The 414,409-nt window shown below is 44.5% G+C and overlaps 2 protein-coding genes and 1 non-coding gene across 11 annotated transcripts; 1 reads left to right on the forward strand and 2 right to left on the reverse strand.

Annotated features, from left to right (window-relative positions):
- Positions 1-49,238: 49,238 nt before the first annotated feature.
- Positions 49,239-75,842, reverse strand: sinhcaf (SIN3-HDAC complex associated factor). 5 transcript variants are annotated; one of them, XM_069903136.1, is made up of 6 exons: positions 75,736-75,842; positions 63,941-64,099; positions 63,748-63,847; positions 55,700-55,826; positions 51,602-51,752; positions 49,239-49,569 (listed from the first exon to the last, which is right to left on the reverse strand). In XM_069903136.1, the coding sequence occupies exons 2-6, from the start codon at positions 64,066-64,068 to the stop codon at positions 49,407-49,409; spliced, it is 669 nt and encodes a 222-aa protein (XP_069759237.1). In that variant the 5' UTR covers positions 64,069-64,099; positions 75,736-75,842; the 3' UTR covers positions 49,239-49,406. The 5 variants fall into 5 exon arrangements, with proteins under 5 accessions (XP_069759237.1, XP_069759239.1, XP_069759240.1 ...); XM_069903138.1 differs by lacking the exon at positions 75,736-75,842 and adding an exon at positions 75,134-75,292; XM_069903139.1 differs by lacking the exon at positions 75,736-75,842 and adding an exon at positions 74,930-74,952.
- Positions 75,843-89,368: 13,526 nt separating this feature from the next.
- On the reverse strand, positions 89,369-401,502 carry dennd5b (DENN/MADD domain containing 5B). 5 transcript variants are annotated; one of them, XM_069903146.1, is made up of 23 exons: positions 401,274-401,502; positions 278,762-278,833; positions 276,568-276,677; positions 250,010-250,676; positions 226,036-226,223; positions 224,315-224,404; positions 206,286-206,819; positions 203,630-203,861; positions 191,627-191,777; positions 186,530-186,623; positions 180,573-180,704; positions 176,779-176,931; positions 176,323-176,401; positions 173,885-173,966; positions 167,507-167,635; positions 163,389-163,510; positions 161,030-161,175; positions 158,401-158,519; positions 150,791-150,978; positions 142,436-142,518; positions 138,540-138,666; positions 130,949-131,129; positions 89,369-89,788 (listed from the first exon to the last, which is right to left on the reverse strand). In XM_069903146.1, the coding sequence occupies exons 1-23, from the start codon at positions 401,374-401,376 to the stop codon at positions 89,773-89,775; spliced, it is 3,798 nt and encodes a 1,265-aa protein (XP_069759247.1). In that variant the 5' UTR covers positions 401,377-401,502; the 3' UTR covers positions 89,369-89,772. The 5 variants fall into 5 exon arrangements, with proteins under 5 accessions (XP_069759247.1, XP_069759243.1, XP_069759244.1 ...); XM_069903142.1 differs by lacking the exon at positions 89,369-89,788 and adding an exon at positions 124,711-127,393; XM_069903143.1 differs by lacking the exons at positions 89,369-89,788; positions 278,762-278,833 and adding an exon at positions 124,711-127,393.
- Positions 401,503-405,649: 4,147 nt separating this feature from the next.
- On the forward strand, positions 405,650-405,757 carry LOC138746400 (U6 spliceosomal RNA). The gene has a single exon (XR_011346939.1). It is a non-coding gene; the product is annotated as a U6 spliceosomal RNA (small nuclear RNA).
- Positions 405,758-414,409: the final 8,652 nt, after the last annotated feature.

Genomic DNA, 414,409 nt, shown 5'->3' on the forward strand with positions numbered 1-414,409 from the left:
AAATGTATTTTAATATGCATATGGGAAATGTTTACAAACTTCCATATTTTTGATTTACATATTCGTTTATTTACAAAAGGTATTTCAGGGAGACGCAAGGTAAATTATGGGTGCAGAAGTCGACCCATCGAGTCTGCTCCTGCTATTCCATCATGAACTGATCCATTCTGCCACTCTCCTGCCTTCGACCTTGATCCATCCCATCACCATTCCGATTAATATCTGCCTTAATTCAACCAGAGGTGACACATTCTGGAGGTTGACCACCCTCGGACTAAAGAAATTCCTCTGCATCTCTGCTTTAAATAAGCCCCCTTCACTCTCTTGTTCTGGACTCCCCCCATCTTGGGGGAAAAAAAACTAATTCAGGTCTATTAACAAGATTCTGTGCGTTGCAAATTACATTGTAAATATTCATTTAATGTGCATTCATTGTTTTTCAAATTTGATATGCATATTAGTTATATTGCCAATATAATCAAAGATATTTAAATTACATTGTAAATAGAGCAGTATTTGTGATGCAATTAATATTGTAGCGACTCACCAGAGGCTGAATCGATCCAGCTCGGGAGGTTCTATGTGACGTCATCACATTGTGATGATGTAATTTGGAACATGTAGGGTTTACAAAAGCTGCAGGTGTCTTTGAGAAAAACGACTTTTACTGAACTTCAACTTGACTACCGTAGTGGCCCGCGAACCGTGACACGACATGGCATACAAGACAAACGCTGCAAATGGCGGGAAACAACAGGCAGCAGCGGGAACACCGACCAATCAGAGGCCAGCGCTTCCATGACATCACTCCTGTCGTTAGCAGTGAGGAGAGAAGACATGCAGAGCTGCCAGTGCAATAAACCAGTTTTGGACTTCAACTCCTCACGCGTGTCATTCTTTCCACACTTCGAGGTAGTGTGCACGCAACACGACATCGGATCATTTTCTCATTCTTCATTTCGCACTGCAACACAGTTGCTACATTGGTGACCCCAATGGGCCCAAACAGATTTTGGACCCAACATGGACAACGCAGTTGTTTTGTTCAAACTGCCTGTCTTTTGAACCACTCAAAAGTTTGGTTGGTCAGGCTGAGGCACAGTTCCACATTCGCCAGATAGAAGTGGATGCCACTAAAATACTATCATGTGGTAAGCGCCCTCGACCAGGACATGACCGGTTGAGTAGTGAATTTCCTTCGGGATCCACGAGCTCTTGGCAAGTACGAAGCCCAAAAAGCCCTCCTCCAGATTTACAGTCTCTCACAGTGTGAGCGAGCTGCACGGCTCCTCCATATCAATGGCCTGGGGGAACTCACCCCTTCAGAGTTAATGAACGACGTGTTGGCACTGGCAGATGGCCATAGGCCTTGCTTGCTCTTCAAGCAGTTGTTTTTAGAGCACATGCCAGAAGACATCCACCTCATGTTGGTTGACGAGGACTTTGATAACCCTTGAACAGTGGCCACCCATGCAGACATTCTGAGGCGCGTGAAACATAGAAATTAATGCTGCATCACATGCAAAGGCCCAGGCTCCATGCATACTGGAGACGATGGCGCACGTTCCCACGACAAGCATGACTCCATTACAACCACCTGGTGTTTTACCATCAACACTCAGGTTCTGCAGCTCGCTGCTGACTCCCTTGCACTTTTCTGGGAAATAGCCAGTTATCACTAATGGCTACAGCAGCTGGCCACTGTAACAGCCTACTCTATTTCTGGGACGAACTCTCCCAGCTGTTATGAGCCCAGAGGACCCCAAAATCCATCAGCATTAGATATTCACCAAGACAAATGGTTACTTAAATAAAAGTTGCTTTTAATTATCTTTAAACATGAAAACAGAATAGAATCGTACAACTTATTGGGGACATTGGGGGGGGGGGGGGCATCCAGAAACATTTACGATTTACTGACTAAAGCCCACTCATCTTGATCAGCCATTTCCACGACCCCTGATGCGAAGGCAAGAGCGGTGGACAGTAATGGCACCAGAGGTTTTGCCTCCTATCGCCAGTTCTGGTGGGGAGGTGGGGGGAGTTGCCCATGTAGCAGAGGCTTAATCAAAGCATCTTGGGAGGTTCCGAGTGACATCATGACATCAAATGCAATGATGTCGTTTGGAACATGCAGGGTTTTAAAAAGCTGCAGGTGATTGAGTAAACGACCTTTACTGAACTTCGACTTGACTACGTCTGATCATTTTCTCGTTCTTCATTTCACACTGTGACACATTTGCTACAATATAATAATTTGAATTCCAATATTAATTTGTATTTCCAATATAAAACACTTTTAGAACTAGGAATTTACAAAGTAACTGAAATAGACAAAGCAATATAAATTTAGTGTAATTGAACTATAAATAAATGTATTTACATTTTAATTGAAATAGCTACAATAAATATTTACATCATTAATATGCATATAAAATGTCATAGAGCATGGAAACAGACATTTTAACCCACCAATTTCAATCACCCATAGTCACACAGTTGCAGTCCAACCAAGTAATATACCTCGACAGCTCATTCACAATCTCCAAGTACATCCTGTCCCATTTGCCAGGTCAGGCCCACCAGAACTGAATGACAGTGTTTTCATCATTCACTGACTTACAAGTTTAAAGTGTCCTTTTATTGTCATGTAACAATGTATTAGAAATGTAATATACATGATAAACCTTAACTTTTCAAAGAATCACCATCAACATTGCCCAGCACCTCTAAGAATAAGAGAAAGAGAAGTAAAAGAGAGTCCCTCCACAGACACCGAGAGTCCATGGATTCACCTCCAGCGCTCCTGCAGCTGCACAGATTCCAGTTCAAACCTCAGCAACCCAATCTCCAGCTCCAAATCTCCCATATGATCAGGAAGCCTTCAGCGCCCGAGGCTCTTCAGGGCCCCTTCTTCCTCTTAGCACTCTCTTGAATACCAGTTCCGATACCTGGTTCCTATGAGTCAGTCTCCAGCAGCCCTCACGGATCCACTGCTTTGGTCATTGTCACGTAGGGTTATCTCCTTTGTTTAGCCTTCTTAACAAGGAGTGTTCTTCCCATTTCTGGTGATGGTCTGATGCTCTGCTGGAGTCTTCAACCCCTTGTGGTATGCTGCCCAGCACAGGCGCTGCCATCTCAGGCACAGACCCTGAGGTTATGGGATTTTTAAAAAATACCATCAGCTCTTTTAACAGGCTGTTCAGAGCCTGTACATAGCCGTCGGCATGAAGGATGGGTGGTAGGACCCTACAGAGCAGCGCTGTGCCACCACTCCTGCTCTCCTTTGTCTGCAGCACCATTTTTTTTTCCATCAGGTTGACCCCAAAAATCCCATTACATTTGCTCCAAATATGCCAAACGAGCATTACTGTATACTCATGAACTCTGTCCAGTGTAGACCAGGTTAGTAGAGGTGCCAATATCTGGACAGAGGGCATGGTATGGGTCAAAGCCAGGATCCAGAATTTGTGCTGGGTGGGTACCCAGGGACCACAGATTTTGTATGTTCCAACTTGTTCTTACAAGCTGAAATTTACATCATTATTGCCTAAATAGTTATCAATGGGAATCCCTGGCCCTATCCCATGCTAACAATGAGGACAGAGACAGTACCATTACGAGACATTAATGTTGACATCAGATCCTGTGAAGTCTCATTGCCTCAGGTCAAATATGGATACCACCTATCCTCCGTCAACTGAGAAATCAGTGCGCCTCTATGTTGAACAGTACTTGGGAGAAGTATTATGGAGACAGACCCTCTCCTGTTCCAGGTAGTCATTGGCTGAGTCCTAGATATAACCTGGCACTAGTCACTCCAAACCTGAATAATATCAAGGTCTTGCTGTTATGGGCATGGACTGTTCTTTGAGAAATTGTACATTCATCATGAGGCATCCCTGTCTCAGCCCCTGGATTGAGTTAAGCATTAGAATTACTTGGGTTCTCTGCAGTAACAAGATGTGAGTATGCCTCCATTCAGTTCATTTTAGAAGGTCTGTATTTTCATATAAATGGACCCTCTAACTCCCTGCAGCCCCCAAACCTTCCAATAAATTTCTGGACTTCATGGTTTTGTTTTGAATTTATTGGTGACCAACCTATGATTTATGACTTATAATATGGACAAGAATTCACAGGTGAAAATATCTACATATTAGCAGTATCAAGCACTGAATGTTTTTAAAAAAAAAAATCCTTGACCAGGCGAATTCCCTGAGCCCTCTTATTCTGAAGAATCCAAGTCTGCCCTTTTCCTTGATAACCATTCTCTAGTTTCATGTCAGGACTCTTTTTGGACATCCTCTCCAGTGTCTCGGCATCTTCATTTGTAGTATGTTTTCAGTGCAGTATTTTATTTCAGAGAATTTTTTAAAATACTGTACATTTCTGCATATGTCAAGTCATGAAACCCTAAAAATAATTCTCTGTAGCAGGAGGGGGGTTGACTTATATGCTGGATATACTTTTGAGACATTGAATTCACCCAAAAAAACAGATTGATGTTAATTCGGCCTATGTCGATGCTGGAAGCACCTCCCCACCGCTGGCACCATTGCTCCCTGATGCCTCCCCACTGTTGGGCACCGCCATTACCGCTCCTACCAGGGACCCTGGGGTTGCTGTCGCCACTCCTGCCTGGTAGGCTGAGATTCCTGCTCCCGTCAGGAGCACGATATCACTGTTCCAGCTCTGTGAGTCATCACCGTTGCTGTCTGGTAGTCCGAGGTTTTTCTTTACTTAAGTTACAGCTTTGTTACTTGTGATTGGGGTGTTTTAAAAAATTTTGGGTTGTTCATGGGAGGCCTGGACAGCCTGAAAAATGCGGATAGACTTATATGCCGGATATAGCAGATAACTATTAAAATGAGGCTTAAAAAAAAGGGGGGGGGGGGTCAACCTATCTGCTGCTCAACTTTTATGCCAAAATATACGGAAATTAGATCACATCACAACATTGTGATAGAGTAGATAGAGGGGATAAATTGGAAAAGGTTTTTAGAGCAGGTCACACACAAACACTTTAAAACAGAACTTTTGCAGGAGCTTTTGCAGCAGGTGCTCAGACTCATGATGGACTGTTATTTACAGAAGGCAACATATGTAACAACAGGAGGTAGCAGCTCTGTCTGCAAAAGAGCATTTACTGTCTAGAGGGTCATGTGATCTTTGCAGAGAGCAGAGAAAAATGCAAGCTTTGCTCTCAGAGAGGAGGGAGTAAGAGAGAAAGAAAGAGAGAGAGGAGAGGCACAGACATCAGTTCGAGAGGGACAAGCTGGCAAGCTTGGAAGACAGCCTGGTCAAAGGAGAGGACTGGCTGTCCAGTGTTTCCCTTGGAATAAGAGAAACAGAAAGGAACTCTGGGGTGACCTGAAAGAAAGAGGTTATCATCTGGAGAACCCTGAAGGGGGAGGGGGGTAGTTTTGTCAGCAAGATACCGGAGTGGCTGATTAAATGTGGATGTCCTGGATCGAGAAAAACTCTCTCTCTGAAAACTAACAAGAACCCTCTTTGAGTGGTAACCATTTACCTGTTAAGCTCCAAAGCTTGGCGAACTTTATTAATGTTAACATCTGTGCACAGTACAAAAATTGCCTGCAACCAGCGAGATTGGACTGGGAATCAAAGAATTTTTGCTGAACTTACACACACATTACACACACGTGCGCTTAGAATTAGAAGGGGGTTAAGTAGGTTAAGTGAGTCAATAGAGATAAGTTAAAGTTTGATTCTATTTTCATGTTCAAAGATCATTAAAAGTAACTTTTGTTTAAATAACCCTTTGTTATGGTGCATATCTATTGCTGCTGTGTTTTGGGGTCCTCTGGACTCGTAAAAATATTGCAAACCATTTGATAATAAGAGAAATTCAAGCCATCTTGTATAGGTGGCAGAATGAAAATGCCATGCTCTCGTTCCAGAAAACTGGAAGTGTAATTAATTGGGACAATTATACCAGCAAAACACGTTTATAAGTAACTGAGAAAGAATATAAGGAGTAAATGTTCAAGACTATCAATAAAGTTGCTTGGCTTGACCCAGGGGAGGGATTGACTCTGCCAATAAACAATATTTCCAGTTCATATTATACAATGTCTACTCCAGATGTAAACAATATATTCCCATGTATCCCTCAACAGCTTGAATTACGTTTCCACGTGCTGCAAAAATACAGCAATCACTGACTAAATATGCAGGGACAGGAGTGGAGAATAGAAATATGATAATGAACAAGTGTGCAATCAGAATAAAATAAGACCATTATACATAGAAATAAGACCATTATACATAGGAGCAGAATTAGGCCATTTGTCCCATTGAGTCTGCTCTGATGGCTGATGCATTTTTTTCCTTTCAACCCCACTCTCCTTCCTTCTCTCCATAACCTTTTTTCTCCCATACTAATCAATAAGGAGTGGTTAAAAAGCAGTGAGAGTGATAGGTGCTCATTTAAATCTTGAGGACTGCAAGAACAGGAATGTGAATGAGAGGAAGAGTGGTTAAAAAGTAAAGGGAGAGGTAGGTGCTCGTTTACATCTCTCCATTGGTCAACTAGCTTTAGCCAATAAAAGGATGGCAAGCTCAAGTGAAGCATCTTTTGTGGAGTAGTCATTGTGTGTGGCTCAGTGTCGGAATGGGGCTTTGATGAGCATAGGTGGAGGTATAAGAGTTGAGGAAAGGTAAGGACAGCTTTTTCTAACTCTCCTCTTTAATAGACAGTAGGAATGGCAACCAGGGCTTTTGCAGAAGAAGGATAGTCAGGGAAGCCAACAGCATCCCTAATGGCTTCATGAGTGAGAAGTGCATCCAACTGCAGCTCCTTGCAGACTGTTTTAGGAAATTGGAGCTGGATAACTCTGGATCATTTGGTAGGCTGTGATAGACAGGAGTTATAGAGATGCAATCACACCTAGGAGACAAGAGGAAAATAGTGGGCATTAAGCAGGAGAGGAAAGGGGAACAGGCAGGTGGTACAGGGTACCCCTGTCGCCATTCCCCTCTGCAACAAGTATATCCCTTTGGATACTGCTGAGGGGGGTGACCTGTCTGGACTAGATAGCAGCCTGACCAATATCACCATGGTCAGGTATGTTCCTCAGAAGGGAAAGGAGAAGTCAGGCAGTGCAATAGTCATAGGTGACTTGATAGTCAGGGGAACAGATGGGAGGTTCTAGTGGTGCAAAAGAAACTCCAGGATGGTATGATGCCTCCTGTGTGCTCAGGTCCAGGATATCTCTGAGCAGCTGCAGAATATTCTTATATGTAAGAGTGTGCAGCCAGAGATCATGGTACATCTTGGTATCAATAACGTAGCAGGAGTGAGGTAGAGGTTCTACAAAGCAAGCTTAGGGAGTTGGGAAAAAAGCTGAAGAGCAGGACCTCCAAGATGGTAATGTCTGGATTACTCACAGGGCCACAAGCTAGGGAAGGTCAGAACAGGAAGATAGTGCAGACAAATGTGTTGCTGAAGAGATGGATTTCAGGTTCTTGGATCATTGGAACCTTTTCTGAGGAAGGTGTGACCTGTACAAGTGGGGCGTGTTGCATCTGAACTTGAGGGGAACCAATATCCTGACAGGGAGGTTTGCTACTGCCGTTGTGGGATGGGGGTGGGGGAATTAAGCTAGATTAGCAGAGGACTATGAACCAAAGTGAAGAGGTAGAGGTGCCAGCGCACAAGTAGGGACAGCCGATAGGGAGTTTATGTGGAAAAACAGGCAGATATGGAAACATTGCAGCTAGTGGGATGAGTTGCGCAATGCAACAGGGACACAAATAAGGGGCTAAAGGTTTTGTGTTTAAATGTATGCAGCATAAGAAATAAAGTGATGACATTGTAGAATAGCTACAGATTGGTAGATATGATGTTGCGGCCATCACTGAGTCATGGCGAGAGGATGTATGTCATTGACAAGTTAATGTTCAAGAATGCACAGTATATCGAAAGATGGGCAGGTAAGCAGAGGGGTGACATGGATATGTTGGTAAGGAACAACATTAAATCATTAGAAAAAGGTGACATAGGATCAGAAAATACAGTATTATTGTGAGCTGTTAAGAAATGGCAAGGGTAAAAAATATACTATTACTAGTTATATACAGACTTCCAAACAGTAGCTGGGATGTGGACAACAAATTACAACAGTAAATAGAAAAGGAGTGTCAGAAGGGCAGTGTTATAGTAGTCATGGGAGATTTTAACATGTAAGTAGATTGAGAAAACAAGGTTGGGACTGGATTATAAAGAGAGGTTTTGTAGAAAGACTATGAGATGGCTTTTTTTTTTAAAAAAAAGCATCTTGTTGATGAGCCCACTAGGGCATCAGCTGTACTGGATTGGGTGTTGTGCAATGCACAAAAGGTGATTTAGAGATCTTGGAGTAAAGGAACCATAAGGGAGCAGATTCAATTGAGATTTAGCAAGAAACTAAAGACAGAAGTGTCAGTAAACATGGAGTAAACATTGCAGTAACATGAGAGAGCAACTGGCCAAAGATTGGAAGGGATCACTAGTAGGGAATATGGCGGAGCAGCAATGAATGTAGTTTCTGCAAGAAATTAGGAGGGTGCAGGATAAATACATATCAAAAAAACATTTAAATGGTAAAATGTCACAACTGTGGCTGACAAGGGAAGTCAAAGCTAATGTCAAAGCAAAAGAGGTCATACAAGGAAGCAAATTTTAGTGGGAAGATGGAGGATTGTGAGGTTTTTTAAAACTTGCAGAAGGTAACTAAAAATTCATAAGGAGGTAATAGATGAAATTTGAAAGTCGGCTGGCAAATAATAACAGAGGATACAAAAATCCTTTTGAAGAAAGAGTAAAAGAGACATGAAAGTAGATATAGGACCACCACAGGAGAAATAATAATGGGAGACAAGAAGGGAGAGAAAATAAATTAGTATTTTGCATCAGTCTTCACTGCAGAAGACATTAGCAGTATGCCAGATGCCAAAAGGTATCAGGGAAGGGAAGTGAATGCAGTTAGTATTTCAAGGGAGAATGTGTTAAGAAAGTTGGTCTAAGAGTGGATGTCTCCTGGACCAGATGGACTGCACCCTTGGGTTCTGAAAGAAGTAACAATAGAGATTGTGGAGGCATCAGTGATGATGATGATCTTTCAGGAACCTGGTATGATTCCGGAGGACTGGAAAATCGCAAATATCACCCGACTATTCAAGAAGGAAGGGAGGCAGCAGAATGAAAATTATAGATTGGTTAGCCTGACATCAGAGATTGGGAAGATATTGGAGTTGACTGTCAAGGATGAGGTTAAGGAATACTTGGAGGGACATGACAAGATGGGTCAAAGCCAGTATGGTTTCCTTAAGGGAAAATCTTGTTTGACAAACCTATTGGAATTCTTTGAAGATGTGACAAGCAGGCTGGATAAGGAATGTTTTCTATCTGCATTTTCAGAAAGCTTCCAACAAGATGCCACACATACGGCTACTTCAAAAGATAAGAGCCCATGGTATAACAGGAAACATACTAGCATTGGCTGATTGCCAGGAATCAGAAAGTTGGAATACAGGGATCATATTCTGGTTGGCTACCAATTACTAGTGGTGTTCCACAGGGGTCAGTGTTGGGACCACTTATTTTTATGTTGTACATTAATGATTTGGATTATGGAATGAATGTCTTTGTGGTCAAGTTTGAAGGTGATACGACAATAGGTGGAGGAGCAGGTAGTGTTGAGGAAATACAGAGGCTGCAAAAGGATTTGGACAAATTAGGAGAATGGGCAGAAAAGTGGCAAATTAAGTACAATGTCAGAAAGTGTATGGTAATGGACTTTGGTAGAAAAATTAATGGGCAGACCTTATTTTCTAGAATGGAGAGAAAAATGAAAATACCCATATGCAGTAAGTCCTGGGAGTCCTCGTGTCGGATAGCCTGAAGGTAAACTTGCATGTTAAGATGGTGGTGAAACCAAATGCAATGCTGGCGTTCATTTCAAGAGGAATTGAATATAAGAGCAAGAGTGTGATGTTGAGACTTTTATAAGGCACTGATGACATCTCACTTAGAGTACTGTGAAGTTTTGGGGTCTTCATTTACAAAAGGATGTGGTGATGTTGGAGAGAGTTCAAAGGATGTTCACAATGTGCTGAATAGCCTATTTCTGCACCTATGGTCTTGTAGAACATTACAGCACTGTACAGGCCCTTTGGCCATTGATATTGTGCCAACCCATAAATTCCTACAAAATGTACCAAACCCTTCCCACGTCATAACCCTCTATTTTTCTTTCATCCATGTTCCCAAGAATCTCTTTAATGCCCCTAATGGTTCAGCCTCCACCAACATCCCAGGTACTCACAACCCTCTGTGTATATGCATAAAAATACTTGCACCTGTTGTCTCCCCTAAATTTTCCTCTTTTCACTTTGTAGAGATGTCCTCTGGTGTTTGCTATTCCTGCCTTGGGAAAAAGTGCTGGCTGTCCACCTTACCTATGCCTCTCAGAACCTTGTAGACCTCTATTAAGGCTCCTCTCAACCTTCTATGCTCCAAAGAGAAAAGTCCCATTTCTGCTAAACTTGTCTCATAAGACTTGATTTCCTATCCAGGCAACATCCTGGTAAATCTCCTCTGCACCCTCTCCAAACCTTCCGCATCTTTCCTTGGGAGATTCCGAGTGAGGTCATTTGGAAAGCAGGGGTTTTTAAAAACTGCAGGTGACTGAGTAAACTGCTTTTACTGAACTTCAACTCTACTACATCTGATCATTTTCTCATTCTTCATTTCACACTGCAACACAGTTACTATATTAGTGACCCCAACGTTTCAGAGTCTCAGCCTTGGATAAGCTAAACTACCTGCTCTGAACCTCAATGCCGTGGTGTACTCGAACAATGAATTCGCCAAATTTCTTGTGGAGTTTCTGGACATTGTCACTCCCCAGTTCTCCACTGCCACTCTCAAACATGGTGTCGCACACCACATCCTCACACAAGGACCTCTTCTACACACCCGAGCCTGCTGTCTGACGCTTGACAAATTGTAGCTTATAAAACAAGAGTTCCACAAAATGGAGGAACTTGGAATCATATGCAGGTCTGATAGTCTGTAGGCTTCCCCGCTACATATGGTGCCCAAAGCCATGGGAGGCTGGAGACCTTGCAGAAATCACAGGCATCTCAACGATGCTACCACTGCAGACTGCTACACTGTGCCCCATATACAGGACTTCGCAGCTATCTTCATGGGGCCAGGGTATTTTCTAAAATTGCGTGTATACCTGTAAACCCGGAGGATATGCCTAAGACCACCATCATAACACCTTTTGGCCTCTGAATTTTTGAGAATGCCTTTTGGGCTCAAAAATGCTGCACAAACATTCCAGCGACTGATGGATACAGCAGGGGGTGGCATGGACTTCCTTTTCATATACTTGGATGACATACTCATCGCTAGCCACTCCCACAAAGAGCACATGCAGCATCTGCGTTTACTCTGCGTCCGCCTACAGGAGTTTGAGCTAACTGTGAACTCTGCCAAGTGCAAATTCAGGCAGTCCTCTATTGAGTTCTTGGGACATCAGATCAGCAGCCATGGTGTCATTCCATTAGGCTTCTTCAGGTGCATTCTCCACCAAGAATGTGCCTGCAGAAGCAGATTCAGACCTGTGGAATGGTCGTTCAGGTGGCAGCGCTGAAAACGCAGCGCTGGCCATCTGAAAGGAACAACTTTACAGGTGGCACCTCAGAGTGCACTCTGGCTCCTGTCCCATCGGGCTGTCAGCGCTGGGGCACCCGGCGCGGGACTTCCCCACACTGATCCCACTGCCCCGTGCTCTCTCCACAGCCCTGTATCAGTCCCCACAGAGCAGTGGGATCAGTATGAGGATTGATACAGGGCTGTGGGGAGAGCATGGGGCAGTGGGATCAGTGTGGGGACAGCCTGCGCTGGCCGCCCCAGCACTGACAGCCCACGCTGGCTGCCCCTGCCCTGACATGCCATGCCGGGGGGCAGGAGCAGCTGAGAGGGGAGCTGTCAGGTACTTGTCAGCTGATCTGTCATCCCCTTAACAGCCGCTTTCAGGCGGCTGCATTCAAGTGCCGGGGGGACCTCGGTGCTCCGGTGATTATCCCTCCCAGAGGAGAGTTACAAAGTTCGCCTTGCATGCACTTCCTGCACTTTCAAGTGGCCTCCCAACAGCCGCATATGGGCATAACATGTGGCTTTACATCGGGGGATTTTGGCCACCTGCAAGTGCCTATTGCCTAGCATGGTGGAAGCCATCCTCAAATTTGCGAGGCCTGATACAATCAAAGGACTCCAGGAATTTGTGGGGATGGTCCATTTCTATCGTTGCTTTCTCACCTCTTCAGCTCAAACTATGAAATCCCTCTTCAACCTCATGTCAGAACTCAAGTTGACAAAAGACAGTAGCATTCCAGCAGACCAAAGACGCCCTAGTGAAGGGAACATTGCTGGTCCATCCACAAATGGCCTTGATGATAGACTCGCCTGACATGGCAGTAGGTGGAGTCCTGTAACTGTTCACTAATGGACAATGGAAGCTTCTAGCATTTTTTAGTAGGCACCTCTGCCCTCCAGAAACAAAATACAGCAGATTCGAAAGGGAACTGCTGGTGCTATAGCTAGGATTCAGACACTTATGCTACCTTTTTTGGAAGGCAGGAACTTCATCATTTTTACTGATCACAAACAGCTAACATTCACCTTTGCAAAGGCATCAGACCCCTAATCAGCCTGCCAGCAGTGCTGCCTATCTTGCCTATCTGAGTTTTCAACCAGGATTAAACACATCTCCATTAAGGGTAATGTGGTGGCTGATGCCCTGTCCTGCTCCTTCATTCAAGCAGTACGTGCCCTCTCTCGGAGTGTAGACTACATGGCACTCACCAAAGCTCAACACCAAGCCAACGAACTCCCGGCTTATAGAACTTTTATCACAAGCCTACAACTCAAGGATATAGCTTTTGTGCCACAAGGTACCACTGTCCTGTGCGACATTTCCACAGGTCAGCTTTGCCCTATTGTCCCTGCTGCAGAGAGACATTGCATTTTCAATGCCATTCACAGATTGTCCCACCCCTTCATTCGAGCAACATTTCACCTGATAGTTGACAAGTTTGTATGGCATGGACTCAAAATGCAGATCATGTACTGGGCAAAGGCGTGCACAGATGGCCAATCTGCAAAAGTGCAAAGGCACGCGAAGGCACTGCTTCAACCATTCCAGCCACCACAGCACAGATTCAACCACGTGCCTGTCGACATTGTCTGTCCGCTTCTGGTGTCACGAGAGTCTAGCTACTTGTTAACGGTCATTGATAGATTCACTAGGTGGCCAGAGGTGGTTCCTATGACGGAATCATCCACCGATTCATGCACCAGAGCTTTTATTTCTGCCTGAGTATCTCAGTTCAGCCTACGGCACGTGTCACCTCCGACAGAGGCCCACAGTTTACCTCCACAATCTGAGGTGTTTTGTTGCAACTGCTGGGAATGATTCTCCACCACACGACAGCCTACCACCCACAGTCGAATGGCCTGGGGAAATGGTTTCATAGGCACATGAAGGTTCTACTGATGGCCTGCTTCCAAGGACCTGATTGGGCAGACGAGCTACCCTGGATCCTCCTGATAATAAGAACGACACCCAAGAATCTCAACTCCTCATTGGCAGAGTTGATTTATGGATCTCTACTTATTGTACCTGGGGAGCTCGTGTCTGCAGCATGTGGACTGGAGGTGCCACCAACTGAAATCTTAGCAGACTGCAGGAGCAGCTTGGAAAATTGGCCCAGTTCTCACATCAAGGCATGGAACAACTATACCCTTCATCCCAAAGGAACTCAGATTGCGAATTTGTGTTTGTGCAGAGGTGCATTCAGGCCACCCTTACAGAGGATGTACGAGGGCCCCTTTAAAGTTCTACAAAACAATCATATAACTTGTGTACTGGACATGGGGGGCTTCCAGAGACATTTACGATTGCCTGCCTTGATTGGCCCTTGCCACAACCCCTGATGCAAAGGTGCGGATGACTGCCTAAGAGTAGTGGACTGTAATGGCATCAGAGGTTTAGTCTCCTGTCACTGGTTCCTGGGGGTGGAGGCTCAATCAAACCATCTCAGGAGGTTCCGAGTGATGACATGGTGCCACAATGCGATGATGTCATTTGGAACGTGCGAGATTTTCTAAAGCTGCATGTGACTGAGAAAATCACTTTTACGGAACTTCAACTCGACTATGTCTGATCATTTTCTAGTTCTTCATTTTTCATTGTGACACAGTTGCTACAAGACAAATGATTCTCCCCACTAGAAATATTTAAATCTGTCTCCCATCTCTGACTAGATCAGTGGTTCTCAACCTTTTCATTTCCCACTCACATACCACTTTAAGTTATCCTTATGTCATCGGTGCTCTGTGATTAATAAAGGATTGCTTAAGGTGGAATGTGAGTGGGAAGGGAAGGTTGACAATCACTACTCTAGACCCAATTGGAACTGAGGTATTTTCCTTGAGAAAAATTGTCATTGGCCCATTTCTTTTGGAGTTATGAAACCATGCACATAATGAGTCGATTATGTACAATTAAAACAGTGGTTTTAAACTTTTTCTTTCTACCCACATATCACCTTAAGCAATCCATTATTAATCACAGAGCTCTGATTGCATAGAGAGCACTTAAAGTGATATGTGAGTGGAAAGAAAAAGGTTGAAAACCACTGGTCTAGATCTATGAATTTCCTGCTTTTGAGTTCACTTTTGCAAATATATATACATGGCTGACATAAATTTGTTAATAGATCTATTACAAATCAAAACTTCTATTTTGTTACTTTTAGGTAATAACATTGTTGGACCAAATTTATCTCATAAATATGCTTTTATTTGATAGTAAAAAAATATTGTATTATTTTGAATCCTATATTTTTTTAATTGTTCAAATTACATTAAATTTCCTCCTTCATAAGAATCCCCCACATTTCTAATTCCCTTAGAGAACCTAATTTAAAAGTCGATTATTCATTGTAAACAGGATGACTATTTTGATTCAAAGGTATTTTAGCTAAACCAAGGTTCCTCATTACCATTAATCAAATGCTTCAATAATGTAGTTTCCCATTCACCAGATATTAATCTCTGTTCTCATTTATATACGATATCTTCTTGTATCTTCTCTTCTACCTTTTCCATCTCTATCTTAATCCATGATGGTTTCTCTCCCTCTTAAAAAAAGAAACCTAATTTGTGTTGCCTTATAATTGTTTAAATTTGGAAGTTTTAGACCTCCTAATTCATATTTCCATGTTAATTTTTCTAGAGAGACCCTTGATATCTTGCCCTTACAAAGAAATGTCCTTACATTTTATTTAATTCCTGAAAAACTTTTGTGGTGAAGATGTAGGTAATGTTTTGAAAAAGGTATTGCACTCTAGGAAATATATTCATTTTAATACAATCAACTCTTCCCAATAATGTTATTGACAATTCCATCCTTTTTTTTCAAATCTTCATTAGTTTTCTGAAGAGGAATAATTTAATTAAAAATAAATTGTTTAAATTATTATCTACCCATATTCCGAAATATTTCATTCCATTTATCAGCCATTTAAATTGGGTATTTCTTTGACACTGAGTATAGTCACTTCTAGTAAGGAGCATAATTTCACTTTTATCCCAATTTACTTTATAACTGGATACTATCCCATATTCTTTTAATCTTAAACATAGTTTATGTAGTGAGCGTTTCAGTTCTGTCAAGTAAATTAATACATTAATGCTAATAAATTAATGTTACTCTCCTCTCAGTTAATTTTAAAACCATTAATATCAGGATCAAATTGAATCCATTCTTCAAGTGGATCACCTGCTAAAATAAATAGAACTGGAGATAATGAACACCTTGCCTGCTAGATCTAGTTAAATGGAAATATACAGGTATCTGCCTATTTGTTACAACGTTAGCTTTTGGTCGATTTTGTAAAGTTTTAATCCAATTTGCAAATATTTGTTCCAACCCAAATTTTTTAAGCACTTCAAAAGTCCCATTCTAATCTATCAAATGCTTTTTCCGCATCTGAAGTCACATCTACACTCAAGTCCCCTCTCTTTTGTACTAGATGTATTATATTCAATAATCTAGTCACATTATCCGCTGATTTTTTAAAAAAAAACAAATCCAGTCTGATTCATATTTATTGACCTAGGTAAAACTTTTGCCAACCTATTCACTAACATAATTACTACTATTTTATAATCTGCATGTAATAATGAAATAGGTCTATATGATGTTGGCTTTGAAGGGTCTTTATCTTTTGGTATTAGTTATTATTGAAGTGTTAAAAGATTCCTGTAAAGTATGTCTTTTCGCCACAAAAAATTTCTTTTATTATCATCATTTTGAGATTCTGACTTTGTGTACAATTGTTTAAAATTTTCATTAATTTCTTGAGGTTTATAAGTAATTAAATTAGAATCAGTTTTATTTGTAATAATTGTTCTCTATATCTGTTCTGTTTTAATTGCCATTAAACTACCTTATGTGCTCTTTCATTTAATTCATAATTATTTTAGTTCTCATTATTGCTTTCTTTGTTTTATAGGTTTGTAAAGTATTGTATTGAAGTTTCTTATTAGTTGTCTACATTTCTCCTCATTAATTAGTCTTTGCAAATCTTTTTTCTAAATTTGTCTCCAATTGTTCTACATCTTTCATATAATCCTTCTTAATTTTAGAAGTACAACTTATAATTTGACCTCTTAAGTATGCTTTCATCGCTCCCATAAAATAAGTATATTAACCAAATTAGTTTGTTTCAAAAAAAGAATCTTATTTGTTGTCTATTAAAAAAAAATCACAAAAATCTTTTACTTTTTAATAACAGAATTAAATCTCCATCTGTAAACTGATTCTTCTGTATCTGACATTGTTATTGTCAACATAAAGGAGAATGATCAGATAATATTCTTGCCTTATAATCTGCATGTTGAATTCTACCCTGAAGTTATATAGATATTAAAAACAAATGATCCTGGAATAAGAATCATGTCTATTTGAATAAAATGAGTAGTCTCTTTCTCTTGGATGAATTCTTCTCCAACAATCTATTAAATTTAAATCATTCATTAATAGCTGCTTTTGTCCTTGATATTGCTCTTCTTGATCATCTAGAACTAGATCTAAACAAAAATTAAAATCACCACTTATCACCACATTAATATATTATCATGTGCATTTGTTAAGTTAAGAAACGTTTCTTGTATAAATTTTCATCATCTACGTTGGGAGCATACTATCCCATATTCTGAAATAATTTGACAATTTGACACGTCTTCCTGCAGGCTCAATTACTACACTTTGTATTTTAACTGGAAGAATCTTGTCTATTAAAATTGCAACTCCCCTTCCTTTTCAATTAAATGGAGAAGCTGTAAAATACGCTACCCAATCTCTAACTTCTGATGATCTTTTTCAGTTAAATGAGTTTCTTGCAAGAAAATTATATATACTTTAATTTTTTTAATATGTGCTAATATCCTTTTTCTTTTTACTGGGCTGTTAAGTCTGTTAATATTCAAACTTGAAGTATTTAATATTTTACTCATTAATATGTTTTTAAATTAATTTCAAACAATACTTCCCCTTCACCTCCCTCCTTGATATTTCAAACTTTTATTATCTATTATACTAAAACATGTCCATCTCATCAATTCAGGTAAGAAAAAGAAATAAATCAGATTTTATCAATACATACTTATAAAGTCCAATAATATTAAGAGTAATAATAAAATAAAAGTAACAATAAACCACCCCCCTTCCCGATAATGTTGTTTACCTCCCCCCCTCCATTTTATGCATTGAGGTATGCTCATGACTCAATAGAATTCAAACCACCACCTTTCCACCCCCCCCCCCACCCCAGATGTTCACCATTATTCTAAATCCACTTTTCACTGAAGGAAATAAAGTAAATAGAAATCACTCTTTATTAATCAAAAAGTGCTTTATATTCCTGCTTGTTGTTTCACCCCCACCCCAGTCATCCTCCTGACAAATAGCTGGTAAAATGTCAGCATATTCTTGCACATGAACAGCCTGTAAATAACTTATTTGCTCCTCCTTGCACAAAAATCTTGAGAGTAGCAGGATGATGTAGAATAAATTTATAACTTTTTTTTAATATACACAAAGTGTTTTTACCGGATTAAATCATTTTTTTTTCTTTAACAGTTCAAAACTTGTATCAGGATAAAATAAAATCTTATTTCCATGATATTCTATTGCACTCTTTCTTGCTTGAGCTTGTTTTTCTGCTAATTCTAATATTTTTCCTCTGACCTTAGAGCAAAGAGCTTTATCAGTTTAGATCATAGTTTTTGATCTTAGAGTTCTATGCGCTCTTCCTATTTCAATAACACCTTCTCATTCATTTGTCCAAGTACTTTTGGAATCCAACACTGAAAAAAGGTTATTATGTTGTTCACTTCTTCACCCTCTTTAAGACCAACAATTTTGACATTGTTTCTTCTACTAAAATTCTCTAACATGTTTACTTTCTAACACAATTGTTTATTTACAGCAGCAAGTGGATCTTTTATGTTCTCTATTTTATCCTGAGCCATTTCCACACCAAATTCCACATTTTTTTCTCTTTTCTCCATATATTCAAATCTTTTTTTTTGCATTATGTTCACTATTTCATATTTCTTCATTTTTTCATCTGATTTTAATATCCATTCTTATTTGCTTCAACTCATTAACATTAAAGCTTCAGCATTTAACCCCTGCGATCTTGCTTGCGTGTTAAATTTGCTACCTACTTTAGTAGAAACTGATTAATTTATTTCTTCTTCCTCTTGAATAAATTCTTCATCACTGGCCCAAAATTTAGCTTCATACTCTCCTTCTGTTGGCAGTATTTCAAAATGGCTACCTTCTCCACTGAGTTCTTCATACTCTTTAGATCTGCGCATGTGCAGCTTCATCCTCATTGACCTCTCTCCTTAACTGCAGCTGAGATGGTGGGTGCTGCAGGTTGCTTAGTAGCAGCCTTAGGAGCTCTCATCAGCCAGCTAGAAGCTCATACCACAGCGCCTGGATCCATCTGGATGGTAGACCATATTATAGCCCCTTGTCGTTTTTTTTGGTGCATTTCCAGCGGGCCAGTGATGTTTTCCCCACTCTTTCATGACAATGAAAAAAAAATTTGTTTGTTCTTAAATGGTTTCTGATACTCTCTTTGCCAATTTTAGGTTTTTTTAAACTAATTCCCGGGGGAGTCAGATTTCCACATCCTGACTCGACCTCCTCACTTGGCATCACCCTGCTTCACTCCAGAGTTCATTAATTATTTGAATTTAAACTCCCCAGGTCGGTGGTAGGTTTTTAAGTTCAACTTTATTATCATTTGACTGTACATGTACAACCAGATGAAAGTTTGAACGCTTGTTTCTAGACCAACATTCTAATTGCATAATTGCAATGCTACTGTACACTTCTGCATTTCCTGGTCTTTGTGGAATGGTGCGAATAAAAGTCAGGAGCCAAAACCAGGTTTATGGTGCCCATTTACTTACCAGTTTCAGTGGAAAGATTACTTGGTCATCCAATAAAAGGTTTTCAAATGGTGACTGGGCATTGGGTCTGAAATAAACAAAAATGGAACAAATTTAAGATTTAATTTATTATCATAATGTCACATTACAAGGCAGACAGATTTGCCACTGTCAGGAATTGCCCAAATGCCTCTCAGTCTTAGTCAGTGAGAGAGAAGCAAAAGAGAGTCTCCCCCCCCCCACCACCCGAGTCACTAAGTGGGCGTAGATTCGCCTCCAGTTCTTCCGCACCCCACACAGTCCAGTCCAAGCAATCGGTAACCTGAGCTCCAGATCCAAACCTCTGACATGGTTAGGAACCCTTCAGTGCCTTTGGCACCTCCTTGCATCCCACTTCCGATACCTGGTTACCCCTCCAGCCAGATTGAGCCAGTCTCCAGCAGACCACAGCCCAGCGCGAGTCTCCTCACCCCAGTCTCTAGCAACCCATAGCTTCCGCAGGTCCCTCGCTTTGAGTTGCCGGCAGCCCACTGTGTGCACTGGTCCTTCAGCCACAGAGCCACCCCTCACTGGTCCGTCGCTGCAGTCACTGACCTGCAGGGCATCTCCTCCGCTTCTCCTTCTCAGACGGTGGGGGGGGGGGGGGGAGGTGGTGATTTTCCCATCCTCTGGTGCCCTGCTCCAGTCCTCCGCTTCCCCGGAGTCTGCAGCCCCTCATGGCTGCTGCTTAATAGGCGCCATCATCTTGGACACAGACCCGCAGTTGTGGAATTTCAAATAAAACCACCATTGGTTCCTTCAACGGGCCATTCAAAGCCTGTGCGGTGCCACCGGCAGTCGACTGGGCAGCTGGACCCTGCAGGAGATCTGCATCTCCACTCCCTCACTCCCCGCGGATCCGCACCAGTGGCAGTGCTACGGCTACGGCGCTACAGTGGCTCCAGTAATTGTACCAATATATCCTGATGTGTAGGCAAATACAACAGGATAAATTCAATGGAGACCTCACATTCATAACGGTGAGAAGTTCTTGCATTCTTATTCACCAGATGCTTTTTTTTTAATTCCTCATACTGAGAAGTCCAAATTACTTTCACGGGTAGGAAGTCCTTTCCCAGACTTTAAGTTCAAGCTATTCCACTCATCTCCACCACACCATCAGAACGAGGTGTGCCATCCTTCTAATAAACCAGTAGCTCCTGGCCCAGCCCATGTGCCAACCAATTCTAATCCACTCCAGTTATATCTGTGCAGTTTGATATGAATTCACAAGCGTTTTGGACACTCCACGACAATGCTGAGGAAGTACTAGCGCAATATTTTGGATCAGGTATGGCCAAACTACTGCCCTCAGGCCAACTGCGGCCCATTGCCATTTTTAAGCGGCCAGGATGAATTTTAAAAACAAAATAGAAAATGGCATCGAACAATAAATTGCACTGTTTGCACATTGCCCTTATTAGTTTCAACACTAGATGTCACTGCCATTTTGAACAACGAAAAGGGCGGCCATTACAATGTTACTTATCAATGAAAATGTTTACCTCAGCTTTAAATTTTTTTTTACCTCAATTAAATAAATATGGCAGAACCAGAACCTCAGAAAATAGCCAGGTAGTGCCAAAACTTTCAGACACAGTGGGAAAAATTTTTAAATTTTCACAGATGTCAAAGGGAAATGTGTTTAATTTGCACGATTTACACATTGCACCATCATCATCCAAGGTGGTCATGGGGCCATGAACTGTATTTCCTGAGAGCTCCAAAGGAATATTGGAGATTGTCCTGTCCCTTTCTTGATCTTTTCTCCCATTCTTATTTTGCACTGCTTCTTGAATGAGCGTTTTAAAGAGTTTTATTGGATTAATTTAAATTAAACTTAAGAGCAGCAAATACAGAAATGCCTACTGTAATACGAACTGTTAAACTGTTTAGTATTGTATAGTTATTTTGATAGAATATAAAAGTTTTTGATGGTATAGGGGTTTTCTGGTCTAACAACACCATTTTTCTTGTGGTGTTATATGGCGAGCTCTCCACTGGCCATCGTGTCAGAGGTGCATCAAAGAAGAGGTACAAGGACTGCCTAAAGAAATCTCTTGGTGCCTGCCACATTGACCACCGCCAGTGGGCTGATATCTCCTCCAACCGTGCATCTTGGCGCCTCACAGTTCGGCGGGCAGCAACCTCCTTTGAAGAAGACCACAGAGCCCACCTCACTGACAAAAGACAAAGGAGGAAAAACCCAACACCCAACCCCAACCAACCAATTTTCCCTTGCAACTGCTCCAACCGTGTCTGCCTGTCCCGCATCGGAGTTGTCAGCCACAAACGAGCCTGCAGCTGACGTGGACACTTACCCCCTCCATAAATCTTCGTCCGCGAAGCCAAACCAAAGAAGGAGAAGAGCTGGTTGAAAATTGTCGTGCTTAATATTGTTTGGCCCGTGACTCCTTATGTTTTTCTGTATAAAACCAAAAATGTTTGGCCACCTCTATTTTGGATGAAACATTAAATTCAGGTTCTATCTACCCCTTTGTGTGGTCTATAAATCACAGCATTCTTTCAACATTGTAAACACTGAAAAGGTTTATGATGAGACTCTAGAAAATACGGACACTTCCCTTTACGTAGAAGTCACCCTTACATAAAGGCAGACATAAGTAACATTCTTGCAATTAAGAGACTGCACCAAAGGATCACCAGACTGGTTTCTGGAATGGCAAGGCAGATGTATGAGAAAAGATTGGGTAGACCAAGGTTATGCACCTTGGAATTTACAAGAATGAGAGGGGATCTCATTGAAACAGAGCAGCTGCTATACCACACTACGATGCACCCAGCAAATGTGCTAACAATAGAGCACATGTAGAAGTTGTTGAGGGATGGAGGACCTGCTGAACTTCATCACAAGTACAGCCATTGGTGCTCCTTTTTGACTTGGCACTTTTGGGATCAGGATTCAAATAGTTGATGGATTCTTCGAACGTGAAGTTTTATCTCTTTTGGGCTGAAATGCAGAAGAATGATGAGAAGTTGAAGCTGGACTTGCTACTGCATGGATTGTAACTCTTAACTCCAATAGAAATAAACTCCTGTGGAACTCCTGCCTGATTGCATTAGTAGTCAATGGGTGAAGAACCTACCTGCCATCACCGATTCCCAGAGATTACTGAATTCAACGGAGGACAGAAGACAAGCTCAAGATCTTCTTGTGGGTCTGGATGATTGAATCTCTCACTAGTTAGGAACTCTCTCAGGCTATGGCTTTCTGTCAACAACATTCTTCATTTTGATTCCTGCGGAAGATGACTATTTACCGGCAATTCACCTTTGAGGCAGATATTGTCCCTCAAAAGTGACCTCCTGCCAAGATTGGGAAGCATTTCTCTACAGACATTTTGTGGAAGAACTTCTGGAGGCAATCCAATGTAAAAATCAAAATTATTGAAATTTAGAATGAAATCATGTAAAAGCAATTACAAATAGTTTGGAAACCGATCATTTTTTTTCTAGCCCTTCCACATTTCTAACCATTTCATTAGTTCATACCAACGTAAAGTGATTTCATAGCTTGAGCAATTTGTTTCCAAATCCTTCTCCAAGCTCAGCATTGTGGCCAATAACCTAGAGAGCTGCTGTCCAACAATCAGCAATCCAGACTTTTGGAGCTAGGGTTTGTGTATTTGCTCTGGGATTGTGTGGGTTTGTATTGGGTGCTTTGATTTCAAAGTTGTGTAGGCTGGTAGATTTATTGGCCGCTGTCATTTGCCCCGAGTGGGAACGTGTGGTAGAATCTGTGGGGGGTGGGTCAGTCAGGAGAGGGAGGATGATGGGAATATCAGAAGAATAAATTACAGGTGAAAATTTGTCTGGGAAAGGAATAGTCTTGTGTGCTGACAGAGATTGAGTGGGTTGTAAAGAAATCGGTGAAACAGAGGCCAGTGATGTGAATGCAGTTATGAGTTCATTTTCTACCAGCAGCCCAAGAGTCTCTGAAATTGCACAAATTAAAATATGCAATCAAGAAAAGTTCTGGAGAGGCTCAGCAGGTCACATAGTATTCTTTATGGCAAAGAAAGCCATAAGGCACCTTGATGAAGGGCTCAGGCTTGAAACATTGGTTATGCATCTTTGCCATAAAGACCTACTAAGTTTCCCCAGCACTTTTGTACATTAAACTCTAATCAAGAGTGCTTTTAGACTTTCTTGTTTAACTTAATTAAAATACGCAGCCTCATTATTTCGTTTTCTCACCAACCGTGCAGAGGATTTAGCAAAATATTTAATGACATGCACTCCCTTTCCCAGGGGTATAGACAAAGATAAAGATTGAATTCACAATGCTACTTACATTTCTGATTGTAATTCAGCATTGGATATTGCACGAGAATTACAACTGCAGCTATGAGATCATTGACCAAACTGTGGAGGACTTATCTCGGTAGTCGAGATCTGTAGAACACTGGCATGTTCACTATCCATACAAGAAGATCTCAGTCATTCTCAAAACAACAATCTGAGCAGTCCATTTGGTGGAACCATACTTCAATCTGAAAATCCAAACTGTTTCACATCAGAGTTCTCATTTGGAACATCCATATCCCCCTATTTATTCACATGGGCCATCTTTAATCATTTGCCCTCACTTACAAATTCCCATTTCTGTTTTGTACGGTTGTAGATCCACTCCATCAAATCATTAGGAGGCCAGTTTACCACAAGACAGCTGATGAATGCAAACACTCCAAAGATATGCCTATATGTGGCATCACATCTGTGATCAAAGAACATCATAATCAGAATTTATTGTCATGAACAAGTCATGAAATTTGGTGTCCTGCAGCAGTGTCACGGTGCAAACGTTCACATTATAACCATCTTATAACATTACTATAAGTAAAAAAATATACAAATAATTGTGCATGAAATCTGATGGCAGAGGGGAAGAAGCTGTCCTTGTGTCGCTGAGTGCTCGTCTTTAGCCTCCTGTACCTTTTTACCATTGGTAGCAGAGTGAAGAGGGTGTGACATGGGTGGTGGGGGTCTTTGAGGATAGAGACTGATTTTTTTAAGACACCGCCTCATGTAGATGTCCTCGATGGAGTGAAGTCTGGTGCATGTGATGTCACAGCCAAGTTATGGAGTTGGTGCCTCCATACCAGGCAGTGATGCAGCTAGCCAGAATGCTCTCCATTGTACATCTCTAGAAGTTTACAAGAGTTTTCGGTGACATATTGAATCTCCTCAGTCACCTCACAAAGTATAGCCGCTGGCGAGCCTTCTTTATGATTGCATCAACGTGGAGGCTTCAGGACAGATCCTTGGAGATGTTGACACCAAGGACTTTGAAATTCTTGACCTTCTCCACTACTGAGCCCTCAATGAGGACTGGGTCATGTTCCCCTGACATCCTTCTGAAGTCCACAATCATCTCCTTGGTTTTGCTAACATTGAGCGCAAGGTTGTTGTCATTACACCATTCAATGAGCTGATTGATCTCCCTCCTGTACAACATGTCCTGACTGTGTACATCATGAAACACCTCACACTGGAAATTGAACCAATGGTGGAATCAAAAGTCAAGTGGCAGATCTGCTGCACATGTCTGTGCTTATGTGAAACCTTGCCAGATTCCTCATTAAGCTCTATCTGCATTCACTGGAACCCTACACATACCAAAATCAAAAATATGAGAGCCAATGAAACTGTAAGCATATTTTTTTTTCTCTCCAGAATTTTCCTTACCATTTAATAAATCACATCAACTTCATGCATCCTTCTGGCATTTCTCAGAACTTCCTAGGCATCTAAAAGATCCATCTTAAATGTACTGATTGAACATTTTCAGTGCTCTTGGGTTAAAATCTCCCTTCATAGTACTCCAGTTGTTGCCCATCTTAAGTCCAACAATTGCAACAAGACCTCCTTGCTCACAACATCTCCTCACTTGACAGGAAGGCACAACAGTGACTGCATTCCCAAGATGACTGAAGTGAGCAAGGCTACTGGCCACCATACAGGGGCTCTATCGAGAGTGAAGTAGCCAGCTGAATCACAGTGCAGCACGGTCACTGTAGAGAATTGGATCAGATATCAATCCACAGGACCATGAGAGTGGCAGAGAGGATCACTGAGGTCTCCCTCCACAATTGGCATCATCTATCAAGATCGTTGTCTGAAGAGCATTGCAAAAATCATTGAGGACCCCCTACCACTCTGCACACAGAATCTTTCAGCTGCTCCTGTCGGGGAAGAGATACAGGAGTATCAGAGCCAGCACCACCAGGCTGAGGAACAGCTTCCTCCCACGGGCAGTGAGAATGGTGAACGACCAAAGTAACTGCTCCCACTAACCATCTGAGACCCTCATATGTACAAAACAATATTTATTTGTACAGATGAAATATGTATCCTGCATATGTATTGTCTGGTTGTGTGTCTACATGTTTGGCCCAAGGCCCAGTACCACCAGATCATTCAGACTTTTCCCTAACCAGAAGCCCTGGATAAACAATGAAATCCAGAACTTACTGAGAGCTAGATCACAGGCATTTCTCCAGAGATCCAGATCAGTACAGTAGAAGCAGGTATGACCTGGGCAAAGTGGAGATTGAGGATGAAAGTAGAAACAATAAGGGACCCGACAGCTGTGGCAGGGCCTAAATAACATAACCTGTTACAAAACAAAATCTGGTAAAGTACCAGACATCAAAGCTTTTCTCTCAGAGAAACTCCAAGCCTTCTATGCCTGATTTGATGACAGTAACAGCAAAACATTACCCCCACATCCCCTAATGATCCCATCCTGTCTGTATCCAAGGATGACGTGCGTCCTGTCTTCAGGAGAATGAATGCAAGGAAAGCATCTGGCCTAGATGGAGCACCTGGCTAGGTATTAAAAATCTATGCTGACCAACTTTCCAAGGTCTAACGGTTATCATCAATATCCCACATCTGCAGGGTGTGGTACCCATCTGTTTTAAACAGATACCACATACCAGTACCACATACCTGCCTTAATGACTATCAGCCAGTAGCACTTACACCAACAGTGATGAAGTGTTTTGAAAGGCTGGTGATGGTCTGAGCAATGACATGGATACATTCCAGTTCATCTATCATAGTTAAATGGTCATCTCACTGGCTCTATATAAAGCCCTGGAACATCTGGACAGCAAAGATACATACGTCAGGATGCCCTTTCTCAACTACAATTTGGCATTTATCACCATCATCCCCTCAAAACTGATCAGAAAACTCCAAGAGTTGGGAGTTAACAGCCCTCTATGTAATTGGATCATGAATTTCCTCACCTCCAGACCACAATCAGTGAAGATTGGTGAGAACCTCGCCTCCACAATCTCCATCAGTACTAGAGCACCACAGGGCTGTGTTCTTAGTCTCCTGCTCTACTCACTTTACACCTACGACTCTGTGTGGCTCAGTTTGACAATAACACCATCTACAAATTTGCCTATGATACATAATGGGTTGTATGAAGGAAGAGGATGAGTCTGCATACAGGATAGAGATTGAAAACTTGGCTGAATGATGCACCAACAACCACCTTGCACTCAATGTCACAAAAATGATTGTTAACTTCATGAGCCAGAGGTTTACAATCCAATGATCACTGGGGGATCAGCAGTGGAGAGGGTGAGCAAATTTAGGTTCTTTCGAGTCACTACCTTGGAGGATCTTTCCTGGACCTAACGCACTAATGGCTCTGTGAAAAAACATCAGCATCTCTATTTCCTCAGGAGTTTGCGGAGGTTTGGTATGACACCAGAAACCCTGGAAAGAGTGCTGTCCAATTGCATCATGGTCTGATATGGAAACACCAATATCCCTAGGTGTAAAGCACCTCCAAAAGATAATGGACACAGCCCAGGACATCACAGGAAAAATTCTCCCCACTATTGAGTACATCTACAAGGAACGCTGCCGTCTGAGAGCAGCAGCAATCATCAAAGACCCACTCCACCCAGCACATGCTCTGTTCTCACTGCTGCCATCAGGAAAGAGGTCGAGGTGCCACAAGACTCGCACCACAAGGTTTAGGAACAGCTGCTCCCCCTTCACCATCAGACTCCTCAACAATAAACTCAATCAGGAACTCATTTAAGGACTCTTACTCATGCAGTATTGATTTTCTTTTTTTCCTCTATCTATTGCACAGTTTGTTTACATTTGTTGTCTGTTTACATTTTTATGCTGTATACAGTTTTTTTCACTACCAGTTAGTGGTAATTCTGCTGTGCCTGCAGGAGAAAGGAATAATTCTGAAATCTGAACTCTATTTGTCAGATTGTACATGCAATTGGATGATAATGAATCTGAAGTTGAACTTGAGTTGTCTCAAATACCTTGATTATCATTACTTACCCTCTCACCCTCCGTATCATCTCACCTTGGGCTGGAAGGCACAAGAGATTGCAGATGCTGTAATCTGGAGCAAAATGGGTTTTTTTTTCTCTTGTAACTTGGACTAAAATCTGGGTGGGAACAAAAACAGACCAAAAACCATTCAAGAGCATGTTCTGTACATTAGTAATTTTAAAAATGGAGATATACTCAGCAGGTCAGGCAGCATCTAAGGAGAAAGAAACTGGGTTAAGATTTCAAGTCAATGACCTTCCGCCAACTCCTGCATCAAATGCATCGCCATGTGCAGCTGGCAATTCTGAAGGTGTATTCTTCAAGATTGCACCCCACTTGTCAATTGTTCTGCCCAGTTGAAACCTCTTTCCGTCACTGATTGAATTTTCTAAATTCAAAATGGAAGCATTTGAAAAAACAAACAAGAAAGCACACTTTTCGACATGGAAGCAGGAAAACAGGAACAGGAGCAGCCAACTTAGCCCTCTAACCCTTTCCTGCATTCAATATGATCAAGGCTGATCCTCCATCACAATATTTCACTTTCTCTCCATAATCCCTTGCTGTTTATGTCTTAAAGTCTAACTATCTCGCTCTTAAATATATTCAGGAACTTGGCCACAAGCATCTGCTGCAGTAGAGGAGTCCATGTGTTCGCTATCCTCTGAATGAAGACATCTCACTCATAAATATCCCCATGCCCAAACAATTTTTTTTCCCCTAGGCAGTTCACTCCAAAATCTGATGGTTGAAAATTCAGTTGCAGGCATTTTGCCCACGTGATACAGTCTCTGACACACAAGATTAATCCAATATACAGGATAAAACTGACAGGCAGACCCAGCTGAAGGGCAATTCTAATGGGAGTGGTTACTCCAGCTATAAAAATAATCATCTACCTGCACCCGTTTCCAGCTGATTAAAAGCTGCATATCTCAGGAGTAGATGCTGGATAAAATGCTGTCTGCCAAGAATAAAAGGAAAGATATCCTGACAAATGGTTTGCCAATCAAGCACTTTCAGACAAGGAATGTCAACCCAGAACGATAAATGATACAATAACACAGGGATATGTTACACAACTGTATATTGACACAGATTTTCTACTGAATGAAAAGCAGTAAAGATCAGAAAAAAAAATGTAAGTCATCATCATACAACAGGGCCTTCAGTCCACCTCATCCATACCAACCTCATTGCCATTTCTGGGCTAGACCTGTTACCCTGCAATTGGTCCGGATCCTTCAAAGTCTCCCATTAATACCTCTGTCCAAACTTATTTTTATTGTCAAAATCATAACTTTCTAGAATTTATTTTAAATAACAAATTACTGGCATTGTATTTTCGCAAAATCCAAACATTTTTATTGTGGAATATAGAAGGAACAAGACCCAAGTTAAAATTATCGTTTTATTCAGTGAAAGTTTTCAAAACAGCTTTAGTGGTGGCAAGGAAGTGCATTGCGGTGAGGGAAATCACATGCACATTTAGGTATGAAAATAGGGAATGCAGAAATTCAAATTTAATTCCTTTGAAGGAAATTACATACAATTTAAGAAATAAATATTCTACCTTTTTTACAAATTTGGAGCCCATATGTGCAAAGTTTAGAGGTGAATATGTAAAAATGTACATCTGGCCTCTTAAGACCTGTGTTAATCTTCTCCCCAAAAATGGTTCTACAAATACTTTAGGACCCCGTCCTATATGCAATCCAGGAAATTATCTTTCTCTTTTTTTCTGTATTTTATATAACTATATATTACATTTATATCGCAACCTAGGTTTTTTTTCCAGTGGGAGGGGGTATAAGGAGAGAGGGAAGAGCAAAGGCGGGGTAAAACTATCATGTAATCATTATAATGTTAAATTTAATTAATATCTTGTCTATGTAAAAGCTTATTAATCACATGTATGGAAAAAAAATTAAAAATATTCCAAAAAAATTGTACTTTCTTCTAAAGTTTCTTCCAGCAGTGTGTTCCAGATGCGGACCATCCTCTGGGAGTGAAAGTTGCCTTTTAACGTCTCCCCTTTGACATTAAACCTGTCAACCTTCTCATTCTAGAATCCTCTATCCAGAGAAAAAGAATGTGCATATTCACTTTATCCAAGGCCCTCATGGTTAAACAAACCTCTATAACCTCCATCACTTTGGGGAATATAAAGACTAAGCCGATCTCACCTCTCCCCATTACTGAAGGCTTTTAATTCCAGCAACATCCCAGTGTATCTCCAAATGAGTCAAAGTTTTAATCACACCATTAAACAGTCACGTAATAACAATTTTTTTAATAGTCCAATGGAAAATCATTTGCGATTAAAACTAAAGATATATCTTAATATTCTTGAATTTTTGTTCAATTCCTTCTACAGACTTGCTTCTTTCTATTCCTGTAACCTCCACCAGATCTCACATTAAGGCCTCTCTCAACATTTCACACCAAGATGCTTGTCTGCACTTCTTGGAACTGCTCTGCAGATTGCACACTGGGTTGGCAGCTGTCAAGTTGCTGCTCAAGTTTCAGCACCTGCTGGCTGGGTGGCTCCACCAGGAAAGCAGCAGGATGTGAGCCCATGGAGCAGATTACAGGCCCCATGTCTCAGTGTCCCTCTCCAAGCCACTCTAAGTACAAGTGGACAATATGAACTGGGAAGAATGGAAGTCAGTTTCAAGGGCAATAAAGATGCCAATCAACAACACTCAACCAGAAGCAACACTCAACCAGAAGCAACACTCAACCAGAAGCAACACTCAACCAGAAGCAACACTCAACCAGAAGCAACACTCAACCAGAAGCAACACTCAACCAGAAGCAACACTCAACCAGAAGCAACACTCAACCAGAAGCAACACTCAACCAGAAGCAACACTCAACCAGAAGCAACACTCAACCAGAAGCAACACTCAACCAGAAGCAACACTCAACCAGAAGCAACACTCAACCAGAAGCAACACTCAACCAGAAGCAACACTCAACCAGAAGCAACACTCAACCAGAAGCAACACTCAACCAGAAGCAACACTCAACCAGAAGCAACACTCAACCAGAAGCAACACTCAACCAGAAGCAACACTCAACCAGAAGCAACACTCAACCAGAAGCAACACTCAACCAGAAGCAACACTCAACCGGAAAGCTTCTTATGGAATGGAGTCAAGGACATTTGCCAGTGTTGCTGCCTCTGCCCCTGGCAGAGACCCCATTCAATCCCAAACTCAGGTGCTCCTTGTGTGCAATTGTGTGGGTTTCTTCCAGGTTCTCCAGCTTCCTTTCAACTCCCAAAGACATTGCTGAGAGGTTAATTGGCTGCGGCATCTTACTTCTCGCATGCAGTTGAGTGGCAGAATCTGAGGATAATTGATTGGAATATGAGAAGTCAAGAGAAAGGGATTAATGCAAGTGGATGGTTGAAGATCAATGCAGACTTGGGGGAACCAAAGGACAAGTTTCTGTGCTGTATTGTCTGATTATGACACAGTTGAGAAGATAAAAAATGATTCTGATGGACACTCATTCCCTCTACATGCTTGATAAAGTGTTCAAAGTTGTCAGCAGGGTGTTTGCACCATTGATGGTCTTGATGGTGTAAAATATCAATGCATGTCAAGTTATCAGCAAGGTACAAGATTTCCTGTGCTCCTTCCTCCCAGTATCTGCTCTTTAGGAACAAGTTGTTTTTGCTGGGCATCAGCCAATGGTTGATCCATTATCAAGGATGATATCATTGGCTTCAATACACCCAAGCTAAAGGAAAGGTTCTGCAGGTGGAGGTGAACAGTAGGAAGATCAGCAAGGCTCTGTGAGATGCAGAGTCCATATGATGGATGTGAATGTAGGTCAGTTTGTCCTGTTATACCAGTTACTGTGAAGAAACTTGATACAAAAACAGCAGATGTTGTAATTCTGAAACAAAAGCAAAAATTAGGAAAAACTTAGCAGGTCAAGCAGGATCTGTGGAAGGAGAAACATCCAACCTATCAGTTCTGTGATCCTGTAGAATAGCCTGCTTCCACCCTTTGTTTGAATTTTTATTTGGTTGATCAATTGAAGGATTGGAAAGACCAGATTCCAGGCCACAGGTCTGGAGGGCAGGGAAGGAAAATAAACAGAGGATCCTCATCATACAACAGGAAAGAAACATCGATAACAAAAGCTTTACTGTTGCTTTGACAAAACTAATAGCATCATTTTAGTTCAGCGACAGGCAACATTGTTTATGAAATAATTGCCTTGGTTTGAGCTGTTGAAAATTCTCAGATCTGAATTAATAGTTATTCATTGGAGCTGCCGGCACCAAATCTACACCAGTTCAAACACAAAAGGTCCTTTCCCACAAGCAAGGGAATCTTTGGTCGAAGACTCAACACTGTTCTAAGGGTAATTGCATTTCCAGGCCAGAAACGTTGGCTACCCCCTTTACTTCCTTTAAATACTGTGCGACATGCTGAGTTTCTCCAGCACTTTTATAGATTGCACCACAATCACAGCGTCTGCAGGCTTTCCTGTTTAACGTAAAATTCCACACTTCCTTGTATCTTGGCCAATAAATATCCTTTAACCATCATCAATAAAATATTTTATTTGCTAAGTGATGGATAACATGTTGTCATAACGTTAGCCAAACAGTATTTCAATAGGTGATTCATGGACTCCAAAGTGCTTTGGGATATCTTGAATATTTTTACAAATGCAAGCCTCTTTCTCAGTGTACAAGATCGGTTTAATTTAAAAGTCTATGGATTAACTTCAAGACATTATTTGAAACATGGAAATCTGAAACAAGCAATAGATCTCCCATGTGGTGTTTGTCTTAATACAGATGATATTTTGGGCACAAAACATTATTTGTTTAATAACAACAAGAATGATCTAGAAGGAAATAAGATGGCAGGCCGGGGAAATTATTGGAGAATATTCTTTGGTGCAGGAATTACTCACATTTAGAAAAGGTTATGGGAGTAGTCAACATCACCTTGTGTGGGACAGATCCTGTCTCAGAAATTTGACCTTTTTTTTGAGGAGCTGAAGGTGGTGATTGAGGAGGACAAGGAATTTTGAGGAGGACAAGGAATTTTGTCTTCATGGATTTTATTAAAGCATGTGACAAAGTCCCTCATGGTAGTCAAGACCAGACTTCATTGCAATACTCATAATTCACCTGGTTAACATATACATTTCCCAATTTTTCTGTGTGCTTCAATTAGTGTTAAATATGTTATCCTCCAACCTACATAAACCATTTCAGACTCTAGAGAATTTTGGAAGTTAACTACTGATGTATCATCCCTGTAGCAACTTATTCAAGAACTTTGGCATGCAATCCAACAGTATCTCAACTTTCATAAGAACTAGGAGAAGGAATTGGCCATCCGGCCCATTGAGCCTGCTCCGCCATTCAATGAGATCATGGGTGATCTGACGATAGACACCTCTCCACCTTCCCGCCTTTTCCCCATATCCCTCAATTCCCTTACTACATAAAAATCTATCCAACCTTATCTTAAATATATAAATTGAATGACTTCCCCTCGCTTGGAAAGATTGAGGAAGTTTTACTTACATGGAGGAGCCTTCCCATTACTTTGATGGGCAGGCTCAGTTGTATTAAGATGAAAGTGATGCCCATTCTTATACTACAAGTTTTTTTCTTAACAACCATGTTAGACAATTTATATGGAATTGTAAGATGATGCAAAAACTTACTTGGATTCATTGGGTGGACTATGATTAACCAGTTTAAAAATAAATATTATTTGGCTGCCCAATCAAATTTATATCATTGTTTTTGAGGGAGGGGATATTCCAGATTGGGCTGAAATTGGTCGACATGTGGTGGGTGAGAAGATAGCAGAAATTTTCATTTACAAATGGAATATTAAATTATTGTCTGGAAAGACAGATAACCCCATTCTAAAACATACTATTTGGATACGGCGACAAATTAATAAAAGTATAGGTCTAAAAGTGGGGTTATCTTGTAAAACACCCTTGTATCAAAATGAGTGAATACCAATGACATTAAGAAATAATATCTTGGACACGGCACTACAAAGGGATCAAGTGTATCGATGAACAAGGACAATTAATGACATTTGAACGGCTAAAAAAATAGATACGATTTGTCAAATAAAACTTTCTGCTCCTATCTTCAATTAAGATCTTTTTGAGGAATAGTCTCGGAGCAGGCCATGACCCTGCCAATAGGTAGAGACATGGAGGCTCCTCTTCCAAAGGGGATCACAAGTACATTTATATCAAAGATGCATTTCCTATTGCACAAATCAAGGTGGGAGTTGGACTTGGGGCAAAGGAACAATATTGGCCAAAATTGTGCTCTGATAATGACATCATTTATTAATGTCAGATATAGAATGGTACAATATAATTTTATGCACCAATTATACCTTGCAATGCAGGAATTATACGGTTTAAAATCTGAAATTCTGGACTCATGTTTTAGGTGTGGATTAGAGGTTGCAATATTTATACCAGTGGTTCTCAACCTTTTAATTTCCCACTCACATACCACTTTAAGTAATCCCTAAGCCACAAGTGCTCTGTGACGAGTAAGGGATTGCTTAAGGTGGTATGTGAGTGGGAAGGGAAGGTTGAGAATCATTGCTCTGGACCCAATTGTTCCTGAAATATTTTGCTTGAGAAAAATAGTCACTGGCCCATTTCCTTTGGAGTTATGAAACCGTGCACATAACGAGTCCATTAGGTGTGATTAAAATAGTGGCTTTCAAACCTTTTCTTCCCACTCACGTACCTCCTTAAGCAATCCCTTACTAATCACAGAACACTTATAGGGATTGCTTTAGATGGAATATGAGTTTAGGGAGAGAGTTTGAAAATCAGTGGGCTAACCCCTTCATCTCTGGAATCAAACTGGTGAACCTCCTCTGGACTGCCTCCAAAGCCAGTACATCTTTCTTCAAGTAAAGAGATGAGAATTGCACGCAGTTCTCCAGATGCAACCTCACCAGAACCTTGTACAGCTGCAGCACAACCTCCCTGCTCTTCAATTCTATCCCTCGAGCAATGAAGACCAACATTCCATTTGCCTTCTTGATAGCCTGCTGTGCCTGCAGACCCATCTTTTGCGATTCATGCACAAGCACTCCCAAATCCCTGTGTAAATCAGCAGGCTATAATCACCTGGCACTTAAATATAGTATTCTAGTCTCAATTTTTCCTTCCAAAGTGAATAACTTCACATTTGCCAACATTGGAGTCCATTTGCTAGTCCCTCGTCCACTCACTTAACCTATAGATTTCACTCTACTGACTTTCATATCCTCCACACAATTTGCTTTTCCACTCAGTATCATCAGATACACTACCTTCTGTTCCAGATCATTTATATATAATGTTGCAGGCCCAGCACTGAGCTCTGTGGCCCACCCCTCACCACATCCTATTTTGAATAGTGGCATGACATTCACCATCTTCCAATCCACCGTGACCTGTTCAGAGACCAGAGAATTTTGGTAAATTATCACCAAAGCCTTGACTAGAACTTTTACCAATCAGAAATGCACTCCCTGCTTTCTATCGGTTAACCAATCCTCTATCCATGCTAATACCAATCTCATCTTCTGTATGTCTTTTTAATGCGGCACCTTATCAAACAGCTTCTGGAAATCCATGTAAACAACATCCATCTTCCTTTATCTACCACGTTTATTATATCCTCAAAGAACACCAGAAAATTTGTCAAACAGGACATCCCTTTGCTGAATCCATGCTGCTTCTGCCTGATGGGTCATTTTCACTCCAGATGATTCGCTATTTCTTCTTTAATGATAGCTTCAAGCATTTTCCAAATGATAGATATTAAATTAATTGGCCTACAGTTCCTTGTCTTTTGCCTACATCCTATTTTGAATAGTGGCATGACATTCACCATCTTCCAATCCACCGTGACCTGTTCAGAGACCAGAGAATTTTGGTAAATTATCACCAAAGCCCTGACTAGAACTTTTGCCATTTCTTTCAGTACCCTGGGATGCATCCATCAGGACCAGGGAATTTTTCCATCTTTCCATCCTCGTTTTCTGAGTACTACCTCTCAAGATCCTTGCCTCCCATCACATCCGTTTTCAGCATATTCAACGTGTCCTCCACCATGAAGGCTGACACAAAATAGTCATTCAAAGTCTCAGCCATTTCCTCATTGCCCCTTATATTTTCCCCCTACTCATTTCCAAGGGACCAACCTTCACTTTCAGGTGGTGAATCAAGAAAATCTGCCAATGTTTGATTGTAGTAAATGCACAAAAGTGTTGGAGAAACTCAGCAGGTCTCACAGTGTCCACAGGATACATCATCAATGTTTTGGGCTTTTTACTTTTTTCCCTCACAACCTTCCAACTTTTAGTTCTGCTGTATTTTCCTGGCATCCACTCTTGACTAATGATACTTTAAGCCCATCAACTTTCTTAAACTCACCGTTCCATGTTATTTCTGATTGTTGTATCATTAACAAAGAAGACTTGTGCAATAAATTTCAGGTATCACCTGTTCCTTCTGCTTCCTCTAACTATGAGAGATGCATTGATCTTTTGTCCATTTTACATTGTGGTTAAAAAGTACATTTTTGTATTACTTCTACATGGAACGTGTGAGTGAATGATCTTTTCCATCTTTTTTTTTTATTTTTTTATTTTTCACACCATAAATCACATTAGCCATGATATACACTTTTTCTTTTTCACACATATACAGTGACTTTTTCTCCCCCCCCCCTCCTCCCAAGCCACCCCCCCACCCCCCCCCCCTCATCCATTTTAGGTATACAATCTAGGTTGCATTAAGCCAGTCAGACAATGTTGTCATTCAACAAAAATACACCAGAAATTCTACTGAGTCCATCTTTATGAATTTTTTAGTCAACGACTGCTGGCTCCAAAAGTCAGTCTTCTTGACAATGTTATAGATCTTTCAATCCTTGATCGGCACTGACAGATATTAACAATCACCTGGTGAAATGCACAACAGTAGTCCGAGGCAAATCAATCAAACATGGTCTGGGGCCAAAGGCCCAGTCTGGAGCACCCCCATCCCTCCAACATGATTCCTTTTCCTCTCAGCTTCTTTCATCCAGCTTTGCACAGAACAGCTCACACTCTCACCAGGTCTCACTGGAGGTGACTCAGCAGCACACCAGGTGGAGTTGCTGCCTTACAGCTCACCAGGTGGAGTTGCTGCCTTACAGCACACCAGGTGGAGTTGCTGCCTTACAGCTCACCAGGTGGAGTTGCTGCCTTACAGCTCACCAGGTGGAGTTGCTGCCTTACAGCTCACCAGGTGGAGTTGCTGCCTTACAGCTCCAGTGATCCAGGTTAAATCCTGTCCCCTGGTGCTGTGTGTGAAGCTTGCACATTCTCTCCGTGACAGCGCGATTTTCCTCCAGGTGCTCTCACATCCCAACGATGTGTGGGTTGATCGGTTAATTGGTTATGGTTAATTGTCTCCAGTACCAAGAGTCATAGATTTTGAAACTGTGATCCTTAGGTCTTGATTTTCCCGTAAAAGGAAAAAAATTCTCTCCATATCCACCATGGTAAGATCCCCCAGAATCTTAGATGGTTCAATCCAATTATCTACTGTGGGAATGATTTCCAGGCCCAAGGGGAAAAAGTAGGGGCAGGTATTAATTAGCTTTGGAAAAGGTACAAAAGAACAATTGCTTGAAGTTTGAATGATTTTCTGATTTATTCATAAAGGCAAAACCTTATCTCTTCCATTGCCAAGAGTCCAACCTTGATCAAATATTGCTCACGGGTCCCTCTGAGATGCTCCACCATCAAAAGCCACCTTGTATCACAGCATCAATGTTCCACCAACAATGGTGAAGTCATTTGTGACAGTGTAACAAATGATGGAGTGTAAATATGGGTGCTGCCTCTAGAGCCGAATCCTACTCAGCGAGTTCACATCTGGGCAAAATCCACAGCTTCGTTCGAACCCAGCACCTCCCAGGCCACAAGGAATCAGCAAATTATTTAATTTTGTTCAGTAAATGAGGAATATTTTTGGGAGTTTCTCCTGGGATTCTGTGAATACAGTTTTCCTATGGGGGCAAGGTTAGCGTAGCGATTAGTGCAATGCTATTACAGTGCCAGCGACTTGGGTTAGAACCCAGTGCTGTCAGGAAGCTGATACTGCGTGGATTTCCTCCGGGTGCTCCAATTTCTTTCCACCCTCCAAAACGTACAGAGTTTGTAGGTTCATTGGGATGTAATTCGTTTAAATGGCTGAATTGTCTCCTACCGTGCCATAAATAAAATTTTAAAAGGGTACAAAATTCTGAAGAATGAAACTTTTGGGGGGGAAAAAAAATCAAATACTACTCCCAAAAGAGCATTTTCTTAGTTGATGTCAGCAAATAGTTTAGAATGCTATCATATATCAAGATATCAACAGCATCAAATCTGAACCTCCCTCCTTGAAATGTTTGGGTTGGATGCAGGAGGGCATTGAGGTGATGTGGGAGGTTGAAAACATCTCCCATCATGGAAAATTGCCTACTGCAGATTCACTCTCTTTCCATTTAGAGTTGGACAGATGTGTTGCAGGAGTTAAGGAGAGGCAAGTTCTTTCCCAGCGCACTTGTGTGGGTCAGGAAAAACAGCATTACTTATACTTAAATGATAAACCAAACTTCAATGTCAAAGTGGGTAGCTTTCCCTTCATTTTTTTTTTTTTTAAATGTAATTTCACTTTTTATCTTAGTTTTAATAAAGGATTCAGACCAAAGTGTTGCCTGAACATTTTGACCCATTGATACGGTCTACCCTTCTGAGTTCTTTCAGTAATTATTTGTTTGCCCAAGGTTCCAGCATCTGCAGCTTTTGTACTCTGAAAAATCAAATTTTGGTTTAGAAATTTTCAACATACCTCTCAGGAGCCACAGCTAAATATAACTTGGTTCTCACCTCTGCTGATGTCTGTGTGGTTTTTCCACGTTCTCTCCATGACTGCTTAGGTTTCTGCCAGGTCCTCTGGTCCTCCCATATCCCAAAGATCTGCAGATTGGGAGGCTGATTGGACTGAAATAGTACTTTACTCCCACAATGGAATTAGACTACAATACTACCCATTCACAAAAGTCAGAACTGAAATTGTCATGCAAACCAGACAGGCAAGAATGAGAATCTACCAGTAATACAGGAGTAATAATTGAGAGATGATTCCTCAATGGCACTTCAGGTTCAGTGGAAAAAAAAACAACAAACAATAAAAGTGATTTTTTTAAAAAATCTCCTTTGTCCGAGAAACCAATGAACTGTGATTGATCCACAAAAAAAATTGATGGAGAACAGAGCCAAGTTTGATTCCATTTCAGACTCCAGGTAAGTCAGTTCAACCACTCACTAATTGCAGTGTGTCCCATAAACAAAATGCCCTCTTGATCAACTTCCACCCAGGAACTGCAGATATCTGCGAAGTGCCAGTTGATGAAGTAGACAAAGACTATGTGGTCAAACAATAATCATGGCTTTTATTAGCAGAAACTCATGGTACAATAATGAAAGACAATAGATGCATACACATTTATACCCAAGGGGAGTGCCCTTAACAGTAGAGATAATGCACAGCCAATGTTAGTACAGCAAGGCTCACCAGAGGGGAGACAGACAACTTGGCAGACATTCACCACAGTGTCCCCCTGGCAGAAGGGTTAAAATCAAAAGGACAGCTGCTAGGAAAGACTGAAGCAAGCGATACACGGATACCATGTTTGGCATTGAGAATACTCTAACAGCCAAAATACGCCAGTATCTAGCAAGCAATCGAAATATAATGAGATGTTTTATGAATATGTCAGCCTATCAGGTTGTTTACGAATTCTGGTGCTTCTTCTCAAAACAGGTGGCTCCTTTGCAACCTTGGATCTGTAGTGTGGGAAGGACTGACTTTTGGACCTGCTCCAGAATCGCCAGCGTGAGGCAGTGGAGCCTCAGCATGGCCATCTGAAAACTTACTAGGGGGTTACAGGCTGGGGGGGGGGGGGGTGAGCCCAGTCTCTCAGGCTCACTCTTAGTAGGGGTGGGAGGAAGGGGCGAACCAGGCAAGGCCAGATCTCTTAGGGGTACTGTGTCAGTACTCGTGTCTGGGAATTTAACGTGAGCGTAGTTGGGGTTGATATGCAGTAGCTGAACTGGTTGGACTAGGGGGTCTGCTTTACGTGCCCGAGCATGGTTCTTCAGCAGCACGGTTCCAGGCTCAGATAAACAGGCTGGCCAGTCCATCACAGTTCCTGATTTCCTAGGAAAGGCAAACATACATTCATGAGGTGTTTGATTTGTTGCAGTAAACAATAATGACTCTATAGAATGTAGCGCCTCAGGCAGCACCTCCTGCCACCGGATAACAGGGTAACCATGTGTTTTTAAAGGAAGATTAAGAGTCATCCAGACTGTAGCATTAGCCTTTTCGACCTGCCCATTGCCCTGCGGGTTGTAGCTCGTGGTACGGCTGGTGGCAATCCCCTTCCGTAGCAGGGTTTGCCACAGTTCAGCGCTCATGAATGCTGAGCCCTTATCGGTATGAATGTAATTGGGAAAACCAAAAATACTGAAAATTCTGTCAAGTGACTTAATTACAGACACTGACGAGACATCAGGGCAGGGTATCGCAAAGGGAAACCTGGAATATTCGTCAATTACAGTAAGGAAATATACATTTTTGATGTTGGATGGTAATGGTCCTTTAAAATCTAAGCTAATCCTCTCAAAAGGTTGGGTTGCCTTGATGAGAGTGGCCTCCGGAGCTTTGAAGTATTGCGGTTTTCATTCTGCACAAATGGGACAGCTTTTAGTCAATTTCTTGACTTCTTCCAGAGAGTAAGGAAGATTGTTAGTCCTTATGTAGTGGAAGAATATCATGACTCCTGGGTGCCACAGTCTGCTATGGATCTCTTTTAGCCCCTCCAGCTGAGCACCAGCAGCAGATCGTGACAATGCGTCAGAGGGATTATTTAACCTGCCCGGTCTGTACTGGATTTCATAATTATAAGTTGAGAGTTCTATTCGCCAGCGTGCCATCTTATCGTTCTTGATTTTACTTTTGTGTTTAGTACTGAACATGTAGGCTACAGATTTCTGATCAGTGACAAGAGTAAATTTTCTGCCAGCTGGAAAGTGTCTCCAGTAGCGAACAGCTTCAATAATAGACTGGGCTTCTTTTTCAATGGGAGGATGTTTAAGTTCAGGTCTGCATAACGTGCGGGAGAAGAATGCCACAAGTCTGCCTTTTTGATTAAGAGTTCCTGCCAAGGCACAATCTGAGGCATCAGTTTCCACTTGGAATGGGACATCCTCATCAATGGACGAGATGCAGCTTTGGCAATATCAGCTTTAATTCTCTCGAAAGCCTTCAAGGCCACTGGAGAGAGAGGAAAAGATTTAGTGTCAAACAGAGGGCGTGCCTTCGTGGTGTAGTCCTGAACCCATTTGCAGTAGTAGGAAAAGAATCCCATACACCTTTTAAGGGCTTTTGCCATGTCTGGGGGGGCGGAGGGGGGGGGGCGATTCTTTCCGGATCGGGGCAGATTTCGCCCTTGCGGACAATGTAGCTCAGAATGGGTAGCTCTGTCGATTTGAACACACATTCGCCCTCGTTAAATGCAAGGTTGAGTTCTTTAGCTGTTGCTAAAAATGTATTTAAGTTGTCGTGCTCAGCCTGTGTTTTGCCACAGATAGTGCATTATCCAGATAGGGAAACGTACTCTGCAACTCGTATGTCCTAACAATCTCATCCATTTCCCTCTGAAACATGAACACACATCGGCCTCAAAAGCCATATAGGGCCATTCCCTTTTCTTAATGGGGATTTGGTGATAAGCTGCTTTGAGGTTGATACACTTTATATTGGAAATAGTTCCCCAAATTCCAGCTACAGGTTCCTCCCAGGAACCAACAAATCAACAGTACAAATAAATTCCATAAAGTAAAATCCCCCCACCCCCCCCTTGGATCACACCATCTGTAGCAAGTATTCAATTAGAAACAGAATGACGAGATATTTGTCACTGATTATTTATTTATATATGGTGCAGACTTTAGATAGGAACAAGGAGGCTATTTTCCCATTACAGTTTGCTCTCCTTTTCATCAAGGTCGAGGCTAATCGATCTCAACTCCACTTATCTGGACTATCCCCATATCCTTTTAATCTCTTAATGTTCAAAGACTAGAAATCTAATTTGAATTAGTGACTGAATCTCCAGTCTTACTGGGCAGAGAATTCTGAATGAAATAAAAATTCTCCTCATCTCAGTCCTAAACATTCTATCTCTTTTTTTTTTACTGCGGCTCCTGGTTCTCAATTCCTTCACCAGAAAAAAAAAAACCTTCCTTCTTCAACTCTGCCATGTTCCCTGAGCCTTGCTTCACTTGATCACTTCTCATCCACGGCAGAAAATATGCATTTTGTCAACAATCCCACTATCTTGGGAATCAATGTGGCGAATCTTCACTATATTCCCTTTAATGGCAAGTATATCCCTTTTTAAGCAAAATCAAGACTGCACACTGTGCCCAGATATTTCACCAAGACGCTATAATTGCAGTAAGACGCCTTTACTCCTATATTCAAAACATCTGGAGAACAAACGAATAAAAACTTTATTTAATTATCTCCCTCCCCCCCCCCCCCCCCAACACTAGGTGAATCTGCGAGGACTGCCTGAGAAATGGGACTATGAAACAAGTATGAGATAGCAGAATGACCTCATTGTGGGTGGAAAGCAAAACTACTGAAGGCTACAAGCTCTCAATCCATTAGAAATACACAGCATCAACCAAGTCTAGCAATGATTATTCTGTGAAGAACCTTTGTCACACATAAAGTGCTCATTTTAAATAATAAATAAATACCCTCTCATGGAAGAGGACCAAGCATATTGATTAGGTCTGTGCATACTTCAGAAAGTATATTGATCATTATCCTTTTAAAGGATCGACTGACCAGGGATCAATGTTTGCTCGTTGTCTGTTCCATACGTATATTCTCCTGAGGAAATATCTTTCATGTCCAACCTCACTCAAAGCTTGAGAGGTTTATATTTGTGCATTGCTAACTATTGATCCTATCCTTAATACTTCCAGCAGTGAGTTCTTTCTGCCTCTCATCTTCTACCAAAGCTCTAAACCCAGTCCCATCTTGTTAATCTGTCTGCTTCCACTTTATCAACATCTCCAATCACCAGGTAAGCTGCGTCACAAGCTATTTTCTCAGTGAAGCATCCTATTCAACTTTTAAGATGAGCTTCGAACTCCATTTTTACAGATCCCTCATCACAAGAATCCTATCTGAGTATTTCACAACTTAGTACTGGAACGGCTCTGTTCAAGATCACAAGAAACTGCCGAGATGTGAACACAGCTCAGATCATCATGCAAACCATCCTCTCCTTTGTCCACACCTCTTGCTGTCTTGGAAAAGCTGCCAGCATACAGAAGGGCCCAATCCACATTGCCTTCTGCCAGAGTAGACGAATCCTCCAGATTCAAGACAAGTTTCTTTCCTGCTGTTATCACTCTTGAATGGACCTCTCATTGTTAAAATGTTGCCTTATCACTGTTTTGCCTGTGACGTCTTTACACTACACCCTGCACACTCTTCGAATACCTTAACACGAAGCACCATTTTATTATTGTACTACCTGCTGCATTTCATGAGTTGACTTGCCTGTATAACATGCAAAGGTTTTCACTGTATTTCAATACATTGACAATAAACAAATCATTTCTACCCTGGCACAACACAATCTTGCGACTGCATCTACGTCAGCCATCCTGAACCATTTTTTGCCTATGCTCCCACCGCACCAGACCTTTCTCCATTTATGGGCCCTTTCCCTGTGAAACATTCAGGTTCAGTTGGTTTCTTCTGTACTTCTCTCCTACTGACTACATTTTAAAAAAATCTATATTACAGGAGAAAACAAGGCTTACTTAAGTATGCTGTGGCCCCCAGGAGAGTTATAGGGTCCCCATTGAAAATGGCTGCTCACTGAATTCTAATCCTGTTAGTGACACCCTCATACATCCTTCATTGCAAACTCAATTATTTCAACACTGTTTAATCCAGCCTCCCATCCTCCTCCATTTATAACCTCCAACTTGTTCAAACTTCTGCTGCTTACATTCACTCTTGACCAGGGATAGAACTGGCCTGTCTGCAAAGAAGTTGGGCTGTCATGAAGAAAATAAACTCAATATTGCAGTGCAAGGAACCATTCCAGCAACCACTCACACTGGTTATTCAATGCCTCTTCCCTCGATATCCTTTTGTCTCTTCAAGGCATTGCTCCTTCCTTTATTGTCCAATACACAAGTATATATGCACCCCACTCTTAATTGCTATAAGCGACACAGATTTGCAAGATGCATCAATTCCAATTGTATATCGAAAGTATGGAGATACTAAATATAGAGAACAACAAAATATTCACATGTACAAAAAGTACAGTAAAAAGTCTTTCCACGTACCTGCGTTAGAATTGGTCGCCAGTAGCTGCACCTTCACTTGTCCTCTGCTCAGTGCAGAATTTGAAAGTTCAGCTCCTTCAAGTCTGTGCCATTCCCCCAACTGGTTTGATAGGTTTTAATACCACTTCTGAATGGCTTTTGAATGCTAATTTTCGCTCGAGTTATTTTACCAAGTTATACTTGCATTTTAATCATTTCTATTTACAAAAGAAAGGATATTCTTTGAGCAATTTGAAGACCTTTGAAACAATTTTTTTTTTAAATATTAATTTTTTAAGATCGAGATGACAGACTGGCTGTGATCAAGGCAGTTACTAAGAAGTTATTTCAAGAGCCACCAAGGACATTGCTAAAGTACTCTATTAAAGAAGTGACTGTCAGGACTGACCAGCAAGATTGTGCAAACCCTGAGACTGACACCACCCAAATGACACAGGTTTTGGAAGATACCGTCGGAGTAACTTGGGCATTTTGTAGATGGTACAGACCACAGACAGTGAAGTGTTTAGTTGTCAGTCCTGGATGACATCAGGCTTCTCAAGAGTTCCTTGAATATGACGTTGAAATTGTATCCGTTTCTTTACGAAGATTTAAAACTTGCAGTTCTGATTGGCTTGGTGATAAAACTCATCAAAGGCACTACTGGAAACATGCATTTAAAAGGTAGCCTTTGCTGTGTAGTGACTTCACGTACAGACAATCATGGTAACATATTTAACCCATGTGGCAGAAACTCTTTGGTCTCGCTATCCAAGGTTTCTAGCAACCCAAGTATTGAGTAAACAACTCCCTTAAAACATATCTTTTTTCCCCCTTTTTAGTAAGAGATCACATTCATTTTAACCTGCACAAGAAAGTTCTCATTTTAAGTTTCACTCTGGAAACCAGAGCAGAATATCTAGGTTGACACTTGAGTGCAATGTCACAATCCCACTGTCAGATGAACAATTAAACCCTTTTCAAGTGAACACAAAAGTTTGTTTGGCGTCAATGAAGGCAAAGAATCATTGAATGTCCTGACAGTATTTATTGCTCAACCAGCATCACTATTTCTAATGATCCTCCTCCTGTTTTGCTGTGGGCAAATTAACTACCATCTTTCTTCACAGGTTTTTGTGCTTCATGAAGTTCTGCGCTGATTCTGTCACCTTTGGATGTTTGGAGTTTGTGAAAAGGTTCTCAATCGCACGGCCCTGCAATCGCACAAAGACTCACGACCCTCAGAAATTAATTTAACGTCTAAAATGAGCAACACCTCGTTTTTAAAGAGCAATTCCTCTCCCATCCACCCTGTCAAGACCTCCAGGAACTTGTATGTTAATAAAATCTGCTTCCATTGTTATGGAGTCATAAATACCATTGCTCAAGTACTTTTTGTTTAACAAAGATTCATGTTCTATTGCACAGGTATCATTCAGCTTCAAAGGAACGCCATTGAGCCAAATCGAAGTCCATCATGAGCCATTTAACTCTTCCTTGTTTGGCAAGGAAACAGCGCTGGAAAACATTTTAAAATTTCATTTTCAACTCTGAGGCTGCGAGTGACCATGTTGGATATTTTTACTGATTGGCACCATTCGACAGAGCAGTGACCCCCTCTGTATTACAGATGGCAAACAAATTTGGAGCAAAGCTTGATCCCACAAATAATTGCTAGTTCTGGCCATCATTATTAACCATGCAAAATGATAAAAGGGCAATACAGTTAGCACAACGCTGTCACAGCCCACAACTGGGGTTCAAATCCCGCTCTGTTTGTAATAAATTTATATGCTCTCCCCCTGTCTGCATGGGTTTCCTCCAGGTGCTCTGGTATTTTAATTGCCATTTAATTGGGGCGCACGGGTTCATGAGCCAAAAGGGCCTGTTAACATACTGTATACTTAATTTTTTTTAAAACCAAAAAAAACTTTAAATTTCCAGAATACCAGAGTTGAATAACTGTTTTTGGAATCCTGCCACTTAAGTTAGGAATCAAAGATCATGGAGCTGACTCGTGGTTCCGCGAGCTAGCCTCAATCCCGACCTTCTGGCATTGTCCGTGTAGAGTTTGCACTTTATCCCTGTGACCGTGTACATTTCTCCTTGGGGCTTCCATTTCCTTCAGAACCCCTACCATAACCTGGTTACGAGTTTGAATGATCACTGCAAATTACCTCAAGAGATAAGCAGCGAGCATCAGGGAAGTGTTTGCAATCATATGAAAGAGAATAGATACAGCAAAAGCTGTAGGACAAGGGTCACTAACCTTTTAATTTAGACATACAGCATGGTAACAAGCCATTTCTGCCCCTGAGTCCGTACCGGGGGCTGTAGGTTAATTGGGCAGCATGAACTTGTGGGCCGAAATGGCCTGTTACTATGCTGTATGTCGAACTTAAAAGTTGGCCACCTCTGCTGTAGGGGAATGTCAAGGTAGAGCCCAGCAGGTTTTTGGCTATCAGTCTTTACAAGCATGAGACACACAGGCAGAAGTTTCATAATACCTCTTAAGACACAGAGGTGTTCTGGGGAAGATTACCCGAGGTTTTGTGCTCACCTCCAAGCTGGGGCTTGGACCTTCTGAATCCTAGATCCATGTCTTGGTTTTAGTCATCTTGTACCACCAGAAGAGAAACCACAATCAGAAGAAGCTTCTTTATAAAGCAGTCTACTTTATTTCAGACTAATAAAATTTTTTTGAGTAGAAGAATATCAACAGTATAAAAAAAAGTACAAAAAACTGGCTCCATAGATCTCTAATACATTACAAAGTGCATCACTAAAATAATTCCTGCTGCACTAAGCTCGGTCAAGGAGGGAAAGAAGACAGTGGCGATTTCTGCTGTAGAAGAAAAAATAAATAATAATAAATAGAGTGGTAGGGAAGGAAGCTCTGGGAGTGAATTTGAACACTTGCCACATCCCATGCTAACATTCATACAAGCTTGGACTGAAATGTGCCCAAACCCAGCCATGAGGACAAATTAGGCAACACAATTTCACACATCCTTGCCAGACATGCTCAATGTGCATGCAAACAATAAAACCTAAAAGTATAACCCATGGTATGACCATGAATCCCAGTAGCATGCTCAGTGGGGAGCTCCTTCTCCTAGAGTTTTGAGAATGGCTCAATTCGGATAGCAGTATGTAAATTCTCGACATGCCCTGAAACCTGCCTGCTGCAGTATTACACCGGTCACCCAGCATAGTCTTCAGAACCTTGCAAGCCTTTCATAAAAGTTTCCACCAAATTTTCATCTTTGCCCCCTCACCACCTGAGAACATTGACTTTGAGCTTGCCTTCACACCATCCAACTTCATAATTCATTCAGTATGTAGCGGAGAGAGGGTCAGTAATCCAAGGAAGACACAACACTTCTCAATCCCGGCTTCATCGATCACAGCTGCGCTCAATCGTGCTGAACTTTGGAGGTTGGGGGTCTCGCACTAAAAACCAATAAAACAGCAAACAAACTCCGCATTCCTCACACTTTCGTGAGTCTCCTGTCGAAGTTATGGTTGGTGCCCACACACATCCAGCACCCAAAGTCACAGAAGGTTTCCATTTGCTGTGCAGTAACAGCCAGTGGGCAGAGGGTGCCTTCAGCATGCTGGAGAAAAATGACCTCTTACTTTCAAACCATAAAACAGCACTGATCTCCATGGGTCACATATATGCAGAAGAACATGATCAGATCTTCCAGAAGGTGTAAAATGGTAGCAGGTAACTGGAACACTGGACGCACTGCAATAACAGCAACTCTCGAGACCAGTTATAGCGCAGCTCGCACACCTCTACCTGCAAAAGCAAAATGGGAGATTCAACGCTCTCGCCTCGCGGGATTTCCTCCACCTGCACGTTAGCAGAAGAGGCGCAATTGGGGCAAATCGGGGCTCAGCAAAAGATCTGCTTTGGTGAAGTCCAGTGACACCCCAGTAATGTTCCTGCCACCAGGGTCAGCCTTCCCTCTTGGAATTAACCAAGAGATAGGGGTGAATGGGAAGGGGAGGAAAGAGAGAGGTCAGTCTGTTCATCATCACTTTGAATGATCAAGTGCGATTTGGCACACTATGGCCCACCTTTCGAAACAATCAGGGGATCTGCCTGCCAGATGGTGCAGGGGAAAAAAAAACCTCTCAAAACAGAGAGCCAAAAAGTGAACAATAGACAACCCAGGCCAATGCTTTTGCAGCCCGGTGACAAAGGCAATTCTACGTTCGATGCAGTTGTTCCCTTGTTGTTCTTTACCCTTCCAGGCAACATTGCTTGATGAAGTGTTGTCACTCCCTCCCCCCCCCCGCTCTCTCTCTCCAACTACCTCAGCTCTCAGGGGGCATCTTTCAACCAGAGGATGTTCCCACCAGGACAATGCTAAACGGGAGCTTCCGAGTTGCCAAGGCCTTCCAGCCCCAGCCCCAAATCTGAAGAGGAAGCAGGATCAAGGAATCAAAACGAGTCCTTTCAAAAACACATTGCTCAACTACTCATTGGGCAAAACTTGATCTGCCAGACTACAATCAAGGCAATCGATGCTTTGCAAGCATGTGGCTTTCTATATTACAATGCTCACTCACATTCTCCATCCCACTCCCTCAGAACAAGAGAAAAGTCCTTTACTATTCAAAAGATATAAATCCTAAAATAATAGCACTTTACAGGCACACTCCACTTAACACGTGTGCAGCTCAGGAAATGTACAACAATTTACAGTTTTTTCCTTTTATAAACAAAAAATCAACTGACTCCCCACCCCCCACCCCAACCTCCCTCCCCAACCCAAACCGCCACCCCCCTCCCCCACCCCCTCCCTTTCCCAAACCCCTAGAAATTTTGAAAGGAGAATGGTCAGTCTTTTTGGCAGGTCAGTTCATTTGGACAGCTTTCCCATTCACTCCAACTTTCTGACATGCACAATCCATTCAATTCATTTTGGCCCCCCCGTCAGTCTCTCCCCCTTTCTCTGCCTGAATGAGCCAGTTCACCATTCGTCGTCCTTTGGAGCAGAGGGGGATTGAACCACCTGTTGCTCAGGGGCTTCCTTCACTCTCTTCTTGTTGGCACAGCAGGGCTTGAAGAGGTGAGGATCAATGAGCACCTCCCCAAAGCGGCCCTTGTAAATGATTCCACAGCAGACTTTTTGCCTAGAGAGTTAAAAGTGAACGTTAACAAGGGCATAATCCCCAGAACATTTCTTAACCCCCTTATCTCACCTGCTCAGATGAAATCTCCAGAAACAAGCAACAACCTGGGGAAAGTTACCCTTCCTTATACTTCACAAACTCACCAGAAATAAACAGGAAATCTGGCCGATGAAGTCAGGCCGGGAGTAACATGAGCGGAGATAAAGATGGGCAAGGTTGGAGGTGCCAATTCAAGACTCCAGGGATGGTACAGGCAAGGGTGCAGTTGTCAGCTGTGCAGAGGGCAGTGAAAAGTGAGAGAGCAGAATTGAAGGAAGTAAACTTGAAAGTGTGCAGCGCTGTGATTTAGTGCAATATACAAACGTGCTGGAGAAACCCATCAGGTCACGCAGTATTGAAGAGACACAGTCTTCACGGGTGTGCACTTGTGATGGGGCTGTGGAGAACTTGGAACACTTATGGTCAACATAGTTAGGCCATGACCTGTTTATGGTCAACATAGTTAGGCCATGACCTGTTTATGGTCAACATAGTTAGGCCATGACCTGTTTATGGTCAACATAGTTAGGCCATGACCTGTTTATGGTCAACATAGTTAGGCCATGACCTGTTTATGGTCAACATAGTTAGGCCATGACCTGTTTATGGTCAACATAGTTAGGCCACGACCTGTTTATGGAAGGCAAAGGATCATTTAAAGAGAGTGAAAATAACTCCTGATCAAGCCAGTGGTGAAGCATTGAGAATGTTCTGGGCATGGAAATTAACTTGAACACCATGTTTCTTCTTGTATGTTATGACTCACTTTAAATCAGAATTCAAAGGACATTTTTCGATTTAGTCAACAAATGCCGACACATTTCACCTTGTTCAATGCTGAGCTGAGAAAGGCAGTGGGGGGGGGGTGCAGAATCTCCCACCTCTGTTCTACGTGGAAGGCTGAAGGCCCACCCCAGAGACATCACCATCAACCTCAGTTGACGCTATGGTGCAGTCAAGACGTTGCCAGTGACTCTCAAAGGGCAAGTGAATTGAGGCCTGCTTGTCAACAAAAAGGAACCCACAACGGTTACAGGCAAGTCTTGCCAGGCGCCCTCACTAAATTACTCGTGAAACAGATTCCTGATAATCATCACCATTAAACACCAAGAAGGATTTCACAGCCCATGATTTTTTTTTTGGAGTGGAACTTCTGTTGTGGGAAAGGACAGCCAACTTCACACCAGGTCCCAGAATCACAATCACCTGTTCAATTTCATTTGATGAGCACTGATCTGGGGAAGGAAAAAAAACCCCTTGCATATAAAAAGATGACCACAAACATTAACTGTTTCTCCTCCTCTCCACAACTGTGGCCTGACCTGCAAGTGTTTATGTTTAATTCTGGGTTTCAACCACCCACCGAGTTATTTTTTGCTTTCCAACCGGAAAACAATCCTGCTTATCAAAACGGCATCACGGAAGCACGTCAAACTGAAGGAACACTTCCTGCAACAACCCATTCCTGACATGGGACCATCAGATTTATGAGTGTCCAACTTACAAGTTGTAGGCCATAACTACAGTGTTGCTTTAAAAACTCACCACATATATAGTTAACCCAGCGAATTTTTGGAGAAATTGAAAATAGTTTATTATTGCTTGCTGCAACAGCTGTACAAGTAATCATTAAATTGACCATCTCGAAAATCGTTTAAATTGTTGGGACTGTTTCAAGATGTTTCCAGCTACTTCCCCCATTTCTCAAGTATGCCACAGATGAGGGTCTCCTTTACTTGCCTCTTTCTCCCTCCCCAAAGCAGCATCAATTATCCCATTCTGACCTCAACCTGTGGCGACAGCAATCATCCACCCTTGACCACAGAAGAAAAAGTGACTCTAAATAAATACTTTGGAATGGGTTCCAGGAACATAATCTGCTTGTATACAAGGAAGCTCCTATAAATGCATTTTGATCAGTACACAATTGGATGCCCGAGAGCAATGCAACACAAGGTGCAGATGCAGAAAATGGGAAGCATGTTCACCCTACCTTTTCCAATATGTGAGGTCTAAGAAGGAGAAGACAGGCACCCTGCTGGACCCAGATGCCATCTCTGTGTCAGAACCCTCGTCTGAGTGGTTGCTGTAGCAGGGCGATTGTGCTGGAGACATGCTAGAGGTGGTACTGTGGGCATCAGAGTCTGCAGCCAAGCAAGGAAATCATTACCGTCAGTAAATTAATTATCATCAGTGACATCAATGCTTCAAATCCCAATCTGTGGAATCAGTTAGAACAAAACAACAGGAGCAAATACACCCTGGAGTCTTTTCCATCATTCAATTAGATTGCATCTTTCTCCGTCTGAACTCTCTAAACAGACACATGCTACTCTGCAGATTGCCATGGGCTTTTCGTTCTAAATTCTGATTGGGCACAGCAGGTCATTGTAACAGCACTTGGGGCAAGAAAAAAATTCTCCTCGCATTCCTTTGATACCACTTGAATCTTCTTTTTCGGACTCAAGCTTGTGGAAGAAGTTCTCCCCATCTATCAAAAGAATAGCTCCATAATTAACTATCAACAGTCCAGTGCCCCACAGCACAGATGATGCAAAACTCAGAGGACGTTTGAATATTTCCCTGCATCCCAAAAATATCAATTCCTGTCTCTCCATTTATCAGGAGTGCGCATAAATCTTCACTCAAGTGGGGCTTTGGAAAGACCAATCAAGCCACAGATCACAACACTATTGCACCTTCCACGTCGTCTAACCAGCCAGGGACTGGACTGGGGCAGACAATCTGAAGTTGAAAACAATTTATACGAAAAGTTAAGTTATACGAAAAAAGATTAAGTGACTCTCATAATATGCTTTGGCAGTCTCAAACCCTTAACATCCTTCCTAAGAAGTTGATACAAGACTCAAGCCGAGGTCCAGCAATGGCTGACAGTTCACCACATCTTTGCTTTTGGGGAATCCCAGGTCTCTTTAATTGCAGCATTTGGTATTCTTATTGCAATTGTACAAAGCCTACACCTCGTATCTAAAAAAGAAAAGAGGCTCCCATGGTTGGGAGGTTTTCCACAGAAAAATTTGAGTGGGAAGGTTCACGTTCACTGAAACTTAAAGGTTCTTGCAGCATACAACAGGATGGATGTTTCCTGTGGCTAAGGAGTCTAGTACCAGCGTCACAATATCCAAACAAGGGTCAGGCCATTCAACAGTTGAACAAAATCAGTGGGTGATGATGCTTTGTAATTCCCCACCCTGGGTGGCTGTCACTGAGTTCACTGAAGAGGGTTCAGAAGCATTGAGGGAGACAAAGGCATTGGGAAGAGTGGAGCAAATTGATTCAGAGGCCAAAAGACACCAATGATCTCGAATGGTGGAACAGGATCGAAGGCTGAGTGGCCAACTTCTGGTTCCAATTCTTTTGTTCTTCACCATTGTACCCAAGCAATTAGTGCTCGACTCAGGCCAGTGAAACCTGCTCCGCAAACACATCTCCAATTTGGAGCAGAAAATCATCAAACACCACTATTTAAAAAAATGTTATTTAAAATAAAAAATGGGATAAAGGATTAATCAAAGTAAAAATTAAAGCAATCTGCAGTTTTGCTTCTTTCTCTCGCACTGCAAATGTCGGTGGGTCACACTAATGGTGATTCTTCATCTGCCTATCGGCAGGCAGAAGGCAAGTTCACGCAATATTTCATGTTCTGTATTATTATGTGAGAATAAAGGATTCTTGATGGAACACAGCCCGTTGAGCAGCATTAACAGCAGACAAAAATGTCAATGTTTCAGGTCGGTAATCTTCATTAAGACTCTCTCCCCTAAAATAAATAGACCCTTTATGGATCAGCGAAAACCTGCAAATAATGCAGCACCAGGAGCAATGAAATCCAGACTCATGCTGGACAAATGAACCAGGTATAATGTATCCAAGTTTTTGGTGCAGAGCAAGGTGGAAAAGTTGAGTAGTGATGCTGCAAGGGGAAATGAGCAGGTTAATTTAACAGTTTAAATGAGTGCGCAAAAAAGCACGAGTTGGAGATAGGAGACAATCCACTTGGTTGGAGCTTGGTAAGTAATGTGGAAGCAGCAAGTGCTGAGAGCATGATGGAACACTGAAGCGAAATGCTGCGGATTGGAAGTACCTCTGAAGCACGCTTGGTAATGCTGAAAAGATTGACCTTTTCCTTGTCAGAGATTATCGTTGGTCAACAGCACAATATCTGACTTCAGGTAATAGTTAAAATAGAATTGAGTAAAATAGAAGAAAATAGTATGCAGAATTTTATTTATTAATGGAATTCAAAATTGATAATAGGAAGTAGAGACACGCCTGTTTTAAAACATTTGATCGAATTATGGATTATGAAATAAGTGGAAAATGTTTGATTTCTCCAAAAAAAGCCTGTCTATCAAAACAGACTTCTTCCTTTTTCGATGGTTAATCAATTTTTGAGGATTTGGAGCAGAATGGGGATTAAGAAAATAGAAGATTGTTTTGAAGCTACTTGATTTATTACTTTTGAATTAATAAAGAATAAATTTAATGTCCCAAATAATATTTTTTTCTGTTATTATCAGGTTAAGGCTTTCTTGTTTAATAAATTATGTCCGAGTTTGATATTATCTAGACAGAATGAATTAGAATTATTATTGATTTGTCAGGGCAGTTTGAATGTTTATTTTGGTGATGTACAAATTACTTCAAAAAGACACTCCTAAGTTAGGAATTTATAAATCAAGATCAAGGCGGGAGGTTGATTTAAATAGATGATTGGATGCAATTATGAAAATAATTATTAATGTTAGGCAGAGATCAGTTCAATATAACTTTTTGCATTAATTATACTCAACTCAAAAATTTAAAAATTTGAATCCAACATGATCAGATTTATGCTTTAGATATGGTCATGAAGTCTGTTTGTTTTTGCATTCTACATGGAAGAGTCCTGGAGTAAAAATCTTTTTGGCTTGAGATGGGCATTTTTTGGGAGAAAATATTCAGAGAAACTCCCACAGGATCTGCTGTTATTTTTGTTGGGTAATATTAAAGTGATTAGACCTAAATAGAGGTTAACTATGTATCAAATTGAATTTTTAAAACGCCTGGCTTTGGCTGTTTCTGGGAAATGTATAGCCATGACTTGGAAATCTGATTTAGGGATAGCGAGATGGCATGTATTCCACTTGAGAAAATAACAATTTACATATTAAATATCAATTTTTTGGAAATTTTGGAGCCCATACTTGCATGTTGACTTGAAAATTTGAAGGACTCTCTAAAAGCCCATCTTGTTGGTAACCCTCAGTTCCATTATTATTAGTATTGAGATTTTGTGGTATTTTTTTTAAACGTTCTAAACTTTCTTTCTCTTTTGGTATATTCTGAGGGAGGGTGGGTGGTGAGAGATATACATATACACACACACATTGATGTGGTTTTAAAATTCTTAAATGAAATTTTAAAAAAACAAAGTCAGAGGGAAAGAGAGAGAAAGAAAGAGAGAGAAAGAAAGAGAGAGAGAGAAAGAGAGATAGAGAGAGAGAAAGAGAGAGAGAGAAAGAGAGAGAAAGAGAGAGAGAGAGAAAGAGAGAGAGAGAGAAAGAGAGAAAGAGAGAAAGAGAGAAAGAGAGAAAGAGAGAAAGAGAGAAAGAGAGAGAGAGAGAGAGAGAGAGAGAGAGAGAGAGAGAAAGAGAGAAAGAGAGAAAGGAGAGAGAGAAAGGAGAGAGAGAAAGGAGAGAGAGAAAGGAGAGAGAGAAAGGAGAGAGAGAAAGGAGAGAGAGAAAGGAGAGAGAGAAAGGAGAGAGAGAAAGGAGAGAGAGAAAGGAGAGAGAGAAAGGGAGAAAGGGAGAAAGGGAGAAAGGGAGAAAGAGAGAAAGAGAGAAAGAGAGAAAGAGAGAAAGAGAGAAAGAGAGAAAGAGAGAAAGAGAGAAAGAGAGAAAGAGAGAAAGAGAGAAAGAGAGAAAGAGAGAAAGAGAGAAAGAGAGAAAGAGAGAAAGAGAGAAAGAGAGAAAGAGAGAGAGAAAGAAAGAAAGAAGAGAGAGAGAGAAAGAAAGAAAGAAAGAAAGAAAGAAAGAAAGAAAGAAAGGAGAGAGAGAGAGGGTCAAACAGTATCAGAACACACACTTACTCTGACGTTTCAGCTCCTTCTGGATCTTGCTGATCTGACTGGCTTTAATTCTGCCCCCAGTGAGGGATTTTGCCTTTTTCGGTTTCAATGCTGTTTTCAAGCTTGGGCCTGCACGGACATCGACCACCTGGAAAGAACCAGCATTTGGTTACCGTGCCCATTTTGTCAGGAACTCTGCCAGAGTTTGTGTGAGGAAAATGACAGGAGGATAAATTAGTGACATTTTTCACTTCTTTGAGGAAGGAACTGAAGTAGAACAGTAAAACTCCCAATAGTCTGGCACACTCAGTCCAGTAAATTTTCCAGAGTATTGAATGTTACTCCTTTAGAAACTCAAACACACACACCTCACTTTAAAAAACACACATGGAGTGACATATTCCAGGGAGCAAAAAATATCCTTCCCCATGTTCCTGGTTCTTGCATTTCCACATCCCATACCATCACACAAACAGCCCACAAAACAAACGGCTATTCCAGCAGCAAACCCTGTTTGCACTTTGGATTTCCATCTTGTATTCATGATTTAGGAGTCAGCCAGATGCCTCACCAATTGGATGATGGATTAGTGGAGTCGAGCGATAAAGGCTGCAGGTGCTTGGGTCGAGTGCAATACACAAACATGCTGGAGAAATTCAGCCAAGTCACACAGCACTATTGATTTCTCTGTTGCATTGTGATGGATGTTGGGACTGTCAAATGGTTTAGATCAGTGGTTCGCAACCTTTTTCTTTCCACTCACATACCTCTAAGTAATCCCTATGCCATTGGTGCTCTGAGATTAGTAAGGCATTGCTTAAGGTGGGATGTGGGTGGGAAGGGAAGGGTGGGAAGGGAATCACTGCTCAAGACCAAATTGTTATTGAAATATTTTGGTTGAGAAAAATTGTCATTGGCCCATTTCCTTCGGAGTTCTGCACATAATGAGTCCATCAGGTACAATTAAAACAGCAGCTTTCAAACTTTTTCTTTCCGCCCACATACCATCTTAAGCAATCCCTTACTGATCAGAGCTCCTATGGTATAGGGAATACTTAAAGTGATATGTGAGTGGAAAGAAAAAGGTTGAGAACCACTGGTTTAGATTTAATCATGTGTTAGGGTGGCAGCAATGCTTCAGTCTACCTCTGGAGACATAGTGCAATGAACACACTTTCTGTAACCCTAGATGGAGGGGTTGTGTGGATTCCCACACTCATAGCCTGCAAGGCAAGTCATCTACGTGCATTGTACACAAGCACCAAGCTCCACATACTACCACGAATGATAAACTGCCCGATGCAGGGTCTCAATCCAAAACATTGAGTATCTCTTTGCCTTTGCCGAAGCTGCCCAATTTGTCGAGTTCCTTCTGTTCCAGATTACAGCAACCACGGCCTATTGTGTCTGCCCAAAGTAAATGGTGAAGATGCATTTACTGCTTCATAGGATGAATGACTAATTTTTTTTTCTGCACTAAATCTGTACCATGCAATGCGTGTGGCACAAACAGAGGATTAAATTTTGCTGTGGAAAATAAAAGCATGACATCTCGTCAAAAGGGAGTTGGAGCAAGTGTGCAAGAGCAGGACTGCTTAAGTAGATGAGAGGTCTAAGTGGGGATAGTCAGAGCTGGGGCAGGCAGTGGAGGCTTTGGTGAGAAGAGCCTGAGGTAGGTGGTAATGCAAGGCAGCTCTGTAGAGAAACAAACAGATTTGGCAAGAAGGCACAGGTTGCCTTATTTTTCATTTTATAGTGGAAATGGCAGCCAGGGCAGAGATAAGCTCCTCTTGTAGAAAGTGGATAGTCAGGGAACCCAACAGTATTCCTGTCGATTTCGTCCTCAAGAGTGCATCCAGCTGCAGCTCCTTGAACCCTGAAGCTGGATGAACTCAGGATCATTTAGGAGGATAAGGGGTAGAGAGGACTTACAGGAAGCAATCACACACAGGAGATGAGGAAGGTAGCCGTGACAGTCAGGAGAGGGAAAGAGAGTGCAGGGTACCCCTGTAGCTGTTCCCTTCAATAACACACATACATATAATTTGGGACACTGTTGAATGGGACATCCTACCAGGGACATGCCACCGTGGTCAGGCACAGAGTCTAGCCTGCAGCTAAGAAGGGAGAAGAGGCAAGCTGCATTGACAGTGGATTCAATAGTGAGGGAATCAGACAAGGGGTTCAGTGGAAGAGATCGAGAGTCCCAGATGGTAGTTGACTCACAGGTGTCAATGTCTGGGATGTCATGGATCTAGCTCACAGCACTCTCAAGAGAGAGAGGGTGACCAGATGACACGGTCTACGTGGGACTAATGGCGTGGTTAGAAAGGGCGATGATGTCCTGCAAAGAGAGTTCAGAGTTAAGCACCAGGTTGAAAGACAGGACCATTAGGGTTGTGATCTCAGGATTGCTACCTGTGCTACGTGCAGGGCTTCAGATTTCTAGATCAGTGGACTCTCTTCCAGGGAATGTGGGACTTGGATTGGAAGGTCAGTTTCCACCCACTTAATATCCTTGTGACTTGCTAGGACTGTTCTGGGGAGGTGGGAAGGAGAGAGGTGGGGGAAACTTAAACTAGATTTACAGGGAGGTTGGAACCAGTGCCAGAGCATAGACCTGTAGTAAAACGATTACATCAAGACGGCACACAAAGACGGGAATTAAAAAGTTGTTCATGGTGGGAATAATATGTTCTGAGGTTTGTCTATTTTAATGCAAGGAGCATTGTATGAAAGGCTAGAGCATGGATTGGGAAGTGGAATCATATTATGGCCATGTGTGAAACATGGTTGAAGGAGGGGCATCTAAATGGTCCTAACTCTAAATGGAAGTGGAAGTGAAGAATGTGAAAGGAGTGACCTAATTAAGGGGATTGTATTTTAAAAAAATTACCCAATAATCAGCGAGAATTGGAGGAACAAATCTGTAGAGAGATAGAAGACAGCTGCAGGACTTTAATTTTCCACATAGTGACCGGGGCTCCCAATTTGTAAAAGGGCTGGATGTCTTAAGAGTTTGTCAGATGTGTTCAGGAAATTTCCCAGATCAATCTCTCAAGGTACCAACTAGAGAGTGTAATACTGGATCTCCTATTAGGGAACAAGACAGGACAGACGATAGAAGCGTGTGGAGGGGAAAATTTTGGTTCCAGTGATCATAATGCTGTTAATTTCAAACTACAGGGGAATCACACTGCTCTCCATTGCAGGCAAAATCTTCGCTAGGATTCTCCTAAATAGAATAATACCTAGTGTCGCTGAGAATATTCTCCCAGAATCACAGTGCGGCTTTCGCACAAACAGAGGAACTACTGACATGGTCTTTGCCCTCAGACAGCTCCAAGAAAAGTGCAGAGAACAAAACAAAGGACTCTACATCACCTTTCTTGACCTCACCAAAGCCTTCGACACCATGAGCAGGAAAGGGCTTTGGCAAATACTAGAGAACATCGGATGCCCCCCAAAGTTCCTCAACATGGTTATCCAACTGCACGAAAACCAACAAGGTCGGGTCAGATACAGCAATGAACTCTCTGAACCCTTCTCCATTAACAATGGCGTGAAGCAAGGCTGCGTTCTCGCACCAACCCTCTTTTCAATCTTTTTCAGCATGATGCTGAACCAAGCCATGAAAGACCTCAACAATGAAGACGCTGTTTACATCCGGTACCGCACGGATGGCAGTCTCTTCAATCTGAGGCGCCTGCAAGCTCACACCAAGACACAAGAGAAACTTGTCCGTGAACTACTCTGCAGACGATGCCGCTTTAGTTGCCCATTCAGAGCCAGCTCTTCAGCGCTTGACGTCCTGTTTTGCGGAAACTGCCAAAATGTTTGGCCTGGTAGTCAGCCTGAAGAAAACTGAGGTCCTCCATCAGCCAGCTCCCCACCATGACTACCAGCCCCCCCACATCCCCATCGGGCACACAAAACTCAAAACGGTCAACCAGTTTACCTATCTCGGCTGCACCATTTCATCAGATGCAAGGACCGACAACGAGATAGACAACAGACTCGCCAAGGCAAATAGCGCCTTTGGAAGACTACACAAAAGAGTCTGGAAAAACAACCAACTGAAAAACCTCACAAAGATAAGCGTATACAGAGCCGTTGTCATACCCACACTCCTGTTCGGCTCCGAATCATGGGTCCTCTACCGGCATCACCTACGGCTCCTAGAACGCTTCCACCAGCGTTGTCTCCGCTCCATCCTCAACATTCATTGGAGCGCCTTCATCCCTAACGTCGAAGTACTCGAGATGGCAGAGGTCAACAGCATCGAGTCCACGCTGCTGAAGATCCAGCTGCGCTGGGTGGGTCACGTCTCCAGAATGGAGGACCATTGCCTTCCCAAGATCGTGTTATATGGCGAGCTCTCCACTGGCCACCGTAACAGAGGTGTACCAAAGAAGAGGTACAAGGACTGCCTGAAGAAATCTCTTGGTGCCTGCCACATTGACCACCGCCAGTGGGCTGATATCGCCTCAAACCGTGCATCTTGGCGCCTCACAGTTTGGCGGGCAGCAACCTCCTTTGAAGAAGACCACAGAGCCCACCTCACTGACAAAAGACAAAGGAGGAAAAACCCAACACCTAACCCCAACCAACCAATTTTCCCCTGCAACCGCTGCAACCGTGTCTGCCTGTCCCGCATCAGACTTGTCAGCCACAAACGAGCCTGCAGCTGACGTGGACATTTACCCCCTCCATAAATCTTCGTCCGCGAAGCCAAGCCAAAGAATTATGGATAAGGATAGGTCTAGTCCTTGGGTTGAGATTATCAATTGGTAAAAGAGCTATTTTGAGGAAATGAGCAAAGATCTGGAAAAAATGGAGGTTATTTTTTTCTGGCAAGGAGGTGCTTGGTAAGTAGGAGGCCTTCAAAGGTGAAATTGTGAGAACACAGAATATGTATCAAAGGCAAAGTTCACAGGCTTAGGGAACCTTGGTTTTCGAGGGACACCTTTCACATTCTCCACTCTACCCATATCACCTCAGTTGGTGAGCCCTCAGTCACAGACAGGTCTGTCCTGTCTGTGCACCGCTCTAATGTTTTCCCTGAATGGCAATGCCACCCTCCCTTTTTCATCTCTTCCCCTCTATCATGTCTGAAACACCAGAACCCCAGAGTATTTAGATGCCCCTCCTTCAACCATTCCATCTCCGTTACAACCTCTGACCTCATCTCTGTTCAAGAGGCTTAAGTGGCTTTGATTAAAAGCAGATGGCTTCCTTGAGCAGTTCTTGAACAACTAATACCCACTTGAAATCCATTAGCTCTGTCTGTCCAAGACATGTCGACTCCCAAGAATGAACTCTCCACTCAGAAAACAATAGTTCTCTATAAATATGCTGTGAATTGTGTGTGACTCTGTACCAACCCACAACTAAGAATACAGATACAGTATTTTTAATTCTATAATTTACTAAATAGTTTAATATTAAAGGTTAACAAATCCATTACAGTACTTCAGAGTACATTAAAAAAAACAAAGGAAATCAGGAAGACACAAGGTTGGTTTGGCAGACAAGGAGAGGGAAAATTCAAAGGACTTCTACATGTAATATGAAGAACAAAAGGATAGGAAGGAACAAAAATTGGTCCTCTTGAATATTAGAGTGGTCGAGTATGCATGGAGCCAAGAGAGGTGGGAGAGATCTTAATTATTTTTGGCATCAGCATTTACTCAGAAAACTTGTGGTCTATGGTAGAGAGGCCCAACAAGCAGTGAGATCATGGAATCTATGCAAATTCAAAGAGATGGTTGCTGACTTAAGGTTTAAAAAAAAAGATGGATAAATCCCCAGGGTCTGACAAGATATTCCCTCGGACCTTAAGGGAGGCTAGTGTAGAAATTGCAGGGGCCCTGGCAGAAACAGTTAAAATGTCCTTAGCCACAGGTGTGGTGCTGGAGGCTTGGAGGGTAGCTCACGTTGTTCCAGGCTCCAAAATTAATCCAGGAAATGATAGGCCAGTGAGCCTAACATCAGTAATGGACAAGTTCTGGGAAGGGGTTCAAAGAGATCGGATATACAAGTATTTGGAAAAATAGGGACTATTGGGATCATGTTTCACCAATCATAATTATTTCAAGAAGGTTACCAGAAACAAAGCTGAAGGCCGTGGATGTTGTTGACACGGACTTTAATAGGTCTTTGACAAAGTGCCACTTGGGAGGGTAGTCTGGAAAGTTCAGGTTTTCGTGGTGAGGTTGTAAATTGGCTTTACAGGAGAAGTCAGAGAGTCGTAGCGAACGATTGACTGACTGGACAAGGGCCTCAAGGATTGGTGTCAGCACCACTGTTGTCTGTCATGTTTAGGAAGGAACTGGATGATAATGTAGTAAATTGGATCAGAAAGTTTGCAGATGACACAAAGATTGGGGGTGTGGTGGGCAGTGAGGAAGAAAGGATCTAGAGCAGCTGGAAAATTAGGTTGCAAAATGGGAGGTGGAATTTAATACAGACAAGTGCGAGGTGTTGTATTTTGAGAGGACAAACACTGTAAATGGGTGGGCATTGAGGAGTGCAGTAAAGCATCTATATTCCCAGATTCCTCTGCATAATTTCCTGAAAGTGACCTCACAGGTAGATAGGATGGTAAAGAGAACTTTTGGCCTTCATAAATCAAAGCATTGAATATAGGATGTTATGATAAAGTTGTATAAGACATTGGTGAGGCCAAATTTGGAGTATTGTGTGCAGTTCTGGTCGCCAAACTAAAGGAAGGAGATCAGTAAGATATGAAAGAGTGCAGAGATTTACAAGGCTGTAGAAGAGGGTCAGAATGAATTAACTGAGAACAATGGAACTAAACTCTGGGTGGAGCTCAAATGTCTGATGTCCTTGGGGGGAGGTTGGGTTTAATTTAATTTAATTCTATTTATTTATTGGTTTTTTTTATATAAATCAGACCAAAACTTCTTGTACTGAGGTCATGGGTGATTTTACTGTCTGCATTTTAAGTTCAAGTTCCAGTTTATTGTCATCTGATTGTATGTATGCAGGACTTGAAGAACTGAGTTATAGGGAAAGATAGGACTTAATTCCCTGGAACACAAAAGACCAAGAGTAGATTTGATATAGAGGTGTACAAAATTATGATGGGTACAGAGAGAGTAAATGTAAGCAGGTTTCACCCCCTCCCCCCCAGAGGCTAGGTTAGGAACATTGGGAGGATTGTGGAATGATCTGCCAGCTGAATTGGTAAATGCAGACTCAATTTTGACATTTAATAAAAATGTGGACAGGTACATGAATGGGAGGGGTAAAGAGATATTCAAGGTTGTTTTTATTGTCATGTACCAAAACAGAAAATGTATTACACAAAATTTCCTTTGCTCTATCATCTAGCAAAGATTCACCATCAACAGAAATTGCCCAGTGCCCCTTACAGTCAGAGAAAGAGAAGCAAAAGTCTCCCCAGTTCCTCCAGTCACTGAATCTCCATGAATTGCAGCCCTCCTGCAGCCACACAGCCTTCAGTCCAAACTGTTGGCAAACCGAACTCTAGATCCAAACCTCGGACAGGATCAGGAAGCCCTCTCACATCCAGGTTCCAATACCCGGCACCCCTTCAGCAGGTCTCGACCCAGTCTCGAGCAGTCTGCTGGAGTCCTGCTACGAGTCCCATGACTGCAGTCACAAGCAGCCTGAGTGGGTTAGTCGCCTCAAGTCACCAACAGCCCACTGCCTGTGTGTTCTTTAGCCTCAGAGTCCCCTCATTGATCCGCCACTGGGGTGACCTCCTCTGCTTCTCCTTCTCTCTCTCTCTTTTTTTTTAAATTTTTTATTTTGCTTCTCCTTCTCAAACAGGGGGTTGTCTCTTGATTTCTATGCCAGTTCTCTGCTTCCTTGGCATGGATCAGGTCAAGAGGAATAGGCATAAAAATAGACACAGACAGGAAGGGCCAAAGGCCTGTTTATGTGCTGCCGTGCTCGATGGTATTTGAGTGGACGCACACAATTCCCAGCTGTACAGCCAGTATCAGAAGGAATTTCAGCGAGTCTGCACCAGACCTCTCACTCTTGACTCGTACCCACCCGGAGCTCAACTCCAGACTTACATGATTCCAGTTCTTTTTGGAGCCCACGGGGAGCTTCTTCCATCGTTTCACCAGGAGCACACAGGCATTGCAGATCTCTCCTGATCGGGCTTCATTCAACCTTGGAGATGCAAAAATAAAACAAAACAAAATAAACAAATCTGACCCTAATTGTAGGTTAATGAATTTTTTTTTAAAATTTCTCCCATCTTACCCAAAGCAGCTCTGAAAGTCCTTCTCATAACGCTTGCTGTCAGTGAACCGTGAACTAGATGACTTGGCTCTACAGATGCAGCAGCCGTCCAGGCTTCTGTACATCTTAGGCTTGTGGAAGCCAAACATCTTGCCGCAAACTCAGAACAGTATGGAATACCTGAAAAGCAGAGTTCGCACATTTACATCCAGAACATCTGATTCGTGTCAAGTTCTGGGAAAAGTGACTTCAGATTAAAGTTATCAGCGTCTGTGCCTATAAAAGGCATTGCATTTAACTTAATTTAGGAAAGGTCAGGGTGGAGCTGAAGTAATGGTAGAAGTGTGACAAGCTCCCCAGGTTAAAAGTGCAAGGTGGAGAGAAACCGGACTTCTTATGAAGAGGTGGCCAAGAGTTAAAGTACAGGTTACAGATGAACCTGCAAATTATTTATATATGTAGTTTGTGTATAGGAGTACTGTGTGTCTGCTCTATGGTCAAAAGACAAGCTGTTTCATTGGGTTGCATATGTACAATCAGATGACAATAAACTGGAACTTGAAATAAATACAGACAGTAAAATCACCCATGACCTCAGTACAAGAGGTTTTGGTCTGATATAAAATTAAACCCAACCTCACCCCAAGGACTTCATACATTTGAGCTCCACCTATTCTGGCAAAATCTTCGCTAGGATTCTACTAAATAGAATAATACCTAGTGTCGCTGAGAATATTCTCCCAGAATCACAGTGCGGCTTTCGCGCTAACAGAGGAACCACTGACATGGTCTTTGCCCTCAGACAGCTCCAAGAAAAGTGTAGAGAACAAAACAAAGGACTCTACATCACCTTTGTTGACCTCACCAAAGCCTTCGACACCGTGAGCAGGAAAGGGCTTTGGCAAATACTAGAGCGCATCGGATGTCCCCCAAAGTTCCTCAACATGATTATCCAACTGCACGAAAACCAACAAGGTCGGGTCAGATACAGCAATGAGCTCTCTGAACCCTTCTCCATTAACAATGGCGTGAAGCAAGGCTGTGTTCTCGCACCAACCCTCTTTTCAATCTTCTTCAGCATGATGCTGAACCAAGCCATGAAAGACCCCAACAATGAAGACGCTGTTTACATCCGGTACCGCACGGATGGCAGTCTCTTCAATCTGAGGCGCCTGCAAGCTCACACCAAGACACAAGAGAAACTTGTCCGTGAACTACTCTTTGCAGATGATGCCGCTTTAGTTGCCCATTCAGAGCCAGCTCTTCAGCGCTTGACGTCCTGCTTTGCGGAAACTGCCAAAATGTTTGGCCTGGAAGTCAGCCTGAAGAAAACTGAGGTCCTCCATCAGCCAGCTCCCCACCATGACTACCAGCCCCCCCACATCTCCATCGGGCACACAAAACTCAAAACGGTCAACCAGTTTACCTATCTCGGCTGCACCATTTCATCAGATGCAAGGATCGACAATGAGATAGACAACAGACTCGCCAAGGCAAATAGCGCCTTTGGAAGACTACACAAAAGAGTCTGGAAAAACAACCAACTGAAAAACCTCACAAAGATAAGCGTATACAGAGCCGTTGTCATACCCACACTCCTGCTCGGCTCCGAATCATGGGTCCTCTACCGGCACCACCTACGGCTCCTAGAACGCTTCCACCAGCGTTGTCTCTGCTCCATCCTCAACATCCATTGGAGCGCTCACACCCCTAACATCGAGGTACTCGAGATGGCAGAGGTCGACAGCATCGAGTCCACGCTGCTGAAGATCCAGCTGCGCTGGATGGGTCACGTCTCCAGAATGGAGGACCATCGCCTTCCCAAGATCGTATTATATGGCGAGCTCTCCACTGGCCACCGTGACAGAGGTGCACCAAAGAAAAGGTACAAGGACTGCCTAAAGAAATCTCTTGGTGCCTGCCACATTGACCACCGCCAGTGGGCTGATAACGCCTCAAACCGTGCATCTTGGCGCCTCACAGTTTGGCGGGCAGCAGCCTCCTTTGAAGAAGACCGCAGAGCCCACCTCACTGACAAAAGGCAAAGGAGGAAAAACCCAACACCCAACCCCAACCAACCAATTTTCCCTTGCAACCGCTGCAATCGTGTCTGCCTGTCCCGCATCGGACTGGTCAGCCACAAACGAGCCTGCAGCTGACGTGGACTTTTTACCCCCTCCATAAATCTTCGTCCGCGAAGCCAAGCCAAAGAGAAGAGAAGAAGAAGAGAGAGATTCTGACCTATTCTACACTCGTCACCACAGGATCCACAAGGTCAGAATTCCAAAGATTCACTCCGAACATACACATTTTTTTTTTAAACTCTGTCTCTACTGGCCACCACCTTAACCAAGACAGCCTACAAGCACGAAATTGTTGGTACATGCAAGCCAGTGTGCCAGTAGCTGCTTGTCCAAATTTGAGATTTTATTTTGGAAACATAATTCTTTTCAGGACTCCATTGAGATGCTACATCATTCAGTTATTTGCATTTTAATCTTACTGGGCCTTCCTTTATCTCTCTCAACCTTTCCTATCCATGTACATATCTAAATGTCATTCAAATACTGTGATTTAATTTTAAATTTAGACATATAGCCCAGTAACAGGCCCTTTCGTCCCACAAGCTCATGTTGCCCAATTGATCGACAACCCCCGGTATGTTTTGAATAGTGAAGGGTGGGGGCCAGGCAGACATGGGGAGAACAACAAACTCCTTACAAACAGCACTGGATTCAAAACCCGCTCCCTATCGCTGGCACTGTTACAGCGTTATGCTAACCACTACGGTGACCGTTCCACCTGTTGCCTTTTGATTTCATTTTTCCTGAACCTGTAATTGCCCAATTTTGTTTAATTTCTGACTTTGTTTTGATCGCCCCAGTGCCACAGCTTCAGTAAAGTCAGTATGCTCCCACCACAACACAAGTCTCTTTATCCTATTTCCCAGCAAAACAAGGTTAAATGATACCTTCTCCTAGTTTAGTGAAGTCCTCCTCAGTAAAAAGTGCCATCACTCAATTATGATCCCAAATTCAGAAGTTGCATTTTTGATGCTGGCCCAATTCATTAATTTAAGTATTTGTTTGCAACCTCTCAGTGGCATGCAAACATTTGGGCACCCCGGACAAAATTTCTGTTAAGTGGGCAGATGATAAACTGATCTCCTAAAGTTAAAGATGAAACATTTTTTTCAACATTTTAAGTAAGATTAATGTACTGTATATTTTTTGTTTTGTACAGTTTTAGAGTGGGAATATAAGGAAAGGAGCACCATGCAAAAAGATTTGAGCTCTCATAACTTTTACCAAGGTTTCAGACTTTAATTAGGCTCCAGTCCTCTCCCATCCATGTATTTATCCGATTTATTCTTAAAATGTATGATCGAGCCCATATTCACCACATCAGATGGCAACTTGTTTTACACTCCCACCACTCTCTGAGTGAAGAACTTTCCCCTAATGTTCGCCCTAAACCTTTTCCCTTTCAGCTTAAAACTATGATATTGAATTTATCTCCCCCAATCTAAATGGAAAAAGCTGACTCTCATAATCCTGTAAACCTCTATCAAATCTCCCCTCATTCTTCTTCACTCCAAGGAATAAAGTCCCAACCTGTTTAATCTTTCCCTGTAACTCAACTCCTGAAGACCTGGCCACATCTTAGTAATCTTCTCTGCCCTCTTTCAATCTTATTGATATCCTTCCTGTAGTTAGGGAACAGAACTGCACACAATACTCCACATTTGGCCTCACCAATGTCTTAAAACAACTTCAACGTAACTAACATCCCAACTCCTATACTTAATACTTTGATTTATAAAGGCTAAGATACCAAAAAGCTTTCTTTACAACCCTGTCCACCTGCAATGCCACCTTCAGTGAATGATGTATCTGCATTCCAAGATCTTTGTTCCTCTGCACTCTTTAGTGCTCTACCATTTACCATATATGCCCCATCTTGGTTTACCCATCCAAAATGCATTACTTCACACTTGCCTGCATGAAACTCCATCTGCCATTTTTTGGCCCATTCACCCAGTTAGTCCAGATCCCTCTGCAAGCTTTGAAAATATTCCTCATTATCCACAATGCCTCTGATCTAATTTACCATATTATCATCCAGATCATTGATTATAGACAACAAACAATGGTCCCATCACAGAGCCCGGAGGTCACAGGCCTCCAATCTGAGAAGCAACCATCCACTACCACTCTGTTTTCTTCCCCTCAGCCAATTTCGAATCCAGTTTACAACTTCTCCATGGATACCTAATGTCTTAACCTTCTGAACTAACCTCCATGTGGGGCTTTGTTAAAGCCCTTACCAATGGTCTTTGAAGACAACATTCACAGCCTTTCCTTCAACTAGCTTCTTGGTAACCTCCTCAAAAAGCAGTACAAGATTATTTAAACAAGAATACATTTGCATTAAGAAAATACAGTTTAAAAGACATGACAATGCAAAACAAAGTAATTTAAAAGTCTTGTAGTATTTAATTATGTAAGCTGAAGATGAAAAGAGAATGGCTTCTCCAACAGGATAATGATCCTAATATACACCTCAAAATCCATAATGCACTACCTCAAGCGGCGCAAGCTGAAGGTCTTGCCATGGCTCTCACAGTCCCCTGACCAAAACATCATCAGAATCTGTGGAGAGACCTCAAAAGAGCAGTGCATGCAGCCCAAGACTCTCACAAAATTAAAACCCTGTTGTTTTTGCAAAGAAGAATGGGTAAAAATACCCCAAACAAGAATTGAAAGACATTTAGCTGGCAACAGAAAATCATTTACAAGCTGTGATATTTGCCAAAGGAGGTGCTACTAATGCAGGGTGCCCAAAATTTTGCTTTGGGCCCTTTTCCTTATTTGTTATTTTTTAAACTGTTAAAGATGGAAATAAAAAAAGTAATCTTACTCTAAATATTAAAGAAATGTGTAACTTTATGCCTTTTGGAAATCAGGTCATCTTTAATTCGCACAGTAACAGAAATTTTGAACAGGGGTGCCCAAACTTTTGCATATCACTGTAATTTTGCACTGATAATCAATGGACCTTACTTGCTGCTGTCTGCCATTCTATAATCTCACACAATCTTCCATCTGGTTGCCCATTATGCCACTTGTTCCATAACTATGCAATGTCTGGTCTTATTCATAGTCGTCGTGGCTATACATCGAGATTGAGGATGATAGACTTTGTGTTCTATTGATCTATTTATGAGTTCCCATGTGGCTTAGGAGTCCAATCTTGGCTTTGAAAGATCTTCCACATTCAGGGCTGGTTGTTCCAGGTGCAGATCGGGCTTTGGTTGTCGCTGCCTCTCTTTCCATTTACTTATCTTTTCTTCTACACATCTGCTGGCTTCAAAAATAGCTGTTCCTTCTTGGATGATGGTTTGCCAGAGTTTCCTGTACTTGGCATCGATTTCCCGATGATTGTTGTCGATGTTACATTTCTTCATCATGGATTTTAAGACTTCTTTGAATCTCTTCTGTTGGCCACCTCTGTTACGCTTGCCATCTCTAAGATGGGAGTAGAAGATATGTTTCGGCAGATATTAGTCTTCCATCCAAACAACATGACTGCTCCATCTTAGTTGGTTCTTAATGGTGTAGGCTTCAATGCTTGTTGTTTTTGCTTCATTTAGCATGCTGACATTAGTTCTTCCATCTTCCCAGCTGACAGTCAAGAGGTTTCAAAGACAGCATTGATGGAACTTTTCAAGTGCCTTCAGAAGTCGTCGGTATGTTGTCCAGGTTTCTGATGCATGCAGAAGTATTGAGATCACCACTGCTTTGTACACTAACATTTTGGTGTCAGTTTGGTTGTCACGATCATGAAAGACTTTTATTCGAAGATATCCAAAAGCTGTTCTAGTGCATTTAAGACAATGTTGGATCTCGTCATTAAGGTCAACATTGGAAGAGAGATGACTTCCAAGATACAGAAAGTGGTCCATGTTTTCCAGAGTTATTTCATCAAGTTGAATTGATGGTTCTATCCAATTTGTCCCAGTTAGTAACAGAAAAAAGATGATTGGAGTCTCTTTCGAATTGATGGCAAGTCCTAGTTTTGTGTATCCAGTCAAAGGCAGTCAGAATCTGTTGTAGGTGATATTCCAAGAGAGCTGCAACACTGTTGTCATCTGCGTATTGGAACTCGACGAAGAAACTTGTGGATGTCTTGTTTTTGGATTTGAGACGGGCAAAATTGAAATGTAGACAATTTTGATTCCTGAGGGAAGATCATCTTTGATAATGTGGACGATTGCTGCAATAAAGATGGACAAAGTTTGTGAAATCATACATCCTTGTTTTACTCCAGATTTGTCTTGAAAAGGCTCACTTCTACTATTGCTGACCATGACTGTGGCAAACAGCATCACGGAGGAACCTCAGGGTTCTAATGTACTTTCCATTGGTGGAAAGGACATCCCATAGGAGTTCCTTTAATACCAAGTCAAAGGCTTTGGCGAGGTTGATAAATTACACAAAGGTTGAAATTGTTCACAACATTTTTCTTGCAGTTGTCGCATTGTGAAGATCACGTCGATTGCTCCACATCAGCTTGCATCTCCAGAAGGATCTTCTCAGATCAAGGTTTGAGCCGGTTATCCATGATGCGGGTGAGGATCTTTCCTGCTGTTGCTAACAGGATGATTCCACATGATTGCTGAGTCTTCATTTATCCAGATCTTGATGAGAAATTGATGCAGTTGTTAATAAAGCAGGTTACCTCCAATTTTGAAGACCTCAGGTGGTATTCCATCAAGTCCAGCGGCCTTATTGTTTTTCAAGGTTTTGTTGGCTCCCTTGACTTCAAGTGTTGGTATTTTGCTTTAGGGAGTCATCAATGGGCTGTTTTGGAATGTTGTTAATCGCATTCCTGTTAAATGAGATGGTTCAGTTTAGAAGATCTTCAAAGTGCTTCCTCCATCAGCATTGCTCTTCAGGATGGTTGAATAGTCTTTGCTTTTGAGAGGGTCTTGACCGTGAGATGGGCCAAAAATAACTTCAGTTATATTCAGGGATTTGTTGAGGCAGTCGTTCTTGGAGATATTGTTGGAACTTCTGTACATGGTTGATGTCTTGAAAGATGTCAACATTGAATTCCTTAATAGTGTTCTGATTTTGAGGTTTTCTTTTGGACCGAATCTTCATTCTCATAGTGGACGAGATGAGCCAATGGTCTATCCAGCACTCGTCGGCACCAGTAACAGCTCTTGTTGGTCCCAAGAATGTATGATGATGTAGTCGATGAGGTGCCAACGTTTGGAGCATGGATGCTGCCAGGAAACCTGCTGTCTATATTTTCTGGCAAAATAGGGAGTTTGTAATCACCATGTTGTGTGTCAATACATTCGGTGAGGAGAAGTGTTCCATTGGTGTTGACCTTGCCAGCTCTTTCCAATTTAGAGCCTATGATCTATCCCGAATCTGGCATTGAAGTCTCTTAAGCGAATGACCTTGTTGTTGAGAACAGGAAAGGACGTCGTCAAGTTGGGCATAGACATTCATCTTGAATTCACCTTCAGCATCCTGAGTTAGTCTTATTATGTACAGTAGAATCGCCATTATCCAGCACCTACGGGGAATCACGGATGCCAGATATGCAAATATCTGGTTGACTGACACACACCTAATATACACTTGCATTAAGAATATACAGTTTTAAAGACCAGACGATGCAAGATGTGAAGGAATTTGAAAGTATTGTAGTATTTAATTATGTAAAGTTCACTTTAATCAGATAATTCTCAAAATTTATAAAATTTAAGTTAGAACCCTGGTCATTGACGTACAACAGCGTTGCTCTAGCTGCTACGCTAACCATGCCGCCATCATAATTAACCCCCTCCCCCAAGTTTGCAGATAAAGGCCTACTAATATACCAAATACAAGTAAGGATTCTTACTAAGCAGGAATAGAGGGGACACTTTGGGAAAGTCATCCCCAGCATCTGGCAGCATCAGCCAGTTCTTCATCCTGGACACCACCATTTTAGTCAAACACAACTTTATTGTAACTTTATCACAACAGCTGCTGTGGGCAGGGCAAGACCAAGGCACTCCACTGGCTGAATGTTTACACCCATCTTCACCAAGGGGTTGTATATTGCTTCAGAGAACATTTACAATTTTAAACTTTTATTTAAAATTGTATTTATTCTTATTTACTTTCAATGTATTTGTTTGCTTTCTTGGTTGTTTGGGTTTCTGGTTGATTGATTTCTGGATAATGGGGATTCTACTATACATATTCCCAAAAATCTTTTAAAAAATCATTTAAATGACAATTACCACATCTACTCTCTTACTTCTAAAAATTCAATCAACTTGGCCAATTAACCACCCCCTCCAAAATCCACACAGCCCTTTTATTGTATTGGAACTTTAATTGCCAAACTTTCTTGTACAACAGGGATACTGCCAGTATCAAGCTGGACAACCTTTAATTCTTTGGACATGTTCTATGGGCTTTCAAGATTAATTTTCTACCAAATATCAAACTTTTTTCCCCAATCAATTATTAAATGCACCTTATCTGCTATCAATTCTTTTAAAAAGCAAGGCTGAAAATTTGGAATTTTATTTAACAGTTTGTGCCAATTTTACCAGTTTATTTCGAGTCACTCAACATTTCAGCTCTTGTAAAATGCACTTCGATCAATCATTTTCTATCATCTTTGGAACATCAACATAGAACCACCTTCTTGGTGAATATAGAATGAAAGTAATTCATATCCTGCCAATATCACAGCTCCTACCTGAGATTTTCACCCATCTGTCCATTATTATTCTTACATGTACTAAGTATAGCAATTCAGTTCCTCTCTCTCTCCCCCTCTCCCAACTTTCTCTTGCTACCTTTTCTACATCCTGCAACTTGGTCAAGATTTTTCCACAGTGACTATTCCATTGTGTTTGTCAGGAACAGTCTACTGAAGTATTTCATCTATGTAAAGTGGTTTGGTACATTCCTGTGGCTTCATACAAATGCAAGTTTTCTCAATCTACACTTTCAAATTCTATTATTTAAAACATATTGCACAGTTCATGTTTAGCCCTGAACCTCAATCAGCATCCAATTTCAATAGACTGTTCCATATTCAGCTGTCGTTCATTCTGTTCAAATGTCGTGGTTCTGAAGGTATATTATGAGCTGATTTTTGCACTTTTGTCTGCTGCACGGTCAACCCAACGATCAAAGTTAATTATTGAGTATTCAACCTTCACTATTTCAATCTTCAGTCAAACTTCCCTTCTATTGAAGCTAGACTCTTCCTACTGGGCGCAACGTTATAGGGACATTGCTCTCTGGAAAACTGATGACTTCACAAATGCCTTGAAAATTAATAAAAGAGGTTTGATTGGCTGGTGTGGACATGCAAGGTGGATGTCTACAAGATAAACTGATAAAAGGACTTTGTATAAGATGGCAAGAATCTATAATCATGTCAGAGAGGTTGAAACAGATAGTGTTAAACATGAAAATTTGCAGATACTGGGGTCAAGTGCAATACACAAAAGTGCTGGAGAAACTCAGCAGGTCATGCAGTATCTATAGACAGTCCAAGGCAATCAACCTTTCAGGCCTGATCCCTGCATCAGGAAGATGCCCTGAAACGGACAGCCCTGTGCACTTCAATGTGCGCAGGATGGCGAGAACAAGTAGGAGAACCAGAACAGGGATCAAAGTGAGAGGTTTGTGAGGGCTCCAAATACTAGAAGTCAACAGATGGACCCAATAACATGTTTCTGTGTGGTATTCTGCTCATTAATTGCTCCCTCAAATAGCTTCTCTTCACCCGTGAAGATGGAAAATGAGAGATCAAAGGCCACTTGTTTCATCACCAATAGAAACATTTTTTGGCACTTGGTTGTCATTTTATTTTTGTGTCTGTGCGCCCGCGCAAGAACTTCAGTGGCTCCTTTCCACTGCATGGAGATGACAGTACATTTTCATCCTCATCTGTGATCATGTGCATAAAAGCACAAGCATCATAATGTATCCTCATCCAGCCAGAGGAGATGAAGACAGGGCGCCAGAACCAAAGATGAGGACACAATGCACATGGGCAAAAATCTGCAGCCAGGATTTGTCCAGTCACCGAGGAATGACCCTAAGCGTCCGATGAGCCCCACAACGACCATTTCGGGCTCCTCCCGCTGCGAATGAGCCAGCAACTTGCATCTGACATCCAGCCTGTCAACATCCAAGGGCACAACCCTCTGCATTTCCCTCGATGACCTGAAATCGGTGCCCAAGCTGGCCGCAGGAATCAATTCCTTTCCCCTGCTTGCTCACCATGTCAGGATTTTGAACCTTCCTGTAAAGGAGGGGGGGGGGGGGGGGGCTCGGACTGCTCTCAAAACACTCTGAGCAACACCCTGCTGCCAACACACACAGAGAAAAGCGGCTGAAGGCCTTGGGGAAGCTCGGGCAGGAGGGAAGGGTTAACGTCAGGTTGAGGGCTCCCCTTGTTTAGCGAGCGCGTACACACCAAAACTCGCGAACGTGGAGGAAGCATTTGACATCCAGAAGTTGTGACCACAAGCGCAACTCCCACGCTCCCAAACAGGGAGCATTGAGACCTCGCCTTGAGCGCCCCGTCCTCGCCCGGGTGTCTTGTCCAGTGGACAGTGCAGACACGCACTGGTGCGGGTGACACCGAAAATGAAAGCCCGGCGTCAACCAGCCTTCCCCCCCCCCCTTCCTTGTTGCAGGCACGTGTGTGTGTATTTAACTGCGAGCAGGAGCCTTTCTTCTCCTTTCTCTGCGCCCGCCGAGCGATTCAAAAAAAACATGGGCCGGCCAACTCTTTCTCGCACGAAACCCCTCCACACCAGCCCCCCGGACTCCACCAACCACTCGCCTCTTGTGCCGAGGCGAGCAGGGAAACGTGGGGGGGGGGGGGGGGGGGGGAACGCGTGGAGGAAAGAGAGAGAGAGAGGGGTTTAAACGGGGAGTGAAAACACGCTGTCAGGAGGCTTAGAAAACGTACTGCCCGAGTGGACAATGGCGAGAGGGAGCTGGGTGACAGTCCGAGGCAGCGAGGGGGGAGAGGAGAGATCGCGGCCGCCGCTCTCCCCCTATGTGTGCTGCGCCGAGAGGATGCACGCTGCCCTTTGTTTTCAGTCTCCAGCTTGTCTACGTGCGGTCTCGCCTCCCCGCATCGGGGGGCAGCTCCACCGCGAAACCTGCGCACCTTCTCCCCGCTCCGCATCCCTCCCGGCCCGGGGGCGGGGGTCCACTGTTATTTCACCTCCACGGGCACCAAATTAAAAAGGAGCTGAGTGAACTTCCCCAAATGACGCCATCACCAGAGCGAGAGAAAAGAGGAGCCGGACTCGCAGAAGCGCAGAAAGTTGCCCCTTCATTTTATCGCCAGCCCCTCAGTAAATCTTAACCTAACAAAGGATTATTTAATAATGCAAGAAAACCCCCAAGTCGCTCTCTGGGCTGAGGAGTGTCAGAGCACGTCCATCCCTCCGGGGGGGGGGGGGGGGTGGAAAGAAACAGATTTGTCGCAAGTTTGATGAGAGAACCCCCATCGCAGAGGCACGGAGAAACTTTTGGTTCCGGGGAGGCTGTTTGCGAGGAGAGGGTGCTGGCTGGGTGGCCGTGCGGGGGGCGCCCACGTTCTCATTGTTGCAAACATGATGTTCAAACAAGATGAAAAGTTTCCGAAGAGAAGACGCCGCGGCCCGAGTTGCCCGTGGAATGGAGCGAGGTCGGGGACCCCGCCGTCCGGCGCCTTCACCTGGCCGGCCGGCCGTCCTCATAGTTATTCTGAAAAAGGCCACTCACCAGAAGAGTGTGAACTTCACTTTCTTTCCACCACCTCGTTGGCTGGAGATAGGTGAAGCGACTCCGGGCTCTAGGAGGAGGAGGAGGAGGGGGGGTGGGGGGCGTAAAAAAAAGCGACGTCCCGCGCAAGCGCGCTCGCTCGTCTTTGAAATCTCTTGAATCAAACTCATTTGCATCGGGGCGATGATGTCAGTTTCAAAGCCAAATAAGGGGAAGAGAGGAACGCGGGAAATGCGAGTGGCTCCGCCCACCCGACGTCACGGGATGTTTGGGCTGGACGGCGAGCGAGCAAGCGAGCCGCGGGTGCGCTGGAAGTGGCCGTCAGCCCGCGTGGGTCATCCCTGCCCAGCATCAGCCTGGGATCCCCAGGAAAGACATAGATAGACAGACAGACAGGGCACGGAACAGTCCCCCACCTCCCCTCCAAGGCTTGGCTGTTGCAACCATTCGTGCGCGATAAGGACGGATTTGTTAGGATTGCTTTTCCTCGGGAGGGGAAGGGGAAATGGGGGGCGGGGGAGGAGAGGGGAAGGGGAAATGGGGAGGGGGAAGAGGGGAGGGAGGGAGGGGGAAGAGGGGAGGGAGGGAGGGGGAAGAGGGGAGGGAGGGAGGGAGGGGGAAGAGGGGAGGGAGGGAGGGAGGGGGAAGAGGGGAGGGAGGGAGGGGGGGGGAGGGGGAAGAGGGGAGGGAGGGAGGGAGGGAGGGGGGAGGGAGGGAGGGAGGGGGAAGAGGGGAGGGAGGGAGGGGGAAGAGGGGAGGGAAGGAGGGAGGGGGAAGAGGGGAGGGAGGGAGGGGGAAGAGGGGAGGGAGGGAGGGGGAAGAGGGGAGGGAGGGAGGGGGAAGAGGGGGGGAGGGAGGGAGGGGGAAGAGGGGAGGGAGGGAGGGGGAAGGGGGGAGGGAGGGAGGGGGAAGAGGGGAGGGAGGGAGGGGGAAGAGGGGAGGGGGCTTCCCCTCCTCAGACACGGGCATCTGGATCATGTGAAAATACGCTGAGTATTTTCTTTTGATGGCTAATTTATCCCAGCGGGAAGGAAGTGCACTGGGTGTGATTGCAATTGTACCACAGGGTATTCGCGAAGCTCCGTGTCCATAATGAAAGAGTGAGCGCTGTTGTTGAGCGATAAACGGGCAAGATTTCGTCCACAGAAATGCCAGGTCTTCAGCTGATCTGCTGAGGTGCCGGTGTGAACGCTCCATTTTGGGAACGGCAAACTCTGCTGCCATCAGAACAGTCCCCCAGTTTAAGGTCTGCGATGCAATCCTGGGTCAAACATCCTCAATCTCTCCAGGCTAGACATTCCTCATTACAATTTAAATGGGGCCCACTAGTCCACAGTTTAATGAGCTGAATTTTACCCCAATATATGTGCACAACCCAGAAAGTCATATGTCTGGCTGGGTCCCTCCCTTTGTAACTATTGGAAAGAAATCATTATCCTTCCTTCTTGAGATAACTCTCTCTTTCTCTGAGTCCTTTTATTGCAATTTTTGGAATGAGTGGATCAATGGACTTACTGTTGACTCCATCTCAATCCCATGTTGTTCCTTTGGCTTTGCTCATTTTGCTGCGGTGGAAAGATGTTGGCCCTCCCACACAGACACCTTGGTTATTGGATTTAATGGCATCCCTCTCTCTTTTTCTTCCCACTTGCATACCACTTAAGTAAGGGTGAGATGTGGATGGAAAGAAAAAGTTTGAAAAACCCACTGTTTTATTTGTCCCTCATTGACTTGTTATGTACACAGTTTCAGAACTCCAAAGGAAATGGGCCAATCACCATTTTTCTCCAGCAAAATATTTCAGGAACATTTGGGTCTAGAGCAGGGGTGTCAAACTCAAATTCACGGAGGGCCAAAATTAAAAACTTGGACCAAGTCGAGGGCCGAACTAAATATTTATTGAAATTTTCAACAACATCTGCATGTTTTCTCTTCTTTCAACATATGTAATGTTAAACTTTTTCTTATTAAAATAAATGTTTAATAATAGTTTTGGATAAACTCTTTCCAGAAGCATTAACAAATGAGAAATAAAATATTCAATAAATAATATTTCTCTATAGAGGATTTGTCAAATGTTGTTAGTGTGCTGTCGAATAGTAAAATCTGAGGGCTATTGAGAATGTGGGAGAATAACATGATTCCTGAAACAATCAAATGGGAGACTGATTGTGGTTATTTGCCATGCCATTTTTCCATTGGTACAGATATCCTTTGATTTACACACTTTTCAAGTTTTATGCCTAATGAGCTTGTATCCAGGTGCAGGACCATTTTTAACCAGGAATATATTTATCACTGTGACATGAAACTACTGGAAGATCGTTTTATCCTGAGATTAAAGTTCATAATACTTACTCAGGGCCTGTGTGTGGGAGGGCGGGGTTTGCGGGCGATCGGGTTGGACAACGACAGTGCGGGGGCATCGGCTCTCGCTGCAGGGCGGCATCTCAGGGGATCAGCGGCCCCGTCACCGTGAGTCACGGGTCGGCCTGCGGCAGGGAGGGGGAGTGGGCAACGGTCCTGGCGAGGTCAGGCCCCCCCCCTGTGTTTCTGCCGGACCCCCCTTGACCTGCTGAGTTTCTCCCGGACCCCCCTTGACCTGATGAGTTTCTCCCGGACCTCCCTTGACCTGCTGAGTTTCTCCCGGAACCCCCTTGACCTGCTGAGTTTCTCCCGGACCCCCTTTTCTTTCCGTGCCGGTGTCCCAGGACCTTTCCAGGGTAGTCTCCGCGCTCAGGACCGCGCTGGGATCCCGGTCAGCGGTGGAGGAGCAGGTGAGCGCGGCTAATCCCGATCCAGCCCACGCCACTCCTGAGATTGGCAGAGGGTTCCACCCTACCTGCCTGACCAGTGTTAGGTCTGCTTTGTTCATGAATGAGTGAGACAAACACCAGACTGAGTCGAAATCAGGGTTCTTTGTTCTTTATTACCGGATTGTAACACTTGCGACTAACGATGTTAGTCGGAGAATGCATTCTGCCGTTATCAGCAAAATGGTGATTTTTTATACCCTTGGATACATGCTTAGAACATCATCATATCATTACTTGTCCAATGACTAAAACTGTTGCTATCCTTTCCCTGCTAGCTTCCTGCCTCTCAATCCATCAATGTCTCTCTTATCTTGTAAGTACAAGGATGCATTCACATCTTGTTACAGCCCTGTACAGGGTAACTCCTTACACATTCCCATCTCATGATGTTTTACCTTACACCAGCCTCATTCTCCACGTGTACTCCGGGCACCCGCCGCTGGTCCGGTGGGAAGGCGCAGGGCGGCCGGCGTCCCCATCGCCCGGCGGGGAGCCCCAATCTTCCCTCCGGCGTCCCGACTCCATCTGCAGATTCAATAAACGCTGTGCCACTGGGGTTCCGGGCGCTGGGAAGCGGCCTTGGCTTCCCCTGACACCGGCCAGGCCGCGCTGCGGTGGGGGGGGGGGGGCGGGGGGACACGACAGTGTGTTTATAAAACCACCCACCACTACTTTTCAAGGACCAGGATTTTTCTCTCTCACCCTGGGACACAGCGGTTACTGTGCATGCGCTATACTGGCGCGGCGTCCAGCGGGCCACCTCTAATACATTTTTGATATAATCTTGCGGGCCAAATATAATATCGCGGGCCAAATTTGGCCCGCAGGCCAGAGTTTGACATGTGTGGTCTAGAGCAATGATTCTCAACCTTCCCTTCCCACTCGCATCCCACCTTAAAGCCATCCCTTTCTAATCACAGATAACCGATGGTACAGGGATCACTTAAAGTGGGATGCGAGTGGAAAGGAAAAAGGTTGAGAACCTCTGCTAGAGAAAATTAGGTGCTCAACTACTAAAATGAGTTTTAAAAAATCTATTTGGGGTTCTTTTTTCAATTATTTTCAAGATTTATAAATCAATTATTTTTGGTTTTTATTAGAAATCTTTTTTTCATTTTTTGAACTATTAGTATTGAAATTAGTAGTTGATGTCTAGTTCTGATTGTAATCGCTCAGATAATAGGTTGGGGTTAGAAATTACATTAGTTATAGGTTTTTATTCCTTTTCCTGTTTTTATCGACAACATGGATCATATGTATCTTGTTTACTGTGGTTTATTATCTGTAATTTTGATTTACTTTTATCTGAATTTTATAACATGTATTATATGTATTAGGTATTATCATTTTCTCAAAAATCAGTAGAAAGATTAAAACATAATCATTGTTTGTGTTTGAGCCCTTCTTTCATCAGGGTATTTTTCCAAACCTTGATGAAGGGCTCAGGCCCAAAACATTGATTATGTACCTTTACCATTGCCATAGAAAGGACACTCTTTGTCCTGCTGTGATTCTCTAGTATTGAGTGTTTTTATTTCAATCACGGTGCCTGCAGACTTTCATGTTTTTACCTCTGCAATGGAGTGTTCCTTCCATTAGTGCTCACTTGTCCCAGAGTAGATCTTGAACTCACAAGCTCCAGGGCCAATGGGGAGAATGCTGTCTCGGGAACGAAAGTTGAAGATTGAAAGACGAACGATGTTACACTTCGGCAACAATACTGCACCTCCTCAGCTACCTCGGTCTCTCACTGCTAAAATTTTCCTCCACTCATTGGAGAACAGCAACTGACACGAAATCCAATGTGTCCAAATGTCTGACTATTGCCTCACAAACTATTTACCATGGACTGCTCCAGCTCAACAGATTCTTTGTCTCTGTTAGAAAACAGGCCACCCTGCCCATCATGACTATTACAGAAAAAGGCCACTCCAGCTTAATCCCTCCCCCCATACCACAATGAGGTAAAACACAAAAGTGGGCAGATACTATGGTTGAAGTAAAAACACAATGCGAGAGAAACTCAACAGGTCAAACCGTGTACTTTATATAAAAAAGTTAAAGATGCATAACCAATGTTTTGGGCCTGAGCCCTTCAACAAGGTATGTCAAAATGTCGACAGGCACCCAAACAACATGGTAACATGGTGGGGGGGTTAATCCCATGAGGTGTATCAAAATTCCATTTATTGTACTTCAATTATATAAATAATGTATTACGCACAACATTTCTTTCTGCCTACCAACAATAAGAGCACATGCACACAATAGGCCATTGAGGGTTCTGCCTTAACTGTCTGCCTGCCCCCCTTCCGAGGAGATAGGTGTTCCCGGTTGCATCTGGAGAGGGAGGGCATGGTGTCCACTGGCTCTTTAGAGCAGGCATTCTCAACCTTTATTTTGGCTATGGCCTCTTTAGGACTTCTCAAAGTTCATGGGGCCCCTTCCTTGAGAAGCAGTCAAGATTAGTTGGTTTAATTCCATTCCGTTTAAAAGTGATTTAAAGTAGTTTAAAAGCAGTAGGGAGGTAGATGCTCATTTAAATCTCTCCTTTGGCCAATTAGCTGCAGTCAATAAATAAGGGAAGTTCAAGCAGAGGAGCTAGTGTGTGAGTGTCTCAGGTTTTGTCTTGACAGGCTTTGGAGAGCAGAGGCTGAGAAATGGGATGTACATCGGGTTAGGTAAGATCATTGCATGTAAAGTAGGGCAGTGGAATTCTCTGATTACAGGATGTGGGAAATCTGGGAGGGCAGATTTGCCTCTGGTGTCCACACTTGCAAGAGGTACTGTCAGCCGTAGCTTCTTGCAGAATGTGTTAGGGAACTGAAGTTGGAACTGGATGATCTCCAGATCATTTGGGAGGCAGAGAGACTGATAGCAGAAGCTATCACCCTACTGAACACCTACCTCCCTACTGCTTTTAAACCACTTTTAAATGGAATGGAATTAAACCAGCTAATCTTGACTGCTTCTCAAGGAAAGGGCCCCATGAACTTTGAGAAGTCCTAAGGAGGCCATAGCCAAAATAAAGGTTAAAAATGCCTGCTCTAAAGAGCCAGTGGACACCATGCCCTCCCTCTCCAGATGCACCTGGAAACAGATATCTCCTTGGAAGGGGGGGGGGGGCAGAGAGACTGATAGCAGAAGCTGTAAGGAGACAGACGCACCCAAAAGGCAAGAGGCACGTAACTAGGTGACTGTTGGGAGAGAGACGGGCAATAGGCAGTCAGTGCGAAACCCCACTGTGGCTGTTACCCTCAACAATAAGTATATCATTTTGGATGCTGTTCAGGGAGGTAGGCAGTTGGGGTGGGGGAAGGAATCTAACAGAGTCAAGTCGTAGTGGTCAAAATACACCAATGCTGGAGAAACTCTGCAGGTCAAGCAGTGCCTTTATATAGCAAAGGTGCAGATACATCACCAAAGTTTCAGGCTGAAGCCCATTTGTGTGTTTTTTCACTTAACCACAGTGTCAACAGAATCATGTGTTTTACCAGTCATAGCGGTCAGGTCTCTGGAATGGAGTTGAGCCCTTTGGTTAAGAGAGGAAGGTGAGAGAAGAGGAGAGCTATAATGACTGGGGTATTTGATAGTTTGATGAATAGACAGGAGGTGCTGTGTACAAGACCGAGACTCCTGAATGGTCTGTTACCTCCCAGGTACCAGGGTCAGGGACATCTCAGATCTCGTCCACAGCCTTCTGAAGCAAGATGGTGAGGAGTCAGATGTCATGGTTCATGTTGGTAGCAATGACATATGAATAGGGATGAGGTCCTGAAGAGGGAATGTAGTGGGTTTGGAAGGAAACTGAGAAGCAGGACTTCAAGGGTTGCAATCTCGGGATTGCTGCCAGTGAGGGTAGGAATGTGTGGCTGAAGATTTGGTGCAGGGGTAGGGGCTAAGATTTGTGAATTATTGAGATCTCTTCTGGGGAAGTTATGACCTGTACAAAAAGAACAGGCTGCACCTGAACTGGAGAGGGACCAATATCTTGGAGGGGAGGTTTACGATAGTTTTTGGGGAGAGTTAAACTAGTTTAGCAGGGAAATGGAAACCAGAGACTAGGGAAGAAGGCGGAAAGGATCCTGCAATGAATTGTGGGATTGTAAGGAACGACAGGCAAGAGATGAGGCCCTGGTATCTGGAATTCAAGCACCAGCAACCTCAAGCAACCGGCAAAAAAGTTTAGGAAAATAAATTTTAAAAATAAAATAGATAACAATAAAATAAGAGGTGAAAAATATGCAAGTTTAAAATTGTAAAATTAGTGAAGATGGGAGCAGATATTGTTAGGTCTGCTTTGTTCATGAATGAGTGAGACAAACACCAGGCTGAGTCGAAATCAGGGTTCTTTGTTCTTTATTACCGGATTGTAACACTTGCGACCAACCAGGTTAGTCGGAGAATGCATTCTGCCGTTATCAGCAAAATGGTGATTTTTTATACCCTTGGATACATGCTTAGAACATCATCATATCATTACTTGTCCAATGACTAAAACTGTTGCTATCCTTTCCCTGCTAGCTTCCTGCCTCTCAATCCATCAATGTCTCTCTTATCTTGTAAGTACAAGGATGCATTCACATCTTGTTACTGCCCCGTACATTCCCATCTCATGATGTTTTACCTAACAGGAGTATAAGGACACCTCCCCTTCTTGTTACAGCCTTGTACAGGGTAACTCCCTACACATTCCCATCTCATGATGTTTTACCTTACAATATTCAGTCAGTAGAGCTGCTTGGTTGTCTCAGGCAACTGGAAAATACACTTATCCAGCATCTACCAATCCCCATAGGTTTTACTGTAGTCAGTTGGAGGGTTTGAAATGTGTCTATTTCAATTCAAGGAGTATTAGGAATAAAGCAGATGAACTTACAGCATGGATCAGACCATGGAATTACGATGTCGTGGCTGTTACAGAGACTTGGCTGATGCAAGGACAGGGAGGTAAAAGTGGGGAGAGTTGCATTACTGGTCAGGCTTAGTATCACTGTGGGAGGAGTGTCTACTGATTACAGATTTATTGTCAGAGTACATACTTGACATCACATACAAACCTGTGATTCTTTTTCCTGTGGGCCAGGCAGAATGACCACTTATTGGTTGTGCAAAAAAAACTGTACTCAATGTATACATGTAAATAAATAAAGAAATGTAAATAACTGTGCAATACAGAGAGGGGAAAAAATGATGAAGTGCACAAGTAAATGTCTCCTTAAATTGAGTTTGTTGTTGAGGAGTCTGATGGTTGAGGTGGAGCAGCTGGACCTGAACCTGGTGATACGAGCCTTGTTGCACCTCTACCTCTTTCCTGATGGTAGCAGCCAGAACAGAGCATGTGCAGGGTGGTGTGGATCCTTGATGATTGCTGCAGCTCTCTGATGGCAGTGCTCCCTGTAGATGTTCTCTATGGTGGGAAGGGATTAGCCTGTGATGTCCTGGGCTGTGTCCACCACCTTTTGCAGGGCTTTATGCTCGGGGGTATTGTACCAGACCGTGATTCAGCTGGTCAGCACACTTTCCACCACACATCTATATAAATTTGCCAGGGTTTTGGTGTCATACCAAATCTCTGCAAACTCCTGAGGAAGTAGATGCGCTGATGTGTTTTCTACACGATGCCAATAGTGTGTTGGGTCCAGGAAAGATCCTTCAAGGTAGAGACTCCCAAGAACTTAAATTTGCTCACCCTCTCCACCTTTGATCCCCCAATGATCACTGGATCATACATACACCTCTGGTTTTCCCTTCCTGAAGTCAACAATCAGCACTTTGGTGTTCATGACATAGAGTCTGAGGTTGTTGGTGCTCCATTCAGCCAAATTTTCAATCTCACTCCTGTATATTGGCTCATCACCCCTTTTTATGCAATCCACTGACTCGAGGAAGTCCTGCAGCTGTTCTTCAGTCTCCTGTGACCACCTTCTAGTTGTCCTGATTTCCGGAAACTCTCTTTTTAGGCTCTGTCTGCAATGAAGGCAGAAGGCCAGGTGATCCAACTTGATCACCTGCTTGATCCAGCTTGATCCCCAAGAGGTTTGCCAGCTGTGACCAGAGGGCGGATGTGAACTGGGCACCCCAGTTGCTTGTCGTGCACCTGGACCCCAAACCTGGCAATCCAGTGGGCTAGTAGGTTCCTGGCGCAGGTCTTGGCAGACGTGTCCCTCAATCGACCACTGTCAACAAATAGAGGGCGTCCCTGGACACCAGCAGGGGGCCCACGATTTTGAAGTGTATGTGCTTGAATCTCTTGGCTGTGAAGTCAAACTGCTGTACCGGGGCCTTCACATGGTGCTGGACCTTAGAGGTCTGACACTACATGCAGTTACTCACCATTTGAGCTACCTGCTTCTTGAGGCCGTGCCACACAAATTGTTCTGCCACTATGCGAACCTAGGTCTTGACTGAGGGGTGGGCTAAATCGTGGGGCCTGCGGCCTCCATTGCAGTGGGACTACTGGGCGCGGCAAAACAGTGGAGACATCACAGAGCAGCATGTCGGAGCTGTCCAGCAGCTTGAGGTCCTGAAGCTGGAGATCCGTGATGGTGGTGCAGAAAGCTTGTGTGTCTGCATCTCCTTCTGTGCCTGCACTAGGTGGGCGTAGTCCAGGCTGGGGGGCGAGGCTGTGGATGGTGGGCCTTGAGAGCATGACTGCCACAACATTGTCCTTACTTGCTTGGTGTCGGATGTCGGTGGTGGTCCGATACATAGGACAGATGCTGGTGCGCCGACCAAGGGTCCTATGACATTGCAAGGACCCAAGTGAGCAGTTTGTGGTTGGTGAACACGGTGAATGGCCTGTCCTCCAGGAAGTACTCAAAGTGTCTGATGGCCAGGAGTTCCCTGTCAAGGGCACTGTATTTCAGTTCTGGGGGGCGGAGGTGCCTGCTGAAGAAGGCAAGTGGGCACCACTGGCCATTGACTGATTGTTCCAGGATGCCCCCGATGGCTGTGGCTGATGCATCTACCAAGAGCATGGTGTGGGCATCGAGCTGCGGGTGGGCTAGTAGGGTGGCGCTCGCCAAGGCATCTTTTGTCACATCTAAAGTGTTCTTGGCCTCTTCTGTCCATTCCAGGGTTTTGTTCTCGGCGACGATATGATGCGAGCCGCACTTGGGTTGAACTGGTGGTAAAAGTTGACCATGCTGGTGAATTCCTGTAGGCCCTTGAGGGTGTTGGGCTTTGGGAACTGGCGCATGGCTGCGACCTTCTTGGGTGCTGGGGTGGCTCTGTCTGCGGAGATGGTATGACCCAGGAACTGCAGGAACTGTATGGCGAACTGCCACTTGGCCACGTTGACTGTGAGGCTGAACTCTGCCAGGTGGGCGGATAGCGCTTGGAGATGGACCTTGTGTTCGTCATGGTCCCGACTGGTGATGATGATGTCATCGAGATAGACAAACACAGAGTCTAAGTCTCTGTCCACCATGTCCATCGGGTGTTGGAATGTCTTGGCTGCGTTTTTGTGACCAAAGGGCATCCACAGGAACTTGAAGAGGCCGAATGGGGTGATGATCTTGCCGATGTCGTCGGGGTGGACCGGGATCTGGTGGTAATCCCATACCAGGTCGACTTTTGAGAAAACCCCGGCGCCATGCATGTTGACCGTAAAGTTCTTATGTGCAGGATGGGGTTTCAGTCTGCATGGTCACATCGTTGAGGCGATGGTAGTCCCCACATGGGTGCCAACTCCTGGAAGCCTTTGGGACCATGTGGAGGGGGGAGGCCCAAGGGCTATCCGATCTGCGGATGATCCCCAGCTCTTGCAGTCGGGAGAACTCCTCCTTTGCCAGTTGCAGCTTCTCGGTGGGGGGGGGGGAGAACCGCCTGTGGCTTTGGCGTGGAAGGGGGGCCCTGGGTCAAGATGTGGTGGCAGACTCCACGTTGGGGCATGCCGGAAGTAAACTGCAGCTGCAGGATAGAGGGGAACTCGTTGAGCATGTGAGAATACTTGTCCCCGGGCCATACGTGTCTGTGGTGTCGAGGCGGACTGATTGGAACGTGCAGGCATTTACCAATCACTTGCCTTTGGTGTCCTGTCCACCAACAGCGCTATGCCCACCGAGGCCAGTACGAACTTCAAGCGGAACTTGTCCTTGCTGATCTGGATCTGTGCACTGCGTGTGCCGAAGGTCTTGATGGAGGATCCATTGGCCGCCTGCAGGGTTGAGCCCTATGTGTGGGTGCGTGTCTCAAAGGGCGGTCGGGGGGAAGCACACTCAGTTCGGCTCCGGTGTCTCAGGAAATGTTGGCCACTTCACTTGTCGGTCACATGCAGGAGGCTGTTCGTGCAGCCAGCCACTGTAGCCATTAACGGCAGCTGGCCAGGCCGTTTCCCTGGAACCTACAGGGCTACCTGCACTTGTGGGCTTGGAGCCCCTCAGCATTGATGTAGAAACACCAGGTGGGGTGGTGTTCTTCCAATTTGTGCTTGGGGGGCACTTGTGGCTAATTGGGCCCTAGGTGGGCAACTTGGCTGAGGGTGGCCTTGTTTTCTCGCTTAGAGGACGTCTGTGTGGGCTGCGACTTGGCGTGGATCTGAGAAATTCTCATCTGTCAGCAGGAGTTGTATGTCCTCAGGCATCTGTTCGAGGAAAATCTGTTCGAAAAGGAAGCAGGGTCTGTGGCCCTCTGCTAGCGCCAGCATTTTATCCATGAAGGCAGACGGGGTTCTGTTGCCCAGACCATCCAGGTGTATGAGCCTGGAGGCGTGTTGCTGCAGGGAGAGGTAGAAAGTACCGAGGAGGAGGTTTTTGAGAGCGAGGTATTTACCTTCCTCCGGTGGGTTGTAGATGAGGTCGTCCACCCTGGTTGCAGTTTCTTCATCGAGTGCGCTCATGACGTGGTAGAACTTTGTGGTGTCTGATGTGATGTTAGAGGCGAAACTGCAGCTTCCACCTCCCCGAACCAAGTGCGTGGGTGATGTGTCCAGAAGAGGGGGGGGGGGGAGAGTTTCACCGTGACCACATTGATTGCTGTGGAATCCATTATTGGGAGGCCAGAAAGCGGTCTGGACTTACTGGGGTCACCAATGTAGCGACTGCTACACAGATTGAAATACACCATGACCTCGTTGGAGGTTTCAACAAACTGTTTATTCAAACTTTGCACGCATCTCTTTATAGGCGGTGTGAGCTCTGCCCCCGCGTCGGTGATGATGTCATCACGCTTGCCCGAGGCATGTGCCTTGCTCTAACCCACGTGGCATGGGGGTCCTTTGACAGCGCCATTTTTTCGCGGCTGCCCCACTGATGCGGCGGTACAAGTGGGGGCCAATTCGCCACGAGGATGTGCGCTGTCACACAGATATATATATAGGCAGGCACAACATCGTGGACTGAATGGCCTGTATTGTGCTGTAATGTTCTAAATAAAAAAAATATTTTGTAATTTCTGTCCTCACCCCTCCCCCTTAAATATAATGTGGCCCATGAGGTCATATGACCTTCATTAAGAATGGCTGCTCTGGAGGCCTTCTGGAACCACCAGGTGCCACAGGGATTGGAGTGCGTCCTGGACGAAATTCTTCATATTTCAATTTGAGAGTAATTTAAATTTCCTGAGTGTAAGTTGAGTAAATGTGCATAAATCTCTCTCTCTCTCTCTCTCTCTCTCTCTCGTTTTAAAAAAAAGTCCATATTTCTACATCCCAGTGTTTTGAAAGAGGTGGCTATTTTAAAAGGAGTCTGATTATAATCATCTGAAATTCCACAGACACTACATTGGTTTTAATTGATTGAAGGGGACCCCAGTATTTAAGAAAGGAGTGAGAGAGAAAATGGAACTGATGTGTTAAAGAAAGTGGACCAATGTCTTTACTTTTTAACCATGTCCCCACCATCCCTCAACAACTTCTGCAGGTGCACCATTGGAAGCAAATACTTACTGAATGCATCACAGCGAGATACAGGAGCTCCTCTGCTCAAGATCAGAAGGAACTCCCCCTCCCCCTCCCCCCCCCTCCATTAACTCCATTTACATCTCCTGCTGCCAAGGAAAGGCAGCCATTACATCCCAAGCATTCACTCTCCTCTCATTTGGGAGAAGGATTAAGGGTGCAAAATCACATACCAACAGGGTTAGAGACAATTTCTTTCCTGCAGCCACCTAGCTCCTGAATGCACCCTACAACACTGTGCTCATGCTGCCTTTGCTTGGTGCTGATTGATCTTCCTCTTCATTGTCATCCAAACTTCAGTAAATTGTGGTCTAGATATGGTTGCATGGATGTGGTCTGTTTGCAAAAGATCCCTTCTCACTGTACTTGGTAATTTGTCGCATATAAATTTAAGGCTAAAACTATTAAGTCTGACATGGGTACCTCTGAAAATCCTGAAATCTATAATAAAGGACATGCTCTCGGGATGCTTAGAAAATAAATAACACGATGGAGAAGAGATCATGTTGGGTTATGAAATGGAAATCCTATTGGAGGAATCCATGAGTGAGACTATGTTGAGTAAATGAGGGGAAGGCCAGTGAAAGGGATGTGCTTGCGCTGGAATTCTGTTACACTAGCCCATACAGACTAACAGGCAAGACAATTGAAGGATGCAGTCCTAATGTGAGAAAAATGGATTGATGTAGATAGATGAATTGCCAAAAGGCTTGGATCTGTGCTGAACAACTCCATGATGCTCTGAACAGTGTCTGGATTTTAGAAAATCAAGGGATCTGCAGAAATGGGAGAAAAATACACCTGAGGTAGAAGATCAATCACAATCTTAATGACACAGAGGAGGCTTCAAGGGGAATTTGGCTATTCCTTCTTCTATTTGTTTTATTCAGATCACAGTTGAACTAAACATTCACGGTATATTTATAGGTTCTGTGGATTTCTGCTTTGGCTGCCATTGCAGGCATGAAGTTTCAGATGACTACCATTGCCTGTGTTTCCTTTTTCGCATGTGTCCTGCACCCACCAATTGCATAACCACATCTGGGAAAGCCAACACTCAGCTGATCCGGGCACCCCTGAAGTCAGTAACCTCCAGCTTGGCTGGCCCATGTAACATCATCATGTTAGGTGGATCTGTGTGGCTCTGGAAAGTTGAGGCAGTTTTGGTGGGTGTGGTTCATTTCTGTCTGCAGAAACTTCTTCCAAATTTATCAGAGATTCCAAAAGTCAATTTTGGTGTGTTTCCAGCAATGATCCTTGCATCAAACCCCTTTCAGCTCATCTGCCAGCTCTGATTGCCTTCTTCCATCTTCTTACCATTCAAGAGGAGAGGCATCTGGTCAGATCAATGAAAAACAAGTATGGTTTGGGTAAAACAAGACAAAAACACAGGAAATATTTGCATCTCTGTAGTGACTCACATCCCATCATATCTGAATATTTCAGCCATTGAAAGTGCAGACATTGTTGAAACAGAGCCATCAATTTCTGCCCATTAAACTCTTCCCAACAACAATGTTGCAATAAACAAATACTCTATTTTTGCTGAATGAATGATGCACACTATTCATTCTGCCTCCTGGGAATTCCCACTTGCTCTTTGAAATTGTGCCGTGGGATCTCTTGTATTTATCTGAGAGGACAGACTGGGACTTGGCTGGCTAAAAGACATCTCTGACAGTGAAGCTCTCCCTCAGCTCTGCACTGGAACTTTCATCCTTGGTAACCTGAATTGGGACGTGAAACCATAACTTTATGGTTTGGTGTTGTAAGTCCCATGGTCTTGATTCCTTTGTGCTCTCCTGATAGATCCACTCACAATCTCTCATCCTCTGTAAACTCCAAATTGCCCAAATATATGATGCTCATATCTTTCCTGCCCTCTCCTGCACAACCATTGCAACCTCCTTGGTAACATGTAAATTGAAAATAATTAAGCTTTGCTGTAATATTCTCCTCACCATCACCATATTCTATTTCTGAAGTTTTCTCCACATCTCATCTTTGCTGCATAAGCCCTATTTTTTGTGACCTTTGGCCCCTCCTCATGATCGTTAACCCTGGCCTCCTCCTTTGTTTCTACCTAAAGCCTGTGATGGCTGAACCTTCAGAGAGACAGTATTGGTCCTCTTCTCTGAAAGTCTCTAAGCAAACTGCACACTTTGATCTCTCCATCTTTTCCCACACCTCATCTGTGTGCCATCATGGATATACTTGAAATCGAGGGAGTGTAATGATTGATTCCTGGAATGGAAGCATTTGTCCTGAAGATCCAAAAGAGGGTTTATAATCTCTGGAGTACAGAAGAGTGAGAGATGATGTCATTGAAATATAATTCTTGCACAGCTAGACTGGATAGATGGAATAATATGTTATTAGTGTTTAGAACCAGTGGCCAGAGAATCAAATGACTGGATCTGAGATAAGCAGGATTGTATTTCACCCAGAGGTTTGTAAATCTTTGAAACGCTGTACCCAAAATGTCAGTAGGGGGTCAGGTACTGTTTCTTTGTGATAGATGGCTAGATTCATTCTTACATTTTAAGGGAATCTCAGGACATAGGGTTAGTACAGAAAAGTGTGTGAGAGATGAGTAAAACTGATATAAAAATATGAAGATGAGGAAACTAGTATAGATATATGTGTAATGAATAAAGCCAGTATGAATAGGATAAGAATAGATATTAGAATGTAGGAAGTAAAGTTAGTTTGGATAAGATAAGGGTCTTCTAGCCTTAGACAGAATTAGCAAGTTCTGCATATAAGAAGGTTGTAGCCCTGAGAGTCGGGAAGGTGTGAATTAGAACAAAGGCAGGTGAATAAGGACAATGACATGATGGGACACCGACAGGATACCCCCTGGTCCTCCAAGTTCGCAGAAACAGCACGTAGACAGACAGGATTGCCTAATGCCAAACTCATCCAGGAGGCAGGAGAATGTAAGGGGGAGGGTATTTCTATACTGAAATCAACTGTATAAAAGTTGGATGAGCCCCAGTGTATGTGTGTATTCCCAGGGTAAGGGGAAAGCACCCAACTTTGCATTGTTGTATAATAAATGTTCTTTGTTCTCAATTTTTGTCTCGAGCAAATTCTGTGAAGGAACTTCTGTTTCTCACAAATGGGGACTCGTCCGGGATCCCACTCCCTCCACTGACAGAGTGCCCGACGATGGGGGTAGGTGCATCCCGGCTGATTCAGCTGGACTCAGGGACGGCGGGTGACTGGTCAGTGGATGAAGTGAGTGATATCCGAGAAGAGGCATTGAGAACAAACGAAGGGAGGATGTTAAGGAAGCGCGCTAGGAATAGCTACTGGATCCCGGAGTAAAACTGATATAAATATATGAAGATGAGGAAACTAATATAGATAGATGGGTAAATGAATAAAGCCAGTATGAACAGGATAAGAAATGGATATTAGAATGTAGGAAGTAGAGTTAGTCTGAATAAGATAAGGGTCTTCTAGCCCTAAAATTAGCAGGTTTTGCATATGTAATTAGGTAAGCCCTAGACAGTATTACCAAGTTCTACATATGAAGAGGTTGTAGCCCTGAGAGTTGGGAAGGTGTAAATTAGAACAAAGACAGGTTTGTGAATAAAGACAATGAGGATAATGACATGATGAGACACTGACAGGATACCCCATGGTCCTCCAAGCTCACAGAAACAGCACGTAGGCAGGCAGGATTGCCTAATGCCAAACCTATCCAGGAGGCAGAAGAATGTAAGGGGGAGGGTATTCCTATACTGAAATAAACTGTATAAAAGTTGGGTGAGCCCCAGTGAATGTGTGTATTCCCAGGGTAAGGGGAAGCACCCAACTTTGCATTCTTGTATAATAAATGTTCTTTGTTCTCAATTTTTGTCTCGAGCAATTTCTGTGAAGGTACTTCTGTTTCTCACACCGGTAAGAGGAATTTTACTTACCTGTTAGTATGGGAGGTGTGAGTAGCAAGGGAAATAGTCATAAGGAAGGATGGGACAATCAGATAACTAAGCAAAGGCCGTTAGGATTAATGCTATCTGATTGGGGTGCAGGGAAAACCCGTGGGAAAGACAAACAGACCATGGTCAGGTATTGCTGTCTGGAATGGGTTAAAAGTCTGATAAAAGGGAGTTCGGTATATTGGCCAAAGCTCGGATCCGAGGATGGCTGGATGTGTCAGGCATTGAACATCTGGCTCTATCAAAACCAAAGAGATAATATTGAGAGCAGGCAATATGCAGCCTGCTGGCTCAGTGGATCGGTTGATCAACTGGTTTTGAATGAAAAGGAATGTAAGGACAAGAAGGATGAGGAACCTTTTGTCCCTGAAACACAAGGATGGGATGTGTTACATTTCCTTCCTCCACCTTATGCTCCTCCTATGCCGGCTCCTATCTTTCCCCTCTCTCCTATGCTCTACCCTTCTGCACCTTCCCCTCCTCCCCCACAGCTAAAGAAAGGAGAAGAAAGTAGGGGTGGTATGATGACCTGTTCACAAAGTACTAGATTACCACCTCAATTGACAAGAGAGGGACGAGACTTTGATTCGAAACAGTGTGAGACCCTCCGGGAGGGAAGGGCAGAATCCTTTGATTCATTACCCGGAGAGTAGGAATCTAGACATTATAAAGGAGAGGATAAGCCAGAAATTAACTGGATGAGACCTTTACGGGAAGTTCCCATGGGAGGAGGTCTTGGTTTTGTAAATGTGCCCCTGACTAGTACGGAGGTGCGTAATTTTAAGAGAGAATGCCCAATAAACAGAAAGGAAAGGCTAGATTTTGATGCAGGCAGTCAAGGAAGTCGTGGAGGGACAGCAAGGAAAGGGTAGGGGCTGTGTGCCAGCTCCTGGACATTGGGAGGAGCTCCGGGCGTGGGAGAGTAGAGACCAGAGCAGGGGCAAGGGTAGAGGGGAATTCCAGGGACGACGACTGTTCCCGGGACCTTGTGGTAATCCCGGTAGGAATTGGGAAACAGGAGCATTAGTTTGCTACCATTGTAAAAGGAGGGACATTTTAAGAGAGAATGCCCAATGCGAGCCAGGGAGACGTGACCTTACGCACTGATGTGTTGGAATATAGGGGTTAATTAATCATAGAAAATATGTAGAACATATGCTATTCAGTTTGTATACATGAATCCAGTACTATGTAACAATTTAATATTTACCTCATGGTGAAGGGAAAGAGTAATGTAAGGGGCAGCCACAGTATGTAGCAAAGTTGGCTGATTCCAGTAGGTTTAGAATTGCCTGCTCCCAAAATACAAAAGAGAGGATATTTAGTAGGAAGGTTAAGGCAAAAGGAGGTGTTGATTAGCACAAACAAAAAGAATCTGACAGAGACTGTCAGAAACAAAGAGAATGGAAATCAGTAGCTAAGACAGAAGGAGGTGTTGAGTAGAACAGAAGAATTTGGCCAGATGAGAACAAAGAAATAATTAGAAATATCTGGGGTATGAATTGATTTCTGGTCAAAACAACAGGATATTCTGACCTTGAGGATTAAGATGGGAGCTCTACACCCCCAGATAACTGCAGAGCAGTAAATTACTTGTGATAAATCTTATGCAAGAAATCTAGCAAAGATTTGTTCTGTATGATAATGAAATCTAGCAAAGGAAGCCAACTTTTGTTCTATATAAGGTTGAGCTATATAAACTGTAGAGATTGGACAGTAGAGGTCAGTCTTTGGGAATAGCTCACTGTGCAGGTGACCTATGAACTAACGACTGAACCAGAGCTCTGTTAAGCTTTATTCTTATGCTGTGTAATAAACTGATTCTCCTATCACTTTGTGAGAGATGGGAAAACTGATCTAAAATTATGAACATGATGGAAACTAAAATTCATACATCAGTTAATGGCTGTAACCAGTACAAGCAGGATGAGCTTGGGAATTAGGATGCAGGAAAGCAGAGTCAGCACGATTAACATAAGAATCTTCTAGTCTTTGTGACAAGAGCCACCATAAGACTAAGATAAGGAGTGGTAAGGAACAATAGAATGTAGGAAGTTGAGGTAGTTTGGATCAGATAAGGGTCTCCTAGCCCTAGATAGAAGTACCAAGTCCTACATATCTAATTAGCTAACCTTTCACAGATTTATACATAGTAAATTAGCCAACCCTAGACAGGATGAGCCAACTCAGCATACCAAGAGACTGTAGCCCCGAGAATCAGGAAGGTGTGAATAAGGACAATAACATGAAGGGACACTGACAGGATACCCCCTGGTCCTCCAAGTATACTGAAACTGCACGTAGGCAGGAAGGATTGCCTATGCCAAACCCATCCAGGGGGCAGAAGAATGTAAGGGGGAGGGTATTCTGATACTGAAATTGACTGTATAAAAGTTGGGTGAGCTCCAGTGTATGTGTGTATTCCCAAGGTAAGGGGAAGCACCCAACTTTGCACTGTTGTTATAATAAATGTTCTTTGTTCTCAATTTTTGTCTCGAGCAATTTCTTTAAAGGTAAATTCTGTTTCTAACAAATGGTGGCTCGTCCGGGATCCCACTCCCTCCACTGACAGAGTGCCCCGACGACGAGAGTAGGTGCACCCCGGCTGATTCAGCTGGACTCACGGGCGACGGGTGGCTGGTCAGTGGAAGAAACGAGTGATATCCGAGAAGAGGCATTGAGAACAAACGACGGGAGGAAGCGCGCTAGAACATTGCTACTAGAACCCGGTATGGGAAGTATGAGTAGCAAGGAAGAGAGTCCTGGTACAGGATGTGAAAACCAGATAGCTTCGTACAGTGGGGCACGGGAAGGACCCGTGGGAAAGACAAACTGACAATGGTCAGGTATTGTTGTATTGAATGGGTTAAAAGCCCGGTTAAAGGGAGCTCCGTGTACTGGCCAAAGTTCGGATCCGAGGATAACTGGATATGTCAAGCTTTGAACATCTGGCTCTATCAAAGCCAGAGGGACAATGTTGAGAGCAGGGAATATGCAGCCTGCTGGCTCAAGGGACCCATTGACCAACTGGTTTTGAACGAGAAAGAACTCAGGGATAAGAGAGAGGAGGAACCTTTTGTCCCTGAATCACAGGGGTGGGATGTGCTACATTCCCTCCCTCCACCTTATGTTCCTCCTATGCCGGCTCCTATCTTTCCTTCCCCTCCTATGACCTACCCTTCTGCACCTCCCCCTCCTCCCCCACCACTAGAGAAGAAAGAAGAGAACTGGAGTGGTATGGTGACTCGCTCACAAAGCGCTCAATTACCATCTCCGTTGACAGGAGAGAGAGATCATTGTAATTTAGAACAGTGTGAGATCCTTCAGGAAGAAGGGGCAGAACCCTACGATTCATTTCCCAGGGAGCAGGAACACAAATCTAATAAACCAGAAACCAGCTGGATGCGACCCCTGCGGGAGGTTCCCGTGGGAGAGGGTCTTGGGTTCGTAAATGTGCCCCTGACCAGCACTGAAGTGCATAATTTTAAGAAAGAATTGACCTCCCTGATAGAAGATCCCCAGGGATGTGCCGAACAGTTAGACCAATTTTTGGGACCAAACCTGTATACTTGGGAGGAATTAACATCCATCTTTAAGACTCTGTTTACCTTAGATGAGCGGGGAATGATCCGACAGGCAGGCATTAGAGTCTGGGATAAGGAACACCCAGGGGGACATGAGGCGACACCTGGAGAAGCCAAATTTCCCCTCACAAAACCTAATTGGGACAAAAATACCAGTGGTGGCCGCACACTGATGGAAGAATACAGGATTAATTTGATCAAAGGAATCAGAGAATCTGTCCCCAAAGGACAGAATTTCAAAAAAGCCTTTGAGGTTCCCCAAGGTCCCGAGGAGACCCCCTCTGCATTTCTCAATAGATTGCACACGGCAATTCAACAATATGGGGGTCTCGACATAGAATCTCCAGCAGGGGAACAATTGGTTCTAACGGGTTTTGTTACCAACTCAGCCCCAGACATCAGAAGAAAATTACAAAAGACAGAAAATTGGCACGAGCAAGGAATTACCCAGCTACTACAGATTGCTCAGAAAGCATTTGTCCAGAGGGCGGAAGATAAACAGAAAGGGAAAGCTAAAGTTTTAATGCAAGCAGTCAAAGGAATAGTAGATGAGCATCACGAAAAAGATAGGGATTACGGGCCAACCTCTGTATGCGGTGAGGGGAGCCACAGGTGGGGAAGTGGGGACCCCAGCAGGTGAAGAAGTAGAGGAGGATTCCGGGAACGATGGGTGCCCCCTAGAAACTTTGGGAGAGATTGGGAAACAGGACCTCTTATCTGTTTCCATTGTAAAAAGGAAGGACACTTTAAAAAGGAATGCCCACTGCGAGCAATGGACACACACTCCTATGCCCTGATGGAAGCTGATAATGAATAGGGGGGTCACGGTTCTCAGCCAATACACACCGTGGGGCTGCACGGAGAACCATTAGTTAATTTATGCATAGGACTCCACAGTGACAAGATGATATTTTTAGTCGATTCTGGAGCCGCCCGATCTAGCATTCTACACCAACCCAAGGGGGTTAAAATAGAAGGGACAGTTATAGTTTCAGGGGTGGGAGGACGAGACTTTCCAGTCCCGGTATTGCGAGAGGTCAGAATCCAAATGGGAGATAAGATCATAATCGAGGATCTTCTATTACTTCCCCAAGCCGGAGTATGCTTGCTAGGAAGAGACTTACAGGACCAATTGGCTATCGGTACCCGACCTTTACAATCAGGCATTGGAGTACAATTCTATGTTTTGAGCGAGGAGGATCGAAAACTTATAAATCCGAGAGTATGGGCAGAAAAAGGCAATAGAGGAATCCTCGACATTCCCCCACTACAAGTCACTTTAAAGGATACTCAACAAATTGTTAGACAGAAACAGTACCCGATTCCGATGGCTGGCCGAAAAGGTTTACAGCCCGTAATTGACCAGTTGATTCAGGATGGCATACTCGAACCCTGTATGTCTCCCTTTAATACCCCGATTTTACCTGTTCAAAAACCAGACGGCACCTACCGCCTAGTACAGGACTTGAGGGAGCTGAACAAATTCATTCTTGCCCGTCACCCGGTTGTACCTAACCCCTATACCATTATGAGTAAAATTGATCCCCATAATCAATGGTTTAGTGTCATTGATCTCAAGGATGCATTTTGGACTTGTCCATTAGCTACAGAAAGCAGAGACATGTTTGCCTTTGAATGGGAAAACCCCTTTACTGGCCGTAAAAACCAATACCGGTGGACTGTCCTTCCTCAGGGCTTTACAGAATCACCCAATTTATTCGGTCAGGTCCTAGAACAGATATTAGATGAGGCTCCTCGGAGAGAAAATTGCCAACTCATACAATACGTTGATGACTTGTTAATTACAACGAGAACTTATGAATTAGCTAAAGATTTTACTGTTGCACTTTTAAATTTTCTAGAGAAGAAAGGTCTGAGAGTCAGCGAGTCCAAACTACAATTTGTGCAATCCGAAGTTAAATACTTAGGACATCTAGTGAGTCAAGGAACCAGGAAAATTAGCCCAGAGAGAATAACTGGTATTATGCAGATTCCCCCTCCCAAAAATGCCCAGGAACTCAGGAAATTTCTTGGGTTAGTGGGATTCTGTAGAATCTGGATGGAAAATTATTCTAACCTGGTCAAATTCCTTTATGATAAACTTCCCAGTATAGGAACCGAACCTCTTGACTGGACGGATGAAGAGATCAAAGATTTTAACTGCGTTAAACATTGCCTTACGCGTGCCCCAGTTTTAGCGCTACCCGACTTAAACAAACCTTTTGACTTATACACTAATACCAAAGCTGGGGCAGCCACAGGAGTGCTCACCCAAAACAGGGCAGTCTATAGACAACCAGTGGCTTTCCTGTCAAAGCTTTGGCCAGAATGTGTACAATCCATCGCAGCCACTGCAATTTTAGTTGAGGAAGGGCGAAAGATTACTTTCGGCGCCCCTATTATAGTTCACACCCCTCATACTGTCCGGAATATTCTCTTACAGCGGGCTGGAAGGTGGCTCACGGACTCGAGAATTTTAAAATATGAAACGATCCTAATGGATAGCAATGATTTGACCTTACTTACAACTAAAACTCTCAACCCAGCAGCCTTCCTCATCTCTCCAACTACTGACCAATCCTCAAACGATTTAGAACATGTGTGTTTAGAGGTTATCGACTTACAAACCAAAATTAGGGAAGACCTAACTGATGTCCCTTTAAATGAAGGAGAAAGATTGTTTATTGACGGCTCTTCACGTTGCATTGCAGGAACCCGCTATAGTGGGTATAGTGTAGTGGATGGTAAGCAAGGACTGGTGATCGAAGCCGGTCGCCTCCCTGGTCATTGGTCAGCACTATCCTGTGAGCTATATGCCCTCTGTAGAGCACTCCACGAACTAGAGAACAAGGTAGGAACTATCTACACTGACTCTAAGTACGCTTTCGGTGTAGTCCATACCTTCGGTAAGATATGGAAAGAAGGAGGGATGATAACTGGCAAAGGACAGAAGTTAGCCCATGAACACTTAATTATCCAATCCCTAGATGCTTTAACACTCCCGTCCGAAATTGCCATAGTACATGTGCGGGGACACCAGACTGGTAACAGTCTTGAAGCTAGAGGCAACAGGCAGGCTGATGCAGCTGCCAAACAGGCGGCACTCGCAGAAAAGATTCACATGCACCAGCTACTGCCCACACCAATAGAGATTAAAAAGACCCCCATCTTTTCACGGGAAGATGAGGTCTCAATGAAAGATAAGGGATTTCGCCAGACTGCCGACGGGTTGTGGTGGACAGCAGACGGACGGCAAGTCCTTAACAAAGCCCTAACTCGCCAAGTTATAGATCAGCTACATCAACAAACACATTGGGGAACCCAGTCCCTGTTGATACCTTTGGACATTTCCTTCACTGCCCTGGCATATACACTATTACTAAGCTCGCTACTAGATCTTGTCCCATCTGTCAGAGAATCAATAAAAAATCGATGCGCCAAGTAATACCTGGCGGTCGCGACATTGCCGTTCGCCCATTCCAGCGCATACAAATAGACTTCACTGAACTTCCTAAGATTGGTATTTACAAATTCCTCCTTGTCATGGTCGATCATTTTACATGATGGGTTGAAGCTTTTCCCACCCCAAATGATCGCGCCAGCACTGTTATCAGAATAACTCATTGAATGTGTCATTCCACGATATGGTATGATGCAGACCATTGATTCAGATCGAGGTACGCATTTCACCTCTCAGATTCTCCAGGGTGTCTGCAAGAAGCTAGGAATAGACTGGCAACTACATACCCCATGGCATCCCCAAAGTTCGGGTCGAGTCGAACGTATGAATCAAACTTTGAAACTTCAACTCACCCGACTTCATGAAGAGACTGGTCTTTCCTGGATTAAATCGTTACCATTAGCCCTGATTAGAATTCACACAGCCCCTCGTAAAGACCTTGCAGTCTCACCGGATGTTTGGGCTTCCATTTATGAGGTTCCACACTGATTCTCCCATCCCCGAGGCTAATGACCAATACATTTCAAAATTTTTACAAGGGCTTTCTACTTCCATCCACGACTTGGAACAAAAGGGACTATTAGCCCAAACTCCACCCTTAGACTTTCCTATACATTCTATTAAACCTGGTGATTGGGTTTATGTCAAAGCATGGCAAGATGACCAACTAAAACCTGCCTGGGATGGTCCCTACTGTGTACTTTTAATTACAGACACCACCGTACGAACAAGAGAAAAAGGCTGGACCCACATTCAAAGAATCAAACCAGCTTCCGAACCACAACATCACGACACACAGACTCAACCCTCAACCTGGCATGCAGTTCCTCATCCTTCAGACCTGAAACTTACACTAAGCCGCGACAAAGTGCCATAATGTTACATTTATTGTTGTATTGCTTTTTTTAACTGTTTATACATTTATTGTTGTATTGTTTTTTTAACTGTTTATGTCACTTAATTACTCGCTATGTTTTAAGTCCTCCTGGAATAGGGGCTACTTTACAGTGTAGACAGGGCATAGATTTCAGACAGATATTTTTTTTCATAAGGCATTCCAATACGGACCAGGGGAACAGAGTAGCGATAGTCAGTTAACAGCCTACATAGGTATTATTACTAATCAATGTGCATTTCGCACACAGGGAGAGAATACATGTTCTCATTCACACACATTGGCTTCTACTCACAACCTCACTGATACTCGGACTAAGCTTAACAGGCAAGCTGCAACACACAGTTAAATCACAAGAAACAATCCCCCCCAGCTTGGTCTCTTTTCATCACAAACACCACCCCGTGAAGGGGAGCACCAGTTACAAACAACGTGAGCTGCTACAGTACTCTAAAGCTGCTTGGCATTTCAATATCAGACTCCAGACAGCCTTCGGAGATCGGTGGCCCTAAGGTTCGGGGCTGAAGAGGAACGTCAGATACTAGCCACAATTCAACGGAACCACCTGACTCTCGCTACTCGTTCGCTGCTGAAGGCAGCGTTTCTCACAGACTTCTTCAGGACAATGCTTACAACAGTCGGGCGGTTAAAGACACTGCTTCAAGACTTCAACGAGAATCTGCCCATGCCCATGTTCAGACTTGGCAACCTCAGACTGATGTGGGATGGACTAGACTCTTTACTGAGAACTGGAGCCTGATACTCACAACCCTAATAGCAGCTGGACTCGCTACTCTGACCTTTATGGTGCTCCCCTACCTAAAGACTTTAAATTCATCGAACCCTTCTGCAGAACACTACACCCCAAAGCCTTAACTCTCCAATGACACAGAGATTACAATTCGGTTATTGACCAGCTGGGAAAAACAACACCTTACACTTTACAGCATCAGTAATACTGATCTAAAAGAAAAGTGAGGATGGGGGGGATCAGTCACACTGAGACCAGTAACCAAAGATCAGTAACACTGATCATGGTGAAAGATCAGTATTACTGATCTAAAAGAAAAGTGAGGATTGTGAGAGATGGGAAAACTGATCTAAAATTATGAACATGAAGGAAACTAAAATTCATACATCAGTTAATGGCTGTAACCAGTACAAGCAGGATGAGCTTGGGAATTAGGATGCAGGAAAGCAGAGTCAGCATGATTAACATAAGAATCTTCTAGTCTTTGTGACAAGAGCCACCATAAGACTAAGATAAGGAGTGGTAAGGAACAATAGAATGTAGGAAGTTGAGGTAGTTTGGATCAGATAAGGGTCTCCTAGCCCTAGACAGAAGTACCAAGTCCTACATATCTAATTAGCTAACCTTTCACAGATTTATACATATTAAATTAGCCAACCCTAGACAGGATGAGCCAACTCTGCATACCAAGAGACTGTAGCCCCGAGATTAGGAAGGTGTGAATAAGGACAATGACATGAAGGGACACTGACAGGATACCCCCTGGTATGGGCTGAAAGAGGCAATAGAGGAGTGTTAGATATTCCTCCCCTGCAAGTTACTCTAAAAGATCCTGAGCAAGTAATTAGACGAAAGCAGTATCCAATTCCGATGGCTGGCCGAAAGGGGCTGCAGCCAGTAATTGACCAGTTGGTGAAAGATGGTATACTCGAACCTTGTATGTCACCTTTTAATACCCCAATTTTACCTGTCCAAAAACCAGACGGTACCTATCGATTAGTGCAGGACTTGAGGGAGCTGAACAAAATTATTCTCACCCGTCACCCGGTTGTACCTAATCCCTATACAATAATGGGTAAAATCGATCCCCATAGTAAATGGTTTAGTGTGATTGACCTCAAAGATGCTTTCTGGACCTGTCTGTTAGCAACAGAGAGCAGAGACATGTTTGCCTTTGAATGGGAAAATCCTTTTACTGGACGCAAGAATCAATACCGGTGGACTGTCCTTCCCCAGGGCTTTACAGAATCACCAAATTTATTCGGCCAGGTCTTAGAACAAATACTAGATGAGGCTCCTCGGAGAGAGAATTGTCAGTTGATACAATATGTTGATGATTTGTTAATTACGGGAAAATCATACGAATTAGTTAAACAGTATACTGTTGAACTTTTGAATTTTCTGGGGAATAAGGGTCTCAGGGTGAGCGAATCCAAATTACAATTTGTTCAATCAGAAGTTAAATACTTAGGTCATCTGGTAAGTCAGGTAACTAGGAAAATAAGTCCAAAGAGGATACATGGTATTCTACAGATCCCACCTCCCAAGAATACCCAAGAACTTAGGAAATTCCTTGGTTTAGTGGGATACTGTAGAATCTGGATTGAAAATTATTCTAGCCTGGTCAGATTTCTCTATGATAAACTCACGATTTGAGGGGGCAAAGCTGTTGTCTGGACAGAGGAAGAGATTAAAGATTTTAACTTGGTGAAACAGCGCCTTATTAGTGCCCCAGTGTTGGCTTTAGCCGACCTAAATAAGCCATTTGACCTATATACCAATGCAAAAGGAGGTGTAGCCACCGGAGGCTGTAGACAGCCAGTTGCTTTTCTGTCAAAAGTTTTAGACCCTATTTGTCATGGTTGGCCAGAGTGTGTGCAAGCCATCGCAGCCACTGCTATTTTAGTTGAGGAAGGACGAAAGATTACGTTTGGTGCCCCGATGATAGTTCACACCCCTCACACAGTCCGCAATATTCTCTTACAACGTGCTGGAAGGTGGCTCACCCCTGGAGTATCCTATTCATTCTATTAAACCTGGTGATTGGGTATATGTAAAAGCATGGAAAGATCATCAACTAAAACCTGTCTGGGATGGCCCCTATTGTGTACTTTTGATTACAGACACTGCCGTGTGAACGAAAGGGATGGAGCCACATCCAACGAATTAAACGAGCTGCTGAACCACAGATTCTTCTTCTTTGGCTTGGCTTCGCGGACGAAGATTTATGGAGGGGGTAAATGTCCACGTCAGCTGCAGGCTCAATTATGGCTGACAAGTCTGATGCGGGACAGGCAGACACGGTTGCAGCGGTTGCAGGGGAAAATTGGTTGGTTGGGGTTTGGTGTTGGGTTTTTTCTCCTTTGTCTTTCGTCAGTGAGGCGGGCTCCGCGGTCTTCTTCGAAGGAGGTTGCTGCCCGCCGAACTGTGAGGCGCCAAGATGCACGGTTTGAGGCGATATCAGCCCACTGGCGGTGGTCAATGTGGCAGGCACCAAGAGATTTCTCTAGGCAGTCCTTGTACCTCTTCTTTGGTGCACCTCTGTCACGGTGGCCAGTGGAGAGCTCGCCATATAACACGATCTTGGGAAGGCGATGGTCCTCCATTCTAGAACGTGACCCACCCAGCGCAGCTGGATCTTCAGCAGCGTGGACTCGATGCTGTCGGCCTCTGCCATCTCGAGTACTTCGACGTTAGGGATGAAGTCGCTCCAATGAATGTTGAGGATGGAGCGGAGACAACGCTGGTGGAAGCGTTCTAGGAGCCGTAGGTAATGCCGGTAGAGGACCCATGATTCGGAGCCGAACAGGAGTGTGGGTATGACAACGGCTCTGTATACGCTTATCTTTGTGAGGTTTTTCAGTTGGTTGTTTTTCCAGACTCTTTTGTGTAGTCTTCCAAAGGCGCTATTTGCCTTGGCGAGTCTGTTGTCTATCTCGTTGTCGATCCTTGCATCTGATGAAATGGTGCAGCCGAGATAGGTAAACTGGTTGACTGTTTTGAGTTTTGTGTGCCCGATGGAGAGGTGGGGGGGCTGGTGGTCATGGCGGGGAGCTAGCTGATGGAGGACCTCCGTTTTCTTCAGGCTGACTTCCAGGCCAAACATTTTGGCAGTTTCCGCAAAACAGGACGTCAAGCGCTGAAGAGCTGGCTCTGAATGGGCAACTAAAGCGGCATCGTCTGCAAAGAGTAGTTCATGGACAAGTTTCTCTTGTGTCTTGGTGTGAGCTTGCAGGCGCCTCAGATTGAAGAGACTGCCATCCGTGCGGAACCGGATGTAAACAGCGTCTTCATTGTTGAGGTCTTTCATGGCTTGTTTCAGCATCATGCTGAAGAAGATTGAAAAGAGGGTTGGTGCAAGAACACAGCCTTGCTTCACACCATTGTTAAAGGAGAAGGGTTCAGAGAGCTCATTGCTGTATCTGACCCGACCTTGTTGGTTTTCGTGCAGTTGGATAACCATGTTGAGGAACTTTGGGGGGCATCCGATGCGCTCTAGTATTTGCCAAGCCCTTTCCTGCTCACGGTGTCGAAGGCTTTGGTGAGGTCAAGAAAGGTGATGTAGAGTCCTTTGTTTTGTTCTCTGCACTTTTCTTGGAGCTGTCTGAGGGCAAAGACCATGTCAGTAGTGCCTCTGTTTGCGCGAAAGCCGCACTGTGATTCTGGGAGAATATTCTCGGCGACACTAGGTATTATTCTATTTAGGAGAATCCTAGCGAAGATTTTGTCTGCAATGGAGAGCAGTGTGATTCCCCTGTAGTTTGAGCAGTCTGATTTCTCGCCTTTGTTTTTGTACAGGGTGATGAGGATGGCATCACGAAGGTCCTGAGGCAGTTTTCATTGGTCCCAACAAAGCTTGAAAAATTCATGCAGTTTGACATGCAGAGTTTTGCCGCCAGCCTTCCAGACCTCTGGGGGGATTCCATCCATACCTGCTGCTTTGCCACTTTTCAGTTGTTCATTTGCCTTATATGTCTCATCCTGGGTGAGGACCTCATCCAGCTCTAGCCTTAGGGGCTGTTGAGGGAGCTGGAGCAGGGCAGAATCTTGGACTGAGCGGTTGGCACTGAAAAGAGATTGGAAGTGTTCTGACCATCGGTTGAGGATGGAGATCTTGTCACTGAGGAGGACTTTTCCGTCTGAGCTGCGCAGCGGGCTTTGGACTTGGGGTGAGGGGCCGTACACAGCCTTTAGGGCCTCGTAGAAACCCCTGAAGTCGCCAATGTACGCGCTGAGCTGGGTTCGCTTGGCGAGGCTAGTCCACCACTCATTTTGGATCTCCCGGAGTTTGCGCTGAAGATGGCTGCATGCGCGACGGAAGGCTTGTTTCTTCTCTGGACAGGACGGCTTTGTAAGGTGAGCCTGGTGGGCAGCTCGCTTCTTTGCCAGCAGCTCCTGGATTTCCTGGCTGTTTTCGTCGAACCAGTCCTTGTTTTTCCTGGAGGAGAAGCCCAGTATCTCTTCAGTGGATTGCAGTAAGGTAGTCTTCAACTGATCCCAGAGGGTTTCAGGGGACGGGTCCGTGAGGCGGATTGCATCGTCGAGCTTTGCTTTGAGGTTTGCCTGGATGTTTCCTCTCGCTTCGTCTGACTGCAGGTTTCCAACATTGAACCTCTTTCTGGGGGCTTTACTGTTCCTGGGCTTTGGCTTGAAGTGAAGGTTGAGCTTGCAGCGAACCAGCTGGTGGTCAGTGTGGCATTCCACGCTGGGCATGACCCTGGTGTGGAGCACATCTCGTTTGTCACTTTCTCGCTCCAGGATGTAGTCCAGGAGGTGCCAGTGTTTGGATCGGGGATGCATCCAGGTAGTCTTAAGGCTGTCCCTCTGCTGAAAAAGGGTGTTTGTAATGACAAGCCGCTGTTCTGCGCAGAGCTCCAACAGGAGGCGCCCACTGTCGTTGCACTTGCCGACGCCATGCTTGCCCATGATTCCTGGCCAGGTTTCTGAGTCTTTGCCAACGCGAGCGTTGAAGTCGCCAAGGATGACAACCTTGTCAGCTGTAGGGGTGCGTTGGATGAGGTTGCGCAGGTCTGTGTAGAACTTGTCCTTTTCTGCTGGTTCCGCCTGGAGGGTTGGAGCATAGACACTGATGAGGGTGATGCAATGCTTGTTTTGAAGGGGGAGTCGCATGGACATGATTCGGTCCGAGTGGCCTGTCGGAAGGTTTTCGAGTTTGGAGGCAATGGAGTTGTTGACCATGAAGCCTACACCAGATAGGTGTCGTTCTTCCGAAGGCTTGCCAGACCAGTAGAGTGTGTAGCCCGCGCAGCGTTCTTGGAGGCTGCCTACATCTGCCAGGCGGACTTCACTGAGAGCGGCTATGTCGATGTCAAGTCTGAGGAGTTCATGAGCAATGAGGGCAGACCGACGTTCAGGTCGGTGGCTGTCAGCCTTGTCTAGCATGGTTCTGATGTTCCAGCATGCTAGCTTGAGTTTGTGAGCATCTTTTGAGGGGGAGGACGTGGAGGGGGAGGACGTGGAGGGGCAGGACGTGGAGGGGGAGGACGTAGACCTGTCCTCGGGCCTGCGCAAAGGAGCTTTTAGGTGGAGTGCAGTGCGCGCAGTACTGGCCCCACTCTTTACACCCATGGTTCCAGTGCCGTGGCCAAGCAAGCTGGGACGTGGCAGCGAGGTCCTTGGGTCGTAGGTTTTATATCGGAGTGGCCTTCTCCTATGCAGTTTTCTTACCCGGGCTGGAGGGGCCTGCCTCCCCTCCTAGGTCGGTCCATACTGCCCGGACTGGGGCTGCCGCCTCCACCTGTCTGCCCAGACCGGGGCCTCCGCCTGCCTCACTCGACCGAGGCTGGGGCCTCCCCTTGCTCCTGCCCGGATCAGGGCCGCCGCCGCCTACCCTCTGCCCGGACCGGGGCCGGGGCCACCGCTGCTCTCCCTATGCCCGGACCGGGGCCGCCGCCTCCACCTCTCTGCCCGGACCGGGGCCTCCGCCTGCCTCACTCGACTGAGGCCGGGGCCGCCGCCTCCCCCTTGCTCCTGCCCGGATCGGGGCCGCCGCCGCCTACCCTCTGCCCGGACCGGGGCCGGGGCCGCCGCTGTTCTCCCTGTGCCCGGACCGAGGCCGCCGCCTCCAACTTTCTGCCCGGACCGGGGCCTCCGCCTGCCTCACTCAACCGAGGCCGGGGCCTCCCCTTTCTCCTGCCCGGATCGGGGCCGCCGCCGCCTACCCTCTGCCCGGACCGGGGCCGGCTTCATCCTTCTGATCTGAAAGTTACACTACGCCGGGAAAAAGTGCTGTAATGTTGTTTTTACCATTTGCTGTTTTGTTTACTTGTTGGTTCCCAATTTTTGGGAAATCACCAAATTGCTCACAATGTATTAAGTCCTCCTGGAATAGGGGCAGCAGAGGTGACAATTATTTACCTTTAGAATATAGATAGGGCACAGATATAAAGTATAGTCATAGTGGGGTATGGGTTAATATAGGATCCCAACATGGACCAGGGGAACAGAACGGCTCTAGAGGAGTAGATTTGATTTGTATTTTGGCCTCTACAGGTATTAAAAAGAGGAGTTTTAAAGAGATAGCACAAAGAAGCTGGTGGGACAATGACAGACAGAATGTTAGTCAGGATTGTACATGTAGCAGAGATAGAGTGAATACATATGCTAATGTTCGCAGACAAGCTGCAACTCACAGGTTAAGTGACAAGAAACACCCCTCCCCAACTTGGTCTCCTGTAAATCATCCTTTGGGTCACAGACATTCGGAATGTTAAGAACCACCACTGTAAGGGGAGTTCCAGTTGTAAACGACGTAAGCTGCTCCAGAACACCACAGCTGCTTGGCATTTAAATCGTTTAATCAGACTCCAGCCTTGGAGATCATCACCGAACAGACAGCGATGGCCCTGAATTTATGGGCTGAAGAAAGACGACAGATACGAGCCACAGTTCAACAAAACCGCCTGGCTCTCGATTACTCGTTGGCTGCTGAAGGCAGCGTTTGTGAAAGACTGGTTAATGTCAGGCTCACAACGGTCAGGTGGTTAAAGACACTTCTTCAGGAGTTCGAAAATCTTCCCATGCTCAGGTTCAGACTTGGCAACCTTGGTCCGGTGTGGGATGGATTAGACTTTTTATTGGTAACTGGAGTCTGATACCCACAGCCCTTATAGCAGCAGGACTCGCTATTCTGGCCATTATGGTGCTCCCCTGCCTAAAGACTTGTGTGCAGTATTTAATTCAATGGACCCCTCGTCAGAACACTATAACTCAAAGGATATATGTTTCCCTAATTCTGTCTGGTGATGCTGAGACTGCAGTTCGTTTACTGACCAGCTGGGAAAAAGACCAAGTTTACAAGTAATACATTCCAGTTGAGACACAAAGCGTAGCTAAAAGAAAAGTGAGGATTGTGAGAGATGAGTAAAACTGATATAAAAATATGAAGATGAGGAAACTAGTATAGATATATGTGTAATGAATAAAGCCAGTATGAATAGGATAAGAATAGATATTAGAATGTAGGAAGTAAAGTTAGTTTGGATAAGATAAGGGTCTTCTAGCTTAGACAGAATTAGCAAGTTCTGCATATAAGAAGGTTGTAGCCCTGAGAGCCGGGAAGGTGTGAATTAGAACAAAGGCAGGTTTGTGAATAAGGACAATGACATGATGGGACACAGACAGGATACCCCCTGGTCCTCCAAGTTCACAGAAACAGCACTTATAGGCAGACAGGATTGCCTAATGCCAAACTCATCCAGGAGGCAGAAGAATGTAAGGGGGAGGGTATTTCTATACTGAAATCAACTGTATAAAAGTTGGGTGAGCCCCAGTGTATGTGTGTATTCCCAGGGTAAGGGGAAAAACCCAACTTTGCATTGTTGTATAATAAATGTTCTTTGTTCTCAATTTTTGTCTCGAGCAAATTCTGCGAAGGTACTTCTGTTTCTCACAAGTGGGACTAAGGTAAAAGAGCAGATGTAAGGGATTGAATACCCTTCATCTGCTTCTAAATCTATATTCTTTCAATTTTAGACTGAGAGAATAGATTTCTACTCGCAGGAGAACCTCAAACATGGATATATAGTGACAAGATTAGGAGGAGCTGTCATTTCAAACTGAGGTGCATAGGGCTTTGCCTTCACAGAGGGTAGAGACTCTTATGAATTATCTGCCCAGTGGGAGTTAGAGCATTGGGGTTATTTAAATACATTTCTGAAAATATGGGGAATTGAGGACTACAGGGAACCGCACAGAATGAGGAGATGGGGTCTGGGCAAATCAGCCATGATGGTATTGAATTGCGGGGGTGACTCGATGGTCTGAGTGACTCCTAAAACCTCTTAAAACCTAGTTGCCTGTGTGCTTCCTCACCGCTTCCTGACCTGACAACTTCAGAAATACTTTACTGTGGCAGTGATCTGCATGTCAAACTGCATGAGTTTTTCAAGCTTTGTTGGGACCAAGGAAAACTGCCTCAGGACCTTCGTGATGCCATCATCATCACCCTGTACAAAAACAAAGGCGAGAAATCAGACTGCTCAAACTATAGGGGAATCACGCTGCTCTCCATTGCAGGCAAAATCTTCGCTAGGATTCTCCTAAATAGAATAATACCTAGGGTCACCGAGAATATTCTCCCAGAATCACAGTGCGGCTTTCGCGCAAACAGAGGAACTACTGACATGGTCTTTGCCCTCAGACAGCTCCAAGAAAAGTGCAGAGAACAAAACAAAGGACTCTACATCACCTTTCTTGACCTCACCAAAGCCTTCGACACCGTGAGCAGGAAAGGGCTTTGGCAAATACTAGAACACCTTGGATGGCCCCCAAAGTTCCTCAACATGGTTATCCAACTGCACGAAAACCAACAAGATCGGGTCAGATACAGCAATGAGCCCTCTGAACCCTTCTCCATTAACAATGGCGTGAAGCAAGGCTGTGTTCTCGCACCAACCCTCTTTTCAATCTTCTTCAGCATGATGCTGAACCAAGCCATGAAAGACCTCAACAATGAAGACGCTGTTTACATCCGGTACCGCACGGATGGCAGTCTCTTCAATCTGAGGCGCCTGAAAGCTCACACCAAGACACAAGAGAAACTTGTCCGTGAACTACTCTTTGCAGACGATGCCGCTTTAGTTGCCCATTCAGAGCCAGCTCTTCAGCGCTTGACGTCCTGTTTTGCGGAAACTGCCAAAATGTTTGGCCTGTAAGTCAGCCTGAAGAAAACTGAGGTCCTCCATCAGCCAGCTCCCCACCATGACTACCAGCCCCCCCACCTCTCCATCGGGCACACAAAACTCAAAACGGTCAACCAGTTTACCTATCTCGGCTGCACCATTTCTTCAGATGCAAGGATCGACAATGAGATAGACAATAGACTCGCCAAGGCAAATAGCGCCTTTGGAAGACTACACAAAAGAGTCTGGAAAAACAACCAACTGAAAAACCTCACAAAGATAAGTGTATACAGAGCCGTTGTCATACCCACACTCCTGTTCGGCTCCGAATCATGGGTCCTCTACCGACATCACCTGCGGCTCCTAGAACGCTTCCACCAGCGTTGTCTCCGCTCCATCCTCAACATTCATTGGAGCGCCTTCAACCCTAACGTCGAAGTACTCGAGATGGCAGAGGTCAACAGCATCGAGTCCACGCTGCTGAAGATCCAGTTGCGCTGGGTGGGTCACGTCTCTAGAATGGAGGACCATCGCCTTCCCAAGATCGTGTTATATGGTGAGCTCTCCACTGGCCACCGTGACAGAGGTGCACCAAAGAAGAGGTACAAGGACCGCCTAAAGCAATCTCTTGATGCCTGCCATATTGACCACCGCCAGTGGGCTGATATCGACTCAAACCGTGCATCCTGGCGCCTCACAGTTCGGCGGGCAGCAACCTCCTTTGAAGAAGACCGCAGAGCCCCTCACTGACAAAAGGCAAAGGAGGAAAAACCCAACACCCAACCCCAACCAACCAATTTTCCCCTGCAACCGCTGCAACCGTGTCTGCCTTTCCCGCATCGGACTTGTCAGCCACAAACGAGCCTGCAGCTGACGTGGCTTCGTCCGCGAAGCCAAGCCAAAGAGAAAGAAGATCAAGCTGGCACTCCTGGCGCAACTAAAAGCCAGCAGCCCACACAGCAGCACTGGCCCCAACAAGCGAACCGGCGGGTTGACAGCAAGGGCAGCTTAAAGGCCAACAGCCCCAAAATGGCGCTGGCTTTGCTGCCCATCCAAAAGTCAGGGACAGCGGGCGGGGAAGATGGGATTCTTATGCAAGAAGGTAACCGCACGCAGGAAACCCGCCTTTGTTATTATGTGGACCATGACATTATTGAAGTGGGGAAACACCAGGAACGCAGTGAGTATAAACGTTGGGTCAGAGCACCTAATAAAACACAGAGCTTGACCTGACTACATGACGTGTGTGTGTGTCTTCACTCTAGTAGCGCGCGGCTACATTACAATGTTTCTTGACAATTAAATAAGCTGTATAAGTGGAAGTCATAATGAAAAGGTTCAATCAAATAATATTAGGCAGTATCACCATGGATTTACAAAAGGGAAATCATGCTTAGCAGACCAGTGGACTTTTTTGAGCTTACAAGCAAGTAATAGATAAAGGGAAAAGCTAGTGTGGATCCTCAGAGCAGGGAGAGGAGATGCTGTGTTCCTGTTCCTCCACAATGTTCTACCACACAGTCCAACTACCAACAGCTCAGTGCGGGCTTTAAACTGCTTGTTAAATGAGCAGCAGTGATTTATTTTAAAATCCTGCGACTGCGGGGGTCTAGGCCCAGATTGTTCTCGGCAACAGCCTGGAGGGGTTGCAGTCTCTGGGGAAGGCACAGAACACCAGCAAATGGGAAGACTCACCCCCCCCCCCCCCACTTCCTCCCTTTTGAGAAGGAGAAGCAGAGGGGTCAACCCAACAGGACGGTAACCACGGCAGTGGACCGGCAAGGGGTTCTGCAGCTGAGAAGCACACAGGTGGAGGACTGCTGGTGACTGTGGTCGAAGGACTCACAACAGGCTGTGAACTAGCTTGTGACCGGCTGACGGGGTCCCAGATATCAGAAGCGGGATGCAAGAGGGTGCTGAGGGTACTAAAGGCTTCCTAATCGTGTCGAAGGTTTGAATCTGGAGCTTGTGCTGCCGATCATTTGATTTGAACAGAAGGCTGTTTGGCTGCAGAGGCTGTCGGAGCACTGGGCCCTCACTGAGGGGGGCTTTCCTTTATTTATATTGCTTCCGGCAGACTCAAGTCAATTTTGTGTAATATTACACTTGTTTTATTACATGACAATAAGGTAATTTTGAAACTGAAGCATGTACTGTGTTTGGACTTTCAGAAAGCCTTTGATCAGGTAGCACTCAATGTTATTCCATAAAATTGAAGCCTGCATTGAAGACTCTTGAACAGGTGTACATAGCGTGTTGGAATAAATGGGTAATTTCCTGTTTGGGATGTTATGATGATTGGGTTTCCACAGGGATTTGTACTGGGAGTCCCATCTGATCACAGTGTTTTGGATGAGCAGATGGCGTAATCTATGCAACTTTCTGATGATAAGAAGCATTCTATCAGAGTGGCTGTGAGGAGGATGCAGAGAGGCTTGTGGTGGAGGGGAGGGATATAGATAGTCAAGTGAATGGGCAAAGGCATGTTAGATGTAATGGTTAAGTAATCTCATCTGCTCCCTCTTTAATGAAATCACTTCCTTCTGCAGTATAGCGGCTGGAACGTCACACAATGGTCTAACCAGTTGCAATATGACATCAAGCCAGGTCAGGTCACCTTTATTTATTGTTCATACCATGCTCGCAAGGTACAGATGAGATAATGTTTTTACAGGACCATAGAGCATAGCTACATAAATATAACAATATGTTAGAAGTGAAACACAATGAAATATTAAAATATTAAGATGTATACAGTAAAAGTCTATGGCACACTATCCACATATGTTCTGGGAATTCAGGAGCCTAGTGGCTTGGGGGAAAAAAGCTGTTGCCCAATCTGGACGTTAGGGCCTGAGTGCTGCAGTACCTCCTACCAGATGGCAGAAGGGAGAACAGTTTACATGAAGGGTGTATGGAGTCCTTCACAATGTTTATTGCCTTTCACTTGCATCAAATGTCCCTAATGGGAGGAAGAGAGCCCCCAGTGATCTTTTCTGCCAACTTCATTATCCTTTGGAGGGTCTTGCGGTGGTGGAACAGCTTCCAAACCAGGCAGTGATGCAGTTGCACAGGATGCTCTCGATCCATCCTCTGTGGAATGTAGTGAGGATGGAGGGTGAGAGATGAACTTTCCCTCAGCCTTCACAGGAAGGAGAGGCACTGCTGGGCTTTCTTGGCTATGGAGGTGGTGTTAAGGGACTGTGGTGAATGTCTGCCAAGCTGCCTGTCTCCCCTCTGGCGAGCCTTGCGGTACTAACATTGACCATGCAGTATCTCTACTGTTAAGGACACTCCCCTTGGATATAACTGTATATGCATCTATTGTCTTTCATTATTGTACCATGAGTTTCTGCTAATAAAAGCCATGATTATTGTTTGACCACATAGTCTTTGTCAACTTCATCAAATGGCACTTCAGGGACCATATGAGGTTCTCTGCCAAGTGCACTCCAAACAACTTGATACTCTGACAACCTCAATGGTCGAGCCGTCTATGGTCAGTAAAGTGTGTTCCCCGGACCCTCCTGAAGTCGACAACCATCTGTTTTGTGTTATGAATGTTCAGATATAGGTTGTTGATCCTGCACCAGTCCTTTAGTGGCTGCACCTCATTTCTGTACCCTGACTCATCATCCTTACTGATCAGGCCCACCACGGCAAACTTCATGATGTGGTTCGAACTGTGTTGAGCTGTATAGTTGTGGATCAGCAGAGTGAACAGCAGTGGACTAAGCACACAGGCCTGGGGGTGGGGGGCCGCCTGTGCTCAGTGCAATGGTGTTGGAAGTGCTGTTACCGATCCAGACAGATTAGGGGGAGCAGTCAGGGAGTCAAGAATCCAATTGCAGAGGGAGATGTTTAGACCAAGCAGGCTCAACATCCTTATCAGGTACTGCCGTCTGATTGTATTGAGTACCAAAGTGAAGTCAATAAACAACATTCGAACATGCGAGTCCTTATTTTCCAGGTGGGTGAGGGGTAAATGGAGGGTGGTGGCAATGGCATTGTTATCGAGTGGTTAAATCTGTAGGCGAACTGCAGGGGAGTCCAGTGATGGGGGCAGCAGGAGCTTGATGTGCCCCATGACGAGCCTTTCAATGCACTTCATGACGATGGACACGAGTGCCGCAGGGTGGTAGTCACTGAGGCAGGACGCAGATGACTTCTTCGACATGGGGACAATGGGGTCAGCTTTGAAGGATGATGAGACCACAGTGCTTCTCAGAGAGATGTTAAAGATGTCAGTGAGAACATCTGAGCTGCACATCCCCTGAGCACTCTGCCGGAAATGTTATCCGGTCCATCAGCCAAAAGTCCTTGCCTAACTCTCTCTTCACATTAACCACTGCAAGACACCATACTTGTTTATTTGGAGGAGAGGTGGTTTTTTTGCAGCCAGGTCATTTTTTTTTTGCCTCAAAACGCGCGTAGAAGTTGTTCAGTGCATCTGTGAGGGAGGCATCACCAGCACAGCACATCCCAATTTTTGCATGCTACACCCTCACCTATGAACATAAACATATCATAACCTTTTTTTCGTCCTATCTCTCGGTTTTCCCTCAATGAAGGAACTATGGGCATGAGCCCTAAGAGTCCCCTGTTCATGAACATGGACTTACCATCCTAGACCAATTTGACTTCCCAAATTGCATCACCTTGCATCGCAGGGTTAAACTCCATCTGCCAATACTCCACCTGCTGTGGGCTCAATCTTCCTTGCTATCTAAAACATTACCAACCTCTCTGTCATCTGCAAGTTTATTCACATCCAAGCCATCAATATACAATGCCCTCCATAATTTGGGAAAAAGACATACTTTTGCATTTATTCATTCCTGGGCTCCACAGTTTTAAATTTGTAATCAAATAATTCACATGTGATTGACGTGCACATTCCAGATTTCATTAAAAGGCTATTTGTGTACATTTTGGTTTGACCATTGTTAGGTCTGCTTTGTTCATGAATGAGTGAGACAAACACCAGGCTGAGTCGAAATCAGGGTTCTTTGTTCTTTATTACCGGATTGTAACACTTGCGACTAAACATGTTAGTCGGAGAATGCATTCTGCCGTTATCAGCAAAATGGTGATTTTTTATACCCTTGGATATGTGCTTAGAACATCATCATATCATTACTTGTCCAATGACTAAAACTGTTGCTATCCTTTCCCTGCTAGCTTCCTGCCTCTCAATCCATCAATGTCTCTCTTATCTTGTAAGTACAAGGATGCATTCACATCTTGTTACAGCCCTGCACATTCCCATCTCATGATGTTTTACCTAACAGGAGTACAAGGACACCTCCCCTTCTTGTTACTGCCCTGTACAGGGTAACTCCCTACACATTCCCATCTCATGATGTTTTACCTTACACCATGTAGAAATTACAGCACTTTTTTTATACATTGTCCCCTCATTTCAGAGTACCACAATGGTAATATAGTCATATTTAGTATTTTGTTGCATATCCCTTACATTCAATGTTGGCTTGAAATCCGTGATTCATAGACATCACCAGGCACTGAGCATCTTCTCTGGTGAAGCTCTGCCAGGCCCCTACTGCAGCCGTCTTCTGCTCCTACTGCTTCGGGAGTTTGTCCCCTTAAGTTTTCTCTTCAGCATATGGAAGGCATGTTCTATTGGATTTAGATCGGTGACTGACTTGGCCATTGAAGAATTTTCCAGTTTTTATCTTTGAAAAACTCCTTTGTTGCTTGAGCAGTATGATTAGGAACATTGTCTTGCTGTTGGATGAAGCACTGTCCATTGAGTTTGGAGGCAATTGCTTGAAGTCGAGCACATAAGATGTTTCTAAACACCTCAGAATTCATGTTGCCACTGCTATAAGCAGTGACATCATCAATGAAGATAAGTGTACCAGTACCTGTGGCAGCCATACGTACCCAGGCCATAACATCCCTTGTTTCACAGATGAGATGGTTTGCTTTGGATCTTGGGCAGTTCCTTTATGCCACCACACTTTGCTCTTGTCATCATTCTGATACTGGTTAATCTTGGCCTCTTCTGTCCACAAGATTTTTTCACAGTATTCTGCAGTCTTAAATACTGCTTGGCTGTAATCTGGCCATCCTGTTTCTGTGGCTAACTAATGGTTTGCATCTTGCAGTGTAGCCTCTGCATTTCTGTTCATGAAGTCTTCTGCAAACAGTCGTCATCGACACATCCACACCTGCCTCCTAAAGAGTGTTTCTGATCTTTTAGACAGGTGTTGGGGATTTTTCTTCATTATGAAGAGAATTCTTTTGCAAACCCCAGTGGAGGTCTTCCTTGATTTTGGTAATCCTATGGTTTGGGCTAGGGGTCCTCAAAAATGGTCGGTATCGACCCCCAGGGGTGATGGGACCATACAGGGGGTCAATAAATGCCAGGGGGTTGAAAACATGGGGGTGGGAGTTGATTTAAAATAGCACCTCCACCACCCCCCTCACCATCCAGCCCAGGAGTGGAAATTGAGGGGAGGCATACCTGCCATGAACCTTCATGTGCTGTTGTCATGCTTCCCCCTCTGTTTGCACCCCTCTGTTTCAACCTCTCTGTTTCGATCCCTCTGCTTTGACCTCTCTCTTTTGACACATCGAGTTCGATCCCTCTGTTTTGACTGCTCTTTTGCCATCACATTTCCCCCTCAATGCGAATGCACCAGCTGTCCTTGCAAGACATTTGGACCCCGGGACACCACATTTAACAGGCAAGTGCTCTTTCTGCCCCTTAATTTGTCTTCCATTTGGGAGTATAGATCTACACCCCCAAATGGAGGACAAATTAACGTATGGCTCGAGGTGGTGCCGGATGGAGGATACAGGGGTCAAAAGCCGGACTCTCTGGCCTAAAACTGAATGTCTGGCCACCCTACCCAGCGCCTCTCTCGCCCCCCCCCCCCAACCGTCCAGCACACCCCAACCCCGTCCAGCGCCGGGATTTGATGAGGGTGTCGATGAGGGACCACATAGTCCCTGAAGGGGTCGACAGTCTAAAATGGCTTCTTTAACTTACATTGGCACAACTCTGGTCCTCGTGTTGAAAAATGGAAACTGCAGACTCCAAAGGTGATCAAAAGCTTCGAAACAAGCCTCGCTCTCTTATACCTGCACTAATGAAGCAATTAAACATACCTGAGCACTCACAAACACCTGTGAAACCAAATGACCCAAACATTATGATGCCTTGAAATGGGGGAACTATGTATAAAAAGTGCTGTAATTCCTCAGGGTCAAACCAAAATGTACACAGTTAACCTTGAATAGGCTGATTTGGCCTGTTACTGTGCTGTATGTCTAAAATAAAATCTGGAATGTGAACTTCAATCACATGTTAAGTGTTTGATTACAAATTGAAAACTGTAGAGCACAGGGGCAAATAAAAGGCAAAAAAAAGTGTCTCTGCCCTAACCATAATGGAGGGTACTATATATCACAATCAAGGGTGCCAGCACTAAACCCTATGGTACACCACTGGTCACAGACTGTAAATTATAAAAAAAATCCTTCCAACACTATCCACCAACCCAATTTTGGATCCATTGAGCCAGTTTCTCTTGAATCCTGTGTGTCTTAACCTTGCAGACCAGCTATTAATTTGGACATTGTCTATGTCTACTTTAGAGAGGCATTTAATATCTACACTCTACTTTCATCAATCAATCTCCTCAAAAAACTCAATCAAACCATGAGATGGGATACTCTGACAGAAAACCATGCTGACTTGGCCTGATCAGCCTCTGCCTTTCATAATGGACACAATTCCTATCCCTTCAGATTTTCTCTAATAACCTTTCTGCACCTGATGTGAAGTTCACTGGCCTGACATGATCTAGCTTCTCCCTTTTTAAATAAGGAACAGCATTATCTGTGTTCTGGTACCTCACCAGTAGTTAATGAAGATTCAAGCATCTTCTTCAGGGCCCCAGCAGTTTCCTTTCTTGTTTCCAGAACAATCTGGAACAGATCTCATCAGGTTCTGGAGATTTATCAACCATTATGTATTCTATGACATCAAACACCTCCTTCATGCTGACCTGCTTTGATTATCCACATACTCCTCCTTGAACTAATTGTCTTCCACATCCTCCTTCCTGGAAAATACAGAGCCCCACCCACATCACTTCTCTACATTCATTGATCGTCCCTTTGGTCTCTCAGGGAACCCACTCTTTCCCTGCCCGCCCTCTTGTCCCTGATAGAGAATCTTTTGGGATTCTTCTTAAACCTACTTGCCAAAGATATTTCATGATCCCTTTACTGCTCTCTTAATTTCTTAAATTCCCTCCTCCATTCTAAATATTTTGCAAGAAGCTCACTCAGTCCTGGCCACCTGGACCTGCCATGTACAATAATCGATCTCTCCAATCCACTGTGCTTTAAGGATTCCACCAAACACACATTGGCCCACAAATGGTGTTGTGTGACTGTTTCAATAACAAAAATTCCACCAACAAAATTGACCCTCGATACCAGGTTTTGGGAAGCCTCTGATTCAACATAACTGGGGAAACCCAGTGGTATCCAACACTATGCAACCCAAATTCCATCATGTTGCTCCATATGTGAGGAGTGCCGATTGAAGTGATTCAGTTGCAGATTAACCATTAGGCTGAAGCCTAGGGGCCCGTCACAACCATCACAACCTTTTACCCACAATGCAAAGTGGTGCAGAAACTGTTCCATCTGGGCTGCCTTAAAAATACACGAACTGCAACTAAACCACGTGATCTCTCATGATGACATCATCACGCACAGCGCCCACCCACTCATCCCTGCTCCCCATCTTCCACCAATGCTCGACCTCGGAAACCTGTCACTCTCTTGGACCCGCCTCCGGTCCAATCACCACCACGTGACCCGATCTCCCCGTCGGATTCGGCAATAAAAACTGTCAATCATGCTCCCTCGCACCTGTGCGCTGAGCAACCAGAGGGGGAGAAGGACTGCGCTTCGTTTGCAAAGTAGAAACATGGAAATGCTGGAGAAATTCAGCAGGTCATATAGCGTCCACAGGAGGTAAAGACTTAACTATTACTATATTTCAGTGGAGCTGAGGTTCACTTTTTTAAAAAAAACTCTCCGTTCTCCTGTGTTATTTTGTATCAAGACTTTTATTAGAACTGATTTTATTTATCCTTTTGTAGCTATAAGACTTTTCAAATTATTTAGGGTTAGCAAGCGGCTTCTGTTAGGTAAAGTTTTGTTTGATTTTAATGAAGTTTGACGCTGGACATTTTGGCACTCACAGTTAGGCAACAACAATTTATTCACTTCTATTTATTATGGATCAAGGAGCAGTGCTTCGGGCTGTCATGTGGGACCCTGCACTCAGGACAACAGCTGTCAGTCTATCACGTGGCTTGGCGGTAAGCGCAGGTGGCGGAAGGTGAGAGGGAACCTCTTGCTGAGGCTTTTCGAGATAGTAGAGGCAGTTTGTACCGATGCCGGACACCGATCGCCTCATGATCCCTGATCACCCTCTGCTCCTGGACCCCTCCACCTGCCCCCAGCCCCCTTCACCCAGTTCCACCCCGCTCCACCGTCCCCCGGTCTCATTGACTCAATCATCACTGGCAATCCTCCAGCACCTGTAGTGCCCTGTCGGTCAGCTTGATGTGATAGAGCAACAGCCGCTGTCCCGAGTGCAGGGTCCCGCACGACAGCCAAAAGCGCCGCTCCTCACTTCATATTAAGTTTAATAAGTGAATAAATTGTGGTAGCCTATCTGTTAGCGACAAGAAACAATTTTAATCAATGATTAATGTTTATTATATTTATGAAAGTTATAATGAATTACATGCCATGTCAGTCGCCAAATGTAACAGCCAGCATCAAACTCTGGTCGCCAAAATGTCCGATTCCACAACCAAACACCAACTGGTGAATTCCCAGCACATACCCGACAGACAAATTTAGAATATGTGAGGGCATCACGCCCAAAGGCTATTACATGGAACAATATTCTATTCAATGAATGGTGGGGGCCGTGGGGTAGGGGTGGGGGGGCCTTACAAAAGCTCAGTTGATTAAAATCAGGAAAAATATAGACAAACCAGATGGCGAGCTGAAGAAATTGTCAAGGCCCTTGCAGAGATATTTTGACTTACTGTGAAATGCTGTCAGGTTGAAGGATGTCTAATGTGTTGTTATTTAACAGGGGCATAAAGACTAGCCAGACAATTACAGGGCAATGATTGGAATATTGCTGGAAGGGAATTTAAGGGACAGAATCTTCCAGCATTTGGGTAATCAGGGGCTGTTGTCAGCATAGCTTTGTTTGCGGGAGATTGTGTCTCAATAACCTGACAAGTGTTTTTTGAAGAGGTGACAAAGAGAATTGATGAGGACAGGGCAATAGGAATTGTATTTTTACATAGACTTTTGCAAAGCTTTTGACAAGGTCCAATGTGGCAGGTTAGGCTGGAATGTTAGATCATTTGGGAACTAAGGGACAATTGGATTCAAAATTTGCTTTGTGGAAGGAGTCAAGGGATTTTTTTTTCTGATCAGAGGCTGTGACCAGTGGTGTGCCACAGGGGTCAGTGCTGGGTCTACTGTTGTTTATCATCAATATTAACAATTTGTATGACAATATCATTAATGTTGGTGGATGACACCAAAATTTGTGGTGTACTGAATGGTGAGGAAGGATCCCAAAGTTCACAACAGGATCGAGATCGGTTGGGAAGGTGGTCCAAGGAATAGCATCTGGAATTTAACTCTGACAAGTGTGAGATGTTGTACATCGGGAGGTCGAACCCAGGCCAAACTTGCACTGTTGATGGTAGGGACCTGGAGAGTATTGGCAGGACAGAGAGATCTAGGGATACAAGGACATAGTTCCCTGAAAGTGGAAACTCAGGTAGACAAGGTGGCAAAGAAGGTGTTTAGCACACTTGCCTTCCTTGTGTAGGGTAATGAATACTACATTTGGACCTCATGATTCAGCTATGTAAAGCTTTGGTAAGAACACTTGGAGTACTGTGAGCAGTTCTGGTTCACACAGCTGGAGTAAGGACACCAGCAAATTGGAAGAGGTTCAGAGAAAATTCACGAGGATGTTACCAGAGCTAGAGGGGGTTGAGATACAGAGAGAAGTTAGAAAGGCTGGGTCTTTATTCCCAGAAGCATAGGACATATGGGGTGATCTTTTTCAAGTCATAGGGGCATGGTTAAAATGAATGCCCACAATCTTTTCCCCTCCCCCCAACTCCACTCCCCTGAGGAGACATTTCTAGAAATAGGTGGCATAGGTTTAAGTTGAGTAGGGAGAGATTTAAGAAGGATGTAAGGGACAGTTTTTTCACTCAGAGGGTGGTCTGTTTCTGGAACAGGCTGCCAGAGGAAACTGTAGAAATTAGCACAATTTTGACATTCAAAATACATTTGGACAGATATAGGGATAGGAAGAGTTCATCATGGAGGGGATGGCCCAAATGGCCTGTTGTGTGTTTGACTCTGTGACAGGAGGCATCTCCTCTGGCAGGGATGAAAAATATCCCATGTGGTTATCCACCTTTGCAGCTCACTAACCTTTGTTAAAACATTTAGGTAGTTACACACTCACTCTGCAAATCTATCTTGGACTTTCTGGCATTCCTTTATTTGTCTGGTCCTGTATAAAAACTTTATTTTTCTAGTGCTAATTATCTCTCCTAAACCCTTTCATTCTTTTCAGTGCAAGCTTCCTGTGCCCAACTCCCTAACAAATGAGTTGAGCATCTTGTTTTGAGTGTTTGGACCCTTAAACACAATGCCAGCTTCCTCCACTGGGCCATTGCATGCTCTAGGTTTATCATCTTCACCTCAGACTATCATTTGGCCTGGCTTCTCCAACCTTCTCCTGCCATCCTTCACTTTCCACACCACACGTCAGTCTGACCCTCGACACTTCCGAGCAGCCGAGTACATTCAACCCAATAACCTCTTCCCTGCGTACCCAGATCCAAAGTTCGGATCTCCCCCACCTTCCAGCCTTCCCCACCCTGATTATCTGACACCTGTGAGCTGGAAACCAAACCTGAGACTTAGCATTTTTACCTTTGTTCTTTCCACGATGGCAGGACAAGCTATCTCTGTCCCCGACTTCCATTCAAAGTGCTCGTGGAACAGTCATTTCCACAAGTTAGACAAGATGTTGTGCTAATTTGGAGGAAATTTGGGAACCCTTTTTGAGCGTTTCCTCTGCCTTCCTGATAGTGTTTTGTCATTTGACTGCTAAGATTATCTGTTCCAGTAGTCTGAGGTTAGGCACATGAACAAGTGGCCAGTCCATCAAAGGTGATAGGACTCTGGGCTGGCAATGGTTCACTCATACTGTCAGTGGATGGAGGGAAGGATGTGCCAGGCCTTGTGGTTATAAATTAGGATGGGTACAGGTTTACTGCTCTATCATATCCTGGATGCCCAATTTTGGTGTGCCAGATCCCTATTGAGGTGTATGATCAATTAGTATGAAAGTTGCACATCATAGCATGTTGGAGGGTATCCTTGATGTCAAAATGAGACTTTGTCTCCACAAGGATTGTGTGCTGGTCACTTCTACCAATGTGGTCGTAAACAGTTTGACTGGAGAGTTCAGGTTTGCATAGATTTATAGCTCACGCCAGTTCAAAGTCCCCAGGAATCAGCCAGGTTAGGATGGGTCAGAAAATTCAGGGTGATTCAATGTGGTTGAAATCCAACTTTGTTTAAATTAACCAATTTTCTGATCAAGCTTGTCAGGAATCTGGAGCAACAGACAATTTACTGGATGAACAGATGTCCTGATGAAGGGTTCCTACTTGAAAGGTTTTCCAACTGATGTAGCCCGACCTCCTGAGCACCTCCAGCAGATTGATTGTTGGTTCCTTCTTTGGTTACGAGTTATTCCTTCTTCTTGGATAGACATTTCATGGGTGGCTTCTTTCTGTCCATTTCAGTGGGTTCGCTCAAACGACAGGAGGTACATTGCCTCAAATATAATTTTTTCCCCCTTGGATTTTCTGATTTGCTTTTCACAGCTGTGGGGAAGATTGGGTGGGATACGATGAATCACGGACATCCAACCACAGTGATTGCGGAGCAGGCTCAGTGGGACATCACCTTTTGGGGATGGGACGACAACCAATTTATAATCCAACAAATACATGATATCTCAGCTTCCCTTTTTTTTATTACCAATGCATTAGTTATTGGACACATGTACAAAGTCAGCAATTCACATTTTCTACTGATAACATAAATCAGATTTTTTAAATAATAATGCACTATTTTACAGTGTACAGTAGTTAAGAAGCTTCATTAGGTGTACACACAGAATCAGTGGTTCTCTAGTGTACGATTGGAAAAAAAAATCAGTCCTCAACTTGGGGACAAACTCGGGAGCAGATCTGAAGTGTAACACACTGCACGAGAGACTGAACAGCTCCAAAAACAAAAGGACTGAGGGGTGATGGTTAAAACTCAGGTAGAATGAAGGTTCTGCATTCTGTGAAAGTGCTCATGTACCCAGACTAATTCCAGCTTTTGTTCACAGTGTCCCATGATTACAGAGTTTAAATCTCACCTTCAAAGGCTAGGCTTTGCCCCTGACCAAGGAACGAGGGTGCCTCCAGACATTGGCATTTCAGAAACAAATGGAATAATTGAAGGTAATTTTTCAGAATATCTGAAAACAATTATGTACTGTCCAATCAATAGATGTTAAATGTTTGGGAAGAATCTTTATCTGACAAAAACCACAGGGAACCACAAACATTCACCCTCATTCTTTTGGAATCAAAAACAAAAAGGGAAGCAAAGTGCAAAACTCCCACCCTCACCCCACTTCACAGCCCCAAAGAGGACCAAGAGGTATACTTCAATTTAGCCACACAAAAAAACCCAGAATATTTACACAAGAGGGTACAAATAAGAGGAGGGGAGATCAACATCATTTTAGAACCAGTAGATTCTGGTGGTCATTAAGGCTTGTTTCAGAATGAACATCAAATCCCACACGTTCTAGTGCACAGAGTTGAGTTGAGTGGGGGATGCATCATTTTGTCATTAGTCCTGATTGTAATAACCATATAACCGTTAACGATATGGAAACAGGCCACATCGGCCTTTCGAGTCCACACCGGTTCACTAGAACAACTCCACTAGCTCAACCCTCCCACTCTCCGCCCATAACCCTCCAACACCCATGTATAAAGTTCACCAGACTTGGTGCTTGAAAGATAAATGTTTACCGCTCAGGAAGATTCTTGTAGGGTTTGCAGAGAGAGATTTGTTGCTACAGGATTTCCACAACTGAGGTGGTTCCTCTAATAAAGATTCTTCCCAAACATTTAACATCTATTGATTGGACAGTACATAATTGTTTTCAGATATTCTGAAAAATTACCTTCAATTATTCCATTTGTTTCTGAAATGCCAATGTCTGGAGGCACCCTCGTTCCTTGGTCAGGGGCAAAGCCTAGCCTTTGAAGGTGAGATTTAAACTCTGTAATCATGGGACACTGTGAACGAAAGCTGGAATTAGTCTGGGTACATGAGCACTTTCACAGGATTGTCAACTCCGATTTTTCCTGGAATTTGATCTCCTGTCTGCTCCCACCTTTGCTCAGCCTGGCTCGTCCTGCAGATTAAATGAAACCAAAGTGAAACTTATAGACCATTTGGTTCATCCACAATTTTCTTTTTTCTCTCCACATGTCACCCAATAGCAATAGCTGGGATAAAGAGGAGAGGAGGGAGCTAATTTTTCATTCCTGGAGATTCTTGCACGATCTGAGGGCATTGGCAACAGATGAGGCGAATCAGAGTATTTGACTGGCCATTATGTTTTTCTGTCAGGTCCCTGCAAGACACTTTTGAGGGCAAGTGAGGGACAGGTTGTCTCAGTACATGGCTGATGTAATTCTGGTAAGGGGATTCACAGAGGAATTTTCAAAGGTCAGATCCGTACTCCTACTCCAGGAAAAGACAGCAGGTTGGCGCATTTGTAAGTGCTGACTATCCTTTGAATCTGCGGTTCGGCCCTCTCCACATTTTAACGACATCCAGAAGCAAAAGAACCCAAACAAAAAGAAAATCAGTCGTGAAGACAGGCCTGAATGGATTGTTCTCCTTGGTTGCCTTGCTGAGTTCCTCCCCAACAACGACATGTACTGAATGTTCAAACTGAGCAGTGGGACTGAAGCCAACGGAAGATTCTTGGGACAATTGATGTAACGAACTACACCCCCGAATAGCCTTGTATTCAAGACTTTACAGGGGGAAAAAAAAACCAAGAGGATTTTATCTTGAAAAGTTTGGAATTCTTCATTGCCGTAGCATTCTGTTATCTCCTTAAAAAAAACTCCTTGCAACAATTGAAACAGGCTGGAAATACTCAGCCTCTGGAACCATGAGGCAGATTAACCTTGGAGTTCAAGGCCCTTTGTTATAATTAAACCACAGTGATTGCAAAGTTAACCAGGTTTATTTGCTCCTTAATGGCTCTGTCGAGCCAGAATTTTGTGTTTAACTTCATATTTCCAGCATTTGATAGATTCCTTTAAAAATTATTTCTTTAAAAAAATGATTGTGTCTACTCCCACCCGCAAGCCCTCTATTCCCACTTTCTACCCTAGTTATCTTATGCTCTGCTCTTCAACGTGCTTCAACCAGTTACTCTGAACAGGGAGTGTCATTGGACTGTTCAGCCAAAGCAGGCAGCAGGAGGGGAGATCAATGATTCTCCCACCCCGGAGGCCTTCCAGAAGGAATGCTCCACTCTGACAAGAACTGGACATCGCACTTCCCTTCCTGTCCATTGGAGGGAGACATCCTTTCAAATCCAAACAGACCATTGTTTCAATCAGTAAGTAATCCAAATGGATTTTTTCCCCCAATTTGGTGTGTTGAGAGGGCCACTTATACTCTGACATCCCTTTGCTGTTTCATCAATTACCCTTGCAGTCTTCCAACGTGACTGTAGGTTGACACTCATTTACAGTACTTGAAGCCACAGAGTGTGGAAACAGGCCCTGTGGCCCAACTTGTCCATGCCAACCAAAATGTCCCACCTGCCAGCATTTGGCCCATATCCCTCTAAACCCATCCTTTCCATGGATCCATCTAACATTTTTCCTCAAACGTTGCAATGGCATTTGCCTCAAAGCTCTGGCTGCCCTTTCAATGCACCCACCACCCTCTGTGTAAAAATGTTGCCCCTCAGCTTCCTGTTAAACTCCCTCCCTCACCTTAAACTCATGTTCTCTGTTTACTGATTCCCCTACTGTGTGCAAAAAAAAAATGTGTTCACCCAATCGACATGCTCATCCTCTCCCCATAGCTCAGACCCATGAGTCCTGGCAATGTCCACAGTCATCTCCTTTGCACCCCCTCCAGCCTGACATCTCTTGAGCAGCACAGTGACCAAGACAGAACTATCAGTGGTGATTTAATCGGTGGGCACACATTTTGGCAGTGAGCGTGAGGGAGGAACCGGGAGGGAACGAAAACCACAGGGAACCACGAACATTCACCCTCATTCTTTTGGAATCCAAAACAAAAAGGGAAGCAAAGTGCAAAACTCCCACCCTCACCCCACTTCACAGCCCCAAAGAGGACCAAGAGGTATACTTCAATTTAGCCACACAAAAAAACCCAGAATATTTACACAAGAGGGTACAAATAAGAGGAGGGGAGATCAACACTATTTTAGAACCAGTAGATTCTGGTGAACAGCTGACAGTGTAATCACTTTTCGGTACAATTTATTTACACACATCCAACAAGCAAAAATACTCTTCATTATCTATTTCACTGCTTTATAACATTATCAATACTATTTTCTTCTGCCAGGGTTAGCTGACATGACTTTTAGGCCATTCGCTTGCTGTCCATCTCAACGCAGTGTCACCTGATTGGTAGCCATGGCAACGTGGATGGGAGGTCCCTCCCCACGCAACGTGCCAGAGGGGGTGGGGAAGGCTTCCTGCCTTTGGTAAAAGGTGGGTGCTACACATCAATGCCCTTGACCAGCGAGGTCTCCAGTGTGATGTTGAACTCGTGCAGGGTCTGGAGGACACGGATGAGCGAGTTGACGGAGGCATGGTCGCGGAGCAAGGCGCTGTCCTCGTACATCCTGGAGATCACTGGGCACTCGGCCAGTAGCGGGATCCACCGGGGCAGCAAGTGATCCCTGCATTGGACAGAATGAGAACCTGAGCAAAGCTCAGAGTCCAAACCGATAGTACTATGCACCTTCCCTTTCTAACTCTTGCGACTGCAGCGTGTGGTTCTTGGAAGTAGACCTAATTCTCTACGAAGTTGTCTCTCCCTGTGTCTGTAACCTCCTCCCTGCAATCACCCAGCTCCCCCCTTCTCTTGGGCGCCAAATCTTATCTTCGCCACACAAAATCCTCCCCTGTATCCCTCCCATTTCATTAATCTTCCTCCCTTGAAGCTTTTGATCATCGATCCCAATATCTCCTCCTTTGCTTTCTTACCTATTTTCATCAAACAAATGGCCCCATGAGGCAGCAAAAGCACAGATATATAGCAAAGATAAAGATACATCACCAATGTTCCTAGCTTGAACCATTCATCAAGGTACAGGGGTAAGGTGGATAAGGGAGGGCAGGCACAACAGAAATCAGGGGGAGGGGGACCCTGTGAATGGAGAGAGAAGAGGATGGAGAAGCTGGAGGAAAAGAGACAGAGGGATGGGGAAGAGAGGGAGAACGGGGAGTGGTCTAGATGTTAATGCCATCTGGTTTGAGAGTGGCCAGACAGAATATTAGGTGTTGCTCCTCCAATTTATGGGTGGCCTTGGTTTGGCAGAGCATGTGGTCATGGACAGACATGTCGACAGGATAGAGGGACACAGAACTGAAATAGTTGGCCACTGGGAGATCCCTGTCACTGATGCGGACAGAGGGAAGGTGCTCAGTGAAGTGACCTCTAGTCTGCGTCCAGTCTCTCTGATGTAGAAGAGGCCACCAACAGGAGCACTGGATGCAGCAGATGACTCCTGCAGATTCATAAGTGAAACGCTGCTTCCCTTGGAAGGGCTGGCATGGGCACGTATGGCACTGGGGAAGGTGCGATTAGTGGGATGGGAGGAGTGGACGAGGGAGTCATGGAAGGCAGTGAGGGGAGGAGAGGGGAAGCTGTGTCTGATGGTAGGATCATGTTATAGGTGATGGAAATTGCAGAGGATAATATGTTGGATGTGGAAACTGTTGGGATGGGAGACGAGGACAAGGGGGATCCTGTTTTTGTTGCGTCTAAGAGCCGGGGTTGGTGGGGGGGTGGTCAGGACATGCGTGAAAAATGGAGATGTGGGTGGGTTAATGGTGGTAGAGAGGAAGCCACATTTCTTTGGAGAAGGGAGACATCTGGAAGACCTCATCTTGGGAACAGATGCGAACATGGGATGGGAACGTCTTGGGAGGAATTGAGAGAAAATATAATCCTTACAGGAGAAAGGGTGTGAAGAAGTGTCATCAAGGTGGTTGTGGGAATTTGTAGAAAGTTTGTCTCCCGAGATAGAGACAGAGAGATCAAGAAAGGGGAGAGTATTGTCAGAGACAGACCAAGTGAATTTGAGGTTGGGGTAAAAATTAGTCGTAAAGTGCATGAAGTTGACAAGCTAATCATGGTTGCACGTGGCAGCACTGATGTAGTTGTCCTTGTAGCAGAGAAAGAGAAAGGGTTGAGAAGCCTTGCTTTGGAATGTTCCACAAAGCCAGCAAAAAGCCAGGCATAGCTGGGAGCAATGCGGGTACCCATGGCTATTCCTGTGACTTGGAGAAAGTGGAATGAGTCAAAGGAGAAGGTATTGAGGCGGAAAACAAGTTCTGCCAGGTGGAGGAGGGTGGCGGTCACGGTGGACTGGTTTGGTCTGTTGTTAAGAAAGAAACAAAGGGCTTTTTGACCTTCTGGCTGGGGGATGGATGTGTCAAGAGATTGAACAACCCAGGGGCAAGAGATAACAGGTGGATAAGGGAGGGACTGGCTCACAGGTGAAGGTAATAGGTGGATAACGGAGGATAAGAAGTTTATTCAGGCACCTGCCTATATTTTGCTCAAACCTTGATGAAAGGCTCAAGTCTGAAGCCACTGGTTATGTATTTTTATCTTTGCTATATAAAGTACAGTTTAATTTGTTGAAATTCTCCAGCATTTTGTTGTTACTTCAATCACTGTATCTGCAAACTTTTGTGCTCCTTCCCTGGGAGGCACTCCTGTGTTAAAACAGCAATATTATGTTCCGTGGAACTGTTATCTTTCTTTTTGCTCTCTGAGAAATACCTCAAAGAAAGGCCGACGAGTTTCTACAAGGTTTTCAAGGTTGAACTGAATATTTCCCATGTCCAGTTCCATTGCTGCACCTCTCTCTCTCTCTCTCTCTCTGCAGGTACTGGGTAGGTACGCCCACCATTACTCACTGACTGCCCCACATGATGATGTTTGAGTGGGACGAATTATAAAGACCTTTCAAAGAGCTGACACAGGCTATGTCTGATGGAATCTCCGAGACTGATACATTCTCTGCCACTTGCTCTGTATTTCTCTCCGTAACTTCGAAAGACATTAGACCCTGATTAATAGGAAGCTAGAGCTCAGCTCCACAGTGAAGAGTGATGGGACTGCTTACCCAAGTAGATCGTGGGAGTCACCAATATTTGTGCACAGAAGAGGAAGATCAGCAAGAAAATGGGGACACGGCACCTCTTTCTTGTTTGTCTATTTTCTTGGCTGTTCATGCAATTGTGCACAAAGCTCCATGAGTGGGAGGGAGGAAGGGGAGAAATGAGCAAGGAAAAGGCAGAGAGGGAAAAGGAGGGGGATAGATGGAGGGGGAGATGAGGAGAGGGCGTGACATGGAGAGATGGGAGATATGGAGGGAAGAAGGAGATCAAGAGGGTTGGAGGTGTCAGGGCCGGGGTGAAATGGATGCGGAGGAAGCAGACAGAGAGGGGAGTGTCTGATGAGGAGTGTTGAGATGCAAATAGGAGTCATGGTAGCAGGCCCTTCAGCCCAACCGGACCATGCTGACTTAAGTGTCCCACCCACATTCATCACACTGGCCTGCATTTGGCCGGTATCCTCTAAACCGGTGATTTTCAAACTGCCCCCCTAAACTCACATTCCACTTTAAGTAATCTCTGCCATCTGGTGCTCTGTGATTAGTAAGGGATTGCTTAAGGAGGGATGTGAGTGGGAAGGGAAGGTTGAGAATCACTAGTCTAGACCTAATTGTTCCTGAAATATTTTGCTTGAGAAAAATGGTCATTGGCCCATTTCCTTTGGAGTTATGAAGCCGTGCACATAACGAGTCAATTAGGGACGATTAAAACTGTGGTTTTCAAACATTTTCTTTCCACTCACATACCACCTTAAGCAATCCCTTACTAATCACAGAGCACCTACGGCATAGGGATTGCTTAAGGTGGAATGTGAGTTTAGAGGGCAATTTGAAAACCACGACTCTAAACCCATCCTATCCATATATCTGTCCAAATCTTGTACGATTTAGGCAGGCCAGAAGTTAAGTTCAGAAAGGCAGAGGGGTAATCAGAGGGGTTTAAATAGAACAATGGAAGACATGGCGAAGGGGACAAGACAGAGTAAGGCCCACCAATCTGATGCAGAAGGAACAGAAGAAGGGGAAGGGGGTGTCTGGTTCAGGGTCCCTCTGCTTCAAGTTGGGGCCCAACAAGATGTTGTGTTGTGGGGCTGTTGTCCATACCTCGCTCCGAGACACACGAGCAGCTGGAGCTTCCCATCTTTCCCAATATTCCTGGGTGCACTGTTGATGGCGTTCACATACTGACACAGCGATTTGGAGGACTCTGTGCACCTCTTCCCCTCCAGCAAGTTGACCTGAACCTCTTCCTCATCTGCCGTTTCAAAGTACGTGACTGCCTTCTCTGCATTTGAAGAGATAAGAAGATATTAGCTCAAGGGCTGCACTTTGGGTTCACTGTGCTTGGGGACTGGAGACCGAAGACCAGGGACTGGGCTGGCACTGAGCAAGAGCCGAGTTCTCTCCTCTACCAGAATGCTAGTGTGGGATACCCAGGGACTCAGCCCTCCCTCGCTCCTCCCAAGTGTGAAAGCAAGACTGGGGAAAGCGAGGTAAGAGTTGCTGAGAGTGAGGCCATCAATGATGTAGGGGTGGGCCAGAGGCATCGACACCTGTGTATGTGTGGGTGCCGTGTGGGCATGGAGTATACATGTGCGTGGGCGGGGGGGTGTGGGTGTGTGTGTGTGTGTGTGGATATTTGGGGTGAGGTGCATATGAAGTATGGTGTGTGTGTGGGTGTGTGTGTGGATATTTGGGGTGAGGTGCATATGAAGTATGGTGTGTGTGTGGGTGTGTGTGTGAGTGGGTGTGTGGGTGGGTGTGTGTGTGTTTGTGTGTGTGTGTGGATATTTGGGGTGAGGTGCATATGAAGGATGGTGTGTGTGTGGATATTTGGGGTGAGGTGCATATGAAGGATGGTGTGTGTGTGTGTGGGTGGGTGTGGATATTTGGGGTGAGGTGCATATGAAGGATGGTGTGTGTGTGGATATTTGGGGTGAGGTGCATATGAAGGATGGTGTGTGTGTGTGTGTGTGTGTGTGGGTGGGTGGCTGTGGATATTTGGGGTGAGGTGCATATGAAGGATGGTGTGTGTGTATGTGGGTGGGTGGGTGGGTGGGTGTGTGTGTGTGTGTGTGTGTGTATGTGGGTGGGTGGGTGGGTGTGTGTGTGTGCATGCTGTGTGACCAGCTTCCTGGAACCATGAATCAGGTTCAGGATCTGTGCAGATGTGTTGGTGAGCCGGCTTCCCCAAAGACCTTGGGCGCTGCTAGTTTGCTGATACATCGGAGATACAGAAACAGGGTTGAGGAGGTGTGACGTGGATATAAGGCCTGGACAAGATGACTGCAGAACAATGGGCTGTGCAGCTACAGAGGTTACGGGGCATCTGAAGGGACTCTCTTTGCTTCCCTTTCTTAGCTTAATAATGGATCCAGATTGCTTGGAAAAGAAAGATTTTTCTGTGTCTTGTGTACATGACACCAAATTGAAACTTGGGCATCCTGTATGAGTGAATACGAATTGTTGGGGCTGTGTGTCTTTTCTGTGAGAGAGACTGTGAATGTGACTTGTTGGGAGGGATGTCCTCCTGTGTTTGCGGTGCCTGGATTGTGGTCAAGAATGGTTTCAGTTGTGTCCCTCCCACGGGAAATAATTAGCCCGCTGACTGGCTCTGTTCAGACTCCAATGGAGCAGTGTTCATTCGTGTGAGCCGTAGTTTAAAACAGCAACAAAACAGAGAACACTACAGCATAGAAACAGGTTCTTCAGCCCTTCTAGTCTGTGCCGAACTATAATTCTGCCTCGTTCCACTGACCTGCAACTGGACCATATCCCTCCCCATCCACGTACTTAACCAAATTTTTTTTTTAAAGTCAAAATTGAGTCTGCATTCACTTTAGCTGGCAGCTTGTTTCATGCTCTCACCACATTCTGTGTGAAGAAGATCCCCTCAAGGTTCCCTTTAAACATTTCACCTTTAACCCATGCATTGTCTTACCTCACCTCAATGAATAAAAGCCTGCTTGCATTTACTCTATCTACACCCCTCATCATTTAGGATACCTTGTATATGGGGTGGGATTTGAACTTGTGCCTCGATTACACTGGACAACAAAGATTTTCGCTTCCTGAACACTTTTGAGTGTATTTTAAGGATTTTGGGCTGCTGATCACGAAAATCACCTTAAAACTTTTCCTATCATGAACCATTTTTTTAGATATAAAAAGTTGTTATTTCCTGTCATATTTTATATGCGCTTGAAGATGCCAAAACTATGAAATGCAACATTTTCTGGATTCACACTTGGACGTCTTCCCGGCTGATCTTGGTGCAGTCAGTGACGAACATGGTGAAAGGTTTCACCAGGACATCACGACCATGGAAAAGTATCGAATCCCCATCACTGCTGGCCGACTGTTGTTGGGACATTGACTTGAGAGGTATTGGATGGTGAGTACAAATGAAAATCAGCGGTTAGTTGAACGAACACAATGTGTCTGCATCATTATGCGATAAACATGGTAAATTCAATAAGTTAATTTAATGTTTCAACTTCCTACATGATGCAGCAAATCTGAAATTATCTTTGTGCTCAGATTGAAGTTGGAGCAATCCTTTTGAAAAAATTTGTTATCCAACATTAACAGTCCAGTACTCTGAGTATTGTAACTCCACCAGATCCAAATATTGCAATGCTAGTTCTTTCTATGTATTGTTCTTCAGATTAATTCATTTGAAACTTCCAACGACCATTTGGAGGGTCAGAGATGCGATGGATTGAGAGACATGATCGCCCATGCCGAACAGCAAGGCACCTGAAAGAACTGACCAAAGCAGTTAAAGGCTTGCAGTGATTAAAAGGCACCCCAAGGCCCTGCTCTTTGCCTTCCTGTGTTGAATGACAGTGGGAGGTTACTCAGTTTTAATTTATCATCTGAAATACAAATTTTACACCTGGATTCTCTGTTCAAAGTAACTCCCTTGCAGACAGTCCCAACCCGAGGCTGAGCTGTGAATTACACAACATGCTGACATAGAAATTTAACACGCCAATTTATCTGAGTGTTTTTGTTTCCTCGAGAAAGGTCTTATGGAGAGAGAGGTTGAGAATAAATCTTTTTCACATTTAGGTTTCAAGGATATTCACCTTTACTCCACAAGATGGGGCTGTGCTGCCATTTACACAATGCTGGGCCCTTCCTATTCTGCGTGAAGAATATGGGAAGGAGGATTGTTTTTATTGGTTGGACGGGAGCCAGTCACATGTTCAGCTGCAGCCCCAGGAGCCAAATGGCACAACAAATCAGCTTTCATGGTGGTATGATACAGAACACACAACCCCCAAGACCTGACTTGGGGAAATTGAAATTGAATTTGGTGTACAGTTTGGTGTACATTTTCCCATATATTTTCAAAACATTTTTTAAAGCTGATCCTAATAATAAAATGCTTCATGGGATTCACCATTGATAACATCCTACCAGGGTGCATCATTGTATGGGACAGGAACTGCTCTGCCCAAGACCACAGGCAGTTGCAGAGGGTGGTGAATGTGTCTCAGGCCATCACATACGGCCTCCTTCCCTCTCCAACTCCCACCAACCGGCGTGCAAAGGTAGCCAATAGATTGAAACCGTCATCCTATTCTGGCCACACTATCTTCACCCACCCCCTCCTGTAAAGAAGATGATTTAGGAGGGTGGGATCACACACCACGAGATTCAACGGCAGTTTCTTTATTGCTGTTACCAGACTCCTGACTGAATCCTAAAATAGTAAAATTGTGCTGCCTTTGCTCTGTCTAACGGATCTCTCTCTGTAACTCTGCATGTTTGTACTCTTACTTGTTCTATGAGATGTCCACAGGACTGCTCACAAAATGAACTCCATCACTGCATTTTTGATAAACGAACTATTCATTACAATATTTTCTTCATTAGTTTGATTCAGAGTAATCTTTGGCTTGGCTTCGCGGACGAAGATTTATGGAGGGGTAACGTCCGCGTCAGCTGCAGGCTCGTTTGTGGCTGACAAGTCTGATGTTGGACAGGCGGTTGCAAGGGAAAATTGGTTGGTTGGGGTTGGGTGTTGGGTTTTTCCTCCTTTGTCTTTTGTCAGTGAGGTGGGCTCTGCGGTCTTCTTCAAAGGAGGTTGCTGCCCGCCGAACTGTGAGGCACCAAGATGCACGGTTTGAGGCGATATCAGCCCACTGGCAGTGGTTAATGAGGCAGGCACCAAGAGATTTCTTTAGGCAGTCCTTGTACCTCTTCTTTGGTGCACCTCTGTCATGGTGGACAGTGGAGAGCTCGCCATATAACACGATCTTGGGAAGGCGATTGTCCTCCATTCTGGAGACGTGACCTACCCAGCGCAGTTGGATCTTCAGCAGCGTGGATTCGATGCTGTCGGCCTCTGCCATCTCGAGTACTTCGATGTTAGGGATGAAGTCGCTCCAATGAATGTTGAGAATGGAACGGAGACAACGCTGGTGGAAGCGTTCTAGGAGCCGTAGGTGATGCCAGTAAAGGACCCATGATTCGGAGCCGAACAGGAGTGTGGGTATGACAACGGCTCTGTATACGCTAATCTTTGTGAGGTTTTTCAGTTGGTTGTTTTTCCAGACTCTTTTGTGTAGTCTTCCAAAGGCGCTATTTTCCTTGGCGAGTTTGTTGTCTATCTCGTTATTGATCCTTGCATCTGATGAAATGGTGCAGCCGAGATAGGTAAACTGGTTGACTGTTTTGAGTTTTGTGTGCCCGATGGAGATGTGGGGGGGCTGGTAGTCATGGTGGGGAGCTGGCTGATGGAGGACCTCAGTTTTCTTCAGGCTGACTTCCAGGCCAAACATTTTGGCAGTTTCCGCAAAACAGGATGTCAAGCGCTGAAGAGCTGGCTCAGAATGGGCAACTAAAGCGGCATCGTCTGCAAAGAGTAGTTCGCGGACAAGTTGTGTCTTGGTGTGAGTGCTTGCAGGCGCCTCAGATTGAAGAGACTGCCATCCATGCGGTATCGGATGTAAACAGCGTCTTCATTGTTGAGGTCTTTCATGGCTTGTTTCAGCATCATGCTGAAGAAGATTGAAAAGAGGGTTGTGCAAGAACGCAGCCTTGCTTCACGCCATTGTTAATGGAGAAGGGTTCAGAGAGCTCATTGCTGTATCTGACCCGACCTTGTTGGTTTTCTTGCAGTTGGATAACCATGTTGAGGAACTTTGGGGGGCATCCGAGGCACTCTAGTATTTGCCAAAGCCCTTTCCTGCTCACGGTGTCGAAGGCTTTGGTGAGGTCAACAAAGGTCAACAATGTTTTGTTCTCTGCACTTTTCTTGGAGCTGTCTGAGGGCAAAGACCATGTCAGTAGTTCCTCTGTTTGTGCGAAAGCCGCTCTGTGATTCTGGGAGAACATTCTCAGCGACACTAGGTATTATTCTATTTAGGAGAATCCTAGCGAAGATTTTGCCTGCAATGGAGAGCAGCGTGATTCCCCTGTAGTTAGCAGTCTGATTTCTCGCCTTTTTTTTTGTAAAGGGTGTTGATGATGGCATCATGAAGGTTTCCTTGGTCCCAGCAGAGCTTGAAAAACTCATGCAGTTTGGCATGCAGAGTTTTGCCGCCAGCCTTCCAGACCTCTGGGGGGATTCCATCCATATCTGCTGCTTTGCCACTTTTCAGTTGTTCAATTGCTTTATATGTCTCTTCCCGGGTGAGGACCTCATCCAGCTCTAGCCTTAGGGGCTGTTGAGGGAGCTGGAGCAAGGCGGATTCTTGGACTGTGCGGTTGGCACTGAAAAGAGATTGGAAGTGTTCTGACCATCGGTTGAGGATGGAGATCTTGTCGCTGAGGAGAACTTTGCCATCTGAGCTTCGCAGCGGGCTTTGGACTTGGGGTGAGGGGCTGTACACAGCCTTTAGAGCCTCATAAAAACCCCTGAAGTTGCCAATGTCCGCGCTGAGCTGGGTTCGTTTGGCGAGGCTAGTCCACCACTCATTTTGGATCTCCTGGAGTTTGCGCTGAAGATGGCTGCATGCACGACGGAAGGCTTGTTTCTTCTCTGGCCAGGACGGCTTTGCAAAGTGAGCCTGGTGGGCAGCTCGCTTCTTTGCCAGCAGCTCCTGGATTTCCTGGTTGTTTTCGTCGAACCAGTCCTTGTTTTTCCTGGAGGGGAAGCCCAGTACCTCTTCAGTGGACTGCAGTATGGTAGTCTTCAGCTGATCCCAGAGGGTTTGCCGCAAGTGTAATGCAGAACAATTTAACTATTAAAAATAAACAATTGGCTAACAGATCATTCTGAGGAGCAAAACCGTGAAATGCCCTGGGGACTACATGCTATTGTTGGGGGAGGAATAGAGATGGAGGAAGGGATGGGAAGGCCAGAGGAGTAACAGATTAGGAGAGCCAATGCTTGCCAGTGGGAGTTATGTGCTGTAGCTCAGACAATATTCCTGGTGGTAGAAATACTTTGACAGCACACATCACCTGGAGTGTAGGTGGCTGGTGAGGGAAGGAGATGGAATGGATGACAGGAAATAAGTGGGCGAAGGGGATTAATGCAGTTGCTCTGGTGCCAGGAGTGTCTTCCATGGACTCCTTCTGTTCTGCTATAAATCTGAGCTTGTCCAGCAGTAACCCAAATAAAGTCAAAACCGTTTGGGAGTGGGAAGAAAACTGAAGCTGGGAGCACAAACTGAAACCAAGATCCTGCAAGTTCTAGTAGGCATGTTGCAAATGTAAGAGAGGCACTCAAACGGAACAGCAACTTGAATAGGAAGGTCCTCCAGCTGGTGATGGAGTGTGGTGCAATGCAAGGGTTAAACAAGAACATCTGCAGATGCTGGGGTCAAGTGTAATACACAAATGTGCTGGAAAAACTCAGCAGGTCACGCAGCATCCACAGGGCGTTAGCAGAACATTTTGTCCCAGCTTTACACTTATGCAAGCTCCTTGTGAGCATTGATATGAGCCAGGGAGAAGAGGTGGTTGACTGGAGACCAAGTAAAAACACACCAAAATGCTGGAGGAACTCAGCCGGTTTTTTCAGCATCCATAAAAGGCAAAGATGGATCGCCGACGTTTCGGGCCTGAGCCCTTCCTCAAGGAATAAGCAGAATGAGCTCGAAGCAGGAAATCGCAGAACTCAGACAATGCCGGCTGGGGGAGGAATCCAGACCAACAAAAGGTGCCAATTGGATATGATAAGGGACGAGGTATGGATATTAAAACCATCCAGTTGGAGGATGCCCAGTTGGAAGATGAGGTGCTGTTCCTTCAATTCACGGGTGCTCTCAGTCTGGAAGCGCATGAGATCACGGACAGACATGTCAGCATGGGAATGGGTTGAGGAATTGAAATGGGCAGCCACTTAAGAGATCTGCGCTATTGTGGAGGACTGAGCCAAAGGGTTCCACAAAGTGATCCTCCAGTCAGTGTTGAGTCTCACCGATGTAGCGGAGACCAGAAAGGGAGGACCGGAGAGCAAGTTCCATTTTTGCACTTGTTCAGGGTTCTTTCCCCAGTTATTTCCCAATCCTCCCACTGCCAATCCTTAGATCGAAGGCACATTGTCCAAATGGCCATCATTCATGCTTCTTGTTCAGGAGAGGCCTCGAATATTATCCCTGGCTCAACCTTGTCTGGAACTAGCTATTGTAATGCAGACCAGTCACTGCTTACTGGCTCATCAAAGCCTTTATACACTGGGCCATCGGGGCAGCTCTGTAGAGCAGTGGAAGACCATATAGTATCGGATCCTCACCTAGGAAGTCCCAGATGAAGACATTCTTCTGGAAGAGGCGAACCGACTTGAATCCGTGGTGAAAGACTTGTTCCAGTGCAGAGACCAGGCCAAACTCCCCACACAGCAAGATAGTCAGGCTCCCTCTCTGTAGAAACACAAGCAGTGAGGGATTAACCCCTTTCGTGTGGTATGCGAATGACAACAAAATGGTTAAATTACTGGACTCATATTCTGGAGATCTAAACAAGAAGTCTGGAGAAATGTTAACATTGCATGCCACAGTTTAGAACAATAAAACCATCAAAATCAATTGGGTTCACTGATGTGCTTTGATGTAGGGCATCAAAACACGAGCAATACGATCAAATTCCCAGAAGCTACTCAGTTGTGCCATATCGTTGCGACGCAAAACTGGCTCCCAGCCCAGTGCTACACTCTCCCCACACAAGCAGCTGCTGTTTGAGGCAGCAGCCGTCACCATCTTTACAAGGGCAGTGAGAGGTGGACATTTTGGCCTTGGTAGCAATGCACACAGTCGTCTCACAACTGTAAAAGCAAACCCTTGGACCAAGGTGGGATTGTATTCAGTGGCTGCCCAGTCTTGTGAAGAAAGGCCCCATCCGCTGACACTGTTAGATCCATACAACACTAAGCAGAGACAGGCCCCTTTGGTCCTTCTAGTCTGCGCAAAACCAGTTATTTTGCCTAGTCCCACTGACCTCCCCCCAGTCCATTGTCCTCCATGCCTCTCCTGTCATGTACCTGTCCAAATTCTGCTTAAATGTTAAAATTGAGCCTATATTCACCACTTCAGCTGGCAGCTCGTTCCACACTCCCACCACTTTCTATATGAAAAAGTTCCCCCTAAACTTTTCCCCTTTCACCCTTAACTCATGTCCTCTGATTTGTATCTCACCTTCCCTCAATGTAAAAAGCCTGTCTACATTTACTCTGTTTATTCCCTTCATAATTTTAAATCCCTCTCTCAAATCTCCCCTCATGCTTCTCTCCTCCAGGGAATAAAGTCCTGTTTAACTTTTCTCTGTAACTCAATTCCTGAAGCCTGCGCAACATCCTAGTAAATCTTTTCTGCACTTGTTCTATCTGTTTGCTATCTTTCCTGAAGTCAGATGACCAAAACTGCACACAGTACTCCAAATTTGACCTCACACAACTTCACCATAACATCTCAACTCCTGTACTCAATATTTTGATTTATGAAGGCCAATATGCCAAGTGCTTTCTTTATAACCCTATCCACCTGTGAGGCCACTTTTAGGGAATCATGTATCTGTATTCCCAGATCCCTTGTTTTACTGCACTCCTCAGTGTCCTACCATTTACAATATATGTCCTTCCTTGGTTTGTCCTTCCAAAATGCAACACCTCACACTTGTCTGCACTAAACTCCATCTGCCATTTTTTAGCCCACTTTTCCAGTTGGTCCAGATCCCTCTGCAAGCTTTGAAAACATTCTTTGCTGTCCACAACTCCTCCAATCTTAGTGTCATCTACAAACTTGCAGATTCAATTTACCACATTAAAAAAGGGGGTATTTTACTGACATAATACTGAAAGGACTGGATAGAGTGAAAATGGAGAGGAAGTTTCCTGCAATAGGAGAGTCAGGGACCATCCTCAGAATACAAAAATGTCCCTTTAGAACAGATTTGAGGAATTTCCTTATCTTGAAGGTGGTGAAACTGTGGAACTTGTTGCTATGGACAGTGGTGTGGCCAAAGTCATTGGGTATATTTAAAACAGGTTTTTGATTGAGTATGTAACCAGGGTTACAAGGAGAAGGGAAAAGAATGGGGTTGAAAAGGATAGTAAATCAGCCATGGTAGAATGGCAGGGCAGACTGGATGGACTGTGCAAAAGCCTGATGGTGTCACCTGCCATTCCCATTTAAGGTGACGATTCTATCCTTGCTATTTCTGGAAGCTGTTTCCTCTCCTTCACCCAATGCTGCTCGTGTGCAGAGTACATTTTCAATTAGTTTTACTTTTCTGTGAACTTGGTGGACAAAATGCCTGAATATTATACTACTGGGAATATGACATCCCCTTCCCTCTTGATCAATCTTTTTCAACTTGTGGCCTATGGATTCCATTTGTTCGTTAAAGGCGGTGCGTGGTGAAGACAAATATTCCTGATATGGGGGGGAGAAAGGTTGGCAATTTGACATTTAAAAATAAACACCAAATTCTAAAAATGTTTCCCACCAAAACAAAACAAAAATCCCCTTAGGGGTCTTGGAAGAAGATCAAGCTCCTCCTCACCTTCACCATGGGTTTGTTACAGATGGTCAATAAGGAGTCTAGGAACACACAAGGTGGTCTGTTGGTGAAAAAAGGTTGGGAACCGTTGCTCCAGAGATTTCTTGCAGGAGCACTGAGCCGGTTAATGACAGAATCAGGGATCATGTCTGAAAGATTGGCTTTGCCTCCGACACCCAAAGGGTCTACAACCTCAGAAGAAAACAAAGTTGATCAAAGCTGACTGCAGACCCTCTCCCCCTCCATCAGCTGTACCTGCTCTATACCTGATCTATCCTTTGAAGGAATTGGTGACTGATGAAATTGGAATAGGAAAATGATTATCCACATCTACAAAATGTTGCACTTGAGAATATTTCAACCCAAGAAAGAAACTCAGGAGATTGAGCAGCATACTGATTTTATAACTACCCAATCAAAAATAGAGCTAGGATTATTCCATCTGCTCTGGTTTCCTGATGTGTGGGGGCGGTGGGGGGATATTAAACTGGGCTCTACCTGTCTGTCTGAAGTAAAACATGAAAGTCAGCAGGCCAGTGATTGACATAAAAACACGACGCTGGAGAAACTCAGCAGGTCAAACAGTGTCTTTTATAAAGCAAAGATAAAGATACATAACAGACATCGGGCTTGAGCCTTTCATCAAGGTATTGCTGCCTATCTCTCTACCTCCCTGGGTTCCTCCATCACACTTTCTTGTGGGACCATTCAGCACCCAAAATCGCCCACATCATTGGGGATCACAGGAATTCTATCTGCAATTTCAAATTGCAAACTGTGACCATTATGCCTCTGTGTCGCTCAACTTCACCCCATTTCAGAAGATCATGATCCATTGGAAGACAAACCTCAGGTGTGGCCTTCCCTTCCTGCTAATGGAAATGTCCTACTGACCAACACATGAACATAACCTTCCTCTTCAGCAGACAGAACCCATTTTACATCACAACCCACCTGCTAAAAAAAATTCTTACATCATCAGAGCCCACCATTGTCTTCCAACTGCAGTAAATTTTGCTGTACCAGGTCCTGCCTCCCATACGCTTCATTGGAACCCCATGACGCAGGTTTAGGATCCTATCCTTGAGTCAAACCCCTTTCTAACTCTGCACCTCTAAATGTTCTGTTCCACGGACTTGCCTCGTGCATCAACTCCAACAGAAAGAGAAAGGGCCTTGGTCAACATTTCATCTGAAGGTCCCCCTCCGAAAACTCTAAAACAGTGGATCCTGCACTCCAGTCTCAGGAATATGGCTCATGCCCACAGCTCTCTAACTCGAGAGGTCAGCCATCAGTGATACCTGAAGAAAAGGAGCCGTGAGAAATCAAAGAACACATCAGCCCCCTATTACAGATGGGGTGCATCCCCAGAAAACCAACCACCTCACTTTCCTGTAAGTCAAACTCTTGACGAAACTTGACAAAATGTGTTGGTTCTTTGTGCTTATTATTTTATCAAATTCTGTCCCAAATTTTTATCCCAAATCTTAGATATGTTGGATTTGTGTATTCCAGAAGGGTGAATCTCTTTTACCTGAACTGCTGTGATACAGGTGTACTCTGTAAGAAGAAATCTAAATCCAGCTGTAACATCAGCTCATTGCCAATATCACACCCAGTATTTTAAAAACATACCTCTTTTTCTGGCTTGTGGAAATGCTTCACAATATTATTGATAGACTCCCCAATTCCTTCTTGGATTTGGCCAGCATTTGGTTCTGTTAATAAAGCAAAAAGATTTATTAGAGCTGACAATTTTCTTCACAGAAGCACCAAGAAGGTATATATCTTGTCAACTGACAAATTGACAAATCCTGGAATCATGCAGCAACGAAGGAAGATACTCAGCTCCTCCAGCTGACAGGACCTCTTGAAAGCACTGTCCAATTGATCGTTCCTTCCCTGGAACACTGGAGATGTCCCCAGTAAAACCAATACAAATTTAACAGATCCTCCACAACAGAATATGTTTGCAATGCTATTCTCTCCAATACATCACAGATCATTATAAATTGTCACTTCTCCTACCTTCCAAAAGAGGCAGGGGAAGGAGAGGTGACTTATCTCTCCTGAGCTCACTGATTCTCTTGCTAGTGCAGGCAATTTCTCCCTTGCTGCTTTGTCAAAATTCCTCATCACTTGGTACTTTTACACAGCCTTCCTGTGGGTTGCAGAGTTTGTCGGTGGGGGAACTCGTATTCATTAGGCCTGTTTCTTATGGAGTGGCTGCGGCCATTTTACACTGCAGCCGCTCCGTAAAAATGCATAGGAGTCCCAGTGGAAAAATTACGGGATGAAATTTGCATAATAAATTTCACCTCGACATTTTTACACGGCACCGGAGCAGAACATTTCCTGAAAGTTTCTAAAAGTGCCTACTGTGAACTCAGTTGTCAATAATTTTCGATCTAAAATTCAGAACCCCCCCCCCCCCAGCCAATTCTCCAGACTTGCAATCTCTCCTTACCCTACGTTAGTCTGCTCCTCCACACAACTGACAACCATCACCCCTCCTGCTAAACTCCTTTACACCTTACTCGGGGTCCCATGCATCAGCCTGGGCTTGAATTGTTAGTCCAATCTCAAATCGAATATTTGAGCATGGTTCCTGGGATGATAGACAACAGATATAATGATAGATTAGAGAGGCTGGAACTCTTTGAAGAGAGACAGAAGAGAAATCTGATCGAGGTAGGCAAAATGATATGAAGTCTAGACAGCAAGAGAGTGGGAGTCCGTTCTAGTTGGTGGAAAGGTTGAGGGCTGGAAGTTACTGATATAAAAGATATTTTTTTCAACACGTGCTGATGCAATCTGGAATGCACCTCTTGTAGCGATGGTGGAAGCAGTTCCATTGTGGCTTTTAAGAGAGAATTGGACAAACATTGGGCAAGGAAAGATTGCAAAACTGGAGAATGGGCTGGGGGGGGGGTAGTCTGAGCTAGCCAGTTGATGTTGCCTTTCCTACAATACTCTTTGCTGTAATGATTCCTTTTGTCCTTTCCTTCTCCAAAGAGGAGACTTCATCTGCGAGAAGAGCATCCAGCTGCAGCTCTTGACAAGCCGAGTTAAGGAATTGGAACTGGAGTTGGATGAACTCTGAATCATTCAGGAAGTAGAGGGGGTGATAGACATGAGTTACAGGGATGCTACCACACCTAGAGGCAGGAGGAGGGTAGATGGGTGAGTCAGGAGAGGGAAAGGCAGGCAGTGCATGGCATCCCTGTAACCATTCCCTTCAATTTTGGATACTGTTGGGGGATGCCCTACCAGGGACAAGCCATGACAATCAGGTCTCTGGCACGGAGTCTGGACTTGTGGCTAAGAAGAGAAGGGAGGAGAAGAGGCGAGCTGTAGTGATATGGAATTCTGTAGTTAGGGGGACAGTTAAGAGGTTCTGTGGAAGAGATTGAGTATCCCAGATGGTATGTTGCTTCCCTGGTGCCAGGGTCCAAGATATCTCAGATCAAGTTCACAGCATTCTTGGGAGGGAGGGTGAGCAGCTAGATGTGTGGTCCATGTAGGGTCCAATGATGTGGTTAGGAAGGGTAAAGAGGTTCTGCAATGAGAATTCAGGTAGTTAGGTGCTATAGGTTGAAGGACAGAACCTCCAAGGTTGTGATCTCAGGATTGCTACCTTTGCCACGTGCTGGTGAGGTTAGAAATAGGAGGATAATACAGCTTAACACGTGGCTGAAGACATGGGCAGGAGGGAGGGCTTCAGGTTTCTGGATCATTGGGCTCTCTTCCAGGGAAGGTGGGACCTGTTCTAATGGGATGGTTTGCATCTGAACTGGAAGGGGACTAATATCCTTGTGGGAAGGTTTGCTAGTGTTTCTCTGGTGGGTTTAAAGTAGATTTGCAGGGGCGTGGGAACCAGTGTCAGAGCAGATAGAGGAGAGGAGGGAAAAGATGATGTGAAAATTACATGCATCATTAGAAATACATGGTGGAAATTTTCTAAAGTGCATCTATTTCAATGCAAGGAGTATTGTAGGAAAGGCAGGCAAACTTAGACTATGGATTGGCCCGTGGAATTATGACATTGTGGCCATTAGTCAAATTTGGTTGCAGGAGAGGCAGGATTGGCAGCTCAATGTGGCTTTAGACTTGATAGAATGGGGGGGGGAGGGAGTGGGTGAATAAAGGGGGAGGAGTGTCAGGGAAAATATCCCAGCTGTGCTCAGGCAGGGCAGAGCAGAGGGCTCATCTACTGAGGCTGTATGGGTGGAGCTGAGGAACAGGAAAGGTATGACTACACTCATGGGATTGTATTATAGACCGCCCAATAGTCAACGAGAATTGGAGGAGCAAATCTGCAGACACTGCAGGAAACATAAGGTTGTGATCGTAGGGGATTAAAATTTTTCACAAGTTGACTCCCAAACTGCAAAAGGGCTGGATGGCTCTTAGAGTTTGTCAAATGTTTTCAGGGAAGTTTTCTGAATCAATATACAGAGATGCCAACTAGAGAGAGTGCAATACTGGAGCACCAATTAGGGAACAAGACAGGGCAGGTGACAGAAGTATATGTAGGTGCACATTTTGGGTCCAGTGATCATAATGCCATTAGTTTCAAGTTAATTATGGAGAAGGATAGGGTTGGGCCTTGGGTTGAGATTCTAAATTGGAGAAAGGCTAATTTTGAGGAAATGAGAAAGGATCTTGAATGCGTGGATTGGGATAGGTTGTTTTCGGGCAAGGACGTGCGAGGTAAGTGGAGGACCTTCAAAGGTGACATTTTGAGAGTCCAAATGTTCCTGTCAGGATTAAAGGCAATGTTAGCAGGCAGAGGGAACCTTGGTTTTTGAGTGATATTGGGGATCTGGTTCAGAAGAGAGGTATGTAACAGGAATAGGTAACATGGAGCAAATGAGATAACTTGAGGAGTTTAAAAATGAAAGAAAAACCTCAAGAAAGAAATCAGGACGGCAAAAAAAAGACATGTGGTTGCTTTGGCCGACAATGTGAAGGAACACCATAAAGGTTTGTGCAGGTATATTAAGAGCAAAAGGATAGTAAGGGACAAAATTGGTTCCTTTGAGGATCAAAGTGGTCAGCTTTGTATGGAGCCAATAGAGATGGGGGAGAGCTTAAATGTTTTCTTTTAATTAGTATTCACTCAGGAAGAAAGGAAAACAAGCAGTGAGGTCATGGAACCTGTACAGACTAAAGAGGAGGAGGTGCTTGCTGTCTTAAAGCAAATAAGGTTGGATAAATCCCCAAGGCCTGACTAGATATTCCCTTGGACCTTGAAGGAGGCGAGCGTAGAAATTTCAGAGCTCTGGAAGAAATATTTGAAGTGTTCTTAGTCACAGGTGTGATGTTGGAGGATTGCTCACATTTCTCAATTATAGGCCGGTGAGACTGACATCAGTAGTAGATAAATTATTGGAAGGTGTTCTAAGAGATGGTTATACAATTATTTGGATAGCCAGAAAACTAATAAGCAAAAGTGAACGTGGCTTTGTGTGTGGTAGGTCATGTTTAACTAATCTTCTAGAGTTTTTGAGAAGGTTTCCAGGAAAGTTGATGAAGGGAAGGCAGTGGATGTTGTCCTACATGGATTTTAGTAAGGCCTTTGACAAGGTCCCACGTGAGAAGTTAGTCAGGAAGTTTCTGACGCTAGGTATTCATGATGAAGTAGTGAACTGGATTCAACCATAGCTGGATGGGAGAAGCCAGAGAGTGGTGGTGGATGATTGCTTCTCAGACTGGAGGCCTGTGGCTAGTGGTGTGCCTCAGGGACTGGTGCTTGGACTATTGTTGTTTGTCATCCATATCAATGATAATGTGGCAAATTTGATCAGCAAATCTGCAGATGACACTAAGATTCGTGGCGTGGTGGACAGCTTTCAAAGGGATCTGGACCAATTGGAAAAATGAGCTGAAAAATGGCAGATGGAATTTAATGCAGACAAGTGTGAGGTTTTACATTTTGGAAGGACAAACCAAGAAAGGACATACACGGTGAATGGTAGGGCAATGACGAGTGCAGTAGAACAGAGGGATCTGGGAATACAGGTACATAATTCCCTGAAAGTGGCACCACAGTTGGATAGGCTTGTAAAGAAAACTTTTGGCCTTCATAAATCAAAATATTGAGTACAAGAATTGGGATGTTATGGTCAAGCTGTATAAAACATTGGTGAGGCCAAATTTGGAATACTGTGTGCAGTTCTGGTCACCTATCTACAGCAAAGAATTTAATAAGAAAGAGGGCAGAGAAGATTTACTAGGATGTTGCCCAACCTTCACGAACAGTTTAGGACTTTATTTCTTGGAGCGTAGAATGAAGGGAGATTTGATAGAGGTATTTAAATTTATGAGGGGGGGTTAGACATATAAATGCAGATAGACTTTTTCCACTGAGGGTAGGTGACATACAAACCAGAGGACATGGGTTAAGGGTGAAAGGGGAAAAAGTTCAGGGGGAAACTTCTTCACACAGAGTGGTGGGAATGTGGAATGAGCTGCCAGTTGAAGTGGTGAATATGAGCTCAATTTTAACATTAAAGAGGAATATAGGCAAGGTCCATAGATGGGAGAGGTACGGAGGGTCACAAACTGGGTGCAGGTCAGTGGGACTAGGCAAAGAAAATGGTCCAACACAGACTAGAAGGGCCGACGGGCCCGCTTCTGTGATGTCGTGTTCTATGGTATAATTTTGGTGATACTGTACCCCTACCCCAATCCTTTCAGATTATCCCCTACAATAATTCGAAAACTAAAGTTTTTTAAAAAAAAACTTGTGGTTATCTGAGCAGCAACAATGGCACAGTTGCCAACTCACAGCTCGAGAAACCTGGATTCAATTCTGACCTTGGGTGCTGTTGTGTGGTGTTTGCACATACTTCCAAGTGTCCCCCATCCAAAACATAAGCGGGTCAGTCAATTAATTGGCTGTTGTCAATGGCCTCCAGTGTGTAAGTGAGAAATAGAAACTGAGGGGACGTGATCACAAAATGGGAAGAATTAAAAAATGGGATGAATGTGGGATATGATGCCAAACTCCTCTAGTTGAAGCAATTAACTATCCCTCAGAGCCCAGGCAGTGCTGGATCTTCACCTTGCAGGGCAAAATGGATTCCTTGCTATACAAGATTAATCTTTTGCAAACCCACATTCAGTCAAACAAGGAAGTCTGCAGATACTGGGGTTGAGTGCAATACACAAACTTGCTGGAGTAACTCAGCAGGTCACTCAGCGTCCATAGAAGGTAAAAGGTCAGGAGAACTTTGAGTGTAGGCATCCTTCATTACTGACAAAGGGGGCTCAGGCCCGAAATGTTGGCTATCCTCACTTCCAATGGATGGTGCGTGACCTGCTGAGTTTCTCCACCACGTTTGAGTATTGCTCCCATTCAGTCAGCCAGGAAGTCTAGAGAACTGGGAACGGAAGATATTAAATGATCCAACCTTGGCTCAATTGATTCCGCTGCTGGGTAAAAATGTACTTGATAGCCCCATTCAAAAACAATATCGAACCATTATTTCTTTGGTCCTCCAAACCTTTCACCTTCTCCAAACAGAGGGCACTAATTTCACCCATCTCTGTTCCCTCATCAAATGACATCTTGGCTATTTGTCAATGACAGACCTGATAGGTGAACCCAAGCTGATTTATAAGAGTTCTCCTGAAACAGTTCCCTTGCAGAAACAGAGATGAGCTATTCTGCATGCAAACAGATGTCATAAGATCCCACAGGCTACACACCAAGGGAGAGAAGAGGACAGTAGGAAAACAAGACCTTAGTTGATGCTGACCAAGATACTTCATTAGGCTAATCACATTTTCCTGCATTTGATCCATGCCCCTCAAAACTTCTCCCATTCATTTATTTTACCTTCTTTTTAAATAGCTCTTCCACTTCATCTGGCAATGTTCCATAACCCACCAGTTTCTGAGCAGAAAAGCCTGTCCGTCAGATCTTGCTTAAATACTTCCCCTTGTGCTAAAATGCTATCTTCAAGTTTTAGACTCCTCAATCCTTGAAAAATGACAGTATCTGTCTTCCTTATCTATAGCTCACATAATTTTGTCAACCTCTGCAAGGTTTCCCTGAACCTTCTGTGCTTCCAAGGGAGAATAATCCTGTCTATTGAACCTCTTCTTATAAATAAAGGCCTCCATTCCAGGCAACATTCTGGTGAATCTCTTCTGCACCCTTTCTAGTGCTACCACATCCTTTCCATAGTGTGGTGATCAGAAGCCTTCACGATGTTACAATGTCTTGTAAAGCCTCTGCATTCTATCCCAACATCTCTGCAGATCTGTCCAGGGACCTCCGCATTGATGCAATCTCGAAGAAGGCTTGCCAGCAGCTATATTTCATGAGGAGTTTGAAGAGATTTGGCTTGTCTCCAAAGACTCTTACAAATATCTAGAAGTGGACCGTGAAGGGCATTCTGATTGGTTGCATCACTGTCTGGTATGGAGGTGCCAATGCACAGGCCAGGAAAAAAAAAACTAGAGCCAGATCCATCATGGGCATCACTCCATCGAGGACATCTACAAGAGGCGGGGCCTTAAGAAAGTAGCCTCTATCCTCAAGGACCCTCACCACCCAGGCCATGGCTTCTTCACATCAAGAGCCTGAAGACAAGCCCCCAGCACCACAAAGTCAGCTTCTTCCCCTCTGACATCTTTTGCATTAATTAACTGATTTTAAGTGTAATTTATAGCAATATTTGCACTGAAATGACACTCAAAAACAACAAATGTCTTGACATGTTCATAATAGGCAAACCATTTAGGACCGAGATGAGGAGGAATTTCTTTACCCAGAGGGTGGTGAATCTGTGGAATTCATTGCCACAGAGGGCAGTAGAGGCAGGTTCATTGAATATATTTAAGAGGGAATTAGATATATTTCTTCAATATAAAGGAATTAGGGGTTACGGAGAGAAGGCAGGGACGGGGTACTGAACTTTAAGATCAGCCATGATCTCGTTGAATGGCGGAGCAGGCTCGAAGGGTCGAATGACCTACTCCTGATCCTATCATCTATGTTTCTATGACAATAAATTCTGGATCTCAACTTGTCCTCAACCCACCATCCCCTCCATGCCACCCCGACTATGAAGGCAAGCAAGCTAAACTCCTTCTTCCCTGTCTAACCCATGTCACCCTGCTCAGGGAGCCATGAACCGACTTGGAGGAGAAACTTTGGAAACACTGTACCAATATCCACATCATTCAACTTACCCATGATGAAAAAAATAGCTTATGAAAAGTCTGACCAACTGTTCATTCCGTTGAAGCAATTAAATTTTTCCTCTGAGCTCAAACATTAACCAGACTAAAATATCGCAAGGATAGACACCTGAAACAGGTCAGGAATTCAGACGTCAGTCACTTTTTGTTTGAAGCAGCGTTTGAATCCTGCCCAGACTATCTTGGGGCATGATAGTTATGACCAGATGAAGGCTGGTTCATCCGGGAAACGAGTCACCAGATGTAAAAACCTGCATCTGGCCTGAGGCCCAGTTACCACCCTTGGAAGAAAATGGAATGAATGCAGAGGTGAGATGCTACTGCTCGGGATTGCAATCCACTTCAGAGGACGTGCATCTAGCAAAGCAATACACAAAGTAGAGCAGCTGAATGGAGTTGTACAAGAAAGCCTGCATTTGCTGGGGTTGAGTGCAACACACAATCAAACAAGAACTTCTGCAGACTGCCTTGTTTTTTGTTTATCATATAATTCCAGGCTCAGATACTGAGCAAATGCTCCCTCCACAAGTCTACGGTGTCCCAATCACATGTCATCCCCAACTGCAATTATGTGCTTCATCAGACATCAAGTTGCTCCTCACATGAATCAATCCAAAGTCCTGGGGAGATATTTTCCATTTGTTGTTGGTGCATCCACTGGGAAGTACAGGGGTAGGGAGCCCACATGCCCAGAAAGGGCTTACACCCCATTGAAGTAGTGAACCCAGGTGACAAGCCACTGAGCGGATCCACCAACTGGACGGGTGAACTCACTGCCTGTCTTCCCTCCGAGGGAGGTGATGCTCAGTCTCCGGGCAACGGTTGGGGATCGCAGCTGCGGTGGAGTGCGGCACTGCTTGCTCAGGTCCTCCTCCACCACCGGGGTGATGAGCTCGCCGACCAGAATCCTCTCCAAACTGCCATCGTCCACTCCTTTCCCCAGCCACCTGCCGCATGGGAACCTGATGCAATGGGGGAGATCACAAGCCATTAGGTGGTATCGTGTTATATGGCGAGCTCTCCACTGGCCACCGTGACAGAGGTGCACCAAAGAAAAGGTACAAAGACTGCCTAAAGAAATCTCTTGGTGCCTGCCACATTGACCACCGCCAGTGGGCTGATAACGCCTCAAACCGTGCATCTTGGCGCCTCACAGTTTGGCGGGCAGCAACCTCCTTTGAAGAAGACCGCAGAGCCCACCTCACTGACAAAAGGCAAAGGAGGAAAAACCCAACACCCAACCCCAACCAACCAATTTTCCCCTGCAACCGCTGCAATCGTGTCTGCCTGTCCTGCATCGGACTTGTCAGCCACAAACGAGCCTGCAGCTGACGTGGACTTTTTACCCCCTCCATAAATCTTCGTCCGCGAAGCCAAGCCAAAGAAAGGTGGTTATTGGAGATGGTGGGGGTGGGGCGGGGGCATCTCTCTTTGCAGATGGGAACACTTCGGCCCATGAGATCAGTGCTAAACATGAGACCAACTTAAACCATAACTCGGCTGCTTGCACTTGATGCACATTCTCGATTCCTTACATATTTATGTGTGAAAGGAATGAAAGTGACATTGAAGAATTATTCTTGTGGTGTCAATTCAATTAATTTTAGATTTCTTTTAGACATACAGCATGGTAACAGGTCCTTTTGGCCAATGAATCCGTGCCACCCAATTATACACAATTAACCTACAAACTCCCAGTATGCTTTGAACAGTGGGAGGAAACTGGAGCCCCCCCCCCCCAAGGAAAACTCATGCAGACACGGGGAGAGCGGACCAACAGCTTCCATTAATGAACCCTAAGGTCCCAGTTCAAGCTAGAAATCCCTCTGTAAGTTTACTGGAGCATCGTGAGATACAGAGATTCATTGATCACAGATGTTGCCCATCAAAATATATGAAAGTGTATTTGGAGCTCGTGCACAAACACAGATGCAGTGGTCACCCCCTCTGCACTCCCTGCTCAATGATGATCCATTGCAGTGCTTTTAGCCTAGGGGACAAATAATTTTAAATGAAACGTATTCGAAAACAAAACAAAATCAAAATGAACTGATGTACTCATGTCTTTTTGTTCACATTTCCTCAGCCAATGGGAGCAGACTAGAGCTGCCTCTCTAACCACAGTCTGCTGGAGAAACTCTCAGTGGGTCAAGGAGCATTAATGTGAGAGAATGGTCAATGCTGCCCCTCCTGAGAGCAAGCTGGAGTTTGTCACATGTACTGAGATACAGCGAGAAGCTAAGTTTTGGGAGCTATTCTGACACTTTCATTAATAATATGGCAAAAGCACATTTCAACAAGATTGATAATGCCATTTTAGCAAAACAGACAAATTAGATTCAATCCCAGCAGTTTCCTTGTCATTCCAGGTCCTTGGTCCTTTGCAGGTGGTTAGAAACCTTTGATTTTAATACTGAATCAATGACCCCACTTGGAGTTGACCACCTGACTCAAAGATTAGAGGAGTTGTGGACAGTGAGGAAGGTTTTCAAAGCTTGCAGAGGAATGTGGACCAATTGGAGAAGTGAGGTGCAAAATGGCGGATGGAATTTAATGCAGACAAATTGTGAGGTAATACACTTTGGAAGGACAAACCAAGGTAGGACATTCATGGTAAATGGTAGGGCACTGTGGTAGAACCGAAGGATCTAGGAATACAGATACATAATTCCCTGAAAGAGGTATCACAGGTGGATAGGGTTGTAAAGAGAGCTTTTGGCACATTGGCCTTCATAAATCAAGGTATTGGGTATAGATGTGTTGGAATGTTATGGTAAAGTTGTATAAGGCATTGGTGAAGCCATATTTGGAGTATTGTGTGCAGTTTTGGTCACCTAATGACAGGAAGGATATCAATAAGATAGAAAGAGTGCAGAGAAGATTTACCAGGAGGTATACAAAATTATGATATGTGCAGAATGAATAAATGCAAGCAGGCCTTTTCCACTGGGGTTAGGTGAAATACAAATTGGAGGACATAGAAAAGGGAATATTAGGGGGAACTTCATGCAGAGAGTGGTGGGAATGTGAAACAAGCTGCCAGCTGAATTGTTAAATGCAAGCTCACTTTTAACATTTAAGTAAAATTTGGACAGGTATATGGATAGAAGTGTTTGGAGGGATATTGTCCGGGTGCAAGTCCATGGGACGAGGCACAATAATACATCTTCTCATTCCATTCCAGTCGTCAAAGTTAGAGGTGGGACAAGTGACTGTACTGTTTAAAAAGGGCGCAGAGGGCAAAAAGTTAAGCTGAGTGTTGATTTGTAAGAGTGAGTAATTGGGTAATTAAGTTAATTGGCAGGGACCAATAAAAGGAGGGGCAGTGAAAGAAATAGGGCTCAAGTGGTTTTGGTGAGCTGAGGCTGAGAAAGAGCTTGCTACTGGCAGGTAAGGGCAGATGAGGTAGTTTGATCCTTTAATTACATTTAAATAATGGAGACAGCTAGGGCAGTGGAGTGCTCAAGTGTAGAAGCCTGGAACAGTGTACTTGTCCCAGACAACTACACCTGCAGAAGGTGCATAGAAAAATAGAAACATAGAAGATAGGAGCAGGAGTAGGTCATTCGACCCTTCGAGCCTGCTCCGCCATTCAACGAGATTATGGCTGATCTTAAAGTTCAGTACCCCGTCCCCGCCTTCTCTCCGTAACCTTTAATACCCTTATACTGAAGAAATAGATCTAATTCCCTCTTAAATATATTTAATGAACCTGCCTCTACTGCCCTCTGTGGCAATGAATTCCACAGATTCACCACCCTCTGGGTCAAGAAATTCCTCCTCATCTCGGTCCTAAATGGTTTGCCTATTATCCTCAAACCATGGCCCCGGGTTCTGGATTTTCCCATCCTTGGAAACATCCCATCTGCATCCATTCTGTCCAGTCCTGCCAGAATTTTATACGTCTCTATGAGATCCCCTCTCAATCTTCTAAACTCCTGCGAGTATAATCCCAATTTGCGCAATCTTTCCTCATAAGTCATTCCTGCCATTCCAGGTATCAGCCTGGTGAATCGCCTCTACACTCCCTCCATTGCAAGAACATCCTTCCTTCGATAAGGTGACCAAAACTGCACACAATACTCCAGGTGGGGTCTCACCAAGGCCCTGTACAGCTGCAGTAAGGTATCCTTTTTCCTATACTCAAACCCTCTTGATATGAAGGCCAACATACCATTTGCCTTTTTAACCGCCTGCTGTACCTGCATGCTTGCCTTCAGAGACTGGTGTACAAGTACCCCTAGGTTTCTCTGCACTTCCCCATCTCTTAATCTATTGCCATTCAAATAGTAATCTGCCCTCCAGTTTGTATTACCAAAATGGATAACCTCACATTTATCCAGCTGCAGCTCCTTACAAACTGAATTAGGGAGCTGGAACTGGAGTTGGTTGAACTGTGGATCTTGAGGGGGGCAGAGGTAGGTGGAGACAGGAGTTTCAGGGAGGCAGGTAGCTGGTGACTGTCAGGAGAGGGAAGGGGAAGATTCAGGCACTGCAGAGTACCCCTCTGGCTGTTCCCAACAACAATAGGTATACTGTTTTGGATACTGTTGGTGGAGATGAGTAGGGACAAGTTGAGGTGGTTATATCTCTGGCACTGAGACTGGCCCCCTGATTCATTGGGGGAGGGGGGGGAAAGAGTAGAGGAGAGTGATGGTGAATGGGTTCTCATTGGTTAGATAAACGGATAGGGGATTACGTGAATGAGGTTGAAGCTCCTGGATGGTATGTTGCCTCCCAGATGCCAGGGTCAGGAATGTCTCTGATTGAGTTCATAGCATTCTGGAGGGGAAGGGTGAGCAGCTGGGTGATGTGGTCCATGTGGGACCATTGACATAGTAGGGATGAGGTCCTGAAGAGTGAATATAGGGTGTTAGGAAAGAAGTTAAAAAGCAGGACTTCAAGGTTGGTAATCTCAGGATTGCTGCCTGTGTCATGCGCTAGAGGGTAGGAACAGGAAGTTGTGGCAGATGAATGCATGGCTGAAGAGTTGGGGCAGGAGTTCAGATCTCTTCTGGGAAAGGTCTAACTGCTACAAAAAGGATGCGCTGCACCTGAAGTGGAGGGGGATCAATATCCTGGCAGGCAGGTTTGCTAGAGCGGTTGGGGAAGGTTTAAACTAGCTTGGTGGGGGGTCAGTGCAGAGATTTGGGTAGAAGGGAACCAGTGTGTTAGTACTGATAGAGGAAATTAGAAAAAAGTCAGAAATAATGTGTATCAAAGAAGACAAAAAGGACAGGCAGGTGTAAAGACAGGATAATTTGCTGAACAATAAAAATACAGCAAAATCAGTAACAGATACTGGTCTAAGGGTACTGTACTTAAATGCACAGAGCATTAGGAATAAAGTAGATGTTGTTGTTCAGCTAGATTGAAAGATTATGACATTGTGGCCAGACTGAGAAATGGATGTAATTGGGAGCTGAATGTCCAAGGGTACACAGTGTATGGGAAAGATAGGCAGGTAGGTGTGGCCCTGATAGTAAGCAATGATATTAAATCACTAGAAAGAAGAGACATTGGGTCAGAAGATGTGGAATTCTTATGGGTTGAGTTAAGAAATGGCAAGGGTAAAAGGACCCAAATGGCAATTGTATACAGGTCCCCAAAATAGCAGCCAGGAAGTGGACTACGTTACAACTAGAAATAAATAAATAAATAACATGTCAGATGAAAATTGTCAAAATAATTTTGGGGATTTTAACATAAAAGGGGATTGGGAAAGTCAGGAAGGCACTGGATCTCAGGAGAGAGTTTGTAGAATGCCTATGGGATGGCTTTTCGGAGCAGTTCATTGATGATCCCACCTGGGGATTGGTGATTTTCAATTGGGTGATCTGCAATGAATCTGAGGTGATTAAGCAATTAGAGGTAATGGAACCCTTGCAAAGTGGTGATCATTTCATGATCGAGTTCAGCTTCAAATTTGACACACCTGATATTAGCTTTTCCCTTTCAATATTCCAGTGGAACAAAGGGAATTACAGTGGTATGAGAGAGGATCTGGTCCAAGTTGACTGGAAAAGTAAGCTAGATGGAGGGACGGCAGAGCAGAATTGGTTGATAGATATATTCCAAAAAAAAAGAAAATTATGAATAGAAAAACATATGTGGCCAACAAGAGAGGTTAAGGCTCAAATAAAAGCAAAAGGGAAGGCAGACAAGTGGGAAAACAGAAGACTGGGAAACTTTTAAAAACTTACAGAAAAAGACAAAGAAAGTAATTAGGAAAGAAAAGATGAATTATGAAAGGAAGTTGGTAAATAACATACGAAAGGATACTAAGTTTTTTAATATATATAGGACTGATTGAAAATGATGCTGGCGAAATTCCAATGGGTAACGAAGAGATGGTAGAGGAACTAAATGAGTATTTTGCGTCAGTCTTCACTGAGGAAGACAATAGCAACATAACTGAGAGGTCTTGGGGAATAGAATTAAATATGGTCAGGATTACTAGAGAGATGGTGTTTAGTAAGCTGAATGGATTAAAGGTGGATGTCTCCTGGACTGGATGAGGTGCACCCATGGGTTTTGAAGGAGGTGGCTTTGATGATTATGGCAGCATTGAAATTGATTTTTCCAGAAATCATTAGACTCTGGCATGGTTTTGGAGGATTGGAAGGTTGCAAATGTTGTTCTGCTGTTTAAGAAAGGAGAGAGACAGAAAAAAGGAAATTATAGGGCTATTAATCTGATCAGAAGTTGTAAAATTATTGGAGTCGATCCTCAAGGACGAGGTTCTGAAATACCTCGAGGTGCATGATCTGATAGGTCCAGGCCAGCATAGGTTCATGAAGGGAAGATCCTGCCTGACCAACCTAATTGAATTTTTTGAGGAAATCTCAAGTAGGATGGACAAGGGAGAGGCTGTGGATGTTGTGCATTTGGATTTTCAAAAGTACAAGGTGCTGCATAAGAGGCTGTTTAATAAGAGGAGAGACCATGGAATTACAAGAAAGATACTAGATTGGGTAGAGCATTGGCTGATGGGCAGAAAGCAAAGGGTTGGAATAAAGGGACTGTGCTCTGGTTGGTTGCCGGTTACTAGTCGTGTTCCTCAGGGCTGCTTCTTTTCACAATGTATATTGATGATTTAGATTATGAATTAAATGGTTTTATGGCTAAGTTTGCAGATGACACCAAGATAAGTGGTGGAGTGGGAAGTGATGAAGAAACTGATGGGTTTCAGAGAGACTTGGGACAGTTGAGGAGAGGGGGCAAAGAAATGGCAGATGAGATACAATGTTAAGAAATGTATGGTTGTACATGTTGGAAGAGGAAATGGGCAGATTATTACTCGGATGGGGAGAAAATCCAAAATTTGGAAGTGCAAAGGGACTTGGGGGTCCTCGTATAGGATATCCTAAATGTTAACCACCAGGTTGGATCGGCAGAAAATAAAGCGAATGCTATATTGGCATTCGTTTGTAGAGGAATAGTGTATAAGAATAAAGAGGTGTTGATAAGGCTCTATGGGGCACTGGTAAGACCTCATTTGGAGATCTGTAGAGTACAGAGAAGATTACCAGGATAATTCCTCGAATAAAAGGGATAATATGAGGAACATTTAACAGCTCTTGGACTGTAGGGGATCTTATAGAAACATTTTGAATGCTGAAAGGATTGGACAGAGCAGAAGTGAATAAAATGTTTCCCTTGGTGGGTGAATCCAGGGCAAGAGGACACAGAATTAGAAGGTACCCATTTAAAATAGATGAGAAATTTCTTTAGCCAGAGAGTCGTGGCTTTCAGGAATTCATTGTGGAGGTGTGATCATTAGTAGACTGGTATCTAGTTAGTCAGGGTATCCAGAATTTGGAACTAGATGTGAGAACAGTGTAGCTCAGGATGGATTTGCAGAGCAAATTTGATGGGCCGAAAGGCCTGCTTCTGTTCTTTTTATCTTGTGATCTTTTAATAGTCTCACAGATGACAAACCATTTCTGGATGACAAATAACCAATTTATGGACAACCCTAACATGCTGATATTCTTTCCTATAATTGGCAAAACAAGTTTCCCCTCTCACTCCACTTTTGGTAATTGTTCTTTCTTATCAGTCTTTTGAAACCATTCATTGCAACATTTGTGGTTGTATGGTTACAATATTAAGGAGGTTTTTTTTGCCTATTTTCCAACATCTGACAAAAATTGACTTGGGTGTTTGTAAAAATGAAACCAGTTCAATACCTGGGGATGGCCTGTATGAAGAATTCTCTGTTTCTCTCCAAAGACATGGTTTTTGACCCATCCAATTTAACTACCCTGAAGTTTAGTTCCAAGGGTCATAGTGATGTTGTCTGGCACTGTGTGCAACTAGAGAAGCCAATAGAGCAGGTGTGCTGAAGGAGGGTGCTGTCTGTCGTGTCATTATATCCTTACCTGTAGGTATGTCCTGTGATCTCATTCCTGACCATAACGCAATCCACCAGCCACTTGGCTAAAAGCCCTGAGTTGTCATGTCCGATTTGAACTGTTGTCAGCTTGCCCAGATTCTGGCACTGGGAGGGTGAGAAAAAGATGTTTTTAGCCTCACTTGCTGCCACTCCCCTCCCCATCCATATCATTCACCTCAAGGTTGTCTTCTCAAAGGACTTTTTTAACCAATTCAATCAACAATGAGCTAACTGCAATGAGATTTTAGGAGCACCTGAACTTGGTCAAAGGGAAGACACAAACTCAAATCCCAATAAACATCAGGACATGAGCTAGGGCAGTATAGAGGCACTGATGGGTACCAGCAGCCTGACAACAGCTCTGGGTTCAATCCTGACTATCATCGACTGTGAATATATATCCATGTTTGAATATTTTTATCTTTAATTTGTGTGCCTATTTAATTTGTATAGTATTTGTTCGTTTACTTCAAGCACCTACATAGCCGCAGCAAGCAAGAATTTCAGTGCTTCTGTACATTGTACTTCCTTGTCTGACAATAACTTCCAACCTGGATGGTGTGGACTTTTCACTTTTAAAAGTATTAATCAGTTGACTGTAATTGCTTTAAGATCAAAGTGGCTTATTGCATTGTTGGTTCTGGTTGGAGGAGATGGAACTAAAAACAATGGATCTTGAAACCCAATTTGATGATGAGATGCCCTGGCAGTTCGGGTGTGAAGACAATCAGTTCAAAGATCAATCTTTGGTTCCCGAAGACAATTGGTGGCTGACACGATGCCTGGACCAATGCTTCCTGCCAGAGGTGACATGTGGCAGGGAACATCAAGAGTTGGTCCTTCCATTTAACAAAAGGCAGCAACTGAGTGAAGACAGTATCAGTGGACAGGCTACAAAGCGCCAACAGAACGCTGATGTTCTATCTTTAAATTTTCAATCCATATTGAATTGTTTGTCATTACTCCAGAAAAATTTTGTCACTATCCAGTCAATCCTGAAATATAATGGGTCGACCAAAATAAATCCAAAGTGCAGAGTATAGTTCCATGAAGGAAAGGTTGAGTCAAAGTGCATCAATTTGCTTCTGAGAGGTTTGTTGAACACAAGGAAAGAAACTCCTTGAATCAGGTGATTCGTGTATTCTTCTGACTGACAGGACATGGGGAAAGAGGCAAGTTTGAGCAGGGTGGGACAGGTCTTTCAGTTATATTGGTTGCTTTCTCGTGCCAGTTGAAGTAAAAATGGAGTTCTTGAAAAAGGATTTGCTGTTTAATGTTGAGTGTATTTATTGCACTGCTGACCTTGGGAGCTTGCAGTATAGAGACTGGCTGCTACGTAATGGCTAGACTTCAGAAGTAAAATTGGCTGTTAAGTCTTATAGACTAATCCTTATTTTCAAGGTAAAAGATAAAGGTTCCATTATTGTCACTTAATACTACATTTAGAAAGTAACATACATGAAATTCTTTGACTTCTGTAAGGCACGCAGAGTCGCCACTTTGTCCAGTGCCCCTCACAGAAATCTACAGCACCTGGTGCTCTCCCCTCCAGGTACTGACCAGGCCTGAGCCTGCTTAGCTTCTGAGATCGGACAATCAAGCTGTTAGGCTTCTGTGTTAAATCCTTTTTTTTAATTTGCTCTCATCAAATCATCCCAGATTCTACCATTTTATTTGCACACTTGAGACAAGGCAATTTACAGTGGCCAGTTGACATACTAACACGTATATTTTGGATGTGGGAAGAAACTTGAAGCTCTCGGGGGGCAGGGGGTGGGGGAACCTTGGGTGGTCGCAGGGAGAACATGCTGATGGGACCCAAGGTCTTGACCAGCTGTGCCACTGGAATGAACTGAAAAGGCCATAAACACCAAAATATGGGAGCCTTACATGAAACACAATAGAGAAAACCTACCGGGGACATTCACTACCTAAATTAACGAAAGGAGAAGGAAATGAAAAGAATTGACTCAGTGGAATTTCTTGTTTATTTTTATTGAATGACAACATTGTTTGACTGGTTTAATGTATCTTAGATTTTGTACTTTAAATGGATGGGGGGGGAGGTAGGGAGGGTGGGATGGGAGGAAGGAGGGGGGGAGAAAATGACACTGTATATATTTGAAAAGGAAAATGTATGTATCATGGTCAATGTGGTTTATGGTGTAAAAAATAAAAAAATTTTAAAAAATTAAAAAAAAAACAGCTGATGTAGGCTTTTGAACAGAGCAAACTTCTCGAAGCATCTCCATTAGTGCTCGAAACACAATCTGATGCAGAATCAAATAAGGGAATGATCAACATTTTGGTCAAAGAAATGGGGAAGGAGGGGTAAATAGAAAGAGATTTGAGGGTGAAGGAGTCGAAATTTGGTGAAAGCAGAGGAGGCCCTGAACAGACCTGTTGGTGTGTGGAACTGGAATGGCTGGGCACTGGGGGGTCCTTGCTGTAGCTGCAGACAGAGTGCAATGCATGAGGCTCTGGCTTGGATGCCCGCAATTTAAGGCAGCAATTGATCCTTGGGAGATTTTTAAGGCAAGAAGGTTAGGGAGTAATTTAAAAAAAACTTTCAAAAATAATTTTGGTTAGAAGGTGTAACTGAACCATATACCCACCTCAAAAGTCATCTCCAAGAGGTTCTTGGGGACCTGCATCACCCCCGTACCACCCAGTTCACCCGACACACTGATCCAAGGGTTGGAGGTGGTGATAGAGTTGCTCAGCTTTTTGATGGGGATAATGACCGCTCTGTATGGGATCACTGTGGGAAGCAAGAAGATGTGGCAGAAATCACAGCTGAACCACAATGATTTCCTTCTCTTCCCACCCGTCAATGCTCTATTTCTCTTCTGCACAGGGTGCAGTGGGTGGCTTGCATTTGAATCAGAGAGCACACACTTCTGATACCAAACTTGCAATCTCGACCTTCGCTCACATTCTCAACTGAAGGTGTGGGGCACTGCTGGAAGTTCAGTCATTCAGTTGTGACATCGACCTAACACCTTGTCTGCTCTCTCAGAAGGATGCAAGAGGACCATGCACCAGTTTGGAATTCAGCAGGTGCACAGGACAATACTTGAATTAAACGACCGCTCGAAACCAGGTGGTCAATCCTGAAAATATAAAGGAAGAGATCACCTCTGCCACATTTCTCCCTGAGCCTGCTCCACCATAGAAAGAAATCATAGCTGCTTCTGTCCTGCTCAATCTCATTTCTTAAATGATTGTCAACTCTCAAAGAGTTTACAGCTTAAAAATATAGTTTTGTAGGAAATTCAAATTTATAGAACATCATACATGACAGTACAGGCCCTTCAGTTCAACTATGGAATCCTACTCAACAACAGTTTAACATTTCCCCTTCTCACACCCATAACCCTCTATTTTGTTTATATTCCTGTTACCTAAGAATGTTTTGAATGTACCAGCTTCTACAGCAATTCATTCCAGGCACCCACCACTCCCTGTGTATAACATTTACCTTTGGTGTCTCCCCTAAATTTTCCTCCACTCAGCTCAAACAGATGTCTTCTGGTCTTTGCTATTGTTGCCCTAGGAAAAGGGTGCTGGCTGTCCACACTATCCATGCTCCTCATAATGTTACATACCTCTATTTAGTCACCTCTTATCCTTTGTTGCTCCAAATAGATTCCCAAGAAGTGTTCTCCAATCTACACAATCTCCTGGCTTGTGTAATACTACATGTTCTGAACATGACAATGAAGGAATCATGAATTATGATTGAATCTCTCCAAAGCATCTACATCCTTTCTGTAATGAGGAGACCAGAACTGAGCCTGGAGGGACACTGGAGAGATACAATCAACTCTGTCATAAAGTACAGGAAACGGACTTCGGACAACTCGTCCATGCAGACCAAGTTGGCATTCTGGACCAGTCTCATTCCCTGCATTTGGTTCACATCCTTCCAAGTCTGTCTGTCCAACTGCATTTTGAATGCTGTAAATAAAATCACTTCAACAGCTTCCTTTGGTAGTTCCGTCCAGGTACGGACAACCTCCGAGTGAAAGAAATCCCCCTTCAGGTCCCTCGTAAATCTCTTCCCTCTCACCTTAATCCTATGCCCCCTAGTTCCAGAAACATCAGCTCTGTGAACATTCACTCTATCCATATCCCCTCATAAACATCTATATGGTCACCCTTCACCCTCCTGTGCTACAGGGAATAAAGATCCAGCCTATCCCCATCTCAAGCCCTCCAGTCTGCACAAACTCATCCAGAAGATCCTCCAGCAGGAGAAGTGAGACAACCTTAATGCCTTCTCCAAAGTCTGCGCCCCTAGCACTGAGGTCTTAACCACACTCATTTTGCCCCAGGTCAGCTTCAAAATACACTAAAATAGGTATTCTACTCTGAGCTCATCATAACAGGTTACTAGGTATGGACTGAGAAAAAGTTTAGGGCTGTCCCAAAGGGTTTGGAGGGAGGAGGGGGGGGGGGGGTGGGGGCTGGGAACATGTTACAGCCCGATTAACTCCTGGGGCAATCTACTGCTCAAGGATAGCACTATTCAAAAGGAGTATACCAAAGCTTGGTGAAATGAGCAGAAAGAACAGACGGCCTCTCCAACTGTTTACCCATTCACCCCACCAAGCAGCTGGCCCAGTGTGGCCGAGTCTTTAGATCCCTCCTTGGTCTCTTCAGCTACCTCAGAACCTGTAGCCAGACTGCAAACAAGTCACCTTGAAATACCGCTTCATAGAGGGATCAGCAGTGACCAGGACATCAGAATTTCCTCTACAAATAATACAACCATCTGAAGAGAGCAGGTGAAGTGTCGGTGTTAAGTCTCATCTAAAATATTGCTGACAAATCCCTCAGCTCTGAAACATCAAGCTGAAACCCTGTCTTCCAAACGCTGTTCTCCTGAATTTGCTCCAACGTCTCTCTAGAAAGCAAATTGTTGGATGCAATTATTCAAATTAAGTCCAGCTGTGCATTGGTTTGACTTACTAATAGTCGTGAACACGCTGGTAAAGCAAAAGTAGTCCACAGCATTGAGCGACAAGAGGTGATAAAGGAATTGCTCCTTCTCCTCCTCACAGCGAAGGAAGGCATAACGCTTGTACAGCTTCCTGAGGAGAGAGACAGACATTCAACAACAGGTGAATGATTAACTCCTCTAACTGCAAGCCAACTAAAATACCAGTAACAGCGCCTCCAGTGTAGTGCAAAGGCCTGAAGTGATTTAACGGAACGTTGGCAGGCGAAATTTGACAGCATGTGTGAGGACAGGTGATCAATGGCTCAAACAAAGAGATTTTGAGAAAAAAAGTAAAAAAAAACAGGCTGCTCGAATGTCTGATGGGTCTCTCTCTTTCTTTGTTTCAAAATTACGCTGGATATATGGTGGCGCTTTGCTTGCCTTTGACGGGCAAGCAAAGGAAAGATTTTCATATGCATCTTGCGCACGTGACAACAAATTGACAAATATGTGATAAATAGGCAAAAAGCATTTGCACATGCAAGTAAATCTGTAATTTTATTGGGCATTATCTTGGCAGGAAAACTCTTTAATTTAGACATGCAGGCTCTTCCAGCTCCGTGGGCCTGGGCAACCAAACTACGCTGACCCGTCTTATTCTACAGTCTGACAACTTTACTCCAAACCTCGTGACTTTTGTGATTAGCCCACAACGAGAAAGAGAAATGCGAAGGATAGAGCGAGCATCAGAGGAATCCATTATCATCATCAGGGTATTTGCAGAGTGGTGGCAAGTTCCAGCAACCGTACAAAAAAGGGTCTTCACTGTAACGTTGAGGAAGTGCTGGTAGACCCCTTGGGATCCTGGAAGTTGAAATTCCTGTTGTGTTCAAGGTCAGAATTGATCTGAGATCCAATTTACGCATGGCGATTTAAGTTTGGATAGAGAAGGAGAAACAGAAGGCGAGATGTATTTTCCTTTACATCCCTTAAGTATTGAAGCAAGGGAATCCAATGAGTGAGGTTGGAAGAATTTGTTTTTGCATGCAGTTTGTCCTTCAGCCATGGAATGGCAAAACAAAATTGGCCATGCAAGCAGAATATACATTTTCAAATGGAGTGGGCTTGAAATCGTGGATAACTTTATCCAGAGAACTGCAGATTTATTGTTAGAGTACATACATGGCATCACATACAACCCTGAGATTCCTTTCTCTGCAGGCGAGGCAGAATTAACACTTTTGATAGTACAAAAAAAATGCACGTAGCATAAACATGTAAACAGATATCAAATGTAAACAAACTGTGCAATACAGAGAGAATAAAAAAAAATCAATAAAGTGCACAAGAGTCCTTAAATGAGTCCCTGATTGAGTTTTTGTTGAGGAGCCTGATGGTGGAGGGGGAGCAGCTGTTCCTCAACCTGGTGGTGCGAGTCTTGTGGGCCACCTACAGAACCTTCCTGATGGCAGCAGCGAGAACAGAGTGTGTGCTGGCTGGCGTGGATCCTTGATGATTGCTGCTGCTCTCCGACGGCAGCGTTCCCTGTCGATGTTCTCGATGGTGGAGAGGGTTTTGCCTGTGATGGCCTGGGCTATATCCACTTCCTTTTGCAGGACTTTACGCTCAGGCGTATTGGTGTCCCCATACCACACCGTGAATTGGTCACCACACATCTGTAGAGATTTGCCAGGGTTTCTGATGTTATACCAATCCTCCGCAAACTCCTGAGGAAGTAGAGGTGCTGATGTGCTTTCTTCATGATGCCATTGGTGTGTTGGGTCCAGGAAAGATCCTCTGAAATAGTGACTGCCAAGAACTTAAATTTGCTCACCCTCTTCACTTCTGATCCCCCAATGATCACTGGATTGTAAACCTCTGGTTTTTCTTTCTTACAATCAGGTCCTTACTTTTGGTGACATTGAGTGCGAGGTTGTTGTTGGTGCACCATTCAGCCAGGTTTTTAGTCTCCCTCCCCGTGATAGATCTCCCCGTGGCCACCCATTTCAATTCCCTGCAGACTCATCCCCTTCCTTTATACAACCCCTACACATTTCTGATGAATGTGTCTTTGCTGTCCAGGTGTTCCAGAGCTTTGTGTAGAGCCAGTGAAATGGAATCTCCTGTAGACCTGTTACTACAATAGGCGAACTGGAACGTATCTATGTCTCTGATCAAACAGGAGCAGATAATGGTTCATCACCAGCCTTTCAAAACTCTTAATCACTTTTGAGGTAAGTGCTACTGGCCGATAGTCATCAAGGCAGGTTACTACACTCTTGGTATGATTGACGCCTGTTTGAAACAGGTGGATACCAAACCCTGCTGGAGTGAGATATTGAAGATATCCATGAATACATTGGTAAATTGGTCAGCACAGATGTTTAACACTCAGCTGGGTAATCCATCTGGGCTTTCCTCCGATTTACGTTCCTGAAGACAGCACACTTGTCATCCTCAGATACAGACAGGATGGGATCATCGAGGATTGGAGGGTATGGAGGGATGGTTCTTCACTGTTACTGTCATCAAAATGGGCATAGATGCAGAGTTCCTCAGGGAGCAAAGTTTTACCATCTGCTACTTCACCCAATTTGGTTTTGTAGCAGATTATGGCATTTAGGCCCTGCCACAGCTGTTAAGTGTCCCTTGTTGTTTCCATTTTCATCTGGAATCTCCACTTCGCCCAGGAGAGAGCTTCTCACAGGTCATACCCGTTCCTTCTATATTGATCTGGATCTCCAGATTTTAATGCCTGTGATCTGGCTCTCAGCAGGTTCTGGATTTCATTGTTCATCCAGGGCTTCTGGTTGGGGAAAACCCTGAATGATTTGGTGGGGACACACTCATCCACAGTTCTTTTGATAAAGTCTGTGACAACCCTGATGTAATCATTCAGATCCTCAAAAGAGTCCTTGAACAACATCCAATCCACTGACTCGAGGAAGTCCTGTATCTGTTCTCAGCCTCCTGTGGCCACATTCTAGATGTCCTGATCTCCAGAGCTTCTCTTTTTAGGTTCTGTCTGTATGAAGACAGGAGCACAGCCAGGTGATCTGACTTACCAAAATGCAATCTCAGGAATGAACGGTAGGCCTTCTTTATCTTGGTATAGAGGTGATCAAGTGTGATGGGACCTCTGGCACAGCAGGTTACACTTTGTGTTAGTTGGACAGGGCTTTCTTAAACTAAGGTTTATAGTGTATCTGGCTGGGCTGCCTCCTGTTTATGACCACATCATGGACCTCTGCAAGCCTGTTTGGGGCAGGCATATTGTATGTAGAATTGCTCTTTCAAATGTCAGTGGAGTTCACTTCCACCTTTGAATCCTATGGCATGGTTCGAACCACACTGCAGAGACCTGGAATGTCTCATTAAAGGGTGTTCCCATCTGCCCCCTTCAGACTGGAAAATGACCTAAGCTGCAGATTTACAAATGCTTGATTTTTGTCTCAACACTACCGACCACTGGGAGAGTTGTCCTTGATTTACAGCACTATTGTTCAAACAGCGCGGGACCCTCCACTCTCCCCAAATACCCAACCCGCACTTTGCCCAGCCTTCACTATTTTCAGGTCTTTTTAACACCCCTCCCCTCATAGAACCATTTTCCAGGAAAGTATTCCAGTTATGTCGAGGAACAGCTGTACTACTTTGAACACAATGAGGAAGTTCCAATGTGGGTCAAAATTCATCCCACAGCAAGCATCACCAAAACAAGGATCTTGTTATTCTCCCATGCACGTTTTCCATGCTGGAATATGAAGCCGGGTCAAACAGCAGCGGTGGGAGAAAAAGAATGGCCGACATTTTGAGATGAAACCCTTTCTCGAGAACCAATCTCTACAATGGGCCTCAAATCAAATGTCGTCCATTCTTTTCCTCCCACCACATAATCTGCTGAGCTCCTCCAGCAGATTGCATTTGGTTATAGCAGCTGGCTGCTGCAAACTGGTGGCTCCTTCTCCGTATATTTTGCCAGTGATCACACTTTAAAAGTACTCCATGGCCTCTAAAGTGGGGGCTTCCAAAGAATGTGACAGACACTAAAGCAATTCCAGCCTTTCGCATAGTAAAACCCTTTGAATCCCACAGCTTTCATCGAATTCTTCAACCCTTTAAAAGGAAATTAATCACTGAAACTTACTTGATAAGACTTTGGTTTAACAAAAGTTGCTTGAGCTGTTGAGAAAGCACCTTTTTTTCTAGGGAGAGTCTAATCCATGCCCTGGCACGGCCCACATCTGTCTTGATCTCACTCATTTGTTGGACGTGTCTGAAAGATGAAGTGAAACCAGCATGTTTAAAGGAATTGTTTCCTCCTCCCACCCCTCCCTTCTCCTCCTGCCTCACTCACACTGAAACTAGGTTTGCAAGGGGAGGGGATTGTGACTGGGCTGTACGGTTGGTGACTGAGCCAGGGGATAGTTGGTTTAAATCCTGCTCAAGTCATGCACCCTCAACGCATTCATGTGCTGCTGTGAAGATGTGCTGCATCTTGGACCAGACACTTAGCTATCAATCTGCCTTCTCTGGCAGACACAAAAGATCCCTCCGCCCTATTTAAGGCTGAGAAGGGCAGCTCTCCTTTCTCCTCGATTAACCGCACTAAAACATCATCTCCTTCCCGTGCACCACGTGACGTGCAAGTACTTCACGGACTGTATATTATTTTGGAGCGTTCTGATGACATGGAAGAGACTATATAAATGCAAATCTTTCTTTCATTAACAGCTGGTGAAGAAACAAAGGCTGAATTATTTATAATGCGTTGACATGAAATTGCCTGTATGTCGATTATTAGCGAGGGCCTTTGGGATTTAATGGCACTGTCTATTTGAATCAAGCCAGATGAATAACAAACAGATCAGACTTTATATTGAAGGCTGCCTTTATACAATGGGTTTATGACTCACAGTATAAAATAAGAGCTCACACTTGAAAGCAAAGGCAATAAAAGTGACATCCAACAACGTACCAAGAAGGTGGCAGGGGAGAGGAATAGGTTCTGAATAATGCAGGCTCCCTTTGGGCACTGTCTTGTGTAGAAAACGAGCAGAAATAGAGGCACTGGGAGAAAATGGTGAACAGAATTACAAAAGTGATGGATGTGAACAGAGAGGGGATCATTATCAGGAGGACTAATCAGGATAGGGTCCTTCTCTCCGGAGAGGAGGTTTCAAAATAATTGGCAAGTGGGTTGCTAAGACAGGTGTAGAAATATTCTCATGTGGAAGGGTCAGGCCAAAAATGGAAGCAATGGTGGTGGGTCGAGCCAAAACGCCATAGCGAACAGCCAACGCAGCAGGGCACAGGGTCTTTCCCCCCTCCTCCCCCCACCACACAGAAGTTCCAGGCTGCAGGAGCGTGTCGCCAGGGGAATGGCCAGGTCTCCCAGCAGCATTATGACATCACTCCCGTGAGTCTGTCGCCTCCGCCGAAAAAGGAACGTGTGTGGTTTGAATAAATGGCAGCTACTGGTTGACTTGTTTGGTGTGGACAGCGTTTATTTCAGCAGTTCTGCCTTTAGCAACGCTACAACCAACCAGGTTCTATCGTTTTTTGAACCCACAACATGCAGCAAGATGAATCCTGCCATCTCGGCCACAGCCCAAGCGGTTGCCACCAACGGAGCTTCTGCGGCAGTTTATGCCGTAAGCGTCCACTCGCCGCCATTCTGGGCAAACCAGCCACGCAGCTGGCTGCAACTTGCAGAATCACAGTTCGTCCTGCGAGGAATCACAGCTGAGCACACAAAGTTCTGGCGCATGGACCCTGTCACAGTAGTAAAAGTCGCCCTATTTGTCAACAACCCACCCGTGGATGGCAAGTACACGATGTTTAAACAGTTTTTGCTCAAGTCAAATGAACTTAGCCGGCACAAATAGGCCGTTCGCGTGCTTAACTCGCAGGGCCTAGGCGATTGCAACTCCTCAGAACTGATGCAGGAACTAGTGGCCCCCGCAGTCGGACAAAAAGTACCTCCTGTTTGAGGCCCTGTTCCTTTCCGGTCCACGTTGCCACCACCATCTCCAACATTGACTTTGCTGAATCGCATCCCGTGGCGAGAGAAGCAGACCGGCTCTTCCGCACTCCACAACCTGACTCCATCCATTTGCGCAGTGGGAGCAACAACACCAACCTGGGCCACCTCGTGCACCCCCATGGCGGCCACTGCAGCAGCCCAGCCACAATGCAGTGACAAAACAGCAGGATACTGCTACTACCACCGTTGATGGGGCCGCAATGCTCGGCGGTGCGTACCACCCTGCACCTTTTCAGGCAGCAAACCCAGTCCAATGCAGGGAAATGAACAAGCCGGCTGCTGTTAGTGGCTCTGGCGGTTGGCACCAGAAAAGGCAGGCTTTACCTTTGCTACCGGAAGGCCCAGCGGAAATTCCTGATAGACACCGGGGCAGAAATCAGCCTAGTTCCACCCACATTCTTTGAGCTAAAGAACAATGCCAGAGGCCTGCCCCTACAAGCTGCCAACGGTTCAACCATCCCCACCTATGGGACACGTTACATGACCATTTATACCAGGAATGCCGTTTTCTGGTGGGACTGTACCATTGCCTCAGTAGGCCAGGCCCTCCTAGAAGCGGATTTCCTCTGGATGAATGAATTCTCAGTCGACCTCAACCGACGCTGGCTGGTTAATTCTACCACCTTCCAGATTCCCCCCCTCACCCTGTGCCAGTGCACTTTCCAGCCATTGGGACTCCACGGTCTCGAACAAAGTGAGTACATTGCACTGCTCGCTAATGTCCCCCCTCTACTGGCCCCAAATTCCACGATGCTGAACCAGCACATGGCGTGCAACACCACATTGAGACCACCGGACCACTCGTGTACAAACGGATGCGGCGACCGCCCCAAGATGAGCTCCTCCAATCCAAGGCCGAGTTTGCCACGATGGAGGTATTGGGGATCGTCCGCCGTTCCAACAGCCCGTGGGCTTCACTGCTACACATAGTCCTAAAGAACTCTGGTGGCTGGCGCCCTTACGGAGAGTACTGCAGGCTCAATGACACAACGGTACTGGACAGATACCCCATTCCACACATACAGGACTTTGCCGCACAACTCCAAGGTGATCAGATTTTTTCCAAAGTCGATTCGGTGTACCAGTGTACCAGGATGAGGTCTGTTTGGTCTCTTCGAGTTCCTGAGAATGCCATTCGGGCTGAAAAACACGGACCAACCATTCCAGCACGTCATGGACGTAGTGGCAAGAGGCCTGGAGGGAATTTTTGTGGACCTGAACGACATCCTCATTACCAGTCAAGATGCCAGGACCCACAAAGAACATTTAAAACACCTGTTTACCCGGGTGCAAGACATTTGGGCTAACCGTCAACCTGTCCAAGTACCAGTTCGGTTTTTCCATCGACTTCCTTGGGCACTGCATTTCCAGCGAAGGAGCAACACCTTTGCCTGACAAGGTCGAGGCCATCCGGAACTTTCCCAGGCCCAAAACCCTCAAAAACCTGCAAGAAATCCTTGAGATGGTGAATTTCTTTCATCACTTCCTCCCAGGAGCAGCAGCCACCACCCGGCCTCTCTTCGACCTTGTTAAGGCAGGTAACAAGGAAACCAGCTGGTCTGCGGAGGCACTCCAGACATTCGATGAGACCACAACAGCCCTCTCCAAAGCCACGTTCCTGGCACACTGGATCCAGACTTACCCCTGAAATTAACCACAGGCTCTTCAGGCAGTGGGTGCAGTGCTGCAACAGTAAGTGGATCACCAGTGGCGGCAAATCACTTTCTTCAGCAAACACCTCCGACCACCTGAGCTGAAGTACACCGCTTTTGAACGCCATTTCCGGTACATCTTTGAAGGCCGAGTGTTCACAACCTACATAGACTACAAGCCACTGGTGCAGGCACTGGGCAAAGTCTCGGACCCCTGGTCAGCTAGGCAACAATGGCACCTTTCATGCATCTCCAAGTATACGACAGATATCCGCCACGTAGCGGGAAAGTCCAATGTGGTAGCTGACCCAGTGTCCAGGCTAACGATCTCTGAGGTGATGGGTGGCATTGACACAGGTCAGCTCGCCAGGGACCAGACTGAAGATGCCGATAAACAGGAATACCGTACCGCCATCACCAGCCTACAAATTGAGGAGTTCGTGCCGGACCCTGGCCCAACACTCCTGTGTGATATGTCCACAGGCCACCCTAGGCCAATCCTGCCCACGACCTGGAGACGGTGGGTATTCAATGAAGTGCATGGACTCTCTCATCCATCCATCCAATCAACAGTCCGCCACATTTTGGACAGGTTTGAATGGCATGGGCTTTGGTGTGAAGTTTCACTTTTGGCAAAAATCTGTGTACAATGCCAATGAACCAAAGTCCATCAGTATGCTAAAGGCCCAGTGCAATGTTTCCCACCCACAGCAGAACAGGTTTGTGCACATGGTCGTTGTAGGGCCCCTTCCCATCAGCCAGGGGATTAGGTACATTTTCACCATGGTCGACTGCTTTGCACGATGGCCAGAGTCTGTGTCCATGCCAGCCTGTGACACGGAGACCTGAGCCAGATCCTTTACCTCACAATGGGTCACCTGTTTTGGTGTCCCTTCCCACATAACTTCTGACTGTGGAGCCCAGTTTACCTCTTCCCTCTGGGCGACCCTGGCCAAATTCTGCGGCAGCCAGCTACACCACACAACTGCCTACCACTCTCAATCCAATGGGCTGGTAGAGCGCTTTCACTGCTATAAAAGCAGCCCTCAAATCACGCCTGCATGGGCCCAACTGGATGGATGAACTCCCATGGGTCCTGCTGGGCATCCACACAGCACCTAAAGAGAGATTTCCCACCTCATCGGCGGATATGGTCTACGGTGCACCGCTCTCCATCCCAGGTGACGTCCATTTCGGTTCCACAGAACCATCACCAAATGCCCTGGACATCCTCCAGTGGCTGAGGAACCACAACACCTACCCACGTCCACATCCTACCACCACCCACGGGACATCAACTAGCCACGTCCCACAAGAATTCAAAGCCGAGGACTTTGTCTTTGTAAGACGGGACAAACCAGGTTCCCCTTGCAGTGCCCTTATGCAGGGCCTGAGAGGAGAGGGGGTTGTATATACTCTAGATATTGGAGGCAGGCACGACATGTTTACAGTCGACCACTTGGACTGTTCAGAGCCTTTCCCTGCCTCTGCACTATACGGTGCTGGGGGTACCCCCACCCCCCCCCCAAAGACGAGCTCCCAATCCTCACCCAAAGAGACTGTGACTCAGGGGGTGGGGGATGGTATGGTGGTGATGTAGCCCACAATGCAAACGATGGGCCAAATCACTGTGGTGAACAGCCAGCGCGGCAGGGCACAGGGGCTTTCCCCCCACCCCACCCCCCCACACTGCGCAGAAGTTCCAGACTGCAGGAGTGTGTTGCCAGGGGAACGACATCACTCCCACGAGCCTGTCGCCTCTCCCAAAAAGGAATGCGCGTGGTTTGAATAAACGGCAGACACTGGTTCTACCATCACAGTCAGAGTGATTGAGCAAATAGTATTAATGGATTTAAGAGAAACTTAAATCAGCGATGGATCATATATGAGTGAGAAACAAATAGAAAGGTTCGTAATCTCTTTGTGGATCTACTTACCGCCTAACACTCTCAATCCAATGGACTGGTAGAGCGCATTCACTGCTATAAAAGCAGCCCTTAAATCACGCCTGCATGGGCCCAACTGGATGGATGAACTCCCATGGGTCCTGCTGGGCATTCACACAGCACCTAAAGAAAGACTTCCCACCTCATCGGCGGATATGGTCTATGGTGCACTGCTCTCCATCCCAGGTGACGTCCATTTCGGTTCCACAGAACCATCACTAAATGCCCTGGACATCCTCCAGTGGCTGAGGAACCACAACACCTACCCAGTAAATTGAACTTACTGCTGCCAAACCTCTCCACTCTCCCAGCCATTTGTTCCTCAGAGGAGGTCAAGCATGAACTCAAGGAACAACACATCACATTCCTCCTGGACGGCCCTAAACCTAACGGCACAGATGGGGGTTTTCCCATTTTGGGTAACCACCACCTGGCTTCACCTGCTTCCATCTCTTCTTCCCCAATTCTGTACTTCCTTTTCTCTTAAACTCCCACCCCCGTTCCCAGAGGTCTCCCTTCTCCCTGACTCTTCACCTCTCACACTTTCTGTCCAATTGCCTGCCAACTCTTGGGTCCTTCCCAGCTTCTATCCCCCTTCATATCTGTAAGTCACGCAAGGAAATGAGGAGATTCGCAAGGAGCACAGACAGCAGTTCACTGCTATGCAGCCTTTTCCCCAAAGCTGGAACCTCTGTCTAATTTTTCTCTGGTGCATGCAGCTATTAATTGGAACAGCAGTTACAATTTACAAGGTAGCTTTCAATACTAAGATCACATTAAATCTTAGTGTATGTACATTAGTGTGCCAGTATACTTGTGTACAGAAATGCAGAGTTTAGACATGCATTATCTATGTGTTTCGACCCACAATTACACAGTACCTCATGTCGTGGTTGAGGGAAACCTTGAGGGTTGGCAAGATTAGTCCCGACTCTGATTTTCGCCGTTCCGGCCTGGCTGCAGCTGTGGAGACATTGGGGAAAAGATAGCACAGCGATGAGAAACCAGACTCAGTGAGAGAACTAACATCGGCCTTTATAGCATTTGTCATTGCAACAAAGATGGTCATAGATGTTAAAGAAGGTTGAGATAGAGACAGTTTTTAGGTTGGCAATGTTCTAGGATTGTTCCTGCATCTCCAGAAATTAAAGCTTTGATCTCCACAACGCGCTTGGGGTAGGCAGTCGAAGGGAGGAGGTCCTGTGCTGAAACTTCCAGGATGTATCCAGCTAGAAACAGGAACACTTAAAATGTTGCTGCGAGTGGGAGGGTTGTGAGCCCAGCTGCATGTTCCCTGCACAATAGTGCAAGGGTGGTGCTGCTTTGCCTGGCACTGGAGAGAGCACAAGGCAGGTTGACTGCAAACTGTGCTGGTCATCTCTCTCTCCTCCAGCTCTCCACAGCCCCAGACAAGATGTGAGAAATGCTGCAGATCCCTGCAACCGTGGGGTCTGGGCTCAAGATGGCAACGCCTATGCTTGGCAGCAGTCACGAGAGGTTGCAGATTCTGGGGGAGCAGTGGACCTGCGCAGGGCACCAGAAATGGGGAGAACACCTCCCCTCCCCCCCGTTGAGGAGAAGTAGTAGAGATGACCCTGCAGAACTGTGACCGCAGCGGCAGACCAACAAGGGACTCAGCAGCTGGAGGACCCTAAAGAATGGCTGACCACTGCAGCAGAGAAGGGCTCAGCGGCTTCGGGACCAACACAGGCTGCAGGCTACTTATGGTTGGGGGACCTGCAGAGGCTGAGGGCTGCTGGGGACGGGCTCATGGGAACCAGATCTCAGAACTGGGATCTGAGAAGATGCTGGGGGCAAGAAGGTCTCCCAAAGGGCCTCGGTTTCCTGATTGTTTTGGAGGTTTGGTTCTGGAGCTTGGGTTGCTGCTAGTTTGAACAGGAGCCTGTGTGATTGCAGAGACTGTGGGAAAGCTGGAGGTGAATCCACAGACACTCAGTAGGCCTTTTTACACCACTGTGTAAGATGGGATTCCTGGGAACCCTCCTGTGAACCGTCAGTGTGAAAATGTCAGCCCAGGAAAATTAACCAGGTCTACGGCCCTACAGGGCCACAGTCCTGGGTGATATCCCTGGGCCACCCTCTCCCTGTGGTATGAAAAGGCAAAATGGCCTTGCGTGCTGCGTCACATAGGTGATTAAAAATAAAGAATCAAACCACCTGACAACACCAGGTTGCTTTGGGACATCGAGACAGCAGCTCAACGTGGGATCAATGGCTGTCCTCGTTACCCACAATTCCTCATGTATTTCCCAGAGCAGTTCCAGCTGTGTGAGGGATTATGGGTCATGAATTGTGCCGCTGTTGTGATGTGCCGAAAAGGAGGGTGAGGGGAGGGTGACCTATTCTTATTCCTGTGAGTGCGTAGAGCATCATCGCTGAGACCAGGACACCCCCTCCCCCAATTGCCTTGGAGGGCAAATGAGAAGGAATTTGGATCGTGGTGTGAAAGGCCGAGGAGGTCCTGACTTCCCGGGAATTTCACCAGGGTCCAAGTAGGGCCACTGCCCGCCTGCGGTGTGAAAAGACTGAAGGGACTCGTTTTTTCTTCTCTTGTTCTTGTACTGTAAATGGTGACGCTGCCTAATGCTGTCAGAAGGGAATTTCATGTAATATTACATACTCTGTTCTGTTACATGACAATCAAGGAATTTTGAAAGCTCCATTTCTTTGGAAGCCTCTGTTCAAAGTCAATTGTTCCTCAAAAAGCTAAATATTCCTCACTTTGAGGCTGCATTCACCACACGTCAATTATTCATACAGTGCATCCAAAATGTAATTTTCTAAACTGCTCATTTGCATTTGAATGAATCAATACTGTTTTTGAGTGTCTCCCTGGGGGAGGGCATTCATTTTATAGACTGGCAATTCATTCACTGAAATAGCATTTCCACAGATTGAACTTGCCCCCTGCTTCTTTGAATCGACAAGACTGCAAATTAGAACACAAGTGGAGGGAGCCACATTATTTCATCAGTATAAATCCCAAAAACATCTTTCAAGCAAGACCACATTCATATAATTGCTCCTCATCTATCAGGCCCCTCAATCATTCAGGCAGCTCTCTTTTGTGTCCTTTCAATAATGGGAATATTCTCTTTGTCCTGTGGTGAGAGAGTTTTCCCAGAATGATTAATTTAAATCAGAGATAAATTGCTTCACTACTTCTGCTCATTGCACCTGAGAGTGGTTGTAGCTTTGAGGCTCATTGGGAACTTCACACCCCCCCCAACATCCCTGACCCTCATTTATTCCAGATATTCTTCAATGACGGCTACCTCTTACAAACAGATCTACTGACCTGGGGTCTCCACAATTGTTTCCCGCTTCTCCTCACATTCCTGATAGTGCATCAGGTGGGACCAGAGTGCCGATTTCCCCTGTGATGACAAAACAAAGCAGTTCTGAATTGAAACAGGAAGGCAGGAAGCTGAAAGAACTTATCAGGTCAAGGCAAAGGGCGCATGTCGATGCTTTGGGCCAAGAGCTTGCATTGGGATTGAGAGGGAAGAAGGGAGATTGCCAGTATATAACATGGGCTGAGGAAGGCCATGGGGCTGTGGTGATTATTTTTGGTAAGGAGAGCAGCAGATTCCACACAGGAGAATGCACAGAGAGAGGCTCATGGAAGTTCCATCGCAGAGGGGAGTGGGCAGGTCTCGAAGACAACTCATGGTGGAACAGTGACCATTGATTGTGCTGGATCCACACGGAAATGAGCTGATCTAATGAGGTAACATCCCTCTGAAGGACTCACCTGCTTGATGAGCAGCCCATGACTCCAGATTCTCTCCAACAAGTCACACAAGCTTGCTATCAGCATGTTCTCCTCCAAGCCAGTGATGCTGGCCTCTCCATGTCCCAGCTCCACTGCCTCATGTCCCATCTTTTCCACCAGCATTCGCTTGGTCTGCAATAATGCACATGCCACTGAATTCAACTCTTAACACCGCTTTCACAAAACAACATGCTCAATTATGAACAGATACAATTCAACAAATGATCCTGAATTTACCTTCCCCCTTGGTTCTTGTCGGCAAGTGAAGATGATTTGCAGCTGAGCCAGCCATTAAGATCACTTTCATTTGCATAGCAACTGTCCCACCTGCAGGATGTCCCAGCTCTCTGACGGAATCCTTACCTTGGACGGCACTGGCCAATTAGTCAGTGCATAAAGCATTGAGGTGGTGGCTCAGATTTTTTCATATAATTTAGACATACAGCACAGTAACAAGCCCTTTCAGCCCACGAGCCCGAGCTGCCCAATTACATCCAATTGACCGACATCCCTGGTGTGTCTCTGAACAGCGGGAGGAATCTGGAGCACCCTGCAGTCACGGGGAGTGGACAAACTCCTTACAGACAGTGTGAGATTTGAACCCCAGTCCTGATTTCCGGCGCTACAACAGTGTTACGCTAACCTTGCGACTCTTGTTGGTCAGTTTGCCGCTTCCTCCTGACAGCCTCTTTTCTCTCCCCCACCATCCCAAATGGCATTTAATGTATGTCATTGCTAATCGATCCAAGTTTTGAGAAAATACAGGATGGTTTCTCTGAGTGACTGTGTCAAGACAGTTGATTCAACATGAAAGGAGACTAAATACTAAATAGTATAAAACTAAATTGAAGCCTCAGCAACCCTGGTCACGTCAGAACAGGTCCAGGCCATTCAGTCCCTCAAAAGTGGGACTGAGTTATTTGGACAATTATTTGAATCAATTATGTGGACCAACAGATTGTTATTCTCCAACTGTAGTCCCATGGCACCTCATAGTCTTGACCAGCTTTAATCTATCTCAGGCAGAAAGTGGCAGTATTGTGAGTGTAGTCATCAACACAACCCCAATTATAGCACTAGAGTCCTGGATTTGAATCTGTCGCTGTCTGCAAGGAGTTTGCATGTTCTCCCTGTGTGTCTGTATGGGGGTTTCCTCCAGGTACTCTGGTTTTCTCACACATTTCAATTGGTTAATTGGTCACATGATGTATTTGACTGGCACGGGTCAGAAGGGCCTGTTACGGTTCTCTAAATTTAAAACAAAATCCAACCTGAACAGCTCCTTAAGCATAGGGGAGAGCACTCAGAGTATGGAGAACATTCCAAGTGAGGAATAGTTTGTGAAGGGAGCTTCCAGAGGTTTACCCCTTTGTATTGAGAGATTCCTTGAATGCTCTGGCTTGAATTTTTAAGATCTTTCCTTGTGATAATCTCCCTCCACCCTGATCTATTCACCCTGCTATCATCCAAAGACCTGGCAACAACAAACTAATTTGTGTAGTCTTGTACTTTTGCACTGCTGGTCCCACATTTATTCTGACATCTTTTTTCTATAAAGGCAAGTACACATTCCACCAGGTATGCAGCCTGCAAGGAATGTGTAGCACTCTATTTAACTGGACCGTGAGTTACATTTGTTTGCATTCAAGAGCACATGTGGTCCTCTAGTTTTTAGCCATTTCTGTACATAGATCCCTAAATCTCTCTTTTTCATACTCTTCACCATTCACTGAATGGTGAACCTCAGAGCAGTTGCTGCAAGATACTCCCATTCACACCCCATGAACAGCCCTTTGTTTCTCATCTCTGAATCAATTTAGCACTCCAGCTTCTCACTTCCTAGCTCCCATTCCTCTTGGCCATCTCTGGCATCAGCTGAAACTACTTTTTGGCCAAGATCTCCAAAAACATTGCTTCATGTCCATCTCTGGCCAAGGGCTCATGACCCAGGCTGACCCCCCCTCCCCCCATTGCAGCAGCGAATTTCTCCCAGATCTCAGTGAACTGAGATCCCAGTACACTTCATAGGCAACCTGATTCAGGCCCTAAGGGCTGTGACATCATAGAGTCAGTCATATAGCACAGTCAAGTTTATTGTCATCCAATTGTACAAGTGCACCCTGACAAAATACCATTCTCTGGTCCTTGGTGCAAAACATGCAGACACACAACCAGACATAACACACATACAGACAAACAATACATATGCAGGACAAGTATTTCATCTATCCAAATAAATTAATATCGCCTCATGAATATGAGAGTCTCGGATGGTTAGTGTGAGTTGTTCTTTTGGTCATTCAGCATTCTCAGTGCCTGTGGGAAGAAGTTGTTTCTCAGCCTGGTGGTGCTGGCTCTGATCCTCCCGTATCTCTTCCCCGACAGGAGCAGCTGAAAGATGCTGTGCGCAGGGTGGAAGAGGTTCTCAATAATTTGCATGCCCTCTTCAGACAACGATCCTGGTAGCTCACATCGCTTCTCTTCTGATCCTGTGGATTGACCTCCGATCCATTTCTCTGCAGCAACCATACCCACACTGTAATGCAGCCGGCCAGGACACTCTTGATAAAGTTCCTACAGAACGTTGACATAATGGTGACCGGTAGCCTTCCCCGCTTCAGTCTTCTCAGGAAGTGCAGTCACGGTGGCGCCTTCCTGACAAGTGAGGAGATGTTGAATGTCCACAATAGGTCAAGTAAACTCTAAGGAACTTGGTGCTCTCCACTCTCTCAACTACAGAGTTGCTGATGTGCAGTGGAGAGTTGTTCTTCCTGATCCTCCTGAAGTCCATGGTCATCTCCTTCATCTTGTCCACATTGAGACTCAGGTTGTTACTCTCGCATCATGTCACGAGATTTCCCACCTCTTCTCTGTTGTGCGACTCATCGTTGTTGCTGACGAGGCCAATTACTGCTGTGCCATCTGCAAACTTGATGACTCTGTTGGAGCTGGCCCTGGCGATGCAGTCGTGGATCAGTAGCATGAACAGGAGTGGGCTGAGCACACGGCTCTGAGGTGCGCCAGTGCTCAGCGTGATGGTGCTCGACGTTTTGCTACTGATCCAGACATAGGACAGGCACTTTGGCTCAACTCATCCATGCTGACTAAGTTGGCATTCTGGCAAGCTCCTATTTGGCGGCATTCGGCCCATGTCATCAGCTCTTCCTTTCTGTATATCTGCCCAAACATCTCTTTAATGCCGTTATTGCACCTGATTCAATGGCAGCTTGTTCGAGATATGGATTTCCCAACCTTTTCACCCGAGTGAAAAGGTTGTCCTTCAGAACCCCCTGAAATCTCCCTCCTCTCAACTTAAACCCATGCCCTCTAGTTCTGGAAATGTCTAGACTGGGAAAAGAAATGTGCCCAGTCACTTTATCCATACCCCTCATCGCTACAGGATTACCCTCAGCCTCCTAAGCTCCATACCTCTCTATCACCACAGGATTACCCTCGGCCTATCCAACCTCTCCCTATAACAGTAATGCACAAACATGGTGGAGAGACCACGTCAGTTACCCTTTAAGTTTGCTGCGTGACTTGCTCAGTTTCTCCAGCACGTTTGTGTATTGCATTCAACCCCAGCATCTGCAGATTTTTTTGTTTAACTCTCCCCATAACAGAAGAATCTCCTTGCAACTAAAAAGCTGAATGTAACAGGCAGTTAAAATTTAAATAGAAATTAAATCCCATAGCTCCAGAGGGTACAAGTCACTGGTATCACCTGCTCCAAAATCACGTGCAGTCTGGGGGGAGAAATGAGAAATGGTTACCTTAATGCGACATTCTTTGAGCAGTCCTTCCACAAACTTCCAGTTGGTTTGAGCAATGACCGCGGGCGACAGATCAGAGAGTTTTGGCTGCCTGAGACTTTTTCCAAAGCTCCGGGCCTCCTGAATGTATTTCTGTAAGCAAAGGACAAATACATTTTCAGGTCACTTTCTCCAAGTGTACTCCTGGACCTGTGTGAAATTGTACTCAGGTTTGGGATGCAAATGTGTGGTGGGGGAAAGTGGTGTCATTAGAGGTTAACCATGCAAATGTCCTATTGTTGCATTATGCCCCACGTACAGGGAAGCTTCTGTAGTGACTGCATCATGCTCTCGGGCTTGATATTGGGGTTGATCCTCTCCATCTCACCCCCTTCTCAATGATAATACACTTGTTCCTATTTCATAGATATTGCAATCCTCAAATACTTGCTCAACCCTTCTGACTTGTTCCTAGGAAGCCACGGTATTGCCCCGGATGCTACATACTTACTTAGGTTCAAATCCATTGGTCAGAAAACACCTGGTCAAGTGAGAAGGGTTCTCCTACAAACAGACCTACACACAACCGTCGTGGGATTCATTCAGGACACTGACGGCTGCAAGGAAGATGCTGTCATTGAGCTTGTGAGCATGTGGTTTCACACACTTCAGCCACCTCAGTGGAAGGATGGAGAGGAGTTTGTGACCGGGGTGTGATGGGTTCTTTGGGATGTCGGCTACCTTTCGCAGGAAGTGGGAGATGTAGATGGAGTCCGTGGAGGGGAGGCTGATGAACAGTAGCCATCACCTCCTACCCCAGAGTCGGAAGTAGAAAAATAAAACCCTGGCCTACATTTGCGATAGGTGGTCAAAACCTCAACAACATTTTCAGTTGTGGCAAGATCACAGATGTGCATTCGGTGATCTCGATGTGGCCTTCTCCAAGCCCTGCCAAGAACCTGTTCTTTGTCTTCATGCGCCAACTGAACCTCCCAGTTGCCAGTGATTTTAATTCCCCTCCCCCTTCCCACACTGACCTGTGTGTCCTGGGCCTTGTCCATGCCAGGATGAGGCCACAAGCAAATCTCAGGTGCAGCACCTGATATTCAGAATAGGTAGGTTACAGCCAATTCTCCAATTTCATGTAAGCATCTGCCCATTCCTCTCTCTCCTCATCTACCTCAGTTCTCTCTCTCTCTCTCTCTCACACACACACACACACACACACTATTCTTTCCAAACCCCTCATCTCACTCCTTACCTCTTCCTCACCTTCATCAACCCAGCATTCACCATATTCCCTCCTCCACTGTTCCCATCTGGACTGTCATCCCTCCCTAGTATTGTTCCAGCAATCTTCTTCCAACAGCTGTCTTCCTCCCCGGGGCATCCTCCCTGTTCCCTTTCTGGCTCCATCTGTCCATTATAACCTTCACTTGCTTCCACTTGTCACTATCTCCCACTTGACCATCCTGTCCCCCACCTTGTTCCACCTGCTGACCCCCTCCTTCTAATATGGCCCACCTTCTTTCTCAGCCCTGAGGCAGGGTTTCGACCCAAAATGTTGCCTGTTCATTTCCCTGCACGGATGCAGCTTGCTTCACAAAACTACCGATGGGTGTTGTGGAGTGGGCAAAGACCCGTGGGCGAGGGTGGCTAATCATCAGAACAGATCAAGGAGAAAGGAGGTGCAAAGTCCTTGCCCAGCAACCAGGAAGCTATAGGTTTCATGCAGTGACTATCCCCTTGACCAGATCAATGAAGAGCAGATGGGATTCGAGCCACCTCTGTCGCTTTCCCACCTGATGTGTTGAGCAACTCCAAATGGTCACCGCACAAAATAACAGAGGCTGGCGGTAACTGGCTAAACTTACTGCATGTGGCAGGCATGGTTCAATAACAGTTTGAGTTAGCTATGGGGTGAGGCAAGGCTAAGGGGAGGGGCGGGCCATTAATTTTGAATTCTGAAGTATAAGTTGCAACATGGATGGGGCAAGTGGAAGGAGTCTTACTTGTCACCTGATTCCCAGATTGATTCCAGGACTGAAAGGGAAATGTACAGGTCACACAACTGCCTTATTATGTCCTGGGTAGATGAGACAGGGACATTAAACGTGATGAAAGGATTAGACAAAATATGGAGAGAATATTTCTTTCTGTGAAGGAACACAGGGCAATGAGAGGTGGGAGATATAATTGCAAATTTGGAGGAAAGCAACTCAGGAGTGGAGTGGGATGAAATCTGTTACAATACACAAGTGCTGGAGAAGCACAGAAATCTACAGGAAGCAAAGGGTAACCAACGTTTCAGGCCTGAGCCCTTCATCAAGATATGAACAAAAAGCAGGCAGGCGCCTGAATAAATAGGTGGGGGAAAGGAGAGGATATAAGAAAGGACGGGGGGGGGAGCATTGGCCCACGGGCAAGAGGTTAAAGGAGGATAAGATGGGAAGGCAGAAAAGAAAAGCTTAGAAATGATAGGGGGTAGGGATGGGGCAGTTCTCTGATTGGAGAGGGAAGGGAATGGCTGCAGAGCTGGAGTAAAGGAGACAGGGGTGAGAGAGAGAGAGAGAGAGCGCGCGCAATTTGAAGTGGGTAAAGAAGACGTTAATGCCATCTGGTTGGAGAATGTCCAGATGGAATGTCGTGTTGTTTCTCCAATATGCTGGTAATCTCAGTTTGGCAGTGAGTGAGGCCATTTAGAGATCTACCCCCCTTCATCTGTAACCTCAACATTTTTGTTTCCATTTTATTCACGTAGCCTGCTTGCATTTTGGTTATACACTGACAAAGGGCCCAGGCCTGAAACGTTGGCTACCCTCTGCTTCCTATACACGGTACACGATCTGATGAGTTTCTCCAGCACTTTTGTGTGTTGCTCTACAATCACAGCTTCTGCAGACTTGCCTGTTTAACCTCTTTCACTTAGTGTTTAGTGGGGGCCATTTTCCCTGAAATCTGCGTGCTTGCCAAGACAAGCTGGAACTTTCAGGACAGATATTAACAGATGGGCATGGAGAAGAGCAAGAGGCATGGAGCAAGGGTGAGGAAGATTCAATGAGATTATGAAAGGACAATGTTTACTTCCAATCCCAATGCATCTATGGATACTATACCTGGAGTTTGAGAAAGGGTTTCCACCCCTTATTGCTAACGTTCCTCACTTAAGTTAACAAAAATAGTTTAAGGTAAAAAGTTAAGGCAGATTTCTACCCTATCTGGAAGAAGTGAGGGGGAACACTTTGTTTAGTTCAACATGTGAAAGTCTACATCAGTGAGCCAAGCAGACTGACCTTGTGTGTCAAAGCCGTGAAAGATTAGAGCCTCTCACCGTGCTGCCTCACACAGATCTCCAGCGCCACGTACCAGCGAGCACGCAGAGAAGGACTTTTTGGGAGGTCGCACAGCAGGGGGCGAGTCCTGGTGCCATTCCCAGAATGCCATGGAGTTGTGGCAGAGGAGAAGCCCCTCTGCTGGCTAAAGGCGACCGGTGGCGAGAGCAGTCGGAGAACAAGTTGCAAAATGAGTGGGAGAAAGGCAACAAACACAAAAGAGGAGGAACAGAAAAAAAAAGAGAAATCAAAGTAATTGAGAATAACAATCAACAACAGTCTCAAAACATTGTGGACTTTAATTTGTTGCAGGGTTACTGGACTGATAGAACAGAGATTATTTGAACTCAACTGACCTTCAGAAAGCAGATATCTTTTTACACGGCAAACACGCAGAATGGCTAAAGTCAAGGGCAGAGTGGAGAAACTAGCACTTATGGCCTGTGGTTCTTTTGGACTATCTGCACAGGAACCTAGACTGGTCTGGTTGAGGAGCCCAGCCTGAATCTCACAGAGACACCACCTGATAACCCGAGGCCTGCATCATTAAGGTGAGCTGGTGGCACAATTATCAATTTCAAACCAACTTGGGCCTTGTACAGAGAGCTCACGACCATTGAGAATTGAATGAGACTCTTCAAAGTTATTTCACAACATGCCAATCACATAGCTAGCCTATTAAAGGTCACAGAATAAAACAACTCCTCCACAGCAAAAGCCAACAACAAACAAGGAGGAGGGAGGGAAATTATTGATGCTGGGCCAAGGCAATCACATCCAGATGGTAGCAAGCAACGGTCTCCTAAACCAGCCATTCTCAACCCTTTCTCGGCTATGGATGCCTTAGGACTCTGCTCAAGCTTTATGGACCTGCTTCCCAGTGAAGCCGTCAAGTGTACTGGTAGTTGGTTTCTTCCGTACTTCTCTCCTACTGACAATATAAAAACATGAAATAATTTCAGTCCATGGCCTCCTTTAAATGTGCTGTTGTCCCCGGGAGTGGGGGTTGCACACCACCACCCCCCCCCCCCCACCCACGTTGAGAACAGCTATCCTAAACATTCCAGAATGCAGGTGTGTGAATCTTCAATTTTTCCAATATTTAGACATACAGCATGGTAACAGGCCATTTTGGCCCATAGATCTGTGCCACCCAATTAATTAACCTACACCCTTGTACGATTTTTTTTGAACGGTGGGAGGAAACCGGAGCCCCCTTGGAAAAACCTGGGCAGACATGGGGAGAAGCTACAAACTCCTTACAGACAGCACGGGATTCAAACCCCATGTCCTGATTGCTGGCGTTGTAAAAGCGTTGTCGTGCCATCCCTACTCCGTCTGTACCACCCCAATCTGTCATTGGAATCAGCAGTGAATGAATTGTCGGGGAGTGATCTGGGTCTCTGAATTAACCCTGAGAGGAAGTGCGAGGAAAGAAGCTGTACTTCATTTGTACACATTGCTCAGAGCCAATCAGAGCAATGCATCCACATTTCGGCACCACACCTCTGGAAGGTGGTCAGTTTTGCAGATCAGACTGTGAAGATTCATCTGAATGATGCTGGGCTCAAGGAGATTATTAAGAAGAAGTGTATTTTTTTCATGGATCACGTACTGTTTGGCATTGCCGACATTTATTGTCCATCTCAGTTGGAGGAACTCAGTAGGCAGCATCCACAGGGGAAATGGACAGTCGACGCTTCTGATTGGAACCCTTTCTCGAGGGGAAAGGAATGTGGTCACTGAGACAGAGAGCAGTTAAAAGTGATCAAGGGTTGGACAGCTGGAACAGTGTGGGAGAACACAGAACGAATGGAAGATAAATGAAGATTTTCCCCATCTGCCTCTTCACATCTCCCACTTCCATTTGTCCAGTATCTTTATCACCCTCTTGGCCCCCTCCTCAGCTCCTTCTGACCACCCTGTTTTTAAATTTGATATCTCTCCTTTCTATTCTTGCCTCAAAAAAGAGTCTCCACCCAAAATTCTGACCATCTATTTCTCTCCATGGATGCTGCCTGGCCTGCTGACCTTGTCCAACCGTCCACTGTTTGTTCTGCCTCACGGAAGCATGCAAAATTCTGGAGAATTAAATAAAAGATAATGCGTGTGGAAATCTGAAATAAAAACAGAAAAGGTGGGAAACAGTCGGTCAGGTATCACTTGTGGGAAACTTTAAATCTTGTTTCTTTCCCCAAAAATGTGGCTTGGTCAACTGGATTTGTCAGAATGGAATTTTCCCACTGACTGGGATGTCGAGAATCAGAATAAAGATTCAGTGAAAGGATGAGAAGAATTTTTTATTCACTCAGAAGAGAGTGAATCCTTGGAACGATCGACCCAAGAAGGCAGGTCGGCTTGTTGACAACAGCAAAGATTTTTGGACATCAGCGTTAGCACAAGGAAATTACACTGAGGTAAAAGGTAGCCATGATTTTATTGAAAATTGAAGCACAAGCAAGAGACTGAATGGCCTCCCCCTGCTTGAATATTCCTCATTTACTAAGGCCAACCACAAGAACTATCACAGAGTGGGGAAGAATGACTGGCAGTGATCATGACACTGTGGGGAGGATCGCAGAGTGTGGTCAAGGTAGGTATGGGTTGTGAACAGTTACAACCAGAGGACTTGGGGTAACCCTGTACCTCTTTCAAGTCATTGTCCAGCGCTAGATGCTCTGAGTGTTGCCGAAGACGATCCTTCCTTCGCTGTGCTGTGGCCCCTCGATTTGCCCATCGGCTGCAAGAGTTAGTGTAGATGAAAGAGACAATTTTAATATTTAGAATACAGAATATTACAGCACAGAGTGCAGGCTCTTTGGCCCTCGATTTGAGTAACCACACCTTGTGTTATTGGATTGTGGTGTACTTAAAACATCAGCTGTTGCTCATTCACTCCATCTGCAAGGAACAAGTCAGGAGTTTGATGGAAATACTCTCCACTTGCCTGGATGAGGGAAGTTCCAAACACTCTCAGGAAGCTTGACAGCATCCAGGGCAATGCAGCCACTTGCACCCTCTCCATCACCCTAATCCATTCACAAGGTACACCATCTGCAAAATGCACTGCAGTAGCTCACCAGAGCTAGTCTGAAAGCCTGTCCCACATCTGCTCTCTCTCCCACCGAGAAGGACAGGGTTAGGAGGCTCATGAAAATGCCACCGCCAAGTTGAAGGCTCCCCTCCAAATTGCACACCATCCTGACACAATTCCTTCATTGTCAGTGGGACGAAATCCTGGATCTCCCTCCCCCAGTAGCACTGTGGGAACACCTCAGCCAGAATGCTTGCTGCCGTTCAATTAAGCTCAGAAGTGCCTGTGCCCAGATGTCAAAAAATAAATGAATAACTGGGGGAAATGGTTGTGGGCAATAGTCCCAGCCTAGAGACTTCAGAACAATCCAGGCCTGTGCAAAGTTCATAAAGTTCATCAGGTGAGATGGTGTCAGAGTGATACAGCATAGATTTTAAAAAAAAATTAGATACAGAGCACGGTAACAGGCCATTTTGGCCCGCGAGTCTGTGATGCTCAATTTTGACCCCATTAACTTACACCCAAAGTACGTTGCAAATGCTGGGAGGAAACCGAAGCCCCCCCCCAGGGAAAACCCACGCAGATATGGGGAGAATGTACAAATTCCTTTACAGACAGCGTGGGATTCGAACCCTGGTCCTGATTGCTGGCGCTGTAAAGACATTACGCTAACCGCGATGGTTAAGGTTAAGGGCTTATTTTTGACCATTAAGAAAAATTTGGATAGGTACCATGGATGGGGTGGGGGGGGTGGGGGGTGGTAGTGAAGGCTACAGTCCGGGTGCAGGACATTGGGATAAGGCAGAATAGGAGTCTAGCATGGACCAGATGGTCTGAATGATCATTTTCTGTGCTGCAGTGCTCTATGGTCTGTGAATCTAAATGGGGCCTTTAGCGCACCATGTCCATGACAAACTTTCCCCCAAACTCAGGAGCTCGGTGCCATCTCAATATGCACAGCATTCCGTGGATAAGCAGACACCCTGATCACTACTAATATCAATGATTCCCATCAAAGTCACAGACATTGGACATTGTCACATGACTCAGCAGATGAGGTAGCATCTGTGGAGAGAAATGGGGAGTTGAGGTTTCAGCTCGGGACCCTTCATCCAGTCTGAGGAAGAGTTTCAACCCAAAACACTGAGCAATTTTGATCAAGGGACTCAAACCAACTCTTCATCTCCCTCCACACAAACTGCCTAACTGGCCGAGCCCCTGCATCAACTCGTTTACAATTAGTCTAGGGTTAAACTCATTGGAATTTAGAGTAATGAGATGGGATCTCATTGAGGCAGGTCTTACAGCATGGAAACAGGCCTACATGTCCAGCTGGTCCATCCCAAACAACGGGCCTTTGCTTTAGTCCCACACACCCGCATTAGGCCCATACCTCTCCTATCCCCTCCCAGCCATGGAGTTATCCAAGGGCTTCTTAGGAAGCTGATAGCTCATTCCTTATACCTACCATCCTCTGCACTCTCCCTTGTCTCCCACCATCACATCACAGCTTGACAGATCTTTCTGCATGCACATTTACTGCTGCATTACCTTAATTCCTCTTTTTTTGGGGTAAATGTAAGGTCAGCATTTTGTATCCTGATCAAAGTGTCTTGGATCATTCAAAGTACAGTGCAATTCTGATTATGTTGGATAAATGGTTTTTATGGAGAATTGGTCATTTAAAAAAAACAGACCAGTTACAATAGAAATCACTTCAATAAACCACAAGGGAAGTCATTTTAAGGATTAAAATAATGTTTAATTCTCACCAAAAGAACGCTGGTGCTGCCGATCACCGAGACCTCCCAACTGCAGTCTATCCCCGACACATACCCACCACTACCGCTGATCCCTGGGGAGGCTTCCCGGGCGAGTCAGCGGGCTCCTGCCTCCCGACGCCAGAGTCCCGACTCCGAATTCTCCCAGGGAGTCTGGTGTACGTGTGTGGTAGAAGGCTGAGAGGAGGGTTTGGAGTTGGCGTCGGGTGTTCTGAGGAGGGAGGGAGGGAAGGGGAAGGAACACCACGAAGCCCATGGACCCTCTCCTGCTCGGGAGGCCACTTGCCTTGATGACGCCGGGTCAGGGATTCTTCCGCCCGCTTGCGGCTGGGAGACAGCGGCACACAGCTTGAGCGGGAGAGTTGGAGAGAAAATTCAATAGGGGAAGGTAAAGAAGAAATGGAGAGAGAGGGGAGGGAGTTACCTGAAACAAGGACAATAGTTCTAATTTCATGTCGGGTGATTTTTTTTTCAACCTGTGAGGTCAGTTCAGCTCCAAAAAGAATTTGGATACATAAGGATTTCGGAGAAGCCGATTTTGGATAATTGGAGTTGTACTGTACATTTGAGAGACAACCACACTATTGTTTACGTGGACTCCCTCAGGCAACACTGGGTAAAAATGGTAGATTTCCTTCTGGAAGGTGGGTCTAGTGGGGTGGACTGGTCACATCAGGGTTAACAAATAAGGCCCATTTTTTTCAATGTGCATCACCCCATGCCCAGTCACTTCCAGAGAATGGCTGAACCAACATTCCAGCTTCAATACATCTTGTCGAAAATGATTTGCATAAAAACATGGAAGTAAAGTCGAAAGCCTTCCTCTGCACCTGCCTCGCTTCGCTGCTTGGCTGAGGTGGTTCCTAAGCGTTTTTTTTTAGAGAGAAAGAAAACCAGGAACAACTGGGAAACACTCAGCATGTCCGTTAACATCTATGTGCAGAGAGAAAATGTTAAAATTTCCAGTCTGGAACTCTTCATCAGCACTGGGCAAGAGAGGAATAAGTTAGCAGAGCAGATGGGAGAGGAATAGGTGGAGCAGGTGGGAGGGGGTTGGGCGGAGCAGGTGGGAGAGGGATGGGTGGAGCAGGTGGGAGAGGGATGGGCGGAGCAGGTGGGAAGGGGATGGGTGGAGCAGGTGGGAGAGGGATGGGCGGAGCAGGTGGGAGAGGAATGGGGAGAGCAGGTGGGAGAGGGATGGGCGGAGCAGGTGGGAGAGGGATGGGTGGAGCAGGTGGGAGAGGAATGGGCAGAGCAGGTGGGAGAGGAATGGGCGGAGCAGGTGGGAGGGGTTTTACCAGAAACATGTATTCAAACAATGGAATTTAAGGAGAGCAGAGGTGCCAAACCTGGTAAGGAGGTCATGGATGTTTTCAAGCCTTTTGTGTCAGAGGGCTTTGTCTCAATAAAGGAGGGAGAACAACAGTTTCCAGCTAAAATTCTCAGAGATACTGGGGCTGCTCAGTCATTGTTGGGAAGTGTTTTACTTGTGGATCAAAGGACTGATATAGGGGAGACAACTTTCATTAAAGGTGTTGGAGGTGAGGTAGAGTCAAACTAGCTTCACAAGGTTGTGCTGAATTCAGAATTAGTCAAAGGATCTGTTGTAGTAGGAGTAATTCCACAGTTACCCATGCAGGGTGTCTCATTTTTGTTGGGGAATGATTTAGCAGAGGATAAAGTTGAGTCAGTTTTAAGATTGACAAATCGGCCTAGTAAAGATGAGGTTAGAGAGGATGGTGAGATATATCCTGCATGTGCGGTAACTAGGTCTGTGATGAGGAAAATGATGACAGCTGAAGAAGATCTAGTTGATAGAAATTTGCCCAGTACTTCTGAAGTACTTTTGAAAATACAGGGTCATTGTGAGAGTAAGGATTTCACTTTGTCAAGGAAAGAGTTAATTCAGCAACGGCAAAGAGATACAGATCTTGTTAGTTTAAGGGAGAAAGCAGTAACTGAACAGGAGAGTAAAGAAATGGCTTACAGTGATAGTCAGTCTACAGTGATCACGGCCATCTGTCTCCACATCCAACTAGAAGACCAGCATGCAACCAAACTAAGACTCTCCAGCCTGGAGACCAGACACTGCGAGCTCTTCCTTTTTGACTGACGGACTTGATGTGATGGACTTGAGGTTTTGCTTTGGGAGTTTCCTTTTAGGGAATTTTGAGCTTGGACTGTAATGGTCTGGGTTTTCTTCTACATACACCCTATAAAGATCTTTTGTTATTGTAGAGTTGCCATAAAGGCTTATTTTTGGGGGTTAAGTTTATTGAGGTAAGTCTATTATTGTTAGTTTGTCAATAAGTTTTGTGTTAAACTTAACCCATCTGTTTATGCTTCTCTCAATTGCTGTTGGTGAGGCGTAACACACTTTAAAGAAAACTTTGGATAGGTACATGGATGGGAGGGGTATGGAGGGCTACGGTTGGGTTGCAAGTCAATGAGATGAGGTACAGACTAGATTGGTTGAAGGACCTGTTTCTGTGCTGTAGTGTTCTATGGTTCTAAACAGGTCTTGCATTCACTGTTCACGGTCAAACCTTCTGCCCCACAAAGACAGTTAATTTGGCCCTATTACCACTCTGATCTACAGAGGCGAGATCCTGAGAAAAGATCATCTTGGTGAACATTGTGGGCGCAGTCTTTGAGGATGATTCAGGTATTTTCCCTGGCCACAGAACACCTCCAACAAACCCACAGGCCATCTGTGATCTTGAAAAAGCCAGGTTTAAACAACAGATCCTGCTCAAAATGCATGGGCATCTGAGAAGTTTTCCACTTGGTAGTGATTCCCAATGCTGGCACTCACTACCACAGAAACTGTTACCCGAATGGAGAGGGGGGGTGGGGGTGGGGGGGAAGAGCAGGCTGGTCACACAGCAGACTGGGGAAGATGTTTGCTGAAGGTGATGCTGTACTCACTTGTTGTTAGTTGACCCTGTGGCCAGTACATCTGCCTGGAGTTTGGGGAAGAAGCCTTGTTCATACTTGCCCTGCCCAATCTTCATATCCAGCAGGTGTGGGTGGATGGCAGTGTGGTCGATCTTCACCAGTCGCTGCTCGATGGCTTGGGCTGTGCAGCACAGTAAAAAAAAAGCACCAAGTTAAACAGAGGCCTTGTCGAGGAAGGAAAACAAAATCTGAAGTGTGGCTCGGAGGTTAAAATAACTATTAGAGTGATCGTCAAATTTCAAAAAGCAGACAAAAGCAGGTGTCAAGAATCCAAAACAGAACCAGAAAATGCTGGAAACACTCAGCAGTTCAGGCAGCATCTGTGATGAGAGAAACAGAGTTGGTGCCAGATCAATGGACTTTCACCAGATAGGATGATTTACACTGATGCTGTCTGGCTCAGTGAGCATTTCCAGCATATGCTGTTTCTAATTTCAAGTACAAACCTTTAAATTTCAAGGGCTTAATAGACTTTAGGTGAGTGGAAGGGGTTGGGGGGGCGAGGGAAAAGACATACCAGACTTTCACAGCTCTAAGTTAAACAGAATTTCCCTCTATTATCATCCAATGACTCACTATCATGCAAGGTGAACGTTCATTGAAGGACCACGTGCTTCCCTATTGCCTCTTCTGGTTAATGTGTGCAAGATGCAGTCACATTGAGTCGAGAAATCAGCTCAGAACCAGTTTTTCCACCCACCTTGCCAACACTGGCCATTGTATTGATTTGCATCCTGATGACCAATCTGTATTTGGTCTATTATCTCATGTGCCTTGGTGATTCAAGTGCTTGTCTATAGGCTTCTTAATTTTTATGGGTACACCTGCTTCTCAGTACATTCCAGGTTCCAACCATCCTCTTGATAGAAAAAAATTCTCTCTCACAATCCCTTTAAACATCTTATGATATTCCTTACACTTTATCTAGCCACCTCATAATTCACTTCAGGGAGGTTAACCCTCATCCACTTCTGCACCAGGAGCAATGAACCTATCTTATTCAATCTCTCCTTATAACTGAGATGCTCCATTCCAGGCAACATCCCGGTGACTGGTCTCTGCATCTGCTCCAACACATTGAGATCCTTCATCTACTGTGGAGACCAGATGAAGCGACACAACCATCCTTTCACGACCTTATCTGTGTCTATCAAACTGGGCATTGATAGACATAGCCCTTTGGCCTATCTAGTAATGCTGAATTATTATTCTGCTTAGTCCTAATGACCTACACCCAGTCCATAGCTGTCTAACCCTCCCATCCATGTACATATCCAAATTTTTCTTAAATGTCAAAATTGAACCCACATTCACCACTTTGGCTCATCCCGCACTCTGACCGCTTTCTGCAAGAACAAGTTTCCACTACGTTTTCCATTAAACATTTCCATTGTCCTTCTACAGGTGTACTGTGGAAAGTTCGCTGTCTGGCTGCATCATGGCCTGGTTCAGAACCTCAAATGACTGGGAATGCAGAAGGCTGTAGAAAGTGGTGATCTCGCCAAGTCCATCACCACCCTTCCTTCTAAGACATCCATGTGAGCATTGCCTCAAGAACTCAGCCAACATCATAAGGAAGCCCTTGGCACTGGTCACAATTTCTTCTCACTGCTACCTTCATCCTGAAGGTACCGAAATCCAGCACCTCTAGGTTTAAAAACCGTTTTATTTGCCAACAGATATCAACCTCTTGAACCCATGCTACACCTAACTCTAACCATAAACTGCTCCAGAACCACCAAAAGATTTGTCTGTACTATTGAAAAGCCACTTTTTCTCTTGCTCTAACTACAACCCTATCTATCCATCCTTTTATATTTATTGTCTTGTATGGCATAGTGGTCATTTAATTTAAACTACTGCTAGTGATGTGTGTCCAGAATGTCAGTGCATCTGAATAAGTGACAAGGGAAAACTGTGTGCTGTTCTGGTTGGCCCATTACAGGAAGGATGTGAGAGCTTTGGAAAGAGTACAGAAGAGTTTATCAGGATGTTAGCTGTTTAGAGGATTATGGGGAGAGGTTGGATAAACATGGGTTGATTTCTCTGGTGTGCAGAAAGCTGAAGGGTGACCGGATAGAGGTTTATATGAAATCATGAGAAGCATTGATAGGATGGAGAGTCAGAATCTTTTCCCATGGGTACATGTGCCACATCCTGGACATCAGTTCAAGGTCATGGGGAGAAAGTTTAAAGGAGATGTGCAGGGCAATTTTTTTTAAACACAGTGACTCGAATGGGCTGCCAGCAGTAGTGGCGGAAGCAGATACGATGGCATTGAGGTTGACACATGAATATGGAATGGGATGGTGGGATATCTGCCAAGTGTGAGCAGCAGAACTTTAACTTGATTTGGGCATCGTGTTTAGCACAAACACAAGACTGAAGGGTCTTTTCCTGCACTGTTCTGTGTACCAAGTACATGACAAAAAACTGCCCAGCTCATCACTTCTGCTGCCACTTTCAAGAATCCCAAGGTCCTTCTGACCATCCACACTCCTGTACTATTTACTGTGTACGTCCTACCTTTACTATACCTTCCAACATGCACCACTTTGCAATAAAAATGGTCTGTATATCTTTGGCTTGGCTTCGCGGACGAAGATTTATGGAGGGGGTAAAAAGTCCACGTCAGCTGCAGGCTCGTTTGTGGCTGACAAGTCCGATGCGGGACAGGCAGACACGATTGCAGCGGTTGCAAGGGAAAATTTGTTGGTTGGGGTTGGGTGTTGGGTTTTTCCTCCTTTGCCTTTTGTCAGTGAGGTGGGCTCTGCGGTCTTCTTCAAAGGAGGTTGCTGCCCGCCAAACTGTGAGGCGCCAAGATGCACGGTTTGAGGCGTTATCAGCCCACTGGCGGTGGTCAATGTGGCAGGCACCAAGAGATTTCTTTAGGCAGTCCTTGTACCTTTTCTTTGGTGCACCTCTGTCACGGTGGCCAGTGGAGAGCTCGCCATATAACACGATCTTGGGAAGGCGATGGTCCTCCATTCTGGAGACGTGACCCATCCAGCGCAGCTGGATCTTCAGCAGCGTGGACTCGATGCTGTCGACCTCTGCCATCTCGAGTACTTCGACGTTAGGGGTGTAAGCGCTCCAATGGATGTTGAGGATGGAGCGGAGACAACGCTGGTGGAAGCGTTCTAGGAGCCGTAGGTGGTGCCGGTAGAGGACCCATGATTCGGAGCCGAACAGGATAGTGGGTATGACAACGGCTCTGTATACGCTTATCTTTGTGAGGTTTTTCAGTTGGTTGTTTTTCCAGACTCTTTTGTGTAGTCTTCCAAAGGCGCTATTTGCCTTGGCGAGTCTGTTGTCTATCTCATTGTCGATCCTTGCATCTGATGAAATGGTGCAGCCGAGATAGGTAAACTGGTTGACCGTTTTGAGTTTTGTGTGCCCGATGGAGATGTGGGGGGGCTGGTAGTCATGGTGGGGAGCTGGCTGATGGAGGACCTCAGTTTTCTTCAGGCTGACTTCCAGGCCAAACATTTTGGCAGTTTCCGCAAAGCAGGACGTCAAGCGCTGAAGAGCTGGCTCTGAATGGGCAACTAAAGCGGCATCATCTGCAAAGAGTAGTTCACGGACAAGTTTCTCTTGTGTCTTCGTGTGAGCTTGTAGGCGCCTCAGATTGAAGAGACTGCCATCCGTGCGGTACCGGATGTAAACAGCGTCTTCATTGTATATTCTTTTCTTTGGCTTGGCTTCGCGGACGAAGATTTATGGAGGGGGTAAAAAGTCCACGTCAGCTGCAGGCTCGTTTGTGGCTGACCAGTCCGATGCGGGACAGGCAGACACGATTGCAGCGGTTGCAAGGGAAAATTGGTTGGTTGGGGTTGGGTGTTGGGTTTTTCCTCCTTTGCCTTTTGTCAGTGAGGTGGGCTCTGCGGTCTTCTTCAAAGGAGGCTGCTGCCCGCCAAACTGTGAGGCGCCAAGATGCACGGTTTGAGGCGTTATCAGCCCACTGGCGGTGGTCAATGTGGCAGGCACCAAGAGATTTCTTTAGGCAGTCCTTGTACCTTTTCTTTGGTGCACCTCTGTCACGGTGGCCAGTGGAGAGCTCGCCATATAATACGATCTTGGGAAGGCGATGGTCCTCCATTCTGGAGACGTGACCCATCCAGCGCAGCTGGATCTTCAGCAGCGTGGACTCGATGCTGTCGACCTCTGCCATCTCGAGTACCTCGACGTTAGGGGTGTGAGCGCTCCAATGGATGTTGAGGATGGAGCGGAGACAACGCTGGTGGAAGCGTTCTAGGAGCCGTAGGTGGTGCCGGTAGAGGACCCATGATTCGGAGCCGAACAGGAGTGTGGGTATGACAACGGCTCTGTATACGCTTATCTTTGTGAGGTTTTTCAGTTGGTTGTTTTTCCAGACTCTTTTGTGTAGTCTTCCAAAGGCGCTATTTGCCTTGGCGAGTCTGTTGTCTATCTCATTGTCGATCCTTGCATCTGATGAAATGGTGCAGCCGAGATAGGTAAACTGGTTGACCGTTTTGAGTTTTGTGTGCCCGATGGAGATGTGGGGGGGCTGGTAGTCATGGTGGGGAGCTGGCTGATGGAGGACCTCAGTTTTCTTCAGGCTGACTTCCAGGCCAAACATTTTGGCAGTTTCCGCAAAGCAGGACGTCAAGCGCTGAAAAGCTGGCTCTGAATGGGCAACTAAAGCGGCATCATCTGCAAAGAGTAGTTCACGGACAAGTTTCTCTTGTGTCTTGGTGTGAGCTTGCAGGCGCCTCAGATTGAAGAGACTGCCATCCGTGCGGTACCGGATGTAAACAGCGTCTTCATTGTTGGGGTCTTTCATGGCTTGGTTCAGCATCATGCTGAAGAAGATTGAAAAGAGGTTTGGTGCGAGAACACAGCCTTGCTTCACGCCATTGTTAATGGAGAAGGGTTCAGAGAGCTCATTGCTGTATCTGACCCGACCTTGTTGGTTTTCGTGCAGTTGGATAATCATGTTGAGGAACTTTGGGGGACATCCGATGCGCTCTAGTATTTGCCTTGCAAATCTCACCAGTTGATAAGATGGAATATCAAAAAAGTAATTTTTTTTTGGAAAAAGGAACATTTGCAGATGCTGGAGTTTTGTGCAGTATCCAAAAGTGCTGGAGAAACTCAGCAGGCCATGCAGCATCCATGGGAAGTAAAAGGCAGTCGACATTTTGGAGCTGTGCCCTCCTTCAGGAATGCTGAAAATTAGGCAGATGTCTGAATAAATAGGTGGGTGGGGGGGGGGTAGAGAGAGGGAGAAAAAGAAGGTGGAGGAGCACAGGTCAGAGGCAATAAGTGGAGACAGGTGGGAGGGTGGAAGAAAGTAAAGCTGAGGTGATAAAGGGGAGAGGGCAAAGAAAGATGGGTGCATGATTGGAGAGGGAGGGAAGGGGGAGTTGGAGGAAGGGAAAGAGAGAGATTGTGGAGGGGGTTAATGGAAATTGGAGGTAATTATTGATGCCGCCAGGTGGCAGAAAGAATACGGTTGTCCTTCCAACTTGCATATGGCCTCATTGGCAGTACAAGGCCATGGACAGACATGTCGGTGTGGCAATATACGATGTGAAATGGAAGTGGTTATTCAATTTTATATTTTAATATTTGAGAAGCATAAGAATTGCAATGCTGGAAACTTCAGTGAGCAAAACAAAACTGGAGGGATTTAGTGGGTCCGTCCGTATCCATGGGGAGTCAACATTTGTCAAAGCCTGACCTGAAAAGTTGGCTGACCATTTCTCTCCATGGATGCTGCTTGACCCACTGACCCCCTCCAGCCTCTCTTGACTTCCTCAAAGTTGCAGGTTCAATTCTACATCAGTGTTGCACAGGCTGATCTCAGCCAAGGGCCGCAACCGGGCTCAGCATCGGTGGGAGAAGAGGACTATCCGGATCCATGAAATGTCCTCAAGCGAACCCTTGCAGGTCAATGTGCACTCAGTTGTGACTGTTCAAGTCACTTCCTCAGCAGTGGGCTTGCACTGAAAGCTGTCACGAGATAAAGGACATGGGCAGGGTCCTCATGACAAAACCTAAGGTGTTTCAAAATGGAATTCACTAGAGCCTGGGAAATGAGACAAGGAACTAGTTCATTGTCAAACACATCACTTAAATCAAAATTATTAACATTTCAGAAAGAGCATGTGTTCTTCTTCAACAATGATTCTTCACTGAAAGCAGAATTAAACCAGCATGACAGGAAAACAGAAGAAACATATTATTGAACACAGTATTATTGAAACATATTATTGAACACAGTAGTTACCCTATCATTATAATTGTATTTGCAATTAAGTCCTTTGTTGAATACCGAGCTCCAGACAATAATTGAACTGCTTCCTGCCTTGGTCAGACAGCTCCACTCCATTGTTTCATTTTAATTTGAAACCACTGTTCCAAAATACTGCAGTGATCTGGTGCATTCTGTTTATAAGCATTCCTCTCTCCTGCACGAGTCACCCCAGCAGTATGCTGCGAGATTGCTTGACCTTGGGGAGAGTCGCAGGATTCTGCGTAGACTGTCCAAGGGGCGCTGCCAGCAATGACCATCAGTGAAACCGTGTTCATCCTTCCAGAGCCTACAGAACTGAGGCCCCAAGCGAATAATAAATTGGATGATGTGAATGCACTGCTGGACACCTAAAGAGGGCAGGATGAAGGGGCAGAACCCCACTCACAAATGAGGCCAAGTTCAGGTTTACTGCCATGTACCAAGATGCAATGATTGAGGTTGTTTCTGCAAGCTGACCAGAGAGCCAACATACATAGTCCAACAAATAAGACTTTGTACAAAAGTGCAGGGTTACACCTGGAAAGCCAGTGCTGCTGCTGCTGTGGTAATGGCAGCACTAGTACTTGTGGTGACCCAGGAGGAGCAGGAACATCTTCCAGCGCTCCTCACCAGTTATCGCACCCGATGGTCCCCCAACAATTGGCTTGTAGAAGTGGTTGGGGTGTTTTCTTCTTAAGAGTTGCAGGCTCCAGGGAAGCAGGGCACCAGAGCAGGACAACACACCTCCCCCCCCCCCCCCACCCCCGCTGATGAGGATGAGCCTGGAAGAGGTCCCGACAAGAGAGGACCACAGCAGAGGATGAGGGAGGGTTTCAGTGGCTGAATGACTTATAATGTTTTCCTCCACTGTACAGCCCTTACCAGTTGCTGTATATATGAGGGTGGCCCGCCTACTAATGATTCATCCCTTAAGTCTCCTCCCATTTTGTCTTGGCCATAAAGGTCCTGTACCTGGATCCGGGCCAGCCAAAGTCTTGTGTGCATTAAAGCCTATTGTTCCTGCAGCCTATGACTATGTGATTATTGATAGGGCATAATCATGACTCACACCAGGCTGTTGGACACCACCTCATGGGAGCCAGATATCAGGGCCGGAATTTGTGAGGTTCTGATAGCGAGGAGAGCACCTAAAGAACCTTAGATGCTGCCAACTTCTTCATTAGTTTGGGGGTTTATAACCAGGGTGTCTTGGATGTCTCAAGCTTGGGTTCACCGCTGGAGCTTTGCGGCTGCGGAAGTTACAGAGGTTAAGGTGGTGGCACAGGAGGAAATGGTGGGATTTACGGATTCACCCTATCTCTGAATGGTCTCTGTTTAGATTCTCTTTCTCTCCTTTATAGATCACTGGACTAGAGGCACCTCTTGTGTGTTTTTACAGGGCAAGTAAATGAAAACCAATGTGTGCATGACAATAAAGGAATTTTGCACTCGAAGAGTTGGTGTGGAGCATAGTCATATAATTTTACTATTTTGAAGTTGATTCAGGAGTCTGATAACAGCGGGGAGGCAACTGTCCTTGAATCTGGTGATGTGTGATCTGGAGGTCAGGATGTCAGAAAGATTAGGAACTTTTTTGGGGCACATTTAGAATATTGTTTGTTATTCTAGTCAGTGCACTGCAGGATGAACGTGGAGGCTCTGGGAAAGGTGTAGAAGAGGTCCAGAATCATGCTGCCTGAAATGAAGAATGTGAGCTATGATTGGACAATTTTCTCTGGAGTGTGGGAGGCCAAGGGACAACCTGATGGAAACAAAATTATGAGAGGCTCAATAGGGTAGTGAGGCTTTTCCCGGGATGAGAGGGGGAAAGTTTGAAGATTTGTAAGACAAGATTTTATTTCTTCTTACAGAGTTGTAGGTGCCCAAAGTAATGCAGCCAAGGTAGGTGATATAACCATATAACCATTTACGGAGCGGAAACAGGCCATGTTGGCCTTTCGAATCCACACCGGTTCACTGATTTTGTGCACCCTCTTCAGGCACCTGTGATTTTAAGTGTAGTGTATCTTTGAGAATTTTAACATCTAACCATAGGTTCTCTGTACTTTGGATGTGAAATCTCATATTAAAATATTCAAAAACATTGGCTGTGTGGGAGAAGCCAGTGAGTGGCCGTGGACAATAGCTTCTCAGACTGGAGGCCTGTGACTAGTGGTGTGCTGCAGGGATCGGAGCTAGGACCAGCGTAGCTTGTCATCTAGATCCACAATCTGGACAACAATGTGGATAGAAGTGGAAATAACAGCAACTTTTAAGAGGCCTTTAGATAGGTGGATATAGTGCCCATTGCTCCACTCACTATACACCCATGACTGTGGCCAGGCACAATTTTAATGCTATCTACAAATTTACTCAAGATGCCACAGTTGTTGGCAGAATCACAAATGGGCAATTAGGAAGTATATAGGAGGGAGATAATTAATCTGCTTGTTCAATGGTGCAACAACAACAACCTTGCGCTCAATATTAGCAAAACCAAGAAGCTGATTGTAGCCTTCAGGAGGAAGTCAGGATAATACAAACCAGACCTCATTGAGGGCTCAGCAGTGGAGTGGGTCAAGGACTTCAAACTGCTGGGTATTGACACCTATGAGGATCTGCCCGGGAGCCTCCATGTCGATGCCTTCATGAAGAAGGCTCACTTTATGAGGAGTTTGGGGAGATTGGAACATCACTGAAGACTCTCAAAAACTTCTACATTCTGGCTGGTTGCATCACTGCCTGGTATGGAGGAGCAAATGCTCTGGACAGGAAAAAACTCCAGAGGGTTGTTAACTCAGCCTGTGACATCACGGGCACCAGTCTTCGCTTCTTCAAGGACATCTACATGAGCTGGTGTCTTAATAAAGCAGCCTCTATCCTCAAAGACCCCCACCACCCAGGCGATGCCCTCTTCACTCTGCTATAATTGGGAAAAAGGTACAGGAGCCTAAAGACAAGCACTCAGGGCTGCTTTTTCCCCGCTGCCCTCAGATTCTCGAATGAACAATGAATCACTTCCTTTGACTTTTTCTTGCAGTATTATTTTTAATTAATTTTGTTTGGTGACTTCGATAAATGTTTGCATTGTGTTGCTGCCATACAGCAACAAATTTTGTGGCATGTTCAAGACAATAAATTCTGATTCTGACAGACCCCATGTAGGGTCATGGAAATGGTTAGATTGGCATCATGGTCAACGCAAGTATGTTGGGGTGAAGAACCTGTTCCTGTATTGTACTGTCCCATGAGTAGGGCATGCAGCCCACAAATGCATTTGGAGTCTGACCATGGCTTCCTTTAATCCTGCTCATTAGTCTTTGTTCCATGATCCTAATATCCATTCCAATACATTTTTTGCATTCTGCCCTGAAACCTGAATTCAATGGACCGAGTTGGTCTCATCCTCATGGGTAACCAATAGGCAGCCACTGACAGCAGGGAGACATGGCTAAGTGGTTGGGGAAATTCTGCATCTGCTGCAATAATCCTTGAAATTAAATGAAGCAGCTTGCTGAAGTGTGGAGAGAACAGGAACCGGGGAGGCATGAAGGAATCGTCTTATTCAGCGTATCAGAAAAAGTATTTATTGGCAACACTGCATCAGCCAATGAGTTGATGTTGGGGTGTGGTAGAGGACTATTTCATGCAAGGTCAATTGAGTCAAAAGCATAGTCCTTTGAAACAGCTGAATAAACAAAGTACAGCATCTTCTCCCAACAAAGGGCTGAGTCATTTCTCCAGAGAACTGCAGACAGTGAGGGACAGTTATGACCAAATCAATGGCATGAAAACAAACTTCAGTCACAGTGCTGTGCACAGTTCTGGTCACCCTGTGATAGGAAGGATGCCACTGAGATGGAAAGGATTCAAAAAGATTCATAGGATGTTATTGGGCCTGATGGGCTACAGTCTAGCATTACCGAATGAAAGTTAACTTCAAGCAGATCTACAAAATAATGCGGGCAGAGATAAAATGAATGATCATATTCTTTCTCCAGGGTAGCAGAGTCAAAAACGACAGGTTAAAGTGATCTCCAGGTTCAAGATTCTCTTACGGTCATGATTACAAAATTTAAAAAGGGTCTTGAGGGACGCCTTTTTCAAGCAGAGGGTGATGTGTACATGGGATGAGCTGTAAGTAAAAGAGTTGGAGGTAGGAACACATGATGTTTAAAAGAAATTTGGGCATCTACATGGACAGGCAATGGGCTTAACACGGGCAACTGGCATGAGTTCAGAGAGGTATTTTGGTGAAGGGCTTATTTCTGTGCAGTGCAACTCTTGGTATGAGTCAAACCTGATGAAACTATCACACAAACACATGAAGTTTGTGGCCTGAGTGCCCTGAATGGTTACACATTATACTATTATAGTGAAGGCAGCTTCTATATCAAATGGATAACAATTGCTTTGTGCACTTGACAGTTGGTGTAATGACAACTGTTGCATGCAGCTTTAAACTTGTAGACTTGCAGTCATACAACACAGAAACTGGCACTTTGGACCACCGTGAAGATGTCTGTCCTTGAACCTATCAACAACAATCCCATTTACCCATAATGGGCTCCAAACCTTTGGCTTTGCTCACCGTTCTCAAATCGAGGGCCTCTCCTCCAGCTTAGATTCAATTTCTAGTCACCAATGGTGCCCATTAATGTGATTCCAACTAATGAAATGTTACTCCTTCCTTATTTCACCCAAAGTAAATGCTTCCCTATATTTATTGTGCAAATTCCTAGAGGAAGGATCAGTTCCCAGTTATTCATTTAAAAAATGTATCCTCCTTCCCCACCCTCCCCATTTCGTCAAAAGGCCCTTTCCCCTGGAAGGATTGCCTGGCCTTCAATTAGGATTGGCCACTCGCTACTGGGGAAAGTCACAGTCATGCCTAACCCCTTCACATTCCAAGTCCAAACATGCTTGTGCTTTTCAGTGTGAATCAGGAACAAGAAGGGCCCAGACATTTGCACTTTGTTAACCATTAGATGGCTCAACTGAGGTCAGGACCTGGAACTGAATATGTCCTCTGATCTGTGGAGTTTAACACTACCGAAGGCAGAATCTTTGCCCTCGGGGCTACAATAAAATTGCTATGCCTGTTTTGAGAATTTCAAGGCAATCTAGGAATATTAACTCCAACACAGAAACAGAGGAAATGCTAGCTGGGAGTAGGCCATTAATACTGTGAGCCTACTTTGGAGCTAAATACAACCCATGGCTGAATTTCCATCTCAATACCATGTTCCTGTTCTTTCCCTATATTAATTGATGCCTTTTGTGTCAGGAAATCTACCTGCCTTTCTTAAACGCACTCAATGATGCTTTCTGCCACAGAAATTTCCCCAGTTGAGAAAAGGTTTCTCTTCACCTCGTTCAGAGATGCTTTCCCCCATATCCTGAGACAGTTGCACGTTGTTCTGAACCCCATCTGCCCAAGGGAGACATCCTCCCTGGCTAGCCCTGTGAGCATTCTGTGAGTCACACTGGTACACAGATGGTTTGCAGTATGATAAAATAGTGAATTATATTTACTCATTCCTAGGACAAAACATAGTTGTTCCCCAAGGGCAACCACACAGGTGAATGTGACGTAACCTTCAGATTTCAGCAGCGTGAGCCAAGCTGCTATTTTGAGACATCCTGAATGTGGCAAAAATTTTGCAATGAAGTTATCCCGCCCACAACTGACACCAGAGGGTGGCCCCACTCACCAGCTTCTTTCAAGATGGTACACTTCTGATAATTTGAGGTGCGTATTGTGGGGACGCGAACATTGTAGATCTTCATTTTCTCGATGCGTGAATCAAACACCCTGAGGAGGGGATCCTTCTCCTCCCACAGTGACACAATCTTATTGTCAATGAAAGTGGCAAACATCTGGGTCTCGATGAAGTGGGAGAGGAAAGGGAGGTAGGGTTCTGGCTGGTCCGAGAGAAAAGAAGCCTAAAGGGGAGACGGAAATCCACTTGTTATTTTTGATGGTCTATGTACAATGCAAACAAAATTGCAATCAGTGGAACCTTGACAATGAATGCCCAACGCACCTTGCCCATGAACCTGGAATGGTGAAAATATTCATTGGATGGAGGTGGCCTGCTGGAAACTACAACCCTTTCCTCACAGCTGCAGCTTGGTCTCTTGATCAACATTGTGTGCTCTGAGCTCCAGAGATTTCTGCACCATTCTTGAGCTTCCTAAACTCCGCCTCCTTCTGCTTACTTTTCAACCATTACTGTTTTTGCTCACTCATTTATTTACCTGCACTGAGTGGATCTGTACAACTTGGCTCAACTCCTTACCGAGCTCACCACCCTCTGGGTCCAGAAGTGTCTCTTCAAAACTCCTCTTTCATAACCATCTCTTCATTCTGATTTCAGTTCATGTGGAAACATCTCAACCTTCATCGAATATTATCCTTGATGAAAGACCTTTAAATTTTAAATTTTGACATACAGCACAGTAACAGGCCCCACAAGCCCGCACCGCCTAATTACACCCAATTGACCTACAATCCCGGTTTGTTGTTGAATGGTGTGAGTGGAGAACGTACAAACTCCTTACAGATAGCGCGGGATTTTAAGCCTGGCCTTGATCGCTGGCACTGTAATGGTGTTGCGCTAGCTGCTGCATTAACCATGCCATCATTATTAGCGGGATCATTCATTAGTGGAGCAAATCAGTTGTGCAGCAAGTGGGGCTACGGTCTCACTGAATTCTGAGAAAGGTAGGACGGGATTTGTGAGAAATATGTGAAAACTGAGGTATCACCAAAGTGAATGAGAGAGCCATCAAAGAAGTTGTCCCCAATTTTCAAGTCATCAACAAGACTGACCTGAGAGGGGGGGGTGGGGGGGTGGTTTGGGAGGAAAGGGTGGGGGGAGAAAAAGTCACTGTATATGTGTGAAAAAGAAATAGTGTATATCATGGCTAATGTGATTTATGGTGTGAAAAAAAAAAACAAGACTGACCCAGACCTCTCTTCTACAGTTGCTATCTTCAAACGGTTCACAAATTTAGATCATCAACTCAAAAAAAGATGGATTTACTGGCGATCTTTGGGATGTGTTAATAGCCTCTTTTAAGCTGCAGCACCTGGGTGGCCCTCCTGGGACCCAGGTGCAATTACTGGGACAACGGTACTGGAAGTACCTTTTAAATTGCAAGGGGATCTACCCATTAAATTGTGACCCCAACAATTTAAGGGGGATCCTTCCCCCACAATGACACATCACATACTCACCGTAAGTACTGCCGGATGTTCAGATCCTGGGTGCCCAGTGATGCACGCACGCAAGCACTGACATCACCGGAATAAGCAGGTCGGCCATTTTTGTTTTCAAATCACCTGTGGACGCGACCTTGGTAAATTTAACTGGATTCCCTGACTACCTCTACCCAGTTAACCCCATTTTACACAGCAGTTTGAAAGGGCCTTTTGTCAGAAGCACAATTACAGTGATGAGCATCTGAATTGGGTCAGATACAATAAGCAGCACATTTACAGGATTTCCCAATCTTCCAGCCTTCCTCTAGGACAAGTTCTACAACTGCGCATCTCTCGGGATGTGGTATGTACGGTTGGCAGCTGGTGCCTCATGGCACCAGAAATCTGGGTTCCACCCTGAACTGTGGTGATGTCTATGTGCAGTCTGCACATTCTCCCTGCAATTGCGTGGCACTTTGCTTTCCTCCCAATGTAAAGTACCCCTGGTGCATGGTTGAATCTGTGAATGGGTGGGGACAGATGAGAAGGAGGGGGGGGGGGGGAGAGAATAAAATAAATATAATAATATAGGATTAGTGTAATAAAATGGGATTATCGTAGGCTGCTACAGCTGCTCTAATGGCAGTGCAGCCTTCAACAAGGATCTAAGAGGTGTGGTCTTCAGCATCCCTCCACGGAATCCTCGTCCCCAACGACCCCCCCACACAGATTTAAGCCACTGAGAAGGAGAAGCCTGGGCAAGGGCCCTGCAGGGGAGGACACCACAGCTGCGTGGGGCTCGGCAGCTGAAGGCCTCACACCAGGCCTTCTGGGAGCCAGGAATCTGGGAGGTTACGGGAGCAGATGATGCAGACACTTGATGTCTCTGAATGAACTCTCTTTCTCATCTTGAGTGTGATGCTAGGTGAGTGGAGCCTCTTTGTGTGACTTTACAGGGCAAACGAAGGAAAAACAAATGTATATTGTGCACCTGTGTCAATAAAGGAATCTTGAATTTGTGTAAATGGGTTGGCATTTACTCAGAGGGCTGAAGGACCTGTTTTTGTGTTGCTATGTCACCCACTCCAGTTGTATTTCTGATGATACCACTGACCAAACCCCCCAGGGCTTTACTGCAGGGAGGTGGGAGGGAGAACAAATACCTTGTCAAAATTCTGCATCTGCTCACGATTGGTCAGCCACGACTCCATGTCCTGAGTGGGTTGAATGACAAAGGCCTCGTAATCAGCAAACATCTGGGTGAAGCGCTTGGCGAAGACCTCGCGGAGCTGCACGGCCAGCTTGTGATCCCGCAGCTCGTCCTCACTGCACTGGCATTTGGTGTCCCGCTCCTTCTCCCGGGGCGCAACAATCTCCATCTTCTCCATGGCCACCCCGGTGCGCTTTGCGAGGGCCTGAAGCCGCGCCAGCGTCTCGTTGCCCTTCAGCAGCTCGTACATGTTGATGGTGGTGCTGGTCAGGTTGCCGTTCTTCTTGTCGTTGGCCAGCTCATCCAGCACCAGGCTCTGCAGCTCGGTGGCACTTTCACTGCAGTGCAAATTGCCCTCGGGCGGAATCCCAAAGTGAAGCAGCACTTCCGAGATCTCCTGGATAAACTCCAGCTTGTTCGGGAACTGCGGGAAGTCCTCCGGCAGATCAATGAAGTGGTTGTCAATGTCCACAAAGCACAGATTTGCCTATGAGACAGGTAAGAAGAAAAGATCATTTTCCATTTCTGCCTTGCATTGAATCTAATGAGTTGGTCATGTAATTGAGTTGAACGAGGAAGTCTGCAGATATCGGGGTCGAGTGCAACACACAAACGTGCTCGAGAATCTCAGCAGGTCATGCAGGAAGTAAAAGGTGACCACCGTTTCAGGAATAGGCCCTTTGAGTGTTGAGTCCAGCATCTGCGGACCCCTTCCAATTCCTGTGGATGTTGTTGCATGACCAGCTGAGCTTCTCCAGCACCTTTGTGCCTTGGTCACATTGGCCACTCTCAATCAAATTGAGGAAGATGGGGGGGGGGGGGGGGGGAGAGAGGGGGAACAAAACAAGTTGATGGGAAATATTAGTGGGGAGTAGGATTGCACCATGGGCAAGAATGATGGCCTGAACTGTGCTCCTTCTATGTCACAAGGAAACACCGTGATGGTTCTGCATTTGAGCCCCGCTCCAGAGACTTAGACGTGCAACCCAGGCTGTCGTTGCAATGCAACACTGAAGGAGCACCGCTTTGTCACAAGTACTGTCTCATACAAGAGCATCTCAAGGACAAAAAGATCTCATGTCACCAGTTCAAGGGTGACGGTAAGCTTTTTTGGTATCTTGGCCAACATTTATACCTCAACCATTGTAACCAGAACTGCTCGTCTGGGTCACTATCATGTTGCTGCTCAATTATCCCTTCTGTTTCTGCATATTGCAACAGTTACTACCCATCTAAGCACTAGAACACGCAACCTCTCCCAATATTTCAGGATGCAATGTGCAACGTTGGATTCTTTGTCCCTCTGAATTATTGTTTTTTAAAAAAAAAACTGAAACCTAGCACGAAGCATTTGTGCCTATTTCAACAGGGAGAGTTAATGCTAAAGCACCTTATGGACACAGCAGGACCTGCTGACTTTATCCATTGAACTCAGCCCCAGCACCTGTAGGCTTTACAGAGAGAAGGTGCACACTCTCAGCAGTACTTCCAATAGATTCCTGATCCTTGCCAATTTTTAAATGGGGGATAGAGAGTTTTCGACAATGCACGAGTTGGTTTCTGCCTTCATCTTACATCCACAAGGGTGCACTGAGATTGAGAAATCACCATCAATCAGATGAGGTGGCAAAAATATAGGTGTTGTAAAATATGTGCAGCTGAAAGCCCAACCGTCCATCCCAGGCTGTTATAAAACACACAAAGAGGCCGCACATCTGATTTATGGAGGAGACTGATGCTCATATTCACTCTTCACATACATTGCTGATCGGTAACACATCAGTTCGGCAATCTAGTTGAGAACACCTGGCAACCTTGCTGTGACTGGCATGGGCATGGGGGGTGGGGGGGGGAGGGAAGTTGGAAGAATTTAATATATCGAATCCTGATCAATGCACCCATTTGCTAGTAACATTCATTCACTCTCATTGCCACGGATCTGGGTAAGATGAGGAACACAATGCAACAGGGGCGCTCAGACACAGTCTCGCAGATACCTCTTCTCAAACTGGGTCCACAGCAGATCAAGACAGAGAGGGTAAAATGCTGGAAGGTGAACGAGCCAGCCATCTGGATTGAAGCCCTGTCATCTCCACCCAGTGAGAGAGTGTTTTGCACTACTCCCACTGTGGATAGACACTATTCAGGCCAAAGGCTGATAAGAGACACCTGATGTGTGCAGATGGGTGGAGACACCTGCCCTCAATCAGACTCGTCAACTCTTGGTATCTGGTTCATCCAAACCCCTTTAGGTTTGTTCATCCAGGCCGGTAGCAGAATGGTGAGCACCGACACACTGAGTACTGGTGCACCTCAGGCCAGCCCGCTCCTGTTCGCATCACTGACATGCCAGACCCAGCTCCAACAAAGTCCTCGTTTGCAGATGGCACAAATAGTTGTTGGCCTCCTCAGCAAAAACAATGAGCCTCATTACAGAGAAGAGGTGGAAAATCTCTTTAAGCGCGGTGAGAATTACAAACTGAGTCTTGACATGAATAAGACAAAAGAAATGATCGTGGACCAGGAATGACCACCCTCCACCCTCAGTAGTGAAGAGATCCAAGTCCTGCAGAGTCTGCCTAAGAAGTAGCCTGTCCCGGACATGCAACATCTTCTCGCTTGTCATGAAGACGCAACAGAGAGAATCACTGGGATCTCCTTCCCCTCCACCGTGGACGTGATCTACCAGAATCGATGTCTGAAGAGGGAGCACAAAACCGTTGAGGACTCCTACCACTCCGCATACAGCATCTTTCAGCTGCTCCTGTCGGGGACGAGATCCAGGAGTATCAGAGCCAGCACCACCCAGGCTGAGGAACAGCTTCTTCCCACAGGCCATGAGAATGGTGAACGACTAAATGACACACACACTTCCGAGACACTATTTATTGAAATATACTTATTTATTTTTATAGATGTGTTTTTATCTTGTGTATGTACTGTTTGTCTGTATGTGTATTATGTCTGGATGGGTGTTTGCATGCTTTTCACCGAGGACCGGAGAATATTGTTTCGTCAGGTTGCACTTGGGCAATTGGATGATCAATAAACTTGAACTTTGCCTCTTAAAGCATCTCCAACCCTCACCTCAAGATCTGGCATTAATCCAGCTGGTCACACCTCTCAGATTGAATGCAGCAAACCCCCACTGTCTTCCCAGAATGATGCAAGACTGAAACACATCATTCTGAATGATATGAGGGTTAAAAGTAAGACAGGTGTTTCAGAAAGGAATTAAGGGCTAATGGGCCTTCATTGAAATTATTTTCTTTGTTTACTGGTCACCCTCTACTTTATGAGTTCATGGATGGTACCTCCTGAGCCTCCCTGTTTTGTTGGACAATTGATCACCAGGTTCCTTTGGAGACGCGCAAGGTGAAGAGTATTTCACACATCTCCTCGGCAACAACTTACATACCAGTCAAAACCTCATCTGGGTGCCTCGCCACTCACTTGAGGTGCAAGCAAGGGAGAGAAGCCAGTAAAAAGGCAATCTCCTTTCCACCTGACTGTTTTAGTGCTTCCACCGTGAGGGGTCAAGAGTAAGAGCAGAGTTTGCCACCAGCAATGGCGCCCTGATGTCGCAGTGTCCCAGGTTCAATCCTTGCTTCTCATGCTGTCTGTCTGGAGTTTGCATTTTCTCCCCTGACCAGGAGGGTTTCCTGACACTTCCCAAAGATGAGTTGTTATACAGAGCTAAAAAAAAGGAAGTCTGCAGATGCTGGGGTCGAGTGCAGTACATGAATGTGCTAGAGAAACTCCAAAAGGCCACACAGTATCTATAGGAAGTAAATGGAAACCAACAAGTGAAGGGAGGGGGAAGAAAGGAGGGAGGAAAGGGCAAGGGAGGACCACAGGCTGGAGAGGTAGGAGACGGCCTGGATACAGAGCTTGTGCAAGATGGCAGTGGAGACAAGTAACCAGGAAGGACATGTGGCTGGAGAAGAGAGTCTGGGAGTTCACATGGTGGTAAGGCCTCGAGAGTAGCAAGTACAGTTGGCAGCTGATAATGGACTGCACAGGAAATAGGAATATGTGGGGTAATGAGACTTATGGGATTACTCTGGGAGATGGTATAGACTGAATGGGCTGCAAAGACTGCTCCACATTGTAAGCATCATAAGGAGATTTTAAAAGTCACTGGATTTAGGCAGCCCTGATGTATCCAGCTTTACAGCAAATCATTGCCAGGATCACACGCTAACTCTCTTGAAGACTCAATTGCCTGCCTCGTGTGGTCAATGCAAAATCAGGGTCCCTGAGCAGAGGTCAATGGACTCAGCAGCTGTGGTGAGCATCAAACACTTGTTGACCAGAAGTGACACATGAGTGGACATTACAAGGGAAGGACCAAGCAGATAGAGGCCCATCACTGGCCTGCAATTCTCACACATTTGAAGGACTGTGCACCAAACAACACAGGGATCTCATTCAACCACAGGCCAAGCAACAGTGACTGCATTTTCGCCTAACTTATTTCATTTAATTCAGTCCCTTCCGGCGCATAAGCCCATGATGTCCTAATACACCAAAGCAATAAACCCATTCATATTTGGAATGTGGGAGGAAACGCACGCAGCAGCGGAGAAAACATATAAACCCCTTCCTGACAGCAGAGGATTCAAACCTGGCATTGCAATAGCGTTGTGTTAACCCCTACGGTAACTGTGCCACCCACTAAGCAGACCATTAAGAGGCATGATTAGACACTCTGCAGAACCAGGGTTCTTCTGATCCACCTCGGTGCAAAGTTCCGCACCTCCTGGAAATGAGCGAAAATTATTTGTGGCACAGAAAATGAAATATTCCATTTCACTGCCATCAGCAATGTGCTAAACACTTCCTGTTGGTGATCTGATTTGGTAATGTGGCAGGTCAGCATGGTGCCAGGTGTCCATTTAATTGGGAGACTTGAGGGGCAGACGTGACTTTAAGAGGCTGCTTTAATTTGCTTGGTTTATGTCAATGGATACAAAACGCTCAAGCCCTAAAAGAAACAGTCCTACATGAATGTATCTGGAAATGAACTGTGACCAAAAAGCAGCAAAGGATCACTGCAAGCTCTGAACCCTTGATTCCCTGGGAGTTGATCAACTAAAAGAAGTCCACTGCAACTACAGGGACCTCCCAATGGCCACCCTCTTCAATTCCACACACAACTCTGCCACACCAACATATCTGTCCATGGCCTCATGTACTATTAATGTAAAATTAAAATGCCACCTGCAAATTGAAGAAAAAACACCTTCTATTCCATCTTGGGAGTCCAGCATCAATATCGACCTCCAATTTCCAACGACCCTTTCTCCATGACTCTCTCTTTCCCTCACCTCTCTGTCTCCTTTCCTCCAGCTTCCGATGAGGAGCTACCCTCTCCCATCACTTCTCAGCTCCTTTCCCTTCTACCCTCTATTGCCTCTGACCTGTTAGCCTGCACTCCTCTGTTTGCCTTTCTCCCTCCTCTCCTCTCACCTTTTTACTTGTACCTATCTTTGGTTCTACCTCTTGAAGGCCACAGGCCCAAAATGTTGGTTATCACTTACTTCCGGTGGGTGTTGAGGGAACTGCTGAGTTTCTCCATTACACAGTGACTGCAGATCATTTGACACAAATGAGTATCCTTTGTAGGTAAGCCTTTGTAGCATACACTAGTATTTTCTTTGTCTGGTACCATGACTTTCAAACCTTTCAGAATCCAATGGACAAGATCGTTCCATTGAACACCCGCAACGGGCTCCAGTTCACTTCTAAGCTCCCCATCTTGTTCATCTGAGCGGAGGGAAGGCTGATGTGTCACTTCCTTCTTTTCATGGTCGATTGATAAAAGAAACCTTGGTGAGATTTCTTAAGAAATCTCTTTACATTTCTTGATTTTGTTTACACGTGTACATTGTGTACAATTTTTTTGGTAATTCTGTCTCGTTGGCAGGAAAAGGAGTCTTGGGCTTGTATGCGATGTTGTGTATGTTCTCTGACAATAAATGTGAAATGCTTTCAAGTGGCCTCATATCTTCTCCCCACCCTCAACCCAAAAAAAGAACATAGTTGTTAAAATATCTCAGGCTTTCCACATCAGAAGTGGGAGATCGTCAAATCTTACCATTTGTCCAAAATATAACATAACATAACAATTACAGCACGGAAACAGGCCATTAGGCCCTTCTAGTCCACACCGAACCAAACACCCCTTTCTAATCCCACCTCCCTGCACAATGCCCATAACCCTCCATCTTCTTCTCATCCATATACCTGTCCAACCTTTTCTTAAATAATACAATTGACTCCGCCGCCACTATTTCTCCCGGAAGATCATTCCACACAGCTACCACTCTCTGAGTAAAGAAGTTCCCCCTCATGTTACCTCTAAACCTCTGCCCCTTAATTCTTAACTCATGTCCTCTTGTTTTAAACTTTCCTCCTCTTAACGGAAATAGTCTATCCACATCCATTCTGTCTATCCCTTTCATAATCTTAAATACTTCTATCAAATCCCCTCTCAACCTTCTACGCTATCTTGGGTACTTTTGGCTGATATTTTTGAACAGGAGTGGTCAACCTATGGCCTGTGACCTAAATTGATCTGGTCTAGTGCGCAGCTGCCCCCCTTGGTGTGAGGCTCTCCCCCTTTGTGCAAGGTTCCTATCTTCGGTGTGCAGCTCCCTCTGCTTCGTGCACAGCTGCCCCACTCTCCATGGACGGCCACTGCCCAGCTCTCCATGTTAGAGGGCACCCCCCCGCCCTCTGCGCTAGTCCTCCCCGCCCTCTGCGTTAGACCCCCACCCATGACATTCTCCCCCTCTCCACTGACATCCTCCCCCTCCCACGGTGACATTCTTCCTCCCCCTCTCATGGTGATGCTCTCCCCTTCCCGCGGTGTCATTGTCTCCCTCCCATGGTGACAATTCTCCCCCCCCCTCACTGCTCTCTGTTTTGGGGCCTAGTTATTTTGTTTTCATTGTGACTACTTTTTCTCCTTTTTGATTTAAAAAAAATTGTGTCATTTGAATGTTTAACTTGTGATTTTTGGTGCTTTTCCAGATTTATGCCTTCCCAATCTGAAATACATCATTGTGTCCATTCCACGCATCTAATTATTTATTTAATTTATGGTAGCATCAGTGTAATCCACCATTCAACCATTGACACACCATCCGACCCATTCATGGTAAAAGAATGTTCGCCCCCACTTTAGATGAACAATTATAGGGGCAACGTGAACCAAACTCACTAGCACCTAACTGTCAGCTCCCAATTCCAAGCAAATGAGTCTGAATCCCTTGAACTGTCCATCACATTGACAAAAAAATTAGCCACATCAACGAATGGAGGGTCCTGTTCTCCAACACAATGGCTGGAAGGTTCCACCAACTGGTGAGTAGGAAGTTGGAAGGTGGCTCGGCCACCAGCAAGTCACCCTACTGGCATGGAGCCTTCCAGTCACGACTTCAGGCAATGTTTCCACATCTATGGGTCTGACCACCCAGCACATAATCCAAGTAGAGCTATGCAGCGATTCCCCCCCTCTTTAACTCGGCCCAACGTCCGCCTTCTTGCCATCAGGAAATCTTGGTGAGAGTCGTTTTATTTTCATGGTAACAGTTAGTAATGGTTTGGAGATAGGGTCAGGGAATGTTCAGGCAAGTGTCGGTCACGAAAGATTGGGAAGGATCATAAAACAAGGACTATGGCACAGTGAGCGCACACTATTTCAGTGCCAGGAACCCAGGTCCACATCCAGCCCCATGAATGTAGGTTTTCAGCCTTCCTCCAAAATCTATGGTAGGTTCATTGGGTTTCATGGGCCGTAAGGACCTTCTACTGTTGTGAATCGTTAAAAAATTTCATTAAATTACTAAATTCAAGCCCCAGACTTGAAACAGGTGACAGGCTTTAGAATTCCACTTTCAACAATGCTTGTGGAATTTTAAAATTGAAATATTCATAGAACACTACAGAACAGAAAACAGGCCATTCAGCCCTTCTAGGCTGTGGCGAAACATCAAACATATCCAAAGTTCTCACGGAGGCCCTCTCCCCTCCCACACTGCTGTTGGGGTGTTTGGCTGTAGCTGTTGGCCAAATGACACACACTGAACACCAGGGTGAATTTGCCTGCGGGGCTGGACTTGGACAGTAGCGCCTACACTCCCGTAGGCCGAGAAAGGCGAGGCGGCTTGCCACCATCTTGACAACCTTTTACAGCAGCAGAATTGAAAGTGTCTTGTCTGACTGAATAATTGTGTGAGATATGGTAGCTGCAAAGCATCAGACTGGAGGTCTACGCAGAGGATAATTAAAACAGCCTAGAGGATGATTTGGGGCTCCCTTTCCTCTACAGATGGTATTTACTGGGAGTGTTGGCTAAATAGGGCTCAAGGAATTATAGAACACCCTTTCCATCCAGCGCTCAGCATCTTCAACCCACTACCATCAAGGAGGAGGTACAGGAGTATTGCCCGCTTTTTTGGGGTTTATACTCAAGCTCAAATCAAACGGCATTTTATAGAATTTGTAACTTTTATGGATATGCAGGAAGTGGCCATTCAGCCCACTGTACCTGTGTTAACCAGGAAAGTAGCACCCTGACATTCCAGTATTAGGTTGGTAAGCATGAAGATCAAGGTTCTTTAAGCATACTCCACCAAATGTGAAAAAGGCTGCTGAACCTCAGGTCCAAATGTCTTCCACGCTCTGGATGAGAACGTTGATGCTCTGATCCTCCAACCAGTTATTTGTACCCATGCCTCTGTCATTCGACCACGTCCAGCAGAGGGAAGTAGGACTTTCCTCCTTGCTCTATTCAATTGTACACCAACTAATACCTTCTCGAGAATTATTCTGCATAAACTTTATCAGTTCCTCTTCCCATCAACTGGCAAGATAGAAAATGCAAATCAGGAACCTTTTGCTCAGACAAAATCCAATTCACCAGGAAATTTGGGTAAAGGAATACGACACATGAAAGATGATGAATCAATTCACAAGCATTGGAAAATATTAATCAAAGCCTATTCCATTAAGTTAATTCTTCAAACCCTGCAGCAGATTTTTAATTATTTAATGATTATTTCATTGTTGTCATAATCTAAAAAATATAATTCAATGAGATTCCTACAAAAGCTTGCATGTAGAATCTGTGGCAATGCTGACTTGCTTTATTAAGATAAAAGAGATGTCATTAGGCATCAGTTCCACATGATCTCTAGTAGACCTTAAATGTCAATCATCTCCTTGCTATTTTAATTTGTGCAGAGGAAGGGAATGGAGAATATGGAATGGAGTAAATAATCCTTGGGAGGTAGTCTGTGGTGCTTGATTCCAAATTCAATAAGTTCAACCCTTGGTCAATTTCCTGGCGTTTGGAGCAAATTGGGTGCTGACATCAAGTGCTACCTTGAGCATAGGGTGGAGAATGAAGACACAGGCACAGACAACTCCACTGAGGACACAGTGAAGGGCGCATACACAAGCTGTACATCGCTGGAAGGATACACACTGTAAGCTGCTTTGAGTAATGGCTGAACCACACAAACACACTGATCTCAAAATTCTATGCATTAACATAATAACTCTGAGTACAAGCTTTGTGTACCTGTTGCATCAATAGCTCACCTGGATTTTTTTTTTCAAAACAACTTAACGATGCAGCACTGTATAAGGTCCTTCTGGCCCATGAAACCCATCCAGCTAAATTTCACTCAATTAACCTTCCATCTCCGTAGGTTTTGGAGAGTGGGAGGAAACCGAAGCACCCAAAGGAAACCCAGGCAGGTCACAGGGACAACGTACAAACTCCTTACAGACAGTGTCGGATTCGAACCCGGGTTGCTGGTCCTATAAAAGCATTGTGCAAGTGGTGATGCTAACTGTGCAGCCAGGTCCTCCATTCATAAGAAATCACTGGACATGCTCAGTGAGGGAACATGGAAATCAATGTCTTGTGATGCCAATTGTTTTCCGTGTACCCCGATGCACTGAATTGACCCTAACTGGAGGACCTGTTCTTAGATGGTCACTGACAGCTGTTTGAAGCCTCCTTTGCCTTTCTGATAGATTCTACTTGGCTATTACTCCCTCCCAGCTCACTATCTCCAATGAACTTCCCAACAGACCCCAGATCTGACCTCTTCCTTGACAGTCCAGCTGACCAGATTTTCCCCCTTTCCTCCTTGCCCAGATCATCCCTCTCCACAACCAGCTGTAATCCAATTGCCATCTGAATTTCTTGGTAAGGACCATTCTTTGGAAGGCAGTAGGTAATGAGCGGCCTTCATCAGAGTCTGCTGGAGCAGAGCATGTACCAATGTGTGTGGCACTTTGGGCCTGGGGCATGAGCGGAAATGATCTTCTGGTGGAGCAGAGGAGGGAGATCATGAAAGCTGGATACCTTACACAAAATTGGTGTCAGCCCTATATGTACTACTGTTCAGGAACATGAGAATTTCTATGCCATCTTACACTGCAAGCCTGAATCATAGCAAAGGGCTTAAACTGTGGCCTGAATTACATACATTCTGAAAAAGACGCATCCAGTGAATGGTGAGTACAATTCTCCAAGTACACACTTCCATGATGTGGCACCAAATGCCACAGCAGAGAACAGAGATGCCTCCCATTACATATTCCTTCTGGCAATTCAACTTCAAACCATGACCATACAACTAACTTGGTATAACCTTCCTGGCCAAGGGTCTAGAGATGGTGCTGGCCTAAGCTCTTGATTTGAAGATCCGAAGGCACTTTATTTGTGAACCATTTACCTGAGGCAGACCTTCGTTCATTTATATTAAAAGCTCATATCTACAAAGTAAGGAAACTGGAAGAATTTGAAATCTTTCAAAAGTAGCGAAGAACCACACTGAACAAGTATTTAAAAAAAGATTATGAAAGAAAACTAGCACAAAATATAAAAACAGACGGTAAAGTTTTTATAATTATATAAAGTGGAAAGGTGGCCAAAGTGAACTTAGGTTCCTTAGAAGATGAAAAGGGGAAATTAATATTGGGTAATGCAGAAATGGCTGAGGCTTTGTGTGACTATTTTGTGCCAGTGTTCGCAGTGGAAGATGCATCTAACATGGCAAACAGTGATGTTAAGATGAGAACTTCACTACCACTCAAAAGGTAGGGCTGAGTAAACTAGTGGGTCTAAAGGTAGTTAAGTCCCCTGGTCCTGAACAGCATGACCAATACTACTGTTTTAGATGCGGCGAAGAAACAGAAACTGTTTTGGGGAGGGGGGAGAGTTAGGGCTTGATCTTCTTTTATCTTGTTTTTTTTTTAATTTTCTTACTCAAAATCAACATTGAAAGGCAAGATTATGTTTCTTTGATGTAATTGATGAATTTAAGGTTGATTTGAAAAAATTTAAAAAATAATCAAAAAGAAAAAGTCCCCTAGTCCTGATGGAATGTATCTCACTGAAGTGAAAGAACTGACAGATGTTAAAGTCGAGGCATTTACTAAAATTCTCTGCACTCTGGGCAGGTTCCAACTGATTGTATGACAGCAAATGTAATGCTGCTATTTACAGTAAGGATGTAAGCAGAAGGCTGGTAACTATAGGCCACGAGCTCACCTTGATGAAGGGTTCAGGTGGCCACCCTTCACACTTTATAGATCAGGGGTGTCAAACTCAAATTCACGGAGGGCCAAAATTAAAAACTTGGACTAAGTCAAGGGCCGAACTAAATATTTATTGAAAATTTTCAACAACATCTGCATGTTTTCTCTTCTTTCAACATATGTAATGTTAAACTTTAGGACATAACTTTAGGAGGATAATGTTACAGGTCAGGAGTAGGTAGCTCAAGTTCACCCTTTGCTTGACCTGAGGGAAACGTATTTGGTCCCTGTGGAGATGTAGTCAGCATTCACAGGCTGTGTCCATTTTGGCCTGCATCAGGACTCAGCATTTCCTGCTCACTCCTCAGGTTCTAGGCCTCTATTCACCCTCGACCCACCATCCCTCTACCTGACCAGTCCTTTACCCAACCTCTACTCACCCCTCACTCCACTCGCTCTGCCTCTACCCACCCCATCCTATACACCCCCCTCTACTGCCTCTCCCCTCAACCTGTTCCTCCCTCTACCCGTCTCTCACCCTCTAATCACCCCTCCCCTACTCGCCCTGCCCCTCCCCTTTTACCTCTTCCCTATCCACCCCTCCTTCTACTCATCCCTCCCTCTAACTGCCCCTCGCACCACCATAACTTCCCCTGCCCATTACTCCTCACCTACACCCTCTGCCCACCCCTGCTTACCAACCCACTCAGGCCGAGCGCGCTGCCGATCAACCTTTGCGGACAGCCACCATCTCTCTCTTCACGTGCAGGGCCGAACCAGCCGTCCCTGGGGTCCGCGCGGGTGCAAGCGCTGAAGGCCGCGGCGACTGGGAGAAGTGCGCTCGCGCTGTGGAAGGGCCGTCCGGTGCCAGTCGCGCTGCCCGGGGGCCGTGCGCAGCCTGCCATGCCCGTCGCGCCGACAGGAAATCACAGGCGCTCGCCCATCCGCCGCACCACTCGACAGGTGGGAGAAGTGACTGGTTGTGCGGGAAGCCTTCCAACTGGCTTTCCGGCTGATGACATCGACAGACTTCTCGTGTTACAATTTCTCATGTTACAATGGGGAAGGATGTGCAATGAAGGGGGAGGATGGTGGGGGTGACATTACCAAAAAACAGCATCGGCTCTCGCTGCAGGGCGGGCCACCTCTAATACATTTTTGAAATGATCTTGCGCGCCAAATATAATTATATTGCGGGCCAAATTTGGCCCGCGGGCCAGAGTTTGACATGTGTGTTATAGATGCTCTGTCCTGCTGAGTTTCTCCAGAACTTTTGTGTATTTAACTTTTGGCCAGTTAGCTTAACACCAGTGGTTGGGAAAATGCTCAAAGCTATCAGCATGGAAGGAATAGTGAGGCATCTGGGTAGAAACTGCTGCTACAAGCATATGTAGCATGGATTTAGGAAGGGCCGCTCATGTTTGACCAATTTACTGGAGCTCTTTGAGGACATAATGAGTGCAGTGGATAGAGGGGAACAGGAGGACGCTGTACGCATTGAAATACCAAACTCATTTTGAGGAAAGCAAATATTAGTTTGATTAAACATTTTGGGTCTGAGCCCTTCATCAAGATGTAAGTAGGCAGACGCCCATATCTTGATGAAGAGCACAGGCCCAAAATATTAGATACCCTTCACTTCCTATGGATGCTGCGTGACCTGCTGAGCTTCTCCATCACTTCTGTGTAGCTGCACTATAATCACAGCATCAGCCGACTTTCCTGTTTAACAAAGAGCAGGATCTTGGACCCTGAAGCCTGATCCACCCTTTAATAAGTCAGTCGCTGCCCAGTTCAAAAGAAATTTTAATTCCAATGTTTACGTTTTCATATTTTTAAAAATTGATGAAATTGAAATGGAATCAAGGCCATCACTTGGTTTCAACGAACCAGCCAGTTGGCGATTCTAACATGTTTTAATGTGGTCAAGGCATCATTGCACAATGCCAAAATGTGCTGGAGAAACTCAGTGCACACGAGCGCATACTCTCGCACGCACACACTCACTTCTGGTGAAGCAAATTGCCCATGAAGAACTATATCTCATTTGTTGTTGCCTGTTCCCAGTTGGCGTTTACCTTCATCCTTTTAATTCCTTCATTTGTGTTTTTTTTACACACACAATAGTGGCAAAAACACAGGAATTGGGAAGAGCCGCTCAGACCCTTGAACCTCTGCTACTATTCGAATGAAACAACTGACAGAATTTCATTCACCACCCCCCTTGGTTTCATAATTCTTGACCATATGCCTGGTCAAAAGATGATCAGCTTCTGCTCAGTCATTTTCAAAGGACATTTTTCCTCAACTTCATTTTTGAACCAGGTTCTGCATATCTATTGACTCTTTAGAAGGCCTTAAAAGGCCTTTTTCTTGCTTTCAGGTCATGTCTTTGTGCCAACTTGCCCTTCAAAGAAAAGTTTACCAACTCCACCAAACTTTTTCACCAACTTAAGAACACCTCAGTTACATCATCCATGAGCCTTTCACTTAATGGATTATTAGTCCATGAGTGGCCAGGGATGCTTCAGAATCAGAGCTTTTCTCTTAAAAATCTGGAAACGGAAATGTTGATATCATGAAGCTCTTGCAGCGTCATAAAAATGCAAAGGATTCACAAATCTGATCTGCCCGTAGGTGTCGCAATGAATGAGAAAATGAACACGGTACAGTGGAACACCATGTCCTGAAGGATGAGGTGCTGAAACTCAGTTATTACGAGCTATAATGTTCTGGAATCCTTCAGCTGGACTGCACGGGCTAGTTAGAAATATGAGAGTTTAATAATTTCAAGGCTGGCATCAGCTGGATCACGATTTAGCAAAACTTTCCATCTTCCTATATAGTGGTAGTGGTCAGGGGTGCAGCGTTAATTCTTTTTAGGAGCAGGAACTCACCAAAAACAGGGACCAAGAGTTACCCATGAGGTACCAGGTGCAAGCACCCCTGAGGTTCAGGAGCGGGGCTGCTCCCCTGCTAGTGGCTCAATAGTTTTCCAGATCTAATGGTTTTCAAGTGAGGAAGATGGACAGTTCGTAAGCTCTTCCAGATGCAAATAGTTCAGAGGTGGACACTGACCATGTTAAGAATAATCTATTATTGCTTTTGAAACAACAAAGTTATTTCTGCGTCTGGGACCATTTTGAATTCACTCGTTTACCAAAAACTTTTGGTTGATTAAAACCTCCTTCAATGATGAGAATATGGAATTTGCGACAACTGGGAGAGGTCAGCAGGACCATGGGTGGTGTCCAAAAGAGAAGCCGAGATGAAATTGCAATGGGAGAAGGATGTCTGATAAAATGAAATAAGGGGAGTAGGGTTATGAACAGCATAAGTGTGGGCAGCGATTGCTGCAGTCAAGTGTGGGCAGCGATTGCTGCAGTCAAGTGTGGGCAGCGATTGCTGCAGTCAAGTGTGGGCAGCGATTGCTGCAGTCAAGTGTGGGCAGCGATTGCTGCAGTCAAGTGTGGGCAGCGATTGCTGCAGTCACGTGTGGGCAGCGATTGCTGCAGTCAAGTGTGGGCAGCGATTGCTGCAGTCAAGTGTGGGCAGCGATTGCTGCAGTCACGTGTGGGCAGCGATTGCTGCAGTCAAGTGTGGGCAGCGATTGCTGCAGTCAAGTGTGGGCAGCGATTGCTGCAGTCAAGTGTGGGCAGCGATTGCTGCAGTCAAGTGTGGGCAGCGATTGCTGCAGTCAAGTGTGGGCAGCGATTGCTGCAGTCAAGTGTGGGCAGCGATTGCTGCAGTCAAGTGTGGGCAGCGATTGCGGCAGTCAAGTGTGGGCAGCGATTGCGGCAGTCAAGTGTGGGCAGCGATTGCGGCAGTCAAGTGTGGGCAGCGATTACGGCAGTCAAGTGTGGGCAGCGATTGCGGCAGTCAAGTGTGGGCAGCGATTGCGGCAGTCAAGTGTGGGCAGTGAATGCGGCAGTCAAGTGTGGGCAGCGATTGCGGCAGTCAAGTGTGGGCAGTGATTGCTGCAGTCAAGTGTGGGCAGTGATTGCTGCAGTCAAGTGTGGGCAGTGATTGCGGCAGTCAAGTGTGGGCAGTGATTGCGGCAGTCAAGTGTGGGCAGTGATTGCGGCAGTCAAGTGTGGGCAGTGATTGCGGCAGTCAAGTGTGGGCAGTGATTGCGGCAGTCAAGTGTGGGCAGTGATTGAGGCAGTCAAGTGTGGGCAGTGATTGCGGCAGTCAAGTGTGGGCAGTGATTGCTGCAGTCAAGTGTGGGCAGTGATTGCTGCAGTCAAGTGTGGGCAGTGATTGCTGCAGTCAAGTGTGGGCAGTGATTGCTGCAGTCAAGTGTGGGCAGTGATTGCTGCAGTCAAGTGTGGGCAGTGATTGCTGATGTAAAATTCAATATGCCTCTCTCCACATTGATTGTTCTAGCCACTGGCAAACTCCTTTCTAAAATTATCACCAGCTTTTTTAATACATACCAAGCGCTCATAATGGAAAGAATTTCTAGAATGTAAACCATTCATATCTCGGATAAAATAAGAAAGGATTTCACACATGAAATGGGTTTAAAAGACTCAAATGGTGTATTTTTAAATGTTGCCCTCAATTGTCAACCAGTCTAAAGGTCCTGTCCTATCTGTAATTCAAAGCTTTCTGTTCACAAACCCCGATTGTTTAACTCACTTCTCATTAACTGGTACATTTATCACAGCCACAGGCCAGTATGCCCTGCCTTTCTTTAATCCATAATTAGAATCCCAGTACTCTTCCTGATGTAGAGAAAACCAGCACACATTACTGGGCACATGATTATTATCTTCATCAGGATTGGAAGAGTTCGCTCTGAGATGGGTGGCTGACACAGGGAGTCTTGGCTAAATTACTTGCAATTGAAGCTGTCACAGCCCTTTTCTCAATTGGTTGGTAAGTGCATTTGATAGCATTTGCTTTATATTATACCTTGTCACATCCTTGGTGGTACCTCAGATTGGTTCCTGACCAATGACTTGATTTTTTACATTACATTACATTTCATTACAGGAATAGCACCCAGCAAACATAGAGACAAAATCACCAGTATTGAGGGAGGAATGCTGGCCAAGACCATTGGAAAACAAACCACTCCAACCGCACAGGATTATTGACATCTTATGAAGATGCCATGCAAGACCTCAGCACTCATCTTACATAGGAACTCTGATAATCCGGCACGATGGATGCTGTGATTTCAGACTAGCAGATTGTCCATATTATTGGATGTTACTTCCATTTCCATCTCAAAGCAACTTTAGCTCATTTTATTGAGGTTAATCATCATTTCCCCCCACCCCCCCCCCACTCCAGAGAACCTCTTAAATTTAAAGAGAGCTTGGGAACAGGGGCTTTGATGGGTCAGGAAGGAGCAGAGGAAGCAGGGCCCTCATGAGTCAGGATGGACCTCGGGAACTGAGATTCTGGCATGTCAAATTGTTTCTTGTGCAGTGGAAAAAACCTGGTTGTCCAGGCAAGTCAGCCCATGAGCACAGAAACCAGGGCCCCAGAAAGTCAGGAGGGAGCATTGCAAACAAGTACAGATTATCGGAGTCTCAGGTTCCATGTATTACACAATATAGTCTACTCTGGGAACCCCACTGCATTGCAAATTTAAAATATCTAGGCAATCAATGCTACTTAAAACACTTCACACATCAGCTCCCAAAATAGTCAGTCAAAATAGTCATCAACAAACCTGCGAATTTCGACAACTGGCATCCAGTAGTTGATCGTGTCTTCCACCATTTGCTCAGTTGGGAACTAACTTTTTGCAATGCAGTCCAGGTGTCATAAGTACCTTCCTTACCAGCCAATCATCACCCATTAGAAGGAGTGACTGAACAGCCAGGTGATGACTTCAGTTGAGCAGTGACATTATGGGCAGGCCCCTGTGGCCACCAACTATTTTGTTCGGGCGCCTGCCCACATTTGGTCCGTACCTTCATGAAGGGGCTTAAGCCCAAAACATTGCTTATGTATCTTTATCTTTGCTGCTATTAAGTAGCTGAGTTTACCTGCTGAGTTTCCCCAGCCTCGTGTTTTTACTCGTTATTTAGTGCAGAGTGGATCATGACCCAATTCTAATTATTGCCTTTGTTCATATCCATACTTAACAAAGATTTACCAATTCACTTGTGGAAATTTTGAATTGGCTTTTGTTTCCAGTTTGTCCGAATGGTGAGGAACTCAAGAGTGAAGATTTTGGAACACAAGCGAATTTGGCTGGTACTACACTTTTGCATATGACTGACGGTTCATTCTATGTTGGCAGTTGACATCGTGGAAGTTTCGAGAATCTAACTGCCTCGGCAGAAGTGCTGCGTTTCACAATACAAGTTTTTTTTATTCTACCAGCATTTCCTATTATTTCTATCAGCTTAAACTACCAACTATCCTCCAGTATCTTAGAGAGTGAATGGCACTGACCTTTTCTTTAAAAGAGTACCAACTTTGATGAGGATGAAGTACGGAGATCGTGAATGCTTCTCTTCCTTGTACAATTGAGGGGTGGTTGACCTGTCCCAATTATAATTGTAAAGGTGAAGGTGGCAATTTTTTTGTACTCAGTACTTACACTGTATAGGAAACCCTTAAAATGGCTGTCAATAAACGTCCACAGAAAATAAATTTACATTACTTTGCTGCACGGAGGACAGAGTGCAGGAGAAGGAACTGATATGTTTGAGAGTGAATATCCAAGTTTGCTCATGATGCAAAGTTGTTTGAGAACATGAGAGTGAGATGCAGAGAGCCAGAGAAAGGCAGAGAGGATACAATGCAGAAAATTGAGGTCCAACTCTTTCAACAGAGAGGAAAAAAAAGAAAAGAAAATGTCATTTTTAAAATGGCAAGAGATTCACTGGTGTTGGTGTTTGAAACTTCTGTGTGACTTTGCATACCAAATCACTAGTCCCTTTTACACAGCCACTTCAAGGCATAAATATTGCACCTTTACTGCACCACTCCTTCTGTGTAAAAGTACGAACACGGAATGTTGGGGGGGGGGGGGGTGGTGGGTGCAGTTATTGTAGTCCCACCTTTAAGCTGGCAGAAGAGGTGGTCACAGCACCGAATCAACGTCTGAGTAAAAAAGTCAAAACAGCAAGCCAGGACCAGGACGGGAAAGGATGTGTATGTTATACATGACACTAGACGGCGACGCTGTTTTGTTACAATTCACGCCTCTTTTGGTTCCAGAATGGCAGCGTGCTTTGTGAAGTGACACACTGGGACAGAACTATGCCCGTGTTGTTTGGTTCAGGGTAAACAAGCAAAGTTGGCTTTATGACGGGTCTTCTTTACGGCAGTACTGCGGGATCTCTGTGTAAAAAGGGCCACTGAAGCTTAATGGGCAGGAAAAGCAATCAATTAGAATGGCATTTAGTGTGCTGGCCTTTACTGCGTGTGTAAACATGTCTTGCTCCATTTATATATGGCCCAGATGAGAGTGCATATGGAATATTTTGGGCCAGACTAGTCTCAGCAGGCAAGGAGATAAATGCTTGTGATAGAAGGGTAGACTAATTCCTGGGTTGGGGGTGGGGAGATATCGCATGGAGAGAGATTAATCAAACTGGGCCTTATTTAGAAGAGGAAGTACCATGGACACATGCAAAATACAAATGGGACATGCAGGAGAGATGCAGGGATGATCTTACCCTGGGTTCAGTGTCTCGACTTGGAAGCCACCATCTCAAATTCTGGGCAGAGTGGAGAATAAATGTCTTTACTTTGGGTCATGAATTTGTGGAATTGTCAGCCCAAGAGGACTGTGAGGGCCGAGTCATGAAGTGTATTGAAGATGCAAATAGTTAGATTTCTGAACATTGAGAAAATCAAGGGATGTGGATTTAGTGGAATGTCACGGGGCCGAGGTGAAAGACCAACCATGACCTCATTTCCATTCCATGTTCTTGCAATGATTAAATTCATGGCGGGCTGCGAAAAAGGCCAGAGGTGATAGCAGCCGGCTGAAAAGTACAAGGCTCCTGGTTCTCCAAAATCGAGTTCCACAGATTTTTCTTTGCAGCTTTCCCCGCCAGCCCAAACCCACAACTTCGCCAGCCCTTTGCTGATCATCCCTCTTAAGGTGGAGGGCACTTGCCTCGCTCGCCCGTCTGCAGGTGGAGCAAAGCTCTGATTCTTACCTCCTGCGCAAGCTCCAACTTGGATCGGTCATTAGGTTCCTTGGACTGCAGGCCCATCAGGTAGGGAACTGGGGCATCCAGGAAGTGCAGCAGGGAGGCCGGGAGAATGGGAACGTAGACATGCTGCCACTGGAATGGGAAGAGAAGAGCTGTGATCCCCTCAGCCACTGTCATCAGCCGTTGGTAATCTGAAAGTGGATGCCACGTGTTAATTTTTTGCTACAGCAGGACACAAGATGTAGACAAAATGTCAAAGCAAAACTCAAAACTCTCCCCCCAACAGTCAGCCTTCCTTTTTCAACATGGAACCACCTGGATATAACAACTTACAGAGAAGTAGCCTGCACAGTGAAGGGGTCTGTATGACAAGGATTGTGGTCAGGAATACAAACAGATGGATAAAGCCTTCAATTTTCAAAGACGGAGTAACCTGTGAAAGCAATAAAAATCCTCCAATCCCTTGGAAAGAAAAAGCTCAGCTTTCGACTTAGTTCAGTGCCTCTGGTTCAGTGCCTAGGTTAGTGCCCTTGCAAGATGCTAATAATAGATCAAGTGAACAGGGACTGCTGACAAACAGTCACCTGATGGACTTAGCACATTGGCAGCCCTAAAAGCACACAACCTGGGCAAATTGTGCTTCTTCTGAAGGAAGGTTAATCAAAACATTTTTTTTTTAATTATTACTTGTGAAATTTTACTGACAAGAAGGTTAAAATGATAGCATGTAGTTCAGAAGTGAACTGGAAGGTGCAGTTAAACAAGAAAGATGTTGGGGTCGAGGGCATTCCACAAAAGTGCTGGAGAAACTCAGTAGGACACACAATATCCACAGGAATTAAAGGGCAACCTTTTGGGCCTGGGCGCTTCGTCGGGTACAGTATAAGCAAAAACATGCTGACACCTGAATAAAAAGTTGAGGTGGCAGGGAGAGGAGCACAGGCTAACGGGTAAGAGGTCAAAGGTGGATATAGGTGGGAGAGAAAGATGGTGCGAATTTCTCCCACGTTATTGGAATGGGCAGGTTGAGTTCTGAGGAAAGGATGGGCAGGTTAAACTGGTATCCACAGAAGTTTTGAAGGGATTTGAATGAAACGGAAGGGTCTTCACAGGATGGATGTGGAGGATGTTTTCTCTTGTAAAAGAATCTATAGATTATTTCAAAATCGAAGTAGCCCACTTAAGACAAACGTAAAGGCGGCATGTTATTTCGGAGAGGGCTGTGCACCTCTTGAGCTCTGCCTCCATGATTCTTTGAAGAGAGTCTTTGAATGTTTTTCCAGGTAGAGGTGGGTAGGTTCTTGATAAAAGCAAGGAAGTGAAGTGTTACCGGGGGTAGGAAGGAATACAGTGCTGAAGTTACAATCAGGTCATCAGTCAGCCTAAATCAAATGGCAGAACAGGCTCCAGAAACAGAATGATATATATATATTTTAAATTTAGACATACAGCACAGTAAAACAGGCTGTTTCAGCCCACAAGTCGATGCCACCCAATTAGCCTACACCCCCTTTTCGAACGGTGGGAGGAAACCAGCAATCCCTGGGGAAAGCCCATGCAGACAAGGGGAGTGCAAACTCCTTACAGACAGCGCGGGATTCGAACCAAGGTCCCAATCCCTGGCGCTGCAAAGGCACTGCCCTGACCACTATGCCAACCGTGCTGCCCCTTCTGATCCTAATTTGTATGTGACATATTCATTCCGTGCCTTTAATGTAGCAAACAATTTGAGAGTTTTCAAAGGAGTGTAATTGAATAAAATTGGTCACCTAATCACATAATGATAATGAGCTTATAGTCATACATATGTGCAATAATAAAGCACAGGGAGGTTAGGAGAAAATTCTGTCCAAAGTTTGAGGGGAATTGTGAGGAGAAGTGAGAGAGCGAGAGGTGCAGTGAAAATTAAGGGAAGAATTTGTTTATTATGATCTGATTGTACCCATGCAACTAGACAAAACAGTGTTGCTCCGGACCATGGATAACACACATACAATACACAGCAATAATGATCACACAAAGATATAAATGAAAATAAATAGATATAAATATCCTGGAATGATTTGTCCGGTTACAGGATATTGTAGTAGAAAGTTGAGAAGGGTTCAGAAAAAAGGGGAAGGTTTAGAAGGGATCAGAAAAATAAAGCACCTTTTCATCCACAGGATGGTTAGAACCTGGAATACAAAATCTGAAAAATTGGGGGAAAGCAGATGCTGTGAATGTTTAAGAAGCTGGACACTTGAAACAACACAGCTTGGGACCAAGTCCTGGTAAATGGTTTCGAAAGTGAGATCCAACCAGAAATGCTGACTGACCATTTCTATCCACGTATGTTGCATGACCCTCTGGGTCCCTCTCTCGTCTATTTGTTAACTGACCACAGAGAGGTATTTAATGGTCAGCGTAGATGTGTTGGGCAGAAGGGCCTGTTCTGTGCTCCACATACATGAGAGAAAGTGGTCCTGGTTCCAATGAAGGTGGGCCACATCATTTGCATCTAACATTGCTGTAATTTGTTGTGGAATTATCTTATGTATCTGTGTGGCTACAGCAAGGAAGAATTTGCTGCATCTGTAGGCTGTGCATATGTATATTACAATAAACTCTCATACTCAATTTACTTGACATTGGCCATCATTTCGGATGTCAACGTTCAGACCTATTGTCCACGTACACACATATAACCCTGGGATTCTTCTTCCTATAGGCCAGGCACGATACCACTTATCGACCATGCAAAAAAACTGTACAACCCAAGAGATACAGATACAAAAGAAAAATGCAAACAAGCTAACTGTGCCATACAGAAATAAATATGCCATTATAAGCAATAACAAAGGAGACATGATAATCCCTGGCTCAGCACAATGAAAGTCTCCAATGAATCCGTTGTGGCGGCCCTTCGCAGCTCCCCCACGGGGCCTCACAAAATTAAGGACGAACGTGATGATCCAGCAGGCTGACAAGGCCCGCAGCACTGCCCTCCAATTGGCCACAACCAAAAGAGCTTAACTGGCCTATGAGGGAAAGCGGATCACAAACACACCAATCAGTGCAGAGAGGGTTTTGACCATGCCCCTCAGGTTGAGAATAAAAGCAGGGCTGTGAGCCCAATAAAGCTGTGTTAACTCCACTCAAATGGGTTTGAGTTGTTCTTTCTGGGAACAGTGTGCTCTTTCTGAGCTAACCTGCATGCAGCTATAACCTCTCCTGTGCTATAAGCTTTGTAAGAGCTATAGCTTGTAACAGCCAGCTAACACCGTCACGTATTTGCCTTACAAATAATTACATTCTTGTGCTCACATCTGAACTCAGCGCCGAACCCCGTGAATTCCCATCCCTCTCAGGGCTTGGATGTGGCTCTGGCTAGGTTGCCAAGATTCCAGTAACAGCAGCTTTGGGCCTCCTGTCACCATGGAAATCAAATCGGGTGGCTGCCTGCACTTTCAAGATTCATGCGACAGATCGACAAATGGTGCCAGTGTTTCACCTAAATGTTCTCCTCTTTCGTTATCATTTATCACATATCAGGATTGTTGAATACATGTAGAATAAGTCCTTCCTGGAAAGTCCCATTTTGTTGCAGCTTCTGAAATCCTGTGGCTGGGATGCGCTTCCATGTGCACTCACACTTCTCTTCAACTTAACTTGTGGCGTAAATGATGTCATTGAGGAACACAACACAGCCTGGCAACATATGCTGTGATGATGTATGATCCGAGCTGATTTCTCTCTCGATCAGGTCCACTGGTACAAAGGATACATTTTCCACGCCCTTCAAGCCCACGTGTCAGCAGTCACCCGAGCTTGGATCACTAATCGATTGAAGTGCTGGGCGACCCATCTCAATGAGCTCACGTATATATAAAACTTAATCAGATTAACAAACAATTTGCTACAGGGGACAAATGAAGAAACTATTTGCTTGCAAAGTTGCCCAGTTAACTATTAATGACCAGTTTAGGGAGTTCAAGGGTCCAAGCAGACAATAGCCCCTTTTATAGTGAAAATTAGCGATCTGTAAAGACAGGTTTTCTATGTCTTTAAGGTGCCCCACTTACCTGCATGAATGCTCCAAAGGTGGATTGGCTGGTCTGACTAGGTCCTGGGGTGGGGGGTGGTGGGTACACTCCACCTCCTGCATAAAAGGATTGCCACTGAAAGAGGCTCCAAACAGGAAAGTGTGATGATTGACGCTGTGCTGATAGCCCTGTCGCCCCGCTGCGCTTCACAAAGTGACCGGTGGAGCAGTCAGGCTGCGTTCACTCACTATGACCCGCTCCCTCATGCCACTGCCCCGTCCCGTTCTCTCACGCCGCCTGTGGGGTGGGGGGGTGGTCTGTCCGGTAGTGGGACTGGTTGCTGGGCGGAGGGGCTGTCAGGCAGCGGGACTGTTTCAGGGTGGAGGGGCTGTCAGGCAGTGGGGTTGTTGCAGGGAGGAAGGGCTGTCAGGCAGCAGGGCTGGTGCAGCGTGGAGGGGTTGTCATGCAGCAGGGTGGCGGGACTGTTGCAGAGTGTTCGCTATTGTGCTCCGCAACCCATTAGAAGCTGGCATGCTGCTCTGGGCTACGTAAAAGGACTGCGTGATCCGCCTTTTCTGTGTTCTGCATAAAAAGTAAATTTGCCTTTTTTTTAAACTTGAGCAGGCAATACCACATTTTTTGTACGTAAAAACTCGTAATGACACAGGGCAGGTCAACTTGTTGCCTCTCCTTCTCTGTAATGCCCCAGTGTGATGGTACAAAATACATATTCATTGAAACAGAAGAAAGAGAAACACAATAACTGCAGATGCTGGGATCTTAAGTGAACATAAAGAAGCTGCAGGGGCCTGAAGAGCGTCCAACAATATCCATCGGGGCGGGGCGGGGGGGTGGGGGGGACATTCAATGTTTCGGAATGGGACCCCTCATTAAAAATTAATGGTGAGCAGGACATGGCAACTGGATAAATTAGCAAACACCAGAGGACAACGTGGAGGGAGGGACGTTTAGGGGAGACATCAGGGGCAAAGTTTTGTTTTTTTTTTACACAGAAAGTTGTGGGTGCCTGGATGGTGGTGGAGGCTAAAACATTCGGGGCATTTAAGAGTCCATTAGACAGGCACATGGATGGAAGAAGAATAGAGGGTTACAGGGTAGGGAGGGTTTAGTACTTTTTTAATGGGCAGCACAACTTCGAGGGCTGAATGGCCTGTACTGTGATGTAGTGTTAAACAGCATTATCGGAATCACAACAGACAGATATGTATCGATAGGAAGAACCCCCAATCACGCCTCACAAACTGTGTTAGAATTGTACAGGTCAGTTTAGGGATCAGATGTCCCTGGATGTCATCGTACTTCAACACCCCAAGCTTTTTTTCTCCAATGTAAGACATTCACAGACAAAAGGAGAGATTCAGCACATGTGTAAACATGGATCACTCTGAATGGCTATTCATAGTGCACTGACACCTGAACTTTCTGATTATACCTCTCCTCTCACACACAATATAAACCTCATCATTCTCATCCAAATTAGTCCCTCTCCAGTACACCCAGCTCTAAGATATGATTTTGTCTCTTGTAATGTTGCTCAAGAATTGAATAGTTTCCTAATAAGCATCCTCCAATCCATGCAGAAACAAACAATCCTTCCCCAAGATATCAGAATGAAAGCAATGCTTTTTCTAACATGTGCAGGACAAATCTTTTCTTCATTCATGTCGTGTTGGGAATGGCAATAACATGCATGCAAATTTTGGGGACTGCGCACCCAAAGTCAATTTGTCCAGCATTCCCTAAACTGGGAGGGTCCAATGCTCCAAATTTTGGGCAGGCCCAATTTTACCTCCCAGTCGGTACTTGACCAAAGCACGGCCCAATCGCCCCTGCTCACTAATCTCGTGTTTCTGATACTTCTGTTCGGAAGGCCAAATGGAACTCTCATTCGAAGGACGCTTTCAAACAGCCAGTCCAGGCTCCAGATGCAAATCTGCTCCTATGTCACTCCAACTGGCCAGGGTAGTCCGATGACACCAACTAAAGAACCTCATGTGGATGGGGTACAGTCAGGCAATGCTCACAAAGGCTTCGTAAGTTTGGGATTCAGAGAACATGTTTGGATTTTCTCAAGATGTGACTGAAAGCGTGGTCAAGAAGGCAGGTTTCACCATCACCTGGTGTTTGTGCAGTGTGGCTACGACACTGCCCATTAGCAGAATGCTGAAACAGATGGTTTCTTTTGCTTCCGCTGAAAGCTGCTGTTAACAGTCCGATGCTACCAGCGAGATTCATTTTTCTTCTTTGGCTTGGAATCCAAAAACTCTTGACAGCACTATTTTGAGAAGGCGAGTACAAATTTCACATTCCAAGATGACAGGGCTGTGATGATGAATAGTTATTTCCAATCTTGTTATCCAGTCCCCAGAATCTCTTCCCAGATCTGACATTGTCTGAGTAAGTTCTCTGCCGAAAGAAGCATTCCATCTGATTCAGCAGCGTATCAATGAGTGAAACACAAAAGTCTGCAGACGCTGCGATTGTATTGAAAGCACACAGAATGCAGTAAAAATGCTCCAGCATTTCAGCGTGTTGCTACTAGCAAAGGAGACTGGGTTCCAACCTGAGGAGTCCATTCACAATTTAGGATGCAACTCCATCAAGGTATTTGTGGTATTAAAGGCGGTAAACTATGTTTCAGCTGGAATAATTGGAAAAGCTCAAGTTGCTGTGAGACTGTTTCATTAACAACCTTCAATGCATTTAGATGAGACAGGCAATGGTTAAAGAAGATGCGTGGATTTTTTTTGGAGAGTAATCGATGCCTGGAACGGGCTGCCAATGGTAGTGGCTTTTAAATGGACACGTGAATGTGCAGGGAACAGAGATATGAATCATGTGTGGGCAGGGGATTGAGTTTAATTTGGTGTCCTGTTGGCACTGACACTGTAGGCTGAGAGGCCTGTTCTTATGCTATTACATTACACTACAGTTTGAAGTTCTCAGTCTCAGCCATTTGCAACCTGTTTTTTTGGCTGCGGTCCCCTTAGGTCTTTGCTGAAGGTTTATGGGCTCCCTTCCCAGTGAAGCAGTCTAGTTGGTTTCTTTTGTACTTCTCTCCTACCAACTACATAAAAAACATTTCATGATTTCTGTCCATGGTCTGCCCTAAATGTGCCCCCTCCCCGTCACCAATGGGGAGCTGTATCATACTCACAAACATTGTTGACTTCAGGAAAGGAAAGCCAGAGGCAGACAATCCAGTGATCATCAGGGGAATCAGAGGTGGAGAGGGTGAGCACATTTAAGTTCTTGGGAGTCACTAGGGGTTTACAAATTGGATTGCCAGGTTATCTACCTGTGTACAGGCCAATTAAAAAAAAAACAACATGGGCAGGGCAAACCATCCCGGAGGTGGGATTGTCAACCTGTGTACAGGCACCGTGTAACGATTGATGGCTGCCCAAGTAGAAAATGATGCCAGTGCTTGCGTACAATGGTTGTCTTTCTTACCCATCATTCCCCACACAGCTGGAACGCTAGAGCCCCAACACTGCTCCTGCCAGCTCACTCCACACTCCGCTGGCCTGAAGCGTTTGCCCACCAGCCCCAACAGAGTTCTCCCCATCCCCAATAGCGTTCCAAATCCATGCCTCCCCTCCCCCCATTCTAACTTTTGGAAGCCAACACAGAGAACAGGGGGATTCCCGGCGGGGCCTTAAGCAACATGATGAGTGCGTGTCACCAAAGGGGCGGGAGCACCCTTAAATAGACCAGTCGCTGTTCAACTGAGCAATTTAGGATCCAATGTGTAAGGGGTTGCAGGGGCCTGCAACACAGGTAGGATACACGGATCCCGAGCAGCACCCAGTTTGTAAATGCTTACTATCTCTGAAGATCCTTCCTGGACCCAACACACTAATGGCATGGTGAAGAAAGCACATCAGCGCCTCTAATTCCTCAGGAATTTCCGGAGGTTTGGTATGACACCAGAAACCCTGGCAAATTTCTACAGATGTGTGGTGGAAAGAGTGCTGACCGGTTGTATCACGGTCTGGTCTGGGGACAACAATACCCCTGAGCGTAAAGCCCTCCAAAAGGTAGTGGACCTCACAGGCAAAACTCTCCCCACTATGGAGTACATCTAGAGGGAACACTGGCGTCGGAGACCAGCAGCAATCATCAAGGATCCACATCACCCAGCACACTCTTTGTTCTTGCAGCTGCCATCGGGAAAGAGGTATAGGTGACACAAGACTTGCACCACAAGGTTCAAGAGCACCTGCTACCCCTCCACCATCAGACTCAACACTCTTTGATTGGGTGGTGAAGAATAGGGTGGTGAAGAAGGCTTTTAGTATGCTGGCCTTTATCAATCATTGCATGGAATATAGGAGTTGGGAGGTGATGTTGAGATTGTATAAGACGTTGGTGCGGCCTAATTTGGAGTTCTGTGTGCAGTTCTGGTCGCCTAATTATAGGAAGGATATAAACAGAGTGGAGAGAGTGCAGAGAAGGTTTACCAGAATGTTACCTGGGTTTAAGCATCTCGAGTATAGGGAGAGATTGGACAGAATAGGTCTTTATTCTTTGGAGCGTAGAAGGTTGAGAGGGGATTTGATAGAAGTATTTAAGATTATGAAAGGGATAGACAGAGTGGATGTGGATAGACTATTTCCATTAAGAGGAGGAAAGATTAAAACAAGAGGACATGAGTTAAGAATTAAGGGGCAGAGGTTTAGAGGTAACATGAGGGGGAACTTCTTTACTCAGAGAGTGGTAGCCGTGTGGAATGATCTTCCGGGAGAAATAGTGGCGGCGGAGTCAATTGTATTATTTAAGAAAAGGTTGGACAGGTATATGGATGAGAAGAAGATGGAGGGTTATGGGCATTGTGCAGGGAGGTGGGACTAGAAAGGGGTGTTTGGTTCGGTGCGGACTAGAAGGGCCTAATGGCCTGTTTCCGTGCTGTAATTGTTATGTTATGTTACATTTGATTGATTTGAAAATTCTGTCTAATGACAAAGTTAATCAGAGACTCATTTAAGGCCTGTTACTTGTGCACTTTATTGATTTTCTTTTGTTCTCTTTGTTGTTTATGTTCATTACCAGTTTACAGTTCTTTGATTTGTTTACATGTTTACACTGTGTACAGTTTATTTGTTGTACTACTTATCTGTGATAATTTGCCATGCCCGCAGGAAAAAGGAATCTCAGGGTTGTATGCATTCTGATAATAAATCTGAAATCTGAAATATCAAACTGATCTCAATTCCAAGGGAATTCCAGTCTGGATTTCTCCATTTCCTGTATATCAGTGCTTACTCCATTTGAAAGAGAAGGTAATTAAGAATTGGATTCAGCATGCTGACAACTGAGTTGAGATATCTGACCAAGCTCATCTTCTGTGAGCAGAGAGGAGGAAGTGTGTTTCATCATAAGTCGCTTTCAGGAGGTCAAAATACCCGACTGTAAAGCCACCTATTCTACCCCAATGTGGCTGTCGGGTGGCCACCTGAAAGTGGAGAACCCAGCCCCAAGGAACACTTACCTAACCCTCCTCGGGTAGGTACATTCTCTGGACCGGAGCATCCACCGTGGCACCTGAACGCACCATTGTGAATGTAGCCTGATACACAATCCTTCTAAGATATTTAATATCCTATTAAATATTGTTTCTCTCGCCATTATGTAGGTAAGAACAGCACCTTACATTTAGTTAGTGACTTTAACGTTGCAAAGCATTTATTTGGTTTTTTAAAAAAAAATACTTTGGGGCATTAGATTACATAACCAAAAACTCGGTAAAAAATAGTACATTGCTTCCAAAACCTTGACCGCTGAAGGCAGGGCTGCCAAAGTTGGCACAATTAAATGCTGACATAAATAAGAGGTCAAAATTAAAGGTCTGAAGACCTTTATTTTACAGGGCTTAGAGAGGGGAAGGGAAAGCACAGTGACTACGGCCACAGTCCACAGGTGTCGCGTTCGCTTGGACGCTGCTCTCCTTCAGCCAGCACGTTCATCTTCTCCGCGGCCACCTGAACATCCCATCTACACTCCCCCAGCCGCATCTGCCAGCGCATTATCTGCGTCCGAGCACCTGAAAGCGGCTATGGTGTGCCTGGATTAGAAAGCAGGGCCCAAGGGGTAGAATTCCAATGTGATTTTAGCATGGGATTTGCAGGAGTTCAAATTCGATGATCAATGAATTTTCTTGTCATTTATGACATGCTTAGAAGTGCCCTGCAGCATGCAGAAATCATGTTATAACCGTTGCAATGCCTGCTCATGTATAGTTTCCCACTAATATTTAATTAATATTTAACACTGAGGCAACAGCTTAGCTTGACACACACAGCAGAGGAGAGGAATAAACAAAACAGCACCCGAAGTTATGAAACTGAATTCGATATCCTTGAAAGCAAAGTGCAATACAAATGGAGACCAAATACCAGTTGGTACATCCACCTCACATGCTTAAGCTGAGCTGTACAGAACGACAGCAATGTTTTTCATTCCACGTGGAGCTTCACTAAGAGGCATAAAGGCCCCATGAAACTCTAATGTTTGGGAATAAAAATCTAATTTTTCTCGTTTGTACAGTTTTTCTTTGCACTACAGGTCGAGTACCCCTTATCCGAAATTCCAAAATCCAAAACATTTTTTGTCCATGGTCCCATAAGGTAATACGTAATAGAGTTCAGAAATCCCGATCTGAGAACGGGACGTAGCAGACATAAATAGTGCACATTAGAGTGCAAATTTTTCAATATAGGTCTACTTCAGTTAATTTGTGCATATGTATATATTTGTATTGTAATGTGAATCATGTATCTTTAGCCCCATTCACACGCATCCCGGTAAATTGGCCGTTCAGTGTCCTGGGATAGGAATGGGGGGGGTTTGGCCTTTCAAACTAGACCACTCCTGACCGGGACACTGAACGCTTTCACACTTGCAAGGATTTATACCTGGCGCTTGGCCTGTTCTACCTTTAATCGGAAGGGTCTACAATGTTGCTGCCCGTTTCACACTTGCCTGATCTCAACGCCGGCATCTGCAGATGCCAGGGATTGTACTAGGGGTGGAGGCCAGCAATACCTGGTGTGAGATGACATCACCTGACACTGGCTTTGAGCAGATTTTCCTTTCACACTTGCCACTTTAAAAGCTGATTGGTGCTGATTCCTGGGATCACTGGCAAGTGTGAAAGGGGCTTTTAAATCTGAGTGATTTTTTTAAAAAAATGATGTTCCAAAATGCAAAAACAAATCCAAAATCCGAAGCAGTTCTGGTCCCCGCTGCCATCAAATTCCTGAATAATCAATGAACCAAAGACACTGCCTTACTTTTTGTGCAATATTATTTTTATTTTTTTATCGTAATGTTGTAAGATGTTTATAAAATGAATGTTTGCTCTATGACGCGGCCGCAAAACACCGAATTTCATGACTTGTTCATGACAATAAATTGTGATTCTGCATTTCGGACAAGGGGTATGCGTCCTGTATTAATAAGTGGCAATTCTGCCTGACAGCAGGGAAAAAGAATCTCAGAGTTGTATATATTATGTATGCACTCCAACAGTAAATCTGAAACAAATTTGGAACAGAAACCTAAAGCAGAGAATCTAGAGAGAGAGAAAAAAACATTTGCACATCCAAATTCAACTGGTTTAGAGAAGCAAAGGTAAAGGGTCAATGCCAGCGCGTCCAAGCTACCCATGTAGACTTTTTGAAGCTGGCCAGAACGAGTGCTTGTGCATAAGCACCATGCTATGCCAAGAACCCAGGTACACTGCACAAGAATGGAACCTGAGAATGAATGACATTAACCTCTTTTAAACTGCAGCACCTGGGTGGCCCTCCTGGGACCTGGGAGCGATTACTGGGCACCTTTTAAATTGCAGGGGAATCTACCGTCGAGGTCACCTTCCCTTCAGGACGTACCCTCTGCTTCTCCTTCTCAATGGGGAGTATTCTTCCCATTTCTTGTGCCCTGCTTCGAGTCTGCAACCCCCTTGTGGTCACTGCCAAGGACAGGGGCCATCACCTTGGGGACAGACCTCCAAGGTAGCAGGATTTTGCTTACATAGACCATCAGCTCCTCTAACAGGCTGTTTAAAGCCTGTACAGAGCATTAGAGCGGTGTGGTTGAATCCATCACAGCAGTCCTGCGTCTCCGCTCTCCACTGTCTACATCAGTTAAGGTGGAACAGAATAATAGTAGTGAGAAAAAAAGTCTTGCTTAACCAGTGGAAGGACAGCATCATTTTACTAATGAGAGGTTGATTGAATGATCTGGTAACAATGGGGAAGGAACTGCCCTTTGAATTTGTGGTTCATGTTTTCAAACATGTGTATCTCCTTCCCAGTGGGATGTGGGGGTGGGGGGGGAGGGGTGGTTTGGGTTGAAGAATGCGTGACTGCATATGGGATGAGTCTTTTCATATATTGGCAGCTCTCCTGAAGCCAGGGAAAGTGTAGACAAAGCTGATGGAGGAGAGGTTAGTTTGTGCGATAGCCTGAGCAACCTTCACCATGGTCAGCTGTTCCCGTAATAATCTGCGATGTAACCAGACGGGGTACTTCCTGTGTAATATTTAGAAAAATTCGTAAGAGGCATTTGGGACATGGACCAAATTTCCTTCAGGGTTTTTTGAAGCTTTTGTGACCATAGCGTGAACAGGGATAGACCAGGGCTGATTGTTAGTGATATTTATACTAACAGGTTAAAGCTCTTCACCAACTCCACCAGAGCACAACCCTTTTGAATTCATTGCACTCTCATAGTGCATCACAGATACAATAGCGAAAACCTACCGGGGACAAACATTACCTAAGTTGATGGAAGGAGAAGGAAAGAAAAGAATGGACTCAGTAGAATTTCTGGTGTATTTTTGTTGAATGACAACATTGACTGACTGGTTTAATGCAACCTAGATTGTATACCTAAAATGGATGAGAGGGGGGGTGGGGGGGTGGCTTGGGAGGAGGGAGGGGTGGGGGAGAAAAAGTCACTGTATATGTGTGAAAAAGAAAAAGTGTATATCATGGCTAATGTGATTTATGGTGTGAAAAATAAAAAATTAAAAAAAAAACAAAAAAAAACACAGCTTCCAGAAGGAAAAACACAAGGCTGGTGATACTCAGCAGGCCAATGTCCTGTATATAGCAACGGTAAAGATACAGAACTTGACGTTTCCGGCTTGAGCCCTTCATCAAGGTATGGAAAAACATCAGCAGGGCATCTTGCACACGTCTTACGATCACATCAAGAGTAGAATATACCAAGAAATGAAGATGATCTTTTCTTATTCATTTGTTGCCAGCCCGTTTGAATAATTGCTCAGCACCCTTGCCAGTCATTGCTCATTATGAAGCCCAGTCAGAAGTTTCCTGCATTTTTTTTTCTGATTTGAAGCTACAAGTTTCTTAATTCAATCACTTAGATTAAATAGCAGTGAAATCCGGCTAAAATGCTTGCTCCTGTTCAAGGAAAGCCTTGAAGAATTTATATGAATGACTTGGATGAAGATACTTGAATGAAAATCCAAATTTTCAGATGGGCAGTTGCGTGAAGGAGACGCTGCTCTGTGATGTTAAGTGGGTAAGAAAGTTTCGGAGTAGTAAGTTATTCATTTTGGTAGGGATTACTCAAAGTTTCGGAGTAGCAAGTTATTCATTTTGGTAGGGATTACTCAAAGTCCCTGATTGAGATTGTGGTTTAGGAGTCTAATGGTGGAGGTTCCGAACCTGGTGGTGCGAGTCTTGTGGCATCTATACCTTTCTTGATGCAGCAGCGAGAACAGAGCATGTGCTGGGTGATGTGGATCCTTGATGATTGCTGCTGCTCTCCAATGGCAGCATTCCCTGTAGATGTTCTCGATGCTGGGAAGGATTTTGCCTGTGATGTCTGAGCTGTGTCCACTACCTTTTGCAAGGCTTTCTGCTTGGGGGTATTGGTGTCCCCGTCCGTACCAGACTCTGATGCAGCCAGTCATCATTTTCCACCACACTTCTGTAGAAATTTGCCAGGGTTTCCGGTGTCATACCAAACCTCTGAAAACTCCTGAGGAAGTAGAGGCACTGACGTGCTTTCTTCACGATGCCATTAGTGTGTTGGCTCCAGGAAAGACCGTCAGAGATGATGACTCTCACCCTCTCCACCTCTGATCCCTCAATGATCACTGGATTGTAAACCTCTGGTTTTTCCTTCCTGAAGACAACAATCGGCTCCTTGGTTTTTGTGATATTAAGTGTGAGGTTGTTGTTGGTACACCATTCAGCCAAGTTTTCAATCTCCATCCAACTCAGGCCCGCGGGCCAAATTTGGCCCGTGATATAATTATATTTGGCCCGCAAGGTCATATCAAATATGTATTAGAGCTGGCCCGCTGGCCGCCGTGCCAGTATAGCGCATGCACAGCTAATACTACAAATCCCAGAATGCTTTGCAAATGCATTGGTGCCAGCCCGTCAGCCTGCTAATCGCCCCCACCTCCTCTGTTTACTTTCACTAGCATCTGCGACCTGTCACCTAACTCAAGTGTAATAAACCCCTTATGAAAAATGGCCAAACAGGCAGAAAACAGGACCTTTCAAGACAGGTGGGAGGCAAACTCTGACCCCAGAGTTCGATGAACTTGCATCTAAGAAGAGATGCCAAGTATCTGGTTTAGACCCAGGTGCATCAGAGTAAATCACAGTGTAGCAAGCTAAGCTTGGATTAATATTTTCTTTGGTTAACTTTGGACTGTTCATCGTTGAAAGATTGGATCTTCATTGAAGCAAGTTGTTATTTTTTTGACTTGTTGGCTTGTGAAAAAAAAACATTTAAAAGGAGCTTAAAGGCTATAGAGAAATATTATTTATTGAATATTTTATTTCTCATTTGTTAGTAGTTTTGGTTAAACTCTTTCCAGAAGAAGCATTATTAAACATTTATTTTAATAAGAAAAAGTTTAACATTACATGTTGAAAGAAGAGAAAACATGCAGATGTTGTTGAAAATTTTCAATAAATATTTAGTTTGGCCCATGACTTAGTCCAAGTTTTTAATTTTGGCCCTCTGTGAATTTGAGTTTGACACCCCTGCTGGAGGCTGACATATCGCCTCTTTTTAAACAACCCAGCAAATTTGTATATATTGTTGTCATACAGAACCACATAGTTGTAGGTGTAAAATAAGTAGAGCAAGGAGCTAAGAACGCAGCCCTGTGGTGCTCCAGCACTGATAGAGATGGTGGAGGAGATGTTCACAAATTCTCACTAATTGTGGTCAGGATCACAAATTAAATTTCTGGTCATTGTCTAAACCAGTGAGCACAGTTTTATTTGCCATCTTAAAGAAGAAAATATCCAGGTTTGGAACAGTGCAGAGCAGATTCACTGCGTTAATTCCTGGTTCAAGGAGGTGGTTCTCTGGAACATAAAAATGGGGAGGATTGGAGTAAAATATTCAGAAGAATGAGAGGTGAAACAAGAGTCTGACCGAGTAGGTGCTGAGTCACTGCTTCTTCAGGACAGAAATTCTGGAACAGAAGAGAATGGGGAAAGGGGAAAAAAAAACCTGGGGGTGAGACCAGGAGAATTATAGTAGGCAGTAATCCTTTGGAATTCTCGACCTTCATGAGGCCTTAACACTCTCGTTGTTGAGCACATGCAAGACTGAGGTTAACAGATGTTTCAGGAATCAGTAGGGTCTGGCAGTAGGTGGGGGGGGTTGATACATCAGCTGTGCAATTAATAACAAAAGCCAAATCAGCCTCAAGGGCTGGATGACCCAACTTTGCTGCCATCACTGATGACCTTATGGAATCTGTCGATTTCACGCAAGGCCCTTTAAATCATTTAAGCAATCTGACAATGAAGCCACGTCAGCTTCCAACTGCCGTAGAAAACTTGCATGCAGAATGGTGGAACAAAGATTTCACAACAATTACAAATTATAAGTCAGAGAAGTGCATGGGGAGGTAAGGGACAAACGTAGGCAAATGGGATAAACTTAGGCAGGCAACGACACGGACAGGTTGTGCCGTGGAGCCTGGTTCTGTGCCATAAACCTCTGACTCCAGTAGTCTTGCCCCGACCTGTATTGTGGCACTGAAGATGGTCAATGGAGAATTCCGCACTTCCTGGTTTGAGAAATATCTGTACTACCCAATATCTAATTACAATACAATGACACCAATTTTCTGATACACTAGGATCTGTCGCACCAGCTTCGCAGTTTGTGCAAAATTAGAAAAGCACAGAAGTAGTCAATATGCTACATCAGCATACATCTCCGTCACCAGTTAGTCTTGTTTGCATTAAGTCTTTTAACTCTGACTCTTATACGTTTCCTCTGGGAATGCCAAAAGTTTTCCTTCGCTCTTTCTATTTGATAAATTTGTCTGGGAAGAGAGAATTCCCAACACAGCAAGAGCATCATCAATCATCAAGGCAGATTAACAAATTGTTTTACATTTATAGACTGAGGAAACAATTTCAAAATGAGTTCAACCTCATTTCATCAAATTTCAGCCTACTTAAAGTCTGTGTGAATTCATTTTCATTAAACCCACAGTTAACTTAATTTTATGTCAATAATAATTTCAGTGGCAGGTGAAGAACAAAATCTTGATCCCATGCATTTGTATTTGTACAAAGAAATCACATCTTGGCAGTAATGTTTCTATTCATAAGGACACAAAAAATATAACAAGAGAGAGCTACCGGGCCTCTCAATCCTGTCCTACACCATCACGGCTGATCTCTGTTGTTCTTCGATTCTTACTCTCTCGTTTCAGGAGGGAAAAAGAACGGCAGGTGCTCAAAATCTGATATTGAAATGGTGAAAGTTTCGGGGTAGGTAGCAAACACAAATTGGCCACCCTCAAACTGGAGGAACAACAGTCTCCATCCAGAAGGCATTAATATCGACGTCTCCAATCTCTACCCATTGTCACCTTCCCTCCAGCTGCCCACTCCCTTCTCTTTCTACCCTTCTTATCTCTCCGTCCTCTTCCCTCCATCAGTTCTTTCCCTTCTACCTTCCCACCTGTAACCTCCTACCTGTCAAGTGTGTTCTTCCCCCTTCCCCTTCCTCCCCCCACCTATTTATTCAAATATCAACTTGTTTTTTTGCTCATTCCTGATGAGGGGATCAAGCCTGAAACGGCTATCTTTTAGTTCCTCTGGACGCTGCGTGACCTGATGAGTTTCACCAGCATTTTTGTGTACTCTCCTTTACTGGAGATGAATGCTACTTAGACATGAAAAAAAAACATTGGATGATCTTTCAAACACAAAGCAAAATAGACAACAATTATGTGGTGTCCCATCAAGTCACCAGACTGTGTAAAGAGAGTTATATCCAATCAGTTGAAATGGAGTGCAATGAAATCACATTTACAAGAACTGGCATGGCAACTAACTTGCATTGATGGGTATTACAAGCATAAAATGAGATTGTTGTTTTCCCTTTGTAAGGTTAAAGGAACAAGGGGGGGGGGGGAAATGATAGGATGCAGATGCTGTGATTACAGCAAAATTACTGAAATGCTGGAGCAACTTAGTTGGTCTGTCCAGCATCTGCAGGAGGCAAAGATATATCGCCAACATTTCAGGCCTGAGCCCTTCTCCAAGGGAAAAGCAGAAAGGACAGAAGCAGGACATATCAGAATTCAGACAATGGGGGAGGAAACGAGGCCAAGAAAAGATGCAATTTGATGTGAAAAAAACACACAAATGCTGGAGAAACTCAGCAGGTCAAACAGTGCCTTTATGTAGCAAAGGTAAAGATACATCACGAACGTTTCAGGCTGGAGCCCTCCATCAAGTATGTGATAAGGAACTAGGTATTCCTTATCATGTCCAGGTAGAATTTATCGTATCATCATCGGGAACAAACTTGACATAAATTTGCACCCTTATTTCACTAGAGCAGGAGAGCTCATCAAAATGAAAAGGATTATAATACGCTCAAAGAGGGGATGTCCAAACATCTAGGATCAAACATCTGATCTACTGGATAGGGCAATGCCTATATAGAGGCATCTCTCTCACATTTCTGTCGATACCTTGCGGATCGCTATTCACACGTCCATTTCTTGTTTATGATCTTTCTAAATAATCCATTACATCAGAGAAAGCAGAAATTCAAGGTGCTCAGTTCACGTGTCTCACAAAAACCATTCAGCTGAAAAAAAAACTTGCTCTCTATCTCACCAAGACTGAGGAGCTTATTGCTGATTTTAGACATGGGGGTTCAAAGGTTGATTGGTCACGTGGGTGTTAGGGTGCAGTGGGCTCATGGGCTGTGCTTTATCTCTAAATTAAACTAAATAACAAATCCAGGAATTGGCCCAGGGTGTTAATCTACTTTGGATGTTGCTATCTCTTTTATCAATCCAGTGAACCTTTGTTACACCCCCTTAAATGATCTCTGATTAATGCCTCACTAAAACGTGTCCTGTGCCAAGTCAACTGCATCACCGACTCACTACCAATGTTGAGCAACAGTCAAAATGATTCATGATATCTGTGGACATTCAGACTTGCAGATTCAATGAGGTTACAAAACATGGAATACTACAGTGCAGTACAGACCCTTCGGCCTTCGAGGTTGTGCCAACCCATATATTCCTTAAAAAAAAAGAACTAAATCCTCCCTACCCTGTAACCCTCTGTTTTTCTTCCATCTTTGTGTCTGTTTAAGTGTCTCTTAAATGCCCCTAATGTTTCAGACTCCACCACCATCCCTGGCAAGCCATTCCAACTCTCTGTGTAAAAAACTTACCCCTGATGTCTCCCCTAAGCTTCCCTCCCTTCACTTTGTACATCCATCCTCTGGTGTTTGCTATACTTTCCCTGGGAAACAGGTGCTGGCTATCCTCCCTATCTATGCCTCTCATTATCTTGTAGACCTCTATTAAGTCTCCACTCATTTGCCTTCGGCTCCAAAGAGAAAAGTCCCAGCTCTGCTAACCTTGCCTCATGTCATTTCCCAATCCAGGCAACATCCTGGTAAATCTTCTGTGCACCCTCTCCATAGCTTCTTCATCCTTCCTATAATGAAGTGACCAGTGTGGTCTCACCAGAGATTTGTAGAGTTGCAATATTAATGAAGCCCAACATTCCATAGGCCTTCTTAACTATCCTATCAACCTGTGAGGCGACCTTGAGAAATGCATAGATTTGCATCCCAAGATCCCTCTGTTCATCCACACTCTTAAGTAACCGACCATTAACCACGTACTCAGCCTTCTGGTTTGTCCTTCCAAAATGCATCACCACATCCTGATTGAAGTCCATCTGCCCTTCTCTGCCCAACTCCTGCCTACATCCTCTTGTAACCTTTGACAACCTTCAGCTCCTTCCACAACACCTCTAACCTTTGTGTCCTCCACAAACTTACTGACCCATCCTTCCACATCTTCATCTAGGTCATTTATAAAAATCACAAAGAGCAGGGGTCCCAGAACAGATCCTTGCAGCCCCTCCACTAGTCACCGACCTCCAAGGAGAATATTTTTCTTCTACTACTACTCTCTGCTTTCTGCCAATTTTTCATCCTCACAGCCAAGGTTCCCTGTCTCATGACTTTCTGAACGAATCTCTCTTAAGGGACCTTGTCAAATGCCTTACTAAAATCCATGTAGACCACATCTACCACCCTACCCTCATCAATTTCTTTTGTTACCTCCTCAAAAAGCTCAATTATGCTCGTGAGGGATGACCTTCCCTTCACAAATCCATACCGACTATCCTTGAGTAGACTGTACTTCTCCAAATACTCATAGATCCTATCCCTAAGAATCCTCTGCAACAGTTTGCACACCACTGACATAAGACTCATTGGTCTATAATTCCCAGGATTCTCCCTATTTCTTTTAAAACAAGGTGAATACATTTGCTATTCTCCAATCCTCCGCCACCTCCCTTGTGGTCAAAGAGGACACAAAGATCATATCCACTGCCCCAGCTCTCTCTACCCTTACTTCCAACAGCAACCTGGGGCATATCGTGTCTATCCCCGGGACTTGTGGTTGCTTAAGTCTGCTGTCACACATTTGGAAAGACAGAGAATTCATGTTAAATCTTTAAATCAGGGAATGTTATTCAGTGCTGCAGAATGCAGCAGAATGCAAGGGAGATTCGTGTAATGTGAGCTCTCCTAGTGATTACTGGTCTTTTCTGTTGATACATCATGCACAGGTCATTAGCAATAGCTGTTTACCAGAGCACAAATTAGTGCCCTATCTGGCTGCATCATTGCGTGGTACGGTAGCTGCAAAGCATCGGTCTAGAATTCAATACAAAGGACAGTCAAAAGCGCTGTAAGATCACGGAGATCTCCCTTTCCTGTATTGATGATATTCACTGGGAGCATTGGTTAAATAGGACTGGATCAAGGTTCCTTTTATTGCCATTAAAATGTAACATACATGATATCCGTAAGCCAAAGCGTCGCCATTAGCACTGCCTGGCACTCCTTGAAGTATGAGACAAAGAGAACCAAAAGTCATTGAGTGTGCATAGATTTACCTCCGGCGCTCCCGCAGCCTCTGCAGTCGCATAGACTCCTGTTCGATTCATCGACAACCCGGGCTCCAGATTCAAACCTCTGAAACAATCTGCAAGCCTTCAGCGCCCAAGGCCCTCTGGGAGCCATTCTTGCCACCAGCACCCTGCTCTGATACCCGGATCCTATGGGCAGCCAGTGTCCAGCAGCCTGCAGACAATGTGGGTTCCTCAACCGTACATTGCCGCAGCCTGTGCGGATCCCTCAGAACAGCACTGTGTCTCCGCTCTACCGGGTCCAAAGCAATGCCATTACGGCATCTCCGGCAGATGTGCCGTTTTTCACACAATGGCTTGGATCTACTACTATGAGGAAGAAGGTACAGGAGACTGTCAGGCTGGGAAATACCATTTTCCCTACATGTGAGATTGACGAATGGTATCCTGTAACTGAATAAACCATCCCAAAATGTTTGGATTTACACTGTACTTATAATATATCTTTGTGTTTGACATGATAAACGCCATTTCGCCTGATTGTACATGTAATGTCACATGTTCCTTGTACCCAAAAGGTCCAATTCATGAAGGTAAAGTTGAAGATGGAATTCTATGAACAATGTCATTATTACTAGTACAATGGCACCGTTTACGGAGCAACTAGGTTCAATCCTGACCTCTGGCGCTGTCTGTGTGGAGTTTGCATGTCTTTCCTGTGATAGAGTGGGTTTCATCCGAGTGCTCTTATTCCCCACCCCCCACCCCCGAGATTGCAATGATGGCATTAACATGCTGAATGTGGAGAGAACACTAGGGACCTGTGTTCATTGTCTTAAATGGGTGACCCCTTATTTTTAATCAGTGACCTCATTCTAGGTCAGTGGTTTTCAAATTGCCCCCCTAAACTCACATTTCACCTGAAGTATTCCCTATGGCATCGGTGCTCTGTGATTGGTAAGAAATTGCTTAAGGTGGTATGTGGGTGGGAAGGTTGAGATTCACTGCTCTAGACTCAATTGTTACTGAAATATTTTGCTTGAGAAAAAAATGTCATTGTCCATTTCCTTTGGAGTGATGGAACCGTGCACATATGAGTCAATTAGGGACGATTAAAACAGTGGTTTTCCAGCTTTTTCTTTCCACTCGTACTAATCACAGAGCACTTATGGCAGAGGGATACTTCAGGTGGAATGTAGGCTTATGGCAGGGGTGAGGGGTGCAGTTTGAAAATTGCTGACCTAGAATGAGGTCACTGATTAAAAATAAGGGGTCACCCATTTAAGACATTTAACCCAGGGATAAGGTGGGTTTTTTTAAATCCCTGCTCATATTGTCCGGAGTCCATGGAACTCTCATCCTCAAAGTGCTTGAGCATTTTTGAGAGAGAGCTGACTAGATCTATGATAAATAAGGGGATGGAAGATGACCTTGGTCAGTCTCAGGAATGTGGAGTGGACATTAGTCAGATTTTGTACAACTTTCACGAAGGAAAAAAAGAGGGTCTAAATGATTCAATTTCCCAGTTAGGGTACTTTCAATTATCAGATAGTTGAATGATAGTTGATAGGAGATGAAAGGAACATTTGTCAGCGAATTGAGATGTCTCTAATCACGGCCAATTATGACATAGAACAGATGGTCCCGTGAAGATAATACTGTTCTGTAACACAGAGGGAAGCTCATGCCCCCATGTTTGTTCCTTCTGTTTTCCCCTCCCAGCTTGGATCTTTGAGGTCTGCTGTCTTGGAGAAAGATCAAGGATTCCAACATCACAGTGTAGCTTGAGCCCACAGTCAAGACTCATGTTTACAGCGTAAGGAACATAGAAGGTGGAGCTCTTCAAAATTTGACTCCAGGCCCCAACAGCCCTTGTGTATGCGGAGGATGTAGAGAAGCCTCAAAATCAGGACTGCCAGCTTCTTCCCACAGGCTGTGAGATTGCTGAACAGCATCATAACAGTGGAAATCATTCTGAAAAATATACAAATTCAATTCGGACAGCACAACACCTTTACACTGCCAGCGATCGGGACCGGCATTCAAATCTGGCGGTGTCTGTAAGGACATTCGCCCCATGTCTGCATGGGTTTTTCCCCCGGTTTCCTCCCACCCTTCAAAAAATGTGCTGGGGTGTAGGTCAATTTGGTCAGCACAGACTCATGGGGTGAAATGGGCTGTTATGGTGCAGTATGTCTAAATACATAAATATTTATTTCAAACTATATCTTTACGTTTACGTGCGATTATTATGTGCTATGAATTTTGTGTGGACCTGGGTACTCTGTCCCAGAGAAATGCTATCTTGTCTGGTTGTAAATGTACAGTGTAAGATGATAATGAACCTGATTTCATGTGAAATACACAGAAGTGCTGGAGAACCCCAGCAGGTTATACAGCCTCCATAGGAGGCAACATTTTGGGGCTGACCCCTCAGTAAAGTACAGGCCTGAAACTTTGGTTTTTTTAATCTTTGCTTCAAATGGAAGTTACATGACCTGCTGGGTTTCTCCAGCACTTTTACTTACTATACCACAATTACAGTGTCTGCAGACTTTCCTGTTTAACTTGATTTTGTGGTGCTTCCCAATGAATGTTAAGTGAGCATCTTGAAGGAGCAGTAGCTTCTAAGGTTCTCCATCTCATCAACTTCAGTACATTTAATGAATGGGATTCCTTGCAATGGTTGTTGCAGGGTGGAGGATGGCAGGTCTCCCCAGCACTGTGAACTCAGATCACTTGTTTTCAAACGGAGAGGACTGCACACAGTGGGATCCTCCAAGTGAACAGATGGAGAATTTGATGGAGAATCACAGACCTCACGAGTCTCCAATCTTCCATTTCCATGTTTCGTGGATACGTGACAACATAATAATTCTTGATACATCAGCTGTGCTTCTGCGACCACTCGGCTGCTGCTCCGTCACTAGCAACCTCCGCTGAAGACTGAATTGCATTTGTTACCACTGGGACATTCACAGGAAACATAATTTTTCCAGACAAAATCAATAAAGTGTCCCCTTGAGTGGATTTCTTGGCAACTCCTATAGAGCGGAACACACAAATGTGCTGGAGAAACTCAGCAGGTCACACAGCATCCAAAGGAAGTAAAGGGTCACGAACGAAGAGCTCAGGTCCCAAATGGTGGCTACTTCCCATGGATGCTGCATGACCTGCTGAGTTTCTCCAGCACTTTTATGTACTGCAAGTGAGACCAGAATCTACAGACATTTATAGAACAGAGGAGTGATTCATCATTTCTTCGCGAAAACCAAACCTTCAATTAACACCCAAGAATGTACCTCTGTACCCAGTCAGTAAATCTTCACTGCCTGTGGGAGTTTGCTGTGCCCAGGTTGGCAATGGCACTCTTCCCCCCCCCCCCCTTATGCAAGTTAGGAAGGATTACTAGGGTTGCAACGCATTTGCTACCGATTTAACCAAGCTTAAAAATGTGGATTTTGCACCAAATTTGCATCTTACCTTGTGAGTAGAGAAGAATCTGCATCTCCAGAAGAACACATGTGAAGAGTTGCACCAAGTTTTCCAAGCCCAGCAGTTCAAAGGCTTCTCGCAGTGGGAAATCAAACAGAGGCAACTCATTGGGGCCAGGTCGCTGGCAAATAATTGGCCCGTAGACCCCCGAGAACTTCAGCGAGCGTCCAGGCGGTGGCAGGGGAACCTCATAGAGAATGTTGTGGATATAGCTCTCCAGGGGCAGCGGTGGAGTTTGCCGGGAACTCACTGCCTTATGCAGCTGCTGCAAAAACTTACGGCAGGCCTGCACGAACGGCAATGGGGTAATCAGGCAAATGCACTTTGACACGTACAGAGTATCCCGGCTGATGTCGTAGGAGTTGTAGCGCTGCATTTTGGCCAACGAGGTGCTGTCCCCCTCGTCGATGCTGCTTGCCAGGGAGTCCATGCTACAGGAGGAGGATGCGTACACGCTGCTGTACTGCTCCACGTTGTGCATTTGGTACAGAGTCTGCATGGCGCTGCAGATCTGCTTGCAAGTGACCTCTTCGTAGAAGGTGAGCACAAAGCCGTAGGTGCGCGAGCCATCTTCGCGGGTGATGAGGAAGGAGTGGAACTGGGGATCCCGGTTTTCAGCTTGGGTTTTGAAGGACAGCCCTTTCGGCATGCAGAGCTGAGGGAGAAAAAGGAAACGGCACGCTTTAAAAGGAATCGACAAAATGCAGCGGGCTCACCAAGTGACTACACAAGAGGGAGGAAAGAGTTAACACTAAAGTTCACATGAAAGAGTGCAAATTTAGATTAAATTACATTTTCTTAAATTTCGGCATACATCACGGTAACGGGCCATTTCAGCCCACGAGTCCGTGCCACCCGATTCACACCCCATTAACCTACACCCCCGGTACATTTTGAAACCGACGCAGACATGGGAAGAATGTACAAACTCCTTACAGAGTGCGCAGGATTCAAACCCCGGTCTTGATCGCTGATGCTGTAATGATGTGGCATTAACCATTACGCCAACAGTGCTGCCCAAGCTGGTCTATCTCAAGAGTAGGTAGCCCTTGCCCCAAGAGTTAACCAATGTGTCGAGCCAAGACCGAGGCAAAAATCTAACACTGTTTTGTTGGGAATTCGTTCCCTCTCTTTCCTTCATAAGCGTGAAGCTTCTGAATAAAAGTTATCACCGACTTTGGCATCTAACGTCCAGTCGGACGCCAACAATTCAGCCATTGTATAAAAGTTTATTAACCGTTTACAGCACGGAAACAGGCCATGTCGGCCCTTCGAATCTGCACCAGTTCACTTGAACAACTCCACTGGGTCAACCCTCTCGCTCTCCGCCCTTAACCCTCCAACCCCCTCACCTCCATGTACACATCCAACCTTCTCTTAAATGACAGAAAGGACGCTGCCGCAACTATCTCTTTCGGAAGATCATTCCAATCTGCCACCACTCGCTGAGTGAAAAAGCTTCCTCTAACATTTCTCCTAAAGTTTTGCCCCCTTACCCTAAACTCGTGCCCTCTTGTTCCAACCTCCCCTGCCCTCAGGGGAAAGAGTCTGTTTATGTCTAGTCTATCTATTTCTTTCATAATTTTAAATAAGTCTATCAAATCCCCTCTCAGTTGTCTACGTTCCAATGAATAAAGTCCCAGTCTCCTTAATCTCTCCCTGTAATTTTAAAAGTTACAATCTAATTTGGATGCCCCCAACACCTCACCAATGATCAATGCATTGCAAAAGATGTAGAGTAGGGATGGCTGTTTATCGCTCTGGGACGAAGACAGTTGGCATTAATTCCATTTGCACGCTAGACAAGTGTGCTGAACTCATGGTGTACAACATTCAGTGCACAATGGCAAAGCTTGCAGAACCATTGCCTCACAGCCCAGGTTGCCTCGGTTCAATCATGACCACGGGTGCCGCCTGCGTGGAGTTTGCACTTTCTCCAAGTGTCCGCGTGGGCTTTCCTCTAAGTGCTTTGGTTTCCTCCCACTTTCCAGTGACGTGCAGGCAGGTCAGTTAAGTGGCCACCAAAAAGAGCCTGTTGTGAGTGGAAAGTTTGAGGGAACTGATGGAGACTTTGTGGAGAATAAAAATGGGATGAATGAAGATTAATGGGTAGTTGATGACTGGCACAGACATGGTGGGCCAAAGGGCCCGTTTCCAGGCTGCTATACCTCTAGGACTCTCAGTTGAGATCTCTCTGTCTGAGAGAAAACACTGGACACAGAGTAACTGGCTCCTCCTTCCCTTGGTGTGCAAGATCACAAGGTACAGGAGCAGAAGTCAGCCCATCAAGTCTAATCATGAGCTGATCCATCCTCCCACTCCCCGGCTTTCTCTCCATAACCCTTGATGCCCACTGGGAAATCTTCTCTGAACCCTCTTCAATGCCAGCATGTTGTTTCACAAATAGGCCACCCAATAATGGTGTTGTGATGAATCCAAGGCATCCATCAAACTCAAGGTCGGCTCCTCCTTCAACTTTGCAGAATGATCATCACATCTCATACCCTGCACCCAAATTGCTCAGAGCCTCCCTGCCAATTAATTGCCAAGACTGTTCTTCCCACCAATCACTTGCCCAGACCACCCCCTTCCAGCCAATCAACCTGCCCGGGCCACCCCTTTCCAGCCAATCACCTGCCCAGGCCACCGCTTTCCAACCAATCACCAGCCCACACCCTGTATGACAATCATGTTCCCGACACCATTCACTCCCCAACCATCTCCATCAGTGGATAATTATCTGCCTCACCACTGGCCCCACTGTGACTGCTAAAATCATTTATCTGATGACATACTTGATAATCACCCCAAATTGGAATCTAAATCCCCTCCCAATCACTCACTCCACAATCTCCACGCACCACCTTCTCCCAGTGTAATGAATCCCAAGTGAATGCTGCACAAGTAGAAGTGCCTTCCTTGAGATGATATTAAGATTCTGCTCACCTACGTAGGAAGAGATTACAGATCATGTGGTACTGTTTTACAAAATTAGTCCCTTTTCCATCATCTCCATTACCTTTGGTTCCTCTGTGAGCAAATTAGATGCTGCTTTTCTCTACATTACAACAACTTAAAAGGCTTTTCAGTGATGTGGTCACCCTGCTCTCTTGTGACTTTTAAGAAATATATATAATCTTCAACAGACGCTGTTACATTTCACTATCACTCAAATCCGCTCCAAGCAGAAACCTCATGCATGGGAGTTTGGCAGCACATTCGTTGCTTCACAACTACGACTGAGACTGCGTGGCCATTTATAAATTTGCGGATGATACCACAATAGTGGGCTGTTTAAAAAGGGGCGATTGGTCAGCATACAGGAGGGAGATTGAAAACTTGGCTGAATGGTGCACCCACACCAGCCTCGCAACTCAACGTCACCAAAGATAAGGAGCTGATTGTAGGCGACAGGAGGTAGAGAGGCTGAGCAAATTTAAATTCTTGAGAGTCACCCTCTCGGGTGACCTTTCCTGGACTCTACAAGAGTTTGTTTACGTTTCTCTCACTTGTACACATATTGTATCTTTTTCTTGGGTGCAATTTAATAAGTAGAAGTTTGCTGACGATACTGCAATAGTGGGCTGTATATAAAGGATAAACAAGTAGAAATTCTGCCTGGCCCACAGAAAAAAGAATCCCCAGGTTGTATGTGGTGTCATGCATATACTCTGACAATAAATTTGAACTTTTCTTAGTCGTGGAGAGATTGAGGCATGGACCAATCCAACCCTCACCAGACCAGGAAGATCTAAATACACAGGGCACCATTCATAAACAGGGGCTCAGCTGATCTTTTCCCCTCACAAGGCCAGGTCTACAACTTTAATGCGACAATATCCGGCTGAGCCAACTCCATGCAGGACTGAGTGGGACAAACAAGGGAAGGGGTTCAGGGCATTTGCTTCAGCCTTATCATTTGCAATGTTATTGGGGGATTGTGATAATGCTGAACAGTTCAGCCCCCCCACCCCCACGATGACATCACATGCAATACTGAACACAATACAGCGATTATATAGGTTTTTTTTAAACCAAGGCCCCACGCACTAAAGTTCATAAATTTCACCTTGCCATATTCAACATTATTACAACTAAAAGTAGTGTTTTGGACCAATCACGGTCCATGTTTTAAATCTGCAAAGTTTATCTAAAGAGAGGACATCAAGATGGGTCCATCATAATGAGAATAATTCATGATCGGAAAGATTCTCCACTGATACAAAGAAGCACCGGATTATTTGAAGATCATTCAGCTCGAGGGCAAAGGGAAACCATATGACAAAGCAACAAGCAGTTCGCTAAAATTTAAGGAACTAAACTTTCTCCTTTTATCAAAGTAGTTTAATAATTAAAAACCACCCAGAGGCCTGTTCCCACATCTATCTCAAAAGACTGTGTCTGCAAGCCCAAGGTTTTGTTTCAAAACAAACTTAAAGAGCTGATACCTCCGACCATGAGGCTCCCTGGGTTTTGAAGACACGGTTTTGTGTGATGTTAAAGATGTGTTGGTAATATTTAAAGAGCAGAGGAGTTATTCATCACTTCTTGTCAGGCCTCTGCCTTGAGGCTGGCTACAGGAACGGATGGAAAACTAAGCACTTAACTTTCAGACAGCAGCTCCAAAAGGCTGCTCCAGCGTCCCATTCTGGAGTTGATGGAGGCGGGACGACAGGTGCCGTAGCACCACCCATCATAAATACACGGCAAGAGCAATGGCCGCTTTCTCTACCACAATTGCCCATGCAGCTGGAATTGTTCTGGAAACTACAGAGCGGTTCCAGCTTCATGGGGGATTATGGATAGGGAAGACAGCCATTTGTCTGCTGTGTTTTGAGCTGCAGAGAGTGGCCACGCTGGCTCTGATGGCTCGCGCTGCCCCAGTCGGCCACTGCAGACTGCTCCCACTGTTCCGCCAGCCTCCGCTTCCCTTCCGGCCTCTGCAGCCCCAACGGTCCCCGCTGTCCCGAGGGCTTCCACTGCCCTGCCACCCCTGCCTTGGAAGGAATGGGGTGAGTGGGGAGATGGGTCATGGGCTGAAGGTATTCTCAGCCTGCCCCTAACCAGCTGCTTGCAGCGGCTGTACATTCAGGTCCCTCCTCAGGAAGGGTTGGAATCGGGGACACGGAGTTGGCCACGGCGCATTCAGGAAGGTACATCTTTAGCTGTAAGTGCGAAGAACCTCCACCTTTATAGATGAGTTGCCATTTGCAAAAATCCAACCTACAAATAACACCTCACTACCTGAGAACAGACCAATACACTGTGAGTTAATTCATTGCTGTTTGTTGGAGACGCTGCTTTCTAATTGGCTTGTGCATTCCATAATTAAGCCTGTAAGACAGTTATGTTTTTTTTTAAACACAGCCGGTGCATTCTGGGAAATTATTCCAATTTTCCCGGAACAGATGCTGTATAAAAAGTTTGGAACAGAAATGGGGGTGCCATCCCAGTTCCGACATCTTACCACCTTAACCACTTCTCATTTTCCCGGAATGCCTGCAGTCAAAACTGCACTGCAGGCATTCCAGGACCAACTCAGGTCAAAGTGTATTGTGTACTGTAATTTTCTTAGTATATTCCTAATTTTTTTTTTACTGCTGCCTGCTCTCTCCTGCGGGATGCTGTCCAGCTCTGTCGCGGAGATCTGCTGCCTGCTCACCATCTACGGTGCAATACTCTGCATTTCACACCATAGGGGCAGTAACCCAAGCATTTATAATGGCACATTACTTCAGAAATAGTTCATTTAGAGCAACACTGTGATTTCCTGGACCCAAGGTCGGAACAAAGTCCCCAGCTACACCCCCCCACCCCCCCAATTGAATGTGTAGATTTTACTTTCACTTCCTCCAGGAGAGTTGACTGGTGGCTGAGAGAAGATCGTCAGGTTGGCCTTTCTCCATTCTTGATCTGATTGCAAATTTTCCCCCGCCCCACCCCCCCCAGATTTTCAGCTCACCAGTGCAACTTGTTACACCCTGGACCCTCAAAGTCTTCTTCGGTTTCATACTGCGCACAAAGTCAAAGTCGATGGAAAGCCTCACATGACAGGATGCAATTCCCCAGAAACCCAAAGGGGTTGTGTTACTACAGCTGAGCCCAAATAAAAACAAGGGTGAGGGTCATAAGAACCCAATGGAGTACCATCAGGAGGTGGGACACCTGGTACACAAGGCAGACTTTTGTCTGCTTTTAATTTACCTTCTTTTCAAACATTGTTTGGGATTTGATCTTCAATTTCCGATCTCCTTCTAAGTAGAGGGGGATCTCGTCCATGTAGCCGAGCCAGAGTTAAATGTCCCAGGTGAGTGATTACAGACTTTCACTCATATTGCACCCATTGCTGGAGTTTTTGAAGAGAATACAGAAAACAATAGAAGTCTAGGCAAGGTTTCTTTTAGGCAATATTCAGCAATACTCCCTGTAACGAACACAGAAGTTTAAGCATCGACTCTAACCTGCGTCATCAAGTTTCAGACGATGTTTATCCTCAGTCCTCTTCCACAGCAGGCTACACGCAATGGCTGACCACACAGTTCCCAAACAGTCCTTCCAAATGGTGCAACATTTCACTTCTGAATCTGCAGGGGTCATCTCCTGCATCCGGTGCTCCCGCTGTGCTCTCCTCTACATCAGAGGGACTGGTCACAGACTGAGAGATCGCTTTGTTGTGCACTTCAGCTCTGTTCGCCACAAATAGTGTGGCTCTCCCAGTGGCCACCCATTTCAATTCTCCATCCCGTTCCCTTGCTGACATGTTTGTCCATTGGTCTTGAGCACTGCCAGACTGAGACCACCCGTAAATTGGAGGAACTATATCTCATCTTCCGACTGGGTACCCTCCAACCGGATAGTATTAACATCAACTTCTCTGGCTTTCGTTAACACCCCCACACCCTTCTTCCCCTGTTGTCTCTCCTTTCCCTGTCTCTTTTCATGCAGACTTGATAAATTCCACCTAGTCCTTTATCACATCCAATGAATAGCTTTTGTTGGTCTGGATTCCTCCCCCAATGTTTGAATTCTCAGACTTTCTGATATTATCCTGGTTCTGCCTTTTCTGATTTTTCCTTGAAGGGTTCAGGCCCGAAACATCAACAATATATCATTTGTGATTTTTTACATAGAAACTTTGGAATTATTTTTTTTTTAAATCAGCATGTTTACATCCGGTGTGTCCCGATGTGGTCATTTACACAGAGTCATTTCCTGTGTTGCGGAGTTTGTCAGAGGGGAAATGTCATATTCATTAGGCCTGATTCTTACAGGCCGGTTGCGGTCATTTTACACTGCAGCCGCTCCATAAAAATGTGTAGGGGTCCCAGTGAAAAACAATTAGGGGATGAAATTTGCATGAAAAATTCCGTCTCGACCTTGTTACATTACATCGGAGTAGAACATTTCAGAAATGTTCTGCTCTACAGCGGCTGTGCCTTTTATCTCCTTCTGATGCTGCAAAGACTGGCTGAGTTCCTCCAGCATTTAGGTGTGTTTACTACAATCACTGCCACTGCAGCCTGTCATAAGGGCCGACAAGCCCAGAGACAAACAATGGCAATTTTTAATGGTCTTGGGTCATTATATAGGCAGCTCTGAATTTATTATCCAGGCAATTCTCTTCACAAAACAGCTATGATTCACTAAACAGAACACATTCTTGGCTCCTTGCGTTCCTAATGAATGCCGTCTCCTATCACTGGTGGATAGATAGTAGAGATAGAGTGATCTGTTTCACTCACAGACGGTCTCTAACCTGCAGACGGTGAGCCGTTGCATCTCCTCAAATTTCACCCACAGATTGAAAGTGGAAGTTTAGATGCAAATTTCACCCACAGACAAGCCAAGGAGGAGAGATGCTCAGATCGATCAGGAAAAATAGCTTTGCACAAAGAATTGGAAAACCAACTTTGATTTAGCAGTCATTAAAAATAAAACCACTCACCCCAGTGCCCTCTCCGGGTACTCAGCAACCTTTCACTCCTTCTTCCCCTCTACCTCTAGGGAGGATGTGGATACAGCTACAGCGGTCACCTGCATGAATATGCACGGTTTGCACAGATGTCCCCCGAGCATTGTTGATATCTCCACCCCCCCCCACCACCCCCTCACTGAATTTCCAACAAGCAGACTAGACACGATTAGACAAGGATCTGGCGCACTCTCCTTGCAACCGCTAGACGAAGATTCTAATCAGCAGATTACAAGGGAAGTGGGCACAGGGAAGAGCAGTGCACTGAAGACTGCCTCAGAATCACAGACCATCCTAAACTGTTCTATCATCATTTCTGGATCTAAATCCTGGAAATCCCCCCCAACATTCCAACAGCTCTGTGAAATCATCTTCACCAGAAAGAGTGAGCAGTTGAAGAAGAATCATCAGCTGAAGAGGAATTAGGAGTGGGCAGTAAATGCAGCCCCTGCCAGAGGCCTCAGAATCACAAAGAAATGCTATTTATAGGGGAACACAATGAGAGTGTAATATATTTTGGTGGTATTTCTGTGGATCATAATGTCCTCATCTGATGTCCATTCAATTGGCTTCAAGTGGAAAAATCTTCCAATAATTTTATCTGATAACAAAGCTTGTTACGGAGAGAAGGCGGGGACGGGGTACTGAACTTTAAGATGATCTCGTTGAATGGCGGAGCAGGCTCGAAGGGTCAAATGACCTACTCCTGCTCCTATCTTCTATGTTTCTATGTTTCTATAATCTAAGCAACACTTCCAACTATTGTGGCATTTTCACAGTGTGGAACATTCAGAGCAGGCTGAGGTCAGGGGCGGAGGGGGTTGGGGGGGGGGGGGGGGGGAGGGCCGGGGGAGGCCAAAAGGTGGATAATGGGCAAGATAATAGGAGTCTACTTTTTTTTACCAGATTCCTAACAAAGAGCCCAGGTCCTTTACTTCCTATGGATGAAGCGTGACCTGCTGAGTTTCTCCAGCACATTTGTGCATTGCACCCGACGCAAGCATCTTCAGACTTTCTTAAATCACTCCATTTGGGAATTTAACAATGAGATTACATTACATCTGAACTTGTATGACTCCATAACTCGATTTTTTTAAATATATACAGCCGCTGCGCTCCAGGAAGTTATTCCCAATTTTTCAAAACACCCAGTCTGTGTAAAAAGATCAGAATGGGAATGAGGAGTCATTTCCATTCCGATATTTTACCTCTTTGACGCCTAGTAAATATCCCGGAATGCCTGCAGTCTAAAGTTAACTGCGGGCATTCTGTTAAAAAACGGGCTAATGAGTGGCAAGTCTCTTCTTTGGCTTGGCTTCGCGGACGAAGATTTATGGAGGGGGTAAATGTCCACGTCAGCTGCAGGCTTGTTTGTGGCTGACAAGTCCGATGCGGAAAAGGCAGACACGGTTGCAGCGGTTGCAGGAGAAAATTGGTTGGTTGGGGTTGAGTGTTGGGTTTTTCCTCCTTTGCCTTTTGTCAGTGAGGTGGGCTCTGCGGTCTTCTTCAAAGGAGGTTGCTGCCCGCCAAACTGTGAGGCGCCAAGATGCACGGTTTGAGGCGATATTAGCCCACTGGCGGTGGTCAATGTGGCAGTCACCAAGAGATTTCTTTAGGCAGTCCTTGTACCTTTTCTTTGGTGCACCTCTGTCACGGTGGCCAGTGGAGAGCTCGCCATATAACATGATCTTGGGAAGGCGATGGTCCTCCATTCTGGAGACGTGACCCACCCAGCACAGCTTGATCTTCAGCAGCGTGGACTCGACGCTGTCGACCTCTGCCATCTCGAGTACTTCGACGTTAGGGATGAAAGCGCTCCAATGAATGTTGAGGATGGAGCGGAGACAACGCTGGTGGAAGCGTTCTAGGAGCCGTATGTGATGCCGGTAGAGGACCCATGATTCGGAGCCGAACAGGAGTGTGGGTATGACAACGGCTCTGTATACGCTTATCTTTGAGAGGTTTTTCAGTTGGTTGTTTTTCCAGACTCCTTTGTGTAGTCTTCCAAAGGCGCTATTTGCCTTGGCGAGTCTGTTGTCTATCTCGTTGTCGATCCTTGCATCTGATGAAGCAAGTGCCGCCTCTTTAACTAACAAACTTTCAGTATGCTGTCTAAACGCGCCCAAAGAAACAGAGATTTCGAGTTTTGGTCGCTCACATGTGAACACCCAATGCCGAGATCTCTAACATTCTTCAGACTGGTAAAATCATGCAAATTCTATCTAAAAAAACATTAATGACTAATCTGCACGGTGCAATTAGGGAAAAGGTGGGGGCTCAGACCCACTGAACACCTCTCTTTCAAAGTATTAATGAATAGGTTCCCACTGAGCAGAACTACATACTGATTCTGAACCACACTTCCATCATCATCACTACCTCAATTAAATTAATTTTAAAATACTCAAGAGAAACTGATTTGCATGAACAAAATCCAGTACCTGAAGGAAATGATTGATGATATTTATCAATCCACGGCACAAGTTAATCTTTCACGATTAGAGCCAGGCAATGCGTTGAAGCACACTTCCCCTTGATCAGGAAGTCCCAGGAGGTTTGAGTGGAAAAGTTATTTGGCACATTGTCCGCAGATTGCTTTGACCAATTGCCATCCATCATAGGTGACACTTGCATCATTTCACCTTTTCTTAAGTCGCCAGCTGTAGGATTTTGACCAATCATGACCCGCAGTGTATGGTAAATGGGGTCGAAGAAATAGCTGTTCCCTTGACAACAGTTGCTGCCTGGGGGAGATTATTGTTTTTCATTTTACAGTAATGATTTGGGATACAATTGCCAAGCCATGCTATAAGTTTGAGCTGGTGCTCAACTTCTATCGTCTAGCACTGTTAAATTATTTTTCTCCATTTCTACTACTGACACGTCTTATTTTCCATTGAGAAGAGGCTTCCCAAGCTTACCATTAATGGTCCTTCAAGTTAACCAGAAAGAATAATGGCATTTTTAATGGCAAGTTCAGATATTTAGGATTGCCATGAGGCACCACCATAGAGATGACATGAAGCCATACATCTTGGAAAGCTCATGAAATTAGTCTTTAAATGCAGCCACATTACCAAGGTTGTTACAAGTCCAGAGGACCACAAAACCCAGCATCAGTGGATATGCACCATGACAAAGGGTTACTTAAACAAAAGTTGCTTTTAATTATCCTTGAACATGAAAATAGAATCAAACTTTAACTTATCTCCACTGACTCACTTAACCTACTTAACTCCTTTCTAATTCTAAGCGCACGTGTGTGTGATGTGTGTGTAAGTTCAGCAAAGTTCTTTGGTTCACAGTCCAACCTCACTGGTTGCAGGCAATGCTTATACTGCGCACAGAAGTTAACATTAATAAAGTTCACCAGGCTTTGGTGCTTAACATTTTTGTTCCAGGACATCCACAACTGATTCCTTTTTAATCATCCACTCCGGTGTCTTGCTGATGAAACTTCCCTCCTTCAGGGTTCTCTAGATGATAACCTCTTTCTTTCAGGTCACCACAGAGTTCCTTTCTGTTTCTCCTATTCCAAGAGAAACACCGGACACCCAGTCCTCTCCTTTGACCAGGCCATCTTCCAAAGCTTGCCAGCTTGTCCCTCTGGAACCGATGTCTGTGTCTCTCCTTTCCCTTTCCCTCCAACTCTGCAAGCAAAACCTGTTTTATTCTCTTCTCTGCCTACAAAGACCACATGACCTTTCAGACAGCAAACTCTCTTTTCCAGACAGAGCTGCCACTGCCTGTTGTTACATTTGCTGCCTTTTGCAAATAACAATCCATCATGAGACTCTGAGCACTCGGTAAAAGCTCCTGAAAAAATTCTGTGTTTTAAAGTATTTGTGTGTGACCTGCTTTAACAAACCTTTCCCAATTTATCTCCCAAACACCTCTATATACTCTGTCACAAGGTACGCTCACTCCTTGTTTCTAGCTTTAATGTGGAATCGCAACTGTACCTCACACAAAGCTGCTGCTTCTCTTAAATGATACGTGGGCTCATTTCCACGAAGCAGCCGCTTCTCTTTCCACGCATTTGGGCTGCCTTTTGTGATGCATTTCGTGATCAACTGGTAAAGGAGCTCAAGACTCCTTGAAAAAATGTCAACAAACACCAAAAGTTAAAATTTTAAAAAGGTACTTAAAAAAAAAAAATCATCTAATGGCAGCTTAAAAAGGCAGGTTTAGAGAATGAATTCTAGAATCTGGACAACGTGAAGAAATTCAGAGGCATTCGAGAAGCAAAAAAAAAGGAAAAATGCAAAGATCTCATTGGATTGGATGGGATCATTGGTGAAGGTGGAGAAAATGACAGAGGGGCTCAAACATAATGATGATGGATCTGTGACCTGAAAAGTTAACTCTGATTTTCTCCCCTTAGGTGCTGCCTGACTTGCTGAGAATCTCCACACTTTTCTTCTTTTCCCTCAGGTTTCGGAATCCAAAGTTTTCTTTTTATTTCCATTTACTGCAAACTTTAGGCTCTAATTGGGACATGGGAACTTCCTGATGACCATCCTCCATCTGCTTTCCGTTGTTGAATCCATGCCCTTCCACACCTAACGTCACTTGGTTGCACTGAAAGTACTGAGGATGCAAAATATCCTCCACTTGGGGTACTGGACATCCATGACCAAGGAAGCAATATCATAGACTGAGCTGGCCGCGTTCTGAAGCCCATTGTCTGTAGCAGGCATCAGGAAACCATCGTGAAGAATCAACCTATTCATCTTTTCCTTACCAGTCTAATGTTGCCCCATATAACCATTTACAGCACAGAAACAAGCCAGTTCGGCCCTTCTAGTCCATGCCGAACAATTTCTCCCACTGAGTCCTTGCAGAGGTCAAGGTCTGTCTTCAAACCAAGGGCACCCACCAAGGTGTGGGGGGGATGCATTTTTATCATCTTGTACAATGTAGGAAAAGCAGCAGCAACTTTGCATGAGGGTGGGTCTCACAAAGGGGTAGTAGTTAGCGTAATGCCTTTATAGCACCAGCGATCGGGACTGGGGTTCAAATCCCACGTTGATTGTAACAAATTTATACGTTCTCCCTACGTCTCCGTGGTTTTCCCTGGGGACTTCGGTTTCCTCCCACCGTTCAAAATGTACCAGGGGTGTAGGTTAATTGGGCGGCGCGGACTCGTGGACTAAAATAGCCTGTTACCGTGCTGTATGTCTAAATTTACATTAAGAATATCAACTTTAAAAGGTGTGAGTGACTTAGCTCTTTCACTCCAGTAAATTGTTTTAAAATTGCATTATCCTATTTTAACCTCATCAAAATGCTTTCATGTTAAATGATCTTTGATTTGTGGGCTTCCAAAAAAAAGTTTTAATAAAATACACCATGATTTAATCTCACAGCTCGAGTGAGTCAGATTCAATCCTGACCTCTGGCTCTGTCTGTACGCAGTTTGCACATTTCCCCCGTGACTCCACAGGTTTTCTCCCAGCTGCCAGGCATGGGGGCTGGAGGATTAATTGGCCACCAGTAAATTTCCCCCAAGTGTAGGTGGGTGGCAGATGTGATGAGAATAGAGCAGAAATGGGTTTGATCTGCAAGCTGATGTGCCAGGTGGTTCCTTCTATGTGGTATAGCATCATGGTGCATTTTGGCGAGAATCAACATTCCCTCATTTGAGATTCCACCAGGAGATGAACTCCTTAGCAGTCACAAAAGAAACCCATAACTCAATTTCCACTTGGCCTTTCAGTCTATATCCACATCTCTATTTGTCCTAAGGCTCACCTGCATTTTCTGGGCTTTATCAGCCCATTTGAAGCTTCTATTTGTCCTTCAGGCTGCCCTGCAGAGTCAGCTACATTCTCTCACCCACTTTATCAAACTACTGTCAAAAGATTGCACATTTTATTGATATTAAAAAAAAATCCCCCCAGAGATTGCACTCTCCAGTTAAGTCATGGCTGCTAATTTTCACCCACGGGCGAGAAGCTCTTTTTTTTTGTTCGAAGTCAGATTGCCAGGGGGTTGGGAAAATAACGTCTGCACCGTAGTGAGAGTGATTGTGTTGAACTGTCATTCATAAACAATTTCCAAATGCGTTTCTGCAGACTGAATTGTCGTTAACTCAGCAGTTGGCTGCATGGATGGGTACTGCCTATTTTGAATCATACAACCTCACTGTACAGGATGAAGGTGTTCACTCTCTGATTTATTTGCAAGCTAATTGAGAGTGTTTCACATTTTTGCCCTGTCCCCAGAGTTGTGCAAATACTTATCCAATTGTCTCTAGAAAGTTGCCACCAGATCCTCTTCCAACTTCCCCCACGGCTGCTCCACACTGATGTCAACACATCTTCGATCTTTGACCCATTGCTACAGAACAAATTGCATTGCATGGCTGATTTTTCTCTGTTAATCTTCTGCATATCTGCACAAATTTGATCTTCAGGGGTTGTTGCCCTGCTGAGTTAGGTTTCCAAGGGCACTGGCAAACAGTCCCAGCTGTGCTCATTCTTTGTACAATGAGGTGCATTCTTGATCCAAGCTACAAAGAGATATACTCCCTTTAGAATGGCTACTTTAGCCCGCCCGATTGGCATGAATTGAAGGGTCATTAGAGCCCACTACTTTACATTCCTCACTTGCATCTAGGATATGGGGGAAAGACTCTGAGGAACAGAGTTGCCCAAGGACTGATCTTGTTGCCTCACATAATTACACTGGACCATGACTATTTTGCTTCCTGAACACTTATGGGTGTATTTTATGGACTTTTGGGCTGCCTATCGTGAAAATCACCTTAAACATTTTTTTTTGGATGTAACCTATTTTTGTGATTTCCTGTCATTGCCTACTTTAAGCATGCAAAACCATGAAGTGCAATAGCTCATCGAAAAATCATTTGCTGTACTTGCACTTGGACTTCTCCCCTGCTGGTCTTGGTGCAGACAGTGACAAACATGGTAAAACACTGCGACCGTGGAAAAATGCAACTAGAATCCATCGCTGCAGGCCAATGTTTGTTGGATACTGACATGAGAGGCATCAGATGTGGAGTACAAATGAAAATCAGCCGCAAAACATTTTTAGGTCAGTTGAACTAACACAATGTGTCGGATTCATTATACGATTAAACATGCTAAATTCAATAAAGGCTCACTGAATGTTTCTCCAACTTTCTGCATGACATCAAATCTGAAATTATCTTTGAGTTCTGCTTGAAGTTTTTAAATTTTAATTTAGACATACACCACAGTAACAGGCTATTTCGGCTCACGAGTCCGCGCGCCCAATTTACACCCCATTATCCTACACTTCCAGTATGTTTTGAACAGTGGGAGGAAACTGGAGCCCCTGGGGAAAACGCACGCAGAGACAGGGGAAACGTACAAACTCCTTACAGACAACACGGGATTCGAACCACAGTCCAGTCCCAATCACTGGCTCTGTAAAGGTGTTGCTATCTAAGTTCTCTTATCATAATCCCCAATTTTTTTTTCAGGAAGTAAACCTTTTGGTGAAAAAAATTGTTGTCCAGCGTCCATTGTTATTTTTCTAAAGATGATCACACACCCCAAGATTTGATCATTGGGATTTCATTGATGCTAAGGCCACTGAGATTCAAATGTGAAGATGATTTATTTTGGCACAATTGTTGCACATCACTTCTCTGCCCATTCCTGAAGGTTCTCCAGCATGTGATTTGGATGGCTTTATCATCAACACGTCAGGTGAATGGATTCCAGCCACCACAACTCGGTCCCTTTGCAAGAGGTATGCCTTCAATTCCCGAACAGCTCAATGGTGGTGCTGTAAGTCGTACAGTGGCCTCAGAGCTCCAGCAACCTAGTGGAGTCTGCATGTTCTCCCTCTGACTGCATGGGTTTTCTGGCTTCCTCCCACACTCCAAACACATGCTGACAAATTGACTGCCCACTACAAATGATCCTTTATAGGTAGGCGATGCCGCTTTAGTTGCCCATTCAGAGCCAGCTCTTCAGCGCTTGACGTCCTGCTTTGCGGAAACTGCCAAAATGTTTGGCCTGGAAGTCAGCCTGAAGAAAACTGAGGTCCTCCATCAGCCAGCTCCCCACCATGATTACCAGACCCCCAAATCTCCATCGGGCACACAAAACTCAAAACGGTCAACCAGTTTACCTATCTCGGCTGCACCATTTCATCAGATGCAAGGATCGACAATGAGATAGACAACAGGCTCGCCAAGGCAAATAGCGCCTTTGGAAGACTACACAAAAGAGTCTGGAAAAACAACCAACTGAAAAACCTCACAAAGATTAGCGTATACAGAGCCGTTGTCATACCCACACTCCTGTTCGGCCTCAAACCGTGCATCTTGGCGCCTCACAGTTTGGCGGGCAGCAACCTCCTTTGAAGAAGACCGCAGAGCCCACCTCACTGACAAAAGGCAAAGGAGGAAAAACCCAACACCCAACCCAAACCAACCAATTTTCCCCTGCAACCGCTGCAATCGTGTCTGCCTGTCCCGCATCGGACTTGTCAGCCACAAACGAGCCTGCAGCTGACGTGGACTTTTTACCCCCTCCATAAATCTTCGTCCGCGAAGCCAAGCCAAAGAAAGAAAGAAGGCGGTATGGTAATCAAGGTGATATTAACAGGAGCACCCATGGAAGGGAAATCAGTGGGGAAATGGGATTGCTCCAAGATCTGGCCATAGAATACTTTGGGCTGAATCGTGATATCTTCTTTTCTTCTTTTCTTCTTCTTTGGCTTGGCTTCGCGGACGAAGATTTATGGAGGGGGTAAAAAGTCCACGTCAGCTGCAGGCTCGTTTGTGGCTGACCAGTCCGATGCGGGACAGGCAGACACGATTGCAGCGGTTGCAAGGGAAAATTGGTTGGTTGGGGTTGGGTGTTGGGTTTTTCCTCCTTTGCCTTTTGTCAGTGAGGTGGGCTCTGCGGTCTTCTTCAAAGGAGGCTGCTGCCCGCCAAACTGTGAGGCGCCAAGATGCACGGTTTGAGGCGTTATCAGCCCACTGGCGGTGGTCAATGTGGCAGGCACCAAGAGATTTCTTTAGGCAGTCCTTGTACCTTTTCTTTGGTGCACCTCTGTCACGGTGGCCAGTGGAGAGCTCGCCATATAATACGATCTTGGGAAGGCGATGGTCCTCCATTCTGGAGACGTGACCCATCCAGCGCAGCTGGATCTTCAGCAGCGTGGACTCGATGCTGTCGACCTCTGCCATCTCGAGTACCTCGACGTTAGGGGTGTGAGCGCTCCAATGGATGTTGAGGATGGAGCGGAGACAACGCTGGTGGAAGCGTTCTAGGAGCCGTAGGTGGTGCCGGTAGAGGACCCATGATTCGGAGCCGAACAGGAGTGTGGGTATGACAACGGCTCTGTATACGCTTATCTTTGTGAGGTTTTTCAGTTGGTTGTTTTTCCAGACTCTTTTGTGTAGTCTTCCAAAGGCGCTATTTGCCTTGGCGAGTCTGTTGTCTATCTCATTGTCGATCCTTGCATCTGATGAAATGGTGCAGCCGAGATAGGTAAACTGGTTGACCGTTTTGAGTTTTGTGTGCCCGATGGAGATGTGGGGGGGCTGGTAGTCATGGTGGGGAGCTGGCTGATGGAGGACCTCAGTTTTCTTCAGGCTGACTTCCAGGCCAAACATTTTGGCAGTTTCCGCAAAGCAGGACGTCAAGCGCTGAAGAGCTGGCTCTGAATGGGCAACTAAAGCGGCATCATCTGCAAAGAGTAGTTCACGGGCAAGTTTCTCTTGTGTCTTGGTGTGAGCTTGCAGGCGCCTCAGATTGAAGAGACTGCCATCCGTGCGGTACCGGATGTAAACAGCGTCTTCATTGTTGGGGTCTTTCATGGCTTGGTTCAGCATCATGCTGAAGAAGATTGAAAAGAGGGTTGGTGCGAGAACACAGCCTTGCTTCACGCCATTGTTAATGGAGAAGGGTTCAGAGAGCTCATTGCTGTATCTGACCCGACCTTGTTGGTTTTCGTGCAGTTGGATAATCATGTTGAGGAACTTTGGGGGACATCCGATGCGCTCTAGTATTTGCCAAAGCCCTTTCCTGCTCACGGTGTCGAAGGCTTTGGTGAGGTCAACAAAGGTGATGTAGAGTCCTTTGTTTTGTTCTCTACACTTTTCTTGGAGCTGTCTGAGGGCAAAGACCATGTCAGTGGTTCCTCTGTTAGCGCGAAAGCCGCACTGTGATTCTGGGAGAATATTCTCAGCGACACTAGGTATTATTCTATTTAGTAGAATCCTAGCGAAGATTTTGCCTGCAATGGAGAGCAACGTGATTCCCCTGTAGTTTGAGCAATCTGATTTCTCGCCTTTGTTTTTGTACAGGGTGATGATGGTGGCATCACGAAGATCCTGAGGCAGTTTACCTTGGTCCCAACAAAGCTTGAAAAACTCATGCAGTTTGGCATGCAGAGTTTTGCCGCCAGCCTTCCAGACTTCTGGGGGGATTCCATCCATACCTGCTGCTTTGCCACTTTTCAGTTGTTCGATTGCCTTATATGTCTCATCCAGGGTGGGAACCTCATCCAGCTCTAGCCTTAGGGGCTGTTGAGGGAGCTGGAGCAGGGCGGAATCTTGGACTGAGCGGTTAGTACTGAAAAGAGATTGGAAGTGTTCTGACCATCGGTTGAGGATGGAGATCTTGTCGCTGAGGAGGACTTTGCCGTCTGAGCTGCGCAGCAGGCTTTGGACTTGGGGTGAGGGGCCGTACACAGCCTTTAGAGCCTCGTAGAAACCCCTGAAGTCGCCAATGTCCGCGCTGAGCTGTGTTCGTTTGGCGAGGCTAGTCCACCACTCATTTTGGATCTCCCGGAGTTTGCGCTGAAGATGGCTGCATGCGCGACGGAAGGCTTGTTTCTTCTCTGGACAGGACGGCTTTGTAAGGTGAGCCTGGTGGGCAGCTCGCTTCTTTGCCAGCAGCTCCTGGATTTCCTGGCTGTTTTCGTCAAACCAGTCCTTGTTTTTCCTGGAGGAGAAGCCCAGTACCTCTTCAGTGGATTGCAGTATGGTAGTCTTCAACTGATCCCAGAGGGTTTCAGGGGACGGGTCCGTGAGGCGGGTTGCAACGTCGAGCTTTGCTTTGAGGTTTGCCTGGAAGTTTCCTCTCGCTTCGTCTGACTGCAGGTTTCCAACATTGAACCTCTTTCTGGGGGCTTTATTGTTCCTGGGCTTTGGCTTGAAGTGAAGGTTGAGCTTGCAGCGAACCAGCCGGTGGTCAGTGTGGCATTCCGCGCTAGGCATGACCCTGGTGTGGAGCACATCTTGTTTGTCACTTTCTCGCACCAGGATGTAGTCCAGGAGGTGCCAGTGTTTGGATCGGGGATGCATCCAGGTAGTCTTGAGGCTGTCCCTCTGCTGAAAAAGGGTGTTTGTAATGACAAGCCGCTGTTCTGCACAGAGCTCCAACAGGAGGCGCCCATTGTCGTTGCACTTGCCGACGCCATGCTTGCCCAGGATTCCTGGCCAGGTTTCTGAGTCTTTGCCGACACGAGCGTTGAAGTCGCCCAGGATGACAACCTTGTCGGCTGTAGGGGTACGTTGGATGAGGTTGCGCAGGTCGGTGTAGAACTTGTTCTTTTCTGCTGGTTCCGCCTGGAGGGTTGGAGCATAGACACTGATGAGGGTGATGTGACGCTTGTTTTGAAGTGGGAGTCGCATGGACATGATTCGGTCCGAGAGGCCTGTCGGAAGGTTTTCGAGTTTGGAGGCAATGAAGCTCTTGACCATGAAGCCTACACCAGATAGGCGTCGTTCATCCGAATCGTGATATACTACAAATATAATAACAGTTTTAGAAGGGTCACTCAGGGCTAAACTCAGCCAACTATTGCCTTGACATCAATGGCAGACACAACTCTGAAATTCACATTAGCCTCCACTCCATACCATAACTCAAATTCAGTTCACCAATGAGGAAATGGCACCATATACAGGTGCTCCTCAACTTACGATGGGGATACATTCCAGCAGACCCAGCGTAAGTCGAAAGACGAATACCGCACCTCCCATTTTTGATGGGCCGTGATCGCTAGAGACCGTGAGCGTGATTGAATCAGCATCGCGAGAGTGTGCTGTATGATCCTCTCGTGTGATGCTGCCATCACCTAGCATCGCAAGAAGAGCGTAGCGTTCTTCATATTGCAAGCGTGGGAACAGATTGGAATTCGAAATGGAAAGCATGGATTTGACCCAGCGTAACTTTGAAAAATCGTGAGTCGGGCCATCATAAGTAGGGGAGCACCATATAGGAAAAGGCCAGTGATAATTTACATCCATCACTTTCTTAATGATTAAGCTAAGTCATTAGATTTACTGTGTTCTCGGACAGTCTGTAAACAACCTGATGGTAATGATGAGCCAAGCCACAAGGACACTGATCTGCCAAAACTCAGCAGTCACATACATAACATCCAGAGGAAGTAAAGGGTTACCCTTTACTTCCCATGGATGCTGCGTGACCTGCAGAGACCCTGCACCACATTTGTGTGTTGCTCTCGACCCCAGTGTCTGCAGACTTTCTTGTTTAACAGGCATGCTGATCTGCCCCTGCTGACGAACCAGTATCTCACAGGTACCCAGTTTTAAGTTGCTTGATCTGCTTTGACTTTATTCTCTTTAGTACATGGTAGTCCCACATATTATGAAGAAGAGTGCTCTCAGTCTAAAGAGGGCATCAGGACATCATGGTTGGTCATTCCTCCCTGATTTTGTGGCACCACTGTGTCACACAAAGCAACATTACTCCTGCTGTGAGTGAGGAAACAAGTTTGGTAGGTCTAAAAGGGAAGGACTCTGAACACAGTTTTGATAGGGAAGGATTTTATTTACAGAGGCAAGTGTGGGAAATGGTAACTGATGCAGGACCCGCGCGCGCACACACACACACAGAGTTTACAGCAGCCATGGGAAAGAAATAATGGACAATTAATAACGAATGTAGGAAACTAGCATGGGAACAAAATACACACGCACACAATGAACTGGTACATACAATTATCAGGGAAAAATCACTATGATGTCCCACCCACCTCGACTCAGTGCAGGCCCGGCTCTGTGCTACAAGGGTCACTAATTAAACGTTCTCAACCCTTTCAACAGTGCACATCTTACCAACAGCTTCTCCAGCACTCTTCTACATTTCTAGGCCTGGAGTGAAGCAGGGTGGTCTCAAGCTGGCAAAGAGAGAGAACAAAGAGCACATGGCACTTTTATAGTGCTGGATTATCCAGCCTAGGTCATTAGCAGGAAAACAAAATGGCTCAGCGCCACGAGGGTTAATCCAATTATAACAGCTAATGGCCCAGGGCCAAGTGCAGGCAGGCTGGAGAGTCCAGTCCAGGTCATTTACATGAGTAGGGTGGAACCAAACCTTACTTGGCAGCTGGTGTGGCCTTTGATTAGGTAGGGGGAAGTGCTGCCACATGACAGCCACAACCCTTACAGCTCCAGTAACCCAGCTTTTTAACCCTGATCATTGCCTGAGAGGAGTCTGCAGGCGTTTCCTCCACAATTCTTTGCACATGCTGCAGACATGTTTTAAAATCAGCTATCTTAAATTCCTCGAGTGTACAGGTGAGTGTTTGAACCTGTTATTTTTTGGGGGGGTGATGGTGCGGAAAATAAATTGGAAATAGTGCAGAAGTGGTTTAAATGGGTGCCTGAATGCCAGCACCGACGTAAAGCGATGAAGGGCAGCTCCAGGCTATGAACAGCACTCTAATGGACGGATTAACTTTTCACCTTTAGTTGGATCTCTTGTTCTTTGTTCAGTTCACCAGCTACATTGATCAGAACAGCCAACTACGTCATGGTGATGGCACCGAAATGCCACGACAGTTCACAGGCTCTGAGGCAAAGTTTGGAATGCCCAGTCCGTCCTGACGATCTGCTTGGAGGGCATGATGTACCCTGGGCTGTTCTTGGATGCTGGCTACATATATCAAGGCATTTCAGGAGAGAGAAAAAAACATTTAGTTTGTAACGGCACATTGTTATTCAAGCAAACAGCACAGCTGTCAGATCTATTTGATTGAGAAATCAGTATGGGTCGAAAACAGAAACACAGCCATGTGCTTTTTTAAAGAAATTCTACCCAAGAAGCGAAAGGGTTCACGGTTTTATGTCTTCTATTTAATAGCTAGTCTGAACGCAAAGTAAATCTACATTTCTCGCTTCAAGGATGTTAAACGCCAGCAATATTTTTGGAACATCACAATCAAATCCACCACTCTCTTTTCTTTAAATATTTTGTTTATAATTTTTCAAACTCGAAGTATCAGCAAACGCACTACCTTCTCCAATTATTTACAAGTTTCCCCATCAAGTCCAATCCTCCCCCTGCCTACTTATACCAATTAATATATCCAGAGACCAGATTAAATAGACAATTACCCTGAAAAAGAGAGACAGCAACAATAAATTAGTCCTCGTCCCCTATTCCTGTCACATTTTACTGTGTCCCTTCATCTTCCAGACAAATTAGGGGCAGAAGGACCCAAAAAAACCAAAACAATTACACATAAAAAATTCTTACATACAAGTAAGAAAAAGACAGAAATTGTACGACTCGTTGGGACCTCCTCCGCCGGCCCCCAGGTCTTTACATTTTCACGACTCATTAAGATGGATAGATCCCACCCCACTACACCCCTGATGAGAGTGGACAGAGCGATGAAGCACAAGGAACCGTACTATATCTTTGCACCTATATAATACCTATATAACTGCTCTCTTCTGGAGTCAGTAGGAGGACTTTCAAGGGTAATGCTGGTGATTTGACTACCATTGAAGAGGTTTAATAGAGTTCCTTTCCAAATAGAAGTGCCTGCCCCAATATCAAGATTCCATTTATTACTGTGTGCAAAAATATACACAAATTCCCTTGTTTGCCCTGTAAAAGCACAGATAACCTGCCCCTCCTGAGAACAACCTTGAATTCTCCCTGATTGAATCTTCCGTGGTTTAAGCCAATACACAAAAGTGAAGTGGGGGAGGGGGGGGGGGGGAGAGAAACGACTCAGCAGGTCACACAGCATAGAGAGGAAGTTGAAGGCCGTTGATGTTTCGGGCCTGAGCTCTTTGTTGGGAATCTACAAAAACAGATCAATGCCAGAATGAAAAAGTGGGAGGAGGAAGGTGGGGGTGGGGAGGAGGGAAGGAGGGAAGCTCCTTGTCAGGAGAAGGAAGGGAATGGGGTTGGGAGCTGGAGGAGATGGAGATCGGGAATGACAGAGACCATGGAAGGGGGTTAATGGAATTTGGAGGTCGACGCCGTGTAGTTGGAGACTGCCAAAATGGAAGTGTTATTTCTCCAATGGGAGAGTCTTGTTTAACTTCAATGAACCAATATCAGTTAATGATCCATTTTGTTTGCATGACTTGTCTGTAAAAGGTATCAAAGTGACATTCACCATTGAGAGAACATACAGGAGTAATGAGAGTAAAAATGATCACGATTGATATGTATGCGGGTAAAGAGGTATAAGAGTGAATAGAGACAATGAGCATACATGAATGTATCTGTACTTAGAGGAAAATATAGATAGTATAGACAAGAATTAATAAGGGAAGGTAATGGAATAGAGAGAATAAGGAGGGAATTAAAAGAGTGACCTTTGTGACATATGAAAAGTGAAATCTTTTCTGGGGGAGGCGGGGTGGGGGGAAATAGCGGTCACTGCAAAATCAGTTGACGCTTGCGAGTGGATTCGCAAATCCAAATGGAGAGGGGAGATGTGGTTGTCCGACAAGGGATAAAGGACAACTCAGGAGGTGAAGGGGAGATTGGGGATAAATAAGACAACATTCCTACAACATCCAGCATTTTCCTTATTCTCCTATTTCTATCTTGTCTTATAAAGAGTTGAAAATAAGAAAACAGAAATGGAAAAGGAGGAAAGGTAATGATGGAAAAACGGAAAGAGAAGATAAACAAAATATAAAAGGGCTACGCTGAACTATATGTCTTTAAATATTAATGGAATACATAACCAAATTAAAAGGAAGAAACTACTAAATTTAAATGAATAAATGTATTCCATTAGAAAAAATAACATATAGGTTAAGAAATAATATTGAAATATTCGAACAAGTATAGGAGCCTTACATTAAATACAATAGCGAAAACCTACTGGGGACAAATTTTACCTAAGTTGATGGAAGGAGAAGGAAAGAAAAGAATGGACTCAGTAGAATTTCTGGTGTAATTTTGTTGAATGACAACATTGTCTGACTGGCTTAATGCAACCTAGATTGTATACCTAAAATGGATGAGAGGGGGGGGGGGTGAGGGGGTGGTTTGGGAGGAAAGGGGGGGGGGGAGAAAAAGTCACTGTATATGTGTGGAAAAGAAATAGTGTATATAATGGCTAATGTGATTTATGGTGTGAAAAATAAAAAAAAATTTAAAAAAAAGAGAGAACATACAGGAAATGTCCCCCATATTAGTTTTGGAGCAGGAGCAACAAGTGGAAAGTCTTTTGAAGTAAACATCTACAAAAATCATCTCGTATCCCGAAGTGGCTTGACAAATCCCCAAACTATTTTACACAGAGGTCAGAAGGACTTCTTAATGATGATTTCATTCTCTGCTTCCCTCATTATCTGGCTTGAAAAAAATAATTACTATTTTCGGAGTTGGAGAGAAGTAATTACCATTTTGGAAATTTATCACAGAGGAGACAGGGTAGTGTGGCAGCTGATTTTTATTTTCAAAAAACAACATTCCCTCATGGTCTAAAAAGAGCACAGTATAGGTCTGCTCCATTTCAATATTTTCATAGTCTTAATTTTACAGGTTCCCTTCAACACACAGAAGCAATCCAGCAGTGGGATGCACAGCCACGTCACGAGCCTGCTTCTGTACAGGATATTTCCATTCACCGCAGGTGACTGGTGGCCTAACAGACTGAAGTGCCACAAAATTCTGCCTCTTGTGCACAATCTACATTTGTCTTCTGCTATTACTTATCGAGGTGATCCAGGCAGCGCAACCCTCCTCACCACTGAGGAGGAAGTGTCACGTGAGCAGCATCACTTCCAAACGGACACGAGTTTCACATGGGCATAGCTCTCCAAAGGACGACTGGAGCAAAAGGAGACACTGCTGGAAGCACCCAGCAGGTCAGCCGTCACCCGCGGAAGAAGTTAGATTCAGGTTGATGATCTTTCTGCAAACGCTGCCGAGTGCTTTTAGCACCTTTGGCTTTTTCCCATCAAAAGAGCTGATCAACATGACGGGGTAAAGAACCATCGTGGCTGAACATGCAAATTCATTGCCTTGTGAGCATCTCAACCACACTGTATGATTCCCTCTCGCTCGGTGGGTGGTGATATCAATCATTTGAATGTCATGGCCCAACAAGCGCTTGTTATTGCTGATACAAATGAGTCTTAATAAGAACAAAAGACTTAATGTTGCAAACTTCATGGCCATATGGATATTTCCTTGGAGAACCATCACCAAATAAACTGAGAAGAGTGAAAATATCAACAGCTATTTACTTACACCTGCAGGGCAATAAAAGCCAGTTGGTGACATCACAAATAATTTCAAACATTTACTTTGAAACAGAAGATGCTGAGCAACAATGCAAGTTGAAGCGCATCTGGGAAATTGGTCAAACTATGTCAAACATATTGCTGACCTTGAGTTTGTAAATGAAAGACAAATTAAAACTTGTTGCTGCCCCTACATTGGCGACTAATTCCCATCGCATGCATAGTCAGAGAAGGAAATTAGAATGATTTCCTATTGGTTTATCGTTGCTGAGAACTAGGCCTTATAAACTCCAACCTACAGGGAAATTTACCCCAAAATAGCAAGTAGTTTATTTAGAGTTGCAACATGGTAACAAGCCCTTCCAGCCCACGAGGCCTTGCTGCCCAAATGCACCAATTAATATACAAACCCCTCACGTTTTTGGAGGGTGAGAGGACATCAGAGCGCTCAGGGGAAACCCACATGGGTCATGGGGAGAATAGACAAACTTGTTACAGATAGCGCCAGATTTGAACTGGGGTCACTGGCGCTGTAATAGTGTTGCGCTAACCATTAAACCCTGGATTCAATTCTAGATTCCGTTCACAATCAGCTGTATCACACCTGGACATTCTGACCAAAAATAAGGCTTTTGAACTGGGAGAAGAAAACAAGAGAGACTTAGGTAGATGTTCAAGGATCTAAGGCACATTGCTTTCCCAAACTGGCTCTCCACAATACGCATGGAGCAGCGAAATGTCACTTGTCTAGCTGGTCATCAACAAAAAAACCACATGCCCTCATCTCCACAGCTCTTTTGCAATCTCAGGATGATCCATGGTCACTGCTGCATGCCGGGACCGAATCCCACAATGAAATCAATTTTTGGATAATCTAATTCAGTTAATGGTCGCAGGATAAAGATTGATCAAGCAAACTAACTTGAAAGAATCAGTACTACACAAACGAGAGAAAAGAAATTAGCTGACTTAAAATATGACTAATAGAACCTCAGTCAAATCTATGCTTATTATGTAGCCTTGGATTCATTGTACAGGGGTAATGAATATTTTTTTTTAAAAAAGAAACTAAAATTCATCACTCACCATATTGACAGCATCTTGATCGAAAGGGTTGTACTCCACATTTTGAGGATAATGGGCTAACACTCTAGACTTGAAGGTCCGTCTGAGTGGACTCTGATCGAAGTTTTCCCCTACAAAGTGAAAGAGACAGTAAATTATGCTGCAATCACCAGTCAATGGCTTATGCACTGGAGAGTTCCAATGAAGATATCACCAACTCACCTCTGTGGGAAAGCACATTGTAAAACCGTTGAGAAACATTTTGCTTCAAAGTTCCTCCACTTCAACTCTTCACAGAACTAAGTATTAACTAGTTGATGGGCCAACTAGCTAACTGACTTGTGGGCCCCAGTTTTTGAGCACAGACCACATTGCTCGGGGCGAGATGGTGTAGCACAGTTTGGGACATTCAACAATATTTCTAGTGTAGTCCCCCCACACTAGTGTGCTCATGGAGTGGGAGGTTAGCTAACTTCCAGGCACATGGGACTGGAGCTCTGATCAAGTCTCAACATTGTTTATAAAAAAATGGGGTGAAATGGTCTGCAAACTAAAAACACAGAAATGCTGGAGGAGCTCAGCCGCTCTCGCAGCGTCCTTAGGAGTAAAGATCTGTGACCGTCATTTTGGGCTTGAGCCCTTCTTCAAAGAATAAGCCAAGAACTGGAAGGCATCAGAATGAAGACTGAAGACTGGCAGGGGCAGGAGTCCAGGCCAACAATAGGTGTTCAATGGAATTGATAAGAGGAGAGGTGAGAATTGATTTTGGCTCTGTGAAAGGAGACGGAGGGAAAAGCGAAGAGAGAGAGAGAGCTGGGGTAGAGGTGATGGGGGAAGGTGGGGTGGTTGTTAACAGAGAAACTGGGTGGAGGGTGCCCAGACAGAATATGAGGTGCTGTTCCTCTAATATTGCGGGTGGCCTCAGTCTGGCAGTGCATGAGACCATTGACAGACATGTCAGCAAGGGAATTGGACAGGGAACTGAAATGGGTGGCTACCATTTGGAAAGAGTATCAGGGTGCAAGATGATGGCATCAGAGCAGGAAGATGATCACCGAGAAAGGTTATACAACATGATGACGTGATGGGGGTGGAAGGACCTGACTGGTTGTAGATGTCAGTCATTAGGAAGTGAACAAAATGTTCATCACAAACACATCTGCGCATATGAAAGAATCTTTCAATCAAAGATCTGTAGATGTTGGAAATTTGAAATAAAAATCAGAAAACACACAGCTGGTTGGGCAGCATCTGTGGAAGGAGAAACAGTTATCTCTGCCTCTCCACAGATGCTGCAGGACCAGCTGTATGTCATCGAGTTTTACACCTCAGAACAAGGCCATTCAGCTCAACATCTCCACACTGACCAAAGTGTCTTCCTTAGCTGTTCCATTTGGCCCATATCCCTTAAAATATTTCCTAATCACATACCTGTCTCTTTGAAAGGTTATAACCATACCTGCCTCAACTACTTCCTCTGGCAGCTTGTTCCATATAACCTCCATCCTCTGTGTGGGAAAACCTGCTTCTCAGATCCCCCTCATGTTTTCAGTACTCTGGGTAAGAATTTTTTCCACTTTCGATTCAGATTAGATTACAGATTTCAAATTTATTGTCAGAGTATATTGCATACAACCCTGAGATTTCTTTTCTCACTCAGTTCAAAACCTCTGTGAATATTAAGGACTGCAATCAATTCTCAACAGATGTAGTCTAATTTGCGTGTGGAGTTGGCAATCCACTCTGCAGCGGGGGTGCAAACATCGGTTATTGTCCGACTTTGAATGAAGTTAACACTCCAAGTAAATCTACATAAGATGTCATTGATGCTTTAGCGTCAGTTGATTCGAACAGACAACCAGGGAGAATACAGGTAAGGAAAGTGTAAAGAGTCCCATCACCAACACCACCACCAAGTGAGACAGCAAATGTCCACTAAAGCACCAAGTCTTTAAGCGACAAGAATAGTCTATTGCCATAAAGCAAAAAGGATGACAGAGCTCTACGCTAGTGCAGAAGGAGGTGCGATTACAGATGCCAAGAGATAGATCTGCCAATTAACTGCAGGAGCTGCGTCGTGGTAATCCCCGTTCAACTCGGAACGACGTAGCAGGAAGGATTCCAGCAGAATCCCCCAAATTTGGAGAGGTAGAGGGAGATTTATTTGGAAAGGAAATAGAAAGCTGAGACACCCAGCTGTTTTTCCACTCTTTACCTGAGGCTTTGTTTGGACACGGACTTTCTCGGCTCCTGCCATACCGTTCTGCTTCTACCCACTGGCATAGCGCTATACAATACAAATAAGGAGACAAAATCGTTCGTCAGGGTAAATTCAAAATAAAATCAGGTCTCAAAATGTGGTTCAGACATTACGTCTGTTGGGACATCTAAAGCTTTGAACAAGAGCATAATGCAAAGCAAGACCACTGCAATGTCCACTTGTGCCATCATTATATCTGTGGCTCCCTGAATGAAAGAATTCCTAGTCATTCCCTTACTTACCCAGAAGCATTCAGCCCCATTGTAAGACTACATCACAACCAATTCACAGACGAGGAATTACCATCATTTTATTTTCCCATGTCATCTGAAGGTGGGAATGGGGAGGGAAAATGTAAACTTTTAATTTACAACCTTCTGATCCCTTGACATTGGTGCCAGAAAGCACATTTCAGCTTCTGGAACACACTTCTCCCAATCAACTCAGTGGGAGAATGCATTTTAAGTCAAATTGATTGCGAAGGCTCCTGTTACACAGCACCATTTGGCTAGAGAAACAAACTAGAAAACTAGAAAATGCCTTCCTTTTATAATGAAAGGGCTTTAAAGTGCACACTTGCCCCAATGCCACCACTGCTGTGTTGCCATTGGTGATGCTGACCCACTTGATGTATCGCCACCTCGGTGTGCCGACTAAAGGCAAACTGCATCTCTCCTTTTCGGCTGGGTAGCTCCCAAATGTCCAACTGGACATCCAAGGATTTTCAATCCAAGTATTAAAAGTACATTATTCCAGTCTCCTCAAAACAATAGCATTGGGGCCAAGATTAAGTCACCATCTAGGATGTAATTGGCCACTAAGAATTGTAATTTTCAATAGATCTCACCTGAATAGCTCTTGAGGGGCTTGATTCGGATTTGTGCAAGCATGATTAAATTATTTCTTGCCTTCGTAACATAAATTCCCAATTACAACTACCAAAACTTTACATCAGCAGGCTTCTGAAAGTAAAAGTGCAGGTTCAAATCTGAAATAAAAACAGAACCTGCTGGCTCTCTGTTGGGTTCAGCAATGGTTCTGAGTTCAAAGAGAATCAAGGTTGGACGCGTTATCAACAATCAGTGAGCTTTATTTATGCAGAGGGGAATTCATAAAGGAACACACACTCACACAGACTAATGTACACAGCAGTCAGGCACAGTATACCGAGAAACGAGGGTTTAATTTCTTCAGCACCCACCACCCTCAAGCACAGTATACCGAGAAACGAGGGTTTAATTTCTTCAGCACCCACCACCCTCAGGCACGGTATACCGAGAAACGAGGGTTTAACTCAGTGGTTCTCAACCTTTTTCTTTCCATTCACATGCCACTTTAAGTACTCCCTATGCTATAGGTGCTCTGTGATTAGTAAGGGTTTGCTTAAGGCGGTATGTGGATGGAAAGAAAAAGTTTGAAAACCACTGTTTTAATCGTCCCTAATTGACTTGTTATCTGCACGGTTTCAGAACTGGGCCAATAACAATTTTTCTCAAGCAAAATATCTCAGTAACAGTTGGGTCTAGAGCAGTGGTTCTCAACCTTCCCTTCCCACCCACATCCCACCTTAAGCAATCCCTTAATAATCACAGGGCACCTATGGCATTGGGATTACTTAAGTGGTATGTAAGTGGAAAGAAAAAAGTTGAGAACCATTGGTTTAACTTTTTCAGCACCCAGCACCCACAGTCATAGTGTACTGCATAACTGACGAGTACATATACATGAACCTGATCTCCACTGTCACTGCTGCTCGGGATCCAGGATGGGCCTATTGAGTCGGCCCTCTGGGTATGCCAGTGGCTCACAGCCTGGCATTCAGCAATGGTCACAACCAACAAACACATACACAGCAGTAATGACACAAATAACTACATAAATCACTGCTAAACGTTCTCAACTCCCGATTGGGAACGTGAAGGTAAAATATACAACACCATCAACTCTCTCTATCTCTAGCTGGCACAGCACACTAACAAATAGTAAATTAATTACAACTAACAAGCGTATCAAATGAACCTGGTCTCTAGCATTGTGCACAGCTCAGGATCTGGGACAGGCCCATTGCATTTGGCCCTCCGGAGCTGCCCGTGGCCTGTAGCCTGGAGATAAGTGATGGTCTCCATGCAGCAGGAAACAAAGAGAGAAGGCAGAGAGTACATATGCTCAGCTTTTTCAATGGAAGACCCATCCACGTGACCTGCGAGGACCAACCGTGCATCAGCCTCACCTGTGGACAGATGCCACCCTTGATTGGCAAGTGAGGTGACCTCCACAATACACACTACACTCTCCCCAATAAGTCAGGCTGAATCTTTGAAAAGAGATCAAGCATGCCCGCTACACCCTTTATCATTTGATCTGGCGATTGAACCATCGGCAATTGTATTTCGTGAGGGCAAGACATCTTGGGGATGTGACGGAAAGGGATTGAACATAAGGTCTCTCTCGATACAGATGATCTGCTACTTTACATTTCAGATCCAGCCACCTCCCTCCCCCATATGATGTTATCACTATCACAGTTTAGTCAATTCCCAGGTTAAAAACTGAATGTGGATAAAAGTGAACTTCTTCCATTGAATTTTTTTGTAGCAGTGTGCGGTGTGGTGTTAAAAAATTACCTACCTTGATATTACAAACAATCATAACCATCTTTTTAAGGAGAATTAACTTACTTAAACAAGTGAAACTTTTCCTGACTTCATAGTCAACTTCGTCTACAATTCTAGTGGACCGTAAAAATACTATGAAAATGAATAGTTTGCCTAAATGTTTATATCTTTTTCAATCTGTTCCAATATTTGTTCCTAAATAGTTTTTTGACTGACGACTCGGCAATATTGCAGCATCCTCACCTTACTAAAGTTCTTCTTCAGTGATCTAAGAAAGATGGAGGAATGGCTCTACCTAACTTTAGATTCTATTGGACAGTCACTATACGATCTTGTGTATTGGTCGTTCTTTCATAATCATTCTGACCCCCCATTATGGATATCAATGGAGTTGAATTCCACCTCCAAAATTGTTCCAATTCAGCGCTTCTGGGCTCTTCACTTCCATTCTCAACTAGTTAATAAATTATTTAATTGTTAAATATTCTGAGAATTTGGGCACAGTTTAGAACACATTTTGCATTTCATTATTTTTCTCTCTCAAGCCCTATCTATCCAATCTCTTTTTTTTCAAACCCTCTTTACATGACAATATTTTTCAGAGATGCTATAGAGAGGGTATTCAAAGCTTTAAGGATCTGTTCATTGAATGATATTTTGCAGATAACTGCTAAATTTAACCTGCCCAAATCTCAATTCTTAAGATATTTGCAAGTCTGGTGTGTTCTTCAATCACAAGTTTCTCATTGCCCAAGAGAGTCTGAATCAAATTTTGTAGATAAGTCTTTTAGTTTACCTTCTGGTAAAGGTTTAATATCTATTATTTATGAGAAATTGTTATGTTTAAATTAGACCATTAATTAAAATCAAAAATGCTTGGGAACAGGATTTAAATTTGACTGTATTGGATATGGACTGGGACACAATTCTTAAGTTGGTTCATAGCTCTTCATTATGTGCTCGACAATTCAAAGTGGTACATAGAACATATATGTCTAAGGTAAAATAGTCTCACTTTTATTCCGATATGATCCCCTGGTGTGACAAGTGTAAGAGAGAAGTATCATTAATTCATATGTTCTGGACTTGTCCCAGTCTAGAAAAATACTGGAGCGAGGTTTTCCATACTTTGTCTAAAAATTTTCAACATAGATCCTTTGCTGGCCCTCTTCGGCACAATGGGAAGGAGTGATCCTTCTTTGTCTCTGGTTCAGAGTCATGCTATCTTTTTTACCTCTTTTTTTGGCAAGGCGAGCAATTTTACTTCAATGGACGGATGCTCCCCCACCTACACATGATCACTTGTTGCGTGTCTTGTTTGAACATGGAAAAGATGTGTTATTCAATTAATAATTCAGATACAAGATTCCAGACATTATGGGGATCATTTATGATTACTTTATAATTTTACCCCAATGTAATTAATTGTCTGACTCCTATCTTTTCCACGTTCTTTATATTAATTTTTTCTTTACCTTTGTTTTTTCTTTTAATACCAGTCATCTGGCAACGCAGTGAGGTAAGGGGTTTGAGTTTTTCCCCTCTACTATTTTCTTCTTTCCTTTTTTTTCTTAAAGAAAGTATATACTATTTAGAATATGATTTACAATTTATGTATGTTAATGATATACAGAATCTTATTTAGTTTATGTAACCATCCATACCATCTTATTGAATTGTATCCTTTTTTGTTTGCATAAGTTCTTTATTAAAATCAATAAAAATATTTTAAAAAGGAAAGAGATAATAGGTCAGGTCGATGAGCTTTCATCCAAATGTTCATGTTCCCTGGTGCATTTGACTTAGAGAAACAAGTGTAGATTCACAGGCCTTGAGAGGTCAGTTGGGAAAACTGGGCACATACGTTTAACATTAACACCACTGACAAAAATGTTGATTCTGTTTCTCCACTATAAATGCTGACCTCCTGAGTATTCCCAGCACAGCCTTTTCTTACATCATCAGCCTGATTATTTTTGGAAGCCTTTTTTTTTTAAAAAAAACACTATCATTTTGCAGGAATTAAATTTGTTTATACATCCCATCACTTTTCCATTAAGAAATTCCATCTAGAAGGAAATCAATTCAAAATTCACCCACTGATTTTGTTATTTCTAACTCCCTGCTACTTCCAACTCCCGTGACGTCTCTTCGACCCCTGGAATCAGCTTGGTTTGATGAGATTTATTATTTGGGGTCACTCAGAAAAAAGTACAAGTTTCACTAGTTTACACTCATAAATTTTTTTAAAAACCTTTGAAATATTATGAAGCATTGTGCAACTGCATCCTTTGAACAGTAGTTCTTCCTCCCCCCAGCCCCCGAAAACCACCGGCTTCATTAGAAGAGCCTCACTGAACCCACAAGCGAATATCAGCAGTAGAATGGCAATCAATTTGTTCCAGATATACGTTTGGTTTTGCAGGAGGGGACATTTTCTCACGTTATGCTCTCATGTTACAGAGATTTGATGAGGTGTGCAAGATTATAAGGGGTATAGATAGTAGGCTCCCCCCCCCCTCCCCCCCCATGAGATTGGGTGAGACAAGAACTAGAGGTAAAAGGTGAAATGTTTGAAGGGACCATTCGAGGATCTTCTTCATGCAAAAATGTGGAATGATCAGCCAGCTAAAGTGATGAATGCAGGCCTGATCTTGACATTTAAGAAAAATTTGGACAGGTACATCGATGGGAGGAGTATGGAGGGATCTGATCCAGGTGTAGGTCAATGGGATTGGGCAGAATAAGAGAGTAGATGGACTGAAAGTCCTGATCCTCTGCTGGAGTGTTCTGTGGCTCTGTGCCAGAACGACTTCAATGTGTATAATCTTCAAATGAAAACTGTTCTTTTCTCTGTGACTTTGAGAGCTTTAAGAAACATGTTTCAAAAGATTTCAAACATGTATTTAAATGAACAAAGACAAAACCAATCTGTCAGCAGAGCTCAATGAGACAAGCAGCATCAGCAGGAGAAAAGGAATGGTTGTGGGTTTGGGTTGGAACCTTTCATCAAGTCTGAGATAACCAATATGATGAGGACAGGGTGGGAGATGTCAGTGGGGGGGATTGGTGATCCAGGTGTAAAGTAACCCATGCCAAAGTGCTGAATGGAATAAACAGTGGAACCCCAGTAAAAAAAGTCGTAAACTTCAATTTTGTCAGCTGGAAAATAAAATCGTATCACAGTGCAACTTGGTCTGGGCAGGTTCTGGGGAGCAGGTCAGGTGGGTGCACTGCTGTGCCCACTGCACCATGTATGAGGCTCTCTTGCCATTCAAGTAAAGGACTGCCTTTTAAATTTTCAGAAAGTCACACGGGAGAATGGGATAAACTGGAAAACTCTTTTGAAAGAGCCACCTATATATAGCCTTAATCTATGCGGAACGGCAAGACTTTGTCTTTTGTCCTTGTTTAGAAATCCTTCACCACAGGATACAGATCCTTTGCACAAGTCTGAGAATCCTTTCATCGCTTTAAACACCCTCAACCTTCTAAACCCAAGGTCAAACACGATGCGGCGTCAGGCTCTGGTCATGTCCAGTACCACACTTTTTTTGAAAAAATTAGTTTTGCCTGCAATCTACGAGCTGGATTACCATGGCAGTAATATCGGACAGAAGATTGAGAGGGAAATATTCAAATCCCAAACATGCCAAAAGCTGGGGTTGTTGCAGCAGATAAGCCAACGGCAAACCCACTATAATTTAATTAGTTCTGAAATGATTGGGCGCTATAATCCCATAATACCATAAGCCTTCAAAACAGCATGGTGAGAAACATTTCTTCCAATCTTCAAAGCAGTTAAGAGGGAAAATGCAACAGAAATGCTTCATTAATCTGGGCAACAGCAAGGCCTCCGTACACTACATCAAAGAGAAAAGGAGAAAAAGCTATTTGTAGCAGATGAAAATTTGACGTAGGCTTTGACGACTTTAATGATAGCACACAATATTTAATGAGTGAAATTCAACATTTATTAAATAAGAAGTTAGTTGTGCCAGTCATTAATCAGGAAATTAGCATTTCTTGACTCCCTGTTGACAAAACTGAATTATAATAGTTCTACAGCGTAAAACAGGCCCTTCGGCCCAACATGCGAATGTTGACCCTATTTGCCTGCACTGATTCACGTCCTTACAAGCCTTTTCCATCGATTAAAATATCTATTGAATGTCAAAATTATGTCCTCTGGCAGGTCGTTCCAGATACAGTCCTAACCATCTGAACATGAAGTATCTTCCAACATGGTAAAACATCTCAACCGCATCATGGAAGCATTACCAGCTCAAATTTGATTGAACGAAGTGATGCTCCAGGGAACAACTCATTGTTGGAGCAATGGATATGGATGAACTGCTGGCTCAGAATAGTATTTTCAGATCAAGACAGAGGCAGGTGTGGCCATCATGGCTCTGGTTCAGGGCTGTGCAATTAAAGGAAGGGAAGCATTAGGGAGGGTGAGATCATGAGCAAATTAAATAGAAGCACTTCACTCATAACTGGTGGTGATGTATCGAAGCAATAGAAGGGGATAATTGAACATGTCTGGATGCATACAGCAGAATTTTATGATATGTGGAGTGCACAAAGTACAAAACTATTTTTAAAATTAGAATCCTGTTTCTATTTTGTTATCTTAAGCTATTTTAAACAAACTGCTTTGTGTTCAAGGATCCCATCCACACCAACATTTTATGTTGCAAAGAACAGACGCTGGCCAGGAGTGCCATCTACTAAACTCTGCTGGAGATCCACATGCTTTTTCATAGGTTAAGATCCATCACAGGTCCATTGTTTTGGCTTACTCTTGCCCCACTCTTTGACCCTTGTATTCCAGTGGTTTTTTGTCTTCTCTTATTTTTTTCATTGCCTTCTCCAATATATTTTCTCTTGTCGTATATCTCAGGAATTTTACTAGAATGGATCTTGGTTTTTGTTTTGGTTGTGGTTTAGGGGCTAATGTTCTGTGTGCCCTTTCTACTTCCATTTCTTCCTGTAATTCTGGTCTTCCTAGGATCCTGGGGATCCATTCTTTTATAAATTCTTTCATATTTTTGCCTTTTTCATCTTCCTTAAGGCCCACTGTCTTTATATTGTTTCTTCTATTATAATTTTCCATTATATCTATCTTCTGAGCTAACAGTTCCTGTGTTTCTTTAACTTTTTTATCAGATTCTTCTAATTTCTTTTTTAAGTCATCTACTTCCATTTCTATGGCTGTTTCTCATTCTTCCACCTTGTCTACTCTTTTTCCTATATCTGACATGATCATCTCTAATCTATTCACTTTTTCTTCTGTACTTTTTATTCTTCTTTTTATTTCACTGAATTCTTGTGACTGCCATTCTTTTACTGTTTCCATATATTCTTTAAAATATATCCATGTACTTGCCCTTCCCTTCATCTTCCATTTCTCTGTGTTCTTCCTCCTCTTCTTCTGAGTCCACTCCAGGATCTGTGTCTTTTACCTCTGTCTCTTCTGGTTTTCTTGTTGGCTTGTTTGTTTTATTTTGTTGGGTATTTTTGTTCTTCTTATTTTTATTAAAGGTGTCTTGGTGTTGGTCTTCTTCCTCTGGGTTGGTCAACTGTTGTTTCTTTGATTTCCTATTTTTATTCTCTTCCTTCTTGTTCTTGTTATTTTCTATGTTTTCCTGTTGAGAGTCTTGCTGTTGTGTTGTACTTGTCTGTTTCAGCTGTGGAGATTTACTCCTCAGCTGGTCCCCCCTCCCGTCAGTGTTATTTTTGTCTTGCGCATGCGCGGTTGTGCACTTTTGTTTGGCTCCGTGAGCCATTTGAGTAGTCCCGAGTTCGGGGTTTCCACTGACCTCAGGGAGCGGGCTTCTCTCTCCACGGCGGGCCTCCTCGTACTGGTAAGGCCTTCACCTTCCTCCTCCGACGTCCTTCCTTCTTCTTTTCTTCCCATTGTTTTTGATTTTTCTTTCTTTGCTGCCATTTTCTCCACACTTTCACTTTCAATTTGTTATGGTTTCTGTGTTAGTGACTTTGTTTTTTCTCTACCTTTTTTTTTAACTTTTCTGGAGAGGGCTGGAGTTCCCCTACCGGCCACTACTCCATCACGTGACTCCTCTACACTTATCTTCCTTGATGATATAACAGCTAATGTCAGTAGCAAAATTAATTCTGAGATGTATAGAAATATCTTATGAGCTCGGGTTCAAGCAAATGCCTCCAAACTCAATGGACAGTGCTTCACCCTACAGCAAAAAGACAATGATCCCAAACATACTGCTCAAGCAACAAAGGAGTTTTTCAAAGCTAAAAATGGGAAAATTCTTGACTGGCCAAGTCAGTCACCTGATCTAAATCCAATAGAACATGCCTTCCATCTGCTGAAGAGAAAACTTCAGGGGACAAACCCTCGAAACAAGCAGGAGCTGAAGATGGTTGCAGTTGGGGCCTGGCAGAGCATCACCAGAGCAGATGCTCAGCACCTGCTGATGTCTATGAATCACAGATTTCAAGCAGTCATTACATGCAACCAAGTACTAAACGTGACTACTTTAATATACACACTGTTGGTGTGTCCCAAACATTATGGTGCCCTGAAAAGTATAAAAAGTGCTGTAATTTCTACATGATCAAACCAAAATATATACAACTAACCTTGAATAAAATCTGCACTTAAAATCACATGTGCAGTGTTTGATTACAATTTAAAATTCTGGAGCACAGGAAAAGGAAAAAAAAAGTGTCTTTATCCCAAACAATATGGAGAGCACTGTATGTCCATTCTGAGGGATAATCTAGATTTATTCTGATAAATAATTTCTTCCAGACCAGTACAGTATAGATTTAGGGCAGTGATATTTGCTTCTACTAGACCAGCACTCCATTGATAAGCGGATCAATCTAGATATAGTGTGCTATTTTTCTTTTGGACTGAACAGCCCACACTCAGTTTACCATTATCTATTTAATCAAAACCTATGATCTCTTATCTGAAGCAGCCCAGGCTTCAGTGTAGTAAAATCAATCTTATCAGACCAGTGCAACACAGATTCAGGGTGCTGTGGTCAGCTCTTTTTTTTAAGACCATACTACAGAGTAGAAAGCCCATGAAACACCAGCTGCCCAATTACACCAACTCCATTTGTTTTGGAAGGTGGGAGGAGGACACTGGAGCACCCAGGTAACTCCCAAGTAAGTCATGGCAAGAACGTACATACTCCTTATAGTTAGTGCTGGATTCAAACCCATGTCTCAGGCACTTATAATGGCGTCACATTAACCACTAAGCTAACCACATTCTTACAAATAGCTGCCATACGTATAAAGCCTGTTGTCAATCCCTACCAGCCCTTCTCACATTTTAAGATCAAGATTGGTAACAGAAGTCAATAAAAATCACGAGAGCATGGATAGAGTCAAAGTCCTTTTCCCAGAGGGCTAAGGGCAGGGGGCAGATTTGAAACAAGGATATTCTTCTGACTATCTTGTACAATCTTTTTGTCACCCAAACTTCAGCACTAAACTGGAAATTTATCCACTTGATTTGGAGAACCCTCTCTGAACATTGATACTTGGTGAGTTTCCAACAGTGACCATATGTTAAAAATTCTTTATAAGAGTCAAACTTTCTCCCTGCACCTTGGAACATGTGACAATAAAACTGAACTTGAGTCAAACCAGAGAGAAACAGGCTCTTCAGCCCATGGCATCTGTACCAACCTATTTAGCCAATCCTATTTCATACCCTTCTTTGCTCACTGGACACGACACAAGTGTGAGAGAAGCAGATTGGCATTTTGTGTGAAATAAATTCTTCCTCATTTCCACACAAAACCTTTCACCCCTTACCTTAAATCTGTGCCAAATCACTTGGACCATTTTCACAGCAATTAACTTGTTAAAGACCTGCATTCAGGACCCTCCCTATTTTTTTTAAATTTCAATACAGGAAAGTCACCATCTCCTCTTCATTTATAATTTCTTCACCATCAGCCCCCTCAATGGTGTCACTACAGTTGGTGTCACCCAGTGAGGTAACTCATGGTGTCACCTTCCCCGCCCCGCCCCCATGAACCTCCTCCCGTACCAGATCATACAGATTCCTTAGTAATGTTTTTTTAAAACTAATGTTACTTGTAATTCCAGTATATCACTGAATGTAATGGCAACAGTAGTGAGATAAACAACTAGCAAAATAATAAAAGTACACTTTTAAATTTAAAAAGACAAATCAGCAATATTTGAAAAATATATCTAGTTGTAAAAATATAGAATATATGATAAATATATTTGTAATTTCTTAAGATTATATGAATACCAACAACAAAATTGTTTTGTAAAATCTTTCTACATTGAATTACAACATTATTAGCATCTGAGCAGGACCTTTTTTAATTTTTCTCCTTCTTTTCCTTTAATTACTACTTCATTCTCAAGAAGGTTATTGCTATCGGTTCCCAAATACTAATGACCATAATATTGTAGCTAAAACACCAGAAAATCTGACAAAGCAGCGACTATTAAAAAAACGCACCAGCAGCAACGAAAACAACAGCGCGTGCTTGTAGTGCGTGCAGATGAAACCATGTGATTCGAAGCGTCGTTGCAATTGGGGAATAATGACAATTCTGACTAGAGCGCAGTAGAAGGTTCAAAAAGTAAATTCACATCGAGTTTTAGCCTTGATACATGTAACATGGGCTTACGAAAAAATGTTTTTGTTGTTATAACTAACTACAGGGATATTTTTATAAAAAATAATACTTTTCTGCTGAAGCACAGTACAAAAATTTTGTAGACAATCACTTTGGTGTCATCCCCTCTGATGGTGTCATCCGGTACCCCCTTAGTGACGCCAGAGAACTCCCTAACTAATCTACCAAATAATTTCTCCATTACATTTCAATGATGAAATCTCAAATTCCACACATTCCGCTGACTGAGGCATAATGCATACTGGGATGAACTCATGACATTTAGAGTGAATTACCTTTTCCATGTGTCCGCCCATTGATTTCCAGTATTGCTGCAGACAGGATAACAAGTGTTTAATCAACAATGATAGAAAGTTCAGTTCTCCCTTTATTAAATTGTACTCTTTCATTGTGCAGTCATGTTTTCCCACTCATTAGGTTCCATTCATCCATGAAAAATTCCTGTTGCTCAGCTTCACCTGGGGATTTAGTTCAAATCTTTCTGCATGCTTTTGCAGGGCAGCACAGTGAGTGCAACATTGTAACCGCGCCAGCGATCGTGACCGAGTTCGAATCCCATGCTGTCTGTAAGGAGTTTGTACATTCTCCCCGTGTCTGCGTGGGTTTTCTCCAGGAGCTCCAGTTTGCTCCCACCGTTCAAAGCCTCTTGGGCCGTTTTGGGTTAATTGGGCAGCATAAATATTTCTCAACAGCAAAAAAAATCATCCCAACATGGTTTTGCTACACTGTCAATCTTATCTCAAGATTAGATACACTCGGAGAGATATGATACATTCAGTCACATTCTCTGCTCACTATCCTGTAGGATAATAATCTGCCTCAATTTGTGCATTATTTTTTTTTTAAATATTGGATTCAGCATCAAAATGGCATTGTAGGCGTTTGCAAATAAAATTTAGATTCCAAAGTGTAACAGGGGCATCTGATGTCACTATTAACTCGTGAACAATAACCGAGCTTGCATTTGTGCTTTGCTGCTTTCAGAAAGGTTCACCCGACCAAATGTAAAAGTGCAATATTGAGAGGTGTACAATCCAATGATGCTTGCCTTCCTCATGCCCATAGAGGCTTTTGTAACTCTAAGAACTACTGAATAGCTTTTACCTTGATCGCAGACTTGAGGTGAATCACAAAAGTCCGCAGGCGCTGTGAATGTAGTAAAAATGCTGGAGGAACTGAACTGATCTCGCAGCATCCATAAGAGGTAAAGATATGCGACCGACGTTTCGAGCCTGAACCATTTTTCAAGGTACAGTATAAAAAAACAGGAAAGTATCTGAATAAAGACAGGAGACTGCAGAGAGAAAGGGGGAAGGATGGGAAGGGGAGAGGTCCAGACCTAGAGATTTTAATTGGATTTGATGAAAACAAAAGGTGACAATTGATTTTGACTCTGAGACAGTTGGAAGAAGGGAGAGAGAGAGCAATGGGGGAAAGGTGACAGGGTGGGGGGGGGGGGGGGGAGGGTTTTAATGGAAACCAGAAAAGTCAATGTTCGTGCCATCTGGTTGGAGGGTGCCCAGTCAGATGATGAGGTACCTTCCCTCCTACGTGCAGGTGATCTAAAAATGACAGAGCAATCTGTGCCACAATTGGAAATCCATTTAAGTGTGACAACAGTACAGTTTACTTTGACCGTCAGTCCAGTTTGAATATAGACCACACATTACCATACAATTATGGATTGTATGATGCACAGATAATAAGGTAATAGTTGGAAAATGGAATTGTTCCTGTAAATCATTGGTGTTTAAGGCTATTGTTAGAGAGAGTAAACTGTGATACAGTTTTGTTGCCATACAACAAATAAACCCTGCGTTACGAATACTCGCTTTACAAAAATTCGCTTACATGAAGAAATTATAATGGGATTATAAGGGTTATCACGTTTATGAAAATTGCCTCCAAAAGGAGTCAATAGGCCTTCACTCTATGAATTTTTGGTTTACGAATGGCTTCTCAGGAACGATCTACCTTTGTAAAGTGGGGTATACCTGAACTGTCACAGCCTGATGCTGGAGTGAAAGGGCTTGGGTACAATAGGTCTGTCCTTATACACTGTGGCACAGTACTGGCCCCTTACTGTATGGTACTGGCATAGACAAGTTCTAACTGTGTAATACCACCCTCTTCCTCCTGTCACCCTTCCCCCATCTCTCCAACTGTCTCCTTTCACGGAGTCAAAATCAATTCTCACCTTATTGTCGCGTGAACTGAGATACGGTGAAGAATGTTGTCCTGCGTGCCATTCAGGCAAGTCAGTTCGTACTCGAGTATAGCAGGGAGCCCAAAAGTAAAACAAGTGTAGAGTTTACAGTGCAAGGCCTATGAGGAGATGGGGCTTGTCGGATCAAGAGCTCAGTCACCAAATAGCACTCCGATACAGGATTGGTGGGTACAGGTTAGCCACAGTTTAACAGTGGGTACAGCATGACAGGCATGGATTGGTCTTTGTGTAACATGGGTACAGTATGTTCGGACGGAAGTCAGTCAGTGTATAACATATAGTAATGGTGCATATATTCTGGGATATGATCTTAATCAGTACAGGTCAGTTACTGCACAACATAAGGGTACAACTTCATCACATTACACAGGTGCAGTACTGTTGACTATAGCTCTGTCACGATAACACTGGGTCTTTTTACTCTATAGTTACAGGACTCCTGCATAACAGGGACACAGTGCTGGTGGGTTGAGGTCATAAATGGGACACTGCTGTCAGGAACAGCAGGGCTATGATTGTTTTACAATGGAATACTGTGTGGTTGACTTGAGGTCCATCAGTGATGCATTGCTGGAGAGACATGGAGGTATTATTTTCTGTGGAGGTAGTATTGTACAGTGCTCCCAGTCGCAGATGGTGTAACCGAAGCAGATGGGACAGGTCGAGGCAGTGAACCAAGAACACTCCTCAAGGGTATATGATCCTGAACCATGCAGCCTTTTCTCAACCTGTCCCCACTCCATCCCATTCCCTCACCGAAAGAGGCTAATTCATACCATCTGACATGTGCAGTTGTGGAGCACAAAGGACAGGCTGATCTTGCCACACACCTGCCACTCGGGTGCTTCATAACCGGGAAAAGGGAGCCATTCAGACTGTGTGGTCGAACTTGACCAGTTTCAGAGCTAAAAATATAAGAGAATGGCTTCTTAATTACAACCACTACAGATTTCTATTTTTCAGAAATACAATAGTCGAAAGCTTCAATAAACTGTCAAAGATTTGATCTTCACTGACGTCTGTTGGAAGGCAGACAGTGTGTGCTGACCATTTGCATCTTGGAGGAAGAAAGATCAACATCAGTTCCTTTTCATAGCTACAGCCAGATTGTTGCCTTTCAGTGTGGAGTGAATGAAGCAAGTTCCCAAAATAGACCAGAGAAAGTGGGTCAAAGGGAAAGGCTTACAATACTCAACAGAATGATCTGCATCTGTTATTCTTTTTCAGCTGACCTACAAAGGCAACCAAAGCAACTTAGATTTGCACAAATCTTTCTGCACTGTTGATTGGCTTTGCTTTTTGATGAGATCTACTTCAGAAGCTTGCACTATTTTCTGGTAATGCGATTATTGCTGTAATTAGTTCTTCCAGCTCTTCTTTTCTGGGTATATGTGCCAACTTGAGTTGGGCTTCACTGTCCTTCACCCACAAACCATTCTTTATTAAGGAAAGCTGGCTATAATCGCCAGGGATCTACTGACTGCAAAGGATGCCATAAGTGGCCCTCATCTGAGGTGAAGATTCTCAAGCAGGGCTTGATCCTTGGGTTTCTGACCAAAGCAGTTGTGTGATGTGAAGTGTTGAAGTAACGGAGTGACACTTTGGGACCAAAATCTTGCAAGTCTTACTCAAGATCCAAAGTCAAAAATGAAGTGCCTTGATGGAGTTCTCCTTATTCCAGCGATACGATAGAACTCTCTGATGCAAAAGGAGGAACAGATGGGGAGGGTGATTTGCATCAGGCCAAAAATCAGATACAGGCCACAGGTGAAGAGAATGACTGATCTTCCAAAGGGTTAATGGGCTGAAACCTTTCTTCATCTGGACTGATGGTGCCAACATCCAATGACCATAGAACATTACAGCACAGAAACAGGCCTCTTCAGCCCTTCTAGTCTGTGCAAAACCTTTTTTTTTGCCTAGTCCCACTGACCTGCACCCAGTCCATAGCCCTCCATATCCCCCCCCCCCTCAATGCATGTACCTGTCCAAATTTCTCTTAAATGTCAACATTGAGCCCGCATTCACCACTGCAGCTAGAAGCTTGTTCCACACTCCCTCCACTTTCTGTGTAAAGAAGTTCCGCCTCATATTCCCCCTAAACCTTTCCCCTTTCACCCTTAATTCATGTCCTCTGGTTTGTATCTCACCTACCCTTAGTGGAAAAAAAACTTTATCATAACATCCCAACTCCTGTACCCAATACTTTGATTTATGAAGGCCAATGTGCCAAAAGCTCTCTTTACAACCCTATCCATCTGTGATGCCACTTTCAAAGAATTATGTATCTGTATTCCTAGATCCCTCTGTTCTACTACATTATTCAGTGCCCTACCATTTACCATGTCCTTTCTTGGTTTGCCCTTCAAACATGCAACACCTCAGATTTGTCTGCATTAAAAGAGCCAGTGAGTTATTTAGAACAGAGAAGTGCTTAGACTGCAAGGCAGAACTAGGTAGAGCAAAGATTGCTGTAGAGTGTGGGATTATAACTAGAAAAACAAGGTCACAGGATAAGAAGAATGTGATTAGGACAGAAAAAAAGTGGCTCACAAAGACAAGACCATAGGAGAAGCTGCTATCTACAAGGAGAATGGGGGATTTGCTTTCAAGCCAGTTATTACAAAATCTACAATTAAGAAAATAGGAAGTTAGTGATTTCTTATGAATCTATGAATTTTGCAAATACTATGCATTACTAAAAGATTTTGGATTGGTGTAGTTTCTAAGTCTCGCTTGAAGTCCATGTACTTGTTCAAGAACCTCACCACTGCTGCACAAGTTTTCTTTAGTGTGCCATGTAAGTCGTAATTATAAGGGCTTTTTTTTTGTCCCTGACCCACACCAAGGCCACCCACAAAATGGAGGAGCAACATCTAATATTCCGTCTGGGCACTCTCCAACAGATTGCATTAACATCAAGTTCTTTCGGCTGATCCCGTTTCTCTCTCTTCCGCATCCGTCTCCTTTCCTCCAGCTCTCCACCCTCTCCATTCAGAGCTACAGCCTCCTCCCCCCCCCCATCACTTCCCAGCTTTTTTTTCTCATGCTCTCTCACCCACATCCACAAATGATCTCTTGCCCTGTGCTCTTCCCCTGCTCAACCAACCCCCCCCCCCACCCCCATCCCCACCATTGTATTCTGGCACCTACCTGTCTTTTACTCATACCTCGATGAAGAGCTCAGCTGGAAACATTGGTTATGTTGGTCAATCTGGTGCTCAAGAAGAGTGCAGTAACCTGCCTTAATGACTATCAACCAGTAGCATATCAACAGTGATGAAGTGTTTTGAGAGGCTGGTGGTGAAGCATATCAGCTCCTGTCTGACCGGTGACATAGATCCAATCCAGTTAGCCTTACGCAGCAACAGGTCTACGGTGGATGTCATCTTAGTGGCCTTACACAAAGCCCTGGAATACCTGGACAGCAAAGATGCATACATCAGGATGCTCTTTATCGACTACAGTTGGCATTTAACATCCCCTCAAAACTGATTAGCAAACTCTAAGACTCGGAAGTTAACACCCAACTGTGTAATTGGATTATATCCAGACCACAATCAGTGAGGATTAGTAAAAATATTCTCCTCCACAATCTCCATCAGTACCACAGGGCTGTGTGCTTAAAACCCCCTGCTCTTCTCACTCTACAAGCATACAACTCTGTAGCTTGGTATAACAATAACACCATCTACAAATTTGCCAACAATACCACGGTAATGGGTTGTATAAAGGAAGGGAATGAGTCGGCACACAAGATGGAGATTGAAAACTTGGCTGAATGGTGCAGCAACTACAGCCTTGCACTCAATGTTCACAACATTTGCTGACTAAAGCAGATATTAATGATTGTGAAACTCCACAAAAGTTTAATTATATCTCAACCACAAAGGTAGTGATCAGAAAGAGAGGCAGAAATTGAGGAGGAAGAAGAAAGATGATAAGAGTGCAGTTAAAGAAACAAATTGTCAAATTGGATGCAGCAGCAAGACCCACGCGCACAACAGCCAGCGTAAAGAATCCAGAAGGCAAAAGAGAAACAGATCAAATAGATGGAGAAAAACATAATTAAAATTAAATCTGAACCATATTTCTAGCTAATTTACTAAATTACATCAATCACTCTGCCAAGTTGGTGCTTTCATTTCAGATCCCAAGTGAATTCGGATCTTTTCGGATGCATCCAATTTCCTCTTAGAGAAAAAAAATACATCAAAGAAACTCTCAATAGAGGTCTATAATCCTCCAAGCCACACAATCAACATTTTGCTTATTAGTTCAGCTTCTGCCCTGCCATCTTTACATTCCTCAGAACATTGATCTATCAAGAGGACATTGATTGAGTAAACTCGTGCACACTTCACAGCTTCACCGGGGGCAGGATAAGGATGACATAATTCAGTATATCTTGCTGGCGGCCTCGTGGCACCAGTTATCCTGTTTCTGGGCAGTTAGCTCAATCCATTCTCAGTGATACATCTTTACAAAACTAGCTCATTTCTACAAGATATTCTCTTTTTGAAACTTTTTACAAAAGAACCGAGAGAAAAAAAAGACTGTTGTTTTATTAAGTTGAACCACTGTCAATGGCTGATGAGATACTTGAGAAAAGGTCTCCCCTTACCTTTGTCTTCCACACCATTCACCTACATCCAGTCCTGCTGGGGCTTCTGACCTTTAATGGGCACCGCTCTCTACCTCACATTCTCTATTTCCCTCCACAGATGCTGTCCGGCCCAATGGGATCCTCCAGCAGCAAATTTTGTGTGTGTGTGTGTTTGTGTGTGTGTGTGTGTGTGTTGCCTCAGCATTTCTGAAATTGAGAGCAGCTCAAGATTCTTTACAGTCTTAAGGCTATGTTGTCACTGCAGTCAACTTATGCACAGCAAGATTCTCCATAATGATGACTAGGTAATATGATGCAGTGAGACTGCTGGCAAGGCAGATCTCCAGTCAAATTATGCTTAGGATTTTGTTGGGAGATTAATCTGGTGCTTGGCCCTGGACAGAAATCCATATTCCCACCCACCTCCCAAATACTGGGATTGGATCGTTGACATTCATCCGCTTGAAGATCTCATGTATAGATGCCACCAATCCTAGAATCTCCATCAAACAGGACTTCCCAAGTACTGGATGCAGTCTCAGCCACAATGATTGACATAAATCTCTGAATAGGGATTCACCGCCTTTCACATTTAAAAAAAAGTTATACATACAGCACGGTAATAGATCCTTCCGGCCCATGGGCCAGTGCTACCCAAATGCCCCAATTAACCTACAACTCCCATATATTTTGGAAAGTGAAAGGAAACCAGAGCACCCAGGAGGAACCTCAGGCAGACACGAGGAGTACGTACAGACTCTTTACAGCCAATGCCAGATTTGAACCCAGATCGCTGGCATTGTAAAAGCATTGTGTGAACTGCTACACTTCCTCAGGAGGTCATTACAACAATGCTTTTAATCACGTGGTTTTGTCTGCACACGGTACAAGCTCACGCTGTTGTTTTTATTGCTGCTGTGCGTATGACATTGTAATTTAAAGGTGTAATTTTAATTTTGCACATTGTTTATCTCACTACTATTGCCGTTACATTCAGAAATATATGGGAATTACAATTTACAAGTAACATTAGTACAAAAGATTCTGTATGGACTGGTACGGGAGAAGGTCTATGGGTTGGGGGGGGTGTCACAATGAATTACTGCACTGTGTGACACCAACCCTAGTGAAGCCACTGTGCAGAGGGGGAGCAAATTTAAGTTATTGGGAGTAACCACTTTTCCTGAACCCAACAACCTAATGGCATTGTGAAGAAAGCACGTCAGCACCTCTACTTCCTCAGGAGTCCCAAGCAGAAAGCCCTGCAAAAGGTAGGGGACCCAGCCCAGGACGTCACAGGCAAAACCCTCCCCACCATCGAGAACATCTACGGGGAGCACTGCTGTCGGAGAGGAGCAGCAGCAATCATCGAAGACCCACGCCACCCAGCCCACGCTGCTGACATCAGGAAAGAGGTCTGGGTGCCACAAAACTCACACCAGGTTCAGAGACAGCTGCTACCCCTCCACCATCAGACTCCTCAACATCAAATTCAACCAGGGACTCATTTAAGGACTCTTACTTGTGCATTTTATTGATTTTCTTCTCTCTCTATTGCACAGTTTGTTTTCATATCTGTGTGGAGGGCAGTTTTTTTGCACCATCAATAAGTGGTAATTGTGCCTCGCCCCCAGGAAAAGGAATCTCAGGGTTGTATGTGATGTCTCTGACAATAAATCTGAAACCAAAATCCAGTAGATGTTACATGATCCTGTAAAAGATATTGGTCCCACAGCATCAGAGTTAAGCATAAACAACAGCTAAAAACAGAAGGAAGCAATGGTTCTGAGCAAACCACAGATTGCAAACGGGAGAGTCTTGCTGTGAATTACACCCAAACGTACAGGCAACAAAAAGCATTAGAATGTAACCCATGTAGAGGTTACAACTCCGTGGGGGGCAATGGGATCATCTTGACTGAGTGTCATCTATCAGGTTAAGTCATTACGATCCATGATGCATTCCCATCACTATGAACACCAGTCATCAAGTTACAGAAGAAATGACTTTGACCTACTGGAGACCTGCATCACAAGCAATCTCTCTGCATCATTTCATATGATGTGACACTCTGCACCCAGTAAACTGAATGCAAATACAAAGGGTCAGACGATGCATTTCTGGATTCAACAAATTTGCAGTAGGGAGCAGTGGATTTGTAACGTGGTGGTTGCCGTGGTGAAAGCAATGAAAACATTGAATTTCCATCATTCCATTCAGCCTTTTTATTTATGCATTTCACTGGCTAGGCTGGCACTGATTGGCCCCATTCAGAGTTGCCCTTGAGAAGGTGTGTATAAGCAGTTTTCTTGAACCATTGGTGTTGTTCACCTAGTGCTAATGGAGAGGGAGTTCAGGATTTTCGACCAGCAGGGGTGAAGGAACATCAAGAGAAGGCAAGGTTGGCATAGCAGTTAGTGCAACGCCGCCACAATGCGCTGATCGCGACCTTGATTCCAATCCAGCGCTGTCTATTAGGACTCGGTATGATCTCCCTGTGCCTGCATGGATTTCCCCTGAGGGCTCCAGTTTCCTGCCACCGTTCAAAAACCTACTGGGGGTTGTAGGTTAATTGGGCTGAAGTGGCCTGCTACCATGCTGTATGTCTAAATTTAATTAAAATTTTAATTAATTTTCAAATCTGGAGAATGCACTACTGGAAGGGGAAACTGTAGTGTCCCAACCCACCTGCTGCTCTCGTCCTTCTTGGTCGTTGAGGTGGATTTGAGAGCTACAGTTGGAGTAGGCTGCGCAAGTGATTACGGTCCAGTTTGTAGGTGGCATGCACTACAGTGAATTGAGGAGGAATGAATGGTGGAGTCAGTAACAATCAAACGAGCTGTTTTGTCCCAGAGAGCATCACGAGGGCTCCACTCATCGAGGCAAGTAGAGAGCACCTGTTATGATGCTGACCTGTGCATTTATGGACAATGGCAAGTCACCTGCCACTGGATGTGTGGGCTGCCTTTTGTTTCTGCAGGCAAAACATTTGTGTTACTGGTGGATTTGGGTTTTTGTGTGACTGGTGCAGTTGGGTGTTTAACCAATGGTGGGAAAGGTAATGTAATTTAAATGTTGAGGCCAGGCGGTTTGGATCCTATCATTAGGTTTCATGTGTACGGTACAGTTTGATGAAAGCTCTTTAAGTTGTCCTTTTCCCCAACAAAAGCATGTGATTAAAATCAAGGCCTGCAATGTCCTGGCAAGGTGCAGGTGACTTGAACGCAATGAGGAATTGAGTGGAATACCATCAGAGAATGTTGCAGGTGGCACTGCGGTGGGTGAGACAGTGGAATGGGGTGTTTGCAGAGCCACCCCAGTGGGGATCCGGGCCAAAGGAAATGGTTTCTGAGTGGTTGCAACCAAAAGTCTTGGCGACAGACATCTGGACTGTTGGGGTTGACTGTGGGAAAGATGGAGATGGTTGTACAGGTGGGGTGGATATTGGCTGTGTCATTATCACAAACTCTCAAAGATTTACAATGCCGTTTAGGATTTCTCTGGTGCAAACCTTCAAATCCAGAGGCATGACCATAATCCCAGTGACATCAATTCTGTATTCACGCTCTTGCAAGGGGGGCTCAGATTTCAAATTCTAATATTTTTGCTTCAGCACGGACCACCTCTGCCACAAATGACCTCTTCACCACGTGGTTTGCTCAATTTCTCTTTTGCTCGACGCTCCTCACTGGATTAAGAAATGGCCTCACATCCAATGATCACCCTCCTGTGTACCTGCACACAGATGTTCATCAGCAACGAGATTAGTGCCAAACCAGAGTCTGTCCTCATTGAGCGCTCACACACACAGGACATTAATTACACACCTAAGTGGTGAGGTACCATGCACTTGATTTACAAATGCTTCCCCAGTTGGGAAACAATAAGAGACGAGACAATAAATGTTGGTGTGGCCACACCCTTTGAATGAGAACAAATATTGCCCTCCTTTGAGACAGCCAAAAACCCAACATCCACTGTAGATTAAGTGGAGAAGGGAAAGTTTATTTACTGCCCATTAAAATAATTAATAAAACCTACTTAACTTAAAGGTTGTAATCGTCAAAACAAAAGCCTCTGGTCCTCACCTCTTCTGCTCTTGGGGTATACTTAGTTTCTATCCCTTACCCTGTCCAGCAGGGTGGGTACAATTAGACTCCACCCCTCACCCTATCTACCACTGCAGAGGAATTTGGCTTTAATCCGAACCCACTGCTAGGAGATTGCTGGAATCCACACATCTCACTGTCCATCTCTGAAATACACGCAACTTTCAGTCATTCCTCCACCTTCACCCTCAGAGTGTGATAAGCCTCTGTCCCTCCCACTCCTGGAATAAATTTAGCCTCTACCCCTCATGCCTACCAGTGCTGGGGTAGAATTAGGCTTGAATGCCCATCCCTTGCACTGCTTAGGGTTCAATGAGCCTCTACCTTACTTATCCATTCACCATTGGGGTATAATTGGCCTCCCCCTCCACCTATGGAGCACATTTCCCCTAGCTTTCACTGTCTGCACTGCTAGCAGATAATTTGTTTGGAGTCCTTGCCCTCTGCACCTCATTTTGGCATCAATGATCTCATGATACATGCTAGAATGTCCTGGACAGCTGGAGCAGTGGGATGAATAAGACAACCAGAGAACTTGGGAGAGAGGAAATGATGCTGGTGTCACCATCCTGAATGCATTATCCTGTGATTTATGTCGTGGAGTGTATGCACAAGGGTGCACACTAGCTGATGTCAGCTGGAGAAACCTCCCGAAACTGATCCTCCCCATAAGCCCTTGCATGTTCCCCTTTCTCTTTGCTTTGATCAGTTGATGAGGTTGTAGGTAGTTCCTGTCTTTAGTTAATAAAAGCCTGATAGTTTCACAATATTGATGGTACGTCATACACGATAAGAGACAAATCCTGCAAATCTGTGATGATCTAAAGATAAAACAGCTGCCAATTTCCAAAGGGAGAGCAAGTCACTTGCGTGTGGCACGAGTTGATGGCCAATTTCTATGCTAAGAAATCAATACCACTAAGCTACAAGAATAATCTGACATAGAAACAGCTCTGAGCAGATCAGAGTTCATAGTTTCATGTCCATTGACCACAATCAGGATATGTTCATCAAATCAATCCTCTGTACTCTCCCAAGATGTGATGGTGCATGTGTATTTTATGCGTGTATATAACACAGGAACACTGAGAATTCAGTTCTAAACCACCTTCTATCATTCAATAAGATGTTAGTTAATCTACTACTTTGCACTCATAGGAACATAGGAAGTAGGAACAGGAGTAGGCCAAAAATGGCCCATTGAGCCTGCTGCGCCATTCAATACGATCATGGCTGATCTAATTTATGACCTAACTCCACCTACCCTGCCTTCTCTCCATATCGCCTAATTCCTCTATCATGTAAAAATTTATCTAACCAAATTTTAAATACATTTAATGACTCTGTCATGCCTTGTATAAATTTTTTGGTTTATAAACATTGACCAATATCAAATTTAAGAACTGCAGAGGAATTTGAGAACTTCAACATCAATTGCTGTTGGCAGGAATGAGATCCCAACTTTGCATTGCTCAGTCCCACATTTCGAGGGTGAGCAACTTTAAATTCCTGGGAGTCACCATCTCACAGGACCTTTCCTGAACCTCACACATGAATGTCATAGTGAAGAAACTACATCGGCGCTTCAACTTTCTCAGGAGTTTGTGGAGGTTCGGTATGACATTGAAAATCTTGACAAACCTCCACAGATGTTTAGTGGAAAGTGTGCTGAATGGCTAAATCGCGGCTGGTAATGGAAGCACCAATACCTCTGAGTGGAAAACCCTGCAAAATGTAGTGGACACAGCCCAGTAGATCAACAGGCAAAGTTCTTTCCATCATCGAGAAAATCAACATGGAACGCTGACTTTAGAGAGCAGCAGCAATCATCAAGGATCCACACCACCCAGCACATGCTCTGTTCTCGCTGCTGCCATCAGAAAAGACATATAGGTGCTACAGGACTCGCACCACCAGGTTCAGGAACAGTTGCTACCACTCAGTTGGTGCCAACCATAGAGCACCGATTTAAACCAATATGACATTAATCCCATTTCAGTCTACCCACATACCCACATCGATCCACTCGGTGCAATTTGCAGCCGCCAATTCCCTGCTAATATATGCAACTCTGGGAAGTGGGAGGGAATGGGAGAATGTTCAAATTACGTGCAGGCATGACCCGAGGTCAGGGTAGAACTCTGGCTGCTGGGGCCGTGAGACAGTGGCTCTCTTGCTTCTGCCACTGTGCTGCCTGACGTAGCAGGAGCTCCAACTACCATATGGTCCTTACGGACCTTCTCTCTCCCACAGAGCCTTTGCTCAATATTATTTTACGGAACCAAGTCTGTGCTGGTTTACAGTGCTGCCTATCTTTGGCTACAAGCAGACTTGGATATTTGGTTTCTGATCCAGTGTTTATAAATGAATTCAATAGTTGCAATGCAATTATTTATGGAACATCAAGGAACTGCTGGGTGAATGCATCTGTTTGCTAATTCTTCTTCCAGCCTGAAAACCACAGGGCAGCAAAACACACAGATAAACCAAGCATATGCTTAGAATAAAATGAACCAGTCTGCTCTTCAGAAATCCTTGCCTGCTCCCACATGACAAAAGCAATACTGCACATCCACCAGGGCCCACAAGCTCAACTCTGGCATCCCTTTTCCCTGATGCCACTGCTTCTTCCAGTTCCCCACCCATTTCCCACCTCTCTGTTCTCTTCTCCCAACACTTCTCATTTTTTTCTCTTCCATCCCCCCCCACCTGTACCCACTGTAACCTCCCACCAGATAACATGTGCTCCTTCGCCTACCCCTTCCTTCCTTCCTCCTCTCCTCTTCCCCTCGCCCTTTTTTTCTGTTCGGGCACCAGCCTGTTCTTGCTTATTCCTCGACGAGAGCCCCAGGCCCAAAACGTAGGTTACCGTCCACTTCCTGTGGATGCTGTGTGATCATCTTTCAGCTACACGTGCCTCCCCTAAATGTTTCTTTGCTCATTTCAGAAATTTTAAAAAAAGTCAACTTCCTTGAGCAAGACATCTCACAATCTAACTGGTCATCATTTTCACCTGATCCCGTAAAACACACCAAAGTCGTTCGTTGCTCGAAAGGTGCTTTATACAAGGGCCACCAGATTCAATGATGGTTTATTTCTTTAGGCTCCTGAATGAACCTCAACACACAGAGTCTTTTGCTCCGTAGGAATTAATTTCCCTTGATAACTTTGCACTTTTGTACCTCCTTACCTGTTATGCTACATACGATGTCTATTGGCCTGATTACAAAACAATCTCTATCACTGCATCTTGGTTTAAAAAAAACCAATGAACTTGCAACATATGCAGCTGTGCCCTTCCAAACTTTCCACCAGGTTGCCTGTGAATCCACGGTCAAACACACCTGTACACTCTTCCTGCTATGTGCCCGTAATAATTCCAGACTCATTGCTTCCACTCCAACCAAGATATTGGGTCCTCATACCCTCCACACCAGAAACTATATACCTTCCATTTTCCTACAATCTTTAGACCTGCATTGCCCCTTTTTGGCATTGGCAGGTGTCAGTCTGGTCCATGAGGTTCAACCTTTATTCGGCTCTCTTAATAAAAAGTCAGCCAAGCAATGTTCTCACAATTTTCATCCATGTTTGATAAAAACTTGCACATTAAGATGTTTAAAATAACTCCGCAAACTAGTGGGGAAGTCCCGGAACAGACAATGCAAAAGGTAATACCCAAAATTAGCAAAAGTGCATCAAACAGCTGCCAAATCATTCACCCTTGAAAACCACAAAACATCCAGAGGAAAACTAATTTGCTTATCTGTCAATTCTTGAGCTCTTTAATCTAAACAATGTGCCTTGGGGTTTTTTTAATTCTTATCTTAGAAACTCTGCATTCACGAACATGATGGAAGTGTTCAGAATCAAAATTTATTGTCATGAGCAAGTCATGAAATTCAGTGTTTTGCGACAGCGTCACAGAGCAGACATTCGCATTAGAACCATCTTACAACATCACTATATAAAAAAAATGGACAAAAAGTCAGGCTGTATCTTTGGTTTATTGACTATCCAGGAATCTGATGGCAGCGGGGAAGAAGCTGTCCTTGTACCGTTTGGGTTCTGGTCTTTAGGCTCCTGCACCTTTTCCCCAATGGTAGCAGAGTGAAGAGGGCATGACTTGGGGGTGGGGGTGGTCTTTGAGGATAGGGGTTGCTTTTTAAAGACACCACCGCATGTAGATGTCCGCGATGGAGTGAAGTCTGGTGCCTGTGACGTTGTAGGCCGAGTTAACAACCCTCTGGAGTTTATTCTTCTCCTGAGAGTAGATGCCTTACATACCAAGCAGCGATGCAACACCTGTAGAAGTTTTCAAGAGTCTTCAGTGACATATTGAACCTCCTCAGATACCTCACAAAGTACAGCTGCTAGCGAGTCACCTTTGCGATTGCATCAACATGGAGGCTGCAGGACAGGTCCGTGGAGTTGACACCTGGGATTTTGAAGTTCTGGACCCTCTCCAATACTGAGCCCTCATGTTCCCCTGACTTCCTCCAGAAATTGACAATCATCCCCTTGATTTTGCTGATGTTGAGTACAAGGCTGTTGTTGTTACACCATTCAATGTTTGTGTCAAATGGATGATCTTGCTGAAGTGGGTCAGGTGCTTCTCTCATCTGAGATAATACATCTATTGTCATCTACACAAGCACAGTGTACATCTGCACCAACATTCTTACTGGCTGCAGATAAATAGGTACATTAGACAGACCAACTGCAATAGAACATATTCAATTATCCCAGTATGGGAAAGAGATAATGAATATAAAGGACATATAGATAAATATTCACAGTTAGTAGAAGAAAAAAGAGAATTTTTTTACAAATGCAGCCAGGTCTTTTGGTGGCTGTTTATGGCTGGGGCAATTAAGGGGAATTTCAAAACCCTCAATCCAGTTGGATAAACCCTCCTGTGATTCAGGACTGAAACATTGGTTATGTATCTTTTCCTTTGCTCTGTAAAGCATGCTGTGTGACCTGTTGAGTTTCACCAGCATTGTATTTTTATCTGTTGGATAAAAGTTGTTTGCAAACTTTGAGGTGCTGGGCTTCATGCTACCATTCCAAAGATGGCAGTAAAAAAAGTTACGGCTGGGGTTGCGGGGGTCCTTTATGATGTTGGCAGCCTTCTTGAGGGATTGGAGGTTTGAGTCCGTGATGGACATGGCTATGTTCTCTACTTTCTGTCGCCTTCTGCATTCCTGGAGATTCAAATGACCAAACCAGGCCATGACGCATTATTCCAGCGGCCACTATTTCAGGCAAGTGTTGCAGTCTACTCGAACTGCGATGGTGAGGAGTAGGTGCAATGGATTCAAGCTCAACACCATGTATTGAGCAACATCCACCAACACTCACAGCTCCCATGTACGAATGACCAGAATAGAGAACCCTAGATGATTTTCTCAATAAGGTCAAAAGACAATTTAGGAGCAAAAGGCCATTTGGCCCATTGATTCTGTCCCACTGCTCAATCAGGTCTGATGGATTCTTCTCTCTCAAACCCTCACAAATCAAGAAGCTCCACTTTAAATATTCCAATGACTTGGCGTCCACAGCCATCTATGGCAACAATTTCCTCAGATTCACTCTAGCTGAAGAAATTCCTCTTCATTTCTATTCTAAAGGGATGTCCTTTTTATTAAGAGCCTGCTGTCTCTGGTTTTAGACTCTCTCACTACTAAAAACCTCTCCAATCCCACTTTCTCCAGGATTTTCAATATTCAGTAGGTTTCAATAACAAACCCTCCTTATTTATCTGAACTCCAGTGAATACAGGTTCAGAGGCATTAATCACAGAAACTGCCTCAGTTCCTCTTTCTGTCTTCAGGATCATTCTCAAACTTCCTCTCGACCCTCTCCCATTGAGGTGAATGGAAAGAGTCCCATTGCTGGAGCTGAACAATCTTGTACAGTGTGCCAGGATTTCAGACAACTTACTGAAAAGGAATGCAATAACTCCCACCCACCATCCATCAGCATGATATCAGAGACAAGATTTTATTGTCATGAACAAGTCATGAGATTCGCCGTCATCGTTCATTTGTTGCCAGTCAACCGCAGAAAGGCATTCCACAGAAGCACTGGGGCAAAATGTGGACACCTGCAGTGACATCAGGGTTAGCGAAGGAGCATCCTGAAAAGAAGTTCATACTTTGGACCATGCCCATCAGTGGTTTGCTGAAGAAAATTTGGAATACCATCAAGAGTTAACTGAAAGGAGTGGCGAGATCTCAAGAGGTTGGAGCTCCAGGGGAAGACAGGAAAGGGCCAAGTCATGGGAGAGTTTCAAGCATCTGAAATGCTAAAATTTACAACTGGACTAGAGGCAAAGGTGACGCTCCAGTGCTCTCTTTCTTTATTGCGAGGATTTTTTTTTTAATCAAATAAAACTAAACACTATTACTTCAGGTATGTGGAATCAGGAGTAAGCCAGAGTGGGATAACGTCAAGCAGGTAAATTCTCAAGATTCAATTTAATGTCATAGTTATAAAAACAGTGTCCTATTACATGGTTCCCTTTCCCTGCTGCAAGATGGACAGATTTGCCACCAATAGAAATTGCCTCAGTGCCTTTTATTGTCTTACAGACAGAAAAAGAGAAGCAAACAGAGTTCCCCCCTCCCCCTCACCCCACCGAGTGTCCGTAGATTTGCTTCCAGCACTTCTGCAGCCTCCCAGAGTCCAGTCCAAACTACTGACTACCCTAGCTCAAGATCATCGGCACCTCCTCGCATCCTGGTTCCGATACCTGGTACCCCTCCAGCCAGTTCGATCCAGTCTCCAGCAGTCCACAGCCCGCGCGTCTCCCGATGGCAGTCTCCAGCAGCCCACAGCTTCCGTGGGTACCTCGCCTCGAGTCACCAGCAGTCCGCCACAGCTCCCCCTCACTGGTCCACCTCCATGGTCACAGTCCCGTGGGTCGCCTCTTCCACTTATCCTTCTCAGATTAGGGGGGGGGTAGTCTTCCCGTTTTTTGGTGCCCTGCTCCAGTCCTCCGCTTCCCCGGAGTCTGAAACCCCTCATGCCTGCTGCTGATTAATAGGCGCCACCATCTTGGGCACAGACCCCGAAGTCACAGTATCTCAACTAAAACCACCACTGGCTCCCTCAAGGGGCCGTTCAAAGCCCACGTGGAGCCAATGGCAGTTGACTGGGCGGCTGGACCCGGGGGGAGGGCTGCATCTCTGCTCCCTCGCTCTCTGCAGGTCCACAACAGCACCACTGCTACAGTGCCGCCATCTTAATTCTAGAATCCAAACAGTGGCCATTATTATAGTCTTGGCTTTGAGGCTGGTTAATGGGCCGATTGTGTCAAAATACAGAGGTTACATAGAACACCCTTGTTGAACATACTTCAAGATGCAATAAAGCGAGGAGTCACGCGATGGAGTAGTGGCCGGACGGTGAACTCCAGCCCTCTCCAGAAAAGTCGGGAAAAACAAGAGAAAACACAAAGGCACAGAAATAAAAGTTACAGAAAACTGAGTATAAAGGTGGAAAGAAGATGGCGACAAAAAAAGAAAAGTCGAAAGCAACGGTAAGAAGAGAGGAAGAGAAGACAAAGGAGGAAAAAGGTGAAGGCCTTACCTGTCCGAAGAGGCCCGCTGCGGAGAGAGAAACCCGCTCCCTCAGGTCGGTAAATAATGGACTACAAAAATGGCTCGCAGAGCCGAGTAAAAGTGCGCAACCGCGCATGCGCGATGCGAATGAACAAAAACACACCGACGGGAGGGGGGACCAGCTGGGGAGTCGATCTCCACAGCCGGCAACGACAGCTGCAGAACACCTGCAGCAAGAAGAGACCACAGAAGACAATAGAAACAAGAAAGAAGAGGAGGAAAGGGCACCAAAGAAACAACAGATGGCCAACCCAGAGGAAGAAGAAGAGGAAGAGTATGGTGAAATAGAAGAAGAAAAGAAAGGCAAGGTAAAGGATATACTTGCTCTTATTAGAGGATACATGGAATCATTTAAAGAATGGCAAACACAGGAATTTAAGGATTTAAGAAAAAGAATAAACAACACAGAAGAGAAAATAAATAAAATGGAGATGACCTTAACAGAAATGGGAAAGAAAATGGACAAGATGGAAGAGCGGGCAGTAGCAGCAGAAATGGAGGTAGAAGACTTAAAAAAGAAATTGGAGAAATCTAATAAAAAAACTAAAGAGACACAAGAACTACAAGCTCAAAAAATAGATACAATGGAAAACCATAACAGAAGAAATAACATAAAGATAGTGGGCCTTAAGGAAGATGAAGAAGGCAAGAATATGAGGGAGTTTATAAAAGAGTGGATCCCTAAGACCCTAGGATGTCCAGAACTACAGCAAGAATTGGAAATAGAAAGGGCACATAGAGTATTGGCCTCTAAACCACAACCACAACAAAAACCAAGATCTATTGTAGTAAAATTCCTAAGATATACTACAAGAGAAAAGGTACTGGAGAAGACAATGGAAAAAGTAAGAGAGGGCAACAAACCACTGGAGTATAAAGGGCAAAAAATCTTCATTTATCCAGATATAAGTTTTGAACTCCTAAAGAAGAGAAAAGAGTTCAATACAGCAAAGGCGATTTTATGGAAGAAAGGGTATAAATTTATACTAAAGCATCCAGCGGTATTGAAAATATTTATTCCAGGACAACAAAACAGACTATTCTCGGATCCAGAAGAAGCACGAAAATTTGCAGAACAATTACAAAAATAGACTGAGGGAGGAAGACGGGTAATGAGAGTTAAAATGATCACAATTGATATGTATGTGGGTAAAGACAAAAATAGACTGAGGGATGAAGACGGGTAATGAGAGTAAAAATGATCACGATTGATATGTATGCGGGTAAAGAGGTATAAGAGTGAATAGAGACAAGGAGCATACGTGAATGTATCTGTACTTAGAGGAAAATATAGATAGTATAGACAAGAATTAATAAGGGAAGGTAATGGAATAGAGAGAATAAGGAGGGAATTAAAAGAGTGACCTTTGTGACATATGAAAAGTGAAATCTTTTCTGGGGGAGGGGGAAATAGCGGTCACTGCAAAATCAGTTGACGCTTGCGAGTGGATTCGCAAATCCAAATGGAGAGGGGAGATGTGGTTGTCCGACAAGGGATAAAGGACAACTCAGGAGGTGAATGGGAGATTGGGGATAAATAAGATAGAAATAGGAGAATAAGGAAAATGTTGGATGTTGTAGGAATGTTGTCTTATAAAGAGTTGAAAATAAGAAAACAGAAATGGAAAAGGAGGAAAGGTGATGATGGAAAAACGGAAAGAGAAGATAAACAAAATATAAAAGGGCTACGCTGAACTATATGTCTTTAAATATTAATGGAATACATAACCAAATTAAAAGGAATAAACTACCAAATTTAAATGAATAAATGTATTCCATTAGAAAAAATAACATATTGGTTAAGAAATAATATTGAAATATTCGAACAAGTATAGGAGCCTTACATTAAATACAATAGCGAAAACCTACCGGGGACAAACATTACCTAAGTTGATGGAAGGAGAAGGAAAGAAAAGAATGGACTCAGTAGAATTTCTGGTGTAATTTTGTTGAATGACAACATTGTCTGACTGGATTAATGCAACCTAGATTGTATACCTAAAATGGATGAGAGGGGGGGTGGGGGGGTGGTTTGGGAGGAAAGGGGGGGGGGGGGAGAAAAAGTCACTGTATATGTGTGAAAAAGAAATTGTGTATGTCATGGCTAATGTGATTTATGGTGTGAAAAATAAAAAAATTTAAAAAAAAAAAAAAAAAAGATGCAATAAAGCCTGTCCCGCAGACTGGTTCCCATCAGAGTGAAACAGCAAGGAGGTGAGCAACGAAAGGGAGCGGAGAACACAGGAACAGGCTATTTGGCTTAACCTGTTCATATTGGACAATTATATTCTACTCCCGTCTTTCCTCATTGGAGTCTATCAATGCAGTTGAATATTTAAACCTGAAACACAAGAACATTGCTCATCAACACTGGCTTCTTCACATTGTTGCGGAAACATACGTGGCCAGGGTCCAAAGACTAAGAAGCTCAAGTGGAGTGCGACACCGGGGCTGCAGCTGACATACTTGAGGTCCTTGCATCAGCTTGTTTTTCTTGGCTGAATCAGTGGTTTCCGACAAGCTGCAGAATCCGGCAGCAATGCGACAAGTGCAGGGCCAAAGATGCTTGCAAAAATCTCTACCCCTCTGTCCAATGATTGAATTCTGTGGAAGGCCTGAAATTTGAAGGAAGAGGCCAATTTGGACTCTGCAGTGGACTTATCCATTTAAAACGCCCCAAATTCAATGACATTAGCCTCAAAATTATTTTTATCATTCTGCCCATTATTATATCTCCTCTGCCACCTTCAACAGCTCAGAAGCAGAATATACTGTCAGGAGCAAGCCACAAAATTTGGTGTTTTGCAGCAGCATTAACGTGCAAACATTTATATTATGAACCATCTTACAACAATAATGTTTTTAAAAAAAATACTAGTGCACAAAAAGTGAGGCAGTGTCTTTGGTGCATTGATTATTCTGGAATCTGATGGCAGCAGGGAAGAAGCTGACCTTCTGCCGCTGAAAGCTCGTCTTTAGGCTCCTGTACCTTTTCCCCGATGGTAACAGAGTGAAGAGGGCATGGCCTAGGAGGTGGGTCTTTGAGGATAGAGGCTGCTTTTGTTTTAAAAAAAAAAGACACTGTCCCATGTAGACATCCTCAATGGAGTGAAGTCTAGTGCTCGTGATGTCACAGGCAGAGTTAACAACCCTCTGGAGTTTTTCTTTGTCCTGAGAGTCGGCACCTCCGTACCAGGCAGTGATGCAACCGGCCAGAATCCTCTCCACATTCCACCTGTAGAAGTTAGATCATCTTTGGTGACGTACTGAACCTCCTCAAACACCTCAAAGTACAGTCGCTGGCGGGCCTTCTTCGTGATTGCGTCGACGTGGAGGCTCCAGGACAGATCCTCAGAGATGTAGGCACCCAGGAATTTGATGTTCTTGACCCTCTCCACAACTGAACCCTTCATACCTTTCTTCTATCTCTTCCCTTCTAATTCTGTATCTCCAGTGGTCTTTCTGCATCCTAAGATAATGGTTACAAATTACTTCAGGCAGGGTTCCTGCACTGTTGTCTGCTCAGTACAGGTCATTCAACAAGTGGAAAGAAGGTCTGGCTTACCACAGTACTGCCAAATGTAAGCTCAACCAGCAAGTCATCAGTGAAAGTTATGCCTCAATGGAAATGGATCCATGGATAAGGACAATGAGCGATAGGAAGAAAGTAATCTGCACCCATTACCCAGCATTGAAATCCTCAAAATTAAACCCATTCACAACAAGAGAAACAGTTAACGTACAGGTCCGGGACCCTTCATCAAGAAAGATGTTTCAATTCTTTCATTTCCCACAGATGCTGCCTGGCCTGTGGGGTGTTTCCAGCATTTTTTGGTTTTATTTCAGATTTCTGGCAGCTGCAAATGTTTTGATTCCTAATCATAACAAACTTGCCTGCCTGAAGTGCACAATCAAATACTCAGCATGAAATCCTTCCCACCTATGGTACAAAATAACCCTATTCGGTCTCTGAACAAGTTAATTCAGCAATCTTGGCTCTGTGCGTGACTCAATGCCGCAGAAATGATTTCCAACAATGATATTTGACACCATCAGCTACTCGGATTATTCCTCGGGCTCCACCTCAAGTATGACTTCCTTCCACTCCAGTTTTGCGGCAGACACTGGTTGAGGAGCCTTTTGTGGGGGGGGGGGGGGGGGGGGCGGGCGGAGGTGGAATTCACAGTCAGTCACATGTACTTGATAGGGCAGTTGGGTGAGTAGATATTGTGGGTGCAATCAACATATTCCCATTGTAAAAACAAGCTATTCAGAGCCATTCCCAGATTGTTTCTTCATCATTTTGACTGGATCAGAGTCGGGGATTCCCTCATGTTCCATTTTTCTGATGCAAGTAATAACATTTTTTGGTGCCTTAGGAGTCAAAATTTTAAACACAAAACCACCTTTTTCCAAAGAGATGATGCAGGCACCATGAACTAAATGGCTTTTTGTTTCTGTACTACTCTCAGATTCTACCTTGTTGAATGATGCAGTCAAAATCTTTTCCCCAGGGTAAAAGCATCATACAAATGAGGTAAACAAACACACTAACTGACATGCCGGGGTGGAAAGAGGTTAAGGGAGATATATGGGGTAATTCTATTTTTAAACAGAATGATAGGTCCCTGGAACAGGTTGCCAAATACATGTAGCATCAAAAAGGCTTCGAGCTAGACAAGAATATGAAGGGAGCGGAGAATTATATATCAAGTACAAGCGAAAGCTTTCGCTTGCTTTGAACATCATGTTCAGCATAGACACATGGATTGACAGGCCTTCCCTGTGCTGTACTTTTCTACGATCTACACTGACTTGCAGATGACATGATGTACCCAGATGCACATACTTGCTGTAATCATCTTACCCCAGTCTTTGTGGAAGGTATTTTGATGAGAAACAAGTCAATAAATTGTTTATTGTGTAACAATAACACAAATATATTTCAAGTAACAAAATACATTTTCTGATCACCTTGCTCCCACTTTACCTCTCTTTGGGTAATATCATTCCCAACCACCATTCTAAGCAGAAACTCCTTCAAATGATTTCCTCAGACCACAGGGCTGTGTTCTTAGCCCCCTGCTCTACTCACTTTACACCTATGACTGTGTAGCTCGGTACAACAATAACACCATCTACAAATTTGCCAACGATACCACGATAGTGGGTGGTATAAAGGAAGGGGGGGGTAAGTCAGCATACAGGAGGGAAATTGAAAACTTCGCTGAATGGTGCACCAACAACAACCTTAAGACCAAAACTAAGGAGCTGATTGTTGAATTCAGGAAAGGAAAGCCAGAAGTGTTCAATCCAGTGATCATTAGGAGATCAGAGGTGGAGAGGATGAGAAAATTTAATTTCTTGGGAGTCACTATCTCAGAGGAACTTTCCTGGACTCAACACACCAATAGCATCATGAAAAAAACCACATCAGCACCCCTACTTCCTCAGGAGTTTGCGGAGGTTTGGTACGACACCAGAAACCTTGCAAATTTCTACAGAGGTGTGGTACAAAGTGTGCAGACCAGCTGCATCACGACCTGGTATGGAAACACCAATACCCCTGAGTCTAAAACCCTCCAAAAAGGTAGTGGATACAGCCCAGGATTTCACATGCAAAGCTCTCCCCACTATTGAGAACATCTACAGGGAACGCTGCCATCGGAGAGTAGCAGCAATCATCAAGGACCCTCACCACCTACTGCACACTCTGTTCTCGCTGCTGCCATCAGGAATGAGGTAGAGGTATACAACAAGACTCGCACCACCAAGTTCAGGAACAGCTGCTACCCCTCCACCATCAAACTCCTCAACGACAAACTCAATCAGGGACTTACTTAAGGACTCTTACTTGTACACTTTATTGATTTTCTTTTTGTTCTCTCTGTATTGCACAGTTTACGCTCATTATCTGTTTACAAGTTCTTTATTTGTTTACATGTTTACGCTGTGTGGTTTATTATTTGAACTATCAATTAGGTGGTAATTCTGCTGTTCCCACAGGTAAAAGGAATCTCAGGATTGTATGTGATGTCATGTATGTATTCTGACAAATCTGAATCAGTGGTTCTCCATTTTTTTCTTTCCACTCACATACCACTTTAAGTATTCCCTATGCCATAGGTGCTCTATGATTAGTAAGGGATTGCTTAAGGTGGTATGTGGGTGGAAAGAAAAAGTTTGAAAACCACTGTTTTAATCATCCCTCATTGACTCGTTATGTGCATGATTTCAGAACTCCAAAGGAAATGGGCCCAATGACAATTTTTCTCAAGCAAAATATTTCAGTAACAATTGGATCAAGAGCAGTGATTCTCAACCTTCCCTTCCAACTCACATCCCACCTTAAGCAATCCCTTACTAATCACCGATGGCATAGGGATTACTAAAGTGGTATGTGAGTGGAAAGAGAAAGGTTGAGAACCACTGATCTAAATCTAACAGCTTTCTTGGGAATGAATGAACACTTGCTGCCAAATTTCTCGAACCAACCAGCAAGACTGACTCTTTTGCCTGGCCACATGCTTTACCATAAAAATATTAAGACAAAACAAATGCTCCCCACACATCAACTGAAAATTATTGTTTATATTGAAGGCCATGGAGGTCTTGGAGGACGCAGTCATTTGTTGGCCATACTGCATCATTTTCCCTTGTCTGAAAACTGCCATACAATCAGCAAGTGGCTGTGAGAAGCATGGTCTTCTCTGGACAGCTCACATAGCTAGGTGACAATCGGCTTCTTCAGAAATAAACACTGGTAATAAGATCAACACCACTAACATGTTTATCACGTCTCTGAATGCAGTAGAGACCCCAAGATTGTCGCAGGAGCATTCTAAAACTAGATCAGCCTCATGCTTTACTAGTGAACTAAGCTAAACAGTAGGTTTTTAGGAGGCGAGAAGAATTATAGGAAGATCCCAGACAGCTGTAGATAAGATTAGCACTGGGGGAAGTTATTTATGCCAGTCAAAATTAGAACAAGACAGGACTTCATGGTTGTAAAACTGGGGGTAGTCTCCAGAAATAGGGTGGCCTGAGCTGACAAGGGGATTTAAAAGCAAGGCTAAGAATTTTAATAATGTGTTGCAAATAAAACAGAAGTCAATTTCAGTCAGTAAGCAAGGGCAGATGGACCCCAAGCTTTAGATTTCACAACTCTAACTATTATTTTTATAATGCCTTTAATGTAACAGAACACCGTGTGATGCTTCACAGAAGTAGTATCCAATCAATAAAGTACAAGAGGCTCATGCAGATGACCAGACGTTTTGTTGACGTGTCAGATATTAAGGGTCATCTTAAAAAGGAGAATAACCCGGTGGAAGGGTTAAGAAGATAGTTTGAAAGCTTTACCCTTTGGAAAATAAAAATCAGGGTGGATTTACAGAGATCACTCGATGGGCCACCTGTTTTTTTTTATATAAATCTTGCGAACTGTGGAAAAACACCCACAGATACTCCTTTTGAAATGTCAGTGCAATCCACGATTAGTGTAATAATGGGATCTTAGAGAGTCTGATGGCCATTTTAAAGAAACTCCTCTTGAACTTTGGGTTTCTGTACCTTCTACCTGAAGGTGGCACTGAGAAGGGGTTGTGACCAAGGTGATAGGGGTCCTTCATGATGTTAGATGCCTTCCTGAGTCAGCGCCTCACTTCGACATCTTCAATGGATTGGTAGTCGGAGCCTGTGATGGACCTGCCTATATTGGCATCTTCAGCGTTCCTGGGTAATCTAAGCCTCTCACTTTATTTTCTGGAACCCATAACAAATAAAATGACTCAAGAACAATTACATCTTCAGAGATAATCAGATACCAGTGTGTTCTGAAAATACTTCCCTTGCTGAAGAAATCAGCTGCTGACTGAGCAGCAATTGGCAACAGAATAAAGAACTGAAAAGAGACAGAAATTTCAATTCCAAGCAAATCAGTTCCCATTGAATGGGGCTGTTAACACAGATTCTATTCCCATCTCCACGCATTTCAATTTCTTCTTGCATTTAATTGTTGAGCAATTAATTTAAATGACCTGAAGGTAAAATTCATATAAATTAATAACTTATATCACTCAATATCATGCAAAACCTTCACAGCAGATGATCAGAAAAAATACAAAAGTGATGGAGGAACTCGGCCAGTCGCGCAGTGTCCACAGGAGAAAAGATACATTACCAACATTGTGGGCCTAGTTGGCACTTCAGGTGTCTCTTTACCATAATCACAGCGTCTGCAGACTTTCATGCTTCACACAGACGGTGATTAATTTCATTTTGCCAGGACACACATGCATGCAGGTAAACACTTCATTACAGCTTGCTTACACCGTTGTATCAGAGAACCTCTCCCTAGAATCAGCATACTGAGACAACCAATGCCTCTATTTTCAGTGGAGTTAGAGGAGATTTGGCACATCATCAAATGCTCTATCAAACCTCAACAGTTGTAATATGGAAGTTCACTGACTGGTCGCCCCAAAGCCTGGTTTGGAAACTTGAATGCACAGGAATTCAGAGGACTGCAAACCATAACTGACACCATATTTCCTCCCACTAAAGACATCAATAGGCACTTACAAGGAGGGAGAACACCCTTCTGTAAAGGCGGAGGTTCTTTACCCTTATGCCTAAAGACTTGCCTCTCTGAATGCGCCATGGCCAGCTCTGAGGCCCCAGTTCCAACCCTTCTTGAGGAAAAATAATTGGTGGAGCGCTGCTGAATGTAAGCAGCTGGTTAGGGGTGGGCTGGTGATGGCGTCAGCCCACGATCCATCTCGCCACTCACCACTCTCCCTCCACGAACTCCTCAATGCAGGGGCAGCGGATGGGAGCTGGGCGCAGGGGCTGTTGGGAGCCATCAGTGCGGGCTGTGACAACCTCACTGGGCTGCTTCAGCCTTCGGGACCGCTCTCTGTGTCTCAATATGTGTCAGAGCAATGGCCATCTTCCCTACCCATAATTCCCCACGCAGCTGGAACTGTTTTGGGAATATGGTTAGGGAAGGCTGCCATTACTTTGCCACATATTTATGATGAGTAGAGCTACAGAACCAGTCACCTCACCTCCATTGGCTCCATAGGGCGCTACGAGGTGCCTCTTGAAATGAATGCGACGTTGGAGCACTCTGGTCACAACCATCGATTGCAAAGGGTGCAGAAGCCAGAAGTCCAGCGCATCTGGATCAAGAGCAGTCATTTTTCCAACAAACATCAGGCTCTGAACCTTCCCAAACTACACCTAATCCAATCCAGAAGCTGTTCCAGGACCACCAAAAGATCCATCTGCACCATTAAAACATCACTTCTCTTTGCTCAAACTGCAACTGTAAATACTCAATTATCTACCCTTTTATATTTATGATTTTTTTCTATATCATGCTGCATTATTATAATTTAATTTATTCCACCATTGTTGGTCTGTATACAGTTGTGGCTGCATCATGGTGCGTCAGTACATCATACCTATGTAGACCACAAAAACTTCATCATGTCCCTTTTCTCTTTTTAAAATATTTTTATTGAGTTTAATCGAAAAAAAACCCTTTCTACATGGTCTTCACATTAATAACAAATCACAGGAAAATTGTAAATCAGTATAACTATATTTACACATTGAAAACATCAAATTCTATGACAATATAGAGTTGTTAATTTAATTCATTCCTCATAACGTAGCCAAAATTAATACTGATTAGAAAATAGATAAGATATAATTAAGATTCCCTTAATTCATTCCTCAATGTAGATTCCCTTACATATTAAAAAAGGGATTTTACACTTCAGGTATTTTCGTCTTATTCTGTGATATGATCAAAATTAATGATCCATAGTCAGACCTATCTTTACCTAGTTTAAAAGGAAAGAAGAAAAAGCCCTAATAATCCAATCCCTCCATCTAAACAAGGTGAACATGTATAAATTATATAGATGTGAATCGAATAACGACTTTCAGTTACCAGACAGGCAGTCACCGGATCATCCGCACACATTAAATCTTCGTTGTGATAATAATCCATGAATGGGACCCACATCTTATCAAATTACATCTTTGATGTTGTATCTAAGTTTTTTCCCACCCAAACTTAGGGACAACATGACATCATGTAACCTTTGAATATGGGTGGGTGAGGAGTTATCTTTCTACTTCATCAGAATTGCTCGTCTATCAGCGAGGTAAGATTCTCTAAGATATCATATTTCATCTCAAATCAATCCATGCACAAGTTACGAAGAGGCCAATACGGGAGAGAATTTCAAGAAAACGTGCTGATTTTATCACGGGGTACCAATTCTCTCAGATGTGGAGGAGAGCAGGAATCCTCGGGGAGGTATTGCACTCTAGGAAGGTCTGGACAGTTGCAAGGAATGGGATACCCAAGGTTCATTATCCATTTACAGTTCATCTTTACATGTATAGGTTGTGTGTGTCTCTCTTCTTCCCCTCCCCCCACCACCATGAATAAGTGGCAATTCTGCCTTGCCAGCAGGAAAAAGAATCTCAGGGTTGTACATGATGATATAACCATTCACGGAGCGGAAACAGGCCATGTCGGCCTTTTGAGTCAGCACCGGTTCACTAGAACAACTCCACTAGCTCACAATGACCTTTTCCATCCAGCACGGAGCATCTCTGACCCAGTACCATTGAGTAGAAGGTACAGAAGCATCAAAATCAGGACTTCCAGGCTGGGAAATAGCTCCTTCTCACATGCTGTGAGATTGATGAACAGCACGGGGAACCGCGTTGTATCTAATTTTCTTCCCCCCCCCCCCCCCCCCCCAAAACTTAGGGACAACATGGCATCATGTAACCTTTGAATATGAGTGGGTGAGGAGTTATCTTAGACAATAAATCTAAAATCTGAGGAATACTGGAGAGGTTACAACTCACAAGGAAGGGACACAGGAGTGAAAAAAAGGCAAATGCTGGAGAAACTCAGCAAGTCAAACAGTGCCTTTAAGCAGCTTCCTCCAGTCTTCAGCTTCAAGGCTATCATCGAAGTTCAAACACAAAGCTGGAGCCACTCAGCAGGTCAAGCAGCACCCTTTATATACCAAAGGTAAAAATAAAATCACTGACAATTAGGGCTTGAGCTCATTATCAAGATGTGAAAAAACTGCTAACAGGCATCCAAATGAATAACACCTCCCAACATTTTTCCACACCTCGAGAAAGGGCTCAAGCCAAAATGTCAGTGATGTGTTTTTACCTTTGCTACAGAAAGGACACCGTTTGACCTGCATTTGTGTGTTTTTACTTCAACCAGTGTCTACAGATTTTCAAGTTTTACTTTTAATCATCGAAGTTCATTCAGTACAATGGACACCAGGTTTCTCGGGCATACTTTTAAAAGCACACTTAACACTGAGTGATGTTTTAAAGAGATGTTCTAATTAAAATGTGGACCCATTGTTGATCCATACAGCAGACAACACAAAGGACTTCCCCTCACTGAATTCTGCACCACCTACACTTGATGGTAATTAATTCCACATTCCTCCCCCTTCTTTGACGATTGCCTGAGTGATGCACTGCAGAAAACACTGATTGAGGTGCAGCTGCAGGAAGTAATTGGTCCTTTTGAAACTCGTCACGTCTCCACTGACAGAATGGCAGTTGCTAGCTTGCTGAGCTGGAGCCACCTTTTACCAAGAGCAATGCAAATGTATTGAATGCCCACTGCAGAGGTGATAAGTCTTTTCCATGGAGAAGAGTGTGACTGAAGATATATCATTGGGACTGTCAACTGCTCTTGCAAGCAGGCAATCAGAAAGCACATTGGAACTAAGCATCCCAAATAAATTCTGGTCCCAGACACAGAGTCATAAAGATGGACAATGCAGAAACAGGCCATTCGCACCATTGAGTCTGCACTGACCATCTACCATCCACTCACATCTCCTACATTAATCAGATTTATTGCCGGAGGACATACATGGATCACGCGCAACCCAGAGATTCTTTTTCCTGCGGGCACGGCAGAATTACCCTTAATTGGTTGTGCAAAAAAAAACGAAACATGTAAACTAATAAAGAGCTGTAAGCAAACTGAGAACAAAAGGAAAATCAATAAAGTGCACAAGTAAGAGGCCTTAAATTAGTCCCTGATTGAGTTTATCACTGAGGAGTCTGATGGTGGAGGGGTAACAGCTGTTCCTGAGAGTCTTGTGGCACCTCTACTTCTTTCTTCATGGCAGCAGTTAGAATAAAGCATGGTGAGGGTCTTTGATGATTGCTGCTGCTCTCCGATGGCAGCGCTCCCTGTAGATGTGCTTGATAGTGGGGAGGGTTTTGCCTGTGATGTCCTGGGCTGTGTCCACTATCTTTTTGGAGGGCTTTACGCTCAGGGGTATTGATGTCCCCTCACCAGTTCGCGATACAGCCAGTCAGCACACTTTCCACCCCGCATCTGTAGAAATTTGCCAGGGTTTCCAGTGTGATACCAAACCTCCACAAACTCCTGACGAAGTAGAGGAGCTGATGTGCTTTCTTCACGATGTGTGTGTTGTGTCCAGCAAAAAATCCTCTGAGATAGTGACTCCCAAAAACTTAAATTTTCTCACCCTCCCCATCTCTGATCTCCTAATGATCACTGGATTGTAAACCTCTGGCTTTCCTTTCCTGGTCAACAATCAGCTCCTTAGTTTTGGCAACATTGAATGCAAGTTTATTGTTGGTGCATCATTCAGCCAAGTTTTCAATCTCCATCCTATCTGCTGACTCACCCCTTCCTTTACTGTGGTATCATCGGCAAATCTGTAGATAACGTTATTGTCGTTTGGAGCCACTTAGCCACAAGTGTAAAGCGAGTAGAGCAGGGGTTATGAACACAGCCCTTTGGTGCTCCAGTATGGATGGAGATCGTGGATAAGTTCTTAACAATCCTCATTGATTGTGGTCTGAAGCTGAGGAAATCCAGGATCCAATTACACAGAGAGGTGTTGAGTCCCATGCCTTGGGAGTTTTCTGATCAGTTTTGAGAGGATGGTGTTAAATGCCAAACTGTAGTCAATAAAGAGGATCCTGATGTCTGCATCTTTGCTGTCCAGGTGTCCCTGGGCTTTGTGTAGAGCCAGTGAGATGGCATCCACTTCGATAGGCAAACTGGAATGTCACTGCTCAGACAGGTTTTTAACAATTCTTCCCATTTTTTCATCAATTCCAAATTCTACCTCTCACCTTCACCCTAGGAGCAATTTATAGTGGACATTTATCCTACCAGTCCTGCCCGCGCATCTTCGAAAGGTGGTCTCAGAGAGAATGTGCATAGTGCAAACAAACAGCGTCCAAGGTCAGGATTGAACTTGGGTCTTTGGCATGTGAAGTGTAATTTTTTTTTCTTCTTCTTCAGGAACAATGTTTAGGCAACTCGCTGTATGGGTTTGGAAGCACGCACAAGTCAGATTAGATTGGGGTGACTGGTTTCAGAATTGCTGCAGTACTCTTCAGTAAATTTCTCCTTTTGCAAAAGAATTTATCATCTACCAAAAGGCCTGCAGTCGCACTTAGTAACGCTTTTTCCATTCAGCTTCAGGGATGCTCTGCACCCCTCTGCTCCCACAACTCTTTCCCTGTCCTCACCCAGAGCGGTTTAAAGAAATCCCATTTAGGAACCAAATCATCTAATATCAGGCCTGGACATGTGGTCTGGTCTCAGAGTATTCTCAACTTCAAAAGCAAAACGTTGTGAGCTTCAACAAAACTTTGAGTTATTTTGAATTGGATATTGTCAGTCTGATCCCTTGTAAAGAACACAGGAAGTCTGAGCACGAGTCAGCCCATCGAGCCTGCCCCACCATTCAGTGAAATCATGGCTGATCTGACTGTAAACTCAACTCACCCGAATCTTAAGGCTCTTCAAAGGGGTGGTAATTGTAGGTTTTGAATGCTTAGAATAGGCAGATAATCTGAACTTGATATTTGATAAGGGAGCATCTTGAATGTCGAATGTAAAACATGTCACTAATGGTGAATGCAGTCCAATAAACACCCCTCCTTTATTCTGCAGAATCCTAGTGAACATTGAGGTAACGGAGCAGAAATATCAGGGCACCCCTGACCCATATTGTTTAGGTATTCAATATTCTACTGTGCAATATAGTTTAACAGGATAAGCCGGCATAACAATCCTATGGTTCAATCCAGCATCGTCTGCAAGGAGCTTGCATGTTGTCGCTCTGCCAGTTCCCTCTGGCTTCTTCCCACACTCAAGAGACATATAGGGCTGGTAGGCTGTTTGGTCACATGGGTTTATTTGGAAGGGGGGGGCACAGATTTGAAGGGCCTGTTACCGTGCTGTATCACTAAATCAAATTTTTTTAAATTGGCTCTCAAATATCAAATTTCTTGCAGCAAGGGGCAGAATCAAGCTCCCCTTTGCTCAGTTAATTCTATCTGCAACAGATTTTCTCTCCTCGCTGCAGCCATACACAGACCAACCACTCCAGGCTTTGGGCAAATACAGAGAAGAATTACTGCATCTACAATCATCTGGACTTGACATTACATCACCACATTAAATCGCGTCGACCTTGAGGAACTGCTGATAAATCTGCGTGACGCAATGTCATCCACGGCACTAAGGCAGCATCAGATGACAGCAGGTACTATTCAAAGGGAGGATCACAGAAACAGAAGCCTGCTAGCAGAAGCAAATCTCCAGACACTGTACTTTATTCTCAGGATTTTTAACTGGTTTAGCATCACACATCGTCACACAACAGTCTTTAAACTATCCTTATCTGCAACTGGTTTAAGGCCTCCTGCAAGGCCATAGGGACTTTGTGGAAATGGGGATCAAAAAGACAAGGAAATGCGATGGAGGGCAGGCAGCTGGATAGGGGGATGAGCTTGGTTTCAATTTCCACAGGCCTCGCGATAGTGGGAAAAGTGCGATCATAGTGGCAGATCCATTAGAGGAGGCAGGCTCAAAAAGGAGTTGGCTGTGGCCAAAAACCATCAAGAGAAAAAGCAGGAATCACCCACAATCATGTTGAATGACAGTACAGGCTCGAAGGGTAGAATGGCCTTGCCCTGCATCAAGTTTCGATGAACTTCAATTAGTCTGAAGGGGCATTTTTTTCCTCCTTTAACTCGCAACACATGGGCATGTCAAATTTGCCAGTCTCCGGCATGCCCATGAAAAGTTTTCACTCGATCTCGGTGCATCAGACCATAATAAATAAAGCTGAACAGGCATTGTAGAAACCTGCACCCACAAGAAGCAGACACAAAGGCACAGCCTTGCACCGCACCTGTGGGACAAACCTTAACAGGACTGACACCACGAGATGCTTTGCAGACGAGACAAAAACCAGGATAGCGGTCACACCTGGCCAATGGAAGAACTTTCCCCAGCCGAAGCCCACCCTCGGTTCTGGTGCATGACAAACGCGCTCCAGGCACTCCCCACTGGCTCGGCTGCAAGCCGTGCCCCAGTGACAGGAGCCCTCAAACAAAAAACAGTCAAATGGGGTTTTTAAAAAGTCAAAAGAGTGGGGAGTGACTTAAACAATTTGCTCTACTTGAGCCTTCTTCAGCTTAGGATCTATAAAATAGAAATGGAAGATAGAGTACGAAGTACAGAGAAGTAGGTCAACACAACAGTGCAGTCAAGTTCCAGTAAACCTGCACCAATTTTTAACCTTGTGGTCAATGCTATCAAATCTACTGTGCAGAACTCTAAGTCCCAGTTGGACTTTGGCATAGAATAAACTTAAAATGTGTGGAATTCATTGCGCATACCATCATCCTGTAAAACTCCATTCACTTGTAGTCTGCCGTCCGTACTCTTGGCAAGAGAGAGGACTTTGATCGATCACTGCTGTGAGGTAATGCTGGGTACAAGATCCAACAGTGATACTCACCAATTGGCATATTTCACAACACTGGCGCATTGCAAGCAGTGAAATGTTTACGGAAAAGCCTCACTAACAGACTGTTGACTCAACGAGTTCACCTCTATTCTTGGCGATCCACACTGGGTGCATTCCACATGATAACCCCACAGCTCTCTCCAAAGAGAAATTGATACGATACAGCTGAGTAGAGTATTTTGAGACTGAACAAAAAAAAGAGACCAAGCTCAAAATTCCCCAAAAGTATGCATTCTGCTTAAAATTCCCAAAGGCTCAAAACATTTCTGTGGTTTAAGCAATTTTCTTGTTGCTCTGCTCATAGATTACATTTGATCGAAGTTAACACTGCTTTCTGGGAACGTTTAGTCCTGTGGCATTTGGGCACTGAATTTCTGACACAACAACCCTGAAAATACAATTGAATAATTTGGGGAATCCTCAATGAGGTACATAAATACAAACTTGCAAAATTCCCCATTGTTTTCCCAATGGGAAAATGTTAATTGAACTTTGGTCTTTGCCTGATTAAAATCAACACTGATTCTCAAATGCTCTCACACTCAATTACAAAGCATCAAATTGTGAAGGTATGCAACATCAGGAGAAAGTTATATTTCACTTTTAAAAAGAAAGTGTCATTTTGCTAATGAGATGAACTCTTCTCAAGGACTTTTATAATCACCACAAGGCTAGAGGATATACCTGCTGTTGTACGCACTCTCCGGAAGTTCAGATGCTGGCTGCCCAGTCACGCACGCAAGTGCTGACGTTACCAGAATAAGCGTGGCGGCTATTTTAGTTTTCAAATCACTTGCAAGTTTAGCTGGATTCCCAGACTACCTCGGAGGCAGGTCAGGGGACCCAGTTGGACTGGGTCAGACCCTTTCTAACTGCCAAGCAAGTGGGGCGCTAACGAGGCAAATTGCCCAGTTAACCTCATTTTACTCAACAGTTTGAAAGGGCCTTGCGTGTGCACCGTGGTCCGGAGAAACGATGCTTCGCCTGGTTGTATAGTCAGGCGATCATGAACCTGAACTTGCTGTGCTGTGTGAAGGGCATCATTTTCCAAGGTACGTGAACGGTTTTGTGAAAGGCCGTGTTCCTAAACATTGATCTTTTATTCTTCAGCACCCTGAAAAAATGAGTGACAAGATCGGATGAAAAATGTAACACAGCTTCACACTGCCCTGAAAGGACAAGTTTGTTTGTTACATAAAAAGTAATTACAGTATGTGCTCCAATTATAACTTCTTCTTCCCCTGTATTATCTTAAGAAAAACAACCGACAGTCTATACAAAGCAGAAACTACTTTACTGCTCAATTAGCTTTCACTGTCCAGTATTGTAGTCAGCAGTTTATTCTTTTACAAAAATGGTGCGGACTTTGTGTGGATGAACCAGAGGGGTTGGTACAGAAGAATGGGAGACTTTCTCACTCCGGCAAGCATTGCCAACATCACACACAGCCAAGTCCCAAGGGAGTCCTGGATAAAACAAGCCAATCAGTCCCCACCTCTATTTCAGCATCCAATTGTTTCTGAAAACAATTCCAGGATTTTGGCTTCCAATGCTTTTGGTGTATTTTTGACACAAGGTCCATATGCTGCTCTATTCTCTGCCTGTTCACAAGAAACAAGATTTTTGTCCCAGTCCTCAGAATAGCACATCATATACTTTCCACTGGTCTACGATGACACTCAAGTCTGAGCTGTGTAAACCTCAAAACAATTAAAATATGAACAGGTTTGGTTTATAAGAAACTCTGCCAACTTATGAAAAGCTATTGGGCAAAACCTGGAGTGAGGATATAGAGATAAATGTCTCAAATTGACAAAGCAGGCTTGAGAAAAGTTCCATTTGAAGGAAGGAAGCACCCACAAAGAAATGTGAATTGACCCAACATCACTGCCACTGACAAACAACGTGCCATGAATTGCAAGGAAATAAATGACTAAAAACTCAATAGGACCTCATAATACACTTTATGGCTTGCTACCACCTTAAAGGAAGCATTGTAGCTGAATAAATCAACAGTAAAGCAAGAAGTACAACAAGAAAATCTGCAGTTAAAAGTTAAAATCACATAGCCGCTTTCAGGTGCTCGGACCCAGATAATGTGCCAGCAGACGCGGCCGGGGGGAGCGCAGCCGGGACATTCAGGTGGCTATGGAGAAGACGCCTTTCTATCACCTGAACGTGCCGGCTGAAGGAGAGCTGCATCCGTGTGAACACTGGCTCCTGTGGACTGTGGATGTAGTCCCACTGCTGCTTTCAGGTGCAGCGGGGGATTCTCCGAGCCGGAGAATACACCTACGGGAGGAGGGTTAGATAAGTAGCAAAGATTAAAGATACGTAACTAAGGTTTTGGGCTTGAGCCCTTCACTAAGGTAATCAACATTAAAGCAAGTTTTGTTCCCTTTCTCGATCAGCATGGATGCTGCCGAGTCCACTACCCATCATCGCACCAGTCCACCTGGTTTAAATTTTGATCACTGTTTACATGCAGCAAAATTTCTCAATCTTATTCCAAATGTTAACAATTAAGTTTCGATGATGCAATCTCAAGCCGCTTTCAGGTACATTCTCCGCCAAGAATGCGCCTGCAGAAGCGGGTGCAGAGCTTTGGAATCATCGTTCAGGTGGCAGCCCTGAAAACGCTGCGCTGTCCACCTGAAAGGGACAGCTGCACGTGAGGCACCTCAGAGCACACTCCGGCTCCTGTCCACTGTAGCTGTACTCCCGCCACTGACGTGACGTCATTTGAAGTGCTCAGAACAAGATACCCTGCCTGCACCACTGTCCAAATTCCCGCCAAGCATCTCGGGCTGATGACATCATTGCAACATCATCAGCCCGCCCCTTGCAGTCGCTTTCAGGCAGCTGTATTCAAGTGTCTAGGGGGACTTCAGTTCTCCGGCGATTATCCCTCCCAGAGGAGGGTTAGAAAGTGCGCCTCAAGAAGTGCCTCCTGCTCTTTCAGGTGGGTACCCCGAGAGTTGCACAGGGGTAGAATATGCGGCTTTACATCAGGGTATTCTGGCCACCTGAAAGAGTCTTCATCAGTGAGTAAAACTGCTTACTCTAGACTTCTCTTCTGAATCCTCTATTTTACTTGCCTCCAAAACAGATAAAACAGAAAAAAATAATTAGGTAACTCAAAATAATTTAAACATTTTGTTTAGATATTTTTGTCATTTATTTGTTTTTATTCATGTCTTATACTACAAACATTGCAACCCAGAAGAGGTTCCTTTGGATAATTACTGAGATGAAAGACCATTCGATCACAAATATCTAAAGAAATTAGACTTGTACACTTTGGAGTTTGGAAGATTCGGCAATGATCTTACTGAAATGTACATGATACTAAGAGGCACAACAATGTTTATGTTGCGAGGTTTCCATCAATGGGGGAGGTACAAGTTATTTAAAACTGAAATACTTCAAAACGAAGATACTTGAGGAGTCAGAATTTTTAAAAAAGATCAGAGACCTTAAATTTTACGTCTTTAATTTTTTTTTAATTTAGATGTGCAGCACAAATACAGGCCCTTTCGGCCCATGAGCCCGCGTTGCCCAATTACACCTAATTGACTTTTGGGAAAACTCTTACAGACACGGGGAGAACTCCTCGCAGACAGCGCAGGATTTGAACCCCAGTTCCAATCACTGGCGCTGCAACAGCGTTGCACTAACTACCACACAAACCGTGCCGCCCTCTCGCTATGCTAACCACACCACCCTTGGTCTGAGGAACTGGCACGGGGAGGAGACGAGGCTGGAGTTCGGATCAGCCACAGTCACGTTGAAAGCCTCAGTGCCCGGTGCCAGCTCTTTGCCTCATGTGCTGCAAAATCCATTCTCACTTTCCTGCTCCCAAGAGACCTGTCCTTAATTTCATGGCATCTTGAAACTTGTTTAAACTCAACTTTTCCCAGTTTGGATGAATTGTCATCGTCAAACTGCAAGCTTTACACCTCCACCTGCAAATCACCCACAGAATTTGCTCAGTCACAGAAAGCTGGCTGTTAATTTACTCAGCTGAGTGAACCATCTCGAGGCTGTTGAATAGCCTGGTGTAAAATACAACATGATGATTATCATGTCTGCAAATTCAATCAGAACATAAATGCTTCCAAGGGGTAAATAAATAAATTTTGTTGAGATGAAATTTATAGTGTTCACATACAAATCAATGAAAATATGTTGGTTGGGAGTTTTCAAATCAAATAGTGTGTTTTTTGAATATCTGAATTTTAAAATTGACATTTTATGCCCACTAACAGAATCTCCCAATTCACAGGATGTTCGAGCTCATGGAAGTCAAATCAGGAATAGCCTCATTTAGGGTTTTTAAGACTGCAGGCATGCAATGCCACAATCAACGGAATTTTGCCATTAAATGGGCAGTCTGGAAAGGGAAGTGCAGGAATTTTTAGTCAACTTTTCAGGGGAAACCTGCAGTCTAAATTGTACCACAAATCTGACCTCATGCATTCAACGTCCAGCTGACGACATTCTAATGATGCATTCAGCACGCGACAACCATCCTGCTCCCATTTCGCTCCTCAGACTCATCCCTCTCCACATCACAAAGGTGTTTACGAAACGTGTGAATTCATGGTTTGCGTCCTCATTGCTTCCTTCAGCATGGTCTGAGGATCGACAGCCATGGATGCCTTCTTGGACGCAGAGTAGTGACATCAGCGACGCCAATGCAATGATATCACGTGTCAGACGTCAGTTACAGACGCAGGCCACGTTGCTCCACGTAAAACCACCGGGACTAACGTGTTCAGAAACTTAAGGTGTGCAGTGTTATCGACCACAAGGTGAGTAATTATGTTAGTTTGTTAACTTTTTCTAACTGCTGTCTAAAAACCCTATTAAGTCTTTATTTTAGGTTTCATGGATTTGCATTCACAAATTCCTTGGCTCTTCTCTCTTCAAAGACACAACTGGAAGAACTTGAGTTGTAAGGTGTGTAGATGGAATGCAAGTTCCAAACACTCACCTGCTTTTCAAAATCCCTATCACAATGGAGAAGTTTGGAGCAACAAACATCCGCCAATCCAGTGAGTCACACAATTCAACAAATAAAGCTTTGAGCCTCTGAGAATTGCTAAGGTCCATAGGATGTTAGTATTTTACAGTGACCCTGCAATCAACATCGGGTTTTGGCAAATTCTTATAGGCAAAAAAATATTGCTCAGGCAAAAGATGACAATGTTTAGTCCAAAATGGAGCCCACAATTGCAGTGAGTTTTATGGTTACATACAGCACTTCTTTCATTAAAAGAGCACAATCCAGCTATAAGAGGAAACAGACCATAGAAAAATAGCTCAGGCCATTTGGTCCAGTGTTGTGTCAATCTGATAATCTACTCAAACAATTGCCTTGAATTTCTCAACTGCCTATTTTTTTTTCAAATTTTCAAATCAGGTGCATGCACATACAGTATCTAATGGTCTCTTAAAAGATCCGATTGTGCCTGCCTCTATCATTGTTGCTGGCAGCCCATTCCATACATCCATCACTCTGAGTGAAAATCATACCTCTAACATCCCTCATGTATTTACTGACAAGCACCTGAAACTATGCCCCATCGAGTTAGCCATTTGAGCTTCTGAGCATCCACGTGATCAGTGCCCCTCATCATCTTGTATACTTCTAACAGGTCACTCCTCATCATCTGTTGCTTCTGAACCTTGCCTGCACCCTCTCTACAGCAACCACATCTTTCTTAAGATGAGATGGCTGGGGGGGGGGGGGCGTGGCAAGATGGTGTAGTGGGAAGACGTGTGGTTCCACCTTGCCCCAGTTAGGCTTCTAAATACCCAAATTTAAAATTTGTAAAAGTGTTTAAAAATAATATTTACAGACTTTGGAATATTGGAGGATTGCAATGGCTGCAAATGTGAAAAAAAAAATCAAAAGCTCAATTGCAAAAGAAATTACCTCACAAAAGTGTTGAAGAACTGAGGCCTACTTACCAAGTTGAAGCCACGGAGTCATCGACTGGAGTCCACAAGCCTCAGAGGACTCCTGCTCAGTTGAGTATTACCCTGGCGCCGATCGTCCAATCGCAAGATGGCACCGGCTCGCTGACAGGCTCGGCCAGCCCTGACTCACGCCCCCATGAGTCCGGGGCGTGGGCGGATCGGCTGAGTGAAAACAGACCCGTGAGCCCGCAATATTGCCTGGCGGACCGGGAGCGCGCAGTGTAGCGTCGGAAGAGGCACCTGCGCAGTTGGTGACTTTGCCAGGCATGCGCGGAGTGTCGTGGGTCTGGGAACTACTGAACAAGATGTGGGCAGTGGGGGAGCCCAAACGGCAGTGCGCTGACGAGGTAGAAAGATCAACATTACAGAAACTTACACATCTGTGTTTACAATTTTGGAAGGGATTGCTCATCAAATGGAAAATATGTCAATACAGATGTCTACTCCGGTGACTCAAGGATTTATGGAAGTGAAAACTAAAATGACTACTATATGTGAAGAAATGACTTGTATGAAGTTAATGTAGTTAAAAGTGATGTTAGTAGATATCACATCAGTGGACACTGTAACAAAAAGATTGAAGAAGCTTTTTTTAAATGTAAGAACCAAGTGGAGCGTAATAGAGAAAAAAATTGAAAAAGTGGAGGACTCGTTAATGGATTGGGGGATTCAAAAGAAGGAATTATTGAAGGAGATTTGTTCATTAGAAAATCAGGGTCAAAGAAATAACGTAAAAATAGTAGGTCTTCCAGACGATATAGAAGGTTCTGATCTGGTAAAGTTTTTTAAGAAATGGATTCCTGAGATGTTGGGCAAAGAATTTTTTCCAGATGGTCTGGAGTTAGATCAAGCACATAGAAATCGTTTCCAGGCCAACCACCATGAGCAGCTTTGATTCACTGTTTGAAATACCAGGACAGAGAAATGATACTAAAAATGGCGGTGCAGAAAGCACGACAGAATCAGGATCCAATGATGGTCCAGAATAATAGGGTGTTTTTTAATGCGGATTTGAGTCAAGAAATTATTAGATGGAGCCAAGAATTTAATTCAGCTATAAAAGTATTGTGGCGAAAGGGATATAAATTTGCCTTTCGTTATCCGGCCATGTTGAAAGTTTTTTTTAAATGGAACTTTCAATCTCAATTCTTTGAAAATGATCATGATGAATTAATTTTTGCTAATTCATTGCCAGATTTACGAGGAAATGGACGATCGCCACTATTGTCACCTAAGAGGAGGGTAAATGGCAATGGAAATGGGAAGAATGAAAAACATGGAAAGAATGGGAAGAAAGCTGAATTGATATTGAAGATCCGGAAAAATCATTGGGATTGGAATCATCAGGTTGATTATTTTTGTTTTAGTACTTTGTGAAAGTCTGACTTTGGGGGTGGATGACACTGAGACCTTCAGTCATCTGCCACTAGTGGGTTTTACCACACCCAGATTTTTAGTAGTTTGTTTTGGGGGCTCGTTGGGTTTTGTTTTGGAATATTTACATAAGGGGGGGGGGGGTTAGAATATTAAGGAAATTAGAAGGGGAGCATTATTTTATAGTAGTGGAATATATTATTATATTAAGATATGTCTAATTTGAATTTTGAAACTTTTAATGTTCAGGGTTTGAATAACCCAATTAAGCGTAAACGAGTTTTGGCCTTTTTAAAAAGAATGAAAGTTGTTATTGCTTTTTTGCAAGAGACACATTTGACTGAAAAAGAACATTTGAAATTGAAGAGAGAGAGGGTTGGTCATGTATTTTCTTCTTTTAATTCTAAAGCAAAGGGTGTAGCGATTTTAATAAGAAATTACCGTTTGAATTGGAATAGTTTGAATGAAATGCTGGGAAGGTTTTGATGGTTAATTGTAAAAATTTTGCTGAATCGTGGACTTTGTTAAATATTTACGCACCTAATGTAGAAGATGAACGGTTTATGTCAGAGGCTTTTTTTTAATTGTTAAATCAGGCCAATAATAATATTTTGGTCAGGGGAGATTTTAATTGTGTTTTAGTTCCTTTATTGGATAGATCTCCAAAAAATATAAAAGGAAATCGAAGGAAGCAACACAAATAGAGGCTTTGATGAAGGATTTGAATCTGGTTGATGTTTGGAGGAGAGTAAACCCTACAGAGAAAGACTTTTCCTTTTATTCCACTTGACATGATTCCTTTTCTAGAATAGATTTTTTCTTGGTTTCGGCACATCTGCAAGGTAGAATACTACAGGCTGAATATAAAAGTCGGGTTATATTGGAACATTCTGTTATTTTTTTCATGTGTAGGTCAGAAGTAGTACAATCATCTTACAGATGGAGGTTTAATACAATGCTATTGAAGAGACCGGAGTTTATTACTTTTGTTAAGGAGCAGATTACTTTGTTTTTGGCTGAGAACGTCAATTCAGTATGAGTAACTTTGTATTGTGGGATGCTTTGAAAGCATATTTACAAGGGCAAATTATTAGTTATACTATGAAAGTTAAAAAGCAATATGTGGCGGAAAGCTTAATGTTAGAGAAACAAATAGCTGAATTGGAAAAGGAATTTCAGAAAGATGTTACAAAAGATAAAAAAGCTGATTTAATGAAGTTAAAATTACGCTATAATACTTTACAAACTTATCAGTATGAGCATCTACTTTATCGATCTAAGCAATGTTATGATCTGTGTGAGCATGGCAATTAAAAACGGAACAGACATCACAAATTATTAATGCTGTGAAAAAGAATTCAATAGTTACCCATAAACCTCAGGAAATTAATGATCAGTTTTATTCATTTTATCAAAAATTATATACTTCTGAGGGAAAGCAGGATGCTGGTTCTATCGAATCCTATTTATCTAAATTAAATTTACCAGTTTTAGGGGAGAATGAAGTTAAAGAATTGGAAGCTCCATTTACAGATTTTGATATTAAAGAGGCTATACAAGAGATGCCAAATGGAAAGTCACCAGGAGATGATGGATTCTCTGTTGAATTTTATAAAGTATTTTATGAAGATTTATCCTCTATATTTGGAGATGTATTGCAGCAAGTAACAGAGGAGCAGTTGTTACCGGAATCTTGTTTAAGTGCTAAGAAACTGTGATTCCTAAGAAAGATAGAGACCCATTGAAAGTACCCTCATATAGACCTATTTCTTTATTAAATGTAGATTATAAAATTATAGTGAAGGTGTTAGCAAATAGATTTGCCAAATATTTACTACAGTTGATACATAGAGATCAAACAGGTTTTATTAAAAATAGAAATGTGCCTGATAATATTCTTAGATTGATAACATTAGTCAATGCATTTAGACAGCAACCCAACCATCCAATGGTGGTTACACTGGATGTGGAAAAAGCCTTTGATAGGGTCGTGGAATTTTTTGTTTAAAGTGTTAGAAAAGTTAATTTTGGCCCTTATTTTATAGGCTGGGTTAAGGCCTTATATACAAATCCAACTGCTAGGGTGGTGACAAATGGTCAAATTTCCTTATCATTTAACACGTTCGACTCGACAAGGTTGTCCATTGTCACCAGCCTTATTTGCATTGGCTATTGAACCGTTAGCTCAGACAATAAGACAGAATAAGATTAAAGGAATAAAAATTGGGGAGGATGAATACAAGATTAATTTATTTGCGGACGATGTGCTGGTATATTTGACAGAACCGAAACAGTCTTTGAAATATTTACAAGATTGTTTATTAAAATTAGGAGAACTTTCTGGATATAAAGTATACTGGGTTAAGAGTGAAATATTGCCAGTTGGGGATGGAAATTATTCAGAATATAAAAGTATTATAAAATTGAAGTGGTCAGATAGAATTAAATATTTGGGAATGGTAGTAAACGCAGACTACCAGTCTCTATATAAATTGAATTATGTCCCTTTATTAAAGAGGATTAAAATGGTTTGATTAAATGGGAAGATTTGCTGTCAACATTAATTGGTCGAGTAAATTGTGTTAAAATGAATATTTTTCCTCGAATTCAATAATTGTTTCAGTCTATACCATGTTCACTTTCAAAGGTTTTTTTCAGGACCTGAATAAGGCAGTATGGGAGATTTTATGGAAAGGAAAATTAGCCCGAGTAGCTTTACATAAACTTATATGGAAATATGCTTTAGGTGGATTTCAGTTACCTCACTTTCAAAATTATTATGATGCAGCTCAATTGAAATTTGTTAGCAGATTGATGGACATGGACCAACCTCTGAGTTGGACAAAGGTGGAAATGGCTTGTATCTCTGAAGTTGAGATACATCAGTTTATATTTAAATGGAATGTGGATTTATTGTGGGAATGTAATATGCCAGTATTAAAACATTTGTTAAGGATATGGGTTAAAAGAAATAGGGTTTTAGGATCAAAGGGTAAATTACCAATACAAAACCCATTATATTATAACTAGCTTATTCTTTTTTCAATGTTTAATAATCATTTAAAGAGACGGAATTCTCAGGGCATAAAGATAGTTCAGGACTGTTTTGAAAGCAGCCAATTTCTTTCTTTTATTCAATTGAGGGAGAAATTTGATATATCTATAAATTCTCTGTGTATTATCAACTCAGAGCTTTGATAAGAGATAATTATGGTAAAGAGATGAATTTACCCATGTTGACTAAATTTGAGTCTTTGATTTCTTCTGTACCCAAGAAAGGTTATATTTCAGATGTGTACCAATTGTTACAGGATAGTATGGATAAACCAGAATGGGAGAAATCTAAGCTTAAATGGGAAATTAATTTAACTCTTATATTTTGGGAAGATAATTGGGAGGTTATGTATTCTGATAGTGTAATGAATGTATGTTATGGAATGGTCAATTATAATTTTTTTACATCAGTTATATTTGACTCCAGGGAAATTGAAAAAATATGGATTCAGTAATTTGGATTCTTGTTTTAGATGTGGACTATGTACTGGAACTTTTTTTTACATGCTGTTTGGTCTTGTTTTAAAGTGCAATCATTTTGTGAAGGAATTAGATTGGATTTGGAAAAATTAAGATTAAATTACCATTAGATCCATCAATCTTTTTGTTGGGATATTTGGTTTCTTTGAAAGGATTAGGGTTGGACAAATTTCAAATTGCATTTATACGTTTAATGTTACCTGTAGCACGAAAATGTGTAGCTAGTACTTGGAAGGATAATGTGGAGGTTAATGTAACACGCTGGCAGAATGAGTTGAGACATTGTATTATTATGGAAAAAATTACATGTAACCTGCACGATAATTATTCATTTTTTTGTTTAAAATGTGGTCTTCTTGTTTGGAGTATATGAACTTATAAATATTCTTTATAATCACTGTATTATCTTTATATTTGGTTTCCCTTAAGGGGGCTGGCTGAAGTGGTGGGAGGGTGGGCTGAGATTTTTTATATGTACAAAAAAATTTTTTTTGTTATGTTTGATTGTAAGTTGTTTAAATTCTTTCAAATAAAGTTTTCAAAAAAAAAGATGAGGTGGTTGGAAAGGAACACGATATCCTAAATTGCAAATTATCTCTTGGCTCTTGAACTCAATCCCATGGTTAATAAAAAGGTCAGCAGGCATAGGGCTTCTTAACAGCATCATCAAACTGATCAACGGCTTTATGCCTAATGGGCACCGACCGACCACAAGATCTCTGCTCAGAGTCCTCCCATTAATGTTGTATTCTGTCTCAAATTTCACTTCCTGAAATGAACCACTTCACTCTTTTCTGGGTTAAACGTCATCTGCACTTCCCAGTGCAGCGTCCTATCAATGTCTCATTGTAACCTCTGGTATCTGCAAAGACTATCCACGACACCACCCACTTTTGTGCTATCTACCAACGTACTTGCCCATCCTTCCTCTTTCCTCATCAGGTCATTTATAGAAGTCACAGAGAGGAAGGGTCCCAGAACAGATCCCCATGGAACACCACATCACTAACCATTTGCAACTGTGCTCTGTGCCATCTCTGGGAACACCAGTTCTGTATGCACAAAGCAAGGCCTCCTGGAATTCCATGTTTCAAAAGGTAAACTTCAAAGCTGGCTTAAGTTAATACATACCAAATTCAAAAATAATTGCTGTTATTGAAGGACAACTGTGCTCTCCACATAACTCTCCATCAATCATTGCTGTTCAAAAAAATGAATAATTACAATTTAAACTACACAATTAGCATAATTTAATTGGTTTAGAAAGTCACAGAGATGCAATTCAAATGATAAGATCTGAATAATCAGTATTTGCGTCAGTAAAGCATCACGGGGTTAATTGGCCTCAGAAGGTCCAGCAGCATTGACCAATAACAAAGAAGCTGGGAGGGGGGTTGTTGTCTCTTTACTAATGGAGACAGCAACCAGATTTTATGGAGCTTTAATGTCAGAAATGTCTCAAGGCAGTTTGCAACTGCCTAATTGAACAAAATTTCTGAACCAATTAAAAAAACAAATTTCCATTTACATAGCATCTTTTATGACATCAAGGCTTCCTCTGTTGCTTTACCTCCAACAAATTATATTCTTTTAAAAAAAAACTGTGAGTTTGATGCATGAACCACGGCAGCTATTTTGAGCATAGTCATCTCATGTTTAATAGCAATGAGTACTTGTGTGGACTAAGGAGGGTTCCTCACATCAGATGGAATCCATGGTCAGTCAATGCTTCAGTCCAGGACCCTTGATCGAGATGGAATAAATCAAGGATCTTGACCTGAAATGCTCTGCCTGGATGCTGCCTGATCCAGTGACTCTTTGTTCACTCAAGATTTCAGCGAGTTTCTTTATCCAGTCAACCTGTCTTCATCACCACAATGATGAACAATAGCAGTTCTGAAGAGCCCAGCTCTTTTGCACAATTTCTTTCATGGTTACCCAAGAGGCAAATAGGGCCTTAAATGTCTTTTTTTTTTTAAATAGAAATTATTCACAATTTTTTTTAACAAAAGGAAAACCATTCAAAGCCTCTTCTCGCCCTTCGTGTCATATCTATACATTTCCATCACTGTATGTTGTTACATTCACTTCCATTTACACCACTGTGGCACCTTGTCATTACGCCCACTGTTGGTCTCAGCCACTCAATGCCCGGTAATAGAAAGGCTTTAGACTGTGGTCTGTCCCCACAGCGCCTTCACTTTGGCTGCACCAAGCCTCAGCACATACTCCTGCAGCCTGGAACGTGCCAGTCAGCTGCATTCTCTCACTGACATCTCCGTCCAAGACCAGCACGCTTCATGCATCTTCCGCCGAATTGATGGATTTCCAGTAGTTCTGGTTGTCTGACTGTGTGTGACCCCACGCCAGCCTGTAAATCTGTCACACTGCTGCTGGGAATTAACTGTGACGAGAACCCTTGAATCCTTCTCCACACACTCTTCACGAATCTGCATTCAGCAAAGAGGTGCATGACCGTCTCCATTCCACTGTAGTCATCTCAGGGACAATGCAAGTTGTGGGTGATTGTCCAATTGCACAGGAAGGATATGACTGGAAGGGCTCCTCTCACTGCCAGCCAGGCAAAGTCCTGGTGTTTGCTTGTGAGGGCCGTTGACAAGGCATTCTGCCAGATGACTTGGACAGTGTGCCCTGGCACCCACCTCACTGTATCCATCTCGCAATGTCTGATGGCGATATGATCGAAGGGGTTTGCCTGGAAAAACTTCTCCCACAAAAGGATAGGTGGTGTGGCTAAGTCTAGCTGACTGGACATTGCGTGGCAACGAGGCCAGGCCTATCCTTTGAAACAGCTGGAACAGGTGGAGCCACAGCACCGAGCAGCACTTGGTGCCCTCCAAGTTTGGTTGCATGCACAGTCGGATACATCCAAACACGAAGGTGGTCTTCAGGATGAGAGCCACATTGGGTTTGCCTTTGCTCCACTATCTGGTGACTTGTGCATGATGACCCCTCAGACCCTTTCCATCTTAGATCCCCGTGTGAACCAGAAGTCTGCTCTGGTGAATGCCAGGGCTGAGGTGCAAGGGATGGGGCCAAAACCATGCCATGTTCAGCAGCTTCTGATGAACAGATTCTTCCCTGTTATCGAGAAGGAGCATTGTGCCCACAGACACAATTTCTAGTGAACCTTTGCAAAACGTTCCCACCAATTTTTGAGCATGCCTTGGCCACTCCAAAATAGATCCCCAACACCTTCAGGTTGTCAGATCTGTCCGTGAAGGGAATGGTGGACCAGTCAATCCAGTTACTGAACACCATTGCCTCGCTCTTCTTCTGGTTTATCCTGGTGCATGATGAGGTCTCAAAATGGCTGCAGATGCTGATCGTGTGTCAGAACAGAAGACAGCAACATTATCCATCTACCTTTGACCTGAATGCCTCCACTGCTTGGTAACCTTACTCCTCATCCATTTATTCTTCCTGATGGATTCAGAAAAGGGGTCCATGCAGCACACACAAGACTGAAGAGAGCAGTTAACACTGACTCCAAACTTGATGGGACACTATCCATTCTCCACCCATTGATTTGGACTACTCAAGGGATGTCTGTGTAGAGCAGTTTAATCCAATTTCAGATTCACACCCAAAAGCTTATTTTGGAGAACACGTGTGTATTATCCAGTCAAAAACCTTCTCCTGGTCTAAGTTGACAAGGCAAGTATCCACACCCCTGCCTAGCATGCAGGCGATAGTATCTCTGAGCAGCACAAGGCTGTTAAGAGAATTTGCCTCCTCAGAACCATGCCAGTTTAGTCTGAGTAGATCACCTGCCCCAGGACAGACTTGACTCAATTGGCAATGTCATCACTTAACAATGGTATGGGTCTCCAATTCCTGATCTCCTCCTTCTCCCCTGTTTGTAGGTGAGGGTGATGATGCCCTTCCTCATGGAGTCGGACATGCTGCCTGCCAGACTTCCAGCAGGTTCGGGCCCTCCTAGTCCCACAGAGCCGCATGCAACTCAGCTGGTAAACGATCACTTCCAGCAGTTTTAAACTATCCAAAGAAACGGATGGGAGTCCCTGAGCTCCCCCAGGGTAATTGGCTGGTCCAGATACTCCAGCTTGCTGTTGTCGAAGACCCCCTGTGATAGAGGACAGGAAGTTTTGGGAGACTATTCTGTTTGCAGCCTAAGTGTTGGACAATTCAGCATAAAGGGATCTGCCAGCCTACTCTATGCCCATCTGTGAGGATGTGACTGAGTTGTCCTCTTCATTAAGGCTGTGCATCACAGAACCTCTGGGCAGAACTGTGAGCACGTCTCATCCTGCTCCACTGCAGACTCTGGATCGGAAGATGATCTTGGAAGACCCTGAGGTGACCAGCACGGCTCACCGGCTCTTCAACATCCGGAGTTCCTCTGTCACATCCACCCCTCTCTATTGCAGAAAGAGGTGGTGTTGCAGGTAATTCTGGAGTTGGCCCAGTTTCCTCTACCTCTTTCTTGCTCTCCAAACATCTTTGAGGATAAAGAACCTTTTGATGTTCTCCTTGGTCACTTCACACCATTTCACTGGGGAGTCAAAGAAGGTTGTCCAACCAGCACACTCCTTCTTTAGTTCCTCTGGGATCAGCAACTTAAAGATCAACTTCCACAGTCCCCTGCCCAGCTTCTGGTCCTCCTGTAGGTGACAGGATGCGTGAATGGCACAGTAGTCAGAGAAGAACATGACGATGGTTCTGACTGTGAAGTCTTTCAACATGAAGGCAAGGTCTATCGGGGCCAGGTTGAGCCATCTAATCTTGACCAGGTGGGCTGCGACTGTGCATCCTTTACCATCTCCATCAGGAGTCTGGAGACGCTGTCCAGTTTGCTGTCGTACAGCCAGATCGACAATGCAGTTGAAGACACTGCCTAGATTGACGGGCCGGGATGTCACCTGCAGTGGTGTGAGCTGTTGGAAGGCGGCCAACCTCTCTCACTGCAAGGACAAGGCGTACACATTGATTAGCCAGGAGGTCACATCCACCACGAGGAGACCCCACCCCACACCAACCACCTCCTTCACCTTGGTGATCATCAAGTTGCTTCCCCACATCAAGATGCCCAGCCCAAATTGCATTCCCCATCTGAAATAAAATGGCACTACCAACACTGCCTCACCCCTACAGGCTTCCCCCCTCCTGCCCCTCCTCCTCAAAGGTGTTGAAAGTGCCAGCTTCTCTCATATCAGGAGTGGACTTAAATCCCATCCTCCTGACCCAGGACCAACCCACCATAAAGCTAAAGATACATTTCCAACCTCCCTCCATCTTCAATCCAACGAGAAAGGTGGCACTATATGGGCGGGGGGGGGGGGGTGGTGGGGGGGGGGGCGGGGTGCAGTCATTTGTCATTCTGTGATACCTTAATGACTTGCAATTGGCACTGCAGGTTTCCAATTAAGCTTCCTACATTTATAATGAATCACGAAGGGTCTTTCTCTGTACGAGGCTTGGTCACTTGACTGAGGGGCAATATAAACATCCTTTTGGAATCAGGCCTAGGATGGTTAGTGTGTCATAATTACTCGTGCCCCCAGGGAATGACTTTGAATTCAATTAGAGTCTGAGGAACCTTTTGCTGTAACTGACAGCTCGGGGTAGGGAAGCAACACAAAGCAGAACCCTCACATGTCACTGACCTACATGTGTGTCAATGGGGAGATAATTGTATGGCTCAAAAGAAATATGCAACTGTCTTTCCTGTAAGCACAGTATTAAAGAGACTGTGGAATGATCTGCCATCAATCGAAGCAATTCTTTTGATCCATCCTTAAATAGTTTGAATCTGAAAGAATTTGAAGGTAAATCTGCACCTTGTGGTAGCCGTGTGGAATGAGCTTCCGGGAGAAATAGTGGCGGCGGAGTCAATTGTATTATTTAAGAAAAGGTTGGACAGATCTATGGATGAGAAGAAGATGGAGGGTTATGGGCATTGTGCAGGGAGGTGGGACTAGAGAGGGGTGTTTGGTTCGGTGCGGACTAGAAGGGCCTAATGGCCTGTTTCCATGCTGTAATTGTTATGTTACATCGTTTTTTGTTGAACTACATGCAACAACAACTTGCATTCAAACATCTCAAAGCTTCATGAAGAGCAGCTAGAAAACACCAAGAGTGGGGTTATCCTATCGGGCAGCTGAAGGCGTTTTGTATGTTTTCTTTAAAAAAGAAATGAAGCTGAAAGAGTGCACTTTGGAGCTTCGAATAGCATTTGCAGCTTAACTGAAGGACCAGTCTGATGCACAGTAAATAATTTGAGAGGCCGAGACAGGGTTAACCAGGCAATATGCCCGGCTAGCGCCCCAGTTACGTGGCAGATAGAAAGGGTCCAACCCGATCGACCCTGTCGGAGTCTGACCAGGTGCCTGGCCTACCTCAAAGGTAGTCAGGGAACCCAGTTAAATGTACCCAGGTCTCATCCATAGGTGATTTTGAGCAATAAAATGTCCGACCTGCTTATTCCGGTGACCTCAGCGCTTGCGGGTGTCACCGGGAAGCTGGCAGTACTTCCAGTAAGTACGTGACGCGTCATAGGTGCTGCAGTTTAAAAGGGGCTATTGATCTACAGGCTTTTATTCACAATGGACAAGGACTTCATCCTGTGCCGTGACCTGGGCTTTCTGGGGAAGGATCAAGGTGTTAGAGGCTTTATACAACGTCAAAAGAGGGAGGGGCCATAGGCTCAGTCACAGGACGGAGTGGAGCCAGGTCATCAGGAATACAGCAGTTCAGCACACAGCCTTTGAAACTTGGCGACAATACCGAATCCCAAGACTGTCGAATGTTATTCAGATTAGGAATGGATCGACTTGAAACAGAAGAACAAAGAGTGCAAAATGGGTATTCTGAGGAAGCAATGGGGTCAGTGATGATAGATAGAGATAAACCACCCATTGTGACACCATCAACCTGAACCTGTATTTTAATGTGTCCATTAAATTATGACTTGAATACTAATGAGAACAATGTGCCTGAGAACCTACCCACCAAGAGTATAAAACGTACAAAAAAAAGGAACTGCACTGCAAGAGTACAATATAAATGTGTGGGACAGGACAGTCTTACAACTGCACTGCAGCCAAGTAAAATAACATGACAAATCAATATTCATTCTGAGGTGCAAGATGAAAACCAGCCAACAGAGACAGCCTCAACACTGATTCATTGACAGCTTATTACCCTATTGGGTAGAGAAGAGTTTCACTTAACTGATTAAACGGATCATGCAACACAAAAATAATATTAGTACAGTATGAATTGATGTACAGGTTTGTGTAATTTTTTTGCAAAGTCATGCTTCAACGGTGAATGCCATCCAGTCAAATGATTGGATCTCCAGAGAGTCAACAATATACATTGAGGCCAAGATGCCTGAAGAACATTGGTGCCAAATGAAACACTGAAGAGTTTGAAAGCACGGCCTTAAACAGTGCAAGTTCCGATGAAAGTTCGACCTGAAACATTTACTTGCCTATCAGGGGCAAGGAGAGCCGCCATGGCCAGAAGGCAAAGGGCTCCAAGGCCCAGGAGGAAGGAAGTCAGATGTTGAGGAGTGGACACCGAGAAGCAGAGCCAGGGAGGTTCGATGGATGAAAGGAGTGAAGAGCTGGGCTCAGTGTGTCGGAGGGGCCTCAGGTTTTGTAACATAAACCTCTGTTTTAATGCAGGATCAACTCCCATCATCGTTACCCATAATCCCCCAAGCACCTGGAACTGCTCTGGGTTGCCCAGAGTGGTTCCAATTACATGGGGGATTATGGGTAACGAAGATGGTCATTACTTGGCGCAAATGTTTGATCTCATGGCAAAAGGCTACTGCACCTCTCGCCCTGCCTCACTCAGCTCCAGAGGACGGCTCCTGATGCCACTCTCCATGAAAGCCAAGCTGGATCAGCCATACAGGCCTTCTCCATAAAAGGCAAGGTTGCCTTTTTTCCGCTCGTTGAGCCGGCTTCAATGAGGCGTGGCCCCATAGAGCCAGCTCAGCTTAATCACACTGATCAGGGAACCGCATCATTTCTGTTCATAATGTCCTCTCTCTCCCCCCCCACCCCCCCCCCCCCCCAACCTTGCACAAAAATGCCAGCAAGGAATCTGCACACCTCAAATGGTGTTTGCATCCCATTTTCCACAGGTTCCCTGGTATTTCATTTGGTGCTCAATCAGGTTTTTTGAGGGAGCTATGGAGTAGTTGCCAGCCCCGACCCTTGTCAGGCCACACAATTCAGTAACATGCCCCATGTGGGTCATGCCCTTTGCTCATGTATCACAGTCCAACCTCACTGAGGCAACCAATTGCAAGTGATTCTGTGAGTAGATACGTGACTAGTGTTTGCTCCAGAAAGCACGGACATTCTGGCCTGGATCACAATGCTGACTTGTATAGAATACACAAACTTTTCCCATTTGAGGGTGTGCTGGGTCTGGAGGTTATCCTCAGTCATTCGCAGCCTCGAGATATCTCAAAGCACTTTACAGCTGATCTTTGACAGCAAGTCACTGTTTTAATGCAAAGAATGCTTCAGCAAAGGTGTATCCCAGACAGCATCACAGTTTCTCATCGAAAAACCAGTCAGTATGAATTGGAAACTTCTCCTCCTCACCGATTATCAATGCAGATGCACCCCAAGGATGCAGGTTAAGCCCACTGCTCTACTAATTGTTAGGTCTGCTTTGTTCATGAATGAGTGAGACAAACACCAGGCTGAGTCGAAATCAGGGTTCTTTGTTCTTTATTACCGGATTGTAACACTTGCGACTAAACATGTTAGTCGGAGAATGCATTCTGCCGTTATCAGCAAAATGGTGATTTTTTATACCCTTGGATACATGCTTAGAACATCATCATATCATTACTTGTCCAATGACTAAAACTGTTGCTATCCTTTCCCTGCTAGCTTCCTGCCTCTCAATCCATCAATGTCTCTCTTATCTTGTAAGTACAAGGATGCATTTACATCTTGTTACAGCCCTGTACATTCCCATCTCATGATGTTTTACCTAACATCATACACCACAATTGTGTGGCCAGGCACAATTCCAATGCTATGTACAAGTTTGCCGAGGATGCCACAGTGATGGTGAAGCGTAAAGGACGGCAATGGATCAGCACTGAGTGGTGTCAAATCAACAACCTTGCGCTCAATGTCAGCAAAGCCAAGGAGACAATTGTGGACATCAGGAAGAAGTCAGGGATGGCTTCTTACCCACTGCCATCAGATTCCTGAATAATCGAAGACACAGCCTTACTTTTCGTGCCCTCATTATTTTTTTTTTTATATTATTGTTGTAAGATGGATGGTTATAATATGAATGTTTGCACCACGACGCTGCTGCAAAAACACTGAATTTCATGACTTGTTCATGACAATAAATCCTGATTCTGTCTGTTATTCCAAGCAACATCATCAAATAGATTAATGTTGGCAGAACCAGTTTGAGATAATTTACATCCAAAGCAACTGGAGCCTTAGTTTGCTCTTTGAAAGATCACACTGATAATGGTCTGCTGTATCAGTGAGAAGTTGCGATCCTCCGACCACTGCTCTCACGCCTGACTAACAGCCTAAAAAGCATGTCAGCATGGTTCAGCGCAGTGTTATATCATGGCAAGATGTTGACAAGTACAGAAAGGGGCAAGGGAATTGGTGCAAAAAAAAATGAATGTGTAGGAGGTCGAGATCCGGCATCAGGACTGATTCATGGTCTCGACCCAAAACTCAATGCCTCCCTTCCCCTCACCCCCAAGATTTGCTTCTTCACCTATTGTATTCCTGCTATGGTTTTTTTTGCTACAGACCTTCTCCAATGAAACAGGTATGGTTTTGAATAACTCCCTTTCTTTTGGATGACTAGTTGTGGTCAACAGTCTGGAGGCTACACAGATCCAGCAGGTGGAATGGGACCAGCCAGATTTGCTTTATAGATTCAGACACTCGAACAGCCAGCCCACTTTGCTTCCCTCAATAACCTGCTGCTGCTGGGGCTGCATGGTTAGTGCAATGTCGTTAGTGCTAGCGATTGAGACTGGGGTTCAAATCAGGAGCTGACTGCATGGGTTTCCTTCCAAGCTTCAAAACATACGGAGGGGGGGGGGGGGGGGGGGCGGTGGGGGGGAGAAGGTGTAGGTCATTGGGTGTAAATTGGGCAGCATGGGCTTGTAGGCCGAAAGGGCCTGTTACCGTGCTGCATGTCTAAATTTAAATGCTGGGGGTTGAGAGAAAAAAACCTGTAAAGATCCACAGTGGCTGCTCATTACTTGAGGATCACGTCTAAATGAAACATTCTGCAACCAATGAAATAATAATGTGTGGCTCTTCCTTCCAAGGGAAGCAGAGACACAGGCAACCGTAGTGGATGACATCAACGCAGACTGCTCATCTCATTTTGCATTCACGAGGCCATCTGTGTGACCGGATCTTTATTACTGTTCTATCCAGACAATTGCTCATTTTGAATCGGGGTCTTCTGGGGTCAGTGGGGGGTGGGGTGGGGGGTGGGGGGGGGAGGGGAGGACAATGATGTGTTAGTAAGCTTCAATGAATCAAGGCTCTTCACTGATTTTTATGCTGGATGGCATTTCCTGCATTTGTTGCCTTACATCATGTGAGAATTAAGTAATAAAAGCTTGCCAGTGAGACTTCAGTTGGACAATAAATTAAAAAAACAATCCTCGGGAAGTCAGGACAACAGGCTTCTCAGGGACATGTCGATATTTACTGGGAGTGTCTGGATGGATGCCATTATCTTTAAGAACTCAATTGAATTGTTTTATTGTCCGATGACTAAGATACAGTGAAAATAATTGTTTTGACACAATCTATTCTTGAGTACCACAGGCAGTGCAAATTAAAAGTACAGAGTACAACGTTCCAGAGGAAAAGTTCAGCTCAAAATTTGCAAGGACGGCATCATTAATAAGGTGTCCATTCAATCACCTGAACACAGCAGGAAAGAAACAGTCCTTGAATCATTGGTAGGTTTTTAAATGCACAAAAGCTGCGGTATCGCCTGCTCACGTTTTTTTTAAATGGTGAATTTTATGCAGAGGACTGAAAATGTGGATCTCGTAGTCCTTTCTTGTAGCCCAGAGCAGCGTGCTGGCTTCTTGGGGCAGAAAGGAGTAGGAAGTGCAGCACAGCAGCGGCCGTCTTGCGATAGCCTGCCGCCTGACAGCCCCATCAGGAGTGGGTGGATTGAGAAAGCATGGCAGGGGGTGGTGGGGTGGCATGAGAGAGGGCGGTCTGGTTGGGGGCATGAAGGAACGGGTCCTGACAGCTCCACCGGCTGCTCTGACATCGCGACATCAATTATCTTATCTTCCTGTTAGGAGCCACTCTCAGTGGCAATCCTTTTATGTAGGAGCTTTTATGTAAAGCCGCTTTCAGGTGGAAGAGCTGGGAGAATGCGGCTCCGGAGCCAGCTGCGGGTATGTGCGAAGCGACATTCAGGTGGCAGCGCTGAAGGCGCTGCTCTGGCACCTGAAAGGTCCGCAGTGGGGGGAGGCGCCGTGGAGCAAACGCTGGCCCTATGGCCGTAGTCCCACCCACTTTCAGGTGCCTAGGGCGTGCGCTCAGAAGTGGAAAATCTACCTACCTGAGGAGGGTTGGGTAAGTCCTCCACGGGTCAGGGTTCTCTGCTTTTAGGTAGCCTCCCAACAGCCACATTCAGGTATTTTAGGCGGCTTTACATTGGGGTATTCTGGCCACCTGAAAGCGGCTTAAGTTTATCTCCCCGCCCCCTCCCCCCCCCCCTCCCCCCCCCCCCCCCCCGCCCCAGCAAATAGAAGCTGGAGCGAGTTCAAGCAGTCAATCCACCTTTGGTCCTTTTATGGAGGCAAGTGCAGTGATGTAAAGATGGAGAATTTAGGGATTTTACATTCGCTTTTTTGTTCCTCTATAAACTTGTACCTTCTGCCCAACAAAGAGTGTGGTACTTTTTAAATATTATTTCCAGGGTGTGTCTGGGCATGTACTGTAGGGGAAATTTGAATATACCTGTAAATAAGGGTACAGCGACAGTTGTGATCAGTGGGATGACTCGTAATTCATTATCCAATTAGAACTGGCGTGCATCCAGTAATGAACAGAAATAAACTGATCTGCATTGCCTCTAGCAGCTGATTAACCTTCAACATTCACTGACAAATCTCACTGTTACCAGACCAGGGGACACTCTTCAGAGGAGGCGGGGTGGTGGACATATTAATGCAAATATAAAAAATATAATAAACATAATGAGCAATTAGGTTTCCCCATATTGCCTTGAGACTCGACTCATGAACCATTATTATTGCCTGTAATCCATGTCTGCACTGAATATTAATATGCCACAAAAATACTTTAGCAACACACAGATTTTCAGCTAATTGCTTTGGCAGTTCATTAATAGGGGAAAACACAGCCAATGCTTACTGTTGAGGAAGGCCTGGAGGGCAAACAACAGAAGGAGCAATCACTCTTCACATGCATCAGATGGTGCTTACTGAGATGCGATTCCTGGGAATAAATCACACCACAAAATAACAGGGCAAGGGACCGACCGGAATGGAATCAGGAACAGCTACAGTGGAACACGGCTGAAGTGACTGTCCCGAGCACATATTCGAGCTAGCACAGTTGGTATAAGATAAGAACCTGACAGTGAATTGGGTGTAGTTGAACCAAGGCTGAAGAACAGAGAAACAGATGGTGTGTCTGTGATGTAACCCAGTGCTTCCAAATGACTGAGGAAGCAAGAGCTAAGAATATGCAGGAAGCCTCAATGAATGACATCCTGATGAACGGTGACAATAGCTGAATTACTGAAGAAATTTTTAGCTCAGGATATTTGCAAGCAAACAACAAAAAAAATTTACATTGCAATACCCAAAGGGCTGGAGGAACAAAGCAAATCAAGCAACGTTCATGGAAACCATTATGTTTTTTTAGACTGTAATGTCGTGGAAAAATGGTGGAAAAACACATTACTGCCTGTGCGGTCGTTCACACTGGGCAGCTTTTTAGCCTGCAAGTCCTTGAATGCAAGTCCCGGGGGTTGGTGCAGTAGAGTGAATGACCAATGTTTCTGGTAGGATTTACACTGCAGGCTTCCTCCAAAACGTTGGAGGGGTCCTGCAGGGAAAAAAAAATCAGTGCAGGAATGGCCTCCAAACTCCTGCACATTCTTTTTTAGACTGCCCAGGTAGTGGCAAAATTCCTTGATTGTGCTGTTACACGTCTGCAGTCTAAAAACCATCATACATGTTCGAAACCAAAAACCCCATCAGGAATATTCATGGCTGGATACCACCTGCCCTGCAGAATTCCTCCCACACCAAGGGTGTTACTCCAGTTTCTAGCATCTGCAGACTTCTTGGTTACCCACTTTTCTATTGTCTACTTCACGAGTGCATGTGGTTACAACCTGCACTTTATCGTCAGGAGTTAGGGTTGCAATTAAATATCCTGTACTTAAAATAGGCGCAGAAAATTTCAAAAAAGACAGGTCTGTTCAATATTGAGATGGCAGACAGTACACATTTACATGTGAGCATACTGCTGACTTGGTTACACAATGTGATACTGATTGGATAGAGTTCCATGTGCTGCGCCGGTTTTCCAGCAATGTAGGTAGCACCATCACAGACATTCAGTCTGTCAGCTCAAAGTCTCAACATGCAGATAGTGTGAAAATCAAAAAAACCTGAAGATGCTGGATGTCTGAAATAAAACAAAAGTGGGGAAATACTTAACAGGTCAGGTGGCATCTGTCAAAACAGAGTGAACACTTCAGGTCAAAGATCCTTCGTCAAAATTGCTAAGCTTTTTTAAAATAAATATAGTCTGTTGTCCTTACAATAAATGTATTGGCACTTCCTGTGGGAAGAGATTATTTTCTCTAATATGTTATTTTTAACATTTCATTTTAGTTTTAAGACTTACAAAATCAAATAAACAAAGCCATTCTTGTACATATTTATACTCAAAAAGTCTGTATTTGTCCTAACACCCACCCAACCACAGCAAGTACATTCCAAAAACTTATCTCGATACAACTCATCATGAGGCACACGACCTCTATTGAAACTTGTAATGAAGAAATCACAATGGCAACACTATTGAACACAAACATTAAAACAAAGAATCCAAAGGACCTGAAAAGGGCAGGTACATCGTCCACACCAATTTCCGTAATCACACTTCTGGCCGCACTGGGATCCATTTAAGGAGGGGGGGGGGGGGGGAAGAAGAGAGAGAAAATCAATCTGAGAACGAATGTATTCCATACTCTAACAAATATGTCATATTTCCTCCATAGGTTGGATGTGATTTTCCCCAGGAGAAGGCAACTCTGAGTTTCCATATTCCAATGTGTGGTATTTACCTTGCAGTCAGACTTCCACAAATCCGCTATACACTTCCTGGCTACTGCCAAAGCGGCCTTCAACAAAATTTGGAATTTAGTCAGTCTAAACTGCACTTCTCCAAATCCCACAGGAGGAACAGCTCCGATTCCTGTGGAAAATCCACTCTTTTGTAATTAAAAAAAAAAAAATCCCCTAGGATAGTGGTTCTCAACCTTTTTCTTTCTACCCATTCGCTCAACGGAATTTTCTCTCACTCAAAGAAAAGCCTGTTTTCACTCCCTCTGCTTGCAAAATCACATGACCCTCTTAGAGAGCAAACTGCACTCAGACAGCCTGCGGCTCCGAACCTAATCCTCTGAGTTCTTTAATCTGCTGCCTTTCAAAACAACAATCCATTTGTGAAGTCGCTCTAGGCACCCCCCAAAGCTTTTGCAAAAACACTCAGAGCCGGGCCTGTCTGGCTTGAGCAGAGCTCCAGTATTTTACATGAGTTCTGTTCTGAAGTGTTTGTATGTGACCGACACTAAAAAACTTGCCACAATTTGTCTCCTTTAAAACATTTTTTTTCTTTCTTTGGCTTGGCTTCACGGATGAAGATTTATGGAGGGATATGTCCACGTCTGCTGCAGGCTCATTGGTGACTGACAAGTCCGATGTGGGACAGGCAGGCACAGTTGCAGCGGTTGCAAGAGAAAATTGGTTGGTTGGGGTTGGGTGTTTGGTTTTGGGTTTTTCCTCCTTTGTCTTTTGTCAGTGAGGTGGGCTCTGCGGTCTTCTTCAAAGGAGGTTGCTCCCCGCCGAACAGTGAGGCTCCAAGATGCACGGTTGGAGGCGATATCAGCCCACTGGCGGTGGTCAATGTGGCAGGCACCAAGTGATTTCTTTAAGCAGTCCTTGTACCTCTTCTTTGGTGCACCTCTGTCTCAGTGGCCAGTGGAGAGCTCGTCATAGAACACGATCTTGGGAAGGCGATGGTCCTCCATTCTGGAGACATGACCCACCCAGCGCAGTTGGGTCTTCAGCAGCGTGGTTTGATGCTTACGGACTCTGCCAGCACGAGTAATTCGATGTTGGTGATGAAGTCATTCCAATGAATGCTGAGGATGGAGCGGAGGCAGCGCTGATGGAAGCGTTCTAGGAGCCGTAGGTGATGCCGGTAGAGGACCCATGATTCGGAGCCGAACAGGAGTGTGGGTATGACAACGGCTCTGTACACGCTGAACTTTGTGTGTTTCTTCAGGTGATTGTTTTTCCAGACTCTTTTGTGTAGTCTTCCAAAGGTGCTATTTGCCTTGGCGAGTCTGTTATCTATCTTGTTGTCGATCCTTGCATCAGATGAAATGGTGCAGCCAAGGTAGGTAAACTGGTTGACCGTTTTGAATTCTGTGTGCCCGATGGAGATGTGGGGGAGCTGGCTGATGGAGGACCTCAGTTTTCTTCAGGCTGACTTCCAGGCCAAACATTTTGGCAGTTTCCACAAAACAGGACAACATGTGCTGGAGAGCTGGTTCTGAATGGGCAACTAAAGCGGCATTGTCTGTAAAGAGTAGTTCATGGACAAGTTGCTCTTGTGTCTTGGTGTGAGCTTGCAGACGCCTCAGATTGAAGAGACTGCCATCCGTGCGGTACCAGATGTAAACAGCGTCTTCATTGTTGAGGTCTTTCATGGCTTGTTTCAGCATCATGCTGAAGAAGATAGTAAAGAGGGTTGGTGCGAGGACTCAGCCTTGCTTCATGCCGTTGTCAATGGAGAAGGGTTCGGAGAGCTCATTGCTGTATCTGATCCGACTTTGTTGGTTTTCGTGCAGTTGGATAACCATGTTGAGGAACTTGGGGGGGCATCCGAGGCACTCTAGTATTTGCCAAAGCCCTTTCCTGCTCACGGTGTCGAAGGCTTTGGTGAGGTCAACAAAGGTGATGTAGAGTCCTTTGTTTTGTTCTCTGCACTTTTCTTGGAGCTGTCTGAGGGCAAAGATCATGTCAGTAGTTCCTCTGTTTGCGCGAAAGCCACACTGTGATTCTGGGATGACACTTTTGGCGACACTATTAAGGAGAATCCTAACGAAGATTTTGCCTGCAATGGAGAGCAGTCTGCAGTGTAATTCCCCTGTAGTTTGAGCAGTCTGATTTCTCACTTTTGTTTTTGTACAGGGTGATGATGATGGCATCACAAAGGTCCTGAGGCAGCTTTCCTTGGTCCCAGCAGAGCATGAAAAGCTCATGCAGTTTGGTATGCAGAGTTTTGCCGCCAGCCTTCCAGACCTCTGGGGGGATTCCATCCACACCTGCTGCTTTGCCACTTTTCAGTTGTTCAATTGCCTTATGTGTCTCATCCCGGGTAAGGACCTCATCCAGTAAGGTTAAGCTTGCAGTGAACCAGCCGGTGGTCAGTGTGGCATTCTGCGCTGGGCATGACCCTGGTGTGGAGCACATCTCGTTTGTCTCTTCCTCGCACCAGAACGTAGTCCAGGAGGTGCCAGTGTTTGGATCGGGGATGCATCCAGGTAGTCTTCAGGCTGTCTCTCTGCTGGAAAAGGGTGTTAGTAATGACAAGCCGCTGTTCTGTGCAGAGGCGCCCGTTGTCATTGCACTTGCTGACATCATGCTTGCCAAGGATTCCTGGCCAGGTTTCTGAGTCTTTGCTGACGCAAGCGTTGAAGTTGCCAAGGATGACAACCTTGTCGGCTGTAGGGGTGCGTTGGATGAGGTTGCGCAGATCAGTGTAGAACTTGTCCTTTTCTGCTGGTTCCGCCTGAAGGGTTGGAGCATAGACACTGAAGAGAGTGATGTGTCGCTTGTTTTGAAGGGGGGCCTGTCGGGAGGTTTTCGAGTTTGGAGGCAATGCAGTTCTTGACCACGAAGCCAACACCAGATAGCCTGAGGCTTCCCAGACCAGTAGAGTGTGTAGCACGCGCCGTGTTCTTGGAGGTAGCCTACAACTGCAAGGCGGACTTCGCTGAGAGCAGCTATGTCGATGTCGAGTCTGAGGAGTTCATGTGCGATGAGGGCAGACCGACGTTCAGGTCGGTGGCTGTCAGCCTTGTCTAGCATGGTTCTGATGTTCCAGCATGCTAGCTTGAGTTTGTGTGCATCTTTTGAGGGGGAGGACGTGGACATGTCCTCGGACCTGCGCAAAGGAGCTTTTAGGTGGAGTGCAGTGTGCGCAGTACTGGCCCCACCCTTTACACGCATGGTTCGTGTGCCGTGGTCAAGCAAGCTGGGACGTGGCAGCGAGGTCCTTGGGTCGTAGGTGTTATATCGGAGTGTCCTTCTCCTAAAAACACATCAAGATACAATATAAAATACAACATAATCTGTTTCAATCAACACTCAGATTCCAGGAGAAAAACACTGGTTCAGAAAAAGAAGTCATTCCAACAATGGATGATGATTGATAATGCACCTCAAAACTCTAGTCAAAAAGGGACAAACATACTGGGGCATCACAGTTTTTGTGGATGCACAGAGTGACTCAATAAACCCATGTCTGACATTCAGGCAGCTGCAAGTAAAAAGGCAGGAGGTGGCTGTGAGACCAATGTCTAGAGAATCGAGCACATGGGAAAAATGAGCAGGGCCTCAAGTTGTTCAAACAGGAAGCGAGACAAAATGGCAGCTCCTACACAGGCAGGCCATGTAGGCAGTAATGGAGAGAGGATTCTTCATGGTGAGGAACATTTTTAACCACATCACATGGGGCAGTGAATACTGGGTATTCTATTGACACGTAGGCCAACCCAACAATTACTCATTTGTAAGTGCACAGAAATGTTTTCACCAAACTGGTGCCCAAATTAGAAGATTATTTCAATTCCCAGCCATTTGAAATTGTAAATTCTTCATGCTTGGCAAAAAAATCCAGGAGCATGTGTAATGATTTTTCTGGATTCTGCAACTTTGATATACTCTTAAATCATGTATTGAGAGAGAAATCAGACATAACACAAATACATACAGACAAGCAATACATATGCAGGTCAAGATTTTCAGCTTTACAATATATAATATTGGATGGTCGTTCAGCATTCTCACTGCCAGGGGAAAGTAGGAAAACTAAAAGGCAGCAAAATCCAAATGTTAGCACATAATGCCAAAGAATTTCATAACCAGCAGATACAAACAAGACTGGTATTTACAGCCAGAAGCCAGCAGGGAGAGTTCCAGTTCGGAAACAAGTTCAGCACTACACGAATGCCAGTGTTGCCATGAATTCTTCAAACTGGTACAATGTCAGACATTATCATTGACCTGTTTCCTCAAGGAGTAAAGGATCAAATGTATCAGACAGGAACTAAAAGAACGGTATGTAGCGGCTCACCACTAGGCAGGCGAACCAGCCCCGTTTGTAAGCCACACAGCGGGGCAGCCGGCCAAAATGGCGCCATCGGGGGTGTTCCCTTCCTCCCAGCATGGGGCTCAGAAGCCCACGCTGGGGGACCATGTGACGCCCGGGTGATGTCAGCACCCTCCAGCGGAGTTCTCAGCCAGGTCTGGGCTGGGAGTATAAGTATAGCCCAGCAGCCTGCAATAAACTAGTCTGCTCACTGAGCTCAACCCGTCTGGTTGTGAGTGTTCTTTCAGGAGAAGTGTAGCTTCCGCTAAAACTGGTGACCCCAACGGGTTCAAATGTCTTTGAACCCATCATGAGCGAGCCTTGGATAAGCACAATAGCCATGAGACTGCCTGTATTCTGGGTTCAGGAGCGGATATCTGGTTTGGCCACACGGAGGCTCAGTTTCACCTCCGCCAGATTTCATCCGACACGACCAAATTCTACTATGTGGTCACTGCCATGGACCAGGCCACCACCAGACGCGTGCTGCACTTCTTTCAGCTCCCACCCGCCGAAGACAAATACGAGACCATCAAGCGAGTGTTTACCAGATCCCTCGGACTATCCAGACACCAGCATGCCGCTTGGATGCTGCATCTCGACGCCCTGGGGGATAGGTCCACGATGGAGCTGATGGATGAGATGCTCATGCTCATGGCTGAGCGCATCAACTGCCCACTCTTTGAGCGCATTTTCCTCGACCATATGCCCAGGGACATCCGGCTGCTGCTGGTCCAGGAGAGCTTCACCGACCTGAGGAAGATCGCCCATAAGGCCCAAGAGCAATGGCTCGCACGATTCCGGAAGCACAGCAGTATAGCATCCAGCCCCTGCAGGGGCCCCCAAGAGCATAACCAAGGCCACACCATTCGCTCCAGGCCTCTGCTACTACCACCAGAAGTGTTGTCAGCCCTGCTTGTTCCAGGGAAACGACCAGGTCGGTCGCTGTTAATGACCAAGACACAGCCTCCTCTACCTGCAGGATTCAGCAGTTCCTCATCGACACTGGATCCCAGATCAGTGTCATCCTGGCCACAGCCATCGAGTCCAGGAGCTGACCTCTTGGACCTCCCCTCCGTGTGGCCAACGCAACAGAAATCCGGACGTATGGAGACAACAGTCCACTTCCAGATCAGCCAACGAAATTTTGTGTGGAGATTCACCGTCTCGTCTCTCCCGACTGCCATCCTCCTCGCACACAAGCTTCTGGTGGACATTGATGTAGGCACCTGGTGGACACCCATACCTTCCAGGCCGTTCACCTCGACGCCTCCCGCTCGGAACAACCACAGATGGCCACGATCAGCACGCCCAGAGATGAGTTCCAGCAAATCCTGGACGAGTTTCCAACACTCCTCAAGCCACAGTTCTCCGCTGCCTTGCCGCGCCAAGGTTGTTCCACCACATCCCCACCCAGGGCCCACCGGTTAACGACAAGGCATGCCGGCTGCCACCTGACAAGCTCCAGGTGGTGAAGGAGAAGTTTTTGCACCTGTTGGAACTGGGAATCATGCGAGACCCATGGGCTGTCACACTCACCTGGTCCCGAAAGCCTCCGGTGGCTGGCATCCCTGCAGAGACTATCAACGGCTCAACGAGGCAACAGTTCCTGACCATTACCCCATCCCTCACATTCAAGACCTTAGGGTCAACCTGCACAGTGCAAGGGTTTTCTCTCCAAGGTTGACCTGGTGCACACTGAGGACATACCCAAGACTGCCATCATCACCCCCTTTGGCTTGTTCGAATTCCTGCATGTGCTGTTCGGGCTCAGACCTTCCAGCACCTCATGGACTCTGTGGGCAGGGACTTGGATTTCGTCTTTATTTATTTGGATGACATCCTCGTCCAGGACCAGACGCAACACAAGGCCCACCTATGCGCCCTTTTCTCCTGGCTGGCCGATTTCGGCCTTTCTATCAACCCGGGCAAGTGCCATTTCGGGAAAGAGTCCATGCAATTCCTGGGCCATACCATCACAGCCGCAGGAGCCATGCCCACTGCTGCGAAGGTCACCGCTATAAGGGAGTTCCCACGTCCAGACAGCCTCAAGGGGTTGCAGGAGTTCACAGGTATGGTCAACCTTTACAACCACTTCATCCCAGGAACTGCTCATATCATGCAGCCGCTGTTTGCCCTCATCGCAGCCAAGCACAAAACGCTCGCTTGGAACCCAGAAGCCTGCACCACATTAGAGGCCACCAAGGATGCCCTCGTGAAGGCCACCATGTTCACACACCCGCACACCGACCTGCATATGGCACTCTCTGTCGATGCCTCTGCCACAGCCGTCAATGCTGTCCAGGAGCAGCAGGTGAATGGACATTGGAAGCCGCTGGCGTTCTTCAGCCGCCTGCTCCACCCACCAGAATGCAAGTACAGTGCCTTCGACTGGGCATGTACCCAGGTATTTCCGCTATTTTTTGGAGGGAAGGACTTTTACCATCTTCACCGACCACAAACCCCTCACCCAGGCACTCGCAATGGCAAAGGATCCCTAGTCGGCCCGCCAGCAGCGTCACCTCTCCTTCGTGTCGGAGTTTACCACCAACATTCAGCACAAAGCTGGGATGGACAATGTGGTTGCCGATGCACTCTTGCGACCAGTCATCTACGCTTTGACGCCCGGCCTCAACTTAGACCAGCTCGCCTGGGACCAGAAGTCTGATGAGGAGACAAGGGCCTTTAAGACCGCCATCACGGGCCTGCGATTCTGAGACCTCCCGATTCAGAGTGGCGAAGGCACCATCCTGTGCGATGTCTCCGCAACCAGTGGATCCCCAGCAGTGGCGCAGGCAGGTCTTCCATCACATCCATGACCTTTCACATCCGTCCACGGTCCGGGATGGTGGCAGAACTGTTCATATGGCATGGGCTGCAGAAGCAGATTGCAGGCTAGGCTAGCACATGCACCCATTGCCAGACATCCAAGGCGCACAGGCACACCAGGGCACCTGTACAGGAGTTCGAGCACGTCCGGGAACAGTTCAGCCACATTCACCTGGTCATCGTCGGGCCCTTACCCATTTCCCGGGGTAACCGTTACCTGTTTACGATGGTGGACCGCACCACTCGCTGGCCTGAGGCGATCCTGATGCCAGATGCCTCCACCAACTCCTGCTCCCAAGCACTGTTGAATGGTTGGGTGGCGCGGTTCGGCGTCCCAGGTCACCTCACCAACTCTGGGCACAGCTCACCAACAGGTTTGGGATGCAGCTACACCGTACCATGGCCTACCACCTGCAGGCCAATGGACTGGTCGAATGTCTGCACCGCCACCTTAAGTCGGCACTCATGCCCCACCTCACTGGACCCGACTGGGCGGACGAACTGCCTTGGGTGTTCCTGGGCATCTACTCCTCTCCCAAGGAAGATCTGCAGGCATCATCTGCTGAGCTGGTCTACGGTGCACCGCTAGCACTACCTGGTGAGTTCGTCAATGCACCTCACAATCCCCAGCGGTTGCCGCACTAACTACTTCCTCACCTCAGGGGACGCTTGGACTCATTTGAACCCCCACCGCCACTCAGGAATGGCACCCGCCTGTCTCACGTTCCCAGCGAACTGCTTTTCGTGGTGTAAGTTTTCGATCGGCAGGGCCTGACCACGGCACCTCTGCAGCGAATGTACGAGGGGCCGTACAGGGTTCCCACGTTCACACTGGACATTGCCAGCAGGCGGGAGCCGTTTACCATGGACAGGCTGAAGCCAGCACACCTCGATCCCACTGGGTCCGTGGTCATAGCCCAGCCCAAGAAGCGAGGCCGCCTGGCTCTGGTTCTGGGGGTGGGTGGGGGGCGGGTGGGCTGTGTGGCGGCTCACCACTAGCCAAGCGAATCAGCCCCACTTGTAAGCCACGCAGCGGGGCAGCTGGCCAAAATGGCACCATCGGGGGTGTTCCCTTCCTCCCATCATGGGGCTCAGAAGCCCGCGCTGGGGGACCACGCGACACCCGGGTGATGTCAGCACCCTCCAGCGGAGTTCTCAGCCAGGTCTGGGCTGGGAGTATAAGTATAGCCCAGCAGCCTGCAATAAACTAGTCTGCTCACTGAGCTCAACCCGTCTGGTTGTGAGTGTTCTTTCAGGAGCGGTGTAGCTGCCGTTACAGGTAAATAATTCCAAGCCCACAACTCACCACTGAAGCCCAGCACAGAAAGAAAATGTATTCAAATGATAACCTGTATTGTGACACTTTTGTCACAAATCAAGTCCAATGTCAGTAAGTACTGTTCAGTTAGATTAGAGCTAAAAACAGATCAATGAGTCACAAGCAGAGATATTTAAAGTAAAAAATTCAAACATCTCCTTTAGGAGGTATAGGTCATCTTAATCCAGAAGTACTGACGGTTCCTGGTCAAATACAATATATCATGTGTTAGTCAACAAGACAAACGTACATTGTATTTGACCAGGAACCGTCAGTAGTGCTGCCTGAAAGAAGCGTTCATTGAGATGCTTTTTAAATCAACTACAGTTCGGCATTTAACATCATCCCTTCAAAGTTGATCCTCAAACTCCAAGACCTGGGACTCAACACCCCACTGTGTAATTAGGTCCTGGATTTCCTCACCTCCAGACCACAATCAGTGATTGGTAAGAACATTTCCTCCACAATCTCATCAGTACCGAAGCACCACAGGGCTGCGTTCTTAGCCCCCTGCTCTACTCGTTTTACACCTACGAATGTGTGGCTCGGATCGACAATAACACCATCTACAAATTTGTCGACGATACCACGGTAATGGGTTGTATAAAGGAAGGGAATGAGTCAGCACACAGGATGGAGATGGAAAACTTGGCTGAATGGTGCACCAAGAACAACCTTGCACTTAATGACACCAAAACTAAGGAGGTGATTGCAGTCTTCAGGAAAGGAAAACCAGAGGCAGATAATCCAGTGTTCACTGGGGGAAATCAGAGGTAGAGAGGGTGAGCACATTTAAGTTCTTGGAAGTCACCATCTCAGAGGATCTTTCCTGAACCCAACACACTATAATGGAATTGTGAAAAAAGCATGTTGGCACCTCTCCTTCCTCAGGAGTTTGCAAAGGTTTAGTAATGACACCAGAAACCCTGGCAGATTTATACAGATGTGTGGTGATCAGCTGAATCATGGTCTGGTATGGGAACACCAGTACCCTTAACCGTAAAGCCCTCCCAATGGTTGTGGATACAGCTCCAGACATCACAGGCAAAACCCTGCCCACTATTAAGAACATCTAAAAGTGAACACTGCTATCAGAGAGCAGCAGCAATCATCAAGGATCCACACCACCCAGCACATGCTCAGTTCGCACTGCTGCTATCAGGAAAGAGGTGTAGGTGCTAAAAGACTCTCACCACCAGGTTCAGGAACAGCTGCTACCCCTCCACCATCAGACTCCTCAACTTTTACTTGGGTACTTTTATTAATTTTTTTTTTAAATCCTCTGTTTTGCACGGTTTTTTTTTTACATTTGATATCTGTTTACAGTTAATTTCTATGCTAGATAAAATTTTATTTTGCACTACCTATTAGTATTAGTGTAATTCTGCCTAGTCTGCAGAAAAATAAATCTCAGGATTGTATGTGATGTCATGTATGTACATACAGCACAGATTCAGGCCATTCCTGCCCAATTACATGCAATTGACCTTCAATCCTCAAGGAACATCAAATATTGGGGAGGTGCTGACATATTCCAGACATTTGACCGCAGAATGAAAAGAATTGGCACTCCAAAAGACTAGGTGTTGATTAACATCAGAAAGGACAGGGTAAACTTGTTGATGAATTCAGAAACAAGCCAGTGCCTGACACTTAGAGTCATACGGTGGAGGAGAGTTTGATTTCTGCAGCCCATGGTGGGCCGAGGCTCAGTTCACATCTGTAATACATAACTGCGCTGGAGAAACATAGCAGGTCACACTACATCAATAGAAAGGAATTTTTCAGGCCTGAGCCCTTCATTAGAAATCTGGGGGAAAAAACCCAGATTGCCTACATTTTGTTCAGACCGTGATGAACAGCTAAAGCATGAAACGTTGGTTATGTATCTTTATCATGGCTATACATCATGGCTATATCTCGCACCAACCCTCTTTTCAATCTTCTTCAGCATGATGCTGAACCAAGCCATGAAAGACCTCAACAATGAAGACGCTGTTTACATCCGGTACCGCACGGATGGCAGTCTCTTCAATCTGAGGCGCCTGCAAGCTCACACCAAGACACAAAAGAAACTTATCCGTGAACTACTCTTTGCAGACGATGCCGCTTTAGTTGCCCATTCAGAGCCAGCTCTTCAGCGCTTGACGTCCTGCTTTGCGGAAACTGCCAAAATGTTTGGCCTGGAAGTCAGCCTGAAGAAAACTGAGGTCCTCCATCAGCCAACTCCCCACCATGACTACCAGCCCCCCCACATCTCCATCGGGCACACAAAACTCAAAACGGTCAACCAGTTTACCTATCTCGGCTGCACCATTTCATCAGATGCAAGGATCGACAATGAGATATACAACAGACTCGCCAAGGCAAATAGAGCCTTTGGAAGACAACACAAGAGTCTGGAAAAACAACCAACTGAAAAACCTCACAAAGATAAGCGTATACAGAGCCGTTGTCATACCCACACTCCTGTTCGGCTCCGAATCATGGGTCCTCTACCGGCATCACCTACGGCTCCTAGAACGCTTCCACCAGCATTGTCTCCGCTCCATCCTCAACATCCATTGGAGCACTTTCATTCCTAACGTCGAAGTACTCGAGATGGCAGAGGTCGACAGCATCGAGTCCACGCTGCTGAAGATCCAACTACGCTGGGTGGATCACGTCTCCAGAATGGAGGACCATCGCCTTCCCAAGATCGTGTTATATGGCGAGCTCTCCACTGGCCACCGTGACAGAGGTGCACCAAAGAAAAGGTACAAGGACTGCCTAAAGAAATCTCTTGGTGCCTGCCACATTGACCACCGCCACTGGGCTGATATCGCCTCAAACCGTGCATCTTGGCGCATCACAGTTTGGCGGGCAGCAACCTCCTTTGAAGAAGACCGCAGAGCCCACCTCACTGACAAAAGGCAAAGGAGGAAAAACCCAACACCCAACCCCAACCAACCAATTTTCCCCTGCAGCCGCTGAAACCGTGTCTGCCTGTCCCGCATCGGACTTGTCAGCCACAAACGAGCCTGCAGCTGACGTGGACTTTTTACCCCCTCCATAAATCTTCGTCCGCGAAGCCAAGCCAAAGAGAAGAGATAAAGTACACTGTTTGACCTAGAGTTTCTCCTTGTGTTTTTACAAAATAAATGCAATTTCTTTCTTTCTTGAGGCAGTGGATTAATGTTAAAAAAGAAATACAGAACATCACTGGCACAAATTGTTTTTTTTTTCATACTAAGAACCATATTAACCAAAATACACACAAACATTTCCCTCTTGAATATACACAGTGTCATTTTTTCCCCTCCCTCCTTCCCAACCCCCTCCCTACCCACTAAACATTCAACATATACAATAATTAAACCCATTAAACAATATTATCACACAATGAAAATAAACAAGAAAATTGTGTCATCTACTTTTACACACTGGGTCAGTTCATTTCGTCTTCTTCCCATTCTGTCATTTTAGGGGGTAGAGTCTGCGGTAGGCCCTCTGTTGTGTTCCATGTACGGTTCCCAAATTTGTTCGAATACTGTGACGTTATTTCTTAAATTATATATTATTTTTTCCAATGAAATACATTTATTCATTTCTATGTACCATTGCTGTATTCTCAGGCTCTCTTCTGATTTCCAGGTTGACATTATACATTTTTTTGCTACAACTAAGGCTATCCTAATAAATCTTTTTTTGTGTTTCATTCAAATCGAGGCCTAGTTCTTTACTTCTTATATTACTTAGAAGAAAGATCTCTGGATTTTTTGGTATGTTGCTTTTTGTGATTTTATTTAATACCTGATTTAGATCTTCCCAAAACTTTTTCACTTTCTCACATGCCCAAATTGCATGTACTGTTGTTCCCGTTTCCTTCTTACAGTGAAAACATCTATCTGATAATGTTGGGTCCCATTTATTTAACTTTTTGGGTGTGATATATAACCTGTGTAACCAATTATATTGTATCATGAGTAACCTCGTGTTTATTGTATTTCTCATTGATCCAGAGCATAGCTTTTCCCATTTTTCATCTTTATGTTTAGATCTTGTTCCCATTTTTGTTTGGGTTTACAGCTTATTTCATCGTTCTCTTTCTCTTGCAGTTTGATGTACATGTTTGTTATAAATCTTTTAATTATCATTGTGTCTGTAATCACATATTCAAAGCTGCTTCCTTCAGGTAACCTCAGCCTGCTTCCCAATTTGACCTTCAAGTAGGTTTTCAGTTGGTGGTATGCAAACATTGTACTGTGAGTTTTACCATATTTGTACTTCATTTGTTCAAAAGATAAAAAATTATTTCCCAAAAAACAATTTTCTATTCTTTTAATCCCTTTTCTCTCCCATTCTCTAAAGGAAAGGTTATCTATTGTGAAAGGGATTAGTTGATTTTGCATCAATAATAATTTTGGTAGTTGGTCATTTGCTTTTTTCCTTTCTATGTGAATCTTCTTCCAAATGTTGAGCAGATGGTGCAATACTGGTGAACTTCTATGTTGCACCAGCTTTTCATCCAATTATATAGTATATGTTCTGGTACCTTCTCCCTTATTTTATCTAGCTCTAATCTGGTCCAATCTGGTTTTTCCCTTGTTTGATAAAAATCTGATAGATATCTTAATTGTGCTGCTCTATAATAATTCTTAAAGTTTGGTAGCTACAAACCCCCTTGCTTGTACCATTCTGTTAATTTATCTAGTGCTATCCTCTGTTTCCCCCCTTTCCATAAGTATTTCCTTATTATTTTCTTTAGCTCATTGAAGAATTTCTTTGTTAAGGGAATTGGTAACGATTGAAATAGGTATTGTATCCTTGGGAAGATATTCATTTTAATGCAATTTACCCTTCCACTGGCAGAAATTGTTTGCTGACACTTCCTGGTGGTCTGTTTTCTTGCCAGTGCCCAATCCAAATATTGTCAAGATCAACTCCCTGTGTCTACGTTCTGCTGGACTGTTTTGGGGACCTCGATCCAAGATTCATCTGTGCTTTCTGAATATTCAATGGCATGTGATTCCATTACCAATCTGAAGCCATTGCATATCCTCTCATGTATAATTCACATGCAGATGAGGAGCGGGCACCAGCCAAGACTTTGGAGGTTGTTGAATCGAGAGTATCAAGTTGCTTTTAATCAGCTCCACCACTCCATTTGCCTTTGGATATTATTAATAATAATAATTGTCTATTAGACACAAAACTTTCAGAACCTGCCAAAAAGGAACTGAGAAAGTGAGTAAGCCACCGGTAACAAACACAGGGAAAGGCCAGTTGGTGTTCAATGTCAGATGTCAAGAGCAAGGAGTCACCAAGTGAATGGAATGTTACATTGTAGAATTCTGGAGTCGGGCTGCAGGAGCCCCAGAACTTTAGTAGCTATGAGCGGAGAGGGGCTTCATTCATGTGGATCCAAAGAGACCAATCACTATTCTTTTCAAACAATGAAATGCTAAAGAAACTTAGCAGGTCATACAGCATTCATGGGTCAGTCAATGTTTCTGGTTGGGACCCTTTATCAAGATTAATACATCTCCCCATATCACTCCATCTGCCAATCTGGTTCCACCCATCCTAACCAACCTCTTTGCCACCTCCCTTGTGCTGCAACATACAGACAATCATTCCTCTCTCCTCTCAGTTCTGACACAAGGCTCTCCATTTTTATATTTGGTAAATTTCATTTTACCTGACCTGGCTGATTTCACATCTTTTTAGAATTGGCAGTCCGGTCAGGAGAGATTTACAGAAGTGGGAGGATGGCAGGAATTGGGAGGAGCTCCAGACTAGGTAGTATTCTTTGTGGTGAGGTGGGGAGCTCCCCAGGAAGTGTTCCTTCTTGAGCGTGCGGGTGGGGAATCTCTTGCAAAGCAAATCAAAATAGTTGCAACTTGAAACCAAAGCAAAAAATTATATAATAATTCAGGGGCATTCAACAAGTCAGAAACATTACTGGAAAGAGAAAAAATTCCGATGAAAGGTTATCAAACTGAAACTTTAACTCGCTTTGCAACCCAGCTAGCTGTTTCTAGCAAGTCCTGCTTTTGCTTCATTTTAAATCAACCATCTGCAACTGTTTTATCTCCAGACTTGGAGATCTTCCATTAAAACAGCCATGAGCATACTGTTTAAAATCAAATGACAATTTTAAGATTGCTATAAAGCAGTTGAAGACTTCCCACTGCAGAAAAGCATTTCTTTAAAATACCTTGCATTGCACAGAAGTGCAATCCACAAAAACACAAATTACTGCAAAATCCTGTAAAATATTTGCATTCTTCCCTCCGGAGTGGTCGTTTACACAGGAAGCACGCTTACACTGACTTCCTCTGTTGTGGAGTTTGTCAGAGGGTAAACGTCTCATTCATTAGCCCAGTTTCTTATGGATGCCTGTGGCCAATTTAGACTGCAGACAGTCCATAAAAATGCTTAGGGGTCCTGGAGGAAAAAAAATGACAGGACCGAATTTAGCAAATAAATTCCGTCACATTTTTACACTCCCAGCGGAGCAGAAAAATTTACACAAATTTTCTGCTTCTTAGCGGCTGTGTAAAAGTCATAATTGAATTGCCACCTGCTTCTGTTGTTTTATAGCCCAAGCCAATGAATTTACTGATATTCCACAGGAAGACGGGTGGTAAGCAATTCTCGTTTCTGCGTGGGCTCTGCACCTGAACAGAAATGCAAAAGGGAGTGTTTGGTATTAGCTCTTAAATGAAGGTTGCTTGTGACCATGTTTCAGCTCCTATCCCTTCCCAAAAGATGCTCACTTCCCAAAATTAAATGTTAATTTTCCCTGGAATTTAGCTTTAATTCAAAAAGACTCCTTAATCAGAGTTGTACAACACTGAATTGAATCCTTCAGCCCACCTCGTCTATCTACACTAATCCCACTGGGCTTGCTTTTGGACCACATCCTAAATTATGCCTTGCCTGTCTAAAAATATCTTAAATGACATCAGAATCTCCTCAGGTAATGCATTCCTAAAGGAACTGAAGTTAGTGTCGTTCTTATTACCAAAGAGAAAGAAGGTCCAAATAAGGTCCTTGGGAAGCTGAATATCTCTAGGTGGACCAGAAGGACTACTCCCAGGGGTTGTGAAAGAGGTCGTAGAAGAGATTGTGAATGCATTAGTGATCCTTCAAGAATAGTTAAATGGTTCCAGAGGATGGCAAAAGACAAGAAATTATACAGGTTAGTACAAATTCAGAGGTTAGCAAGATTCCAGAGTCCATTATTAAGGATAAGGTTTTGAGCTCTTTGAGAGCATAAAATAGGCCAAAGAGGGCGTGACTTCGTTCGGGGGGGGGGGGGGGGTGAGGATCTTGCCTGACAAATCAGTTGGAATCCTTTGAGGAGGTAGTGAGTAGGACAGACAAGGAGACTCAGTGGATGCTGATTACTTGGATTTTCGGAAGGTCTCTGCCCATGCGGCTGCTTAGCCAGAGACGAGCCAATGGCAAGATGGGAAAGGGGCTCGCGTGGAGAGATTAAATGGTAGAAAACAAAGAATGGGAATGAAGGGGACCATTTCTGGTTGGCTGCCAGTGACCGGAGGTGTTCCACATTAAGTCTGTAATTTTCCCGCAACACACAAATGAATTAGGAAGGCTGTGCTGGCATTGGAGAGAGTCCAGAATACGATTAGGAGAATAATTTTAGGGATGAGAAGGTGACCACCTGAGGAGCATTTGATGGCTCTGTCCCTGGAGTTTAGAAGGATGAGGGGAAACCTCATCGAAATATACTGAATATTGAAAGGGCTAGATAGAGTGGGCATGGAGATGCTTCCAGTAGTGGGAGAGACTAGGACCAGAGAGCACAGCTTCAGAACAAAAGGGCTTCCCTTTAGAACAGAGATGAGGAGATGTTTCTTCAGCCAGAAGGTGGTGAGTGTGGAATGTGTTGCCCCAGACAGCTGTGGAGGCCAAGTTATTGGTTTATATTTAAAGCAGGTTCTTGATAAGTGCTGGCTATCCTCCATTATTCTGGCACCTCACTGACAGCAAATAAAGATGCAAAATTCTCTGAGCAACGTTAAGTAACCCATAAACAGTGAAGAATCTAGCTTGGAAGTTTTGGTTTTTATAGCTTGATGCCAGCTCTATCATTTGATGTCAGAAATAGGGAAAGATTTTGGTTCATGTGGAACAAGGGCTCAGAGTTATCTTCTCAGGCCAAAGTTCCAAGGATTCAGTGGTAATCTCACTACAGCTTTGGAAGAAAAAATGTCTGGTGGGGAATCCTAAATGCAAGATTCACTTGGAAGGAGATTTTTCATCACACACTGGATAATTGAAATCTCTTCTTCAAAGTGGCTGGATGATCAGAGAATAAAAATTTTCAAAGCAAGATCAATACATTTTGTTAGATAAGAGAATCAACTTAAACAGAGCCATAGCAAATAAATAGCTTTGAACATTTCTGATTGAAGGCATCAGTCTCAGGAGGTGAACAAATTGTTCCCAGTGGAATTGAACTTTCAGGACCTGGGAAACCAATATAACAGTTTTCAAAATGGCAAACCACAGAGTATTTCCACTGTGTCTGCTTCATGACCAGGTTTTATTGACCACATCAGTAGCAAGGTCAATTGCATTATGATTAGAAATTGTCCCTGACATTAGTGGTCAGTACTGACCCAACTGTTAAGTTGACTGATCTGCTCTCCAACAAGACATCGTTGGTTCTCAACCTTTTTCTTTCCACTCACATATCACTTCAAATAATCCCCATGCCATCAGTGCACTATGATTAGCAAGGGATTGCTTAAGGTAGTATGTGGTGGAAAGTAAAAGTTTGAAACCCACCGTTTTAATCGTACCTGATGGACTCGTTATGTGTGCGGTTTCAGAACTCCAAAGGAAATGGGCCAATGACCATTTTTCTCCAGCAAAATATTTCAGTAACATTTGGGTCGAGAGCAGTGATTCTCAACCTTCCCTCTCACATCTCACCTTAAGCCATCCCTTACCAATCACAGAGCACCGATGGCATAGGGAGTGGGAGTGGAAAGAAAAAGGCTGAGAATCACTGGTTTACATTAACCAATACCCAAGCACTGGTCCTGGGATTTTACCCATGTTTCCCAGTGACAGAGAGTGATGAATTCCTTGAGACCAAACAGGAATTTCCATTGTTGTATGCGACATTATTAAAAAAAACTCCAAACTAAAGTGTATGGGCCTTCCACACTGGCCCAAAGGTTACAGGTTTCAAGCGAAGGGAACAATGTCGAGTATGTTGTTTCTTTAATGTCAACACACACAATGTTAAATATACTTTAACCTTTTGTTTTTTAAAAAAAATCATGTCTAGTGCTGATAAGCTAACCAGACAGTTTCTGGTCAGAGAGAATGATTGATTGCAGGAACACAATATGATACATGGACTAAAAGGGACAAATATTGGACAAATATTTTAATCACATTGCAGTGGGATGGGATTGGGACTGCAGTGAATAATCTGTCAAGCGACTTTCCAGACACCACTAACTCACACACTTCCTATATCACAGAAGCCAGAGGACGAATGACGGGTACTCCGTCCTGTGCCTTTTCTTCATGCCCAGCTCAATGATCGACTTTGAAAAGAGGAACTCCGCTTCACTTCTTGTGAAGGGTGCAGTTGGTGACAAACACAATGGGATCCTATACACCTTCCTTCACAAGGTTTTCACTCTTCCCTGTTATTCCCCATCCCACCCCCACTTTTTCCTCTCCATTTAGGTCCCTTCCCACACACTCCTTTGTCAAAATCTGGTCCAGAATAACCAAACATCAAGCGTATGGTGTGCGTTGACATTAGAGAGGGATGATGTACTCAACATTGTTCCCTCTGTCAGGAACTAATCTTGATTGAAACCTATAAGCTGTGGGGCAGTGTGGAAGGCTCATCCAGTTCATTTTGAAGTTTTTGAAATGATGTCACATGCAGCATTGGAAACTCCTGTTTGGTCTTGAGGACTTTGCAACTCTGTGTCACTGGGCAATGAAGGTAAAACCCCAACACTAGTGTTTGTGCATTGGTCATGCAAACTTAACACACCTGGCATTGAAACAGTAGGATAGGTACAGGCCACTGACACAGGGGATTTAACCCTTGCATTTGATAGGGAATTGAAAAGCACTGAATCATGCCTTTTAAGGCCTGGTCTCTGTTTATCAGGATTTTGGCAGCGCCAGCATTTATTGCCCATCCCAAATTACCCAAGAGTAGGTGGCGCTGAGCCGCCTTTTTGAACTGTTGCCATCCAATTAAAGATGCCCCAACAGGGCAAATGGGAGGGAGCAACAACAGTCATGATGGAAGACCAGTGAGATGGTTACAAACCATGATGTCCAACTTGGTTGGAAACCTGCAGGGAGTGCCTACTGACCTTGCCCCTCATGTTGATAAAGGTTATAGGTTTGAGGTGCTGTCAGACTAGCTTGGGAGAGTGACTGTAATGCACTTTGTGGATGGTACCTATGACAGCCATACTGAAACTTCCAACAAGTGGACTTCACCCAAAGCACTGATGATATAAAGGTCTTTTAGATAAAAGTCATGCAGAAGATGTTGCTCGTGCATCAAACTTCAATCATTCATATCAGAGAACCTAGTTACAGTTCTCAATGATGAGAAGATATACAGGCAACATATACATTGTGCTTTCTTTCAGGTCTCAACAATTGGCTGTTCTTGGAAAACCTAATCCCAGCAAAACTTGAAGGCAACTGTTGCTATGTGTGCGAGATCAACCCTGAAGCAACTGTGAGTGCAGACAGATGCTTTGCATTCTCTGATCATGCTGCAAACATTCCAGACATATTTCCACTGACAAATCGGACGTTTCTTTGTAGCAAAACATCATTGCCTACCAACGTCACTAGCTGTGTGCAATGCAACTTGTTCAACTGTTCTCAATGATACAATGCAGGCTTTAATCCAGTGGTTCTCAACCTTTTACTTTCCACTCACATTCCACTTTAAGCATTCCCTAGGACATCAGTGCTCTGTGATTAGCAAGGGATTGCTTAAGGTGGTATATGGGTAAAAAGAAAAATTGAAGTCCACTGTTTTAATCGTCCCTAACTGACTTGTTATGTGCACAGTTTCAAAACTCCAAAAGGAAATGGGTCAATGACAATCTTCCTCAAACAAAATATTTCACTGAGCACCGATGGCATGGGGATTACTTAAAGTGGTATGTGAGGGGAAAGAAAAAGGTTGAGAACCATTGCTTTAATCCACTCAGAGGGATGGGCAGAGTCACAGAGCAAGTCCAAATTTTAATTCTTTCTACTTTTGAGCAGATTGGCTGCTCATTCACAGACCCAAACTTGGCCTCGATATCATCTGTGTGGACCATGCACAATTTCCCTGACACCACACTAGATCTCCCCTGGGTGCAACCCGAGCTTCCTCCGACATTCCACGGACCTGCTGATAGGTGAACTGACTACTGGTTATAGTCTGGGGAGGGTGACTGTCAGGAGGGTGATGGGCACAAGAGGGAAGGTTGATTACAGGGAAATAAGTGGGGGCCTGAGACTTGATGTAAAAGCTTGAAGAATGAGCATAAATTCAACAGGACACAGGTTGCATCATAAAGAAAAAAATGGGAGAGAAATATGGAAGAATACTGAGATAGAAAAAGGCTGCAGATATATTAATGGCTTTGTAACTGAAAAGAATGGACTAATCATATCAAGTTATTACCATCTGATTGTACAGGTACAACCCATTCTTATCGGTACAAAACATGCAGACACACAACCAGACATAACACACATACAGACAACATATAGGCAGGACAAGCATTTCATCTATACAAAGAAATGAATATTGCTTTGTGCAAATGAGAGTCCTGGATGGTTAGTGAGAGCAGTTCCTTTGGTCATTCAGCATTCTCACTGCCCATGGGTAGAAGCTATATCCTCAGCCTGGTGGTGCTGGTTCTGATACTCCAGTATTTCTTCCCCAACAGGAGCAGCTGAAAGGTGTTGAGTGGAAGGGGTCTTCAGTGATTTTGCAAGTCCTCTTTAGACACCACCCCCCCCCCCCCACTAGTGAAAGGGCTTGCAAGAGAATGGATTGCAGGGAAACAGTAGAATATAGTGCTTTGCTCTGCTGGGATACTATGGGCTCAATGGCTGTTGTGCAAGCAGCTCTGAAGCCAAATCCCAAGCTACAGTCATCTGACATGACCAGATCCATCACTGAGCCCTCACCAACTTCATCACAGGCACTGATTGACCTCCCATCCTTGCATCTCATCCTTGTGAGGAAAATGAACAAGGCAGCCAACATCACAAAGGACATGCATCACCTTGGTTACACTCTCTTCTCGCTGCCATCCTCAGACTGAAGGTGCAGAACCCGGAGGTCTGGAAAGTCAAAGTTCAAGAACAGGTTTTCTTTCCAACAGCCATCAGGCTCTTGAACCACCCTGCATTCTCCCAATCGTAGCACGATTCCACGATCAAAGAATCTGTCCGCATAATTCATTTTAATTTAGACATACAGCATGGCAACAGGCCATTTCGGCCCAAATGTCTGTGCCGCCCAAATGTACCGCTCCCGGTACATTTCAAATGGTGGGAGGAAACCGGAGCCCCTGGGGAAAACTTCTTATCGTTTTGCTTTTTTTTTTAAACCTCTTGTACCACATTATATTAATTTCATTTTGTTAGTGTATCTTGCCTCCCTGTATTGCAGCACCAAGCACCAATTCTGTTATACCTGTACATTATACTTGGTAACATGACAATTTTTTTTTTTTTAAAAATCACCATTTGCACTACTAACAAGGACCTTCAGATAGTGGGCCCAGTTAGCATAATGTCGTTACAGCATCAGCGACCGGGACTGGAGTTCAAACCCCACACTCTCTGTAAGGAGTTTGTACGTTCTCTCCGTGTCTGCGTTGGCTCTCCGTGTCTGCGTTAGTTTTCCCCTGGGTGCTCCAGTTTCCTCCCACTGATCAAAACATGCCTGGGGTTGTAGGTTAATTCCATCATCTTGGAAGAGATCAGGGAGTGATTCCACAATTTCAAAAAGTCCACAGAAAGCAGCTCTCGCATCGTAGGAAGCTGATTTTAGGAATTTATCTTTTTAAATAGGCTTCCAAACAACATTCCACAGCTTATTTCCCCCTGCTTTCATCTTGGTAGCAGACATACAGATTTAATACCTCGTGCGGCTGGGGCTTAAAAGGACCTAGAATTCAGAAGGCTGAAAGCCTTGATGGTGGGATCCCAGAATCTGAGTAAAGCAGCCTGATTTTTCACAACAGCCATGGATTCTTTTGCTTTGGTTCAATCATTAGCCCGTGTAGCAGATGTGTCAAAAGAGGATTTACTGGCCAAACAGCTCAGAAGCAGAGATTTGAACCAAAGATAAGGAATATGGACCTATCATGGAACACAAACAGTATCTGGATTATAGCTACAGTAGGCCAATCCATTGCAAGCTTCCTTCACTATTTAATAGTGATTTTAACCACATTTTTTATGTTCCCATCTACATTTGGCAGCCTTTCACCTCCTGGTTTACCACAAAATCTTTCGACTCTGCCTCAAAAACATTCAAAGGCCTCGCTTCCAGCACTCGGAGAGCAGCACAGGTAGCACAATGCTATTACAGGGCCCACAACCCGGGTAAAGAGTTTGTACGTTCTTCCAGTGTCTGCTGGGGTTTCTTCCGGATGCTCCCGTTTCCTCCCACCCTTCAAAACGTACGAGGGTTGCAGATTAATTGGGTCGGAAGGGCCTGTTGCCACAATGAATGTGGAAAAATTTGAAAAAAAAATTAAAGTTCCAAAAAGACAAAGCACTCAGTGAAACAGCCATCTTCTTAAACATGGTCCTCCTCATTTCTAAACAGATCCTTAGTTCTGGATTCTCCAGAGACAGGAAACATCTGTAAATAGAATCTCTCTTTTGTGTTCACTATCTCCTTTTCATTTAAGGTATACTATTCTACGTATACTTCTCTCCTAATTTAACCTGTTTGGTTGCAGCAAGAGTTTTTGGTGCAAATGTACATTGTGCAATGTATTTGAGAATCAACTCCATTCTCATTATTGTCCTCTCCATATGCATCCTGCCGATTTCTCAGAATATTCTGCTTCAATAAAGTCACCCCTCATTTTTCCAAACAACCCTTGCCTGTCTAATTTCAGTCTCCTACAAAATATTTAATCGTCCACATCTTTGCCCACAGCTTCTAAACATCTTTCCAGCCTCTCTGTCTTCACAACTTTCCCTCTGCATCTTCACCAAATTTGGCAACCAAACCATCGTCCAAATAGCTCACGTAAATCGGATGTTTGAGCCTCAACTCTTACGGTTTTTTTTAAAAAAAAGACTGGAGGCAATATGACGGCACAATCAAGGAATTTTGCCGCTACCCAGGCAGTCTAGAAAGGAAGGTGCAGGAGCTTTGATTCAATTCCTGCACCTTGGTGATTTATCCTGGAGGACCCCTCCAACTTTTTGGAGGAAGCCTCCAGTGTAAATTGTATCGGAAATATTCGTTGTCGGTCATTCACTCGACTGCACGTCCAATCCTGTGACTGTTGGACTCAGGTACTTGCAGTCTAAAAAAGGCGTCCAGTGGGAACAACCACACGGGCAGTAATTATGTTAATTTTTTACCACAATTTTTCTAAGAACCATAACTGATTCCATGACACTGGTGACATCTCACTAACCAGAAACTGATCCGTTTATGCCAGCTTTCAGCTTCCTGTCAGCCACTCTTGTCTTTTATCCGTCCAAGAACAGGCAACCTGAGATGCTTAACAATGAACATTGTGGGGTGGGTGGCGGGGGGGGGGGGGGAAAGCAGCAAGGGAGAATGAGTAACTTGGGCAACTTGTTCAGAAGATGTAAATGCATTAACATTGTCGGGAGTACAGAAAAACTACAAGTGTGTGGCATATCCCAACAGTCCAAGTGTGATCAACTAATTAGTTTCAGTAACATTTACCAAGGGACCCAAAAGGTGCAAGAGGACCCATTACATTGACTTGAGAGGATACCAGGGTCTCTCTAACTAGGCTGTCACAGCAATGCACTGGGCTGAACAAGTTCTGGTGTTTGCGATCAGCCGACATAACACCGATCCCGTTATGATGAAGCAGCATTACAAATGTCTGCTTCCTGGCAAGTTCTTTCACTTGGCTCCATTAAATGCAAAAAAAAAACCTAATTCAGACATTACACCACGGCACCCAAATTCACTCAATAAAACTAGCTCATTTTAGTCGTGCACAAATCTCTTGCAGTAAAGATTTAGGACTTCTGAAGACTGACCTTTGAGCTCATGTGGTGTTTAAATACCATTTGGTCATTAATTTGTGTGATGCATGCATGTAAAGGACATGACAGTTTCAATGATCAAAAGCCCCAGGCCTCTGTGCTTGAAAGATTACTAGAGGGCCTTAGATTGTTGCAGAGCTGCTGTCAAGCTCCATTCTTTAAGCAGTCAACAGGAGATGAAATGCTATTGTAAAAACACAGGGCTCCTCTGTTGTCTTGGCTTGCAGATGGACTGAAGTATTCTGATAAAATAATTAATATTCAAATTCCTTTGTATAAAGCAGCATAAAATTAATCCTGCATTCTTCAGCAATACAGATATCTTCATCCACACACTGTTGCTCAATCGAAATAACCAGCTCAAAATGCAAATACACAAATCCAGAATTATCAAACGAATGCATTCACCAATACAAACAATGAGTGAGACCATACCTCATACTGGAGTTGTGTACAACATACCGCGCGCTGTGTTCAACTTGAGCAAAACAAACAAGATCTCATTCGCTGCCATCGCAGATTGGAGGTTCAAGCTGATCTGTCACATAATACCGAGCAGGCTATCTCTGACATTCATATTGCCATGTCAAGAACAGAACTACAGAATAATAGGATTGCAATGAAAATAAAGATGAATTAGCAGCAGGTTCTGAAGTTCATTCAGGAGCCTGATGGCTGCGGGGGAGAACCTGCCTTTAAGCCAGTTGGTGTATGCTTTCAAACTCTTAAGCCTTTCTGCAATGGGAGGAGGGAGAAGTGATGTGCCCTTCAGTATATTGGCTGCCTTAATGTCGATTTTAATTTTATTTGTTTCTTCAATTTTTTTTTTTGCCAGTTGTTTGGGTTGCAGATTGGTCAAATTCCAGATTTTACTTTACACAGTATTCATGTACATGTACTGAAATAAATAGCAGAGGCAAGGAGAGTTGTTCTAGTAGTCATTCAGCATCCTCACTGCCCGTGGGAAGAAGCTGCTCCTCAGGAAGGTGGTCTGGCTCAGATGCTCCTGTATCACTTTCTTGACAAGTAGCTGGAAGATGTTGCGTGCGGGGTGGGAAGGGTCCTCTGATTTTGCAAGTACTCTTTAAACAACGATCCTGGTAAATCACATCGATGGGGGGGTGGGTGGTGGTGGGTGGTGGTGTGCGTGTGTGGAGGGAGATCTCAGTGTTCCTCTCTACTGGTTTTATGGTCCCGTGGATTGACCTCCCGTGGATTGACCTCCGATCCAATGCTCTAGCGACGCAGCAGGCCAGGATACTTGCTATAGAACTTCTGTGGAAAGTTGACAAAATGGTGGTTGGTAGCCTTGCCCATCTCATCCTTCAAAGGAAGCGTAGTCGATGCTGCACGGGGAAAGGAGCCAGTCCTTCGAACATCACATTAGTAAGTTCACTACACCTTCCCGACAAGTGAGGAGACATTGTGTGTCCAGGATAGGTCACTTGTGAAGAGGACTCTGAGTAACTTGGTGCTTGCTGCTCACTCCACTACCAAGCTATTAGTCCTGAAGACCATGATCATCTCCTTTGTCCTGAGCACGCTGAGACTCAACAATGTTATTTTTGCAAAGATTTTCCACCTCCTCTGTATTTCAATTCATCGTTGTTAGTGAGGCAGCCAACAACTGTCGTGTCATCTAGAAACTTGATGACACTGTTAGAGCTGGATATGACATTGCATTCATGGGTCAGTAGCGAGAACATGACCAGCCATGAAGTGTCCCAGTGCTCAGCGTATTAGTTCTCAACATTCTTCTACCAACCTAGACAGGCTGCAGTCTTTCCATTAGAAAGACAAAATCCAGTTCGAGAGGGGTGACAAGTCCCAAATAGGACAGATTCTCCACCAGACTCTGGGCTATGATCAAATACTGAGATCTAGTCAACAGCCTGGCATTGCAAGGTATCGTTCTTCAAGTGGGTCAGGACGTGAGAGGGGGGGGTGGGGGGGTGGTTTGGGAGGAAAGGGGGGGGGGGGAGAAAAAGTCACTGTATATGTGTGAAAAGAAATAGTGTATATCATGGCTAATGTGATTTATGGTGTGAAAAATAAAAAAATTAAAAAAAAAAAAAAAAAAAAAGTGGGTCAGGACGGAGTGGAGGGACAAGGCTATAGCATCGTCAGTGAACAGTGAAATGGGCCCAGTGTCTCTGAGAGGTCCACTTTGACATGTTCCATCGCCAGATACTCAAAAGTATTTCATAATGGTGGAGGTTAATGCCACTGGGCGGTAGTCATTGAGACCTGTTCCTGTCACCCTCTTTGCTACTGAGATAATGGTGCCCATCTTGAAAACTGTGGAGATGTTATCAGTAAGAACCTCTATCAGTTCATCTACACCACACATGTCAAACTCAGGCCCGCGGGCCAAATTTGGCCTGTGATATAATTATATTTGCCCCGCAAGATCATATCAAATATGTATTAGAGCTGGCCCGTTGGCCACCGCGCCAGTATAGCGCATGCACAGCTAATACTACAAATTCCAGAATGCTTTGCAAATGTGTTGGCGCCGGCCCGTCAGCCCGCTAATCGCCCCCACCTCCTCTCTTTACTTTCATTAGCACCTGCGACCTGTCGCCGAACTCACATGTAATAAACCTCTTACGAAAAATGGCCAAACGAAAGACAGAAAACAGGACCTTTCAAGACAGGTGGGAGGCAAACTCTGACCCCAGAGTTCGATGAACTTGCATCTAAGAAGAGATGCCAAGTATCTGGTTTAGACCCAGGTGCATCGGAGTAAATCACAGTGTAGCAAGCTGAGCTTGGATTAATATTTTCTTTGGTTAACTTTGGACTGTTCATAGTTGAAAGATTGGATTTTTATTGAAGCAAGTTGTTATTTTTTTGACTTGTTGGCTTGTGAAAAAAAACCATTTAAAAGGAGCTTAAAGGCTATAGAGAAATATTATTTATTGAATATTTTATTTCTCACTTGTTAATGCTTCTTCTGGAAAGAGTTTAGCCAAAACTATTATTAAACATTTATTTTAATAAGAAAAAGTTTAACATTACATATGTTGAAAGAAGAGAAAACATGCAGATGTTGTTGAAAATTTTCAATAAATATTTAGTTCGGCCCACGACTTAGTCCAAGTTTTTAATTTTGGCCCTCTGTGAATTTGAGGTTGACAACCCTGATCTACACAGTCCTTCAGTACCCAACTGGGTAGGTCATCTGGTCTCACTGCCTTGCGTAGGTTGATCCTGGATAGGATTCTCCTCACTTCAGCTACGCAAGGGGACATGGAGCTTTCTTTGGTGTCAGTCATTTTTTTTTCCTCATAGAACCATGTGTAGAAGATGTTCGGTCTGTCCGGAGGGAGGCTTCATTGTCGCTGACAAGACTCTCTTGTGATCTGTCATTGTTTTGATACATTTCCACATACACCTTGTATCGCTAGTGATGCACAGCTAATTATGGATCCCCTGTTCATACCTACGCTTTTCTTTCCGGATTGCATGGGAGTGGTCAACCCTGTATGATCCTTATCCCAACTGGTCTCCTGTCCTGAGGCTGCATCTTTTTTTTTTTTTATTTTTTTTTATTTTTTATTTTTCACACCATAAATCACATTAGCCATGATACACACTTTTTCCTTTTCACACATATACAGTGACATTTCCTCCCCCCCCTCCCTCCTCCCAACCCACCCCCCCACCCCCCCTCCCATCCATTTAAGGTATACAATCTAGGTTACATTAAAACAGTCAGACAATGTTGTCATTCAACAAAAATACACCAGAAATTCTACTGAGTCCATTCTTTTCTTTCCTTCTCCTTCCATCAACTTAGGTAATGATTGTCCCCGGTAGGTTTTCGCTATTGTATTTAATGTAAGGCTCCCATATTTGTTCAAATATTTCGATATTATTTCTTAAACTATATGTAATTTTTTCTAATGGAATACATTTATTCATTTCTATATACCATTGTTGTATTTTCAGATTATCTTCCAATTTCCAGGTTGACATAATACATTTTTTTGCTACGGCTAGAGCTATCTTAACAAATCTTTTTTGTGCATCCTCCAAATCAATTCCAAATTCTTTGTTTTTTATGTTACTTAGGAGAAAGATCTCTGGATTCTTTGGTATATTGTTTTCTGTTATTTTATTTAATATCTGATTAAGATCTTCACAAAATTTTTCTACTTTCTCACATGTCCAGATTGCATGAATTGTTGTTCCCATTTCTTTTTTTACATCGAAAACATCTATCAGATACTGTTGGGTCCCATTTATTTAACTTTTGAGGTGTAATGTATAGTCTGTGTAACCAGTTATATTGTATCATACGTAGCCTCGTATTTATTGTATTTCTCATCGTTCCAGCACATAATTTCTCCCATGTTTCCTTTTTTATCTTTATATTTAAATCTTGTTCCCATTTTTGTTTAGTTTTACCATTTGTTTCCTCATTCTCCTTTTCTTGCAGTTTAATATACATATTTGTTATAAATCTTTTGATTAACATTGTATCTGTAATCACATATTCAAGGTTACTTCCCTCTGGCAAACTCAAACTACTTCCTAATTTATCCTTCAAGTAGGATCTCAATTGGGAGGAGTCACGTGATGGAGTAGTGGCCGGACGGTGAACTCCAGCCCTCTCCAGAAAAGTCGGGAAAAACAAAGGAAAACACAAAGGCACAGAAAAAAAGTTATAGAAAAGTGAGTATAAAGGTGGAAAGAAGATGGCGACAAAAAAAGAAAAATCGAAAGCAACGGTAAGAAGAGAGGAAGAGAAGACAAAGGAGGAAAAAGGTGAAGGCCTTACCTGTCCGAAGAGGCCCGCTGCGGAGAGAGAAACCCGCTCCCTCAGGTCGGTAAATAATGGACTACAAAAATGGCTCGCTGAGCCGAGTAAAAGTGCGCAACCGCGCATGAAAAAAAACACACCAACGGGAGGGGGGACCAGCTGGGGAGTCGATCTCTACAGCCGGCAACGACAGCTGCAAAACACCTGCAGCAAGAAGAGACCACAGAAGACAATGGAAACAAGAAAGAAGAGAAGGAAAGGGCAACAAAGAAACAACAGATGGCCAACCCAGAGGAAGAAGAAGAGGAAGAGGAAGAGTACAGTGAAATAGAAGAAGAAAAGAAAGGCAAGATAAAGAAGGTACTTTCTCTTATTAAAGGATACATGGAGTCATTTAAAGAATGGCAAACACAGGAATTTAAGGATTTAAGAAAAAGAATAAACAACACAGAAGAGAAAATGAATAAAATAGAGATGACCTTAACAGAAATGGGAAAGAAAATGGACAAGATGGAAGAGCGGGCAGTAGCAGCAGAAATGGAGGTAGAAGACTTAAAAAAGAAATTGGAGGAATCTAATAAAAAAACTAAAGAGACACAAGAACTACTAGCTCAAAAAATAGATACAATGGAAAATTATAACAGAAGAAATAACAAAGATAGTGGGCCTTAAGGAAGATGAAGAAGGCAAGAATATGAGGGAGTTTATAAAAGAGTGGATCCCCAAGACCCTAGGATGTCCAGAACTACCGCAAGAAATGGAAATAGAAAGGGCACATAGAGTATTGGCCTCTAAACCACAACCACAACAAAAACCAAGATCTATTGTAGTAAAATTCCTAAGATATACTACAAGAGAAAAGGTACTGGAGAAGACAATGGAAAAAGTAAGAGAGGGCAACAAACCACTGGAGTATAAAGGGCAAAAAATCTTCATTTATCCAGATACAAGTTTTGAACTCCTAAAGAAGAGAAAAGAGTTCAATACAGCAAAGGCGATTTTATGGAAGAAAGGGTATAAATTTATACTAAAGCATCCAGCGGTATTGAAAATATTTATTCCAGGACAACAAAACAGATTATTCTCGGATCCAGAAGAAGCACGAAAATTTGCAAAACAATTACAAAAATAGACTGAGGGAGGAAGACGGGTAATGAGAGTAAAAATGATCACGATTGATATGTATGCGGGTAAAGAGGTATAAGAGTGAATAGAGACAATGTGCATACGTGAATGTATCTGTACTTAGAGGAAAATATAGATAGTATAGACAAGAATTAATAAGGGAAGGTAATGGAATAGAGAGAATAAGGAGGGAATTAAAAGAGTGACCTTTGTGACATATGAAAAGTGAAATCTTTTCTGGGGGGGCGGGGTGGGGGGAAATAGCGGTCACTGCAAAATCAGTTGACGCTTGCGAGTGGATTCGCAAATCCAAATGGAGAGGGGAGATGTGGTTGTCCGACAAGGGATAAAGGACAACTCAGGAGGGGAAGGGGAGATTGGGGATAAATAAGATAGAAATAGGAGAATAAGGAAAATGTTGGATGTTGTAGGAATGTTGTCTTATAAAGAGTTGAAAATAAGAAAACAGAAATGGAAAAGGAGGAAAGATAATGATGGAAAAACGGAAAGAGAAGATAAACAAAATATAAAAGGGCTACGCTGAACTATATGACTTTAAATATTAATGGAATACATAACCAAATTAAAAGGAAGAAACTACTAAATTTAAATGAATAAATGTATTCCATTAGAAAAAATAACATATAGGTTAAGAAATAATATTGAAATATTCGAACAAGTATGGGAGCCTTACATTAAATACAATAGCAAAAACTTACCGGGGATAAACATTACCTAAGTTGATGGAAGGAGAAGGAAAGAAAAGAATGGACTCAGTAGAATTTCTGGTGTATTTTTGTTGAATGACAACATTGTCTGACTGGCTTAATGCAACCTAGATTGTATACCTAAAATGGATGAGGGGGGGGGGTGGGGGGGTGGCTTGGGAGGAGGGGGGGGGGGAGAAAAAGTCACTGTATATGTGTGAAAAAGAAATAGTGTATATCATGCCTAATGTGATTTATGGTGTGAAAAATAAAAAATTTTAAAAAGAAAAAAGTAGGATCTCAATTGGTAACATGCCAGCGCTGTATCTCCAGTTATATTGTATTTATCTCTCATTTGTTCAAAGGATAAGAATCTACTTCCTGAAAAACAATTTTCTATTCTTTTGATCCCTTTTTTTTTCCCATTCTCTAAAGGAAAGGTTATCTATTGTAAAAGGGTGTAACTTATTTTGCGTCAATATTAGTTTTGGTAATTGATAGTTTGTTTTATTTCTTTCTACATGAATCTTCTTCCAAATATTGAGGAGATGATGTAATACTGGAGGAGTTCTATGTTGTACCAATTTTTCATCCCATTTATAGAATATGTGTTCAGGTATCTTTTCCCCTATTTTATCTAATTCTAATCTCGTCCAGTCTGGTTTTTCCCTTGTTTGATAAAAATCTGATAGGTATCTTAATTGTGCGGCTCTATAATAATTTTTGAAGTTTGGCAGTTGTAAGCCTCCTTGTTTATACCATTCTATTAATTTATCTAGTGCTATCCTCGGTTTCCCACCTCTCCATAAAAATTTCCTTATTATTTTCTTTAACTCCTTGAAGAATTTCTCTGTCAGTTGTATTGGCAATGCCTGAAATAAGTATAATATCCTTGGAAAAATGTTCATTTTAATACAGTTTATCCTTCCTATTAGTGTTTTTTTTTAATTTTTTATTTTTCACACCATAAATCACATTAGCCATGATATACACTATTTCTTTTTCACACATATACAGTGACTTTTTCTCCCCCCCCCCCCCTTTCCTCCCAAACCACCCCCCCACCCCCCCTCTCATCCTATTAGTGTTAGTGGTAAATCTTTCCAATGCTCTAAATCGTCCTGTAATTTTTTCATTAGTGGATAATAATTGAGTTTATATAGTTGGCCGAGATTTTTGTTTATTTGTACACCTAGGTATCTTATTGCCTGCATTTGCCATCTAAATGGAGATTCCTTCTTAAATTTTGAGAAGTCCGCATTATTCATAGGCATTGCTTCACTTTTATTTACGTTTATCTTGTAACCCGACACTTCTCCATATTCCTTCAATTTCTTATATAATTCTTTTATTGATAGTTCTGGTTCTGTTAAGTACACTATAACATCATCCGCAAATAGACTGATTTTATATTCCTTGTCTTTTATTTTTATTCCTTTTATATTATTGTCTATTCTTATCAATTCTGCTAGTGGTTCTATAGCTAATGCAAACAATAAAGGTGATAGTGGGCATCCCTGCCGCGTTGACCTGCTTAAGTTAAATTGCTTTGATACATGTCCATTTACTGTCACTTTCACTAACGGTCTGAGGCTGCATCTTGAGCTCGGAGAAGTGCACGGGCCTCTTTGTCAAACCATGGTTTCTGGTTAGCCTTGGTTGTGTGACATCCTCGACACACTTACTAATATAGTCAGTCACTGAGCCAATGTACTTGTTAATGATTGCATCGCTGTTGTAGGTGGCCACCTCCCTGAAATAGCTCCAGTCCATGGTCTCAGAGCAGTCCTGTAGCACTGCTGTGGCCCCACCTCCGACCATGTCCTGATCTCCCTGGAAAAACTGACCGCAGAAAGCTTCTTAATTGCTTCACCCCATTTACTGAAGGCAGAACACAAACTATAGAAATCAACATGCCTGAGAATTCCCTGGGCAGGTAGAAGGTCTACATTTCACTATCAGGGACTCCACCTCTGCTGAGATGTCAAAACACTTTTACTTCCTTCTTTTCAAGATGTTGGAAAGAATCACAATTCATTTTCCAGCAAACCCGCTATTTTTTTTAATCCAAGATCCAGGTCTCCAGTGAATCTCAGGTGAGTGTAGGAAACATTACCTGTGAGCCAAATGTCAAGCCATCGAGGTTTTCAAATTGTCTGGTAGCAGATCAAATGTTTTATAGTGCAAATAACTCAGAGCTAAATTGCTGTGTGCTTACTCCACAAATCTCATTGACCAGTGTTGCAAGGGCACACTTGGGTCACTTAAACCGGAAAATCCCATTGATTATCCTTTGAAAGCTCTCACAATTTAGGAAATTGGATACTCAGAGGAAGGATGGGTGGATTGACAGTAAAATGCTGGAGGAACTCGTCGCGTCTCACAGCGTCCACACAAGGTAGAAATATCGGGCTTGAGCCCAACTTCAAATAGTAAAAAGCAGGCAGGCGCCAAAATTAGAAGGCTGGGGGAAGGGAAGAATGGGCAGAGGAGGAGCACAGACAAAAGGTGTTCCATTGGACATGGAGAGAACCAGAGAGAAGTGAGAATCGATGGGGGCGGGGGGGGTGGGGGAGGGAGGGGGAGGGAGGCTGTTTTGTGCTCTGTGAAAGGAGGCAGAGAGAAAAGGGAAGAGAAAGATCAGAGATAAAGGAAAGGACACACAGGGAAAGAAGAGATGGGGGGGGCTAACAGAAACTAGAGAAGTAAATGCCAATGCCATCCAGTTGGAGGATACCAAGTCAGAATTCAAGGTGTTGAGGGTGGCACTGTTAGTGTAGCGGTTAGGGCAATGGTGTTACTGCGCCAGCGATCAGGGCCGGGTGCAAATCCCATGCTGTCTGTAAGGAATTTGTACATTCTCCCCGTGTCTGCATAGGTTTTCCCCGGGGGCTCCGGTTTCCTCCCACTGTTTGAAACATAATGGGGATTGTAGGTTAGTTGGGTGTAAATGAGCAGCACGGTCTCATGGGCCTGTTACCATACTGTAAGTCAAAAAATTTTTAAATATAAAATTCTAAATTGTTCCTCCACTTGCAGGTGGTCTCATTCTAGTAATGCATGAGACCACAGATAGACATGTTGGCAAGGGAATTGATATGGGTGGCCTCTCGGAGATCAACACTATTGCAGTGGACAGAGTCGAGGTGCTCAACAAAGCGATTTTCCCAGTCTGTATCCAGTCTCTATGATGTAGTGGAGACCACAGCAGGAGCACTAATTGAATTAGAAAGACTACTTGGGGCCCTGAATGGGGGTGAGGGAGGAGGTGTGGGTGCAAGTGGAGCATCTCCTGCATTATCTCACAGAGGCAAGTGCCCAAGGGGTGCTTAATGGGAAGGGAGGAGTGGGCGAGGGAGTCATGGAGGGATCCATGGTGGGATCACTTAGTTGGTGGCGGAAATGGTGGCAGAGAGGGATTTGTTGGATGCAGAGGCTGATGGAGTGGTAGGGGAGGACAAGGGGAATTCTGTCTTTGTTTCGTGGGGGGGGGGGAAGAACAGAAGAGACCAGGGCAGATATGTGGTTAATGGAGGGTATGCGGGTGAGGGCCATGATAGTGGTGGTAGGAGAAAAGCCACAATGTTTGAAGGTGGAGGACACCTCTGATGATCTGGCAAGGAAGACCTCGCACTAGGTGCAGATGTGACAGTCAGAGGAATTGAGAATAAGGAATGAAATCCATACAGAGGACAGGGTGGGAAGAGGTGTAGTCAAGGTTAGCTGTGGGAGCTGGTGGGTTTGCGCATGTCTGTCAAAACTTTGTCTCCCAAGATGGAGACAAAGAGAAAAGGGAGAGTTTTGCTGGAGATTGATCCAGTGAACATGAGGTCAAGGTGAAAGCTGGTAGCAAAGTAGATAAAGTTTTAACAAGCTCACACATGTGTCTAAGGCATCAAAGTAATTGCCAATGTAGCAGAGGAAGTATTAAGAAGCCTTGCTGTGTAGGCATGTAGCGTGGATTCCTCCACATAGCCAACAAAGGGGCAGGCATAGTTGGGGTCTACGCTGATACTTATAGCTACCCCTTTGATTTGGAAAAAGTGGGAGTCAAAGAAGTTATTGAGGGTGAGAACAAGTTCTGCCAGCAGGAGGGTGGTGGTGGAGGGAGACTGGTACTGGCTCGGTCTATTGTCAAGAGAGAAACGAAGGGCTTTGAGACCTTCGGTGTTGGGAATGGAGAGTGACTGGATGTCTGTGTGAAAATGAGGCAATTGAGTTTGGAGAACTGGAAGTTGTTGAAGTAATGGAGAGAATGTGAAGTTTTGCGGATATAGATGGGGAGGGACTGGATCTGGTGGGACAAAATGGAATCGAGGTAAGTGGATACCAGTTTGGTGGGGTAGGAGCACCCAGAAACGATAGGTCTGCCAGGACAATTGGGTTTTTTAAAACTTGGCTAGAAGATAGAACCAGCTAGTACGGGGTTGGGAAACAAATAAGGTTGTTGGCTGTGCAAGGGAGATGGCCGGAAGTGATGAGTTCAGAGATAGTGAGTGATACAGTGGTTTGTTGAGTTTTGGTGAGGTTTCATTGGAGGAGTAAGGAAGAGGAGGTGACAGTTGTTATCTGGCTTCGGCCAGATTGAGGTCAATGCACCAGACCACGACAGCACCACCTTTGTCTGTGGGTTTGATGGGGAGGTTGGGATTGGTGCAAAGAAAGTGGAGGGCCAGGCATTCCAAGGGGATGAGTTAAGAATGAGTAGGAGTAGTGAAGATGGTTGATGTCTTGGTGAAAGTTGGAAACACCAAGATCCAGAGCAGGTAGAAGGCCAGAATGAGGTGCCCAGGAGGAGGAAGAAGGGGTCTGTAGTGGGAGGTGGCGAGTCCTGGTTGCAGGAGATGGACCCGATGAAAGAGGAGTTTTGCATCATGGCGTTTGCAGAAGTCATTGAGGTGTGGGTAAAGGGGTATGAAGGCGAGGCCTCTACTATCTTCCTTTTTCAATCTTCGTATTGGACATATAAGTTAACAATACACGAAGAGAATAGAATCCAGAAGTAAACAGTAAAAACAGAAACATAATACAACGTGTAATATATTCAACAATATATTCCTTTCTCCTCAATACAGAACATTAAAAAAAAGAGAAAATATTATTGTTAAAACCCCATCTAACCTACTAAAATAAACAAAAGAAAATGCAAAAAGTCCATGCAGTCTAAACGGAGAGTTCACTTCAACAGATCAGTGCAAACTATTTATCTGGTTTTGCCAAAAAAAAATCAACAGAAATCCAGTCTGGAAGGTAAACTCAAAATACAAATGAACTCGTATGAAAATAGTTTATAAAAGGACGCCAAGTCTCTTCAAACTTATCAGGTGTCAAAAGTACAGCTACTAATTTTTTCTAAACTTAATAATGACCTAATTTGAGAGAGCCATTGCATCAAAGTAGGTGAATTAGGATCTTTCCATTTAAATGAAATGGCTCTTCTGGCCAATAGTAAAGGCCACAACCCGATGTGCAGAATTGGGAACGACCCATCTCTGGAACAAGAATTCCAAAAATGACCATCAATGGATTAGGTTGCAATCTAACACCCAGTGTAACTGACAAAGTCTTGAGAATATCTGTCCAATACAGAGCAAGACCGAAACATGTGCGTTAGTGTAGCCACTTGTGATTTACATCTATCACACATAGGACTAACGTTAGGAAAGATACAAGCCAATTTACCTTTTGACACATGAACCCGATGTACCACTTTAAACTGTCGGGCACCAAATCCAAAAATCTTTTCCCAAAGTTCATCTGGGAGAAGTGATTGAACTTTCAATTCCCAAGCTCCTCTAATTTTATCATTAGATATCGATTGCAATTTTAATAAATTATTGTAAATATGACTTATTAAACTCTTAACCATGGTGTGCGCAGAAATCATTGATGTGTAGGTAAAGGAGGATGAAGGTGAGGCCCTCTACTGATGACTGAGTGTTCCATCTCCAAGCAGGGAAGGTTAAGACCAGAGAGGGTTGGGGGGGTTGGAATGGTGGAATTATCTCCCTCAGTGTTTGAAATTGACAATGCTAATCAAATCTACATCAAGACATTTATCTCCAATTGCAAGAAAAATATTCACAATGAACAGACAAACACACGCACACAAAATTCCCCAACCACCTTTCACACTGCGCCAAAGCTTAGAAAACAAGAACATAACAAGAAATAGGAGGAGCCAGTCATCCAGCCCATTGAGCCTGCTCAGCCAATCAATTAGATCATGGCTGATCGGAGGATAGGCTCATGTCCACCTACCTGCCTTTTCTCCTATATCCCTCAATTCCCTTACGATGTAGAAATCTAACCAACCTTGTCTTAATTATATTTACTGAGGTCATCCCTACTGCTGGGAAAAGGAGTTCCATCTCACCTTTGTCTGTAAGGAGTTTGTACGGTCTCCCCAGGTCTGTGAGGGTTTATCTGGGGGCTCCACATTCCTCCCAACCTTCAAAACATATCAGGGGTATGCAGGTCAATTGGGCACCACAGGGCTCGTGGCCCAGAAGAGCCTGTTACAGTGCTACATGTCTAAATTAAAAATTTAAATCTTCTGATGCAGATTTCAACTTTATTGTCAGAGAACATAGACAACACCACATACAACCCTGAGATTCCTTTTTCCTGCGGGCGTGGCAGAATTACCACTAATTGGTAGTGCAAAAAATAAAATGTTCACAGCGCAAAACAGGTAAACAAAAAAAATTAAACAACAAATGTAAACAAACTGACTGTTTAATACAGAGAGAACAAAAGAAAATCAATAAAGTGCACGAGTCCTTAAATGACTTTCTAATTGAGTTTGATGTTGAGGAGTCTGATGGTGGAGGGGGAGCAGCTATCCCTGAACATGGTGGTGGGAGTCTTGTGGCACTGATATCTTTTTCCTGATGGCAGCAGCGAGAACAGAACATGTGCTGTCTGGTGTGGATCTTTGATGATTGCTGCTGCTCTCCGACGGCAGTGTTCCCTGTAGATGTTCTCGATAATGGGAGGGTTGCCCCAAATTTACTCTCATGAATCTGTGGCTATGCCCTCTAGTTCTGGTATCTATCCCATCAATCAATCTTATCTATGCCTTTCATAATTTTGTACGTTTCTATAAGATCCCCTCTCATTCTAAATTCCATTGAGTACAGGCCCAGACCCGCAGCTGCCCGTCAGGATCAGGGGAATGTTCTTGTCCACTTGAACTAACTGACCTTTTTAACATCTAGTTTGCAACCAGTCTTTACTTGTGCCATTGTTTTCTTTTCTTTGGCTTGGCTTCGCGGACGAAGATTTATGGAGGGGGTAAAAAGTCCACGTCAGCTGCAGGCTCGTTTGTGGCTGACAAGTCCGATGCGGGACAGGCAGACACAGTTGCAGCGGTTGCAAGGGAAAATTGGTTGGTTGGGGTTGGGTGTTGGGTTTTTCCTCCTTTGCCTTTTGTCAGTGAGGTGGGCCATTGTTTAATCTCTCATTAATTGTATGTGGTACTGCTTTGTCAAGCAGCTTTTGTATAATCACTGTGGTCTCAAGAACGTTGCCTCATTTTAATCCTGTGGCCCTGCTTTAACACTGTTAAAGTGACAATAAATGCTACCCAATCGATACCCGACATCCAGTCTTGGCTAGACCAAGTCATTTTAGCATTGCTTCTGCACCAACACTTCTGAAAAACCATTGGCTTTGCTTCAGCCACATGAATTGTTATGAGTTGGTGTCTTGCCTTTCATGAGCAAATGTTTCCAGCCATACCCAAATCACCAAGACAATTTTAAGAGGAAGCAGAGTGGCAGAATCTGATCTATTTACAGTGCACACAGAAGTGGAGTAGACTCTGATACAATCACCATTCCACTTCACTGAAAGCTCAGCATCAATGCAGTCGCTCAGGAAATGATCACAAGAGCAGTCATTTTAAATAGATCACATGAAATGCCGCATCTTGCTCTCCCAGGCACATGCCTGAAGACAAAAACATTTCTGATTTGCACCTTCCAAATGCAAGAGGGAAAAAAAGGGTGCATGTTTATGTGTTGTTGTGTTGTCCCTCACAATTTTATATCGAGTTTACAATCAATGAAGATTTTTTAATGGCTTTTAATTTTTTAAAATTTAGGTGTACAGCACGGTTACATGACATTTCAGCCCACGAGTCCATGCCGCCAATTTACACCCAATTAACCTCCCCCCCCCCCCCCCCGGTATGTTTTGAACGGAAGGAGGAAACTGCAGCCCCAAGTGAAAACCAACGCAGACACGGGGAAAACATGCAAGCTCCTTGCAGGCAGTGCAAGATTTGAAACCCGGTCCCAATTGTTGGTGCTGTAAAGGTAACCGCTACACCGATCATACCACCTTAATGTGCAAATGAAAGTCAAATTTTACATTTAAATTTTAATTTTCTTAAATTTAAATTTAGACATACAGCATGGTAATAAGCCATTTCGGACGAGCCCGTGCTGCTCAATTAACCTACAACCCCCACCCGGTATCTTTTGAATGGTGGGAGGAAACTGGAGCCCCCGGGGGGGGAAACCAAGCAGACATGAGGAAAATGTACAAACTCCTTACAGACAGCACAAGATTTGAACCCCCATCCCAATCTCTGGCACAGTAGAGGCGTTGTGTTAACCATTATGCCAACCAACCAGATTGGCCAAACCACCAGTCTTCAGTTGAATAAATGCAGGCCAGGATACTGGGAAGAAATCCCTGGTTTTCTTCAAAATTCTACATTGCGATCTGAACCTCACCTGGACAACACTGCGGTGGTATTTTCCTTTAAAGTGGGGCTTGAACCCAGGTGGCTCTGACTCCGAAGTGAGAAGGCTTCCAGCAGAGCTATGCTTGATACCTGGATGAAATACTAATTAGGTAACACTGTCTGCCAAAGTGCAACAGGGAAAAAAAAATCTTTAGCTGAGACACAAGAACACAGCACCTGCCAGTGAGTTTATCTTCCAGCAACTGAAAGAAGGGAGAAGTGATTGTTTTGGTCACCGAACTCTGGGAAAGATTCTCAATAAGGCTAAAAAGTGCAGAGAAGATTTACAAGGATGTTGAGGAACTGAGTTACAGGTAAACGTTTAAAAAAAAGAGAACTCTTTATTCCCTGGAGCATAGAAGAATAAGAGAATAGATCAGTGTTTCTCAACCAGGGTTCTCCAGAACGCTAGGTTCCGCAAGCGGTTGCTAGGTTTCCGCAAGAAACAGTGATAAATAAGCTAATGCAATTTTGAGTAATTTTTGTTTAATTTTATTTTTGTAATTTTACTATACACTGATGGCATATTGTTGGAAAATCCTTGGTTATTATTCAACCACATATTATTTTAAATAAAAACCTCAGTGTGAGGTCTCATAAATGAGCAGTATGATTTTTTTTTGCATTGCCAATAAATTTGACAAAGGGGTCATTTTTTCCTTAAAAATAATGTTTACCACATGAACTATGATAAAAATATAAAAAAGATAGATATTAATAATGGTATATAATAATTTTTATGCAGGGGTTCCCCGAGACATGAAAACTATTCCAAGGGTTTCACAGGGGTAACAAGATTGAGAAACGCTGGGATAGATGATGGAGGTACTAATATACAAAATTTTGAAAGTATAGAGTAAATGCAAGCAGGTTTCCTTCTCTCCCCCCCCCCCCCCCCCCCATTGAGTTTAGGTGAGACAAGAACTAGAGGACATGGGTCAAGGGTGAAAAGGAAAATGTTTAAAGGGGAATTTCACCACGTGGTGTGAGTATGGAACAAGTCGGCAGCTGTAAGTGCTGAATATAGGCTTCATTTTGACATTTAAGAAAAAATTGGTCCAGGGGCAGGTCAATTGGACCAGGCAGAATAATAGTTCAGTACAGGGTGGATGCACAAAAGGACCCGTTTTGGTGCTGTGAAGTTTGGTAAGATTGGGAGTGGGGTGGGAGGGTGGAAAATTCTACTTCTTGGTTACATTTATGAACCAACTCAAAACTGAAAACCCCCTGCCTCAGACAATATATGGTTTTGATAAAGCACACAAATAGAGAGCTCAAAAAGATCAAAGCTTCCCTTGATCAATTGTTGGTTTTAAAACCCTTTGCACAAATTCCTTCATGACCTCTTCGTAGGACTGTACTGGAGTAAAGAGGGACCCGTCTAATCTTTGTTCAGTTTTTACTATCTAGGTTTTGCTGCCCAGATTGCAATTGTTCTAGAGAAATTCAACAAATTGAACTTCACAATTCTTCTGGTATTCCCACGTTGCCTTGGTTGCTGGGAAGTCTGAGCCAGGGATTTCTGAGTCTCGAGGCAAAACCTTCCGAGTCAAGTTAATTATCATCCGATTATCCTATCCAATGAAACAGTGTATTCCAGTTCAAGGTGCATTAGTGGCACCAAGATGTCAAGATCTCCCTCAACAAATCTGATCACTTTCCATTTGGTACTGGAGAAAATAAACTCCCTGTGTTCTCAGCTAAAGATTCTCCCCCCACCCCCCACACCCCCCCCCCCCCAAACACTTGGTAGATGGTGTTCATTGTTTAGTATTCTATCCAGGTGCCATCTGTACCTCAGCTGGAAGCCTTCATGTTTCTGAGTCAGAACCACCTGGGTTCATCCCATTTTAAAGTGATGATCTCCTCCCTTCAACTGCTACCCTTGTCCTTGATGATGTAGTGCTGTCATCTGGCTGAGTGGCTACAATATACTGTAGATGGTACTTCCTGCAACCAGTAGTGAAGGGAATGAATATTCAGAGTGGTGGGAGACTGCTTTGCCCTGGCTGACAATGAGCTTCTTTGAAGCTTTTATAATTATCCTGTTTCAACATGGAACTTCTGATGCAACTGAATAATTTTCTATGCCATTTCAAAGTCAACCACATTGGTGGGTCTGGGATCATATCTGGGCCAGGATTTCCTCCTGTGTGATGGAAATGACTCAAAATGGACTTGTTACAACACTTGAATATCATAAGCACCAAAACCTTCCGAGTCAAGTTAATTATCATCCGATTATCCTATCCAATGAAACAGCGTATTCCAGTTCAAGGTGCAAAAACATACAATCGCACGTAGAGAATATAAAAATAAATGAATTTTGTTTGATAAATAGTAGAATCTTGGAGGGTTTGTTTGAGCATTTAAACAACAATTTGCTGGAGGAACTCAGTGGGTTAAGTGGCATTAGTGGGATAAAAAAGGAAAGTGTGGTGGGCTGGAATACTTCATTGGGACAGAGTGTGGAGGAGATAGATCTGGCGATAATGAGGATAGGGAGGGAGGGGTAAGACCAGGGCCAGTAGCGGGATTGGTGGACTATGGAGAGGGGAAAGATAATGGACAGAGGCAGTTGAGTGGTCATTGCCAAATAGAGGTCAAGAGAAGGGATGAGGTGGTGCAAGATGAGTCACACAGAGTGGGGTGGGTGACAGGTAGATAGATACAAAGACTTTGAAATCTGATGATGACCAAAGGCATATAATGAAAGACCACATGGAATGAAAGGGAGGGAGAGGTATGGTGCTATATGTGTATAGATGTATGCATGAACCTGTGACTCCTCCCTCCCAGATATCCCCATAAAGGCAGTCATGCCCAAACCCCTCCCTCAGTACCTGCCTTGGAACCAGGCCAGCATCATGCAAGCAATCATGACTCTTTCTGATTGAGGTTGATTGGTAGTACAGAAGGAAAGATTTAATATAGGGAATAGGGGGTGGAAGGAGCTGAAGAGGGAGCAGGATAAGAACTAAGGGGGCAGGGAGGTAGTAAATGGAACACAAAAGGAGGGAAGGGAAAGGGACAAGAATGGAAATAGTTTGGAAGAAGAGTTACTTTACCTCAAATTAAAGATTTCACTGTTCACACCATTGGGCTGCAGAATTCCCAGGCAAAATATGAGGTGTTCCTTGAGATTGTGTTGAGTCTCATTCTAGCAGTGGAATAGGTCAAGAATGTGCAGGTCGGAACGGGAAGGGGGTGAAGTGCCATGTAATGGGGTACTCCGGATGGCCATTGCAAAAAGAGTACAGATGCTCCATGAAGTGGCCCCCTCTTTGCACGATCTCAGTGGTATGAGGTAGACCACATCAGGAACAGCAAATGCTGTAGATAAATCTTTGCCTCACCTGTTAGTTTCAGATTTTTTTTAAGCTTTGAATTCAATAGCTTACAAAGTCAGATCTGAATGTTTAGATTGTTTGTCCAGCAGTCTTCGTTACCAATTTTGTAACTTAACCACTGAGTCAATAAATCAATGTTGTAGAAGAGACTAATCAGTCCTTAACTCAGGAACAATCTTGGCAAACAGTCTCCATCAGTGTCAACCAAACCCCATCTCTTCCTGTTCCAGACCACCATTATCTCACCATGTGAGGAAATGCCTCCTGCTTTCATTCACAAATTTCCTGGCTGCTAGTTGGACAGGCAGTGGTGCAATGCATAGAAATGCTGCCTCACAGTGCCAGTGACCCAGGTTCAATCCTGACCTTGGCTGCTGTCTGTTAAGCTTGCATGTTTTTTTCCCCCTTTTGGTCTAGATCAGTGGTTCTCAACCGTCTTCGTTCCACTCACATACCACTTTAAGTCATCCCTATGTCATAGGTGCTCTGTGATTAGTAAGGGATTGTTTAAGGTGGGATGTGGGTGGCAAGAAAGCATTTGAAAACCTCTGACTCGTTAAGTGCGGGGTTTCAGAATTCCAAGGGAAATGGGCCAATGACAATTTTTCTCAAGCAAAATATTTCAGTAACAATTGGGTCTAGAGCAGTGATTCTCAACCTTCCCTTCCCACCCACATCCCACCTTCAGTAATCCCTTACTAATCTCAGAGCACCAACAGCATAGGGATTACTTAAAGTAATATATGAGTGAAAAGAAAACAGTTTGAGAACCACTGGATCTTGATCCTCACATTTCTTCCCACATCTCAAAGAGACGCTGGCTGGTTGCAAGGTTCATTAACCGCTGTGTGTTCCCCTTTGTGTGCAAGAAGAGGTCAAATCAGAGGGTGACTGCTAAGAAGGTGGGAGCCTTTTTAAAAAAAAGATCAGTGGAAATGGATGATGGATGGTCAGTATATACTCAGCAAGCAGAGGGCCCATTTCCAAGCTGCATCACTCTATGATCGTACACACTAGGAAGTTAAACATGATTCTTTAAAAAAAAAATCACATAGGATAAAAACAACTGCAGATTCTGGACATCTAAAATAAAATGGCACAAATACTCTGCAGATGTGGCTGAGAGCATTTTCTGCCTTACTGGTTTTAAAACCTTATTACAACTTAAAGAGAAGATTATCTACTGTAAAATTGCCTTAAGGTGAAATGGGGGCAGGGTGGGATTGGACACATTGAGAGATGGGAGCATTACAGGCCAATGAAACAATGGATGCCCCTGTCTATTCCCAAGGACAATGTTTCAAACCCCCTGAGAGCCCGCTTACCGTGTCTGTCACTGGGCATGGAGCAGGTTCTCTCCCTATGCTTGAACTAGAAATAGTTCTCAGCCCAAGGTATGGGGAGCAGTGCCTTGTTCAAAAAAGATGCCATTCAATGCAGAAAAGGAACCACATCATGTTGCTGAATCCTCAGTTAAAATTCCAAACTTGGATGTCTTCGGACCATTCCACATGGAGTTCATAATGTTGGTTTTTGATGTACAGGACAATTGGGAGAACTGGCAAGCATGAAGATTCCAGTCACTGGGAGCATTAGTCAGAATCTGGGATTCTTATCAACCTGTCCACTTCACAGACATCAGTGAGGGGGGGGAGAAATCAGTTTGTACTTTGATACTGACAAACTATTTAAAAATTTATGCTTCTGGTGTTATTATCTTGAAAGGGAAACAAGAAAACTCCATGGAAATGGATAATCAAGAATAGACCACATATTGCAGGTATTTTTACACAGCAATTTTTATTTACTAAGTACCAGTTTTCACAACCCAAGTCAACTTACCAGAAGTCAGAAACGGTGAGAAACACGACCCAATGGAATTTCTCTTCTCGGGCCATTCAGCCCGACTGGAAAAAGGTGGTGCCGCCCCAATGGTTGCCAAGACCAAACCTTCAGGGTTAATGCGTGGCTAGCCACTCCGTCAAGCTTGTACTCAGCTTTTGGCATGAAAATAGATTTCTCTAATTTTAGGTCATCCATTCTCTCTCACTCCCCCCACAAAAAAAAACTTTATTCAGTTCGCTCATGACACCAATCATAAAAACCTCCAGGCAGTTCCGGCTGCATTTAACTGTAAATGTTATCTTTTATATTTATCATCTCTTTCCATTATGGGGTCATTTAATGTATTGTAGTGGCGCACGTCCTCATGGCGAACCGGCCCTGCTTGTATTGCCACGTGGCGGGGGCAGCCTCAGGGAAGGGATGCTGGAGTCAGAGAGAAACCTCCGACGACGCCATTTCCTCATGGCTGCCCTGCCACGTGGCGATACAAATGGGGCCGGTTCGCCATGGGCGATGTGCGCTGCCGCCACACAATGAAATTATTTAAAATATAAAATTAACCATTTGGCCAAGTCAGAATTATGGTACAAATGAACCTTGTGTGCATGACAATAAGCTTTATGATTTTTTTTAACCTCCTCCCATTGTTACTCCTCTTTATCTCTTCACCCATCTTCTGTTCAATACCCCATCACCTTTCAGCCCCTCCCGGCCGGTATTGTACCACCCATGCAATGCTGCTTCGACCACTGAATTACTCCAGCGGCTTCATTGCCTGGTCAAGATTCCGGCAGCTGCCAGTTTTCTGTTTCTCTGTTGTTTATAGTAAACTGCGTGATAAATAGAATCTGTGCATTGTTGGAAACAATTTTTTAAAAAATACAATGGCATTTGACCCAGAGTGCCTCCAACGGTTTGTTTTTTTGCTGCAGTAGTATTCACCGGCCCTTTTTAAACATGCCAGGTGATTTTCTGACATTGGGATTCCAATCTTTAGTTTAAAAACACCAAAAAGCTGCAACATCAACCCAAATCTGCATTCCTATTAGTTCAAGTTTATTATCTGACTGTACATATACAACCAGACAAAATAGTGTTTCTCTAGTCCCAGGTCTACACACAATATACACCAAGGTATTGACCGAGTAAACCTGCAGACAGCTAAATTACCACTAACCTGCTGTGTTAAAGAACTCATTGTTGATGAGGTGTGAAGATCAATCCAGTAACAAGAACATTACGTATTTATTTTTCCGCTCTAGAATTGGAGAGGATGGCACACAAAAATCCTCAAGGGCTCAGTGAGTTAACTTTGTTCAGTGATAATGATTTGAGCTATAAAATGCAAAATATTTAAATGCCTTTGGCAAGGCAAGCATTGTACATCATTTATCACCAGAAGGATTCTCTATGAAGCCCATAACTTGCTTTGTTTTTGCATTACAAAAGCAGAATGCTGCTCTACTGACCCTATTGTATCAAACCATTGGTGTGCAATGCAAGCTGTTTTATTCATGACACTGAGATTTTTACGTGATAGGGCGGAGACTATTATGCTTTATGCCACTTTGTTCTGGGATGTTATTCCCGCTTTTTTCCAGAATGTGTTCTGTGCAAAAAGCAGAGAACCGGAATTCCAGTCCCATAATTTTTTTCACATAGGCCCTAGTAATTTTTGCAAACTGCCTGCAGTGTTTTTTTTTGGGTCATGATATGCCTTGTTTATCATAATTTTCTTAGTATATTTCCGTACTGCCTGTTCTCTCCCGTGGCCTGCTATCTCGCGGAACCCTAACCCCACACCTAACCCTATGGTGTGAATACAAGGTCACCCACTTCTTCTTCTTTCTTCTTTGGCTTGGCTTTGCGGACGAAGATTTATGGAGGGGGTAAAAAGTCCACGTCAACTATACATTCAAGAAACTTACAGCAGGACCTATCAAAAGGCACAAATACTGGAAAGGAAATAAGGCCAGAACCAGACACAGGGTAATGAAAGCATGGACCATTAAGCCCAAAAGTGGCAGTTAATAGTGATTCAGAACCTGTGAGAGAGGAGACCAGTGAACACAAGAGAGGTGATCATGCTGCCCACATATGAACGAACTAACCTGAACCCTAACCCTAGATTTGACATTTGGTTGGCCAGATTATGAGCAAGCTGGTCTGTGGGTTTGTCCTCAGTTCGAACACAGTCTGAAGGGGGGGGAGAGGGAGGGGGGGAGAGGGAGGGGGGGAGAGGGAGGGGGGGAGAGGGAGGGGGGGAGAGGGAGGGGGGGAGAGGGAGGGGGGGAGAGGGAGGGGGGGGAGAGGGAGGGGGGGAGAGGGAGGGGGGGAGAGGGAGGGGGGGAGAGGGAGGGGGGGAGAGGGAGGGGGGAGAGGGAGGGGGGGAGAGGGAGGGGGGGAGAGGGAGGGGGGGAGAGGGAGGGGGGGAGAGGGAGGGGGGGAGAGGGAGGGGGGGAGAGGGAGGGGGGGAGAGGGAGGGGGGGAGAGGGAGGGGGGGAGAGGGAGGGGGGGAGAGGGAGGGGGGGAGAGGGAGGGGGGAGAGGGAGGGGGGGAGAGGGAGGGGGGGAGAGGGAGGGGGGGAGAGGGAGGGGGGGAGAGGGAGGGGGGGGAGAGGGAGGGGGGGAGAGGGAGGGGGGGAGAGGGAGGGGGGGAGAGGGAGGGGGGAGAGGGGAGGGGGGAGAGGGAGGGGGGGAGAGGGAGGGGGGGAGAGGGAGGGGGGGAGAGGGAGGGGGGGAGAGGGAGGGGGGGAGAGGGAGGGGGGGAGAGGGAGGGGGGGAGAGGGAGGGGGGGAGAGGGAGGGGGGGAGAGGGAGGGGGGGAGAGGGAGGGGGGGAGAGGGAGGGGGGGAGAGGGAGGGGGGAGAGGGAGGGGGGGAGAGGGAGGGGGGGAGAGGGAGGGGGGGAGAGGGAGGGGGGGAGAGGGAGGGGGGGAGAGGGAGGGGGGGAGAGGGAGGGGGGGAGAGGGAGGGGGGGAGAGGGAGGGGGGGAGAGGGAGGGGGGAGAGGGAGGGGGGAGAGGGAGGGGGGGAGAGGGAGGGGGGGAGAGGGAGGGGGGGAGAGGGAGGGGGGGAGAGGGAGGGGGGGAGAGGGAGGGGGGGAGAGGGAGGGGGGGAGAGGGAGGGGGGGAGAGGGAGGGGGGGAGAGGGAGGGGGGGAGAGGGAGGGGGGGAGAGGGAGGGGGGGAGAGGGAGGGGGGGAGAGGGAGGGGGGGAGAGGGAGGGGGGGAGAGGGAGGGGGGGAGAGGGAGGGGGGGAGAGGGAGGGGGGGAGAGGGAGGGGGGGAGAGGGAGGGGGGGAGAGGGAGGGGGGGAGAGGGAGGGGGGGAGAGGGAGGGGGGGAGAGGGAGGGGGGGAGAGGGAGGGGGGGAGAGGGAGGGGGGGAGAGGGAGGGGGGAGAGGGAGGGGGGGAGAGGGAGGGGGGGAGAGGGAGGGGGGGAGAGGGAGGGGGGGAGAGGGAGGGGGGGAGAGGGAGGGGGGGAGAGGGAGGGGGGGAGAGGGAGGGGGGGAGAGGGAGGGGGGGAGAGGGAGGGGGGGAGAGGAGGGGGGAGAGGGAGGGGGGAGAGGGAGGGGGGGAGAGGGAGGGGGGGAGAGGGAGGGGGGGAGAGGGAGGGGGGGAGAGGGAGGGGGGGAGAGGGAGGGGGGGAGAGGGAGGGGGGGAGAGGGAGGGGGGGAGAGGGAGGGGGGGAGAGGGAGGGGGGAGAGGGAGGGGGGGAGAGGGAGGGGGGGAGAGGGAGGGGGGGAGAGGGAGGGGGGGAGAGGGAGGGGGGGAGAGGGAGGGGGGGAGAGGGAGGGGGGAGAGGGAGGGGGGGAGAGGAGGGGGGAGAGGAGGGGGGGAGAGGGAGGGGGGGAGAGGAGGGGGGAGAGGAGGGGGGGAGAGGGAGGGGGGGAGAGGGAGGGGGGGAGAGGGAGGGGGGGAGAGGGAGGGGGGGAGAGGGAGGGGGGAGAGGGAGGGGGGGAGAGGGAGGGGGGGAGGAGGGGGGAGAGGGAGGGGGGGAGAGGGAGGGGGGGAGAGGGAGGGGGGAGAGGGAGGGGGGGAGAGGGAGGGGGGGAGAGGGAGGGGGGGAGAGGGAGGGGGGGAGAGGGAGGGGGGAGAGGGAGGGGGGAGGGGGAGGGGGAGGGGGAGGGGGAGGGGGAGGGGGAGGGGGAGGGGGAGGGGGAGGGGGAGGGGGGAGGGGGGAGGGGGAGGGGGAGGGGGTGGGGGAGGGGGTGGGGGAGGGGGAGGGGGAGGGGGGTGAGGGAGGGAGGGGGAGGGGGGGAGGGGTGAGGGAGGGAGGGGGGAAGGGGGAGGGGGAGGGGAGGGGGATTAATATATAGCAATAGGATGGTGGTACAACATAAACAGAAGCATATACATGCAAGCATAGTAAGAAAGTAATGGGTTAACTTCTACCTGAGCCCAAGGCTGACCTTGTCCCTCCACTGGCCCGGGCTACCCCCAGTGCTCCTCGCTCCCCACCACAGGGATGGCTACCCCCGCCACCCCTCAGGCTGCCCCTCGCTTCACACGCGGCCAAGGAAACCACTGCTGTCCCCGCTCCTCACCGCGGCCTGGGCAGCCCCTTGCTCCCCACCAGGCTCAAACCCCTCCTGTGGTTCACTTAATGCAGGTGACAGGCTGGACACTGGTATTTCAGCGCCCCCCCCCCCAACCTTTCGCACACACCGCAAATCTTCATGCTGCCGCTGCCAGCTCCCAGAAACCACTGCATGCCTCAGCCCGGTACCAACTCTGGCCCACAGACACTGGCGTCACCCCTGCAGATCGTTAATCACATTTCTTCCACAGAAACCCTTCACCTTTCCACGGCACCCCTGGGTTCTCTGGAACTCAGTTTGGGAAACACTGCACAACAGAATAACTGCTGAAGTTGCATTGCCATACATGACATTAGTGTCCCTTTCTGGTACATTTTTCCAAAATATCAATGGTCAGCCATCACAAGCACCATATACTGCCATCCAGCCAGTTCATAGACAGACCCAAGGTTGCCATCCTCTTTGTCCACAGAGGTGACCTACTCTCTCAGATGCCAGGAATCCATGTTTGACTTGGACATTCAAGACTAAACATTACAGTATTTAAACATAGCCATTAAAAAAATCAAATTAAATGTTTCTGAAGCAGATTGAAAAGCACAAGAAAAGGGCAGGTTAACGAATTCTGGTCACACCTTGTCACAAATTGTGACTTCCACAATCGTACCAACTGTTCAGTGCATTTAGCCGGGCAGTTCCAGATTATCTCACGCTTCTTGACCTTTGTTCTGTACCTGAGCACTCTCCATATGCCTATTTATCCATAATTGAGAAACATTCATTTCCATTGTCCTGCTTGACATACACCTGGTATAATTGTTTCATTTCAATGAATAATCACCAAGAACATCTATAATTAAGATACTGGAAAATTACAAACTATCCAATCTTTAAAGCATACCAGGAAAATTTTAACATTTTCACTAATATCTTGAACAATGTTATAGAAGTGCATGGGAGAACATGCATGGAGTCAGGTTGATTATAACCAGGGAGCCCACCCACAGTGCAGTGTTGTGAACTGGAATCACAGCACATCCCAAAGAAACCAATCTGTCCACTGCAAGGGTCCACAAATGGTGAGAAGAAATCTTTGGTCGGAGACATTCCTTCCAGATTACTAGTCTTCAAAGGTGTTACAGTAATGTTCCACACCTACCTGCTATCATCTGTGCTCAGGTGTTCAGTGCAGGACAAGCCCCCACCCCCCACAAATCGTTTATTTCTCCAAAATGTTTTGTTAACACAATAGATTTGAACATTGCATATATTATCGAGGGCATTGAACCCGGCTCACACCATTTCAATGAGCCTGTCAACACCTTCCGTTCTGAATGCCAACGCTCTATCTCCCAGCAAATCATTCTTAACAGGTGGTCGACATGCTCAATACCCACTCTGGATCCAATCAGAAAAGTACGTAACTCAAAAAGCCATTCAGTTCAAACCCAAGCACAAGCCTTGAACTCTCCCAGAGTTTCTGCTGTGTTTGAGAAGCAGAGCTGTCTTGGACAATGGACAGATGGAAGCTGTATCCTGTCAGAAACAGCCTGTGAACACCACATAAATGCTACTGGCTGGGTCCCGTGTTGGTCCGTGGTCGGGTTATTACACGGAACAACAACAAAACAGCTGAAATTGCATCACACCAGGTCACCGAAACTCAGAGGAAAATCTCACATTCTAACGCAGTCCTTACTCATCAGCTTCAGAATACAGCCTGAACCAATAAAGAGAGATGGGTCTTTCGCCCCCTGTGCGCCGCTTCTTCCAGCTGCTCACGGGGAGGGTGAAATCAGAAACCCTTTCACCCATTCAACCGGCTCCTTTCTCCCCTGCTGGAATACGAGAGAGACGATGGGAGGGGAGGGGGGCGGCATCGCGCTGGCCCCATGATCGATCATCACACCCTCATTCCAAATATGTTAACAACAGCTAAAAGGGTGTCCTGGAACCAAATGCCAAAATATCTTAGCGACTGTGAAAGGGGAGGGGGAAAAAGAGAGAGGGGGAGGAGGGAGGGGAGGGGAAAGAGAGGAGGAGGGGGGAGGGGAAAGAGAGGAGGAGGGGGGAGGGGAAAGAGAGGAGGGGGGAGGGGGAAGGGGGGGATGGGGGTAGGAGGGGAGAGGGGAGAGGGGGGGAGGGGAGAGGGGGGAGGGGAGAGGGGGGGAGGGGAGAGGGGGGGAGGGGAGAGGGGGGGAGGGGAGAGGGGGGGAGGGGAGTGGGGGGGAGGGGAGTGGGGGGGAGGGGAGTGGGGGGGAGGGGGGGAGAGGGGGGGAGGGGAGAGGGGGGGAGGGGAGAGGGGGGGAGGGGAGAGGAGAGGGGGGAGGGGAGAGGGGGGGAGGGGAGAGGGGGGTTAATATATAGCAATAGGATGGTGGTACAACATAAACAGAGGCAAAGCACGACGCGACCGAGAGCTCCGCTCCGGTGTGAATAATCCTGCCTGAATTGTGATCTGTTACACACACATAGTGTTTCCATCACTCATTCGCAACTGCAACAAAAAGATTCGCTTGCGGCCCCGTTAAACGGGCACCGTGAGCCCAAGGCTTCGGTGGACAGGCTGCCCGGCCGGTTCCCCTCTCCCCACCGCTCCACGTACCTGACAGCTCGTCGGGCTCCAGCCCGCTGTCCGTGTCGATGCCTGCCAACACGAAGTAGTCGGCGAAGCGGCAAGATCCCGGGCTGGGGCTGGGGCTGCTCATCGCTGCGGCGGTAGCTTCAGCCTGAAACCCGGCTCCTCTCACTCCCTCCTTCCATGCCCCACGGCACCGGCTCCCACCTCCCGGGTCGGGAGAGCGAGCACTGGAGCCCGTGACTTGTGCGCGTCCTCAGCCGCTGCACCGAGCTCCGCCTCTCCCCGAGCCCAGCCCCCTGACGCAGGGCGGCCGCCACTTTTCAAATCTTCCTGCACCCTCGAGCATCCCCAATTCATTTGTTCCAATGACATGGCCTCTTTCAGGGATACCCCGATGTAAAGCCGCCTATTCTACCCTCATGCGGCTGGAGAAGACCCTTTCTGTCACCTGAACGTGGCGGCAGAAGGAGAGCCACGTCCGAGCGAACGCCGGCTCCTGTGGACTGTGGCCGTCGTCCCACTGCGTCGGACTCGGGCCAGGATCGGGGGCAGTGCCGAGGTCTGTCAGTCCTGGAGGGGCGCCGCACCGGCAATCCCAGTTCTTCGCCAGGAACAGGAGACCACTCGATCCCTGGAACTCGTCCTGACCAACACCACTCTTCCTCACCCCCTCCCTTGACTTCTTTGTCAGTTAAATGTCAAAGGCCACCTGATGAATCGACTCCCCTTGGCAGCTTTCTGTGCAAGAGAATTTCCAAAATTCAGGGCCAGCAAAGAGATGAAAACCTTTATCTGAAATGGGTGTCCCTGAAACCCACAATGGGGAAACATGATCTTGTCCAGCCCTTCAAGGAGTTATAGGTTTCTTTAAGGTCATCTCTCTTCAAAATGAGCTTTGGGGGAGGGCATCCAGAATTGGATTAAACTGCTCTACACCAGTGGTTTTCAGCCCTGTTCTTTCCACTCATATCCCAGTTTCAGTGATCCCTAAGCCATCTGGTGCTCTGTGATGAGTAAGGGATTGCTTAAGGTGATTGTGAGTGGGAGGGGAAGGTTGAGAATCACTGCTCTTGACCCAATTGTTACTGAAGTATTTTGCTTGAGAAAAATGGTCATTGGCCCATTTCCTTTGGAGTTCTGAAACCATGCACATAACGAGTCAATGAGGTACAATTAAAACAATGGTTTTCAACCTTTTTTCTTTCCACCCACATACCACCTTAAGCAATCCCTTACTCATCACAGAGCACCAATGGCATAGGGATTATTAAATTGGTATTTAATTGGAAAGAAAAAGGTTGAGAAACACTGCTCTACATGGATATCCATGAGCACAGTTCAAATCTATGGGTGGGAAATGGATGGCTTCCCCATTTAGCGTGGAGTTAAGCAAGGCTGCCAGCTATCTCCAGTCTTATTTGTGTGCTGTATAGAGGCCATTGCTAAATCCATCATAAGAGGAGTGATGTTGCCCGGCAGCAGAAGCACTCAGGTCCCTGTACATGGACGACATCCCGATACACAATCAGTCTGGAAACTGACCAGAATATGCAGTCATTTTGAGTTCACATCAGGCGCCAAGAAGAGTGAGGCAATGCTTTTTGGTAACTGGTCTGACTGGTCCACCATCCCCACCACAGTCAGATCTGATGACCTGAAAGTGCTGGAGATCTGGTTTGGAGGAGCTGATCGCAATGGTCCATGAGAAATTGGGTCTGTGGGCATGGCGTTCCCTCTCAATAATGGGGAAGAACTTGATTGTCAACTTCCTCACCTTCTGTACATGGTGCAGGTAAGGCCCATCTCCTTGTCCTCTGCCTTGGCAGAGTAGTTTTCTGAATCATACAGGGGTCCAAAATGGATAGTGTACAAGTTGCCAAACAATGGGGGCAAGGGCGTACCCAATATGACAACCGCTGTGTGTGACTGCATCAGGCTGTGTGTGGAACCAAACTACAAGTGCACCAATTGCTGCTATGTGCTGAGGTTCTACCTATCCCAGGCATTGCAAAAGATAGGCCTGGCCCTGTTGCCATGCCATTTCCCAATCAGCTGGATTTTGCTACACTAACTGAGAGATGAAGATTTGCTGGACCCAGTGGAATGAGCAGACCATCCAGGTCATCTGCAGAATGCCTCATCAGCAAGGTTCACAAACGAGCACCAAGACTTGGCCTAGCTGCCAGTGAACTCCACACACATTGTCCTCGAGATGACTGCGGTGGAATAAAAACTGTTGCCCATCTCTTTTCTGAATTTAGACAAATTCACAAAGAGTGCATGGAGAAGGATGAAAGGGCCCTTTTCTATCTGCATGCCAACTTTTTCGTCACTCAAGTGCAAGATCGAAAAGGAGGAAAAAAATAAATGCAGATGTTGTAAGTCTGCTAGACAACTAATTAGGCAGCATCTATGGAAAGAAAGTATAGTGGACGCTCATTGTTGTTCACTCTATTTATATCTCCACAATTGCTGTCTGACCTGTATAATATTTCACCTAATATCTGTTCTATATTGAATTCCAGCATATGCTTTCTGTATTTTACTATTCCATTGATTTTACAATCATTCCTCTATTCTCAATCACCTTCTTCTACTTTCACTATAAAGACAGATCAGCTGTTTTTTCTTTGGCTTGGCTTCGCGGACGAAGATTTATGGAGGGGGTAAAAAGTCCACGTCAGCTGCAGGCTCGTTTGTGGCTGACCAGTCCGATGCGGGACAGGCAGACACGATTGCAGCGGTTGCAAGGGAAAATTGGTTGGTTGGGGTTGGGTGTTGGGTTTTTCCTCCTTTGCCTTTTGTCAGTGAGGTGGGCTCTGCGGTCTTCTTCAAAGGAGGCTGCTGCCCGCCAAACTGTGAGGCGCCAAGATGCACGGTTTGAGGCGTTATCAGCCCACTGGCGGTGGTCAATGTGGCAGGCACCAAGAGATTTCTTTAGGCAGTCCTTGTACCTTTTCTTTGGTGCACCTCTGTCACGGTGGCCAGTGGAGAGCTCGCCATATAATACGATCTTGGGAAGGCGATGGTCCTCCATTCTGGAGACGTGACCCATCCAGCGCAGCTGGATCTTCAGCAGCGTGGACTCGATGCTGTCGACCTCTGCCATCTCGAGTACCTCGACGTTAGGGGTGTGAGCGCTCCAATGGATGTTGAGGATGGAGCGGAGACAACGCTGGTGGAAGCGTTCTAGGAGCCGTAGGTGGTGCCGGTAGAGGACCCATGATTCGGAGCCGAACAGGAGTGTGGGTATGACAACGGCTCTGTATACGCTTATCTTTGTGAGGTTTTTCAGTTGGTTGTTTTTCCAGACTCTTTTGTGTAGTCTTCCAAAGGCGCTATTTGCCTTGGCGAGTCTGTTGTCTATCTCATTGTCGATCCTTGCATCTGATGAAATGGTGCAGCCGAGATAGGTAAAAGATCAGCTGTACTTACGTAGCTTTTATGATGCTCTCTCAACTTGTGCCATTCAGTTTTATCTTTGTCTCTCTTGCAGTTTTGCATGCAGTTCTGGTTGCCCAGGAACACAAAGGATGTCATTACAATGCAGAAAAGATTCACAAGGCCCTTACCAGGACTAGAGTGCTTGAGTTATAAGGAGAGACAGGATAAACTGGGACTTTTTCTCCCTGGGGCTGAGGAGGCTGTGGGGTCAACTTGTAGAGTAGTAGTTCTCAACTTTTTTCTTTCCACTCACATACCATTTTAAGTATTCCCTATGGCATAGGTGCTTAAGGTGGTATGTGGGTGGAAAGAAAAAGTTTGAAAACCACTTTTAATCGTACCTCAATGATTCATTATGCGCACGGTTTCATAACTCCAAAGGAACTGAGCCAATGACGATTTTTCTCAAGCAAAATATTTCAGTAACAATTGGGTCTAGAGCAATGATTCTCAACCTTCCCTTCCCACTCACATACCATCGTAAGCAATCCCTTACTAATCACAGAGCACCAATGGCAGTGGTTTGTGAGAGGAAAGAAAAAGGTTGAAAACCATTGTTGTAAAGGTACATAAAATCATGAAAGATATAGATGAGGTGAATGATTACAGCTTTAAAATTTTTTGAAAGTTTTTGAGAGATCTGAGGGGAAACATTTTCACACAAGTGGTATTGGGTGTATGGAGCAAACTGCCACAGTAGAGGCAAATTCAATTGCCCTGTTCAAGGGGCATTTGGTGAGAAAGTGTTTGGAGGGATATGGACCAAATGCAGGCAAATTGAACTAGCCCAGCTTGGCCATTTGGTGGGCATGGACAAGTTGGGCTGCATGGCTGGTTTCTGCAGTGCATGACTCTACGCAATCACAGACATTCTCCTTGTTCTCTCCAACTCTCTGCCTTCGCTTAAGTATAAAATACACTTGATTTCTAACTTTTCTCAGTTTTGAAGAAGGGTTGTGCTCGCTTCGACTGCACATATATAAAAAATTGGAGCAATACAGCGAAGATTCACATGGCCCCTGTGCAAGGATATCATGCAAATTCATGAAGGGCTCTATATTTTAAAAAGAAGGGTCATTGACCTAAGCCTGAACCCTTTCCTTCTCCCCACAGAGAAACTTGATCTGTTCAGAATTTCCAGCAATTCCTGTTTTTCTTTCAGATCTCTACCTTTTGCTGATTTGTTTTGATTTTCAAGAGCTACCAATTTTCCAGATATATCCTGAATTCATCTAGAACTGAAGATTTGTTTTTGTACTCTGCAGTGAAAAATCCCTGGAGGCAAACTGCAAGCTGAAAGACTAACCCAAAAGACTGGAGTTACAGAACTATAAGCTTTTACTTGCAATAAACTTGAAGGTCGTCCTGAGCTGTGATCCAGACTTTCTGGGGACGGGTTGTGGCGTTGGAGCCTTGAGACAGGGTCAAGAGGGAGGGGCCACAGGGACAGTCACAGAATGGGGCAGAGCCAAATTAATGAGTGTACAGCAGGCTCACCACACAGGCAAATTGTTTATGTGTGTGGGGAGCTCGCACCTTTTTTTTTAAAATTTTTTATTTTGGTGATGCATGTACCCTTGACTCAAAAGGTTCCAGCTTAAAGTTCTTCTTAACCAAAAAATCCAGTCTGACACTCCAATGTACTGCTAAAAGAGCACTGCAATGTCAGCGGTGACTGTGTTCTGATGAGATGGCAGTTCCATCTCTCAGTTAAACAAGAAAGGCTGCAGATGCTGGGGTTGTAATTGGAGACAAGGAGATGGCAGAGGAACTGAATGAACCGGTCTTCACTGTGGAAGACATTAGTAGCATACTGGACTCTCATAGCTCTCTTGGAAGAGAAGTGGGTGCAGCCAAGATCACAAGAAAGGAGGTATTTTGGAAGCTAAATGGTCTAAGGGTAGATAAGTCTCCTAGACCGGATGGAATGCACCCTCAGGTTCTGAAGGATGTGGCTGAGATTGTGGAGGCATTGGTAGTAATCTTCCAGGAATCTACGGAGTCTGGCATGGACTGTCAGATCGTAAATGTCACTCCATTGTTTAAGAAGGGAATGAGGCAGCTGAAAGTAAATTATAGACCTATTAGCCTGAGATTGGTGGTTGGAAAGTTGTTGGAGTCAATTGTCAAGGATGAGATTACAGACTTCCTGGAGGTGCAGGTCAAGATAGGCCCAAGTCGGTATGGTATCCTTAAAGGTAAATCATGCCCAAAAAAAATCTATTGCAATTTTTTGAAGAGATCACAAGTAGGGTCAAAAGGGAAGATGAGGTGAGTGTTGTGTGTTTGGACTTTCAAAAAAGCCATCGACAAGATATCACACATAAGGCTGCTAAACAAGATGAGAGCCTGTGGAATTATAGGAAGGATACTAGCATGGGTAGAGAATGGGCTGCTCAGCAGGAAACAGAGAGTAGGAATAAAGGGATCCTATTCTGCTTGGCTACCGGTTACCAGAGGTGCTCTGCAGGGGTCGGTGTTGGTGCCGCTTCTTAAAATAGGTGGTAGGGGAGGTGGTGTTGAGGATACCAAAAGGCTGCAGTGAGTCTTGGATAGATTAGGAGAACAGGCAGAGGCGGCAGACGAAATACAAGGTTGGACAGTGTACGGTCAAATACTTTGGTAGAAGAAGTAGACAGGCAGACTTTGATTCAGATGGTCTTTGCTGTCTTTCTAAATTCCTGGGAATACGACTCTGTTTTGTTTCATCATTCTTGAAAACTTAAGTCAGAAGTCATTCTGGTAAATTGGTATTCCGCACACTTTCAAAGGCTGATACACAGGTGCAGTGCACAGAACTGCTTAGAATACTCCAGTTAAGGCCTAATCAAGGTTTCGTATTGCATTAGCATAATTTTTATCCTTGGAACCTTCTTTGAGGACATAAATGAATACTTATTATTTCTGTACTGATCCATGGACTCTTTTTTTCAATATTCTTATTAACATTGAAATTTCACATCCAAAAATACACAGTACATACGGATATATGTTAAAATTCAAAGGGATATATTAAACTTAAATCATATAATTTCATCCAAAGTTTCCCACATTTTAATCAAACAGATTATATTGTATTGATATTATATTATTTTATTATAAAAAAAAGGAAAATCAAAACCCACTACTGAGAAAGTAGTTGTTTGGCCAAAAAAAAGAAAAGATAGAATTCTTATCAGTGATAAATTAGCTCATTAGTCAACATTTCTACCCTCATAACAAATCAAAAATGATATAAGTAATTCAAAAAGGGTCTCCACAGTGTTTGAAAATGTAATTTTAAATTGAAAATTGAGCATCTAATTTTTCCAAATTTAAACATGACATGATGTCATGTAGCCATTGAGCATGATGGGGCGGGGTAACGTCCTTCCATCTGAGCAACACCGCCCACCTAGACATAAGAGAAATAAAAGCTAATATATGTAGCTCAGATTATGTTAATGTTATGTCACTCTCTCCAACAGTACCAAATAAAGTGGTTGAGGGATTTAGTTTAAAATTAACTTTAAAAAGAACAGAGAAAGTTTGAAATACTTCAATGTAATATTCCTCAAGACTCTGGCACATCCAGAACATATGAATTAATGAAGCATCTCCATTGTTGCATTTATCACAATGAGGAGATACAAATAAGATCGTTTGACTTTGGACATGTGAGCCCTATGGACTACTTTAAATTGTAGGAGAGAGTGGCAGGCACATAAAAAAGAGGTATTAACCAATTTGAAAATTACATTCCAAGTTTCCTCAGGAATTAAAAGCTGTAGGTTCCGTTCCCAGGTTGCTTTAATTTTATCTGAGGGAGCCTTTCTTATTATTGTTAGATATTGAACCATTATAGAAAGGTTGTAAATTAAAAATTATATTAATTAAATTCTTATCAATTGTCTTAGTAAATATATGTAATTGAGATCATAAAAAATTTCTAATCTATAGACAATGAAAAAAAGTGTATTTGCTAGGCCATATTTAACTGAAAGTTGTTCAAAGGAAGTGAGACTCCCCTCAACAAATAAATCTTTCAAACATTTAATCCCCAATCTATACCATTCTTTAAAAGTTACATCAATCATGGAAGGTTGAAGGAAATAATTAGAAAAATATAGGACTAGAAAGAGAAAAATCTCCTTAAACCAAAATGTTTTCTAAATTGTATCCAAATGCTCAAAGTATGTTTAACCACCAGATTATTAGTTAATTTATTTAGAGATAGGGGAAGTGAGGATCCAAGAAGAGAAATTAGAGAAAATTTTGTAACAGAATTAGATTCCAGAGGTATCCATATTGGACAGTCTTCACAGTTATTATACGTAAATAGTTGTATATTGATAACTCAATAATAAAACCTAAAGTTTGGTAAAGCTAAACCTCCATTCTTTTAAAGTTTATTATTTAGGCAAGGATATTTATTCCTTCAGATATATGAAAATAAGGTTGAATCAAGGGAGTAAAAACAGGCAAAGCCTGAAAAAGATATAAAAATTTAGGTAATATATTCATTTTAATAGAATAGACTCTCAAACCTCTTTGAATATCAAGGTGGTGCTGCAGTTAAACTGCAGGAGAAGAAATCCAGAGGTCTAGATTAAAATTCCACTGAGGAATGTTTAAATCCCACCATAGCAGCAGTGCCATTTAAACTCAGCTAATCAAATATTCTGAAATTGTTGGAAAATAAACTAACAAGCCCCGTGAAACCAATGACCCCATTTGAGGAATAATTTCTGTCTGTCTGGTCTGTGTGTCATACCAGACCTCCAATAAAGCAGTTCACCCTTAAATGTTCCCTGAGGTGGTTGTTCAGCTGTTTTTAAACTGAAGCACCTTCACGGGGCCAATTAGGGATGGGCAATAGATTTGAATTTGGGGTTGGTGTTGTGGAGTTATTCACCTTTGGACCAGGGAGGATTGATATTCTATCTAAATACAGTTTCGCCTCAATCAAGGGGTTTTATTTATCTCTTCGCAGGATGTGGATGTTGCTGGTAATGCCAGGATTTCAAGCTCATCTCTTATTATCGGGAAATAAGGACATTAAGAGTGAAGAGTGCTCCATCCTGAAAAAGGAATCTATTTTAAAAAAACACTCACTGCTCCCATCTATTCACCGTTTAGAATGAATTATACTTCATGCACTTATTTTATTTTTAAAAATATATATTTTTATTGAGTTTTATCATACAACCGTTCATTATAAGTCCATATAAATTAGGTATAATATACATTTGGATTGGTATCATATCAAATACCTGGACCCGAATTCCAATCTAAACATAGAGTGAATAGTAAAAAAAAAGAAAAAAGTGGTCGATTGGCCTGATTTGAATATCTCGCTGAAATTTTATGTTCCTAACTGCAAACGAATGTGACTTATCGTGAAACTTATCCGTTTCCTCCCCATCATTTAAGGTTTTCTTTCATAATATGAATGGTTTCTGCTGCATCACAGATCTTTGGAAGACACCATTTACCACAAGCAGACAATTTGAGTATCTTCCTCCAATCCCTCCACTCAGTCTCTTCCTATTTTCCAAACAAGATAAATATTTTGCTTTAATTCCATTTATCAACTTCATCCACACTAACATCCTGAGAGAGATTATTTAACGAGGTTTGTTTTGGGATTATCCACCTTTTACAGATTCATGCTGGCTTTCTCTATTCCAATCAAAAATTTAAGATGCCGGTGACCTTCATCTTTAATCACAGACAGTGATTTTAAGTAACTAGAATAAATAATGAAGTTACTTGGACTGATTCCCAAACTCATGTAACAATTTTCAAATCACAAGAATATTGAAAGATTACGTTGAGGGAACCCTGTAATGTTTTCACCTACTTCTTTCCTGAATCCAGAGACGGAAAAGATCCCATCCTGTCCGTATCTGAGGATGACGTGCGTGCTGTCTTCAGGAGAGTGAATCCGAGGAAAGCATCCGGCCTGAATGGAGTACCTGGTTGAGTATTTAAAAATCTGTGATGACCAACTTACTAATGTATTCACGGATATCTTCAGTATCTCATTTCAGAAGAGTGTGGTACCCACCTGTTTCAAACAGGCATCAATCATACCGGTCCCAAGAAGAGTCCAGTAACCTGCCTCAAAGACTATTGACCAGTAACAATAATGAAATGTTTTCAAAGGCTGGTGTTGAAGCATATCAACTCCCGTCTGAGTGCTGTCATGAATATATTCATCAGGATGCTCTTTATCGACTACAGTATGGCATTTAACACCATCATCCCCTCAAAACTGATCAGCAAACTCCTAGACTTGAGACTCAACACCCCACTGTGCAACTGGATCATGGATTTCCTCACCTCCAGATCACTATCAGTGAGGATTGGTAAGAACATCTCCTCTACATTCTCCAGCAGTATCAGAGCACCACATACCCACATCCCTAGCCCCCTGCATGGTACGACAATAACACGTCTACAAATTTTCCGATGATACCTCAGAAGTGGGTTGTATAAAGAAAGGTGATGAGTCAGAATACAGGGGGAGATTGAAAACTTAGCTAAATGGTGCACCAACAAACACCTTTCATTCAATGTCACCAAAACTAATGAGCTGAATTTTGACTTCAGGAAGGGAAAGCCAGTGATATACAATCCAGTGATCACTGGGGGAATCAGAGGTGGAGAGGGTGAGCAAGTTTAAGTTATTGGGAGTCACTATCTCAGAAGTTCTTTCCTGGACCCAACACACTAATGCCATCATGAAGAAAGCACATCAGTACCTCTACTTCCTCAGGAATTTGCGGAGGTTTGGTATGACATCAAAAACCCTTGCAAATTTCTACAGATGTGTGGTGAAAAGTGAGCTGACCGGCTACATCATGGTCTGGTATGGGGACACCAATACCCCTGAGCGTAAAGCCTTGCAAATGGTAATGGACACAGCCCAGGACATCACGGGCAAAGCCCGTGTACTGGATATGGGTTGAATGGATATACTGCTCGCTAAACAAACTTTCGCAAACGTTCGTAACAATAATCTTGAATTTAGTTTTATTTCACACATTAAGTTCTCCTCTGAATGCTTCCTGCAGACCTGCACTTTTATCCATTAGCACTTTTCCACCAGAAATCTAGATCGTTGGATTGAATTGAATTCTTTACTTTCACGAAAAAATTGGTTTGTGTGGTAACCAGGTAAGTCAACCTATACATTGAAGTTGTCTTTCTCCAAACTAGGATATTGGTAACTGATTAATGGCTTTCCCTTTCAATCCCCTCCATTGACCTTAATCTTGTTATGATAATTAGAACATATATATTTGGGATTAAGGCCGACATGGTTGGCGTAGTGGTTAGTGTAATGTTTATTCCAGTCTGAGGGACCCAGATTTGAACCTGGTGCTGTCTGTAAGGAGTTTGTATGTTTTCCCCTCGATCTGGGTGGGTCTTCTCCTGGTGCTCGTTTCCTCCCACCCTCCAAAAATATATGAGATTGGTAGGTTACTTGGGTGGTGAGGGTTTCACAGGGCATTAAAAACAAAATTAAATATTTTTAAATTAAACTTACTGATTATTAAACGTTGGTCAGAATAGTTAGGGTTTTGTTATGACCCACTCATCAAGTTCTGCCACACGATCTCTTATTTTGACCAAAATGGGAAAAGGTGGGTCATTTTGACATTTCATTTGAAAGTTAATAATTGTGTAAGGTTGAAGGGCATTAATTCAGGGCTTTTAATTCATCTCCTCAGTTCCCAAAAATTGATTGTTGTCTTGGGACACAAGAGACTGCAAGTGGTGGATTCTTATTGTCTCAATGGGAGTAAAGGAAACATTGCAGAAACAGGTTCTCCAGTGCGGAAATATGTTCCAATCTGTTCAGGATTTCTATGGCTGTTATGTGAGATTTAAATTAGGTTCAGTGGGTTCACAGACTCCAGACACAGACTAACAAACAAAGTATGATCTTTATTGCACACATGGGGGAATCGTAATGAGGAAGTCATGAAACAACATTTGATACTAAAACAACACAAGTATTCAAATCAGATACAGTAATCTCCAATACCAATGGTCGTCTTCTCTCTCTGTTACACATGTGGAATAATATTCAGTAACTACTTCACTCTTACAAGACAGGGACTTCAACACGCATTCTCGGTTCCCTGTACCAACGGGCAATGCTAAGTATTCCTACACAATACTACGGTCCCACTCTAAGTGTAGTGTACACCGTACCAATACCCCTCTAGTGATATCCAGTTTGCAATCTGGCATAGAACAGCATTCATAGTCAGGATCAAGAAGTAAAGAGGATGATCTGCTACATGTGGTGGGCTTTTAAAGTGCAGGAAGCTGGGGAGTCTGGCCATGTAATCACTAAGTGATTTAAAGCAGCCAAAAGTCAGGTGTGCACAAATGGATGGGCAGAATCCAAACTTGTTTGGCAGGAAATGCGACCTCCAAATGGGTGCCAGACGGAGAGGTTACATGACCCTCCACAATCCACACTCCCACCAGGTTCCAGATGGAGAGGCTGTACAACCCTCCACAATCCAACTACAATGGTGGGGGGAGGGGGGGAAATGTCTTCCTTACCAATGTTAAATTCAGTTTTGGTGGGAAAACCCAAGAGTATCTCAAAAAGGGAAACTACATCATGACAAGCGCTGAAACATTCTTGGGACTTTACCAATGTCAATGGATGAACTCTCAGCTGACAAGGTTCCAAGCTGTGGAATTCCCTCCTCTCCTTTTACCCTTCCACTTCGCTATCCTTTTGCAGTCAGAGTGCCATGCAACTTGGAATCAGGTCCTTTAGACCACTGAGTCTGCATTGAGTGTAAAGAAAGTTGCTGAAAAAAAAACCTCTTTGAAACATGAGAAATAAGGGCAGGAATATGTCATGTAATCTTATATCCCTTGCAACCAAACACTCATCAATCGCTTTCTCGAATATAGCCAGCACAGACCTCTCTCATAATGAATTCCAAAGACATCCACCATCATTTTATCTTGTTAAATCCCTTATTTTGAGGATAAGATTTTGGTTCTAGACACCAAGGCCAGGGCAAGCATCATTCTTGACAAGCCCCATAAAGATTTTATATGACCAAACATTTCATTGTTTGCTCTATTACGTGGTTCGACAGGAATTGTTTTTGCTTGCACATAACGGTAGATTATCCTGAGGTGTTTTTATATCTCAAGAGGTGTTATATTGTCGTCTAATAATTTTAACATCATTGGCTTTAATATCTGACTGTTGGACTGTGGGTCTGTGCTGGACCTATTGATGTATGGGGACATTTAATTAGAGCTGGGCTGCTGCTCACTTGGGCCAGGAACTTGGGCAAAGGAAGGGCATGGGAAATCAGACCCTGATTAGATTTATTAGTCTTCTGACCAATGCAGGTAAATGCATAAAAATGAAGCTGAGGACCAAACCAATGGTAAACCCTGGTCTACACTTCCTAAGGACACATTAACCCAAATATTTTGGACTCGCATTATTAACAGAGCAAGCACTCAAGCCGGGTGCAGGCCTGATTAACTTACTATTACATCCCAGCATTGTGCACCATCAACAAATTAGATCATCACCCACTGAACCTTTGGTTGAGAATGGAGAGGCAAGGGCGAGAGAGAGAGAGAGAGAGAGAGAGAGAGGGGGGAGAGAGAGATGGAGAGAGAGAGAAGAGAGAGAGAGAGAGAGGGGGAGACAGAGAGAGGGGGGAGAGAGAGAGGGA

This window comes from Narcine bancroftii, chromosome 11, assembly GCF_036971445.1.
Source record: "Narcine bancroftii isolate sNarBan1 chromosome 11, sNarBan1.hap1, whole genome shotgun sequence".
Taxonomy (NCBI): Eukaryota; Metazoa; Chordata; class Chondrichthyes; order Torpediniformes; family Narcinidae; genus Narcine; species Narcine bancroftii.

What these genes read in the sequence shown, in the direction of transcription:
- dennd5b (XM_069903142.1), bottom strand. Translation starts at nt 401,376, where the DNA reads ATGAGCAGCCCCAGCCCCAGCCCGGGATCTTGCCGCTTCGCCGACTAC. An exon ending in TTAAACCAAAGTCTTATCAA is followed by an intron (nt 163,511 to 167,506) that starts GTAAGTTTCAGT and finishes CTCTCTCCTCAG; the next exon opens with GAAGCTGTACAAGCGTTATG. An exon ending in TCCACAAGCCAGAAAAAGAG is followed by an intron (nt 138,667 to 142,435) that starts GTATGTTTTTAA and finishes GTGTTTCTACAG; the next exon opens with AGAGGGAGCCTGACTATCTT.
- sinhcaf (XM_069903136.1), bottom strand. Translation starts at nt 64,068, where the DNA reads ATGTTTGGCTTCCACAAGCCTAAGATGTACAGAAGCCTGGACGGCTGC. An exon ending in CCAAAAAGAACTGGAATCAT is followed by an intron (nt 55,827 to 63,747) that starts GTAAGTCTGGAG and finishes GGTTCTTTCCAG; the next exon opens with GTGGTCGATGTCCGTGCAGG. An exon ending in GACCTCACATATTGGAAAAG is followed by an intron (nt 49,570 to 51,601) that starts GTAGGGTGAACA and finishes TTAACTCTCTAG; the next exon opens with GCAAAAAGTCTGCTGTGGAA.